Source organism: Poecilia mexicana, unplaced genomic scaffold, assembly GCF_051168715.1.
Source record: "Poecilia mexicana isolate PSO_F unplaced genomic scaffold, ASM5116871v1 scaffold_9, whole genome shotgun sequence".
Lineage (NCBI taxonomy): Eukaryota > Metazoa > Chordata > Actinopteri > Cyprinodontiformes > Poeciliidae > Poecilia > Poecilia mexicana.
This window is the reverse complement of record NW_028263378.1, coordinates 4171813-4618265: the sequence shown is the minus strand read 5'-3', so window position 1 is coordinate 4618265 and position 446453 is coordinate 4171813. Positions and strand designations below refer to the sequence as shown.

The following is a 446453-nucleotide window of genomic DNA, read 5'->3' as shown; positions in this document are numbered from 1 at the left end:
TAATATTATTGGAATGTCTTTAGTTTATAAAAGCTGATTGGGAAATATAGCCTACATGTATTTATTTAAATTGGTGCTAAATGTGTGAAAGTATAAACTGAAACTGAAAAAAGGACAATATTTATTCATTTTTTCTTATTCCTCTCATTCAATTCAACAATTGTTGTAGATGTTGTTGGCTTTGGGCAGGATAGATCTTCTGTAGAGGTCAGTGTTACAGTGAGTCTGAAGAAGCCTCTGACTAAAGACACTCGCTGATGAAGCAAATTCTCAGAACTTTCCCTAATTTCCTTAGTTTTATCAATTATGTATAGTGGTTCCACAAAAAGTTTGTAGTGAATATCCATTGGTTTGTTGTTGTCCCCAAAAGAATGGGCGGTCATAAAAAAGATGTCATGTTTTGAGTTCACACACCATGCAGATTTCACTTCATTTATCTCTGTTGTCATTATAGGAACTAAAAACAAAAAAAACAAACAAAAAAAACAACAATGTTGTGATGATTATCGAGCTCAGAAGCAAACAGAAACAAACAAAATCCTAACTAGTACTAACTGCTATTATCTCTGTCAGATATTAAAATTAGTTTAATCCGTCAGTGAAAAACACTTTTTCAACTCCATGATTTTTCACTGACAGATTAACAGAATGATAGGAAGATATATCTTTTTATTAAGCCACAAAATGTAACTTTAAAAAACTTTACTCTGAACAATAAACACAATTTTCCCCATGCTGTTCTGTTGGATGAACACTGTGGTAAATTAACAAAAAATATAAAAATAAAACCAATGTAGCCAACAGGAGCTTTTACAGCCAACATTCAGAGTGGTTGGTGATGATTGCAAAGAAATGAATAGGTGAAGAAAAGTTGATGGGTTAAACTCTGACGTTCTTGGTCTCATAGGCAGTGTTGCTGTTGGAGAATCTGTACCGGCTGTATAAAAATAAAATAAATTTTATCCAGGACAAACAGAAAGCTGTTACAAAAATAGTTTGACTGGAGATGTTCTATGATGTAAAACCAGCTGAAAGTCACCTTGTATGCTTCTTTAAACAGATTAGGGCTATACAAAACATGTTCATTATATTATTATATTTTTTGTGCAAAATCATTCTTAGATAATGATATTTTTGTACTTATTTTGAGTTCCTTTAATTCAGAATGAGTTATTTTAATATCTCGTCACTTTAAACCTAAACTTAAATGTAAAAGTTTAACAAGGTCTTTCCTGCCAACAGCATTTAATCTCCCCTTTGGGATAAATAAAAAAAGTATCTGTGAAGTAATCCCAGTAAGGTGCTTGCCATTCCGGGGTTGCTAGGTGACGGGCTGGGCTTCGCTGAGGTTGCTAGGTAACGGCGCAGCGCCTGTTGAATGTGACTTAACGTAGGGGAGGTTTCTGAAACCTTTAATTTTGCAAACATCAGAAGAATCCCTGGAAAGTGCTTTTTATCAACATAATTTTTTTAATTCAGTTAGAGCTCAGTTCCTCTAAAATGCTTTTTCCAGTCCACCAAGTTATATTTTGTGTTTTGACCCGCGATATTCGCAGGCGTTAGACGCCAGAACCGCCCACGAATAGCTGAAAATACTTGAGACTCCCTCTGAAACGTTTAAAACTTCCCATTTTAGCAGTTCAAACCCCATGTTTACCTTACTATGCCTCGTTACACACTGTGGAAACCATTTTAACTCTACAAGAAAAGCTAACGTTTACCGTTTTCCGGGACTCAGCCAATCAGCGCCAAGGAAAATTAATGGCGCTCTCGGATTGGCTCCCTTGCCAACTCTAGCCAATGGCGTGCCATGTAGCACTGCGTCATCATCTGCGCTTTCTCTAATCGTTTAGAGACAGTAATCACTTACATGTAAACTTGTTTTGAAGACATTAACAAATAAAACTCTGACATATTCTGTCATTATTGTGGCATTTAGCAAATACAAATAATATTGGTGAGTTTAACTGACCTAAAATAAGAGAAGCTTGTTCTGATTTAACTTCAGTGTATGTAAACTTATAAGCATGAGTGTGCAGAAACAAAAACCACCCAGACAAACTGCATTTAAACATAAAACATTTATGTGTTTTTTTTTCTGAGAAAAACGTGGTTATTCCGAATCGTACAAAGTTCCAATCTGAAAGTCTGCAATGTTAGAGACTGAGTTCAAAAATAAAACCAGCGACATTTGTTCTGTACAGGAACTTCCAGAGAAACCCGACAGACAAAATGTGCAACATAACGTACATCTCTGACTTGAGAGGAGAAAAAAAGCACTCCTTTAATGTGAGAATGTGAAAGACACCCCCGTATTATCATCAAAGAGTCAATCGTGTAAAGCTGTTTGTACAAAAATCCCGGTGAAGTTGTTTCAGGAGTGAAGTATAGGCCTCAACGTCAACCGCAACGTCAACGTCAATCCGTTCTGGGGTTGTGCCGATGACCTTTCACCTTCAAATCATGGTCCAAAGGGTTAAATGCACCACAGACGCACTAACTGCCTTCAACAATCATTTTTACATTCATCCCTGATTTAAAAAGTTCACATTCCATCTCCTTTTACATATTTGCTATAGGAATAATTGATTTAATCTAATTCGTTAGAAAACAACAGCTTTTTAATAGATCCATGTTTTTATTACAGCAGCATAATCAGGAAATATGTGTTTTTAATTCAATCAAAAATTTACATTTACCAAAAATGAAATCTTCAATTTTTAATTAGGGTAATATTTTTCACTTTCATAGTAAATAGAACCACATCTATTCAGTGACTTCTACTAAAAAGCAGACTTTACTGAACCTATATCTGCTTTTGATTAATTAAACATGGCTTAATGCAACTAAAGTGACTTAAATTGTGACCAAAATTCTGCTGTTTCTGCTGAGAATTGACTGGATCTTTCTCAAAAAAAAAAACAACAAGCAGCTAAAGTCTGTAAACTCTGAATTTCTTTTAGTTTGGCCAATGTATAAAACAGATTTTTAATTAGAATTTGCAAGTTTAGTTTATTATTGAGCTGATAAAACTAAATCAGTTAATTTTTTTTATTTAGTTTTAGATGTTTCTTAGTTTCTTCAATAAATGGTCACAGTTACTTTATTTTTTCTCGGTTTCTCATCCAGCTTTGCTGCTAAACCTAATAGGACTTCATGTCACGTCATATTTATTCCCCAGAAAACAAAGAATTAATTATTAAAAGTGCCTGGAAACACTAATAAAAATAAAAATTAAATTTTATTAACAAAACTTAAATTTTATTAACAAAAATTATATTATTTTATTTTGTTGGAACTGCTGCTGGTAAATTTTCAAAGAGCAATTATTTTATATTGAAGATGTTTTTATTTTTTGAATAAACTGATCTAAATCTTTGTACTAGAACAGATTATGCGGCTGCAATAAGAGATTAATTTATTTACAGGCTTATTTGGAGTGGCAATAAACACAGGCTCTTATTTGTTCAATTTCACATGCCTGAACTCTAAAAGTCAATTAAATTTTTAACATTTTCCGTTTTTCTGCCCGAAACTCTGCTTTGCATCCCAAACTGATCAGTGAGGAAGAAAACATCATAAACTCTAATTTTTATCATTTTTATGCACCATGACAATTGTTTTGGCAAAGGACAATTGCAACAATAGTTGTTTTGTATTAAAAATGCACAAAGACGTAGGAATTATACAACATTATGTACGTGTGCAAGAACAAACATTACCTGTGCTTATACAGAAATGTCAGAACAACATTTTTCTGTGTATTTTTATTCAAAGTGACTCAGAGTTTAGTGTGAGAGGTACTGCAAAGCCCTGAGCTCTAACGTACATAAAGGGCTTTTAGTTTTAATCCTCAGAAGCAGCTAAATACATTCTGTTTAGGAGCCATCGACTGGCACTGCTAAGCTACCCCAGTAAAGACAGATTGTATGTCACTCAATTCTTTGGCCAATTAGGGACGGGGAAAACTTTTAAAACAACATCAGGAGAAAAAATATTATCTGAGTATAAAATATACTGAGCAAATCAAGCAGAAATTAGAGAACTTGGCTAATTTGGTGTGAACTGCTGTACTTACAAATCAAAACGCTCTGAAGTGCCTCAAAAAGTGAAGAATGCATCATTGATAAAGGTGGGGGATAATCCCAGATTATGAAAATAAATACTTCTAATTGGATGAGGTGAAAAAAGCAGCTTGTTTACATTTAGAGGCATCATTTACTGGCTGGTGTGACAAAACAGACCAAAGATTATAATCTCAAAAGTGTCAAGAAAAAACAAAATAACACAACCTACAGATTACCCGACTGCCTCCCCCTCCCCCAAAAATGATGCATTAGCGACAGGAAATGTGCTGAGGTTTTAAATCCTGCCTTCCATTTTTCAAATACTATAAAAACAGAGTTTTCAATCTTTTAAATCTTAAAATCTCCTAATCATTCCTCAGATTTCATTAACTTATATATTTTTTGGCATTTCGTGGCTCGTGAATTTTAGATATGCACCAAAAAAACAACAACAAACAAAACAAAAACAAAAATAAATACCAATAAATGTTTGACATCCTCATAACGTTAACAAATTCAGCTTTTTGTAATGAGAAATACATGTGTTTCACAACAGCTTAAGGGCCGTTCTAGATAGAAAAAAAAGTACATTTGTGAGAAAAAATTCTGGGAATAATCTGAATTTTTCTGGGGAAAAAAATCTGAAATTTCTGAGTTTTAAAATTCAAAAATGTCTGAGAAAATAAAGCAGAAATTCTTAGATTAAAATCATGAACATTTCTGGGTTAGAAAAGTTGAAAATTTGCAACAACAACAAAAATCTCAAATTGTGACATTAATCTCTTCTAGGAAAAGAACTCGGAAATTTTTGAGTTTGAAAAGTCAAACATTTGCAAGATAAATCTCAGAAATGTTGAGATGTCAGAAATTTTCTAGAAAAAAAGCAGAAACTTCTGAGTTTGAAAAGTCAGTTATTTTCTAAAAAAAGATTCTGAAATTTCCAAGTTTTCTTCTAGTAAATTTCTGAAATTAATCTCAGAATTTCTTGTTTTTTTCTCACAAATTATTATTTTTTTTGTATCTCCAACAGCCCTAATACGCCTTGTAGTATCTTATATCATTACAATTGAACTGTGACTTAAAAGATTTATTTCTTAAATGTATGAAAAACAAACTGGGACAGAAGTCATCTCGTCTCTCGTCACGCTTCGTGTTGAATTTATCTTAAAACAGAATCAACGAGCCGTCATGATCTCATCTAAGGCGGGTCACTTCAGCAGCTGCATCCCCAATTTTTGGTATCAAGCTTCGTTTTAAAGGGAGGAAATGAATCAACGCAACACAAAAGGTACGAAAAGGAGCAACAAACAGGCAAATACTTCACTCCTCCTGTTCGAGTCTGATGGTGAGCTGTACAGGGTCCTGTGTAAAGCTGGGAGGGGGGGCAGTGTTTAAAAGCTGAGTGGGTGAGGTTAGAGGTGTGGGCGGGGCTTTCCCAGGCTGCACTACCTGTGGACGGGCAGGTGCAGGCCGTTCAGGGGGTTGAGCGGGTGGGGAGCAGGGGGATGCAGTTCCAGTTGGGCCAGCAGGGAGAAGTGGTCCGAGGGGATGTGGGGGTGGGGGCAGCCGGTGATGTTGTTGTCCACCAGCCACTGGCTGTCCAGCGGGCCCAGGACGCCCGCGGCGCTCATGTGTGTCTTGGAGAAGAAGATGTAGTCGATGACGCCCTGCGGACACAGAAGAGACATTCACAAAGAGCTCCCTCTAGTGGCCAACAGGTGAACAGCTTCCACGCAGAAATGAGAGTCGGCTTCATTGGTCGGGTCAGTACGACGGCGTATTAGAGACATTGTAGAAACGTAGTAAAAAAAAAAAGTTAATTTCCTCTAAATTATTAAAATTTATCTCATAAATGTTTAAAAAAACATTTTTGAGTTTCAAAAGTCAAAAATTTGCAAGAAATAAATGAGAAATTTTGAGAAAAATCTTGGTTATAAATATCTTTTGGTTAAAACTGTTAATTGGATTAATTGTGTTGAATCAATTAATAGGACACAGACTCTAAAACTGTACAAAAGAACAAATACATTTTTCATTTATGATTAAAAAAAATCTTCTACATGTTCTACCCAGAGTGCAGTTTGAACTTTACCTGGTTCAAATTCTGTGAAAAAAAAAATCTAGCATTTTTAATATCCAGTAACTGATCAGTTAATCCCTTTGCTACAAATAATCAACTGTAAACTAAAGGAATGCTGCTATTAGAGATTCAGCTTCTTTTTAGACTCAACCTCAACGATAAACACCCGAAAAATATTTAAAGTGAAGCAACTTTTCGGGGGATTTCGGCTTCATTTAAGCAGTTTCTATTAGCAAAGAAAGCAGGAGCGAATCAGGAAGCAGAACATAAACACAGCGAGATAATACAACCACAGAATCTGACTTAGCAGCATTTAAGATGGGAGGAGTGAATTCCCTTCCCACTTTCAGGGTGGTAAACTTTAAATACCAGCTAATTCTGTCTCAATGTGGGCTAGCTGAACTTTGACCTTGTTCCTGTAAAAGCTGAACTTGCACAACAGCTCAATAGATAACGGGCGGAACAGAAATTCTGGAGAAAACTGGCATCATGTTTCCATCAGAGCAAAGGGAAGAGAGACGCTCTGAGTGGAAAAAAGCAAAACCTGACAGCCAGCAGATGAGCCGCTGGTCACGAAACGAGACGAAGCAGAAAACCACACATTACGTGAAAGTTGCCAGCGTGACTCATTCCAAAGCTGGGACAGAATGTCAGCGCATCAAAAACTGTGAGGCGAGACGAGATTCAAAGGCTTCACCACCAACACGGTTTGAAAAACTGCAGAAAAGTGTCAAAAAAAAAAAAAAAAAAGAGCCATGCATCTTCCAAGCTAGCTTCTGGTTTCAACAGGAAAAGTACTAAGAAGTGTTAAAAGATGTTCCACATGTATGATTTTGGGTTTTCTACTCGGTTATGAATTTTGAGCTCATTAAACAAGCCCAAAACTTATTTTTTTCAGATCAAAATGGTTGATTTAAAGGAAACTGACGGAAGGAAAGATCCTAAATCTACTTGGGTTATATTTCTTTAAGTTTAGGTTAACTAAGCTTAAGTTTTTGTTAATCTAATAGCTGGTCTTGATCGATACTTCTCCAACAGTCCAGTATCTGTTGTTTCAGTCAAACATGAATCCCTCCATTTTAGTCAGGATCAAGATTCAGGGGCAGAAATCAAGCTATTCATAACACGTCCATATTTTCACATTTTTAGAATAACAAACTTAAAAGTATTTTATTGAGGCTTTTTTCTGACAGATTAAGAAAAAGTAGACTTTAAGCATGGAGTGAATAGAAAACAATACAAGGTTTGCAACACAAAGATTTAAAGCAGCTTTAGGTCATATACAGATGCAACAATATGAAAATTTGGGCCAATTTCAATATCTGATATTACCGTATTTTCCAGTCTGGAAGTCGCATGAATCAAAAAATCCGTCTCGAAGAGGAAAAACAACATAAGTCTCAGGACTAGAAGTTACAGGACCAGTGTGACTATGAAAACTGCGACTTATAGTCGATAATTGATATTTATAACTGTGTTTCCATTGATCATATAGCTGCACAAATTGGATTTACAAAAATATATTTACTTAATGGAAACACGGTAATTTTAGGAAAAAAACAAAAAACTCACTTTTGAATAAAATGTTTTTTGTGTTAGGATGAAGTGATTTTTTGTTTTTGCCCATATCAAATTTTATTTATTTCGCAAAACTGCAATGAAAACATTTGTTTTGCATCAAGAGTCACATGATCAACAGGATGTTGATCATGTGATCATGTGATGTTGATCGTCTGGCAGAACAGACGAAGAAGAAGACGACAGGAAGTAGGAGGATGATGGATGTTTTTTAAATGATTTGAACAAACTTATTCACACGTGATTTTAACTGCGTTTCTTATTTTAACGGAAACACATTTTGTTTCTTCAACATTAGCAGAATACTGACAGTCGGCTGGTGAGTCCTGCTGAGCAGCAGGTTTCTACCTTGAAGTCGTATGTGTAGTTGGTGTAAGGCATCAGGTTGCTGTCGTACGCGCTCTTCAGCTGGAAGCTGTGTGTGATGCTGCCGTCCGAGTTGCCGTTCTTGCCGTTGCAGTTGAAGTTGGTGAGACACTCGCTGTAGCGCAGCTCCTTGAAGTCCTTGTGGTTTTCAGCCACCCCGCCGTTGCTCAGGTACTCCACCACACCTGCACAGCAACAACATGCAACAAAAATAACTTAAAAATCGGCTTAATTCAGTGGAACATGGACAAATTGATATTGATTAGTTGAGCTTTCTGCTCAGTAACATCTCTGCCATCTTTGTTCCTATACCAACGGAAATAAAGATGGTGGCGCCTCTGCTGGATGGAGGCCAAACTGCAACACTAATATAAGGTCTGAGTGGATGTTATAAGTTAATCGATCGGAACTCATTTTAATCTAATAAACCATTAATGTACAGTTAACCTTAAGCTGATTCATTATTTGCTGGACTTACCGGAGTCGGGCAGCGAGTTGAGGTCGGCACACAGGACGATGGGGATGGATGAGGGGTCAGAGGTCGGGGAGTCCGTTGTCATGGCACCCGAGGCTCTCTCAGCGATGCTCTTCAGCTCCGACAGAAACATCATGGTTTGGATCAGCTTAACGTCCGAGTACTCCGGGTCCCAATGCATGTGAGCGTTGGCCACAAGAAGTAGTTGCCTCTCTTGAGGCTTCACGCCTCACAAGAGAGAAACAGGATTATAGATTTTAAAAGTAACAGTTTAATACACATAAAGACGGGCAACAAGAACCTCTAAAGTAAATGAAATAGCTACTAAATTAACATGGTGGGGAGATTTTATACTTCCTAAATTAATTTCCAGCAAGTTTCATAGATGTGAAGAAACTCTTTAAGCAGTAACAACAGAAAAGTATTACAGCTTAACTTCTCTTCATAGCACTAAATATCATGAACTCAAATCAAATATATAAAGTCAGAAAATATTAAGCAACACAAGGCATAAAAACAGCAGTTAAGGCCTCTAACTCTCCGGTAAACAATAAAACCGCTGTTGTTCACCGAGTGACAAATCTCTGGCGCCACCTTGTGGAAATACAGGATATTACATACAAATTTCACAGATTGTTCACAGTAATTTAGTCGTTTTTTAATAGAATATTTAAACAGTATCAGCAAAAAAGATGATTTGTTAGTTAGTTTCACTTCAATCACGTTTTGATTGCAGTATTTCAACTTATAGTGAATAGAATCAATCAATGCATCGATAACAGAAAGAGGGAAAAATAAAAATCATGACCATCTTGTCTTACCACTGGAGAATATGTTCTTATTAACCTCCAGCAGAACCGCCACGCCGATGTTGTCTTTGGTCATCACTCTGTTCAGCATGACCTCTGACCCCTCAGAGTTGGCCATGGCCACCTGATTGAACTCCACGGTGTGTTTCTGGACCAAAGTGAACCTGCAGACATCAGCAGCGTCCGGGTTAGCTCCCAGCTGGACTCCGTGTTGGTTCTGTAAAACTTCGGAGGTTCTCACTTCTCGGTCTTGAAGAAAATGGCGCAGCCGTCGACGTGTTTCCTCTCCTGCTCAGAAACCAGCTTGGCGCGGGATTTGGGGCAGAAGTAGCCGTCGTAGCCGCGGTCCTTTAGTGTTTCCAGGAACAAGGTGTAGTACTGCTCCGTCTCCACTTCCTGCAGAAACACAGAGGAAGATTTTTATAATTTTGCAAAATAAAAAAAAAATCATGAATTTTTTTTTTAAATAGAAAGAAAAGCACCAATTTTACACATTAATTTAAAAAATTTGAAAATATATTTTTCAAACATGGTTTTGAAAAATTTAAATTTTCTAAATTTTCTCCCAAAAAATGTAAAACATATTTTTTTTTAAAAAGAAGAGCAAATTTTTCATGTTTTACTCATTTCGAAAAAAATATTTCAAAAATACTTTTTGATAAATAAAATTTAAAGATATATTAAAAAAAGAAGAGTAAAACACAAATTTAAAACATTTTTTTCTTCAAAAATACATATTTTTCAAAAATAATTACTTTATAAAAAGAAAGGCAAAATGTTTCTCAATTTTCAAACTTTTATGCCAAAAAATTTTCAAAAATATTTTTAAAAGCACAAAATTTCCACATCTTTCATTTATTTTGAAAATTGTGTTTTTCCTCAAAAAGCTGTTTTTAATTTTTTTTTAGGAGAATAAAAATACAATTTTAAATTTTTTCCAAAAACATTCTGTTTCTTCTCAATTAACTTTTCACAACTTTATTTTAGCAAATGTTTAACCTCAAATAAGAGAAAAAATAAGTTTCTTTTGTAACTCATTTTAAAAAGCTAAAACCAACCAATCTTGCTGCTTCCAGGTTAAATTCGCACCATTCAGTTGAGTTTCATCTGAACTTGTGCCTTTATAACTTATTCTCAGATTTCACATTAAATGAACTCGGCTTCACCTGCAGGCTGATGATGTCGGCGTCACAGCTGGTGATTTCCTCCATGATGCCTTTCTTCCGGTACTCCCAGTTCAGCGCCCAGGACGGACAGTAGCCGTAGAGCTGCCGCGTGGCGTACTTGTCGCACAGCACGTTGTAGCACATGACTGTGAACGCAGCTGCAGGCGAAGCCAGAGGAGTAATCAGAGCGGCAAAGAGTCGCTTTTAAAGAGTTAAACCGACCGGAACCGACCTGTTGGGCTCATCTGGTCTCGCTCCTTCAGGGTGATCCACGGTCTTTGGGGGAGCTGCTCTGGGTGAACTGGGGGAATATACGAGACGATGGAGCGGGTTATAAATATTACATTAATATGATGTAAATATTAAATGTGGTGCTGAGGGTTTTACCTGCCAGATTGTCGAGCATGTAGTTCAAAAGCTTTCTGGTTCCGTCGGGCTCCTGGTACAGATTCAGGATGTCCTGCGATAACGGATTTCCTGCGACCAATAAATGCAGCCAAAACGTCAAAATGCAACTATAACGTGTGGTTATGGTAATAACTACATATTTACATCTAGCATTTGTTTAACATAGTTTCATTTTGTCTTTATTTTATAATCTTGTCCTAAAGAGGATGCTGTATCAATGCGGGTCAGGTATTTATGGTTTTTAATATTTTAAAATACTGATCACTGGGAGCCATTTTGAATCATCTTGTATTTTTATTTATTGTTTGTTAATGTAAAGTTTCTTGTCTGGCAAGAAAACCTCATAAATCTACAAATATAATATTAATTAGTGCTATAACTAATATTAAACAATTATTTTTGTTGTTGCAATCTTCTTTTAATATATTGTTTTTAACTGTTTTTTGTGTGAACCTTTATAAAATAAGATAATTTACTGATAATATAAGAAATTATACGTAAATTCAGTCGAAAATACGTGGTAATATTTTGTGTTTTTGCAGTGTAATAACATAAAGAAAGGAGATCATTTCCTTTTCATTAAAGAAAGGCTGAACGAATCTTTTTTTATATGTAAGTTTTAAAACAGCTTAGATGACTAAAAATGTCACATCCGCCTCTCGTTTTGTAATGATTGAATATTTTCACTTCATATGAACTGAAAAGTATTTAATAATATTCAAGTTTCACTGGCAGATTATTCCACTTACAATATGGGAAAATGTCTTGTTATAAAATGACCTGTAAGTGTTTAAATCATTAAGGAATTATTATAATTTAAAACAATCTCTTACATCTGGCTGAAAAGTTACTTGTAAGTTATTTCTGTCTAATTTCAAGTGTGCTAAGATATTTGCACTAGAAACTAGTCCAAAAATATTTGGTAAGATTTTGTTTTTGCAGTGTAAATGTCCCTAAATAAATGAATTAATGGGTAGTTCTAATATAATAACTGAAGGATGAAGAAGTCTCACCTTTTAGTCCCAGAGTTTGAAGCTGGAAAAGCCGGCCCAGTTCGTAAGGCAGGACTCGTAAAAGATTGTTGTTTAAAAGCAATTCCCTGCAAAAAAGCAACAACCAAGCATTAGTGTTCAGCTCTAAGCTTTTATTTCTGACTATGAGATTATTTCCAGTCTTTGAACCTTTATTTTGTTCTCTTAGATCATTTAGCATCTAAATCCCTGCAGAATTTCAAAGAAATTATTAAAGGTTCAGTAACAGATTAATGAAGCAAATGGTAATAAAGTGGACAAATTGTTTTCTACGTGACAAGTGTCCCATTCCTGGGGAAAACAAACACGGCTTCCCTGTGATGGGTTTTAAAGAAATGGAGGCCGTGTGATGGTTCTGGTGGGAATCCCAGGGTCCGCTGTGTTTCCAGGCGCCAGGTAGCGCAGGGCGGCCTACCTGAGAGAGACCATGTTGCCCAGTTCGGCGGGCAGACTGCGCAGCTTATTGGACGACAGGTTCAGGTAGACCAGGTTGGGCAGCTTGGCGATGTCCGGCGGGATGCGGGTCAGGTTGTTGTCGTTGATGTGCAGCGCCGTCAGATGCGTGAGGGTCCATAACGAGCTGCTCAGGCTCCTGACTCGTCCTGATTCCAGAAAAACGCAAACAAGACAACATTAAAATCTGATTCTCAAGAACTGATGATGATGCAAGGTTATTATAGTCAACTAAAACTAACAAAACAACGATAACTAAAACTGAGAAAACATGTTTGTTAACTAAAACAAATAAAAACCGTAATTAATGGGGAAAAACTACACTGTGCGGTTATAAAACAGACTGGAATTATAGGCATAACATCCTTTGTTTTCGTGTTTATCTATTTATTAGTCTTTCAAACTGATGTGAAAGTGATTTTTTCCCAGACACAAGCAATAAGCATCCATTATCCTCTAAGCTAGTCCACAAAATAGCGGGAGAAAACACCAGTCATTTGGTTGTTGAATACATTTTTTGAAAATGCTACACCTAAAAATCAACCAAAGCATGAAAAAACTAAAACTACTACTATAATTAATAAAATCTAAGCAATATTTAACTGATAATAACTAACAAAAACAAGCAATTGCACTCTAAAAACTAATGAAAAGTAACTGAATTAGACAAAATAAAACTAAACTAAAATTAAAACCCCAAAACTACTATAACGCAGGTCTGATGAATTTCACAAGAGTAGAGATGTAGAGCTGGATGAACGTATCATGATATAAACATTTCATATCAGTCGATATTGATAGTTATTGGTCCATTTTTTTTTTCTTTAAATATCAGAAATAGTACCAAACTGGTGGCTTGATCTTTCCTGTTTTGTCCAGTTCTTTTTTTTTTAAGCACGGTGGCAGAACTTTAAACTGCTGGGCAGTTACTCAGAAGGTTGTTGCTAGGTAACCAAAGAGTGAGAGAGTTAGTTGATTCCATTCAAAACAACAATATTATTGTTTCTCACAATAACTTCTGGGACAATTTATCGTCCAGCAAAATTTGGAATCGTGACATGCCTAGCGATGCAACAATCTGATATCAATATCTGTATCAGTCCCAATATGAAAAAAACCTAGATTGGATATTGGTGGCAATGTATCCAATCCACTTGTGCAGATCTATTCAGTTTAAATCTACGCTTTGTACTCTGAGCAAAATAATAAATAATAAATACTTTATTATTTGTTTAAGTACAATATAACAAAATTTGTTTGTTGCAGTTTAATTTGTACATGTTTGACCAAGTGGGAGTAAACCTATTGTTCTTTCATCTGTTTCCATTTCTTTATTATTTATTTTACAGTGGTTCTTCTACTCCTGAATGCAGTGACTGAATAAATTAAAGTTGCTTTTACGTGTTCTGCCAAACTTGTGAAGTTATTGGTGCATTTAAGCGTGCCATACTGGTGCAGAGTTATCAAATAAATTTGAAATTCAATAAATTTATGTCTGAGTTTTAATTTTATTTTTATAAATTCAGCACTGTGTTTCCTTATCGGAACGGTATCAACCGATGCTAAACCTCAGATATCGGTATTGGAAGTGAATAAAAAGTGGATTGGTGTATCTCTGGACTTCCTCTGTGGTTCAGTCTGAATTGAAGAAGCTATTTTGTCTTTTGAAATGTCTTCAAGAGATGAAAGAGAAGACAACCAGCTGCATTTGACCGAACCATCTTGGATGTTTCTTTAGCTGAACATTTTGAACTCAAAGCTTTGGGATTTATTTCCCGTTAACTAGAAGCAGTCGGACTAACCGGTTATCTCGAGCTCGTTCCAGTGAGACTTCTTCCCATTGGCCGCCTCCTCAGCTGACATGATGGTGTAACATCTGCGGGGATCTGGAGGATCATATTTTTCCTTTGGCATACCTGTTAATCTGAAACAAAAACAAAGCAAACAGAAACACTGAGTCCAGCTTTTAATTCAGGGAGAAAAACCTTAAACTCAAGGAGCGAAAAAAGAAGTTTTGTAAACAGATTTCAAGAAAAGAAGAAGTTGGAAGAAAAAAAGCTGCTGGTTCTTTATTAAGACAATGTTTTTTCCGGGGTGACGCATGATACCGCTTCAACTGAATCATACATCGTAAGGCTGGAGATGTAATTTTAAACAGCTGCTTTCCAGGACGGCCTGAACATTTCTGCCTGCACAAACGTCTGTTTTCTCATCCCAACCTTGTCTTTTATCGAGTTTCTTTACAGATACATCAAAACCCTGTCAGTCACCACCAAAGAACTGTGTGTAATAGCTATAATTCATAATAGCTGGACCATAAAGTATAAAACTTTATGTATAAAACAAAAAGTTTTATACATACTTCAGGAAACTTGTTTGTTTTTCTGAGTATTGGTAAAATAGGGATGAACTATTTTTGTGAAATCAATAAAATAACAATAAAAGTGAAGTTTCTTCAGGATACATTGAAATGTATTTAGATTTAATGAAGCTCTCGAGGAAACAGCAGTGGAGAAAATAATAAAACCAACAGTCCTGCAAATACTTTCAGTTACTGGGATTCTCAGAGATCATTCGCTGTAATTCAACTTTAAGTCAATAAATCATAATTTCGTATCACAGCAAGAATTTTGTAAAGATAACAATAAACGATACGGTAAATGTTAAATTTGCATTTTGGGAAAAATTACTTCTAGGATTAGTTTTAATACAACATACATTTACTTTTACTTGAGTAATACTTTTAATGTCAATAAACAAAGAAGAAATGTGTTTTAACCAAAAATGGTCCAGCAATAAACACACAGTTTATGTCAAAGTGAGACCTCCTGTTCATACACCTGCTTTGTTTTTCTGATGTTTTCTCTGTTGAGCCTGTTGAGCCATTCAGAGATCAAGAAAATAAAGAAAGTGCTATTGATTGTCGCTTCACCCTCTTCTAGCATTTATATATACACATCACCAGCAGTAAGTTTGAATTTGGAAAGTTTTATATTGGAAAAAAGTAATTTGTAAAAGTGTTCTTTATGCCTGAATTTATGATTTGTCTTACTTTTTCTTTCAGTCTTTAAATAGCAGAATTTGTACATAGTTTTTCTCTATCTGATTAAATCATTTTTAAGATATTAAATCAGGTATTCCAGTACTTTTCATGTTTACTTGAGTAATTTGAGTAGGATCTAATAAGTTTGTCTTCTTAACACCCCCTTTCTAACTGGATATAAAAGTTTGGTTTTGTATTTGATATATTTTTTGTTTTCTTCTTAATTATTTTATTTTTTCTCTGACCTTTACTTGTTTGAAATAAATAAGGATTCCATTTCAATTTCTTGGATGGCTAATTTGTACTTTCACTTAAGTAAAATATGTTGAAGTAGCTACTCATTTTGTATTCTAGATCTGCATTTAAAAATTTTTTTTTTTATTTTTTACAAAAAATATATATTTTGACTGGAGCTTTCTATATTTATAAAACAAAAAAGTAATAATTCTTGGCCTGTTTGGGTCTACAACTAATTACTCTTTTCTAACATGACTTTATTCTCCTTGCTGTTAACATCACATATAACCCCAGACACCCCCCACCCCCAGAAAACTGAGGAGGTATTTATTTAACATGCATGTCTGTGCAGAACATGTAACACACCTGTAGCATGGGAGCGTTTTGCAGCAGCATGCAGACTAACCTGAGAAGTGCTGCAGAACTTTCTGCCTGGTGTTTATGCAGCAGCAGACACGAGGTTGGCCAAGGAGAACAAGTTTGGAAAAGAATTGCATAACCTGTTTACACATTACTGGGTCACAAGCAAGGAGCAGGGTGACATATGGCCTGCTGGCATCTGTTCATATCACAGAATTACACTTCCAGAAGAAACTTTCATCACACCCATGCAGGGATTTTACATATTTAGACTCTGAACTTCAACTAATCACTAAAGGTTTTTTTTCCTGCAAACTTGGAAATGGTCGCCTTAAACTCTGAGGTTTGTAATTTTACGAGGTGGGAGAGTTTTTTTAAATGGGAGAAAATGTAGCAATGCCAACTGCACAGACAGCTGAAGGACGAGACTCCAAACATAGCTGTAGTGTCAAAAGTAGCCAAACGGGCCCGTTCGGGAAGAAGTTCGGCTTAGCAGCTGTCACACCTGACCCCAGAGTCAATACAAGTGTCAGATAATTGATAAAATTGATAACACTGATCATATTAACACATTAATTTAGACAGCGATAAAAACAGCACACAGCCGCGTTCACCGGGGAGCGCCTTCGAAGCAGCGGGCTGGATTAGTTCGGCTGTCGGCAGCTGTGCGCTCGACACCCGGGCTCACTGGGGCTCACTGCCGGGGCGAAGATCTGCCAGGAGCGGGTTTAATCTGACTCGGAACCGACCCGTGTGGACGTGTACTGTGTGAACGCGAACCGAGGCGGGACTTTACCTTCATTCGGGGGCGGCAGAAGACGGTTTATGAGGGGAATTAGCAGCGACATGCAGACGCGCCTCTGGAACCCGTGTAGACCCCTGAACGTCTCGGAAACAGAAGGAAGAACAACAAACGCGGCTTCCGCTCGTCCCCGTCACTCTCCCGGAGCGCGCCTACAGCGTTAAACAATATTTCTTGTGTAACCAAATTTAATAAAACTTTTAGCGATTAGAAACGAATAATAATAATAATAATAATAATAATAATAATAATAATAATAATAATAATAATAATAATAATAATAATAATTATTATGATAATTATTATTATCATAATAATTATGATAATTATGATAATTATCATAATTATCATAATAATTATGATAATTATTATTATTATTCTTTCTTTCTTTCTTTAATTATTTATTTATTTGTTTGTTTGTTTATTTATTTATTTATTTATTTATTTTATGAATGACTAACCTTCAGAAAGAAAGAAATATCCATCAGGACCATGCTAAGTGTGGGCTTGTTAAAGAATCCAGATGTAATGTTGAATAACTCAACAACTAGATTTGAACTGTTTTAGTATTTAAGATTTTAAACAAGAGTTGATCAAAGGTACTGTAGTTTATAAAATATATCCCTGTGGTTTGAAAACCTTTCATCTTCCAACCCACAAAACGACAGTTGAAGAGACATGTAAACCTGACTTTCAGCAAAAGGTGGGTACTTTGTTTTTATTTTGTTAGTAATTAAATGTATTTATATTGTTCAAGCCACTATCTGTATGTAATGTAGTAAAAAATATACATATTCAGAACAAGCCTCTTTAAAACCAAAAATTAATACTAGAAGTTAAAATTCCCTTTTGTTTCTATCTATATATATTTTATTCTCCTCTATTATGCAGATGGGTATTCATTGACGATGTAATAATGAAATCTTCCAAATATTTTTATATGCACTCAGTTTATTGTTAAAAGTATTCTAGATTCTGTCATCTAAGCTTAACATTTAATGTCAAACTTTTAAGTGCTTTGAATAAAGATTCAATACATAATTTATACTGAATGCAAGATCTTAAACGTGCGGAAGAGCGTTTCTTTTAACGTAAATGATTTGCCACTGAGTGTTTATTACAAACCACAGTAGATAAATTAAACTTCCATTGTCTGATTTTTAAAAATTTAGATTCGACCCTTTTGTCAAGCGGAACCAAAAAACCGGCTTTTGTTTTCAAACGGACCGCTAACAGCAGATATGGCAACCTGCACGCGGAATGTTTGGAAAGGTCAGTTTTTGTTATGTTTTCATTTCCTGATTTATTTAGAGAATGTTTCAGCTTTATAATGTTTTTTTGGGTATATTATTTGGGTCGTGAGGACGACGAGGTCTTCAAACCGTCCGGTTCTATGTTCCGATCTAGAAATACATCCGAGATTGCACCTCTAATGCTAACAGATTGATGCCCGCAGCCTTAATTTGTTTTCCCGTTCACTTTTCTATGTAACCACGTCTTGTATGAGCTGCTAAATAATTGAACATTGAGGTAATTAAAAAAAATTATCTGACGTCACAGTGCATAAATATAGTTTCTGTCATATTCACTCTTCATTGTTATTAGAGGCGGTCCTAGCCTGTTCGGTGCCCTGGGCGAAAAACATTCAGAGCCCCCTGTTGCTGCTTTTTCAACTAACATTTTACTTAAATTTCCAAATGCCACTCAGACACAATGAAAATTTATTTTCTATCTAATTAATCTAATTCTCTATTTAAAAGGCTACAAGATTGTTGCTAAGTAAAATAGAGTGATTACAGAAAGCTAGCATAACTTTCCAAACTCATGTGAAGTTATACTGACATAGAAAACAGCTATAAACTAATGCATAAACAAACAGGCCTACATTTATTTCCAATTTGTGAAATACTAAGATTAGGGGGCGTAGCAACACCCCTTCCAATTAATGGATATTTAACACGATCCACACTACAACATCATTGCCATTAGTAATTATAGTTCTACTTGTTGAAGTTTAGTTTTATAAGAATTACATTCTTAAAAATAGTAATATTTTGTGTTGAAAACCAAATATGACATCTCAAGCAGCTAAACAAAAACAACAAAGCTCATGTAGCCTGTATCAGAAACTCCTACTGATTGTTATGATGATTTTATTTTGGGGCGTTCATTAATTTGTTTGAGGTGTTCTTTTTTCCAAGCGGAAGATATTCCACGACCATCTGGGCCCCATTTCGGAAAGCAGGATTTACGAAGTCTGAGTAGAAAGTAGATACTCTGAATTAACCTTCCTCAAAGTTTTCAGTTTCAGGAGAAATCGACTGGGTATCTCAAGGAATTGAATTGGATTAAATCAGGTTGAAACACGTTCTGCTTCACCTGTTTTATGTTTTTCTCTCTTGCTCAGTTTTGTCAGGATGTCAAAAGCAGCTGCTGAGCGCCGGCGGTCCCTCGTACTCAGCCGTATCTCAGGCGGCACCAAGGACTCTACCCATCCGTACCTACGCAGCTGTCAGGTGAGTTAGCATCTCTGCTGTGAAACCTCAGCTTCGTCCTGCCGTGTTTCAAATCCCTCCTACCTATGACGGCCTATCAGGGGAGATTTGGAATAAGAAAATGTGAAAAAAGCAGTAAATTTCCACCAACCAACCCAGACATCTCTTTAGAAAATTTAATAGAAAAACGTGGAAATTTTGAAGTCGGAAAAGTAAAACATTTTCAAGAAAAAACTTTGAAATTTTGGGATTATTCTAAGAAATTGAAAAAGATTGAAAAGTTGAAAATTTGTTGAGAAAAAATTTGAAGTGTCTCGATTAATCTCAGAATTCTTCTAGAGAAAAAGTGGAAATTTATGAATTCGAAAAGAGAAAAAAAATTACATTTGAAACTCAAAAATCGTAGTTTATTTCCAGAATTTGCATGAGATTAATATCAAAATTTCAGATTGTTTTTCCTCAAAATCTTTTATTTTGCAAGGTCAGAATTTTAATTTATTCTTGTAGAAAATTTCTGCAATTAAGCTCAAAATTTTGAATTTTTTTTCTTTGCAAATTTTCAGCTTTTCAAATAAATTTTTTAGATAAAAACTTGGAAATTTTTGAGGTTGAAAAGTCCAAAATTTCTGAGTTTTTGTTGGTAGAAATGTACTCTTCTTTTTTTTTCTCCATTGTGTACAATCGTCCTAACCCTTTGTCGTACTTGTCGACCGGCAGGGCCCTGAAGAAGGACAAAAAGGAGGAGGCAAAGAAGGAAGAGAAGAAAGAGAAGCGAGTCATCGATGACAAAGATAGGCCCAAGCCTTTTGGGAAGACCGCCTGGGTTCCTGTGGATGACGTCTACGTTAAGCGGTTCTATGCCAGGGTCATCCACAGCGCTGCAGACAGCATCGACATGCTGAAGAGGTTCCAGAAGCTGGACTTCACGCCCGCCGATCAGCCCGTTTACGTTGACCTGAAGCTGGACATGAAGCTGGAGAAAAAGGTAACACTGCCTCTAATCAGCGAGCGAACCTCGCACCAACAGCACAACGAGACGTTTTACAATATCTTAATTAATTCACTAAAAGAGGAAAAATCTTTTTTTTAATCATGAGAGTAAATTTATATTACAAAAACACAGTGGTACAAATAAAGTTTTAATATTATATCAGAATAAAATCATAATATTATTAGAATGAACAATAAAAATTTTGCTGGATGATAAAATGTCCCAAAAATCATTACGATAAATGATAATATTGTCATTTAAGACCATTTTCAAGTAAATTATTGATCATGTTAAAATAATGAAAGTTTGCTTTCTCAGACACTAACAAACTTAAATTTTGAGAAGAACCTTTAACATTGAAACTAGAAAATATGGCTGAAGAACGTATCACGATATAAATGTTTCATATCAGTTGATATTGATCATTGTTGATATTTTTTTGCTTTAAATATCTGAAATACTGCTAAATTGGTGTGGTAACCTTTCCTGTTTGATCCACTCAACGCTGTTTGTTATTTTTAAGCAGTTATGAGACGAGGAAGGGGAACTTGAAACTGCTGCTGCGCCAGTTACTCAACAGGTTGTTGCTAGGCAACCAAAGAGCGAGAGAGTTAGCTGATTCCAGTAAAGGTTGAGCAGCTAAAGCCTTTCCTCTGTCCACATCCCCCAGAATGCAGTGCAGTTCTTAAATATTGAATGTTGCATCAGACGTATTGTCTATTAATATTGATCGCGGTAAAACACAACAACCTAAAACAATAAATTAAACAGGAATAAAAACCAAACACAACCAAAACCATAATTAAAATGGATTATACCGACACTCTTAGCTGCAGCTTTGGGCATTTTGGGTTTTCAAGCATCAGATGCAGGATTCAGTTCTGTGGAAATCCCTTCTTCCTGTTTACTGAACACAGTCCTGTTGGACCTTCTGGTTCTGATGGAGAACCCTGACCCGTTCTGATCAGTTAAATCCAAATTTAACCAGTCACTCTTGGCAGGTTTGTTAGGATTCATTTCCTCCTTTTGCACTTGACTGGCGCTGATCTGAGTCGTGCAGATGATGCATCAATCACTGCGGAGAGGAGCGCTGGCTGGAAACGTTCAGAAGTTTGTTTCCTCCGGTCCGCAGAGACCGGCTTCCTCTCATCCGTTTCCACAGATCTAATGTTCCCATACATAATGAATCACTCTGGAGACAGGAAGGTTTAATTTCTGCCACTTTCCCTCCATTTATCCTTTATCTTTTATCTTCCTGCAGCGTGCTGACTGCTCAGAACAACTGAACAGTGTTTTCTTCTTTTGTCTCTCCTCAGAAAAAAGTCGACCCCTTCGTCAGCACCGTGCATCTACCGCATCCCTTCAAGACAGAGATGAACAAAGTTTTGGTTTTCACTGAGGTAAAAACTTTAATCCTTGTTCTTACAGAGGAAGATTAGGGACACTGAAAAAAAAATCCTCAGAATGCTGACTTTAATTGCAAAATTGCGCTTTCAAAATCAAAATTTAATCTCAGAATTCTGACTTTTTTCCTACAAATTCTGACATTTTTTCTTAAAATTTTTACTTTTTTCTCTGTTTATGATTTTAATCTCAGAATTTGTACTTTTTTTCTCTAAATTTTTTTTCTAAATTTTCTGAATTGTGATTCGTTTGTCAGAATTCACTGAATTATGACTTTTTCAGAATTAGCATTTTTTTTCTCAGAATTTTTACCTTAATTTCAGAATTCAGATTTTTTTTTTATTTCTATCTTTTTTCTCATAATTATTAATTTTTTCCAGAGAATTCTGATTTTCATCTCAGAATTTTTACTTTTTCAGAATTATGATTTTTCCTCAGAATTTTGAAGTGTGAATTCTGAGAAAGAAGTCTGGATAAATTTTTTTTCAGTGGCTCTAATTATCTTCTATCTCATCTTTTTTTTTTTTAAGACGTTCATAGTGATTAATGGTTTTCATTTTCTATAAGCACGATTCAGATGTGCATAAACAGCACATCTGAATTGTTGTTTGATTTGACTTGTAGCTGATATTTTATATTACGGATTATAAATTGCATGAACATGTTAACCACCTAAATAAATGAGCTCTGACTGATTTCCTAAAGTGCCTCTTCTGTCTGTTTCTGCAGGATTCTGGTCAGGCTACATTTGCTAAGGAGAACGGAGCAGCTTTTGTTGGAGGAGCAGAGCTCATTCAGCCGGTGGGTTGATTGGTTTTCTCTGCACAAATATGAGAAAACTCAGATTTTCTCAGTTTGTAAAGCATAACAGGATCCGATAAATCTCTTTTTCAGATTCTGGACGATGAGATTTCAGCCGACTTCTACGTTGCAGTTCCTGACATGCTGACGAAGATTGTACCTCTGAAAAACAAACTGAGGAAGAAGTTTCCAAAGAGCAAACGAGGTAAAATGAGGGTTCAGCTCCTTCGTTTGATGGTCTGTTGCATCAGAGCAATGCAACGAATGCAATTGTCTTTCAAAGGCTCCTCAAAATAGTCGCAGTTGTTTTGTTTTTTCAGCTTTGAAAGCTCAGAAACTGTTTCATTTTCCAAAATGAACAAATTTTTATTCACTTTGGAGAACATTCTTAGGTTTTAAACTTGATCTAAAAAAAGTCGAATACTTCAAATGTTTAAAGATAAACAATTTATTCTTCTCCGCATTAATCTAAGCTAATCTTTTTATCAATTTGTTTTGTATTTATTTTATCAATGTGTCAATTTCTATTGTTATTAAAGGTTAATGGAAACTCCATAAAATAGATTTTTATATCTATAGTTGGGAAATTATTGTATTGTTTATCATTTATCATGTTGATAAATTTCTTATCGTAATGAGAATTTTAATTTATCATTCTTATGATAAATTCCAGTTACTGATGTTTAAAACTCTCCAAAACCTTTTGTTGGGATTTTACTATTTTCCTCACTGTTTGTTCAGTGAGTGTATCAATAAATATCGATAAGTTTACTAAATTAACCCTTTTCAGCTGAGTCCTTGATTATAGAAGAGATTTTTCTCCTCTTTTCTTTATTTGTTAACATCATTTGTGGTGAAAATTAAATTAGTTGCTCTGTCACCAACGGACAGTCGAAAACCAGATATTTACTTACACTGTAAAAAAAAATCAAGCTAAACTTGTCCTGTAAAATCTGTTGGAAACGACTAAATCTTTTTCCTAAATGTTCAGGACGATGACGGACATTTACTCGGAAAAGCCGAAACGATGATTCAATCACTTTGTAAGCGTCTGATTGGTTAATTTGCAACATTTCAGTTAAAATTAGTCACATCTGGGGGTGTATTTTAAAGAAAAACCCTTAAACAAAACGCTTTATTCTGGTAAATTATGGGAGAAATGAAAATAAATCAGCCAAGACACCAGAAGGAGAATTAATTATTGAAGCAAAATCTCAAAACAACAGCCAAGAAGTTGAACTCCATTGTGAGATATTTTGGAAGAAAACTCAAAACATTTGCCCCACGTCTTACACTTTAAATGGTAATTTTCATAAATCCTTACAAATTATTATTCTAAACATTTAGCAAATAGAAAACAGGAAAGGTTTAGTCTGATTTAATGTCTCAGAGAAAAAAAAAAGTTGTCTTTTTATAAATAAAAATGATAAATATCTGGTTCCAACTTCAGGTCCAGATGCTTGAATTATGATATTTTTTGTATTTCTCATGTCTACAGAAATGTTTCTGTTTAACTGCAGGTACCGTAACCAACAATATTTCCCAGGCGTTGCAGTTGTTTAAAACGGGTCATGAGTACCAGGTGGAGAGCGACTGCTTCGTTAGGACCCAGATAGCCACGGTACGTCCAACATGGCTGCCGCAGAACGTGTTGCTATGGTAACTGACAACAAACTGCATGCTAGGCTGAACAAAACCAAGCAAACAGCAGAAATTAAGATTTTTCTCATTTTCTATGCCTACATAAGTATGGCATTTCCTAAAAAAAAAAGGTTTGTTTGAATCCTAGAAGATGAAGGCAGAACTTTAGGACCGAAAGTTAAAAATTAAGCTGAATTTTTTCTTGTTTTTACCTCTGTGTAGCTTGACATGCCCAGTGAGCAAATCTTCGCCAACCTGCAGGCGATCCTGACCGACGTCTGTTCACGCCGACCGGCCAGCCTCGGTATGTTCTCCAAAACCAACTAATAAATCACACACTTCCTGTTTAGACGAAGGTTTGTAAAGGGAAACATATTGAATTTCAGCAGCTTTAACCTTCAGGTGGGTTTTAAATTTCAGATTTACAGACAGGAACGTGACATTTAACAGCCAGCAAGACTTTGTGTTTTTCTGCAAACAATTTCAGTTAGGTGTAGGGCTTCCATAAAAAAAATCTATTAATCACATAATAAATTAAAACTGGCTCAATAATTTCCATTTGAATTGTTTATCATTTTTCTTTTCTCTCTCTTTCTACCAAAAACTGGATGATAAATATCTTCAGTCTGATGCTTTGGTCACAACTAATAATTTTTTTTAAAGAAAAAGTTTGTTTACAGCGACTTCATAATTAATTTTATTTGTTTTGGAGATTTAAAATGCCTTCCAGTTCCAGTGTTAAATGTTGATTAGAATTTAATGTTTATTGATCTTTGGGAATGTGTTCTTGCATTACTATGACATTATCAATGAATTTCTTGACAAATGATCTCAAAACAACAATATTATCGTTTATCACAATAAAGTCTGGAACAATTGATCGTCCAGCAATTTGTTGTAACAGGTCTGGATATGTGGGAGTTTTTGGAGAGAGAATGAAATCTGCTCAAATTTAATCTGCATGCATTCTTATTCATAATTTATGGAAAGAATACAGTTTAAAGTCTGGCGTAAAGAGAAAACCTTAAATGTTAAAGTCTAAATATTTGTCATGTTTACTTCTCTTAAATAGTTTCCTTAAAGTCAGGCATATCCTTGTTTCCTGGGGTTTTTCTGATGTCTCTATTTACCCTCACTATTAAGGTTTGGAGTATAATCTTCAGTTGATGGCTCCTCATTACAGCGAGAGGCTGAAATGGTGTAAAAACTAATTTAATTAAAGATTATCTGTACAAATTGTCACCAACATTTGTGCCTCAGCAGAGCTTTCAGAAACGCAGAGGAGGTTTTAATTAAACCCTCAAGTCTGCACATAAAAACCATCTAATGTTCAGGATTTTTACTTCTTTTTAAAAAAAAAAGTAAATCAAGATATTTTCATATTTACTCATGCATCAAACCTGCTGTGTTACGAAACATTAAGAAAATAATTTTTTTATACATTTATAAAATGTTACATCTTAAGCATTTATTCAATATTGGGAGACATTATTTCACGCAACTTTCTTTGAAGCGACAGAATCCCTGTTTTACCCATTAAAGCTGAAATTACATTTTTTGGAAGGATAATCTCCTGCAATGGATCATCTACTTTTCAAAATGATCATTAAAAACGCAAAATATCAACAAGAACAAAGAAATTATACAGCATTAAACAGTTTAAAAACAAGTTTCCAACCTCACTTCATTACCTCAACAACAAAATAATTATTGAAGCCCACATTAACAAGATAATTTGGTAAATAACTTTGAATCTGTGGGCGTTTTAATCAATCAAACACATTAAGATTCTTTTAATATATCAATTTCAATTGAAAAAAACTTTATTTATCCCAAAGGGGTATTAAATCTTTTCATATCTTATCATCCAAGTATCTTCAGAGTCAAGTTAATTACCTAAACACGATTTTTTCTTCTATCAACTGGATCAAACGTCTTTTCATAACATGAAGGGCTACATTTTTATGATGAAATATAATTTAAAAAACACAATTTTATTATCTTGTAGACAGATATTAATGAAATATAACTAACAGGAACCTTTTAGGTTGCTGAATAGAAAAATAGAAGATGAAAGTGAAACAGCGAGGTGTTCATTCATACAGAAGCACCATCTGTAGTTGCTGTGGAAGTAAAGTTAAAACTTCGCTCCATGAAGTGTATTAACCCTCAAAATCATATATTTGTCCCCCATCATGCTACACTTTTTTTCTGTCATGGCTCCGATTTTCTGTCGTTACATCCTTCGTAGCACTTAAGTTTTTTTTAATAAACTGGCGCTGTTCTGGCTAAATGAAGCGCTATTACGGTGAAACTTAAGGAAGTTGCCGAGATTTTATGTTAATTGAACAGCTTAAAGAGCTTGTTGAGTGTTTATATTTCAAAACAGAACCGCATAAGGTGCATTTTCCGTCCCACATCGGTCTGTTTGGACCGTTACTCTTTGCTGTTATGCTACGACTCCACCATCTTGTATTTATGGCTCCGCTTAAAATGACCAGCCGCGCCCTCTGCTGGATGGCGGCCAAACTGCAACAATAACAGACTGTCTAAGGCTAAGTGGATATTATCAGTTAATCGATTGGAATTAATTTTAATCTTAAACTATTAATAGACAATCAATTCTAATTAATCAAGAGCATATTCGCCGATATTTGAGTTTGTGCCAGAGACAGGGTCGAGAGGACTCTTCCGGTTTAATTACCACTTCTTTCTTCTTCTGTATTTACTTTAATGTGTTTCAAGAGTCGTTTGGAGCCGAGCGAATGGCTTTTGAGTGGGCGGAAACAAGAGGGAGCTTCACGGATGAGCACTTAAAACAAAGAAAACGAGCGTGGAAATTAGCCTGTGGGTGATTAGAAGTAAAATAAAACCCAGGGGATTATGGGAATTATTTTTAAAAAGCACAGCACTGAAAATGCTGATGATCAGACAACAGGAAACACGATGCTGAGAGGACTGTTTGTCTGGAAGATGAAAGTAAAATCAAAGCAACAGAAAGCAGGAGGGAGATGGAAAAACTCAGTCAGATTCTTTATATTGTGTTAATGATTGTTTTATGATTTAGAGACGCTCTAATGTTCTGAATAACTTTCCACAGATTATTTTATACATTAATGTCACGTTAGAGTCCAGACCTGAAGTTTAATTTCATTCGGCTGTGGTAGGGCGCTGAGAGTTTTATTTTTACTTTTTTTTTTACATTGTTCATTTGTACAAGTTATTGAAATATTTCAAAATACTTGCATTTCAAGTAGGAGTTTTCAAGATTTCAAGCTGCACAGTTTTGTAATAAAATTCAACCTAACATTTGATTAAAAGTCTAAATCAGAAAAACTTTATTTACATTTGAAACTTAATATTTTCATACACCTAATAAAAAGACAGACACATTTTTTCTCACTGTCTGAATATAAATCAGAATAAACTCTTCTTGTTTTTGGTTAGTTAGACTGACCAAAATTATTTCTATTTGTTAAATGATGAACATTTTCTTTTTCAGACTTATATTTTTGTTTAAATGCTTTCTTAAAAAGCATTTAATTTTGAGGAGGAAAGTCATTTAACATTATTTTTTTTATTATTCCTGATGTCTCAATGAGTTATTGATCTGTGTAATGGAAATAAAAGTTAGCTTAAACTTGAAATGAGGCAAAACTAACTTGCAAGTAACTTTTCTGGAAGAATTATGAGCTTGTTTTGTTAATATTTCCTTAAAATTGATGAAAAAGTACTCGCCTTATTAGTAAAATAATCTTCCAGTGGAACAAGTACTTTCCCCCCAATAATAAGGAATTATTTATGTAAAACAAGCTTCTAATTCTCGCAAAAAAGTTCCTTATAAGTTAGTTTTGTCTTATTTAAAGTTATTTGCTCTAGAACCAAAAATACTTGGTAAGATTTTGTGTTTTTGCAGTGTAGCAGCTACACCTTGCTAGTGTGAAAGCTTTGGCTGATTTATTTTTCTTTTCTCTGGTCAGGACCGTTTGTTGAGCGGGCCATCATGTCCAGTCAGACCAGCGAAGCCATCTGGTTCCGGACCGAAAGTGTTTTACCTGAAGCAGCTCAGACGGATGAGAAATGACTTCCCTATCAGATTATAAATAATGACCGTACTGAATAAAGATTTTGTTTTTCTGGTTTCCCTCAGAGTTTTTTTGTTGTTGTTTTAAGGAAATCACAGTAGATTAAAGTCAGAACCAAAGTTTGATTTTTAAACAAAAAGGACAAACAGGATGAAACTATTTGGTTCTTTCTTTTTATTGTTACATTTTCCTGATATGCATCATTAATCAAAACTTAATGATGCACTTAATGAGAATTTAACGTTCTCCAGTTAAATTCACAAACTTTAAGGACTTTATTTTGACATTTTCTAATATCTGATTTCTGCATGTCTCATTTGAAACTCAATTTGAAATCTTAACAAATTATTGGAGCATTTTGTACGTTTTAAATTTAATTTACTGTTGTTGTATGGAAAACAATTTAACCACTATTTCAAACATTTAATGTTTTTTTATATGATTTTTTTCTCCAGCATCCTGAAAATGTTTGATATAAATGATCATTAAGGACTTTAAATGTGATACAAGTTACCCTGCTGTAAAAACACAAAATGTTTTTCCTGATCCACATATAATTCTGACATATTAAAAATCTAAAATATTTAATTTTAGATTAACTTTTTATTAAATCTACAGTGCAAAGCTTAAAATAATGACAGTCTTGTGGACTCTCATTTTCTTTAGGGTATCTTTCAAACTGCTTTAAATTACAAAATGTTCGGTGATTGTCTTAGATTGTTATAATTTTATGACAAAAGTCTACACTAAAAAGAAGAAGCAGGTTATTCACCTTTAAAAAAATTGAGGTTATGTGTTTCAAGTAACCGAATTAAGTTTGTGTTTAAATTTTGTTAAACATAAAAAACAAAAGTTTGAGTGTAATACCGCCTGATGCACACCAGGGGGCAGTGTTTACACGATGTGCTGCTGAGTTTCTGCAGCCTGTTGAATCTTTAACATTTCCTTTCGGGAAACGTGAAAAGCAGTTCAGATGTTTTATGTGATCTGGATCATTCGGGACAGTTTTAGTAGAACAGTCCGGTTTTAGGGTCAAAAACCCTTGCATATATAGTTATATTATATCTCAGCTTCTTCAGGATTTTCTCCCATCTGAACACATTAATAAAAAGACTCCCTGCTCATCTTTGGGAAAGTAAGACATGGACATTCACGCTGCTATCTCTCCAAACAGCACAGCCGGGTACAAACATTCGTCCTCAGGTTGACATTTACTGTAAGATGGAGATAAGTCTGAAGTTTTTATTGTTCCCTGGGGGGAATCAGGCAGCAGCTAATTGTGCCAGTGAAAGCTGAGAAAATGGTAAAAGTGATGAAAAGAACTTTAATGAGTTTCTGTCTATTTGTTTCGTTTTGTCGGTTCTGCCTCCTTTGACTTTCAGATTAAATGTTGGTGTATGATGAAACTGTAAATGTCTAATGGCTGCTCCGTCTCCCCAAACGAGGGCTTTTAAAGTGTTTCCATATTTTTTACACTTCAGTCACAGAAAGTGTTAAACCCAACAATCCTGTTTGTATTCTGTAAATCTTGAACTTTCAGGAAACATGAAAGCTAAAGAGCAGTTCAGATCATTCAGGCCCAGTTTTAGAACCGTCCGGTTCTACTAAAACTGGATTTATTTTAGGGTAGAACCGCCTGGTTCTACTAAAACTGGATTTATTTTAGGGTAGAACCGCCTGGTTCTACTAAAACTGGATTTATTTTAGGGTAGAACCGCCTGGTTCTACTAAAACTGGATTTATTTTAGGGTAGAACCGTCCAGTTCTACTAAAACTGAAAGGAAATGGTCAGGCATGCATTGTGGTGAATCTGACACATTTCACCTTTAACAAAACGAAAAAAAAGAAAAACAATCCCAAACAAAACTTTGTCTAATTCACAGTTTGTTTCATTTTTCTGCACAAACAATTTTTTAGTATCTTCAATCCAAAAATGTATTGTAAATTTTGAAATTTGATTTTGAAAAGTAAAAACAAGATTTGACAAAAACTCATAACTTTGCGATTAATCTAAGAAATTTTCTAGAAAAAAAACAAGGAAACTTTTAAAATTTAAAAGTTAAAAATATGCTACAAAAAATAAGAAAATTTGAGATCATTCAGAAAATTTCTAGAAAAACCAGGAAATTTATGAGATGCAGTAATCGGAAATTTGTGGGAAAAAAAATCAAAATTTTGGGATTAATGTCAGAAATTTTCTGGAAAAAGACATGGAAATTTCTGAGTTCCAAAAGTTTGAAATTCGGAGGAACCCCCCCCTCTCTCCCTCTTTCCAGAAATTCTGGAGTTAATGGCAGATATTTTCTAGGAAACACGAGAAAGTTGAAGTTAAAGTTCAACTTTAATTACTAAAAGGCTAAAAGTTTTAGATAAACTTTTTAACTTTACTAGAAAAAATTTGGGAAATTTCTGAGTTTCAAAAACTGTAAATTTATGAGGAAAAAAACTGCAATATTTAATGCAATGTTGGAAATTTCACAGAGAAAAACCCGGGTTTCAAAACTCTGAAATTTGGAATAAAAAAATATGGAATCAATCTTAAAAAAAAACCAAAACTCTGCAGTTCCAATAGTCAAAAATTTACCAGAAAAAGAGTTAGATTTTTTTGTTAGTTTTCTGAGATTAAACTCAAAATTTAAAAGACCTTTCTGGCATTTTTTTAATTTTTCAAGCTCAGAGATGTTATTGTGATTTTTTTCCCCAGACAATCTAAAATTTATGAATTTTATTTATTTTTGCCGGAAATTTACTCTTCTTTTTTCCATCTACAATTTCCCTATTACACCACCGGAAACTCCTGAGAAAAAATTAAGATGTTTGGTTCTCTTTTTCTTTTGTTTTTAACCTCCTGTTGGTTTCTAAATCTCTTTGTACTTGTGGTGTACAATCTCACGCCATCCCTGACCTTTCCAAGTGAGTACAATCTCCGGAGACATCAGAACAAGTCCTGATTCCGAGCTGTGGGTTATAATTAGCCCGTGTGTGCAGACGGCAGCAGCATTAGCAGCAGAAAAAAGGTGAAACTGCTTCTGATCTGCGCTTTTGGCAGAGGACAAAAGGGCTGAGTGAGATCAGGTTTCTGCCATGTGACACTGAGGAATCTCAGACCTGCAGTCCTGATTAAACATTACACTCTGCAGGTAAGCTAGCAGTTGATGCACACACACACACACACACTAGCTTCACACATACAGACCTAATGAGGAAAAATTATGATTTACTGGAACTACATCAAGCGTTTATGGACGTAGATAAAATATACTGAAATTAGAGATATAATACCCTTCGTTTTGGTGTTTATGAAAAAATGTATTAGCTTTTCGAGCTGATGTGCAGTTTACGTCAGCTGCCGGCAAATTACGGCACTCCATGGCGGTCCGCAAAATGTATCGATTAACTAGATAGAAAAAATATTGGCATTCTGCAGTTTTATTTAACCACTTAAGCTGATTTTATTCGAAATGTAGCAAAGGATGCATCTGCAGATAAAAAAAATACTTCTAACATCAACATTTGAAAAGCTCAACCATCTGCTTCCTGTTTCATCACACCTGGTGTAAATTGACGCCTTATTTTTGGCTTCTCAATCTGCTAAAGAGATCGTGCAGTCATCTGAATCAGGTATGTTCTGCATCATACATGATAAGGAAATAATAACGTGAAGATCCATATTAATCCCACGTTGCATAGAAAAAGGCTAATTATGGATTAAAGAGTTTTATGATATAAAAACATCCAAAACCACCCAGTGAGGTTTCTGACATGCATTACTTATTAAAGTAATGATACTTTCTGAACCTTTAAGCATTTAAAAAGTTTCAAACAGAAATTTTAAAGGATTTTATCTGAATTTTATGTCATAGACAAAGGTTTATGAATGGATGGAAGGTGACATGTTTTTCAAAAATATTTAGGGTTTTTCCTCGTAATTTAAGTCAAATGCAGCTGCTTTATTTCTGTCCTCTGAGGTTTATTACACTGTAAAATCACAAAATCTTATCAAGTTGGTCTAGTTTGTCGTGCAAATATCATAGTGCGCTTGAAATAAAACAAAACTAACTTGTAACTTTTCAGCAACACATATGAGCTTGTGTTAAGTAAACGCTCCCTAATATTGATGAAAAATCAATATTGATTATTTCACTTATGACAATACATGTTTCCCATATTACAAGTGAAATAGTCTGCCAGTGGAAATAGTACTTTTTACTTTTATACTAATAAGGGAATGAAGTCAGAGAATAAAGTTTTAATATTAGTTTTGCCTTGTAATGTTGACTTTATGCTGGAAGCCAGGGGTGTCCAAAGTGGTTCCTGGGCGCCATTTGTGGCCCTTGAACGGATTTTATTTGTCTCCAAGTCAAGAATGGTAAAAATTTAACCAACAAAACAGAAAACAATAGATGACCCAAAAAGTTTTGGAAATTGTTTGTTTTTCTTTTAATAAGGCAACATGATACACAGATTTCATTTAAAAATGTTTACTGTTCAGCAGAAAATCACAGTAAATACATTTTTGCATTTAATGACATTTACTGTATAGTCTGCCAGAGGCTAAAAGTTTGGACTATAAATTTTATATTATTAATAAAATGAAAACGCGCAGAAAGACCCTGCAGGGAGGAGAAATGATTCATTATTTCTATAAACCTCAGATTTTGCAGCAGTAAATGAGATTACAGGACGAATCCCTCAGATGATCCAAATTCCTCTCTCGCTTGTGGTTTAATCCCAATCCCGCAGAAGCGGAGTCCCCATCATGTGAGATTATGATCGGTGGAGGAGGGAGGGCGGGATTGTGGAGGCAGCAGCGGACAGAGGTGGGACGTCCTCCCGGGGAGAGGAGGGAGAAGAAGTGGCTGCAAACTCCGACCGCCTCTCTCAGTCATGCGCCTCGGCTTTTAAAGGACTCCCGGCTACTGCTGGTTCTGGTTCTGCTGGGCAGCGGGGCTTTATTTCAAAAAGTGAAGAAGAGTTGGACCGAGCAGTGAGGAAGAGGAGGATACTTTTCCAGGTTACCGGATCTTGCTGCATTCCAACCCCGGAGCGCAGCGCTCAGGACTCGGACCCGGCGCGCTCCGTCTCTCCGGATTTCTTTCATTCTTATTTTTTGTTTTTTATATATATTCATACATTCGCTTCTTCTGGCTCTGTTGGATCTCTGCAGCGATGACGCACAAAGGGAATCGCTTTTATTTCTAACTAGAAACGCTTAAAGCACAGAGGGGGGTTTCTCCTCCGGAGTGGATCTGGATTTCTCGCCCGCTGCAGGTCCGACCATGAGCGCCGGATGGTGGGTGTTTGTTGGCGCTCTGGTGGGGGTCCTCACCGTCCCCAAAGCGGCACACGGTTGGTGTATTATTTTTGGTCTCTGTTTTTTTTTTAAATCCAGTTGTCCGGTTTGTTATGTAGGTCAGGAGGAGTTGTGGAGGGCAATCATGCGCTTCTGCAGCAGAGCTGAGGAGCCGGAATTTGATCTGATTGTGGGTGATTTTTCTCCACACTTCTCTCTGGTGGAGAGGGGAAAGTTGTGATCAGAATGATAACTTTACATTTTACACAGTCGTGGGCAGAGTACCCAAAAAATGTACTCAGGTAAGAGTAGAACTACTACAAAATGTTTTTACTTAAGTAAAAGTAAAAAGTATTTGGTAAAAAGTCTACTACTAATTGATCAAATGATCAATCATTTAATATTTAAAAATTACATCTTCAGATGGACCAAATTCTAAAGTTAAGCATACATTTTTGTATTTTAAGGATGAAAATAAGTAACAAGAAATAAAATCAGGCACAATATTTTCTTTCCAAATCAGTTTCTTTCAATAAAAAACTTATGAAACTTTACCAGAAGCTGCAGGTGTGAGTCTGTGTCTGGTGAATTTTTGGTTGAAACATGTTTGTTACTCATTCAGGGACGTTACCCACAGTGGGTAGAGAGTCCAGAAATGGATGATAGAGCACTGAGTCATTAACTTTTCAGCAATCCCTCCACCTGAACAGACATAAAGCAGCTATGGATGTTTTTAGATTGTTGATTTAGTAACCTGTCAGCAATCTCTCGACATGAACAAGTATTTGGAAAATATACATGTGCTTAGATTGTTGATTTAAACTTTTCAGCAATTCTTCTGCATGAACGAGCGTAGCTGTGGATGTTTTGAGACTATTTTGATTCAGTAGCTTTTCAGCAATCCTCCACTTGAATAAGCAAATGGCAACTGTGGGTGTGTGTAAATTTTTGATTTAGTCACTTTTCAGCCGCCGTTCCATGTTAACAACCCTGAAGCAACTGTGGATGGAGATTATGTCCCAGCAATCCCTCCACCTGAACAAGCATGTAGTAACTGTGCATTAGATTATTTTGATTTAATAATTTGTTCAGTAATCTCTCCACTTGAGAAAGAAGAAGCGGTGGACGTGTGTGGATAATGTTGTTTTAGTAACTTTTTAGCAATCCCTCCACATGAACAAGCATCAGGTAACAGTGGATGTAGATTATATTGACTGAATTATTCAGCAATCCCCTCACCTTAACAAGTATGTGGCAACCATGGATTTTTGTAGATCATGCTGATTTGGTAACTTTTCAGCAATCTCTGCACTCAATCAAGCCTGTGGCAACCGTGGATGTGCATAAGTTATGTTGATGTAGTAACTTTCCAGCAATCCCTCCACCTGAGCAAGCACAAGGCAACTGTGGATATGAATAGTTTGTTGATTTAGTAACGTTTCAGCAATCCCACTTCCTGAAAACATGAGGCAGCTGTGAATGTATTTTTCATTTAGTAACTTTTCCAGCAATCCCTCCTCTACAACATGCATATGGAAACTGTGGATGTGCGTAGATTATTGTGCTTTAGTAACTTTTCAGCAATCCCCCCACCTGAACAATAAAATGCCAGGAGAAACGCAGCTAGACAGATACATTTTTCAGAGTATCTCAGTCTTTATTAGAACCTGCGTGAGTGGTTGAAAGACAGGCTGTGTGTTTCTACAAAGACACTCAGTTAATGAGAAGACTTCGCGTCTCTTGATCCGCAAATCTGCAAAACTTCAAAGTCAGTTTGAGAATTCAAAGAGAGCCCCGACTAAATTAGGATCAACCACATGTTTTTATTGTTAACTGTTTACGCTTCACATTCATCAGTCTGTGGCAGAATCTGACCGGAGAAACAGCTTGTTGTGTGAGTTGTGCATTTTTATCCCTCTAAATAGCCAAACGCTTTGAAACTTATCCCTTGTTGCCTCTTAAATATTTATCAGGCTGCATCAAATCAGAAAAAAAAACCCCCCAGCCTGTGCTCAATTACAGTATCCGCTTCCCATGTCTCAGAGCTCGTCGTAGACAGAATCATAAGCAGAACCAGGAAGCAGTTCCCCACCAGAACTGTTCTTTTCCCCTCCCTGAACCTTTTTGAGTCCTGATGACCTCCAGGAAAGAAAAGATCAAAAAATTTATTTTTTACTCCCCAAATCATTAATCGCCTCATCTCAACGTGCGTCCAATCTGCCCAGCAGCTGCTGCTTCAGTAGCATTCAAACTTTGATGCTCCTCTGAAAATAAAACACATCAGCTATAAATGTTGGAGCGATATTGACGGCTGCAGGAGGTAACAAGAGGAGGGTGGGCAAAAGGTTGAAGTCAAGGATTGTGCTTTTATATTTATTTATTTTTTTAGCTCAGGTTCCTTTGTAGTCTCCAATACGGTGGTGAATTAGCGCCAATGTAGATAGAAAAAAAGGCGTACATTTCTGCCAAAAGTCTCAGAAATGTTAGATTCTGAGACTAATCTTAGACATTTTCTACAAAAAAACATGGAAATTTCAGAGGTTGAAAGGTTGAATATTTTCCAGAAAAAAAAATTATAATTTTTTAGAAAAATCCTGGGAAGTTTCTGAGTTTGAGAAATCAAAAAGTTGCTAGGAAAAATCTCAGAAAAGTCTTAGAAAAATCATGAAAATGTCCGACCTTGAAAAGTCTGACAAAAAAGAAATAAATAAATAAATATATATATATATATATATATATATATATATATATATATATATATATATAAATAAATAAAACACACTTATATATATATATATATAAACACTCAAAAGATTTTAATGAATCTCAGAACAAGATAATTTCTCAGTTTCAAAAGTCAAAAATTTGATAGAGGAAAAACTCAGAATTTTTTAGATTAATTTCAGAACATTTTAGAAAAATCTTGAGTTTCAAAAATCGAAAATATGCTAAAAAAAACAGCCTCAGAAATGTTGATTTCAGAAATTTTCAAGGAGAAAAACCTTTTTGAGATTCAACAGCCAAAAATTAGCTAAAAATTAATCTTAAACTTTGAGATCAATTTCAGAATTTTTTGAGAAAAAAAATGCAACATTCTGAATGTCAAAAGTCTAAAATGTTCACCTTTTGGAAATGTTTTGAGTTTCAAAAAACTATTGATGAGCATGTTTTGTGATCTTGTTAGTAAGTTAAAATTGCAAGATGTTTAATCTTGTAGTTGTCCATGTGGAAACTAATTTCAAACCTTATTTAGATGAAGAAGCAAGAGCTTTAATTGAAATTTTGCGAGAACAAAACCACTGCATTTTAATTGGGAGTAAATGTTTTACTCACTGTGCAGGAAAATATCTTATTTTCAGTCCAATAAAACCAGAAACAAAAACATTTCATTGCACTTTGACAGTTTGCATCAAAAGCTCCGATGGAAACAATCTTAATGAAACTCCAGATCAGATTACATGAAACGTTTTCTTGTCTCCTGAAGACGTCGGTGGGTTGGTTGGTTAATAAATGCCCTGCAGTAATTGGTTTAAAGTCTGATCTGTTGGAAGCAGTTTTCATTACTGGCAGAAGTGCAACGCGAACCTCCTCCGTGTATTCGGTCTGAACTGATTAAAGTGCCAGATTATATTTTGCTGAGTTCTCTTTCTGTCATGCAGACACATGACAAAGCAGCGACATAAACAGATTTGCTGTTGGGAATTTTTAATGAGGACAGTAACTGTAGGCTGGTTTTTTTTCAGAGCTTTATGATAAATGTTTACTTCTGGCTCTTCTTTCCCCTGAGATGTCTCACATTTTCTCAGTCGTGTGACGCTGAGCTCAGACCCCAAGCTGTGCCGAGGCATTGCTCCGTACGTCTGTCTGTCTGTGTTTTCTTAACGTTTGGCCCTTAAATTGAGCAGAGATTACCATCAACACCCACCCTGTCATCTCAGGTTAGGGACACAAGCTTTTGTTTCCCTTTGAGAGGCTTTAATGGTCACTGTTTGTGTTGGTCTGAATGTAAATTAGCTTAAATCCTTTAATTAGGGCTAAGAAATATCAAATGTTTAACCAAAGAGTGTCAGGAAGGTTTGTTTTAATGACAGTTAATAATTTTATGGGAGGATTTGCCCTTCAGCACTCGTTTTCTTCTGGGAAACTACTAAGGCTGAATCGATTAATCACAATTGATCATGATTAATCATGATTAATCGATTATTGAAATGAATGAAGAATACAGACTCAGAAAAAGGTCCTTTGCTGAAAATATAACTCACTTAGAGCAGTAATTAAGCCAAAACTGTTAAAAAATATATACATTTTGCATTTAAATTAAAAATACTACTTTTTCTGTAAATATGTTCTGTACCCTGAACTCCTCAGGTAGCAGTTTTAGCTTCACCTGGTTCAAATTCTATGAAAAAAGTCACTTATTATGCACCTTTTGCTATCCAATTATTATTTGTTATTCAAAGAAATAATCAACAGATAATTTTCTGCCATTTATTGATAAGTCCAGCAGAAAGGATGGAGCTTTTAACATTATGTAGCTGCAGATGCATCTTATCTATTAATGTATTTCTAATATTAAATGAAAAATCTCTAGAATGTGCCAATTTTTAAAATTTAATTTATCCATAAAACCATTTTAAAATACTCCCACTTCCATGATGATACTCTTTATGTTCATTGATCTTCAGAAAACAATGAATAGTGTCCATGTTTTCAGGTTAACTACAGCTAATTTTATGCCTTGGCTAACATTTGCAAAATGCCTGTTTGCCATAACTTGCTTGTTTTTGTGTTGCATTTTTACCATGAAGCTGGTAAACTCATTGAAGTTGGAAATCTACCAACACTGACCTTTAAAATGCAATATTCCTCCCAAACACATGAAAGATCTGATGGGTTATTATAGTATGTTGTTACAATATCTGTCACTCTGTTTTCTATGTTGTGACAGATATTGTCACAACATATCTGTTGCTACATACATGTAGCTCTTATTTAGTGATAAGAGCTCCATGTATGTAGCTCTTATCACTAAATGTAGGAGAATAAATAACGGGATTTAGTGAAACATCAACTTCTCTTATGTATTTAAAATATCAGAGCCACTTTTGATACACTCCTGATTTTAATACTTAATATGTAATGTGAAAAGTATAAAATTAAAAGTTTAACTGGGTCAGAACAGGATCTTCTTTTGCTTTGATGTCACAGTTTTGTATTTCCTCCTACTTTTAAGGATCAGCTGACCAACTTTTGAATAAGGAGAACATGAGCCAGTTTATTAAAAAATAAGGTAATTCTCTCAGTATGACTTTAAGTTTCAAGCATCCAGCATCCTGAGGTGAGAGAATCTTAACCAGTTTTGTATAATTCAACACAGCGTCAAATTCCCTCACCCATAGGGGTGTAACGCCGATCTTTTAACTCACGACTAATTACAAACGAGGTGAGACGTTTGCTGGATGATAAATTATATTATTTTTAGACCATTTTAAGGTAATATAATAGTAATAGCATGAAAATGGAAGAACACATTCTCAAAGATCAATTAATTTTGAATTCTAGTGAACATTTAACACTGGGACTGGAAAACATTTTAAATATCCAAAATAACTCAACAAAACAGAAACGCAAATACAATTAATCATTAAGGTTTTGTAAACAACATTGCCCTTCAAAATAAAGGCTAGTTGAGACCAAAGCACCAGACAGAAGACCTTTATCATCCAGTTTTTGGTAGAGAGTAAAAAGAAAACTGACAAAGCATGCTCATTTAAATTTATCATGTGGTTAATTAATTTATTGCCAGTCAAGTGAGGCTGCCTTCATTTCCACTTTTTCACAGTGGTTTGTTATCATTCCATGTCATTTTCAGGAATGTTACGTCTTAAAACAGAAACAAACTGTCTGACATTTTATGAAATCTCTTAAATCTGCTGTTCTCACTGTAATCCACGTTTAGTCCCTGGATAACCAGATTCCAGGATCTTTTTATCCATCTGCTGGTTTTCTTTGTGTTGCTGAGACGTATTGATCACTTTTTAAATCTGGACAGCTCTTAACAACCCACCAAGGGATCATAAAACCTGACCTTACACACTGAATAGGATCAATTACTTCCTCATGTTTTTAAAGCACCTGCAGTTATTTTGACCTCACTCAGACAAAGCCGGACTCTAACTCCGTTTCTTTCCTCTGTTTTCATCCCAGGAGCTTGTCTCTTCGAGGGATCGCTCTACGCGGTAGGTGCTTCAACACTTTCTTTTTGCTGTTTAATCCCTGGTTAAGACTTCCGCCTCATCTGGGTGCAAAGTTTGGTTCGTCTGCAAAGCCTGATGGAGGAAACGCTCATGCATTATTTACGGGGGACTTTGCCGGTTTAGTGAGACTGACAGATGAAGCTGTTAAGTGTCTCCATGCAAAGATGGGTGATAAAAGGAGTACATATCATATCAGTGGGGATTAGTGCACATCCTCTGTCAGAAACGAAGCAGAGGGGATGCGGCTCATCTATAATTCAAGCCGGATACTGAGTTTGTGGATGATAATGGTGATGATGCGGCTCTGCGTCAGGCTCCTGCTGCTCCGCTTGCAGAACTTTTTTAATTTTCTGCTTCTGCTGGGTGTTGGCAATAAGAGGTTTTTGCTTTTATTTTATGCTCTTTCAGCTGTGCTCGTATTCTGGCTTTAGATTTACTGTTGAAAGAAGTCATGTTTGCTTTGAGAAGCGTCTTTGTTCCCCTGCAGAAGAAGCTGATATATTCACTCAAATGCAATTCAAGTCAGTTTTTAAAATCTCAGACAAGCTAAGACCAGAAAGCTTAGTCATTTTTTCCCCGTATCAGATGATTTATTCAGGAAACTTAGGAGAGCCGACTCATGATTGGTCAAGTTCTGCAGATATTTTCTTGCTTTATTTCCCAGAATGACTCAGAACATTTGTCTGTTTTTCTCTGCTTTTTGCTTCAATGTTTAATTCTTTTCTCAGTGTTTTTAAATGTTTTAATTGTTGTTTCAAGCCTAATTCAACGTTTTAACCAGAAAATTGATTCGAGACTGGCGTATTTACCACATTAATTCAACATTTTAATCTTGAAATGGGATGTAGAAGAAAACACACACACCCCCCATTTAACATATTTATGTGACTTTTCATTAAGTTATCACTTAGAAATTGTTGAGTGGGAAATAAGAGCAGGTTGTCATTTCAGAGCGCGTTGTGTATGCAGAAAAATACAATAGAGGCACATAATGTGAACTTACATGTTGCTGAGAAATCACTTAAACCTTTTTCCATTATTTATCCAAATTATACAGAAAGGCTTAAGAATTATACTTTTCCCCAACAGACATGTTAAACACATTTGCATGTTAAATAATTACATATTTTTTTATAGCATTGGTCCTGGTGCTTGACACTTATTGCTTTTTTCATTTTAAACGGTAAATGTTGCTGTGGATTAAATCTGCCTGTAGAAAAATCTATAGAGGAAGTGAAATTAAAATATGCAACTACTACTTTAATGACTGCAGTTCTGAACTTTTTTGTTATTTCTGGGAATCTTTAAAGTAAAATGGTGTAATTTGGCCGTTATAGATTGAACAGAAAAAAGAAAGAAGGAGCAAGAACTTGGAAAATTTGAGTTCCAGAAAAAACATGTACATTATTTAGTTTAAAGAGTTACAGGCTGTTGCTAGGCAACCAAAGAATGAGTGAGTTGATTCCACCAACGTTTCTTAGCCGACAGTGAGCGGCTGAAGCATTTCCTCTGCCTACATCTCCCAGAATGCTGTGCGGTTCGGGATTGGAGTTCAGTGTTGAATACATTGTTCCCACAAGTCTGAACTGGGTAATTTTGCTAGTTCATCAGCAGTAAGTACTACAGTAAATATCACTGATTTATCTTAGTATTATACAAAGGTGAGTAGAGTACTCAAAAACTGAGATGGGGTAATTCTTGTAATTTACTTATATTGTTTATAAGTTAGATTGGAACAATGTGAAAGCTTGTTCTAAGCTAGTGGCTTGTTTATTGTTGTCATAGCAACTCCATAGCAACTGCTTGCCAAGATGGCTCTCAGTTACAACATTCATACTAGTGACTTCACATGAGAACTATGTATAGGTTGAATATTCACTCAGACGTATTATCTGTTGATATTGATTACTTGTCTGTTGTGATATATATTGTTATTGATTTATTGTCCGGTTCTGTTGGTGATCCTGATCTGAAAGTGGTCGATAATTGTTGAAATTCAGAGAAATCCAGCAACGGGGGCCTTCGATTCACTTCAGTTCAAATTCAGAAATACTTTATTGATCCAAAGGGGAAATTAAATGTTGTTGTAACTCTCATTAATTAGTTTTATTTGAGTTTACTGTAAATAGTGTTGGCAGAACATTTTGCAGCTTTGCTCATGTTTTAGCTCAACAATCTTGAATCAATCAATCAATCAAATTTTATTTGTATAGCACATTTTAGCGGCAAGGCATTTCAAGGTGCTTTACATAATTAAAAATAAGAAGAAGAAGAACAGCATGTGACGTTGAATAAACAGTAAGAAAGAGAAAGCATCTTTCTATCTCATCTTGAATTTTCTCAGAGCCTCCGAGAAGCGATGAGTTACTTTTCAGCAGAAGATTACGGTTGTACGAATGCTGTGAGGAAAATGGATCAAAAGTGGGCAGTAAAGACATTTAACATCAGGGTGCACTTTTGAGCTTGAAGAGATTTTTTTTGTCTCCTTTTTTATAAGTCAAATTTGACAGGAAAGGAATGCAACCTGGTTCCTTGTGCTTCAGAAAACTACCACCTGTGTCAGGCAACAACTGGTAATCTCACTTAAAACACCCTAAACATGGTTCTGGGTGCTGCGGTTGTTGTTCCCAGGCTGAATAATGAGGAACTCCAGCTTGTTCTCCTGCAGTTTTCAGGATAATTACAGTAAAGCTAGAAAAAAACATACCTGCAATCATGTAAAGGCACAAGAACACATCCTGCTTCCCTTTCCCCTGGCTTTTCAAGGGGGATAATTTCAGAAAGTGTAAAAGGTAGTAGTTGTTTGGGCATTGAGGAAGGGAAAGGAGGAAGGGAAAGGAGGAGGAGGGGACTTGGTGGCGAAAAAGGCAGGAAAACAGGTGGGATGTCGAAGCATGTTTAAACACCGTTTGCAGAAAAAAAGACCCTTTACTTCAGGAGTTCAAAGTGAAAAACGCCACACCTGGGCTGGTGGGAAGATGGAAACAAACGGGAAAAGAAAACATTCAGATAAAAGTCCATGTTGGAGCCTGCAGGCCTCCCTGCTTCTTAATTGTTTTTTATCAAACCCTGAATTCCTTATTTAATTAATGTTCTGGGATTAAGCTTGATTGATTGATGGTGATAAAATACTTTTTATATCAGAGTATAAACAAAAATTGCTCTGATCTCTCTCCAGTTCTGCTCATGGCATTGCAAGGATAAAAACAACATTTAATCAGTTTAGCCAGTAGGGAAAATCATAAGTGCACCATTTATTTTCCACTGTAACAATAATTTTCCAGTTTTTAAGTTTTTATCTGTTAAAAGGAAAGAAAATCAATTTATAAAGGTTTAATTTTTGTTTCCATTTCTTTTTTCGCTGACATTATCTATTGTCTGGTTTGGATAACAATAATAGCCTTCAACAGTAGGTTGCTAGCGTTAGCTGCTAACAATAATGGCCACTAACAGTGGCCACAAAAAAAAAACAGTTGATAGAGGATGCTAATATTGGGCGGCAAATATTATTAATAACCAAGTATGTTTAGAGTACCACAAATTGTACTCAATATGTTTTTATCCTTGTAGAAAAGATGAATTGTGTCTGGAAACATGTTGGGTTGTAAATAAGATGGACAGTTACTTTATGGAGACTTTATGTTTCTTGATAGTGTTTTAAAATATATAACTGGTATGCTTTAAGTTGTATGGCAAGTTGTTTTTTAAGGCAGTTGAATCATGATATACAACTTTGTTTTTAACATTCCTACTGGCACTTAATTGGTTCTCCATATTGGTAACATTGATCACCATTGTTAGCTGTACTTTGAGAGGCCACTGTTTGATTTTATATGAATATGTAAATACCTTGAGAAGGATTTATCACCTGGTTCTCAAGTCAAGGCAGAAAACACGTGTTGCTTTCAGATTTACCACTTTGGCCCTGAGAGACATGAGATAATTTCACTTATTTCCATGAGACCAAACAAGTCAGAAACATGCTGCTTCTGTAGAAACATGTTTGATTGACAAGAAGCAATATGGACTCACAGATGGCCGTGAATATGCAGAAACGACTCTCTGCTTTGCAGTAGAGTTGAAGTTGTTTGACAGCAGCCATATGGGGAAACTGCTTAAGGAGCAGCTCCGGCTCTGCACAGGCTACTGAAATGTGTCTGATCAAAATCTTATATCTTTGGGGTGATTAAAAAAAAAGCTGCGTCTGCGTCAACCTGCAGCTGGTCTGCAGAAGATGTGCCCTGATTCCAAAATGAGTCAGAAGCAACTAAAATCAGGCGTTGCGGTCCGTGCTGCGCATGCATGATGAAGGCACCACACACAACACAACTCAATGGGGTTCTTGATGAAACTGAATGTAAGATTATTTCTAGGCTTTGATTGTCTTCTTGGTGTGTTTGGAGACTTTCTCGATGTTTCTGGGTAGCTGTAATCACTTAAACTTTAACGACAAACCACGGCCGGCTCGCTTTGTTCACTTCGGAGGAGTTTCAGGAACCAATAGATGGTATTTGGTTGTTACACAGAGACAGCATCTTGATGAATTTTTTATTACACTATTTTATTTACATCTTCTCTGCATTAAAAATGAGTTGGCTCTATTATAAAGAAGCGGCAGCTCATCAGTGAGGACTGCCAGTCATTAAGCTGCCAACAAGGAGAAGAGTTATTCTTCTGTGACCTGTTCTTATTGCAGCAGATGTATGGCAGGTAAAATCTACGGTTAAAGCTGCAGTCTGTAACTTTTATAAAAAAGTTATTTCCTTATTTGTTAAAACTGTAATCATGTCGTGACAGTTTTTTTTATGAGACAGATAATCTGAAAAGATCGATCTCCTCCACTTCCTCCCTGAGTTATTCACCGCTCCCAACCAAAAACAACCAATAAGAGCCAGGAGGCGGATGTTAGCGCTGTCAATCAATGTTGCTAATTGAGCTAATGGCAAAGACGCAACTTAAACTTTTATCCACCAGGATTGGTGGCTAAGCTAACTAGCCTTAGCATTCCAGGTAGGCTAAGTTGCAGTGAACCCTCTGTAGTTTAGCTAGGAGCAGAGTGAGAGGGTGAACAGCGCTAAGACCCTCCTCCTGCCTCTAATTGGTTGTTTTTGTAAACATTTGCACATTTACAAAGAGCTAGGATTAAAAGATGAGGTTGAACTTGAACCTCTTTGTATTGATTTTTGTGACTGGTAAAGTCAAAGTTCAGGTATTAACTCAGTGAAGATCAATGTTTCATAATGCTTGAGTGGAAATAAATGTGTTGCAAAGTTTTTACTAGATTTAATGTTTGGTGAAAGCAGCTGAAAGCAGTAACATTGCCTTCCTTTAGTACATTCAAATTTAATTAAAACTGTGCAACTTGAACAAAGGTTTTTCATATCTTAAATGAAATTCAGTTTTGGCTTTCCTACTGAGCTGAATATTTTTTATGCATTTCTTGAGGCTGCATACTCCAGTTAATGATTAATGTTTTACTACATTAGTTGCTGATTATTTCAATAATTGATTAATCATGATTAATCCGATTAATAGTTTCAGCAGGTTGAACTGACACCATTCTAGTACAATACTTTGGCTTACAGTCTGTGAAAACTTCTTAGATCAATTTGTAATTTATTAGATTTAATTTTAAGCAAGTGATATTCAGTCATTATTCAGAATGAGTCTCTAACTTTCTGAGACTCTATAAATTGCTGTTAAGTTTATTTTTTTTCATCAGTTTTAATGCTCAGCATGTGTTTTTCACAGATTGAGTCATAACAGCTTTATGCTTTCTAAACTTTCATTTTAGATTTCAATCTTTACACTTGCTGTTTGAAGGTGTTTTTTGGACTAAATTTAAACCAAATCCACCTTCATAATGATGACTACATGTCATGTGGAGTCGGTGACTGAATAATATGAAATGGCTTTAGTAATTGTAGATGAACAGCATGATTTTCAGAGTGCAGTTATTGATTACTGCAGTCATTTAGTTCCTTTTACTTCATAAATACAGCTGCTTGTGTCTCCTTTATCGCCTTATTGTACCCTGGTGGGCCTTCTTCTTCTTCACTCAATCAAATTTTGTTCTGTTGAACCCATTTCATATCATTATAGCAGCTTCTGGAGCCTAAAATGTTGACCAGGTCCACTCTGTGTGCTGACCTACACACAGACATGCTGGAAATAATCAATATACACTTTGCAAAATCAAAAAACTGCTAGGTGACGATGACTACCAGCAGTTTTACCTGTCAAGTTGTTAACATAACCTGATAAATCTTAACATGATATATAAAAGAAAAAAAGGCAGCAGTGCTTTGTTACTAATTGCCAACACTATGACAACTAGGATAGCAAGATAAGGAAAAAATTGGACAGCTATGCTAGCTTTACGTTGACAACTTTAGCACGTAGATGTGCTAAAGTTTTTATTAAGAAGAAAAAGACGACTCATTCGCAGACCATCAGTAGACAAGATGTTTAACCACCGCTATGTTACTTATTAGTAATCTTAAAATAAACATCAAGCTTGAAAACATTAAACTGAATGTTTTGATGTTTGTGTGCGGAAATATTTGAGTTGCTACGGCAACGGGTCTGCATGTAGCTTAGAAAGAGCGAGAAAAAATAAGAATAAAAGTGGTTTTAAATTGTTCTTCGACGGGTTTTCTGTGTTATTTTACCCTTTCTTGTGGGGCGCTGCGCCAAATTAATAATACCTACATCTCCAGGTTTCATTTTATTAACGGGATTGTTGTACCGCGGCAGCAAGTAAAACAAAAAAAAAAAACGTCTTTTTGTCCTTCAGGCGGAGTTGTGCGCATGTGCAAAATTTCCGGATGTAAACAAACCGTCTACAAACAACAAGCAACGTGTCTAAACTTGAGAACGACGTGAGTTCTCTTTGTGGACTTTTTAAGCTGGATTTGAAGTCTTGAACGGAACCCTGGAAGCTGAACGCTTATTATTTCCGGTTAGTTTAACAGATGGCCGGTTCGTGTTCATAAGTGAGCGTTAACTGGTGTGAAGTCTGAGCTGCATTAACATGCGCTGAGAGGTGAAATTTAGAGGACCACTGATGCAGAACAACAGGTAAACACTCCCTGTGTTTCACTCCTCTTTCAGGGAGTCGGTTATTACTCTTCATGCTTTAAATTACCCTTGTGGACAAATAAAGGGACTTGAATTAAAGTTAGTTTTAGATTAGAGTAGCATAGAAATATCCTTTATTGTCCCCCAGTGAGGAAATTCAGGTGAAAGTTTTTGATTTGTAGCTTAAAATGATGTGATACTAAAAAACTAGTTACTTTTATAGTGATATTTTGTCAAGTTCTGCTTTCCAAGTATAATTTTATTGTTATATCTCCTAAGGGGGCAAAATGACAAGCACCTCCAGGCTACACCAGCAGCTGCTGCTGCTACATTCAGTAAACAAACAGGTTAAAGTGAGGAAAATGTTGAATACTTAGACATAAACATGGATCAGAAACACGGGATGTGCAGGATTTGCTAAGTAGAGATTTCTGTACCTTTCTGTAAGTCAACCAATCTGTGCAAACACCGGAAACCTAAACATGAACTTAATCTATGAGCAAATAATTCAGAAAGCGACAAATCTATGCAGCAGATTTAGCCAAAACAGAACTGTCAAACTAAAATAAACTCTGAGCAAATTTGTAGTCAAAATAACTTGGCCTTGCAACAAAACTTTGTGTTATTTATTATTTAGAAGTCATTTATTTATTTATTTATTTTTTCAGCTTGTTGGTGTTTTATAATTTATTTTGTGACTTATTTGGGAACAAGTTTGGTGTTTCTTCACAAATTATTTAAGTAAATTATATTGTAATGGCCTACACTTAAGTAAATAGTTGGTCATATTTTTCACTGCAAGATTAAATAAGAATATATTCTTATTTAATAAGAATATATTAAATAAGAATATATTTAATATATATATTAAATATATATATTTAATATATATATATTAAATATATATTTAATTGTTTTGCATCTATTTGCAAAACAACAATCTTTGTTGTTTTGCAAATAACAAAGATTGTTATTTGCAATCTTTGTTGCAATCTTTGCAAATAGATGCATTTTTCCATGACGTTTAATCATTTAAAATCATTTGGATGTTGGCATTGATCAGTAATAATCATAATTATGTTTTTTTTCATAGTCAAGCAACCCTTTTTGCATATAAATCAGATTTAAAAAGGTTTTAAGTATAATTTTTTTTTACAATTATACATTTTTAGTTGGCTTTTTTTTAAAAAAAACAAAAAAAAAACGCTTGGTCCAGTTTTTAAATCTATATATTAGTCTGATAAAACACGTCATCATCAGCAAAGAATTAACTTTTGAAATATTTTCAAATAATAATAAATCAAAATTTAGCCACCAATGTTTTTAGTTGTTAACAAATGGAAAAAGGAAGGATTAAATGTTTTCAGTACCAAAACCACTTTAAATATATTACTTGTAATTTCAGTCATGCACATCTTTCTGGGGGTAATTTCTGTACAAATCTATGCATTAGTAAGATAAAATAATAATTACAAGCTCTTAAATATTAACTAATGGTTAAATCAGATTAACCAGATAAAATATGTTGTCATCATCATCAAATAATCTGAATATAAGTCATGACCCACATTTTGGTATTATAAGAAAGAGGCCCTAAAACAGTCCAATAGGCAGAACTGACCAGACTAAGATCTCATTATTTAAGAATTATTTTGTGCAAAACATGTAATGAACGTGTTTTGCATTGCCAATAGACCTATTCTAACATGTTCAAGGAAGCATAATAGGCCACTTTTAAAAGGAAATCAGCCATAAAACTCTGCAAAGGGAAAATCCAACGTTCTCCATGCAGCCAATATCGAGTAAATGGAGTCAAAGTTTGGGCAGTTGTGACTAAAAATATCAGAGGGACTTTGTCACAGATGTGCATCTGAAAATATTGCAACATCCATCAGGTTTGGTTTGCAGGTCTCCCCTGCGGATGCCAGGTGACCCGTACCTGTCCAGGATCTGTTAAGAGGCTGGAAGGAGGAACCGCTGACTCCGACTTTCTGTCTCATGTGTCTTAAGTAAAGCTGGGTCCCTGCTGTCAGTTTCTCGCTTCCCCGACTTTGCTGTCCCCTTTCTTGTCATCCTTCAAATCGTGTCCCCAGTTCCTCCTTCATTTCACTTTATTTTTTATATTTTTAGCCCGTCCTTCACTCCTGCGGCCTTAACATATCTGATGGTCTGGAGGGGGAAATGAAAACGGAGCAAATTATGTTTCAGAACAGGGTGATTAACTTTCTTAAAGGAACTCGACGTCGTTTCATTTGTTTTAAAATTAGAGCTTTTAGATTTAGTTTTTCTTTTCTCCGGATCTCATCAAACTCCAGTGGTGAAGCGTGAGTGGAAGCAGCGGCAGTAACACGGCGCTGAGATTGTTTTTCTGATGATGACAGCAAAACTATTTTCCTGACAGATCACCTCAGAGCTCCACGCTCTCTCGGGCTCGTTATGCTTCTCTGCTGCAAAATTAAAGAGACTTTTACCTGAGCAACCAAGCTAAATGATTCAGATGCCTGGATAAGATCCATTGGATTATTTTAGGGCTGCAACTAACGATTGTTTTAGTTATCAATTATTCTAACGATTAATCGAATTTTAAAAAAATTACGTGTTTAAAAAAATCTGCAAAATGTGCCATTTTTTTTATCTGATTAATTGATTACTAAAATAATCATTATTTGCAGACCTAGATGTAACTTTATCATGAGTCCTTTTTTTATATTTTATGCAACTTGATCTTTAAATTGAAACAGCAAAGTGTATTTCTCTGTTGTCCTGGTCATAAAGTTACAGAGCTCTCGCCCCTCCCCCACCTGTTTGTCTCTGACAGTGTTTTCCTCTGTGAAGTGGGAAGCTCCCATCTATAACGAGTTATCCCGGTGTCAGGAGAAAAGAGGATTTTCACAGGCGCCGTCATCCCGCTCACAGAAATAGATCATTTGAGGACTTTCCATTCATGTTTTTTTTTCCTCCCACATCTGAATTATTAAGTATCCCAAGGCTGTGAAGTGCTTAAACTTGCTGCTCTTTTTCAAGATGCTTTTAAAACTAACTGTGTTTCGGTTCCTAGAGCTTTCTTAGCTTAAGCAGCAGTTTCACATTTGTTTGCTTTAACAGAGCGTCTTTGATTCGTTTAGTTATAGAATATCAAAACTCTTAATATTTTTAGATTTCTGTAAATGTTGCTCTAACGTGAACTACCTCAAATATATCAGCACTACATCGCTACTCCGTCATGCCGTCTACAGCCATATAAATGTTTTAGGTTAATTTCATACATTTTCTTGAAAAGCAAAGACATTTCTGAGCTCCCAAAAGTAAAAAAAAACCCTCATAATTTTTCAGATTAATTTCACACTGCAAAAACAAAATATTACCAAATATTTTTGTCTTGGTTGTAGTTCAAATATCCTAATACACTTGAGATCAAAAATTACAAAGACCTTTTTAGCAAAAAATAGTTACAGTGGCATATTATAGCCCATAAAAAAGGAGTAAATTTCCAACAAAAATACTCAGATATTTAGATTAATCTCAGAAACTTTCTAGAAACAAACTTGGAAATTTCTGAGTTTGAAAAGCTGAAATTTTCTTAAAAAAAAAAAAACCAACTAAAATTTTGAGATTAATCTAAGAAATTTTATAGAAAAACATTTGGAAATTTGAGTTTCAAAATTTGGGAGTTTTCAACTTTTGAAAAATAATTTTTCCAAGTTTTTTCTCTCAAATTCTTTTGGTAAGAAAACATCCAAAGATTTTTGGAACATTTCTGAGTTTAGAAATTTGAACTTTTTCTACTTTTGAAACTCGGAAATGTCTAATTGTTTTCTAGAAAATTTCTGAGATTAATTACAAAAGCTTTTGAAATTGAGTTTTATTTACTGACTTTTTTCCTTCCTACAAAGGCCCTGATTCAACGTCGTACCGATTTCTTGTCTTATTTAAAGTGTACTAAGGTATTTACACACTCTTGATAAAAAAAAAACCTTGGTAAGAATTTTGTGTTTTTGCATTGTATTGGTGTGCCAGCATTGTCTGAATGAGGATGAAATGTTTTAAGTAGGATGTATTTTTTATAGATGAGCAATAACCCAGAACAGGTACAAGTAATTTAAAAGGAAATCCTTTAATAATATCTGCAGTTTTTTTAGAAGCAATGAAAGTATTTCATTGAGTGTTTAAGGGCCCTTTAATGTGAGCGCCTCTCCCTGATATCGTCCCACGCCTCAGCTGCTCTCTGGACTGGAACTAAGCCTCTTCTTCCTGACCCGCTCTCTGCAGAACCAGTTGAAGTACTGGGACAACCTTTGGCAAATACCCAGCTGCTCAATTAATGGGCAAACAAACAATCAAGCTGTTCCCGTTTCTCCCCCTCCCCCCCTTGTTTCTGCCCCGGCGTCACCGCTGAAGGTCAGGGAGGTCACAGCCTTTTGTCTCTCAGCTCACTCTGACTGCTTAATTCCCAGCTCAGCCATTCAGACCAGTTTGCCTCTTATCTGTAAACACCAGTGTGCAGTTAGCTTTAGCCCTACAGTTCCCAGTCTGTCTGTATGTAGTGCTGTTTGTGAGATTACACAGTAAAAAATTAACAGCAGTGACTTCTTTCATCATAAAAAATGGGTGTTCATTTCTCAAAGACAGCATGTTGTTCATACATTTGATTGTCAGAGTTTCAAACTAAATACTTAGTTTAGTTTGAAACCTAAATATTTAGTGAGAAAGCTAAATATTTAGTTTGCAAAATAAATATTTATCTCACAGTTAAATATTTTAACTAAATGTTTAGCTTTTTTGCTAAATATTTAGTTTACTAAATATCTGGTTTTAGCAATTTAGTTTGTGACTACAGACACCTTGCAGAGTGGCTGTTTAAATATTTAGAGTAGCCACAAAAATGTATCTAGAGAGTTATTTAGCTCACTCTAGCTAAATACTTAGAGGTAAATATTTAGTTTGGCAAACTAAATACTAAATATTTATTAAATATTTAATTTGGAACAACATTTGGAGCAGAATATTGATTTTGCAAACTAGATATTTAGTATTTGGAGCTAAATATTTAGTTGCTAAACTAAATATTTAGTTAAGAACCTAAATATTTAATTAGCAAACTAAGTGTTCATCTTGCTACCTAAATATTTAGTCAGAAAGCAAAATTTTTAGTTCAGAAACTAAATATTCAGTATTTATTCAGATAAATATTTAATTTGGAGGTAAATATTTTCAAACTAAACATTTAGCTCCAAATTAAATATTTATTTCAACTGAATAGTTACACAAAGTTTCTACCTGGCTAATCTTTTAGTTAAAAAGCTAAATATTTGGTTTGAAGACTAAATATTTAGTTCTCAAGTAAACATTTAGTTCTGAACTAAATATTTAGATCAGTGGTTCTTAACCTTTTTTGAGGTACCGAACCCCCCAGTTTCATATTCGCTTTCACCGAACCCCCCCGCCCCCGGGCACAGAAAATACTTTGCGGTATTCTGATTTATTAATGTAATTATATTAGCTGTGTTACCACCCCCACGGCACTAGAGGCAGTAGCAACCCCAAAAAGATGTGACTAAGGAGCAGATTTACACTATAGAATTTGGTAAAAACTGTGAGTTTTGCTGAAGTAATTAAAGACACAAGTTCAAATCCATGCTGAGAGTGAAACTCCTTCAATCAGTGCTCCTCTGCAGCTCTGATTGGCTAAGCAATGTAACGATCCTCTGCAGCGAGTGATGGTAAAGCGGGGCGTCATCACAATTTTACACAAGTGTGTTTTTACCTCTGCGGCAGAGGCTCCGCCGAACCCCTGAGACCGACTCACCGAACCCCTGGGGTTCGACCGAACCCAGGTTAAGAACCACTGATTTAGATACAATGAATATTTAGCTTCCTAACTATTTAGTTTACAAACTAAATTTTTAGCTTCCTATCTATATTTAATTTAAAAGCTAAATATTTATAGAGCTTGGAATAACATGGTGAAAATATAACTGAAATATTAACACCCACATTATTTTCTCTCTGACTAATAAACAGATTTATTGCCGTTAATTTTTTATAGTGTATCGTTACAGTCGGCATCCCGTTTGTCTGTGCCTGCAGGCTCTTGGAGTTACAAGTGTTTTGTTTTTTTTGACGGGGGTAAAACTGAACTGAGCCAGGCTCTTAGTCCCCTTTGGCTCCGCCGGCCGTGTTCACACACGTCCCGCATCGCAGAACATTTAACCATGGAGGCAGTGCCTTTAACTCTCTGGGTTTCCCTCCTTTTTTTGTTTTGTTTTTTTCCCTCTCCTGAATGAAGTCCAAGGAATGAGAACATCTTCAGGGACTTCAGCTGCTGAAGAGGAATGCTTTTGTTCTCCGTAAGAAAAGGCTGAAGGAATACCGATAGAGGTGATGAATGAGAGCTCTATGCTCGGTGTTATTTTAAGTATATGTTGGTAATCTGGATTGATTCTTTTGTGCTTCAGTGTCAGCCATTTATTATAAATGCGCAGCCACTCTGCAGGGCGTCTGCAGTCTCATCAGGTGTCATCTGAAGGACGTCTCCCAGAAAAAGTGGATAAAAAACAAAGTCAAAAAAACTAAAGCAGGTAGCCATTATATTAATGATAATAATAATAATAAGCATTCTTTATTACTCTGCAAAAATAAAAGCACAATATCATTGGCATGTTGCATTTGTGACCCATACAGTAAATAAGGGATGTCCAAAATGTGGTGCTCGGGCCATTTTCAGCCCTTGGGTTTATTCTGTGCGGCCCTTGCCCACAACTTCATCCTTGAACAGGTTAGGATAGGTTTATGATTTATGCAAAACATGATCATTACATCTTTTACACAGAATGATTCTGAGATTTTATTCTGCTCAGTTCTGCCTATTTTGAGCTGTGTTAGAGCCTTCTGTCACTTTAAAAACAAGTAATTTACTACTGTCCACGCTCCCCAATTTAAAGTTTACACTTGCGCATAAAAATGGCTGGAAACAGATGTGCAATTATCCAATCTTGCATGTTTGAAAAGCAAAAGTGGAGCCTCCTGCACAACCAACAAGAATACTGCAGGTGGTTTCTGGATGGGAAGTCAACAACAAAACACTTCTCTTTTCCAGCATACAGTGGTAAAACCAGATGACTGAACGCGCTAGAGCTCAGCTTGGGTTGCTAGGTAAAGATAAATCTGGCTTAACCGTTGGGATGTTGTCAAAACACCTGATTTTCCAGACACCAAAAAACATTGATTTATTGTCAAAAATCAGCTGGAAGTTGGTTTTTTAAGCACTTTAGCTATTTTAGAAGTGATTGAGACCCAAATGGAAATACCAAAATGTATGAAATGTTAATTTTGTATAATAGTTCCTTTGTTCAAGGACTTTAATTATTTCACCAGACTGTTGATGGTGATACACTTTAAACAAATGAAAGCAAAAGATTTTCACCCACCAAAAACAATAAAAATAGCAACAACACAAAAATTAATCTTATATGAACCAAAGTTCAAGCTTTCATTTTAATTAGATGGCACCACAAACAACCAGTGACCCATTTATTAAACTACACTAAATAAGAGGGTTTTTTTTAAAGGTTTTTTTTAAAGGACTTGTATCATGTTCTTGTAGCCTTCAATAAACCTAACATATTTTACAAATTCTTTAGGTATAAAAGTCAGGTTTTATGAAAATTTTATTTAATTTGTTTTTACAGTAAATTTTTTTAGCGTTTTTCATAATAAAAATAGATAAAACTTGACAGTTGTAGTGCCCGTGGCAAAAAATTTGAAAAATATTTAAAACAGTTTTGTAGGATTCAGCTAAAAGTTATCACAATATCATTTGTATTTATATCACAGTTGTTTATTTTTTTATATATTCTAGGTGTTATGAATTTGCATCATTCATGCCTATTTAATATTTAAACAGAGTCTCATAAGGTGCGTTCACACTGCAGCCTGAAGTGACCCAATTCTGATTTTTTTTTGACGTAATGCGATCTGTATCCGATCTTTTCATGGTAATGTGAACAGCACAGGTCGGATTCTTTTTCGAATGTGACCCATATCCGATAAGTATCTGATTCAAATGCGACCTAACGTCCAGGTCGCATTCATCCGAACTAAATGTCACTGATTCTCAACAAATCTCACTATCCTGTGTCCTGATATGCGCAAGCGGGAAGAAAAACCACCATGACAGACAATATGAGGGTTAAGTTGTTAATATGCTGCTCCGCCCGGACAACAACTTCAAATATGTAAGCTAAGCTCCACCGTTAGCCTCCATGTTTACTTCCGCAAACACTGAGCTCTTCTTCTTTTTATGGCGGTTGGCAGAACACTGAGAACGCTGATGCTATGGCGCCCCCTAGTGCGCATGTGGGACACTTTCAGGTCGTTTGCCCGTTCACACTGCAGAACGCATACAGGTCGCATTTACTGGCAGTGTTAACGACCCCGGCAAAAAAATCGGAATTGCCAAAAAATTGGAATTGGGTCACTTCAGGCTGCAGTGTGAACGCACCCATAGTAGATAAAAATGACGTACACCATATTTAAGATCACAGATATATTGCATTATTCCAACATTTACCAATAATACTCTAAAATGACATTTCGTCCCCTGGATGAGGTAAAAACTTTCCTGATTGTCTCCAGTTTCATGAAAGCAGCAGTGATGGGAATCGTTTTAAGATGGGGAAAAAGTCATACTCTGAAATATTTGTCTTGAATTTCCATGAGGGAGAAGAAATCATTTCACATCAGGTGTCGTCTGAAGGACAAGATGCTCTAATCAGCCTCTCGGCTCCTCCGCTGCAGAAAGACGGCTGGAAGAAGAATCAGCAAAAGTCAATATAAGTTTCACTTTAATGCACAAATGGGACCCAATTAGTGCAAAACTTTGGTTTGTTGTAAAGCATGAGCCTTACAGTTGCCTGGGGTTCTACGGCAAAATTTCAAAAGTTTTGGTTTTGACTCTGGAGTGATCCTGTTGGGAAAGATTTAAAGAAAGTACAAATGTTCCAGTGATGCAGAGAAACAAAGACAGATTCAGCTTCTGTAAAAAAACAAAACAAACAAAACCCTGAAGGTAAAATGTGACTCAGTGATTTTCACGTTGACAACAACCTATAAGAAGATTACAAACTGTTTGATGCCATTTTGCTCTGCTGGCCCATAAGGACAGCATAAACAATGGACCAGCTGTCTTTTGGTTTTAATAAATGGATTTCATGAATTCAACTCACCGACTCTTCAGCCTCAAACATCAAGAACCTAACGGAGAATGGATAATTCTCTAAACACACATTTCGTGAAGAAGGACGTTGAACTCAGTGCATTCTTTTTCTTTGTGTTGTTTCCTTTAGTGGTTCTTGCTGCAGCGCCCCCGCAGTCGAGGAGGGGAACATGTTGACTTTTGTTGCACGATTCACTCAGATTGTAACAAATTATATCAGCTAATTTTAAAAAGGACTTTTAAAAAAACAGTTTCTTTGGCTTCAAAAAAGCTTTGGCAGAATTGGATAGTAATGGGACACATTTATTCAATTAGATTTCCTTCACTCCCTTTTTTGAACAAATTTACTTTTGGGAGTATTTTTCTGTGCTGTACTTTTGTTTTTACTTGTGTAATGTTATTACGAATTATTTCGACTCTAGTAAAATTTGTGGATTTTTTACCCACTAAATGAAAAACAAACCAAAAAATCACCAAACATGGACACACACCTGCTTAAGGTTGTTTTTATTGAAAGAAACTGATAAGGAAAAAAATTATTTTGCCTGATTTTATTAATTTTTGTTATTTAAATTATCATTTTTGTCCTTAAAATACCAACATTTCCACTTAACTTTACATTTTGGTTCATCGGATGATGGAGTTTTTAAATATTAAATGACTGATAATTTGATTGGTTAGTACTTGAGTAAACTTTTTACCAAATACTTTCTTACTTTTGAGTAATTTCTTGGATGGCTACCTTTTACTTTTACTTGAGTGAAAATATACTGCAGTAGTTGTACTTTTATTTGAGTACAGTTTTTGTCTCTGCCCACCTCTGACTACAGAGATAATTGCTGGTTGATGCAGACTTAGTGGAACAATCCTTAGATTCCAGGACTGATGGAGTATCTGGAAAAAATTCCCTTGGATTAGAAGCTAAGTGCTATAATTATCCCTCGGTCTGTCGAGGAGAACTTCATGAATACAGTATGATTACCTGTCGAGTCTCAGCCTATTACCCTGCACTATTAACCTCTTTCTAAAAGGAGCCCTGAGGGATTGTGGGCCCTAAGAAAAAACCAACGATGACAGGCAGAGATGGATGTTTTCTTGGGGGGAGAAAACGGTGGAGACGAGCGGAGGGCCGGGCTTCAGGAGTGACTTCATTTCCCCTTCCTGACGCTGCTCACCTCAGCAGAAAACAAAAGCTGTTCCCAAACCTGTCGACCACACAGGTAGTTTCCTACTCTTTTTTTTATTTTTATAAATCCCTCCAACACTGTGCAAACCTTGGCGCCCTGCCTGACCTGTAATGGCAGAAAAACATCCAAAGATTGCACAGTTGGTGAGGAATCCTGTCCGTTTTTGTGTTTCTTTTTGAGTTTTGCTGATTCTTTGTAACCTTGTGGTAAATAAGACTTACTACTGATATTGTGCTAAATATGTCACTAAATTCTCATGCGGTTGAAAAAAATACTGAGTGCAGAAGGTCACAGTAGACAAAATTACATTTCCAACCAGTGCTTTATTTTTGCTTTGCAGGAATCTTTGCCCTTTAGTTTAACCATTAACAGGAGATTTTAGTTATTTATATGCAACCAAAGTGAAACATTTTACATTTCTTGTAATTATTAATTGACATAATGTGAAGGATTCCCCTCACTTTGCTTACAGATTAAACCATTATGAAAGTTTTCAGTCTTTCAAACGGGTTTTGATTGATTATGTATCAAGTGAAATCCACTTTTTGAGCTTTTATATCATGTTTTAGTTTTATTCTTATTAAAAACACACCTGGTGGAACCGTGAGTCGATCACCTGATGATTTTCAGGTGAAAGTTCACGCAGTGTGTCCTCAGTTGGAGACATAAATATTTGAAAATGAGGTCATATCTTCATATCAGCCCTTTTCAAGCATTCAGCATGCTGATGTGAGTGAATCTTCATCAGTGTAGATAAAGAGACTGCAAAGCTGCACTTCGCCTTAGTAAACCTGTTGCAATAATCAATTAATCACATGATAAATTTAAAAATGAGCCTGATGATTTCCATTCTGATTATTAATATTTTGTTTACAGACTTAAGAATCTATTTTATTTAAAGTTTCAGTTGTGTAGGTTTTTATTATTTCTGTTTTATTTATTTTCATGGATATTTATAATCCAATTTTAGTATTATTATTTTTTAATTAAGTTTATTGGTCTTAGAGCGGTGGAAAATGCATTATTATGCCATTATTAATATATATCACTTGAAAATGATCTTATAATAACAATATTATTGTTTATCACAATAATTTCTGCGTTAATTTTACCACTTTTACGTCTACAGCTTCATCTCTTCACGTACAGTTTACACATAAACATGTTCTTAATTCATGTTTTCTGTGGAATCATACCTAACCTTTAATTTGCTGCTTGTAAATTTAACCCCGGGATTTTCTACTCACCTTATTTTGCTCTGCTGCTGTAAATTTGGAGCAGAAATAAGCTACCAGTGAGGGAAAACCTTTCATTTTTATTTCCCAGGTGTGCTTTAGCCTCCCAGTGCCACATGAAGGTCACTTTAATTCCACAAAAACCCTTGTCAGGACACCTTTTTCTTGAGTTCTTGTTTTTAATCGTGTTATTTTGAAGCCAGTGGCCTGTAATATTCAGACAGCTGGGAGCCTGTAATGCTCTGACCTTCAGTTCTGTTCATAAAACTCGTCCAGCTGAGTCTGATTGTTTCTTTTCTGGCTGATTTGAACTTCCTTCGAAATAGGAAGGAAGCTAAAATCATTAGGATCATTACAATAGTGAGATTGTAGTCTGTTACTAACTAAATGTTTAGTTTCCAAACTAAATGTTTGGTTCCCAAACTAAACATTTATTTTCCAGCTGAAAGTTTAGTTTAGAAATTAAATATTTAATTTTGAGAAAAATATTTAATTTATAAACTAAATATTTAGTTTGAAAGCTAAATATTTAGCTCAGACTTAAGCATTAAGTTTGGAGACAAATGTTTAGTTTGCATTTTAATTATTTTTTTTACAAACTAAATGTTTAAGTCTCAGGTAGATATTAAAATATTTTGAAAGCTAAATATTTAGTTTTTGAACTAAATGTGTAGCTTCAGACTCTGACATTTATAAATGCATGAATAATGTGTTGAAAATACGACTTTACAAATTAATTCTCACTTTTTTTTCTCTGTCAGGCTAAATAAACCAAAATATTGTTAATTTTTTAGTGTGTCACTTTACAAGCAGCACTCCACACTTAGCAGCTTTGCTAATGCAGCTTTTATTTAAACAAAAATGTGTATTTGAGGCCCTCACCGTTGGGGCCTGGTTTATTGTTTTAGGGGCCGCTGATGGGCGGCTGAATGAGGGCATTCAGCGCTCGTTTAACGGTCGACTCTTTTGTCCCGGTCATTGTTTCCCGACCGCTAAGGGACGAAGATTTGTGTCTGTGACACAGAAGGACATTTTCTGAATTCCTGTCTCTGTGGAGGAACCCGGAAGCAAATTTACAAGTTTGAGGAGGCCGCTGTGTAAACACGAGCTTGTTAAAGTGCTTCATTTGAACGCAGCGTGTTTAACGACAGCAGCGTCTCCGTCTTATGTGACGTAAATAGCTTCCAGGTAATCTGTCTGCAGCTCTGATGGCTGAATGAATTCATTCCTGGAGGCAGAATAATTTAAGCCCCGCTCTTCCGGTGTCGTTTCTGTAAGGAGGGCATAAAAATCACATTTACACGGGCCACCTCTGGACCTTGGTGGCATCGCTGATGCTGTCGGCTGAGTCAACAGTTTGGCGTTTGACAGCTCTGTCTCCAGTGGGCTGCCGCAGATTTATTGAGGTTTTTCCCCCCGACGGCTCCACCCAGTGGGGCATCCATCTTCTGGTGGCACGGCAACAAAGTCCAGGCTGGACAGCCTGAGGGGAAAGACGCAGGACTTTGCGGCAAAGTGCATGGAGGCCTTTAACTCTGCAACGCCGCTGGGTGAACTCAGCAATTTGTTTAATATCCAGAGAAGCCAAAAATTAACATAACACTACTTCAACATAACTATTCTGAAGTAAAAGTAAAAAGTAGCCGTCCAAGAAATGATTCAAGTAAGCGTAAAAAATATTTGGTAAAAACTCAAGTACCGAAACTGATCGAATTATTAAGAATTTAATATTTAAAAATTACTTAATCGGATGGAACAAAAATAAAGTTAAGTAGAAATGTTGGTACTTTAAGGTCCAAAAAGACAATAATTCACATAACAAGATAAACAAAATCAGGCAAAAGGAAATTTTCACAAATCCGTTTCTTTCAATAAAAAAACATGATGAAACTTTAACAAAAACTGCAGGTGTGTCAGAGAAAACATTTTTATTTAACGCTTTCTCTGGTGGTGAACGACATGGACTTTGAATTTTATTATATTTTGTGGTATTACTGTAATAATGATCATAAACGTCTTCACTTAGGGAAGTGAGATTTATCGATTAATTACATTTTATTTGTTTAGCAGATTTCAGCAGCGATGCAGTTCAAAATGCTTCACATCATAAAAACACAAAAATCAACAATTTGAACAATTATATCACTAAGCTAGATGCATTTAAATACATTTTGAATGTACTGAAATGTATTGATGCTCTCCTGGAAGAAATAGTGAAGAAAATAATATTTCCAGTTCTGTTTTTTTTATCTAACATAAAGTTTAATGTGATAATTGACCGTGATCCCATGAAGCTGGATGTTGAGCTGGACATTCAGCCTTTTGCTGCTCGTTCCTCACCTCAAGTGTTGGAAATGGCAGGAAGGTGGAGAAGTGGGCGAAGGCTGAGAGGTGAGAACTTCAGGGAAGGGAAGCAATGTGATGAAACTACCTCCAGCTGCATTTTACCTGAAAAGTCAGTTTAAAAAAAATGCAGGGTTTTTTTCAGCTTGTCTTTGAAACCGTTACTTTGGAGGCTCTCAGTCTTAATCCAGAACCACTTTGTTGTTACCTGGAGCAGAAATAAATTTTCCCACAGTGCCAAGAAATTGTTGGAGTAATTTTGCACCCATGAGGAGAATGAAGGACATGAAGGAAGACTGAATAAAAAACACACCCGGTGACGTGTTTTCATCTGTAAAAAACATTTCTCCTGTTTTAACGACTTCCTGTAAACCTTACTGGCTCTCCATCTGTATCGTCATAAAGTGCAGAAACCATTTAACAGCTCTGCTCTCTAAAGCGTCATCAGGTAATTGTCTACTCTGTCAGCTTTCCAGGAGCGCTGATGCAGATTATATGATGCATTATTCATCGCAAAGATGAGATGTGAACTTGAAAGTCCACATCAAAGATGCTGGAGAAAAAAACTCAGTGAAGGAGGAGGCACTGCTCCCGTCTCAAGCAGGTTAAAGAGCCATCATGAAGCCTGGAGGGACAATAACTGCTGGCGGCTGACTCCGCGCGTCGCCCTCAGCCTCCCACGTCTGGCCAGACTGACACTGGGAATCCTTTATCTTGTCCACTGGAAGTCGCAGCCGCCTGTCAAGCCTTGGCAGACCCTCGAGCTTCGGCTGGTGACTGGTTTGGAAATGTAAACACAGACCAGCAGCTCTCTGTTGCTTCCTCACCGCCTCCTTACCGGCAGCACACAGGCCCCTCCGTCGTTAAACTCCAAACCCCCGTTTACGTTTTAAACCGGGTCATCTTCCTCTTAGTCATCCAGCTTTCTCTAAGGGTGTTCTCGCACCTGATAGTCCGGTAGATTCAGTTCGATTGGGACCAAAGTTGCAACGTTTGCTACAGTTTCAGCAGGTACGGTTCTCTTTCCCACAAAACGGCATCAAACAATCCAAACTTTTAAAAAACCTGTTCCTCTCCTCGCCTGTGGGGGCGCTGCACCAAAAACAACTGAAGGAAACGACAAAGACTTCTAAAGACTAAAGCAAAATGGAAACAAAAATGGAGTTGCATCAGATTTTAGCAGTTGTATGATTTCTGTTTTGTGTTTGGTAATAAAACACAAGTCATTTCTCACGCTAGCGCTACACTCACCGGTTTGTTTTGGTTGTTTTTACCCAGAATGCCCTGCTCTGTAGTCTACTTTCTGCTTTTGGAGCGATCTCTGGTCCGGTTGGTGTTCACATTGGTTCACTTCTAGGTTTTAGAGTTTGCTGTTTTGGTCCGCATCAAAATTCGATAACAAACCAGACTTTCCAGACAAACGAACTAGAGTTTGACTAAAGCGAACTAAACAGGGCTGATGTGAATTCACCCCAAAGATTCAGGAAGGTAATCATCAAAAGTACACCAAGAGCTGCTATGATAAATTTAGTTATTGCGATAAATTATGTTGTTTTGAGACCATTTTCAAGTGATATGATGGTAAAGGGCTGAGTGCTCGTTCCTTTCTGTGTCACTCAGCTCCTATGTAACCTAAATATTACATCCTGCTGCCAACATGTAGCCACTTGCAGATCGCTGTTGGAGAGGAGGAGGTGTGCAGCTGCACTCCTCCAGTTTCTTCTCAGGCATAATTTGATAGTTTGTGAAAGGAAGCGGGCCGTCTTCGGCTCCACGTTTCATCACGTCTTGTTCTTTGTCAATCCATCCGTCTGCTGCATCTCTGGTCGGCATTGGCTGACGGCCAAGACTGCCGAGGTTCCTTCTCGGTTCAGACGAAGCACAAAAACAGAAGATGAATCACGAGAAAGCCAGGCGGCGCTTTGATGGATCCTCTTTACCAGCAGGCACTCTGCGACCAGCTTGGTTTTGCTTCGGTTTTAGCATGAAAACACCTCAGGAACAGGATCACTAAGGGGAAATTCTGCTTTTCTTTACTCTTATTATTTGTTGAGTCGACATTCTTTGTGATAAATCAGCAGAAAGTAGTGAATAATTTGAGGAGTGGAAGGAATCAGTCAGAAAAAAGTGCTCTGGTGTTTAGCTTTTAGTTTTTTTGTATAAAATCTCAAATTCAGTCGGAGAACATCTGTGATCATCAGTTTTTCAACTGAATTACAGTCTGAACTTTGACTAGGCCAGTTGCTTGCCAAAAATGTCATGTTGAAAGAACTTTTTAGTATTTTTCTTAATTGCAAAAACTATTGTTGCTTTTATTTTTACTTGATAAACAATAAACTGAGCACAATACTTTATTTCTGTAGCCGAGGGATCAGTAAATTATTGTAGATTTTAAACAATAAATGTCTTGCAGGTTTGTGAATTTAAAAAAATTCTAATTTTCAGGTTTGTCATATTTTTCTAGATTTTTTTTGTCTTTTCATCAACAAGAAACAAGAAAAGTTTATTAGATGACCGTTCCAGAGTCTGAATTTTAATAAAAAATCCCTGGATGTTTGCTTAAAAAGATGTTTTCCTCCATCTTAGTAATTGTGTTAAACTTGAGGCCCGTGGGCCAAATTCGGCCCACCGTAGCCATTTCTGTGGACAGAAATAAAACTTCCAAATCACAGTTCAGTATTTAAATATTATTTTATCAGTCAAATCAATCAGTTATATTTGTATTGTTACTCCTCTTGAGGTCAATCAAAGCTCAGTCGTTCATTTATTGCTCCACATGTCGTAATAATGCCCTAAAAATACTGTCAGAAATAAGAGAAAGCTGTAATTCTTGATCGGTAGTTTTATTAATAGTTTGCAACAACCGGCCCTTTAAGGACATTTATGATCTTTCTGTGGCCTGATATGAAGGTTGTTTTTTCCCAGAGTTTTCAGTGAGATTCTGCTGTTGAATTAAAATCTGAATAAATTTCATGCCTTTTTGCAGCAGAGGTTCCTATAAGAGGTTAAAGTTTTGCTCTTTAGCCTCGTCTGAAAGGCTGTGCTGATACCGTCGTGGGTCTGTAAACAGAGGAGTGATGAACCATTCATTTACACTCACATGGTGTAATTATTGTTCAAAGAGCTGCAGCCGTGATGTCAGGCCAGACTTTGACGAAACATCTGGACCTGGACTCCATTGTAATCTGTTTGGCAGTAAAAACCAGGTGAGCTGCTCAGGTTTGGTGGGAAAAGACACAACCTCTGATTTCTCTTCAGCTGTCATTACCTTCATGTCTCTGGCCTGAAAAACACCAGAGATGCTGGGAAATTATTCTTCTGGTGGGGGAACAAGGAGGAGGATTAGGGGAAATGGAAAAAAAAAAAGACTTTACTTGTAGAAATCTGACTTTTTTCTCTCTACAAATTTAGACTTTTTATTCTGAATTCTGACTTTCTTTCTCTTCAAATTCTGATTATCTTCTCAAATTCTGAATTTTTTAAATATTCTGACTTTAATCTCAAAGTTGACTTTTTCTCTTTGAATTCTGATGATCTTATCAAATTCTGACTTTTTTTCTAAATTTTCTGATCTTAATCTCAAAAGTTTTATTTTTTCTCAAAATTTTGACTTTTGTCAGAGTTTTGACTTTTTTTCAGAATTCTTATTTTAATCTCAGAGTTCTGACTTTTTTCTCTGAAAATTAAAGTCAAAATTCTTTGAAAAAATTCAGATTTTTTATTTTCAGTGGTCCTAACAGCATTTGAACAGAGACTGGTGGTCCAAGAGCATGAACGCCTCTTTGCTTCTCTTTGCTTCTCTTTGCTTCTCTTTGCTTCTCTTTGTCTCCTCTGAGGAATCATTGGAAAAACTACAATCAATGTTAGAAAGGCATTGATCCCGTCTTCATTCTCTGTATGAATGGATTTTCTTCAGTGTCCTCATCGTGACTTCAGCTGCTGCCCAAGATCACAGTAAATACATTCACATCGAAATCGATAATTGGTAGAAAATCTGAGCCTTCACATTTACAACACAGATGTCTTCACTTTGCAGAGATTAATGTCTGAAGCAAAACACAGAAAAGTAAGAAAACCTGTGAATTTCAAACAGAACACACTTTTTTGCCTTTTTTGTTGCAGCATTGTTGCATTGAAAAATATTGGATTTTTGAGTTAAGTAGGCCACAGTTCGGGGTAAATAAAGTTAAAAATTGTTAGATTTTGGTCAGCAGCTCATTTCTTGGAGGGTATCTGGGTTTTAAAAGTTGAATTTTCTTGTTTTTTATATATATATATTTCAGAAAACTTTCTATAAAATCCTCTCTTCACTATTGAACATTTCACCTAAACAGTAATTCTTTCTTATCTTATTGCTTAAACAGGGTGTTAAAGAGCACTAACGATTACATTTATTGTACATTACATATATATTTTTTAAAAACTCCCTGTATTAAACCAAATTCTGCTGAACTTTAAACTCAAATCTGCGCAACATTTATAGACAAACATTTATAGACAATAAGATGAGGTGTTTCAGCTCTGGCTGCGCATCAGAAATGCTGCAATTTGTCAGATTAGGACAGGAAACCTGCAGCCCAGAGCAGCTCCAGCGGGGAAAGTGTGGCTGTTTGTCATGTATTCGGTTGAACAGCCTGTAAATTGGGATGATTAGTGAAGCAGCAAGGAGGTCAAAGGTCAGAGACAGGCGGTCCGGGATCTGGCTGCAGCTAGCTTTCACACGGAGTGAGGTTAATAATCAGCATTTTCTCTAAACACATGCCAAAAACATTACGACGGTGACAGAAATCAGAAAACAAATCAGTAAGAAATTGCAAGTTTTTCTCCTGTCTGTTGAAAAGCATTTAGTTTTGCACCAAAATGTGCTACTTGACCTGGATTGTTTCCAAAATCTTCTGAAAGCATGTACATTTCTATTTTTTTTGCAAAGAACTGATGCAAGTAAACTCTTCTTTCCTCAGAACTCCATGAATACCAGTAAAATGTTAAACAGGCTGGAATAAACTGAGCATTTTCTGTCTGGATTAATATTTCACCGTTATAGTTTTCACACATTCATTATTAAGATTCTTTGACTTTGGAGAGTTTAGCTTCAGATTGTTCGGTGGGATAATGATAATCTCTGGAGTCTCACCTTATAAAACATTTAGAAATGTTTAGTTTTAAACTTTGCTCCTATAGTTTCCTCACAGTTTGAAAATGCAACGTTTGCATTTTTGGTCTCTTTTCCTCGGCTTGCCTGCTTTTTGTTTTGGACTCAATTTTGTTGTTTGCAATCTGAAATTTTCTTCCAGAATTAAACTTTAGAAATCTTAATTCTTCCAAACATAAAACGCTGTAGACCAGGAGTGCAGTGGTACTTCAGCAGTTTGAACAGACGTTATTGCTGCCGTTTTTATAATTTTCTGATGAAACATGAAGAGCTTCCATCTTGTTGATATTCTTGTTATTTTCCATTGTGGTTTTCCCCAAATCTGGTTTCACTCTGCTTCTTTTATCCCCAAGTCTGTGAACGTCTACATGCGGTTTGTCTGATTCAGCTGAATAAAGTATTGATCGGGTATTGATGGCGGAAGCCAGCAGGTCATACCAGGGCTGTCATAAAGTATCGCCGTTATTTAGTCGAGCACTGATGGGCGAGACCCTCATTTGGGTTTGTTATTATTATGAAATATTGAACAGCACGAATGTGTTTAGCTAGCAGTATTCGGGTGCTAAATGGATCCGGCACTTTCTTCAACGTCGAGCAACGGATGAAAATATTTCTGCTGAGTTTTATAAGGAAGAGAAACTGTAAAGTTGTTCCGTGATCATGTAGCAGGTTGAAAAACGAGCTTCGTTCTGCATTTTGGGAACATGAAAAAGTCCCATTAAGACACCAGAATATGTCATCTGCAGGCTTTTGGGAGAGTTATTATGGGATGCCGTGTGTAAAGTTACAAAAGTTCAGTCAAATTTGGGTTTTTTAGCCTTTCTTAAAAGAGAAAAAACTAATTTTCAAAATAATATTTTTACTGTTATTCATGCATTTATAAATGTCATATTGTCTATTTAATTAGCAAGTTAAATATTTGGTTTAACTAAATACTTCTTGGTAACCAAATATTTAGCAAGATGAATATTTAGCTTGAATATTTAAGAAGCTTAAAGGTTCTAAACTAAGAGACTAGTTAGCAAGCTAAATATTTAGCTACAAAATAAATATTTAGCAAGCTGAATATTTAGTTAAGAACCAAATATTTGCCTTGATAACCATGTGCTTATTATGGTAGGAATCTAAAGGTTTAGTTTCAAAATGAATATTTAGTTGTCAAATAAAATATTTAATTCGTTTTTAAACTACATAATTAGTTTGCTAACTAAATACTTAGGTAATTATCAAGCTAAACATTTTTGCTCTAAACTAAATAGCTACAGCTAGCAAACTAAATATTTAGTTTGGTGCTAAATATTTAGTTTGTAGACTAAATAATTAGCTTGTTATCCAAACATTTAATTTAACAAGCTAAATACTTAGCTCCAAACAAAATTGCTAATTAAACAGAATATTTAATTTTCCAACTAAATATTTACCTCACTAACTAACTATTTAGTGTATTAAGAAGCTAAACATTTAGCAAAATAATGTATATGATGTGTATCCACTCTATGAACCCCAGGCTTTAGGATTTAACTCTTAAATTTGTTCTGGTCGAATTTCAAATTTTCTGATTGAAATGCCTCAGATAAGAACATCTGTTGCTCTATTGTTGATTTTTTGAAAGGGAACCAGCCGCCTCTCATCTCCAGCAACCTGTCACCGACTTCTCCTATTGTATTGTCACAATTTCAACATAATCATAACAAAGACTGTTGCGGTTCAGAGGTACTCAAAAAATCTGACGAGGAAATTAGCAGTTCATCCCCCTGGAACAAAAAGTCTTTTTCTTGGCTTCAGACTTCTAAAACTATTAGGCACCTGTCAGAAAATAAAATTGAGGATTATTTTGAGTACAAGTTACTCAGTTTTACTGATTTTACAAAAACAGCTGGATCAGTGTCAGGGACTTCTCATAAAAAGCATTTTTTGGTCCTTTCACTGTAATCAGGTGCGTCACATCATGTTTTAAAGTCCAGCTTTATTCTTCCTAAAAGGTGGTTTCATCTGAACGTTTTGTTGGGTTGCTGCTGAATGAGCAGCCTCCAGATTGACTGATGGCGTTGCTTTCATGGGAAGATGAACAATGAAGCTGCCAGCTGCAGGAACAGAAAGTAACAGCTTGAATTTATCACACATTCCTCCAGTTTTTTGTAGATTTTGATGTGCAGCTCCTTCAAAGACTTCTAAAACTCTTAGGGTGTTTCCACACCAGTGAGTCTGGCAGACTCAGTTTGACTGGTAACCAAAGTTGCAATATTTGTTATATTTTCAGCTGCTGTGGTTTGCTTTCACACTGCATTGTGTGAAACAAACCAAACTAATGGATAAACCTGTTCCCCTCCTCGCCAGTGGTGGCGCTGCACCAAGAACCACTGAAGGAAACGACATAAAAACCTCTGAAGAAGACAGTGATGCAACTCCCTTCTTCACAAAAAGTGAAGAAAAATGGAGTTTTGACAGCTTTTAGCATTTGTAGGATTTTTGTTTGGTCTTTGATAAGAGATCATTAGCCATTATTTACACTAGCACTAGTTGGCATGTTTGTTTTGGTTATATTTACCCAGAATGCCCTGTGCTGTAGTTCACTTCCTGCTTTCAGAGCGGTCTCCGGTCCGCTTGGTGTTCACATTCGAACCGCACCAGAGTTAGCTTCAACTGAACCAAGACCAAGGTTCTTAGATGGACCAGAGTTCACGTTCTTTGGTCCCCATCAGAGTTCGTTTCCTCAAACAAAACGGACTTTCTAGACAAACCAGTGACAGTTTGATTAAAGCAGCTAAACAGGCCTGGTGTGAATATACCTGAGATTTAAAGTATATTGTATCTGATTTTGTTGAATTAGCCTCTGATCTCTTCACACTGCACTTGTCCTCTGTTTAGTTTCTTTTTCTTCGTTTTTTTGGCATGTCAGGCTTACCATATAAAGAAGCTGGCTGTCTGTTGGTACTAAACAACAACCAAAGATTCGAGCTGCACCGACCCGATATTAATATCCATGTCGGTCCTAATATTGAGAGATATTCTAGATCGGGTATCGGTGACAATGGACAGATCTATTCAGTCTAGTTCGATGCTTTGTAACTTCTTTATAATTTTGTGAGGAATTCAACATATGAACCTGAATTTTCTGTAAAATCAACGCTTTTGAGCTTTACATCATGTTATAATGTAATTGCCTCACCAAAAACATGCCTGGAGTTTTGCTTTGATTCTCTCTTGCTTGTTGAGGAAACCTTACAGCTTGCTGTCGCATTTTTATAACAACTGGTACTTTTATTGTGCCATAAAACTTCACAATGTGTCTGGAAAATACACAATAGTTCACCTTTAAATACAGTTATATGTCAGACACCCGCCTTTGTTGTTTTTGTGTTAAATGTCAATGAGAGGAGAGACGTCTGCTCTGAAATGATTGTTTCTTTGGATGAGCACGAGTTCCTCTAACTGCTTCAGATGTTAATGTAAAAGATGAATAAAAGCCCTCATCCTTTCAGCTCTGCAGTGTATGAAAATGCAGATCTGGGACCATGAATTATTCATGTTTTCTCTCCAAAGTCGGAAGTTTGTTAAACTGACAAAGTGCAAGGATCTCTTTTCCCCTCTTAACGCCTATTCAAACCAGACTCCCGCAGTCTGGACAAGCTTGGAGTCTCTTCTTAGCATTTGTGTGAAAATCTGCTAAATTCCCTGGAGGGCATATGTTGAATCAATTTTCAGGTGTTTGAGCGAGTTGTAGACATGCACTTTATGACTGATCCCCTTCAAGTATTTTTTTCTTTTACTTCAACCCTTTAATTACGGATGACTCGGTTCAAGTCCTGGGAATCAAAGCACTAGAGGGCAGGAAGTTTTGTGGCAGAAGAGACTCTGATGAGTTTGTCTTGACCCTGAGGCGCCTGCTTTTCTTGTAAATTAGCTTTAAGAGGTTGGAACAACCGGATACTGCCTTCCCCGCAGCTAATAATGTTGAAGGTACAATAATTTGCATGGAGGTGCATGAGGGCTTAGATTCACACAGAGACTACTCAGCAGAAAGACGATACAGTTCATCCAGAAAGTATTCACAGCGCTTCACTTTCTCCACATTTTATGTTACAACCTTAATACCAAATTTACATTATGCACTCAAATACCCCATTATGACAATGTGGGAAAACAATTTTGAGTCTTTTGTACATTTATTAAAAATAGAAAACCAAGAAATCAGATTTATTCTCCGTAGGGCTGAACAATATGGCCGAAAAATGATTCACGAAATAAGAGTTAAATATCTAAAACACTGGTGAGGTAAGTTTTCCTGTTTTATCCACACTTTTAACCCTTTGTTTATTTTTAATCAGTTATGAGTCCAAACATTGAACTGCTGCTGTGCCAGTTGGTTAAACTTGTTGCTAGGCAACCAAAGAATGACTGAGTTGCTAAGTAACCAAAGAGCGAGCGAGTGAGTTGTTGATTCTACCAATCTTGCTTAGCTAGCAATGAGTGATCGAGCAGCTAAAGTCTTTCTCTACCTATAACCCCCAGAATGCTGTGCGGTTTTTATATATTGAATATTTTATCAGACATATTTGATACTAATCATTACTGTTTGATACATATTATTATTGATTTGCTATAATTCAACAGAGATATAATATCCAAAGAGTGTGAAACCTGCATATTTTGTATGAATTTTGGATTAAAACTTTGAAATTGATAGAGTGATTTCTTTTGATCGGACCATACTGGCGAACCACTGGGTTAGATGTTCCCCAGTTTGGACACACCCACCTGAAATGACTCCTTAAAACTCCTGCAGAACCTGGTTACGAGGAAACAATTTGATTATTTTAAATTAGATCTGGATCAATAAAAATACATATGGCGATTTACATGATGTGATCAATATCAGATAATATGAATGATAGGATACTCAATAATTTTACTGAAATCCGATCAAGAACTGCACAGAATTCTGGGGGATGTAGGCAGAGGAAGGACTTTAGCTACTAAATGACTAACAGCTAGTAAGAAGGGCTGGTGGAACTAACTAACTCACGCACTCTTTGGTTACCTAGCAACTCGCTCACTCTTTGGTTACCTAGCAACAACCTGCTGAGTAACTTGCGCAGCAGCAGTTTAAGGTTCTGCCACTGTTCTTCATAACTGCTTAAAAATAACCAAAGCTGTGTAGTGAAAACTGTGAATAAAACATGAATGTTCACATTACCAGGTTTTTCAGTATTTTAGATATTTAAAACAAAAGACTAATCAGTAATTATCAATATTGACTGATATGAAATGATTGCGTTTTTCAGACGTATCGTCCTGCACTATTTTAAATCTAATGGATACCAGCCCTTTCGTAACAGCAGGAAAAGAAGTAAAGGAAAAGAGGAAGGATGTCTAAAAAGGCGAAGAATCTTAAAAACCACAGTTGAAGAAAATTATTTTAGAAATTTGCGTGTCTGTTCGCAGTCGACGACTTCTTGCTTGGTGCCTATCCTGGTGGCGTTTTGCGACTTCAAGGTCCCGATTCCCCCTCTCTGCAGGCTGATTGTTGTGTGACAAGGACACGTTGCTAAAACCATCACAGCTGTTGAATAACTCAACAGTGACCTTCACAAAGTGCGTCAGGCTGAAACAACGGAGCTCCATTAGAGCCGTAGATCCACAAAGTGTCAGCGAGGAAACAGGAGGCGGCGGAGAAGTTGACAGGGAAAGTCACTGAATGGAAATATGGCGTACATCTGTTCCTGCGCCCAGATGGATTCTCCGCATCACCAGGGACGAGACTTTCAGGAAACAGAAGAGAGAATAACTCAGTGACTCTCAGTCTGAAATATCTTTTTTTCATGCAGTGTGTGGAATATTAAAACTTTCTGGAACCATGTTCCTCTGAACCATCACTTCAACAAATTACTGCATTGTGTTGGGAAAAGGTTTAATCAGTTCTTTTAATGAGGAAAATTAGCATTTCTTTTATTTTTTTTTTACATTTTTTGTTACTTTGCAACATTTACTCTTTGCAGTTTTCATACTTCTCTTTGCTTCTAAAAACAACCCAGGAGTTAAAAAGCTAATTTTTCACAATAAGTTCAACTTTTTTTTGGTGTATGGAAAACAAGCCATTTCAAAAACCATTACCTAGCAACCCCAGCCAAGCCCAAGTCCATCATTTAAAACACAACTAAAGAAAAATGGTCTTTCATTTTACCTTGCTTCCACTGCACACATGGCAGGACAAAACGACGTCTGGCTGACCAAAAAAAAGGAAAAATAAATTGGACAGTTGGACAGGAGAGGCTATAAATGAAGTCTTTGTCCTGTGGGAGTCTTCACAGCGCTTCCAGAGAGACCGAATGGCGTCCAAAAACATGCCTTAGTCCAGCCTCATTTGTCCCCTGTTGGCTTCTCAGTGACTCAGCTTGTTTGCAGAGTTGGCGCGCTCGTGAAAATCAACCTGAAGCTTCTTGGCACACTTTCCCCTCATAAAGGCGCCCTCAGAGAGGCAGAATAAAACTGGAGAGGGGTCATTCCAGCCTTGTGAAAAGGTACGAACTGACTGACAGAGGCGCATAAAATCCACATCTACAGCAAAACCACTTTTCCTTTCACCTCTGCCGTTATCTTTCTCCTTCTCCAAAATGGGAGAGTAGAAAAGATTGCATAAAGATGTTGCTTGTTACTGTTTACATCTGGAAATTTTGTGCATGCACACATCACTGCAGGACAAAAAGGCGATTCTTTTACTTGCCATCTGTAGCTGCGGTTCCAGTAGAACGATTCCATTAACTAAATGAAACCTGGAGATGTAGGTATTATTAATTCAGTCCAGTGCACCACAGCAAACACTGGAAAAACTTTGAAAAATAGCTGTGAACCACTGGTATTGTCCTTCTTTCTGGCTACACATAGACCCGTTCCCATAGCAACTGAGAACAGCTCCACTATGTGTCTCAGGATTCAACACCAGAAAACACACAAACATTTCCCGTGCAAAGACCTGAACATTCAGCCGTTACAGTATCGAGATTTCAGGCTTGATGCTTATTTTTGCAGTTATTAATCGCTGCAGTCGATTAGCTACGAATGCTATTAGCTAATTTGACACAGTGGTGGTAGATTAGCTAATTTAAACACAGGTCATCAGCTTCACTGATGATCTGTCAGAGTTGGTGTGTTTGTCGCTTTTTTTTAATTGAACTGAAAGACACAGAATTCCACACCAATCTACATGTAAATGTCACATTCAAGCTAGCAAAACTGACCTACTTCCCTCTCCCTTGCTATTTTTAATTTTATTTTTTTACTAAAACTTTATCCTCACCTGTTTATCCAGCTGTAGTGCTCACAAATAATAGCAAAGCACTACATCCCTTTTTCTTTTTATATAATCATGCAGCGTACATTTAGTGTGTTATGCTAACAACTTGCCTGCTAATTCCAATACTAGTCGTTGCTGGTGAACAGTTTGGATCTTGCGTGCTCTATATCACCTTGCAGATATCTTTAGTCTTATAAATTTAGTCTTCAGGAGATAAAGTAGATGAAACTAGTGTTCATCTACAGAAACAAGAAAAATATGATTATTTGCTTTTTATAATTCCAACATTTTACACCAATCTTTTGCGTTTACAACGTTTTAATGCTGAAAATAAAAATGATGGGATATACTGAAGCTCTGGTGGAGTAATGATGGAGGTTGTGATGCGTCTTTCACTCCAGTTTATTGGTATTATTATGGGTTTGGTTTGGAAGTATTTTCAGCTGCAGCTTTTCATTGGTCCAGCTCATAGAAATCAAACAGCTGTGCGACGCAGTTTGGGAAGCAATGTGGATGTGCAACGTTTAGCAGCTGAAGAGCCGGATATTTCCTCTGGAGGTGGCAAAGACAAAGCCAAGATAAATTATAGTTTTCACAGAACCTGCAATTCTTACCCAGAATTTCCTGCGGTGAGTCTGAAAGTTGATTTGATTAGAAACCAAGTTGCATTAAAAGCTGCTGTAATTAAAATCCAATAAGTTTCCGCTTCTCTTTTTGCTTATGCAGGGAAATATAGTCCAAATGAGCATCTGTATAAGATTTGATTGCCACAGAATGAAGATAAATGTGTTCAGTGAAACGTTTTTTTCACTCCAGAGCGACTCTTCACCCAACTGTCTGCATGTTTTAGATGTTTTCCTGCTGCAGCACACCTGACTTAATCCAATGGATGATTACCAGGCTTCTGCAGCTCTTGATGGTCTGCTAAGGAGGTGATGCAGTCATGTTGAATCAGGCGTGCTGCAGCAGAAACGCATCTGAAACATGGAGGGCCAGTACTGAGAACCAGTTTTTTAAATCATACCTGATCGGCCAGCAGAGCTCTTAATCCTTCTCAGACATTTTTTCTCTGCTGTTCCCCAACAACAGGACGGGATGAGGATTTTCCTCCGCTTTAGCTTCTGAGTAAAAATGGCTCACCTGGATATTAGCTTTTGTTCTGATTCCTCATCTATATTTGTCTTGTTTCCTCATTTGTTGGTCGCAGGAATAATCCAGTTTCACTTTGTGTGCATTTGGAACAACAAGCTAAGCTTAGATTAAGCTTGGACATGAATTTAATCGTGTGGTTATTAAACAGACAAATAGAAAAAATTAAGTGAAACTCTAAGCTAGCCGGTTCTAAAACGCAGCTTTTATAAAGATAAAAACACAATTTGATAGCAAAACAAACCGCTTTGCTGCGTCATTCCAGACGTCGGGCTAATCCAGCCGTGCATTTGTGTGACAGACAACCTCTAATAATGTTGGAAATGTTCTGAGTCACAGCTGTTGGGCTTTTATTCAACTTTAATTACTTGTGTCGCCACCACCTTCCTCCATCCACTGAAGTTTCCCTGATGTGGGTGAAACAAAGGCTGCAGCAGCAGGTTGCAGCTTAGCAGGGAGGTTTTACATATTTTCCTTCTTACTGGCTCATTTGAGTTTTCTTTTCACCACTCTAACATTTCCAATCTGGACTGAGGTTCCAGCTATGTCAGATTATTCAGAAATTATCTAAATCTGGTTTTGTTACGCCCCCAAGGTCTAGGGGTCCAGGGGCAGTAACATAAAATGAGTCTGGAGCGACAGTGTAAAGTAAAAATGATTTATTACAAAATAAAGTTTCACAAAACAATACAATTTAACCCAATTAATGCAAAAAAAAGAGAGGGATTAACAAACTCAATAATGTCAGGAGCAAATTAAAGTTAAAAAAAATCCAAACAAGTCAGTTTAAAGTAAACTCAAAACAAACCACAAAAGGAAACAACACAAAGAAAAGAAACCACATGCAAAGGAGAGGCTGCGGGAAGCACGCAGCCTCCCAAACACCGGCTTCTAACTCATATTTAACTGGAGCAAAGTCAAAGTAACTAAACTGAACAAACAAGAACAAACAAAGACCAAGCTAGCTTAAAGTAGTTGCAACCACCAAAAAAAAAGAGAGGAGGCAGCTTCACAGAACCTCTTCAAAATAGCTGCCCCCCTAGAGGAATGAATTTAGGAGCCTTTTATATGGTGCAGGTGAGCCTCATCAACGTCTGATTGACTTGACAATCCTCTGCTGGTCCAATGGTGTAGCTGCTTTCCTACAGCCACCAGGCAGCCAATCAGGAAGATGTGCTCTCACAGCTGAACCTGCATAACAAAAGGGAGCCTGCACAGCCTCAAGAGGCCAGGGGCCGTAACACTCCCCCCCTTAAATTACAAAACCATGTTTTGTAAATACTTAGTGCAAGAAAAAAAACAACAACAAAAGAAGCATATTCACAACCTGGAAAGGCCATCTGCAAGAACATTTTCTGTTCCTTTCTTGTGTCGAATGTTGAGTTTGTATTCTTGTAGCAATAATGCCCACCGCATAAGGCGCTGATTGTGGTTGTACATGCGTGACAGAAATACTAATGGATTATGATCAGTAAATACATCAATCGGCAAACTACTGGACCCAAGGTAAACATGGAAGTGCTGAAGAGCCAACAACAGAGCCAGGGTTTCTTTTTCAATGGTGGAATAATTTAGTTGATGCTTGTTAAACTTTCGGGAGAAGTAGCAAACAGGATGATCTAAACCCTCCAAATCTTCCTGTATTAGCACCGCACCAGCCCCGACAGCGCTGGCATCCACCTCCAGTTTGAAAGGTCGGGTCAGATCAGGTGCAGCAAGTACTGGTGTGTGGCAAAGAAGAGATTTGGCCCTCTCAAAAGCATCTTGGCATTCATCTGACCAAACAAAGTCAGTCTTTGGGCTAAGTAGATTGGTTAACGGTTGAACTACTGAAGAGAAGTTTCTGCAAAAGTTCCGATAATAGCCAACCATGCCCAGAAATCTACGCAGCTCACGTCGTGTTTTGGGTGTGGGATACCCATTAATTGCCACAACTTTAGCATTGAGGGGACGGACTTGCCCTCGGCCTACCTCTCTGCCTAAATATGTTACAGTGGCCTTGCCAAATTCACACTTTGCCAGATTAAGGGTCAAGGAAGCTTGGGCCAAACTATGAAATACTCGATATAGTGTTTGCAAATGTTCCCACCAGGTTTCAGTATATACCACCAGATCGTCTAAATAAGCACTGCAGTTGGAGATGCCACGCAGTACTATGTTTATCAGCCTCTGAAAAGTAGCAGGGGCATTACACATACCAAATGCCATAACCGTGTACTGCAAAAAGTTATCTGGGGTCACAAAAGCTGAAATGTTGGAAGCCCTTTCAGTCAAGGGGACTTGCCAATAACCCTTGAGAAGATCCAATTTTGTAACATATTTTGCAGCTCCAATATTATCTACACAGTCCTCAATCCTAGGGAGAGGATAGGCATCAGGTACAGTGACAGAGTTTACCTTGCGAAAGTCTGTGATAAAGCGTGGTGAACCATCTGACTTGGTCTCTAACAAACAGGGTGAGCTCCAGGGACTTTGACTAGGTTTGGCTAGACCATGCTCAAGCAGGTACTCAATTTCCTGTCTCATTAGCGAACGTTTTGTGGGATTAGCACGGTAAGGATGCTGTTTGATTGGCTTTGCACTTTGAACATCTATGTCATGTTCTAGCACTGTTGTACGTGTTGGTACATCATTGAACAAACATGTGTACTCACTGATTAGGTCCATTATCTCTTTTTGCTGTTCAGGGGATAAGTGGTCAAGCTGGCTCGCCAGAGATTTTAGCATTTCTGAGTTTGGGAGGCGAGGACTTGAACAGATGGGATAATTCACCCTTAAACCATCAACATTGTCTGACTCATCTACTTCTAGTGAAGTTGCAACTACAATTGGGGCGCACACCCCATTAGGTTCTGGAGCAGATCGGGAGTGGTACAACTTAAGCATGTTCACATGGCAGACGCGAGTCTTGCGCCGCCGATTTGGGGTACCAATGACATAATCATGCTCCCCTATTCTCTCCAGAACTTCATAAGGCCCATCGAACCTGGCGGATAAGGCCGAACCAGTAATAGGTAGAAGTGCAACAACCTGATTTCCTACTTGAAAAACTCTTTTGACGGATGTTTTATCATAACGATGCTTCATCCTTCTCTGGGAGTCAGCTAGATGTTTTTTTGCTAGCACATTAGCTTGGCTTAGGCGCTCACGAAAGGCTTGCACATACTTGGTCACACTTTTTTTAGAACCTTCCGCAGGAACCAAGAAAGATTCTTTTAACGCTCTTAAAGGGCCACGGGGGGTGTGACCAAATACTAATTCAGCTGGACTGAAACCAAGGGATTCTTGACCTGCCTCCCTAGCAGCAAACAATACAAATGGAACCCCCTCATCCCAGCTTTTCCCAGTTTCCAGACAGTACTTACGCAGCATTGACTTTAAAGTCTGATGCCATCGTTCCAAAGCACCTTGAGATTCTGGGTGGTAAGCCGATGAAACAACGTGCCTAATGTTTAAGGTTTGAGCTACCTGCTTGAACAACTTTGACTGAAAATTTGTTCCTTGATCTGTTTGTAGTGTTTTTGGTAAACCAAACACAGAAAAGAACTTTGTCAAAGCTTTAACCACAGACTTCGCTGTAATTTTATTCAACGGGATGGCTTCAGGGAATCGTGTGGCAGTACACATAATTGTGAGTAAATATTGATTTCCACCTGTTGTCCTGGGCAAAGGTCCAACACAGTCTACTATTACATGGTCAAATGGTTGGTCCATCACCGGAATAGGGCACAGTGGAGCAGGGGGTATTACCTGGTTAGGTTTACCAGCAATTTGACACACATGACAACTGCGACAAAACCTGGAAACATCTTGTTTCATACCAGGCCAGAAGAAGTGCTTTAACAGAAGTTGGTATGTCTTGGTAACACCCAAGTGACCGGACCACTGGCTTTCATGAGCCAGAGACAGGACCTTCTGTCTATATGCGGCTGGTATAACAATCTGTTTAACCTTACCCCAGTCTAAGCTGCCGGCATCTGATGAAGACCATTGACGCATTAACACACCCTGTTCCACAGTGAAAGCTTGCTTCTCTTTATTGGCTTGTTCAGCACTTACCACCTGCTTGAAACATCTTTGTAATGTCTCATCAGCTTGTTGAGCAGATGACAAATGTTGTCTGGTCAGGGGGAGGGATGCTTCCTCCCAGAGTGGACCAGGCTCCTCCAGCTCCCCCAAATCTGGAAGTAACGAAATGCTGTTACTTTTGGGTTGTGCATCACCCTCGCTAGAAAATGGAGACATCAAAACAGAATCAGAAATTGAAATATCCGAGTCTTTGCGTGCCTGTGCACGGGTGACCACACAGGCTGGATACAGCCCAGAGTCTAGTGAGTCTGGGGTTGTCTGGTTTAAAGGATTATCTAAAACCTCCAGACTTGGAAGTACTAAACCTCCAGCAATGTCGTTCCCCATTAGCATAGCCACCCCATCTATGGGTAACTCTGGGCATACAGCAATAGGGAAACACCCGGTGACAAGTTTTGATTTTAGATAAACTCTGTGGACTGGTCGTGGAGCATAGCCCATCTCTATCCCCCTCAGAACAGAATTGTATCCACACGCACTTTCAGACGAGAAAGGCAAAACATTTGAGAGAATGATTGATTGGGAACATCCAGTGTCTCTCAAGATGTGAACTGGTTTTAAATCAGAGGGATCAGATGCAAGTGAGATCAAGCCATCAAAAATGAATGGTTCAAAACAAGGATCAGGTAATTTGCCACCACAACCAGTGCTCTTATTACGGGGTTCTTTTTTCACAAAACCAACACCTTTAGTTTGTTCAGAATTTGGCTGCGATTTGTGTTTTAAAGCTAAACAATCAGCAATGACATGTCCAGGTTTGTGACAATAGAAACACTCACGGCTTTCCTTTGGAACTGTGGGTTTAACCAATGGAAACTGTGGCACAGAGCTAACATGTGACTTTTCATTAACAATGAATGATGACTTATGGGTAAGCACATACTCATCGGCAAGAACAGCAGCAGATGCAAGAGTGGTCACCTTCTGTTCATTTAAATACAACACCACCCGATCAGGAATGCACTTTTTAAAATCTTCCAACAATATTAGCTCACGTAAGGCATCATAATTGTTAGCCTTCGATGTGGCACACCACTTATCAAAGAGAATGCCCTTCTCTCTGGCAAACTCAACATGTGTTTGTCCTGCAGTTTTCGTTTGCTGTCGAAACTTCTGTCTATAAGCTTCTGGGACCAATTCATAAGCTTGTAAGACAGCAGCCTTAACCAGATCATAATCCAAGCTATCCTTTAACGGAAGCGCTGCCAACACCTCTTGAGCTTTACCAGAAAACTTACATTGTAACAAAAGAGGCCAGGTTTCCCTAGGCCATTGCAAAGCGCCAGCGATGCGTTCAAATGCTGCAAAGTATGAATCAACCTCAGATTCTCTGAAAGCAGGTACTAAAGAAATGCACTTACTGATGTCGAATGGCGTAGCAGACATGGAGGTGGAACTTGGTGTGACAGAGGCAGAAGGCGCTTGAGTCTGGGCCTCCAGCTCAAGTTTGCGCAGCTGTATAGCTTTCTCTGCCTCTATTTCCAGCCTCCTGATCTCAAGCTCCAGCTGAGCTTTTCTATCCTGGGCCTTTTCCTCAGCCTCCATCTGCAGACGTGCCAACCGTACCTTCAAACGAGCTCCATCTCGTCCTTCTGAGCTCACAGAAGACAGTGGGTCATAGCGAGGGAGTGTACGAGGTGTCTTTCCCCGTTCACTCACTCCTACCTCCACACTAGAACCATCCTTGAGGTCCTCCACAGACAAGGCCTTATGGCTTGGCACTGCAGCAGCCTCAGGCAGATCAGGCTCTTTGATCACACCAGTCTCCATCAACCTGCCCACTACCAGAGCCTTTAGGTCACGTTTAAGGACCTGTTTTGGGACCTGCAGCTTAAAGTGCTCCACAATTTGCAGCAATTCACACTTGCGGCAGCTATGTATAAGCTCAAAGGAGGGGTTAGCTAAAAAGTGCTCCAGATTAAATGGTACTGACATAATTAGTGGATACAGACAACCCAAAATGTTCCTCTTTTAATTCCAAACACTCCAGACATAGGGATCCTCCTTAACGAGGGATCCCGGACAAGCCCCCAATTATGTTACGCCCCCAAGGTCTAGGGGTCCAGGGGCAGTAACATAAAATGAGTCTGGAGCGACAGTGTAAAGTAAAAATGATTTATTACAAAATAAAGTTTCACAAAACAATACAATTTAACCCAATTAATGCAAAAAAAAGAGAGGGATTAACAAACTCAATAATGTCAGGAGCAAATTAAAGTTAAAAAAAATCCAAACAAGTCAGTTTAAAGTAAACTCAAAACAAACCACAAAAGGAAACAACACAAAGAAAAGAAACCACATGCAAAGGAGAGGCTGCGGGAAGCACGCAGCCTCCCAAACACCGGCTTCTAACTCATATTTAACTGGAGCAAAGTCAAAGTAACTAAACTGAACAAACAAGAACAAACAAAGACCAAGCTAGCTTAAAGTAGTTGCAACCACCAAAAAAAAAGAGAGGAGGCAGCTTCACAGAACCTCTTCAAAATAGCTGCCCCCCTAGAGGAATGAATTTAGGAGCCTTTTATATGGTGCAGGTGAGCCTCATCAACGTCTGATTGACTTGACAATCCTCTGCTGGTCCAATGGTGTAGCTGCTTTCCTACAGCCACCAGGCAGCCAATCAGGAAGATGTGCTCTCACAGCTGAACCTGCATAACAAAAGGGAGCCTGCACAGCCTCAAGAGGCCAGGGGCCGTAACAGGTTTTAATAAACTGGTAACAGAAGCATTTTTAAGAATATTGTAATATTTCATATAAGAATTTAATAGAACTTTAAATAATTTAATATTTTCTGTCCTCAGATGATTTAATTGTATGAACTGTTGAAGGAAGGTTTTAATGCATTTCAGGCCATTATTACTTGAAAAGGATATTTTTAATCTCAATGAGAAGTTTTTTTCTAGAAAATCTTTTTCATTTTTGATAACTTTTGATAACCTGGTGAGAAATCATATCTTTTTAAATCATTTGTACCAAAGTTGAAACCTATAGTCTCGAACAGCTCAAGTAAATATTTTTCATTAAAGCCACATAGAAAAAACTGTAAAGTTACCATGTTAGATTATTTATTTGTTCATTTTTAGTAACATTTTGCACAAATTTAGTTTATTTTTAAAACATTATTTAGTTTTAATGATGAAACACTGAAACAATTAATTGGATTAATTGTGATTAATTGGCTATTTAAATAATCCCCAACTAATTTAGTAATTGATTAACACAAACATTCAGAGCAGTAATTAAGCCAAAACTGTACTATATACGTATTGTAATGAAGTTTAAAAAAAACTTTTATAAGTTCTGCCAAAAACTAACACCAAAAAGTTAGTTCTAACACCAAAAAGTTAGTTCTAACACCAAAAAGTGTTAGTTTTATCTTCACTGGTTCAAATTCTGTAAAACAAAATCTCATATTAAAGTGGAAATATTATGTAAAAGCAACTTTTCTAAACTTTATATCATGTTATGTTGTTTTTCCCCTCACCACTTGTAGTGTTGCTTAAATAAAAAATCTACAGAATATGCCCTTTTTAGAAATTCGATTAATCGTCAGAATTATTGATTAATCGATAACTAAATTAATCATAAGTTGCAATCCTAGAACCAATATTTGTCTTGACTCATTTACTTAGTTACACACTGAAGTTTTCATTAATTTTTTGTTTTACGTCATTCTAAAAACTCAAGAGTTGGTCTTTTATTGCTTTTTTGGATAATATTTTTACGTTTCATTAAAAATTTCATTTTTTCTGATGCTCTCTGCCTCCGTAGTGTTAGTTTTATCTGAATCTGAGCCCTGTGCTCACCTGTCGGGTTTGCAGCTGATTTGTGTTGTCGCGCTCTGTTTCTCTGTCCCCCTTTTCGCCTCCATCTGTCCAACTCTTTCCTCCAGCAGAGAGGTCACGACCCCTGCTGCTGCAGCCAATTCCCAAGAGGCGGAAAAAAAATGTAAGAGCCATCAAAGGTTGAGAGAGAACCAACAGGTGGATATCAGCCACATCCATCTTGCTGTCGCAGCAGGAAGTAATGCGTACATTTGGTTTTCACATCACCGTCTGGCTCTTTGTGTCGTCTTTATCCTGGATTCCTTACCACTCAGGGCTTTAGGGATCAGGAAAAGTGGAAAATAACATGAAACGTGTGTTTGACTGTGAAAAAGGATTGATTTCTGCCTTTTAAGTTAAGGAGATTAGTCATCACTCGTACCCACTGTGTGCATATTTCACAGGAATTACGAAGTTTCAACCTTTAAGTTTTGCATAATTGCAACATTTCTTTTAAAATTGAATATTCGTCTAAATCCTCACTGCACTTTTACTTAACAAAGGCTGCTTTGGTTTTCTGGATATTGATCTGTTCATGTAAAACCAGGGAGCGAGGAACGACCGTGTAACTAAACAAAATTGATTGTTCAGCCTGTGTGTGAATGTCATGGCCCTTGATGAAGGATTATCTGTAAGCCGGTGTGTGTTATGTGTGCCAGGGAATCAAACAGGAACTTGATCTGGCTCTCCTTCACATCTCATGTAGATTTCTACTCCCATCGCCTCTTCCTGTCTCTGCGCCACTCGAGATTTTCGTCTGAGCAGCCCTTCGGAGGGAGGAACAGTGATTGGGTCAGGGCTTCTTCGGCTCTCTTTGGAGGATTCTCACATCGATAAATCATTATCTTTTGTTACAAGTGGGACATTTTTCTATTTTAAGAAAAACTGCTGCTGCTCCTAAGTGTGTTTTAAGGGAGAATGGATTATTTTCAGCTCCGAGCTTCATGTTTTATTCTGAACAGCGACCCGAACCTGACCGGTCACTCATAAGGACTAGTGCTGAAATGATTAATCATGATTAATCAATTCTTCAAATAATTGTCAACTAATTTAGTAATTGATTAATTTCCAACTGGACTCAGTGACTTAATGAACCTGACAGGTCAGTAATAGGAAGTAGGGCTTAAGAAATTGTGATTAACTGCGATTAATCAATTCTTGGAAGAATCGTCAACTAATTTAGTAATCAATTAATCGCTAACTGGACTGAAAAAAAGACATTTTGGTAAAAAATTATATATTTGGCCACAACTGTACAAAAATATATAGATTTTGCTTTTGATTTAAACCTTTATTTGTCTATAAATATGTTTTAGCTAAAACTCCTCATAGCTTTAACTTCACTCGGTTTGGATTTAGCAAACCGATCGGTATTGCATTTTAGACAATATAATGTTTATTTTCCTTTTTAAAATAAGAATTTAATTATTTATCTGCATCTTTTTTTATTTTTAATATTTTATAATAACGCTCAAGTGGTTTAATGAAAAATCTGCAGAACATGCGATTTTTAAAAATCCAATTAATTGATTAATCGTCAGAATGATCGACAGATTAATCGACAGAATGATGGAGACACTTTTTGACGATGTGATGGGGAATATTTTTCATACTAAATCCTGTAGTTTCATATTTGTCTATTAACTCTGCTGTATGCATAATTGTGACCTCATTAAATTAGAGGTGATTTTATGCCCAACTCTTTTTTTTTTTAAATCTTTGCAGTTATTTTCTGTTTCTTTTTTCAACCTGGGAAAAGAGCGATCTAAATGCATCTTTTAAAGCCTCCAATTTAATTTTCTGTTCATGTTTTTGATGAATGTGTGGAAGTGTCTTGGTGCTCTGACAAACAGCATGCTGATTTTCCTTTTCTTTTCTTTCACTCCAATATTAAACTCTTTCCTCTTCCTGGACCAACCACTATAAATGATTCCTTCTTCACCTCCTCCTTATGTGCAACATTTCCCGGCAGATAAAAACTTTGCACAAAAAATCTCTGATAATTCTTTCTCTTGCCATCATTTTAAATTCAAGGCTATTCCATTCATCTAAAGACACATTTTTATTTCCCAGCACAAGTTCAAAGACACTTTAGCTCCTTGGATTCCCTTTTCTTAACCCGTTTGAAGTGGAGGTTCACATAAAAGGACGAATCTTATCTCATCGGTTTGATTATCGCTGCAGCGATCGGCGTCGGGTCGAGGCCGGGATCTGATGCAGAAAGGTTTTAAAGCCGTCTGATCTAATTTATGGCGTGAAGAGAGCGCTCCAGCTGGGCGTTAAAGTGATAGATGAGGGTTTGTCAGATCTTTTTGCAGGTATGTTTATCGTCGTCTGTAGTTGGATAAATGTGAGCAGTGGATCAGAGATGTAGTTCAGCTGAAAAGCAGGTACAGTCCATGTTTTTTTTTTTTTTTTTTACGCTGCACAAAAGCAAATCGCAATTTTTCTCCCGGACATAAGAAAAATGAGCGGGCATCAGAAGGTGGCATGCGGCAGCGGTTGAGTGATGATTTATCCAAAACTCTGGAGCTGCAATATAAAGATCAATTTCCCTCCGAGTCACCAGACTGAGCAGGAATGGAAAAAAAAACAAACTTTTAACACTTATTTTTATTTATTTTTATTTTACACATCAGATTTCGTCTCAAAGCTCAACATTGTTGCTTGTCTTTAATGTTGTGGTTTGATCCAATTGCAGCATCTCTTGCCTGACTGGACTCTTAATGAATAATACGAGCGAAACGACTTGAGACGCTGAGACGAGATATCAAGGTTGCTCTTAACACACCAGTGGAAAAATAAAAAGCTTTCAAAACAAATCAATACTTTAGGTTTCGCTTTTCTTTGCTGTTTCCAAATTAAGGCGTCAATCGCAAAACTGAGGATGTTTTACTCAGAAATGCTTCAAGTCACGTTTTAAAAACCTCAAGATGGGGACAGAATCAGATTTATTCGCCAAGGTTGGAATTTGATTTCGGATTCAAGTGCTCACAACCTACAGACGTTAAATAAAGAACACAGGGAATAAATTCAATATGGATAAATAATGAAGAACAAAAGTTCACTAGATGCCTGCAGTTTTATACTGAAAGAAAATGAATTTATTTTGTAGCTATGAACAATTTTGTTTTTGGTCTTTTTAAAATACCAAAATTTAAACATAGCTGTATATTTTGGTCCATCTGATAGTTTAAACATTTCTAAACAGTGGATATATTACAGTTTAATCTTTTCATATCTTGGCTTTATCTGCTTATGCTTAGGACTGGATGATGGGGCTAAAAAACGCATCACAATATAAATGTTTCATATCAATTGTTTATTGTTGATCAGTTTTTCGTTTTAAATATCTGAAATGCGACCAAACTAGTGGCCTGGCCTTTCCTGTTTTATTAACAGTTTTTACTAAATGCTGTTGTTTGTTTTTAAGCAGTTATGAGGCAAAGTGGGGAAACATCAAACTGCTGCTGCGCCAGTTACTCAACAGGTTGTTGCTAGGTAACCAAAGTACGTTGCTAGGTAACCAGAGTTTCCAGCCCTAATTATGCTACTTTATTCATTCAACAAAATCTCCACTCAGTTCTATATTCTACATTTTTAAGTTTTAGAACACAATAAAATATCAAGTTAATTTCAGAAACTGAAAAAGATTTGTTTACTGAAAAAAAAAAATCAGATTATTTCTGTGTCTGAAGGAGAGCCAAGTCTCGGTTTCACGCCGTAATAAGCACATTTTGACCAACCACTCCATATTTCACATAGCTTCTGCTGTCGGGCAGAAGAAGCCATGTTTGCTGCTGAAAACGCGTCACCTGGGGCAGAATATCCCGTCACTTGATGAACGACAGAAATTACAGTTTTGTGGCTGTCGGTTGTCCTGACAGAGACGTCTGTGTTTTGACAGGCTGTGGACAGAGTCGTGCCGCTCTGTGTTTACTGGGCTTTCAAGGCTAGAAGAGTTTGTCTCACCTCGTTCTGAACCGCCGCTCCACCTTTTAACGCCCAGCTGTGCTGACAAATGTTCTGATGACTTGTAGTGCTTTGACTGGACCATACGTAGGTGGTTGGACATGAGACGAAAGAACTCACTGGGACAAAAAATAAATAAATCAGCTACACAGTAAATGTGAGTATTGCCAAATGTTCTGTTGGGCTGTTGGTTTCTTTTTGCACTCTAGCTGGATTTGCTTCCAGCAGTTTGCAGTATTTTTTTAAAGTTATGTGGCTCTAGTTGCCCTTATATATTTATTAGTAGTTGGAATAGAGGAAGGTCATTTATTGTGCCAGGAAGTAAACCAGGCTCAGCTACACTGGCTCTACTCTTGCTCTGCTCTTTTAATGTTACACTTTTTCTATAGTTTATATGTGTGATACACTGAAATTAATGCATAACTATAAAGTGAAGGAAAAATCTTTCCTCAGTTTCCTCCCCCTTTTTTTTGCAGTTTAATTTGCCCCTCCTTTAACCTGAAACTCCTTAAAGATCACCTGTTGTGCAAAATTTACTTTTGGCATATTTTTCCATTGGGTTTTTACTGCTTCTGCAAACAGCCAAAACAGTTTAAAAATCATTGAGTTGTTTCTTTTTTGTCAATAAGTTAAGTTAATGTCTTTTCATGTCTGGAAAATCAGCTCTTTCAAAAACCTCCTGATAAGTCAGATTCAGTCAGCACTGTGCCATTACCTAGCAACCCCAGCCATGTCACCTAGCAACCCAAGTGGATCTCCGGCAGTTTAGTTTGTTTTACTGCTGTACAATGGCTGCTGGAATAGACAAGTGTTTTGTTGTTGACTTACCATCCAGAAACCACTTGCTGTAATCTTGTTGGTTGTGCAGGAGGCTCCACTTCTGCTTCTCAAAGCTGTATTATTGCACTTCTGTTTTAAGCCATGTTCATGTGTTTGTGTGAACGTTGAGCTAGCGGCCATGGCCAGCAGGAGCATATTTGGATTTAAAGTGACATTATTGTGGTGTAAACAAAGTTTGACAAATATCTGCTGAAGTTCATCGTATTCCTGCTTCGGCTTTTGAGTTTTAGAAGAACATCAGTGTAATATCTATACTACAAAACAACAAATTCAATGTATTTTTGCAAAAAAACAGTAAGTTACACTGTGTAAGAAAATGTTTGCAATCTAGATTTATTGAAAGTACTAAAGATGTAACGGTTGTTTAAAAAAATTCAGCTGTCATCTGAAAATATCCTTTTTATTTTAGGTTGTTGTCATTTTTTTTACATGAAACTAAACGTCTTTAGGCGTACAGGCCATCTTCAAACAATAAAACCTGCTTTTACTCTGCTAGGGAAGCATTAATGTCACATCTGTCACTTTTATTACAACAAAGGTCAGACCATTAAAGGGAAAAGAATTGGAAATGAGTCATAAATTTGGTCTCTTACCCAAAGGTTAGTTTTATAGCAGACGTTGATTTTATTCTTAATATAAACAAGAGGTGTCCAGTGGAATATTTAGCTTATGCATGAATCAGTGAATTGTTATGAACCCTCTTCCTCTCTTCTGTGTTTATGCAGCAAAAACAACTCAAAATCGAATAAAAAAAGCTGTAATATGCCAACAGGGAATAATGAAATGCTACAAGATGCTGTGTGTGGCGAGTTGTCTCTGTGATGTGAGAAAACATGCATTAATAACATTGTGCTGGAGGAGATGCAGTACAGAAATGTGAAGCGAATGAAGTTTCGGGGTAAACTAGTTTCTGATTCTTCTTTGTGCTTCGAACTGCGGCTCGAACAGAAACTGGAATCAAGCAAACATACTGTACATCACAGCAGAAATTTCTGTCTTTCTGCTGCTTTCTGCTCGCGTTAAAAGATTTCGAGGTGCGCCTCCGTCAACATTTTGGTGCCTTTAAAGTTTTCAAAGTCGTTCTTAAGCCCTCAGGAGGAACCTCGATGTGTAGGAGCAAACATAAAAGAAAAGATGAAAAACGACTCAAGATCAGACGGGAACAGATAAAAACTCTGAATTTCCAGAATGGACAATCATGTTTGGAGTTAAACCATAAAAATCAAAGCGGTTTGTTTCTGACATCAGTCTGAAAGCCCCTGAAACAAACGGTGCGTTTGAGGCAGTGCAGGGACGGAGCGGTGATGGACATGTCCCGCTGGTACTCCCTGCAGCGCTCTGTTTTCATCATCGGGCCTCTTGTCTTTCTGCTGTTTGCTCAGTGGCATCGCAGGCATGTGCGTCACATGAGTCTGCAGAGAGATTTACCATTCACAGACGTTACAGAGGCGTTTCTGGGCCCGCTGGTTTGGGTTGACTGGCTTCTGGAGATCAGATGAGAAACTAAAACATGTCCAGTACCTTCACTCCTAAACGTAGTGGGAAAAAATGGTTTTATTTTTAAATTAAGGCACCTATTATTGTTCTCCAGCGAACGTTTCGGCCGAGAGGCGGGGTCACCCTGGACAGGTCGCCGGTCTGTCGCAGGGCAGCAAAGAGACATAAACAATAACTATATAAACTAACACATATCGGTTAGTTAGTTTATAAACTAATAGATTTATGAACTATTATAAATTTTACTATATAAAGAACTGAATACGTGTTAACTCTGGCAATAATAAAGACAGCCGTCTCTACAAACTGAGATTCCCGTGTTGGGAAATATGTTAAATCCCCTTTTTCATAACATATATTAACAGTTTAGATAAAAATCTGCTTCAAATGTCATTTTTACATTGATGACGCTGTCTTACATTGTTTGTTGGCTTTTTAAAAGCAGCTTTTGATGGGATTTGGTCCAATTTGAGTGATAAATTCTCACAAATCTGAATGTAATTTTTTCATTATTGTTTTTCTTCATTTATTTGAAAAAGAAGTGTTTAATCTCATTGAGAGCTAACCGATTAAATAAATGTAAAAACAAAGATAAAAACTGAGTTAAAATATGCAGCTTGATTGGGGACACTGCATCGCCACTGGTAATGATTTATATTATTATAACGAATCTTCTTTTTCAGCTACATAACTTCACCTTCCTACGCAGCAGAACTGATATCCAGGTTTAACTGGGTCACAGAACATCAAACTCTAAATGCGTTTCTTTACTTGTCACGGTTTTTATAAAGTTACTGCTCAATTTTCCTGATTTTTTTTATTCACAAACTTTTTTGTTGAACTACTTTCTTCCCCAAAGTCTCACCTGTGTACATGCAATATATTCCTGTCAAATTGCTGCAGATCGCACTGCCTGGTTCCCCTTTCGCTGCCATTGTAATTCTTCTCATTGACGCTGGAGGTGAAGGTTGTTTTCAACCTGTCATTTCTCATAGATGAAAACCAGAAAAATATCTGTGCAAGTACCAGAGTTTCTTCTATAGTCTCTTTGTTTGATTTAAAACCCTGCTTTGCCTGAGCTAAAGTGTTGCTTTGGGCTTCATTGTCCCCTCAGGTCCTGAGAAAGAGCGGGAGTCGTCATAGCAACAGGCACCTTAGGGCATGTTTTCTTGTTGTTTTAGTCATTTTTGGCTGCCTTCATAAACCTTGTAAAACTTTAGCGTTGCTATCGCTGAGGATATCTAATCTAGAAATTAAGTGAGACATTTAATTGTTTCGAAGGCGGAAGTTTAAGAAAAAAATAAAAATATTGTGAGAAAAAAGTGGTACATAAATAAACTCATAATATTACCAGAATAAAGTCGTACAAGAACAAAGTCAAAATAATACAGGAATAAAATCGTAGTCAGTGCATCAGCATCAAATTATTATCAGTGGAAGGACACTGTATGTTACTGATAATAATCTGATATGTTAACAGATTATGTAAGATTATGAAAGCCGACAATGTGCAGCATTCTGGATCAATATGATGTATAAAAAAACGGAGAAATATGATTTAATGCAATTACTTTTCATGAATTATGATTGACGAAACAATCATGCTTCATGATTCAACTAGACCCAGTGAATATTATCCAGCTGTCTTTTGTTGCGATGATTTTGAGAGTTTTGTGTTTTTGAAGGAAAAACGTAGCATGAAAACGGCCTTCACAGAGAGCCTGGCCTTATGTGGAGAGAATCAATACGGACTCAAATTGTGGTGCTCTTTGGTTTTTCTCTCTACTTTAATTTCCAGTTTTACTTTAAAAGGTTATGTTTGTTGCTCCGTCTTATTTTATATTATTGCCCTTTTGTCTTCCTCCTAAACCTCGTAATCGTTCCCAAGTTGTTTCAGTTTTTCCTTTGGCCCTTGAGAGGAAAAAGTCATAGTTTATCGGCTTACCTCATGTTTAATTTTAAGCAAAGTACTAACGTGTTCTAACTAATATCACTGGAATAAATCTGATATTTATTATACATCAACAGCTGGGTAAATATTATGGATGTGAAGTTTGTCAAAATTAATTCATTTATTCTTCAAATAAACTTTTTTAAATCAAAGTTATTTTCTCCTGAAATATATGATTTGTTTGTTGTTGTCATGGCAACCTCCTGGCACGGTTGCTGAAGTTAACGGACGTGTGACGTCACATGAGAACTGTTTGTATTCAACCTGCAGCAGAAAACCGCTGGAGCAAACGTAGATATTTCCAGTGCAGCCTGCTGCCGGAGTCTTTATTAGTCTGCAAATAGCTGGCTTGCAGTGTCATGTTTGCAGCTACAACCCGAGCCGCTCCAGGCGCAGCAACAATCCTCTGATTTGTAATCACTGCCTGAACGTCGCCGACGTCTAACAACCTGCTTCTGAACCACTTATCCAGCTGACAGTTGTTATTAATCCAGTTTTGTGATTCCGGCACCGACGAGAAATATTTGCAAACTTCTCTTCTTGTTCACTAACTGGAATCGCTCTCTGGCCTGCGACTTTATTCCAGCCTCGTATTTGGTTACAAAGTGAAAGCTAAAATAGCTGCCATGTTTTCCCTGTGGCGCCTGGCTGCAGCTGTTTCTTTTTTTTTTTTTTTCCTGTGCCTGGAAAGTCTTTGCCTCTAAAATAATCTGAGTTGGAGACGGCATGCCAAGTCCTCACAGAGCTTTTCTAAATATGGACAGAGCTGTCACATCAACACCTGCTCAGGACGGGCCCTGCATGCTGCAGCTAAGAGAATTAGTGCACAGCTTACACAGTAAGGCAGGAGAAAAGCTGCACAATGGGCGATAAGCAGGACTTCTGAGGCCTGACAAATATGCATTTGGACAGGATGGTTCAGAACATAAGAATTTAGCTGCTGCCCTCGTTTTCTTTTTACTTTTAAAGAACAAAGAGTTAGAAAAGCACAAAACTCTTAGGAAACTGAAAGGAGGGAATGTAAAATTTAAAATGTGATTTTGGGGATATTTGATTTTAGAGAGAATACAGGATTGAACTCATCAGTGATTTTCACCATAAAAAAAACAAAAAAATCTCGGAGGTTTTCGATACAAATTCCACAAAAATGTTGGGAACAATTAATTAATCCAAACATACAAAGAAATCCAAACAGATTAGACGATAGGTGTTGTGTTCTAAAATTACGAGAATAAAGTCATAATATACAATTCTATGAAATTATTCTCACAATCAAAGATTTTTTGTACTTTTCCCAGTATGTCTCTAATACTCTTTTATAATATCTTTGAACGAAAATGAGAATAATTTTTGAACTCGTCCACTGAAATGCATTAAATAATCTGGATTTTATGGAGGATGAAAACTTCATGATCAAACAATAAATCTGCACAACTTTTTATTTGAACAATTTTATATCTAAAAAAAAAAACACCTGAAAATGGCTGAAAACAAGTGCACAATTATACAACTGTACATCTCTGAATAGCACAAGTGGAGCCTGCTGCACAACCAACAAGAACGCAGCAGGTGGTTTCTGAATAAGTAGTAAACATCAAAACACTTGTCTTTTCTAGCGGCCATTGTAAAAACTATCTGACTAAATGTTCTGGAACTCAGCTTGGGTTACTAGGCAATGGGGCTGGGCTCAGTTGGAGTCGCTAGGTAACGGCGCAGTTGACACCCAAATGGAATTATAAAAAACTTTGAAAGTTATTCAGAGGTATAACTTTGAATAACAGCTTTGAGCAAAAGTTACCAACAAAGAATCCCTGTTTAGAGGCAGAACCTGTTTAACATTTCCCAAACATAAAACATAGTTTTTTCCACCTGCCTTTTAAGAAATATACCAAAAAGTGTAAGTGAATGTTAAATCTGTATTCACAATTTATGCTGCAGAGCTGAATGCTCAGTGTAAAATTGAAGATGATGCTTGGCGTGACTCTGAAATGTTAACCTAAGCTTTCCCTGATTTGCTCCACTACAGACAGAAAAAATATTCTGTTTCCAGAATCCTGTGACATTTACTGGCAGAGTTAGAGATTCATAGAAACACTGACCTGTTTGATCCCGCTGCTCATTGATTTTAGATTCTCTTTATTGCTCCAGAATTGCAAGTTTAGGGTGGAAGAGTGTTGCATCAAGCTGAAGTCTAACTTGGCGTGACTCTGAAATGTTGATGTCAGTGTACCACTTTCTCATCCTTCATATCTTTTCAATTAATCAATCAAGTTTATTTGTATAGCACATTTCAGTGATAAGGCAGTTCAAAGTGCTTTTCATCATAAAAACTCAAAAACAGATTCCATTTAGTTGATATACATCAAATATGTTGGTTAGTGTTCAAAATCATGTTTTCAGGGGGAAACTGGGACCAAAATGAGGTTTTAAAGTGAAACAGAGTTTATTGTACCGTTTATCATTTATCATGACAAATTTCCGATTTATCGTTGTCATGATATATTCCAATTAATTTTGTTTAACACCTCACAAAACGTTTGAGGCTATAATTGCTGCCATCACAGCCATATAGTTACCTAAAAAAATTAGTAATAAATTGTCCTTATTGTCACGTTTATCTTTATCACAACATTAACACAAAATATCATGATAAAGAGAAGATGATGTTTTCTGCATCTAAAAATCAGACAATGTTACTCATTTGTGCTGAAAAATGTTTAAAAATTGTTAAATGAACAGGAGTGGAGTTTAATGAATTCGATTGCCTGGGTTTGATGATTGAAGGTGGAGAGGTAATACCTGGATGGAGCTGTGTTTTCCCTGCAGGTCCCGCTGTAATTCAGCAGGATTTCACTTTTCATTCAAGCAGCTTGTCCTCCAATTATTCAGCCATGGAAGCACTGGAGGGAATTACCTTCTCTAATTAAGACAGCCCGACTCTCAGCGATTGCATTTTGTCTGAAGAATTACAGCGAACACACAGGGATTTTCGAATGTTATTGTCTTTCAGTAAGTTTTTTGATTTGCTAAAAACTTTGAAAACCCCCCGACTGTTTCGGTTTTTCTTCCTTTCAGCCTGGAGAGGCAGGGGTTTGTATTTCTCTGCAATGTTTTTAGGATGTTGCTTTCACTTGACAAACGTGGAGGACAAATTGCTCTCTGCAGGGTTGCCGATTAGAGGCGATGGCCTTCAGAGTTAAAGGTGATTGGACTTTTGCCGTGCAAGCCTTTCGGGGCTGTTGCCCAGGAAATCCACACTCAGTCAGTCTTTTCTTCACTGGGTTGAAGATTTATCTGCCTCTGCCAGAAGTACTTAGAGTTGCATGCAGCCTATCTCGGGAACCCTGGCAGTTTAATATAAATACAGGTACGCGTGTGTTCGGTTCAGGTAATTCCAACTGTGTTCAATGGACTGCCATGATTTTTCTCTTGGTTGTTTATGGTGCTAAGAAATGCAGAATTTTCCCACTTTTGAGTGCAAATATAAGTTATTAAAACTTTGCTGCATGCATGACTTCATTATCTAACTAAGACATCTGCTGAATCCTGTTTCTAGTTTAAACTTGCTTATGTTTGCATCTGGTTTTTATTAGACGTCTGAATCCAAGTTTGAAAAGTTGTACGTTTTAAAAATGTTTGTTTTTTTTACACGTTTGTTAAACTGTCTCCATGTCGCGACAGAGTAATGTGAGACAGATAATCTGTGAAAAGATCAACACACTCTCCTTCTCCATGAGACACTATTTCTTTCTGACGAAATGCACCAGCCTCGACCAAAACCAACCAATCAGACAGGAGGAGGGTATTGGCGCTGTCAATCATTCTCATGAATGTGCTGCTAAATGTGCTAATGATGGAGAAACAACTTGCGGTTACAAGAAAACCGTTTGTCTGACTTCATCGATGACTATGCTAAGTACTATGCTAACTAGCCGTAGCATTTGCGACAGGCTATGCAGATGGGAAAACGTCTAGCGTTCTCCCATCTGATGGGAGAACATCCCAGTGCTAAGTAGAAACGTTAGCACTGGGAAGTGCTAACATCCCAGTGCTAACGTTTGGGATGTTAGCACATCCCAGTGCTAACTGGGATGTGCTAACATCCCAGTGCTAACTGGGAGAAAGCAGAAGAGCTAATTTTTTCACAGATTATCTTAAACTGTCACGACATTGTGACAGCTTTTCTGATCAGAGGAAATAATCTGGATTTTGTGGACGTCACGTCTTTACAATTTGTTCATCTTTCTGAATAGGGCAGGTACATCGGGATGAAGAGTGTGATTTTTACAGTGCTATCCTAAAAATTCAGGTTTCATTTACACTAAAGCTGTCAATTAATCTGAAACGTTAAAATGACATAATACAGATTAATCGCATTATGTAAAAGCCTTTCTCGCGCGGAGCGTTATCTAGTTCACAGCACTGCGTCATCGTTCATCATTTATTATGATAAACTTCTTACCATGATATTGTTTGTATAAACCCCCATAGCTGTCCATATTGTTAAAACTGTTAGTTTTGCTATTTTCTCAACTGTTTGTTCAATGAAAACCTCAATAAAAATCAATATATTTGAAAATATGATTAAATGCAGTTACTATAAGTGGTTTAGCAACACAAATCAAACTTCTTTAAAGAAGCGCGTTGATGTTTTTCTAAAGCAGCATTTATGTTTGTGGGGATATAACAGCTGTGACATGCAATCACATCCATATCTGAAACAAATTGACACTTTATTGTTACCACAATAGTTTAACAAAGCTGCAAAGTTGAGCAGACTTGTTGGATATAATGACAACATCTGCACTGATTGCCTCTGAACATCCACTTTATCTTGGGTTCGTTGAGATCCAAACTCTAATTCTCACCGTTGATTTAAATCAATAAGTAAGTGATGAGGTCATTCGTCCCTTTCAGTTCTATCAGATCTAAATAACAGAGATCGTTTTTGTTAATACTCCTCTTAACTTGTAGATTCTTGTTTTGATCCAGATCTTCTTTGACGGTTTATGGTTTTCCAGCTGGACTCCAACTTTCCCACTGATAGTGACACAAGAACCTGAAACGGAAGTGAAATTTCACCACTGCTGCACAGTCATCCTTCAGATCGGTTTCCTGATAGATTCTGCAAAATAATTACCCAGCGCTGGTCTGCTGTGGGGAGGGGAGGCTGCAGAGAGCTGGCCGTCTTGGCTCTTGTTTCCTTGCAAAGTCATTCAGCTCGACACAGTTTGTTGGCCGGCTTCCCTTTTTAAGGATGTTTAGAGCTAAAAGTCTGAGAATGAAGCTGAAAGTGTCCAATAGTTTCCTTTGTGTGCTCAAAGTGAAGCCACACAAACATTAAAATACTGCAAAAATAGAGAACAAATATTTTTAATCTAGATTATACTGCAAATAACTGTGTGCACTTGAAATAAGACTAAATTAACTGACAAGTAATTTCTCATAAAATATAGGAGCTTGTTTTAAGTTAATAATTTCTTAATATAAATGAAAATTACTAGTTACAAGAAAAACAATCCACTATTTCATCAATATTAAGGAATTATTTACTTAAAAGTATCTGCTATTTGGTGCTAAATATTTGCTTGTAAGTTAGTTTTGTGTTGTTTCAAGTGTATTAAGATAATTGTACGGAAGAGGATTAGGGCCACTGAAAAAAAAAGAATGCTGACTTTAATCTGAGATTTCAGAGAAAAGAAAGTCAGTATTCTGATAAAAACTAGAATTTTTAGCTTAAAGTCAAAATTCACAGAAAAAAGTTCAAATTAAAACGTCAGAATTCACAAAAGAAAAGCCTCACAATTCTCAGAATAAAGTCAGAATTTCAAGACAAAAGTTCAGATTCTGAGGAAAAACAGTCAGATTTCTCAGATTAAAGTCAAAATTCTGAGAATTAAGTCAGAATTATGGGGGGGAAGCTTGAATTCTCAGATTGAGAAAAAAAAACTATTTTCACAGAATAAAAAGTCTTTTTGACTTTAGTCTGAGAATTCTGGCATATTTATGGCTGAAAATGTACTTTTAAGTTAGTTATTGTTTCTTATTTTGTCTGCAGTTGCCCTAATTCTCCTCCGTATATTTGCTCTAGAAATTAGGCCAAAAACATTTTGCATGATTATGTTTTTGCAGTGAAGAAATTCTTTTCCTTTTGATACTATAGGAGGATAATTATAATATCTTCAGACAGATATTAATTTCACTACAGGTAAGAGACCGGTGTCCGCTGTGTGACTGAAGGCTGTCCTCGCCTATAAAAGCTTTAATATTTTAATAATTTCTCTGACGGATGTCAGCAGCGCAGATGAGAAATTCACTGGGAAGCCGTCCAGGTTTCAGGTTGAGCTTATTTGAAGATGCAAATGAGTCCAACTCAAAAAAGAGAAAAGTAATAAGATGGAGATTCAAAGAAGCTGTTGGTGACGCAGAGGGGAAAATGAAACTTTCCGAAATAAGAAGCAAGTCATTGGAGAGAAAATGAGAAAGAAAGAAAATCGAGAACAACAAAAAAACCCAGCAGGGACCATTTACAGGGAAATTAATTTACGTCCAGTCAGAAAATGAAAAACGTCACTGAGATGGAAACTTTAGAGAAAGGTTTGGAGGAATTAAAAAGAAAGAAATCGAAAAAGTATTAATAAAAAAAGGTTTTATTTATCCCCCCTTTTTAGTGAAACTATTTCCTCTGAGATTTTGGGTTTGCATCTTTTTGAAAGGATTCATTGAACTGATTCAATCCAATTTAGATTGTTAATGGAGCCTGAATCCACAACAAATGTAATCTCAAGAGACTTTACAGAAACAATGAGTCCAATTTATATTTTTTTATCAGAAATTAAACTCCCAATGTCTACAGAATAACTTTTAAATTGCATCAAAAAGTGCTTGGTAGAAATAAATCAGTGCACTGTTTAATTCAAATTTAAAGGGAAATAAATATTGTAATAAGTCATATTTCAAAAATCCTCAGTCTGTGTGGATGGTGATGCAGCAGTAGCAGTCAGTCTTACTTACAGCAAATCTGAAGATGCCTCTGACAGAAGACTGTTGCTGCAAGTCAAACTGTCACTAGAAACTAATATATAAATATCAGCAGAGATTTTATTCCATGGCAAAATGGCATCAGTTGTTAGCAAACTCTGCTAATCCATCTCATTTGCTTTTGCCGTTTCCCTTTAAATCTCTGTTTGGTTCTGTGCTTTTTGGTCATAACTCAGAATCTTGCTCCATTTAGGAAGTTCCTGACTGATAGTCAGTAGCTGCGTTTCCATTAAACTTAAAATTGCACAATTTGACAAATAAATTTGCTTAATGGAAACAAGTTAATTTTTAAAAAATTCTCCTTTTTCACTAAAAAGTTTTTGCACGAGGATAAGATTTTTTTTGGGGTGGTGGGTCAAATAGAAACAGGTTTATCTTGCAAAACTGCAATAGAAACACTTTTTTTGCTTCACACGAGTCACATAATCAACAACCGGATGTTACTACTGTCGGAAACGACAAAGAAAACAACAACAACAACAGGAAGTAGTTGGAGGAGGATGGTGCAGCTAAATGTTGCTCAATGTTTTTTTTTATCTTAAATGCAAAATGTATCTATTTTTTCTACAGTGTTTGGTTAAAACACTGTTTTAAAGGTTTTGTTTTTAACCAAGTGGCTGTAGAGTCTATGCTCCACTAAACGATTAATCAATTACTAGATCAGTTGACAATTATTTAAACGACCGATTAATCACGATTAATCTGATTAATCGTTTCAGCCCTGCTGTCAATTAGCAAGATATTTGAGGAATTGACTGCAGGTAGATAAAATATAAACCCAAATTTACAAAAACTGAGACAAACTAGAGAAAACCTGAAAAAAACTTTGACTTTTGAGCGGAGCAGACGGATCCAGCAAAGCATCACTAAAAGCTGAGGGCTTAATTACCACGCAGGTTGATTGCGACGGGGGAAAACAGGGAGCACTTAAAAGAGGCTGCAGCAGTGAGTGAAGGCAGGAAACTGGAGTTAACCGTGGAAATCTGATGGGAGAAAATGACTAAACAGAACTAACACGACACTCAGAAAAAATAATCCGACATGAGATTTGAAACACCAAACGAAAAGATGACAGAAACTCATAAACGAGATTAAACACAAGGCAGAACGACGCAAAAATACGAGAGGAAATCTAGACGTAACATGTATAAATACTGACTATTAGTACAGCAAAGGCAAACTTCACAGATGCTTTCCATTTCAGTGTTTTCTTAGTTAAATGCTACTGTCACTTTAAGAGATTCAAAATGTAACAGTCAAAGGGTTGGCGACTAAATGGGTCATAATCTGTCATGTTTCATTCTCCAAACTGGACCAAACGAACAACAGCTTCAGAAAATGCTCAACTAAATGAAATTACATGATAAACTTCAAGATTTTTAATATTATTTATCTCCACAGTACAAAAACACAAAATCTTACCAAACATTTTTTGGTTCCAAATATCTTGGCACACTTTAAGTAAGAAAAAAAAAACATATAAGTGGTTTTTCATCTCGATATAGGAGCTTGTTTTAAGTAAATCATTTCTTAATATTGATTAAAAAGTACTAATTCAGTAGGCAGATTAGTTAAACTATAACAAGATATTTTCCCCATGTTACACGTGAAACAATTGGCAAGTAAAATGTTTACTTTTTAATCATATGAAGGTATTATTTACTTTAAACAAGCTCTTACATCTTGCTATTGTAGAGGAAAACTAAGATATTTGCACTACAAAGTTGACCAAAAATACTTAATATTTTATGTTTTTGCAGAATTTCAAACTTCTTGATTACCAACATAAAAACAAGCTTATATGTAATGGTTGAGAATTGGTTTGTTTTCACTTTGATCTCTTGTCAGATTCAGTAATTACATATGAATGTTTTATTTTTTGTGTTTCTTTTCCACAGCAGTCCATCTTATGACTAAATAAAGAGAATATTTTCAATTTCATTCATTCCATTTCTTGTTTTTTATTACAAGGAAGATAAATATTGCTTGAAACCAACAGCAGCTTGTAACATTTTTTTCTTTTTTAGCTGCTGTAATTTCCTTCCATAAGTCACAGCGTCTGGCGAAAAAACTAAATTATTTACCAGCCCCGGGTCAGAAGACACGGAGGTTTACAAGAAACCACACGGAGGCTTGACCGGGCCTTAAAGCAAGACATTACCGCACATTTCACTTTTCATACCACAACATAACCTGCAACAGCCGTGTGTGTGTGTGTGTGTGTGTGTGTGTGTTTGCACCAAAATACAAAACCTTCCTCCCAAACTCAGTTATTGCCCCTCTGTACCCTCTTAGTGTCTTTAATAAAGATGAGCAGAGTGTTGCTGGACAAACTGTAACCTGTATATACATGTAGCTGTGTGTGTGTGTGTGCGTTTGTGTGTGTGTGTGTGTGTGTGTGTGCGTTTGTTTGTAATACCTTGTGGGGATGATTTTCCTGACATATACTACGTTGTGGGGACCAATTGCTCCTTGTGGGGACCAGAGCCTGGTTCCCACGAGGGGAAACCCTGGTTTTGGGTCAGGGGTCAGAGTTAGGGCTAAGGTATGAATTGAGTTTTGGTTAGGGTTAGGGTTAGGTATGTGATGGTTAGGGTTAGGAAAATGGTAAAGGTAAGGTTTAGGCTGTAGAAATGAATGGAAGTCAATGGAAAGTCCCCACAAAGATAGCAAAACAAACATGTGTGTGTGTGTTTGTGTGTGTTCGTGTGTGTGCGTGTGTGTGTGTGTGTGTGTGTGTGTGTGTGTGTGTGTGTGTGTGTGTGTGTGTGTGTGTGTGTGTGTGATCTGATCTTTCCTCTCTCAGCTCCATAATTTGATTTTCTGCTCAGGCCCTGGTGGGATTTTCCTTTTTGGGAAATCTTTTCTACTTTCTCGTTATTTATTTATCTATTAGTTTATTTTTGGGACTCAAAGCACACTGCACATCGCCACACACACATCGCCTCATACATGTTTTTATTTCTACACTGCAACAGCACAAACTCTTACCAAGTATTTTTGGTCTTTCTAGCACAAATATTTTAATTAGCTGGAAATCAGACAAAGCAGCATACAGGATCTTGTTTTAAACTAATAACTCCTTAATATTGATGAAAAAGTTCTTGTTTTATTGGCAGATTATTTCACTTACAACAAGACATTTTTCCGATCCTATAAGTGAAACAATCTGCCGACAGAACAAAAACTTTTTCACCAATATTAAGGCTGAAGCCAAGGTTTTACATCTTTGCTGAAAAGATACTTCTGAGTTAGTTTTCTTATTTCAAGCCTACTAAGATATTTGCATTAGAACTAGATCTAAACTACTTGGTAAGACTTTACGATTTTGCAGCGCAGTGGCTTTTGTTTACACCAATTAATGCAGATGAAGCCAATTAACTTCAATAAATACAAATCTGGAGTTTTTGTTCTGTTTTGATTGTGGAAATGTTTCTTCCTGCTTCTTGCAGCTGTTTGTGTCTCTCTCTCCTCCTTCCTCCAAATGACATTTTGTTATTTTTGTTGTGTATCTCAACGCGTTATTAAAGCTAATGATGGCGCAGACAGCAGAGCGCGTTGCTTCCCATGTCGGGTTTCGGTCGAGACGAGTCGTCATGGCGATCAATACGTCACCGGGCCGCTTGGTCTGCTGGGTTTACTGCCACAAGAAGCGACGTGCAAAATTCTTGCTCCTGTTTTACGAGCTTTACATTTAGTTTTCATCATCTGCTGCTTCCTGAACTCATGGCATCATATTTCTCAGAGTGGATGCAGCCGCTGAACGAGTTTCTTTTATCACATGCAGTTTCTAAATTGATGCACTTCTCAGTCATAAAAAGAATGCTTTGCAGCTTTTAGAACCTGGCAGGAGGGACAAATTAGGCAGAAATTTGTCCTCAAACGGCACTTAAATGACCAATTACACAGAATGTGGCAGCATGATTAGTTCACTAAACAACCTGGAAAAGTGCTTGTGGAAGTGAATGAAGGAGGCGACTGATGATAAAGTCTCAGGATGTATTTCAGGTTATTTTATGTAGCAGTGACACATTAATCCTTTACAGCAGTTTATAGCATGTGTTTAAATTCAAAAGGTAGTTGCATAAAATGAGATCTGGAGAAAACTTTCTCACATTTTCTCCAAACTTTGAACAAATTAACATCTTACCGAGTATTTTTGGTTTAGTTCCTAGTGCAAATATCTCAGAACTACATAGTGTTTTAGGGGCATTGGAGATGGAAATAAAGGAGTAAATTTATGCCGTGAAATCGGACATTTTGAGATTAAGCTCAGAAATGATCTAGAAAAATTTTGAAAATTTCTAAGCTCCATAAGTCAAAATTTACATAAAGAAAACTCAGAAACTTTGAGACACTTTCTAAAGATTTCTAGAAAAATACTTGAAATTTTTTGAGTGAGTTTAGTGACTTTACAGGCACAGAAAATGTCCAAGTTTTTCTGGAAAATCTATTAAATTACTCTTAATCTTCTATCATATTTTTGACTTTTGAAATTCAGAAGTGTTCTGAAACTATCTGAATTTTTTCTCACAAATTTTCAACTTTTGCTTCTAAGCTAATTTTTCTTCTAGGAAATTTCTAACATCAATGGCAAAAAGAGTTTTTCTTGCAAATTTTTGACTTCGGGAGCTCAGGAATGTCCAACTATTTTCTAGAACATTTCTGAGATTAATGACATTTTTGGTGTAAATTTACTTTTTTTTGTTAAAAAAGGTCCTCATACATTGTTGTAAAGGACACTTGAAATAAGACAAAACTAACTCAAAAATAATTTTTCAGCAAGATATAAGAGCATCATTTATTTTAAGTAAATAATGCCCTAATATTGATGAAATTGTGCTAATTTCTCTTATAAGATGAGCAACATCCTCGTTATAAATTAAATAATCTACCAGTGGTGGCACTTTTTCATCAATTCTAGGTAATGATTGACTTAAATAAGCTCCTATGTCTTGCTGAAAATTAACTTACAAGTTAATTTTGTCTTATTTCAAGTATCCTGAGATATTTGCACTAAAAACTAGACACATACTTGGAAATATTTTGTGTTTTTGCAGTGATACCTCTGATTTAGTTTCTTCCTAGTGTAAACGTCGAGATGAATTTTCATAGAGCATCTGCTTATCTGGCTAGAATATGATCAGAATGTTAATCTACCTCTGTTATTGAATGCAGAGAATAAAACTTACATATTACATGCATCAGTTACGCACACATTCATTTATTTCAGCAGTTTATTTCAGTTTAATGGTGATGCTTATTGAGTCTTTGGCAGCTGCTAGATTTCTTGCTGTAGGGTTGCTTCCTGCAAATGCAACATCTCTCTGGACAAAAAGTGTTTCCTAATATAATACCCTGAAGGTTTTTTCAGCAAAATATATTTTCCTGGAACTGTCATTGACCCATTGTGTGCAGTTTCACTGTGGGGGTCATAAAAGGGAGAGATGCTGCAGCAGCGTTGCCGAGTGTGAGATAAAGAGGCTCCCATCCCAAAATTAACAGCCATAATTGTCAGTAATAAAACAATAACTGATAGTTCCATCACAGCGTGTATACTTTATTACTTACCGAGAGTCACTTATTTCAATGGAATGGTGCATTTGTTGCAAAGTTTAAGTGGATTTTGCTGACAAAACCTTGTGTGGCAGAAAAGAGGGATTCAATTCCTGAGATCTACCAGGAAATGTATTATATTACTACACTGTAAAACTGAATTATAATCGCATCAGCGTCAGAAAAACTTTTAACACGCACAGATATTTAGAAATTACAACCCAGGGAAATGTGTTCCTCCCAGACCATCAGCAGTACAATATCATTTCTTAGCTTAAAAACTATTTATGAGCAAATGGAATTGTTTCTATATTTCAAGATAATAGAAGGTATGACACAGAGAGTGTAAAACATTTTGAATTGGATGATAATCGTTAGGTTATCATCCAAACTGTTTGTGTCCAAACTGTTTGTCATTGCAGTCAAAAATGTCAAATTGAGAGCAGTCTTTTGCTGTTTTTAAGTCTTCAGTAATTTACTAAATAGACGATATATTAATAAAGCAGTCAAATTTTTGTAGAAAGGTAATTAATAAAAAGTTCATTTTTAGAACTTTTTTGGGATTTATTGTCCTCATTTAGAAAAAAAAAATCTTGTTAAAGAAAAATACTTTGTTTTGTACCTTAATAAATAAATGTTTTCAGAAGACTTTATTTTACAAATTCAAACTGACCAATGCGCTGAAATTCCGTTTGGGTTGCTAGGTAACAGGCAGAACTCTGCTGGGGTTGCTAGGTGACGGGCTCAGTTCTGCTGGGGTTGCTAGGTAACTGGTGGGGTTACTAGGTGAAGTGGCAGTTCCTGCTGATTTGAGACATTACAGTTGGTTTTTGAACCTTACTCATTTTACAGATACCAAAAAAATCATCAGCTTATTGCTAAAAAGACAAGATAACGGTACGTTATTCCTGTGTTATAAACGAAGAAATCTGCCAGTAGAACTTGTAGTTTTTAACCAATATTCAATAATTGTTTACTTAAAACAAGCTCATTTATGTTGCTGACAAGTTACTTATCAGTTAGTTTAGTTTTATTTCAAATGTACTGAGATATTTTGACTAGTTTCTAGTAAAAATATTACTTACTTGGTAAGATTTTGTAGTGTCGACCAGAGTTTCTCTCCCACTGCTTCTTCCTATCTTTTAGATTTCTTTATGTTTAGGTCCCATTTTCCTTTATCACTTCTTGATAAAAACATAAATTCCTTCATAGTTTCAGAAGTCTGGCTTAAACAGATAATAAATGCTGGAAAAAACCCTAATCTTTTCCATTTGTCATAGTTAGTTTGAGATGCAGCATGGACTGTAGCGTCTTCTCTGCAATAACCGTTTTAGAAACATTTTAGAGGGAATCAGGCCATGCTTCATTTGTTATGCTCACAATATAACAGGCTGAATACAAATAAACAAAACAACAATTGGTTTGTCAAAATATGTCTGTTTTACAAGGACTTAAAGCAGCTTATTTTCTCCTGGAAAGAAAGATGTTTTTTTAAGAGGAAGGGTTGTTAAATGATGCATTGTAATTCAAACCACGAATTATTTTAGTTGAAGCCTGTGATGCTACCAACAGCACATCCTCTGACCTTTTCCCCTTTCCTTCTTCTAGATCTGGAGTTACAAGAAACTTTATCCAAGCTTTCAAAAATGCATCTATATTCCTATGTCCCAAAGCTAAAACAGTTTAATCAACATAAAGTCTGTAAAGAGAAAGAAATGGTCAGAAAACGGCTCGTCATCAATCTTTCAGTGAAACTGCACTGTTGGCATTCCCTGGGACAGAAAACCGTGATTTAAAAAAAACCTACTCAGCCTCAAATCCCCAGTTACCAGGCGAGCAACGAACATGACTTTCACCAAAACCAAAAACACGCAAAGATTTATTATTTAGAAGGGTGAAAATAGAACAGAAGGTTTGTACAGCAATCTGCATGTTTGAATTATTTACATTTGTTTTGTGTGAAATCAGTTCTTCTGTTCCAAGATTTCACTGCAAAAACACAAAACCTTGCCAAGTATTTTTGGTCTAGTTTCTAGTGCAAATATCTTAGTAAGTACAAGTTATATTGGCAGATTATTTCTATTTCTTCTTGACTAAAATGTCTTATTTCAACTTGTCTTGAAATAAGACAAGCTTACTTGTCTTATTTCAGTGCACTATGAGTTTGAAATTAAGTTTTTATGTTTGTGCAGAGACATGTTTTTGTGGTAACAAGTTTTGACGCTTAATAAGATGTTAAACCAAACAGTAAAAGATAAAAGCTTTTGTTTCACTGCAGATCTTACTTTGTGACTTAGTTCCACTTGTGTTTTATTCCTCTTCTGCTCCACTGCTGTAATTTTATTCTTTTCTTTAGGCTCTCTTCACTCTAACATCCCAGGAGACTTATTTTACTCCCAGAAATGTTACTTTTATTTCTACCCTGCCAAAAGTAAACATCAATAACTCTGAAGTTCCGTAAAATCCTGTTAAAACTTTTAGATGGACTGACAGCAAGGGTTTTCCGCTCATTCTTACAGCACATCTTCGTCTGTCAGCAGTTCCTCTGTATTTCTGACGTTTGGATGTTCCTTCACTTTCTCCAGCTGACCAGAAACAAAACTGCAGTTATTATCTTTGGACCTGAAGATGAATGATCGAAATTCAGCACAGTTTCAGGTAGCTGGAAACTAGAGATCAGGCCTGAAATCTGAAATCTGGGTGTAGTGATGGACTCTGACCTGAACCTTCAGAGTCACATAAAGACGATTACAAAATCAGCCTTCTATCGCCTGAAGAACATTTCCAGGAGATAGAATAAGTTTATTGTTTTTATCCCCCTAATATGCCGTCATAATTTCATCTGTTTTTGAGAATTTAGTCATTGTTTGATGTGTCTGGCTGTTTGTTTTATTCTATTATCTGCTTCTTCAAATAAAAGTTTTGAAAGTTCAAAGTATTCTCATACAATTCTGAGTTTGAAAAGTCAAAAATTTCCTAGAAAAAACAGAAAGTTTTAGATTCACATACATTTTTAGAAATGAACCTGGAAATTTCTGAATGTCAGAAGTCTAAAATATTTGAAACTCGGTTTCAATAAACAAGAAACAAAGTGAGATTAACTTTTTATTCCCCAAATTTAATCACCAAATTTAATTTATTTCTAGCAAATATTCAACTTTTCAAACAACTTTTTTTCAGGAAATAGTCAAAATTTCTTACTTTTTGCCAGAAATTTACTGCTTTTTTCTTTGCCTGACATGCTATAGCACCTTCATCTGAAGAAAAAAAAAAACGTTTGAAACTTTCAAGTTTTTTTTTTATTTACTCTTCCCTTTTCCCCCTGCTACGCCTTTGTACCTTCATCTGTTTTTTGACCTTTTTTATTATTATTATTTGACATGTCTGACTGGTTTCTGGATTCTGTTTTCTGCCTCCTCCAAATAACCCACAAATTTTGAAACTTCAAAGCATTCTTATGCAAGTCGAGTTTGTAGTTGGGGATGAAATGAAAAGTTATAAGTGAAGCATTCTTCTGCTGAGTTGATTAATTCGGTTGGTCACACAGGTCTGCATTGCTTCAGCGTGAGCCTCTCTTGCTCTGCCCGTCTGTTTGATGATCTAGAACCCATTACTTGATATTTGGCTGCAGGAGCGAAAGCAGCCGTGGCGGCGTCATGGCGACAGCCGGATTTATGGGCGGTGGGCGCCCGGCGATCAGCCACTCATTCATCATGTCCTTCCAGCCGGCCCTTTAATTGAACCAGAGGCAGCGATGTTGAATCGTTTGAGCTGAGGGACAACTTTTAAACTCTCAGAGTGGCTCTTAGAATAACATTGCTAACCATGAGGCTGAGCAGACACAAAGCTCCTGCTGCACATCAACATTTATTGGTTGCTGCACAAGCCGCTACGTCCAGATGACAGATGACACACAAAGTAACTGTGTGTAAGCTTAACGACTGGTAGTTTAAGCTGTAGAAGTGTGACTTTGTTGAACATTTAACTTAAAACTAAATTTGTTTGGCTGATGTTGTGACAGTTTTAGATAACTTTAACTTTTTTTGGCCTGTGAAAACCTGTTCAAGCCCAGAGCTAATGCACATTCTGGCTGGTTCAGCTATGAGTGGACAGCTTTAATTACGACTGTTCACACGTGGCTTTAAAAAGCAGCAAAAGTGGTCAAATCTGTTCCTCTTCCTAATGCAAATAGATGAACCCTCTCTCTCATGGAGATCTGCAGGTTTACCAGTAAAATAACAAACATTTCCATTCATTAAATTAGTTCAGATTAACTTAAACAACCTTTACAGACCTATTTGCAAAATATTTATAAATATATCAGTAAAATGACAAATATTTCCAGTCATTAAATTGGTTCAGACCATTTTGTCATTTCCTGTGTCAGAGTTTGGCAAGTCTTTGCTTGAACTTGTCCTTTAATGTTTTACATATTAGATATAGAGGATTAAGTACACTGAAAAAGAATTCCCACTTTTTTTCCTCATAATTCTTAAATTTCAGAATTTTGACTTTTTTTTCTCAGAATTCTGACTTTAATCTCAGAATTCTGAATTTAATCTCAGGAAGAAAAAAAAAGTCAGAATTCATTATGTGTTCCTAATACTCTTCCGTAACATATTTGTATTTACTTGTGAATTCATCGCTGGTAAACCTTAAAGGATAAAATTTAATTTTAAAAGCCACTGAAAGGTCACTGTGAGTCAGTTTCCAATCTTTATTTCCATGACTCAGAGCTTCCCACTGTCTTGTTTCGCTGTCAAAAAAGAAGTGAAAGGTTGAAAATAACTGCTGACATAATAACATGAATTATTCCTGCTGTTATAAAGCGAGGCTTCATTGAGCTCTGCTTCGTATGGAAGGCTGTATTGACAGACGTTTCCCCCAGAGGAGAGTGTTATTCCTGCTTTCTGAAGCGTCTCGGCCGGCTGCAGAGCTCCTTAGTCACTTTGTGTCTCCAGATTGAGTTTGCCTCAGTAATAGCTTCGGTTTTTATCAGCACCTCGTCCAATTGTGACCAAATTCTGTTTTGCTCGCTTGGCGTGGTGCTTTCCTTCACACTTCCCTGCTCTAAATGAGAAAGTCCAACCATTGTACCTGACAGCTAAACAAAACAGAGGCCGGTTAGTGTTTGGTTCTGCCGTTTTCTTCCTGATTGGATTTTAATTGAATCTGCGTCGCGCTGACTGAGTCCTCTCCTCTTTCTGTGTTAATTCGGACAGAATCGACTCGAGGACACCGGCCGTTTCTGCTGTTTGTAGTTCATTCATGGAGCCGCTGTGTTAACTGGGAGCTTTCCATTTCATCTGCAGTTTAAGGATGTTGAGAAAAACAAACAGGGTTAGCGCTGCACTGTCATGTTTTAACGTTTCATGTAGATTATAGGTATAAAATCTTTATTGTGGGAACAGTTTCTGCACAAGGTTGCATGGAGAATTTTATTTATTTATTTTAAATCTACCTTCACAATTTTTAATTTTGACAGGCCTGTCACAATAACAACTTTTGCTAGGCGATAAAATATCCCAGAAATTGTTCCAATATGTCAATATTTCGATATTACTTGAGACTATTTTCAGGAAATATATTGATAATGGCAAATTAAAGGAAGTTCACCATATGAAACATAAATAAACTTTAATTTTGTAAAGAACACCATAAACAACAAAACAGAAATAAACACCACTTACAACCAAAACCATAAAACATTAGGAAACGTTTAGTGCACTTCCTTTCCTCTAAATTATTTTTTCCATTTAAATTCTACAGCGCTACTTTGTGTTGAGGTTTTGTTTGTTAAATTCTTTAAGTACTGAGACGTTAATATTCAGGCTCTTACTTTGAAGGGCTGACGTCTTTTAATTTAGCACTTCCTTTTACTGTTCTTACGTTCGCTCTGTCTTTCCCCCACAATAACTTTAGTTCAAGCAAACATACAGGACCAAAATTAAAAGTAGAGATGAATATATAGACATAAATACAATATGTGAGGGCATGAAGTTTTTATCAACTGTTGAGACATCCTGAAGTAGACGTTTTTATTCGTGCTCTTATTTTGAAAAGGATAAAGACTGTTTACATAGCCTTTCCGTTTTCTATCCTCACGTTGGTCTGTTTTCCTCAATAACTTTAGTTCAAATAAACATACAGGACTAAAATAAAACACGGAAAGTAGATAACGAAATATAAACACAATAATGTTAAAATTAAATTGGTCCTTGTTGACTGTTGTAGTCTTGGAATTGAAGTTAGCATCGTAGCATTAGCTTCAGCTGAATACCTTCTTGCTAATGTTTACGATTATTCCTTTAGGATTAACTTTTTAGCTGGCAGTGCTCATCTCTCTCTACTACTCTGCAGATTATCTATTTCATGTGAAGAAATTATATTTTCTCTTAAAAAAGGGAATCCATCAGTCATATTCACGTTTTATGATCAACCAAGACCTTTCTTTATTTTTCTTCACGGTAATTTTTTCCCACTCTGACCTTACTCTGTTTACATTCAAACCTGAGCTGCTATCCTTGCACACTGTGGGTATTTTCACATTTTCTCTAAATTCCTGAGCTTGTGTGGATGGATTATTAATTTATTTTACACATAGATAAAAATATCATATATTGAGTAATGTAGATGGGGTCTTTAGCGGGGATTCACCTGAGATTAAACCCTTAAGGAGTTGGGGACTTTTTACATCTCTTCCTGGGGAAAGATTTCTAATCCGATTTAGAACTGATGCAGAAACATGGATCCAATTTTCTGAGCAAAAAATAGATGGTAAAGTTTAGTAGGAGCTTCTTTCTCAGTCATAGCCGAAGTTTGAGTTGGCTGTTACTCATCTTAATGTGGACAGAGGTTAAAAGGCCAATTTTGGAATTAAAAAGATCCAATTCTGACTATGCTCGGCTCAGAATTGAAATGTTTTCCTGCTAAAAACGGAACTGAAATTCACTCTAAGCTGTGAGACTGTCCAGTCAGTTACATACATTTGCAGCTCTGCTAATTTTACTCGCCTCTATTCAGGGAGACATGAAAGACCATCAGGGAGCCATAACAGGAAACATTATTTCTGACCACATATCAACATGTTCTCTGGCTTATTATTAACCTCAGTGACACCACCCCATCCCTAATTTAGGATGGGGTGATGCAAATATTTTATCATGAGTTGATTTTACCTTCAAATTGCAAAAAACTGTTGCTGAACCTCCTGAAGGGAAACGGGGTAATTAGTTCATTTAATACGTTTTGGCAGCCTGATGCCATATTTTTCCAATATTCAAGCTGCTGCAGGGGGATCAGAAAGTTTGGCTCAGGAAAATCATGTAAAGTTTCAAAAGATGGTGCTATCTGATACTCTTGCCTCAGCTTTTAAATTTCATAATTTAATAAGTTGTGCTTGGAGCTACAGGCTGCAGAGTCGCCTGATGATTAGCGCTGTTGCCTGTTTGTATGAATTTCCACCAGAGACTCCAACTTCCTCCTGCTGGCCAGCAATATGCAACTGAAGAGTTACCATGCTGCAACTTTTAGATGCATTGCTGCTCCAACTCACCTGAATCAAAAAGCTGAATATTCTCACCAGCTGTCAGTCAGCGCTGCAGAAGTCTGGTAACGAGCCATTCCTCTGATTTAGGTCTGTTGGAGAAGGAATCCATCTAAAAGTTGCAGGTAGCTCTGGAGGGCTGGAGATGCTCTAAAAACAGAAGTTAGGCAAAACTGCAAAAAGATACCCATAAAATCTAAAATCCAAAAGAATGAAACCTAAGCTGAAACCATAATAAACACAAAACCACAATCTAAATCAGTCTAGGTTCAAAAATCAAAGACTGGCAGAATCTGAAACAGGATCTGGTTTTGTTTGATTTATTCTATTTTTTTCTGAATCTGCCAGATTAGAAGTTGGTTTAAATATTGCTCTTCCATCTTCTGTCTGTCCAAAAATAATACAGCCATTCACAGAGGTCTTTAATGCAGAGAAGATCACAATAAAATATCACAATACGTCTGGTCAGAGCCACACCTGGAAAGTCACAGTTAAACATGTTGGAGGGGCAGAATTATGTATTTCCCAGGCACCTTGTGCCTTTTATAGCACAATCAAGTAACTATGTTGACCTCAGTTGTTATAAAAATGCTGCATATATCAAACATGACTTAAAAAGAAATTTGACTTTCTAATTTAACGACTTGAAATTGGGCCTGTCTCTTTAAGAAGCTCCTGCTCTTTCTGAAACTCCACCTTCAGGAAGTCATAACAACATAGCTCTTATATTAACCCTTTAACATTTATACCAGAGTTGCACTGAGAAGAAGCTCCTATAATGAGCTCAGCAGATGCTTGCTAATTGCTGCTACTGGCTAGTCTGAAGGAGTTGAGTGGGAAAGTAGTGGGGGAGGGGCGGTCTACGAGGCGTAAGCTTGGAAACTGCAGCTCAGAGGAGGAGCTGTGCCTTGAAGGCGGGGCTAGGTCCACCCAGGTGTTTTGTACAGCTGAATGGTTTCCATGGAGATTAAAGGATTTCTCAAACATGCATGAAAAAATCAAGGCAACATTATAACATGATGGAAAACTAAAAAATAAGTTGATTTTAAATAACACTGTCCCTTTAAGTGATGGTTTTTCAGGAATGATTGTGTTATCTCCAGGATAAAACAGCTACATTTTGATTTAATTGAATTTGTAACACAGTGAAGGAGGAGAAAAGTCTGATTCTGTTGGTTTTAGAGCGAGATTAGCGGAAAAATAACGTTAACCTTGCAGTTTTTGTAAAAACTCAGTAGAGTTTAGAGCTTTAGTTCAGTGGGGACTGTCACAGTATTAAAAAAGTTGTTTTCATGTTGTGGCTGATACATTGCTTATCTATGACCTCCTAATGGCCCCAAACTGTTATGTGATGCTGCTTTGTTGGTTTCTGTCATAGTTTATTACCTCAATTAGCCAGCTGTGCTGCCAAAAAAGCCTCCTGCTGTGATTCAGGGCTGCATATCTTCCCATAATAATGACTAAGACCCCCATGTGCTGGTTATGTGGTTCAAACTGCTGACTCTGGATGGATAAGCTCAAAATAACCCAATAAAGCAGCATGCAGCTATCTGTCCTGTGCTTTATGTTGATGGATGGATGCACACTCATCACAGCTGTGTGGGGCACACAGTCCAAACAAAAATAATTCTGATTTATTTTTTATTTTTTCAGGTAAACAAGCTATTTAAGTTAGAAATTGAATTGGATGTCCAAGAATGTTTTTTTTACATACTTAATTAGCTTAAGTTAGCTTGTTTCAGGTAACTTAAACTGAAATAAGCTTAAGTTTGTTAAGCTTGTTTCAGTTTAACCTCAGAGGATGACCTCAGAATACTAGGAGAAAGAAGTTGGAGGTTTTAGGATGTCCAAGAATGTTTTTTATATATTTGTTAAAACTGTCACCATGTTGTGACTGTATAATATGAGACAGATAATATGTGAAAAGATCAATCTCCTCTCTCTTCCCTGAGCTATCATTGTCATATTGTTGATTAAATGCACAACAAAAAGAACCAATAAGAGCCAGAAGGTGGGTCTTAGCGCTGCCAATTAATCTTGTTTTTCACTAAAAGTACATTAAGACATGCAAATAAACAATTCCATTTCTTTCTTAAATTCAAAACAAGCATTCCTTTTGTGTACTCTTGATTGTTTGATACTTTGATATTTCTAACACCAACATGTGAAAAGCTCAGCACTTTATGCTTGACTTAGCATCAGTAATGTGTAGCAAAATGTGTTTAATAGGAGATTATTTTTACTGACCTTAAACCAGGTTGAGCTAAAACCAAGATATAAATATGCTTATATTTAGATCTTAAATATTTTTCTACAGTTTTGGCTTGATTATTACTCTAAGTATGTTTTTATTTGGCCTTTTTTAGTCTTTATATTTGATTAACAACTAATCAAATACTAAATTAGTTGAATTGATTAATCACGATTAATCAGTTTAATCGTTTCAGCTCCTAGTTAATTTCAGTACAATACAATGCAACTGAAAGGTCAAATGCTCAACAAGTTGTAACTGCGCAGGGCAACAATACATGAAACTATGAATGAACATATTTACTCAAACAAAGTGAAAGTGGGAGAACTGAACATTATTTGTTAAAACTATTTGACTGTAAACTTTAACCTGTAGGCTGCGCCTGTATGGTTTTTGTGTTTTGTATTCTGGAATCATTTCTCTTACCTGGTTCTGTTTTTTCCTATAAATAAAATCTGACTTTATTTTTTCTCTGTCAGATTCTCAGTTTTTCTTATTTTTATTTTTGACAGGAACTTTGCAGAACTTTTTATTGGACTTCCAAAGTCTGAAATTTGGTGTATAGTTATCAAATCAACCTTTTGTGTCTATCTAAACTAGTCTTTTGTTTGTTTTGTTGAGGTTCTGTTTATTTTTCATTAACTTATCGGTTGGGTTTTCTGATGCAGTCAGGCTGCTGAGCTCCGACTTTAAGACTTAAGGGATTTTCCGTCGACCAGTGAAAACAAATAATCCCGTTGGTAGTTTCCTTCCCTGCTGGTGTTTGTTTGCAGCCGTTTTTGACCCTTTCACATTTCCGTTTGTAAATGTTAAGCCTCGAGGTTAAAGCCAGACGTCCTTTAACAGATCTGCTGCGTGTCAGCCACGAACGGACACGAACGCCACGGCTCATTCCTGTCATGAGCGGGACATTAATCATTCTTCTGAATCAGATTCATGGTCTGGGTGATGATATATTTCAGCATATGCGGGCACTGGAATATTGATTTAGTTTTGGCTTTAAGCTATTCATAAGACATTGTCAGCCAGGTGGGATTAGCTACTGCGACCAGCAGGCATGTTAAAGTGAGCAAAGCAGAAATCTGCATACTCTGCCTCATTGGTTTGTCTCTGTGTCTCACTGGCTGCGAGACTTAACAGCGATAATGCAGTTTTACTCTGCTTGAAGCAGGAATCAACACTGTTTTGATTTGTTCTTTTTTTAATAAAAAATATTATGTTTTATTTTATAAACATTGCTAAAACTGTCACTATGTTGGGAGACTATATCTGGAAAAATGCACCTCTCCATGTCAAAAATAACCAATCAGAGCCAGGAGGTGTGTCTTAGTGCTGTCAATCACCCCTGTGTACTGCTAAATGTGCTAATGGTGGAGAAACAACTTACTATTCCAGGAAAAGTACACTATATTGTGCATCTCTATTGTCAAAAGACACATTAGAAATATTACTACTGCCAAAAGTGTTTACCTCGCTGCAACATTCCTCAATAGCTTTGATTTAAAGAAAAACAAAAGCTCTTTGCTTTCACAAATAATAATTAGTTGACTAATAGTTGTTTTCATGTTTGTCTCTACAGAACAACTCATCATGGCGGCCTGAGGCGTGTGAGGAGTGTACCTGCTACAGCGACGTTTCCATCTGCAGGCCGGTCCACTGCCCAAACCCCCAGTGTGACTTCCAAAGGGTGAGCACTTCAAACCGACAGGCTCTTCCATTGTTGTTTCTTTAAAAAGAACAAAAGAAATGTCTTGAGAATTTAGGAAATCCTCTATTTTGTGATGCATTTGGAAGACAGACAGTATCTAAATGTCTGAATAAATCTCCTTCAATCTTTTTAAGTGCCTTTCTAGATCTGACAAATGATTATCTTTGTGCTTCTTTTAACTGCTAGTGGCCTTGATGCATGAAGTCTTCAATTATCCTATTCTTACATAAAGCAGACGATCTTGTAATATTTAAAGTGGTTCTCCAGACTTTAAAAAGGTCTTTGAAGGCATTTCTTTGACAGGGGACGTCTCAAGTCTTTGTTGGACTTCTTTGTTTGTAAAGACAAGATTTCAGATGTTCCACTGCACAAACACAATATCTTAAATATGTTTGTTCCAGTTTCTAGTGCAAATATTGTAGTGCACCTGAAATAAGACATAACTAACTTACAAGTAACGATTTAGAAAGATACAGGAGCTTGTTTTAAGTCAATAATTCATTAATATTGATTAAAAGTAGTTCCACTGTCAGATTATTTTACTTATGACACTTTTCCCACATTGTAAGTGAAATAATCTGACTGGAAACTAGACCAAAAATACTTTGTGAAATCTTGTAGTTTTGCAGTGTGCTATTCTTCTAGAGGATTTGTTTTATTTATTTATTCTTGTGCTTCACCAGTTAATTTTATTCTCATGTTTTGAAAAACAATCTTTACAATTTTATATCCTGATTGAGTTAAAGGATTAGACCAGGGGTCAGCAACGTTTTCAAACCAAAAAGCAATTTTTCCCCCTCATTACTAATATTTTAAATTGTTTATGAACACCTGCTGTAATAATAGTTTATTTTCTATTTAAAAATTATACATATTTATTTGTGATTTTGGTTTTTTAGGACAAAAAATAAGTACAATTTTTACAAGAAGGCAATAAAACTTGAATTGTTCCAAATAAATGGAAAATGAAAAACTTTTTTTTTTTTTACATGTTACTATTTTAACAAGTTTTTTAGGTCTTCAACATGTTTGGCCAAAGTTGCAGCTGTTTGTTGCAGACCCTTGGAATTAGACTGATGAAAAGACCTTTTAAACTCCTGATGAGCCGCGTATTGACCAACACTACTGGTCAATACGCTGCAAAATTGACGGGAATATTGATCAAAAAAAATCTGTAATAAAACAAAAAATCTTTACAGAAATAAAAAGTTTCTGATCTGAAATGTTTGCAGTGCTTTCCTATTTATGCGTCTTATGTCTTTTCTCAGCATGGAGCATTTTGTGCAGCAGGTTGCAGCTTTAGTCACATTTAGCCCCATTGAATCAAGTTTCATTTCAGCTGGAACTCCCTGAAAACATATTTTAAAAACAGTTATCTCCAAACTCCATCTATTCCTCTTTTCCATCCCATTTTTCTCCCTAAATGAGATTTTAAACATGAAGCCTGCAGTGATGGCTTCAGATATGATCCCCACGCTGAGTTAAGGCAACAATCAATGTCTGATGGATTCCACTCTGCTGGCTGGCAAAGCGGCGCTAATTAAAAATTAGTCATCATGCTCAGCAACCCGTGTACCCCCACCATTAAGAAAGCTCTTTAAATCTGACTCCCCGTCACCCAAACCGATAAAACTGTGGAGATCGAATCATCTGCCAGGCTCAGAATAAATGCCTTTCTTTTAAAATCCCCTTCTTGGGTATTTGAGCTCACATTTATCTTACTTTTTCTGTTCTCTGCAAACTGACCTTTCTGTGGAGCATCTGCAGATTGTTTAGTGCTGGTTTAATAGTTATTTGAAGCAACCTATCAAGTGAAAAACATTTTTTACACCCTGGGGCTTACTCTGGACATTACAGATAAAAGAGAGACATACATTTATCAAAAAAAGTACATTTGATATTTATCATCAGAAAAATACATCAAAAGTTGTGTAACTTTTTTCTGTGCAAGAGAAATGTAGAATTTTGTCTGGTTGACCTTTTAGGTAGGCATGTGAAGACACTCTTGCAGTAATATATTCATAAAAAGATAAACAATTATGAGTTTCTCTAAATCTTGCTGGGAAATGTTCTTCAGGTGATAAAAGACCGACTTTGTAATCGTCTTTATGTGTTTCTGAAAGTTCAGGTCAAAGTCCATCACTAGACCCAGATGATAAAATTTTGTTTCTGTTCAGCTGGAGAAAGTTACGTAATTGATTTGTTGTCAACATTTGTTGAGAGCATGGAGTCGACTGGTGACATCATAATGTAGAGCTGTGAAACTTCTGCGTATTTATGGTAACTAATCTTATTTGTTACAACCTGAGCAAGTGGGAGCATGTAGTTATTAAATAACAGAGGCCCCAGGTAGGAACCTTGTGGTACCCCAGGTGACTTCTGCCTATTTAATGAGAAGTTCCCTCTTGTTTGTTGGGTAAGACTCAACCCAGTTAAATGTGACCTTTTATGCTTTTTTAAATAGGCTAAGATAGGTATATTAGTTATACAAAACATAAATATTGTTATTTTTTTGTGCACAAAATCATTCTTATATGATGAGATTTCAGTCTGATCAGTTCTGTCTAGAATTAGCTTTTCTTAGGGCCTCCTATCACTTTATATCAAAATAAGCTGTTGCTGACCCCAAATCAACATTTACACTTGCATGGAATAATGGCTGCAAACAGATTTTGAAAAGCAGAAGTGGAGCCTCCTACACAACCAACAAGAATACAGCAAGTGGTTTCTGGATGATCAGCAACAAAACCTTGTCTTTTCCAGCAGCCATTGTACAGTGGCAAAACCAGCTGATCAAACGTGCCGGAACTCAAATTGGGTTGCTAGGTAACGAGGCTGGCCTTGGCAGGGGTTGCTAGGTAACGACGGAATCTCGAGGTTTTTGAAAGAGCTCTTTAAAAAAGACAAAAAAAAATTCTACTTATTGCCAAAAGCAGCTTGGTGTTTTTTTAAGGCCTGTTTTTAGAAGCGGTTGATGCACAAATGGAACAAGTGACTTTTGCATCATAGTTCCCCTTTATGTACCAGAATCGGAGACTCTTACCCGACTCTCCAGTCGTTTCATCAATATTTCATGGTCAACAGTGTCAAAAGCTGCACTGTGATTCTTCCACCATCTGTGTTTATGTGGATGACATTGAACACTTTTACGTCAAGGCGGTTGAAAAATTGTTTAACTGTTGAAACACAACTTTTTTTACGACCTTGCAGATTAATGAAAGGTTGGAGGTTGGCCTGTAATTCTGCAGCAGTGATTTGTCCACTACATGAAACTACATTTAGTTTTTGTTAGTGGTTTGATAACTGCTGTTTTTCATACTTGGGGAAAATGAGTTTAATATTTGAATCAGGTCAAGCCTTAAAGAATATCGGAAGTCGCTAATAAAATCCTGACTGCTGCATCCGTAGTTAGTGAGTTTATATAAAAACGCTTGGTTTATATTAGGTGTTGTAATTTACTACTAAAAGGATAACGCATTAGATGAAATATATGGATGATGGATGCTGAGCTGTGAGGTGCATTTTAACACTGATCTGTTACCGACCGCGCTTCTCCTTTTCCATTCATGCAGTAGATTTTTATTGTGCATGTTCAGAAACAATTTGCCTTCTGCTGCAGTCCATGTATATCTCCCTCCCCCCCTTTTCAATTAACACAATACAGCTGTTGAAGCTCCGTGGGGATGTTTATTTTCACCTTCCTGAAATTGTATTTCTTCCTATCACTTTTTCTGTCCCTTACCATTTTTATCCCGATAAACAACGCCTAAACTACCGAAGTCCGGCTGTTGCTGCTTTCTCATTTGATTCCTGCCACACTTTCCGCCCTCAATTACCGCGTGAAAACAGAGCCAAAAAAAAAAAAAAATAGCATAAATAAAAAGTCCAGCCTGGTGTATTGTAATATTAGTTGCACGTCTGCACATGTTGTGTATCTTATATATTCATTACTATCGGAACCTCTTGGCAGTTAATAACCATGGAAATAGACGTGCTGAATTTGATGTGCTTTGTATTCGTGTGGGTTATTTATTTTCCCTTCCTGACTCCGGGTTGCTGTGTGTGTGTGTGTGTGTGTGTGTGTGTGTGTGTGTGTGTGTGTGTGTGTGTGTGTGCGTGTGCGTGTGTGTGTGTGGTCAGGCTCAGCTTGTATTCATGTTTTTCATCCTGCAGGGTGAATTTCTGAGGATTCCTGCCAACAAGTGCTGTCCAGAGTGCGTCTCCTCATCCCAGGACTCCTGCCAGTACGAAGGAGTTACTTACGGGGTGAGTAGAGTCAAAAAGTGTTGCTGTTCTCTGATATCTTTCAGCCCGTTTAGAGCTAATTAACACACCTACACCTGTTGCAAATTAGCAATGCATCAGTTAATTGTATGACAAATTAAAAACACCTCAAATTTGTGGCTGCCACATAAAAAAATCTGAATAAATACTTTTCTCCTTACATGTTTATTACAGAATTAATCAATTTACCAGCAGCTTTTATTACAGCTTATGGTGATCATTTTTTATTAGTTTAGCTCAAATAATTTCTGACTTTTCCTATTTTAAAATAACGTTGCCTCCGGGTAGAAAGACTGTTCGGAAAGAATTGCTTTCCGAGTTGGGGCAAAAAGTCTGACCTCAACCTTATCCAATACTTCTGGGATGACCTTTAGGGTCAAATGTGGGATGCTAACAGCAGAAGCTGGACGCCAATAAGCCTGAAAGGAGAAAAACAGGCGGGTATGGCTTATAAGTACCGGTGGATATTAGCTTTCTGGCTTTCTTGGAGTTCGGCTTTTTCCTCAGTGTGTTCTCTGTAAAATATTTCTAATATTACTCAGAAATGTCTTTTCGAGGTAGTAAGGACTGTAATTTCACTCTAAAATTGGAAAGTTGGCCTGGATGGACCAATTTTAACATCAGTGGTCTGTGCGAATATTAACTCATTTTTTTCCCGTTTTTTCCCTGGCTTCAAGTACAAAGAACATTTTTTTCTTCCTGTAAAATCACATAAATGATGATATGTAAATGAAAAGGGAACAGAATAGATTTATTGAAGGTAATGAACAGCATTTCAGTCATCTGTGCACAATTTTAAGGTTTTATCACAGATTATTTACTTTTCTGGATTCACGTCTGGACTTGGACATGCTTTAATCCAAAGAGAAGGATGTCCAAAGTGCGGCCTGTGGGCCATTTACGGCCCACTGAAGGATTTAGTGCGACCCCAAACACGACCTCAACACTAGAATGGAGTAAATGTGGTGCACAAGTTGCTGTAGATGGACAATTTTTCATCTTGTAGGGAAGTTTTTTGTCAAATAAATCACATCCTGTTTTAATAAAAATGAAGTACAAAAATAGATTGCCAATAATTAACGATGTTTCTGCTTTCGTCTTAGCTTTAGAGTAACCACAAACATCGACCCACTTTTACTCAAACGCAAATCATCTGCAGCCCAAAAATGAAAAATAATCAATCTCATGCAGTTTGAAAATTTCTGACAATAACAACATCCTACTATGATTTACAGATCCATTTTCCACAAGTTTGATTTAAATCAAACTTTACATTTTTAGTTTATTATTGAGCAGATAAAATAAAAAAGGCACAAAAAGTTAGTTTTAAAGGGGCAGTATTTCTGTTGTGGTGACTTCCTGAAGGCAGAGAAAGAGCAGGAGGCCCAATTTCAGGACTTTGAATCTGGAAGTCATGTTTGATATATGAAGGTAATATAATTACTGAATTGTGCTATAAAATTATACTTTATGGCTGGAAAACACATATTACTGTCACTTTAAAATAACTTTTGTGGCCCCAAAGTGCTTTCAACTTAATAATTTGGCAAAAAGTTTGGACATCATCGATCTAAAGCATATTAACCCACTGTGTTTATGGGATTTTTTAGCTTTATCAATACATTCTCCCACAAATTTGAGGATATTTATGATCTTAATGTGGCTCAAAATGAAAATGCGGCAAACCCAACTAATTTTTTTCCCCAATTTTTATTTGGTAATTCTGTGTCGTAAAAAGGGGGTTGTTATGTTCTTTCCACATCTCAATTATGCCACATTTTGTGTTGGTTTATTACTAAAACTATTGTCCAACATACTGGTGATTCTTTTCTGCAAGAAAATACCACAAAACATCAAAAATGTGTCAGCTGCAAGTCTCTCCATTTCCAGCTTCAAGCCTCTGTCTAATAAAGCCTTCTTTTATTCATTCACCAATGGAAGCAGAATTGTGTTTTGATACATTTTCTGACATTACTGTCTTTCGTCTTCATAAAAAACTTGTTTCCTGAGACTTTTCCAGCTCTCTCCTCACACAGAAGCATCACTCCCTTGTTTATCTTCAATCAAGTGTCCTTCAGCTTTTGGCAGCCAATTTAGACAGTACAAGTTCTCAAGAGAAGCAAGTCTTTTTCTTGGCAGGGCTTACAGAGTCTGCTGGCATCGCAGTGAAGTGGCGCTTCACATGGATCTGGGCGGCTGGGGGAGGAGTTGTGCTCACAAGTCATGGCTTTTTTGAGAATTTAATCTTTTTCCACCAAAGAACTGTGAATATTTTTAAGCTGCTGCAACTCATGAACCCGAGTCGGTTGTTGGAAACTATTTTGCAGACATCAAAAGACTTGACTCCATTAATTGTATTTTAAGCTCTAAATGATTTTTCAAACTGAACTTGAATGTTTACTAAAGCGTTGTCGCTTGCTGGTTTTATTTTAGCACATGTACAAAATTTAAATGTTCAGCGGTGAAGGAAAAACCTGACAGTTTGTTGGTTATTTAAGGAGACAGAGCTTCTAGGAATGGCATTCAATATAAACTCACAGATTAATTCCAGTGTGTTTTATATAGTTCTGTCTATCAGATAATTAAATGTATGATTTATATGGAGCTAAATTAAGGCCATAAAGTTTGTTTAAAAGAAAAAAAAAGAAATAGTTGGAAATTGAAACACCATTTTGAACCTGCGAAAAACACTTGAATTAGAAAATTAGTTTTTTATTTTATTTATTTTTTGAGTTTTGAAACTTATTAGTTTCAGGTTTTAAACTTTAAGCTTCAAATTTGTATTCTTAGTTTTAAAACTATTTTTTTCAGGTTCAAAATATTTTTTCTGTTTCAAATATATATATTTTTTTCATTTTCAATATTTCTTCTGTTGAACAAACTTTATGCCCCCAATTTAGTTCCATAGTTTTAGTAGTTGTGAATCATAAATCACTTGGGGGGTTTTCCCCATAATATTTGAGGTTTTTTTTTTTAACTTCTTCTTGTCTCTTTTTTATGCAATGACTGTTTCTTTGCTTTTAATTCATGTTTTCATGGTTTGTTTGTTTGTTTGTTTTATTTAATGTGGTTTAATTAATGTAATTTAAAAGGGGAAGGACTAGTTCATCACCCTCGTATTGATACAGAGTAGCAGATGAAATGCGTGAAATTAACTTGTGGATTTTATCTAGTGCCCATAGTTTTCTCATTCATAGAAATGATTAAATTTTAGATTTATGAATGTGTAAGACCTGCAGAGGTATATAAAGCCAAGATTTCATATTAAAAGGAAGTCCAGGAAAAGTCATAATTTTTGCTGTTAGCCGCTAGCTAGCATAGTTTAGTTTTAGCCCAAGGCAGTTGAGATAACTGTTGAGGCTCAGCTCAAATTTAAATTAGACATCTGCTTTTCATGTTCACACTTTCCTTTAATCTGTCTTTTTCTGCTTTTTAACTTGTCTCTTTCTGCTTTTTAACTTGTCTCATGTTTTATTTTCAGCCTTTAGCACTTCTATGTCTGACTGGGAGTTATCTCCAATTTTAATTCAGCTTCACAAAGATTCCTGTCCTCAGTGTCATTCTCCCTTCATTGTTTCTCCTTTGTTGTACATTTACCTCTAAATTATGATAGGTGACATTATTTCAATTCCTTTAAAAAGAAACAATTGGTATGTAGAAATTAATAAATACAAAATTGAACTTGTGGATATAATGTATAAAGCTCTGTCTATCACTAAAGAGATTAAATCTGCAGATTGGGTGGCAGAGCTTTCAGTTTCAAGTCGCTTATTCTCTGGAATCTGTTCAAAAAGCTTTAAATTTAATTTTACTGCTTTATTAATAATTGTTTTATCTTGCTTTGTACCCAAATCTATTTTTATTCATTAGCGAGTTTTTTACTCTGACTTTTGTTTGATTAAATTGTTGTATAAACAAATTAAACATAATTAAACTCAATTTAGCCTTGTTACAGCTCATCTAAGGTGTTTGTTCAGGAAATATTGGTTATTAAAATGACCTGAGGGGGGGCCTGGGTGATAAACCGAAAATTAACTGACACAAAAATTTATGAGAATAAATGACGTGATTTTTCAGGTTATTAAAAGTTAAAAGAGAAGTAGTTTTTTCTCCCTTTTATTTGGCTATGCTGTGGTAGGCTCCGTTCATGTCCCTTTAAGACGCTGCGCTACGTTTACAGTTGGTAATCATGTGACTTCACCCCAGCCAATCAGTAACGAGAAGTGAAAGAGACGACGGTGAGATTGAGAAAATGGCGGAAATGTAAAATGTTGAAGCTCATTCAATAATTAAAAAAAAAATTGCGTCAATCATTTGGCAACATTTTGGCTTCAGCAAGGACATTGAAAGTTAAGTTATGTTAAACTTATTTTACACTTAATTTCTGAGCACGAAAAGTAAAAAAAAATTATGATCAATCTTTTCTGGAAAGAAACGTGGAAATTTCAAAAAGTGAAATTCTTTGACTTTCTGAAATCTTTTGAGCTTGAAAAGTCAGACATTTTTGGTTTTTGAAACCCAGAAATATCCACAGTTTTCCCGGAAAATTTCTTAGATTAATACTTTTTCTTGCAGATTTTTTTTTTTTTTTTGGAGCTCAAAAATGTCCAAGATTTTTTTTCAGAAAATTTCTTAGACTTTATATTTTTATAATGTTTTGGCGGGAATTTACCGTTCCCAATACCCCTTTGTATTTACCCACTCTATCCTTCCTACCCACTCAGTTTTCTCATCTGTCACTCAGGCTTAGAGCGTTTCTTCTCCTCAGCCTGCTTCGTCTCGCTGTCTCTTCTCCTTCTTGTCTTATTTCTGCCGTAGGTTTGATTTTTCCATGTAATTGTTTTTTTTCTTTGTTTGTTTGCTTCCCACAGCACGACAGCCAGTGGAGTCCCTCTCCCTGCTCGGTGTGTGTTTGCTCCAAAGGGAGTGCGTCCTGCCACGCCCGGCCCTGCCCACAAGTCACCTGTTCGCCGGACCAGACCCCGTTCATCGCTGCTGGGGATTGCTGCCCCAAGTGCGGCAGTAATGGAGGTGAGAGCTGCTTCAGATCTCCCTGTACAGGAAGACTTTAATACAGACCGCATTTGTTATAGATTGTTTTTAATAAAGCATTTATTGTTCTGCAGAGATATTGTACAGGCTGTATATTTTGAATTATTTGTGTTTTGAGAAATTGCAGATTTAATCTTCTAATTTCTGACAATTACAAGTTACCTTATTTTCCGCACTATAAGGCGCACTGGATTATAAGGCGCACCTTCAATGAATGGCCTATTTTAAAACTTTTTTCATATATAAGGCGCACCGCATTATAAGGCGCATAATATAGACATTACAGTAGAGGCTGGAGTTACGTTATGCATCCACTAGATGGAGCTCCACTAAATGGAATGTCAACAAAACAGTCCGACTCCGGTCGGCGAGGAGAGCCTCCTGCGATTGGGCCGGGGCGTGGCCGGACGATTGTCACCCTTCTCTGTTCACGCGCAGCATGTTCATGGAGAACGTGGTGCTAAATGACCTGCAGACGACCTGATTATAGATGTCGGTAAGTAGATAGGTCAGTCAAACTTTATTAACAAACCAGCATTCTGACAACTATCCCAGCATGCATCGCGCACTTCTTCTTCTACGGGCGAAAATGAAGTCGGCGGCTGCTTACCGTAGATACTAGACCTGTTGTGGCTCAATATCGGTCCATATATAAGGCGCACCGGATTATAAGGCGCACTGTCGGCTTTTGAGGAAGTTGAAGGTTTTTAGGTGCGCCTTATAGTGCGGAAAATACGGTACAGAATATTTTAAGCTTAATGTTAACAACATTGACATTTAGACAATGGAACCTTTATAATGAGTTAGTGGTGGAACAATGATACAGCTCTATAAATTCAGGAAGTAATCTTAATATTCATCTGTATTCAATGAGTATTCTTAAAATATATAATATATATATAGTTTGCTTTGAATCTATTTCAAGTTGATACGATTATTTAAACTTAGCATAAAATGATAAAACATTACTTTAAAATAGTTTGCCCCTCTACTTTTGAATAAAATTACCTTCTGTTTAACTTAACCTTAAAAATATTCAAAATAAAATATACAATTTCTATTCTGTGTATCTATATGAGAGTGATGTTAAGTGAAATTAAAATATCTTCAAATATCATTTGAAATTATTCTATCAGCTATTTTGACAAATAATTGGAAAACAAATTTGCTGCATTCTGCAGATTTTTACTTTAAACTTCAGCTGAACCTTTAGTGAAACAAGACATTTTTCCCATTTTGTAAACTAAAATCTTCACTGGCAGATTATTTAGCTTATAATTAGCAGTTTTTCTTCAATCTAAAGGAATAATTGATTTAATTCGAGCTACTATTTCATCCTGAAAAGTTACTTCTAAGTACATTTAGTTTTATTTTATGACTAAAATAGAAATTAGACCAAAATTAAGATTTTGTGTTTTTGCACTAAAAGATCTGGAAAATGTAAAATTCAGACTAAATACATATTTTTTTCAGCCGGATTTCTTTCAGAGATGGATATTGTTTTTGTTGCACATCTTGAAATTCCAGAATTTTTTATTTTTTCACTGATTTTGTGATAATTTTTGTGATAATAATTTTAAATTCACATCCTTTGACACCATATTTATGAGGTAATTAACCACGTACAGACATGACGTTCCACCAGATCTTCAGATTCGTGCTGAAATGTTAATATTGGATCTAATGATGTCTTGGAGAGACAATGATTTATCTCGCCGTTTAGCAGCTAATTAGCAAATCCTCTTTGTTTCCTGACTCTAAATCACAGATCGTACAGGAAAGTAATACTCTTCACCCGGCAGCCATCTTTGCTATTGACTCATTTAGTTTTTGTTGGTGCGTGTCAGAGTCTTGCTCCTGGCAGGGGGTGGGCTACAGGGACGGAGAGGAGTGGGAGCCCGGCTTGTGTACCAGATGTGTGTGCAGCAGTGGGAAGGCCCAGTGTTCGGTGGTGGAGTGTCAGCAAGTGGCCTGCAGACCAGTGAGTTTCATCTCAAACACACTTCCAGTGTTTTCATCTTTTAGTCTGTGTCTGTCCTGCTCAGTTATTTGAATTCAGTAGATTATTGCTGACTGACGCTGAAATTTAGACAAAGAGATGAGAGGAAGGTCAAAATTATTAGATAAAATAGCCATGATAAAAAGAAAGTTTAAGGTTTATGGTGTTTTTCACACTTTCCTTGTTTAATAAACTAAATCTACATCAAAATAGAAACGCTTTCTATGAGAAACTAATCACTTCGATTTTGTTTCCAGAGGAATAAAGAATTAAAACAGCAGCTATTTTCTATAAATTAAATGTATTTAAGCTACTGATTATCAACATTTCCATTACAGCTGTAGTACTGGTTGTTTGTTGGTCTGGGACGTACTGGGATGTGTGTGTTGGCACAATCCCAAGATGTTGCCAAAACTTTGTTAAAGAGACACAGATTCAATTACAAGGCATTAATTTACAAAGTAAATTTTAATTTAAGTCATGTAATATTTTTATATCAACTGAAGGTCTATAAAATGACACTATGTGGCTGAGAAACACATAATACTTTCCCTTTAAATGAACCACAAAGTTTCTAGATATTGTCCCTTAGACGGATGAGGCCAGAGTGGAGACAGACACGCGATCAGTATCAATAGATGATACAGCTGATAGATTAATCAATTTGTGGAATATTTGCTGAACTCTGATCCAGAACCGCAAGGCATTCTGGGGGGTGTAGGCAGAGGAAAGGCTTTAGTTGCTCAACTACTAACTCGCTCATTCTTTGGTTGCCTAGCAACAGCCTGGTGGGTTGCCTAGCAACAACCTGCTGAGTAACTGGCACAGCAGCAGTTTCAGGTTCCCCCACTTTGCCTCCTAACTGCTTAAAAATAAAAAATAAAAACAATGTGAAATAAAAACTATGGTGAAAACAGGAAGTTTGGTTGTACTTCAGATATTTAAAACAAACAAAAATAAAGGACCAATAATTATCGACATGGACTGATATGAGAGATTTATTTCATGATACGTTAGCCCGGTGTTTCATCCTGCTCTGACTCAGAACCTGTTAAAGGAGTTTTCTCTGTTTCACCTGTTCTGTTTCCCTCCTCTTCCAGCATGAGAACCTGGTGATCCAGCCAGGCCAATGCTGTCCCCAGTGCGTGTCCAACCCTTGTCTCTCTGCTGGAACTCAATACCAGGTGGGCTGAAAGCTTCAGTCCGTCCTCTTTACTCGCTGTTTGTTTCCTCCTGCTGTGTTTTCAGCGCCGTGCAGACTCTGATCTCTCACTTTGATCACATCGTGCATCCCTCTTTATTCTGCGCTTGGATCTTTAAATACACACATGCTCTCAGCTTCAGAAGGAATAATGTGATCATTGATATTTCATGTATATCAGCCAATTTATTCAGCGGAGTATTAAAGTTTTAGAAAAGAAAATATTTTCTAGCTTGTTTGTTGACAAAGTACAGAAATGTGCAGGCATCTAAATAAAACAATTATTAAGTTTTATTCAATTACATTTATTGATCCCAAAGGGAAATTAAACGTTGTTGTGCCTCGTCTTTATTCAGATTCATCAGTAGTGATGGCTGTTGGCAGGAAAGATCTCCAGTAGCAGTCTGTATGACAACAAATTTGAAGAAGCCTCTGACTGAAGACATCAAGTCTCATGAAGAGTGAAATACTCACTGGACACAATTAGTAATTTTTTTCTCCACATAAAACCTCCATAAATAATTCAGTGAATTAATTTTTCACCTACTAACAAAACATGAATATTTAAATGAAACAGAGTGCTCTAATGTGAAATAATTGAACAGGCACAAATTAGATTTACTTTTTGAAAATAACCTCTAAACAGGTATTTCTGCATTAAAACAGTTTTTCTATTGATCTGTTGGGATATTCTAATCTAATGTTGCGTTTTTAGTGGCTGAAAAACACAATTAGCAGGAATAACGGCTTGAAAACATCAGTATTTAATTAACTTATATGACATTTCACTTTTAGTGACGAGAGTTACTAAAATAAATTAACTTCTCAATTGTATTTTAATTTATTGAGATGCACTGGTAGATGTAAAATGTAATGTGTTTGCTTTATTAAAAGAAACAAAGTTTCTTAATTTTAGTGTTTGTCCTTTTGTTTGTTCATGAGTTTTAACTGGAATAATATAGTTTTAATGTAGTTTCTCTCCTCTATTTTTTTTATTAAAACAATGATTTTTAAAAGTCTTTTTTGCAGTTAGCACAAAATTTTAAAAAAGTCTGTATTAGTGCTTTCTTTTAATTTAACTTGTTAAATACAGATACCGTTTTGCTCTGTTACTCGCGGTGTGTAAATGAAGAGCGATTCACTGAATGTTAAAACAACGTTCAGGTTGAATATAAATTATTATTCTGAGCTCTTTTGATCCGTTTGTTCAGGTGAGAATTTAAATCCTCCTGGAAGGTCATAAATCACTCAGAGATGATTGATGTTCAAACAGCTTCTCTGGGTTTTGATGTCTTAAACACTGAAATCATTTGCATTCTCCGAGCCCTGGGTCAATATTTAATTCAGCCGTTTAACTTTAAAGAGAAATTAAATTGGAATTAAATCTGACGTCTGCAGGACGGCGACCTCAATTTAAACTGGATTATAAAATTGAGACCTGAAACTCACCAGATATGAAGCACAAAAAGAAGTTATTTGATTTACATATTCATTTAATTGGAGATGTTCAGAGCTTGTGGTATTGTTTTATGACAACTCTGTTTTAAGCTTCTCCACAACTTTCTCCTTGCTGTGTTTCTTGGTTTAATGTTTGCTAACAACAAACATTCATAAAATGCAAAAACATTAAATCTTACCAAGTATTTTTGGTCTATTTTCTAGTGGAAATGTCTTAGCTCACTTGAAATAAAACTAAACTAACTTACGAGTAACTTTTCAACAAGATATTAAAGATATCAAAGATATCAAAACGTTGGTCAATGTTTCATTTGTTATGGAAGAAAAGTAACTCTAAACATCAGGATTTTAGTCCAGATTTACAGGAACTCATTATTTCAACTGTTTTACATTTTTCTGGAAGTTAGCTGCAGATTTGTGGTGCATAGAAGTCAATAATCCCTTAATATTGATGAAAACGTTCCAGTTCCTTTAGCAGATTATTTAACTTTTAACATGGGAGAAATGTTTTGTTAGAAGTGGATGATTTTAGTACATTTTCCTTCAGTATTAAGGAATTATTGAGTTAAAACAAACTCTTATATTTTGCTGAAAAGTTACTTGTATGTTAGTTTTGTCTTATTTCAAGTGCACTAAGATATTTGCAGTAGAAACTAATCCCAAGTTGGTAAGATTTTGTGTTTTTTCAGTGTAAGGTTCTTAACTTTATCCAGCACAACAGAGATTTCTGTGTCTGAAAATCTTAGCAAAAGCATTTCTAATTTTCTTTCCATCTCATGTTTATGCTAAACTTTGTCTGAAGCTTGTTGAGTCTGAAATGGTAAAATGTGAAAAAGTTAAAGGAAATAAAAACGTTTGCAGTCCTTTCTGACGTTGTCTGCTATTTTTACTTGTAGCCAAGCTTTTAAGAAGTCTGGGAATAACTCAGAGTTTGAGCTGGAAGCATAAACAGCAGCTGAAATGTCCATGTCTGGGTAAACTGACAGCTCGTTCTGGAGACGCTCCTGACCTGGAGGAGACCCTCCAGCAGACCCAGAACTCGCTGCAGGGATTATATTTATCGCCGCTGGCCTAGGAATAACTCAGGCGGGTCTGGAGATCGTCTCTGTCTGTGTTCGCCTGCTGGATCTGTGTCTTGGATTAATGGAGTTAATGGACAGATAATCCAGTATACAGCCAAAATTAAAGCCTTTAAATGTCCTAAATTCATTAGAAAACAATGTAAGTTAAATACGTTAATCTCTATTGATTCACAGATCTGATATTAATCTGTATCAGTCCGATATTGTAAGAAAATCTAGATTTGTATTGCTGACAATGTGCCCGATTCATAGGGGTGGATCTATTCAGTCTAATTCTATGCTTTGTGCTTTGAGTGACTAACATAATAGTTTTTAAAAGTCTTAATTTGGTGAACATTTTTACAAAGCAGAATCTCACTAATTAACCTTTTGCACATTAATTTATTATTATTCTTGCCTCCCTTCTTCTTCTTCCAGCCTAAAACAGAGGATTTGTTTGACATTTTGGTGCCGGCTGTGTGTTTGAACCGCTCCTCCCTCCCAGGACGCCCCTGGTTTTCTGTCTCGCCCTCAGAGGAACAAAGCTCCCTGGATTTCAATCGGCTTTTGGTGTCGCACTCAAGAGTTTGGAGCAATCTAAATGTGCGTCTGTGTCTCCCTGCAGCACGGGGAGCAGTGGCAGAAGGACGCCTGCACTACATGCGTGTGCGACCGGGGTCAGTCGAAATGTCACGCAGACACCTGTCGGCCAGCCGTCTGCGACAAGGTGAGCAATCACGCACGCACACACGCACGCACGCACACACACACACACACACACACACACACGCACACACACACACACACACACACACACACACTCTTCAGAAGAAAACGAGGAGTCTTGAAGTCTAACTTAAAACAGAAAGTCTTGAAGCTGAAATGTAGATGTGTACATCAGGGAGGTTTGCATAATATTCCCAAAACGGAGGCGAGTTCCCACAGTGCAACTCTGTAAACAGTTTTACAGCAACACAGCATGACAAGTGCAATTACTTATACAAACACACACACACACACGCACGCGCGCGCACACACACGCGCCTACACTTAAACACACAATGCATGCACAAAATATTCATGCAGCCTGACATTTAATTCTTAATTGCATGCAAATTTCATCTTACAGCTTCTTTAGTGCGCTGGAACTGTTGGTGGTGGAATCACAGGGGAGCGTAAAAACAATACACACACACACACACACACGCGCACACACATCAAAACATTAAATGGCTGCATAAGTGCATACTCATACCTTTAATGTGGATTAGGTAACAGATCTGAATCCCAACTGTTTATAATCTTAATGCTTATCTGAAACATTAGTTGTTCTTATTATTTTATATAAAGACTGACTTGGAGGTTTGGTGGAAATATAGGATTATAAAATAAAAAGGCAGTTTGTGAAACATTTGGGGAGTTTGAAGAGAAGGAGGTACGCTTTGTCTGCTTAGTTGGAGTAGAGATGCTGCTCCTCTGAGTTGTTTGGGTTTCTGGTCAGGCTTCCTCTGAACAACCCAAGATCCTAATAATAAATTAAATAACTTCTAAACCAGGTGTATGTGGAGAAGCAGCTGGAAAACGTAAGAACAAAGAAAAACAAGACAGAAACCAAAACATGAATCTTTTAGAAAAAAATAAATAAATAAAAGTATCCATCTAAATCTGGTCTCTTGCCTGATGGGCCCAGCTGTGTTTCTGTGACGAAGCAACAAGAAACCTTTTAGCCTCTCGTCTTCCCTGAAAACAGGCGGAAAAAAGAAACATTTCTCTGAGTTTTCCTTCTCCTCTAATGGATCCGTTTCCACGCAGGGTCTGACCAAAGTGAGGCGCGCCGGTCGGTGCTGCGACGAATGTGCTCCTGCCAAAGGAAGCTGCCTGTTCGAGGGTGAGGTCCGTTACCATGGAGACATGTGGAACGGCACCGGGTGCGAGTTCTGCACCTGTAACCGGGGCCAAGTGGTCTGTCGGAAGGCCGAGTGCGGCCATGTTGGATGTCCACAGGTGAGTCCGTCCATCCGTCCATCGGTCCGTCCATGCAACCAACCAACCAACCATTCATCCATCCATCATGTTCATTCATATGAACTGATATTTTTAATGATATCTATATCAGTAAAAACTGATTATTGATCATAACACCAATATTATTATTGGTTATTATTATCAACCCAAATTTCCATATCTATTCATTCCTAATAGTTGTCACAGTAAATAAAGCAAAATATATTTTTAACAATATTAAAGCTTTTGTCACTAATTCATCCCTAAACAAAGGAAAAGTTTTTCTTCTGTGAAGGAGGTTTTATGAAAAACTTCAGCGTCGGTTTGTAACCAAGACGATTCAGTCAGGATTTGTGATTCAGTCAGGATTTATGATTCAGTCAGGATTTGTGATTCAGTCAGGATCTGTGATTCAGTCAGGATCTGTGATTCAGTCAGGATCTGTGATTCAGTCAGGATCTGTGATTCAGTCAGGATCTGTGATTCAGTCAGGATTTATGATTCAGTCAGGATCTGTGATTCAGTCAGGATCTGTGATTCAGTCAGGATTTATGATTCAGTCAGGATCTGTGATTCAGTCAGGATTTATGATTCAGTCAGGATCTGTGATTCAGTCAGGATTTATGATTCAGTCAGGATCTGTGATTCAGTCAGGATCTGTGATTCAGTCAGGATTTATAATTCAGTCAGGATCTGTGATTCAGTCAGGATCTGTGATTCAGTCAGGATCTGTGATTCAGTCAGGATTTGTGATTCAGTCAGGATCTGTGATTCAGTCAGGATCTGTGATTCAGTCAGGATCTGTGATTCAGTCAGGATTTGTGATTCAGTCAGGATCTGTGATTCAGTCAGGATCTGTGATTCAGTCAGGATCTGTGATTCAGTCAGGATTTGTGATTCAGTCAGGATCTGTGATTCAGTCAGGATTTATAATTCAGTCAGGATCTGTGATTCAGTCAGGATCTGTGATTCAGTCAGGATTTATGATTCAGTCAGGATCTGTGATTCAGTCAGGATCTGTGATTCAGTCAGGATCTGTGATTCAGTCAGGATCTGTGATTCAGTCAGGATCTGTGATTCAGTCAGGATTTGTGATTCAGTCAGGATCTGTGATTCAGTCAGGATTTGTGATTCAGTCAGGATTTGTGATTCAGTCAGGATCTGTGATTCAGTCAGGATTTGTGATTCAGTCAGGATCTGTGATTCAGTCAGGATCTGTGATTCAGTCAGGATCTGTGATTCAGTCAGGATTTGTGATTCAGTCAGGATCTGTGATTCAGTCAGGATCTGTGATTCAGTCAGGATCTGTGATTCAGTCAGGATCTGTGATTCAGTCAGGATCTGTGATTCAGTCAGGATTTATAATTCAGTCAGGATCTGTGATTCAGTCAGGATCTGTGATTCAGTCAGGATTTATGATTCAGTCAGGATCTGTGATTCAGTCAGGATCTGTGATTCAGTCAGGATCTGTGATTCAGTCAGGATCTGTGATTCAGTCAGGATCTGTGATTCAGTCAGGATCTGTGATTCAGTCAGGATTTGTGATTCAGTCAGGATCTGTGATTCAGTCAGGATTTGTGATTCAGTCAGGATTTGTGATTCAGTCAGGATCTGTGATTCAGTCAGGATTTGTGATTCAGTCAGGATCTGTGATTCAGTCAGGATCTGTGATTCAGTCAGGATCTGTGATTCAGTCAGGATCTGTGATTCAGTCAGGATTTGTGATTCAGTCAGGATCTGTGATTCAGTCAGGATTTGTGATTCAGTCAGGATTTGTGATTCAGTCAGGATCTGTGATTCAGTCAGGATTTGTGATTCAGTCAGGATTTGTGATTCAGTCAGGATTTGTGATTCAGTCAGGATCTGTGATTCAGTCAGGATCTGTGATTCAGTCAGGATCTGTGATTCAGTCAGGATTTGTGAAACCCTGGACTTTTCTCACCAAGCAGGAGTGAATGCATGAAGCCGGTTCGGTTCTTTTCAGAGTATTCATGTGTCGAACTTTACTGCAGGAGTTTCAGCTGAGCCTTAACCTTTATCAGATTAAATGCCACATTCAGTTTAAATCCAGTAAATCAGGATTAACCATGAATGCTAATGTGAACTCTTCCTTACTAACGGGCGACACCCAAAAATCCTATATTGTCTCTTTAAAATGCAACTATAGAGTTAACCGAGGCCAGCTTAGTTATTTTCTTCCTACATTTTCTACATTTAGCCAGAATATGTCGCCAGACTGTCTGAAACTGGAGAAAGGATATTCATTAAAGGTTATAAGGTTGTCACAGATAATCACTTCGTTAAGATGCAGCAAATTGAAAGACAAGATGGAACTAATGAGAAGAAGCAGAGCCTTAAAATGTGCTGCTTGGTCCAAAGAAATGAATTAACCTGACAGCTGCAGGGTTTCTCTCTGTGCTTCACATATAATGGTCTTATTATGTGGAATCGGCTCCAGTTTAAAATAGAGACTTCATCTGGTAATTAGGACTCCTGGGGTAGCTGGTAATGTGGGATTCTGGATTATTGGAGAGTTTTTAGGCAAATCCAAAGATTTTTTAAGGTCAATAACTGGAGTTTCCGTTATTTATTGTGGATATCTGCTGTAAGGTGGGCAGGAATGAAGCAGATTTAATCATATTGCTTTAACGTCCCTCTGCGGGGTCGCAATAAGACGCTATTAATCATACTATATGGTGATAATTGAAACTGCTAAGTGCCATTTACTATAAGTGGCATAACTGGCACTTGTCCAGCCCTGAAATGAACAAGGTCACGTTGCTGTGAAGACCGCAGCTTTTCAGTTTCTGGAGTGTGCGTGCTTCAGTGTTCGTTACAGTTCAGAGAAGGTTATGGGTTTAATGGCATTTTTGACTCGGTAGGCAGAAGGAGGAACTAATATTTATAGTTTGGTTTATGATTGCTCGACTAATAACGCCATGCTCCACTGACTTTGAGACTTTTTGACTTGAGAACAACCTTCAAAGGCCAAAGGAAAGAAATAGAACCAACTGTTTAGGTTATTTTATGAAGTTATTGGTTGTTGTTACTAAATTTATAGGAATCTGTTGCCAGAAATGTAATATAGGTGCTTTAAATGTTGGAAAAAGTTGTTTCCAACATTTATTTATAATTTCCAAATGCTGATATTTATATGAATTAAGTAGATAAGCCTGTTTTAATAAACAGTAAATCCATTAATCACATGACAAATTAAATTGAGGTCAATAATTTCCATTTGCATGATTTTTTTCTCTTCTCTCTCTCCCTCGCTGTACCATTCCTATTAGGTTTTTATTCTGTTTGAAAAAGTCAAAAGAATTTTTTCTCAAATTAAGAAAAAAAAAAATAAATTTAATTATGTTCATTTATAGATTTAAACATATTTTTAATCACTTTTTGTTTTGCCAACATTGATAGTTCTTTTTTCTACTTCCTGGATCAACATGACCAAATATGGAAATTAAGCGATGATGTCATCTAGCAAGTTTTAGGACGGCCAATAGCCACTTTTCTTACTGAGGAGTTGGCAACACTTGCCGTTATTTGAAGATTGCTCTAAAATGTGCCTGGTTAGCTAGTTAGCCACCAGGCTAGCTGGCTATGTCAGTGTCATAACAATGAAGAAAATTGTAGAATGAATGAATGTTTGTAAGAAATTTGAGTAAACGTTTAATTTGTCCATTTTTTGTTTGTGTTTTAGGAATCAGAGCTTGTTCATCTGCCGGGAAAATGCTGTCCAGAATGTTCTTCGTTGATGCCTTCCTGTCTCTATGAAGGGAAATCGTTCAAGGTATTACTCTGAGTCACTAAGACAACCAAACCCGTCACAATAAGCAATAAATCAGTTAATCACATGATAAATTGAAATGAGTCGTTAGAGGTATTCTTTAACGTTATTGAAAAGTGATAAGCCTCATAGGAAGTAGATAGCTGCAGTTCCTGCCCCTTTTGCCTGTTTTCCCTGTCTTAGCTGAATTATTATTTTTTTGTTGCAGACACTTCATAATCCATTTTAATTATTATTATTTTGTTTGTATATTTTGTATTTTTAAAATGTTTTCTAATTCAAGAGTTAGAAAAGTTTTTTTTTATCACTGAGAGGTTGTACTCACATTAATATTCCATTATAATTATAGTTTTTATTTGAAAAAAGTCTCAAAATGTCAATGTTATCACTTATTTCAATGATTTCTGGGACAATTAATCATCCAGTAAAATGTGTTAACATGACAGGCCTATATGTAACTTACAGTGTTTGAGAATAAACATCATTATTGTGTCTAAAGAAAACAAAAAAAATCCAAACATTGTAGGTGTCCTTAATGTATGTTGCATTTAAATCTCCCATTTTAATGTTAGTTTGTCAGTAAATGTATGAGCTGAAACTCAAAACAGTAGCAATTATTTATTGCAGCAGCTTGATTGATAATGGCAGAAAAACAAAGTTCTGCTGCTTTGAGTTAACATCTTGGCCCAGATCTTGAAGACTTTCATCAGTTTCATTATTTATAACGAAGTCCTAGAAAACTGGATTTCACAGCTTGGATGTTTTACAGCATCAATCAAAATATTTATGAAATCTTAAGACATTCGCCCAAGGCTGCAGCTGAGAGTGAGTCCATAAACGGCAGTTATCACAGTTATCATCTCCAAATGGATTGTTCTTCGTCTCCCAGGATAAAGTATTTCACCATTAGCGAAAGAAAATAGACGCTTTTGTGACGGAATGATTACTGGTTGGAAACTTGGAGGACGTTTAGATAACAGCATGGAAATATAATGAGGTAGAACGATGAGACACGTTTATGGAAGCCCTGTCTTTTAGTTGAAGTTGAAACACATTGAGACTGAGAAGATTCTCTTTTTTTACTTTATATGTTTGGGTCTGAATAAAAGGTGCTTCAGCTGCTCAGTTTCTTTCTGTAGAGGCTCGATTCGTCCATTAAGAGCATCTGGATTAATTCAGTCCTACACAATTTAGATGCATTTTTGCTTCAACATACCAGATGTAGCGATACCTTCTAAAAAAAAAAAGTGTCTCAAACAAGATTTGCAATTTGTTCAATCGCTAATCTGAATGAACAAAGACCATCTAGGGATCCCCAAGGCTGTGTACTTGAGCCTCTTTTATTCAGAAACTATAGACTCTCCCTGGCTTACATAATGCAGAACTACAACGTTTCTTACTCTACGCTGATGACACGCTACTTTTTATTTCCGTCAGCTTATTAGAATCACTATTTATGTCCATAATATCAATAAATAAAACACAAAGTTTTAGTAATAAAAGACAAATTACATTTTTATTTTCTTATTTCTTTTTCTTATGGATTTTTGGTTACAGAAACTTCATAATCTATTTTGATTCATAACTTCATAATCTATTTTGGTTAATGAGTTAGTTCAATGATTTCCATTTGCATGATTTATTTTTTTTTTTCCACTTTTCTTTCTTTCTTCCAAAACCTGGATGATTAAAGTTTTCAGGTTAATTTAAGTTTTTTAGGATAATTTTGTTTAGACTTAATAATTAAGTTTATTTGTTTCTGTTATTTTGTTTATTTATTTTGTATATGTTAAATATCTTTCAGTTACAGTGTTAACATTTGGTTAGAATTTGATTTTTGAAGGCGTGTTTTTGCAATAATATGACATTATCATTTTGTTTCTTTAAAATAGTGTAAAAGCAGCAATATTATTATTTATTACAATGACTTCTGGGACAAAATTTGCTATCATGACAGGCCTAGTCGTGATTACTTGATAAGGGCCTTCTGGATTTTTGGCAGGAATGTGATGCCATATTTTCATTGGAATATGTGTGTAAAAGTGGCCTAAATTTGTCGTAGGCTGTATTATAGCTGTTTTCTGACCTTGTTTACACCAATAAATGCAGATGAAGCCAATTAACTTCAGTAAATAGAAACCTGGAGTTTTGGCTGCTTTGATTGTGAAAATGTTTCTGACTTACAACAAACACCAACGTTTGTCTGTGAACACAGCTTCTGATTGTCTTACGGTTCCAGTGTTAAATGTTCATTAGATTTTAAAGTTTATTGATATTTGAGAATGTGGTCTTGCATTTTTATTATCCCATTACCATTATATTACCTTAAAATGGTGTCAAAGCAACAATATTTCAATAGTTTATTGTAATAACTACTGGGACAATTTATCATCCAGCTAAATTTGTTATTGTGACAGGCCTATTTCCACTAAAGCACTTTAAATTACATTAATTTTAATTATATTTTCAAACAAAGTGTGATCTGTTTTCTGTGTATTTATTTTGAGGTTTCTCTGTGTTTATTAGTCTGTTCCCCTGTGAGTCTCTGTCTTCCCTGTTGATTGCTCCCAGCTGTGTCTCGTTTCTTTGATTACCCTCCCAGTGTATTTAGTCCCACCTTTGTCTCTTGTCGGATCCTCGTCGTGTGGACCAGCCCGTTTCCCTGTGCTGTCGTGTGTTTGTTGTGCTCCCCGTTGTTCTGTTCCGTGGATATTTATCATTAAATCATCATCTTCATCACAACCTGGGTCTCTGCGTCTCTCCTCACCACCTCATCCACACATCGTGACACAAACTTAGTGCAGATGTGGCTTCTTAAGATGTCAGTGGAGAACAGAAAGTAAACCTCGACTCGTGCGTTACCGTAGACTCACTTCTCTTTACTGCATATCTAAAACTCTTTGAATACAACATGTTATTGTTTGTGAGTGATGGAAATATGTTGCTGTATTGAATCTAGTTGGATGTTTGGTTCTGAATTATTCAGTTCATCTGGTGAGCTATTAGGAATAAGGAGTATTATATAAGTTTAATTCTATTACTCATTCAGGGTCATACTGTCTGTGCCGCTCAGAAACTGAAATGAGTAATAAATGAAAGCGGTGCATAAAGGCAGGCAGCTGGAGGAAAAAATTCACTGTATTTTAATATGTATAGTGTCTTATTTCTTGACTTTAAGTTGATAAAGTTTGAAAAGTTTTATTCTTTAGACATTTTACTTTTTCTTTGTGTTTTGACGCTGAAGTTGCTGCTGGTGTAACTTTCCCCTTGATTCCCTCTGTCTGTTTTCAGAACGCCTAAAAAGTCACGAGTGTTACGCTTTTTCTCAAATAAAACTAATTTAAATTCAGGAATGTCCCTGTTTTATAGATGCAATTGAGATCCCTCTGAATTAAAAATTAAAATTAGCGCAGTCTTTGCTTTCTGTCACTTGTTTAAGGTTTAATTAACGAAGTCCTGGGTTTTCTTTCAGAATCGGGCTCGCTGGACCGATGGCAGCTGCCGCGAGTGTGAATGCCACAATACCCGGGTGACTTGTTATCTGCGCTCCTGCCCCACTTGCCCGCCAGGAAGTCTGGCTGTCGTAAAGGAAGGCCGATGCTGCCCCGAGTGTCAGCAGGGTACGTAGTTACTCAGAAAAGACGCAGTGTGTCTGCATGGCTCTGCTGGGCTGGATAAGAATCAGAAACTTACTCCTCCTTTTTAAACTTGTTTTCTGGAAGACTGAAAGGTGATTTCAGGATGAAGTTGACCCTTGACCTCAATGCATCATAAGTACTAACTGGTTTTATGCGTTCATAGCTGATCCTTTAGGTCTAAAAATGTGACTTTTTTTGCATTTAGAAGTTAAGAAGAGTTTGCTTTAACTCCAGTTTGCACTTTCTACCAAAACAAAAAGGAAATCAACTGAAACCTGCATTCAAAACAAACAAACTACATAAAAACAACCTAGGATCTGGCTCTATATGATTTTACAGTTTTATAAACTGTACATATCAAGACTCAAGTTGTTTGCATCAATGTGAATTTCTTTAATAATTACATTTTTGATAAGAACATGAACAATTTTCCTTTTGTATCATCCTCTGATTTCTTCACAAGTTTCCCTTTTTTTGGCAGCATTAATTATATGTTGCATAACTTTTCTTTTTCTCTCTTTGCCTCTCTAAAGATATTGAGTTTGATATGTAGAAATTCCTTCGCTGTATTGTCTGTTAAGCTTGAATGAATAAACCAGCAGACAGCGTTACCAGAAATACTTTATAAATAATAAAGTATCTGTAAATATGTAAACAAGAAGCTTGAAGAGGCTCATAAACAGGGAGCGAGTTTATAGTTATGAATAACAGGCTGAAAGTGTCTGTTGGGGGAAGTTGTGCCGCTCAGCTGCAGATTGCTGCTGCCTGAGGAAAAAAACACATTCACACTCACTAAAAAAGGTTTTTTATTGATCGTCACTTCATAGCTCATAAATTATTTGGTAACTTTTGTAAATTTGTTGTTCTGGGCTTCCCTTCTGGGACTCCCGTTGTTGGGACTTTTGGAAAACCTGGCGAGCAGTTTGGCACTTTTCCATCAGAACCATCATTACCTTCTTCAGCAGTTTGATCTGTTGTAGCGTGTCTGTTGGCTTAGACATTATATTGCATTTTATCAAGTACCATTGTTAAAATCATCAATACGTTGGTGTAAGTGATGCTAACTCCCACCTGCAGGTGGCAGTATTGCTTACCTCAGTCTAACTTCATGTCCAGTCGTTGATGTGGCAGGCAGCTAAAAGTCACATTAATGTCATGCATAAGCATAAATACTGAAAATATTTTTATATTAGCTCCAAAAAATCAGCACAAAAATAGCAAAATCTTTTGTGAAATCCTGATCAACGTGAAAAGATGTACAACCCGATAAATCATAAAAACATGGCGCGTCGTCATCCTCCGACTGACTTTCTGTTGTCGTGGTTTTTGCCAGTGACAACATCTGGTTGTTGAGGCGAAAAAATATTTTCTATCAAAGTTGTTTTTGATGCGACCAAAATAAACTTGGATCATCCAAAAAAATATACTTTTTAAAATTGGCTTGTTTCCATTCAGCAAATTTATTTTCAAAATGTCAAATTATGCAATTAAATAGTCATTGGAAACACAGTTGGGTGTCAAACCAGAGAGGAAAACAAATCCTCCATCAGTTTATCTGTGTGGTGTTGAGTAAGATTTTTTATTGTTTTGTGGCTAAGAATAGAAAAAGACATACGCTCACAACCTCCTTCTGCCTTTTTCCCTCTTCCTCATAAATCTTCTGCTCAGTCTATTAATCAAGGGCCGACTTCAGGCCCAGAGGTCAGTAATCTGCTCTCCTATTGGTCAGTTCTCACCTGAGGGTCGTGCTGCGTTCATGTCTTATGGGAAAAGATGTAAATATGAGCTCTGTGCTGTTAGGCTTCGACCTGCTCTCTTTAATGTGGAGCACAGTCCTTTTAAACAAGAACATCTTTTCAAGCAGAAACAGTCGCCATACTCTGTTAATGTTACACATTTTGTCCCATTTTATTGGGACCAAAACAAAATATGTCAGAATCGATGAGCTGAAGAAAAACAATACTTTAGTTTAGAGGTGTGAAAACTTTTCCTCACATGGGCCAAAAACACACAAACTAAAATCAACCACATAAAGTAGCCCTATTTTTAATTTATTCTAGATCCAAAGCTAGAAAGGGATTTTATCAATTAGGAGCTTTACAGACCAGGAGAAAAAGGTGGAGTAAATTTCTGCCAAAAAAACTCAGAAATTTAGTGATTAATCTCAAAAATTTTCTAGAAAAAACGTTGAAATTTCTGAAGTTTTCCCAGATATTTATGTTCGCTTTGTGTCTTCAACGGCCCTGATATGCTGTAGTAGATTTTGCATGTTTGCTGTATTAAAAGAAATAATAGATTGAATAATATTTTGAGTAATAAGTAGAGCATTTCTTTCAAAACGCTCGCAATATTTAGTCAGGTTTAACAAAAAATACATTTTGGTCGCTTTTCAGTAAAAACCTGAATAAACGTAGTTTTACCTTTTCCTATAGCTCAGTCATAAAAAAGGTGAATATATTGTAAGAAAATTAATAATAATTGATGATAATTTTACTCTCCACCTCCATCTATGGGCCAAATTTGTATCATTTTTGAATTGCAGTTGGGGGCCGCACAAAATCAGCCAAAGGGCCACACATGGCCCCTGGGCCACCCTTTGGACACCCCTGCTTTATAGTAAAAGGAATCTGAGAAGTGTGATGTGTAATTTTATTGCCTCTTTCTCTCAAATGTATCTAATTAAGAACCAGTGCAACTAATTTCCTTAAGAAGTATTAAACAGATTCAATCAGTCGTCCAAAAACAGAGCAGATCAGGTTTGACGGGCGGAAAAGGAAAACGTTATTCAGGAAAGAGGTCAAGAGGTCAGAGGACATGAAGAGTCTGTGGAGGTGAAAACGTAAGAAAGCCTCTGTTGAAAAGGAAGAATCAAAGTTATTCTTTCTGGGAGATGCAGCAAAGAAGCTGAAGAAGGTTCTTTTGGTCGGATGAGCTCTGAACTTTTCCAGCCAACGTACATCGGAGAACATGTTATATAGCACATCAGTTTGAAAACAGCCTCCCCACTGAGAGTTGGTGTGAAAATGGATGGAGCTACATATAGGAGACACTTAGAGACTCAGTCAAAGGGTGTAAAAGGGGAGTAAGTTCACCTTTAGACCCTAAAGATGCATGCAGTGCGTTAGATGAAAGCATGTGTTGAAAATGGGCCAGAATAAAATAGCACCTCTCACTTCTGTGAAAGAATCTGTGGAAATGTTCTTATCATGCTTCCTTGAACATGTTAGGATAGATATATGGTCTACACAAAACATGTTCAGTCGCACAAAATCATTCTCAGATAAATCAAATTTTAGTATTTTAAGCTTCTTTCATCATTAACGGTTTGTCACTTTAAATCCAAATAAGCTGCTATTGGACAAACCAGCAAACTCAACATTTAACATGTAAAAATGGCTGCAGACATGCAGTCATACAGATAGTTTATATACCTGTGGACTTGAAAACTTTTAGAGTCGAAAACTGTTCAAACCGCAAAAGCTTCAACCAGATGGAGAGTGGATCTAAAGTGATTGACTCAGAGGAGCTTAATGCTAATGCTAGTGCTAATGCCACACTTTTTAAAAATATACAACAACCAGTGTAATTTATCATCCATTTTAAAGAAATGGGCCACTTTGTGTTGGTCATACATTACTTCTCCACATAGGTCTGATTGTCAAGGAGAGGAAAGTCTTGATTTACTTTATTGAAAGTCTAGAAACTTTAATGAACATGTCTGAAGTTCCCCTCTGAAGTCGGACTGATTGACTCTGATTTCGACTCCCTGCAGCGAGTCTGAGATGTTTGATAATTATGCTCTCTGACTGTAATGTGAGACCAGCGCACGGTTATGTGACTTTATCCATTTCACCAATACTTTCACCAACAAAGTGAGGAGCTAAATGGATTTAATCCTCCTTTAAACTTTCTCTTACACTGGAAATTTGTCTGCAGACAGGAGGGGGGATTTCCATTATGGAGCAGCTTTTTTTGGCTTCAGTTATTAATTGGCTTCTTTTCTAGATGTGAAGAGTGGAGGGCAAGTTGTTGAAGGTCAAAGCTCTCCAAGCAATCAAACACGTAAACAACAATGGCCATTTTACCGTAGCAATCAAGAATCCTCCCTTTACGTGTCATCACAGGCTGTTATCTGTTGTGGTCTTTTTAGTTTTGTACCTCAGGGATTCTGGCTTATTAAGCCTGTGATAAAAACAAAAGCGCTATGCAGCATCAAAGCCAAACACAAAAACGATCCTGCATCTCCATAAGTGGAGCTTCTTATGTAAATGTGCTAATTTGTTTCCAGTGGTAAATATGCATAAAATGACATGTTTGAAAAAAAAGATTTCATGATATAAAGACTATATTCAGGCAAGAAATTAGTGTATTACCAAAAGCCACAGCTGAGCGGAGAAATAAACAGTTTAGCTGTGTTCATATTAGCCAGTAAATCTGTCAGTGGGTCAGAGCAAACACTGCTAAGCATCTTAAAGCTCCCATTTTTCACAGACTCTCACGCTATTTTCTGCACAGGCTCCTGCAGTTCTCTTATCTCCAATAAAAAGTCTGGCCTCAGGGTGAAATTTAAGGTCAAAAAGTGAGATGAGAGGCAGATGGAAAGAAGATGAACGCTGGAATGAAATGAAACTGTAAAGTCGAAGGAACAAAAAAAGTGGCAGATTGGAGAAGGAGAAGAGTGATGGAGATACTTAGAACAGTATGTTCTGGCTTGCTGACAGTCTTATTGGTCGTTAGGATTAAAGCAGCATCTCATTTTTCTCATGTTCAACTTTCCTTCCCCACTTTCACGCCCTCACAGTCTCTCCTGCTATAACTCTCCTCCTTGTCTTATTTTCCCCTGTCATTTTCTGCCTCCTTCCTCTCCTCCTACTGTCTCGCTCTGCAGTTGTCACATTAATCGGTCCTCTCAGTCTGCTGTTTTATTTTCTCAATACGGTCGCTGTGAAATCAAGTGGAAACGGCATCGCACATTGTTTGACAAGCCCTTGCTTTCATTTGCCTGTTCTGCAACCCAGATTGGACGGGTCTTATCTCTGCCTTCTCCCTTTCTTTTATTCAGAGAACATGACAGTGACAAAGCGGCTTTTTAATTTGCACATGACGTTCGGATGCTGAAGAGGCAAATCATTTCAGAAGACACTCAGAGAAACAACATTTTAAATGCCTCTGCACGAGATTCAGAATAGTTTCTTTGCCTCACAGGAAGATTGAAATGTTTTCTATGCTGTTAGTTTTCCACAATTGCAATAATCAACAATATTACTCAGTTATTTGTATGGCACATTTCAGCAACAAGGCAGAAGACAAAAATAAAAAACATACACTCAGTGTTTTCTATGACTTTGTATAGAAAGTCATTTCAGCAACAAGGCACATTTCAGCCTTGTTGCTACTAATAAATTTGATTGATTGATTGATTACTGTGTCTCAAAAGCAACTCTAAGCAGGTGTGTTTTTAGTCTAGATTTAAAGGAACTCTGTGTTTTCTGGAAGTTTGTTCCAGATTTGTGGTGCATAGAAGCTGAATGCTGTTTCTCCATGTTTTGTTCTGGTTCTTGGGATGCAGAGCAGAGCCAGAACCAGAACCTGAGAGGTCTGACAGGTTGCTATGACAACAGCAGATCTTTAATGTGTTGTGGTGCTAAGCCGTTCATTCATTTATAAGCTAACAGCAGTATTTTAAAGTCTGTTCTCTGAGTTACAGGGAGCCAGTGAAGGACTTTAACACTAAGGTGATGTGCTCTGTCTTCCTGGTTTTAGTCAGAACAGCAGCAGCAGCGTTCTGGATCTGATTGATTTGTTAGGCAGACCTGTGAAGACACTGTTGCAGTAATCGATGTGACTAAAGATAAACACATGGATGAGTTTCTCTAGATCTTACTGGTTCATTAGTCCTTTAATCCTGAAAATCTTCTACAGGTGACAGAAGGCCGACTTTGTAACCGTCTTTATGTGACTATGAAGGTTCCCACTGCAAAAACACAAAATCTTACCAAGTTTTTTTTGTCTAGTTTCTTGTGCAGATATCTTGGTAAACTTGGAATAACACAAACTAATTTAAAAGTTATTTTTAGCAAGCTATAGAGTCTTATTCTAAATAAGTAAAATAATTCCTTAATATTTGTGAAAAGGTACTTCTTCCATTGGCAGATTTATAATAATAAACAGTGTTTGAAAGTATGCCTCTGGTTTTTGTCCTCTCTATATGGTACAAATCTAAAATTAATAGACGAAAAGAGAGGACAGATGTTCTGGTTCTTCTTTATTTGCTCATTAACACTTGAATATGTCCAAAATACCAGACGATATTAGGTGACTTATGAGGGCTCATATATTGTTGTCAAAATGACGGATCATCTGGGAAATGGTGTGAGCTGAAACTTACAGTGTTCATGAAATGCTTCGGTGGATCTGCTGGATGACAGAAGATGTTCTCTGAAACTCCCAGTTGGACAGACGATTAAATCTTCCCCAAGTCCGTTAAAACCTGGTGGAACTGATTTAAGACGTGATTTTTACGGATGTCAGGCTGGATGTCTGTCTCTAATCTTGTAGAAATGTTTTAGCTAGTGAGACATGGCCGCCGCCACATGCATTTTCTGCCTAATAAAGTCGGTGAAATGTGCTTTTAACAGCTCAGTGCCATGGAGACTGCCTCTCCTGTTTGGGGACTCCGGAGCGCTGCGAGAGCTGCAGAGACCCCAAAGCTTTCCTTCATCTTGGTCGGTGTCTGTCCGTCTGTCCGGAGGGTTACGCCGCCGAGGGACGAGTGTGTGCAGGTAACATTTTCACAAATGTTGTCTTTCTTTCAAATGCAGCTGTGCACGGAAATTAAGAATATGGTCATTAAAGAGATACATTAAAACAAGCTCAATTTCCATTGATTTATTGTTTTTCTCTATTTTGAGCATGATATGTTAACTGAAACAAAAAATCTGTATTTTCTCTTCTTTTTTATGCACTTCTTGTTACTGTGCACTATTTTATTTTTATATTTGTATCATGTTCGAATAAAATTTCATTTCATTTCTATTTCTATCAACAAATGGTTGATGAAAGTCTTCAGTCTGGTGGGTTTTTTTGTTTACAGAGACTGTAATTGATTTTATTTGTCGTTTATGTTTATTTTCGGATGTTTAAAATGTCTTCCAGCTCCAGTGTTAAATATTCTTGCATTATTAAGCCTTTATTACCATTATGTTACATGAAAATGGAGTCAAAACAACAATATTGTCTTTTATCTCAATAACTTCTGGGACAATTTATCATCCAGTAAAATTTGTTATTGTGACCGGCCTAGTGATGAGCTTAACAGTTTTCAGACAGTTTTTCCTGTCTGAAAAAGTTCCTGGCTGAACGTTAGAAGCAGTAGAAACCCAAACTGAAGTATAAAAACATACAGAAGGTGAATTTTGCACGTCGGTTTGTTAAATAGACTGATGAAGAGGTTCCAGATGGACTCGTTTACAGCTTCAGCTGTGCTGATGAAAAGACAGAAATTGCAAACATTGTTGCTTCACAACCAAAGCCTTCGGCCCTGACTGCCATATTTAAGCTGCAGGCATCTTGTAACAGAGCAATTACTTATAAGCACCGAGCAATTTGCTAATCACAAACTATCACTCCTGCACAGGAATCCCTTGAATGGGTAAATATATGGATGCCAAAATGGCCGCTGGAAGCTATCGTTCCATCGCAGCATTGGCGGCTGATGGATAAAATTGCAGCATCTCACCTATCATATAATTAAACGTCGGGTAAATCTATTTACTACTACCAGCCACCAGCATCAACATGGCACCTCTGGAAACGTGTAAATTACTTAACGAAAGACACAAACTCACAAATGTGTTGACTAACCCGACAGCTTTCTGTGCTGAGAAGATAAAAATAATGCCTATGAGGGTCTGAATTAAATTTATATGAGAAACAAATATTATTAATAGCTTTGAGAGCTTTGAACCTTCTGTAAGTATGTTTTAGTTTAAACCAAGACTCAGTTTGGATGCAGCTTCTGTTTATAGTTGTTGTTTACCAATAATTGCTATAATCTTTGAATCCTTTCATCTGTTCTCTGGATGAGTGAGATGTTTGCCTCCTACGGCTTTTTACATGCAGATGTGAAATAATAGAGCCAAGTGTGAAAAAGAAAACACTCATCAGCAGCTATAGCTGTTAATGCTTGTCAGCAAACTGAAGACTTTCCGTTTTTCCTCTTTAAAATTATTAAAAGTAAAAAATGGCTGGCTGGGATTGAAAAAAAAAAGTTTGATTCTATAATTTTTTTGACTTTGCACATGAAATGAAAAAAACATGAACCCTGAGCTTATTGATAATGTGAATTTTAAAAGGGTCTTAACCTGCAAAATTTACATTTTTCACATTTTTTAACAATCCAAATGCTTTTAATAAACCATCCAGCCATTTTTTGGCAGTAACTTAAAGGTTTTTGGTGTCTGGAAAATGAGCTGTATCAAAATCTTCTCAATTGTTGAGTCACGCTGTGCCGTTACCTAGCAACCCCAGCGAATCTCAGCCCATTACCTAGCAACACAAGCTGAGCTCCAGCGTGTTTGGTCAGCTGGTTATACCACTCGGTGCACTGTACAATGGCTACTGGAAAAGACAACAGTTTTGTTGTTGATTTACCATCCCGAAACCAGTTGCTGTTTTCTTGTTGGTTGTGCAGGAGGCTCCACTTCTGCTTCTCTAAAATGCACATTTGTATAATTGTGCGTCTGTTTGCAGCCATTTTTACATGTGAGTGTAAATGTTGAGTTTAGACATCCGGTTTGAAAAGTCACTACTATAATTGAACATCTCCTCTTGATCCAGTGGCTCGTTCTGAGCTGTAATTTGAAAACAGAATCTAGATCAATACCAAGCTTCACTGGGGCCTAATACGGAGCCCTGAGGAACTCCCAACGCTTTCCAATATGAAAATAAAAACTTTATCAGATGGATCAGATGTACTGGAAAAGCTTTGAAAACATTCTTTCTGTTTCATTTAGTACAGGAGTGTTCAAAGTGCGGCGCGGGGGCCATCTGTGGCCCCTGACCGTATTTTAAGAAAGTTGCATATTTGGCCCTCCGACACTTTTTGTAAATTTTTTAGGATGAGATTTTCTGTTCTGAGTTTGTCTTGTGAAATCGAAAATGTTCACAACACAAATATTTAATTTAATTTAATAAATAAGTTGTGCCACAAACACATCAGCCAAATGTAATGGACTTAAAAAACGGAAGATAATAAGTCCAAAAACATTAAAAAACATTTAGGCAAACATAAAATATCATTATAAATATTTAATTATTTTATTTATTGTTATGCAGGGAACCTGAAATAAATCACAACAATATTTTTGCATTTTTAATTGCAGTGTAAGAATATTTTGTCGCCTGAACACTTTCAGCTCTGGTACAAAAAGTTTGTGCGGCTGTTTTAGTCTGTCTAAATAAAATCAGCCATCAGGAAAGAGTTATTCAGGTCGAGCTTCTGACCTTGTTATAAATTTCCCTCTAAAGTTGTAAAAGTTGCCGTGGTTCAGTATGTGTTCATGTTGAAAACAGAGATATTAGAAGTATTAAATGCCTTTCTGCTTCCTTTTTGTTTTTATTGAAGTGTGTGAAACTAAATATTGATGTTTTCGTGTCTGAGCAGATGTAGGCGAACATACGGTGACGAGGCAGAGCTTCATATCTCTAATGAGATCAAATCTTCCTCCCTTTAAATTTCTCATCATGTTTCCTCAGGGTGTTCGTTTTCTGTTTCTCCTCTTACCTTCCTCGCTCTAATCCTTCATCCTCATGACTTTCTCCTTTTCCCCTGCTATCTGTCTGTGTGGGTGGCTGTTTGCTTTAAAGGGGATTTAGTTTTGTATTCGCTATTCTACTTTGAAAAGAAACTTTTCTTTGCATTTTCCCTCCTCCTGCATATCCTCAGCTCAGTGTTATATTCAGAATGTGAGTTTATTGTGGTAAAGAACCACAAACCTCCCAGTTAACGTCTTTATCTCAGAGGTTCATGGTCTGTGTAAATCTTGCTGCAGTGTTTTAGGTTGTTAAATTTTAGCTGCAAGTTGAATCAAAGTAAACGATTACAATCACCTTAAATACAGTCACATCATCAGGATTAGGTTAAACAAAGGGGAAAAACTGAAACAGGGAGAATAATAATCTAAGGCATTTTAGTCCACATCAAAACTCTGAATGTTTTTAAAAGGCGGGACGGAACGTATTGATAAAACCTGCTAAACTGTTAAAATATCTATAAATAGCTGCTTGTTTCAGCATTCAATAAGCGTTTCTAAATAATATTGAACATCTTTTCACATTGGTCAGTCCATCCAGGATTTTAGTATTTATTTTTTATTTTTTTTAAATCAAAATCACAGATTTTGTGGTGTTAAGAAATATTTGTAGGGAACTTTTATTATATTAATGTTAAAGGTGACTTCTTATTACCATATCGGTCATGAACTTGACATCCGGGAAGGCGGAGTCAGCAGTCACTCATTCAAAATATCTGGCCAATTTTAAGAAACATTTGCAGCAAAAATAAGAAAATAATGTGTTGACTTTGTGTGGATTTTGCAGACTTGTGGAAAAAGTGGAGGGACTAATTGATGTAATTTGGAGTCTAAAGGGCCACATAAAAAGCTCCGGTGGACCAGATTTGGCCCCCAGACCTTAAGTTTGACACATGGAAAGAAGTCCATGATCTAAGTTAATAACAAATAAATGATAAAAAGCTCAAAGCACTTGGAGTCAGTTACCTCCCCTGACCCAAATTATATCTGAATCGGACCTTTTCCCTCTGGTTCCTAACTTTCTTTCTTTTTCTTGTTGAGTTCACAGTTTTGTTGGATTAAGCAGATTGTTCACCTTTGGAGTTAATTTCCTTTGAAGCCAGGACCTGCAGAGCTTCATTAAAGTTGCACAAAACTTGAGTCCCCCAGCAGAAAGAGAAATCTGCTCCTGCTCTTGTTTCATTCTCTCACAGCAAACACTAAAATCACATTTCAGTTTGCTTCCTTTCTCTGGATGTTAGGGGAAAACTGTGTTCACTTGGATTTGTGCTGAGGTCTCCAGTTTTTTCTTCCATGTTCCCTTTAACAATGTGACAACCCTCCAGCAAACTCTGGATTTAAAGTCTCCCTCGGGGTTTCTGCGTGTGAAATTCACAACCTGCTTCCTGCTTCAGTCCTGCATCCATTTCCAGAGCTCAGCTTTGCTCAGAAAATTTATTTCTAAAGCAACTTTTTGATCGCGTCCCTTCTTGTTCCCTTCAGCCTGCCCACAGTCCTGTGCCACCTGTTCCAGTCGGTGGGATTGCCAGTCCTGTGGCTCCCAGTTGCCCTTACTGGGCCCAGACAGAGACCAGTGTTTGGATTCCTGTCCTGCTGGTTCCTACCAGCACGACAACGCACACTGTCGCCGTAAGTACCACAACATCTGATGCTGATCCAACACAATGCAAGAAAAAGCAAAGTTTAGGTTAAATTTACATAATTACACTGCAGAAAAAAATCCTGCTGAGTATTATTGTTGTAGTTTCTAATGCAAATATCTTATAAATAAGACAAAACTAACTTTTCAGCAACATATAGGAGCTTATTTTAGTAAATAATTATTTAATATTTGTACTAATTCCACTGGCAGATTACTGAATTCATTACAGGAAAAATGTTTTGTTTTAAGTTAAATAATGGAATAAGAACTTTTTCATGGATATTATGGAATTATTGACTTAAAACAAGCTCTTATGTCTTGCTGAAAATTTACTTTTAAATCAGTTTCCTCTCATTTCAAGTGTACTAAGAAATTTGCGCCAGAAACTAAACCAAAAATACTTGGTAAAATGTGTTTTTTTTGTTTTGTTTTTGCAGTGCAAACCTATTTTTGCTTAAATATAAACTGATGTAATTTCATGCATGTTTTGTTGACAGTCTTTTCCTCTCGTCAAGTCACATAATTTAGACACAATCTCTAAACCGTTTGATTAGAAAAATAGTTTCTGAATCAAATCGATATACACTGAAAGATTCTCCTCTCTGACTGCACAGTAAACTTCAGTATTTTTTCACTTCTGTGCCTCTAAATGAGATCAACACCACAGAGTGTCGTTTCTTGGCTTTATCTTTGCAGACCTCCCTAATAAGACACACGTTAACCTTTCACTAACATCCTGTCCTCTAATGGCCTCAGTCCTGATAAGCAGAGCCGTAAACACTGTGTTTCAGTCAGAGGCTTAAGTATTATTCTCTCCTTCTGACATTTCATGCAAATATTAATTTCCTTTCAGCTCAAATTGTTGCTTTCTAAGCAGCACGTTTGGGGGCGGCTGCATCTGTTTTTTTGCATTTTTGTTTCCTTAAATGAACTTTGTAAGTCTTTCTTTGCAGTGAATGGGGTATTACAATAGCTCTGAATTTTTCAGGGAGCGATGGAGGGCAAAGCTCCCTCTGGGGACCGAGTATTATTGCTTTAGTATTGTGCAGATTAAAGAAGTTGTACTTTTTCAGCCTGGGCCTGCTGGGTTGTTGCTGCACTTTGGCCCTTCTGAAAGTTACATAAGGTTTCATTTCTGCTGGAAGAAAAGAGGAAACTACGAACAGTTTGGAGAAAGCATTTGTTTGTTTTTGTATTTTTGGTTTCTTTATGTCTTTCATTCTCTTTTCCAACTTTTCAGTTTACTTTTGTGATTTAAGGTCAGATTTTTGTCAAAAGACCTTTGTTTTTGATGAGGCTGAGTATAAAGACTTAAATGTCATTTCTACTTAGTAAAACCTCAAACGGACATAAAACTGACCAAAAAAACATATTAAAGATACAACCTTCTTTACAGGTCAGTAACAAGATCTTTGTTTTGATTTGTGTAAAACAAAAACCTCCTGATTGTTGAGGCACACTGCGCCATTACCTAGCAACCGGAGCCCGTTACCTAGCAACCCGAGCTAACCTACAGCATGTTTGGTCAGTTGGTTTTATCACTGTATGAGCTGTACAATGGCTGCTGGAAAAGACAAATGTTTTGTTGTTGACTTACAATTCAAAAGCCACTTGATGTATACTTGGTGGTTGTGCAGGAGGCTCCACTTCTGCCTTTCAAATCGGTGTAGCTGTATAATTAAGCATTTGTCAGCAGCCATTTTCATGTGCGAGTGTAAACGTTGAGTTGGGGGCGTGGCCAGGTGCAGCTTATTTGGATTTAAAGTGACAAGAGGCCCTGAAACAGCTCAATGTATTCAGAACTGAGTAAATTAAAATCTCATTATCCAAGAATGTTTTTGTGCAAAAAATTTAATGAACATGTTTTCTATAGGCTGATCTTAACCTCCTTAAAGGAAATGAAAAAAGTCACCTTTAAACCAGCTGATGTTATTTAGACATTCCAGCAGAACCACTTTCTAAATACTGACTGATTTCAGTTGGTTTCTTGGCTTTAAATCTGTTTTTGCAAAACTTTTCTTAATTTATTCCAATTATCACTCCAGTTTTTTTTCCCATAGCTTTAATTGTGACTCAATTTGTTTTGATTTCTGTCGACATCTGATGTGAGAAAAACACTGATGTGTTTGTTACTGGAATTCAGATGCTGAATGAGCCATCAGATAAATGTTTCATCCAGCATTTCCGGCAGTTTTAATTTCAGATACGCCTTTTTATGTGGCTTGAGAGTTGAGACAATCAAGCTAATTGTTGTTTACACACCAGTAACAACAACACTGTTTGCGTGTTGAAGTACGGGAAGCGGATTAGTGGCGTCCCTGCAGATGCTATGTAGAGATAAAATGACCCAGGGTGGGTGTGTGAGCAGAGAATAACCACATGGTGAATTGAATGGTTTTGCAGCTCCGTTTCTCTCCTTAATAACTGCAGACCTCCCTGTGCTCACGCTCAATAAGCAGCCTTACATTGGCTAGACTGCAGCAGCTAATGCAGGAACTCTGGATAATACTCCGCATTGTGCAAACTCTCGGTGGACACGCCGGGTGACCTCCGTCCTGCTTTTTGTGCAACCCATTGTAGGATGCACATATAGAGCATTAATCATGTCTTCCCCACAATAACAGCCGATGTGTTGAACGCAGCACGGGAAAATCAGGTGGTTGTTGTGGCAAGATGTCCGCTCATCTACCTACGCCTGCTGCAATAAATGATGGCATGAGTGATGGCACGATAAATTAAAACAAACTCAATAATTTCCACTTGCATGATTTATTGTTTTTCTCTTTTCTCTCTTTCTACCAAAAACTGGATGATAAAAGTCTTCAGTCTGGAGCTTTGGTCTCAACTAGCTCTTCTTTTGGGGGACAATTTTGTTTACAGAGACTTCATAATTCATTTTATTTATTACTTCTGTTGTTTTTTAAAATTTTATTTAAAATGCCTTCCAGTTCCAGTGTTAAATCCTCATTAACATTTAAAGTTTATTGATATTTGAGAATATGTTTTTTAATTATTATGCCATACTTGAAAATTGTCTGAAAACAATATTATTGTTTATCGCAATAGCTTCTGGTACAATTTATCGTCCAGCAATATTATCGTGACAGGCATGTACAGCTGGGACTTGACTCGACTTTTGTCTGTCTCTACTTGAGACTTGATTCATGACTTGAGGATAAAGACTTGAAACTTGCAAAACACTGACTTGCTCTCAGCTCTGGTACCTGCTCTGCATTCATCCAGGTTTGATACTGTAAAAAAAACAAGAACAATTTGCACCGCCGAGCTGGTTTTTGTAATTCAAACCCTTTGTGGGGTTCATCCTGCCAGCCAGCCATCCAATTCCTTTTAATCTCCAACAGGCTTTAACAGGAACAAAAATCCCTTGTTTTTTTCTCTCCTACAAATTTCTCCAGAGGATGAAACAAACACAAAAAAAGAAGAGGGACTAACAATCACAGCGACTGCAAATCAGCAGATGCAGCAGTGAAAAGCATCAGGCCCAATTCTGCCTGAGCGGATTTCTTGCTGGAGAAAATGGGAGGAGGGTTTGAGGATGGAGGTAAAGGGGATGGGAGCTGACGGTGGTAATGAGCTCCTGAGGTGTTTCGCCAGATGGTAACTTTTCCTGGCAGCAGACCCGGACCACCCGGAAAAGCAGGGTGCTGCTGCAAAACTTTGCTTTTTAAACACGGCGAGTTCACCAGAGCTTCAGTTCATCTGCATGAGGTCAGCGAAAAATGATGGAGGCTTTGTGTTGAATCTTCTCCGCTGCTGTTTGCAGCTGCTGTCAGGGGCGCCTGCAAGATGTTATCGGAGGAAACGCACAAAACTATCACTGCACCTGACCCGTGTGTGTACTGCATGTGCATGGCACACAAAAACAGTGGGTCTAATCCACGTTCTTTTCTTTACAAATTATACTAAATAATACAGACACAGTGCAAAAACTCATGATCTTACCAAGTATTTTTAGTCTTGTTTCTAGTGCAAATTTCTTAGTAAACTTGACTGGAGACGAAACCAATTTAAAACTAACTTATCAGTAAGATACAGGAGCTTGTTTTAAGTAAATAATTCCTTAATGTTGGTGGATAATCTTGTTATAAGTAAACTGTCTTCCATTGTAACAGACACTTTTTAGCGAATATTAAGGAATTATTTACTTAAAACAAGCTCCTATATCTTGGCGAAAATATACTTGTAAGTTAGTTTTGACTTATTTGAAGTGTAATAAGATATTTGCACTAGAAACAAGTATAAGTGAAGCAACAATGTTTGCTTGATTTTTGACTAGATTAAACTGTTTAACTTCCAGGGCAATGCTCAGGAAGAGCGCGGCAGATGTCACGGTCGGCCAACCGAGTGACCCGTCAGCTCTTCAGTTAGCAAAGCCATAAAAAAACCCTTGTAAACTGGCATAAACTGCCTTACCTCACCATCGAACAATAAATTCATCAATTCATCAATTTTGAGCATAAAAATGTTTTATCTATAAAATAGCTAAGTGGATAAATAGATTTTCTCTTACAATTGTTTGTATTTTACTTGTTTTGATGATAGATAATGCTTAACTATAGTACGCTTCAGTTTAAAGTCTAAAAACCTTTAAAATCTTTCATCATAATCTTATTTTCTTGCATAAAGAGACAGTTTTATCTACTTTATTTTCAACAGTCTTGACTAAACTGAAATTAGTTCCATCGTTATCAAGTAATACAAGAATATGTGTTATGGGAGCTTTTTGTTTTGTTGCCTTATAGATGAATCTAATTTAAGTTGAATGAATTACAGAAAAAAAACTGCAAATGTAATTTCACTCCTGAGATCCCTCCAACATCAGATTTTCAGATGCAGCTCTGCTTTTTTTTAATTTCAGAGGGTTTTTATCTGTCCAAATCTGCTTTCTCCACTCTTGGTTTAATTGCTGAATATCTCATCTCATCTGGCTTTCTCACTGGAGGTTTGGGAGATGTGAACCGTTTCTGCAGCGTGGTAATTGTGTCCCGATTCAGCTCCGTGGGGATGCAAAGCACAGATTATCCACTGCACCGTGTGACCGCGCATCCATCCCAACCTGGCCCTGTTCATGCAGACGAGGGGGCGGGGAGTCTTTTATTTTTTAATTTTTTTTGGCAACTGGCCTTCCAGGATTACATTTGCTGATAACTTTGCGCTTCAGGCTGCCCGGAAAAATAAATTGCTTTCCTGAGAGGAGCAAGGTAAAGGACGTGTAATCCTCTTGTTGGCTGTAACCGTTTTTGGAGGAATAGTTCCCATAATATCTGGGGGTGAGTGGGACATTAAAAGGATTTTTATGGTATTTAAAACAATTGGAGAGCGAATCGTGAAACCTACTCTATATCTCATGCACGTCTCATGATTTCATTAATATTAAACATGAGAAAAAAAGAAGAGAAAGACGTTTGAGGAGCTGAGGAACAAGGAGGCAGAAAGAAAAGCCCAAGATAGAGCTCATCATGGGAGGAGGAAGTTAAAGAGGTGCAGAAGTTCAAAAACAGAGAGATGTCCTGAGATAATGGGGAAAACACAGGAGCTGAATCCATTTCACCTGTTAATCTATAGGTCACTGCAAAGGTTTGCTCCTTTTCCCTGCAACTCCTTCACAAAGAAAAGTTTCCCCTCTTTAATCATCCATTTCCAGTCATTATTTTAGCTGTCGAGCTTACATTTTTCTCAACTTTGTTAAAATTATTGGGGCATGCCATTAGCAATGCATAAGGAGAGCAGTGACTGACCTGCGAAGCAGGTCAGTCACTGCTCTCCTTATGCATTGCATGGCAGGCACCTATTGTTCTACACCCAATAGAACGCCTGGATATTATTGGGGCATGCCATAGCAATGCATAGGGAGAGCAGTGACTGACCTGCGAAGCAGGTCAGTCACTGCCTCCATGCATTGCATGGCAGGCACCTATTAATCTACACCCAATAGAACGCCTGGATATTATTATTATTATAACAACTTCTTCCATTACCGTTAATGCGGCTCGTACCGCTGCGTGCCCACCCACAAAAGTGGTATCAAAACGTGTGTCTCGATCCCGGCATTGGAGCTATTATTTTTATTGGGGATCGGAGTTACGACGGCGACGTAAAAAGCGAAAAACGAGCGAAATTTCCAACTGCCGAAACCTTAGAGTGTAACTGAAACCAACTGCCGCTTTTTAGAGTGAGAAAAAGAGTGGAATTTTGACCCCAAAATAATTTTGAAATTGCTCTCATGGGTGCAAAAATTGCTCTATTGGTATGAAAGTTGGTCATGACATTGATACGTATGCCTGCTCCGGTAAAATGTTTTCAAAATTTCCCTAGGGCTTACGGTTTTCGGTCCAGGTGCTTCAGAGCAAAGTTTTGGGACAGGGTAACTGACGTTCCTCCCCAGTGTTTTACATATATTTCTGAAAAATCTCTGAGCTCAACGCACACCATTTTTCTCTCATCACTGCAATTACTGTGATTGAGCTACAGATATGAATCGCGGTACTAAATGAGACGACAAATAGCCCTCTCATATGCTTCAAACGGTTTTTGGATCGGGCTTACGGATCCCGAACGGGAAGCAGTTGTTCGGACTGCTTTTTTCATTAAAACTGACTGGGTGTCTCATAAAGATAGATAAAGTCTCTGACACACACGCAGGGCAGTTTCATCACCATAGCAACAGAATGCAGAGATAGGGAGAACTGCTGGTTGGACTACAAAGACTCTGTAGTTCTAAATATGGCGGAACACTTTAATACAGAGGGCAGAGCAGAAGGTCAGAACTACAACATGGCGGAACACTCAATTATTACAGAGGAGGCCTCAGCTGGCAGTTCGAACTACTTCCTGTTTTGGGCATTATACAGGTAGATTAACCAAACCACTGTTACACATTGGATTAGTGTGGTTATGAAAATTAAGTTTACTGAAAGTTTCAAAATAAAACTCTGAAAATTGCACTGACAAAAGTGCATCGCCGTAGGCGATGCAAAAATGAAAATCTTTTTTTTAATGTTTTTTTTTCTCAGGATAGTGAACTGCCTTGCGCAGCAAGGCAGTTCATTAACATTAGCATTTCATGGTTGTCTCAAAGATAGAAATCCTTCCCCAGCTTTCTGTCTCACACCCACAGCAGTTGGCTGAGGGCCAATCGCTATAGCAACAGAATCCAGAGAAAGGAACTGCCATAACTGTAGTTCTATCTATGGCAAAGACTCAGTTAAAACAGAGGCCTGAGCAGCATGTCAGAACTACAACATGGCGGAACACTCAATTATTACAGAGGAGGAGTTGGCTGGTATTCTGAACTACTTGTGCTTTGAGCATCATATAACTGATTTAACCTGATCACTATTACACATGAAATTAGTGTGACCATTTCAAATGAAGCTTATTGAAAATTTTCAAAATAAAAGCCTTGACAATTTTTACATCATGTAATTGCTCTTTTTTGTGTTAGAAAACCGTTTTAACCAAACCACTGTTACACATGGGATTAGTGTTGCCATTTCAAATGAAGCTTACTGAAAGTTTCAAAATAAAAGCCTGCATACTCCCCTCACGTCAGTGCACCGACGCAGGCGGTGCAAAAATATTCTTCTTCTTTTATGTTTGCAGCAAGGCAGTTCATTAACATCAGCACAAACATTAGCATTTCACTGCCACCCACTAGTGCACTTCCTTGCACGCATTAGCATTTTAACTAAAATAAGCTTTTAGCCAATTTATTTACTTATTAGCCATGTTTAGAATACTGATTGGACTGAGTCAATGGGTGACATCATGGTGGTGATACCCCACATTCTACTGATACCATTCATGCTATTATTAGCATTTTGGCTAATTTTACCGTATGCAACATACTGAATGGTACAAGTACAGCTTAGTCCACATGCTTCTGACTCTCCACAGGTTATTGACTACATTGAAGCTTTCTTTAGCATTAATGCTAATTTTTTGCATCAGAACGCTTGATTAAAAACCGACGGGCACACTTTGGCATGCCCCTTAAAATTTCTGTGGAATTTTCTAGTTATTATTATAACAACTTCTTCCATTACCGTTAATGCGGCTCGTACCGCTGCGTGCCCACCCACAAAAGTGGTATCAAAACGTGTGTCTCGATCCCGGCATTGGAGCTATTACTTTTATTGGGGATCGGAGTTACGACGGCGACGTAAAAAGCGAAAAACGAGCGAAATTTCCAACTGCCGAAACCTTAGAGTGTAACTGAAACCAACTGCCGCTTTTTAGAGTGAGAAAAAGAGTGGAATTTTGACCCCAAAATAATTTTGAAATCGCTCTCATGGGTGCAAAAATTGCTCTATTGGTATGAAAGTCGGTCATGACATTGATACGAATGCCTGCTCCGGTAAAATGTTTTCAAAATTTCCCTAGGGCTTATGGTTTTCGGTCCAGGTGCTTCAGAGCAAAGTTTTGGGACAGGATAACTGACGCTCCTCTCCAGTGTTTTACATACATTTCTGAAAAATCTCTGAGCTCAGCGCACACCATTTTTCTCTCATCACTGCAATTACTGTGATTGAGCTACAGATATGAATCGCGGTAATAGATGAGATGAGAAATAGCCCTCTCATATGCTTCAAACGGTTTTTGGATCGGACTTACGGAACCCGAACGGGAAGCAGTCGTTCGGACTGCTTTTTCCATTAAAACTGACTGGGTGTCTCATAAAGATAGATAAGTCTGACACACACAGGGCACTTTCATCACTATAGCAACAGAATGCAGAGAGGGAGAACTGCTGGGGTTTGGACTACAAAGACTCTGTAGTTCTAAATATGGCGGAACACTTTAATGCAGAGGGCAGAGCAGAAGGTCAGAACTACAACATGGCGGAACACTCAATTATTACAGAGGAGGCCTGAGCTGGCAGTTAGAACTACTTCCTGTTTTGGGCATTATACAGGTGGATTAACCAAACCACTGTTACACATTGGATTAGTGTGGTTATGAAAATTAAGTTTACTGAAAGTTTCAAAATAAAACTCTGAAAATTGCACTGACAAAAGTGCATCGCCGTAGGCGATGCAAAAATGAAAATCTTTTTTTTATGTTTTTTTTCTCAGGATAGTGAACTGCCTTGCGCAGCAAGGCAGTTCATTAACATTAGCATTTCATGGTTGTCTTAAAGATTGAAATCCTTCCCCAGCTTTCTGTCTCACACACACAGCAGTTGGCTGAGGGCCAATCGCTAGAGCAACAGAATCCAGAGAAAGGCTGCTGGTTTGGACTACAAACCAGCAGCCATAACTGCCATAACTGTAGTTCTATCTATGGCCAAGACTCAGTTAAAATAGAGGCCTGACCAGCATGTCAGAACTACAACATGGCGGAACACTCAATTATTACAGAGGAGGAGTTGGCTGGTATTATAAACAACTTGTGCTTTGAGCATTATATAACTGATTTAACCTGATCACTATTACACATGAAATTAGTGTGGCAATTTCAAATGAAGCTTATTGAAATTTTTCAAAATAAAAGCCTTGACAATTTTTACATCATGTAATTGCTCTTTTTACATACATTTCTGCAAAAAGTTCTGAGCTCAGCGCACACCATTTTTCTCTCATCACTGCAATTACTGTGAATGAGCTACAGATATGAATCGCGGTACTAAATGAGACGACAAATAGCCCTCTCATACGCTTCAAACGGTTTTCGAATACGTATCACGGTTCCCGAATGGAAAGGAGTTGTTCGAACAGCTTTTTGGAGTGAAACTGGCTGGCTCAAACAGATAGAATTGTTTCTCCCCCTGTCTGGAGAAACACAGGGGGAGGCTTGATCACTATAGCAACAGAACACAGACAAAAGCCAAACTGCTCCTTAGGACTACAAAAACACCATCTTTGTAGTTCTAAACACGATGGAACACTTTACTACAGAGGCCTGAGCAGAAGGTCGGAAGGTCAACATGGTGGAACCCTCAATCATTACAAAGGAGGGCTGAGCTGGCAGTTAAGAAGTACATAATGGTGGAACTCTGACTTATTACAGAAAGAAGGTGAGCAGAATGTTATAACTACAGACAGGGCGATTCCGGGACCAAGATGGCGACCGGACCAGTCGCTGTGTGATGTAGCTGAGACACAGATTTCAATTTTCAGTCCTCCTTGCCAACATTATGTTCTCTTTTTGATCCAGGAATGTCTGTAACTTCTATGTTTTGTTCTATTCAACCTGATCAAGAGTGACATTGTTGTTAAGACTGCGTTCAAGGACGAGAAAAGGCTAGGAGCTAACAAGCTAACCTCTGGGTTCAACGGTCATCTTCCAGATCAAGGTATACTACGATGCAACGATCGGAGCACGGCTTTAAAAGAAAAGAGAAAGGGAAATCTAAATCTATAGCTACAGACTTGCACAAAGACACGATGTCATCGACTGCAGCTAGTGGTCCCCGGATTTGCTCCCCATCTGATCCAGCGGCAGGTATCCCTGCCTCCGATCACAGCTATATTGGTTCCATGGACAGACAGAGCCCTGATCTGTCTCCTCTACTGGATTCTGACCCAGATACCCCTGCTAAACCAGAGGAAAAGAAACTAAAAGGTGACTTGTCTCTCTTTCAATTGCAAGACAACATCGCTAAGATAATCAATGATCGCTCTGATAAATTAGAAAATATGGTCAGCTGTAACACCGTTAGCATCGATGCTCTGAAGAAGTCAATTGACTTCATTTTTACGGAAATTGAAACGCTAAAATCCGACGTGAAAGCTGTGAGCTCCATATCGGAAAACACTGTGCAGAAAATGGCTGAAGTAGAAATGAGAATAAACGAAACTGAACGATACCAACGTAGATGGAATTTAAGACTACACGGAATCCCAGAAGATAAGCATGAAAACATCAGAGCCAAAGTTAGCGACATCTGCTGTGCTGTTGTTGGAGAGAACCAGGTAAAGATGAAAGAAAGTATTGACATCGCTCATCGTCTGGGTCGCTTCAACGACCAACAGAGGGCGCCGAGAACCACTATGATCCGCTTCACCAACAGATCATCCCGCGACCTGGTGTGGAAAATGGCCAAGAGCAGCAGCTTTCTGAAGGAAAACAGGCTGAGGTTTACAGAGGATCTCACCACAGCTGACAAGGCTCAGCGAGAAAAACTGTGGCCATTAATTGACGCAGCCCGGAAAGAAGGAAAAAAGGCCCATTTTGCTGGAGTCCGTGTGATCATTGAGGGAAAAGAAATCAAGTCACCGCTGTCCCCAACTGGACAGAAAGTCATTCCTGTCCTTATGGACACAACAAGCCCTTCATAGGCATGGTCACAGGTTCTGCTCAGTTGGTCACCTACAAAACCTACACACTTAATATTTGGATCCTTTTCTATCTTCTAATTCTGGAAGGCAGTTTGCCTATTTACATTATCTTAATTCACTTCTATGTTTAAAAAATAATTATATGTTTATTGAATTCTGGTTTGACTGTGCTTTGCTAAGTGTGTTTACTATGTTGTTAAGTACAGTCTCTGCTTTGCTGTGCATTTCAGCACTTTTTATATCATTTTGAATTTATTATCCTTGATAGTTATTAATGCAGCTATACTGTTCCAAACTGCAAGCTTCTTCTAAGTCTTAGTATCTGACATGCTAAGTCACCTTAGCTCCATTCTGTTCATGGTTTAAATTACACCATTCCGGGTCTGTAGGTTGTTTTCTGTGTCCACTTATCCTACATTGTCCCTTTCAATCTTCTCATTAAATGCCAGGGGTTTAAGAGAAAATGTTAAACGAAAAGCTTTATTTTTATTTGCCAAACAACAAAAGTCTGATTTTTGTTTTTTTCAAGAGTCACATAGTGTAGCAAATGATGCGTCCTTTTGGAAAACTCAATGGGGAAATGAGTTATGGTTTTCTCATGGCTCAGAAAGATCAGCAGGGGTTACTATTTTAAAAAACAACTTTAATGGTTCTGTTCTACACTCAGAAAGTGATCCTAATGGCCACTATATAATTTTAATCCTGAATATCAACAACTATATTACCCTTCTTGCCAATGTATATGGATATAATTCAAAACCTGAAAATGATTTTTTACTTGATAGATTAGAATCTAGCTTTTTACACTGGTTATCAAAATACCCAAATGCTCTTCTTTTAATGGGTGGAGATTTCAACGTTGCTTTGAACAGCTCCCTAGATCGATGGCCTCCAAGTGTTAATAATACTTCTTCTATTAATTTGTCCTCTTTTATACAAAAATTTAATCTCATAGATATATGGAGGGAAAAAAACCCAGTTTCTAGAGCTTACACATGGTCTAATAAGCCTCGCTCATTAATGTCTCGCATAGATTACTGGTTAGTTTCTGATTGCTTACATAAGAATAACATTACTCCTAAAATATTAACAACACCTTTAACTGATCACAAAGCAATATCATTGATTGCCTCATTCTGTCCTAACATTACTCCCACATTCAAAAGTTCTTATTGGAAACTTAATAATTCCATCTTAAAAAATGTGCTAGTAATTGATAAAGTCAAATTATTAATAAACCATTTCTGGAAAAAAGCCTTAATTAATAACAATTTCTCTAGAAATTGGGAACTCCTTAAATTTGAAGTTACAAAATATTTCAGAGAGTTTGGTGCCTCTCTATCTAAATCCAGGAGAGATGAAGAAACAAATGTAATATCCAGAATAACTGAAATTACTCAAATCTTACCTGAAAATTTATCTGAAAATGACTTAAAGGATTTAGTCATTCAACAAAATAAATTAAATGAAATATACAGAAGGAAAGCAGAGGGGGCTTTTGTGAGATCGAGAAGGAAATGGCTGGAGGAAGGGGAACAAAACACTGCGTATTTCTTTCAATTAGAAAGAACCCGTGGTCAATTCAACTCAGTTCAAAAACTTAACATTAACAACTTTATCACTGATGATCCCCAAACAATAGCAAAGTATTGCTCTACTTTCTACAGTGAGTTGTATGAATCACACTATAATAAATGTGAATCTGAAATTTTCTTTACACATCTTACTGAAACTAAGTCAATTAATGATGACCAAAGGAATGTCTGTGATAGTCCCCTATCTCCTGCTGAAGTCCTGTCTGCCATCAAGCACCTAAAACTCAACAAATCTCCAGGAGTTGACGGCCTAACTTCAGAGTTCTACATTACCTTTGCAGAACAACTGGCCCCGTTCCTCCACCGGCTGTTTGCAGAATGCATTGATAACCAAATTCTTCCTCCCACTCTGTGTCAAGGCCTTTTGACATTAATTCCCAAACCTAAAAAAGACCCCCTTCTGATTGATAATTGGCGTCCAATCTGCCTTCTTAATAATGACTATAAAATTCTAGCTCAAATTTTTGCGATGAGAATGAAAAGTGTTCTTAACTTTATAATTGATGAAACTCAAAATGGTTTCATGACACAAAGACATATAGCTAACAACATCAGGCTGGTGTTGGATCTGATTGACTATGCAGATTTGTGCCATGATGACAGCCTTATATTATTTTTAGATTTCCGTAAAGCCTTTGACACCATTGAGCATAATTTTGTTTTTCAAACATTAGAGAAATTTGGTTTTGGCCCTTACTTTTGTGCTGCAATCAAAACCATGTATAAAAATGCTAACTGTTCAATCAAGCTTCATGCTGGTACGTCTCCCAGATTTGATCTAAAGCGAGGTGTGAGGCAAGGTTGCCCGCTGTCCCCATACCTCTTTTTGATCTGCTCTCAATTACTTTCAGATTTCATTAAACTCAACCATTTGAAAGGTATCTCTTTTGCTGATAAAAATATTATAATTAGTCAACTAGCCGACGATACCACTTTATTTTTAAAGGATGCTTCTCAGGTTTCTTTAGCAATTAATATTGTTGAGAAATTTTCTAGAGCCTCTGGACTCTACCTTAACATTGATAAATGTGAACTTTTAGCCCTTAAAAATTGTAACAAACCCTCTATTTATAATATTCCTGTTAAAGAATCGGTCACCTATCTCGGCATAATGATCAACAAAGATCAAGATTCTAGAAATGCTCTGAACTTTAATCCTATTGTAGAAAATGTACAAAAGAAACTAAATTCTTGGCTTCAAAGAGATTTATCAATTCAAGGAAGAATTTTGCTAACCAAAGCAGAAGGCATCTCCCGTTTAACTTATCCAGCTTTGTCTCTTTCTGTAAATAAACAAACAATTGACATCATTGATAAAATGCTTTATAGATTTGTATGGAAAAATAGGATTCATTATATCAGGAAATCAGTCTTAATGAACTCATTTGAACTTGGTGGCCTCAATTGTCTTGATTTCTCAACCTTAAACAATACATTCAAAATAAACTGGATTAAACAGTTTCTCAAAAATCCAACCTCAATCTGGAATTTTATACCCAACTATTTATTCTCAAAACTTGGTGGCCTTAATTTTATTCTCCTTTGCAACTACAAAATTGAAAAACTACCCATAAAGCTATCTAATTTTCACAAACAAATGCTTCTTTCCTGGTCTCTAATTTACAAGCATAATTTCTCACCCCATCGATATTATATTTGGAACAATGGAGACATTTTGTACAAGCATAAATCTTTATTCTTGGAAAATTGGTTTGAACATGGAATCATCTTGGTTCAGCAGCTTTTTAGACCTGATGGTGTCTTAATGTCTTATTCTGAACTTCTAGAAAGGTTTGGTCTCCCCATACCACCAAAGGAATATGCGCTTGTTTTTGATGCCATCCCATCTGGTGTTATGATGCTTCTTAAATCTTCTGTAACTTCTGTTCTGACTCCTCCAGGTCTAGACCCTGCTGTCACTAATGTTGGTCAAATCTGTTTTTCCACAAGAAAGCGAAAGAACAACCGTGATGTACGTGCCTTATTCCAGAAGGACATCGTCTCTGTTCCTAATGTTATCTCTTATTGGAATAACTTTGCCCCCAACCTGAACTGGAAAAAAATCTGGTGTCTTCCATCTAAATATTTAATTATTAATAAAATCAAAGAAGTGTCTTTTAAGATAATCCATCGTTTTTATCCCTGCAAATTTTTCCTTCAACGATACAAAAAAGACATTGACACAAATTGTTCATTCTGCCAACTCTATGAAGAAGATCTCTGTCACTTATTCTGGTCATGCTATTTCTCTTGTATTTTCTGGCAAGATATTTGTACGTTTATTTCCCAAAGAATTCTTGATGACTTTTCCCTCACTTATATAAATATGTTGTTTGGATTCTTCTCTTATCCCACTAATAAAACCAAACATTTTTATATTATCAATCTAATTTTATTAGTCGCAAAATATCATATACATAAATCTAAATTCTCAAATCAGAAACCTCGCTTTTCAGCCTTTAAAGTGGAATTCAAACAATATATTACATCTCTCCAGTATTCAAGGAATAGAAAAGCAATTAAGACAGTGGATATGTGCTCTCACTTTAACATCTTTCTAAGTTAACTTTTTATTTATTTATTTGCTTTTCATTTTGTTTGTGCTTCCTATGTAACACCCTGGCATTGTTGTCCTGTCTGTTTGTTACTTATTGCGTTGAGTTTGCTATTTTGTAAACCCCTTTATTGTCAATAAAAAAAAAAAAAAAAAAAAAAAAAACTACAGACAGGGCAGAATGTTCTGGGCATTATATATAAACTGGTTTAACCCAACCACTGTTAGATATTGGATTAGTGTGGCCATTTAAAATGAAGCTTACTGAAAATTTCAAAATAAAAGCCTGAATATTCCTCTTGGGCCTTTATTATGTTTTTCTCTCAGGTTAGTGCAGAGACAACTACAGATTTAAATCGTGTTTCCATCGGAGACAAGAAATTGCCCTCTTATATGCTTCAAAAAGTTTTCGGATTGCTCTTATGGATGCTGAACAGTAAGCCGCTTTGATCAGAAAAACTAACTGCTTCAAACAGTTAGAATTCTCTCTCCCTGTGTGTCTCACTAACATGATAGTTGAGCTGCTCTTTAGAACTACAATGACTGAAGGTCAGAACTACAACATGGCGGAACTTTCAGATACCACAGATTAGGGCTGAACTGGCATTTAGAACTACTTGCTGTTTTGGGCATTATATAGTTGGATTAACCCAACCACTGTTACACATTTTATTGCTGTGGTCAATTAAAATGAAGCTTAATGAAAATTTCAAAATAAAAGCCTTGATATTTTTCACATCAGCTTTGGGCTTTATGTGAAATGTTTAAACAAACTACTTTTACACATTGAATTGGTGTGGTGGTTAAAATGAAGCCTACTGAAAGTTTCAAAATAAAAGTCTGCATATTCCTCTCATGCTAGTGCAACGCCGTAGGCGTTGCAATAATATTAAGCTTTTTTCGCATTTTTTTTCCTCAGGATAGTGAACTGCCTTGCGCAGCAAGGCAGTTCATTAACATTAGCACAAGTTTAGCATTTTACTGCCCCCACTAGTGCACTGCCTTGCGCAGCAAGGCAGTGCATTAGCATTAGCATTAGCCTTTTCCCTAAAGGTAGCTATTAGATAATTTTCTTACTTATTAGCGATGTTCAGTATACTGAATGGAGTAAATCAATGACAGAAAACATGCTAGTGATGCCACACATCCTACATGAATATTAGTCTTCATGCTAATATTAGCATTTTGGCTTATGCATTAATTTCAACATACTGAATGGTACAGGTACAGTTTAGTCAACATGTTTCTGACTCACCACAGGTTATTGACTACATTGCAGCTTTCTTTAGCATTAATGCTAATTTTTTGCATCAGAAGGCTTGATTAAAAAGCGACGGGCACACTTTGGCATGCCCCTCAAAATTTCTGCGGAATTTTCTAGTTTTTTTATTAATATTTATGTACAGTTAATGTTTTGCACAGTAATAGACAAAATAAATAATAGAAAAATAATAGACAGATGAAATCAAGTTGGTGATTAACAGTCCAGCAGCTTCTGCCTCCATACATTTAATAAAATAAATAACTCTAAACAAACTGCAGAAAAATACCTACCAATGAGCAATTGGACAGCAATTGGCAGTGGCTGACAACAGTTAACCGTTAGCTAACAGAAGTTAGCATCAGCTAGCACCAGCTAGCAACAGCTAAGAGCTAGCAGCAGCTAGCAAAACTTAAGAGCTAGCAGTTAGTTGAGAACAGTCAGCTGCAGTTAGCAGTCATAAAATGAGACATAGCTAACATACACAACACGAATAACAGTTAATAACATACAAAACAGCGAAAACACCCATAAAGCTCTGTATATCATTACGTTCAGAGATTTTCTGGGGGCTACAGATTATTGTTTCAATCAAATTAATGTGATTTTTGATGGAGGCTGTCTGATCCCCAACTGTTTCTGGTACTAAAATGTCTTGTTCACTGTTTGCTCCAGAAACGTTTCCATCTCGGTTTGGGTTGAAATCGTTCGACAGAATGGTTTCAAGTGACATCTGTTTTCTAGCACATCCATCTCAGTTCGCGTCGAACTGGTTTGACGAACTGGTTTGAATTGATCGCTGGTTTCCTGTACATCCATCTCCGTTTGTATTGAAGCAGATTGGTTATGGATTACTTTCTGCTGTGAGCTGTCTTGTGAATCTGTCTGAATTTCAACAGAAACCATTGAATTCTTGCTTTGTCTTCTCTCTGAGAGCATTTTCTTTATCAGATCGTTTTGCTGTCTACGTTTAGCATTTAGTTTATTATTTATATCGAACATCTCATCAAGCTGTTTCATTAAGTATTTCTGTACTTTGATATATTCCAGTTTAGACTCCTTAAATTTTGCTTGACTTGTTGTCTTTTCAGAAGAGTGAGGCAAATTATGAATTTCAGTTAAACACTCTCCTTGAACATTTTCTGGTGTTTGATTAACAGAAACCTCATGTTTCTCCAACCAGATTTGAATTGTTATCTTTTTGTTGCACCTTGTCTTTGGTGGCTGTTCCTCAGACTTGGAGGGCTAACCTTTGCTTATTTCAGGTTCTAAGATAAAATCACTTCTCTAGAAACTCAGTAAAGATTTCATGTCAATCTCCAAAAGAAATGTGCACCAAACAAAGTTGAAAATCCTACTGTGAACTTTGAATCAACAGTTTGATACAGTGTAGTGTGTACAGCTGAAAATGTAACAAGTGTCATAAGTTTTTCCCCGAAATGAACCGAGTCTGCAGGACTATTGAATGTGAAAGCAGCAAGTGAAAAGATGAAACTGGAAACACCATAGTCAACACGCTGGCATTGCACACATAATTTTTCTGAGGTTAAGTGTTTTTATTTTTAGTTTGCTTGTTTTTTAATCATCCCAGCACATGTCGCTGTCTTTTTGTACATTAGAGCAGAATAGCGCCCCCTGCACTCCAAAAGCCCTCAGTCTCCTTCACAGCTTATTGTGCTGCATTTCCACATCGAGACGTAATGCAGCCTGTCAGGATGACTTTGTAAAAGCTAATGAAAATGGAGAGGATGATTCTTACTCCAATCTCATGATGCCCTGCTGCTTATATTTCTTAATTATTGACAAGATCTTTGTTAAACTTTGATCTTTTTCAGATCAGGCCTCCTGATGGAAGCGATATGCTCAGACACACTCTTTATTCTTTAAACTTTTGACCTGAAGATGATCCAGCTTGGATCCAAGTGTCATCAATTATTAAATATTGTCTGCAGCAAGGACGACGTGTGCACAGATCTGCTTGCTTTTACCTGGAGTTTCCACGACCTTGCTTTTTCATCTGTATTATATACTAACTCCTTTCCTCTTCCTTTTTTGGGATGCAGCTGAAGTTTCCACCAAACAGTGAAAGTCGCAGTCACACTTTCAGCGGGTTGTTTCTAAAATTGCAACAAAGAAGAAAATGAGTTTTGTTTCCTGAGGACAGTTGGTGCAGAGCAGCAGGGATCGGATGATTTATTTTTCACTCCTGTCTAATAATTTCTCAGATACATATTGGCCTCTGTTCTGGAATCTCAGATTAATTAAGATCTCTATCAGCCGTTCTTATGACACTGATTTAATTAATTACACCCTCCTCGGGTGAATTTTCCTGTCTCTTTGAGCTTGCTTCACTAATTATTGCTCCTCAGTTTCCCCCTTTGCTCCAGTCATTCTTTTTTTATATTTTAACCTATATTTAACCTTTAGTGTCATCATTTTATTCCTCATTTCCTTAGAGTTTCTGTTCACCAATCTTTCTGAAGAGATTCAAACTAAATCTCCGACTGTCGTCAGTAAGCCAATTGGGGGGAAAAACAAAATCAGCCAAAATCTCCATTTTATAAAGGCTTTTATTTAACCTGGAGATCTATTAATTGGATTTAGCTGCCTTTTTTACCCAAGGAAGGAAACTTGTCTTATCTTGATTCATTATCCTCTGCAGCACAGCATCAGATTAAAACATGCAGCTTAAGGTTGATGAAATTAAAGTTTCAAGTCTCTTTTTTTTAGTTTATTTGTCACATTTTCCCTGATTTTTGAGCTGCTAGAAAAAGATTAGATTGGCAACTATATCACATGCACACAACAGGTAAAATATACATCTGTTCGTCCCAGAAATACTTTACAAAAGCCACGTTGAAGTTGTCCTTCTCCATGTCCCAAACAGCGCTGGTCTTTAAAAATATGATGCTTTCTGTGTTTAGCTTGAATGTTTGTGATTAAAGAAAATCAACAGCTATTCCTTGAGATTCAAGCTTAATGGATAATTTAAATGTCTGACAACTGTGTCAGTGGACAGATGTTAAATAAGGTTCTGCTCTGAGGTTTTTAGTATAACAAGGGTTACCCAAGTATGTCGCCTTGGCAACCGGTGCTGGCAGCTGTTATGACTTCAAATAAGAGATTATTACATATAAGAAGCACTGACACATAGAAAATACATCAGTGTGACTGCAGAGAGCCTTTTCTTCACCTCCGATTTCAATCGTTTTCCTGAAATCTGAGGTTTCGAGAAAACGATTGACTTTGACTTTTTGACTTTGACTTCGAGAAAAATGTCAGCAATAAGAAAAGCTTTTGTTTGATTAAAGTCAAAGTTTATTATTAAATGTTAGTAGTAAACATTTGGATGGTTGTGGTTCTGATTAATCTGAAATTGAGATGAATACAGAAATATGGTTAGTAAATGAGAAAAAAACAGTTGTACTTATTTTTTGTTATTACTATGTAACAACAGTTAGCAGCAGCTAACATGTGTTAGCGGGAGCTAGCAGTTGTAAAATTAAACATAGCTAAAATGCACAACACTATTAGTAATTAAAAACATATACAAATTACTCATGGAATACTATATATGATTAAGTTTGTCTAAAAATATGCTAAAATATAATAAGTGCAAAGAAAACACAAAGCTGATCCCAAAACATGACACAGTTACCGACGGCAACAGAAAAAATGGGGAGGAGCTGTCAGTTACTGGTTGCTACGGTAACCACCAACTGTCAAGAACAGCTTAAGAGAACTTAATACACCAATAAATGTCTGGAGAAACAACTTCTTGACTAAATCAAATATATCTGAAGAATAAAAAAATCTCGACATCTATAATATTGTTAAAATAGAAAACAGAAAAAAGACAATAAGCCCCTGTCACAATCAAAACTATGTAGTTGCTCCACCCAACCAGTGATCTGTCTTGTGTAGTATTAAAGTTACGTTACTGGAATAATACACAGATGTTTTTTATCTGTGTAAATGTCACATGGAATATTGTGCAATAATTCACCTAGCTCAGATATAAATTATAATCATCTCCAAGAAGCAATACTTTCATATTTTAAAGATTTTATTTATATGAAAATAGTGGAAATAATGATGTAGAAAGGACGAAACAAAAATCGTGAAACTATTTAATGACTTGAAGGATGATTTTAAATTATGCTTTTTATAGTGAGCTTTAAAAGAACCTTAAAATGTAAAGTAATAAAAGCGTATACTGTTATGTAGATGTATATATGTTTTGTGGAACCAGTATCTGTACACATGTATAAATGCACATTTGAACATAAATTTGTGTATATTCTTTTGTAATGTTCATTTACCTGACTTAAGTGTATCTGATGATTAGATTTCCTCCTGTGTTGTGTAAAATCATGAACTCCAGACTTTGTGTTTTTTGTTTTTGCGTATATTCTGCTCTGGCTCTTTGGAACAACATTCTCCACCACGTTAAGCCGTTTCTGTCCCCTCTCCGTCATGCAGGTTGCCACGCGTCATGTTCTGAATGCCGCGGACCGACGCAGCAGGACTGCTTGTCATGTTCCGATCCGGCCGCTTTGCTCAAAGACGGAGTTTGTGTCTCCGAATGCGGCGCAGGATACTACAACCAGGAAGGAATCTGTTACGGTAAAATTAACATAACCTTATGTTGCATTATTTAAACGTACAAAATGTCGTCAGGAAAAGTTCTCCGCTTTAATTCAGTCTCTCTGGTCCTCAAGCCAGTTTGGATCAAGAGGAACATTTATATGAGTTGTTAGGACATCCCGTAAGGAAATAAGAGAAGCTGAAATGTAAATTTGATTGGGGTTTTCTCATTTTTGGGACTTGTTTTCACACCTGCCTCCATTTCCCAAGCTCAGTAAGATGCACTTTACGTTTCTCACTTTAAAACGTGCCTCATATAGATAAAAACCAAAAGAGTTCACTTTCTGAGGCAAACTTGTGTGGATATAAACACATTTATTTATGTTTTTTTCTTTGGTAGACCTCATTTCTTAGTTTGCAAGAGGGAATTATGATGCAGTATTTGTAATTAAATTTCTGCCAACTCATTTATGCTACAACTTGTAAAAACCATTTTCACAAAACTACTGGGTTGGTTCTCTGGCTTAAAAACTAGTTATAGCCTTTTTTTAACACCGACTACATTAAAAACCTGAAAAAAAGTTTCTGGCTTCCATAAAAAAACAAAAGTGTTTGAATGGGTCAAAAATATGGTGGCCCAGAAGGGTCAAAACAGAATAGACTACAACACAATAAAAATCCACAACACAAAAACAAAATGTCACAATAGAATTTTGCTAAAACAAAATTTATGATGAACTTGCTAGCATAATTTATTTTAGCATGACTTCCGTTAAGCCTTTTTGTCACTCATTTGTCACTTCACATTTTATTGATCCTTCTGGGCTTCCGTATCCAAACACACATTGGAATTAAAATTATTCTACCAGTTTTTATGAAAACTGTAAATTACAATTTTTTACTGAAGTCTTCTGTAACAACAATAAATGTTTTTTCTTATAGGAACTAAGATTTTTCAGTCTAACAAATTCAGAAAAAAGCTGGTAAAAATTACCATGCCATTCACAAACCGTCTTTCTGTTGACTTACTGATGAATAAAGTCCATTATTACTAAAAAGTTGCAAATTTTACAAAGTTGCAAATTTATAAATATTATGATTTCAACTTGCTTCAAGCTTTTAAAGTATCTCTATATTTGCATTTGTCAAAGGTAGGCCCACTGTTAATAAATGTTTTATAAGTTTTGTGTTTTTGAGGTGATTATCTGGCGATTTATAAACATTCACACCCAGTTTCCTCAGAATCCTTTTGACTGCTAATGCCGTTTATCTACTCGTATTTAAGCAGATAAACTGTTTTCCAGTGAACATGAGCTGCACAAAGTCTTCTGCTTTAATTCTGTTTTCCTCAGTGCAGCAGTTTGAACCCTGATTAAAATTGCTCACATTACTGCCAACCTACTTTTAAAGGTAAACTTTCACTGCGGAATAAATATTTTTCAGAATGTCATCACTGAAGAGTTTCGCAAAGATTAAACAAGCAGTTTGTTATGTACGGTTTGTTTCATGTTTCCTCTGGCGAGTGAAAGTGGATATTTTATTAGACAAATTAGATGTCAAACAATGTGCCTGTGTCAAATAAAATCAAATGAAAACAGCATTTGAGGCATTTATTTGAGGCAAGCTTTATTGATAGCATTAAACTTTGGGTGATGGTTTGTTTGGGTTTATTTTGTTAGCATTTCTGTGGAGCTTAAAGGATTAGTCAGCCAAAGTTGGCAAACAAAGTAGAAAAAAACAATAATTACCAGCTCCTTTGTGCTCTAATGAGGGTGCAGAATAAAGAGATGCTGTATGAATATGGATAACTTCTATTTTTAATGGGTGAGATGATAATATAGGTGCAGGAATAGTCTTCCCTGAGGCTGACTGAGAAGCTGGCAGCTCATTGTTGAGCTCTTTTTCTAGTGGAAACCACCCAGAGGACAGTGGAAGGAGCTCTTCTTTTCCTGCTGCTCGTAGAAAAAGCTTAAACTCGGTGAAGTTTCTGCTTTTGGAAAATGTCAGAATCAGGGGGAAGAGGTCAAACCCATCTGAACCAGTTCCTGCTCTGAAATCTGGTTGGAAATGTTAAGTTTCTGAAGGGGATTTACATTCTTGATTTTAATCCTGAAACAAAGATGTGATGGCAGTTTTATGCATCTGTATTAGTGCTGTCACGATAATCAATAAATCAATTAATCGCATAATAAATTATCACATTGGGATATATATTGTTACTGCCACCCATCACAATACATATTGTGTTATAAATTTCTATTTGGATGTAGTCGGAGCTAAGAGTGGTGGGACTGTGATGTGATTACAGGTTCATTTTCAGCAGCCATTGTTCACGATTCACTGCATCTGGTTCCTCTACAGTTAAGACACAAAAGTTATGACATAAAAGCATAAAGTCATAAAATTTATAAAATGACTGTTTCACTGAAAATGCTTTAAAAATAGTCGTATGGGTCAGAAAAGGTCGCCTGCTGTGTGAACGCAACCTTAGTCTCAGCCTTCCATGTTAATTAGTCTCCTCCCTCAGCTGCCATGCTTTTCTCCTTCCCACAGCTGTTTCATATTTTATCTGATTAATCTGCTCCTGTCACTTTACCGCCCTGGCTCCGTAATCAAGCCCGTTGAACCCACCTGTTTGCTCACCTGCTCCTCCTGCCGCTCTGGCTCTCTCTTTTCCTTCTGGATTTCTGTTTTCATCTCTCGTTTCTTTCCCGCTCCTGAGGCTTCATGAGTGTTTTTTTCTATTAAACCTTCAATTATGCATCACTTAAGCTGCTGTCTGCACTTTGGCTCTGCTGCGTCTCAACCTATCATGACGCCATTGCTCAGCGGTCCAAAGTCGTCTTTTCAGATTAAAGTAAAGTTTGGGTTTAATTTGGAGATAAAAGTCCCAGGATGTGGAGGAAGAGAGGAGAGGAAGTGACGTTTCTACAGTCAGTAACTGGGTTTCCATCACAAATGTACACAAAAATGTTGACAAACACAACATCACAACTGAAGCATTTCCATTAGGAGGAGACTTTGGTGTTTTATTTAGGGGTAAATGATCATTTGATCAGTTACTTGAGGAGACCTTTTACCAAATACTCTTTTACTCTTAGCTTTTCGGCTACTTTTTACTTTTACTCAGGTAAAACTAGTTTGAATTGGTGCTACTCTTACTTGAGTACATTTTTGGTTACCCTCCTCTGGTGATGGATCAGTGGCTCTCTTTAATTAATTTCTCATGAGGTTTTCATTAAATTGCAGAAACAGATTAACTTTGTGATTTTCTGACATACCGAGAAACTCGTTTATGTTTAAATAAGTCCCTTCCTTCCGGTTGCTAAACTTGTTTTTCCATCAATAACAAATGCATTATCTTCTGACTAATGTCTTATTCAGGACGTTTTTGTAGCTCTGCTTTTAGATTCTGACTGCTCTATTTAATTGTGTCTTTCTCCTTGAGAAACTGTATTAATTTTAATGGACTATAAGCCTTTCTTTTTTTTGTTATTCCAACATGAAGGGCATTAACATTTGCTTGCTTTGGTTCGCAGCTTGTGGTTCGTCCTGCGCCTCCTGTTTCCCTGACAACCCCAAATGTATGAGCTGCCCCGCCGGGACTGCTTTGCATCATGGGAAGTGTGTTACTCAGTGTCCGGCGCAGCATTACATGGACAGCCGCAGCAGATGCAGAGGTGGGTGACGCATCTGTCGACACTTGTACAAAAACTGCACTTAAAAAAAAAAAAGATAGGAGACCTGGGCAGCATGTAATATTTTGTCCTACCAGATGCAAGTTACAAATTTAATCACTGCTTTTTTTCTAAAAAAAGAAGATATAAACAATAGAAAACATTTTTGAAAAGTGGCGTTTATTTCAAATCATCTTTTCTGTGAATATTGTGGCCAGACTACAATGTTTTGTTTAATTAAAATAATGGAATCATTACTGGAAGAATGCCTTAAAATTGCAAGAAAAAGTTGTTTTAATGAGAGAAAAGCTTAGATAAATCTGACTTGAGGTTATTTTTAAATAAATGTGTCCTGGTTCTGATAATAATTACCCTGTCTGTCTTACTTTGTGGTTTTATTTTTATGTTTTTATCTGTGTTTTTATGAATACTGTACAGAACTTTGCTGCAGTTATTATATGTTTTTAAAGTGCGTTATAAATAAATTGATAATATTTTGATGCTCTTGTGTTAAAAGGTTAAGTGTTTCTTTATCTATAAAACTGATATTAAAGTATAACTTTGCGAGGTGCTGAATTTTCCTCATTTTCCTCACTTTCTGTTTTCATTTTGTCCTATAATTTCTCCGTCTTTGTCCTCACCGTCCTCTGCCAGCCTGCCACATGTCCTGCGCTTCCTGCTGGGGCCCGTCGGTGGCCCAGTGCACTTCCTGTCCAGCGGGTCTTCTGCTCCACCAGGGCCAGTGTGTGGAGGACTGCGGCGACGGCCTGTACCCTCAGGACAGCAGCTGCCACAGTGAGCATCAGTCGGGCTCAAACGCCCATTAATCTGATTACAGCCGCAAAGAAAGTAATTAGATTACTTTTACTTACACCCAAGCAGACATATGAACAGAGGTGGGTGGAGTACCCAAAAATGATTTTAGAGTATCCAGAAATTATACTCAAGTAAAAGTAAAAAGTATCCGTCCAAGAAATTACTCAGTAAGAAAGTATTTGGTAAAAAAGTATTAGCAGTTAGCAGCCACTTTACTCGCACATGCCTTGGGCCGGCCCTGGCAGACATGCCATTAAATCTTTGGTGATGTAATGTGTTAAAAAATTGAAACAAAACAAGTTTTATTAAGACATAATGGTGCTGAGAAGGTTCTGTTCTCTGTTCTCAGACTGCCATCCGTCCTGCCGGTCCTGTGTCGGGCCGCTCGCCTCAGACTGCCTCCGCTGCCTGAAGCCAGAGGAGGTTTTCCTGCCGCAGGATTTTCTCCTCCAGCGTGGCGTCTGCATAGCCGCATGTCCCGCTCACAGCTTTCTGGACGGCCTGCAGACGTGCAGAGGTGAGGAAGAAACTTTGCTGCTACTGCTTTTTTAAAGTTTTATAGATTATAAAGATGTTTCTTCAGATCTTTGACTCAGAAACCAGAAACAAAATGTCTGACTGCTGTGGGGAGATGAATGAAAAACTGTTTTACTTTCATAACATTCCTTCTGTTTCTTCATTAATTTAATCCTTTCATACTTCCTGGTTTGGTTTCTTCTCTCCTTTTCACTCCTTCTTCCTTCTTCCGTCCTTGTTCCCCTTCTGCCCTTAAATACCTTAATGTGTCCTTCCTTCCTTCCTTCCTTCCTTCCTTCCTTCCTTCCTTCCTTCCTTCCTTCCTTCCTTCCTTCCTTCCTTCCTTCCTTCCTTCCTTCCTTCCTTCCTTCCTTCCTTCCTTCCTTCCTTCCTTCCTTCCTTCCTTCCTTCCTTCCTCCTTCCCTCCCTCCCTCCCTCCCTCCCTCCCTTCCTCCCTCCCACCATTTTCTCCTTTCTCTCTCTTTCTCCCAGTTTCTACGTGCTGTAAATATATTTTTTATCTTGAACTGTAGAGTATTTCTGAAAAGTGCGTCCGAGCCCCGCCTCTCCCAGCTCTTTGTTGATCGACTCTCTGTGTCGTTAACTTGGTTCAATCTTTAAACATGCTGAAGCTGTTTTGCTTCTGATGTTGCAATTACAAAGTGTGGGAAATCGTTTATGTAAAGACTTTGTGGCTGTGAAGCCGTTGAGGAAAGGAAGCTCCATTGAATAGGCCACTTGCTGGGACATTTGCGACTGTGAAATTGTGTGTATAATTGGCTAATTTTAGAGATCATTCTAAGGGTTGCTGGGTTAGCAGCAAAAACACGCTACACTGAAACAACCGTCGTGTTTCTGCAGCAAAGCGATTCTGATTCCAGGAGAGACAACGAGACCGTAATTAGTTTTCTTCACTTCATTTGTACGTTTGAACATTCTCTTAGAGATTTCATGCGTTTTTGTTTTCTTCGCTCGGTTCTGAGGATCTAGTCGTTCTGCAGACGGATTGTTTTTCTTTAAAGCTGCAAAGTAATTTCAGCGCATTAATGTTTCCCTGAGCTTTTTTGTCCTTTCTGATGTCACTGTGTCTGCAAAACCAGCTTTGGCTGTATCTACCAATCAGAAAAACACACATAATACTTTCTTTTTTTCTCTTATCTTTGATGGAACAAATTAAAATTAAATAGATTTTTCTTAATATTTTAAAATTTATCTCCAGCTTTTTATAGCTATATTAAAGGGCAGTATGATGTAAAATCTGTTTTTTAGCTTCATCAAAAACAAACCTGGAGTATTAATTTTACTCTATTATGCATGTTTGAGAAATCCATTAATTTCCATGGTAACCAATCAGCAGCTGCCTACAAAACGAAGCTCCTCCTCTGAGCTGCAGTTTCCAAGCTTCTGAGCTTCCCCCACTCAGCTCCTTCAGACTAGTCAGCAGCAATTAGCAAACACCTGGTAGAATTGCACATCTGCTGATCTCGTTATAGGAGCTACCTGTCGTTACAGGAGCTACCTGCCATTACAGGAGCTGGTATAAACGTTGTTAAAGGGTTAATAGAGGAGCCATGACGTGATGACTTCCTGAAGGTGGAGTTTCAGAAAGAGCAGAAACTTCTTAAAGAGACAGAGACACAATACAGTCCAAGTTTGTATGGGTTACATGTTTATAAGCATTTAGGTCAGAAACAAATGACCAAACATTTAAACCAACATACCATAAAAAGAAAAAAGAAAGAAAAAGAAGAAAAAGACTCAGATACAGTAGAAACCAATTTCATTTCCAAACACCAACAATTTTTTTAATTTAAACACATCTTTAATTTTCTTCAACTGCAAGTTTTGCATCTTTAACAAATAAATAAAATAAAGATCAAACCTCTGTTCTTGCTTCCCTTCCTGCATGTATCTCATTTTTTTCCTGTGTGAAAGTTGCTAAGATCCAACATACGACACTGAGACTATCATGCAAGAGACATTTCTATCAAAACTCAGGATATATTTATGTCCACTGGGATTGTTTTTTTTTACCCCAACGTAGAGAGTGAACCTGATTGTTTTGTCTTTGCTATTTGAAAATACATTTAGTTGTTCAGCAGGGAGCTGCACTCCGCTAATATCTCAGTCTGAAGACCATCAAGTTTTTCTTTGTCGAAGCTGCCAGAGTTACTACAGTCGGTGAATTTGATAAATGAAACATCGGTACGGCTCTATTCATGGTAACATGTACAAGTTGTTCCAGTCTTCGACTCGTTTCAGCAACAAAAGCTTTCCCATCGGCGGGTTCAGGTGTTCGCCGGGGAACAATGCGGCCTTTTGTCCGACTCCGTGTTGCTCTGTTAGATAACCGGGCCTGTCCTGAAGCAGAGCAGGATGTGTTAGCTTGCATCAGACACACGCACGCACGCACGCACGCACGCACGCACGCACGCACGCACGCACGCACGCACACACACACACAGCAGCCGGTGAGCCCTCGGATGACTGAGTGGATTCCTGACCTTAAAATGGGCATTCAGCTACCGACTGCAGATGATCAGAGCAGGAGTGGAGTGCAGGAAGTTTCCTCCTCCTTAAATTCATCCTTTATTCCACACAAAACATTTATTTTTTGTTATCTGAGGTCATAGTTTTAGTTTGTAGGGATGTTTTGTTCTCCCAGCCTGAGATACTCAATGACCCATGTTGCAGAAATGGGGGAGAAAAGACAATTTGTGCATATACATGTATTTTTAAGTGCCTACAATAGAAAACTTTCTATTTCTTTGGGATTCAAAATAAATAAAAATATAAAAACTATAAAAACTTTGGCTGAAGAGGATGGATAAATTTTCTTCTGAGGGTTTATATTTGTGGAACATTAAATAAAAATTGCACAAACTTTCAACGTAATGACAAGAAAACTAGATATAAAACATTTTTTAATGTCATTTTTTTGTGAAAATGTAATCCTATTCCATACATTGGTTATTATGACCATATTTAAAAACATTACAACAGCCAAACAACTGAAAACCAACTAACTACCAACAATAAAAAACAAACAACCAGCCATCAACTGATAACCAACTAGCTAATAAACCATGAAACAACTAAAAACTAACTAAGAACAATAACTAGCAGAACAACCAACCAGCTGACATTTAGCTTCCTGTTGGGATAAATAAAGTATTTCTGAATTGACTGGCTCCTCCAAACCGTCTCGGTTCTGCTGCTGTTTTCATATCTACACAAACAAACCGTGAAAACTAAAACAGTTCATTTTAAAACTAAACACTTGAGGTGTGAAAACACCTTTAAATAAATCTGTTACTGACAAGTTTCTCTCTCAGAGGATCCCAACAAATAAACATTTAATTTATCTTTGAGATAAAGTATTTCTGAATTAAACATTTTGTTCTCGTTATGGATTTAAGTGTTGAAAAACCCCCAAAGAACTTGATTTCTGCCTTAGGTTGAAACATTTTTTGGCTAAAACACACCATAGAAATGTTCATAGGAAACAACCCTCCTTTTTTTATATCCTTTACCAGATTGTATTTCCTTGTATTTGTTCCTCCAAAAGTCTTTCTGCACTCCCTACCACGGGGGATCGATGTGAATGACCCCCCAGATGCTTGAGAGTATAGAAACCAGCTGTCTGCCTGTGCTTCTGTCGTACGGCGAGAGGATCTGTTTTGTATGATGATGATCCCTGCACTGTACCGGGACGATCATTTATGGAGAGTAATAAGGAGCACGCACAAACTAAATCAAAACCTCATCGACTGCGCCCACCTCAAATTATGACCCGATAAGCTCCAAACAAAGTAATGGATCTGATTCTGGGAGCGGCTGCAGCGCGTAACGTGTTGATGAGGAGGTTTGTGAATCTGGGAGCTGCAGGAATCGATGTGCAACAAATTAGGTAACCAAGCTGCAGTAAAGAGTGAGAAGCTCTCTGTTTAATAATGAAATGTGTAGAAATGCAGGCAGAGGCGGGCAGAAGACAAAAAACGTACTGACATAAAAATAGCACTACTTCAACATATGTGTTTACTCAAGTAAAAGTAGAAAGTAGCCGTCCAGGAAATTATTCTAGAGTAAAAAAGTATTTGGTAAAATGTTAGCTCAAGAACTGAGTAACTGATCAATTTGTCAATAATTTAATATTTTAAAATTACATCATCAGATGGAGCAAAATATAAAGTTAAATGGAAATTTTTGTGTTTTAAGGTCCAAAATTAAAGTAGTTCATATGTTGCAAAAATAACAATCAAGCAATTTTTTTTAATCCAAATCAGTTTCTTTCTATAAAAAACATATGAAACTTTAACAAAAACTGCTGAAAAATTTAGATTTTTTGGTGACTTGTTTGTTTGACTTTCAGTGGGTAGAAAATCCAGAAATTTTACTCAAGTAAGATTAGAAATGCTTCATAATAAAATTATACATGTAAAAAGTGCAGCTTAGTAAAAATACTCATAAAAGTATTTTTTTTATAAAAAGTTGCTCAAGTAAATGTAATTTAGTAAATGTAACCAGTTGCTACTGAACTGACTGTAACTCTACGTCTCTCTGAGTCTTTGGACGTTTTGCATCGAATTAGTTGATGAACCTGCAGCCATGTTGGTTTCCAAACTGTGACCCCTGGACTCAAACTGGACTGATTGAACTTCAGGTCAAGAATGTTTCAGATTTGTCCCATCCAGCGCAGGCACCTGATACATATGGAACCTTTTTATTTTAATCAGGGTGAAATTATTACCCACATAATTTCCTTACTATGGAAAATGTAAAGTTTCTTTTTACACCCAAACTTTAAGACCCAAAGTGAAACAAACGGGAGTCACTTCAGTTATTACAGCTAGAAACTACACTGCAAAAACTTCAAATTTACTAAATCAAAGACGGCACATGAAACATTGCTACATGTGAAAAACAGGAACTGTTGTTTTAGCCACAGGCTAATTTGCAAACTCGGTCTTTGGTTGGATGTTTATCAAAAGACAGATAAAAAAAAATCCTGCCACACAAAAAAACATCTATGCTAAATTTCTGCACCTACAAACAAGAAAACCAAAATCTTAGCAAGTATTTTTGGTCTAGTTTTTATTGCAAATGTCTTAGCACACTTGAAATGAGACAAAACTAACTTACAAGTAACTTTTCAGTGATACACAGTAGCTGGTTTTAAGTCAATAATTCCTTAATATTGATGAAAAAGTTTTGATCCTCATGCCGATTATTTCAATTATACCGTTGCAAACATGTCTTGTATAAGTGAAATTATCTGCCCTTTGGATATTTAAAATGTCTTCCAGTTCCTGTGTTAAATATTCATCAGATATTAAAGTTAAATGATCTTTGTGTTCTTGCATTAATATTGTGCCTTTACCATAATTTCATTTTAAAATGGTCTTACAACAACAATATTAGCATTTATCTAAAAAAAACCCTCTGGGACAATTTAGCAAAATTTATTATGGAAAGCTTATAAATAACATCCATTTTGGCGCACGTGATGAAAAGTTTGGACACCCCTGACGTACAGCTTGTTCTGACATGTTTGATGAGTAAGATGGACGTCACTGTAACACTTCAGTGTTATAAAGTCCTTGCTTTGCCGCTGATCGTCTCCCAGAGGGTAAATATTTTTGCTCAAACACTCAAATTGTTGGTTTGGCTCAGGTAGCTTCCCCCGTCTGCTCCTGCCAGGTTCCATCATGCATTTTGTACACGAGTCTGCACTTTTGCTGACAGGAGGGAAAGAACCCAGGCATGATTGTAAACATAAATACTTCAGGGCAAATATAAAGGAAGCGTAGCTGTGCACACAGACCCTGGGCTTCCAGCTGCTTGTTGACGGGCCTTTTGTCTGCTGCCGCCAGCAGCAGCCGGTCTGCGGCTGCCGGGGCCGATAGCGTCGCTTAGCTATTTGTCTTCGCGCTGCCAAAGCAGACATGAAGAGGCGCAGTCCCAGATTCAGGGCTTCTCATGTTGGAGGGTGTCGAGTAAATTTAGCTAAAAGTGCAAGTTAAAGTATAAACAGTTGGTTTTGTTGTGAAGGTGACCTGTGAACTTCGTTGAACAGGTTAGGATTGGTCAGTGTTTCTCAAACTTAACCCATTTAACAAACAATCCGCCTAACTCGAAATGGCCAACGTCTTTATATATTCAACCTGAAATGAAAATATTAGTTTCTTAACCCACATCCTCCTGGTGAGAAGTGTGGTGCTGTTTTGTAAACGTGAACATGTCGACTCAGGGTTTTTTTACAGATACTGAAAGTGGAGTCCAAGCTTCCCAAAGATGTTCAACTCGTGGAAATCAAAAATGAGGTTGTGTTGTGTGCATTTGTAATTCAGGAACACAATAACATAAAGAGTTTTGAGTTGCATGCAGTGCTTGCTGATTCGTGACGTTACATTCCAGAGGTTTTTGAAATGACTCGTTTTCTAGACAACAACAAACATGAACTTATTCCCAAAAATCAGTTGGGTGTTTTTAATTTTGTAATTGCTTTGGCTGTTTTTAGAAGCAGTAAAATCCCAAATGGAAGTTTAAAAACGTCCAAAATGTAGTTCCCCTTTTTAAAAAAAATCAAAAACACAAACAGTGAGTGAACCTTTAAGATTAAAAGCAGAATAAATCTGTAGATTTATGAAGCTGCCTGGATGGGAAACCTCAGGGTCAAACGCAGAAATCTACCTTTAGTGACATCAGGAATGGCATAGAGAGTAAAGCTGGAAGGTTGTTTTAAAGAACATATCTACTCTAAATCATCTGTTTTCTCAGTGAGTGTCTTGTCCTTCGGTACGATGAGTTTTTACGGCCCTGTTGGAGCTGAATGCTGTTTTTCTGCTCTACATCAGAGCACTTCTTCAGCCTGAATGTCTATTCTGTTGTCTTTTAGAGAGCTCAGGTGAACTTGAACAAAGTTTTCTGAAAAACTTTGTTCTCAGAGATGTAGGAGATGTCCTTGTTGGAGATAAACAGAGGAAGTTACATTTTCAACTCTGTAGTTCAAAACAAAGCAAATAAAGGACAGAGATGTTTTATATTTGTTTTACCAGAACATTTTTTGACAGTTTTTATAACAGCTCATCTTAAGCATCTGGTATGAAAATTATTTTGACACAAAGCGAATCTGAAATTCTTTATATTTGAATTTTTATTGGGCTTAAAACAGAAAAGGAAGATAATCAGTATTTTATTTTTTGCTGAATCTGTTCTCACATAATTCTTACTTACAGCTTCCAGAAAATATCTATTTATGTGTTATTGAACTATTCAAAATGTATAGCAGATTTCAGAAATCTAACGACGTTTTGGACTTGAAATATCCGGTCAGAGGTTCTGGTTACCAGCCCCAGCTTGGACTAAGCAGCTCTAATTATTATCTTTAGGTGAATCTCCAGGGTACGGCGGATGGCAGAAGGTCATCTCTGGCCGAGGGGATCTAATCTTTTTATTTTATTTTATTTTTTACAGGTCAATGTTGTGACTGCTGCAGTTTATAAATATTCTCATCTTCAACTGTCTGCATAGCAAACCCTTATAGAGCTGTGAAAAGCTGAAGTTTTGCTCTTTTGTTACCCTTAAATGTTCAAAAATATGTTTGAAAATGATTATTTTATTAATTACGGCTAAAACTCTCACCAAAACAAACCTGATTCTGCCGTTTTAAAAATCATAAATAAACTGTGACTAACTCGTTTATTGGTTACATTTCAGGCCTGATCACTCACAAGCGGCGTTTCCATTAAATATGAAATGCAATTAAAATCACATGTGAATAATCTTGTTCATGTGATAAATGATTAAAAATCATGGCAGTGACAGATGTAAACACATGAGACGTATTAATAATAAATCCGTGGCGCTAGCGATCATCATCAGAGATGAAAGATAAAACTTTAAAATGACAGAAACTCAACTTTTGATAAGCTGAGGGAAGACGTTCGTAGTACGCAAACTGGTGTGAAAACACGTCGTCCCACCACAAAACTTTTATTGAAAAACATATTTTTTCAAAATTTGCATGTTTTCATTAAGCAGATTTATTTTTGTTTTTCCAAGTTGCACTTTTTTAAGGTAAGTGGAAATGCAGCTACTGACTGGTGGAGCCAAATTACTTAAAAACAAACTGATGACTTCAGACCCAGATGAAACAACAGATGAGAAAGAAAATTCTGTTCGCTAAACCATTTCTAAAACTTGGGAACCCAAGAGAACCACGGTGAGAATCACCACAGTGCAGAACCAGAACCAAAGTTACTCCAGATTTTAGAGGTAATATTTGAATAATTTCCACCAAGTACCAGGGCCGAAGAGTCGTACACTATAAAAACACAAAATCTTTCTAAGTAATTTCTGTCCAGTTAGTTCACTTCAGTTAAGACAGAACCAACTTACAAGTAACTTTTCATCAAGAGATAGGAGTTTGTTTTAATTAAATTCTTCTTTAATATTGATGAAAAAGTTTATTTCACTTAAAGGACAATGTTTTGTTATGAGTGAAATAATCTGCCGATGGAACTAGGACCTTTTCATTAATATTAAATAATTATTGATTTAAAACAAGCTCCTATTTCTGACTGGAAAAGTTACTTATAAGTTAGTTTTGTGTTATTTCAAGTGTGCTGAGATATTTACAGTAGAAACTACCAAAAATACTTGATTTGATTTTGTGTTTTTGCAGTGTACTGACTGTTTTTTGTTTTTTATTTTCTTTGTTTCTTTTCCATAATCAAACCTACCCTGTAAAATGGAGAAGTTAAAATAAACCCATAAAGATGACTGGACAAAAGCCTCTCGTATTTGCACAGCCTTCTATCTTAACGCTAATTAACTGCACTTTCTTTCTTTTCTTTTCTCTGGTCAATAAACTTCAAGGATGCACTCGGAGCAGTTTCGTCCTTGGATACGCCCCTTGCTTTGAATTTGCTTCAGAAAACCGTCAGCCTTGAAGCAGTTGTGTCTTTCTTCTCTGCCAGCTGTTTTTAGAAATTTCTTCAAAGCAAATTTGTCTCCATGTTGCTGTTTGGAAGGTGAACTCAGGTAAACTGGGCCAGGTTCAGGAAGAGGTTGTGTTTTTCTGAGGATGTTCTGGTTGACAAAGGAAGAACAAATGCTGGTGAACCTGCAGGTTCAGACAAAAAGCTGACAGGATTTCTGTCATTATTTTTCTGTCTTTAACAGAGAAAAACTCTTTGACTTCTGATTCTTTTTCTCTTGTCTTTTTGCCCTTTTTTCTTGTTCCCCTTCCTTTTTTCTTTCTTGTTGTTCTTCCCTCTTTTTCAGTCTTTTTCCTTTCTCCCCTTTTTCCATTTTATTTGTTATGTTTTTGTCTTTTTCTTTCTTTTTGTCCTCTTATACGTTATTTCCTTTATTTTCCTTTTTTGTTCCATTTTTTTCTTTTTTTTCGTTCCCTTTTCCATTTTTTCTTGTTTTCATCCCATCCATCCATCCATCCATCCATCCATCCATCCATCCATCCATCCATCCATCCATCCATCCATCCATCCATCCATCCATCCATCCATCCATCCATCCATCCATCCATCCATCCATTCATCCATCCATCCATCCATCCATCCATTCATTCATTTTCTGACACCCTTGTCCCTCAGTGGGGTCGGGAGGTGCTGGTGGTTTTCATTACTTGTTTCTTTTTTGTCTTCCTCTTTTTTTCAGTCTTTTTTCTTTTTTTCCTTTTTTGTTTGTTTCATTTATTTTCTTTTCTTTTTTTTCCTTTTTTGTTTGTTTCGTTTATTTTCTTTTCTTTTTTTCCCTTTTTTGTTTGTTTTGTTTATTTTCTTTTCCTTTTTTCCCTTTTTCCATACCACTTCCAATTATTTTCCATGTCTCCCAAGTGGATTAAAAATATTACACCAGTGATTTCATATTTTATTTTTTACTTGTCAAACAGAATCTGTTTTCCTGCACTGAATAACTTGCAGTTTATTTTTGTGTCTGTTTCCCACACATCTCTGTGTTGAGCTTATTTTTCCTCTTGTTCCTGAGGATCTAAATGCTTAAATCTTCTCTACAGCAGAATATCTCGTATAGTTTTCTGTTGGGATGGATTTGATGTTTTGTCTTGGAGTAGCTTCCTGATTTAATTTTGATCCTGATGATTTAATGCTAGCCAAAGCAGAACTGATTTAGATCTTTTCTTAAAAATGGCAGATTATTGTTTTTTGTTAAATAAAACATTAATTTATCATGTTCTGTTTGTTCCCTGCTGTAGTTCTGCACTTGGCTCCTCTGTTTTTATAGTTTTTGTTGCAGATATAAAACCTCCCATCCTTTTCCAGATTGCCATCCGTCCTGTTTGCGCTGCGGCGGCCCGTCGGACGCAGACTGCTCCTCCTGTTCGTCGCCATCCAGCCTGTTTGAGGGCCGCTGCGTTCAGACATGCCCACAGGGCTTCTTCGCCCGGGACGGCCAATGCCAAGGTGAGAAACACGTAATTCAGCCTCGGTGCGCCACGCTGACTGTGGCATTGCCTTCCCAAGGCTTTAATTAAAGCCTCAGCTGTAAACTCTGAGCTCTAACTGGGCATTTTGAAGAGCAGAGAACTCGACAGATTGTCCACTTTTTCCACAGATGACCTCGAATCGCCAAGGTTAGAAGCTTCTCAGCGAAATGGAAACAAGTTTACTTTGAAACTTGTTTTTTCTTTACTCAGAGTTATAAAAACAGTTTGAGTGAAAAATCCGAGTAAAAATAGTTTATTTTATGTTATAAGGCAAGTTTTTTGTTTATTTGTCATGTTGAAAGTTTCCAGCAACCCTTCAAATTGTTTCTCCAACATTTTTAGAGTCCAGTATTGTATTTTTATACTTTACTAAAATAAAAACCCTGTTGGAAGCAGTTTTATCATTAAAAACATCCAATTTAGATGAATAATTAGTATTTCCAATGTTGATTTTTCATCTCTGACCTGGTGGAGATAATTTTTTTCACCAGACGCTGATTGATTGACGACTTATTGATGTCAAGCATTTGGCAATATGGGCCAAAGTCATCAAGTTGAAAGTCTTTGATGACTTTGATGCTGATTAAGGAAATATTTACATATGCAAATTAAATAACTTGCAACACTTATGACAATGGACAAAAGTTGAGTGAAAAAGTCTATCAATACTATTAAATAGTTGTCGTAAAACAGCACAGTATCTTGAAATAAGCCAAACTAACTTACAAATAACTTTTCAGCAACATATGGGAGCTTGTTTAAGTCAATAATTCTTTAATTTTAACAGAAAATGTTCCACTTGCACATTTTTAATCTATTTGCATGATAAACTAGAGAAAAATACTTGGTAAGATTTTGTGTTTTTGCATTGCAGGAAGGTTTAAAATAAATCATTTTGTTTTAAATGTAATTTTATATCCAAACGTCAATCACCGTGTTTTTTAAAGTAAAATTTGCCGCTCAGCACACCGTTCTCTATGCATTAAAGATTAATCGGATGCGTTAACGACGATCTATACTCAACCCCGCCGTCTCGTTTTCCCACTGCCTCCTGTTGGGCATCAGAAACCCCATTTAGCGACATTAGGCTTGGATTAGGACAATAGCATGTTAACAACTGGAGAGCGCTCAGCAGCTTTTCTTCATTGTGTTTGTCCACCTCCTTAATGAAAATCCATTTGCTCTAATCTGTCGTCCATTACCTCAGCCTGCTCTACCGACTCTGACCTCATTTGCAGCGGTGTGACCCCCCTCCTTCCCCGTCGCACATTAAGCAGCCGGTCCTTTTAGAAAACGATGAATTTAGCTTCTTTTCTGCCACAGAGTAACATTTCTCTTAATGCTTTTTAGGCCAGCCCTGGCGTTAGTAATTGAAAAGTGCAAATGAGGAAAGATGGAGGCAGTTAAGAAGAATGTTCTGTGATTATGTTCGGTTCTGGGATGGCAGAATGAATGGCTTCTGTTTGCTTACTTCGTATCCTTCACTGTTAATTAGCTCATTAGAGGGATTTCCTGATGAGACCGAAGTTTAAGGAAACTTTCTGGCAGTTGGGAGTTTCTTTTTTTTTTCTTTAAATAATTGACATTTCTATAATATATTAATTTATTCTTAAAGCAAGTCAGATCCCTGCAAAATGGCGGGATAAGCTCATTATTTTTTAGCAGCTTAACTGAGAGTTTTGGCTGTTTTTGCATTATCAGCTTTTCTGCTTTAATGTAAAAGTTCATAAAACAATGAGCTGCAAAAAAAGTTTATGGGGATAAAAGTACTTTGAAGGCTGGTTTTGACCCAATATCATACTTGGCACCGATTCTTTTGGACTACAAAAGAACCATCCTCAAACAGCTGCACCTATTACTGACTTAAAAATGGAAAAAAAGAAAAGAAATTTTCTGATTTCTATTCAAATGGCCCAGAGATTCTGTTTAAATTATAACTGACAAGAGGAAAAGTAAGTATAAACAAATAAAAAAATGTATTTTAAATAATTTTATAAGGTCCAAACTGTATCAATTTCCACCAGCTTATATTTAAACAAAAATAGGATTATGCATGAAATTATGTAAATTAAATTACCAGTATTAGGCTAGCTCAGCTACCTGACTTCTCTTAAATACAAAAATGTGAAAAATGTTCTATGGAGCTAAAATGGGGTCATAAAGTTGGTTGAAATGAAAAAAATTAAACTGAAAATAAAGATTTGAAATGTTAAAAAAAATATATTGAAACTGAAAAACAAAAACAAGAAAAAGTTTAAAACTACTTTTGAGTTTCAAATTTTAATTTTCAAACTTTTTTTCAGTTTCAAAATAATTTTTCAGTTTTACATCGTTTTTCAGTTTCATTTTTTTCTTTTGACCAGACTTTATGGCCCCAATTTATCTCCATATTGTTACTTTGCATAAACATTAGGAAGACTAAAATTGATTTTTGAGCTTTAGAGCCAGAACTGCCAGGACTATAAATTGTGATTCTCTATAGGATTGATTTTTTAAAAAAAAAAACAAAGCAATGATTTCTATACGTTTCTGAAGTTACAACAAAACAATATTACTTGTGTTTGCAATTTTGTTTTATCAAAACCTGCCTCTCTTTTAAATGAGCCTCTGGATCTCAATGAGACAACCTGCACATTTAAAGGTCAAATAATGATTTTTTTTTTTTTCAACCAATTCCCAGAAAGGAAGCAGCTTTTTTTATGACAGCTGAATTTCTGTGAGTTTTCATCATCATCACCATCATCCGTGTCCTATTTTCCCTCAGCATGTCATCCGTTGTGCCAGACCTGCTCCGGCCCATCCCAGGCGGACTGCACCTCCTGTCCCCCGGGGGGCGCCCTGCAGAGTGGCTACTGCACCACGGGCTGCCAGGAGGGCCGCTTCCTCAGCGCCGTCACCGCAGAGTGCCTCCGTAAGTCGCTGTTTTCATGAAATATGCAGCCAGGAGGGCTTGTTTGTGCACCGGCACTGGACTCTACTGGGAAATTAATCTCCAGCTCTGCCAGGAGTTGAGTTTTCCTCTGCCCACCCAGCTTCGCATGATGACATACCGAGACATACCGCTTCTTCTGCAGGTTTCAACAACAGCCATGTCTGTTACATTTTAATTTGTATCTTCTCTTTCTGCTGAGTATGTTTTAATGTTTAAAGATGAAATTTCTGGTGGGAACTTTTACTTTTTGCTTGTTTTTCTTAGCAATATCTTCTCGTCAAAGTCGTTAACTTTTGAACTTTAGAACCATTTTAATTTTGATTTAAAAAAGTCTGCTAAAAGGATCTAATTTGCATCAAATCTACAATTCATGAGGAATGACCTGTTTTAGCTAGAAAATTAAGCAGCAACATTCTAACTCCAAACAGTTGCTTGGAAACCTGAATGTTGTAAATAATGTGGGAATTTCATTATAATTAGGGATAAAACGCACCCAGTCAATTAAAATCTAGTTTATTGAAGAAATGTAGTAAATACTAAAGATTTAAAGTCGTACTGAATGATATTTGGTTTAATTAATACAGGTTTTAATGAAGGTTCACTTCTTTAATTCCTACTTCTTACAGCTTTTAATCATTGTTAATAAATCCATCCGTCTGTCTGTCCATCAATCAATCATGGGGTTTGACCATAAACAGGTTTAATTTCTTGTAGCTGTATATTTCCTGGTTGTGAGTTAATCATCTGTTCTTGTTTGTTTTATGAAACACGACACAGTTAAGCTGAAACTTGGTTTGATCTCAAAAAATTGTTGCACAAGTGGGAAATCCACTGAAAATGGACACAAATTGTGCAGCAAATGCTCAACTTAAGGGAATCTTTGATGTGACAAACAGCTGAACAAACTGTACTTCTCTGCAGCAGAATAACTGCAGAGAAGAAACGAAAGAAAGAAATGCTTTTTATTTTTAGCAAGGAGAGGAAATACTCAGTCATTGTCCATAATTATCAGAATTTTTGATACCACGAACCAGCATACTGAAAAAACTTTGCATTTCTGTTCACTTTTACATACCGGTATGAATGGAAGTTGAATCAAAACCAGTCAAAAGGAAAAGAAAACAATTTATGAGGGTTTGCAGGTTTAATTACCCAAAAAAAAGTTTCTGTCACAATCAAACCAGAGAGCCCAACCCTACCAGCACCATTTGAACTTAACCTTATCTCCTTATTCCTTGGACTTTAGCTGAACTCATTTCTGTTGCATTTAGACACATTAATTTTTATCGATAAACTGTGTTTTCTGCATCTCTCAAGGCTCTTTGTGATATTTAAAGTGTTGAAGCTTACCCCCAGCTGGACGAAAATGCACCACAGGCAGCAAACTCAAACTATTACTTTTTCTTTATCCCAACTAAATGACTATTTCATTAATAAAATACAAACAAAAAAAAAAAACGAACCAAAAAAGTTCACTTTATCAGAGAGCTTCAGATGAAACTAAAATACTGGCAGCTTCTCTGACTTTAGTTTCCTTTCTTAGCATCTAATTTATATTCTGTAACTTAAAGTCAGTTTATTTTGCTGGGTTTTATTTCAGGGAATCACAATAACAATAAATTGTTCCAGAAGTTATGGCAATAAACAATATTGTAGTATTGAGACCATTTTCAAGTAATATGATAGTAATAATATCATAATAATGCAAGAACACATTATCAAAGATCAATAAACTTTAAATTCTAATAAACATTTAACGCTAGAAGACATTCTAAATATCCAAAATAAATAAACAAAATAACAGAAATGACAAATAAAATAAATGAAAAATTTAATTTTTTTGAACTGTCTTCAAAAAAAGAGCTTTTTGCGACCAAAGCACCAGACTGAAGATTTTTGTCTTACAGTTTTTTCTGGATGGCAAGTCGACAACTACACAGTGCTCGTTTCCAGCAGCCATTGTACAGCGCATACAGAGATAAAACAACTTGACCGAACATGCCGGAGAAAGGCTTGGGTTGCTAAGTAACAGCTGAGCTTCACTGGGGTTGCTAGGTAACGGCGCAGTGCCTGTCATTGTGACTTGATAATCAGGAAGTTTTTGAAATGACTCATTTTCCAGACACCAGAAGTCATTAATTTATTTGCATAAACTGCCTTTTTAAGCATTTCCAGTTGAAGTTAATTGAATTAAACAACCTATTTTCAGTATATAGTTGACCTATGTCGACCCCACTTTATAAAAGTCAGCCTCCAGAGAGAGAAACATTGCTTTCCTGTTGCTTATCTGCTTGAAAATCAGCAGAAAGGCCAAATTTTGATTTATTTATGTTGGTGCTGTCACCAAAATATGCTGAAATATGCCCTTTAAATATCGTCCTTATGAAGTGCCTGGCTGTGGGACTAAATGACTTCTTGCATTTGGTTCTGAATGGAGGCATAACTCTGACCTCCAGGGATGGTTTGGGTCAGCAAACATGGATTTTTTTTAGACCTGACCTTATTAAATGTATTGTGATTCTCTGAGAAAGTCCCAGCAGTGGAAGCTCAGAGTAAGCTGAGAGACCTGCCTTATCGGGCAGCGCTGCTTTTTTTTTTTTTTTACATGTATTGATTTCCTGCTGTGGAGCAACTTTGGACTCCAGCACAAGTTTCCATAGTGATGGACTCAAACGAAGAAGAAGTGACTTTGTGAAAACTAAGACTAACTGGAAGTTCCCTCTCTAAGCCACTAATCCTGCCGACGCCAGATAAGCCGGTTAAACTCTTATGGTTGTTTGCAAACACGCACACTGATCTGGAATCGGTTTTGAAATAAGGCTCATCTGGGCCAAAGATGTACTCTGGTCATCATTCTTCACCCTTTTTTCTGTCTAAATCTTAAAACAATAATACTTCCTGTTGAATTCTCACAAACTTGCACTTTAGAGGGTTCAGTATGATGTAAAACTTGAGCTTTACATCTTGTTATAACGTTATTCCCTCATCCCTGAGGCTGTCACTCTGTCATCAGCTTATATGAGGGGATCCATCAGAGGCAGATGTCTCGCCGTCTGCTGTCTCTTCTCATCTTCTCTCCGTCCATCATTCTCTCCCTCTCCCTCTGGTTCTTCCTGTCCACCTCCATTATCAATCCCTTTAGTCTTTCTTTACCTTTAAAGAAATATTTCAGTGTTGACAAGGCAGAGCTGACTCCTTAAAATGTCCTAATTTAGCCATTATTTTTCTAATTTTGTGAAAAATGTGAATTTGAACCTTTTAATAAGCTTTATGGGATAGATAGTATGTCTTGGCCTTCTATTGTATTTATGTTAGTTTCTTGGTCAATCAAGCTAAAAATAGTAAATAAGAAAAAATGGAAAAATCCGAAAAAAGAACAAAAAAAAAACCAAGAAAATCAAACAAAAGAACTGTTCGTAAATTGACCTATTATGCAAAATTCCCCTTTTGTAAATTTGTTATGCTTCCATTTGGGTTTATATTGCTTCTAAAAACAGTTTTAAAGCAAATCTCACCCATTTTTGGCAATAAGTTAATATTTTTTGGTTTCTGGAAAACGAGCCATTTCAGAAACCTCCAGATTATCGAGTCACAATTGACTGGCACTGTGCTGTTACCTAGCAACCCAAACAGAACTCCGCCCGTCACCTAGCAACCCAAGCTGAGCTCCAGTAAGTTTGGTAAGCTGGTTTTAAGAGAGTTTTGTCGTTGACTTACTATCCAGAAACAACTTGCTGCATTTTTGTTGGTTGTGCAGGAGGCTCCACTTCTGCTTTTCAAAGATGCAGTAAATGTTGGCCACCTCCAATTTAGCCTCGTTAGTTTGTAGACAATTTTTCCAGGATGTTTGATGGTAAATATGAAAGGGGTCTTTTATTCTTGTGGGTCAGCAGTGGTTTTGACTCCATTTCCAGTTGTTGAATCATGACCTCTGACCTTTACTGAGGCCAATGGGGTCCGTAGAGCTTTAGATGCCATTGTCACATTGGTGTAAATGGCTGATTTTCTTTAATCAGCTAAATTATCATTTTGTTTGTGAAATTTTAAGAAATAAATCAGAATTCATCACATTTTTGTAGATTTCCTTCAATTTATAAAATTATAAAATTAAATCCCATGAAAAGGGATGAAAATGTGAATATATTTAAAAAGTGTTTGACGTTTTGTCTCTCCTGCTTTTAACTTGATTTTGTTGCACAAATAAGTGAGACGGTGCTTCTCTTCCTTCAGATTTACATATGTAGCATTTCCCCCAGTTGTAGAAGAATAATCGTGCTGAATAAAAGCGCAGTTGGTTCTTTTATTAATGAGCCTCTGACAGCAGAGACCAAATGCACTGGAGCGTGTAACTTGGCAAAGCTTTTAAGTGATATTGTCAAAACCAAAACCAATCTGCATAAAAAATTAGAAGCCGAGAGAAGAATTGAGGTTTCTTAATTAATCTTCCATCATTGGTTCCCAAACAAGAACTCCTCTGTTTTTAAAAATGAAGGTTTTACCTTTTGGGGCATTGATGACAAACAAACTACCACTGTATTTTTAAAAATGTTTTTAAACCTTAATGTAGTGTTTCACAGGATAATTTTATTCAATCTTTCTATTTCTTCTCTTTTTTCCTGAATTTGTTTCGTTTGTTAAATAAAAACTGAGAAACACTTCATATGTTTCAGAAACTTTTCCAACCAGAACCTTTTGGGAGCAAAATGTTTGCAGAGTTGGGTAGTAAGTTACCTTTACTCAATTACAGTTACTTGAGTAACTTTTTGAAAAAACATTTCTTTAGCAGTATTTTTACTATGTTATGGTTTTTACTTTTACTTGAGTAATTTTATTATGAAGTTTCTCTGCTCTTTCTTGTGTAAAATTTCTGGATTTTCTACCCACTGAATGAAAAACAAGTTTTAACCAAAAATCCACCGGACACAGACACACACCTGCAGCTTCTGTTAAAAATGATTTGTAAAAATGTTCTTTTGTCTGATTGTGTTACTTTTTGTGTCTTATATGAATTATTGTCCTTAAAATACCGACATTTCCACTTAATTTTATACTTTGGTCCGTCTGATGGTGTAACTTTACTTGAGTAGACTTTTTACCAAACACTTTTTTACTCTTGAGGAATTTCCTGGATGTCTACTTTTCATTTTTACTTGAGTAAAAACATGTTGAAGTAGTGCTGCTCTTTCCTTGGGTAAAATTTTTGGGTACCCTGCCCACCTCTGGTTGTTTGTCGCCGTACGTAGCTTTAAATAGACGTGTCACCATGGTAACCACTTATAATAAAAGTGAAATAAAGCACAAAGGCAGCTTTTTCTTTTCTCTGTGAGCCTGAAAGTGCTCCACACTGAAGATACATGGCTGGTAGCATGTTGCCGCAGTTATCTACCTGTATCAGTATCGACTCAGAGCGCTGCCGTTCTCCAGGATAATTCACTGATCAATATTGCTCCGTTTAGCTGCGATGGAGCTTTTACTTCATCAGTATTAATTGTGAGCTCCTGCCAGGGGAGCTTTTGAGCAGTTTGTGTTTTTATTACCCTGTGGAGTTTTTACACTGAGAGAAAAAGAGGAAAAATAAAATTAAACTGCAGCAACGCTCAGATTCCTATTTTCTGTATAGATCTGAGTCGATGTTTCTGTGTTAAAAGGAATCATCCTGGGAAACACCATCTTAACTCTTAACAACATAAATGTCTCTCAGAAATACTGATAAACTACAGCAGAGAAAAGTCTTAAGACTCAGTGTTGTGCAAAAGTTTTAAACCACCTGATACTTTTCACCAGCTGTTCAGAAAACCTTTTATTTTCTGGACTCTGGTTGCAACTTTTGGTGAATGGCACTTTAGGAATCATGTTACTGGATTAAACATACCATCTTCTGTCAAACACTATTATTTTTTGTGTTTATCACACTGCAAAAAACGAAATCTTACCTAGTATCTTTTGTCTAGTTTCTACTGGAAATAAGAAAAAACTTACAAGTGACTTTCAGCAAGATGTTGGAGCCTGTTTTAAGTAAATATTTCCTTAATTTTGATGAAAATGTCCTAGCTCCACTGTGTGATAAATTCACCTATAACAAGACATTTTCCCATAGTATAAGTGAAGTTATCTGCATTTTCACCAATATTAAATAATTTTTTACTTAAGAAAGTTACTATATTTTGCTTTAATGTTACTTGTAAATTGGCAGAAAACATCTTACACTACAAAAACTGAAAATGTACCAAGTATTTTTGGTCTGGTTATGCAAATATCTCAGTACACTTGAAATCAAATAAAACTAACTTTTCAGCAGTATATAGGAGCTTATTTTAAGTTACTAAAAACTGAAGGGATTAATTTGCTTTTAATAAGCAAAGAAAATATGTGAGAACATTGGGGCTGCAAAGAACTTTGAAATCCCTCCAGAAAACCCTGAGAAGCCGTCTCAAAGTTCATTTCATGGGATTACGGGAGAGCCTGCCTGCTTGGATCGATGGATATTTGAAAACAAGGGATGAAAAGGGACTGAGCCCAAAGCAAAACACATTTGAGCTGAGAGAGAAATGAATGACTTCTTTAATAACTTTGGTTATAAATCCGTTCGTCAGGGCGACATGCCCAGACAAGGTGAACACACATCAGAACGGGCCACCCAGTTTCCCGCTCCGGTTATTCTCACGCCACAGTCACTGACATCTAACCTACTGATCGCGTTCTGCTCTCTTACAAAATACCTTAAGAAACCAATTTGATCTTGTTTTGACTTTGCAAACTCTTAGCTAAGCAGCAAAGACACATCAGCCTCATTAAGCAACTTCCTGTGGTCTATGCTGCAGATGCAGGAAACTCTGGGTAATGTCTCATAAAACGGCCCAACAGGAGAGCAGCAGCATCCGTCCTGCACATTTATAACTCCAGAATATCTTTTTATGTGCTTCAGAAATGGTAACTATGCTATAAAGAGGGACTCCGAGGGGCAAAATCAATACCATTTTAGTTTTATATTCAGTTTTAGGCTGCACAGTCAATAATCCTTGACGCCTGAGTTATCTTATCTCCGATGTGGAGCAATTTGTTCAGAGCTCGGAGAGGGATCACCTGCGGAGCGCTGGCTGCAGGAATGCTGATTCGGGTTTTGTTGCAAAGTGATATTATATGGAAAGTTTGACTGTTAGATGACTTTGCAAATATTTGTTCCTCTTCCTTTTGCGTTGTGTTTTCCCAACCTCAGAAAATCATTAACTCCCCTGATCAGATTCAGTTCGTTGGATAATTGAGTTCTACAATCTTTTTACATTAAAAGAAGCATCTTTGAATGTAACTAAATGTGAGAATGATTTTGCAGAGAAATCATTAAAAAAGACTCTGTGATTTGCAAAACTACAAAATCTGGAGGAATAAAATGGTTTTCAGTGAAGGTTTATTGCTCTCTGGCGCCCCTCCTGGACAAACCACATCATTGACATTCTATTTATTGGGTTCCACCACCTTTCACAAATTAAAAAATCAAAACAATTGTATAAATGTTATTCATGATTTAATTAAATCAATTGGAACAAACTGAATTATGCAAATAATTAAAAACACATTATTTAAAAAAAAAAAAGATCTTAAGAAGAAACTTTAAGCTAAAATTCCTCTGGCTGCTAAGTCATTAAGTCCAGACCCACTAAACCGTCGACCCAAAGTACTTTTTTCACAGAACCGAATTACAAAAAAAATCTTTGGGTTATTTACATGCGAGTAAACTAGAGATAAATTTTCAGCAGTGGTGTATATCTTGCATTTCAGGCATGCCTCCAGTGTTTTGGATCATTTTTTTACTTTTCTTCCTAATATGCAATGAGATGTCAAAGATTTATCCATCAGGTGTATATTATAAAATTCTTGATAATATGCTGGAAAACCTTGCTTGGTTGAATAATTTTAGCAGCATGAAGACCAAATGTTACCTTGATATCACAGCTTCATCAGCATAGCAGTGGCGTTTTGTAAGGGCGTTCGATTTGGACCTTATGTTTTATATCAATAGTTTATGACACTACTCTGATAATGATAAAAGTGATGATGAAAACTATTTATTTCTACTTTTTTAGGTAATTGTATGGCTGGCAGAGCAATCATAACAACACAAACACAAATATTGCACTTAAAAACTATTTGCAATACTCTTCTTAAGGTACCAGTCAGGTACAGAAGGGTAATTTTTATCATTAAAATGCACACAGTAACATATTTTAAAATGTATTGGTATTTAAACAAACAGTGGAGAAAATAGTAAAAATGGCAGTTCTAACATTGAAATGCTACAACAATATCTACATTCACATAACTTATGTATGATGCACAATTCTGTTTTGTTTTTTTATTTTATTTTTGCAGATTTTCTCTTTTGAATTAAATGCAACCACAGCCTGACTTTTGTGTGAACGGTCTGAGCCCAAAGTGACCCGCATGCGCAGAAGAAGAATTTAGAGGCAACACAGCAGCGAAACGTTTTATTGTTTATGGATCGATTTTTTAAGTTGTTGAGGAATCGGAGCTGACAGTATTGGGACAACATCATAACAACACGAAGAAAACAGAACTAATATCAACAGACTTTTGGACCCGAATTATGACGCATGTCTCACGCCAATGATGTAAAAGTTGAATAAAATGCAACATGGCCGTTCTAACTGAAAACTAAACGTCCAATTTAGTTCCACATTTGGAAGTGACAAATTGAATTTGAGCCCCTCAGACTGCCGTGAAAAAGTCAGATATGGGCCGAATTCACCTGCCGTGTGAATGTAACCTCCTTTGTAAGCTATATCTGTCATTGCTCTGTGATGCAATAACAGATATTGCTGTTACTGCTAAAAGCGCAGCGGTTTTCCATTCACTCATTCATTCATCATCTCTGCCAGTATGTTTAGTCCATACAGTTGAAACCAGATATTTGCATACATTCAATAAAAAAACAAACAACTTTTTTTTTTCTCACTGTCTGGAGTTAAATGAGACCAAACTTTTCTTGTTTTAGTGAGAAATACCTAAATTATTTCTATTTGTTAAATGCCAGAAAACATGTGACTCTCCATGACTTCAGATGTTTACATACATTTGGTCAGTATCAGGGACAAACTGCTTTAAAATATGACTTGGGTCAAACTTTTGGGTTTGTTTCTTCACGTTTCTCACAGTAGTTGCTTCACACACACATTTTCAGATAGAGAAATGTGTTTTTATATGCAGTGTATGTAAATATATGGTTTCATCAGTAAATTACCAGAAAACTAATTTATTTTCCCATTTCTAACCCTTTTCCTCTCCTTTAATCTTGACTTTATTAGTTGAGTGTTTTTGGCTCAATAAACTAAATATGTTTTTTGTGCCAAAAATCCTCATGTGGAAATATGCAGGGGAAAAATGCAAATGGCGTGAGACAATAGCATTCCCGTCTGTTTTCCAGTGGTGATTACATCTCAGATTGCTGCTTTTTGAAGACTTGACACAAAATGCAAACAGGATTTTGCCCCTCAGGGCTCGGCTGATGTGTTGGTGTAAGCAGTGTCAGTTTCTTTTAGAGGAGATATGCTCTTACTGTTCTAAATTTAGCATGGTACGGATAGCAAAGTAATGGAAATGGAGCTGCATAAAACATGAAATGCAGAGAAACTAAAAAGAAACGTCGACAAGGGTTTAGTGTTGGTTAAATTGCAGGAAAAAGACATGGGGGTGTTTATTCTTTCTGTCTAAACAGTTAATTCAAATTCTGTTGTTGGAAAAGTAAAACAATAGAGTAAAATCTTTCCTTTTCTCTCCAGTGCCCCCATGTGTGGCCAGTCTTTGTCGTTCTCTGTTGTCCAGAGATAAGCCGTCACCTTCAGGGGTTTTCTGCGTCTCCATGCTGATGGTTATCTCTACAGAGGCGAACAACTGAAAGGTTCCCACAACCCAGACGCCATAAAACCCAGATCCGATAAAATGCCTGGAGCTGTTGGCCATTGTTGAGCTAATCTCAGAGTATTCTGGTTGGCTGGGCGGTACTTCTGTCTGAAGCATGTGGGTCAGCTCTTATCTGCTGTGGGAGACAATAACAAGGAGATTCAGGTTTCAGAAAGTGAAGGAAAGTGGAGCATCTAGGATTCAAACATCTATACTAATGAGGCTCTCAGTAAGGTGAACATGCAGCACATTTTACATCACCCCTAATCTTTAGCTGCGTTTACATTAACCTTAAATTTTTGAAAATAAATTGACTTAATGGAAACATGTCAGTTTCAAAAGAGCTGAATATAAAGTGAAAATTTAGGGGGGGGGGGGGGTGTTTGGCCGTATCTAAACTGGTTGATTTCCTGAAACTCTATTGGAAATGTTTCTTTTGCATCACACAAATCATGTGACCAACAACAAGATGTTACTACTGGCGGAAATGACAAAGAAGACAACAGGTTGATGGCGCAATGTGATTTTTAATGACTTATCATGTGAACAAACTTATTCACGTGCGACTTTAATTTAGTTTCTTTTCTAACAGAAACGCCATGATTACAAAAATATGTTTTTTCAAATTTAGCGAAATATCAGTAAAGTTTTGCACAGACACAGCACAATTTAAAGACCAATTAACCTCATTAACTGTCATGTTTCTGGACTTTGGGAGGAAGCTGGATCCCCTGGAGAAAACTCACTTAAGGTTTTTCCTCCAATTCAGTTTGGAGCCCGCTCTGGTTCCCGAACATAGTTTTGAACCAATGTCGCAAGTTAACACCAAATCTGGTTCCAGTATATATATTCTGCATTTAAGATTAAAAAAAAAATAAAAAAAAAACATCTATGTCTATAAATATGCTCCACCTAGAACTCCTTAAATGATTTTTTAATATCTATTCTGCAACTTGCGCTATCCATTTGGATGATATGACTGAAAATAGTATCACGATATGAACACTTATCAGTTGATATTGATAATTAATGTTAGGTTTTTACTTTTAAATATCTGATGTGATCTTTCCTTTTTTATCCACAGCTTTCTCTCTAATTTTCCCCCTTTTATTTTATTTTTAAGCAGTTATGAATCACATTGCTGAAACCTGAAACTGCTACTGTGGAAGTTACTCCACAGGTTGTTGCTAGGTAACCAGAGAGTGAGTGAGTTGCTAGGTAACCAAAGAGTGAGTGAGTTAGTTGATTCCACCAACCTACCTTAGTCGGTATTTAAAGGTTTAGCGGCTAAACCTCTGCCTACATCTCCCAGAATGCTTTGCGGTTCAGTGGAATTATTGAATATTCTATCAGACATATTTTCTGTTGTTATTGATCTCGCATCTATCACGACATATATTGTTATTGATTTATTGTCCAGCCCTAATATTTCCTAATCCAAAAAAAAGAACAGTTGTAGATATTTTTTTAGATGTAGATGCATCCTTTCCTACAAGTGATTGAACTTTCACTGAATTAATGCTATGTTATTGCATTTAATTTAAAAAAGGAATTTCATAATTTGTATCTTTCAATGTATTTCTAATACTGTGTAAAAGAGACTTAAGTGGTTAAATTAAAAAAAATCTTAATTTTTTAAAATCTGATTTCATGGTTAATAGTTAGAATAATCTAATAGATTACTAAGATAATTGTTAGTTTTATTCCCCTTACATCCTGTAAATAAATAAATTAAAAAACTCAAAAAAGGAGGACAGTAGGAAATAAAAATGTTCTTTCCTGTGTTCCCCCCACAGAGTGCAGCTCCGACTGCCAGCGCTGCACGGCGGACCTCCAGACCGGCGTTGGCAGCGTGTGCCTGTGGTGCAAAGCGGCGAGGACGTGGCTGCTTGGCGATCACTGCGTCTCTTTCTGCCCCTCCGATCATTATGCGTGGCACGGAGCCTGCATCAGTAAGGACTCTCACTCTCCTGTCTCATTATCAAATGTAGAAAGGTCAGAGGTGCGACAGCAGCCGTTTGAATGTAAAACTGAGCTAAAATCTCATCAGAGCCTCCATGTTTTATTCATCCGGCCGGTTGAAGATCTGACTGACTAGGTGGAAGTTGGTCCTCGACCCTCTTTGTTTCTGTCTTGACTCGATGACAAGAAGCAGAAGAAACGGCGAATGTTAATGAAGCTAAAAGAAATCCTCTTTGGTACTCACACGAAGGTTTTTAACACAAAGCCTCCTCCAACATATTTGTGAGAAAAGTGACATTAAATGTCCACAACAAGGAGTCAAACAAACACCAACCTCTTTGGCTTTTCCATCCGATAGATCTTGATATTTTTTAGTTGAAATATTTAATTTATTTCATTCTTAAATGTTCTTGGTGTGCAGCATTTTCATGCGAGCTACACTGAGTCAGAATCCAAAGAAAAGAGCAGGTTTTTGTATTTCTTCTGGAAAAGCTTAAATTGAGCAACACATTACTAGAAATCCACCATTTGTCCCCGGTTTGAACTTTTTGGAGTAAATGTAAAGGTCTCTAGTTGAAATTAAATGTTCCTTTTTGTAGAGGATGTTGCAGAAAACTGATGGTTTGTATGTTTAGCTCAGGGTCTTAAGCTTTTGATTCATTGTTATGGTGACACTCAATGATGCTGACATCATGCTTCACTACAACAATGAGGGATGTTGTGTTTTTATCCGTTTATAATTATTATAACATATTAGTTTGACTCAACAACAGAGGTATTTGGTCTAGTAAAACTATTTGGTCTACTAGTAGTTTTACTAGACCAAATAGTGAAATAGTGGAATAGTACACTTCATAAGACAAAACTAATTTAGAAGTAACTTTTCAGCAGGAAATCAGAGTTTGTTTTAAGTCAATAATTCCTTAATAGTTGTGAAAAAGTGTTTGTTCCACTGGCAGATTATTTCACTTATAACATCAGAAAAAAATTTTGTTATAAGTTTAACAATCTGCAAATTAAATAAGTACTTTTTAAAATCAATATTAAGGAATTGTTGACTTACAACAAACTCTTGTATCTTGCCAAAAAGTTACTTGTAAGTTAGTTTGTCTTATTTCAAATGCACTAACAAAATTTCACAAGAAATAAGACCAAAAAAACTTGGTAAGATTTTGTGTTTTTGCAGCATAACTTTGCAAACTGTTCTTCCATATTTAACTTTTCATGAACTTTGACTTTTAAAATGTTACCTGGGAGTTGTACGCTCTGAGTTGGAGCTTTGTCATGCTGGGATGTCATTCCCAAACTCTTTCCAGACTGATGAGCAGCAACAGTTGCTCCATTAAAGATAATTTGTGATGCTTTTTGTTGGCTTTGTGTTAATGCACCTGTATCCTCCGGAGCACCAAACGACCTAAACTCCTGCTTTCTGAAGATCCGTTCCCATTTAGATTTGATAGTTTTCTCCAATCTTTCATCCTCGTCGTAACCTTTTGGTTTCCCCATTATTCCCAACAGTCTTCATCTCTATTTCTGCATCGTTCCTGGTTCTTAATCGTCTTTTCATTCCAGCCTTTCAGCTCTGTTCTCCTCGTCGTTATTATTGCCATCATCCTCATAATAACCATCGGTGTTCTCATCCTCCGTATACGACTGATCGTTACCCTAATTCCTCTTTATCCTCATTAGCCTCGTTATCACTATCATCCCCCCTTCTTTCTCTTATGGCCCTAAATCTTATTAGCTTTGTCATCTTCATCGTCCAGGGTCATTATCATCATCATTTCCTCTGTCCTCATCCTGCGATTCGGCAGGTGAGCAGCAGAAAAGACGGGGCGCCTTGCAGCCACGCAGAGCTGCAGCGTCTTCATGCAGATTTAAATGCAAATGTGAGGAGGAGGCTTCGGGCCGCAAAACCTCTGGAGGCTCATTTAGCCGAGCCCGAAGCAGCCGAACACCAACACACACCAACACACACTGTAAAGAAGCAACGCTGCAGAGATAAAACGGGACACTGAACAACAGACGTGGGATTCAATGCATCTGTGGCAATATTTTATACTATGCAGCCTTTTCTCCTGCTGGTGTTGCGTCAGACTTCTGAACTAAAGCTGCTTTCCTGAATTTTCTTGAGTTTTTTTTTTTTTTTTGTTCTGTGCTCAGAGATGGAAGGAGGGCGCCAAGGAGAGCGAGAGGAGTGGAAGGGCTCTTGCAATGATTATACACTTGATCGTGATTACTGATTATTATAAATATGTATTTTTAAACTCAAGAGCATGCATTTACAAATTTATTCTAATGGGAATGTAATAATTCAGCAGCTTGGAGTGGAGATCCGTCTTTGAGTGCAAAGATTTAGACCAGCCTCTATGTTTTTTCCTGTAGGGGATTTGGTGTTGGATGGGTGCTGGACACAGACAAACACTTCAACAAGTTTTTCTTTGCTTTCTTTTATTAAACACAATCACTCTGTGGAAGAGTTGTTTGCTGCAATCAATGTAGCAACCATTGAATATATTTAAAGGAGACCTACTGGGCAACATTCACATTTTGCACGTTTTCGTACTTCGATTTGGTTCCCTACTGCTTCTAAAAATCTAAAAATCACCACAAGTCGTTTTTTGGCAAAAACCTTTGGAATGTATCGTCACAAATCAGCAGACAATACCCCGTTTCCTGGAAACCAAAGCTGAGCTCCAGCACGTTAGGTCAGCTGGCATTACCGCTCTATGCGCTGCAAAATGGCTGCTGGAAAAGACAACTGTTTTGTTGTTGGCTTACCATTCAGAAACTACTTGCTGCATTCTTGTTGGTTGTGCAGGAGGCTCTACTTCTGCTTTTCAAATGCAAGTGCAAGTGGAAATGTTGAGTTGGGAGGCGTGGCCTGAAGGAGCTTATTAGGATTTAATGGGAGAAGAAGCCCTAGAAAAGCATAATAGGTCACCTTTAACTATTATTGAAGTATTTCAACCCTTGCTGGAAGACCTGTGGTTAGTTGTGATTAAAGCAAAGTGTGTAGCTGTTATTGTATTTTACCTGGACTGTTTCCAAAATCTGAAAATGTGACAACTCTGAGATGTTTGGCCCCTGATATAAATATATGTCTTCATTTCTATATGTATTTTTTATATGTCTATCCAGCTTTCTGTCTCCATTTGTCTGTTTTAATCTGTTTTTGTGTCTCTACACCTTTAAATTTTTATGTACTCTTTATCTCTTTGTATCGAACTATAATGTATTTCTATAAGCTCAGTCTTAAAAAGCCTGAGTCTTAAAAGGCTTTTTAAGCTAAAATTTGATGAAAGGTTATAGAAATCCCTGAGCATCACGTTTCTTATATTTACATTATAATAAGACAAACCTTCTTATAATCTTGTAAAGTGTTTTTGATCAAAAATGTTCCAGCTTTCTGAAAGTTTTATACAGTTAGTGATGGACTTCTTAACTCATATTTAGAAAACAAAATTTTACTTTTTGAACTTTTACTCAGTTCTGAGCGATGTTTTATTACCTAACATATTTAGGTAATAACTTTCACATTTATGCTTTTTGCTCCAATTTCCTTCATTTTATGCTGATCGTTTTCTGTCATTTTAATCTAATTTATTCACTTTTTTCCCCAGAATGCCATCCTTCATGCGAGTCCTGCAGTGGGGCGGGGCCTCTGTCCTGTACTTCCTGTCCCACCAAAAGTGTCCTGCTGCCCTCTGGCCTCTGCGCTGCCAGATGCCCCGTTGGTTACTATGACAACGGTCATCGGCTCTGTCAAGGTAGGAAACACCCCTGCTGATTGGTCACACTTATCTGCTGTTTGTACACCATTTTTGTTTAAATTTTTATATTTTTCCTTTTAATCTTCTTTGGGAAAAAATAAATTTTTAATTTATTTTGCCTTTATAAAGTTAATATTTAGTACCGATTGTTCAAGTTTGTCAGGATTGAGCCAAAGCTTACATGTTCTTATCTTTCATTTTCAAAACTAAGCAAGATTTTAGTAGTTCACCTTTTCAGTGATTTTATGAATATTTTTGTTTAACTTTACTGAGAAAATGTAGTTTATAGTATAACATAAAACATTGCATACGTAGAGATAGTTGGAGCCGGAGGCAGACGGAGGTGAATTTATTGTTCATGGGGTTTTCAGCTTTCTACTCAGAAATACACTTAATGAGGACCTGCGGGAGAAATAAGACTTAATCTCGGTTGTTTCACTTTTTAAAATGTTGTTTGGTATTCAGTTCTCATGTTTATGAAATATACAAGAAAATAATCTGACTGTAGACATATTTTTAGAACATTTGCCTCAATGAGTGTCAACATTGCTTATAAATTAGTATTTTGTTTTCATTCCACAATAGTACATTATGGATGTCATTGAAGACGATTGTTTACGTTAAACAACAAAAATTCCAACTATAGGAAAGATTATTCAGATTTAATCTTGGGAAAACTTGCATTACAGTATATAATTTTGCCTTTTTGATAAGTTATAGGCAAATTATTATGTTTCCTTGAAAACGTTAGGATACGTCGATGGGCTGTGCGAAACACTGTTTATTATATTTTTTGCACAAAATCGTTCTTAGATAATGAGATTTTAGTTTTTTCAGTTCTGAGTGAATTGTTTTAGGGCCTCTGTCGCTTTATATTCAAATAAGCTGCTGCTGGCCAAGCCCCCCAACTCATCGTTTAGACTCACATGTGAAAATGGCTGGAAGCAGATGCACAGTTATACAATTGTACATCTTTGAAAAGCAGAACTAGAGCCTCCTGCACAACCAACAAGAATGCAACAAGTGTTTTTTGGATGGTAAGTACAAACAGCAGTCACTGATGTACAACGGTAAAACTAGCTGACCAAATGTGCTGGAGCTCATTTTGGGTTGCTAGGTGACGGGCAGAATTCTGCTGGGGTTGCTAGGTTACGGTTCAGGGTAACTTAACAACCGGGAGGTTTTTGAAATGACTCATTTTTCAGACACCAAAAACATTAACTCATTGTGCGAAGGTGGGATTTTTTTGTGCCTGGTTGTTTGTTGAAGCAGTAGAAACCAAAATGGAAGCATAAAAACGTACAAAATGTGAAGTTTGCATAATAGGCCTCCTTTAAAATAAAAAGAAAGGTAAGGTAAAAAACAAACAAACAAAAAGCACAGATCCGACAGTAAAATCACACCTAAAGGTTGGCCAAAGGTAGATCCATAAAGCGTTAGGTTGCTGCAGGTGTTATATTGATCTTTCCCTCACTCTTGTCTGCGTTGACCTTTTTATCGACCTCTCTTTCTGTTTTTGGCAGCCTGTGACAGACAGTGCCTGACATGCGACACCGCTGGGGTTTGTACGTCCTGCCGTGACCCGACCAAGGTGCTGCTCTTCGGAGAATGCCAGTACGACAGCTGCGCCCATCAGTACTACCTCAACACGACGACCCGCGCCTGTAGAGGTAAGACGGAAACCGCCGCAGCGCGCAGCGGAGGACGCTTCTGATTAGTAATGAGGATACAGTACGCGGCCTTTATGGCGTTCATAAATTACTCTCCATCCATATTGCATGTAGTGCAGGAGGCCACGGTGATTTTATGGGGCCCATCAATCAAGTAATAAACTCTGGAACCAGAAATGCAAATTCCAGCCATTGTGTGTGCATTTTAACTCTCTTACATCTTCTTTTGCCCAGTGAAGTTGATTAATGAGCTTCATGGAAAATCCTGGGCTTTTTGTTAAGATTCAACAACTTTATTTCTCTCTGGAATAGTCCTGCAGGAAAGTCTGCATATTTGTGTTACGGTTCAGGTTTTTAACAGCTTTCTCTCTAATTGGGCTTTATGATAATTGGATGTTATTTTTGCTGCTACAGATTGGCATTTTACCCCATCCTTTCTAAATATTACACATTTATTTCTTTAAATTTCTCTCTTTGGCTACAGTTTTCCTTAATCTAGTTCTCTATATTTTGATCTTTTAAATAACATTAAATGTACTGCATTCATTTTTGTGGCAGATATAAAATAAATATAACATGAACATGTAATTTTACTACTCTTGAGATGAATAATTATCTGACTTAATAGTTCCTTTTCATATTAATAAATTAATTAAAAATTATTTTAATTAGGTTTACAGTAAGTTAAGATGTCTTGTTTAATTTAATTTTACCCTCTTAAGCTGTATTTTTGGTTTCTTTTCCATTTTTAATTAAAATTCTTAACTCCTATCCAACATATTAAAGAATAATAATTAGTTATTTATGGAAAACATTTATATTTTAATACTTATCTAAAATTCAACATTTAGAATCACTTAAAACAGTTTTGTCCAAACCTTTGACCATCAATTTTTAACACTAAAATAATTTTATCAGTTTTTTATGTTTTCCTCAATAAATGAAAAATATATATTTATAAAACAAACAGCCAGATTCAGATTTAGTAGAATAGTGATCTGTAAATCATCACAAACCTGAAACATTCATGCATTGTCCAAATTTTTTTATTTTTTTTCCCCAAAGAAATAATGCTTTACTGAATCACTCACTATTTTAAAAAGTCATAATTTGGCATCTTTCATGAATAGATATACCAACTAAATGTTACTAGATGTTTGTGGTTCCACTTTTAATAACTTTAAATAAAGGCTAAATTTGAGGAAAAATGTGGCTAATAACTGGCAGAAAAAGAACAACTTTGTTGTAATTAACAGCATTTATGATAAAAAAAGATTTTTATAAATACTCAGCCACAGAGCTTTATTTCTATTCCATTAGCTTCAGCGGCTAATCCTCCATTCAGTCAAGAAGTAATTCAGCTGCCGCTGTTTCGTCCAGTTTGAGTCGGTTTTAGTGTTTACAGCAACCATCGGCTTGTTCATCTCTACATTTGTAAATAATATAGAGCATTTCAGTGCCAGGACTCGGCATGTTTGTGGTTTTTTGCAGATGAACACCTTCTAACTTGTCAGGTTCAGGAGTTTGAAGTTTAAATAAATAAGCTGGTAATTGATTTGTTGTCACATCGGTGAGCGTTTGATTGGATCTGCCAGAGGGAAGCCCCAGCCCTGCTGTGACTGATTGTTTTGATTCTGCTTGTCATCAGGCGTCATTATCATCAAGTGCAGAGCATGTTTTCCTGTCTAAACACTGATCTGTGTGTTTGCTGTGCTTCTCAAACCCACACAGACTCAGATAATGGCAAACACAAACAAACAGTTTTTTAATCAGGTGTGATTTTTCCAGAGGTCTGCTTTTTCTAAAACCAACATTGAAGCATTAAAATGTTGTTGAATGTTCCTTTTTTGGTTAAGCAAGACAAGATCTTCAGTTTGGACAAAAGAAGCTTCAGCATCTTTTAGTTTATGTGACTTAAATGCTTTACTGTTAATGCAATGCTTAAACTCTTTTTCTGTTATGTAGTTAGTTTAATGGGACACACACCTAAGTAAAAGGTCCACTTTTTTCCTTAGTACACAAAATATTCTACTTTATATTTTGAGATTAGCCAGCTGTGGTTCTGGTTTTACACTGTAAAAACACAAAATGTGTGTTTAGTTTCTAGTGAAAATAAATTAGTAGACTTTAAATAAGACAAAACTAACTTACAAAAAAGTAAATAATTCCTTGATACTGCCGAAAAAGTCAGAATTAAGTTCCATTAGCAGATTATTTAATTTATCACATTGTAAAAATGTCATAAGTGAAATACAACCCCTGACAAAAAGTATGGAATCACCAGTGTTGGATGAGCAGTCATTCAGACATTTCATGCTGTAAAACAAACTCGGATCAAAAACATGACACAATATTAAGGTCGTTCCAAAGTGCAACTTGTTGGCTTTCAGGAACACTCAAAGAAATGAAGAGAAAACATTGTGGAAGTCAGTGAATGATACTTTTATTGACCAAACACAGGGAAATAAATATGGAATCACTCAATTCTGAGGAAAAAAGTATGGAATCATGAAAAACACATAAACAAAAGACCATTCAAAATACATCACTAGTATTTAGTTGCACCATCTTTGGCTTTTATAACAGCTTTTAGTCTCTGAGGCATGGACTTGATGAGGGACAAACAGTATTTGGTGCCAACTCTCTTTGATAGCAGTTGCCAGATCAGCTTTGCAGGTTGGAGCCTTCTTGTGGAACATTTTTTTCAATCTCCACCACAGGTTTTCTATTGGGTTGAGATCTGGACTATTTGCAGGCCATGACATCGACTGAATGTGTCTTTCTTCAAGGAATGCCTTCACTGTTTTTGCCCTATGGCACGATGCATTGTCATCTTGGAAAATTATTTCATCATCTCCAAACATCTGTTCAATTGAAGGGATGAGAAAACTGTCCAAAATGTCAATGTAAACTTGTGCATTGATAGAAGAATTAACCACAGTCATCTCCCCAGTGCCTTTGCCTGACATGCAGCCCCATATCATCAAGGACTGTGGAAATTTGGTTGTTTTCTTCAGGCAGGCCTCTTCATAAATCTCACTGGAACGGCACCAAACAAAAGTTCCAGCATCATCACCTTGTCCAATGCAGATTCTTGACTCATCACTGAAGACAACTTTCATCCAGTCATCCACAGTCCATGATTGCCTCTCCTTAGCCCATCGGAATCTTGTTCTTTTATGGTTAGGTGTCAATGCTGGTTTTCATTTAGCTTTCCTGTATTGAAATCCCACCTCCTTTAGGCGATTTCTTACGGTTCGGTCACATACATTGACTCCAGCTTCCTCCCATTTATGCTTCATCTGTTTAGTTGTACTTTTTTGGTTTTCAAGACAAATGACCTTTAGTTGTTTGTCTTGACGCTTTAATGTCTTTCTTGGTCTACCAGTACGCTTGGCTTTAACAACCATTCCATGCTGTTTGTATTTGGTCCATATCTTGGATACAGCTGACTGTGAACAGCCCACATCTTTAGCAACCATGCGTGAAGGGTTACCTTCTTCAAGAAGTTTCACAATCCTCTCTTTTGTTTCAAGGGACATTTCTCTTGTTGGAGTCATGGTTCTCGCCACTCCACTTCGTCCAGCAGCCCTCCAAGGTGTCATGACTGCAGGTGTTTTGAACTGCACACTAACGGGCACATCTAATCTGGGGCAGGTGTCCATTTAGGGAAAGGAAATAGACTGGGTGTGTCCTTTTTTCTACCTCCAATTTGAGTGATTCCATACTTTTTTCCTCAGAATTGAGTGATTCCATATTTATTTCCCTGTGTTTGGTCAATAAAAGTATCATTCACTGACTTCCACAATGTTTTCTCTTCATTTCTTTGAGTGTTCCTGAAAGCCAACAAGTTGCACTTTGGAATGACCTTAATATTGTATCATGTTTTTGATCCGAGTTTGTTTTACAGCATGAAATGTCTGAATGACTGCTCATCCAACACTGGTGATTCCATACTTTTTGCCAGGGGTTGTAAGTCAAGTCAAGTTTATTTGTATAGCACATTTCTGGAACAAGACAGTTTAAGGTGCTTTACATAAAAGCACTTTTATGTAAAGCTATATGATGACAAACATCAGCCAACAGCTGTGAAAACCAGACTAGACTCTACATTTTGTCAAATGCTCATGCTAAAATCATTAATAAACATTAAATATGTTGGTCGTTTTGTCAAGTCCCATCATAAGAATCTTCAATACAATAGAAATAATAATTATTTACTTAAAACAAGCCCCTATCTTCATGAAAAAGTTCCTGTAAGTTAGTTTTATTTCAAGTGTACGAAGGTATTTGCACCAGAAACTAAACCAAAAATACTTGGTAGGATTTTGTGTTTTTGCAGTGTGGATGTCTCCCATTAAGGCCGTTTCTTCCCAGTTTATTATGATTCTTTATTGTTGAATCTTTCTGACCCTAACGGAGGCAGTGAGAGCTTTAGATTTTGTTCATCTGCCACATCCTGGATCAGGCGTTGGCCCTTAGAAATATCTTTTAAACCATTGTTTCTTACCTTTTTTAATTTTATTTTCTCTTATTTGGGATCTGGGGAGAATCGTTTTATGACATGAGACCAAGTCTGGAATATTGCTTAGTGCAGAGCAAGAAAATGAAACGGCTTTCATGTCTTATTCCCGTTAGAGAGGATTATTTATTGTCCCACTGTGCAGCTTGTGCATATCGGAGTCCATTCTGGCTTTATTTTCCTTTACTCAAACCATAACTAAATGAAGTAAAGAATATAAGGGACCAAATATCCCCTGTAGATTACAGAACGCCACCTCTCGTATCTCCCTTTACCTCTGGTTTGGTTCCAGGTAATGAGATTTCTCTTGGTTTGGAGGACCTTAAGGCACCGTCTCCATGGAGACGAGATTGCTGCTTCTTTAGCTTGTTTCAGGATTAGCAGCTAAGAGGAAACACTTGTGTGGCATCGAGGTGAAAAGTTAGAATTTTTCTGAGACAACAAACTGCAAAAACACAAACTCTTGATCTAGTTCTAGTGGAAATATCCTAGTATATCTGAAATAAGACAAAACTAACTTACAACTAGCTTTCCAGCAAGAAATATGAGCTTGTCTTAAGTAACTAATCAATTAAAACTGATTTAAAAATACTACCATAGTTCCACTGGTAGATTATTTCACTAGATATTTTTCCAAAGTTTCTAGCATTTTTTCCATTGATATTAAGAATATTTTTACTTACAACAGTTCATAAAAGCCACTTGTAAGCTGGTTTTGTCTTATTTCAAGTGTACTAAGATATTTGCACTGGAAACTAGACGAGGAATGCTTGGTGGGATTTCTTGTTTTTGGAGTGTAAGCAGAAACGGTTGGTTTTCCAGGGCATGGTGCGTTTTTGCTGCAGCCTCGACATGAACCTGTCATGAACCTTCAGTTGGAGAAAACAAGACAAACATTTTATCTCTGAAAACTAGAAAAGCTCCAGGAAACCACCGGGAGCTTTCAAAGGACAGAAAACCTCTGAGTAATTTATGAAGTAGACAAATGGACTCTGTGATTATCTGTTTTCTACAAACCCAGAGACATTTAGGTTAGATATTGCATATATTTTACATTAAATAGCAATAAATTACATTTTATATTAACAATAGTCAGATTGGTTGGTTCTAAATGTTAGTTTTGTTAGTTTTAATTAGTTTATTTATTACAAGCATATCTACTAAAAATAGATTTATATTAGTATTGATGTAAAAATAATTTAATTTAAACATCAAATTAAATTTATTATTTTTTAAATTGTCTAACATTTTAGTTAATTAAATATATTTTTTTTATCCTTTTAAAATTTTTATTTTGAAATAAAAAATGAAAAACTAAATGGCAAATAAAATACACATATATATACAAATATACATACATTTTTTCTTTCAATGGTTCAGTAATACCTAAATTTTCTTTTTCACATTCAGCAAACCTGTTTCTTTTCTGACCAAAACTAGAGTGTGCTGATTGTTTGAAACTACATGCAAATGATCTCTACAGTCACGTTAAAACCTGTTATTTCTGATTACGTGTCTTGGCTTAGAGTTTCATTCACTGTAAAATTACATCCTTTCTTCTCTGAAATCAATGTGACGCTTCATTTCAAACCTGGAGTCTAACAGAAGGAGGATTGTTTTGCTCTTATTGGGTTTGATTCTCCTGCCAGGGTTTATTTCGTACACCACCAGCACTCCAGATGTGCAGGTGATTTGTGATAAACAACAGAAATGTATTCAAATCATCTTTTTTCCCAATGTTCCCAACACGTCCTCTTCTATTTCCCCTGTGCTGTTCCCAGAGTGTGACTGGAGCTGCAACGCCTGTAAAGGCCCTCTGCGAACCGACTGCCTGCAGTGCATGGAGGGATACGTGCTGCAGGACGGCGTGTGCGCCCAGGGCTGCTCCGTCGGATCTTATCAGGATGGAGACAGATGCTTCGGTCAGTCCCACAGACAGCAGATAAGCGTCTCTCCCTCATGTGCCGCTGATGCAACCACCTCTGGTTTCATCATGTTATCACCTGAGGTTGATCTTCTGTAATGTTTTATAATCCGGCGATGATTAAAGCAGTAAATCAGTGGCAGTGCAGCCAAAAGGAGGAGCCTGAAGTACAAATGGAAATTATATTGAATATGCAGCTAAAATCTGACCCAAAGGTTCCCATTTTGGGATTATATTCTTTTTAATCTCCAACACCTGGAAAGGCTCGAGCTGCCCCATTTATATGCTCGCAAATGTAGTTGTTTTCTTCTGACGTACTTTCCCTTTTTTTCTCACCAACAGAAAATAATCTATTTTTTTGATACAAATTAAATTTTTTCCCACCATTTTACATTTCCATTTTTGTCTCAACTGCTTCTAAAAATAACCCAGAAACACTCAGCTGGTCTTTGGCAATAAGTTCATGTTTTTTGTTGTCTGTTTCAAAAACCTCCAGCTCGTTTAGTCACATTCAAAGGGCACTGCGCTGTTACCTAGCAACCCCAGCAGAGCCCAGCCTGTTACCTAGCAACCCAGGTGGCGTTCCGGCACGCGTAGCTAGCTGGTTTGACTGCTGTACGCTCTGTGCTTCCATTTACCGTATAAATGCTCAATTTGACATTTCGACAATAAATTTGGTTAATGGAAATACGGCAATTTCGAAAAAAAACTGTTTTGGCGCTAGGAGGAGGTGATTTATTTACTGACTGAAAATTATTCACATGGGATTTTAATTGTGTTTCTTATTTAATGGGAATGCCACGGTTTTTAAATTGTCTTTTTTCTACTTTAGTAGAATATTGATAAAGTTTTGCTCATGTTTGTACAGGAAACGCTTCTAATGGCTGCTGGAAGAAACAAGTGTTTTGTTGTTAACTTACCATTCAGAAAACACTTGCAGCTTTCTTGTTGGTTGTGCATGAGGCTCCACTTCTGCTTATCAAACATGCATGGTTGTTTAATTCCAGGTTTTGGTTATACAATGACGTCTGTTCAACTCTCTGCTCACACAATATCAACAACCATTCGGTGCATACATGCTTTATACAATAGATGAACCCATAGTTATGCTGCCAGGGGAGAAACTGAAGTTTGTGAATATTTACTCCGAGCATGGCTGAAATGCAGCTTTTTATGCCTCTTCACACTGGATGAAAAACAAGTTTTAGGAATCCTGACCAGTGATGTTCAATGTCGAGTCTGTGACACTTTGATGGTGAAAAATCTTTACATTGTGAAAATCTCTGAGATGGTTTATTTAAAGGTTTGTATCAAAAAGCTGCTCTCCTCTCCTTGGTTGCATCTGTTGTGCTGCATGTTTTCCACATGGAGTATTTATGTATATTTGTGCAGTTTGAGATTTTTTGGGATATCCAGTGACATGTTTTTCTCTTTTCGTATGTCTGTCTGTTTCAGGCTGTGACGATCACTGCGTGAAGTGCAACAGTCCTGGGAAATGTCTGGACTGCCAGCCTCCCTACGCCACTCTCCAGGGACAGTGTGTCCTGCAATGTGGCAGAAATTATTACCTGGATTCCTCATCACAAGTCTGCAAGTGTAAGAATCAACACTTTTAAATGTTTTTCAAATGCAATATAGCTTTACTTTATGGTTTTAGTGAATTACTTTAGGTTTGTGAATTAGTTTTATATAGTTAAGTTATTTTTCAACAATACAAATGAATAAATTTATACATATGGAATATTTTTTTTAAATATAAAAATATTTTTAATATATTTAATTACTCTCTCTCTCTCTATATATATATATATATATATATATATATATATATATATATATATGTATATACACACACACATGTATATATATTTAAATAAACATACATGAATAAAATCTATTTATATTTAACTTTCTTTTTGCAATGAATGTTCTGCAAAGAAAAAAAGGAAATTATAAAATAAAATTCTCGTTCACTCTTGCCTGTGGTGTCCTGTTTCTTCAGCTTGCTCCTCGGACTGCGTCCAGTGCGACGGCGTTGGACGCTGCTTAGTGTGTCGTAACCAGACTTTCCTGATGGAAGGATACTGCACCCCCGACTGTGGACATGGATATTATGCCGATCAGAAGACGAGAACCTGCCATGGTAATAACATTATGTCAATGGAAGAACATGTCAATACCTGGAGATGTTTCTAACTCACATAAGAATCTGAATTGAGATGTGGATTCATAGAGTTAGCAGTATAGTTTAAACAAAATACCAGGAGTGGGGGTTAATTTGAATTTGGTCAATTATTTATTTTTTAAAAGGGGCACATTTTGTAAAATTCACATTTTGCACTTTTTTTGTACTGGGTTTTACTACTTTTAAAAACAGCCCAAATTAAAAACAAAACAAAAAAACAAAACAAAAAAACACCCAGCCAGTTTTTTGGCAACAAGTTCAAGTTTTTTGGTATCTGGAAAATGAGCCATTTCAGAAACCTTCGGAATGTAAAGTAGCAAATCAGAACGCACTGTGCCGTTACCTAGCAACCTCAGCGGAATCCAGCCCGTTACCTAGCAACGTCAGTGTTTTATTGTTGACTAACTGTTCAGAAATCACTTTCTACTTTCAAATATGTATGGATTCATAATTGGTCTCATGAAGCCATTTGGAGATGCAAACGAAGATGTTGAGCTGAGGGGCGTGGCCAGCCTTATTTGGATTTAAAGTGACAGAGGCCCTAAACCTGGGACCAGAATAAAATCTCATTATAGAAAAATCATCTTTGTATATCCCAAAGACCTTTCTGAACCTGTTTAAGGCCTAATAGGTCACCATTAATTCAAAAATTGATGATTTTAAAAAACTGTGAAATCCCAGGCTGTTTATGTAATGGATGCACACAGATTTATGGCCTTTATTTATTTATGTTAATCTGGATTTATAAGATTGTTCAGGTGCCACACTTAAATATGCAGTTTTCTGTCTTAAAGGAGATAATGAAATAGGTATTTATTAGAATTTTGTAAACTTCAACCAGTTTTTATTATGGCTCTATTCGTATGTCTGTGAGTGATTAAAAAAGTGAGTGATGAAAAAACATTTAGCTACTTGACCCAGGTCTCCTGCCTGCTGAACATACTAAATATCGGCTGGTAAACTTACCTGCAGGCCGAAGCCAGCTGGAAAACTTCAAGTAAGAATGAACAAAAATCTGCATAAATATAAATATATGAAGTTACAGCTGTGACCTCCTGCCCCAATTAGCTTGTTTTCCAGTGTTTGTCGAAGTTGTGAATGAATCATTACAGAGAAATACTATGTTTGGTAAAATAAATAAAATAAGCCGGAAATGCATTTTAAAACAGTTTTTTTTTTTTTTTTTTTACTTCTTAAGGTTTCATATTAAATAAATATTGAAATTCGATGTCTTACATAACTTCAGTTATAGCAAGCAAATAAAACTGAGATGGGCTCATAAATGATGCAGATGACCTAGGGACGTCACAGAAAAACCACATGGCTTGTTGCTAGGCAACAGGAAAGTTATCCTAAGCTTCCCAGGGTTATAAATCCCACAGCGTCATTCTGTTTGATTGAATCCAGAGAGGGCCTGCTTTTAAAGTCCACATATAGCATCATGTTTGGATTTGTGATTTTTTTCATGACTAATTAATATGCTGAAATTATCTTGCTGGTTTTTTTTTTTTTTTTGGTTCCCTTTAGGTCTAAGACTGAGAAGTGATCAGATACAGTTTGATCTCAAGGATAACATACTAATTTATAACCTGGGAGTTACACATGGAGAGAACCTGAGGCTTTGCGTTGGTAGTAGTGTAAAAAACTAAATATATTCTGTTTTAAAAATAAAGATGACAGCATCTTTATTGAGATAAAAACTCCGATAAAGAATATGCTACTGCATTCTTTTAAAACTAAATAAAGTTGTAGTTTCAAAATGTACAGGCACCTGAAAACTTGTAGTAAACCAAAATATTAGATCTTAGTGTTTTTGACCATTTGAATGTAAAATATATTCAAAACAAGCTGAAAATTTACAAAGCAGTAGATCAGAGTAAAGGCAAAACCTAAGCTAACAGCTAATTAAGAAGCTACCAGCTGCTAAAACTACAGCTAGTCTGATCAGACATTAAGTTCACGTTTAAAAACACGTTATTCATCCCAAAGGAAAATTAAGTGTTGTTAAAACTTACCAGGACATCAAGAATCTCCGGTAGCAGTCAGTGTTTCGATCATAGTTCAGATATTATTTGAGATTTTACTAATAATAATAACAACACAACAGTAATAAATAAATAGCTAACTGTGGTATTCAGGGCCAACCTTTACTTTGTGTTACTAAGACCTAATCTGAGCTGTGCTTGAAGTCATAATCAAGCTAACGGCTAATGAGAGGTAAGCTAACAGCCAAAAGCAGTGTTTCACCTATTTATTGACAAGTGCTAAAAGTCAAGCTAGTAGCTTATCATAGTCAGGCTAGCTGCTAATCAGAGTCAACCTTACTACTTCTTCTGATGTTTTATGGTGGTTAGCAACTAGCGTACAGCTGCATTACTGCCATCTACTGGACAGAGCCAACCCTACAGCTGTTGCAAATCAATTGAACAGCTAAGAAAAGTTGATCTTTTCCAACCAGTCAATCTAACAACTAATTGTAATTAAGCTGCCTGCTGTTCAGAGTTGGACAACTTACAGAATGGCAGCTAAATTATCCGATAGCCACGTTGGTTTACCATTTTTTTATCCAAGTGAAGACAGGAGTTCAGTGAACGCTGATATTCTACCACTACCATGATTTGACAGAAAATGAGACGAAACCCTTCTGGTTGTGGTTAAAACTTTCTCGTTTTATGGCTACAAAAACACAGCAAATCTTTTTTTCCATTAAGTTCAGCTCAAACACAGACATAGTTTGTCTTACTATATTGCCGTTAGATCACCTCAATTGTTTCACATTTATTCTGAGTGTCTTTATATTTCAGAATGGATGACAGTTTGTAAAACTTTATTATGACAGGAGCAGAATTACTGATTCACAAATCTATTAAGATAGACGACCAGTATTAACTGTGTGACGTATAGATTTAATTTGCCTTTGTGAAACACAAAGAATAAAGCTTTGACTGGATTTCAGATATTTAAGGAGCCTTGCACTTGTTTTTTTCATTTATCTTTAGATGCTGTGAACCTATAAGTGACAATGCCGCAGGCCTCTGGGGGAAGACGGCATTTGTGAAACGATTTATGAAAAAAATGTGTTAAAGATTATTTCCTGGAGAAAAATATATAATTGTGTTCCCTTTGAGATAAATGCCCCTTTCTTCTGAAATAATGAACAGTTTTAGCCTCGAGGCCTGTACTAATTCATGACTCAATCAAAAAGAAAAGGAAAGAAGAGCTTTAAAAAATAATTTTTACCATCCAATAAAAAAATACCCCCACACACACACTAGTGGTTTAAATTATAAAGTTGTTCCCATTTGTAATAATAATTACATGTCTAAAAGTTTGAGGTTTCAGAGTGGCTGTTGGGATCATTAGAGGCGATATAATGAGATTACATCGAAGCATCTGAAAAAGAGCTGATCTTTAAAAAGTTCACGTGTAAAGTTCAGCCAGCTCCAATTAAAGCCTGTTTCTAAAATGCCACACCAGCACCGAGTTGTTTCACAACGTTACTTCTCTCAGAAGTGAGCTGCCCCTCCCCCACCCGTTTCCCTTTCACTGCATTTTCTCACCCCTAGCACCCACTCACACCCACCACACTGCCCGGCTGTCGTTTTATCCATTAAGCTGAACCATCTGAAAGGTTTAAAAATGTACTAATTACAGTAATTATGAGGTTCAGGTTTTTATTAAAAATAATGGAAATGTGGTTTAGATTGATGCATTCTTTAGTTCTTACCATATATATATATATATATATATATATATATATATATATATAATGAAAAATTTAAAAGATTTCAATTGAAATGTACTTTAATGGATTTTCTGCTCTGACTAGTTATTTTTACATTAATAAATCATTTATTCTTTATGATGGTAGTATGCAGATTTAGTAATAAACATTTTGTTGATGTTAAAATGTTTGTCTGAGCATTCAGCAACACCGAGGTTTCCTGTGTTTTTTAGTTTTCAGCCTCATTATTGCCAGTTAGAGATCGATCTTTAGCGATTTTATTGACTCGTTCATTATTTGAAATCATAGATGCACCAACTGCATTTACATTATATTTTGATATTCTGCTGTCGAAAAAACACAATTTTGCCATTGCTGTGTTTCCATTAAACAAGAAATGCAATTGAAATTGAAAATGTTTGTTCACATGATAAGTTATTAAAAGTTATGGCGCCGATGGATGTAATTCAGCCATCTGGTGTTTTTGGGAAATTGTAGTCTGCGATTATACAGAAGCTTCAAGGATTCAACACTTTCAAATGACAAACTTAACTTTTGATGGACTGTGTGATACAAACAAATACAAGATCTTACCAAGTATTTTGTTCTAGTTTCTAGTGCAAATATACTGCTACACTTAAAATGAGACCAAACTAACATGCAAACAACTTTTCAGAAAGACACAGCAGCTTGTTTTAAGTGGATAATGCCGTAATTTGGATGAAAAATTACTTTGCTCTACTGGCAAATTATTTCACTTAAATACGTAAAAAATGTTTTGTAATAAGTGAAATAATTTGCCAGAGGAAGTTGTACTTTTTTCAAATCATTTTAAGGAATTATTGACTTAATCTTTCTTAAAAGTTACTTGTAAGTTAGTTTAATTTATTTCGAGTGCACTAAGATATTTGCACTAGAAACTAGACCAAAAATACTTGGTAAGATTTTGTGTTTTTACAGTGTGGAGACACAGCTGCTGACTCTGTAATAGGAATGTGGTCATTGGTTGCCATCAGCATAGATAATATAAGACTTGCTGTAGCACCATGCAACCTATTGAATAAAAGTAGTCTGAGGATGAAGCCCTGAGGAACGCCACATGTGACGTTGTGGTTTTTGTTTTCCTCAGTGAACCGCCACAGCCCTGTCCTCCACATCAACGGCTCCCTGCTGGTTCCCATCGGTGGCTCCGTCCCCCTGCTGCCCTCTCTGCTGGAGGTCAGGGACCCCGACAGTCCCTCTGGGCGCATGAGCTTCCAGCTTGTTCAGGAACCAAACAACGGCCGTTTGGTCCTGTTAACAGAGGAGGAAGCAGGAGAAAATGGAGGGAAAACGAGGCGAGAGCTACACAAAGACGACACCTTCACGTGGGCACAGCTGCAGCGTGGCCAGGTCCACTTCACACACCTGAGAAACAAAGCCAGGTGAGTGGATCCGATGTTTACAGCTGCAGAATGCAACTTTTATAAGAATGATATGAGACAGATAACCTATGAAAAAACCAAGCTGCTACTCTGCTTTGTCCCAGTGCTAACTAGAAACAACTAGTCAGAGCCAGGAGGCGGGTCTTAGCGCTGTCAGTCACCCTCAGTGTGCCGCTGCTCATCCCTCTACTCACTCCCCATGTTGCTCTCTGCTAGGCTGAGGCTGTCAGAGAAATGCTCAAGCTAGTTATGGCCACCATGGTGACAGCGGACAAACGGTTTTTCTGCAATGCTAAGTTGTTTCTGGACTGGATATTCATCTGTTATGTTGTATTTGTTAAAATAAAGCCATATTTACTTGTTTATCAGATCAGATTAGCTTTATTTTGGTAAATTTACGTTACAAAAACAACTGAAACACATCTAGATTTTATTTGACTTTTCTCTGGACTAAAGTCTGCCCTCTGCCTACATCTCCCAGAATGCTGTGTGGTTCCAGATCAGAGTTCAGTGAATATTCTATATATTGAATATTCTATCAGATGTATTTATCTATTGCCATATGTATATATTATCCATTTGTTGTGCAGCCCTTTAATGGATCCTGTAAACATAAGGTGTAAATAATTTATGTTCTGCGTTTTTTTGTTTTTTTTTTGCTGCTTTTGACCCAAATCTGATGACAGAAAACACATCAGAGTGATTGTGTTGTCTCCATCAATCCATTCTGTTCTGTGTTGGACTCCAGTGTGCTTTTATCCAGTCACAATAAACCTAATAAACAGTTTAGTGAGTTGTGATGCAGCTGCTGTGGCCTAATACAGCAGAAAGCCAATAAATGAGCAAAATGTGATCTGCTGCCCAGTTTAAGGCTTTTAGATTAATAGAGACATCGGAATGTAAGCCACCCAAATGAGATTAAATCTCCTTATTACTGCCATATTTTTCAAATTATGTGGAGTGCTGGATAACGCCTGCAGACTCACAGCTGTGTTAAAACTAGCTGCATCATCTGCCGATCAGACCTGTGTGCTTTCGTTTGGCTCTTTATGTCTTTTTGAGAGACTCAGTGGTTATTTCAGGAGCATCTATAAACACAGAGTAAAGGCTGTAATAAAATAGGTTTAGGCTCTCAAATGTTAATTTATTTTCTGCTGGCACCCAGAGGAGCTGGAGAGAGGGAAGTCTGGGTTTCCCTACAAACCCACCCCAAATTAATCCAGTTGAATTTTCGCATTTTGCTCAGTCGTCTAGTTTTGATGACTTTTAGGGAAACTTTAGTAGAAACCCCCAGCAGAACCAGGGAATATTTTAAACTGTGTTTTAATTAGGGATGAAAATTAAGAACAGGTTCTTGTATTGTATGTAAAAATAATCCAAGATGGCGTTGCGTTGGATGCGCTCCAAAGTATGTTTACATTTCACAAAAACAAAAAAACAGAAAACGACACTAATTCCAGTTGCAGTATGTTCATAACTTTAATCACAATTAAAGGACAAAATACATCCAACATCATCAGAGTTTGGCACAAATGTAAAGTGTTTCATATGTTGCTTAGCAACGGCAGCTCCTCTGAAAGGGGGCGGAGCTTCAATCGCAGCGTCTCCTGCTGTGATGGTAACGTTAAACTCCTCCTCATCCTGGTTTTTGTGTTAACGCCATTCTGTATGAATAATCTTCACCTCATAGTGACGTTTGTGGTCATATTTAAGAAAAATTTAATATATTTTCAGACGAGGCTTGTTTATTATATTGAAAGCACAAAAACTTTACTAAAATAAAATTATAATAAGCTTTTGTTACTTAATTTTTAAGCCAGTTTTAATTTTGTTCTAATCGAATACAACATGGTGAATATTTTGAATTATCACGTGAATCGACCTTGTCTTATTGTGGATGACTGAGAATATACACTCGGAACCAAATGTTAGCAGCCAATCAGATGGAAATATCTTCAATAGTTCCAGTGAACCTGAATGTATTCAAATAATTATTATGAAATATGAACGTAATTTAAACCGATTGTATCACACACTGTCCTGGTGATTTACGTCTGTCCTGCTCCAGTCGGTGCTCAGACTGGCTGATCAGCCCCTGGGAGTTGTTTCTAATAAACCTTTAATGATGAGGCAGGATGGTGACATATTGCTGATGTGAACTGTGGCGGGTTACTGTCCTCGTTTCCTCTCCAGCTCTCAGGTGATTAGGTCTAATCGCTCACACCGTTAGCCTCAGCTGACTCATTTCCAGACACAACCTGGTCTAAAGAGCGCGTCTTCTGCTCAGTCAGAGTAGTTTCACCTTTTCAATCGGTTTGAATCGGCTGCCTTTTTGTTGCTCATGATGTCTTCTTCCATTGCTCTTTGCATAGGACTGCTGAGTTCACCTTACGGGCTGCTGATCCCCAGATGTTTTCTCAACCGGCTGCAGTTCAGGTTCATGCCGTATCCATGCAGGTAAACATTCACTTTGGTTGATCACTCCACATCCTGAAAGCAATGGATCTCAGCTCCTCTGAATCTTTTTTAATGTACGTTTGTTTGTAAAGGACCAGATTTAAACAAGGACAAAAGCTGTTCAAAAATGGGAAAACATTTCAATTTAATAATTTCAAAAACGGGTAACGGAGCAGTGCAAAATAAGTTAAAGAATAAATAATAGGTTGAGGTTAACTGAACACAAACTAAACTGATCTGCAAACTAAAAACAAAGTCTGCTTAAATAGAGGTGCAGTAACCTAAATCTGCCACATGAGGGAGACACAACATAACGAAGGAACAAAAATATACAAAATTAGCAAACGCAACTTTTTTATTTCACTTACAAGCCATTTTTCCCATGTTACAAGTGGAACTAGGACTTTGACTTCTAAACAAGCTCCTATATCTTGCTAAAATGTTAATTTTAAGTTAGTTTTGTACGATTTCAAAAAAATAAATGTGGACTAGAAACTTGACAGAAATGCCTTGTAAGATTTTTTTTTTTTTGCGGTGCAGAATACACAAAAAAGAACACAAGAAATAAACTTAAAGAAGTAAACTAAATATGACAAGACCATTGTCACAGTAATGGAGAACTCAGAAATGAACAAAACACAAATAAAAAAAACAACCAAGGATCTTAGCAGAAACACTTTTTTAAAGTGACTGCGATGTCTGCTTCTGTCTCAGACATCTGCTGTTTGCAGATATCTGCTGAAGTAGCTGCACAGATCAGACTGCTCTTTGATTTAAAGAGACGGTTTCTCAGATGACGGCTCTGCTCCGATAGCTCTGTCTGCTCTGCTGTGCTTCCTTTGATAGAAGTCACTGGCTCCTTTCAGTGAGAAGAGAAGTGAGTTTTAACCCCCGACACAAAACAGACAATTTGTTTCTGCAGCAGCGCTGCAATCTGAGCCGTGGCTTTTTGGGGAAAGAGCTGCAGATGAAAGGTTGGACACCTCTCCTGTGCAGAATAAAAGGTTTGCCCTCCCACCTGAGTCTGCCTCCTGATTGTTTTCATTCGCCTCAGGTGGGAGATTTCAGCCGTTTCCTTTGGTGTGCAGGCGTGCCTTTGCACGATTTAAAGCCCCACATGCTGCCGCTCCTAGGCAGCACCGGCACGTCTTCGGTTTTATTGTGTGGATCAGAGACGTGACGACACAGTCTAGGTCGGCGCCAATGACTAGTCATCTGCCTCACCAGAAAAAAAAACCTGGAAAAGTTTTGCCTCTTTGTTATTCATGTTGAAGCTTTCTGTGTACCAGGGCTACTGGAAGGCTCCAAAATGTTACATTTACTGCTTAGAAATATACAATTATGCTTTCTTGAAACAGATGTCTTAAATTTGTATATTTATTTATGAATTTCTTCCTCCATCAACATTTTTGCATCCTTGTCCCATGATTTGTAGCTCTGACTTATTATGTTTCTTTTCGCAATATTTGAATCTTGCATTTATTGATTCATGAAAACTAATAAGATGCTTGAAGTTCCTCCAGCTGACCAAAGCAGCTGGTTTTACTGCTGTATGCGTTGCCCAATGGCTGCTGGAAAAGACAAAAGTGTTTTGCTGTTGACTTACTTTCCAAAAAACACTTGCTGTGTTCTTGTTGGTTGTGCAGGAGGTTCCACTTCTGCTTTTCAAAGTTGTATGGTTGTATAATTGAGCATCTGTTTGCTACCATTTTCAGGTGTGAATGTAAATTTTGAGTTGGGTGGAGGGGGCGTGGCCAGCAGCAACTTCTTTGGATTTAAAGAGAAGAGACCCAAAAACAGCTCAATAGGCAGAACTGAGCAGACTAAAATCTCATTGTGTCAGAATGATTTTGTGCACAAAATGTAATGAAAATGTTTTGCATAGACCTATCCTAACCTCTTCAACGAAGCATAACGCATAATAATAAACCTTTAATCAAGTAATGTCACATATTACACATATCTGAGACAGACTTGAAAATACTTAACTTTCTTTAGTTATTGAATAAGTAAATCAGCTGTTTTCATGAATGACGTAAATTTAAACCCTGGTGGCTTTACTGCTTCTAAATTTAACTAGTAGGAACGCTGGTAAAAGAATCTGGGTCTGGGTCACCCTGAATCAGGGCATCTCCAGTTTGTTCGAGGCGTTTCGTTCGGCTTGAGCTGCTGCTTTGCAGCCAAAACGCTGGAGTTCATCCAGCAGCCGAGGAGCGATTCACATTAGACGCACGCGCTGCGTCACGCTGCGCCGCTCGGAGCTCCCGACCCGACAGCTTCAAACCCGCTCGCTTCTCCACCTGCAGCTCTGCGCATTCTCCCTGCCCTGCAAGCGAATCTTCAGGTTGTTTTTCTGCTCACAGCATGCGCTTTGATAAGCTTTTAAAAAAATAGCATTTCAAACAAATGCACTGAACTTTCCTGAAATACAAGATAATGTTCACATTTAAATATTTCATGCTTTGAGCAGTTTTATGCAGCAAAATATTCCTGGATTTTTAACTGTCAAAACCAAAGCAAGTACTAAATGCAGCTTTTCGTAAACTTTTTCATACTGAAGACCATTTAACCCATTTAACAAATACTTGAAATTATCCTGCAGTAACACATCTTAATATATGTGAACTGAATTGAAAATATGAGTCTCTTGACTCTCTTGTTGTTTTCTTTGGTCATCCTAATGCGCTGTTTTTTAAATGTGAACACGTCGACTCAGGGCATTTTAAGTTATTTACAGATTCGGAACGTTTGCAGTCTTAGTTTTCCGATGATGTCAAAAACACATGGAAATCAAAAAAATAAGTTGTTCTTTCCTACCATGATTTGTGTGAATTAATAACATTTAGAAGCACAATAAAGAAAAATTGACTTGAGTCCTTAACCATAAACAAAAATCCTCTATAATTATCCACCAACAGTAGATATGACTTCCTCTGATCATAAACGGAGTTGTTTTTTTCACTGGTAAGTTTTTCTTTTGAGTGATCCGGTTTTAACCCATTTATCCATTATTAGTTTTAAACACAATCCTTTGGTAAGCTAGCTGTAGTGTCGCACTTTAAATTCACGTCACAGAAAATACGTTTACATGCAGTACCTTGCCGCCCACTAGGGGGCGCCAGCGGACCACCTGTGGAAGGGCTAAAATTTGCACATCAGTTGAATGTCATATTTATAAAACTGCATTAAAAGAGTCTCATTATGGTTAGAGAAGAAATGAACCAGATTCTCTCCTCTTCTCCGCCTCCTGCGCCTCTCGTCTTTATTCGGTAATTAGGAGCAGGAAGGTAACGACCAGCTCTGGAGAAGGTTTCTCACAACGGGAGGCCTCCACGTCTCGCTGCTTTGTTAGCTGTGTGAGGCGCAGCTTAACGAAGCGCCCTGTTTAACGTCCCTCTTGCCTTCAACACCGCGGCTCCACGCTGCAGCAGGCTGCAGTCATGCAGAGGAAAACACAACCGCTGTCAGGTTTTGAGATCTTCTCAGCAGCCTTTCATGGCGATGAGATGTGCTCCAACTCTGAAGCAGGTTCCAAATCTTCAAACAGAATGATGTTTTTTAAAGGGGACCTGTTATGGAAAATTTACTTTTTGGATGTTTTCGTACTATTTTGTTCCCACCTTCTTCTAAAAACAGCTCAAGTGCTTAAAAAAAACCACCCAGCCACTTGTTACTTGTTAGTACTGAGCTCCAGCACGTTTGGTGAGCTGGTTTTGGGATCAATAATTTATTGATCCCACGGGGAAATTAATTAATTAAATAAATGGCTTCTGGAAAAGACAAGAGTTTTGTGGTTGCCTTACCATCCAGAAACCACTTTCTGCACTCTTGTTGGTTGTGCAGGAGGCTCCACTTATGCTTTTCAAAGATGTACGGTTTTATAATTGCGCATCTGTTTGCTGCCATTTTTATGTATGAGTGTAAATCTTGAGTTAGGAGGCTTAAAGAGACTAGACGCCCTAAATCAGCTTTTTATAAACTGATCATAATAAAATCTCATTATCTAAAAATTATTTTGTTTCATAAACATGTTCTGTGTAGCCCATGGACCTCCTCTAACCTGCTAAAGCCAGCGTAATTGCCACCTTCTGCATTTGAAAACAGAAATCTTATTTCTTTGCCTCATTATTTTCTACTTCCAGCCCCCCAGAGTGGTGACCCTCGCTCCGTTGACCTTAGAGGAGCCCGGTGGCCTGGCCGCCATCACCAAATCGGTGCTGCACATCAACGACCCCGACAACCCCGCCGACGTCCTGGTCATGGTCCTCGAACCGCCCCGTCACGGCCGGCTGACCCGTCTCCATGGCGACCGCGCCCTGAGCAGATTCAAGCTGGAGGAGCTCTCCAGGGAGCAGATCCAGTACGTCCACGACGGCTCGGCGGCAGAGGACGGCGCTGTGCTGCAGGTGAACGACGGCCACAGCTACAGGAACGTCCTGCTCCAGGTCCGGATAGTCCAGAAGGTAAGGAGGACAATGTGACTTCAATAGCTCTGCATTCAACCTTTAATGCTGTTTTTTTTCCAACTAACATTTTCTATTTGCAGAAACACAACATATGGCAAACATAATCCCATTAGCTGCACTGCAAAAAGCCTAAAACCTACCAAGTATTTTTGGTTTAGTTTCTAGTTCAAATATCTCAGTACAATTGAAATGAAACAAAACTAACTAAAAAGTAACTGCTAAGTAAGAAGTAAGAGCTTGTTTTAAGTCAATAATGCCTTAATATTGACTTTTTCCACTGGCAGATTATTTCACTAAAAACATAAAAGTTTTCCAGTGTTATAAACAAAATAATCTACAACTAGAACAAATACTTTTTCATCAATATTAAGGAATTATTTACTTAAAGTTACCTGTAAATTAGTTTTGTTTTATTTGGAGTGTCCTAAGATATTTGCACTAAACTAAAAACATTTGGTAAGATTCTGTGTTCTTCTAGTGTGCAAGACAAATACTCCAAATATTGCTTAAGGTTAAAACGAACATTTTAATTCAATTAATGTTTGAAATCTTTTTGAATCACAAAACAAACATTCTTCCTCCCAGAAAACACAGACACAGTACAATGATTTATTTATTTATTAAATTTGAATTCCTCTCTTTGGGCTCTTTGAAACTAAATAAAAAGAAAACAATTTGTGAAGGTTTTGAAACAAATAACAGAAAAATAATTAGAAACAAGAACAAAAATGCTTGGTAAAATTTAGTGTTTTTTAAAATGTCATAATTAAACATTTTTTATTTTCATTTTTTAAATTTACAGTTAAAAATTCTTTTCACCAGACTGAACCATGATAATACATTTGTGTGAGTTTGTTGTCTGAAGTATTACAAATTTGACTTTTGAAGTTTGACAGGGATAATCTTTTCACATGTTGCTCTTTTATAATGCAACGCCTTCAAGTAAAACCATTTGGGCAGGAACTGCATTCCTCTAGATGCCTTTAATTGCATCATGTTGAGCAGTCATCCCTCTGCTTCCAGCTGACAAGTCCTCACAAGATGCTCTGCTGACTTTATCCCTGAAAATAGTTTCCTGGAGGCGCTGACAGATCCCCGTAGCCTCACTGCTAAAACAGAAAAAGCAGGTCGAGTCATTACAATGGCAGCTGTCATCGCTTCTGGTGAGCGTTTCATCACAAGGACGCAATTATCTTGCAGCCGGCGTCAACCCCGGCGACCAAACAGGAGGAGCGGCTGCAGGTAGAGGGGATGTTTGGGAAGATAAATATCCTTTCGGCTTCCTGGTTGCTAAGTGAACCGAAGGCAGGAAGCAAAGCGGCACTGATTTTTGTTTTCTAAGGATTCAAGATTCCACCAGAACGATGTCGCATTTTCACTGTTGGTTCAAGTTACAAGTTCAGATTTTATTGCGTAGCACATTTCAGCAGCAAGGCAGTTCAAATAAAAACCAACAGGAATGCAGCAAGTGCCTTTTCAAGCAGTCATTGTACAGTGCATGCAGTGGTAAATCCAGCTGACCAAATGTGCTGGAGCACAGCTTGGGTTGCTAGGTAACGGGCTGGGCTTTGCTTGGGTTGCTAGGTAACGGGCAGTGCCTTCTGATTTGTGATGTTTCTTTCTGCAGGTTTTTGAACTGGGTCATTTTCCAGACACCAAAAAACTTTAACTTATTGCCAGAAATACAGGTTGTGGTGTTTCTTTTTTTTTTTTTTTAGGTTTTTAGAAGCAGTCGAGAACCAAATGGAAGTACAAAAACGTGCAAAATCTGTATTTTGCATAATAGATCCCCTTTGCATATATTTTATTTGTATTCATAGTTGATTGCAGCAAGCGATTGTTCTACAGAGTGATGGCTGTGGGGTTTTTAAGAGCTTAGGCTGTTGAAACTTGTTTTGTTTTGTTGGGTTTTTTCCCGCTGCAGAGAAACTTTTCCTCTAGTTTTTCTGCTCACGCAGTCAAAACATTTTGATTTTGGAGGGCAGCTCTGTTTGTCTGGCTGTGTGCAGATGGAGCGCTTCAGGCTAAACTCCTCTGCTTCTTCTTCTTCCCCTTCTGTAAATCAATAACATCCCACTCACACACTCACTCACACATGGCAGTATTAATTTACTGTAAAATGTCCTGATTCTGCAGTCTGTCATGCCTTCCAGCCGAGCAGGACGGACAAGATGATGGAAAGCTAACGGAACGTCCTCGGTTTATGTCCGCAGCTTTTGGATAAGATCCCAGAGTGGTCACCGTCGCTGCCGCCTCCTGGTTGCCTTGTTGTTTGATCCACACAAGTGGATTATCACGGCATAAACTACAGAACAGAAAGCAAAGACAGGGAGTGAGCAGAGCTCTGCAGCAGTAATGGCTTCAATCACTAGTATATTTCTTTAATTTAAACACAATAATGATCTTAAAGCAGACCTACTGTACAAAATTCACATTTTACACTATAACCGTGTTGCTATGGTCCCTTGTACCAAAACTAACCATCATCCAAACTCCTTTCACATGAGTCAGGATTAATTACTTCTTCCTTTATTTCCATGTAAAATGGACAGAAACGGTCAAAACACAAACAACTCAGAATGAGCCGAGAGCAGCTAACAGAAAAGTTTTACATTCAGTTTCAAACATCAGCAGTGCCACAACAAAACTACCTCAGAAGGATGAACAACTCTGAGCTACAATGCAATACCATGTATTTTTGGTCTAGTTTCTAGTGCAAGTATCTTAATTGAAATTAGATTAACTAAAGAGTAACTTTTCAGCAAGGCAGAGAGGCGTATTTTAAGTAAATATTTCCTTAATATTGATTAAAAGTGCTTGTTCCATTGGAAAATAAATTAACTTAACACATGGACATAAGCTGCCAGTGAAACGAGTTCTTTTTTAATCAATATTAAGGAAATATTTACTTAAAACAAGCTCATATTTCTTGCTAAAAAGTTACTTGTAAGTTAGCAGCATGCTAGCTAGTTAACTTATCGCATAGTAAACAATCAAAGCTCTCTCAGCATTCATATATTTCCAAAACTAACTCAAATAAGCATAAATTAATTTGGAAAAATCTACTTCTTTTCACATATGTTAACATAAACGCTCATTATGACATATAAACTGCCACTTACAAGCGCTGCTTTAAGGAAACCAAACTGGAATACGGCATTTGGGATAGAAATGTCTGAATGAAGTAAAGCAGTTCCCTAAAATTCCAATAGATGGCAGCAACGCTCCATGTAAAATCAGATATTCACTGGTCAAATGCCTGAAGGACAGGAAGTACAACTTTTTGTTTAATTTGCTTCAAAAAACGTCCCATATCAGTTTACTTTTTAAAGGCTAGACTATTGTTTTCCAAACGTTTCAAAGTACTTTTCTAGAACTTTCAGGATACTTTCTAGAAGTTAAAAGGTTGTTTCCTAACAAGCCAAACACCCAAGAGCTGGGAGGCTCTTAAAAAACCCAACCAGACAGTTTTTGGCAACAAGTTAGTGTTTTTTGATGTCAAAAACCTCTGAAACGTTACAAATCAGAAGGCGGGGCCCGTTACCTAGCAACCCAAGCAAAGCCCAGTCCGTTACCTAGCAACCCAAGCTGAGTTCCAGCAGGGTTGGTCAGCTGGTTTTACTGCTGTACAATGCTGGAAAAGAGAAGCACTTTGTTGTTGCTCTGTCACAGCTCAGAATCTGTTTTCTGTCAGACGTTGTCAGAAATATCAGAGCTCCTCGAGACGTCGCAGAGCGCCTGTCGAGTTAAATGATGTGCCTAAAACGTATGAACTGAGTGCAGTCTGCCGGCTACACATGGCCGACCCACAACTCGTTTACTAAACATTTGAGATGTTTACCCGGATCTCGTGGGACTCCTTGATATTCAGAATCTAATTAAAGCCTGCCTGTGTGGACCTGCCAAAATGCCAAGCTGTCTTGTGTGGATTTACGCTCAAAGCATCCAGATGGAGAGGATGTTTTAGATCGCACACAAACAGAAAAGATAAAAACAAGATGAGATAGAATCCCAAATCTGCAGATGAAAGCTGATCCCTCACAATGATCCGCGATAAAACCTCGAGGGATTCATTAACAGCAAACTTGAGTCGGTGAGTCTTCAGTTTTTCCTGGTGATGTCGGATCCAGGTTGTGCCGGTTACAAAAGGCCTCCTGGAAAATCGGATTACAGTTGTGTAGCGCAGGAGGCTAATCAGACCATAACGATCCCCTGATGGATGGACTTCCTCCTGATGGAGAGAGGTCAGCAGAATAGAAAGCAGGACCACTGGCTTTTAATTTCTGTCCCAAAGAAAAAGTCTTTGAGCCTCAAAAAAAAAAAAAAAAAAAAAAAAGCTGGGTGTTCATCTGTTTCCCACCAGAAATGGAGGAGAAATAAACGATCAGACATCCGGCGTTAGAGGGGGAAATACTTGAGCTCTGTTGTCAAGGAGATGGTGGATGTCGAGTGGATGAAGATCGACCTCCTGCTGGACTCTTTTCTTTATGACAAGTTGCAGTTGTAGCTGATTAAAGCGTCTGGAATAGGAGTGTTTTTTTTTTTAATCATTTTTAACCTTTCCATACACAATAAATAAAAAAACACTACCACAAGAAAAACCAAACGTAACAGAAATTTTAATTTCTGTCAATGACAAGAAATGATTGTTTCGCAAAAGTTCAAATGTACTTTTCTAGGACATACAAAGTATTTTCTAGAAGTTAAAGTATTGTTGTACTTATTAACAATTTAAAAGGTTTAAACGGTGAACAGTACTTTTCTACAACTTGCAGAGTACTTTCTAGCAGTTAAAAGGTTTTCCCAAATGCCCTGAAGTACTTTCAGGGTTGCTTCCTAGAAACTTGAAAGTACTTATCTAGAATTTACAAGGTGGTTTTCAAGAAGTTAAAAAGTCTGAAGTACTTTTCTAGAACTTTTATAGTACTTTCTAGAAGTTAAAGGCTGTTTCCCAGATGCAATGAAATACTTTTATACGACTTGGAGTACTTTTCTAAACATTAAAGGTTTGAAAGTACTTATCTACAAGTTAGAGTATTTTTCTAGAAATTAAGGAGTTTGTCATAGAAGGTCTAAGGTACTTTTCTAGAACTTTCAGAGTACTTTCTAGACATTTAATTGCTTTTTCTGAAGTACTTTTCCAGAACTTTCTAAACATAAAAGGGTTGGTTTCTGGGTTACTTTTCTAGAAGTTAGTTTCTTTCTAGAAGGTCAAAGGTATATATTAACTATTTACAGATTACTTTTAAAAAATAAATGGTTGTTCTCCAAAAATTTCAAAGTACTTTTCTAGTAAAAGGTTAAAAGGCTGTTTCCTAGGAACACAAAAGTACTTTTCTAGAATTTATAGGGTAGTTTCCTAGAAGTTAAAAAGTTGTGTCTTAGAAGATTGAAGGTATTTATTCACAGTTTGCTTTTAACGCCAAAGTCTGGTGGTGGGAAAGTTTGGAAATTTACCCTGAAAATTCTTGAAAAGTTCTTGAATTTTACTGGGGGGAAAGTGTAGAAACTTTGTGTGTGATTGAGTTTATTCTTCTTCTGACCAGGTTCCTAATGACCTAATTATACAATTCCTGATGCTCTTCCCAAAGTTCAGGCAATATTAACCTTTAAGCCGCTCTTCAGTGCCATAAGTTGGCATTTCTTTCTGGGTTAAAGGAACCCGCTAAATGTTTTTATGGGCAGCAAAGAGCCACTTTACCTGCAGCGTCAGATATTGCCTGCATGTTCTCGGCTTTCTCCCTCTCTCGCCGTAGATGCCATTCTCAGTCGCTCCGGATTAAATTGAAATGTGTTGCCAAAGAGAATTTAATCATCATTCTGCGCCTTTCAATTTCTTTTTGAGAAGTCTGTGGAATCGTCCTGTTCGCCCGTCCCCCTGTGGGAGCGTGAAGCTCTGTCATTACAACAGCACGACCGTCCAGGCGGGCAGCCAGCTGATGTTTTATGGATGACTCTGACTCCATCTCTGCAGAGTCATTTATTTCTGTTTTTGTGGACAGCAGCCAAAAACTCTGCATCGTCTTGGTTTACATTCTGTCTGGAAGCTCTATAAAGGTCTCCTCTTATACATACTGTGGCTGAGGATAATATATATTTTTATTTATTTCAGAGTGGTTTTATATATTGCAGAGAAGCAAAACTTTTAGAGATTCTTGCCATCTCAAAGCCTGACATTCCTAAAAGTTCTTCTTGTGAACAGTTTCTCCACACATTTAGTCATTTTAAAAGCAAAACACCCCTGGATACGTTTTGCTCAATACTAAATACATGCTGTAGGAAAACTTGTGTCATTAGCTGCATTTCCAAGAATCCAATGATTGAGCAATTTGACATCTAGGGAAAAAATATGCTTAATAGAAACACAGCAATTTTCAAAAAACTGGAAAATGTTTTTTTGGGCTGTTTTGCAAAATTCTAATGGAAACACTTTTTTCACATCACATAATCAACAAACCGATGTGACTGGAGCAAACCATGAAGAAGACGACAGGAAGTGGTAGGAAGATGATGCAGCTTATCGCGTGAACTAACTTATTCACATGCAATTTAATTAAGTTTTTTATTTAATGCAAACACAGCAATTGCAAAATTGTGTTTTTTCAACATTGTTGACTTACTATTCAGAAACTACTTACTGTATTCTTGTTGGTTGCGCAGGAGGCTCCATTTCTGCTCTTCAAAGAAAGTTGCACAACTGTTTGTAGCCATTTTGTTGTAGTTTTTTCTATATTAGTAGAATATTGACAAAGTTTTGTGCATATTTGTAGTGAAAACGCAGCTAATGACTGTTTGAAGAGATTACCCTTTAGTTATTGACTTTCTATTCAGAAACCACTTGTTGGTTGTGCAGGAGGCTCCACTTCTGCTTTTCAAAGAGGCATGGTTGTATAATTGTGCATCTGTTTACAGTAGTTTTGTTATTGTTTTTTCGACAGTAGTGGAATATTGACAAAGTTTTCCTCACATTTGAGACACAGCCTCTGATGGAGCACGGCTTGTGTTCATTTTCTGCTTTTCACTTTCTCCTTATTCTTTGTGTTCAGACCATTTAAAATGACATTAGGCAAATTTGCTTTTTTCCTCCTCATTTGCATGAGCCTGTCATTAGCTCTCGCACCTGTCTGACGGAGATTAGGCTGTTTATCAACTTGAGTCTCTCATGGACGAAGCTCGTTAGATTTGAGGGTTGTCCAAGCAAAGCTCAGAAAATGAATAAATACTGTTGCAGCTGCAGGTCAGAACAAGACCAGAGGGAAAATATTAGTTAAAAACCCAACCAGGCCCCTCTGACCCGCTTTATCCTGAGCTCCTGGCTCTAAATGTCCTTGAGAGCTCCTGGTGTTCATCCTGAGAGAGCCATTATCTCCCAGATGACGTGTTTCTGTGAGTTAAAAGCCTGCCACGCTGATGTATGTGGTTTCTTTTTCTGTGCTTCTCTGCTTTCTGTCGTGGCCTCTGTGAATCAGTGTGATTCGGATCAGCCCAGCAGCAGGCAGAAGTGCTGCGGATGGCCTGCAGGTTGTTATCTGCAAATTTAGATTCTCATGCATGCCACACACTATCTGTCTGACACACCGTATTCACACCTTTTTGATGTTTTACCACCTTTTTCAACTCTTACAGCAGAGTATTTATGCTTTGCACTGCTGTAGGTATCTGAGCCTGTGTGCTTTTATCTTTAGCTCAAAGTGAGACACGGGGAAAGCTCGCTATTTAAATCCTCCCAGGGATTCATTATGGAGGACTGGGGTGGCCATAATTAAGAATAAATACAGAAAAGTATAAATGACTCAGTGAAGTTATTACAGAGCCAGAAAATGAATAAAAATATGTATTTTAAGTAGAAAAAATGTGGTAATATTTTTTGGGTTAATTTCTAAGATTTTACATTATTCTTAATTTTCTCTCTCCTCTTTTCCTCAAGTAATGCAGCCAGTCAGTGCTAAGTGAAATTAATGGCTCCTTGCAAATGTGAGCAAATTGTGTTAAGTAACATTGCGTCTTGGTATTTCAACTTCACAAGTTGCATTTTAGATATGCTCTACAAAAATATACATGAATTGGTGAATCCACAAATGCAGAGAAATTTGGTTGTAGCTTATTCCATTTTAATCTTTTTTCCTTCAACTTCGCCGTAATCCAGATCTCAATCTAATGTGTTCATGCACCCTTAAAGTGTACATAAAATTAAGACCTTAAATTCATATAAAAAACATTAAGTTGGCCTTAACTACACTAATCTTAAGTCTTAAATTTTGTCATGACAGGACTTTTTGATTTTGTGTATTGGATGTATCTTCAGGCCAAAATTTGAATTGCGTTCTGTGACTCAAGGCGGTTGAGGCTACCGCTAACTAGCTGCTAATGTACCCTTACTAGCTAGCTAACTAGCTTTTGCATCTATCATGGATAAGTGCAAATTTTTAGCCTGTTGGATGGACGAAGTTTATACATTTTTTGAGAAGATACAATTCTTAATTTCCATTCATAACGTTCTTAAAAAGGTCTTTAAAAGTCTTAATCTTGAGTTGGTAAAACATTTAAAAATTTTGAATGAGATGCATTAACATTTTTATAAACATGACAAACTGAATCATTTATTAAACAGTAAGTTTTTCTTATTTACATTAGTCTGTTAGGACTGTTTAAACTTATATATTCTATGTAGTTTGTTTTTTTGTTGTGGGTCTTTTCCATCAGGCTAAAGTTTGAGTCGCACGCAGACATCTTCATTGCATTCTGTGACTCAAGCCGCTAACTAGCTGCTAATACACCCTTGCTAAGTAGTCTGTAAATTTACCGGTTGGCTGAACAAAGTTCATACATTTTTGTGGAGATGTAGATCTTAAATTCCATTCATAATGGTCTTATAAAGTCTTACATTTGAGTTGAAGTCTTTCGAAAACTTGATTAAGATAATTTAACATTGTTGTGTGAACCAGCTGTGAATACTTTTGCAGGGCAGTTTTTAAAGAAAAACTGCAGATTTCTCAAAAACAGGTTAAATCAGGCTGATTTTCAGGTGAAGGAGCAGATAGCAGCCATTACCTCTTTGCACATCTGGTCGTTGATATTTTTGCCATTTTTCTGTTTCTGTCAGTGTGAGGTAGCGATGAACAGATTATTTAAGATGATTAAATAATTCCTGTGCCCACTGAACACTTTATGTTGCCCTTACTGCTTAATCAAAGCTTAAATTTATGACTTAATCTGGTTAAAAATGTTTCGTAACAAAGAAAAACTAAGTTGTTTTTAGTTAATAGTTTTCATCTGTGAGATCAGTCCATCCCCAGGGTTTGTTTTTAAAAGCAGAGCTGATATTCCTAAACTTTTCAGTGATATTTAGTGTTTTGCTCCTTCAAAAGTGTCTTTGTTAAAGTTTCTTGTGTTACAGTTCTCATTCTCTGACACAGGATTTCTACATCAGCTATTTTTATTTAGACAGCAGGGTGACACAGCGAGGTAAAAGGTCTCGATTCAAACCTTCATGACAGAATTTCTCTGAATTTTTTTTCTTTAACTTGAATCGCCTTGAGCGACAATGAATCATCAGCAATCTCTAGGCTCTCCCTACATCTAGCCCTGCTCTTTGTTTGCAGGCAGTGGGATCGATACGGCATTACAAAAATAACCCTGATTGTAAAGTTTTCAGTTCACAGATCAGTCACTGAACTTGCTGTTGTTTCTTATTTCTGCTCCATGGTGCTGACGACGGATGCTGCTGCATGGAAAACTCCTGGGGCTTAAAAAAAACAGAAGTGAAAGCATACAAGAAAAATAGGGGATAATGTGAAGTAAAATATCACTTTCTCTGTGGGTTAAAACCAGGCTGCATGTGTAATTTCAGCTAATAGCAGAAATGTTATCCTGCTGCTCCGGTGGCAGAAAGGCGAACACCCGGGAACCTCCATCTGACTCTGATGTGTTTGTTTCTGCAGCCTCAGGATTCTCCTCATCTGGTGTCTCTGCCGATGACCTGGGTGAAGGAGGGAGGCACGGTGCGGCTCGATAAGAAGTACCTGCAGACGGACGTTAAAGGAGTCGGCGCCGACGACATCGTCTACACCATCCTGGCCTCAGAGGGGCAACCCAAACATGGTGAGAGATCGGTTCAGAGTCATGCTTCTTTTACTGCTGAAACGATTAATCAGTCTTTTAAATAATCATCAACTATTTTAGTAATTGATTAATCGTTAACTGGAGTATACAGACTCAAAAAAGTTATTTCTAAACTAAATCTGTTTGCTTTAGGGCTGATAATTAATGATATCTTTAATTATATCATGATTACAGTTAACATGTTCTACCACAAAGTCCTTAAATATCATAGTTTTAGCTTCACTCATTTAAAATGTATTTAAAATAAGAAAAATCTCCTATTGAGCACCTTTTGCTAACCAATTATTAATCGGTTAATTCATAGAATAACAAACAGATCAGCCCTACATTCTTGGTGTTAAGTCAAGCAGACACTGGAATAAACATCTTTTCATGTGTTGATGTTGCATTTATTTTTTAGCTGCAGATCCAACAAATAAGCACCAAATTAAATGCTTTTATTGTATTTTAAGCAATAAAATATGTAGAAAAGAATGTGTTCGTTTGCTTCTTTTAATGCATTTATTATAAAAGTTGCTCAGTCTCTTAAAACCAACTCCACTGTCGTATATTTAGGACATTTTTGATGCCCTTTATTTTTTATTCTCCTTATGTTGCTTGACTGATTTGTTGCACAATGAGAGGAGAAACGTTTGATCACCTTCATCCTCTGTCCAGGGGAGGTGGTGCTTGTGTCCATGCCGGCTGACAGCCCCCCAGAGGGCTGGCATCCCTCCCTGATGGACGACCAGCTCTTCACGCCGACGGCGTCTTTCACCCAGCAGGACGTGAACGACGGCACCGTCTGGTACCGCCACTTCGGCTCCAGCTACGACAGCGACTCCTTCCAGTTCCAGGTCAGGGCTCAACGCTCACACCGGGCTTAATGTTGCTCACTAAATGATGGATCTGAGGTGAATTTTCGACTTCACCAAAGTCTGAAATTTTGGACTTCTGATTTTGAAACTCCAAGTTTTTCTCAAAAGTATCTGAGGTTAATCTCAAAATTTTTGAGTGTTTTTCTGGAAAAGTTTTCACTTTTCGCAAAAGTGGAAACTTTACAAAAAACTGCACAGAAAATATATTTTCCATTTAAGATAGAAAAAAAACTGTAAATATGTTCTATCAAAGAACATAAGAAATATGTTTTACCAAACAAATTTGGTAGAACATTTTATTTTAAATAGGCTTAAATGTGCCAAATTTTGTATCCATTTAATCGATTGGACATAATTGATTAATTGGAGTTGGTCCAATTAATCAGAGTTGTTATCCAAAGAACTCTCAAAATTTTAATTTTTATTACAAACTATTAACTTTTCAAACTTTTCAAAAGTCAAAAATTTGAAACTCTCTCCTGAAACTTTTTCTATCTAGAACATTTCTGCAATTAATCTCAAAATTTCAGATTTTTTTCTAGCAATTCTTTTGACTTTCCAACTCAAATTATATTTTATTTTCTAGAAGAATTACACTACGTGTTTTCTCGAAAATGTTTGACTTTTCATGTAAATTTTCTGAGATTAATCTCAGAGTTTTTTCTCCTCCTTTCTTTTCTTTTCTATTTACCCTAATACGCCATTGTATTTACCTGAGGTCAAAGGTTACGTTCTGAATTTATGGATTAAGATCTGTATAATTTTGTGTCCTAAAGCTCAACTCCTAAACCTTTTCCCACAGCCATCTATTTTCAGCTTTGCTTACTTTCCTTCAGTCTCTGTGTGACCATAAGCCAAAATCCATTTTTAGGTTTGCTAGGTGAAAATTAAAAATGTAACATGGGAGTAAAAACAATAAATCCAAAGAGGAAACAGTGACAAAGACTCCTGCTGTTGTTTTCTTGGACTTTATGCTCTTTGTGGTGTTTTTCTGAAGCTCAAACAAAGTTCACCTCCACCGTCTCTCTCCTGGAGACTCTGCCCTTTCTAACATCTCTCTCTCTTACTTCTCCGTCTCACAATCGATCTTTCTTCACCTTCACCTCCCTCCTCCATTTTTGTTCTTTTTCTTAAAACTTTCTCAAACTGTTCAAAGAAATCTAAAAAGCTTTTCTTTTTTTTACCATATCTAACTTTTGTTCTCTGTCATGAAAAGCACTTTTGATTATCTGGCGTATTAATGCTGCTAAATACTTAAAAGTTTCCTTTAGTTTGGAGCATTAGCCACCACAAAGCTGGTTTAAATCTGACAGCTTTATCCTTCTCATCTTCATTCTGTTTGCTGAAGATTCTCACCTCTTTAATCCAAGTTTCAGAACCGATGCAGAGAGCTGATCATCCTACAGAGACTTATGTTGAACATCAGTAATGCAGCCAAATTATTCGCAAATTGGCTCAAAATCCTATCAAGTCCCTGTAATGGAGTATTAATCAGTGTTTTCCACCTTCAGTAGCAAGAGGCAGCCAAAAGCTGATGGCAACATCTAATTATCCTTGAACGCATCGCAGTTTCAAGGATAACTTTTTAGGAGAAAAGAAAATGTCCCAGAAATGTTCTGCTTTGTAAAGTTTTCCACAGTAACTTGTCAAGGTGTTGATAGTCTATAAAGTTTAGTTACTTTCTCTGTTACTGTTGTTTTTCTTCAGTTTGATTTAATCAAATGTTTAAGTTACCATCAGTCATTCAGGGTTATTTTCCAACCACATTTCTTCCTCCAAGATGATGGTTCTCCACTTTCCTTCCAGTTTTATTAAAATGTTGGACAGTTCTTTACCCAGTTTTTGTAGTTTCCATTCTTAAGGAATTTAAGAAGGAAAAAAAGTCGGTCCAGTGTGAAAAAGTAATCACCCCCCTCAACAAAGTATTAATTAAAAGGATTATATTATGCAAAATTAACCTCTTCCGTATTTTTGTAATTACACTTTGGTCTCTACTGCTTCTAAAAGCAACCCAGCAAACAGAAAAAAACACCCACACTTCTTTTTTTTTACTTCTTTTTTTTCAAAAAGTTAATATTTCTTAGTGGACAGCCCTGTTACCTAGCAACACAAGTGGAGGTTTAGTTGGTTTTACCGCTGTAGGCCCTGTACAATGCCTGCTGGAAAAGAGTTTTATTGTCAACTTACCATCCAGAAACCTCCTGCTTCATTCTTTTTGATTGTGCAGGAGGCGCCACTTCTTCTTTTCGAAGACATACAGTTGTAGAATTGTGCATCTTTTGCAGCCATTTTCATGTGTGAGTGTAAACGTTGAGTTGGGGTCCGTGGCCAGCTGCAGCTTATGTGGATTTAAGCACTAAAACAGCTCATTCTGAAAGGCAGAACTGAGCAGACTGAAATATAATCAATCAAGAAGGATTTTGTGCAAAAAAAAAAAAAAAAAAAAAAAAATCAATAAACTTGTTTTGCATAGCCCAGAGACCTAACTGGTTTAAAAGGAAGCCTAATAGCTCCTTTAGCTGGTTGGTGCATTAAATTCATAAACTTTCTCACAATGTAAAGTAGGATAAAAGATCTCAAAAAAACATAATAATATTTAATAATAATAATAATAATAATAATTATTATTATTATTATTATTATTATTATTATTATTATTATTATTATTATTATTATAAACTTGCTGAACTTTATTAGCACAAATATGAACAGATTACAGAAGTTTGTTGTAGAAACAAACCAACAAAAAAGCAGAGACCTTCAGAAAGTTTTAAGCAGTACCATATATAAGCAGCAGAGCATTTATGTTGAATCGAATCTGCCGTATAATCGGTAGTTTACCGCAGCAATGCTGCCGTCAATAAATCCCGCTGACTCGACTCTGACTCTCATGACATCACATTACTTGTGATTGGTGGCACTGATTTCATCTCTACAAGTTGTGAAACTATATTTACGTCCAAAAAGATGCGACACAAAGCGTGGATTCAGACAGAACGACTTCAGGGTCAAACGTGAAGCTTTCCTTTTGTCGTGTTGCCTTCAGTCATCATAATCTCTCACAGTCTAATTGAAAACCTCAAACATGTTGGAAGCGTGAAGCTCAGAGGTCAGAGAAAGCCGATCGTGTTCAGCATTAGTGGCTATTAGCGCTCGGAGATAACATGTTGAGAAGAAAAGCTGCTAACCTGGGAGGACCGGAGGGATGTGAGCGGTTACTCCGGTAAGCGTCCCTCCGCTTTCAAAGCAACCTTTTACCCTCGGCGCTTCCATAAAGTGCTTTACAGAGCTTCCTCTCATCTGCTGGGATGAAAGCAGACGCTTTTCTTTTTTTTACTCTTTTTGAAGCATTGTAAAAGTTTAATGGCTGTGGTTGTTGACAGAAGATTTGAACTCTAACAATCAGACCTCTTTCCAGGCCATTGTCACACCTGTGAAAATTGTCACAGCAGGAACTGATATTAGGTTATTAGCGTAAAGGTCAGACTGGTCAGGCGTTTGATTTTATGTTTTATTTCCACAATAAGAGAGAAAACCAATTCAAGGGGAAAATATTTTGGAGGAATCCAGTTTAAAAGCAGGCCCTTTGTTTTCTTATCTGCTTTAGGACTGAAACGATTAATCAGACTAATTGTGATTTATCGATCATTGAAATAATCATCAGATTATTTAATAATATATTAATGGTTAACTTCAGTTTGCAGACTCATTAAAAAGCATTGTTTTCCTGTACTGTAGCTCTATCTACTTTAGGGCTGAAACGATTAATTGGGATTAATCAATTATTGAAACAAGTGTTAACTAATTTAATTATCAATTAATCGATAACTGCAGTAAACAGACTCAAAAAAAAAAAAAGATTTTGTCCTCATTTTGGACTTTGTGGACCAGAACCAAATGGCCTCCTGAAACGTCACACTGGACTCCAACCAGTGTGGATCATTCACCTCTTAACTCTTTCTCCAGACTCTTTATTCCCAAATAAATTGTCAAATTCATGAGAAAATAAGACTTTGGACTCTGAAGAACCTTCTCTGTGAAGATGGAGAATGTGTGTGATGAATCTACATAATCAGTTTTTAATTAAATCCCTAAAATAAATGAACTTTTTGATGATGTTTTAATTTACTGAGCTGTTGCCGGATGTTCAGTGTCTGATTATGGAACGGTTTCTGTGTGTGTGTGTGTGTGCGTGTGTGTGTGTGTGTGCGTGCGTGCGCGCAGGTTTCCTCGGACGTTTCTCCTCTCATTCAGAGCGATGCCCAGACGTTCACCATCGGCGTTTTGCCTCAGATGCCGGGATTCCCGCAGCTGGCCCCGGACTGCGACCTGCAGATCACCGTAAGCAAAACCAAACACAGTATTGATTTCTGAACTCTTCCTGAGTTTAAACTGTTGTTTATAAATGAATGTAAACTTGTTGAGTCGCGTTAGTGACATGACTGTGATTCAGCTTCTAGAGGAGTAAAAAACAGAGAACAGGAAGTTAAAAATTGAAATAATGTAAATCTGGAGAGTAGTAGGAGAAAGTAGCAAAGTGAAGTGAAATCATGAGTCTATTTTCATGAGTTGGCTGATTTCTTCAAAATTATTTATTTTTGACTTTATTTTTTTGACCTTTTATTACATTTGTATGTAATAAAACTGTAGTTTGTGTCTGGAATATGATCCCGATAGTTGGATCAAAGTCTGTCGTGTTGGTTTCATATGTAGCTGCTTTTTTATTTTCTCATCTTAATCTATTAATTGTGTCTATTTGTGGAGGCTCTGGAGGATCAGGTGACAGAAGTAACGCCTTCAGCGCTCTCCTTCATCGATTCTGGGACTCCCAGCGAAAAGCTCGTCTATAACGTCACCAAGCCGCTTTTACCGGGACAAGGTGAGACACACACACACACACACACACACACACACACCTACACACACACACGCACAGGTTTCTATTTCTACTCATATTTTTACGTTGTATTGATTTTCATTCATTTTAGTAGCTGAATTTATCAAACACTTTTTTACATAAGTAAAATTTTCTTTAATAAAACTATTTGAAATAATATTAACTAATGAATTAATTAATAAAAATAATAATAAATGGTTGATACATTAAAAATATATATTTACATACATAACAACATAACATAAATCCTTCATGTGTTGAAGTGTCGGATCTTTTCCTTTCCTTCGTCTTTCATTGGAGTCTCTTTGTTTGACCTGAGAAATGTAAACATGTTTTACCTGGAAGCGAATAAAATGTAAAATCTTTTGTCCCAGTCAGTTTGTAAACGTGTTTTATTTTCCAGGACTCCTCGAGCATCGGGACCGGCCGTACAAGGCAGTGCAACATTTCACGCAGGCTGACGTCAACAACGGGAAGATAATCTACCGACCGCCGGCAGCGCCGTCCCACCTCCAGGAGCTCTACCAGTACTCCTTTACTGGTGCGACTTCACTTTCAGCCATTCATGATTTTATGCTTCAGCCATTTTATAAACTCTGGACACAGTCTCTTAAAAAGCAGCGCAGAGGTTGGACTCCGTTTAAAAGCAGTCTGAGGGCGGCTTGGGAAGTTCAGAGGATATTTTAAGTCACCTTGGTTCTGAAAGATAATCCATAATCCAACATCAAAGCGGTCCGAGTTAAATGTTTCTTAATCCTGGTTTTGGAGCAGAACCTCCATCCTCTTTGCCTCCTCAGTTGTTTTAAGCCTTGCTGCTTATTTGTTGAGGTTTTTTGTGCAGTGCGACAGCGCCTGAATGCACAGTTGGGTTTTATTTTACTTTCATCGGCTTCCAATTGTAACCTTTTGCTGTGTTTGAACCCGACAGGCCTGCCGGAGTCGCTGAGCATTTATTTCACAGGTAAATATTCTTCACCCACCTGAAACCTGAAAGGGAGACGGCATGAAGGAGGCACTTTGTCCTCATTTTATACAAACAAACTCCTTCTTTTAACCTTTTTTGTGTTGTCTTGGCTGTCTTTGATGAGGATGTCTCCTTATATTTCCTCTCTGTCTTTATCTTGCACTTCTCTGTTTTTTCTTCTGTTCAGGTTTTCCTGGTGTATCTGTATTTTTCCCTTTTTAATCTAATCTTTGTATCTTTCTTATTTATTATCCGCTCATCCTTGGATGGGTTTCCTCCCACAGTTCAGAAGCCGTTGGGTTAATTGGTCTCTTTAAATTGCCTGGTTGTAAACTACAGACTGTAGTTTGATAGTGTTTCACTGACACATTGTTTTTCAGGAACAGATTAGAAGCAGTCAAACTGCTTTTTGTTACTCAGTTAATAAACCAAAACACCAAAAAGTTCATTCATAATTCAGGAAAATAAAACTTGTTTGGGTTGTTAATGCTACCTCACCTTTTGAAAAATCAAAACTTTCAGTTTTTGATAAATATATCCTCCAGGAATTTTGGTTTTGTTTCACAGAACCACAATTTTATTTCTGTTTTTAGGGTTCAGCATTTTTTGCAAAAAGAGGATGGACACATTTTCCTCTTTGGGATGTTATTTATTGAAATGATGTAAAAAATAACACATAGTTTCCAACTTAATGACTAGAAAAATAGATCTAAAAATATATAACTGGTTCTTATAATGCCATGCTGTTGTGGAAATTCAAAGCAATTATTCCATAAAAATAATATAAACAGCTAAAATTGTTGTTACAACTGTTTTTAAAAAGGGTAGTTGGCTCTTTTTCATTTTTATCAAAAGTTATTCTACACTTACAAAGTGTGAAATTCACAGCCTTATGGTCATATTGATATGCTTTGACGTTGTTTTATTCTATTATTTAAAGGAACTCCAATGGTGGGGCCTTGTTGTGTTTGTTTCTGTGGGTCTTTGTTACATTTTGTGTTTTTTGTGCCTCAGTGTCGGACGGCGAACACACCACTCCTGAGCTGGACTTTGTGATCCTGCCGCTGTCGAACCACCAGCAGCCGCCGGTGTTTCAGGTCCTGGACCCGCTGCTGGAAGTCCAGCTGGGGGGACAAGCTGCAGTCGGTGAGAGACAATGAAAAGCAGCTCGATTCCTCTCCGCAGCAGCTTCTCTCTGAGCGTTTTCTCTTCTCTTGTCTGTTTCCTTTCTGCAGGAGGTCAGCAGCTGGCGGTGAGCGACGCCGACACGGCGCCGGACGACCTGGAGTTTGAGCTGGTTGACGCTCCCATCCACGGAGAGCTGATGAGGAGGGACGACAACGTCCGCATGAGTAACGGTAACCAAGACGACCACAGGAGAGACGGATTTCTGTTTTCAAATTCATTAGCAATGCATCTAATTTATTTCCAAAATAAAAGCATCTTAGAAGATAACCAGTGAGGCGGCCATGTTTACCTGCACTGATGAAGAGTTTGTCAGTTTGTCTTGTAGATACTGACAGGAAAATATCAGATGGCAAATTATGTTCCTAATCTGTTCAATAACTGATAAAAAGCCTTCTGGAGGTTTTTGGATCTGCACTGCAAAAATGCAAATATTTTTGTGTTGGTTTCTAGTGCAAATATATCAGTACACTCGAAATAAGACAAAACAGGAAATAGTCAATAATTCCTTAATATTGATGAAAATATTGGCAGATTATTTCACTTATAATACAGAAAAAATGTTTTCTTATATGTTAAATAATCTGCAAATGGAACAAGTAATTATTGACTTAAAACAAGCTCAAATATCTTGCTGAATATTTTTTTGTAAGTTAGTTTTGTCTTATTTCAAGTACTTTCACTATAAAATAGACAAAATTACTATGTAGGATTTTGTGTTTTTGTAGAGATCGGTTTCTGTGGTGATGCTGCTGAAAACCCAAAATAACCCAAATTTAGTTTTCTGAAAGACTCTCTGCCCTACTTCCTGTTGAAGCCCACAGAATGACGGATCCTACGCTGTAGTTAGAAATGGGAATGAGGTGATATGTAAATTATTCGTTCTGGAGTTTCATAGCAAATCCTGCTGCAATGTTTTTTTGCTGAAAAGCCAAAAATGTATCTGACTCTCAGGTCCAGTTGTTTTAAGCTCTTCTAATTGTTTCTCTGATTGTAAATTAAGACAAATTAAGACTTCCTGATCGACGTATATATGATCTGCTCTCTGGTTTTTCTCTTTTCAAAGGACTTTACATTATCCTAATTATAGGTGCACAATATATCGGCATCTGCTGATCTGTCATTTTTTTAAGATATCGGTTCTCGTCTTTCTCTCTAGGCGACACTTTCTCCTTCGCCGACGTCACCCACCAAGTCCTGCTCTACCGGCACGCCGGCCTCTCCACCCAGGACGACGCCATGTCCTTCTCGGTCAGTGACGGCATCTCCATGGCGACCACGGTGGTGCAGGTGACGGTGCTGGACGGAGCGGGCGACGGGCCACAGAGAGACCCGGCGGCTACGCTGTCGCTGGAAGTGGGAGAGAAAAGCAGCACAGTCATCAGACGCTCACACCTGGCCTACACAGTGAGTGGGGAGAGATGCATGCTGGGTAAAAGGTCTTAGAAACGCATCAGACTTTTTTATAGTAATAATAATAATAATTGTCTATAAAGCGCTTTCAAACAAAGTGCTGAGGAAAAGGGAAGGAGGTCAGCTATGCTAGCTTGACTATGACAACCGTAACATGTAGATGTGCTGTGGAATCAGGTGTGTTTCAGTTCAGTTTAAAAAAAAAATTAAGTAGACCCACACACCAACTCTAACAGATAATCAGTAGAGCAGCTGTTTAAATTACCCAGTCAACCACCGCTGTGTTAGCTTAGCTTGTAGCAGCAGTAGCTAATCTACCACAGTGATCAGTTATTAATAATCCCAAATTAAACAACAAGGATAAAAACATAAAACTGAATGTTCTGTTCTTTGTTGGGGAAATGCTGGAGTGTTTTTTTGGGGTTGAATCCTGAAACATATAGTGGCGTTGTTGTCAGTTGCTATGGAAACGCTGTGTGTAGCGAAGAGAGCAAGAAAAATGTTTGTTTTTTTAGTTGTTCTTTCTATATTATTTTCTCCCTTTGTTGTTTCGCACTGCACTGAAATATTAAGACCTGCATCTCTGGGTTTCATTTTGATTATTCAGCTGTTTTGACTCAGCAGTGCAGGTATGGATGGCATGTAAGACATTCGTCTTTTTGCCCTACGCACATCTATGTGCGAGATTTCCAGATGTGAACAATGACGCTCTAGGGGGTGTATAGTTAAAGGCAAGAGTTTTTAATGTTTAGCACTTCACTGTTCAGCTCTGCCCCATAAAATCCCCATAAAACCCCGTTGAGCTGAGAGCCTCTGTGCTTTGGCGTTGCCAGGACAACACGTCCTCTGACGACCAGATCCACATCCAGCTGGTGTCGGTGCCGATGTACGGCGTCCTGACCAGGACTTCCTCCCAGCAGGAGGCGCAGGAGCTGAGGGAGTATTCCTCCTTCAGCCAGGAGGACGTCAACCTGCACAGGATCAGGTAAGGCAGGGACATCCAGGCGATGGAGTTACTGATTTATGTAGAGCATTAGTGAAAATTGATGAAGTTACTGACACCTTTTAATGGTTTAAATCCACTTTTTCTCCAGTGCTCCTCTGAGCTTCAAAGTTAATACTTTTTACACTGTGGATCGCATCTCATTAGGATTTCAGTGCAACTTCAGATACCCGTAAAAGCCTGTGAAGCAGAGCAACCTGAAGAGGAAGGCTGATTTTTAAGGCTATTAAAAAACCCAAAGAAGCCATTATCAGAAAAACAAGAAGCTCTCATCCTAAAGTCAAAAGATTTTCCAGGGATAATTATGATCTCTGGTTTCGTTAAGGGCCTTCAGGACCGCAGGAGCTCTAATAAAGACACCACTTGAAAAGAAGAGATGAGCTGTTTATTCCAGATTGTAGGTGATAAAATGGTGTTAAGGGTTCTTTATGCTGGAGCTGCAGTCGTTATTAGCTGAAACCAGGAGAGGAAAACTTAAAACTAACTTATTTTTCTTCAATCTAATGTTTCTGAAAGACACAAAACGAGACTTGAACCTTTTTCCTTTCTCAAACTGAGCCTGTTAGCATAAACTTGGATTAGCATAAATGTAAAATAAAAGGATAAATATTTTTTATTTATTTAAAGTAAGGCTCAAACGATTAATCGTGATTAATGGATTGTTGAAATAATTGTTTTGGAAAAAAGCAATTTGCTGAAAACCATCATATTTAGAGCAGTAAATAAGCTAAAACTGTATAAATATGAATACATTTTGCATTTAAGATAAAAAAAAACACCTTTGTAAATATCTTTGGGTTTTAGCTTCACTCAGGCCAGATTCACTAAAGGAATGTTATTGTATGGCATTTTAGGCAATAAAATGTTTTTCTTCTTTAAAAAAATGAATTATTTGTTTTATTTGCATCTCTTAATGTATTTCTGTTGTAAATAAAAGGTTTAAGTGTTTAATTAGAAAATCTGGAGAGCGTGCCCCTTTTATCCGATTAATCAATTAATTGTCAGAATAATCGAAAAGTTCATTGATTACTAAAATAAGCGTCAGTTGCAGCCCCACTGCAAACATTGTCATGCTTTGCTAACACTGTCATTTGAATGAATCCTGAATTTTTCTGGGTTTCATGCATTTTTCTGTTGAACTGAATCAGGATAAGTTTTTTCCTCCTGCATGTCGGTCAGTTTGTGATTTTCTAATGAAAACCAACCCGGTGCTCCATGTGCAGGTACGTCACGTCGCTGGAGACGGGAAGCCAGCCGGTGACGGACGTCTTCCATTTCGTTGTTCACGACGAAGACAGCAATCGCCTCGACAACCAGATGTGCACAATCACCATCACGGCCTCGCCCAGACAGCCGCCGGTGGTCACTGTGCAGGGCGGCATCAAGGTGGGCTCCTGTTTTATTCCCTTCCTCTTTCACTCACTTTGGTTTGAATCACCAGTATTAAATGTTGAGTCACAAAATCTGCTCACATTTTCAGCAGAACAAGGATCTCAGGTGGTAGTTTTTCAGGATTCCTTAAGGGAAATATATAATTTGTTGCTATTGTTTTATTTTAATACCAAAGTTATCAGCCTGAGGGAGAGGAAAACACATCTGAGTGAATTAATGAATATTATATTAATCCTCAAAGTGAGGATACGAAATATTGCTGCAACAAATAATTGAGAAGTAAACTCTCTGGTGCAAAGTAATGAAACACCTGTTTAGTTTCAACAAGGTGAAACTAAACACCTTGTTGTTTGTTACAGCGCAGAAGATCTGCAGCTCTGACTGCATTTCCATTATGTGCAAAAATCTTTAACAATATTCTACTAATGTTGACAAAAACACAATTTAACAATTGCTGTGATTACATTAAATAATAAATTAATTTAAAATCACATGTGAATGAGCTTCTTCATGTGATAAATAATTAAAAACCAATATATATATGTATGTATATATATATATATATATATATATATATATATATATATATATATATATATATATATATATATATATATATATATTTTTTTTTTTTTTTTTTTTTTGATTTATAACATGGGGAAAATGTCTTGTTTCAAGTTAAATAATCTGCAAATCCTTTATCATCAGTATCAAGAAATTATTGACTTAAAACAAGCTCTTATATATTGTAAAAATGTACTTTTAATTCTAGTCTAATTTCAAGTGTACTGAGATATTTACTCTGTGAACTAGACCAAAATTAATTGGTTAGATTTTGTGTTTTTGCAGCGCATAATGGTAAAAGAATAAACATTCAAAGATCAGTAAACTTTAAATTCTAATTAACATTTAACACTAGAACTGGAATATATTTCAAACATCCAAAATAAATAAACAAAACAACAGAAACAATAAATAAAATGAATTCTAAACAAAATGATCCTTCAAAAAGACTGAAGAGTTTTATCATTTAGTTTTTGGTAGAAAGAGAGAAAAGAAATGGAAATTATTGATATAATTTTAATTCATCATTGATGTATTACTTATTGTGACTGAAAATAATCATAAATTATACTTTTGCAGAGAAACTTTAGTTTGGAGTCGAGGCTTTCATCTCTTCCTGCGTTCCTCCCTTCGCTCTCTGACTTTAACTCGACTCTCTGCTGCGGAACAACCTTGAACATTTCCTTCCGTTCTTATTTACTCTCTGAGTCCAACATGATTTGGCTCTGCCTGAATCTTAACTCGTTCTTGGTCCTTGTGAGCAGATTCCTGTTTCCTGTGTGTCTTCATTAAAAGCCCTGACCTTTAACTTGTTGTCTGCTGTCTGGAAACTTTACTCGCTTCCCGTCTGGAGTTTCTGCTTTGTGATTCTGCGACCTTCTGACTGTCAGCCCACCTTTGCATCACACCAGAACTGGACTGTGCGAGCACTAGCTGTTGTCTTCCTGGTACTCCCAGTTGTGTTTCCTGATTTTGCATGAACTTTTTCCTTTATGCTCTAAAACTTATCACAAACTGTCTTCACCTTCTGTTCCATCGTCCAGTGCCTTTCCGTCTCGTTAGAATATTTCCTGTCTCTGTTTTACTGCTAAAAACATTATAAACATTTTCAGAAAGATCGGAATTTAAATCTCAAAAACTTACTTCAAGCATCACTTGTCATATTGTTCATTGTTATTCTTCTTTGATATTAGAAAATCTTAGAGCTGCAGCTGATGATTAGTTTAATAATCGATTAATATCTGAATTATTCAATTAATTGCTGAATTGACAAGTTAGCAGTAGCTAATGCGCTAACTTGAATTAAATTATGTATGACCTTGAAAGACTACAACTGTACAATTTATTTTTGATATTGTAATTTACATGCGCTATAAATGTGTTTATGTTTTTATCTTGTTCTCCACTGTCCATGTTTCATTTTCTTCCTCTATGTTTCTGGTTTTAAATAATTAGTGGGGAGGAAGTGGAACTGCTTTGTAAACAAACTTCATCCACTTCAAAATAAGAGCATGAATATAAATGTCCACTTGAAGAATAACCAAAACATCAAAACAGGATTTTATTCAGCTGAAAGTTTACAAAACAGCTGGGTAAATTAGAATATATTAAAAAAACATTCATTGAGGGGAAGCTAAATGTTAGCAAAGCGCTAAAGCTGTTCTGAATTAGCATAAATGTTCCCACCATTGTATTTGAAGTGACTCTGTCAGAATGATTCGTTTCCTGTAATCGCCAGGTCCAGGAAGGCGGCCGTGTTCTGCTGTCGACCAATCACATCACAGTATCGGACATGGAAACGCCACAGACCGAGCTGCAGGTTTGGCTCGTCAGCCCTCCCAAATACGGCTTCATCGAAAACACAAAAAGAGGCGAGTTCAGTTCACCAGCTGCACAAAGCAACAAATCCAATTAAACCTGTCGCTCACGATAATTTACACTTTTATGTTTGTGTCTCATTCAATCGATCCCGGCTAAATGTCCTGGAAAAGAAACGCTGCAGACCAAATGCTCTGATGTTTTGTCCTCTGAAAGCTGATTTGAGACGAAACCTGACCTGGCAAATGTAGCTCTGCACGAGCTGGAAGGAGGAAATCAAATTAAAGCCTCCGGTTCTGAAGCAGATTGCAGAAAGTCCTGAAAGTTATTGGATATATCGGAGCTCAAGATAATGGCTCCACAAAGGGAAAGGAAAGCTTTAACAGAGGCAGCCATGTTAGATCATTGATCAGCTATTAGCTTTGCACTCTGACCTCTGTGGAGGAGTAGTAAGAAAAAAACGACAGAAACAGACAAGCAGAGATGGAGATTAATACAAGACCCGCAGGCATCAGCAGCAGGTGGGGGAGGGGCGAAAAAATGAAAATGATGCATTTTATCCATCCATCCATAAGTAAATAACATGGGAACCATATTTTGTTATAAGTGAAATAATCAGCCAACGGCAGTAGAAACTTTTCCTCAATATTAACAAATTATTAAATTAGAAAAACCTCCTATTTCTTGCTGAACAGTTACTTGTAAGTTAGTTTTGTCTTAATTCACAGTACTAAGACATTTGTAGTAGAATCTAGACCAAACGTTTCTGGGTAAGATTTTGTGTTTGTGCAGTGTTGATGGGCCTTATAAGGACTTCCTGTAAACATGTTGACCGTATTGTTGAAGTGGTTCCCGGCCAGCAGTTCTTGTTGTTACGGTTCAGCTGTGACCGCTGCGCCTCTCTTTGTGCCGCTGCAGGTGGCTCGGTGGGCGGCTCGCGCGCTGTGACTCCAGATGTTCCTTTCTCTGTGGAGGATTTGGTTTCTGATCACGTCTTCTACGTCCAGGACAGCCAGCAAAAGGCCAGCCAGGACGTCTTCAGCTTCTACATCAGCGACGGGTACAGCCAGACGGAGACGTTCACTGTGGAGATCAACATCCAGGTAGAAACGTCCGCAGTGCAACAGCTGAGACAAACGTACTGTAGCATTTTGTTTTTGGTTATAAAAGAACGTGAGGATTTTTTGTGGTTAAAAAAGGCTTTTTCTAATCAACTTGATGCTCCCAAATTATTTAGAAGCAAATTATTAAACCAGTCCCCACTTCTTTATCTTTGATTTTCAAGCAGATCAGGATTTTATTTATACAAAATTCAAATTTTCTACATTTTTATCCTTCCGTTTGAGTTTGTGCTGTTTCTAAAAACATCCCAAGCGTTTAAAGAACACCGCCCAGCTGCTTTTTGGCAATAAGTTGATGTTTTTTGCTTTTGGAACAAATTTACGGAATTTATCTTCACAAATCAGCAGGTACTGCCCGTTACCTAGCAACGCCAGTGGAGTTCCGGCCGTTGCCTAGTAACCTGCCAATTGAACTAGCAGTTTTTTAAAATCAACATTAAGAACTATTTTGCTTAAAACAAGCTCCTAATTCTTGCTGAAAAGTTATTTGCAAGTTAATTTTTGTCTTAGTTCAAGTGTTATAAGATATTTGCACTAGAAACTACATAAAAGTACTTTGTAAAATGTTATGTTTTTGCAGTGTAAGCCGGTCTTTTAAGCTTTTTTAAACAGCTTACAACTTGTTTTATTAACATCTGGAGGAAGACTTTATCATAGATCTTACTGTCATCTACAAACCTGCACACTTTGAAATGTTGGAAGTTATTGTAATCTATAATCCATCTAATGTAATCTGAGAAACACTTAATCTAAATTAACTATCGCTGCCGTCTTCAATCAGCCGGTTAATCCTGTTTTTAGACTCCAGTTGAATTGATGAGGCTGTCAGCAGTGTGAACATTTGCAGCAATAAACAGTAAAAAAAATAAAAATAGAGCATCTGGAAATATTTTAAAGCTTTTTTTCCATCTTTAGAGCAAAAAATAACCTGTAAAATTAAGTTAAAATCAAACAGAATTAATCAGGGTGAGAAATCTGGTACCTAAGTTATCTAGAGGCTCAAACTGAAATCTGAGTTTTGATTCAGATTCTGGTGTTTTCATCTCCCTCCTTCCTTCCTTCCCTCCGGGTTTTATCTCCTCATTTCTCTCTGATCTGGTCCTGCAGAGTAAAATCGACTCTGAGTTGACGGTTTCCGTCAGCAGCGTCCACGTTGAGGAAAACTCCGGCGTCGTCGTCACCAACTCGTCTCTCAGCGTTTACGACGGCGACAAGCCGGAAAACGAACTCATCTTCACCGTCGTCAGGATCCCAACCTACGGTGAGCGCAGACATAAGCAACATAGATTATTAATACGATTCTTCATTTCAACATAGAAAACAGTAAAAGTATAAAAGGATTTAAAATGCTCTGGCATTTTTTAGAAAAAAAACTAAATTTCACCAGACACACACCTGCAGTTTTTATTTAAGTTTCTTGAGGTTTTTATTGAATGAAATTGATTTAGAAAAGTTTTCTGTTATCTGATTTTGTTGTTTTTTCTTACTGATATGAATTATTGTAATCTTTGTCCTTTAAACCCCAAAATTTCCACTTAACTTAGTACTTCAGTCACTTCTTTCTACCTGAGTAGTTTTTTTTTCTCTGCCCACCTCTGGTTGTACATTAAATAATCTGCCATGTTAAAGGAATTATTGAGTTAAAACAAGCTCCTTCATCTTGCTGAAACATTTCTTCTAAGTTAGTTTTATCTTATTTAAGGTCTACTAAGATATTTGCATTTTATTTATATTTTGTACATTATTGAAACTGTAGGATTCTGTGTTTAATTAGTGTTTTGTCCTGTATATAAACATTTCAAAACATAAAACGTTGTTATATTTTAGTTTGTATTGTTAAATGTCACAAGAACTAATTAATGACTGTAAGAAATATCTTGAAATAATCATGTTGTACCTTCATCAGCAGCACACAGACTGGTGCATACGGAGCGTTTGTAGGATAGTTTGTCCCATTTGAACCACCAGCTCAGCGGTGATGTTGAAGTATTTCTACTGTAAATTATCCTGAATGTGATGGAGAAGATCGCGCACACAGAGGGATAAACACATTACTCTCACTTCCGACACACAGATTGCCTAAAACAAGACAAACACGGCGACGTCTGCAGCCATTCCTCACACACTCAAACCGGCTGACCTCCGTAGATTCCTCTCTCTGCCCCAAAATGACTTTTCTTTCTTTACACGATGCCAAAGCCTGGTGGGCTCAAAGAAATTGCTTCATAAGACAAGACACAGATCACAGATTCAGCAATTTATCATCCAGCCCAACTTTAGTGTCTAAAATCCTGGGACCGAGTTGTTGTTGTTTTTTCCTGTCAATCCTCGAGTGTCTATACATGACGGTCGTCTCCTGGATTATTCCACCAAAAAATTCTCAATTTGCCGCCTTCCTGGTTTCATCTTCCATCTCTCTCTTAAACTCCACACACACACACACACACACACACACACACACACACGCACACACACACACACACACACACACACGCACACACACACGCACACACACACACACCGGTGTGAACATTTTGTAATAACATCCCGCCTGCAGTTAAAGCACCGTAAAACATCCCGTGAAGTCGAGTGTGACGGCGCTGTAAAACCAACGCTGAGTACGACTGATGGGACCGAGCGGGAATCTGAGTGATTTCAGACAAGATGACGAAACCCAGGCAGTTTGTCTTTTTAACTGGCTAACTCTTTATCGTCCTCACTCCAGCGAGCCGCTCAAACAAACGTATTTATCAGAGGGGAACGCTCTCCGGCTGCAAGGGTGAACCTATTGACTCGCCTTGGAGATGAATCTTTTCTATGAATGATGTACAGAATTAGAAATTTCTCCTGTGAAAATAATTAATGAGCTAAAGGTGTTTTCACACTTGATTCTTCCGGGAGTCTTGGTTTGATCTAGAATAAAATTGCAATATTTGTTACATTTTCAGCCGCATGGTGTCAAACGACAGAAATTGTTTGAAAAACCTGTTCCCCTCCTCGCCTGTGGGGGACGCTACACCAATTACTACTGACAAAAAAACTAAAGCCAACATTGAGTGCAACTTTCTTCTTCACACAATGGAGAGGTGCAGTTGTAAGATTTCTCTTTTTTTGTTGGTAAAGAAAAATGAGCCATTTCTCCTGCTAACACCAAACTCTCACATACAAATGGAAATTATAGTTTGTTTCAATTTATCATGCGATTCCTTGATTTGTTGTTTATTCTGACAGGCCTAAGTGGAACGCCAACATTTTTTCTGAATATCAATTAATTATTTGTTTAAAAAAAGTTGATTCTAAGTTAGTTGTCTTATTTCTAGAGTATTGAGGTATTTGCACTAGAAAGTAGACAAAGCGGTTTCCACACCACTTCAACCAACCAGAGTTCAGCTTTTTGGTCCACATCAGAAGCAATAATCATATATTTTATGCAATAATTTAAACAACTTTGTTTTTGGACATTGTCTAAGTTTAATGCTGAAATTATTCCACATTTTAACAAACCTGTGTTTCCTCAGGAAAACTTCGCCGGCGGCAGTTCTACTCTCAGCCACTGGAAAACGGCCGCGTCCTCACACAGGGATCCACCTTCACCTACCAGGACGTTCTGGACCGGCTGCTGGTCTACACGCCCGAAACCGTCAGTGGCGGAGCCGACGAAATGGGCTTCACCCTCACTGACGGCACGCAGACCCAGACGGGCCTGCTGCGGTTCACCATGGACGTCAGGAGGAGCGAGGGGCCGCGAATGACCGTCAACAGAGGCCTGCAGCTTCCTGCAGGTGAGACGGGCGACTACACTGCAAAACACAACTTCTGTTTGTCTAGCTTTTAGTGTAAATATGCTGGCACACATGAAAAAGGACAAAGCTAAGCTACATTTTTGACGTGTTAGAAGTAACGTTTAGCTGCAGAAACATTCTTTTCTACAATTCTCTGAAGGAATGCTGTGTTTTTGCAATTGTTCATTTTCTTTATTCATGTGTTTTTTTGTATTTTTGATTATATTTCAACCTAATGAAGAATCTACAGAATGTGTTGATTTTTTTTTCTGATTAATCGTGAGAATAATCGATTAGTAAAACTAAAAGTCGCTCACTGTATGCTCTGTTTTTTGCAGGAACTTCGTCTAAAATCTCGGAGCAGAACCTGAAGGGCTCCGACGTCGACTCGGACAACCTGAAGCTGTGTTACATCCTGACCAAAGACCCGCCGGCGGGGAAGCTGCAGCTGGGCCGCGGCAGCCATGTGGAGAAGGTTTCTGTCAAAGGTCCCGTTCAGAGCTTCACGCAGGAGGACGTCAACAAAGGTAACAGATTTAAGTTTTATTTTCTAATGTCTGCTTTGTCTTCTTTTACTGTTCACTGTTTCCTCACCTGCAGCCCGTTTTATGTTGCTTTTTAGTGACATTTTAAAGTTTTAATTTTAGAAAGAAAAAATCTTGAAAATATATACCGTATTTTCCGCACTATAAGGCGCACCGGATTATAAGACGCACCTTCAATGAATGGCCTATTTTAGGACTTTTTTCATACATTAGGCGCACTGCATTATAAGGCGCATAGAATAGACGCTTCATACTCTATTATTACACATCCACATTAATAAAGAAATGGTCCCCGAGTACTTTATATAGTAGGCTGGCCCAGTCCTTGTTTCACTCACGGTGTTGGTGTTGCGATATTATGCCCAACTGCTTTCTGGGTAACACAGACCAACCGACACGCTGCCGCTGCAGTCTCTGTCTCTCTTACCCTGCCCCTCCCCCCCTTTAAATGTATTATCAAACTTTATTAACAAACCAGTGTTCTGACAACTATCCCAGCATGCACCGCGCACTACTTCTTCTACGGGGGAAAAAGAAGTTGGCGGCTGCTTACCGTAGTGGACCAACTACGTAAGCAGCCTACTGCATGTCTGTGTAAACATGACGTCTTTCATTTCGATCTGAGTTAATTAGCGTAGCATTTCTGCCGGATTTTCACAACATATCAGCCACGACAATGGACAGGGGAACCAACAAGTTCATGTCATCTTTTTTGGACGACATCAAGGTGTTTGAGCCACTGGATGCCTCCAACATTGTGCGCGTCACAGCTAAAAGCTACCGATAGATGAGGAAAACAGCAGATCCTCACACCCTCAGCATAAATATAGCTGTGGACAAGATCACTGATGCCTATTGTTCTTGCAAGGCTGGGTAAGTCGGCATTCATGGTTTTGATGGTCCACAATGTACATTAGCATATGTTTACTACTGTAGCTTGTGTTTGTGAGACGGTCACGCACGTGGTAGCTGCACTGTGACCTAAAATGGGCATTAGCCAATGAAACGCGGCCCCTGTGGTAAGGTCCATTGCTGAACCTGTTGTGGCTCAATATTGGTCCATATATAAGGCGCACCGGATTATAAGGCGCACTGTCGGCTTTTGAGGAAATTGAAGGTTTTTAGGTGCGTCTTATAGTGCGGAAAATACGGTATTTTTTAAATTGACTCAGTCGTGGTAGAAGTGAATCGCTGCTTTTGTAAACTTTTTGCCACCAGAAGTTTTCTGAAAAGACACAAACAACTTGTTTTCCCCCTCACCGTCTGAATCTGACCAAACTTCTCTTATGTTATGTGTGTTAAAAAAAAATTCTATTTGCTAAACACTGAGAGAAAGATTATGAGATTTTTGATAAATGTCGTCAAAATCAGAAGTTTGATCTGGTCCTTATCCCATTTTAAACTGTTTAAATGTAACCAAATGGTGGAAACAAGTGACGTTTTCCAAAATATTGTAATTTAGTTAACAAACTTGAAGACAAAATGAATGAATGAAAAAATTAAATACACCTCCTGAAAACCAACAGTGTGCACGTACAATAATCAATTATAAAATTATGTATTTCTTTAACTTTCATTTTTATTTTTTTCATATTTTATTCCGTTGGGTTTTTTAGTCTTTCTTCAATGTTTTTCCTTTTCTGACATGTTATTCAAATCCCTTATTATATCTATCTTTAATGTTAAAACAATCGTCAAAAATGCTTATGAACTCGTAATAACGTTCTTCTCTCTCTCAGCTTATTCTCTCGTCCATAAAAATCATTTTAAAATATACAAAAACACATTAAAGGTGCAGTATGTAACTTTTGCAAAAAAATAAAAAATAAACATTTGTAGAAACTGTCAGTATGACATGAAACAGATAATCTGTGATAAAAATAAAACTCCTCTCCCTTCTGCCACTGCTAACTTAGCGCTGTCAATCACAATCTCAAGCTCCTTCGAAAACCTTCAGATTATAATGACACAAATCAGCAGGCACAGCCGGTTACCTAGCAACATTAGTGGAATTCCGTCCGTTACCTAGCAACCCTGACGGAATTCCTCCCATTACCTAGCAACCCCAGCTGAACTGCAGCATGTTTTGTCAGCTGGCTTTACTGCTGTACAATGGCTGCTGGAAAAGAAAGTGTTTTGTTGTTGTTAAAAAAAAACAGGCTTTTCAAATTAAAAGCATGTAAAAATTAACATCACTCATTTGTATTTACACAGGAAAACAAATATGAAGTTCTTTCTGTTAGATGCAGGTAAAGCCGGCGCTCCTGATTCGTCTCACTCGAGCTGAAGTTGCCGTAATCAGACGCGATTTAATAATGTGTAGCAGCCACAGCAGTCAGCGGCGTGCTTTGAGTTGTCATGACAACGGGTGTTTTCTGTTTCTGGTTTCTTGCAGGCCTGCTGCGGTACAGCCACGAGAAAGGCGAGAAAGGAGGCAGCCTGTCTTTCAAGTTCAACCTGGTGGATCCCGAGGGCAACAAACTGATCGACCAGTCGTTCTTCATCAGCGTTCTCGGTGAGGTTTCCTCCGCTCGCCGCTACCTGCAGCTAAAAAGAGAACGGCCTGAACTGTTCTTTCATTTGTTGGCGAAGACAAGGCAATTACTACAGATTTATGCCTTTGTCCTGCGCTCGACACGGGACACAAACTGAATACAAAACGTCCTCAGAGTCCTCAGAGCACTACCGATACATTTAATTAACCCCGCAAATTCCCACAAATTATTTTATTGAATCCATTTGAAAGGAGTATGAATTGATTTTTGTGTTATGCTTCGGCTTTTCTTTTGTTTGTAATTGTTGGACAATAACTTGGGGATTGCATTGAAGTCAAAACAGTACACTGCAAAAACACAAAATCTTACCAAGTAATTTTGCAAGCTAGAAATAGGAGGTTGTTTTAAGTCAGTAATTCATTAATATTGATTAAAAAAATACTAGTTTAATGAAATAATCTGCCAGTGTAACTAGTAAACTAGTACCTATTCTGATTCTGATAAAAACAAGCTCCTATAGCTGCTGAAAAGTTACTTGTAAGTTAGTTTTGTCTTATTTAAAGTGTACGAAGACATTTGCATTTGAAAGTAGACTAACAACACCTTTTTTGCGGTGTAGTTAGTTGTATAGCTCAGATTTCATCTTCCCTGCCTTCCGGGTCTCCAGACTTGAGTTTCAGCTCTTCCTCCTGAGGCTGAAACCTGCTGTGATTCCGGTGGATCCTGACAGATTTTCTCTTCCTCGCAGCTCAACAGCTTCTCCATTTGTTATTTTCCACCAGCTTTCTGCGCTGTTCTGTTATATTTTTTATGTCAGCAGGGTTTCTGTTCACCTCTTTCCTTTTCACTTTACCAGTTTTAACTTTTAACCCTGTTTCCACATTTATAACGGATTGGATCCTCTTCTGTTGCTCCTTCTCCTGTTAAATTTATCTGTTCAGGTTCAAACTGGTCCTTGAAAATGCTTGAATTTTAATTAGGTGTTTTTAAGGTTTGGAAATATCCAAAAGGCAGTTTTGTAATAAAGTGCAATCTAGCATTTTATTAAAAACCTGAAAGTAGAAACAGTTTAAACGAGATATTTCTATACACCAAATAAAGAGACACTGAGTTATTTTTATTTCTGCCTGAAGTTAAATCAGACTAAACTTTTTATTTTTTTATGTAGGTTAGAATTCCCAAAATTATTTTTATTTGCTAAATGCTAGAAGAAAAAAACATTTAATGTATATTTTTTATAACTTTAACTTTGTAGCTTATTATTCCTAATAGATTGATTAGTGTAATTGAAATAAAAGTTGTCTTATCTTTTATATTCTTTTGTTAAATTAGTTTTTTGCTCTTGTTCCAGTCAGGTTCCAAACTAAAAAAAAAATTGTTATATTTTAGTTTACCTTGTCTCTGATGCGAAATGTAGAAAATTATAACAAGACATTATTAAAAACAGTAATAAAATAGTGAATTAAAACTGTCTTCTTCAGTTCATTTGTGTTGTTTTTATTCCCTGATGTTTGAAAGTTTGATCTGTTCCTGCTTCTCTCCAGTGAGTTGTTTTTTCATATGCTTGTCTTCCTCTCCAGAGGATCATCTTCCTCCCTCTGTGGTGGCCAACAAAGGCCTAGTGCTGGATGAAAACTCGGTGAAGAAGCTGACCACGCTGCAGCTGTCGGCCAGCGACCAGGACAGCGAACCGGGCGAACTCGTCTACCGGATCACCAAGCAGACGAGCCTGGGGCAGCTGGAGCACGTCACCAACCCAGGTGGGTGCAGAAGGATACTTAGAGGTGACCTGTTATTGAACATGTTTGGAGAGAAATATTGATGACATTTTTTGCACAAAATCCTTCTTGGATAATTAGATTATTTTACTTTTATTGTGTCTTGTCAATTTAAATCCACTTAAGCTGCTGCTGGCCATGCCCCCAACTCTCACACGTGAAAATAGCTGCTGACAGAGGCGCAATTATACAACCGTACATCTTTGAAAAGCAAAAGTAGAGCCTCCTGCACAACCAACAAAAAAAATGAAAATGGTTTCTAAATAGTAAGTCGACATCAAAATGCTCGTCTTTTCCAGCAGCCATTGTGCAGCAGTAAAACCAGCTGACCAAACATGCTGGAGCTCACCTTTCGTTGCTAGGCAACGGGACAGTGCCCGTCGAATGTTACCTACCAATCGGAAGGTTTTTGAAACGGCTCGTTTTCCATGCACCAAAAAAGCAATTAAATTTTTTCAATCAATATTAAGGATTTATTTACCTAAAACAAGCTCCTACATCTTACTGAAAAGTTATTTGTAATTTATTTTTGTCTTAGTTTATGTGATATTTGCATGAGAAACTAGACCAGAAATACTTGTTCCACTGGAAGATTATTTCACTTGTAACAAAAGTTAATTTTTCCTTATACTTTAAAAGGTTTGTTGACATCTCAGAAAAGAAAGCTTACTTATATTTTTTTTATTTTTTTATTTTTTCACGTTTGGAAAATCTGGGTTGTACAAAGGAGTATTAGGACTACAATAATTTATTGCCCCAAATTAATTTAAAATAATTTAGGGTAATAAATTACTGACCTAAATTATTAGGGCAATAAATTACTCTTTGGTTAAAGTAAATTATTACCAAAAAAAACTCTCAAAAATGTTCTAAAAAAACCACAGAAATTTCAGTTGTTTTTTTTTTTCCAACATTTTTTTTTATTTTTAAAACTTTAAAATTTCTTTAGAGTAACGTCATCATACAGTTACTTTCAGATCTATCCAATTAATCTAATTTACAGAAAGTGGTAGATCTTCCACTTCCTTTATGTGAATATTGTTCAAAGACGCCATCGAAACTAAATTATTTTGACATTCTGTAGTGGAAGCTTCAGGTTAATATGAAGGTTTTCTGAAATCAGAAATCATCTTAAAAGTGTTGATCCATTTACTGAAGAGAAACTGCAGCCCTGTGTGTTTTTACTAGCTACAAGTATCTGTTGTTAGCACAACAGAAGAATTCGTCTTTACAGAGCGCAGCTTCAGCCTCGGTGCTGCAGCAGGTCTGAGCCGGAGCTGAATGGATCCCTCAGCTGGCTGGATGCAGCCGCAGCATGCTGATGATCCCTCCGTTCTCCGAGCTTCACTTCACCTCAGAGCCACCAGGCTCCTCCGGATCTTTGCTGCTAGTCAATCTGTCGTTTTCATGCTAACATGCACAGCTGGATGACGGCTGCAGCGGAATGACGGTGCATGAGAAATGTCAGGATGACTAAACGATCTCTGTCCGTGAACCCGTTCTGCAGCCAGAGACGTCAAAACGCGAATTCATCAACTGAAGATGTCAGATCTGGTTTGTGTGTAAACAGAGTCTCAATGCTGCTCCAAATCAGTACGTCCTGGAATTTGTAGGAAAAATTACAGTTTTACTGAAGAGGATTAGGGAAACTGAAAAAAATTAATTAAAAATCTGACTTTTTTTTTCTAACAATTCTGACTTTTATCACAGTTTTCTGTAGTTGTTGACTGCAAAATACTTGTTTTTCTTTTTTAAATTGTAAAACAGTTTTAAAAAAAACAACAAAAAAAACTTTTATCTTTGTCTGCACAACCATAAACAAAACTTTAAATATTTTAATAAAAAAGTCAGATTTCTACAGAAGAAGAGATTAAATATAAGTGGATCAGAAGGGAAAAAAAAGCTTGCAAGCCTAAACAAACACAATTTGCATGAATTAATAAATCTGCTGATGGCGTTTTAATGTTTCTTTCCTCCAGGAACCAGAATCAGTTCCTTCACTCAGGCTGATCTGGCGTCTCGCAGCATCCAGTATGTTCATACCAGCGAAGAAGAAAAACACGCCGACCAGTTCTCCTTCACCGTGTCCGATGGGACAAACGAGGTAAAAGAGGGGAAGGTGCTGACGAGAAAAGGTTCCGTCTTATTTACTCTGGAACCATCACTCTGCCTCCATCGTGTTTCAATATAGCATCTTTTTCTGGCATAATGTCGCAGTTGTTTTTTCACCAAATGTTACAAAAGCACACAAAAAGTTCTGCTTTTGTCTCATCGAGGGCTTTTAATGTTTTTATCTTTTTTAATCTTTTCAAAATCTAACTGTTTATTCAATGTCGCATGCTGTTTTTATTTTAATTATGCAAAGCACTTTGAAATGCCTTGCTGCTGAAATGTGCTGTACAAATAAAATTTGATTGATTGTAAACACTTATTTTATTAATTGATTAATCTATCAATTACTATGATGTTTAATTAAGTAATTAAATAAAAACTTGTCGTTTCTTTATTAGCTACTGAAGCTATGCTGTAAAAAAAACACATCTATAATTTGTGATAAAACACCAGATGCTGCTGGTATTTAACATAAAAAAATATATAGAGATTTTTTTTTTTACCATATTGTATTAAGTACTGTACAATTTGGTAAAATATTTTTACCATATTGAAAGAATTTATGGTAAAATTCTGGCAACTACAGCTGCCGGTATTTTACCGTAATTCAGAGACATTGGGTTTTTTTTTTACAGTGTAGATAAAAGAATATTTTAAAGAGAAAATGGTTGTAAAAACATTTCAGTTTTTTTCTTTAAAAAAAACAGTTTATTGCTTAAAATGCAGTGCAATTCACAAATTATTTTTAGTTTGAAGTATAAAAGACACATTTTTTAGCATGTTAAAACAGATTAAACTTTTCACATTAACTTTCAAAAATTAAAAATCATCTTAAATTGAGGCAACTTTCAGTCTCAAGTATGAATATATAAATATTTTATTATAAAATAGATGTTTTAATTGTTCTTAATTTCTATTTTTTTATGACTGATTGATACATTCATTGTTAGCCAGAATGTATTTCCTTCTCCATGTGCAACATGCCTGATTTGTGAAATGCCAGTTCTATTTTGCAGCATACGCACTCATCTTTTCTATCAAGTTCGAAGTGGATCCATACTTTTGACACTTTTTGTCTGTTTTGATTAACCAGAAATGTCCCTTTCCATCATACCGACTATCACTTTTTCATTTTCTTCCATTGAATGCTCTTTCATGCTGAACACAGCGGTCAGTGTTTCACTGATCCTGTCATTTGCTTGACCTGTATCAAATATACCTGACACAGGAGCTGCTCAGGGGTAAAAAGTTAGCACATTAGCTTCCCCAGCTACGTTCACCTCATGCATAAAATTGCCTTGCTAATTCAAATTAATGGAAATCAGGAGGAGAAAAGAAAGCGTGGGAAAGGTCGTTTGCCCTTTACGCCTGAGTGCTAACAGTGCGTGGGAGAATTTTGGCTAGTTTAATTGTTCAAAGGTTTTCCTTTTGGTTTTTGGTGCAGCGCCCCCACAGGCGAGGAGGGGAACAGTTTTTTCAAAACATTTCATTTGTTTGAAGCAGCGCATAGTCAAATCAAACTGCAGCAGCTGAAAATGTAACAAATGTTGCAAATACTTTTTTACTCTTATTCATTTCTTGGACTTTTTCTACTAGAGTAAAAATATGTTGAAGTATTCCTACTCTTGCTTGAGTTTTTGGCTTCTTTTGGTTTGGAGCAGTCTGTAAACCGCTGCTTTCCTGCAGGTTGCTCAGACTTTCTACATCACCATGAAGCCAGTGGACGACTCGCTGCCGCTGCTACAGGTTCCTGGCATGAGAGTCCAGGAGGGCGTGAGGAAAACCATCACTGAGTTTGAGCTGAAGGCCACAGACGCAGACACAGAGGTGAAATAATTAACATTTCATCACACCCTGCTAATGTGATTATTTTATTCACACTCTATTGGGGTCAGCTGAGGATTTTGTGTTTCAAATCATAAAGATTTGACGTCTCGCCAGTAATGTGATTCAGCTTTTTTGTGTCTCTGGAGGACTTTGGGATTAACCAGTGAATCTCCTTTAATGAAATCTATCCAAGCCAGATTAAAACTAAATCCCATTCACAAAATTCAGGGCTACTTTAGGTCAGATTAAAATGTTATAAACTCTCTGTTGCTTGAACGTTTAGTTTAATTTAGCTTCGATTAGAGGGGTCCAAAGTGACGCCTCGGGGCCATTTGTGGCCCTTGTAGTGATTTTGTGCCACAAAATTTCAAAAATAAAATAAATTTGGCCAGATCCGAACATTTTATTTTTAATTATTACCAAGTTAATGTTGTTACAATGCAAAATGTTAAATACAACACAAATTATTAGCACATTTAGCACCAGTAGGTGAGATTGATTGGTAGCTCTAAAACCTTCAATCTCTGATTGGTTGCTTTGAAGAGATTGATCTTTTCTGTCTCAACATGGTGACAGTTTTAGCAAAGGATGTAAAAAACATATTTTTATGAAAGTTAGAGACTGCAGCTTTTTAAAAAAAAATATCTGAAACTGAAAAAAACAGATTAAAAACTATTTATTTATTTATTCAAATATCAATAAATCAGGTATTGTAGTTCCTTCTACATCCTGGTGTAATTTTTCTGCTGTAAAAACAAAAATACAAAGTCGTTACCGTCTGTTTTCTCCTGCAGGCGGAGTTCGTCGTCTTCACCGTCGTCCAGCCTCCCCGCCACGGGACCATCGAGCGCAGCAGCAACGGCCAGCACTACCGGCAGACCGGCACCTTCACCATGGACGACATCTACCAGAACCGCATCAGCTACAACCACGACGGCTCCAACTCGCTCAAAGACCGCTTCACCTTCACCGTGGCCGACGGCACCAACGTCTTCTTCATGGTGGAGGAGGCCGACAAGGAGGTGTGTGTTTCTGAGTGGCAGCGCTGAGGTGTTTTTATGTCAGGAGGATAATTGAAACGGTGGGTTTCTGTTGATTTGTCTGGTTTCAGTCAGTCAAGTTTGTTTATTTCAGCAACAAGGCAGCTCAAAGTGCTTCACATCATGAAAGCACAAAAATATAAAGCCATAAAACACACAGTCAACAGCTGACTTTATTTTGTCAAGTGTCGTCGTTACACATCAAAGTGTTGATTAATGTTTCATTTATAATGTCTCAGAAGCAACTCTAAATAGGTGGGATTTTAGTCTGGATTTAAAGGAACTTGGTGTTTCGGCTGTTTTTCAGTTTTCTGGAAGTTTGTTCCAGATTTGTGAAGCTGACTGCTGCTTCTCCGTGTCTGGTTCTGGTTCTGTGGAAGCAGAGCCGAACCAGAAGCAGAAGACATGAGAGGTCTGGAAGGTTGCAATGACAACAGCAGATCTTTAAGTTGTTCATTGATTTAGAAACTAACAGTAATATTTTAAAGTCTATTCTCTCAGTGGAAAGACTTTAACACTGAGGCCATGTGCTCCATCTTCCTGGTTCTAGTCAGAACACCAGCAGCAGCAGCAGCACAGTTCTGGATCTGGTTGATTTTTTTTAGTCAGACCTGTGAAGATTAGTCTTTTAATCCTGGAAATGTTCTTCAGGTGATAGAAGGCCGACTTTGCAACCGTCTTTATGTGGCTCTGAAGGTTCCGGTGTAGTTTTATGGGTTTTTCAAGAGGAGCAGCTTTGCTAAACTGTGAATCTTTGTTTAAGGAATAATCTTGGAATGCAAAGATGGAGCTAAATTGGTGCCATAAAGTTTATTCTCCACAAAATGTTTTTTTGAAATTTAAAAAAAACAACAAAAAACAGAAAAATTAAATTGAAAATTTCTGAATTTTGAAAGTGAAAAAAAATCAACTGGTTTTTAGATTTAATATTGAACAAATTATATGGAAGGAATGTAGTTTCATAGGAAACAGATATTTTTTAGATAATGAATGAATACCACTCAGTTTTTATCCTGTGGTATTATCGAAATTCATTTTTATTTATTTAAATTCATCAGACAAATTTCACCTGCTGAAAAAAGATAGTACGGCTCAACACCACTTGAATCACATGACTAAAGGAGCATGATTTGATTGGTTGGAAGCCATTTGCTCAATTCATTGCTGATTATTTCGGTTTGGGTCGCCATAAAATCATTACATTTGAAGGTAAATGTTTGCTGTCAAATTGAAAGTAAAAAAAAGAAAAAAAATTCATATACATTTAACAAAAACTGTTAAAAATTCAATCTAAGTTTCTGATTCCTTCGAGTGCATTTTTCTACCAAGTGGGTGCTTTTCATGTTTTTTCCTTTTTTCAGTCTGTAAATTTTATATAAGGATTCACAACTGAATGTTAAAAAAGAGACAATTTAGGTCATAATGAGGAGTTTTCCTTGTGTGATTCACTGGCAGATTGAAAACAAGAAGCGAGATGAGAGTTGATTTATAAACGCAGAGCGCCGAGACGCCTCAGGGAAACGGAGCCGAACGCAGATTTGTCATGAATAAGTGCAACATAAACAGGTTGTTAATCGTCTCGTTGTGTTGCTGCCAGTTTCCCTGTGTGGCTGATCGTCTCAGCAGGAAGCAGGAAGTGTTTTAAACACACCGAGTTATTTTTAACAGTTTTGACTGAATTTCAAACTCCTCTTAGCTTATCATACATTCATGACTTGAAAAGAAGGCAGTACCTCTGTCAGAGCTAGTCATATGTATCAACATACAACAAAAAGCAGAAACCTTTTAAATTATTACAATTTAAAACGTCTGTGAAACCCAAGACAGATTTTTTACTTATCTACTGAACTTAAGTTCACAGCAGGTTTTGATTCTCAAATCCAATTTTTTCACGTGGTTGTTCATAATATTAATTAAATGCAATCAGACACAGAAGAATGTTTTATTATTTTAAATTAGTATTACCACTTGACTTCTTTATTGTTTTTACATATATTGGTTAGAAAAGCTCCTACGGACATGTGCAGAAAATTAGCTATGCTTAAAGCGCCATAACACAAGCGTAGGATTCTAATCTACCACAGAGATCGATTATTGATAATCGTAAAATTAACATCGAGCCTAAAAACGGAAAACTGCAACTGATTGAAGGTTCTGTTATTTGTGTTTGTTGTTTTTTTGTGTTGAATCCTGAAACATACAGTGGTGTTGTTGTCAGTTGTTATGGCAACGAGAGCAAGAAAAACAGTGGTTTTGAGTTGTTCTTTATTGGTTTTTCTGCGTTATTTTTCCCTTTGCTGTTGCACACTGTACTAAATTATTAGTACCTTCGTCTCCAGGTTTCATTTTGTTGATTGTTTTACGGCGGCAGCTGTGGATGGCATGTAAAGAAATCGTCTTTTTGCCCTCCAGCGCTGTGCGCAGGCTCAAAGTTTCCAGATGTAAACGATAACATGCCGGGGGTCTACGATAAGCGGACACGGTTTCTTCCGTTCTTCCCATCCGTAGCTTCGTTCCTCACCTCTGACGGAAACATGGCCGTCTGTCGCTGCGATGTTGGCGTCGGCTTTACGGTCGTAGCCATGAGCCAGCCTGGGGGGCATCGACTCCTCTGCTTGTCAGTTTAGGCCTCCCTCTCCTCGTCTCGGCTCCATCTGTCATCACTAATAGTCTGTGTGTGATTAAACTGAAGGACAGCCAGCAGGTACCGATACCCGCCTCATCCAATCACACAAACAAACGCCTCTCAGGCTTTTGTTTATTACCTCTCCATCAACGCTCCCCTCCACATCCACACGTCTCCTCCGTTTGGTTTCTGGTGCTGATGTTGGAGGTGGATGCTCTCCCGCTGGCGCTGCCTTGTTATTGAATATGATATGCATAATGCATAAAGTGGATGAATGGATCCTTTAGTGGCGTGTGTCAATGTCGGCGTGATGACAGGCTGTAAAGTCTCTTGTTCTTCTGAGACACAACTGAATGACAAGTGATTTATGTGAGGATTACCCAGATCCGCCGATCGCTACATGTCAGCAGATGTAACTAGTTACATCACTTGAGTAACTTGTTTGGAAAAATTTACTTTTAGGAGTATTTTTACTAAGCTGTACTTTTTACTTTTACTTGAGTAATTTTATTTTCTTACTCGAGTAAATGTGTGTATTTTTTACCCACATGAACAAACATGTTTTAACCAAAAATGCACCTGAGGCAGACACACACCTGCAGTTTTTGTTAAAGTTTCATAAGATTTATGTTGAAAGAAACTGATTTGAAAAACTTTTTGTTTTCCTGATTTTATTGTTTGTTTGTTTTTACTTATATGAATTATCATCATTTTGGTCCTTAAAACACAAGAATTTCCACTTAACTTTATATTTTTTTTCCTTCTGATTATGTAATATTTACTAAATTGATTGATAATTTGATCAGTTACTTTTTGCCAAATACTTTTTTACTCTTGAGTAATTTGTTGGACTTCTACTTTCTACTTTTACTGAGTAAAACTATGTTGAAGTGTTGTTTTAAGTAAATAAGTCCTTAATATTGATTTTTTTTAAAAAGTTCTGGTTCCACTTCTAACAAGACATTTTCCCATAAGCGAAATAATCTGTCAGTTGAACTTTTTCATCAGTATGAAGAAATTATTGACTTAAAACAAACTCATAATTCTTGCCAAAAAGTTACTTATTAGTTAGTTTTCTTAATTCAAATTTACTAAGATATTTGCAGTTGAAACTGGTGCAAAAATATGCAAAATATAACCAGAAATCATTAAATTTCACACAGACTTCAGTGCATTTTTTAATCTAGCTTCTTAATCCTGGTGTGTAAATTAATCTCAGCTCAGGAATTAATCATGAAATTATGATTTCAACCCTTTGATTCTCTGCTTTCTGCACCTTTAGTACACTTAAAGGAAACTTAGATGTTATAAATCCCAAAGTCTGTTTATTTATAGCAGCAGGGGGTCGACTCTTTTAACTGGAATGAGGCACCTAATTGGGATTTCTTCTTCTACTCTTGAATTTTACGACACAAACATGAAACGTATTTGCATAACGCCTTGTCAGCAGCTCGGCTTAAACACTTTTAATGAGAAAAAGGAATAAAAGTACTTATTTATTTATCACTGTGTAATTTCCCCACTAAGGTCATCTTGATATCTTTTTATTTTTTTAAATACTTTAAAGTATTTCTAAGTGTCTTTTTATGTTTTGCAGATTGTGACAGCTGCTCCTCAGAAGTTTAAAATCGATATTCTTCCGGTGGACGACGGAACGCCGCGGATCGTCACCAACTTGGGATTACAGTGGCTGGAATACATGAACAACAAGGTACAACAAACTAAAAACAAAGTTTTAAAACGGCTTTGGATGCAAAGAAATGCTTAAAAACTGAGATGTTTTAATGAGGAAGGAAAATTTCTAACAATCATTGACAGAGCAACACCACAGCTCTGTGTGAATAATTTCTCACCAATTAAATAGTCATTTTTTTCACTTACCGACTCATAAATATGGAGCAAAATAAAACTTAATTCCCCAACCTGCAGGTGTTTTTTAAAAAACTCATCACAAAGTAAAGCCAATTATGCAGCCTTATTTATGTTTGTTTGAACGCTGTTGGAATGTCATTTTGTGAAATTGTTCCTCGCCTGCGTTGTTTGCGCTGCTGCTAATTAAGTCCTCTGTGTTTTATCACTTAGGCAAATTATGAAAATGCTGAACCTCTGCTTCATCTCATTGGTTTTTGAGCAGGAAGCAAATCCTTTTAGCACATATTTGTGCCATTATGAGGTGTTTTTTCAGCTGCAGCTCACGCAAACACACAAGGATGTTGCTGCTGAAGTGTGAAGCTCATACTTAGCGAGTAAATAGCAGCGTGTAGCCGAGGTTATGAATAACAACGCTGATCTGCAACGAGGGTTTTAAAATCACTTTTTGCTCTTTTCTGCTGTTATATTTTTAGACATCTGTCAAAACATTCATCCAGAAAGTGTTTATTAAAGGTCAAGAAGAAACCTTCCCCCAAGTAGATAAAAAAATCCATATCCAACCTACATTAATATGGGAAATAACACTGCTTACAGACATTTCTGCGAAATTTTTCATCGTGATTTATTTATGCAGTTTGCAAAAAGTGTTAAACTTCAATGTTTTTCTCAGTTTAACTATTTCTAATAGAGACACCGACGACAGACTGACAAAAACCGAAGAAATCAAAGCAAACTGGCCAGCAACTGAAGTTGTGGGGAAAAAATGGAATGCAATTAAAGGGGACCCATTATACAAAATTCACCTTTTGCTTGTTTTTGTATTTCCATGGGGGTCTCAACTGCTTCTAAAAACAACCTAAGACATTTTTTGGCACTAGGTTAATGCTTTTTGGTGTCTGGAAAAGGAGCTGGTTTTACTGATGTATGTGCTGTACAATGGCTGCTAGAAAAAAGTTTTGTTTTTGACTCATCATCCAGAAACCTCTTGCTGCATCCTTGTAGGTTGTGCAGGAGGCTTTACTAATGCTTTTCAAAGATGTACACCTATATAATTGCACCTGTTTACAATTTTTTTTCAAATCTCTTTGCTTTTACTTGCTTTGTTTAATGATGAGAAACATTTTTACAGGCCATCATTTGGTATTAAAGCCAGGTGATGTTGCAGCAGGAGGAGGATCTCTTTCTAAATGCTGACAGGCTTCAGCTGGTTTCTTGGCTTTCAGTGGGTTGTTGTTCATTATTTTCTTCAGTGTGTTCAATAATTATTCCCTATGTTGTTCAGCTTTGGCCTTCAGGTTTTCACAGGTTTGTCAAAATCTTCTGCAGCCAGACTGCAGACTTGAATGAAAAGCAAATTTTAACCTACTTTTCATTCATCAGTGGAGTCTTGTGCTGTGACTAAATGCTGTCATAGTTTGGGCTGGTTTCTCGGCTTTCTATGGCTTTTTGCTCATCCTTTTCTTTAACGTATTTTTTCTTCACAAATCTCCTTCCCTGATCCATTCCCGTTTATTTTTTCGCCAGGCCACCAATCTAATCACAAAGAAAGAGCTGCTGACGATGGACCCAGACACTGACGACGGACAGCTGGTGTATGAAATCACAGCAGAGCCCAAACACGGATTCCTGGAGAGCAAGCTCAAACCTGGCAACCCCGTCAACACGTTCACACAAGGTAAAGAGGAGTTTGGTTTTCATTTCTATCTGCCAGAAATTACATGTGCTGTGTCTCCACTTTGGTTAATTTATGAGTATTGCATTCTACTTCCAGTTAGACTCAAGTCTGTTCTTTTCTTACAATCAAAAATAAAGCAAAAATTGTGATTTTTTAAATTTTAATCACAGCAGAGAATATATTTAAATGCATTTCTAACAGTTTTAATGAACTAGACATGTAATGTAGCCATCTAAGATAAATTTAGTGATTTATATTCATTGACATGATCAATGTCAACGGCTCCATTTAATGCAGATTATTTAAATTTGGCAAAAATGTATCTATAAAATTATGACTATCAAAACCTCTCCATACCTTTAATCTCTCATTTAAGTGAAAATCTCAAAGTGCAGCTAATACTTTTCATCTATATATAAGAATTATTGCCTTAAAACGAGCTTATTTATTTAGCTGAAAATTACTTTTAAGTTATTTTTGTTTTATTTCAAGTGAACCAAGATATTTGCACTGCAAACTAGATCAACTCAGAAAAAATAAATTTACAAAAACAGTTTTTAAAAGCAATGTTATTTAAGAAACATCCTCTTTCTTGCTGAAAAGTTACTTATACCTTTGTTTTGTCTTATTTCAAACATACTGAGGTATTTGAACTAGAAAACAGACCGAACATGCTGGGTAATATTTTGTATTTTTGCAGTGCACAGGGAATTAAAGCTCCATTTATTTGCTACAGTTTCATGTTTTATTGCTGCCCCCTTCTGTCCAGGTTGCCACAGAGTTAAATTATCTGTAGTTTGAGTTGTAAGTTAATATCCTGATACTTTACTGTTTATGAACTGTGTGGTTCTTCATGCAGGACGTCCAGATCAGAGGATTTACCCTCTGCTCAGGACTTTAGATGCTCTTCAGCTGCATCTTTCCTCCAGGTTTCCATGTTTATCCAGTTAATTTTGACTTTCAATCAGCAGGGCTCTTATTCGGAGCCTGTTTGTGTCGTGTTCGCCTTCAGGCTGCAGCCTGGAATCAGTGTCAGCCTGTTTTTATTATGAGATGTTGATCCTTCAGGCTGGAGAGAAACTCCAAACACTCATTTTAATGTGTTCAGTGTTCAGCTCCGAGTACAGAAAAGCACTTCTCCTGATGATAAGAAACATCCGATGAGTAAATAATCCCCTCTGGGCAGGAATAAATGTTAGTGAATAAGGTGAAAAGGATTTCTGGTGTAAAGTATTTACATACCGGTGTGTGTGTTTGTGCTGCTTTTTTCCAGCTGCATGTTGCCCTCAGCGACCTGAAGGTCATTTTAGCGTTTATGCATCTTCATTTGCCTTTAGTTAAGGTTTTATATTTTCTCCAGCCTCCTCTGGGAGGAATCGGTGAGCAGGAAATATCAGCCAGCGTTGATATTCTTACTCATTTGGACTCAGAAGTGATGGAAATAAGCCAGAGGAGGCGAATTATAAAGTAATTATTTTGGAGGAAATGCAAAGTTAGTTTCTGTCTTCATACTGAAGCCAGAAATACCTGCCAAGACAAAAATGGAGCCAAACTAGCTGCTAATTGCAGATTTTTTAGATGATATTTGAGTCAAGAATTAGGAAGTTAAGCAGTCACAATATTTTTAATTCTTTCTGTAAAAACATGAAGTTAAAAGCAACAGCCTCAGAAATGAGTCGCTTCTCAAACTTTAAGGACTTGCATTCATTTATTATTATTTCAAAAATCAACCCACAAAATTATTTGTTTTCTTGTTATAAGAGTCAAACTCTTACATTTGTTCAATTTTATCTGATATGATCCAAGAGTTCAAGCAGAAAACTCAAACAAACATAAAAATCTTGTGATATCTTCTTTGTCGGTGCAGGATTGGGTATTTAGAGCTTTCAACCTAAAAATAATCCAGAATCAGCTCTTCTCGTGTTTCTGTGCTCCAGCTGATGTCAACCTGGGTCTGATCCGCTACGTGCTGCGTCAGGAGAACGTCCAGGAAACCATGGACACCTTCAAGTTTCTGGTGAAAGACAGCAAACCCAACGTGGTCAGCGACAACGTCTTCCACATCCAGTGGTCCCTCATCAGCTTTGAGCACAAAAGGTACTGCAGCACTGAAAAAAGGCAAAAACGCTGCAAAACCACAAAATGTTACCAAACATTTTCAGTGCCAATATCTTAGTGCACTTCAACTAAGAAAAAAGTAACTTACAAGTGACTTTTCAGGAAGATATGGGATCTTTTTTTAAGTGAATAATTCTGTAAAATTGAATAAAAAGTACTAGATCCACTGGCAGTAGTTCTAAAAAACATTATTATTATTTTTTTCTAATATTTTTGTTCAGAATTGTAATTTCACAACTGAGACCTTGTTGTTGTTAGTTTAAATAAGAATCTTTAATAACTGATGCTTTGTTTCCTAATCCTAAATTTCAGTCTTTTGTGAGAAGATCAAACTCATTCAAGTGCAATAATTATGTTTGAGTTCACAATTTTATCAAAACAACAATCATTCTGGGTGCAGAAACTAATCTGCAAGATTGAAACCATGGCAACCGTTCAGAAGCTGGGAATCAGTTCGTTATAAGTGAAACAATCTGCCAGTGGAACTAGTTCTTTTTCATCAATATTAGGGAATTATTTGCTTAAAACAAGCTGCTAAAATGTCACTTGGAAGTTGTTTTGATGACATTATATTTACGATATTTGCTCTAGAAACTAAACCAAATTTACGTGGTAAGATTTTGTGATTTTGCAGTGAAAATGTAAGATAACGTCTCCATTCCTCTGATTTGCCCTCAGCTACAACGTGAGCGAGAAAGCCGGAACCGTAGCCGTGACGGTGAAGCGCAGCGGAAACCTCAACCAGTACGCCATCGTCCTCTGTCGCACCGAACAGGGCAGCGCCGTCTCCACCAGCAGCACCGGAACGCGACCCGAACAGCAGGACTACGTGGAATACGCCGGACAGGTGCGCTGTCGAAGGAACCAAAGATTTATATCACAGGCGTCAAACTTTTTGTCATGTGGGTCAAAATTGACAGGTCAGCAGAATTCAAAAAAATCAAAAAAATAATGAATAATTAATAGAAATGTTAAAATAAAATCAAACAATTAGTTTCGTGATTTTTTTTTTTTTTAATTGTAGATCCAAAACTTTAAAATGATTTTGCACAGTTTTTGTATTAAAAATATGTAATTTAGTTTTATAATTCTTTTTGATTTGATTGAACAAATTTATTATAAGAAAACTATTTGAGTTTCTCTCTTTCTAAATACTATATTTAGCCAAGTTTAATAAATTAAATAAAAGCTGACTTATGTACAGCAAAGTTGGTTTTTCAGTAAAAGGCAGTAAATATGCTCAGTTCTGCTGATTAGAACAGTTTGGTTATAAACATTTTCAACTGTAAGAAGATTATATTGGTAATAATTTCACCTAAATAAAAATAAAAAGTTTGCATCATTCTCGAATGGCAGCTGAGGGACGCAAAAAATCACTTCAAGAGCCACAAATGGCCGGCAGGCCGCGCTCTAGACACCCGGTTCTGTATCTTTCTTTAAAACTCTCCTCTTCTGGTTCTGCAGGTCCAGTTTGACGAACGCGAAGACACCAAGGTTTGCACCATAGTGATCAACGACGACAAGGTGTTTGAGGGGGTGGAGAGCTTCCACGTGGAGCTCAGCATGCCGGTGTACGCGCTGCTCGGGGCAAACACGCGCGCCGTCGTCAACATCAACGACACGGAGGACGAGCCAACGCTGCAGTTTGACAAGAAGACTTACCACGTCAACGAAAGCAGCGGCTTCTTCAGCGCGCCCATCGAGAGGAAAGGTAGAGAGAAACGATTGGTTTCAAGATTTGGTGATGAATGTAAGCAGAGATCGGCCCTCAGAGTTAGACGGGTAACTAAATCTGTCGACTCTGAGACGATTTTCCTTCTGATGCTTTAAACTTTGGATTCTGAGTTTTGCTTTTGTATGTTTACGTCACTTTGGATCATGACGTTTGCAGATGATACTGGAATATTAGTTGAAAATGGGGGAGCTGGTGGAAGAGAATAACAAGCTAAATATGTAGCCTGCTTGCTAAATGTTTAAATAATAAGCTAAATATTTAGTTTGAAAAGTAAATGTCTAGCTTATAAATACATATTTAGCCAGGCTAAGTATTTAATTTGGGGCTAAATAACTTGGTTTGAAAATTTATATTTAGTTTAAATGAAATGTTTAGCTTCAAAAATGAATATTTCATTTGGAACTAAATATTTCATCTTACTAAATACCAGTGTTGTGGTACTCGAGATCGGTCTTGGTCTCGAGTCCGGTCTTAAGACCGTTTTCTGATGGTCTCGGTCTTGTCTCGGACTCGACAGCATTTGGTCTCGGTCTTGTCTCGGTCTCGGGCTCTGAGGACTCGGCATTTTATTTCAAGACCAGTCGAGACCGCAGCTGTGAAAATATCACTAAACGTGCAGCATACTGTCCAGTTTATTTGTTAACATCTTTGTTTTCAGTGGATGCAAAACGCACCAATTAAAATCGAAGCAACTACGTGTTTCTCCCCCTCCCCCTCCCCCTCCCCTCCCCCTCCCCCTCCCCTCCCCACCTTTCATTCGCGCGCGGCGCTACTCCCTCCTCCCTCCTCCCCCTCCCCACCTTCCACTCGCACGCGGCGCTCCAGGACATGCGCAGTGGTTTTCTCTCAGCGGCAGAAAATGTTTGTCTAATCGTCAGTAATATAATAGCGCTGCATAAATAGTAAGAAATCCGATGGCCACAGCTAACTCAGCAGCGCTTCGCTTTCACAGACGGTGGGGACAACGTCTAACTATTTTCGTCACTTAGAAAAGTAGCTCAAAGAAGGTAAGCTACGTTAACGTGATGTTAGCAAAGCTAGCTGTACAGAGACACATAAGAATTTGTGATGAAAAAAAGTCACTCACTGCCTGAATTATTGTGCGGAGGTGTAGACTGACTTGTCGCATATATAGGACAACGCTATGTCCAAAAGTCTGGAATATAGTGATGTGACAGATAGGACTGAAGTGTCACTCACTGAGAGCCGTTGTTCTATCAGATTACCATACACTGTCAGAATAGCATACGTGCAGTGAGTACCATGCTTGCGCATGTTCGACCGTCAGAGGAGTTGTCAGTTCACCATATGCCGCAAGTTATGACGAAAATAAGTCATTAAATTGTTTTCAATGATAACTATATAGATATACATGTGTTGTCATGGTTGCAAAGTGTATTTAAAGCAGGTCTGGCTGCAGCTGGAGTCAGCTACAACACACGCCCGTGTAAAACTCACTTAACCGCTAAGTCAGGATGCCATACAACTGTTAATAACAGATCTACGTCATGATTCTATGTTCCTAGCATACATGCAGTGAGTACCATGCCAGCGCATGCGCCTTAAGAAGTCCGACCGTCAGTGGAGTTGTCAGTTCAGCATATGCAACAAGTTATGACGAAAATAAGTCATTAAATTGTTTATAATATGACATAAAATGATAACTAGATAGATATACATGCGTTGTCGTGGTTTCATAGTGTATTTAAACTAGGTCTGGCTGCAGCTGGATGCCATACAACTGTTAATAACCAAGTGTATGATGATCTACGTCATGATTCTATGTTGCTGATTAAATAAAATCATATGTTAATGACAGCGTATGCATGTCTGAGCTAAGCTACGACTATCTGACAACGTATGCTGATCTGACAGAACACCGTGAGTTCGTGTTAAGCGTATGACGATCTGACCTGACAGAACACCCGTTCTTTGTTCTAGTAATGCTCTGTGTACACTGCATCATTATTTAATTATGTACGTTGATATTTAAATTAACAAATAACTAAAACACAAGAACGAAAGAGCACGCAGAGCATGCACATTGCTCTTTGTTTTTGTTCAAAGTGGCAACTGTAATGTCTGCCATGTCAGACTACCTGGCTTCATGTACTGGGATAGAGAGTGAAAACAGTCACGATGAGCGCCTTCTGCTTGGTTACTTCTTGCTTGTTGCTCCTTGGTCAGTGTTCATAGTTGAGTGTTATTTACCGTCAGGGCATTGCCTCAATTGCTATGTTTAATGGTGCAACAGTGGTGGTTTCTTATATGAGCAATATGGGCAAATTCCCAGGGTGTTATGTTTTTAGGGATGGCACGAGACCATCACACATTGTAACACAGAAATGGAATATTTAATATTGGTAAAATGTATTAAGTATTTAATATCTAGGTGTTTTTATGGGAATATGGATCTTTCAGATTATTCTGAGAAGCAATTTCGATCATATTTTACATTTTATTGTGTCATGTAGCACGGCTGCTGGTCTTGGTCTTGACTCGGTCTCGACTTCCCTCGGTCTTGGTCTTGACTTGGTCTCGGACCCTAAAAGTCTTGGTCTTGTCTCGGTCTCGATACACTCTGGTCTTGGTCTTGTCTTGGTCTCGGGTTAGGTGGTCTTGAACACAACACTGCTAAATACGTATATTGGAGCTAAATATTTAGTTTAGAAAATAAATATTTAGTTTGAAAATTTAATGTTTAAATTGAAGATTAAATGTTTAGTTTGGAAAATAAATATGTATTTTGTAATATAGATATTTAACTTGGAACTAAATGTTTAGTTAAATTGATATTTCATTTGGAGCCAAATATTTAGCTCAGAAGTAAACATTTAGTTGGGAACTAAATATTTAGCTTGCAAAATAAATGAAAAATAAATGTTAATATCCTAACTAGTGTAGTTGGGAACCAGTTGGGAAATTATTTAGTTTGCAAAACTAAATATTTAGTTCCCAACTAAACGTTTAATTCTTTGCTAATATTTTAATTACTAACAGCTAAATATATTCAGTAACTAAATATTTAGTTTGCAAAACTAAATATTTAGTTCCCAACTAAACGTTTAATTCTTTGCTAATATTTTGTTTACTAACAGCTAAATATATTCAGTAACTAAATATTTAGTTTGCAAACTAAATATTTAGTTAAAAGTTTAATTTTGAGCTAAATATTTGTTTACAAACCAAATATTTAAATATTTGAGTGTGTTCTCCTTGTTGCTTCTCTCTATAAATTAAATTTAGCACCAAATAAAGAAACATTCTACTATAAAGTACGAATTATGAATCTGCTTCTGTTTTTTCTGGTAAAGTGACAGATGTTGTCAGATTGTTGCTTCGCCGCCTCTGAACTGCCTTGGACCTTTTCACGCAGGCGACGCCTCCAGCACCGTGTCGGCTCTCTGCTACACCGTCTCCAAGTCGGCGAAGGGCAGCAGCCTCCACGGCCTGGAGTCCGGCTCCGACTACAAGAGCCGCGGCATGAGCGGCGACAACCGCGTCATCTTTGGGCCCGGCGTCAGCATGTCCACCTGCGACGTGAAGCTCGTCGACGACAGCGAGTACGAACTGTCCGAGGAGTTCGAGCTGGTGCTGTCGGACGCCTCCGACAACGCCCGCGTGGGCGACGTGTCGTCGGCCAAGGTCGTCATCGACGGACCCAACGACGCGTCGACTGTGACGCTTGGAAATGCGACCTTTACGTTCAGTGAAGATGCTGGTGTGAACCTCGCTCTCGCATCCAGATGGATGTGTTTGGTTTCTCTGCCGGGTGGATCCGGTTGTGTTTTTGACCCGAGTTTGCTGGGATCTCTTCTGTCCAGGAACCATAGAGATACCGGTGTTGCGCCAGGGAAGCGACCTGTCCTCTGTGACGTCTGTGTGGTGCGCTACCAGACCTCTGGACCCGCCGTCGGCCATCCCAGGAGTCGACTACATCCCCAGCTCCAAGAAGGTGGAGTTCAAACCTGGAAAAACTGAGGAGGTACCAACACACACCTGGTGGTGGTCAGAGTGGTGTAGTAACTAGTTTACAATTAACTTTTTGGAAAATTTACTGTTAGGAGTATTTTTACTTAGCTGTACTTTCTACTTTTACTAGAGTAATTTTACTATGAAGTACCTCTGCTCTTACTTGAGTCAAATTTCTGGATTTTCTACCCACTGAATGAAGAACAAACATGTTTTAACCAGAAATTCAGCAGACAGAGAGACACACCTGCAGTTTTTATTAAAGCTTCATAAGTTTTTTATTGAAATAAACTGATTTATAAACATTTTATTTTGTCTGATTTTGCTGCTGTTATTGGATGAAATATTGTAATTTTGGTCCTTAAAATACCAAGATTTCCACTTAGCTTTATATGTTTATCTGTCTGATGATGTCATTTTAATGATAGTTTTATAGGTTGATATTTTAAAGACCAAAATGACAATAATTCATATAAGTATTTAAAAAATAACAATCAAACAAAATAAAATTTTTCCAAATCAGTTTATGTCAATAAAAACAAAAACTGCAGGTGTGTGTCTGTGTGCGGTGAATTTTTGGTTCAAACATGTTTGTTTTTCATTCAGTGGGTAGAAAATCCAGAAATTTTACTCAAGAGCAGAAACACTTCATAATAAATTTACTCAAGTAAAAAGTACAGTATAGTGAAAATACTATTTATATTCTTTTTAGTAAACTAGTAAATGTAACTAGTTACCACCAACTCTGATCATTTCCAAACCTTCCTCTGGTTTTTGTTTCTTAGACCTGCAGTTTGACCATCATGGACGACATTCAGAACCCGTCCATCGAAGGTCCGGAGTCCTTCGTTATCTTCCTCAGTTCTCCGCAGGGGGCGGTCCTTCAGGAACCCTACGAAGCCGACATCGTCATCACCGACACCTTCCAGGACAGTACGTACCGAGCCCTCCGCACCGTGTTGCTCTGGTTTGACGCATCACTAAAACCAGCTGCTTCTCTCAGTTCCTACCATGCAGTTTGGCAAAACCTCCTACACCGTGAAGGAGAAGGACACCGTCCTCCATGTCCCCGTCATCCGGACCGGAGACCTGTCCTTCAAGTCGTCGGTGCGGTGTTTCACTCGGACCATGTCTGCCATGGTGATGGATGACTTTGTGGAGAGGAGGAACGCTGACGAATCCCGAATCACTTTCCTCAAAGGAGAGAAGGTGACGTGTTGACCGAGACGTTGTGCCGAATCCTGTTTGTGGGATTAAATCTCCGTTGGTCCATCAGGTGAAGAACTGCACGGCTCACATCAACGACGACTCCGTCTTCGAGCCTGAGGAGGAATTCCAGCTCCATCTTGGAACGCCGCAGGGCGACCACTGGAGCGGGGCGATGATTGGAGCCAGTGACATCGTGACGATCACCATCACCAATGATGAGGATGGTAAACGCAGCCGGAATGCACTCAATGAATGGCTGAAACGATTAATCAAATTTACTCTGATTAATCGATTAGTGAAATAATCGCCCACTAAATTAGTAATCAAATAATCATTAACTAGATTATAGAGGCTAAAAAAAAGGCTGATTGCTGAAAGATCAATACATTTAAAGCCAAAACTGTTCAAAAATATATACATTTCAGAATTAGGATTTAAAAAATCTTTACCTGTAAATACGATTTTTCCAAAACTCCTCAAGTTGCAGTTTTAGCTTCATCTGGTTAGAATCCTGTAAAAACATAAATCTCCTATTAACCACCTTTTGTTATTCAGTTATTAATTGGTTAATTGGAAAAATAATCAACAGATCAGCCACAAACTCTTAAGTTTTAAAACCTGGAAAACTAAATCTTCAGACATTTTGGTTGGAGACAACAAAACATTTTCTTGAACATATTTTTTTTTAAATATGCAAATGTACATTTTAAGCTCACCAAGTTAAGCAAAGTTATTAATTAATTAGGGCTGAAAAGATTAATCAGACTAATCGTGTTACCGATGCTAATGCTGACCTTTCGCTCGTCTTCTGCTCCTCCAGCTCCCACCATCGAGTTCGAACAGGCGTCCTACCAGGTCAGAGAGCCGCCCGGCCCAGACGGCGTCGAGGCGCTCAACATCAAGGTGATCCGCCATGGAGACCTGGACCGAACGTCCAAGATCCGCTGCAGCACCAGGGATGGATCGGCCCAGTCTGGAGTGGACTACAATCCCAACAGTCGGGTCCTGAAGTTCACGCCTGGTGAGTGGAGAGAACCTGTGATGCAGCTTCCTGAGTGTGATTAAATATCTCTGACTCTGTTTGTTGCTTTAAAGGAACGGACCACATCATGTTCAAGGTGGAGATTCTGTCTAATGAAGACCGAGAGTGGCATGAATCCTTCTCCCTGGTGCTTGGTCCTGATGATCCGGTGGAGGCCGTGCTGGGTGAAATCACCACGGCGACGGTGACGATTCTGGACCAAGAGGCTGCAGGGAGCCTCATCCTCCCCGCCCCACCTATAGTAAGGAAAACCTCTTAGAAGCATCTCACCTTTAAAGGTGACCGATTATACTTCCTTGAACAGGTCAGGATAGGTTTATGGGTGATACAGAACATGTATACTACATTTTTTCTCAAAATATTTCTTAGATAATGAGATTTTTAGTCTGATCAGTTCTGAATGAGCTGTTTTAGGGCCTCTTGTCACTTTAAATCCAATGAAGCTGCTGCTGCTGGCCATGCCCCCCAACTCAACATTTACACTCGCATGTGAAAATGACTGCAAAAAGATGCACAATTATGCAACTTCACATCTTTGAAAAGCAGTGGTAGAGCCTCCTGCACAGCCAACAAGAATGCAGCAAGTGGTTTCTGGATGTTAAGTCAACAGCAAAACACTTGTCTTTTCCAGCAGCCATTGTACAGCGGTAAAACCAGCTGACCAAATGTCAAATCTGACTTAACAATTGGGAGATTTTTTTTTCCAGAAACCCAAAATCATTAACTTATCAACAAAAAACAGCTGTTCTGTTTTTAAGAGCTTGGGATGTTTTTGGAAGCAGAAGAAACCCAAATGGAAGTACAAAAACTTATTTTAACTTAATATTTCCCTAATATGGATGAAAAAGCTCCTTGTTTCAAATAGTTCATTAATAACAAGGAAAAATGTTTTACTATGAGTTAGATAATCTGCCAGTGGAACTAATATTTTTTTCCAATATTAAGGAATTATTTTCTTAAAACAAGCTCATAATTCTTGCAACAAAGTTACTTGTAAGTTAGTTTTGTCTTATTTCATGTGTATTAAGATATTTGCATTAGAAACTACACCAAATTTACATGGTAAGATTTTGTGGTTTTGCAGTCCAGCAGCCATTGTACAGCACGTACAGCGGTAAAAACAAATGACCAAATGTGCTGAATCTCTGCTTGGGTTGCTAGATAACACGAAGTCTGGTGGTTTTTGAGACAGACACCAAAATACATTCACTTATTGCCAAGAGAAAGGCGGGGTGTTTTTTTTAAGTGCTTGGGTTGTTCTTAGAAACTGCAGAGACCCAATGGAGGAACAAAAACATTAAAAATGTACATTCTTAGCATAGTAGGTCACCCCTTTAACACATTTTCCAAAGTCACAGCATTAACACGAGTCTTCCCGCCTCCTCAGGTGGTTTCACTGGCCGACTACAATCACGTTCAGGAGGTGACCAAAGAAGGCAGCAAGAAAACTCCCTCCCCTGGCTACCCTCTGGTCTGCGTGACCCCCTGCGACCCCCACTACCCGAAGTTCTCCGTGATGAAGGAGCACTGTGAGGAGGCGGGAATCAACCAGACACAGGTTCACTTCTCCTGGGAGGTGGCGGCTCCCACCGACTCCAGCGGAGCGCGCTCCCCGTTTGAGACGGTGACGGACACAACGCCGTACACCAGCGTCAACCACAAGGTGAGGCCAGATGGTTTCCTGCTCTGTCAAAAATAAGGTTACAATCCAGGTCAATTCAACCCCCATTAGGTAGCAAAAGCTTCTGCAACCAGAACAGAGCTTCAGATGTCTTTGGTGAGCATTTAATGTCCAGTTTTTATGGAGCAAACAACAGCAACAGACACTTAAAGATGATAACAAAGTCAGCCTTCTATCACCTGAAGAACATTTTCAGGATTAAAGAACTAATATCCCACATAGATCTAGAGAAACTCGTCCTTTCGTCTCCATCCATTCATAGGTATTTGGGCTCTGGGTTGACAGCATGTTGGAGAGGTCAGAAAGACTGGAAGGCCTCCATTTTTTCTCTTAAACCTTCATTGTTTCATTCCCCTCAGGTTCTGGACAGCATTTACTTCAGCCGTCGCTTCCACGTCCGCTGTGTGGCTCAGGCCCGGGATAAAGCCGGCCACCTGGGAACGCCGCTGCGGAGCAACATCATCACCATCGGCACGGACGGCTCCATCTGCCACACCCCCGTTACCACGGGAACCGCCAGAGGCTTCCAGGCCCAGTCCTTCATCGCCACGCTTAAATACCTGGATGTGAAGCACAAAGAGCACCCCAACCGGTTCGTACTCACTGATGAACAGTTACCATGTCACCAGGTGACTCCGAACCCATCCAGTCACAACTTTCTCCAGCTGAACAGAAACAAAACTGACGACCAACGCACAGCTTCGGTTACTACAGCTGGAAACTAGAGATCAGGCCTGAAATCTGGGTGTTAACCTTCAGATTGCTTTTGATTAATAATAAATGAAACATTAATCAACATTTGGTGTGTAATGAAGGCAAAATGTATCGTTTCTATTGCTGATTCTTGTTTTTTTTATGTTGCAAAGCGTTTTGAACTGTATTGTTACTGAAATATGCTAGACAAAAAATGATTGATTTTTCTAAATAAAACGTAACTTTGTTTTCTTTTTGTTTTCCTCCACGTTCAGCATCCACATCTCGGTGCAGATCCCACATCAGGACGGCATGCTGCCGCTGGTGTCCACCATGCCGCTGCACAACCTGCACTTCCTGCTGTCAGAGTCGATCTACAGGCAGCAGCACGTCTGCTCCAACCTGGTCACCATCAGAGAGCTGCAGGGCATTTCTGGTCAGTCAGAAAATTATTACATTTTAATGATTTGTTTCAAGGTTTGGAAAGTTTTTGATTTCCAAACATTAAGAAAGAATGCCACCTGACTTTAGTTTGTACTTCATAACCAAGATATATTGACTAAATCTATTATGTTGTTGATCTATATTTCCATATAATGCTACACTTGTTATAGTTCTATTTAATCTTTTTTAATATATTTATATATTCCATTTTTATTTTCATAAACAAAAAACATATAGAGACAGAAGTTTAACCTAAGTTGTATGTATGTGATTTATTATAATAAATATAGATATTATAATCCAAAAATTGAAAAATAAAAAACAGATTGTTTATTAAAAAAAGGAATGTGGTTGATTATTATATAAATTATATAAAATAATGATTTAAATCTTGCCAAATATTTGTGGTTTAGTGTCCAGCAAAAATATCTTAATAAACTTGGAATAAGACTAAACTAAATTATAAGTAATATTTCTGCAAAAACTGAGCTTTTTTTCATAAAATATTTCCTTAATATTGATGAAATAAACAGGTAACATTGGCAGATTATTTCACTTAAAACAAGGAAAAACTTGTCTGCCAATAGAACCAGCTCTGCTTTCCCAGTTTTAAGGAATTGTTGACCTAAAACTCCTTTATCTGGCTGAAAAATTACTGCAAACTCAACCAGAAATACTTGGTAACATCTTATGTTTGTGCAGTATTTGTATTGTTTTTAACTCACTTACCTTGAAGAATATTTACTTGAATTTTACTGTGGGAAAAGTGAACAAAACATGTTTAGAGGCATTTCAGAGAGTTTAATTTGTTAAAATGTACCACCCTCCCTCCTAATTCTGTGGTTTAATGAGAATCGCTGTCCTTCCACAGAGTCTGGCTTCCTGGATGACGTTTCCTACGACAGCATCTCTCTTGGTCCAGGCTACGACCGCCCCTACCAGTTTAACCCCAACGTCCGGGAGGCCAAGAGCATCCAGCTCTACAAGCACCTGAACCTGAAGAGCTGCATCTGGACCTTTGACGCCTACTACGACATGACCGAGCTCATCGACGTCTGCGGCGGCTCCGTCACCGCTGATTTCCAGGTGGGTCAAGCATCACTTTGTTCTAGATGTAGGGTTACCGGACGCACCGATCCCCTTCTTATGCTTCTGATACCGGTACAGATATCTGAGGTTTACTACCGAACCAATAAAGAAAAACATTGCTGGATTGGCTTGAAATTTCTTTTTTTTTATATCCAGACATAAATGTACTGAATTACAAATTCATTGGATAACGCAGTACCAGTACAGCTCATTAAGATACACCAGTAGCTTCACAGCTTCGCCAAACATCTAAGAACAACACAACTTCAGTTTACTCAGTCAGTTCAATGAATGGATAAATGGAAGGATGGTGGATTCTGTTTTCTTCTTCTATTCTTATTCGGAGTGTTCAAAAGAGAACGAATTATACAAAATTCACATTTTGCACATTTCTGTACCTCTATTTGTGGCTCTGCTGTTTCCTAAAACAGCCCAAGCACTAAAAAAAGTCTCACCAAGCTGGTTTTGTCAATAAGCTCATGTTTTTTGGTGTCTGGAAAGCGAGCCATTTCAGAAACCTCCTGATTATTAAATCACATTTGACGTGCACTGCACCATTACCTAGCAACCCCAGCCAAGCCAAGCCTGTTACCTAGCAACCCCAGCCAAGCCAAGCACAGCTGATTTTACTGCTGTATGTGTTGTATAATGGCTGCTGGGAACACAAGTGTTGTCATCCTTCCATCCAGAAACCACTTGCTGCATTCTTTTTTTTTTTTTTTTTAGATTTTTTTGGCCCTAGAGGCCTTTTTTGATAGTTAATTGAAAGGAAAGTGGGTACTGAGAGAGGGGGGAAGACATGCAGCAAAGGGCGCCAAGGCCAGGAATCGAGCCTCCGACAGCCGCGTCAAGGATATGTTGGTTGTGCTTAACCCCTGTGCCACCACAGCACACCCCCACTTGCTGCATTCTTATTGGTTGTGCAGGAGGCTCCACTAACGCTTTTCAAAGATGTGTAGTTGCATAATTGTGCAACTTTTTACAGCCATTTTCTTGTGGCCAGCAGCAGATTTTTTCGATATAAAGTGACAAGATGCCCTAAACAGACTAAAGTTCCATTATATAAGAATGATTTTGTGAAAAAAAATGTTTAAATGTTTTGTAGCCCGTCTACAGAGCTATCGTAACCTGCTCAAGGAAACATAATGGGTCACCTTTAAGTCAAGTCCCAGACTTTATTAGACAGTGTAGAAACCCTGGACATGAGCTCATAGCCTTGAAGTAGAGAAACAGAATTAAACGACACTTTTTTGCTATTTTTGTTTGTTTTTTCAGGTCCGGGACTCGGCTCAGTCCTTCCTGACTGTGCAGGTTCCTCTCTACGTCTCCTACATCTACGTGACGGCGCCCAGAGGCTGGGCCTCTCTGGAGCATCACACCGAGATGGAGTTCTCCTTCTTCTACGACACGGTGCTCTGGAGGACAGGTCAGGACTAAACGCAGGAAAAAAATCACTCCTGATCAATTCTCTTTACGCCTCAGCCTCCAGAACGGAAATTAAAACCGTTTAACATCAGATAACTGAGGGAGAGGTTACTGTGATATGGGTTGCACCTTGGTTCTTATCGTCTGTTGTTTTCCTGTCTGCAGGGATCCAGACTGACAGCGTCCTTTCAGCCAGACTGCAGATCATCAGGATCTTCATCAGAGAGGACGGCCGGCTTGTGATCGAGTTCAAAACTCACGCCAAATTCAGAGGTCGGTTCACAGCAACAGAGAAACACATTTTTAATTCTTTCAATGTGTAATTAAGAGGAAATATAAAAAAAAAACATGCTGCAGCTGTTTTTTTTAGTGAAAGCCTTATATGCATTGTTTCCTGCCGTTTACTTTCCTTCAGGTCAGTTTGTTCTGGATCACCATACTCTGCCGGGTCACAAATCTCGCCTGATGGCCCCCGACCACCTGGGGGGCATCGAGTTCGACATGCAGCTTCTGTGGAGCGCACAGACCTTCGACTCGCCGTATCAGCTGTGGAGGGCCACCAGCTCCTACAGCAGGTGGGAACGCTTTACCGAAATCTGAAAAACACAGAAGAAACAGTCTAATGCGGAATGGAGGGTGTTTTCATTTAAATGCACAACACTGCAAAAACACAAGATATTACCAAGTAAAAACACAAGATATTACCAAGTAAAAACACAAGATACTACCAAGTAAAAACACAAGATACTACCAAGTAAAAACACAAGATATTACCAAGTAAAAACACAAGATACTACCAAGTAAAAACACAAGATACTACCAAGTAAAAACACAAGATACTACCAAGTAAAAACACAAGATACTACCAAGTAAAAACACAAGATACTACCAAGTAAAAACACAAGATACTACCAAGTAAAAACACAAGATATTACCAAGTAAAAACACAAGATACTACCAAGTAAAAACACAAGATACTACCAAGTAAAAACACAAGATACTACCAAGTAAAAACACAAGATACTACCAAGTAAAAACACAAGATACTACCAAGTAAAAACACAAGATACTACCAAGTAAAAACACAAGATACTACCAAGTAAAAACACAAGATACTACCAAGTAAAAACACAAGATACTACCAAGTAAAAACACAAGATACTACCAAGTAAAAACACAAGATACTACCAAGTAAAAACACAAGATACTACCAAGTAAAAACACAAGATATTACCAAGTATTTTTAGTCCAGTTTCTACTACAAATATTTTAGTACACTTGAAATAAAACAAAACTAACTTGCAAGTAACTTTTCAGCAAGAATTAGGAGCTTGTTTTAAGTAAATAATTCCTTAATATTGATGGAAAATACTAGTTTCACCGGCAGATTATTTCACTTATAAGAATTTTTTCCAATGCTTAAGTGAAATAATTGGCCAGTGGAATGAGTCTTTTTTCCACCAATAAGAAGTTATTGATTTAAAACAGGCTCTTATTGTTGAAGAGTATTATTATTTAAAACATGAATTGGGTAACTCAGATAAAGTCTCGTCCTGATTCTATTTGTATTACTAACCATTAGTTTGTTCCTTTTTTACTTGGAGTATAATCTTAATTCTTTTCTTTACATGGCCCAAAATATATCAATAACTACAACTTGTAAGATAGTTGTGACTCATTTCAAGTGTCTTCGCATTAGAAACTAGACCAAACACTTGGTAAGATTTTGTGTTTTTGCAGTGTATATGTGGAATAAGCATATTTTTCATCTCCTCTCAAGATGTTTTAACATTTCTTGATTGACTTAACAAGCTTCACGTTCATCTCTGTAGATTTTCTCATCTTGATTCCTTTGTGAGCATCTAATATTCTTTGCACATTCTGCAGGAAGGACTACTCTGGGGAGTACACCGTCTTCTTGATCCCGTGCACTGTTCAGCCGACCCAGCCCTGGATCGACCCGGGAGATAAACCTCTGTCCTGCACGGCTCACGCTCCAGAGAAGTACGGCCCACAGATTCTGGAAATCTGAGATATTACAGCATGTCCTTAAAAACTCTGAGTTATGCTTCTAAAATTAAGGCCTTGAAATGTCTTAAATCCATGGAGAAATGTAAGTTGGCCTTTAAAAAGTTAATCGCAGGTCTTAAATTTAGTCAATTACTTAATTTTGTATATTCTATGTAGTTTATTTTTCTTGCTTGACTTTTATATCAAGCAAACATTTGATTCTTGCACAGACATCTTCAATACGTTCTGTGACTTGAGTTGGTTGAGGCTACCGCTAACTAGCTGCTAATGTATCTTTGCTAACTAGCTTGCTAGCATTTTTGTGTCTATCATGAGAAAGTGTAAATTTATTGCAATTTCCTCTTGTGACTGGAGTTGGTTGAGCTACCGCTAACTAGCTGCTAATATATCCTTACTAACCGGGTAATTTATCCTTATGTGACTTGACTAGCTGATAATATATCCTTATGTTAGTTAATAGCTAACTTGCTTTTTCTGAGTCTGTCATGAGAACATGTACATTTATCTCCATTTTGTTGTGCGAATTGAGGCAGTTGAGGCTAACGCTAACTAGCTACTAATAGCAAGTGATCTTAATTATTAGATAGAAACTGAACATCTATTGTGGAAAAGTGTAATTTATCACCATTCTGTTCTGTGACTTTAGTTGGTTGAGCTAACTAGCTGTTAATTATAACCCAGCTAGCTTTTTTTGCGTCTGTAATGACAAAGTGTAAATTTATAGCCACTCCATTCTGTGACTTGAGGTGGTTGAGGCTACCGCTATCTAGCTGCTAATATGTCCTTGCTGGCTAGCTTTTTTGTGGTCTATCAAGTGAAAGTGTGAATTTCTCACCAGTTGGCTGGACGTTCGTCTTCGCCTCAAACATCTGTTGTTGTTGTCTGTTTTATGGGTCTGTTGTCGACCCATATAAAAAAACTGTATATTTTACACTATTACAGTGTAAAATATACAGTTTTCTTTTGTACGTTTCTGTTGTGATACAGTTCTTAAATTTAATTCACAATGGTCTTAAAGAGCCTTAAAGATGAGGTGGTGAAACCTGGAGGAACCCTTTATCAGCATGAATCCTGAATGGGTTTTTTTCTACTCCAACAGGTTCCTCGTTCCGATCGCCTTCCAGCAGACCAACCGGCCCGTTCCGGTTGTTTACTCCCTCAACACGGAGTTCCAGCTGTGCAACAACGAGAAGGTTTTCCTGCTGGATCCAGCCTCCTCCGACGTCTCCATGGCTGAGATGGATTACAAGGGAGCCTTCTCCATGGGTAGGAGTCAAAAATAACCCATCCTTCATGCTATTCCACATTTTTCATATTTAGCTTCCAAGGATGTTTGATATAAATAGGATCTGATAAATATATATCTTAATTTTATAGCTGTCACTGAATATTTAAATCACAGAATCCAGAAATTATTTAATTGGGCCAAAGCTGTTAATTTGACAGTAACTGAGTTATAAAAAAGTCTGAAGTTTTTCTATTTTTATTAGAAATTAAAAACTTATGGTGTTAATCACATCTTCATGAGAAATGCAAATTTATAACTCTATTTTTACTTATGTTTGATTATTGTAGCTGTACACATACATTTGATTTATTTATTTTCTCAGAAGCAGTCTGGAAAAATGCAGTTAAACTGAAAACATGTCATTATATAACCATTTCATATCAGTCAATATCAATAAATGTTGATTAGTTTTTTGTTTTAAATATCTGAAATACTGCCAGGCTGGTGTAGTGACGTTTCCCGTTTTATTCAGTTTTTCACTCCACGCTGTTGTTTTTTATTTTTAAACAAGTTATGAGGCACGGTGGCGAAATATTAAACTGCTGCTGCGCCAGTTACTCAACAAGTTGTTGCTAGGTAACCGAAGTTTGGGGGGAGGAACTTGAAACTGCTTGTCACCCAGCAGGTTGTTGCTAGGTAACCGAAGTTTGGGGGGAGGAACTTGAAACTGCTTGTTACCCAGCAGGTTGTTGCTAGGTAACCGAAGTTTGGGGGGAGGAACTTGAAACTGCTTGTCACCCAGCAGGTTGTTGCTAGGTAACCGAAGTTTGGGGGGAGGAACTTGAAACTGCTTGTCACCCAGCAGGTTGTTGCTAGGTAACCAAAGAGTGAGTGAGTTAGTTAATTCCACAAACTTTGCTTAGCTGGCTAAAGGGTTCCCTCTGCCTACATCCCCCAGAATGCTGTGCGGTTCTGGATCGGAGTTCAGCGAATATTCTATATATTCCATATTGAGATGTATTCTACATTAACATTGATCGCATGTCTATCACAATATATATTATTGCTTTATTGTCCAGTCGTACTATTTTTACAATTACAACTAAATACAAGTATTTGTTTTATCACATGCAGTGAAACCGCTTACTTAAACCTTTTAACTCCTCTCTGGTCCACTCGCTGCCCCCTGCAGGCCAGACTCTGTACGGCAGAGTGCTGTGGAACCCGGAGCAGAACCTGAACGCAGCATACAGGCTGCAGCTGGAGAAGGTCTACCTGTGCACCGGGCGGGATGGCTACGTTCCCTTCTTCGATCCCACTGGGACCCTGTACAATGAGGGGCCGCAGTACGGCTGCATCCAACCCAACAAACATCTCAAACATCGCTTCCTGCTGCTGGTAAACACAAACATTCATTTAATCTGTTTGCTTTTTATGAATATTTTGGGTTTATTGTTTATTTTTATTGTTTCATATACATTTCTTTTACCTACTGGACTCTTTATAACACACCTCTCTCAAAGTTAGTTCATTTATTTCTTCTGCACTTCTGAGAGTTTCATTTATTCCACACATAAATTTGTGGTTGTTACCATGAAATCTGAACAGTTTACAGAATTGTTTAGTATCTAGTTGCATTTACTCAGTTACATTTATGAGTAACATTTTTTTGATTTTTTTTTTACCTTTTTTAGTACTTTTACTATGCTGTACTTTTTGCTTTTACTGGAGTAAAAATATTAAGTAGTACTGCATTTACATGAGTAAAATTTTTGAGAACTCTGCCCTCCTTTGACAATTTAAATATATAACAATGTTACTTTGAAGTATTCAGAATCAGCCTTTATTGTCATTGTACCAAAGAACAACAAACAAGACGTGGGCCACTGCTGGTTTTATGGGTATTTTTCTCATGCATAATTAAATTTTTTTTTGTAATTTATTTTTCTCTAAGTCTTCTGCTAATTTTATTTCAAGGCATCCTGGTTGTTCTTTCACAGCAAAATGCTCAAAGAAAACTTTCCAGTTTAACAGCTTTCCATACCAGGTCACACTGGACAATCTGGGTTTGTCATCCAGGTGGTATTCTAACTACCATAAGGTTTCCTGCTGTAGTTCTCTTAGTTTTTGATATTGAAAACCAGGTATTTATGTTTAAAACAGTGGCGCCCCCAGGTTGGGGGATATTGGGGCCCATGGCTCCTGACATTTTCTGAGAGTGCCACTGGTTTAAAAATCAAAGCGACCATTTTAGTTTTAAACTGTTTTTGTTTACTATTCTGTTTCGATCTGCTCTAATTGTGTTTCAGGATCGTAAACAGCCGGACGTATGCCACAAGTTTTTTCACGACGTTCCGTTCGAGGCAGATTTTGCCTCCGACGTCCCAGAGCTGCAGGCCATGGCAGCCATGCCGGGCGTCGACGGCTTCACCATGAAGGTGGACGCTCTTTACAAGGTGAGTGACTTCCTGTATTGTTTAGAGTATTGTTTTATTACAAGAAAAATGTGTAATATTATGAGAATGCAGTCATAATATTAGCAGAAGAAAATTGTGAAATTACAAGAAAATGTTGTGTTAAGATCTGATATGACCTGATGGGTAAGTCCATTTGGTTCTTTCTTTGAAATAAACTCAGTAATTTTCACAGTCGCTTCAAGGTCGTGCTAATGATAATTTGTTAAATGATTGAGTATTTCTTAGTTTTTAAAACAGATACTCAGCGTCACCAGATGTTCAATATTCCCAGTTTTAACAGAGTGGAAACTCTGTGAGGAGGAGTTTTCACAAAATTACTACTTTATACTTGTGTTAATGTTACTTCATTCTAGTAATATTATGACTTAAATCTTACTACTTTATTCTGGTAATATGAGTTTATTCTCGTACTATTAGAATTTCATTTCCGTATTTTAAAAAACACAACTCTCTTAGTCTAACTCTAATTCTACAGTAGTTTTTGTTATTTTTATTGGAAAAGTCGCTGCATTTTAGTGGAAATTTGATCCTTAAATCCATGGATGCGTTTTGCTCAATACTCCATTATTAACCCAAAGATAACTCGGTAAAAACAGAGAAACTTGTCCTTGTCAGAAATGTGAATTAACGTTCAACATTCCAGCTAAATAAACTAATAAATAAATTACTGATTAATAAATGACCTCTCTGACTGACAGGTGGAGGCAGGCCACCAGTGGTACCTGCAGGTGATCTACGTCATCGGCCCAGAGTCGCACTCCAGCCCCAGGATTCAGCGCTCGCTGACGTATCAGGTGAGCCGCTCCAAACGCGACCTGGTGGACCGCAGCGGGCGCCTGACGCTCGACGAGTCGCTCATCTACGACAACGAGGGCGACCAGGTGAAGAACGGCACCAACATGAAGTCGCTGCGCCTGGAGGCCGGCCCGTCCGCCACCTTCAACGCCCACGTGGGCAGCTCCGTGGGCGGGGGCGTGGCCGCCATCACCCTGCTGGTCCTGGCGCTGCTGGCTTCCTGCTTCCTGTTCCGCCGCTGCAGGCGGTCGGCCAAGAAGGCGACGAAGACGCCGAAGGCCTATGAAGAGTATCCGCTCAACACCAAGGTGGAGGTGTGCATGGACAAGTGCGTGGAGAAGAACTTCGGCACGAAGCACTGCACCGTTAGGAACGTCAACATCAACCGCAACCAGGAGCCAAACGGCAAAGTGAAGCAGGTCAACCTGGAGGTCAAAATCCACAACAACCTCGGCGACGGCACCGAGGTCTGAGACACTCGCTGCGTTTCCGTTAGCTTCTTTTCTGTCACGTGAGCAAAACTTTGTCAGTATTCCACTTATACTGGAAAGACACAACTACGCAGTTGCAGTGTTTCCGCTAAATATGAAACGCAATTAAAGTCACACGAGAATAAGTTTCTTTACGAGACAAGTCATGAAAAAAACATGCCACGCATGACTCTCCAACTACATCCTGCTGTCGTCTTCTTTGTGGTTTTCACCAGTGGCAACATCCTGTTGTTGATCCTGGGACTTGTTCCATGCAAAGAAAGTGTTGCCATTGCAGTTTTGCAACATAAACCAATTTAGATAAGAACTATTTCATCCTAGCAGCAAGACTATGTGTTACATTTTTTTTTTACATTTTTAAGGTCAATAACTCTGTTTTCATTGACCTGACATTTAGAAAACAAATTTGCTTAATCAAAATTCAGCAATTAATAAGAAATCTCTCAAAATGTCAAATTGCGCAAATTGACATCTTGAAAATAAATCTGCCCAATAAAAGCACCAATTTAAAAAAGAAAACTGTTTTCAATACGTTTTGGCGCTCAGGTGATTTTCTTCTTTTTTCTTTTTTTTTTGGCCTTATCGAAATTGGTGTATTTTGTAAAACCGTAATAGAAACATGTTCCTCACATCATTACGAGTCATGTGATCAACAGCCAGATGTTACTTCCTGTCATCTACAAAGAGAAGATGACAGGAAGTAGTTAAAGGATAATTGAGCGGCATGTTTTTTAATGACTTATTGAGTGAACAAACTTATTCACATGTGATTATAATTGCGTTTCTGTTGTATGGAAACACTATTGTTGCAAAATTGTTTTTTTCTCTAAATTAGCAGAATATTGACAAAGTTTTGCACACATCTGTAACGGAAACGCAGCTCCTGACGAAGGACAACAAAACAGCATCAAAAATTGGTATTTTCTAAACTGAGAATTTGTTTATGTATTTTTATACCACTTAGAGAAAAAAAAGGGAAGCGTGTGACGTTCAGCCAACTGGGCTACCTCAGGAATCCACAAACTGCTCAGCTGCGTCTGATTTCCATCTTTATTTCTCTTTTTAGTCGACATTCATCTCGGTTTCACCGCCGGGAAGGTGAACAGTAGCTCTGATGGCTTCCATCTGCTGCATCGTTTAATTTCACTGCTGTACGAAGAGGCAGGCGAGGAAAAATGTCCTCCTTTCCTGTATCTTTACCTCGCATGTCACACAGTCATCCTGCAGATAAATCAACTGGAACAACCTCTTCACCTGCTGAAGTTGTTTAAATATAAAGCACAAACAAAGCTGCTTTTGTTGCAGGCTGAGTGAGTGCAAATAACAAAATGAATGATGCCTTCAAGTGCAATTATGTCACAACTTCAGTTAGTCTTTTCTTCACCTAGAAGAGCTTTGACTTATTTAATTAAAAAGCATTTTAAGCCTTGATTACACCCCCTTATACTCTGGATTAATGCCATTCTGCTGACACCTGTAAGGCCTATCATGCTTTGAATACAATCTATTTTAGTAACGGAGACATTTTCTGTTATTAAGGGGAATCTATTATGCAGAATTCACATTTTGCACCTTTTTCTACTTCCATTTGGGTTTCTGCTGCTTCTAAAAACACCCCACTGCTTTAATTCTAAATAATAAAGGCTCCCTATAAGTTTTCATAAACTGAAAATATAAATAGTTTAATCTCCAAAAATGTTAAAATTGGAAAATCGTCTCATATTTTCAGTCGGTCATTTCAGAAAGACGGTGAAAGTTACACAACGATTAATGATTTGAAACCCAAAAATTAGATTAACATATTAATATTGTATCAGAGCATCTCTAAAGAAAAGTCGGATCTGCTGTGTTATTGTAGCCTGGACAAAACTATCCTACTCTTTCCATTTTTATGATATTTATTGTTTTAATTTGATATAAAGCTCTCTCTGTTCTCACTAAAAAGCCATTTATTTTATCAACTACCTTGGTGTTTATCCACTGTAAAAGGGGGTTAAAATAGTTACACTTACTGCCATTTTGAACACAATTTCTTGTTTTTTAACCCTCTTTATTTCCTTGCTTGTACTGTAATCCAATCAGCTGCCGATTTCTAAGTGCCATGCAGTATTTTTGCTCATGAGACAGAACAGATCGTCCAAAGTATTTCAATCGCAGAGCGTCTGAGTGTAATAAACCGTTCACCCAAATGACTGCTTCAGCCTTACTACTGTCTGAATGAAAGTTCTCGTTTTACAAAACGTGTTTTTATAAGAATGATGCGTCCGCCTGCCGTTGTTCGGCCCAAAGACTCAGATCTCACTCTGTTACTCTTCATTCATTTATGTTTCATCCGTCTCATTTGTTACGTTACAGCCCAGCTACTGATGTTGTTTTTAAAGTGTTTGACACTGGTTTGTATTTATCTAAAAACACTTCTTTTTCAAATGTGTGCCTATAAAAACATGAAAACGGGGGATTTTGGGAGAAAAAAATATATTTTTGGTGCTATAATTTTTGAAAAACACAACAATATTAGTATGATGCCTGTATTTGGTGCCTTTTTTAGTAATAAAATAAATGTAAAATTAAAAATCATGGCTTGTATTCCAGTTTTTTTTTGGTCCATTTACTATGTTATTTATGATTTGGCACTTTTTTTTAAAAGCTTGAGATATTCATGTGCAAAAGTCTTGAGTGACACCAATGTTTGCCGTTTCAATATCTGCAGTTTTGATATTGCTGCCTTAGTATACCGTTGATTAATCTAAAACTTTCTGAGTTTTTTCTCACCAATTTTTGACTTTCCAAGCTCAGAAATGTCTTGAGGTTTTTTTTTTAGAAAATTTATATCAGAATCTCTGTTTTTCCTTGCAAGTTTTTGACTTTTCAAAATCATAGATTTCTGAGTTTATTCTCGCACATATTCTACTTTTCAAACTGTTTTTCCTACCTACAATGTCTCTAACATACTATTAATTAATCACATAATTTCTTGCAAATATTCTTCTTTTTAAACTCAGAAATTTCAGATTTTTATCTAAAAAATTTCTGAGATTTCTCAGTTTTTTTTCTCTGAGATGTATTACTATTTTGTATTTTTATCTATTATGGCCGTCATAAAGTTTCCAATAACATTTGTTTTCACTACAAATCTAAAAGTTGTGTTCTTTTGTCTGGAGCGGATTAAACTGGTTAGTAGCTGGAGATTACGAGCGGTCCCTGAAGGCATCGTCTGACTGTGCCAAACAGGTGTGGCCAACCGTTTTCTCTACAGGTAGATTCAGTTTCCAGGTAAGCAGAGGGTGTGGCGGAAAGAAACGTTCCTCTTCAGAGACAAAGGTGAGTTTCTCTCCTTTGCTTGTTTGATTTAGCTGTTAAGTTTCTGGTTTCTAAAAGTTTTACTTTTACAGAATTAGAAGGTTTAAAATACCTGATTTGTACAGAAAGCAGACTTTTACTGTTCCATCAATCTGCCTTCAGTCCCTCTGGCTCAATGCAAAGCTGGTCTCATTTTACACAGCAACGTATTTGCATGTTTCCTGTTCTGGTTCCACCATAGCAGAAGAAAAAGTGGCTGCTTATAAATAAATTTTTAAAACACGATAAAGTACGACAGTTCACCACACTACATCTAATCCATATCTTAATCATCTTTAATCTATGACTGCGTGAGCAGATTGTGAATAAATGTTTGAATCTAGGAAACTGGAACCGATGGCTCTTGGTTATTTGTTTAGTACACTGTAAAAACACAAAGTCTTACCAAGTATTCTAGTTTCTACTTGAAATATCTTAGTACTCTTGAAATTAGATAAAACTAACTTAGAAGTAACTTTTCAGCAAGACATAAGAGCTTGTTTTAATTCAATGATTCCTAATATTGATGAAAAATGACTAGTTTTACTTAAAACATGAGAAAAATGTCCTGTAAGAGAAATAAAAATCTGCCAATGTAACTCTATTTAATCAATAATAAGTAATTATTTACTTTAAATAAGCTCTTATGTCTTGCTGAAAAGTTTCTTGTAGGTTAATCCTGTCTTCTTTCAATTGTACTAAGAAATTTGCGGTAGATACTAAACCAAAAGTTCTTGGTAATATTTTGTGCTTTTATAGTGCATTTAAATGTATAACAGATTAAGATTGTTTCTAATGTCTTACAGAAGAACTAGATTCATCATGGCTTCTTTATGGGTGAGAGATGTTTTTATTTTACATTTTTAAAGTCTTTATTAAAGAGTTTTACATGTTAAATCCATTTATTTTCAGGACGATTTGGAAAGTCTTGTGGCTTCACCATCATCTTCTGCTGCTGAAGTAAATCCAACTCTGGTCTTTCTATATGAGAAACTATGCAGGGTTTTAATTAATTGTTAAATCTGAATGTTTTTAGAGCGGACAGAGAGGAACCATCAAGCCTAAAGCAAACTTTGATGCAGAGAAAGACGCTGCAGCTCTGAAGGACGCCATTGAAGGACTCGGTGCGCGTTTTATTTGTTTAGCTTACTTTTTCATTTTTTCTTTGGAGAAAACTTGTTTGCTTTTCATCTTCGAAACCTTTTAAATATTTGATAAGACAGATTGGTGTAAAACTTTAATTTCTAAAAATCAGATTAATCATTTTTGTAAAAAACGTCCTTCAGGTTGATGGATGATGTTTTGAAGTTGAAACAAATCTACTAATTTTTGTGCTTCATTTAACGTAAATTGTCTCCAGATGTATGACAGAAACAGAGATTCATATTTAATTTATTTTAACTTTTTTTTATTTTTTAGGGACAAATGAGAAAGTCCTGATTGAAATCCTGACCCAAAGAAGCAACGGTCAGAGGCAGCTCATCTGCAAAGCGTATGAAGGAGCCACCGGCAGAGTAAGATTTCCTTCATTTTATATGAAAATGTTGTGAGTGTTTCTAAACATTAAATGAGAAACACAAAGTTTAAGTTAAATTATTCCTGTAATGTACAAAGCAGCTGAATATTTTCTAAAATAATTCCAAGAAACTAAATCATAAAAAGAAAACAGTCAAACCTTATTGTGTTTGTTTAGCAAATAATTTTTATACATTTTATTATTATTATTATTTAAAGAGTGAATGTTGCTGTGATGACAGGACTTGGAATAAATAAACGATTAAGGAAAACCCCCAAATAATGTGTCGATTCTGAAACAAAAATATTTCTATCTGCTGTTCTGGCATTAAAACGACTTAACTGTGGTCTTAATGACTTGACCACCTGTTTACTTTCTAAACTTTTTCATATTTTATTAAACAAATGAAAACAAATACATAAAAAGTTGCTTTATTTTCTGTATTTGCTTTATTTTCCTGGGCGTGGTTCTGAACACGCAGAGTAAACCTCTGGATCAGTCGCCTCTGTTTACGTTTCAGACGCTGGAGAAAGACCTGAAAAGCGACACGGGCGGAGACTTTGAGAAGCTGCTGCTGGCGCTCATCACTCCCCCTGCAGCGTACGACTGCCACGAAGTCACCCAAGCCATGAACGTACGCTCACATATCTCCTTTTCAAAAACATGTTTTACCAATGAAACAGCGTTTATTACTGTAAAATATCATTTGTATAAAATGTGTTTTACTGCAGGGAGCTGGTACAAAAGACTTGGTCCTGATTGAAATCTTTGCCTCCAGGTCCAAGCAGCAAATCGAAGCTCTCAAGGACGTTTACAGAAAAGGTAAAGAAGCATCTTCCGTCTTAGTTTATGGGTTTTGTTGCAGAAAACAGATTTATGACCTCCATCTTTTTCCTCTGTAGAAACGGAGAAGGACCTGATTGAGAAGTTGACGAGTGAAGTTTCTGGAGATTTTTCCAAAGCACTTATTCTCCTGGCAAAGGTCCAGAAAAAAAAGAAAATTACCTAAAAAAAACTGACACACTTGACTCATAGCTAGAGCTGTCAATCAATTATTTTTATCAGATTAATCACAATGCCTAAGTAGGCTTGAAATATAAACATAGACGCATTTGTGCAAGTCCTTCCAACTCATTAGAAGTCGGAAGGATTGTCAAATTAGCCGTTTTCCAGGTTTTTATATTCAGGAAAGTTTAAAGGAAGTGATTTTGTTTTTAATGCTCATTTATAAATGTTCTTCTCCATTCATTTCCTATGTATCAATAAGGCAACAGTCGCTCATTCTCATCCGTTTGTTAATGTTTACAGCTCTGTTTAAAATGTAACGCGGCCACATGATGATAAAAACTTAAAAAACAGCAATAAAGTGAATTCTGCTGTTTGCAGGGTGAGAGGGACGGGAGCAACTCTGTAGATGTAGGAAAAGCAAAGGAAGACGCCGAGGTGAAAAAATGAAACCCCAAAAAATACAATTGATATCTTTCTATTTTGTTTAAACTTCAATATTTTTTTTTCCTAAGACACTTTACAAAGCCGGGGAGAAGAAGTGGGGCACAGACGAGTCCAAGTTTATCGAGATCCTCTGCAAACGAAGCATACCTCAGCTCAGGCAGAGTAAGACCGGCTCTGTTTGGAAACCCACAGAGAAAACCGGGATTATTACGAATGTAAAGTGACGGCCATTTTTCTGCAGCTCTAGTCGAATACAAGAACATCAGCGGGAAAACGCTGCAGCAGAGCATCGAAGGCGAAATGTCTGGAGAACTGGAGGAGCTGCTGGTGGCCGTTGGTAAACTGGTTTCCATCCACAAAACCATAAGGAAAATTTTATTTTCTAGCACATTTTAGACCTTTCATACTTACTAATTACCTTTTTTTTTTGAAAATTTCTGAGATTCATCTCAAAATTTCTAAATTTCAAAAGTGGAAAATTTTCGACTGTTGAAACTCAGAAAATTTCCAAAACCTTTTGCCTTTGAAGATTTTTTTCTTAAGATTTCTAAGATTAATCTCAATATTTCTGGAAAAAAAAATTAGAAAAAGAAATTCTGGGTTTAAAGTGTCAAAACTTTGAGTTTTGGGGGGAAAAAAAGATATTTGAATTTTTCTAGTAAATTTTTTGACTTTTGAAACTTAGAAATTTCCAACTTTATTTCTTGATAATTTCTGAGATTGATATCAAAATTAAAAAAAAAAAAACTTTGGAAATTTCTGTTCCAAAAGTCAAACATTGTTTAGTTTTGAAATAAACTTTTCTAGCCAATCTGTAACTTTTCAAACTGAGAAATTTTAATGTTTTTTCTTTAGAATATTTATATCATTAATCTCAATTTCTGAATGTTTTGTAGGAAATTTAAGACTTTTCTGTGTTTGAAATTTCAAGGGTTTTTTCCCCCAGAATTTCTGAGCTTAATCTCAATTTCTGTGTTTTTAATAACAAATTTTCTCGAATTTAAAAATTTTCGTTCATTTTCTAGAATATTTTAGATTTTTGGTGGAAATTTATTCTCGTTTCTTTCTATCTCAGATAGAAGTCTTGAATGCCCTCACACGGCATTCAAAACTTGCTGCTGATGCCAAAATGCTGCTTTTCTAACAACTTTTCTTTCTTTCTGCAGTGAAATGTGCGAAGAGTTTACCGGCATATTTTGCAGAACTGCTGCATAAGAGCATGACGGTAAATCAGCTTTTATACATGTTGGTTCCAGAGCACATTTCAGAAGGGATAAAGGTTTTTTTATATCTACTAAATAAATTTTTGGTATTTTTTTTAAAGAACCAACATTTAATTTCAATGTTTAGATTTTAAAATAAAGAAAAACTTGAAACTCGGGTTTTGTTTGATGTTTATTCTGTTACAAACTCTGCTTTGCTTCCTGGGTCCTACTGAATAAAAGGAACCCCACAGCATGATGCTGCCACCACCATGTTTCAGGAACCTTTTGCTGAGGCTTTCCAACCTTGCTTTTGTAGACTAAAATGTTTAATTTTGTTGTCGTCAGACACAAAGTCCAGAAGATTCTTTTGACATTGATTTTGGTTTTAGTCAGTCGTCTATAAACTCCAGAGTTCTGGTTTTGTTTCTGTTCAGGGCGGTGGCACCGATGAGTCCACTTTGACCCGGATCATGGTGAGCCGGTCTGAGATCGACCTGCTGGACATCAGAGCAGAGTTCAAGAAACTCTTCGAACACTCTCTGCTGTCCAACATCGAGGTGAGTCAGACCAGAACTCAAACGTTCACCAGAATTTCACCACTTCATTCAGTGTTTGGTTCATTTGGTGGATTTCATTTTCAAAACACGATTTTATCAACTTTATGTCAAGTTAAGTGTCATCCAAGGAGTTTCTGGGTTTGATTCGCTTCTCTGTTATTAATAGTTTTGTTAAAATATGAGATTAGAGATTATTATGAAGACAAGACAAATTTCCTGAAGGATTAAAAGTTTCTCTGATGGACAGAAGCTGGACTGACCTTCAAAAACATGAAGGTCAAAGAAGGTTGTTTTAGTTAAAGAATGGAAAAAATCTATCCATCTGTCCATCCGATTTATATAGATACATTTTTATTTGATTTAAAATGGTTCTGTTTTTATTTTTGTTCTGCAGTCCGACGTGTCGGGCGAATACGGCGACTGCCTGAAGGCGATCTGTGGAGGAGACGATTGACGTCGTCCGTCTGAAGACAAAAATAAATCTGTTTCTTTCATCCTGTCGGCTTTCTGTCCTCCCCTTCTCACTGATGTTTAATTCATCCTTAAGTTAAAAATAAACAAATTTAGTCTCAGCTCTAAAAGGTGTCATATTATGACTGAAAACTCAAACATCAAATCAAGATTCAAGTTTTACATTTAAATTATAAACTATTCTAAATTGATACAACTTTTAAAACCCATAAGACTCTTATCAATACTTCTTCTATACAACAAATCAAATTATGGAGAACTTCCATATGAAAACAAATTTAAATGGTGACAATGTCTTCAAGAGAAGTTTTAAAAGTTGGTTTAAAACTTTTGCACAGTTTTTTTGTTTGTCTGTTTGTGTCGTTTCAGCTTACAGAAAATAAAAACCTCCACTGCTCACCACAGAAAATGTTTGTATTGTTTTGTTTATTAGCAGGAATTCACCAATAATGTGAATTAATGGATTCTGGTTTTGATTATTGTGGCAATTCCTCAAATTCGTCGCCAGGAGGCGCAGTTTAGACACCAACAAGAATGTAAGGACATGAAGAAAGTTTTTATTTTTTATTATAAGTCTCACATTTTCTGACTAAAAGCTGAGTGGAAAGCTAGCGTCAGGTTTACAGTTATAAAACCAGACTTCAGTCATCTTTTATAGATAAAAAGGAGTACGTTCCTGTCCCCCCCCCGACCCCCCCCCCCACCCCCCCCAAAAAAAAACCTTTCAGAAAGTTTATTTGAAAAGTCTAAATAGAAAAAAACTCAAAAAGTTTTAGATTAATCTCAAATTTTCTAGAAAAAAAGAAGACATTTCTGAATGTGAGAAACTGAAATTTTGCTGTTAAAAAATTGAGTCCACAGAAGAACTTGTTGCTCTTCAAATTTAATATTTTAAAGAATTCTAATTAAATTGGTTACTTATTAAAACATTTAATTAAGGCTACAATAATAGAACTTTTTTTAGTTTTTAGTTTTGTTTTGGTCCTTGTTTCGAAGCCAAAATCATTTCGACCGAGAGGTCCTGGCCCTGTCCGTAACTACCGCGCATGCGCAACTCTTAGTTCCTTGATGGAGACGTTTGAACAGCTGTGAAGTTGGACCGGAACTTTTTTTTCCCGTCTCTAGAAGCGGCGGCATCTCGCTGGAGCAGGAGGCTGATGGTCGGTCGGTACTCGTCAGGAGTTAACCACAAACCCGTGTCAACTTCATCTGATCTGAGGTTAGGAAGTGTTTGGAGATTTTGTCATGATTTGTTATTCACGCCACCATTTTTCTCAGGGTTTATTACTGGATATTGCATTGTTGCTAATGGTGTTAATCAACTGTGCTACAGTTGTGCAACAAAATTTTTTGTTGTGCCGTTATAATTAAGATAAAAAAACTTTACAGAGGTCACGAGAGATTAACAAAATCAAACGAAATGGATATAAATTGATTGTGCTATGTTAGCACAATGGATTAAACCAAATTGTTTTTTTTTTTTTTTGTGTAGGGGCTGCTGTCTGACCCTTTACTTTTAGAAACAGTTATTCATATCTTCAAAATGGTAGTAGCAAACACATTTCGACTGCACAAATGTTTGACACCAATTTTGTTAAGTTTGAAAAATGGTGGGCGTGGGGTAACTTCACTCGGTATGGAGAGTAGTAGGAGAAGTTAGAGGAAAAGTGACCAATGTCTAACTACTCTAGACGTCATGTTTATTAAAAGGAAAGTTTTTGAACCAGGTCTTGAGTAGATATTGTCTGTTTTATGGGAAAAACTGGGAGGTGGCTTCACTGGAGTAGAGCTCGATTCCCCCAATCTACTTTTAGAAAAATCAGGAAGCTTCGGTAAACGGGGAATATTGGCAAGTGATGTTTGCATGTTAATTATTGTATAATCGTGAACTGCTGTAATATAGACTCTAAAAACAACACAGTTTGCTAAAATAACATGGTCGGAGCAGGCCATAAATGTACAAAAATATACATTTATAGCGGTTTGCGAAATACTGAGCAGACTCTCTGTGTGTGACGTTATTGCGCCCTCTGCTGCGTATGCAGGACACTTTAAGGTCATATGAGTTTTACATTAGATCGCATACAAGTCGCATGTATTTGTAAATATGAACAAAAAAATTTGGATTTCACAAAAAATCAGAGTTGAGCATTAAAACCTGCAGTGTGAATGTAGCCTGATAAATGAGCTTTTTGCTTTGTGTCTGTTGTGCTTCTCTCAAGGACATCATGTCTTCCATGTTAGAAGAGGATCTCCTCTGTCCCGTCTGTCTGGACATCTATAAGGATCCCGTTTTCCTCCCATGCAGCCACAGTTTCTGTAAAGCCTGCCTGCTGCACTTTAGGAAAGAGAGACGGGAGCCATCATGTCCAGTTTGTCGGAGAAGGTCAGCAGGTGGAAACCCACCATGTAACCTGGCTTTAAAGAGGCTGTGCAACACCTTTCTGCAGGAGAGGACCCGGAGAGCATCGGAGGGTTCCTGCTCTTTGCACTTTGAAAGTCTGAAGCTGTTCTGTCTGGACCATGAGCAGCCGGTGTGCCTGATCTGCAGGGATTCAGTAAAACACGCTGGACACAGATTCAGACCAGTCAGTGAAGCGGTGTTGGAGATTAAGCTCGAACTTGAGCAAAACCTGAAGCGTTTACAAAACCGCATCACTAGCTTAAAATGTTGCAAAGAGCTCTTTCGTGATGGAGTGGAGCACTTAAAAAGTCAAGCCCGAAACTCAGAGGAGATGATTAGGAAGCAGTTTAGGAAATTTTTCCAGTTTTTAGCAGATGAAGAGGAAGCTAGGCTAACTGCTGTGCGGAAAGAAGCAGAGCTGAAGATTGGAAAGATGGTGGAGCTGATGGAGACTGTGAAGAAAAATATATCAGGTCTGTCTGAAACAATCAGAGCCACGGAGGATGAGCTGAACGCCGAAGACCTCTCACTCCTGCGAAACTTTAAAGCAGCAACAGAGAAAATCCAGAACCAGCTCCGATTGGATCTGCCAGATTTTCCCTCCAGAGTTCTCCTAGATGAGGCCAAACATGTGGGGAACCTGAGCTTCAACATCTGGCTGAAGATGGAGAACGCGGTCACATACACGCCTCTGGTTTTGGACCCGAACACAGCAGCCGCAGACCTGCTGCTGTCCCATGACCTGACATCTGTGAGGCGGGTGAAGTGGACCGGCGCTCCCTACAATCCGGAGAGGTCCGCTCTGCTGTGCCGCTCCGTCATCAGCTCCAGGGGCTTTAACTCGGGAATTCACAGCTGGGATGTAGAGGTCAGAGGTGAATCCTGGAAGGTCGGCATGGTTGCAGAGTCAGCTGGCGGCCCCGGCGTCGTAAAGCGGGATTATTGGATTCTTCGTTTTAGTCGTGGCAAATATTCAGCGTGGTCGCAACGAACCGACTGCGTTGAGCCCAAAGTGACCAAGAAAATACGGAGAATCCAAGTCAAACTGGACTGGGAAGCAGGAATGTTGGCTTTTTCTGATCCTTTAACAAGAACCGTCATACACACCTTCACACACACTTTTACAAATAAGATGTTTCCATTGTTTGACCAGGGGACTAAAATTTTACCGTTGAAGTTATCTGTGAGGGGCAGGTATTAAAACTCTCAAGCCACAGAAAATCACTGCCTTTTCTTTGCTTCAGTGTTTTTTAGTGATTTGTGTTTCATTGCTCTAAATAACTTTACTCCTCAGATTTTTGTATCAGGCATGTTTGAAGTGAATTTGATCTTGTGTAATTCAGAATTGTCAGATTAGACAGTAACAAGAAAACTTCAAATTTACTTTCTTTGCACTTTTATCTCTTCAAATAATTTCTAACTTATTTACTGATGTATTATTTGAGTTTGTCATGTAACAACCAAGAACTGTATTTTGTTACTCTTTAAGTGTTTGTTTAGTATTTTCTGCCTTTTATATGTTCTGCTGTTGTGAAATTAAACCATTATTTTTATTGCCATTTAAATCAGTCAAAGCGTTTTCCATTCCTTAAAGAGCTAATCAACTGTCATCTGAATTCAGCCTGTCGTCCAGAACGTTCATGTGTAAAAAGTAAACACTTTGGAGGTTTTAACATGCACTAAAGGAGTGGTTCCCAAACCTTTTCTCCTGCCTCCCCCCACCCCCGTGGATTACCAAAATGGAGAGGCTACCTGGTTGAATGATGTGTGTGAGTGGGGGGTGATCGACTTATTTTGGGGGCAAAATGAATTGAAGTAGCTTAACATAGACAAAATTGTCAGTAGTCTCGAGGACACTTGTTAAGCTTAAGGTGCTGTGTTGATATTAGCTAGTCATCATTTAGCTAACATTACCTGCATCCCAGTGACCTGCGGTCAGGGGAGCCACCAGTCATCGTGGAAAAATAATATATAATGATAAAATAATTTATATTGCTATTTTCACCCTGTGGTTTGTACTAAAAAGTAGCTATTTTTAATTTAACTTAACCAATTCTGATGATTTTTTTCTTCAAAATCGCTAAATGTTTGCAGTTTCCCATTCAATGCTCGGAAGCGAAACCGGTGATGCAGCAGCGAGCAGAACAGATTCGAGGTGAGGCAGACAGTTCTTTTGCCTCAAGGCAGGGGGCGCTCATGATCCCAGACATTATGACTCCACAATTGCAGAGTAAGAGACGGTAACGGCGAGCTGGCAGCTAGCTGTGCAGTAAAGTCAAGTGCAGCGATATATTTATAGTTTTCTCCTCTTACCACAGCAATCACTAATTAATAATCCCAAAGTCATCATTCAGCCTAAAACCATACTACTGCAACAGACTGAATGTTCTGCTCTTTGTGTGGGAAATATCTGTGTATTTTTTGTGGCGTTGTCAGTTGCTATGGCAACGAGTCCGCTTGTAGCTGCGCTGATACAGAGAGCGAGAGAGACGTGGTTTTGAGTTCTTTAACGATTTTTCCCTTTGCTGTGGAGCACAGCACGAAACTAATAATATCTACGTCCAAGTTTGATTGCGTTAGCGGAATTATTCTACGGCGGCAGCGTGGCTATGGATGGCATGTAAAGAAATAGCCTTTTTGCCCTCCAGCATTGTCCGCATGCGCAACATTTTCTTATGTAAACAATAACTTGCATGGGGTCTAGATTTGTAAATCTGACTATGATTAAGTCAGTGCCTCACCAGCTATGAATCTCACCGCACGTCACTGTTGCATCCAACAGCTTTACTCAACTCGGTCAGTTAGTTTGGAGGAAAAACTGAAAAGTTCTTTGCGTTTTTGCTGGTTTGCTGCCATAATTCAGATTCATGCACAGTTTTAGTGCAAGAAATGCGAGCCTACCTCAGCCATTAGAGAGAAATTATTAAAATATAAATCTTTTTATTTGAGATTAAAAATGTAAAGCTCCAAATACAGCTTTGTTTTTGGTATAGAGTAAATTGTGTGATATGGAAGGAGATCGTGGAAGTCAGATTATCTCTACCAGCCACCAGAACAGCTCTGCCGGCTGAGGGAATGCTGCCCTCATGTGGTGGATCTGGGGTTTGCAGGATGCTGACCCTCATAGTGAAGCTGAACACCAGCAGATCAGGATTTATGGATGAGACACTTCATTATCAGTTTTTGGACCGCCTCACATGAAATACAGATGATTTATGAGTTAACTGGACAAAATGTGTTGTTACAAACAGTGGCGCAAAAAGTGGGTATACACTGTATGCAACGCTTAGGGGCGCTGCACTAGAGGGGGCGCTACAACGATGTGGGGAAATTTTTTCTAGTTGGCATTTTATGTATTTATGTTCGGATTCCGTGAGACAAGGTATGAAGTTCTTTTTGTGTTCAATAGGTGTATTTTACAGAGTGAGTGACAGTTTGATAACTGTTCTTGTAAAATAATGTGTTTTAGAGCACTTAAACTTTGTTAAACAGTGATAGAACTGTGTTAGCAGATACTTAGCTGCTTTTATGCTACATGAAACATTGCTAATGAAAATGTGCTGAAAATACTATTGTTCGTAATGGAGCAAATCAAACTATTCAGTTTGACTCTGTTCATTCTGGTTGGTCTTTGTTATCTGTGTTCTTGTTATTTTCATAAGAAAATGTGGATCCTAAACTGAACCGTAATGGCGAACCAACCGGACATTGTGGTGGTGGATAAAGAACAGAGGAAAGCCGTTGTGGTGGATGTAGCAATACCAAGTGACCACAACATCAGGAAAAAGGAGAAACTGGAGAAATACCAGGGCCTCAGAGAGGAACTGGAAAAGGCCTGGAAGGTGAAGACCACAGTGGTGCCTGTGGTCATTGGCATGCAGTTTTTGACTTATGAATTTGTTATGGTTGTGACAGATAAATAAGAATGTCTGAAAAACTGGGAATTAAAAGGAGTCTCTGTGCACCAGACCATCCACAGACAAACGGTTTGGTAGAAAGAATGAATGGCACATCCAAAGGTAGCTGATACTCATCTACAAGAAAAGTCCCACTTTCACAAGTTAAATCATATTATGATGTCAAAATAAAAATGTTTCTGTTCAGGTCTCTGTACAAACTTGTGGGGTCCAAACAAGAAACCTGGGATGAATATCTCAACGCGGTCATGTTTGGACTAAGGACCAAAAAACAGATGACCACAAAGTTTTCACCTTTTTTGTTTTTATGTTTGGAAGCGAAGCTCATAAAAATGTTTAAAGTTACTAAATCTGGACTAAATGACCCCCCACCAAAAAAAGACTGGATGTGTTCTTTTGGTTATCAATGCGAAAACAGAACAAATGTATTGAAAGAGCTTTGTTTTCCTCCTTCCCCCACAAGATGTTATGGCAAATCTTTAATTCTGTCTTGTATAATTATGATGTAATATTTTATTATATTTTCTTCACTGTCTCTCCTGATTTGATCAAACAGAATTTATAGCATCAACAAGAACGAAATTCATGATGACTGTGTGAGCAAAGTCCATCATTGTATGTTGTCCATCACCAACATACAATGAACATCTCTGAAGGCATGTAAATAGTTTCAATATAAGTCATTACTAAAGCAAATTAAAGTTGCAAGTTTTTTTTTTCATTTTAATCATACAACAGACACTAATGCAAGTCCAGTTCTTAGAAAGAGTCACTTATTGCAGGTACACTTGATCCCTGTTTTGTCTTCAGCTGGAATTTATCATCACACCACCTGCTATTAATATGCCACTTAGGGAGTGTCAGTCAAAGTCACGTTGTGTCAGTCAAAGTCACGTTGTGTCAGCAGCCATTGTATTGCACGTCTCCTGCAGAAAGCAAGCAAGAATACATTATCCCGACTAAACTGTTTGCAGTTAGGCTAGTAAAGTTATTTACAACCCACAGTCAGTGTAGATCACCTCTGTAATGCAAATTCTGCATGTAGCTTTGTGGCATGTGTGAATGTCAAAGATTTTATTTCTAGTGCAGCATCTCTGAATCTCTCCCCATGGATGTTTTTCTCTTTTAGAGGGATTCAGTGTGTCTTATTGAGATTATATTATCTTACCATGAACAAAGTTTCTTTAATATTCCCACTAAGTATTTTCTGCATGCAATGATTATGGGTCATTAAAGGGTTCCTTATGATAAAAGCTTATTTTATCACATTGTAATAAACTGCTGTAGTACGCCAACATGCCATTGTCTTGCTTGTTTTAGTAGTACGAACCCACATGCAGAACACAAATCAGGATGCGAATCATCAGTTAAAGTGACTTATTTACAAACAGGTATTCAAGGTAGGTTCTCGTATAACTGGTGGTGGTCAAAACAAACAGGAACGCCAGGACGCTGATCCGGAGGCTTATTTGTTAAATTATTAAAGATACTTTTCATTTATCCAGTATTTCTGAACTAAAATGTTTTTGTTTTATATGTCTGATGTAGTATTTCAGTTTTAAATGTCATGTTTATTTAGCTGCAAACAGAAATAAAGGCTTGAAAACATCAGCTTGTATGGAACTAATCTAATGTGTTTTGCTCAGTGATGGAGTTATTGAAATAAGTCAGCTTTTTAAAGAATAATTTATTGATTTATTGATTATATAATTGTTGGACACTTCACAGTACATATTATCTCTCAGCGTATGACTGAGTAACATGTAGACAGTTTAGGAGTCAGTAAATCACTAAATTGTACAAATTGCTGTACACCTTACTGATGAGGTTACGCGCCCCCTGCAGGTTAAAATAGGTGCAGTAGTGGCAACATGAATAGATTTTTTAGTGGGAGTTAAGTTGACTTAGAGCCTCGGTCACTCCTTACAATTAAAACAAGAAGATTAAATATTTAATGTACTTGATTTTTATTATTATAACTATGACTAATCCCTCCTAAAGCAGCAGTAACCAATAGACCATTAAAAATCAGATACTTGTTTCCATCGTCAGGATGAAACTAAAACAGCTTAATAACCTAAAATGTGTCTAGATCATTCAGAATAGATTCTCACTGTCAGTTACTGGTTGACTGGTGAGTCTTCCAGACTAGCAAAGCTACGATCACGACTCCCAAAGCTAAAGAGACTCCAGTCACACCAAGTCCGATCTTCAGAGCATCTTCTACCTGGAAATGAGGAGAGAGGAACAGATCAATCCAACAGAGAAACTTTTCACTCCCTTCTAACAGTCTGACGTTTAGTCACCTAATAGAGACTTCAATGTATTTATTTATTTTTATGTGATATAAACAGCGTAGAGGACAGTTTGAAGGTGTTTACGATATTTAACAAACAATTCTGAAGACTGTAGTGTGTATTTGTGTTCACCACCTTTACTCTAGTAACCCAAAATAAAACCATTTCAGAAGTCTCTTAGTAACCAGAGTCCAGCTGTGTGTGATTTCATCTCAGTATGACTGCAGATGTTCTGGTTTCAGAGATTCTTTAGAAAACATCAGAGAAGAAGAAACATCACGGATACAGAGGAAGGCAGCAGCAGGTCAAGGAGAACGCTGAGGAGACGTTTAAAGAACGGTTAGCTTCTGAGACAACATCATGCACTGCAAAAACACTAATTTACAAAGTATTGTCTACTTTCTAAATATCTTATTACACTTTAAATCAGACTAAAATAACTTACAAGTAACTTTTCAGGAAGATATAGGAGTTTAAGTGTTAGTTCAACCGGCAGACATTTTTCCTACATCGTAAGTGAAACAGAGATAGTACTTTTTCATCAAGAAATTATTGACAAGCTCCTATATTTTGTTTAAAAGTTACTTGTAAGTTAGTTTTGTCTTATTTTAAGTGTTCTAAGATATTTGCACTAGAAGCTTGGCCAAGACTTTGTGTTTTTGTAGAGAACACGTCATAGATGGTCTTAGACGAAATCTCTCATTCTGTTTAGTCCATGTTTGCGGGGGACACATATAAAACTATGGTGGACCAAATTTGGCCCGTAGGCCTTGAGTTTGATGCATGGGGTTTAAGGTTGAGACCCTGAAATGTTCCTTAAAACTGACTAATGGACCTCTGGTGAAGAATCGGAAGCTTTTTTCTGAGGTTTTGGCTTCAGGAAGTAGTTTTCCTCCTGCTCAGAAACTCCATCTGTCCTTCACATTCTCCGGTTTGGTCTCCATCAGACGTACCTGCTGGGACTCGGCGTCTCCGTAGCGCAGCTCAGTGGCAAAATGTTCACAGTTGTATTCGACGACGTTGTACGATCGAGTTGTGCCGACGAGTTTGTTGGCTTGGTCCACGATGATGTGGGCGGGGCGCGGCTGCTTCTCCTGGTCCAGTTTGTTGTTGATGTGCCACTCGTCTGTGGAAACCACCTCCAGCAGCTTCTGCTTCAAAATGTTGTTCTTCCCCATTGGAAGGTTGATGGTGCTGGACGACGAGAAATTTCCTTCAAGCACAAACCAAATGACAGGAAAATGTTTATGGAATTAGAACGGTTCTGGTTCTGATGGTAGTTTGACTCGGATTTAGTTGAAGGACGTTCTGATATTTTCTGGGCTGCAGTTTGATGTTTTTAGCTGTACCATTTCAAGATTCATATAAAGTCTTCTCAGTGAACAGCAGTGTGTTTTAGTGAATGTGGCCTTGAAACAAACTGGTTTCTGTTCTGTTAGCACCAGTTTGGACTGGACTCACCATCCGGTCCCAGCAGATGGACGACGTAGCCGTCACCAACGTACACAGCCCAGTGTTCATAGACGTTACGGAAAATCTCAATCAGGTCTCCAGGCTTCGGTTCATCTCCGTTCTGAGATTTAAAGGAAGAAAACGGCAAAAACAATCATTTCTATTATTCTATGATTGTCATTTTAACCTTCGTCTCTCAGACTGCTGGTAGTTTAGCTCCACAGTTTCATTTACAGTTTGCATATTTTCTTTCTTAACTAGAAATAAAAACTAATCCATGATCAGAATGTCTCCTTCACTGAAGTTCTGATATTTGTCTTACAGTGTTTAAAACATTCAACATTGAAGAAGCCACATCAAGCTCACTTTGTGCTACGTTTGTGCTGCCCTCATTTGGGGATTGCAGGATGCTGGACCTCTGAAGCTGAAAGAACTAATGGATCTTATTTCTGTGATTCTGTCAGAGAAAAACTTTCTACCTCCTCTTTATCTTTGTTTTCTAGTGAAAACTATATTAATGATTAATCTTCACATCTGTCTCTGTTTCCTCTGGTAAACAGAGTGAAAACCATCAGAAAACACGTAGCATGAATTCATATTAAAAGTGAACAAAACAAGATTTGAAGTTTCTGTCAATAAATCATCCTGGATTAAACTCATATTATTTCTGCTTTTAAGCACATTTACATGTTGAGACTGAATATTATCTTTCATATTTTTAAGTTGCAGCTCTAAAACTGTTCAGCCAGCTGCTGTCGGTACACAGAACATGTTAGAAATTATAAACTGAAAAACTAGAAATAATTTTTCTCACCTTTTCAGTGATTGGTTCCTTTGCAGGTTTTTCTGTAGAATTGAACATTTTAAAAGAAAATGTCCAAGTTAAGCATTGCGTTATACTAAATATTAGATAAAAATAAATTTATATTAGCAGGATGAGGGAGTTTTAACCCTGCTGTGCTGTTTTCTACTGCAGAACAAATGTTATGTAACTTTTCTCTAAGTTTTATATAAGAGAAACAAAACAAACCAGAATATTTAAATAAAACTCACGGCATCCTGTAGAGTCCATAATCTGTGGTGTCAAATTGAGGAGAAAAATCTGGTTTGAACAAGTCAAAAGAACAATGTTTTAAAAGAAAATCAGAGATTTATAAAAGCAGACACTTCCTCATTCACAAAGCTTTTAAAATGAAATACAGATGGGAACTTTAAGTTTCTTTAAAGCTTTCTCAACTTTTCACTGAATCTGTAAAATCTAAAATACAAAACATCACTTTTCTAACTCTGCTAATATTAAATTTATTTAATACGCAGGTGAAGTTTTGCTCACCTGCTCAGCTCTGTGTCTTCACCTCACCTGAGAGAATCACAGTAACGACAAAACATAAAAGCTGTTTCACCACATCCAGGTGTGGCTCAAAAATAATAAAAACAAAAAGTAACATAACCTGTTCTGACTCTGTGCTGCACCGAACTACACAATTTCTGATTGTTTTACTGATTAATATGAAATATTGGTTACGTTGGATTCCTGATCTCAGAAACTGAAGTTACGCATTTTGTCTTTGTTTTCTGCGAAATCTGTGGACAGGATCTGACAAAACTAAACATCAGCTGGAAGAAATATGCATTTCTTTAAATACTGGCAAAGATAATGATCACACCCAGGAGATTAAGAGAAATTCTTCAAAGTCACCTGCAGGACATGAAGTCATTAGGTTATGCAATTCACCTGAAACATAATAATGAAACATTAAATTATTTTAACTAAAAAAAAATCTTTGAACAGAGATAAGTTTCAATGATAAATCAGAGGAAGTCAGTGAATGTGTTTGATTTCTTCTACAGAAAGTAGTCGGCTATGATCTACAGAAATGAGTGTTACAAATACATGCAAACAAATGTTTTTTTAGTCTACTTGAAATCTATTCCTGGTAGAAACAAAGGACAAACAACATTACACACCCAGCGTGAGATTAGTTACCTATGCAGGAATGTTTGTGCACTGTAGGAGGAGTACCCAGAGAGAACCAACTCATTGGTGAAGAGAACATTCAGAAAAAAATACCGAAACCAATGTCATTGTTGCTGCTGTCAACCAATCAATCAATCACTCAACAGCAGTTTTCAGCAAAGACATTCACAATAATAATAAATCAAGGCAAAGTCAGCATTTAAAAACCAGAGAGAGAAGCATGCCGGTCCATCTATAGGATAACATACAACAATTCACACAATTTTAGACTGTAAGGTACATGTACATGTGCTTACTGAATATTTCAGTAACCATGTGCTAGTGAGCAGAAGGACTTCTCTCTCGATCACTCTGCTGCTCTGCTTGGCGGTTTGAGAGGATTTTGCATAAAATGTTGCAGACAGCAGATCAGGTCCCTCACAGATCCACCTAAAAGGAATCTGAATAGATCTCAGTTCACCTACAACATAAACATTTAGTTAAAAAACAAGTTTTGTCCATTAATACTGTCTGATTGTAATGTAGTAAAGACAGGTGGTACTAATCACATTGAAGCAATATATAGAGATCCAACTGAAGGAAACCATGAACAATTATCTCTCTTTGTAGTTTATAATCCTAATTACTGCCACACAAAAATTTCTTTCACCCTGATCCTTATGGACTTCTACTTCTGAGGTTTGACATCTTTAGCCAAGCAACATTAATTACTTCCAAGTAATCACCTGAAATTACAAATCAGAAAAAGCAGTCGTTACTTTAATCAAATATATTAAAGCAAAAATTCAAATAGTATATTATTGATCATATAAGCCACCAGTAATGTTTCATTAAGGATTTAATCAACTGTCATGTGGATGCAACCTTTTATCCAAAAATCAGCAATGTTTTCAAGAACTAATGAGAATTAATGTTTTTAAACATGAAAATAACTCCTTTGGATGTTTTAATATGCATTTCAGAATGTTGAATAGAGGATATAATGGCCCTGACCAATGAAACTGTTAAGAGAATAAAATCATTAACTTCTGGCTTGTTATATTCTCTTGTGCTCCCGGATTCAATGATTCCATGCGTGGAAACAAAAGCCACACAGAGATGACAGTCAACGCTCCACAGAATACATTTTCAGAGTTTATTCTAACATTTAAAAGTATAAAATCACATTGACAACACAGACACTTCAAACACACTAAAACAGACATTCATTTACCTGAGACAAATGGAAAAACAGAAGAAAGAAAGAAAGAAAAGCAAAGACAAGTAAAAACATATTTGGAGAATTGCAAGAGCAAAATCTGGTTTGTTCCTCACGCGCACAAATTTTTATAGTAGAGGTGTATTTTTGTCTTTTAATTTATTCAAATAAGGTGTATCTTTGCTTATCCAACCAGGAGCTGTCTCTGACCCTCACTAAAGTTAGAAACTCCCTGCAATTTGTTTCCAAGATCACAGGCCATTTGTCCCCTTTGTCTAAATAAAGTGGAAGCAGAGCTTCTCCTCTACTGGCCTGAACTCCTGCTGTTTTACGGCTTTTCACAGATCAGTGTGAAAGCTGGAACTTCTCCTGATTGTTTCCCACACAGACAAAGGGCAGTTCAAAAGATCTTAGCAAACAATCTGCTGTAACTACAGGTAACATAAAGGTCAATAGGGTAGAATAAATTATTAATCTGAAAACTATAATTAGGCTATTTGTTATGGCCCCTGGCCTCTTGAGGCTGTGCAGGCCCCCTTTTGTTATGCAGGTTCAGCTGTGAGAGCACACCTTCCTGATTGGCTGCCTGGAGGATGAAGGAAAGCAGCTACACCATTGGACCAGCAGAGGATTGTCAAGCCAATCAGTCGTTGATGAGGCCCACCTGCACCCTATAAAAGGCTCCTGAATCCATTCCTCTAGTGGGGCAGCTATTTTGAAGAGTTTTTGTGAAGCTGCCTCCTCTTGTCTTGGTAGTTGCAACTGCTTTAGGAAGGTTTTAAACTAGCTTGGTCTTTGCTTGTTCCTGTTTGTCCAGTTTAGCTACTTTGACTTTGCTCCAGTTTAAGTATGAGTTAGAAGCCTGTGTTTGGGAGGCTGTGTGCTTCCCACAGCCTCCCCTTTGAATGTGTGTTTTTCTTTGCGTTGTTTTCCTTTCGTGGTTTATTTTGAGTTTACTTTGAACTGACTTGTTTGGACTTTTGTAACTTTAATCTGCACCTGACATTCTTGAGTTTGTTAATCCCTTTTGTTTTGCATTAATTGGGTTAAATTGTATTGTTTTGTGAAACTTTATTTTGTAATAAATCATTTTTACTTTACACTGTCGCTCCGGACACATTTTATGTTACTGCCCCTGGACCCCTAGACCTTGGGGGCGTAACACTATTTTAATCAAGACATTTTAAGTTTTAAAACTAGCATATTTTAAATTCATTTTCTTAACAAAACCCACTTACAAAGAAGATCAACATTTCATCACATGCATTTAAATGTTTACACATTTAAAAAAATAATCTTATGTGCACTTTACATTTAAATCATTAAGCTGGATAGTTATTTTTAATCTAAGTAGGCAATTTTAGAGCTACACAATATTTTGTTGTATTTGATCTACTATGTGAATTCTTAGGTGGGTCTCTAACTTTAAAATATCTTTGAAAAGTTTCTATTTTGGTAATTTAATTCAAAATGTAAAACTCTTGAGATTTACCACACACGTTTGTATTAGTCTTATGTTAAATTGTTTTTCTGGAAAATAAATTATCTATTTTTTCTTTTAAGTATTGTTCTTCTTAACCCATTGAACATTGAATTGAAAATTCATGTGCAGTTTTAGTGTATAAGAAATGTGAGCTTTGCTAAGCCATAACATTATTAAACTATTATATTTTTACTTTAAATTAAAAATGTAAATTTCAAAATACCTCATTGTTTTTGGTATTTTGTATAGACCAAGTTTTGATATGGATGGAGATCATGGAAGTCAGTGTTCAGCACTGTGTTAACATTACCCAAAATGGTCTCTGCTGTCAGTAAAAATGTAGACTGCTCTAAAACAGTGAAGCGACTTTAAAAGCTGGGTCTTTAATTTAAGGTGATTCATAGTTTATGCGGGAAGAACACATTCATTCACAGACAGTTCTCCACCAAAGAATGGATTTTAGAAATCCGCAATTTTCGCCATTCCAACACAAAATATACATTTTGGCTCCGTTTTCCGACGACCATTGAAGGCATCACATCTCGCGCTGTAGGTCTCTCTCTAGCTAAATTCGGACATATTTGTGATCGTTTACGTGGTAAAATTTCTATTTATTTGCTCTCCGTTAAGTTTTCATGTAAAATGTTTATGATTACTTAAAAGTATTTTTAAGTAAATGTCGAACACAACTTGGAAATAAACCAGTTTTTAGGAATGTTTACGAGCATTTCCGTGGTAAGTTCTGTTTAAAAATGTTAGCTAGCCAAAGCTATGAGCGTTTAGGGTGTCTATCTAATGATATATATTTAACAAATCATATTACCCGTTGTAAAGTTATGTTTTTAGGCTTACTAATGCCTTCTCCATACAATATATTAAAATAGACATGTGAATGGCAGTAAACGTAATTTAGGTATAATTATAGAACTGGTCAATTCATTATTTTTAATTACACAACTTTGAACCAAATGATTATTTAGATTATAAAAATGTATAAAGTGATGTTAAATAATTATTTTCATAAGTACATACTCTAATACAATTTTTCTTTTACTATTTGAAGTTTCCATGACAATAAATAGATGTTTCAGTATTTAGCTGTATTTAAAACACTGCAGGATGAAAACTAATGGTTGTTAAAAAAAATTATGTTAACTCAATTTAAAAGTCCTGTTTTGAGTATTAGCAGCTTCAATAAAATAATCGACATTCATTAATTCGTTCCTCAAATGCCTGGTGTATCTAATTAAAATCATACCTAATTTTAGCTGCAACGTTCAAATGAATAATCTCAAATTAATTAAGCATCTGATTGGCAGCAGAAAAACAAGTAATACATATTTTTATGCAGTTAGATATACATTAAAGGTTAAATGTAAAATGGCCGACAAAACTAAAAAAAAAAGTTTGTTACTATGAGATTTGGCAGTAAATAAAAATAGCAACAGGCATCGCTTTATGACACAAAATGTCTTTCAAAGTAAACACGGTAGTTTAAATTGAAATAAAAAATGAAAAAAAGCCCTGACAACTGTATTATTTAATACTCTGTATAAGATTAACCTACCAGTGGTGAAACAATTCACACAGTTTATGTGTCAGTTTGATTTATTTTTCTTTATTTTTTTTTTCTTTTTAGTCATACCAGAAATGGAATAGTAAAGCCATTACTTATAGTTTGCATAACAGTTATTCTCTATGTCATGTCATGAATAAAATCAATGGTTAATAACTAAAAATTGCAGCGCTGGAGGACTAGAACTGAGAAATTAATTGTTTTTACATATTATATTAAAAGTATAAATAATACTAACTCAGTGTAGCCGCTTGTTTTTTTAGCTTGTGCTGCCACCTAGTGGGTGGTGGAAAAATATTTTTAGACCTCATCTCAAAGATCCTGGTTTTCTTAGAAAGTTATTTACTTTGGTATTGTTTCCCTGTTGAAGGTGAATTTCTACAGAGTTTTTACATTAAGTTTTGGGAAGCAGAATCAGCTGGATCAGATCTTTAACATATTTCCACACCTGAGTGAAATCTGCTCCTGCTGAGACTCAGCGAATCATCAGATACGGAGAATGAATGAAAGCAGCGGCGTTTGGTAGGTTTGATGTATCTGTTTAATACCTTTACTTGTAAAATTAATATTAAATTGTTTTGCTAACTTTACAGCGTCAGTTTTTGTGCCGTCAGATGCAAACAGTTTTCTGCGTTTTTAAAAATTATAAGCATACTTCAATTTTGTACTTCTATATTTTTAAATATGAAATGATTGATAATTTATCAGGTACTTAGTAATTTTTCCCAAATACTTTTTTACTCGTAAAATTATGTTGAAGTAGTGCTACTCTTAAGAACAATTTTTGTGCACTCTACCCACTTCTGGAATAACTGAGAAAAATCGATTGCTAAAAAAGTCAGTTGCAACTCTTAGTTGTCTGATGCATTTGAAGTGAAAGGCCTGTAAATAATTAGAAAGTTTTTTCAGAAAGTTGTTATAGACTGTGACTTGTGTTTGTGTGTTTCTGCTTTCAGTAACGCTTCTAATGAGGCTGATATGGATGAAGAGGCGATGCTTTCAGACCAGGAATCTGTCAGTTTGCTTCAGGATCTTCCTCCTTTCCAAAACAGATCATCTGCTGTTTCAGGTTCTCATGAGATTAAAAATAAACCAGAGCTGAATCAGCAGAAAAGAGGGAAACCGCACTCCTGCAAAGGTGAAAAGTCTGCGTCTTATTCACGATCAGGTGAGCTGGAAAAACATTAAAGCTTCATGTTTATCGGGATTAAATTGGGGATTTTTTATTTGTTGGGTTCTGTTTGCTCAAAGCAAAAGTTCCAACTGAAAAGAAGCTTCACAAGAGAAACGAGAAGGGAGAGAATCTTCTTCACAAAGCATGCCGGAGGAAAGATCTGCCTCAAGTCAGGATGCTCCTTCAGGCCGGAATCAGCGTCAACATGGAGGACTATGCAGGTTTGTTACGGCTGAAACATTTCCGTTTACTCCTCCATTAGTAAGCAGAAGCATTTTTTCATTGGCCTTCTGTCAGGATGGACGCCTCTGCATGAGGCCTGCGCTTCTGGAGACGAGTCTGTGGTGGAGGAGCTGCTGAGGGCCGGAGCTAACGTTAACGCTCGGAGCTGTGAGGGCGTCACGCCGCTGCATGACGCTGTTTACTGTGGACACCACCAGGTGAAGGAGAAAACTCTCAAAGAGTCTTTTGGCATCTAAAAAAAAAAAAGAAAAAACACATTATTTAGATACAGAAAACATGTATGATGTGGAAAAAAGCTGAGTTTATTCTCAGAATATGCACAGCAAAGTATAGTTTATTTGCTGATTGCTTTACTTTAAATTAAAAAGCAAAGCAGGTACCTCTCTTGTGAAAAGGAAAAGTAAAATATTCATTTTACTTACTCATTACTGCATGTTTTGTTTTCGATCCAATGTCAAGTCAATACAGGGCACGCACTGCAAAAACACAAAATCTTACAGAGTATTTTTAATCTAATTTCTAGTGCAAATGTCTTAGTACACTTTGAAATAAGACAAAACTAACTTATTCAAAGTCCTGCAAATATTATCTCAGTTTTTTATAATAAATGTCCACATTGTCTGGAAGAGTTTCTTTCTACTCTAACAGAATGTTTGACATGTTTTTCTTTTTCTTGTGTGTAGGTTGTGAAGCTCCTCCTTCAGAACGGATCAATCCCTGCCTACCAGAAAGTTGGTGGAAAAACTTTGCTGGACATGGCCGAGGACAGGAGTATGAAAGAGCTGCTCATGAGCTTCCAAACATCCTGTGAGGGCCAGAGGAAATCTGGCAAGGGGGCAACACGATGCGAAGAACCAGGTGAGCATCTAAATAAGAAAAAATGTATTTAGACATCTGATAAAGGCTTAAAATCCTGAATGATTTAGATTTATTTAAAGCTGTGAGTGTTTCAGACGCTCATCCAAGAGAGTCGGGTGATGCAGGCGGAGAATCTACTGATGTTCAGCTGAAACGGGTAAATAATGAGACTTTTTCACACTTTTTCCTTTGAGCTGTTTGTGCTTCTACTTTACGCTCATACTAATTTTTATCAACAAATTAATGAAATGCATTTCAGTGAAAATGCTTTTCAGATTCAGTCTGTCATTGAATCATTCACTGTGCTGCTCCAGCTGAGGCGTCGTCACTCCATATATGGTCGTGCACATCCTGTTTCATGAAGGCAGTCACCATAATATCTTTAGTTATCTTATCCGAAGCTGGAGATTTAACCACTTTTATTTAACATCGTTTTTGCTGTTAGAATCAGTATCACTGGCTGCGTTTTTATTACAAATGTGACCGAAACTTTGACAATATTCCACTAATGTTGGATAAACATAATTTCGCATGTGTTGTGTTTCTGTTAAATAAGAAATGCAAATAAAATCACGTGTGAATCACTCTTATTCATGTGATAAATTATTAAAAACTGCATCGTCTTACAACCACTTCTTGTCTTCTTCTTCATGGTTTGCACCAAAACTATTTCCACTATGAGACTTTATTATTGAATGTCAAATTGTGCTGTTATATGGTGAATGGAAACTTGGCTATTCTTGGATAAATGCTGCATCATTTTACTGAAACCTTCTGCTTTGATTTCATTCAGTTCAGAGCAGCTAAGAGCAGTTCAGAGGCGGTTTCAGCGCTTCTGGAGGATGCTAGCAGGAAACAAGCAGAAATGTCAACTTGGCCTCTGAAAGACCTTAAGGATGTTGGTGAGATCTGTTTCAGTTTTCATCAGCAGTTTTAGAAAAAATATCTCACATTACCACCTTTAACATGCTCTCTAATATACCAGCAGTTGTTCTGATTTTCAGGGAGATACAAAGAAGTTTTGTTGCAGACCCAAAACGTTCTGATGGACGTTCTCACCAAGCAGCGTTTGGAGAAGAATGATCTGACCCACAAATTCAGGTCAGTTCAGGAATATCATCGATTAAGCTAAAGCATTTTCAGATTGGATGGGCAAATACTGCAAAATTGGCTTTCTCTTTTTAATTACTCTTCTAATTTGAGAAAAATACTAATTCTGCTTATCCATGTTTGGTTCTGGTTCTGGAGATGAGGAGCAGAACCAGAATGCCTGAGAGGTCTGGAAGGTTGATACAACAACAGCAGATCTTTAAGTCGTTCAGTGATTTATAAGCAACATTATTTTAAAGTCTGTTCTCTGAGCTACAGGGAGCCCGTGAAGGACTTTAGAACTGGGGTAAAGTACTTTAACTTCCTGGTTTTAGTCAGAATTCCAGCAGCAGCAGCGTTCTGGATCTGATTGATTTCTTTAGTCAGACCTATGAAGATGCTGTTGCAGTAATCAATGCGACTAAAGCTAAACGCATGGATGAGTTTCTCTAGATAATACTGAGACATTAGTCCTGTAATCCTGGAAATGTTCTTCAGCTGATAGAAGCCCAACTTTGTAACTGTCTTTATGTGGCTCCGAAGGTTCAGGTCAGAGTCCATCACTACACCCAGATTTCAAAACTGATCACTACTTTCATTAGAGTTTGTATTGGTGCTTGAAATCCTTGAATTTCATGGTTTGAAAAGTCTTTGATTTCTGTATAAAGTCCTTGAAAGTGCTTGATATTCAAATTTTGCAGTTTGGTAATAAAGTGAGTCCGATGCTTAAGTAAAAGCCTTATTTATAGTTGAAACCAGATATTTTAGTACACATAATAGAAAGACACATATATTTAGTTTTTTGTAGTTTCAACCAGCACTTCTTGGTAGCCTGTATGGAAAGCCAGTGGTGCCAAAATTTCTTGTTTTTTGCATTGTTACTAAAATTTGTAACTATTCTTCCATAAATGAATTATCTTTCTTTTTTAATATTCTTATTTGTGCAGTTATCTGTTTGCACATGTATTCCTCCTAATAACAGCATGATTATCTCTTTTTTTCCAGGGTTGTGTCTCACCATCTTAGCCATCGAGTCCTGAAAAGTCAGTTCTTGTCTCTGGCTTCAAATCAGAGACATTTGGTGCAACTCCTCCAGAAACAAATGCAACTGGAAGCAACTTTCACTACAGCAAAGTCTAAAATTTCAGCTCAGTCCTTGAATCGTCAAGTCAGCGTTGCTGCTCTCAGTCTCCCTGACCTGCAGAGTGAGGAAGCCGTTAGCTGGAGAAACGGTCCACAAACCAGAGCCGCTTTGCAATTTTTCTCCAAGATGAAAGGAAAGAATGCGCTGATACAAAGAGGGGCTAACGATGATGGTGGAGGTCTGCGTCATCTCGTACAGAGCGGCGTGTTGCCCAAGGGCAGCGATTTACATCTGACATTAAAGGTGACATTCATCTCTTAATATTTACTTATTAACTAGGGCTGAAGTGCTTAATTGTGATGAATCTAAGTAATTGACAATCAGAGTTTGGCAGTAACAATTTACATTACTTAGCTACAGTTACTTGAGTAAATCTTTGGAAAAAATTACTTCTAGGAGTATTTTTACTTTTACTTGAGTAATTTTATTATGAAGTATTTTTACTTTTACTTGAGTAAAATTTCTGGACTCTCTACCTACTGAATGGAAAACAAACATGTTTTAACCTAAATTTCACCAGACAGACACACCTGCAGTTTTTGTTAAAGTTTCATGTTTTTTTATTAAAAGAACTGATTTGGGAAAATTTTTCTTTTGCCTCATTTTGCTATTTTATATTGTAATTATGTTATTTATATGAATTATTTTCAGTTTATGTTTTGATTTTTTAAAATCAATATATATATATTTCTTTTCTTAAATTAAGCTTTTTTGTTTTATTAAATATGAAAAACTATTTAGGATTTAATATTTTTTAAATATTAAATGATTATTTGATCAGTTACTTTGGAAAAATAATTGCTAGTTGATTAATAAATGAGTTATGTCTTCATTTCTGTTGCAGGGTGAGCAGCATGTTGCGCAGGTTCTCTCTGGTGGCGTAATAATGAGCAAAGGGAAGTCGTATCGGGCTCCAGAGTTCTGGCTGGAGTCCATTCTGGGTAATAACATCCCTGTCAGCTCCATGTACGCTCTGAACAAGGTTAGTCTTCATCGTATCACTGAAACGCCACCTTCCGGTTTCAGAAAAATAGCCCTGATTCTTGGAACGTTTGAGTTTAAGTTTAAGTGAAGTTGTTTTTCTAATTAGACACCTTTTGTATTGATAAATACATGCTACATAAAATCACAGTAAAATCAATGGAAGCTTGTGGCCGAAACTTCACAAATTATCCAAAACAAATCAAGATGTATGAAAGCAAGAGATGCACAAAATATTGAACTGGAGTCTTCAGCACAGGTTGCTATTGCTGCAAACTGATTGGACACAATATTTGGTACAATATATTTTAAGAAATCAATTGTTTATTGAGTTTGCATGGAAGCTACATACATTTACTGCTCCCATCTAATATATAATTTTTGGCACTGAGAGGCTGAAGCTCACAGGTTGGTGAACACATTGTTTAGTAGTGAAGAAAGGAACCTGGAGGTTAGTTGTAATTGACTCAAACATGAGATTTTCCCTCCTCTGTTTTGAAGGTGACTTTCAGAGACAAACCTTTGTCTTACTACGTGCTGAACTCAGAGGCCAAACAAAGTCTGTCCAACATCCGTCTTCAGGACGACAAAGATGATTCTACTGAACCGGAGCCGAGTCCAGGTGAGTCGGTCGTGTCTAAACACAGAAACAACTTCCAGATGAAAGTCCCCTCTTTGACTGACCTCAAACTTTTATTCTGATTAACTGAAAACGCAGAAATAAACAAACAAGATCTCTTTTTGAAAGTTTTCTTAACGCGCTCTAAATTGCCAAACTATTAGTCCAGATAGAAATATGAAAAAGCTGAAATAAACAGAAATGCTTGAAGGACGTGACTACATTTTAAGGTTTGAATGAAGTTTGTAGCTCCAAGTACTGTGAAAGAGTGCAGTTTTTAGCCGAGTTTTTCAGAAATTATTGGATGTTCCATTCACTTCAATGGAGCCCAAGATGATCGAAAAAGCTGAATATGTAATAACTCATAGAAAGATGTCATTACCAACAGACATAGCTGCAATGTCCTGCATAAACAGGATATGGTGGAAGTTGAAAGGTTGAAATAGCACAAAATACGAAGGAGTAATGTGGGGAAAAGTGTATGGAACCAAGTAGAGGACATAGCAATAAATAATTCACAATGAAGAAGCGATTTAAAATATAAAGAAACTAAAAGCTATACACAGTGTGTAAAAATAAAAAAGATGTCTAATTGTAAAATTAATTAAAAAAAAAAACTCAACATCCTAATTCAATCTAATTGAAGTAAATTAACCCTTTAGTAGCCCCAAATAAGGTGCAGTAAGCTAATTGTATGCTAACGATCACCTGCCTTTCTTGTTCGGTACCTTTTGTACTTCGTTTACAGTTTTATGTTTTAATTCTCTGCAGAATCAGTGGACCCATATCAGCTCTTACGAAGAATTCGTGTCATCCATTTGGTGACCCCTGAGGAGATGATTCCAAACGCTGTGATGGATTTGTACTGGGAAAAGCTCATGAAGCAAGACCAAGTAGAGTTTGACAACTGGGAGCTGGAACTCTAGCATTGTCTTTATATTTAATTTATATTTATTTGTTTTTTATGAGCTTGACGTGGTAAGTTATTTTTTATGAACCTGTTAGGGTTCTGTTTTATTTTACACTGGTAGTGATCGTGTATTCAGTACATAGTAGAGTTTGTTCCTGCTAACTAAAGTCAACTTCAATTACTTTGTCATATCTTGGGGAAATGGTCAAAAATGACAAGCTATCAAATAAAAGTCCTAGTATAATTTGTATGTTATGGAAAGCTTATTTACGTTTGCTGATTTTTTTTAATCTTTATTTTTTATTTTTATGATGCACATAATTTGTGAGCCTTCAAACTGCTGTCATATTTTCATTAAATGGATGCTTTTATTTGTTCCCCATATCTATTTTTTTGTTTCTCTTTTCCTCTTGTAAAAACCTACAAACTGTCATTATAGAAGAAGAGACGAGTTTGATGCAGACTGTTGCATTCCTGTGATCTGTGTTTTGTGATGTCATTGTTGTGTAGACATGCAGTAATACTGCAGCAGAAGAAATAAAACAAAAGGAATCTCAGTTTCCTCTTACTTCCCAGTATTTTCCCGGTCGGTATGAATAATTTTGGATTATGTCCCCCCTGATTTAAACCCAGTAAAATGTAAGTTTTGTTCTACCCTGAATCTCTGAAGTGGCAGTTTTAGCTTCAGTTGGTTAAAATTATATATAAAAAATATCTTGGGCGCCTTTTGCTGTCCAAATATTAATAGAAAAATATGTATTTTTAGCTGCAGATGCATCTTTTTCCACAAATTACCAAGTGTTCACTAAGAAATTCTGTGTTGTTGCATTTTAGGCAATCAAATGTTTTATTTTTTATTTTAAAAAAGAATTAATTGTTTATGTGCATTTTCTCATGTATCTCTAATATTGCATGAAATAAGCCTAAATGTTAAATGAAAAATCTGCAGAATGTGTAAATTTTTAAATCTGATTAATCAATTAATTGTCAGAATAATCAGTGGAATAACTGAGCAGCAGCCCTAAAAATATCAAGTTGAAATAGTTTGAGAGGGCAAAAATGTTTTTTCTTTCTTTTTTTTTTGTTGTCAAAATTGCAAATACAGCCTAATTGTATTTATTTCATTTGTCTCTGCTCAATAATAAACAAGGTAGATTAATTTGCGGAGTTAGCAAACCAAATGTTTGCCGTTAATCTGTTGTAGTCCAGGGCCGCACAAAATCCCTTCGAGGGCCACGGGGCTCCTGGCCCAACCTTTGGACACCCCAGATCTAGAGAGATCGTGGAGAGGAACAGTCAAAAAATGTCTCCGTGTGCTCCAGCCTGTATGTATAGAAGATTAAGTTGCTTTTTTCAACCCCACAAATGTACTAAAATTAACCACAGGATAGAGCTCCTGCAATAGGATATTTTATTTTATGACTTTTATATAGATATTTAGAAAGGAAGGAAGCTTTGTGGTTGAAAGATCCCTCTGGGAAAAAATTATCCCTCCTTAAAAACGTACAAACACTAGAAATGACTCATTACAACTCCATTATTCAGATTTCTGCTGCTCTTCTCTTCAAGAGGGGAGATATTGGGTCAGGCTTTCTACTTGAAGTTGCAGATCAGACCAGCAGGTGGCAGCATACACTCCTCCATAGCTATCCACAGAACTGTAAGCATTTCTGAGAGGGAAGATGCCCCTCCACACCTCCCTGCAGAAACAGGATGTGTCCAGACATGGGGGTTTATGCAGTCATGTGACCACACTCCACTCCTCCTCATGTCTTATGTAATCCCCATCTTAGCCATGTGCTACCCCCATAACCAATGACCTACATATGATAATCGCACCCACTTATCCACACAGTTGTGGACTTTTTCTGCTTCTCCTAGCAGCTAACGTGTTCACATCATAGGAAACTGTCAGTTATGTTTTATAGGTTGCTTTTAAATTGATGAGTTTTCTGATAAATTGCTGCACATGCATGCCTTTGTTCATGGAGAAAGGCAGCTGTCACACCACTTCCTCATTGGCAGTCTGGTGAAAAACTGCATTGTTGTTTGTTCCATCGGGGACGATTATTAACCTCTTTGTGTCAAGATAAAACTTCAGAAGTTAGAAAAGCTTAAAAAGATTGTTGTTGTTTTAGTTACAGATGCAGATGGGAGTTTGGAAAGATTCATTACTTCACTGTGCACTGCATTCTTTCCAGCCTGTTTTGTGCTCGCCTCCTTCAACCAAACTGCTTATGTCACTGCTGCAACCCAGTCAGAGATGAGTATTGTCTGGGTGCTGTATGGAAGCCCATTGCTACCAAGAACAATACATTAAAAATATGAAAACATTTCAGGGGAGAATCAACTTCATTAGTTTAGCACTTTTAAAATCAGTGTGAAATTTAGGCAAAACTAAAATTGAAGTGAGGAATAAAACTGCAATAAAGATCAGTTTTGAAAAGAACTTAGATAAAAACATTAAAAAAAATACTACATATCAGTTAAATAGCCATAAAGCTAAACAGAGATTTAAAAAAACATTTGTGACTTGGAGTAACCTGCAAGTGGAGTGGAGTGGAAATATCTCACTTCTACCCTCAAATGTAAGGTTTTCCACTAAAATATTTCCATAGAATACCAGAACCAATACCACATCTAGTTCCCAACTGATTTTATGAAGAAAACACTGATTATCTTTAACAATACAACCTATTTGGTGAGAAGACCCTCCACTAATTACCTCAACAGGACCCAGTAAATGAATGGATGGTGCAAGTCATCCAACCTTGCTAATTTACAGATATTAGGGAACAATAGCAACAAAACTTTATATCAGGGGTCTCAAACTCCAGTCCTCGAGGGCCACTGTCCTGCAACTTTTAGATGTGCCTCTGCTGCACCACACCTGAATAAAATAATTAGGTCATTAGCAAGGATCTGGAGAACAGATCTACACAAGGAGGAGGTAATTAAGCTATTTCATTCAAGTGTTTTGTACCTGTGGCACATCTAAAAGCTGCAGGACAGCAGCCCTTGAGGACTGGAGTTTGAGACCCCTGCTTTATATATTATTAAGCTCTTAAAGTTTTTGTTGTTAAAAATAAAATTATTCAGATTCAGGTAAGTTCCATTGAATTTCTACAACAGGATGAGAGTGAAGGTACAATATTTTATTTGATTTTCTTGTAATTAGCTGGGAAATATTTTTTTAATATCACTTTTCCAATTTGAAAATGAAAAAAAAAATCATTCTCTCTTCTTTTTTTTCCACAGGTTGAATATAAAGCATCCCAGCTTGAATTAAGGTGCATTTGTATGCTTGTATACATTTTTATTCAAGCATCACTACAAGAACTATGGTTGTTTTTGTTTGAAATTATATTTCCCTGTGGAAACTATTTCACCACTAAAGTGTAACAGAAAATCAACAGACCTGGTAGTCATGACATTCTTTGTAATTGAATGATTAACTGAAAGGGGTGTGTGAAGTGTGAAGCAGTGAAGAATTGAGTAAGATCATTCACTCTGTGACCAAACTGTTGTCCCTAATTTCTATTTATGGTTGAAGACAGCATATTTTGAACATCCTGGTTATAGTTCATACCTTACTAAAAATCTGAGTAGCTATCTAGTGATCTTTATAAAATAGTCTATTATGAAATAGATGTATTTTTATTACAAAACACACACATACATAAAAATAATATATTTTTATATTTATATATGTATTTAAAGAACCTGTTATGTGCATATTAGATTCAGTTTAATTGATTTATTTCAGAATTTCAAAAATAGAAATGGACATTTAATTTTTAACCTGAATTCATTCATTATTTTTCCACTTCTTATTGGCATCGAGGGGCTTCCATACCTCTCCACTTACACCAATCATAACAATAGAAGTGGGCGGGGCTACGCCAGGTTTGGTTGTCACACTCATTGGGTAAATAACAAACCACCCACTTATTTTAAAGCCTACCGTTGGGGGAATCACGGGAAGTTTAACGTTGGCGGAGCTAAAAGAAACAAAAATGAGACGTGGGGATTCATTTAACGAAACGGACGGTTTCTGATAAGCAGCTGACGGTTACTGCAATCGCAGGTTGCTGCTGTTTAAAAAGTAAAAAAGAAAAAGAAAAAATTCGGGGTGGCTCATCTGTCGCGACGCAGCGGCTAACGAGCTAACTGACCGCGGATGAAGTGAAGAAGTCCTCTCGGTGTCCGTGTGGAGCCAACGACGCAGCGGTTACATTTAGAGGACTGTCGGGGCTGGGTGTATTTCCTGGAAGAGGTGTTATCCACACTAGAATCAACCGCTTTGTTGTTCGCGTCCTCCTTTTATGTTTATTTTTTGTGTGTGTGCTGGAGGAGCGTCCCCACTACATGTATGCTAGCCAGCTAACGAACCCAGGTTTTGCTGTCAGGAGCCGCGGGACGCCGACCTGGTTCTCCCCTCCACACGCCACTATGATATGACGGCTTTATTTTAACTGCGGGATCCCCTCTCGAAGTACCGGACGCGGAGCATGCAGGAGAGGAGAAGAGTCCAGATAAACAGATAGGGGACGTCGGACGGTACCGAGTTTTAAAAAGGACTGCGTGGTTAATTCACCGCCGATTAGAGGTCGCGGCGAGGAACATTGAAGGATGAAGAAGTTTTCCAGAATGCCAAAGTCCGAGAGCGGAGGGCTCGGAGGGGCGTCCGGTACCAGCTCCAGCTCGGGGGTCAGCAGCTACTTCGGGAAAGTGTTCGCGGTTGGCCGGTACCAGGTCACCGTGGAGGAGCTCGTTGCAGAAGGTATGTTCTCCATTTCTGGGTCACACCCGCCTTATCTTGTTCTGTGAAGATCCTCCTCCTCAGAGATGGATCAGATGTGTGTGTAATTGGTTTACACTCCCCAGTAAAGCGGTCCTGTGTTCCCCTAAACGCCCGTTTGTGTCCCAGTAACACGAAATTGTGTCTTCAGATGGATCTTAAGGAGGTCATTCCTCCTCAAATCCAGGTTGTTGTATTTTAACCAGAGTTGGATCGTAACTAGTTACATTCAGAGGTGGGATCCAGAAATTGTCCTCAAGTAAGAGTAGCACTACAACATACATACATATTTTTACTCGAGTAAAGGAACCGTCAAAGAAATTACTCGAGTCAGAAAATCAAGTTCTGAGTATCTGATCAAACTATCAGTCATTTAATATTTAAAGGTTACCATATCAGTTAAGTGGAAGTTTGGGAATTTAAGGATGAAAATGATCTTTTATATGTGACAACAAAAAAATCGGGCAAAAAAAAAAAGTTTCCAAATCAGTTTATTTCAATAAAAACTTCTGAAACTTTAACAAAAACTGCAGGTGTGGTGAATTTTTGGTTGAAACATGTTTGCTCTTCATTCAGTGGGCAGAGAATCCAGAAGTTTTACTCAAGTCGGAGTAGTGATATTTAAATGTATTTTTACTACGCTGAACTTTTCACCTTTGAGTAATTTTATCATATAGTACTGCTACTCTTATTTGAGTAAAAATTCACCAGACGCACACCTGCAGCTTTTCTTAAAGTTTCATAAGTTTTCTTTTTATTGAAAGAAACTGTTTTGGAAACATTTTTCTTTCGCCTGATTTTTTTGTTTTTTGTTACTTGTGTGAAATATTATCAGTTTTGGTCAATAAAATACCAAAGGTTTTATTTAACTTTATATTTTAGTTCATCTAATTTTTTAATATTTAATGATTGATCATTTGGTTACTTAGTTACTTAATTACCAAATACTTTTTTTTAAAAAAACTTTTGAGTAACTTCTTGGACAGCTACTTTTGACTTGATTTAAGTCAAAGTTGAAGTAGAAGTACTCTTACTTGAGTACATTTTTGGATAATCTAAGCTCCTCTAGATTTAACTGCATCAGCAGGGATTAAAACTTGCAACTTTTCCACATACAGCTGTGGTTTGCATCCTGCTTCAGCTGCTGCAGTTTGAGGATTTGCTCCCAGGGTAACAACAGTCCAGTCCTGCTGTGTCAACATACAGCAATGAACTCTGTATATTCAACATGTTACGTCCAGATTGGGGTAGTAACAGGGGCGTCCCTAGATTTTTATTTTTTTATTTTTTTTGCTTAGGGTGGCCTGGATTAGCAAAACTTTTATTTACCAAAATAAAGGACATGGATCTATTTAACATGTGAAACTATGCAGTAGATTTGTTTAAGGGCTATTTTGTCTAGCTTAGTGTAGCTAACTCTATTAAACATCATCAACTATAAATAGCAAAAACCATTTATTCACCTGCCTTTCTTGTTCATGAAGTTTCTTTTTCTGTTTTGCAGTAGTCTGTGGATACTTTTTCTTATTAAACATTACATACATCAACCTGCCTTTGGGATTAGTGGTGGAAACTAGCCACTTGGCTATAATTTAATGCATTTACATATACATGTTGATTAATGGGAAGCGTCCCCTTTTTAAAAAATACACTTGAAAGAATTTTCAACAACAAAAAAAAAATGGCAGTTGTAAAACAACATAAATGACTTTAATGCTATAATATTATAAAACTTTGCCATTTTGTAGGTGTTTTATGGGTGGTTGGCTATGTTGTATGTTTTTCTGTTGGAAATTAAAAACCAAGTTTTATAATTCTTGGAAGAAAAAGTGGAAAACAAGTATAAAAAAACAAGCAGCTCAGTGAATCTCCAGCTTTAATGAAGAGTAAATTTACTTCAAGCAAATCGCCCACGGCGCATTTCTCTTTCAACAATGCTGCCGTGTAAGTTCAACACGGCAGCGTTTCACAAAAATGTGAAAAATGTAAATTGTAACAACATTTTCTTCCGTGAATATCTGGTTTGCTTATGTCAGAGGTGTAAGGATTGACATTACCTGAGCAAACAATTAGGATCGACACAAAGGTGTTCAAGGTGTTGGCTTGAGTAAACTCTATGCTAGATGAGCAACTTTGGTCAAACTCTGTATTACATTCTGTCTTTCAACGACGCATCTCATTTTTTATTCCAGTTAACAGACTGTGGGATATTTTTACTGCTTAGACTTTAAAAGAATCTACTTCAAACTTTTTCCCAGGTGTTGTTGACTAGAGCAGGCTGTGCAGCAGATGGGGGCATGGTGGGCTAACTAGTTTGACCAGACCTGCTGCAAGTCTGTCAGGTGATCATTCTTGGCAGTATTGGCTGATGAAACACTCCTGCTTCTCTTCACAAACCAGCTTGTTGTTGTTGGGTTTGTTTTGGGAGCGGGGGGCTAATTATTTGTAAAACTATCTGTGTTCGCATACATGTGGCTCCAGGATTAGGTTGTACTCTTACAGAATATAAGAAAATACCACAGGAGGACAAATGTGAATTAAGAACAAATATTTGTACTTGACCAAACCCTGCTTTATAAGCTGCCTTCTGTGATCTCACTTAGTGATGTGTACGAATTGGGATATTTGGTTTGTTGTACATTTTATTCAGTTAAGTGATGTACAATAAAATGGTGAAACAAATGGAGGAAAAAAAGTGGTATTTTGTAAAGTCTGGCTTTGAAGTGTAGGATACATTTTAATTCTTATACTACAACTCGGTGTACAGATTTTAACCCCGTCTTTCTGTTTTTGTGCATTTTTTGATGAATAGTCATATTTAAAAACACCACCACCACTAGAGAGTGATCATTTACCAACTTGTTTATCAACAGTCATTATGCTTTTCTAGGCTGAGGTCCCTTTTTATAGCATGGCAACCTAGCAAAACTAAACTTTGTGGCATGTTTCTGCTCTACAGTTTTATTTGGAAAGGATTTACAGCAGGATCTCGCACCAATCCCTGAAAATGAAGTCAGACAGTCCCGTCATGTTGTTCGTCACTATGAGCTTAAAAGGGAGTATAGAAATGTTCAGTCTCAAGAAAGTCTCGATCCCTAACCTAATAAAGAAGGTGGTTGCTGACATTAACATATAAAAAAAAATCAGTTTGACAAATTAACAACCACTGTGGTACCCAGGATGAACCCTGCCAATACTGGGATAACAAAACGATGTGAAGGCTTGGCTGAAATGGTTTGACCTAATTTAGACAAAATGGGCTAAAATAATTAGAGAAGCACGATATATTGGCATCTATATAATGATTGGCTGATGCTGGTCATTTTTTAACATCGGTGTTGGGCTGATATTAAAGCCGTTGTTAATTTCCATCTTGTTGCCATTTCTTAGGTGTTTCAGGGATGGTTATGGGGATGTTTTTAACTAAAGTGGATTCCTAAAAATGATGGGATAAAATTGGGAGGGAGATGTGGAAAAGTTAGGAGTTTTGACATGATGAATGTCTAGAAATTTTGTTTTTCCCCCAAATTCTTGCTTGGTTTTCAGTTGTCTCAGAAATATTCTCAGATAAAGTAAAAACGTTGAGGGGAAGCGTCAGCAATTGACGTGTGCGAATGTAATTGGGTTGCAAAAACTGCTGGTGTCCCGGATGACAGGTCGAATGTTGAGCAACAAGCTGCGTCTGCACATTACGGCTCTTCAAGGCTCTTCTTGAAGTTGTAAACATGCTCCTCATGACTCTGCAAAACTGCTGCTGTTCGCTTACAGGAAAAGAAAAAAAGAGAAAATATCTTTTAGGTTCAGTTAGACTGGAAGAAAACAAGGAAGTGAGGAGACAAACTTTTTTTTTTTCTAAACAGCTGTTTCTGAAACGGTTCAGTGATTATGGCGTTGTGGGTTTCAGTAGACGTCGAGTTGCAGAACTGCCTCGTCTGACCCTGATGGAAACTCAAACCAGTTGTACCAAATGATTGTTTTTATGTTGTGGGAAGTACTTTTGCTTTGTTGCTGCACTAAAGCAGAGTAACTGGAACGGTGAGAACAAACGCAGTAAAACACTTGAAAATAAGATTCAGTCTATTTTATGCTTCTTTTTACTCTGGCCTAACCATTTAAAGGTCAATCCTAAAATTATAACGCTGAATCTGAGTAAAAAACAAAGGAACGGCGAGTCAACAAATCAGATTCAATAAACATGTCTCCTCTTGCAGCACAACACTGTAAACACGCTGTAATCTCAGCCTGCAAGCCTGATCTCACTCCAAATGAAGAAGAGAGGAAAAAAATTAAAAACCACAGTTCCTCCTGCAAGCAGTCATGACAGTGTGATCATATAGTCATGTGAAGTGGCTGCTGCGTTGGGTTTTATTCGCCTGCCAGTAACACAAGGTTACACAACGACCTTTGCTCATCAGTCTTTCTCAAGGTAAATGCTTAGCTGTCAGGGCGTCAGTTAGTCATAGATTACTTCATTATGTCTCACTCCGCTCAGTTTGTCACACATCTTTAAGTATATATTGAAGTTTCATAGATTTTGAGGTGAAACTACAGCAAAAAAAAGTATCCCTGGAAATAAATCTTGAGTAAAAGTGAGAAAACGTCATTCACAAGTGGAGCATAAAATGGTTTTCACATTGTGAGAAAAAGGGCAGGGCACCCATTCTTTAGTGCACACCTCCCTGCTTGTTTTCATTCGTTTTCTGCACAACACACAGGATTGTTATGAATGAATTGCCTCCTGTAGGTCATAAAGTTCAACAGAAGCCTGTCGGTGGCACACTGATTTAAACAGGGAAACATCTAAAACATGTTGGACTGTTGGCTGTGGACACATGGATTTGGAATCGCGTGTTTAAATCTTGATTGAAAGGAACATAATGCAAGTTATAAGGAATTTTAGATGTACAAATCTATTTACTGAGAATACAGAACAGAGTGGGCCTGTTTCTGTAAACGGGGAATGTGGTTTCAAGAATTAGATACAATTTGTTTAATGGCCTATCAGAACTTTCTGCTGTTCTTGTCCTCATCAGTAAACAGTCATTATAACTCTCAGCCATAACACACAAAACTGCTGAGCAGTGTACATTTATACCGACTAAACAAAGCATCAAATCAAAATCTGCGCCAATGATTTATTTGGTATTTTGTTAAATCATTTGTTGAATTGTTTCAGCTCTACAATGACCATAACCACTGCAAATCAAGTAGTTATTTACACACTGCAGCTAAATATAACTATGGTTTAGCCATTTTTACAAAACTTTTCCATCACCAATAAAAATTAGTTGGGAAGTTTAGATTTTACATGTAGCCCCTAAAAATCGTGTGAGCTGCTGCTTAATCTTCTCTCAGTCCAATTCTTCTTGTATTTTTCTGCAGCACCTAAAGCATCTTTTTGCATAAAAGTTTTAGAAGAAAAGTCGTATAAATGTCTTTGTTGTGAACAAAGAAAGCAGTGTTTCATTAAAAGGTTTTGAAAGTTGAAAAGAAGCTTTTCAAAATTTTCAGTATGAAATAAAGAAATCAAATGAGGATTTTTTTTAAACAATAGTGGCAGCTAGTGCAACATTTTCTGCCAATGTGATGATGAAAAATTAAAAAAAAAATTATGTTAAAACTTGGGCTAAACATCTCCCATATATTTCATAATATTAAGGAAGCAAAGTATATTGTAAATATATCCTCATTGCACAGGTTTGCTTGGAATGCAGTAATTGTTGGCCTACATATTCCAAGTGTTATGAACTTGGATTTCCATGCGTATGTAATAGTTGGACAGTTTAATGGTGTCAGATACTCACACAGGACATAAATGACATTACCCACAATGCACAGAGCCACAGAGTAATGGGGGTACAGATGAGAGAGAGAGGAAAGAAGAAAATGGATATCGCAGCCGTTATCGTCGTCATAATATTTTTAATATCACCACCATTGTAAGATTTTTCCAATATTGTGCAACACTAATTCATTGTTCAAGTTGTAGCGTACAGATCAATATTTTAGTTAGGATTTATATTTGTTAGTGTGTGAACTGTAGTAGTATTCAATATTTTTGCAAAGGAAAGTATTGAATAAAAACTAATAAACAGACAAATGATGGGAATAGTTACCCTGTATGCACATAGGTGATTCTTTTTATTCTGTAAATGCTTTCAAAGTGCAGGATTGTTTTTTGTCTTTATATCTCCAAGATCTACCAACAGCTTACAATTTAATTGGCTGCTTTAAGACAGCCAACTGCATTTAGAGACCAAAACCAGCCAATGCCTAATTGGACAGCATGCATATTGTTTTCAGAAACGTGGTCATAACGTTTCTGAAGAAAGTAAATATGGAGGAGTGAGATTAAAGTAATCAACTGCACCGTTTTCGCTACGCATTGACAAACCACCAGTGAGTCATCATTAAACAAATGAGTTCTTCTCCTTTGACTGTTGCCACATTTAAACATTTTGGCTTTGTCAAAACTTGATGTGTTTTAGTTTAGAAATGTATTTATTGGCAATGAAGTTTGGTCTTTTTTATGGATTTTGGTCTGCTGTGACAACAAACGATAGAATACTGACGCTTTAAGGTGATTTTAACTCTTATAGATTGTTTATTTGGTCCAAATCACTTGATACGTTTAACTTGTAACTTTTTCCGGTGTGTTTATTGGTCAGGTAGGTCAAAGCTGGTAGAAAACGTGAAGAATGTATTTTTCTGACAATCATTTGTGTACACTGTATGATTTTGAATTTAATTCAGTTTAATTGTATCAATTGAGAACAAATGTCGTCTCAAGTTCCTTGGCATGGCAAGATCATTTCCATTCAATCACGCATGCATTCCTATTGATCAATCAGTACAATATGCTCAATTATTCTAAATGGATTAAAATGTTTATAAGGAAATTTTGGCAGATTGAGATGTTTTAAAAGTTGCACGCGGTTTTATGCTTTACCAAAAAGATGTACTGCCTTATTTAGTTAGTTTGTTTACTCCACCGCATCCCAGAATGCACCGCAGACCTGACTACGGGAAGCCATTTCACTCAAATTTGCAGCAAACACCTGGAAGCTGTGAAGAGACAGCTGTATCAAAAAGCGAAACTCTTGATTTAACGGTCAATCTACGTTACCACCCTCATCTATGGTCATGAGCTTTGGGTCATGACTGAAAGAATGAGATCCCGGATACAAGCGGCCGAAATGGGTTTTCTCCATAGGGTGGCTGGGCTCTCCCTTAGAGAGAGAAGCTCGGTCATCTGGGATTGACTCAGAGTAGAGCCGCTGCTCCTTCACATCAAGAGGAGCCAGTTGAGGTGGCTCGGGCATCTGGTTCTCACCAGATGCCCGACGCCTCCCTGGTGAGGTGGTCATGTCCCACCGGGAGGAGGGGAAGACCCAGGACACGCTGGAGGGACTATGTCTCTCGGCTGGCCTGGGAACGCCTTGGGGGTACCTGGAGGAACTGGAAGAGGCTGGGGAGAGGGAAGTCTGGGCCTCCTTTCTGAAGCTGCTGCCCCCGCGACCTGACCCCGGATAAGAGGAAGAAAATGGATGGATGGATGGAAGCTGTGTTGGATTGGGGTCTGATCACATTCACAACATGAACAAACCGTTCTACAGTTCATTAAGAACCGTACTGAGACTATTTCCTCCAAACTGTCTCAAAGCGAATCCATTTTAAGCAGACTAAACACCTCAGGTGTAAAAACCCCTTTAAGATGAAGATTTCTGATGTATTTGATGAACGTGTAATCTCTTCCACCAGCTACTCCTCATCCTCTAATGGGTTTGAAATTATCTTCAGATCGACTGAACCGCTATGCTTTCGTTCCTCTTCCTCAGTCTGATAGTGCGATGAAACCGATGCTTGAATTTATCTCTGTTCACTTAACCTTGCCAGAAAGTACCGATTGCATCATTTTATTTCCTGTCTTTACGTAGAGGACATTCAGAGAGCTTTATCAATGTAGATGAAGAAGTCGATTATTCTGTATAGAAAAGAAAAATATTCTGTTCCACCATGTGAGCCGCCGGTTTGCTTTGACCATTTATGTCTCGGGGCCGAATTAGTCATGTGATGTTTTCTCTACTTGCTCTTTCAACTTTTATTCAGCAGTTGTACCAGTTTAATGAAAAGCGCGAGATTCCCTTACAGCTAAGCTTTATGGCCAGTACGTTCTCCTCTGTTCTGTACCATATTTGCAGAGCTGGTCTGTTTTCATGCTGAGTAAGAAGTTTATCATTTCCCTCCAACTCCTCCTTAAGTCTTTAGGTTCCTCTTCAGCTCCTGCTGCTGTCAAGAGGGACCCAGAGGCAACATGTACGAACAGGAAGCATCTGTTGACTCATCACCCTTGCTTTGCTCACTCTTATCACACAATGTCTTAAGAGTTTCAAAAATGGCTACCAGATCCAATGTTTTTGTTTGGTTTAAATGAATGTTTTTAAGACTGATTTGTAAAGAATATTGCCATTTGTTCCACTTTTGTTTTAAGCTAGCAAATAAGTTACTCTTTTTTTTCTTTAATATTTTCTCTAATCTATTTTCTTAAGTTAATTTTTTTGATTTTTTAAAAAAAAAAAGAAGCTTATTTAGGGATAAAAAGCTATCCCATACCAATCTGACTCTGTGTGGTAAAGTACCGTATTGTTCAGGCTATAAATCGCTCTGGAGTAGAAGTCGCATAAGTCACAAAATGCATCATGAAGAGTTAAAAAACATACAAGTTGAATTTATTGAAATTGTCAAACCGCAGAGAGACCTCGTCCAGTTTGATGAAAGGTAATGTTTGATCCGTGGTTCTTGACAAACTGGATTTGAATTAACATTCAATTCATAAGTCAGAAAATGTGTCATGAATGGGGGAAAAAAAACCCCCAGAACAACCCAAACTGTGGAAAAAAAGTGACTTATAGTCCAGAAAATACGGTAATTGCCTTCTAAAGCTGATAAGTGGTTTTGCCACCCTTTACAGCTATAAATGTGTTTATGATAACTGACATGGAGTCACAGACATTTGGCCCAATTACTTTCCTCTTTTTAATTCAGCCACACTTGAGATTTTCCAACTGGAACACCCTGTTTAACGGCACCATATGTTAGCCTGGACTTTGACTTGGTCACTCCAAAACTTTCTTTTGAGCCATTCAGAGGTGGACTTGCTGGAGTGCTTTAGATTTTTATCTTATTGCATAACTGAAAGGTACTCAAGCTTGTAGGTCACAAACTGATGGCACAGGAACGCTCATTTTTGCACACACCTTTCATACAATGGCAGAGGAAACTTGGGGGTTCCCTAAGCTTCTGTTTTGCTTTTATGAAACGGTGACAGAGAGAGAGCCACACTTTTCTATAGGCAGCCTCCTCAGTGGACAACAAAGTTGCAGTTTCCATTCAGGAGCTTTCAGTCATCAAAAAAATTCCACTTTTGTCTCATCAGACCACAGAAGATTTCCCCCAAAGTCTTGGATCATTGACATTTCTTAATTTGTCAGAATTTTCTTTTTATTAATATTTAAATTAGTGCCACATGGACTGTTTTCAGCCTTATTTCTACTGACAGAATATTTAATCAGTCTTTCCTGAGCATTAATTTGATGACTTTCAAACCACACCGCCTCCGTTATACAAGTCGATCTCCGAATGTGGTCACAAGTCAAGAAGTTGTTTGCATTCGTTGGTAAATTTTTGGTGTACATCGTCACTGGGCCTTTTAAAACGAGCAGGAAGGCTGTGCCTCTGGGGTTTCGCTTCCTGTGGTTGCAGTTATACAAGCTCATTTACAGCTCTGGTTCAGAGGTTTCCTCCATCTTCACAAGGTCACATCTGCAGATTTTCTTTTGCATTCGTTTGTTTTTTTTCTTGCACCTTTATTTGCCTTCTGCCTAAAATTATTTTTTTTAATGGTAACACTTTATTTGAAGGGGTGTGCATAAGACTGACATGACACTGTCATAAACATGACACTACGTCTGTCATGAACATGAACGAGTCCTTATGAATGTCTGACAGTTGTCATGAAGTGTCATTCGGTAAATAATGACACTTTTAATGCAAAGTAGCTTTAAAAGTCCATTAAAAGTGCCAACTTTGCATGATTTTGTAAATGATGACAATTTAATGCGACGTTGGCATTTTTAATGGACTGTCAATGCAACTTTTAGAGCAACTTTGCATTAAAAGTGTCATTATTTACCGAATGACACTTCATGACAACAGTCATAGACATTCATAAGGACTCGTTCATGTTCATGACAGATGTTATGTCATGTTTATGACAGTGTCATGTCAGTCTTATGCACACCCCTTCAAATGAAGTGTTGCCTTTTAATCTATGAGTAATTGATTGAGCATATTTCTCTATGTGATGACTAGGATGATTTGGTTGTATGATTAAATTGAAATTATTTTTTATAAAGTGCCTTGAGATGACATTTGTTGTGAATTGAAAAAGCTGCGAGCAACAATAAGACTGAACATGTTGACCTTTCACCTACAACTCATGCATGTTTTTAACCCCTTAATACCTGAATTTATATCCAATTGTACAAAATAATTTGCAATTAGTGTAAATTGAGTGTGATTCTAATTACAGTCACTAGGCATTCAAGAACTGAAACAGACTTTTCAATCTCAGTATTTTATTGATGCTATTTCTAAAAAAAACAACAAAAAAAACTTTATTGACTGAAAATGTTTTTGAACAGCCATTCATTTTTCGTCACTAGTGTTTCAGATACAGCAAAACGTCATTGCTGCACAGTCCTGTGAGCTCCTTTTACAACATAAAATCAGTTTTACAAATTAAACTACAACAGATGTTTTTGAATAGCCATTAGTTTTCATCTTGCATTACTTCAACTACTGATAAATGCAGAAATATTTCTTTCTTGTACCATACCTGCTCATCGGATTAAGGTATGTACTTATGTATATCATAATTTCTACATTACTTTCTATCTGCAGGAATTCAATGATTCAAAATTGCATAATAAGAATGCATGGATAGAATTTACAGTTTTTACAATTACCTAAATTGTTGTCATTGCTTCTTTATACTAGTATTCGTCATCTCTATTGCTTAGTTGCCTAGTGTCACTAAAAAGCTTCAAACCCAAAATTAAAAACAACTTTAAGAATTGTGGTTGCATGTTTATTTTAACTTCATATCATGTGTAGAAAACATTAGTAAACCTATTCTTTATTCCACAACCTAGCTCCAGGTTAAGTCTTACCTCTGCCACAACAATGCAGGTATGAGTCTGCATTACCTGCAGATGTTTTAATCTGAAACATGCCTTCTCTCTGATATGAGTGCCCTGTTTGTTGCAACAGCTATGTAAGATTTCCAGTGTTGAAAGTGAGAACGATGAGAAGCCACAGATCATGTAAACAAGACGAATGTAAAACTTTTCCATGCAAACAGCTGCTTGTGTTCAACACATGGCTTCGTCACCTCCTCCTAGGCCACTTGTGATCTTGGTGGGTGTCACTCAGATTTTTAGGTGTGTCTGCGTGTGTGTAGTTTTTACTTGTGTATTTCCAGAATGCTGTTGGCTTTGTAAATTTACATTGTAGTGGTTGTTAAAGTATATTTAGTAAATGTGGTGTTTTGAAGATTCTCTTGCTTCTTCTTACATTAAGTAGATCTGGTTCACGTTACTTGAATTGTGCTTTTGTACAAGCACAATTCAATTGTACAAGCACAATTGATGGGGTGGAGGTTTACTGTTTGGTAAAATCAATTTATTGGAAAAAATAGGCTTGATTTGAGCTGTTTTTATGTGTTTGTTTTCGTATTAAATTTGATTTGATTCTTTTTATTTTAAAACAGTTTTTTGGGGGATTTGTGTCACCTTTCTATGTGCTTATTTTTATTTTTCATGACATAAGGAGTTTGTTTTTACAGTAATGTCCTTCTTTAAATCTCTGAAGGGAGAATGCCATCATGTTTTATTGGCATGCTGCAGTGTGATGAATGGGCACATTGTGCCCCGGTGTTGTCTTATCCCGGCAGCCTGCAGAGAGTGGTGGTACGGCGATGCAGCTCATGGTCCCATGATGGCATCGCTGCCTTTGTGCTTGCTCATTCAGCCTTTCTGTTTCTGCCTTCTCTCTCCAGGAAACTGCAAATTAATTATTTTGACCGGTGCTGGTCTGACGATTACGGGAAACCAAATGTTGTTTGACACAGTAATTTATACGTTTATTTTTTGGAAGTGTTTGTTTTAAATTATTGATTCCAGATTTGGAATCGGCAGTTACATCAGCGTTACAACACAAGGAAACACAAAAGAACATTTATTGGTCTTGTGATTCGCCAAAAGCAGTTTTAGCACATTTGGTTTTACATTGCTTTCCAGTTTTTCACAGTAAGGAACTGTTTTCATCATTTGACCAGTTTAATGACCACAGGACCAGGCGAAACGCAGGCAGAGAATAACGAGCAAAGGGAACTTTGGATTTGGATAAATTTGTTCTGCAAAGGATTCATATGAGCAATTGTTTGGAAATTTCTTATATGTGGAAAATACACAATGGAACAAAACTGAGAAGTCTCAGAATCTGCCAATTTTACCGCTGATAAGGTTAGATGTAAGGAAAAACCTTAAACATCCTATTCATTACATTTATCCAACATAGAAGTTTTGTTTTTACACATCGCCATAAAAAGTTGATCTTTTATGCAACTTTCAGTACATAAAACACCAACTTTTATGCACCAAAAGTTCATCTTTTAGTGCATAAAGACCAAATTTAAGCACCATGTACAATTTTTATTGCCAACAAAGTTTAGAAATAAACTTTTGATGCATGAACTAGAATAATATAAGTCTGTAAACCTCTAGCTGTATTAATGAAAATCCAGCTTTTTTCAATCTCTGAACAGCTGGTAGTCCTTCAGAATAGTCAGTCAGAATTTGAATTGGCTTCTCAAACTTTAAAAATAGAGAAATCTGTCTGGAAAATCCTGATCGGTTCGGTTCTAATTCGGTTATCAGTGCAACAAATGGGTGCACATTAAGGAATGTTTCTCCATATCTCTTTTTGTGCCATAAAAATATATAACACATTAAATCTTATTATTAAATTTGCTTATTAAACCTGAAATGCTGTACTTCAGTTGCCTTTCTCAGTCACATTTTGTCTCTGAAAGCAGAGCCACTCCTTTCTGTTGGTTTAGTTGTAACAATTGAAGTTGAGGGTAGACTTTTTATTTAAAAAAACAAAAAAAAAACGTTTCATTACCAGAACCTTCCAGCTCACTGATCCCAGTATGAAAAACAAGTCCAGTCACTGCACCTCATGCAGCCTTTTATGGAGCTGCTTCTCCGAAACTGTTTGGAACAGCCGTTTATCCGGCTTTCCGAGGGCTTTTCACTGCTCACCTGAGCCTCGGTCGGGGTAAACATGTGGATTCTTTCCGTCAAACTCTGTGGCTTTTATGTAAGCCAAAGTTACAGAAAGGGGTAGAAGAGAATAGAGAACTAAAGTTTAGATGACAGATGTGTAAACGCAAGTCTTTTGTAGTTTCCTCTAGCCAAGCAACTGGTTATGTTTACTGAAGAAAAGAGGAAGAGTCTCCAGAATTGCAGTGATTTAAAAAAAAGAAAATAAAGTATAGGCAGATGCAGAAAACTGGCCTGGTTCTGGATGTTTTACTAAGCATTCAGTTTGTCACAGATGACAAATTGCATCTCATGAGGTTAAATATTCAAATTATAAGTATAAAACACAATCTTATAGAATTAAAAACTCTACTTGAATTTATTGTCCATCTACATAGATTCAAGAAATTACTTTTCTTCCAAACGTGTCTCATTATCTGCAGTAGTTCACCATAAACTATGACATTCGTAAGCAACCTTGAGAAGCAGCCCTGCTCTGAGATAAGAGCTTGCCGGTGGAAATATTTCATTTAGTGGAAAAGAATAACGAGGCACAGGCGGGATAAATCATTTTTATTATGCACACTTTAAATATCAGAGCTGCTTTGAAGATTGCAGGATATCCTTACAAGGAGAAAACAAACCCCGTCACCCATAAAAACATTAATTTAATGGATTTTGCACAGTTGAGTCAGAAAATCTTCCTGACTTTGCTATTTTAGGGTTGGAAAAGTTGCTTTGTATAGTCACAACAGAAATTAGATGTTTTTGTTTGAACTATAAACTGCGACAGCCATCATGCAAGTCCAGGATACTTGCAGCATGCCTCTGCCACCTCCATGCACTTGCAGTTTTTCACCAAGGTTTATAAATATCTGACCTGCAACAAGTATCTCAGCTCTGTGGCCTAAATTAATTAGGTTTTTCTTTAACAAAGTGTCTTTGATGATGCTCTTTTTTTTAAAATCCACATATTTCTTATCTAGAACTGTCACATTTTAGACTTTTGTTCTGGATGAAACCCGGTGAGCATCAGGAGAAAGCACACCGGGTGCTGAATGTCTCGACTGCTCGATGAAAACCACAGCGCATCTATTTTTAGGTGGGAGTGTTGCTGTTGTGCAACTTTTCAGGACTTGAGAGAAATAAAGATGTATTAATAGATTCTCGTTAGCCTGGAATGGCTTACAGGGCTAGTCTGAATAATTAACAGTTAAGTTGGTTCTTAAGTTTGTGGTTAAGAACGTTAGCTTTGCTGATTGATGTTGAGTCTGCTTTCTTTTTACATGATTTCTAAAGTCTTGCTGAAGTTCTATTTACATCGTGATTAAGCCAGCCAGAGAACAAAAGCCGCTTCTGCATTGGCTCTACTGAAACTAAGAGGATTTCATAAAGTGTGGAGGATCAAAAAGTCATTAGTAATTAACAGGAGCAGCTGGCACTGACAGAAAAAAATACCAGGAAATATTACCTAGATTTGTTTAAGACGTCGACTGTTATTGACCTAAGTATTAGCTAAAGGTTTGTGTTTTTCTTAAGACAATGCAAATAATTCACAAGGAAAAGAGAAGGTGGTTATTTTTGTGCTCAAGTTAACTGAAAACAAAAGGACTGTGGCTCAGACTGTTTGCAGGATTATTAAGCAAGTGAGTTTGTTCACTTTATCATAATTTTCAGGCATGTTTCCTAACTCCAAGCTGGATTAAAGCATAGCAGGTGATCTGTACCTGTGCAATTGTAATGGATGGGCTATGCAGGTCAATAGTGTATCAAGGTGTGCATAACCATGAGACAATTTCTTTAACAAAATGAGCCAAAAAAGGAGATTTAACTGACTGAAAAGTAAAACAACAAAAAAAGGTTTTATCAGAGGCCTGCAGCACTTTTAAATTTGCTAAAATATTAGAGTGTAGTCAGAGAACCATCAAATATTTTGTGGCAAATGATCAACAGGATCGTAAGAGAGGTTTCCTATACAGCTACAGCGGAGCAAGAATGGTGGACCAATGCCCAAATCTTAAGTCTTGAGTAGCAAATGTAAACAAAGAAAAATGTTTGGAAAATGTGGGTTAATCTAATTGATATAACATTTTTTAAGCAATGCTATCATAATTGAATGTCACTCATAAATACAACACACTATGATCCAGCCCTTTGTACTTTGAGATCAGTATCTATGGAGCCCAAACAGCATCATGCATATCCAAACCAGGGAGAAGTGTGCACACACCTCCAAACTGCATAAAAACTGGTTGCTGGGAGATGAAAGTAAGCTGGATTATTCAGACTATGTTTTCAAAGCAAAATGGAGATGCTAATCAGTGTTTAGCGATACGGTTAGATTTTTAGGGTCACTATTCAATTTAACAAATTTTTCTATTCAATCTGTTGATTCTGTTTAAATTATGTGACCACAGGAGACAACCATGTAAACAAGTAAAACATGTACTGAAAGGTTCCATACTGTATCGGTTTATATTTAAACAGTTTATATTTAAACAAAAACAAGTTTGTGGATAAAATTTCATAACTTAAATTACCAATATTGGGTCAGCTCAGATTCCTGGCTTTTTCTTAAATGAATAAAAAAGTCAAAGAATTATTCAAAATATACTTTTACCAAAAAAAAATCAAGCAGACATTTTGAATTGATTCAGAATTCCCAGGACTGGGAATTATGATTCTGTATAAAATAAAATACAAAAAGTTCTGTTTTTCTGCACCTCTAGTGCAAAATGCATTTATCTATGTCAAAGAAAAGTCCTGGCATCATGTTTCACAATGTGGAGGAGGAAAAATGTGGGCTGTGGCCCATAGTGATCATAACTGTAACAGCAGTTGCGACTCTCCATTTACTCTCTCTGATTCCACCCTCACCTTTGGTCATGTGATACAAGTCATGACTGACACCATAAGATGCAAGATTTTAGCAACTGAAACGCATTTTTGCCACAGGATCTCAGCGTTACTTTGAGCAGCAAAGCTGCCCCAAAAGTATTCAGTTTAAGTGTTGAGGTATGCCCTGGTCAACTCCCTTCAGAGATTTTCTGGGAATGTCCAACTAGGAGACTCCCAGGAGCTGCTTGCCTCAGAACGAGGAGGGGAGGCGATACTGGGATTCCCTTCTGCATCTGTTACCCCCACCACTTGATTTTGGACAAGCAGAAGCAGAATGGATGGGATGGTTGCAGCATGAGTCATAAAATTTGCTCCCTGGTTCATGAGCCTCAGTGGGATCAACAAGTAGTTTTTTATGCATTGTACATGATTTCTTCTTGCGGCACTCACTGTGGTGTCTTCAAAGATGACTGGGGGATTTCTGGTGAAAACATTTACTGTGTTTAAGATTTAAAAAAATAAAGGAAATCCCTCTGAACTTGTTTTGAGTGAGAAAAGGAAGTCAAGAGATTTAAAGTTGAAGAGGGCAGAGAAAATGCGTCTGCTCAGCACAACTCCTTCCTTTACCAGACTGATGGTTTTCATCATCCGAAGCAGTCCAGTTTTACTGATTACATGGAAGAGAACAACCCTGAAGTTGCTGGTACTCAGTAGCTACATTTCCATTGACCATAATATTGTGCAAATTGAAAATAAATCCACTTAATGGTGGGATCTCCTGATGCCATGTGGGGATAAAATGTCCTGATGAGATACCAATATTGAGTATTGGCAGGAATCAGATGTACTTTGATTACTTATTTTGTAGTGTGGAATGTTAGAAAAAGTTTGATCAAGTGATAATACTCAGAGAACAATATTCAACAACAATAGGTATGAGAACAACTAACCCATTTAATATTAACCAATTGGTTTGCGTCTTCTGGATAGAAATGCTGGAGCGGAGTGCTTCTATCAAAGACGCAAGCCGATATACTCAAATACTTTTTATTTTTGGCTGATATGGGACCAATATTGATATCAGATTGGGACACCAGTACTTAATGGAAACACAGCAAATTCAAAAAAAGTTGTTTTTGGATTAAAAAGTTTTTGCGCTAGGATGAAGTGGTTTTTCAGTTGTATTGAAGTGTTATTTTGCAAAAGTGCAATGGAAATACTTTTTTTTTGCTCATCATGTCAGTCATAGCAGCAGCGCGATTATTTGTAAACGGCAGTTGACGCCACTAGAGGTCTCATAGCATCGCACACTATGGTCTCCAACTGTGCGAGACCATAGTGTGCCAATTCTCCAACTCAACTTTTGAGTTGAAAAGTTGGTCTCCAAACTTTTGCAGACCATTTGGTTGTTTACAACAATCGTGCGTACAAGTTTATTCACATGTGACTTTAATTGCATTTGTCACCGTAGTTGCAGAATTGCCTAAACAAATGTTAGGGAAGTGTTGTGAGTTTATGTTCCAGGATGGGGCCTCAAGGAGGAAATGCCTCCTTGAGGCTAAAGACTCGCTCTGTTCTCCTAAAAGTTGGCTTCAGGAAGATTAGAGTCTACAGCTGTAGGAGAATCCTTCTTACTTCATGTTCATGCAAAGGGGGGGAGATTTGCTTTAGAAAGATGGGTCATCGGTGCCATCATGGATGAAGACACGCTTCAAAAGAACATCTGCTTCTTGCGGCTGTGCAGAAACCACAAACTTATCCCTGTAGATTTATCTTCCCAGAGGCATGAGGCTTCGTTTTTAGTTTCCTCCTCCCCGTCATTTATCAAAAGCTGTCCAGAGGAACCGTTTCATGTAAAGCTGCGCTTTGTGTTAGCTGATAGTCCTCGTTTTTCATGCTTATCAATGATGTCGGAGTCCAAAATTCTTGACATTCACTTGTGGTTGGTTTAAAAAAGAAAAGAAGCCAACTTGTCACCATGCTGAAACGTCGGTCCCTTCCCTATCTTGGCCTGATGGATTTGGGGATTTCCTCCCAACTGTCACTAACAGCTGAGCAAGCTCTCATGCCGGCGTTTTTACATATCCTGTCCACCCTGCAGCCAGTCAGCAGAGGGGAAATAGCAGTTAGTTGGGCTTAATGGTGGCTGAGTAAGTTAGACATGCTTATCAGTCATGCATTAGCCGAAAGATTTGGTTGCACTGAACCTCGCTGTGTATGCAAAGATCAAAGAATAAAAACTGAACTCTTAACCTGAGATCAATATGTGTTTTTAAGATTTTAAATTTGCTCAAGAATTTCTTTTATATTGAAAAGTAATTATAATTTTTATTGTTGGAGTTTAGTAAGGTGTTTAAAGGAAAAGACTTGTTAGTGTTCTGGGCTAAATGTGAAGTTTATTCCCCGAGATTAAATTACTTAAAAATATAAATATGGAATTTGATGACCATTTACCTTTTCAGAGCTACTTTTTTCCTCATCTTTGGTAGTTGTTTAACAGGCCAAAAAAAAGTCTGAAAAGCAACACATTTCCTTCAAATTAAGCCTCCTGTTCATCTAGAAATGTTTTGTTGCATTTCAAAGCCCCTTGTTTGTCCGTGAAGTTTGTATGCAGTGCACAAAGCCCGCTCCACAACAACTCATTCCACCCAAACCAACTCAGGAGAATAATGCACTCAGCTTCCGTGGCTGGCACAGTCATGGGAGGCAACAAAAGCCCCTGGGTGGTGATTTAGAGAGAACCTGATCCTGCAGCATATGGTCCCAGTCAGCTGCAGAGCAAACCAGTTGGTAGACATGGAGCGGTCTGCCTGGATGGCCCCATCTGCAGGTTTCTGTCCTGAAGCAAAATTCTTTCAATATGTTAGTTTGTGTTGCATGATGGGAAACATGCTGCATTGGTGGATGGCTTCTTCTTGAAACTAGACCAGATTGAACAGCTGCTTCTGAGCTCTTTAAACTGTTGGTCTTCATTTATTGAGTCTTTGCAATAAATGAATCACGAGTTGCCATGACGGTTTGGAGGGGAAGAACGGTGTATTGAACGGAGAAGCTGTGATTGTTTTCCTAAGTTGTTTTTGACAACAGCCATGGCGTCTACTTATTCAAGTCAAGCTCATCTTATTGGGGCTCTTAACCATTTACAACTTTTGTAGAAATGGCCAACTTAGAAACCGACTCATACGTCCTCCCTCATGACTTGTTTTTTGGTTTTTCATTGTCTTCTTTCCTCATCAAAATGTATGTGACAAAATGATAAGTTTGATGTGCAACCTTGTCTGTCTGTGCAGCACCTTATGACCATTTTTACAGTAAATTCAACTAAACAAAAGCAATATAGGCTACCAGCATTATGGTGGAGTGGGTTGCTTTCTGAAGGTCATAACGTCACAGGCAAAGGCACAGAACTGTGAAACTACCTTTACAATTCATAAATTTATATATCTAAAGATAAGGCTTTAAAACATCTTAAATTCATTAAAAAATGTAATTCATTACATTCTGTGACTTGTGGTTGTTGAGGCAGGTAACTAGGTAGCATTTTTGCATCTATCACAGTTGAGTGCAAATTTCTCGCCTGTTGCTTGGACAATGTTCGTCTTCGCTTTTGGCTCACTTCTGTTGCGAATTAATATGCTAAAAAGTCTTAAATTAAGACCTTAAAATGTCTTAAATTCATTTTAAAATTTGGCCTTAAATATGTTAATCGCAAGTCTTAAATTTTGACAGGACTAATTAATCTTAAATATTCTAGGTTGGTTTTTCTTCTGGAAATGTTCTGTCAGGTAAAAGTTTGAGTTTTTCAAAGACGACTTCAATGCGTTCTGTGACTTGGTGGTTGAGGCTACGGGCAACAAGCTGCTAGTATACCCTTGCTAGATAGCTTTGTGTTTTGCATTTATCATTAAATGTCAATTTATCACTGGTTGGTAGGACAATGTTCATCTTCTCCACTAGCTTACTTCTGTTGTAAGAGACTATGTGCAAGCAAATGTTTGGTGCTACTTGGGTTAAGATTGCAGAGTCATATTTAGTGTGGGAAACACAAAGCTGTGGCTAAGAGCCACAAACAGACCCCAGAAATGTTAGTTTTTATCCCCTGGAGTGACTAAAGCTCCTCTGAAAACTGTTGACGCTGCTTCTACTTAGCACTGATCTATGAGCAGCTTTTGGTGCAACACAAACTCTGGAGTCTGAGGTTTAATAGATTTTAAACATGGTGGTCAAGCACCAGCCTGACCTATTCTGGATATCCATACATCATTAATGTCTCATGCATCTAAAATGAAGGCCTTCAAGTGTCTTAAATTCATTAAAAAAAACCTGCAATTTGGCTTTAAATACTTTAATCCTAGGTCTTAAATTTGGTCGTGGCATTAAGCTGAACAAGTGCCAGTCTTGCCTATTGTACAATTTTATTTTAATAAAGCTGTCATTGTGGAAGAAGGGTGAGAAAGGGAGCAAAGTATGGATCCAAAAGATAAAACGTCTGGTGATGTTTTCTGCTGAGGCCATGGCCTTCATTTGTCAAATTGTCGCTTTACAAAGTATTATCTTGGATATTTTGATTATAGTATGGCCTTAAAAGTTAGAACTTCAATGGGAAAAATATTTCAACGCCAGGAGAGTTTATATTGTAAAACTGAAGCTGTTTATGCTCAGTTTATGGTTCTAGGTTCTTTACTTTTTGTTGGATCCAACCTTTGGATGTGCTGTAAATCCCATCTGATGCTAATTATATTAGCCAATTGTCAGGTTGGGTTAAATCTCTGTTTATTGATCATTTTGCTCTGAGGACACCTTTAAATTGTGCAGATTTCAGTGAGGATTAGAGCGCCCCCTACATCTGGTCATTACAACCTCAGTCGTCTGCTTTCTGCTTCCTGGCTCTCCACCCAGCTAAATGGATTTTGCCTTATAAAATCCATCACATCCATCAGCCACCACATCTTGTCTCCATTCTACTCCAACGTTGGTTTACTACATCTGGAACCGACGTCTCTGTCAAGGAAGCGCACAAAGCTTTGATTCAGGTGAATCATGATCACGTAGTTTGAGCTTGGAGGGAGAACAGGGGATGAAATGTTAAAATTTCTGGTTGTTTTCACCTTTATCATGTTTACCAGCTTTTCAATTAGACACTTTTCATTTCACCTCAAATATCTTGCTGTCTGTAGTTTTTCCCTTAAAGATTAATTTTTTTAGCACTATAGTCAGGTATTTTTGAAAGGACAACATGCTCAGAACATGCTGCTAATGTATTTTAGGCACTAAAATGTCTATTTTGTTATTTTAAAAAAGTAATTGGTTGCAATTTTTAATGTATTTCAAATATAAAAAAGGTTAAATGAAAAATCTGCAGAATGTACTTTATTTTTAAGATTAATGATCAGAATAATCGATTTAGTAAAATATTTTTGTCGCAGCACTAGTTCGATTTAATCATTCTCACGCATCAACTGAAACGAAAATGGAGATTTAATAATCACATTTTAAGCAATAAAATGTTAAATGGTGGTTTACTTAAATGTTTTTTTAGTGTGTTAATCCACCCTGGTTCTGACCTGATGGTTTTTAATCCATCCAGGTAAAACCTGAGAAGCTTTATTAGGATTTTTATGACTGAATGTAAACATGAATTTTGACAAAAAGAAGGAAACGAGTCATGTTTTGTTATTCGGGAAAGAAGGTAAGACAATGTCATTAGATTGAAGTTTTTAAACGGCGCTGTACTCAACAGTGTTGTCAGAAAATCTATTAAAGCTAGATTTAGCCATTTAATTTACCACTAAGCAATCCCGGGAACACAAAGTAAATCAATGAGCTTCTACCAGCAGGTTCTCAACGTTCGGCTTATACAAGTTTTCTGCACCTACAGATTCCCGTTGCGTTTGTCGAAACTTGGAAAAATCAAGCTGCAGTATTGTTTTCCAAGCATTAGCTCAGATTTGCTCTCATTTCTGCAACCTTTTCATGCAGCTCTTCATCTGTGATGCTTCCCGGTGCCAAATGAGAACAGATACGAGGCATCGGAGTTAAAGTATCTGATGGTTTCTCTGAGCTGCTTATTCTCTGTTGCAGCCCCGTCAGAGCAACGTTGATCCTTGTCTCATTATCTGCCAGCTCTGTGCTGCAGAACAACATCAGCATCCCTAATCTGATAAAGTGTGCTACTGTTTCACTCACTATTGTAGCTACATGCAAGCAAACACTTTGCCTCAGTGTGTTTAGTTGCAGATAAACACACCTCACTGCTGCTGCTGCTACCAAGTCCTCTTGAGGCAAAAAAACTTTAAAATTAATTCTTAAAATATGTTTACAAGCTCTCTAAATGTAACTTTTTCTGAAACAAATGCCTTTAAAGTTGAGGTTTTCATATTAACTGGAGAGCTTTATATTAACATTTGCACACCAGACTTTTATTATTTTAAATGTAAAATGTATTTTGGGTTAATTATTACTCTGAGTGCGTTATTCTCTTAGCATAACACTCTTAAGTGTCTACTCCAGTTGATGATTAACTAATACTAACTTATGATTATTTTTGATTGATCATAATTAATCTGATTGTTTCAACCCTATCAAAATCTAGCAATTTATTCCCCCTGTTTTTTTACTTTACACCTACAATAGAAACCAACAAGCCCAGTGAGCTCAGGTTTTCTTCTACATTCAAGAAAATTGGGATGGATTTTTACTTATTATTTTTTCTTGGACACATTTTTGTCCACCCCTTTTTCAGGAAGTTGTTTGTCCCTGCCATAGGTCCTGTTATCAGTTTTATACGCTGCAGATTAGCTGAGCAGTCTGTGCTCCAACGTTTAGTCTGCACACCTGTAAAGGTAATCAGAGCTGAATCTGAACACCTAAATCCGGTTTTGTTGGCACAGTAAAAGCTGCGTTGAGAGCTTCCACATAAATTTTAATTTCAGTTTTGATAAGACGGACAATAGAAGCAACAATAAAACATTGTCTGAGGATCATTGGAATAGCTGGAGGTAGAAAGCTGTCTGGTTGTGTTTTGGATCTCTGGAGTCCCGATGTTGTACTGCAGAACCTCTCCAGCTCCCGTCACTATCCTCTGCAGGAGAAAACCAGGAATACTCATGTTTGTTCTCTGATCACCAACAGTTTTTTAAACTGTAATTTGTGTTGAATTTATTTAAATACTTTAAGGTTGTTTATGGGAAAAGTATCACTCAAACCGTTTTTGATTTGTTTGCAGAATAAAAGTTTCATACATCACAGCTTCTGTTTTGTTCAGAATGACATCAGACCAAGTATTTGAGATAATCGGATCCAGACCAAAGTCCTAAAAAACAACCAATGAAATGGACCTTTACTGAAGAACCTAAAACATATTGAAAGTGTTTTCACACCTGGTAGTCTGGTAGAGAGGGTTTGGTTGGGCATCAAAATTGCAACATTTGTTACATTTTCAGCTGCTGCACTTTGTCAAACCTACCAAACCCTTTGAGCAACCTGTTCCCCTCCTCGCCTGTGGGGGCGCTGCACCAGGAACCACTGGAGAGAACAACACAAAATCCTCTGAAGGAGACACTGAGTGCAACTTCCTTCTTCAAGAAATGTAAACAAAATAGAATTGCATCAGAGTTTAGTTGTAGGATTTCTCTTTTATCTTTGATAAAAGATGACAAGTCATTTCTGTTACATTTGTTTTGGTTTTATTTACCCACAATGCTCTGCGCTCCAGTCCACTTCCTGATTTTGGAGCGATCCCCAGTCTAAAATCATGCGTTCATATATACATTTGAACCAAACTGAAATGTAGTTTTTTTTAGGCAGACCAGTTTTTAGTCTGCATCAGAGTTTGATTACACATTCACACATCCCCAAACGAACTGGGGTTTTATTAAAGTGGACTGAACATAGCTGGTGTGAAAACACCCTTAACTTATTAATAGAAACTTTTTAACACTGACTGTGCTTCATTAATCTGACCCATTTTAAATGGTTCAGTTGAGGTGTGACACATTTTGCTACTTCAGATTTCTGCAACTTTAGCATAGTTAGCCTTTTGCTATATAGAGTAATATTTTCTTAGTGTTTACAAAATATCCTCGTGTTTCTACTGGGAACCCAAAATACTACCAGGAAAAGAAAATCCACGCTCATACGATGCTTCCCTAACTTCGACCTTAACAACTGCATGTTATGTAGTAGATTTGTCTTTATTTTTAACAAGTTAAAGGAGTTGTTTCTTCCTGCTCATCACCATTAAACTGGTTAAATGTGGTAATTTGCTTTAATTAGTTTCGTTTCTACTTTCTTTTCCAGGGGGCTTCTCGGTGGTGTTCCTGGCTCGGACACACAGCGGCGTCCGCTGTGCTCTCAAAAGGATGTACGTGAACAACGTGCCGGACCTGAATATCTACAAGAGAGAGATCACCATCATGGTGAGAAGTTTTCTGTTTAACTGAACAGTTAGACATTTACAAGGCTTGCAGTGCAAAAACACAAAATCCTGTCAACTATTAATGTCTGTTACCTAGTTCAGGTGTCTTGGTGCACTCGAAACAAGACAGTACTAACTCTCAAGTAACATTTCAGCAAGTTGTGAGTTTGTTTCAAGTCAAGAATTCTTGAAAATTGATCATTATTACTTCCATTGGCAGATTTTAAGCATTATTGATTTTTATGTCTTGCTGAAAAAGTTTTTCTTAAGTTACTTTTGTCTTATTCCAAGATATTCACAGTAGAAGATGCTTGGTAAGTGTGTAATCTGAAAGTATAACTTCCACCAGTTTTCTGGGATTTAACAGATTTTGCTCCTGGAGAAGCACAAACCTTCGTGGCTCACAGTGAAACATTACATCATGAATCAGGTTGCATCTAAATGTCTCCGTCCCCGTTTGGTTTCCAGCATTTCCAGTCTGGTGAGAGCGAAAGGCTTTTAGCTGAGCGCAGGCGGACATGGGATTAATGCACCTGGTCGATCTACAAATGACTCTGATGCGTCACGCATGATTACTTTGGGATACTCAGACTGTTTTCGGCACTAAAACGGTCGTATTTTTAATATTTCTGATACTTTGAGGCTGACTGACCGTTGTTATGAGCGTTTGACCCAGAGGAGCTCGATCTGAGCCATCCAGCCTGCTTAGTGAGTCTGTTTGCTGTCTCATCATCTGGAACAACATGTTACACACACACACACACACACACACACACACACACACACACACACACACACACACACACACACACACACACAGCTGACCTTAAACGTCGACACAGCTCAGGCCTGTTGGGACATTGCCTTAGGTGTGTTGGTTTCCACAACACGCCGCACTTATTTGTCATGCTGGCTCTTTAACTACCGACAAACAGCATCACTGTAAAGAGTCGAGTAAATAAAGTGAAATCTGCAGATTAATGACGAACGATGACAGAGGAGGGGAGCTGAAGGAGAGTTTTTGTATTTTTAAGATAAATGTTGAGAGTCAGGGCTGAGCATTTATTGTACCGTTTACCATGATGAATTTGTTACTGTAAGAATTCTGATTTATTCTGGGATCCAAGTTGTTAATTTGATGCTGATGTGTTAAAATATGAAGTATTTCCTTATGTATTTAAGTATTTCCTCCTTCACTCATGTAGGAGTTCTCATAGAATTAGTACTTCTCATATTATTACAACTTTATTCTGGTAATATTAAAACTTTATTCTATAATTTCAATTGCATTCTTGTAGTTATGACTTTATTCTCATAATTAAAATAAATAATAAATCTTAGTCCAGCCCTAATGTTTTGTCATAGGATTCACCTGAATTCAAAGTCCAAATAAATAGAAGTTGCCAAACAAGATGGCCGCCTCGGGTATGCTAACCTCACTCTGAATTATGGAAACCCAAGGAGTGTAGTGGTGAAGAAAAGTCCAGATTTACCCAAATTAAATCTTCAAAAATTTGATTAATCGATAAAATCGCCCAACTTTATCCTTGTCAAAAAAAACAACAAAAAAATCAAATAAAAATATTCCTCCAACCTCAAAAATGATATTCTTCATAGCATTCCTTAATGATTTAGTCTGATTTTTGTAAATTTATCTCCATTGAATTAATTTGCACTTTAAATTGTCTGCGAAAGGAAAGAAGAACCCTGGAAAAGTGTTTATTTTTACATTAATATATTTTTACACTTTAGAAGAACTTTTAATATATTTTGGTAAATATGATCTTGCTTCCATCCTGAACTCTGTGTTTTCTTTTTCCCGTCTGTAGAAGGAGCTGTCGGGCCACAAGAACATCGTCCGCTACCTGGACTCGACAATCAGCTTCGTTTCCGACAGCGTGTGGGAGGTTCTGATTCTCATGGAGTACTGCAAAGGTACCGAAACCTTCTGGAAGTATAAAATCAAAATAAACCTCCATCTTAGTTACAAATGATTGGATATTCTATCAGATGTATTATCTATTGATATGTATAGTTATTGATTAACTGTCCAGCCCTAATGCATGTAAATATTGAGTTAACTGTTATTATAAATGGGTAGATTGTGTTGAAACTGTGTTTTTTTGCAGCGGGTCAGGTGGTGAAGCAGATGAATCAGCGGTTAAACGTGGGCTTCAGTGAGGCGGAGGTCCTCCACATCTTCTGCGACACCTGTGAAGCTGTGGCTCGCCTTCATCAATGCAAGACTCCCATCATTCACAGAGACCTTAAGGTGAGGAGAGAGTCCGTTTCTGTCCAGGTTCTGTTTTTCCTCCGCTTCCTTGGAGTCCAACACAGTCGAAAAAAGTTGGGAATTTTCTAATTCTGACAAGTTCAGTGGTTGAATATCCAACCAAGGTTATACAGAAGCTTGTTGGTGGTTATGAAAACGTGTTGCTGAGGGCGGCCATCTTGTTTGACAAGCTGTTCTACAACTTTGAATTAGTTGGACTTTGAATTCAGGTCAACTTTATATCGGAGTATTAGAGCCAGGAATTGTTTTTTTATTAGGATAATAGTCAAGTTATTACATGTATGAAGTCATGATATTATAGGAATAAAGTTGGAATTTTATGAGAACACCAAAAATACGAAATGTGCAATGTTGAACATCATGTGCAGTTATACTGCAAAGGCTTCACAGATGCGTAATAATTAACAGATGTAATTAATCGTTGAACACATCAGATCATCAGGACTTTGAAACAACCTTGCAAACTGTGTCTGTTCCAAAGAAAGAACCAGACGAACTGAGCTGCTCATGTCAGACCTGCTGTGCAACTCAGAAGATGTGAAATGAAAGCCACTTTTTGAAAATATTTATAAGTGTCATTTGTAATAAATTTTTTTTAGAAAAGAAAAATCAGTTCTTGTATGAAAAAAGTCAGATTTTTAATTTATTTTAAAGCTGTATTGCTCAGTTCTCGTCTGTATTTTGACTGAGAAAACGACTCCAGAAGGAATGAATGCACCTTTAATCGTGAGATCCGTAAACTAAACCCATTCACACACTGCAGTTCATTTGCTGCATCCATTTTCATTTGCATAAAATACATGAGAAACAAAAACATGGAGATTTAAACCTGCCTGATCAGCAGCCTCGCCTTAACTTCACTTCTCCTTCTTCATTGTTCCGCTTTTCCTTTTACATTCAGGGCGCTACGCTCGGAGGAAAGCTGTCGACTGATTTAATTTTTATAGGGTGGATTTTGTGCTGGGAGTTTGGCGGGGAGCCATTTTCACCTCGGTTCTGCTGATGCTTGGAGTCTGGTGGTTCTTTCCCACCCTGGTTTGAATTCTCCCCATCAGTAGGCCGCTGTGCTGCGTCCAGTTGGACGGGCCTCTGAACAGTGCGGTCCCTTCAGCTCCAGAGGCCTGTCCTCTGTCTGCCGTCTATCTGCTCTGCCTACACAGCTTACATAACGTTGCAGGGACACAAAAGAGCGTGGAGGCCCAGTCACGCATCGCCAGGGGAAGTGAGACTGCAAAAAAATCACAAATCCTTAACTCCGAGCTGACAACAGATGCAAACATTAGACGCTCTTTTTGTTTTATATTTTGAACATCTGGTTTCTATGCCAACATGTTTGATTTTTCTTGTAATCAATTCTCCACTCAGTTGGGTTGGGTCGTCTAGGAAGAGTTTCAGAAAACTACTGCAAACCAAGTGCCTCCGTTTCATTTGTTTATTTCTCTTAACCTTTGACGACACTTTCTCACAAACATCTGTGCACCAAACAGAAACGGCATTTACAACATGCAAAAAACAGCAGGGACTTCCTGTTGTGCTGGAAAATGTTGCATTGTTTGGTGAGCAGGGCTCCTGCTCGGTTTGGAGACATATGGACTGGACTTTTATCTTATAAAAATAGAAAGGTGTTTAAGTTAAACTCCTTTAATTTACACACTTAAAGGTGTTTAAGTTTTATTTTTCCCCTTTTTTCCATTATTTTAAACACAAAAAATGTTTTTTTTTCTAGTGATTTTCTTTCATCTGATGTTTTGTTTGATTTGCTGCATCGAAACTAAAAGCTGACTTCAACATATTTTTACTTGAGTAAAAGTAAAAAGTAGCTGTCCAAGAAATCACTCAATAAGAGTAAAAAAAACAGTATTTGGTAAAAAGTCTACTCGAGTATTATATTTTTTTGTAACTTTCTGGGACCAAGCAGGTTTATTGGGTGTGTAAGAGAGACCTTCCAAAATATAAAGTTTTGTTGTATTTTTGTAATAAACATTATAAAATAATGAATTGAAACTGTTTTCTTTAGTTCTTTTTTATAGTTTTTTTTTCTCAAGATGAACCCTGTGTTAACGCTGCAGAACAAGAGTTTTGGCATTTCTAAGGTTTTGTCTGTTTCATCAGGTTGAAAACATCCTTCTGAACGACCAGGGAAACTACGTCCTATGTGACTTCGGCAGCTCCACTCACAAGGTGCTGCTGCCACTGAAAGACGGAGTGACGGCTGTGGAGGATGAGATAAAGAAGTAAGCTACCAGCGCTACGCTACGCTTTCATTACCAAGGAAATGTTCCTTCATGGTTCATCTCAGTGCACCTGAATATCATTAAAAGCTACTTTATTTCAGTCATTTAATTGAAAAAACTAACACAAAGTGATAAATGTAAAGTGTTTTTGTTGATTATGGCTCATTTAGTTCAGTTTCTGAGAATATTTGAATAAAATTCGCTCAACAATGATTGAGGTCATTGCTTAAGAAGCAGGATGTTAATGGGAAGTTGAGTAGAAGGAAAAAGTGTGGCAGAAAACGGTGAACAAGAAAAGTTTGAGATTCACAAGGAGTGGACTGCAGCTACCGAGCGTCGTAGCTTCACACACTGCAAAAACACAAAATCCTGCCAAGTATCTTTGGTCCAGTTTCTAGTACAATTATCTTGATACACTTGAAGTAAGACCAAACTAGGATGTAGCAGCTTGTTTTAAGTCAGTTGTTTCTTAATAGTGATGAAAAACTGGCAGATTATTTGACTTATAAATTAACATTTTTCCCACGTTATATATTAATTTATCTGCCAATGCAACAAGTAATTATTTACTTGAAACAAGCGCCTTTTTTTCTTGTCTTTGCAGTGAAAAGAACACACATTTTGTTTTGTTTCTGATTGTTCTCTTAATCTCATCAGCTGTATTTGATTTATTTCACAATAAGAAGGGAACAACTGAATGTCCCCTGCAGTACATTCACACACTCTTCCTCTGTTTTTCTCAGCTGTGAGCCATAATCCTGGAGATTAGCAGAAATAAATGACTCAAATTTGTCACTTTGTGTGAAATAAACATATACAGGTCACTTACTGAACTGAATTATTGACAAAATGTAAGTTTTTCACTCGGGGAGCAGATCTCAGCAGCATCACAGTTACTCCCCTATCAATCCTGCGGCGGCAAACGCGACTTTATTGACCCTTTGTAAATGGTGGTTTATCAGGCGGTCACTGCTGCAGACTTTCTCTGCTGCTCTCCTTTGTGAGTTTTATATTTACAGAGTAAAATCTCTGATTGCTCCGTCAGCTCTGGCCTGTTAACTTTCCCACATTTACAACTGGAATAAAGTGCAACGTGTGGCGCTTATCAGCGATTTATGGCTGTGTGTAAACCTGCCGTCTGCATCAGATCAGTCAGAAGAAACTGGCTGCCCTGACTCAGGAAACACTTTGATTTATTCTGTTAGATTTTTGATTTATTAGATTTAAAGTGACTCATCTCTTTAAATCTCTGCATCTCTACCTGCAACTTTGCTTTCAGCATCATTAATGTTAAAAGAAAGCATTTTTCTATGTGATGCATAAAGGTAAATCCAGAGTGGGTGAACACATTGGAGTCACAAGTTGCATTTTCAAAACTTTGTCAACTTTCTGCTAATGTAAGAAAACCTAATTTTGTAATTATGGTATTCCCAATAAATAAGAAATTAAAATCACATGAAAAAAATTAACGTGAAGTCCTTAAAAACATCCTCCAACTACTTCCTGTCACCGTCGTCTTGTGGTTTCCGACAGTAGTAACATCCAGTTGCTGATGCAAAGAAAATGTTTCCATTGCAGCTTTGTGAAATAAACCATGTGTTTTTTATTTATATACATGTAAACATCTGGTTTCAGCCGCAGTCTTGTAGCAGGATATTTGTTTCAGTACGGACAGAACGGTTCAGTTTCACAGCTCTGATGTCCGTCTAACTGCATCAGAAGGTTTTTCAGCTCGATAATCAGACCAGATCATCACCACATCCTACAGAAATGCAGTCGATCTTCACCAGACGAAGTGCAAAAGAGGTTCTTTGAATTTAAAATCTAGAACTGATCAATGAACTGGAACCGGTTTGTTTAGTAGCACAATTTCTCACAGAAAAATGAAGCAATTAAATGTAAGTACATATGTTTGGACACGATAAGTGACTGAGAAATTACAGTTTTTCTTCTCTAACTTTGTTTTTTCATAAACCGTTTCTGTTTTGTCTATGCTGTATGTTTTGGATCACTATCCCCCAGATGAACTCTATTTTCCTGATCTTTCATAGCATTGTGAACTTTGGGAAGATAAACAGGCCCACAGCATCACAGATCTTGCAACAGGATATACCATCTGCTTAACTTTAAGCTGAGAATTTTGGAGCATTGTATTGTTTTGATGCGATTTCCTGGCTTCAGCACAGACAGCCTGAATGTGTTTTTTACTCTACCATTTTAAAGAGTAGCTAAAACTTTTTTTCCCATCACATTCCTACCAAAGAAAAGTTATGAAATACTAAACAAAATTTTTATTTTTTTCTCACTTTAAAACAAATATTTCCCAACATGAAGTTGGAAAACAAGCCAAATCTTTGTAGTCTGACCTTTGACCCGTTTCTGACGGTTTCCTGTTGTTGTCTTGCAGGTACACGACCCTCTCATATCGGGCCCCAGAGATGATTAACTTGTACGCAGGGAAAGCCATCACCACTAAGGCTGATATCTGGGTAAGCAGCGGCTCTGCGTCACTCTGACCCAACAGGTTCTTCCTCTCCGCTCACCCTGGGCGTTCCCCTCTCTCCTCCTCTCCAGTAATCTGTCCGTTCCTCCATAACGAAACAAACCAGAACTCTGTCCTGTTTTCTCTCGGTTTGAGATTAGGATTAGGATTCCCCGCCCAGGACTTTTATGTTTTTGAAGGTTTGAGTAGCTGCTAAAAGTAAATACTGAATATTGGAGCTGTAATGATTAATCGTGATTAAGTGATTACTGAAATAATCAACTAGCTTAATACATGGAGAATACTGACTTAGAAAAAAAACATTAACAAAACAATTAAAGGATTAAGTAAGCTGAAACTGTACAGAAATATGTGCAATTAGCATTTAATATGGGGCGGAAAACACCTTTGTCTCTAACATATTAACTCAGAACTACTGAAGTGCCAAAAACCCCAATTATTAATAATCGATCAACAGATTAGCCTCTCATTGTATTGGCAAGTCGAGCAGAAACAGCTGAGTTTTTAAGGTGACTTTAAGCTACATTTTTGCATTTATTTGACTTTTTTTTTCTTATTTAACAAAATAAATTTAATTCTTTATTTGCATTTTTAATGGTTTTCTAGAATTTTATTTAAAAAGGCTTAAGTTGTTAAAACAAACTGCTGGAGAATGTGGCAATTTGTAATCAGATGAATCAATTAATCATGAGAATAACTGATTACTACAGTAATCGTTAGTTCCAGTGCAATATGTGCACTTCACAATTTTCATCTTTGCATAAAAGCTTTTGGGCTCTAAACAAACTGACCTGAAGTTGTGCACCAGATGGGAATTGCTTTGTTTTTTGAGTGCAGAACTGTGGAAAAAGGGAAAAAAGTTTAATTCTTTGAAGTTTGTATCCCCAGCATGTTGCTTATCTGCAGCTGAGCTTTTCCATGTGGATTCCTCATTTATTCTCCTCTGAGGAAAACTTTCCAGCTTCAGTCCTTCCAGTCATGCTACTGGTTTAATTAAAGTCTGCATATTTATCTTATCTACTTTGAACGTTTATGTTTCAAAAGTTTATATCTCAGATTTTCAAAGATGAAGACGGAAACTAATGTGAAGCATTTCTTGCAGTCAACATGCAACTGTTTCAGTCTCCACTTTTCATGGTTCAGTTTTTGTGTCCATATTTTAAATTATTCCCCAAAATTACTTAATGTGCTTTATTTTATGTTATATACCACTTTCTAATAATAAGCTATAATAATTACTTTAATTCTGTCTCTTGATTTTATAAACTGATTTTAATCCAAAAGGTGAAAGTCTGCCCCCTACTGGTGCAGTTTGTATCTGCAGTGAGATGTTTATCTGAAGGTTTTTACTTCAAGGCCTCTTCAGTCTGGAAATGTGAGGAATTCATGTGTTTCCCAGTTCTGGATAAAAAAACACAAAACAGAATGAAGAATGAAAAAAAAACATTTTATTTCCACACTCTTTCTCTGTTCTATCCTCTCAAAATCAGTAATTGACAAACAAATCATCAGACGATGCCAAATTTAATGCTGCCTACAATGTTACAGGAGGAAATCTTCCCTTCAAGTCCAAAATATTTTATTATTAGAAAAATTACTTGAATGAAATGTTCGGTTTGAGAAATTTATAATCAAAGTGAAAAATACTTTATTACTTCACATATTCACTTGAAAAAGTTACTATTGCTTCAAATGTTTGTGTTTTTGCAGGCTTAGCTATGTGCCACTGAATTTCTCATGTGGTTGATTAATAAAGTACTTTTGTAAGATAACTTATAATTTAAATTTTATTTTAGTATTTCATTCATTTAGTTTATCCTGAGATTTTTTTCAGGGTTTAAAATTTTATCTCCTTTGCAGCCATTTAAACATTTTCTCAGTAAGTTACTTTTATTGTAAATTTTTTCTTAATATAAATAACTTTATGTTTACTAAATTATCAATTATTTTACAAATCAATAATGCTATATTGGGCAGTGATTTAAAAAAAAGAATAACCTGTGAAACTGCAACGTTAAATACGGTGCGGCTGAAAATTTGGGCCACGCCTTTGGTCCAGAGTCCATCTTCTAGAAATATCTTCCATAATTTCTTTGTTTTGATTTAAATTTGCTAAAAAAAAAACTATTTCAGGAAACTTTCATCTGGCAAATCATGGAGTTTTGACATAATTCTAAGTTTTTTTTGTTTGTTTACAGATGAAAATACAGCGATAAAGTCTTTTTTATTTCCACAAAAACTGTTTGAACTGTTTTAGGACGAAAAGTCGTCTGGACGTCGTTTATATTTTAGAAGCTGTCACCGTCTGCTGGTGGATAACGACTCAGGCCTTGTAGATGTTTCTGGAAAATTCATGAGATTGATGATGATTAGGATTGATACTGTTTGTAATGTTTGTTTTTTTATTTTATTTTTTACACACAGGCGCTCGGATGCTTGTTGTACAAGCTCTGTTTCTTCACACTTCCATTTGGGGAGAGCCAGGTTGCCATTTGTGACGGAACCTTTATCGTTCCAGATAACTCCAAGTTCTCCACCAGGTTGCACTGCTTAATCAGTAAGTACACTGGAGCATTGCTGCATTTTAGTAATCAAATGTTCTGACGATTAATCGATTAAGAATCAAGAAATTATTGCAATCTACAGATTTTTCATTTAACCGCTTAAGCTTTTTCTCATACCTCATTAGAAATACTTAGAAACAAAATAACTGAATTCTTTTTTTTATTGCCTAAAATGTTATTTTAGGCAATAAAATAACATTTTATTGCCTAAAATAATGTTAGGCAATAAAATAACATTTTATTGCCTAAAATGTTATTTTAGGCAATAAAAAAGCTAAAATTGCTACTTAATCACAATCAATCGTTTCAATGCTACACAGGAAGACCAATTATACCGGTTGTGATCTGATTACACACTCCTGCTTGTGATGATCCGTTTTACTGGCCCTGAATAAGTTTGCAAAGAGGTGAAATATTTAATTAAGCCTCTGCCCTGAAATATGTTTTTTCTTCTGTAATTAATTGGATTTTTTTTTTTAGTGTTTTCAACATCTGCAGCTGATTTATTCGTCTTTGTTCTGCTGTTGCACATCTTGTTCCTGTTTGAACCGGTCCAGGGCCGTCAGTCAAGACAGACCGGGCGCTTTGAGTGATTTCACTTCCCAAAACAGGATCCTGCCTCTCTGCTTGTCCTTTAAATGTTGGCGCAACAGCTCCCTCATGTGGCCGAACAGGCGAGCTGCACATTAACGAGTCCTCTGTGTTTCAGGATATATGCTTGAGCCGGACCAGGAGAAGAGACCAGACATCTACCAGGTGTCCTACTTTGCCTTTAAACTAGCAGGAAGAGACTGCCCAGTCCCAAACCTCTCAGTAAGTAGCTGCAGCGCGGCGGCGGGGCGTTTTTCAGATCTGCAGGCCGACCTTAAAAACGTGTCTTTGTTTCCCCAGAACTCTCCCATCCCAACGTCGCTTCCTGAGCCTCTGACAGCCAGCGAGGTCGCTGCTAAGAAGAGCATGACTAAAGCCAGGTAGGGAGCTGCTCGCTTCAACGTAACGACACGCTGCGCTTCAGGTGTAGATTCACCACAAAGTCTGGAATGTTATTTCAGTATTTTTAGGTTTGGAAAAACGTTTGATTTTATTTCCTCTTTCTCTAAATCTTGTCATCCATAGTTTGTCTGGCAACGTTATTCTGACCCTCTTTTTTGTTTTAATCCTTCACTTTGACAGTTCATTCTTTCTTTCAATCCATCTTTGTTTTTTCCTTCTTTTTTCCTCTGTCCTTTAAGTTTTACTTGGTCCTTCGTTCCTGTTTTTTCTTTTCTTCCTTGTATCGTTTTTTGTTTCCTTGTCATTCATCCCTTCCTTTATTATCCAAACTGATTTCTTTGCTTCCTTCCTTCCTTCTTTCTTTCCTTTCTTCCCCTTTCTCTTTTTTTGTATCTGTCTGTGTTCGTTCTTCTTTTCTTCCTCCTGAAGTTTTTCCTTCTTGTTTTGTTTCTTATTTCCTTTCCCTCTTTGTATCCTGTTTTCTGTCCTGTGTTGTTAATCCAGGATTCTGATATAAATATCAGCCATAAATAAATTGAATTTGAGTATTTTTCATAATAAAATTAGCTTAGAGCTAGGAGAACTGATAAAGTTTGGGAATATGAAGGAATCCTACAGATAAACGGAAACATCTGTCCTGGTTCTGTTTCAGGATAACCGACTCCGTGGGTCCAACAGAAACATCCATCGCTCCCAGGCAGCGGCCGAAGGCGGCGAACAGCAACGTCCTGCCGCCGCTCACCAACACCGTCACTCCTGTCAAAATGGCCGTGCCTTCAGCGCCCGTCAGCAACGGCCAGAAAGGTCAGGCCACTTTCCGCTCAGTGTGTTTTACACCTCTAGGTAACTCTTTTGGTTTAAAGCTGGGCTGTCCAAACTGTGGCCGGGGGCCATTTGTGGTTCTTGGAGTGATTCTGTGTGGTCCCCAAACTGCAATTCAAGATTTGACCAGATGCAGGCTTTTTATTTTTAATCAGGGTAAAATTATTACAGTAGAAAATGTGAAGGACATCACGAAGTATTTCTCTTTATAACCACAGCTGTACTGAAACCTTTACTGAAAAGCCGGCTTTAAGTCAGCTTTTAATTTATTGAACTTGGATAAATATAACAAATGTTTTGAAAGAGAATGACTTAAATCACAATAAATTTGTTCAATTGAGCCCAAAGGAATTTGAAAACTAAAAACTGAAATGTGCAAAATCATTTTAAAGTTGTGGATCTACAATGAGTAACATCCTGTTTCTACAAAAACAGCAAAATCAGGCTTAAAAGTAAATTAAATATATTTTGATATTTCTATTTATTTATTTATTTTTATATTTTTTTTGGCCTGTGAATCCTTTTGACCTGCCTGTTTTGGCCCACCTGAGAAAAACTTGGGACACCCCTAGTTTAAACCGTCCTCGTATCTGTCCAGCTCCCACTCCTGGATCGGGACAGCCGTCCGTCCAGACGGCACCCGGCAGCCAGCAGCACCGTGTCCTGCAGCAGCTGCAGCCTGGAGACCTGCGCCTCCAGCAGCTGCAGCAGCAGCAGCAGCAGCAGCAAGCCGTGCAGCAGCAGCAGCTGCAATACCTGCAGGTATCAGACCACCATCACTCACCAGAACAAACACTGCTTTGGTAGAAATTATATTTATTCAGAAACGATTATTACCAGTAGATGTGGACGAGGAGTAGAGAATCAGAAACGCACTACAAGAACACAAAATCTTACTATTTAATATTTTTGGTCTCTTTTCTAGTGTAAATATGTAAGTATGCTTGAAATAAGACAAAACTAATTTACAGGTAATAGGAGCTGGTTTTAAAAAGTACTAGCTTCTCTTATGATATGAGAAATATGCCTTGTTATAAGTATTATAATCTTACAGTGGAACAAGTTCCTTTTCATCAATACTGAGGAATTATTTACTTAAACAAGCGCCCATGTCTTTCTGAAATGTTAGTTTTGCTTTACTTCTGTAACTCGACCAAAATACTTGGTGTTTCTGTTGCTGGTTTAAACATGAAGGCTGTAAAGGTTTGACATGCAGGTTAGTTTAGTTCCTGTTGTGTTTATGTTTCGTTCCATGTGTGGCTCAGTGGAACGGTCCACAGACTGGAGAGGAGGAACACGAGCTTTCTCTGCTTAAATGGTCTGACAGACTGAAAATATAAACCAAAAACGAAGAGAAAAGTATCATCCAGCTGGATCGGAGAAAAGCAAAAATATTCAAGACTAATCTGTTAATAATGGAATACAATAGAAATGTGATTATTGTCTCTCAGTGGAGATATGCAGGTGAAATGGCAGCAAAAGACATGTAGGTTCACAGAAAAGTTACAAAAGTGTTAAAAATATATAAAAACACTATAAATGTAAGGTGCTCTTTACGTTTATAAAAGTCTCAGAGCTACAGTCGATAAAACAGTTAATATAAAACGGCGATAAAGACCATAAAATCCAGATTTAAACATAAAAAATGTTGAAAACGACAGAAAATTCTTTACAATGGAGTAAATCAGTGTAAATGCAGAAAAACAGATGTGCAACAGCAGCAGGAGTGTAATTTAACAATGAGAAAAACTTTGTTGGGAGCAGTAACGTCTGGAGTCTAAGGCTGCTGGAAGGATCTGTGGTGTCGCTCCTTTATCAACTTCAGATGCAGCAGTTTGCCAAAGAAGGAGTTTTCTAATTCAGCAGCAGCTTCATGCATGGAGAATAATCAGAAACTCCTCTTTTTAAAATTATTCCTGCTGTTTTGATGTGGAACAGGATGAGCTGTTTTATGCACCTCTGCTTTTAGCTGGATGAGTAACGATGCTTTTCTTCCATGTGTCAGTACCAACAGGCCGTGCAGCAGTCCCTGCAGCTCCAGCACCAGCAGGCTCTGCTGCAGCAGCAGCAGCAGCAGCAGCAGATGATGATGCAGCCGATGTATCAGCAGCAGGTGGCTCAGGCTCAGTACGCCGCCATGGTGAGTTCTGCCAAAGCATCCATGATCTCCTTCCTGTTTGAGATAAACACCCATCAGACTGAGTTTATTTCTTTTTGTCATTTTAAAGCTTTTCCGTCTAAGTTGTGACAGAATTTCAGGGCATATTTCACCCAAAACTGCAGTAAATAGTTTGATCAAATGACAGTGAAACACATGGAGGCGCAGCATGAAATATCACCGAGCTGCATATTTCATTTAATGTCAGAATGGCTCCAGTTTGCTTTTCTCTGCTCCCAAAACTGGCAGCAAGTCCTCCTTCACTCAAATCTCCCCCCGGTCTCTGCCAAGCAGTACCAGAAACAGACGCTCAAACTTCCTACTCCATCTCTCCAAACATTCAGAGAACTCGTATTTACGCAGCTCCTGAACCAAACACACAAACACAGGTCCCCCAAATGTGCGCCGTAAGGGCGGCGCAATTTTTAGCCCGTCTCTCCCACCGAACACGCACCATCTGCTTTGTTTCAGAAGCAATCTGGTCCGAGCGAAGCCACCAGGGGATCGAACAGAGGGTGGAAATGGAGCGTTTTGCACCGACATACGAGGCGGTTCACAGGAAGGGGGGGGGTCTTAATTCCCCGGGTACCTGCTGAACATTTAAAGGAAGCGTTCAGTGTAATTGTAGACTTGTTCTGCATGAAAAATATGGAGACTTTTCAGGTTTGAAATATGCTTTTATAAACGATTAATCACATTAATCGTGATTAATCGATTATTAAAATTGTCAACTGATTTAGTAATAGATTAATAGTTAGCTGGACTCCTGTTTGGATCCAGATCATCATGCAAAAGTAATCACACATACATTACATTTTGGTTTTATTCATAACCTGTGTTGTTGCTGTGTTTCCCTGGCCTGTCTGCTGTGTTCCTGGGTCTTCAGGATGCTGTTTGTTTTCTAAGTAACTTTTGAGGCCATAAACAGAGCAGCTGGATTTATAAGATAAAATTTCACACAACTGGATTCCGTATTAACTGGGGCTGAAACGATTAATTGTGATTAATTGATTATCAAAATAATCATCAAATAATTTAGTAATCAAATAATTAACTGGAGTATACAAACTAAAATTATCTTTATTAATTAATAACTGATGGTTAGCAGTAATTGCTGGACTTTTCACAAATTGATCTGAGTTTTTTTGCCTTTGCTTCAAATGAAGTGTTCATGTTGCTTAATAAAATGTTTTTCTTATTTAAAAAAGGAATTGAATTGTTTGTTTTCATCTTGTCTTTTTGTAGTATTGTTTAATAGTTGGTTAAATCAGAAATTAGCAGAATGTGCCTTTTTTTTTTATCCGATTAATCGATAGAGTAATCGTTAGTCGCAGGCCTAACGTCAGAGTTGAATATAAAAAGCAACAGCAAGAATATTTCAGGATCTTCCCTGCATGTTGAGCTCTGATTGTTTCAGTTTCTGTTTTCTGCTCTTTGACTTTCATTCCTTCATCCCTCCCTCCCACCATGTCCCCCAGCTTCCCAGAACTGGTTTCTAACAACATTTCATCATCATTTTTGCACCATGAAGTCAATGGTCCGTCCTTCATTCCCGTCCCCCTCTTCTCCCTCTCTTCCTTCCCTAACAGCTGCACCAGTACCAGCAGGCTTTTGTCCAGCAGCAGCAGCAGCATCATCATCAGCAGCAGCATCATCCCGCTCAGCAGCCTCTTCCCTATCTGTCTTCCCCTCTTGAGTTCCAGATCCCTCTGGGTTCTTATAGTGCTGCCACGCCCACAGCTGGACCCGTCGCTGGACCATCACCTGTGGAAACCTCCTACACTAACCCCAGGTAACACATTTTCACTCTGCCCACAGTAACATTCAAGCAATTTTAAGGTAATTTTTCAAACTTTTCCAGAACTTTGGAGATAAAACAACAGTTTCACTATTATGTGTTCATGTTACTCTACAGCTGTTGCAAGGTGAACAAAATCAGGGATTCCCAAACTTTTAACCCTTTAACCTCTGGCTTGGAACTTCCTTTGTTGAAAATGCTGCAAAATATGTAAAGAAACCCACTTTGAAAAACGCTGAACTAAAATATAACAAACTTTTAGGTTTTCAAATGTCTGCCTCTCACCTTGTACATCTGACTGGTCAAAAAGCAACAAAAACAAATGGTTTCATTTCTGTATGAAGTCATTGTAGTTGCTTCATATTGGTACTGCAAAGTCATGTAATAAAGTGCAATCCAATGTTTGATTAAAACCCTAAATTTGGAAAGTGTTATTTACATTTGGAACCAGATATTTTCATACATGTAATAAAAACATTTTTTTTTCTGTGAAGTTAAATCAAACTAAACTTATGCTTTAGGTTAGCTAGAATCACGAAAATATATCTACTTGCTAAAAACCAGAAAACTTCACTGTTTTGTTTTTTTTTAGGTATTTTTGTGAAACTTTCTTTGTATTTCATGTTTAGGTACTTAATTTGAGCAGAACTTAATTTGGTGTTGGCACAATTTTCTTCAGTTGTTTCTATGTGATTAATATTTATTATTCCTAATTTCTCAAAGACCTATGAATCTGTGTAAGTGAGATAAAAGGTAAGCTTACACTTTAGACATTATGTATTCAAATTGGGTGATTTTTTTTTTTTAATCTTTATTTTTGTGGTGCAGGAAAAGTTTGAAAACTATCTTGAAAATGTTTGAAAAGTGTTTGGGAAGAGCAGGATCCCTGAGGCTCATGTTTTCCTCTCTGCGCAGCAGAAACCCCCTGCTGGCCACAGATGGCATCACGCCGACTTCCCAGAGCAGCAGCAGCAGCAGCAGCGTCAGCCACCCGCCCGACATGTCGGGCTGGAACCCGTTCGGAGAAGACAACTTCTCCAAGCTGACCGAGGAGGAGCTGATCGACCGAGAGTTCGACATGCTCAGAGCAAGCAAGTCAACTTTTCTCTCCTTCCTCAGAGTTTGAACCAAAGTTTGAAACTCTGAAATTTCTAGTTTTGGTTTTCTATTTTTTTTTCACACTTGAAACCACATACTGTTATGCATTTAATAAAAAGACACACATTTACAAAATTAATTTACGCTTAATTTTAGTGTAAATTAACTTCACACAATGAAGTTAATTTACACTATTTTTTTGTCAGAATCACTAAAATTATTTCTATTTGGTTAAAAAAAAAAACTATTGAAACTCAGAAATTTAAATGTTTTTTTTATTTATAGAAAATGTATAAGTTTTCTTACAAATGTTTTACTTTTTGAGCTCAAACATTTTGGTCTCAAAATTAATTTTTTTTTCCAAAAAATATTCAACAATTAAAGCTCAGAAATGTGCTCGGTTTTTTTTTCTAGAAAATTTCTGAGGTTAATCACAAAATTTGAGTTTTTCTAGCAATTTATTGACTTTTCAAGCTCAAAAGTTTTTTTTTTTCTAGAAAAGTTTTAAGAATAATCTAAAAAATTTCAGTCTTTTTTTTGGTGTGGAAATGAACTTCATTTTTTTAATCTACCCTAATTTTTTGTTGTATTTAAAAAACATTAAATTTAACTTAAGACTTTCTGTAGATGTGCTGAAATTATCCCAAGAAGCCGTCTTTTGTTCCCGTTTGTAACTGGGACGATGTGCTGATGTCCAAACAGAGAAGCCAGAAGAGCGAACGGTCGGCGTGGAAACGGACCCGGCGCCGGCTGCAGCTCTTCTGCCGGAGGATCTGTTCGGCTCGGTCCCCTTCGTGGCCAACGCAGGCAAGTCTTAGAGGAGTCTCTGCCCCGCCGGCCCGGTACTGTGGAGCCACCTGAGCCTCCAGGCGGGAACCCACAATAAACCAAGTTCCACTGGTGCAGACGCAACCAGGAAGTGTGTTGCTGCTCCCGCTTTAACCAGGTGGAAAATTAAAGGCAGCCATGTTCTTCAAACATACTCAACACTGGGCTCATTTATCACTAGTTACCACTATTCTGCTCTAACAGACATTTATGCAACATGCTGAACTCTGCTCTGCAGGAAGCTAACGGTACCGATGTGTGGGAGGAGCTTCGAGTCTCTGCGTTGACGCATTAGCGCTAAAAGCAATACGAACACCTAACAGGGCTGCTACTGCAAGGGCTGAATGATTCTCATCAGAAAGAAACGCCAACTAGTTCAAAATGTAAAAAAATAATTCATCTCACTGCAGATTTTTGTTTTTTTCCCCCCGTTTCTCGTCATGGTGCTCATGTTACAGAATCAGATATTTAGAGCATCCCTGGAGTTACGTACCTGATGACCTCAGTAAAATATGTATTACTACTTTATTGATTATTTAGCTGATTTCTAAAGTGTGTCAAAGTCCAGGGTTGGTTTTTGTTTCGCTTTTGTTTTCGTCAGTGACTACAGGTACATCTCAGTAAATTAGAATATCATTAAAAATGGATTTTGTTTTAATAATTCGATTCAGGAAGTGATTAAAACTAAAGCTGTAGCTTCTTATGGGAAGCCTCCGGAGTCCATTCACCAAGCAGTTGGTTGGGGCTCCTTTGGCTTGAATAACTGCATCAGTGCGGCGTGCCATGGTTGGAGATCAGCTCGTGGTTCTGCTGAGGCGTTTGGGAAGTCCAAGTTTAACAGCAGCTTTCAGCTTGTTGTGCACTGCAGTTTTTCCTTCCAACTTACTTTCCATTAACACTCTTGGATACAGCATTTAGTTTCTTTAAGACTTTTTTCTTTTGCAAAAGTCCTTTTTTTCTTGTACTTTTTGTTAAACTGTGGAATAAGTGGTTAGAATCTGTTTACACTTTTTGAATTGAATGTTTTTTGATCTTCTAATTCGAGATGCACCTGTAGGAACCCGGTTCTGTTCGCGGTACTGAGCCCGCCTCACAGAAAACGTTTTGTTTACATCGTCGCCCATCGACACTGCAGACATTAGAAACCTGGAGCCAGATGTTCTGATCTGCTCTGGTCCAGGCTGACGCGCTCGCTAAGTGTCAAGTAATCAACGGCAGCAATAAGCTTCTGTGCCTCCTTTTCCTTCCTGCTTCTCGATGTGAACTGGTTCTGTAGCTCGGTAGAAAAGCTGTGGAGTAAACGTAACTATAAGCTGTGTTTTTATATTTTCTAGAAAGAGTGAGAGTATTTTGTTTTCGGTTCAGTTGCAGCAGAACGAGGCAAGACAGCGATGCAATATAACCCTGTGAGCACTTGAATGTCAGCAGGAATGATTTTGTCGTTTCTTTGTGAGCTGAAGTTTCTGTTTCAGAAAAATAATAATAAAAAAAAAACTATGGCAGAGAATTAGGGCCAAGCAGAAATATATGGTGTTAATTTCTAACCAAAAAATCTCAAGAAAAAAATGTATAGAAAAAATTTAATTTCCAAAAAGAAATCCTTTTTTTATGTAAAGTATAAATTTGCAATATTACAATTAAAAAATGGTGAAATATTCTCTAAAATTTTAAACATTGCATAAAAAATTATGTATATGAAAATAGATTTTCTGAGATTATAAAGTCAGATATTTCTCAAAAAAAGGTAGGAAATTTTCTGAGACCGAAGCAAAACGTTGAGTTTTACGTCTGAACCTGTTGTAAAGTGTGAATGTCAGATCCGGTCCCTGACATCAGAACGGGTTCTCCCGGGTCCGGACTCGCCTGAACGCTTCGATCATGATCCAGAAATCACGGCTGAGACGGTGAAGAAGATTCAAGATGGCCGCTGCGAGTCTGGACCCCGGAGCCGATCTGAGCTTTTGGCTTTTTTTGTCACAAATTTCTGACTTTATAATGTCACAGATTGTTTATTATTCTAAGATTAGAGAACATGTTGATATGTTAGAAGTGGAAATGCAGCCCTGTGTTTCCACATCTACAATGGCCCTGATGCTCTGTGGTAAAGATCTGCATCAAAGAAACAAAATCAACCAAACAAAAAAAGACCAAACAGATTTTATTCCGGTTTCATTCCTTCAGGCTGGCATGAAAAAAATTTGCTCCAAATTTTTGATCAGCCTTGCAGCTTCCTGTCTCTGTGCCATCACACTTTTCAGGTTTTCCTCCTTCATGCTCTGTTTTTCTCTCCAAGCATTGCAAACGCCGCTTCCTGCTTCAGGCTGGCTTCTCTACGTTTGGGGTCAGAAACCTTCAGTTTGGGAGACTTTATTTGCTCGTTTTAGTCGAGGTTCATCTTCAAAGAACAGAGCTGAAGCCAGTCGGTTTATTTTTGCATTAATGATTCAACATGCAGGTTTCCTGCACATCATTAAAGCTTTTTCCAAATTTAGATTAGTTTGGAAAAACAAGCATAACGTTGGAGAAACGGGTTAATGCGAGGTTAAACTCCTACCTGCTAATTTCATTTTTTGAGTTTATTTTCAAGACATTCATCTTTAAGATGCCAGGTATGCACTGAAAACACTAAATATTACCAAGCATTTTTGGTCTAGTTTATAGTGCAAATGTCTTATTAAACTTCAAATAAGACAAAACTAACTTTCAAATAACTTTTCAGCAAGATATAAGAGCTGGATTTGAGTCAACAATTGATGAATGTTGATGAAGTTCTGGTTCCACATGCAGATTATTTCACTCAAGACATTTTTCCAGTGTTTTAAGTGAAATAATCTGCTGATGACATAACACTTTTTAAATATAAGTGTTAAACCAGCTCCTATTTATTGCTGAAAAGTTACTTAAGTTAGTTTTGTCTTATTTCTAGTGAACTAGAAACTGGACCAAAAATACTTGGCAATATTTAGTTTGAAAAGTTTTTCACATCTGGAGGTAAAGAGAAAAGCAAACGGTTATTCAAAGAAAACAAACTTTGTAGCTCAAACATCGATACTTTATTCAGGTGTGACTCTAGATTTAAATTTCTAATATTTCTCGACTTTTTCAGTTCGACATCATGATTTATGATGTCATAAAATGCATTTATATTTTTGTGTTGCATTTGAAATTTCATTATTCTGTTGACCAAAAGTGATCAGAAAACTCTCCAGCTCCCTGACAAAAAGCCTCAGCTCATCGTTTCTCTTGTAGATTCGGATAAAAACGACGATTTGATGAAACTTTCGACCCTTTCTTGGTTGTTTTCTGTTTGTGGCACTTTGCTGTCTGGCTGCGAACGCTTCCTTTCAGTTTCTGGGCTGCATGTCTGTGTGCCGCCGCCGCTCAGTGACTTCCTCCTCCATCTCCGTCGTCCATTTTTTTTAATTTTTTTTTTTTATCTGAAGGTAAGTTCACGTTCCCGCTCACATCCTGAACGGCTTCAGTTCACCTCAGTTTGTTTTTCGCTCTTTTCGTTCTTCATTCAGTGAGACAGCCATACTCAGAAACATCTTGTTCATGTGTTTTTGGTGGATGGAGCCAAAAATTTAAACATAAAAAAGGGACAAAGAGAGCCATGAGCTGCACTTTACAGCAGAACCAGATTATTGTCCCAGTTGGATATCTGAATATAATGTTACATGTTTACATTTCTGTATTTTTGTTGATCTCAGTATGTGTAATCGTTTTTTTTTTCCCCCACCCTGCAGAGGAGTTGAACGTTTTTGGTTTTTACCCGACGTGAGCGGTTCCCCGTCACTAACATGTCTTATTCCTTGTTTTCTGCCCTGTAACATTCTGTGAGTGTGAATGTATTTCTTTATAGAATGTTCCTGACAAATAAAAAAGAGCATTTCAAATCAAATTTCACTTTTGGTTGTTTCTTTAAGTCTCTCCACCAAGAACAAGATGTTCCTGATGTGGCTGTCTCAGTTTGAGCTCCGAGACCCAACACAAACTGGTTCTGGTTCTGGTTCTGGCCTGATGAATGGCAAATGTAGCTTATTTCCAAAGTTTGGAAAATTAAAATGATGGTTTCCTCATTACAACTTGACCTTTTTTATCCCAAGAGTTGAGTTCTTCGTAGGGCTGGTTGATAATTTGATCTTATCGAGTATTCACATTTTTTTTGGTTTTTGAAGATTTAATTTTTGAAAAATTAGGATTTTTTTTTCACCTGTACCGTTTGTGTTTCCATAGATCAGCACAGGCGGCCATCTTGTTTGACAAGCATATTTTACAGCTTCTGCTTATTTAAAAAGAAATTTGTTTCTTTGCATCTTTATTGCACTTCTAATGAAAATGGGAAGTTAAAAAGCTGATTTTTATAAAAAATAAAAAATCAGCAGAAGGTGGTGATTTAAAAAAAAAAATCTAATTGTCAACTAAATTGATCTTTACAGGCTTAATGGGAAAACGAAATAAAAATCGTAAAATCGTCATAAAATATCTAACAGACTAAAAATAGATGGAAATTTTTTGGCAAATTGAGTCAAAAGTATGAAATAAAATGTTTAGTCATTTTAGAATAAGCACAGGAAGTGTGTTTTTGAACAGCTTTTGGAGAAGGTAGGTCGGAAAAGTGGGTCCTCGAGATGAAATGACGTCAGATAATTTTGTTAAAACCACATTAGCAGACAAGTTTGGTGTTCCTGGAAGTTGGATATTTTCGATAAATTACAGGAAATGACTCATTAAAAGGCTGAAATTTTGTGTAAACCTAATATAATGTGTCTTTAAAATAAAACCCAAACTTTAAGAAATGCAACAGTTTTCATGAAAGACTCTTAACAGCGCTTAGGCTGGGATCTAATCCAACCTAAGGGTCAAGATTATAACCCGAGTTATTTGTAGTTTCTGAAATTTCTTTTAAAACTTAATCAGGAAAAAATATTTTATTTATAAACGATACAGAAAGGCTTTCAAATGATAAATCTTAGATTCCAGTCTGTTTCCATGCTTTTTTTTTTGACTGAATAAAAACCTCGCTAATCGGTAAATAACTGTTCATAAAAGGGAAATAATCAAAATAAAACCATTTACAGTTGTAAAAACCTCCGGTGGGTATTTAAGTTTGACGCAACAAGTTTTAACCAGGAATAATTTATTACAACGGGACATATTTTTATAGGTTACAGTGTCTGTTGCGCCAAAGAGAACAATCCCATTTCCACCATGTGTTGGTTTCTTGTGAAGAATCTACGTGGCTCGTAATCCCGCATCTTATTCCCAGTCCAGATGAAGACAATCTGACGTCCCTGAGCGATTAAAGACGTTTTCGGAGGTGAACCTGATTAAAGTTATAATCTGTGGCCGGTGCAGTGAGCTGAACAGATGCACGGCTCTAATATCCCGGACCCGGTGGATGGCGGCGCCGCCTCGCTTCCTGCTTTTGGCGGATCCGCGGCCTCGTTCTGCCAGTTTGGAAAAGGTTTGAGTTTGTTCGTGTTCGCAGCAGGGGGTTCCTCTGATTTAGAGCTTCGTCTAATCAGGAACAATAATTTGGCTTCTTCATTGTGGCACCATTTACTTTCAGCACAATTGGAGGCTCTCCACTCGCTAATTAGGCTAATTTTTTAGTTGCCATTATGCAAATGTTTTGGACATAAAATCACAGAGGTTCTTTTTTTTTTTTTGTTCCGTCGGATGCAGAATTTTCTTTTCTTTTTTTGCTTCAGGTTTTCTGACTTAAAGCTTCAATCTTTTCTGGGAGATTTGATCTGAGAAGTAATTTTGTGGATCTTGGAAGAGGCTCAGCATCTTATTCCTCCGGCTCCTTAAGCCCGTTCATCTCACTGCGCCGTCCGAAGTCACAGCAGCTTTTCCACCATATTGCTGCTCTGCTGCTTCAATAAGAGACAAACTGTCGGCATTTGTCGGATAATCATTTCAAAGTCATTTCAGTAACACTGCGTGTTAAGGAGGTCGAGTGGGTTTTGTAGGAAAATGAAAAGATTTCTGAGGTTGGAGTATTTCAAGAGTTAGTTTTGATGAAAATGACTTGAAAATGTAAGTATGTTTGAATGTAAAAATGAACATAGAGTTCCATATGCAAACTATTGGAAAGTTTAGTGGAAGGAAAAAGTGTGGTAGGAAAATGGTGCATGTAGATGCTTCACCTGCACAATGGAGAGAAAGAACCAGGACTCCAAAGTCCTGATCTCGGGTGAAAGTAAAGTTTGCATTTCATTTGAAAATCAATTCAATCGGTGATGATTTGGGTGCCAGATCATCTGCTGGTATTGGTCAACTGAGTTTTCTTAAGTTCTCGCTCTACGCAGCTAGTGCAGTTTGCTTTCACACTGCACTCTGTCAGACAATCCAAACCCTTTCATAAAACTGTTCCCCTCCTCACCTGTGGTGGCGCTGCATCAAGAACAATTTAAGAAAAAGACACAAAAACCTTTGAAGAAGATACTGAGTGAAAGAAAAACCACCCAAGCTGAAAATTTAACAAATGTTGCGATCTTGGTCTCCCATCAAATTTAATCTAAACACACTAAATATTTTTGCTAGATGGTTTGTTGCCTTCAGAAATCCCAGTTGACCACCCCAAGTGAACCGGACTTTCAAAGCAAACCAACTCTAGTCAATTAAAGTGAACTAAACTTGACTGGTGTCAATGAACCCTAAGAGTCCTTCATTTTTGTTTGTCCTGAAAGCTTTAATGAGATGCTGGTTTCATTTCCAGCAGGACTTGGTACTGACCCACTGCCAAAGGTACCAATACCTGTATCAATCCATCACCTTAAATGTCAAGAAAATGAGACGTTCTAGACAAGCTTAAGCAACTTCATAATTTTGATCACTAAAAAAAAGTACTTTCACATTTATTAAGATTTTTAAATCTCTGCAGGGTTTGAGATGAAGATGAAACATTTTTACGTAATTTTCTGATTTCTGCGCAGGAACTGGTGTGATGCAGAGTGAGCCGCCTGTTGACGAGCTTCCTGCCAACGTCCAGGCCCCTGTCGAGGATCCTCAGCCGGTCAAGGAGCCAAAATCGGGAAAGAAGAGCAGCTGCAAACTCGCCGATGAGTCCGACAGCGACTTCGAGTCCGACCCTCCTTCTCCAAAAAGCAGTGAAGATGAAGAGCAGGAGGAAGAGGAGGCTTTGAACAGCGAGCACGGTGACGACACCGAGCCGGAGAATCTGGGTCAGAGGCCTCTACTGATGGACTCCGAGGAAGAGGAAGATGAGGATAAACATAGCTCAGATTCGGACTGTGATGTCAGCAAGGTCAAAGGCCGCTCAAAGAAACCAGCCGCCGCTAAAGTAGCCAATCCCACCGCTTCCAGGAGTCCTGGAGGGCGGTCTAAGCATAGTCTCATCACCCCTACAGTGTCTTCTGGTGGAGCGGAAGGTGTGGACGTGTTCGGCGCCGTTCCGTTCGTTGGCGGAGCTTCGCCCGTCGGGCCCACAGAGGGCAACGATATCTTCACCAAAGCGCCTTTCCGGCAGGTCAGCCAGGAGGAGCCGGCTGCTGATGAGTTTGATGTTTTCACCAAAGCCCCGTTCAGCCGGAACGTGTCGAAGTCCGGAAGGAGCGGCAGCCAGACGCCGCCCCTTTCCCCGGAAGGCACCGACATCTTCGGCTTCTCTCCATTCCAGCCGGGCCATACCGAGCCTCCGCCTACCTCCCGGAGCGCCGAAGACATCTTCCAGTCGCCGTTCGAGGAGCCGTTGAGTCTCCAGCAGAGGCAGAAGCAGCGCAGCCTCCAGAAGTTGTCTTCCCGACAGAGAAAAACCAAGCAGGAGACGACGGCGGGGGGCAGCAACGGCAAGCGGCACCACGGTACCCCAACCGGAGGACGCAAAACCAACAAGCCGAGCTACCGCACTCCAGAGAAGGTCCGCAGGCACAAAAAGGTGGGCCGCCGAGATTCCCAGAGCAGCAACGAGTTCCTGAGCACCTCCGACTCCAAGGAGAACATCAGCGTGGACATCAGCATGGCCGAAGGGAAGGACACAATGGCGCCTCTTCCGGTGGACGACGTTCTTCTAGACCCGTTCGGGGCCAAACCCTTCCACCCTCAGTACCCGGGCCTTGGCGACGGTAAACCCGACATGAGCACCGCCAACGGGGGAAGGATCATAGATGATTTCGGGGCGGTTCCCTTCACGGAACTGGTGATCCACAGCGGGCCGCAGCAGCCGGTGGTGGCGCCTTCACAGCCGCTGGACCTGGACCCTTTTGGAGCGGCGCCGTTCCCCTCCAAGCAGTAACTCAACATGTCTTCCGCCAGTAGCCATTAACCCACAGCTGTTTATTTTATTTTATTTTTTTGTTTGGGATCATTTCTAATCAGCCTGAATCCTGTGGAGTGTTTCTCTCTGCGCCTGCCTTCTATGCTGCATCGCAACGCTTTTAGGAACTGAGAGTTTGTACTGTGATTTAAAGTCAATACTTGACTTTCTCGTCTGCCTTGTGATAAGTTTTAGCACCAGAAGCCTTACCTGAGCTGGGCCCGACCCGCGCACAGTACCTCGGTAAAAAACCCGCATCGTTTGACATAATTTGGGAGCAGCGTTTAACCACTTTGTCCTTTTTAGGTTTTTAATCTATGCATACTTTCCCTGCAGCCAGTGTGGGAGTGGGTGCATTTCACTAGAAGGGAACTTTTTTATTTTATTGTACTTTACTAAAGAAAAAAAAATTACCTTTTTTTTTCGTTTTTAGGCTCTTAACTGTTCTTTGTAGCAGAAAAACCTCTGCTCAATTATTGGTTATTTTCTTTTTTTATTTTTATTATGAACTCAAAATAAAAACACAAAGATGCAGCCAGTCACTTGTGGAGGATTTGGTACCCGTGGAGCATTTCTGACAAAATCTGACAAGGTTGTTGGATTTTATTGAACAGTTTATTAGACAAACGTGAAGCGTATTTTATTAAACAGCCTTAAAAACAAACGTAGCTACACAGCTTCTCTTTTAATAACCAAAGTGGGAAAAAAGAAGTCTTATTTACAAGTCGCAGCTATAAAAGACAAATGTACAAACAGTACAGTTTAAGTCCATTAATAATTTAAAAACAGTATCAAATGTCATTCCAAAATGAGTCCACTGCCATTTAACTTAATCGCTATTAAATCACTAAGACTTTTAAAATTGTAAGGGAAAATATTTACTAAAAAAGCTGCATGAATGAGGAGTGTAGTGACTTATTCTCCTTTTTAGCGCTTCAAGTAATTAACCTCTTCCTCCAAATTTGAGTGAGATTCCCATTTATTTAAAGCTCAGGGTAAATTGTACAAAATGCAGTGCAGATAAATGTCTGAAGACGTAAATATAGACACCAAACATCTTGTCCCGCCTCCATCACCAAAGGTTTTCATTATAATCTCTAAACCGATAATGTTTCTGTTTTGGGTGAAACTATAATGGTGCAAACGTAAATACTGCAAACTTGTGCTACAAAACTGAAGTCCCCCGGACCACTAGGGGGAGACGAACAAATGGTCTTGGACCAAATGCAGAGTAAAGTCGGGATGTGCAGAAAAGAAAAGGTGTGCTACACTTTTTGAAAAATGCAGTCTTTTGCAATATTATTGAACATCAGGGTTTATGTAAAAATCACCTACTCCATACTCCACCTAGTGGTCTGGAGCACTTTTGTTTTTATGGAGAAAGTTTACAGCTTTTTTTTAATGAGTTTTCCCATTTTGTTTCCATTTCCTGTAGTTGGAACAGTTTTCATTTGCATTTATTTAGTGGATTTAAAGGTTTTTGCTTCTATTGTATGTGTAACAGCCAATGTCTCGTGCGTTTGCACTCTTCTGCCATTGTAGAAAACCCTAAAAACAGCCGTTTGTAAGCCTCTGAAGATCTGATGGTTTATTTTAAGGCTAAGAACTGATTTATAATTAGACTAATATAGTGTTTTTATATTTTTGCTGAGGTCAAATTTGAAGTCTAAATATAATCAAATGTTTTTAATAGATAAAACATTCATGTAATGTACATAAAAGCTGGTTTAACATGTAGGTGCTGGATTTTGGAATGAAGTCATTTAAAATACTAAAACAGTAAAACATTGCACATCACCCTAAGGGAGCTAGAACATCATATTTTACAGTATTACATCTGAAAACACTGATTTTTTTTTTCTCTCTTGTCCGCTCCTAAAACATCCTCACATATGAACCAAATACAGAATTGTAGCAATGAATATAAAAGGACAGAGAATGTAGTTTTAATACTGCCACTTAAATCACTGTTGTGTCTCACTAGTGACCTCTAGAGGCGGAGCTGCTCGTTACGCCCTGCTAATATGAGTTTAAGAACATTGACTGATTCCCAAATAAAACATAAAAATCTGATTAACAACAGTTCTGAAAGAAGCTGCTGAACAACAAGTCTTTGGGGTTTTAATTGCTTTAACATGCTCACTTTTTGCTTCTTGATATTGTTAAAAACATATCAAAAAATCTGCAGTTTTAAGTTTCCCCATCCAGAAACATTTGATGCTACATCATTTACAGGCACTTGGAGAACCAGGAGCTTCCTGTTAATTTGTTCCTGTTGGTGATGATGCGTTCATGTCACCTCGCTTCCTGTGCTGCAGCGCCGCTGATCATCCTGCTCCAAATCACAGGTAAAAGCCATCGGGTCAAAGGTCATTCCTAGAGGTCGAAAAAAACGAGGGAAGTTAAATCAGATCTTGGAAGCTGCAACATTTATTTTTGTGTCTCCTGAACAGATTTAAGGATTAAAATATAAAATATATATATGAAGATCTGCTAAGAACTGATAAAAAATTAATTTCAAGCCAGAAGATTTAGCTAGAACTCTGAAATAATGGTGTTTATTTTATTTAAAGAACAAACTAAAATCAAAATAATCTTAAAATCGGCTTAGAGGGATATTTTAGATTATCTTAAATCAAAACTAATCTGACTTGTAACTTTATTAGAGGGATGACATTGTTTCTATAATTTAGATTAATCTAAATATTTAAAGCACAAAAGCAAGAAACAAACAGGCTGTAAGAAATTTGGAGGTTTCTAGAGAAAAGGATCTGACGACCAACTTGTTTCAGGAAATTGTGATGAATAAAAAAATAAAGAATAAATTATGGATAAATATATTTATATAATATACTTTCCTCTTTCAAGTGTTTGGCTCTATTAAAACATTTCCTACGCCAACATCCACATCTCTCCTTTGCTGGACAATTTTTAATAAAGTATAAATAAAACTGTTCAAAGTCGATTTGAGTCAGATTTCTTCTGCAGGCGTCAGGATTTAAATATGGAGAATAAAAAACATGTTGGAAAGTCAGGAGAAAAAATACTTTTTTAAGCATAAAGTCTAGTCTAAAAATTAGATGTATTACAAAAATATAATAAAATAAATAAAGCTAAAAAACAAATATACAGGAAAAATTTATGAAGGTATAACTGGATGGATAATTATTTTATAAAATGGAGAAAGTTTGACTAAATTCAAACTTATTTTCTCCTTTAACATCAGAACTTTTTTCTCACATTAGAACTTTAATTCTGACCAAATTTTGCTCCATTTAAACTTTTAGAAAACATTCCTTCCAGGACTTCATGTCGTCTTACGTTCAGGAACTCGGCGTGTCGCGCTGTGAACTAAGTGTGCTGAGGAGCGGCGGGACACGGCTGAGTGTGTCTGTACGCCATGATGAAACCCGACGACTGGTGCCACCAGTAGAACATCAGAACCAGCAGCAGGTGCCACACCTGGTGGCTGGAGCCCAGGTAGTTCAGCTGACCTGAGGGGGAATAAAACAAAGTGATTTAAGTGCATATTAATACAGGATCCGCTTTTTTCTTTCGTTTCCTCGCAATACAAATTTAAAATTGCACACATCAACACGTTTAATAGACAAAAAGCTTCTACATTATTAAGTCTTTGGTGCAGAAACTGGTTTAAAATCGACTTGTGATCTGTTAGAGATGGGACTGCACAGGAAAATGGCTCTTCATTCAGACAACGAACATAAAAAAATCAAAACTCAGATGGCTAATATCTCATTAAACATTAAAGTAACTCAAAAAAGTCCAAATAGTTTGGATGCATTTATTTCTTTCCTTCTTTTGGAAAGTTTCTGTTTATGCTTAAGGAATGGAAGAAAAGATGAAAAGTCCATGTTTAATCTGTTTTGTTTTTTCATTTTAAATACAAGTTTGTGGTTCATTTGTATCCTAAAGAAAATGATCTAAAAACCCTCCAGATATCTCTTTAGTGTGACTAACATACATGGAACAAAAGGTACAAAAACATTATACTGTAACTAGTCAGTGAAAGCAGCATCTTGAATACTTAAAGTATAGTGTGACATAATTAGGGTTGCACCGATTGCAGATTTCTGGCCAATCACTGATCTGTAAAAAGCCCGACCAGCTGATTCCGGTTTTTCTGCCTGAAATGTTGCTAAATTGCACCGATGAATCGGTGCGACTCACCTGGGAAATATCGCTCTGGAACCTTAGAAACATAGAAAATAAGCGCCAACGCCGCGATGAAGTACATCCCAAGGATCCGTGGAACAAAAGCCTGAAGAGGAGAAACAAAAACAAAAGTCAACAATGACCACGTCTGAGCAGAAAGAGTCGGTGAAAACCAGAAGAGTTTGTTGGACCTGGACGAGCTGAGAGGAGAATCCCCCGGTGATCCAGATCCAGTGGAGCGTCGGGATGAGGCCGTATCCGGCCACGGAGCAGAAGATGAGCGAGCGCAGCTGCTTCCACTGCTTACTGAGGTAGAGAGGATGGATCTGGGCGAAGAAGACGGCCAGGATCATGGCCAGAACCGTCACCAGGTAAACCTGCCGCCAGTACTGGAACCAACACCACAGAGACCCGTCAGACCCAAAAAAATAAAAACCAGACAACAACTACTGAGAGGAATTCATTTCCTTTGAATGTTTCCAACTGTAAACCTGAATGTTGGTGTTTATCCAAGGAGGTGATTCGGATTTTTGATTCAGGGGTTTTGGAGCAGACAAGCATCCACCAGTGGCAGGAAAGTACGGGATGCAGTTACAGTCAAAAATGAACATAAATAATTTGGGTTATTTAGACTGTCAGAATGAAAAAATGGGGGGTAAATTTTCTCTCTTTAAATATTTTGTATTTTAAGCTAAATATTTAGCTTCACACTAAATATTTAGCTAAATAACTAGCGTAGCAGTAAACTAAATACTTCATTACCCAGCTAAATATTTAGCTCCAAGCTAATTAATTCATTAATAAGCTAAATGTTTAGCTTCAGACTAGATATTTAGCTCTGCGTTAAATAATTAGTCAGCAAGCTAATTATTTAGTTGGCAAACATAATAGTTATTACTATTATATAACAAACTATTCCACTTGAGGAGAATTGAGTAAAACATATTTGCAGACAAGAGTGTTTTCATCTTAAATGCAAAATGTATATATATTTATGCACAGTTTTGGATTAATTAATTACAGCCTGTAATTAATCTGTAATTAATGCTGTTCTTTCAGCAAATGCCCTTTATAGGCTGGATACTCCAGTTAATGATTAATCGATTACTCAATTAGTTGACAATTATTTCAATACCTGATTAATCACGATAAATCGTTTGTAACAAAACCAAATATGAGAATGTTTTAGAAACTGCTGAAGACTCCGTGATCATCCCAGAGGATTCCTCTATTCTCAGCAGAATAAAATGTTTTATACATTTATTAATGACTCAGATCTTTATGAGTAAAACAAGCAGATAAAGAGAATCGGAGAATGAAAACTAAGCGTCGTTTGTCTTTCATCTTGGCTCAGTTTCTTCCTTGCATGTGTTAAGAAATCTCTCCCACTGTTTGAGCCGTTATCACAGATCTGCGGCGAACCTGTCCCCGGATCTGCGCTTGGTATTTAAACTTCTATAAGTAGCTGCTGAAAAGTCTGGACAGCCTCGTCTCCGTCCCTTCTGTCCGCCTGTGTGGATGCAGGCCTCCGTCCAGTCACACGTCCTCGTGCGACGAGTCCTGCTGAATTTCACAGTGAATAAATTTGCACCCGGAACAAGGCCCCCGGCTCGGCCGCAGCCAAATTCTTCTTTTCTTTTTTTTTTCTCCTCCTCCTCATCATCACAGATCTCCAAATCTGTGTCCCTCAAAAGACTCGGACGAGACAAGAGTTTGACTGGCTAAATATAAAAATCTGTTTTTCTTCAGGGACTTGGCTTGCCACTGGAGTGGAGCCACCCAGAAGCGAAGCCTCCATCTTGGCGTGAACGGAGGAGGAGGCGGCGGCGGGACGAGGGGCTCCTTTTTTGCCGCCGAGGCTCCTGGACTTGCAAGCGTCATATGGTGAGGAACAGGAGTGACGGACCGCTCCGTGAACGCCGCCATCTGGTTTGGTCTGGAGCAGATTTCAGCCCAGTTCTGGGGGCAAAATAACCCGGCGCTTCCAATATGCGGGGGAAAGCGAGCGTCCCGGAGCGGAGCCAAACGTTTCAGGGATAAAAAAAACATAAAAAATAAAATAAAACGGCGGCGGTGGTGATGATGATGGTGGGCGGCTGGAATGAGGAGCTTGTGTCATCAGAGGCTGTTTTCCAACCGGATGAGAGCGGCGAAGGTGTTGTGTTGCTTATTCACCGGGAACAATGAGTCAAAGAGCGGAGCCAGGCTGAGGCGCTCGCTTTATTCAATTACTGCTCCTCAGGCCGCCGCTGTGATGCAACAATCCACAGTAAAGAATTAATCAAATGCTCCTTTTATCGTCTGATTGTTTCAGTTTATAAAACAGGTCAGGAGAAGGTAGTTTCACCAAACAGCTGCTTTAAATCCATTTAATGCAGAAATAAAATTAGATTTTCTTCTACATCAGATTTAATTTTAATAATTTCTTTTCTATTAAAAAAGTACAAATGACAAAAAATAATTTCACAACGTGGCTTTTATTTCAATCCTTCCATCTGTGGGTATTAGGGCCAGGCTATGAGAATTTTAGTTTGATTAGAGGAATAAAGTTGTAATTTTAGCAGAAAAGTGTATTCTTGTGACTGTGATTCTTGTGATGCGATTCGCTTCACTGATGCAGATTTCCTTCTTACTTCCAAATTATAATTTTCAGCCATTATTTATGTTCAGATTTGCTGCATCTGCCTCTTTTGGCGCAGAATTAAGATGCATGTCTCACATCAGCAACGGAAAAGTTGAATTAAAAGCAACAGTTCAAACTGTAAACGCTTTAATAATTGGATATATGTCCGACATGTGTGGCATAAATCTGATTTTATTTATTTTATTTCCTTTATTTAACCAGGTAAACCCAGTTGAGATCCAGATCTCATTTTCAAGAGGGACCTGGGTAAAGGTCCCTCTTGAAAATGAATTCTGATTATTTTGGGGTGAAAAGAACAGAATTGAACCGATCTTAAAATTACTGAATACATTCCTTAATCATTTTGAAGCCTTTACTTCTATTAATCAGAGAAATATTACAAAAACATCATCTGGTCTTGTGTTTTCTATAAACACTGAAGCTGCACCGATCCGAATTTCCCCCTACTTTGGATCCCAATATCTGAGGTTTAGCATCGGCCGACACCGATCTGATCCAGAAAACGGCGCTGAATTGATTTAAAACGTTTTTGTTTTTAAGCACAAATATAAAGGCCCTGAATTACAAATTTATTTGATAACTCTGCACCAGCACAGCTCACTTAAATAAATAGCTTCACTAGCTTTGTCAAACATGTAAAAACAACTTTTATTCAAGTACGCTTCGTATGTAAACAAATGTGGAAAATGCCAATGAACAGCTAAATGACACAAAATTCAACTGTCATACCACAGACCCAAACACCACAAATCAATCAGGAATGAACTTACGTTGTTACAGTAGAAAGTGTAAAACACTCCTGGAACGTAGCATCCCAGAATGCCGATGGAAACGCCGGCGTAGTCCAGCGCCATCCAGCGGCGGCTGGTCTTCTCCGAGCGGTGGCAGCAGAACAGGTGGTAACCCACGGAGCAGAGCATGCACAGCTGAGGGTTGAATGCAGCGACACGCTCCATCAGGAATTAAAGACACATTTCATTATCCAGACCAGATTCAGGCAGATTTCAGGACTGGGATTCAGTTTAATTTGCTAAGAACATCCAGCAGAACTTTGCACTGATGCCGGTCCGTAATCGCTCAGATTAAGGCGACAGCAGTTGCAGTGAATGATATTTGGCTCATCCTGAATCATCATATTGTGAAAACTGAGCAGGAAAATATCAAGAGGAGGTTTAATATTTTCTACCTGTTTTTGAAAATGCAACCAGAAACGATTCAGCAGGCATGAAGAGGAAAATCAAAGCTGCTTCTGTCAGTTCTGTGCATGTTAAACTCAGAATATGCGACAGATTTCAATCATTTCAGATGATCAGTTGATTGGAGAATCACTACTAATAATCCTGATCAAAATCATCCATTTGTTTTCCTTTGATTTGGCTCCACTGGTTCATCAACAAATCAAAAATGGCTGACATTTTCATTTTTATGATTTACTCTTTTTTTCACTTTTTTAGGCTTAGTAATGTATTTAGATTCCTTCTACTGATGTAGATCGACCGGTTAATTGACAGTTTTGACATCACACAACTGAATCATTAGCTGTGCTACCATTACAAATGTGCGCAAAACTTTATGGAAATACAAACTCACACTTGTTTTTTTATTAAATAAGGAACAAACATGAATAAGTTTGTTCAAGTCATTAAAAGCCATCACCCTCCTACCACTTCCTATCGTCTTCTTTGTCATTTCTGCCAGTAGTAACATTTGTTTGTTGATCATGTGACTCGTGAAAAAAGTGTTTCAGTTTTGCGAAATATACAATTTATTTTAAACATCACCTCATGCAAGCACAAAAACTTTCTAAATTCATATGTTTCAATTAAGCCAAGTTATTTTTAAAATTCAAATTTGTGCAATTTTAGAGTGAATGGAAACATAGCCATTGGTGAAGGAGGCAAAATATTTCACTTTAACAATCCAGAAGTTCTTTTAACAGAAGGATCTGATTGGCATCCCACCTGGAAGCAGAACAGCCCGATGGAGTAGATGACGTAATCCTCCCTGGAGGCATGGATGGAGGGCAGCACCGACGCCATGTTGTACACGCCGACGCAGAAGAAGAGCAGGAAGCCCAACAGATGGCTCCAGATATTCACCGTCTCATTGGATAGGATGAAGAGGCTGCACACAAACCATTGCTCCGTTGTTGTTTTCCAAGTTTAAAGCACCATTAAGTATTTTATCCTGGTTTACGCCAAACTTTGAGCAACGCCTCACCTCTTGATGCACAGCCTGGATGGCAGGTAGGCTCTGTATCCGTCTGTGATGTATGGATTTTCTCTCAGGAAAACCGGGATCTGTTCGTACGTGTACAGCCTGATGCCTCTGGGCACCAGCACAGGCCAGTACTGGTAACCTCCCAGCTCGATGTAATGTGCAGTTTGGGCATTTTTCTGGGGCTTCTGGGACATTGCAGAGCCAGGCGAGTCAGTTTTAAACTGGCTTGAAGCTGAAAGTTAAAAAAAAGAAAAAAAGAAAGCCAAAAATATTGACATTAAAGTTAAAACAAATGTCAATTTTAAGCAAAATGACTCATTGAACTGCCAAGATAGGACAATATGCTGATGATGCCATTATTTACATGATCTGTTCGTCCAGCTGAGCACTCATTGAGACCACAACGGTCCATATAGTATCTTTCATAAAGGAATTATTGATTTCCATCAGATTGGCACAATATTATCATACCAGACTTTTTGGAATGCAACATTATTATTCATTCATTATATTAGAAGTCAGGATGCTTGCCCGATAGTGAAAAAACAACCTTTAAAAAATCTCAGCTGCGTGGATCTATTTTTACACTTATCCGATATCTGAGGTTCAGTATCGATCAATAACAATATAGAAAAACAGCTCTGAACTGACTTATTTGACACTCTGCACCAGTAAAGTACACTTAAATAAACAAATAGCTTCACAAAATTGGTCAAACATGTAAATATAAAATGCAACAAACCTTTTAAATTGTTTAGAAGGTGTGATTAAGAGTTCTAGATATAATGTAAAATCGATAATAAAACAATGATCTGAGTGGTCAAATAATTACTAGCTGAACTAATAAGTTGTTTTTCAGCGCAGTGTCTGCATAGTTTCGAATGAAATTAAGTAATATCTAGTCATTTAGGCTTCAAATGCATGACAGTTTCAAATGTGGAAAATATAGATGCTTTACATGCTTCAAGGAAACGTACTTTAATTTTGCAGCACTATTGTGACACAACATTTCTGATTTTTTAGACATTCCTATCAAAGATCGCCATTGGTCCCACAGACACATTTTAAGACCAGAGAGGATAAATCCTTAAGAGCTGCTTTGCCTCATTCTTTGTGCTGTGTTGACTCCATTGATTCTTCTAAAGAAGCAGCTGAAGACTCGTTTATTCTGACTTAACTAGTTTTATGCTGTATATTACATGTACTGTGTTTTTATTTTAGGTTTCATCTTACAAAAATAAGTTTACGTAGTAATTGCACATATTTAGTCAAAAGACACGTTGGATGTGTACTAGCTAAAATCTACTGGAAAATATTTTGGATTTAGCTGATACAAGGTGTGTGTTTTTAAAGACCCAACTATAATTGTATGATTTAGCTTTAATCACATTTTCTTTACCCATACTTTTATGGGCAAAGAAAGTATGTTATATATCCTACTGCTCGTCTGAATACGAGGGATTACGTAAAAGCCAACCTCTGTGCTTCTTAACGATTACAAAGTTTCAGCACAATTTTATAAGCCGAATGTTTAAGGATCAAATAAGCTAAGAGTAAATTCAATTTGAGTCTTACAATGTAAAATGTAGCTATTTTAACCAAATTAATCTAAAATAGGTGGGATTTTCCAAGAGGTTCGTTGTCTAGCGGCTAACAAGAGCTAACTAGGCTAGTTAGCATTTTGCTTTGTTTATAGTTCATAACTAAAAAATAAACTTACCTTTTAACTTGGTGTATTTGTAGTTTGAGCCATTTTGCGGCTTAAAATACGAACTACGCATTTGCACAGATTTATGAGCATTAAATTAAACATATAAAAAAAGAGTATATAAAATTATTCACATCTTCACTTAACTAAGACGCCATCAGAATTAAAGGACCCGCTCAGCTTGTCCAAATACTGCCTGAATTAAAAACATGATCGAAACATCGACCATGCCTGATCTCATTTGCAACTGAAGGAAAAAAAAAGGTTTTGCCTGAAGACAAAACCTTACAATTTCCAAGAAGAATAAGAGCCCGGATATTTTAGATAAAATGAAATTCTAAAGAACAATGATACACACTGTTAATCTTTTTCTTTTTTTAATAAAACCTACACTAGATTCAATAAAAGTAAGATTTTATTCATAAAGTTCCTCATATACTACTAAATACAACTCGCAGTCTATGCAAATGTGACTTTTATGTACTTAAAAAATGACTTAAGAAAAATTTAGACACATACAGTACCTTACAAAAGCATTACTGACGGGCAACCCTTTGTCACATTTTGTCACGTTTACAAACTTACATTTTATGAAATTTTGTGACACCCCAATAGGGTTAAAAATAAAATTTTTGTGGTTGTTTTACAAAACAAAGTGTTATTTGCACACATAAAATGCATATTTACGTTCAACCATGAATTAGTATTTTGTACAACATTTTGGACTTCATTTCCACATTGTTGTCCTGCTGACAGATAAACATTAAAGTGTTTTTTATAGCTTCCACTAAATATTTTTTAACATTTAAAACTGCTTCTTTGCCAAGTTATCAACACTTAGCAAAGAAGCTAAGCTAATTGAGTTTATAAACACTTATGTCCAATTGGATCACATCATTCAACTCTTGGAAACCCCATACATTAAATGGGATGCATTATGCAAAATTCATATTTTGCACGTTTTTGTACTTTCATTTGGGTCTCAATTACTATGCCAAGCACTTAAAAAAAAAAGAAAAAAAAGAAGCAATAAGCAAACAACCAGCTGTGTTTCTGTCAATATTCTAAGTAAATATTTTATGGTGTCCTTTAGCTGTTTCAAAAACAGCAGGCACTGCCCTAGCCTTTTATTGAGCAATCCAAGCTGAGCTCTAGCATGTTTGGTCAGCTGTTTTTACCACTCAATGTGTTGTACAATGGCATATTAGGGACATTGTTGATATTAAAAAAGGCACATTTCTGGCAAAGAAAACCTCAGAAATGTTGAGATAAATATCAGATATTTCCTTAAAAAAAAAAAAAAAAAAATTAAAAATAAAAGCATTTCTGAGCTTGAAAAGTCAAAATTTGGTAGAAAAAAATGCAGAAATTTTGAGATTAATTTCAGGAATTTTCTAAAAAAAATTAAATGTGGAAATTTCTGAGTTTAAAAGCTCAACGATTTACTAAAAAAAAAAAAAAACACCGAAATTTGAAATATATCTAAAAAATGTTCTAAAAAATAAAACATGGAAATTTTTAACTTTAAAAAGTAAAAACTTTACTTTGAAAAAAAAAATCTGTTTAAATCAATCTCAGACATTTTCTATAATAATTTAAAAAGTCTAAAACTTTCAACATTTAGAGCACAGAAATCTACAAATTTTTTCTTGAAAATTTCTGAGTTTTTGGCAGAAATATATCCCTCTTTCTTTCTCCTCTCTGCAATGACCATAATATGCGATCGTACGTTGCACATTGTCTCTGTGTAAATGAATAAACGGCATAAAAGTGGTCCAATAAGGAGGAAAAACTCTGAAAATACGCCTCTAATCAAGTGGAAAACACCCAAAAGCAAAATAATGTTTTACAACATATTCTGGCAGCTTGGAAGTCAGATATACAGACATAAGAGGTAGCTGAAGTGACTGCGGCTGCTCTCGGGCTCCAGTTTCTCGTCTTACACCTCCCCATCGCAGACTGTCACCAGGAATCCTCATCAGAGCCAGAGTCCTCCGCAGACCTCTCAGGTGTGAGGGATGTTGGTGATTCCCTCCCGAGGGAAGTCACACTCGCTGCTCCCTCGGCTGTTTACACCCCCACTTTAATTGCCTCGTTCTCAAGTGGAAGTGTGTTCTTCATTATCACTTCTAATACACCTCTCAGCACATCCACTCTGGCAAAGTGTCAGCTGCCACGCCAAGTTAAGACTGGAACTCGCGCACGCAGGGGCAACCAATAGAAATCCTCTGCGAACTAAATTGATTTTACAGGACCGCAGCCTGCAGTAATTTGTTACAAATGCGGAGAAGGAAAACTCGATCATTTTAGATACTAAAAGCCAGGGTCATTAAAGTGAACTAAAACTAACAAAATAAAAGTTTAAATTGAGAAAGCATTTTTGTTAGTTGAAATTAATAAAAACCGTAATTAGGAAAACGATAACTAGCTGGAACTATATTGTGCGTTTATAAAACTAATTCTAACATGTTAAAATTATAGATATAATTCCCCTTGATCTTTTTTATTAGCCTTTCGACCTGACGTGCAGTTTACGTCAGCTGTTGGCAAATTACGGCACTCCTAATCCTCCTTGGCGGCATTAGCCTGTCCGCAAAATGGCGACATAAAAAGTTGAGAAAAAACTCAGGAATCAGTACATATTTTTAGAAAATTGTATTTTCATGACCCAACCAATGTATACACAAATACAATATTTTGACCTCTTTTTAACTCTGATCCTAAAAATTAGCCAAAGTATGATAAAAGTAACTAATAAAAACTAAACATAGTTAAACATATTTAACTATTAATTAAATAAAAACTAGCAAACACAACCCAAAAACTGATTAAAACTTAAAAAGTCACAATGAATTACAGCTAAACTATATTGACCCTAACCCTGCGTCATAGGGGGTTAGGGTCAATATAGCTCTGGGTTTAAGCTCTGAGTTTAAGAAAATAGTTTGACATCTGGGACGTCGTTGTGATCCGTATTTCTCAGTATTTATCTTTTCTTCTTGTCTGATCTCCACTCCGGTAACAAATCTAATTGCTGCTCCTTACAAGCAGACATAGTCGCTGTGAACTCAATTATTGCTCTGCAAACTGCTCACTTTCTGCACGTTTTCATCCCCAACGCTAAAAACAAATGTGTTTTAATTGCAGCTGGCTGTCTGTCCAATCCAAACAGGGCGCTGTTAACCGGTTTAAATGGAGGCAGACAAGCCTCCAGGCTACCAACGTCCTTTGGGACTGTCAGGGTCATCAGCTGAACACGATGCCACACTGGTGCGCTCCTCTTTCACAGTTAAAGACTCACGCTGCGATATTAAACGCACTGGATGTCGTGCATCTTTTCACAGATGTTAGAGTCACATTGAGTTGGCTGCACATTACAGCAAAGAGCAGACATTAAACATGACAGAAGTAGCACTGCATACTATTTTCAAAGCTTTTCAGCTTTTTTCATTTTCTCATTTGGAACAAAAACGCTTCAGTGTTGATCTGTTACATGTCCAGGTCAGTTTATATACTACAAGACAGGCTTAAGTGGTTAAATGCAAAATCTATGTGCCAATTTTTAAGTCAAATTGATTACTAAAATAATCGTTAGCTGCAACCCTGAGCAAGCAGGTGGCGACAGTGGAAAGGAATGACTCCTTTTTGTTACAGGGAGAAACCTCCAGCAGATCCAGCCTGAGTACAGAGGTTAAGAATCGGCTTGAGAAACTGAAGATCAATACTTTAGTTAAAAAGCTGTGATCTCCAGTCGGGCCGTTTGCAAAGTGAACGCAGCGTCGTCAGCAGCCGGCTGCTCTCATTGGCTTTATTTATAGTCTGCGCCACGAGACATCTGCTGGAGACGAGACTCTGTCCTCTGTGTCCACGCTGAGCTTGTCAGTTTTTTTTTTTTTTTTCCCTTCGAGGACCCCGGCCAGAACAGAAGAGAGGCGGCAGAGGCCTCCTCCAGCAGGACCAGTGTCCTCTCCGGTTGCTTTCTCCACGGATCTGATTAGCAGGACCGGAAGACAGAGGGAGGCTTCACAGTTTGTCGCGTCCCGCGTGTTAGCCGATGTTTACTCGATCTGAGAGCTGTTGTTTGTTTGGTGTCTTCAGTCTGCTTGTCGCTCGCCACTATTTCGGGACCCTGACACTTGGATGTGGCTCGACAACCTCCTGATGCGGCCTCGCCTTCCTCCTCCTCTTCCTCCATGCCTCAGTGTCACACAGAGTTTCTCTTCCTCTCCTGTTCTCTCCTCTTCGCATCGAGGACCGTGCTCCGGGCCTTGACACAAAACGCTGCAGACAGCTCTTTGCTCTTCCCGCAGAGTGGGGGGTGAACTCAGTCTGCCGCAGAGAGATGAGGAAGAGGAGGGGGAGTGTGAAAACATTCTGCTGATGTGTTCCTGAAAAGGACCGCCCTGAGAAACGCAACATTTAGAAACAGAAATCACCTGCTGAGGAAATAATGCAAAGATATGCAGATGTTTGCCAAGAAAAGACGCAAAAAAACAACATTATCGTTTATCGCAATGATGTCTGGAACAATTTATCGTCCAGGAAAATGCATCATCAAAAATGACTTTTTTCAAGCGGACATCCACTTGAAACCAAACAGATTCAGTTTGATGTGAATATCTGAAACAAATCAGGAGTTTGGCTACTACCACCATTACCACCAACTTGTATGACCATGAAAGTTGGGGTCGTACTAGATATTAGTACAAACACTAATTTCTTCACTAATGTACCAGTTTAGTTTTCAAAGCCAATTGTTTTTTTTCTGCTCTTTTCCAATTTTACTGTAACACAGTTGGTGAGACTCTGAAATTGTGCATAGTTTCATTAAGGGTGCTGATTTAAAAGACCTGACATGGCAAAAACACCAAATCTTACCAAGAATGTTTGCAGTGTACACTGTAAGACAAACTACATAGGAGATTGTTTTAAGTAAATATTTCCTTAATATTGATGAAGAAGTTCTAGTTCCACTGGCAGATTAACTTATAACATAGGAAAAATAATTGAAAAGTGAAATAATTTGCCAGTTTAACTAGTACTTTTAATCAATGTTAAGAACTTATTACTGACATAAAACAAGCTCCTATATCTTGCTGAAAAATTACTTTAGTTTTGTCTTATTTGAAGTGCACCAACATATTTGAACAAAAATACTTAATATTTTTAATTTTTGCAGTGGAAGCAAACTTGTCATTATTTAGAGTGTTTGTTTCTTCTGTTTCTGTCATAATGTTCAGTTTCCAGTGTTGGAAAGATTAATGCAAAAAACGTATCAAGACAACCAGTAGCATGATGTCAGACTTTGTTTACAAATTTTAGAAAAATCCCAGACTATCAGGAGGTTTTGGTGAATGGGTGAGAAAATTTAACCCTCTAATCTAAAACTCTAGACACGTCATTTCATTCAAACTTCATTTTTTTCATATGGCTTGCAGATTTTGCACAGTCATTGTTTTCTTGAGGCTTAAATGAGATGAATAAAGTAATGCTGTGGGCTTCCCTTGTCTGACTAACTTAAATCTAATTTTCTCTGCACTCATTTTTAGATTAACATATTTGTATGCCTGTTATTAATTTATTCACTTATTTATTTATATTTAGTCATATTGAATTACTTACATCACTCTTAGGTATTTATACAGCTCTGTAAAAAATTAAGAAACCACTTATTTTACTCTATGAACTACTGATAACATGTCTCTGAAATTCCAAGCAAAAATTTAGAAATTATTTGCAGAAAAGGAGAAAAGGTCAAAATCACAAAAAAGATGCAGAGCTTTCATATCTCAAATAAAGCAGAGAAAACAAGCTCATGTTCATTTAGAAACAACAATACTAATGTTTTAAGTTTGGAAGAGTTCAGAAATCAAAATTTGGTGGAATAACCACGAGGTTTTCAATGGGGTTCAGAGAAGTGGGTTCAATTTATTCCAGAGACTTTAGAAACTTAATTTCTTATGGTTTTATTTGTATTGAAAATGTTTAACACCTTAGAGGGAGTAGCTTGTCAATCAATAAAGTATATTCTATTCTTTCTATCCCCACCAAATTCATGGTTTGGTTGCTACGGAGTCGCCATAGCAACCATGACTTGTTCTAAGTCAACTCAGCAGATTCATCTTTTGCAGATGAATTAACCACAGAGTAAGAACAAAATTCCTTCTCAAATTCTGACGAAGCTCTTTGTTTTTCAAATAAAAGTTTCCCTTTGGTTAAATAAGACAACGAGAGTCAAACACGTCGATATATAAATTTGGACCAAGCAGCTTTGTTTTTGAATCCGACTAAAAACTGAAAGTGAAATGTCTGCATGGACAAACGTTGGAGTACTAATATATGAGTTTATCTTTGAAGCATCTGGCCCGCTGAGCGCTTTCTGGGAATGAAATGACATTCCCGCTTTCTGTTTGTTTGGGCAAAGTTTCATCTGTGTAACAATATTGAAAGGCATTAATCTTAATCCGCAGATTTTACATGTACTTTTTTTAGTCTTAGAAGATACATCTGGTTCTTTGACTTTTAATTCCTGCTGCGAGTGCAAAGGAAAAGTGAAAAACAATTTTTTTCTTCTTCTTTTACAGTAGCGTAGGGATTACGGAGAAGGGTAGAGTGATGGCTTCAGGACACTTTGCTGTTGTTGGGAATGGGATTACAGCTCCGTCATGTGTTGCACTTTTTTTTGCAGCTGGACGAAACTTAGTGGTAATCCTTAATGGATCAAAAACAGAAAGCTCATCCTTATCACTCAGAGAAACTAAGCTTAATGACACAAGGACGATGTCTGCTTGGTAATTTCTTTCCCTTACATTCGGAGTGATGCCGAAATAAGCCCTTTATTACAAAACTCTGCAGAGATTGCAGCTGCATATGCGCCGTCAGTTATCCTCTTTCTGCAGAGCTACACACAACGCAGATTAGTTTTCCTGACTTTTGCAAAGAAGATTTAGATTTTAAAAACAATGTAATTGTGGATTTTTATCATTTTATTTTGTAACCTGGAGAGGTTTTTCATGATTGTGACATGTAGCGATCAGAAGCTGTACAGCATATTTTAATCCAGCCCAAAACACCTGACCAGAGATGGAAGTTTTTTTTTTCAGGTTAGAAAACTCAGAGGTGGAAAAAAACTAGAATGCAGCTGTGATAATAAATGCATTTAAATTTAACTACATTTTTATTTAATATGTTAAATTATACATTTTATTTTATGAATTAAAAATATTTTACAAATAATTCTACAAAAAGTTTACTTAAACATTTTAGCTGCATCTATCACTATTAGTGAACATATTTATATCAAGCTTATATGTCTGCATTTTATTATTAGAAATGGTCATTTCTGAGATCTAATGGAATAAATAAGAATAAAGTAGAAAATATAAACCAGCTTAGCTACATCAAAAACAGGACTGAAAACCTGACAAAGATTATTTTATCCGTTTTACTCCTTTTTAAAAATATGTACTAATTATATTTCTATTCTAAGGAAGAGAGGAGAAAAGAAAGAAAAAGAAATAAAGGGATTAGAAAAGAAATTAATAAAGAAAGAAACACTTTAAATTAGGCTAATAAAAAGTTTACTAACCAGGTTAATATAAATCAATCAAACTTGTATGTCAAACTCGAGGCCCGGGGGCCAAATCTGGCCTGCCTTAGCTTCTTATGTGGCCCTCTAGATTCCAGACACCATATTACATCACTCGGTCCATCCAGTTTTTCGCAAATTTACGATCATGGAAATTTGCACAAAATCAACAGGTCCCCACTTTTTTTTCACATTAATGTGTTACTGTGAGTTTCTTGCCAATTTTCTGCAAAAATTATCAAAAACATTGGATTTTAGTGAGAACTAACTCCCACCTGCAGGTGGCAGTGTTTCTTTACTTTTACACAGCAGCCTCAGTCTCAACTTACAAACTGTGATCGATGTGGCGAGTGACAAAAAGTCACATTTACCGCATAGTTTCCCAAAGTGTTCAATAAGCCTGGCGGGCCACCAGGCTCTGCTTGCTCCCCACCAGGCTAAGAATTGTTTATTTATTTGTTTTAGTTTTTTTTATACACCAGTAACAGTGATGGCAAAGACGGGATAAAGAGTCTCTCTGGTGAAACGACTGGAAGCGCAATAGCAACATAGCTTGGTCAGTACGTGAAAACAAGAAGAGTGAAGTCGGGCATCTGTTTTTATTTAACACTTCCTGCCTTACCGGTTTACGCGTTAAGAACTTCAAATAATAAAAGTGACCAATCATGGATAAAGAGAAATTTTGGAGACTTTAATTAGGATGGAACAACTGAAGTGCAAATAATTGATATTTATTTATTTTTTATGTATGCCATTTTAAATTTTTTAGTTGGTTTTTAGGTATTGTTAATAAAGTCTTCTAATAACACATAATTACAAACTCAATGTGAAAAGATGTCCAATATTCCATTTTAATTAGTACTCACTGAATTCAGACACCAATTCTTAATGTTTTATTTTCCCACGGGTTTTTGTCGATACATTTCGTCTCACCCAGACCTTGTACACACTCACGATCGCAATATGACCCAAAATGAAGATGAGTTTGCTCTAAATGATGTCTGGTTTTTGTGAATCAGAGCTGTTGTAGGAGGAGAGGCTGCAGTTCCGGCCTCCTCCTGTAGAGGTCAGTCTGTACCTGCAGTGGCCAGAAGGCCACCCACTGAACAACCTGACATTAAGCAGCAGAAAGCTGATGAATCTAATCTGTCCGTCAGCGTGGAGCAGAACCAGTACAGTAACGACGACAGAATCCACAGATCAGGATTACGAGTTCATTTTGCTGCTCTGGGCGTCTACTTTTTAACATTAAAACAGGAAAAATTATATTTTTCTTGTACTTTACACCCTCATAAACCTTTAAATAATCTTCACATCATCTTAACTTTTATTAAAAGGTTTTCTTTCTTTATAATAAAGTTACACACTTTGAAAAAAATGTTACTAAGGTTGTGTCTGTGTGAGACTAAACGTCTGAATGAGCAGCTCAGTGATTCACAGGCAGCGGATCACAGACTGGACCCAGTTGTTTGTTGTCACTCCTTCGCTGTGTGGCTGAAACAAAAGACTCACAGCTGCAGAGCCATGAGTCACACAGCTAAACGAAGCTTTTGTTTCACTCCGAAAGCTGCGGGGGGCGCTATGGTAGCTCATGGAGACATGAGAGGCCCCAAAACTGCATGAGGAACGCAGCAATCACAGCATGATTTATTCAAAGTTAGTGCTTTAAATCCTGGTAATAATTGAGGTTATGATTATTGTAATGGAGGATTGGGACACCCACATGATGAAAAATGGACAAGCAGATAAAAATCTGTTGATAAATAATTTTCTTTTCTCTAACCTGCTGTCAGGAACATCTCAGAGTGCGGAAACGTTTTGAAGATCTGCAGCCACACTTTAATGGGCACTACCTCAGATTTCATCAGGATAATGGGTTTCATGTCTGCTGGTGTTGGAGGGGGAGGCAGCTGGTGGGACAGAGGAGATATCTGCAGCTGATTTCTTTTGTTTCTGCTCTCAGATCTGCAGGAATCTACTTTTTTTTTTGAAGAGAGAGACGTTTTCAGACTGAAGGTTTGGAGAAGCAGCAACTGAGAGACGTCGATCAGTAACCTGTCAGTTCATAAGTCAATAAGGCCATTTCACTTCACTTGTTAAAAACTGGAAGATGCTACACTCACTAGTGGACACTTCTGGAATTAAGTCATTTTTTTTCAAATCCAAGTCTTCAACTGAAATTAATATTTTCCCATAAAATCCAGGACATCTAGGTCTTCTCTAACTCTGCATTGCTGTAGGATCGCATTGACTTAACATATAAACATTTAATAATCCTCTATTAATGTTTATTAACAGTTACTTAATTTCAGCTGGGTGGTAAGCTATTTTTAAGAAAGAAATGTATTCTGAGTAACTGGATCCATAATAAATCTAAAGTCAATTTTATTTGTATAGCAAATAAACTTGATCTCCTGAAAGAAAATCTCACTTTCAAAGGGAAATTATATCTGATATCTTTTCAATTATCCCTTTTTCCATCCAGTTTTTTTCCTTTAAACTTTTCACACTTTTTAAAACAATAAATGAAGCATTAATCCCTTATAACTGCAACATATAGCTTTTATAAAACATAACATAACAAGTATAATCAGAAACAGATAACCTGTGAAAAGATCGATATCCTCCAACTCTTACCTGAGCTACTATTGCGATCTGAAAAAATGTGCTGTTCCTGACCAAAACCAACCAATCAGAGCCAGGAGGAGGGACTTGGCGCCATCACTCACCCTTGTGTACATGCTAAATGTGATAATAGTGGAGAAACAACTCAATGCTTCAGGAAAGACATTTATCCACTGTTAGTGATGGCAGTGCTAACTAGCTTTAGCATTCATGACAGACTGCTGACGGGGAGAAGCTCTAACACAGCAGGGAGCAGGGGAGAGGTTGTGAGCAGCGCGTACATGAGCATGATTGACAGCACCAAGACAATCCTCCTCCTGGCTCTGACTGGCTGTTTATGAAGTTAGTTAGCACTGGGAGAACTGGGAGAAGGCAGAGATTGATTTTTTCATAGATTACCTGTCTGATACGCATCTAACCATCATAGTTAAAGTTGTAACAAATACATTACAAACATATTTTTATGAAAGTTACATGCTGCAGATATAAGCTCTTCACATTTCAACTTGTATCATAGCTACACCAACTCTGTGTTGTTTGTCTTTTTAAAAAATTTATAAAACGGTGTTAAACAAAATGGAGACTGGTTCTCAGCAAGGTCATTATAGTGAACTAAAACTAATGGAATATCAAAAACTGAAATAGAGAGAACATTTTTGTGAAGTGAAATGTGAAATTGATCTTTTTCCTCCACACAAGTAGCTTACATCAGCTGTCAGCAAATTTTGGCTCTCCATAATCCTTATGTTAGTTCACAAAATGGTGAGGTGGTTGGTCAACAATATTTGTATAATTGTTTTGAAAATCTTCTGCTGAGTATTCCTTTCACAATTTATGTGTACATAATCACAACACTTTGACCTTTCTGCATTCTGCAAAAGTATGAATAAACTAAAACTACTACTATAACTAATAAAAACGTAACAATATTTAACTAATAATAACAACTAATGAACACACCTTAAAAACTGCTTAAGATATAAATAAAACCAAATGGCCCTCAAACGCATCTTGCAAGTTTCAGGAATGCAAAAAAAAGGACGACACAAGATAAAGACAGAAAAACAGGTTGTAATACCTTCATCAAATGGCTGCAGCTGAATTAGGAGATGCTGGCGCTGAAGGTGGGGGTTGATCCGGGGAGTCCTGACTGGGCTGAGCCTGGAGGGAGGCGTGGATGTCTCAAGGTCACAGCAGCGAATTGGGATGGAGGCAGACTAATGAGGTTTTTCCGTTCTCTTCCTGCCCTGTACAGGTGGCATCACCTCTCTATCCTGTCAATCTTGTCCCCTCCTCTCTCACCCGTGCCGTCTTTATTTCCTCCCATCTTCTCTGCAAGGAGACAGAGAGGGGAAAAAACCCGGAAAAAACTGTTTACTTCCGAACAGGCCTCCTAATCTATTTGGACTGGGCGTAATAGGACATTTGCATGGCGAGCACAGCGAGGTGTCAGCGATAACCACGGGGTTGTGACATCCCCGCCGAAATATGCTGAGCCTTCGCTAACCTCTCATCAAACACGCTGATCTTTATGGACTGTATCATATTGTGCCGTAATGTGCTTTATTGTCCACAGAATAAGCTTTTCTTAAAGGTAATTGGAAAACGGGAAATGGCCGCTATCGGCGGACTTTTTAAATACATTATTTCTGAAATGTGGCTCGTGTAATGACCCTGTAGGTGTAAAACGTGAGATTTATCTTGGCAGCAGAAATTGATCCATTTCACCTTTGTCTAATGGAAATTTTTATCAAGGATTATCAGTTTATGTAAATGAGTGTGGCCCCTGGAACGGAGGTGGGAACGGTGGTGTGTGTGCAGGGGGGTCGTTAATCTGGGGCCTCTTGACGTGTCAGCCTGGACATAATGCACCATCTCTCAGAGTGGCGATGGTTCTTCTCTGTAGCTTTAACAACCAAGCTCACTTGTAGACATTCAGCAGTCTACGTAAAGGTGTTTAGCATTCAGGCTGAGATTAAATTGAGACTTTACAAACCTGGATGCTGCTTTCCCCCCCCACCGTTTATGACCTTGTTCTGAAAATATATCTCACTAAATTGATAAGACATAGATTTTTAAGGCCTTTGATGTTTTCATACCTGATAGTTTGGTGAAACTGGTTCTATTAGGGACTTTTGTTACATTTTCAGCTGATGCGGTTCGCTTTCACACTGTGGTCACTTTGAAAAACCCATTCCCCTCCTCACCTGTGGTGGCGCTGCACCAAAACCCACTGAAGGAAATTACATGAAGACACAAAGTGCAACTTCCTTCTTCAGAAATGTAAATAAAAATGGAGTGGCATCAGATTTTAGTGGTTTTAGGATTTCTCTTTTGGAGACAACAGAAAACTACTAAACTCTCATGCTAATACATTTTTGTTGAATTTATGTCTTCAAAGGTTTTTGTGTCGCTTTCTTCAGTAGTTTTTGGTGCAGCGCCCCCACAGGTCAGGAGGGGACCAGGTTTTTAAGAAGTCTGGTTTGTTTGACAGTGAAGAGTGGAAACGAACCACAGCAGTTGAAAATGTAACAAATGTTGCGGTTTTAGTCCGCGAACAAACCTCGTCTACCAGTTTATTGGGAGGAAAAACACCCTAAATGCAAACAGACCGGAGACCGGTCCCAAGGCAGGAAGCGGACTGAAGCGGACACACATCCTGGGTAAATACAACCAAAAAACACGAGAGTCTAACGCTAGCCGGAGAAATGGCTTAAGGTATTTTACCTACCACAGCTAAAACCTGACACCCTTCTGTTGCTTACCTTTCCTGAAGACGTGTCTTCTTCATAGGTTTCTGTGTCGTTATCTTCAGTGGTTCTTGGTGCAGCGCCCCCACAGGTGAGGAAGGGAACAGGTTTTTCAAAGTGTTTGGGGCATTTGAGGCAGAGCAGTGTGGAAGCGAACCACAGCAGCTGAAAATGGAATAAATGTTGCAGTTTTGGTCTCCAATCGAACCAACTCTACCAAACTATCAGGAGTGAAAACACCCTATTTTATTACCACAAAATGTGAAAACATCCAAGCACCATAAATGGTTTTTTAAGGCAACCTTTGCGTCTCAGAAAGAATGAGCTCATGTCACTCAGGTATTATTCTCAAGATAAAAACGCTCCAGATGCCCACAGCAGCTCAGCGTTACTTCTGGCCCCATTATGCCCATTCATCACAGAGGCTCTCACCATATTTCCATATCATAAAACTTTTTGCAGACAGCTCTGTTATGTGCAGCGCTATGCGGTAACTCAGACATTTGGACATGTCAGCTGCAGAATGGATGCCACAGTTTGGATCACCGACAGCGCAGCATGAAAAATGAATGCTGTGGAAGCTGAGTGTAGTGGCGGTGGGCTACAGTCACTTAGAAGAGGGGCCGTGCAGATTGACAAGCCCCCACCTCCTCCCTCCGCGCTTCCCTCGCTTGTTTTCATTGCAGTGGTTGCTTTTGATGTTTTATGGGAGAGGCCTTGCCTGGTTGCCGTGGTCTTTGTCGTGACAGCAGCAGTTTGACGGCCTTGAAATACAGCTGGTGGGGGCTATTCTCCATGGAGATCGGCGAATGGAGGTTCACTGGGAGCTTGTGGCCCCCCGGTGGCCCCCCGCTGTCATCTGCCATCCTGACAGTCGCACAGAGATGGAGATAGAGAGGGGCGAGTCAGCCAGGCTAAGTGACAGACACGCCACCGCGACCCAAAGCGCCAGAGGGGAGGCTTCTTCTCCGTCTTGGACACACCGAGTTTCTCTGAGGCCACAGACCAGGTCTGAGACCAGGGTGACCCCAGCCCCCGGCCCCGCCCCCTCCATGATCCGACAGCGACAACGATGCATCACCGGAGAGCGAGACAGAGAGGGGCAGCAGGATAACAAAGACATGGTGTAACGGCGTCGACTGTCCTCTAGGTCTGTTTTCAGTGTTTTAATAGCTTCAATAAACTGTTAAATTGACAGAAAAAGACAAAAAAAATTTCTGCAATCTCTGTTGAAAATAGGCCTGTCACGATAAATTTTGCTGGACGATAAATTGTTATTGCGATAAATGATAATATTGTTTTGAGACCCTTTTCAACTAACACAGCATAATAATACAAGGCCACACTCTCAAAGATCAATAAGCTTTTAATGCTAATGAACATTTAACAGCTTCCTGCACAGCCAACAAGAATGCAGCCAGTGGTTTCTGGACGTTAAGTCAACAAAGCACTTGGTTTTTCCAGCAGCCATTGTACAGCACATTCAGTGGTAAGACCAGCTAACCAAATATGCTGGAGCTCCACCTGGGTGGCTAGGTAAGATTGAATGCGACTTAGTAATCGAGAAGTTTTTGAAGCAGTTCATTTTCGAGACTCAAAAAAAAAATAACTTATTGCCAAAAAACAGGTGGGTGGTTTGTTTTTACCACATTGGCCAGTTGGAGGTATAAAAATATGCAAAATGGAAATTTTGCACATTGGATCCTCTTTAAAAACATAACAAAACGTAGATTAATCAGAGCAATCTCATGTGAAACCAGGCCAGTGGTTTGGTGACAAACAGCATTCTGTGTCGGCATCTCTTATCATCATCTGACCATTCAGAGATCCACTAGTGGGACCCACGTGAAACCATCAGCTTCATTAACCAGCAGAAAGTGCTTTTTCAGCCGCTTCTGTCCCTGTTCGTCACAAGTGGAGGACTAGTCCATCCTCCCCTCAGAGCCACTTCTGGGATTTCTCTGTTCTTGAGGAACTCACAGCTTCAGGGTCAGCTGTCATCTCCAGCATCTCACAAACGTCCCAGGACCAGAACCGAAGCACCTTCAGGGCCACAGAGCCAGCATCCACGACTGCTGCTACGCTGGGACAGATCTGTAATTAAAATTGGGCTTTAAATTCCCCCAAAGCATTAAAAATGGATCCTGTTGGCAGCAAATGGAGCGTCTCCCTTCTAGTCTGATCCTTTTGATTGCTTGGGAGGAAGGAGGCAGGTCTGAACATTCAGAGGAATCTTCAGATCACATCAGAACTGTTGTAGGAGGAACCGGGATATTTTGTGGTACTATTATGATAACGGTAAAGATTATGAAAAAAAAAATCTTTTATTAGGTAACTGTGACTGCATGGCACAGCATCAATAGCACCACAAACAAATATTGTTCTTGAAAAACTTGAGTAGGCTGCTTCAAAGGATTTGTGAGAAAAAAAAACTCAGAAATTCTGAGCTTAATCTCTAGAATCGATAGAAAACTGCTAGAAAATTTCTAGTGAAAGAAATCAGAAAAGAATTCTAGAAAAGAATCAGAAATGTCTGAGTTTGAAAAGTCAAATATTTGTGAGAAAAAACTAGAAAGTTCTGAGATTAATATCAGAAATTTTCTCAAAAAAAAAAATACACGTCTGAGTTTGAAAAGACAAAATTGCTGAGTAAAAACTCAGAAATTCTGAGATTAGTCTAAGAAATTTTCTGGAAAAAAGTCAAATTTCTGAGTTTGAAAAGTGAAAAATTTGGGAAAAAAAGTAAAAAATCTGAGCTTGATCTCAGAAATTTTCTAGAAAAGAACTCTCAATTCTTTGACTTTTCAAAAAAGTAAATTAGAAATTTTTTATTCTTTTCTAGAAAATTTCTGAAATTAATCTGTTTTTTTTTTCCTGCAAATTTTTCTTTTAACACATTTTTTAAAAATCTACAATGGCCGTAACATGCTGTCGTACATATGTCTATTTGATCAATTTAATAAGTTTGCAGCAAAAAAAGGGATTCTGAATTGAAAATTCTGCTTAATTTCTCAATATATAGTTTGATTAAAATCCAAATAATTGCAATTAATTAATTAGACTCTGTAATTAACTTGATTAAAAGTTTAAATCGAGTCCCACCACTAGTTTTTATGAATCGGCCTCCGTAACGAGGAGCAGCTGCTTTCAAACTCTAGCATTTCCAGTCCACGTTTATTACATCACACCAAGCGTAGTGGCGAGGACGCCGCCGCCGCATTCAGACGGAGCTATTATTTTTGTGTGTGCTGGGAGCTGGACTCTGCGTGTGTCGGAGGAGGAGGAAGCCTCAGACTCTCACACACAAAGAGCGGGATCCTTCCTCCTGTCAGTAATTTGTTGCTAATCAGCTGTCAGCTCAGAGGAGATGATGAGGTGATCATGGTGGGCGGTGGAAGGTAATGGCCTTAAAAGTCACAGAGTCAATGTCAATGGGATCACTCGGATTCAATCAGGGGGCTTCCCGATGAGGGATGGCGCCCGCTGACATTACCACTCATTTTGAGCCCAAGCATCTGGGCCCTAGTAAATAACCATCAGTGGGTGGGTCCCGGGGACAGGTCATTAGCCCTGAGAAAAATAAATATCTTCTCTCTCGTGAAGGCTGCAAGTCATTTAGCACAGACTAGGAAATTTCACCCTAGATTAAGTATGATGAGCCAATATCAGTCAGAGGAGAGGCCATCCTGAGTGTGGGGAAGAAGGGAGGGTTTGATGAGACAGAGAAATTTATATGCAGGCTTCAGTAAATGTAATATGATCTTAAAGGTGAGGCCGGGCTGCATGGAGAAACGCAGAGCTGGAGTTTGAATCAAGGAGTCCAGTCAGGTTTATCTCTGCAGCACCTTTCAGCAACAAGGCGCTTCAAAGTGCGTTAAACCATGAAAACATTAAAATACACTAGCAACAAACATTACATTTTGTCAAATGACATCAGTAAAATCATCAAAAGACATCTGTCAATGTTTCATTTATTATTATAAAAAAAAAAAAAAAAAACCTAAACAGGTGAGTTTTTAGCCTCGATTCAAAGCAGTGTGGTCCAAAGTGTGGCCTGGGGGCCATTTATATCCCTTGAAGTGATTTTTTTTGTATCAATTCAAGAATGATACAAATCACAGGTGTAGATGCAAACTTTTTATTTTTAATCAGGTAATATTATTTCTAACATAAAGTATTTGTCTCTTTATAACCAAGCTTTTTGTCAGGAGGTGTGTTGGTTGGTGGTGAGGAGAGATGCAGGTAGACTCAGGATGTAGGTGAAAATGATAAGTTTAATGATGAAGTTGCTCAAACAGTCCAGTCAGGCAGAATGGCAGAGAACAAAGCACACTGCTAATTACCGGTAGCAACTGACACGAAGACTGAACTGGGAGCTAAGCTAACCAGGACGTCACAGTTCGACTGGAGAGCTAGAACGACTACTGACATACATTAATCAAGGAGGAGAAACACAGACAAAGGTGGGACTAAATACACACAGGGGTAATCAAGGGAACGAGACACACCTGGGAAACAATCAACGGGGAAGACCAGAGACAGAGAGTCACAGGGAACAGGATAACAATAAACACAGAAATAACTCAAAAATAAACACAGAAAACTACGGATCATGACACTTTTACAATAAGCAGAACTTAGTATACCAGTTCTACATACTTTTGGTTCTACATACAGAAATATTTAGAGACAGAAGTAAAGACTTTTACTGAAAAGCCGACTTTGCTGTGCCTAAGTCAGCTTTTATTTAATTTATTAAACTTGGCTAAATATAACAAGTGTTTTGAGAGAGTGACTCAATTATTTTTTTATAGCAGAACAAATTTGTTCAAACAAGCCCAAGAGAATTAGAAAACTAAATGAAATTTCTTTAAATACAGAAAATATACAAAATCATGTTAAAGTTTTAGATCTACGATGAATAACATCCAAGTTCTATTTTAATATTTCTATTTTTTGGCCCGTGAATTCTTTTGACCTGTCGATTTCGGCCCACATGACAAAAAGTTTGGACACCCCTGATCTCAAGAATTCAGTGCTTCGGTTATTTTGCAGTTTTCTGGAAGCTTGTTCTAGATTTGTGGTGCATAGAAGCTGAATGCTGCTTCTCCATGTTTGGTTCTGGTTCTGGGGATGCAGAGCAGAACCAGAACCAGAAGATCTGAGAAGTCTGGAAGGTTGCTATGACAACTGCAGATATTTAAGCCATTCAGTGATTTACAAACTAAGAACAGTATTTTAAAGTCTATTTTCTGAGCTACAGGGAGACTGTAGAACTAGGTGACGTGCTCTATCTTCCTGGTTTTAGTCAGAACCCCAGCAGCGGCGTTCTGGATCAGCTAAAGCTTTCAGACCAGGGAAGACACTGTTACAGTAATCAGTGACTAAAGGTAAACACATGGATGAGTTTTTCTAGATCTTCCTGGTTCATTAGTCCTTTAATCCTGGAAATGTTCAAGTGATAAAAGGCCGACTTTGTAACCGTCTTTATGTGGTTCTGAAGGTTCAGGTCCATTGCCACACCCAAATATCAAGTTTATAAAAGCAGCAGAGTAAAAACTTTAACAACTTTTCCTCTAATTCCTGTAAATCCCAGATGAAGCAAAAAGACGCAGCTCAAATTAAACTTCATTATTAATTCAATAAATAAAGAATGTCTCTGAATCCATTAAGGAAAATATATATAAAACATTATTATTTTAACCTCCTACTTCAATCAACATTATTAATTAAATTCAATTATAAAGTGCCTGTTTTATTAATAATGAATTCAAACACTTTAAATATTCATATTAATTCATGTATCATTATGTTGGAGTGCTGTTAAACTACAGTAACGCTCCAAATTAATCATAGCTATGGAAGAATATTTAACAATTATTCCACCAAAAGATTTGTGTCTTATATAAATGGTTTAATGTGTTTATTCACAATTTATTATTTAAATATATATTTTTAATTTTAAATCAGCCCAGAATGCTACAACATAGCCTTCCTTTAGTGAATTTGAACCGGGTGACACTAAAACTACGCTTACTGGGGACATTCAGGTAAAACATATTGACAGAAAATTGTGTTTTCATCCTAAATGTATCGATGTTTACTGCTCTGAATATGATGTTTTATCAGCAAACAGCATTTGGTTTAGAGTTTTTGTGTTCCAGTTAACGATTAATCGATTACAAACTTGGTTGACAATTATTTCAATGATCGATTAATCACAATTAATCCTTTCAGCCCCACTGCGAATTGAGTTCTGGTAATGGCTGGGTGTAGCGTAATGGCCAGAGTTAGGCTACAGAAATGAATGGAAGTCAAAGTCCTTGTGAAAATAGAAAGACCTAAAGTGTGTGTGTGTGTGTGTGTGTGTGTGTGTGTGTGTTGAAGCTGATTACCCTGCCTGGAAGACGATCATTAGTGAGTCAAATACCAGCACAAATGGCCACCGGAGATAATGGCTGACATTCATCTACGTCTGAGTTTGGTCCAAATCTCTGCTAAACAATCAGACAACGAGAGAGCTGAAGCCTGACGAGTGGGAAAAAACAACTAGGAGAAAGAAAGAGGGGAAAAGCTCAAGTCGAAGTCAGAATCTGTTTCTCTGGCTCGATCCCAAATGGATCACAACAACAAGTATTCTTCATGGAGGAATAATCGGGTCTGAAGAAGCGAGAAGGAAGGAAGGAAGCGCAGTGAAAGCTTGTTGCGTAACATTTTAACACTCACCCACTTTAGCGTGATCAATCAGGCGCCCTGCTCGGTCCATCCCTCTGCCCCCACATCTGTTACTGCGAGTGCTGTCCACATAACAGGCGCCTGTCAATTTCGCCTGCTTTTTATTGACTCATCCTCCGAGCCACGGACGGCTTTGGATCACAATTAACATTTTTTATGAATACATTTTCATGAATATATTAGCTTGTCCTCCCCGCTGCCGCCGCCACCCACCCCACACACACAGATCCACATTTGGTGGAGTGTTGTTTTCTCACAGTTAATCAGTGGCCAGATAAATCAGAGGCCATATTTGCCGTCCATCTGCTGGGAAGGTGCAGTCGGCTCCAGGCGCCATTCAGACATGCTGGACAATAACAGGAAGTGAGGAGACAGCTCGCAGACGTTGCAGGCATCACACTTCGCGGCTCACCATGTTCTGTCAATACAGATGTCAGGCCAAGAAGGTTTTTTTTTCCTGCACCGGCACACACAGCAAGTTTTAGTTTTGTTTCTGCTTGTTGTAGTTTTGGACCAAAAGCTCAGAACTATTAAACAAAGGAAAGTTTCTCATTTGGAAGTTTAGGCCCTGTTGTTTCCAAAGACAGAGTATTAGGGGCATTTCAAACAAAAAACAAAAAAGGAGGGATAAATTTATGCCAAAAAAAAAAAAAACTCTGGTTCCAGAAAACTGCTAAAACTCAATTGGTTTGAAACATAATAAATGAAACATTAACGACATTTTGATGTGGCATTCGACAAAACTGTTACGGTTTCCTCAACTGTGTATTTTGTATTTTTATGATGCAAAGCAATTTGAACTGCCTTATTGCTGAAATGTACTATACAAATAAAGTTGATTGAAATTTTGAGAATAATTCGACATTTTCTAGAAAAAAAAGTTTCAAAAGTTGAACTTTCCAATTTTCACAAAGCCAGGCAGAAAGACACTGGAGTCAGAGAGATAATGCATTTTTTGGTTTCTTCTCAAAAGGCAAAGGAATGATACAAGGAAGAAACACCTACTGAAGTTAGATATTGTGTACATGCCTCCTCTGAAAATACATGGAGAAGTTTTCACATTTTGCTGCAAGAAGAACTCAAACATGTATGAAAAAAGTTTAAATTCACATTAAGATTCTTGAGAAATTTGCCAAAGATATTTGGGACCAGCAGAAAGGGTAGTAGCTCCAAATAATCTTCCAACATTATTGTGCTGTGGTCTGATGACACCAAAGCACACAGCAGAATTTAACAAACTGCACATTTCTGTTTGTGATGGTAGGAAAGAAAAGACCTTTTCTCCCTTAAACTTACACAAATAACATGTAGATAAAATCTGATGTCTGTTTTTACTTCAGTGTTGTCAGATTTTTAGTTTATCTGCATTACGGTTTTCACACTTGTATTAATTTAAGGTGGTTGTAAGTTATGTTACTGCAAATACAGTAAAAGGTTTCATGAATCGCTGTTTTTAAGTCTCTGTTCAGTGCAGAATTACTCACTTCAACTTCACTCTGACAAGAAAAAGAAATTCAGATTTTGAACTAGAGATGATCAAATCAATTCCTGACTATAAAGTGAAATAGTTGTTTAACTTGGCAACAAATTAAAACTTGCAAGTCAAGACCAACCTGAGCAGCGTCAGCTGTTATTTATGGCTATATTTTATACCATAGATGGAGACATTTATTACCAGGATTTATTCACTGTTCCCACAGTAAAATTCAAGAACCTTTTAAGTATCTTCAAGGTAAGTTTTCAAACTTTTCCAGCACCATACTTTGGAGATAAAAACAATGAGGTAAAGAAGTCTATTTCAATTCAATATTATGTGATGTAATTTATTCAGTCATTAATTAGGACTTGTGGTAAACTAAAATATAACAGTTGTATCTCATAAAATAATTTTGTTAATTTCAATGACAAGAGAAGTTTAGTCTCATTTAGTTTAAATGAGACTAAACACAGTAAAAAAGGGTCTGTTTTAATTAGGTGTTAAAATATCTGGTTTCAACTGTAATATTTTCCAAATTTAGGCTTTTAATCAAACGTTAGATTGCGCTTCATTACAAAACTGTGCAGTTTGAATATCAAGTACTTTCAAGGATTTTCTACAAAAATCAAAAATCACCTTAATGGAATTCAAGCACTTCCGAGGATTTCATTCATTTTTCCAAATCCTGCACTCTGCAATGATTGATTATGGAAATTGAAAACCTATCTTACCAACATCTGACAGGCAGTTTTCATGCCAACACCGCAGTGGTTCACTACAATCACCTACAGTAGCAAAAGCTGCCATAAAAGAATAAAAAGTGGGGAATTCACTAGACAAGTGTATTATTCATGCACTTGACTTCCTAATGATCACCTTTTGCACTGATGAAATTATGGAAAAAGAAAAAAAAAAAGAAACAACCACTGAGTCAGAGTGGAGCATCCCTGATTAAACAAACAGGAGCTTCACAGGTAACCATTTGAAGACCCAAACGGTCGCAGTGTGCTTTGTTATTTCAGATGGCTTTATGGGTCATGAAAGAGTGATTCACGTGCCACATTAAAAGTGGCTGTCGCCGGCCCGCCGTCTGAGCGCTCCCCTCCTTAAAAACCAGGAAGCACCCCATCAATTATTTGCTAAGCAGCCATACTGAAGATCTCACTTTGAACAGTGTGTGGGGACAGCAGCGCTGTCAGCGCGATGATCGATGCACTGGAGGCTCGCGCTGCCCCCAGCACGCCTCTCCGAGGGTCGGCAGCTGTACAAAGACCGAGCTGTCTCTGTGTGTCTGCGTTAGGAACAGAGAGCGCCACGCACACCTCCAAATCCCACGGATGTTGGCACACTCACCGCTGCAAGCACGCAAACCTACATTTCAACACTTTAAGCACACACTATGAAGGAAAAGGTAACTAAAAGTCTTTTTCCAGCTATTTTTTTCCATTACAACATAAATATAAACAAACAGAAACATATAAAATGAAGCAAGGAAATGATTAATCGGATTAATCGTGATTAATCAATTGTTGAAATAATCATCAACTGATATAGTAGTCAATCAATCATTTATTGGAGAATACAGATTATAAAGAAGCAATTTGTTGAAAGAACAACACATTCAGAGCAGTGATTAAGCCAAAACTGAACAAAAATATAAACATTTTACATTTAAAACATCTACGTTTAACTTGGTTCCTGTTTGTTTTGTAATAAAAAACCAGAAGTCTTATTTGGAGCACAGCTCATGTGTTGCAACTAACCAACAATACAAGGTGCTAAAAAACCTCTAACAGTCTAAATTTGTTTTAATTTGACTTTTCCTTCAAAAATTAAGTATTTTTACTTAAGTTGTACTTTATCAGTTACATCAAAAAGAATTACAATATACATTCCAATGAGAATAAAAGTACCTTTTAAAAATGAAAACTTTTAAGCAGGTATTAAACTTTTTTAAGGCTACATTTCTGTATTAAATATGTTTTTTTTGGTCTGATGCAATATTCTAATTTTAAATGTTTTATTTTATTAGCTGTAAGTGAAAAACCATCATAATTAACAGGAATAAAGGCTTTCAAACATTCATTTGCATGTAATTAGTTCCTAAAATAATATATTTTCAATTATATTCTAATTTACAGAATGGGCCTGTAGTATCACTTAGGTAAATTAGTATAACATGAGTGGATAAATAGATTGTTCACCATATATTAGGGTCAGAAAGTTGACTAAAAAGTGATCAACATAAAAAAATGACTTTGTTTTACATCATTGTAACTCTGAACAGCTGCAAACCCACTAGAGCCTGAGCTGCTAATTACACCGTTTGCAACTTTAATATCCATTGTAGCCATTGAGAGTTCAGCCGGGTCTGTGCAAAATTAATAGAGCATTAATCAACATGCACTAATTAGCTAATAACCTGTTAATTAAATCAGGTTTTTAAAGTCCTGAGAGGTGCTTTTTCCAGCGTGCTCGCGTGATTAGCTGGCTGCAGAGCGATGTTGCGCCTGCACACGCTCAGCGCAAATGTCACGGTGTTGATATTAAATCCAAGTCCCAACTGGGATTTCCCTCTTTGCACCACCATCATCTGCTTCCACCTGACCCTCCGACCCTGCCCACGCAAACCCGTAACCATTCTTGCTTCTTCTCCCCTGAGAGGAGGCGTGACAAATTTAAACATACTTTTAAAAAAGCTCAATGTGAGGCATTAGATGGCGTTCATGAATCCTCTTCAGTAGGATCAAAAATGGCAGAAAGCCAATATCAGAACTCCTCTTGAAGCGTCGGATAAGTAAATTACCTTGGTGTCAGTTGCTGTAATGCAAAATCAATACGTCCTTTTAGATTAACCAATGATTATCACTTGACCTGAGGCCTGGCGTTTTCTTTCCTCTCCTCCTTTTGTCTTCTAAGAACTGGCTTTGTACGTTTGAGGACAGCTTTTATTTTTGGGTGATTGGGTGCTATTGATTTTATATCATGCAGAGTGAACCTCTACCTGTGGGGGCGCTGCACCAAGAATCACTGAAGGAAACACTGAGTGCAGCTTCTTTATGAAATTTAAACAAAAATGGAGCGGAATCGGATTTTAAAGGTGTGTATGATTTCTCTTTCATCTTTGTAAAAAGACCACAAGACATTTTACCACTAGCTCTAGACTCACGTTTGTTTTGGTTGTATTTACCCAGAATGCTCTGCTTCCTGATTTTGGAGCAGTCTCTAAACGCTGAGATCACTTTATAGTACCGTCCTAGAAGCTTCAAACCAAACATTAGAAATAACTCTTAGAAATTTGGTCACATGCTGTTTATTTTAATACATCATATGTTGACACATTAGTATGCTAATCTACTGTAAATTCCTTGTACAAAGGATATATAAATGTTGATTTAAAGATGGCAGCTTACACTGTATTGATGCTAAATCAAGCAGAAAGGCCTGAGATTTTCACATATTGATGGTAAAAGTATGTTTTTAGCTGTAAATTCATCCTTTGCTACAAATGATCAAGCGGATGCAAAATTAATACCTGTTACTGTATTTTAAAGAATAAAAGTTTATTTTCTTGTTTATTAATGAAACTAAATTGTTTATTTGCATTTTCTTATGAATTTCTAATATTGTATAAGATAATCTTAAGGTTACCTTTTATCTAAGTGGTTAAATGAAAAATTTGCAGAATCAGCCAAATTTTAATTGACGATTAATCATCAGAATAATAATTTACCAAACTAAGGGTTGCATCCCTACAAGGAATCATTCCAGATGGTGAAATTTGTTTTAATAAGCATCTCGTCTGATATCTAACATATTTTTAACCCATTAATTGACTGGTTGTCAAAATTATAGAATAATTGGTTACTAAAATAATCGTTAGTTGCAGTTTATATATATGGAACCATGGCCAATACTGACAAATGTTGCTACTAATCCTTTGATATTTTATGTATTTTAACCTAAAACTAATATTTAGACACTGAATAAACAGCACATTAATCGATTAATTCAAATATTCATTAATGTTTATTTTTGTTTTAACATTTTCCTTTTCAGATTTATTTTCCAGTTGAATTGTACAGGAAATACAGTTAAAGGTGGGAAATCTGAACTATTTCTCATTGTCTATTTTGCTTATTTTTCAGACCCACTGCACGTGACATGACTAAGCTGCTTAAAATCAATTATTGGTGTTTATCTGCTCTCATGCACGTCTCTATTTGTAGGTCATGTTTTAATAAACTCTGCCTGCATCCTTTTGACCTCAATCATGTCACCATCTCCTCCTCCATTGTGTCCCGGGGCTCCCAGTCACCTCTCCTTAAAGGAGGAGGCCACAGATCAATACGTTTGATGGGGAGGCAATAAGCAGCCCTATTAAGTGACAAAGGTTTACTCTGTAACAGCTGGGCTGGCGCGGGAGCCGAGCTTGTCTGACTAATGAATCGTGAAACAATCAGGCAGTAGCCATTTGTGTTTAGATCTGTAAATATGGCGCGGTACAAGTGCCAGACCATCGCTGGCACTCCAGCTGGGGCCACAGATGGTCTGGATTGAAGGCGAGGCGCAGGCAAACCGTTAGCTCCTCCGGCTCACACTGCACCGCACCTCTTCTGTCTCTGAGTGACAAGTTCACTTTCCCACTAACTTACCCCACATAGGGAGCCAGGATCGGGTTTTAAAAAAAGGAAAAAGTTAGAGGAAGGAGGCTGACAGCTCCTGAACCGGAGCCCAGACGAAGAGCAGTCTCGCTGTTATCAGGCAGAGGGAACCAGAGGGTGCAGAGGGGGGGAGTGAAGAGCCAGGCGACACAGAGGAGCAGTGATGATCCTGCTATTTAAAGGCACCATCAACCTAATTAACCTTGGGATGCCTGCGACTCACTCTGAGGTGACCGGCCCCGCGTTGAAGGGGTGGAGGCATCGTAAATCTCACAAATAGGAGGCGCTCGCTCGGATAGGAGGAACACAAGCTGGTCATTATTGGGAAGAGGATTGAAAATACTGTATGTAGCATTCTTATCAGTGGAGTTGGGGAGTGGGTAATGTGGCAGAGACTAACTGTAATTCATCCTGTGACAGCTGAGTAAACACAGAAACATTCAAATAGACAAATAAGACGACGTTTCAAAGAGCTTTTGTCATTTGCCTGCACAAATGATTGAAATAGAGGCAGGCTCTTGGGGAGGTGGGGGGTGCCCTTGAAGACATAGAGCTATCAAAGAGATGAAAGGCTTATTTAATCTATTTCCAAGGTAAAATTATCTTCCGGCGTTTTTACTTTGCGCGTTTGGTCCGGTGAACGAGAACGCGGAACAAAGCCATTACGATGCCCTCAAGTCTATTAAACTGCATGACAGACGTTGTTTACAACCCCAACTGCTTCTGCGAGCGCCCCATTATCGCCGCATACTGATGCAGGCATCAGCGGCGGGATTGGCCGTCATTACGGAGGGACGGCGGAGAGGCTCAGAGCAACATTTATCAGAGTTTACACAGGATTTGTAACCTGCTAATCAACGGCTGGCGGGTCGGGATTTTCAGAAGACGGTTTTTGCTCCAGAAGCAAAAAGCTGCTGTAGAAACCGAAGCTCTTGTCTAATAAAGATGCAGCTTTTATTTAATTGGAGGAGGTAATGTTTTGTGTATCTAAATTAAAAGCACCTTTGTGCATCTGCTAAGAAGAAGAGTAGCACCAATGTTTGATAAACCAGTCGATATTTTCCCTCAAACCTTTTAAAGCTTAGGTTCTTTATAAAACGTGAAGGTTTTCAGCATTTTTCTGAAAAAAAAAAAAAAAAAAACACTGATTGTTGCGTCACAAAACCCCGTCACCTAGCAGCCAAATCTGAGCTCCAACATGTTTGATCAGCTGGTCTTACTGCTGTATCCGCTGTACATTGGCTGCTGGAAAAGTGTTTTGTTGTCGACAACCACTTGCTGCATTCTTGTTGGTTGTGCATGAGGCTTCACTTCTGCTTTTCAAAGATGTGCAATTGTACAATAGGCAGAAAAATGACCAGACTAAAATCTCACTAGTGCAAAAATTTTTTTATGTTTTGTGTAGCCTATAAACCTATCCTAATCTGTACAATATGAGTATAATAGGTCTTGAATAGTTTTAAATCTTTTTAAAAACCAATGTTAAATTAAACCAAGATTTTAATTTATTTATAAAAGTATTCATGTACTTTTACCTTTGTTGGTATTCTGTATTTTATGCTTTTTATCTGTTTTTGTTTTATAATTTGGGTATTTACTAACCACCGTTGCCTTGTTCACCATTTTAGCTAATGTCAATTTATTTATAAAGCACTTTAAAAATAGCTATTAACTGCACCAAAGTGCTGTACAATATTCTTAAAACCACAGATAAAAACAAAAATAAAACACAGTAAATTAAACAGACACACGGGACAGGTCAATTACAATGTCAGTGTTATGTAAACGCCAAAGAATAAAAGTGAGTTTTAAGGAGTGATTTGAAGTGTTCAGGAATATGGACAGATCTAATGTTTTAACCTTATGAGGTTAAAGGTGTCAGAAGAACTGTTCGGTTTGGGTTCAGGCCTTGCAGCCCCAAACTAGACCAGAGTTTCAACGTTGCAGAGGCAACTTCCACTAAAGTGGCCCAAACGGACCAGAACCCAACATCCTGTAGATGTTCTTTGGTTCTCCAGCAGGCAGACAGCTTCACTTTCAGCTGACATTCAGATGCTCACATTAAACACAACGTCGAGCCTGCTCGGGCGTCTGCTCTGCTCTGCGCTGGAGGGATATTTATGGGCGTCTAAATGTGGATGAGCACATCTGCAGAGCCTTTCGTTTCACAGTGGTAATGAGACCCGGCCCAGACCCGCCGTCCTCCGCCCCCCCACACTAAATCCAAACCTCAGCAATGGAACTTTCTGCGCAACGTTAACTGTCACGACCCGCGGCGGCGGCGGATGGAAACGGCTTAACTAAACTGTCAGATCTAATAAAGCCAATAAAGGGTTCAGATAAATGTTTATTACATAGTGGGAAAAGATCATTTCTGGACAGAAATTGAGGATGACCTTTCTGGATAATTCCTTGCTGCCTTCCCCCCACCTCTCCACCCTTCTTCTGCCGGATGAATCACCGGCTTCTTTTTGTTTCACGGCTGATGGAGCCTTGCTGACGTGGGATTGTTAAAACCTTGCCAGCTCTCCTTTCTTTGTCTCTCCAATTACAGGAGCCCTCTGAAGGCCGTCTCAATGCACAGGCAGGGCCAGTTTGCTCTAAATACAGTCTGAACCTCTGCAACAGTAGCTGTGTTTTCATTACAAATTCAAAAGTACTTTATTAATCCCAAAGGGAAATTAAATGTTGTTGTAACTCATTCATTTAGATTCTTCAAAGAGTTATTATAGATTGTAATGGCTGTTGGCAGGAAAGATCTCCTGCAGCAGTCTGTGTTACAGTAAATCTGAAGAAGCCTCTGGCTGAAGATGCTCTGCCTTCCTAAGAGTCTCATGAAGACGATGGTCAGGGTTGTCCGTAATTTTCTTGATTTTATTAAAAATCCTTCTCTGCATAATCATCTGCAGAGGTTCCACAGAACCAGAACAGAACCCATCTTCTTTATCAGGCTGTCGAGCCTTTTTAGGTCCTTGGCTCTGACGCTGATGCCCAAGCAGATGACAGCATAAGAAATTACGCTCTCAGCAACAGATTTATAGAAGATCTGCAGCATCTTGGTGCAAACCTTGAAGGATCTTAGCTTCCTCTAGAAGTCCAGTTTGCTCTGTCTTTTCTTATAGATGACAAAATCTGTGCTTGAAATAATTTTTTTTTTTCAGCTGAATTATAGCTGCTCTCTCAAAGCAGCCTCTTGACTCTGGACAGGGCGAGAAACTCCGGTTTCAGTTTCTCGGGCCCTACTTTATCTGGAGATAGGCTGCAGAAGATAGCTCCAGACTGACATCAAGCCGTCAGTCTGGAGCTTTTCGCTCGCTTGCCTTTTGCTCCATTTGTCCTCGTTCCTGAGTGTCTTGATGGTGAACCTGAGTGCCTGGGTGAAGGCGTCGCACACTAAGTCTCCTTGCTTCTCCACTGCCCTTTGGCGAAGAACTCGGTGAAACGCACCATGTTGGCCAACACCTGGCTGATAGTGGCTGTCCTCAGCTTGGCCACCTTCAGCTTCTTCACATACTCCCCCATCTTCTGTTCTGTCTTAATAAAGCCCGCGTCACCTGAGCGGCATCTGGAACCAGGAACTTCACCCATCAACACACGATTGCCATCTGGGGAGGACGGGTGTGAGCACACAGACAACAGACACACACATAAAATGTTGGAGGCAGTGGCAAAGAACACAGCAGAGGGAACCTCTGTGCACAGCAGCCTTAAACAGCCTGCCGCAATGCCCGACGACAACAAGTTATGCCAAAGTTATCCATGAATATTTACCTCTTGCTTGGCGTTTCTTATTTTTAATTTGCCTTTTAAGTGGGCCTTGTAGCGCTGGAGAAGGGGGTTGTCAGAGGCCGCTTTCTTGTACAGTCCCATCTCCTTTATGGACTTGCGGGCCCCCTGCTGAGTCCGGGAGCTGTCACAGACAAAATGCACAACAAAAACATCACGACAGCCAAGAACAAAGATTGCGAGAGACAATTACAGGATTGTCTCTCCTGTAATTGCAGAGACAATATTGCCATCGCTTGTGAGGGACTCACCTCTGCGAGCTTCCCAATTACACTTGGTTCTCGCTTCCTGACTGGGACAACGACCGATTCCTACACGGCGGGGACTAGTGGCTCCTGTGCCTGGAGGAGCGGGCAGGTTTGTGGGCAACTGCTGCAGCTGCTCCTCAATCTCGACAGCTCATCCTCGTCTGACGGGTTCAGAACTATGAACTCGTCCTCCTGGAGTCGTTGGAGAAGACCGTACCTGCCTGCGGTATCCGGGCTTCACCTGCAGAGCTGACGGTAATCCCACCGACGGCCTTTCAGTGTCCACCTTCTTGGCTGCAGCAAGTTACTCCTTTCGAGCTGCCTTGGGTTCACCTGTCATGCACTGGTTGGCCAGATAAGTTCAGATATATTTTTGTGGGTTCTGGCATAACGGACGACACACCACATGGTGGTCGGCTCTTCTGCAGTCCATGGCAGCAAAACGAAAGAGAGAAAGAAAAAAAGCACAAGAGAAAAAGCAAATGACAAGGGCTTTAAACTGACATATATCATGAGAGGCATGCATTAGTAAAAATGTATGGATGCGTTGCAAAAAATAAGTTGCCATTACTCTGGGTTCAAAAAGGTTCAATCTGAAACTTCCTACACTTTATTCCAACTCGGACTCAGCAGGCCTCATCACAGGGCTACAGACTGATGCAGAAAGTACTTACTCATGCGATCCAGGCATGGTGTTGCTCCAATGTCTACTAGCTGGAAGAGAAAAATCCCGCCAGGAACCAAAACAATGGGGCTAAAAGAAAACGAACAAAATAAAACCAAACAAACAAAAAACAAAGAATGTATCAAAAAAAATGGCTTGAACAATCAAAGTCTATTTGTGGAGCACATTTCAGCAACAAGGCACTTCAAAGTGCTTCACATCATAAAAAGAATTAATGAAATTCACAAATATATGGAATGCATAGATGAAATGTACAAATAGGTCAAATCAAATCCTACAGAATAGGAATAGATGCTATTGTGGAAATATGTTTCCACATTTACAACAGACTGAAGCATGTGGCTGCCTCGCATGTGCCCACAAGAAAGGTTACTTCAAATACTTTTGATAATAGTAGATGGCAGGTAAGTTAATTTACTTCAATGACTATATCAATCAATCAATCAATCAATCAATCAATCAATCCTCTTTATTTAGACACAATTATGGTCCATAAACAGACAGAACAGGAACAATAAAAAAAAGAAATAAAAAAAAATACATAACAAAATAATCAATCACTGACATATAAACTAATGCACCAGTGATTCCACAAACTGGAGAAGAACCTCATTGAGCTTTGAACAATGATCAAACAACTACACAAGTATAAAGGGAGTTGTGCCTGACCAGAAGACTCTGAATTCGTGGGAGCCTAAGTGTGAGCAACAACAGAAAAGAGCACACAATGTCTATAAGAATAGAATATAGTGAATATTGTGGATCCACATTTACAAATAAACAAAATGGCACGCTTTTGAAAAAATAAATAAATAAAATAAATAACCCAGTCTTTTTAATGTGTCTGTCAAAAGTTCTTTCAATGTTTGTTTAGTCTTATGTGTCTGTCAACTGTAATGCTAATAGAAAAGCATATTACAGCGCCATTAACCATGAATTAGCACCGTCGAAATATTAGTGCTAATAGAAAAATAAGTGCAATTACATAGAAAAAATACAACATACACAATAATAATACAAAATCTTACAATACATTTTTATTAAATTTGATCAGTTTCTGGGGATTTTAACCAATTTTCAGTGAATTTACTGAGCTAACTGCCGCACCGATGCTGCGATGCTACACGACGCTACAGGGGATTTTCCCGGGCCTCAGCCGCTCACAACGGAAGCTTTTTGAGATTAAATAAAAAACAATTTACTATTCTGAGTCGTATACTTGGCATAACTATTTTAACATCGTTTTTCTTACCGATTTCCAAGATTCTTCAGCAACTGTCAGCTCTGAGCTCTCAAGCGTGTCTGATGCAATCTGAGCAAAATCTCAGTAACTATTTTAAGGGGCGGGACAATCAACCTTATTGGCTGATTTGAAATCAGGTGTGCCAGCTATTGGTTGTTTAATCCGCCACTAAAAGCAATCACAGAAGGTATATTTAACAGTTTTTAAATATTTTTAGTGCTTTTTATCTATATTTATGAACATATTTATGAACTTATTTTTAACTTTATTACTTTTTAACTCTTATTGTAGAATAAGACATGAAATCTATTTATTTATAATTTTTAATCTCATAGAAGAAGATATTAAATCAACATCTATTCATTTTTTAACACTGGGTTACACAGCCACCTCCACTTCTTCTCCCATGATGGAAATAGGGTTTGACCTTTGACCTTGGTTTTCCTGAAATCAACAATCATCTCCTTTGTTTTGTTTACGTTCAAAATGATTGATCCCACACCATGCCACAACGCACAAATGTGCGCAAAAACTTTGTTGGTACGCCGCTGATGTGGAAAAGACACAATTTTGCAATGTTAATAGAATAAAGAATATATCTTTTACATATTTGTTTAATGTGAGACAGAATCTGTGAAAAGATCAACCTACTCCACTTCCTGAAAAAATTTACAGCTACTGAGCAAAAACAACCAATCAGAGACAGGAGGCGGGTCTTTGTGCTGACAATCAATAAGGAAAACGATTTATCTGCCGTCAGTGGTGGCTATGCTAACTAGACTGAGCATCAACAAAAAGGCTATGCTAATTGCAGCTTAGCACAGAGCAAGTGGGAGAAAAGATGAGCAGCGCAACACGAGATTGTGATTGACAGCGCTAAACCCTGCCTCCTGCCTCTGACTGGTTGGTTTTAGTTAACATTGGAAGAAAGAAGAGGAGCTTAATTTTTCACAGATCATCTGCCTTATGGTGCACTGTCACAACATGGTGATGGTGTCAACAAATAATATAAATAAATATATATATTTCTTACAAAAGATACATACTTAAGCTTTAAATTAAAATCACACGTGAATACGTTTGTTCACGCGATAAATCAAAAACATGCAAAAACAAAATTACTGTTTTTAAATTGGTGTGTTTCCATTAAGTAAATTTATTCACGAAATTGTCAATTATATGATCAATGGAAACGCACCTAGTGACATAATTTTTGACACCTTGCAAATGTGTTTCCTCTTGAGTCTGATAAACATTCCTGTTTTCACGCTGGCCTTGCTTCCAGCATCTCCACAGTAAGAAAGAAAAAATAAATCTGGCCTTTCAGTGACGAGACATTGCACCTTCTTCACCACATAGTTGCCAGCATTGTTCTCTAGTTTTTGGAGGAAAAAGCAGCGTTCAGAGATGTAAACAATAAGCTGCTAAAGGAAATGAGCGTCAGACAGGCAGAGTTTGAGGGCAAACGAAAAAACAAGACAGAAAGAGGATAAATTCACACACCATAGGTGTTGTGTTTGTCTTTGGAAACTCCTGCATGGCAGCTACATTTGGTGCCTTTGAGAAAAACAAAATATACCAGCTTAACTCATCTTGTTTCAGGTATTTTTCATTTATCTCCTAAGGCGGCGATGTCTAAGCATTACTAGGAGCGCTAGAGAATTTTCAATTGAAAAATGTTTTCCACTTTAGGAAGATCCTTACCTCACTTGTGACTGGATCAACCCTGCTGAGAGCACACCAGGCATGATTTTAGGTTTCAGAATAAATAAGTAATTTAGCTCAAACCATCAATGATTGATTAATGTGTTGCATCCTGGTTTTCTCTTTCTGACTGCTTTTTAAAAAGAAAATAACCACCTAAAAACAGTCAAAAACACAAACAATGTGCTCTTAGTGATTTAAAATGATGAGACAAAAGCAAATAAGAACCTGAATACAGCTTTAACCCAGTTCTTGTCTTCAGGTCACAACCCAACCTTGGAAAGATGAAGGGATTTGTTTATTAATAATATCCAGTTCAGGATTTTAAAAGTTGTTTTGTGTCTGCGTATTTAAAACCAATTTGTTCTGTAAATACAGCTGTTTTTTTTTGTTTTTTTTGGTGTCTCTAAAAGCTGTTTCAAAAACCTCCCGATTGTTAAGTCACATTTAACGGGCACTGCCATTACATAGCAACCCCAGCCAAGCCTAGCCTCGTAACCAAGCAACCCCAGCCAAGCCTAGCCTCGTAACCTAGCAACCCCAGCCAAGCCTAGCCTCGTAACCAAGCAACCCCAGCCAAGCCTAGCCTCGTAACCAAGCAACCCCAATGGAACTCCAGCTGGTTGGTCAGCTGGTTTTACCACTGTATGCGCTGTACAATGGATGCTGGAAAACACAAGTTTTATTGTTGACTTGGCATCCAGAAACCACTTGCTGCATTCATGTTGGTTGTGCAGGAAGCTTTACTTCTGCTTTTCAAAGATGTACAGTTGTATAATTTTCAGCCATTTTCACAGGTGACAGCTGATTATGAGTTGGTTGGGATGGATAGCAGCTTGTTGGATTTAAAGGTGCCCTAAAGCAGCTAATTCTGAACTGAGTAGACTTAAAGCTCATTAACTAAGAGTGATTTTGTCCAAAAAACTTAATGAACAAGTTTTGTACATCTAGACCAGGGGTGTCAAAGTCAAATGGATGGAGGGCCAAATAAAAAATTTAGCTACAAGCCGAGGGCCGAACTGATCGAATGTTCATTGAAATTTTTTTAAATGACGCATATAGTCTAGTGAACCTAATTGAACCTACTGAAAACCTAACAAATATATTCCAATATGATCAGATAAATAAAGCAATATTTTCTTATGGCTCTGTCAGTAATCTTTAATTTTCAACAGACACAACTGAAATATTTTTAAAATATAATTGGATTGAAATACAATAAAATAAAGTGCAAAAATCTATTAATCCACATATGTCAGAGTCAAGGCATTTAGATGTGTCGCCGGCGACACATCTAAATTTGCAGTACCGTAATTCCGCCACACGTAGCGCTAAGTGGAAAAATTCCAACGGTTTCTGAAAGGGGAGACGTTGCACTTTCCAGCAAGTATCGGGTTAATACGGTAACTTCGCAGCTGCAGCTGCAGAGAGTGTAATTAATCCGGGGGGCACTCGTTTAATAGACGGTATATTTCGGCAATAACTTGGTGGATATTGAAAGTTCCGGTTGTTATGGATACATGGGTAAGTACATCATCTCACAGAACATTTAAAGAACTACTTACAGTTCAAATAAGGAAGATATTTTTTTTCAGACGGGGTGCCGGCTTGCTGCGGTCTGCGGGCCGGTTCTAATAATAAATCAAGATCATCCCAGGGGCCGTAAAAAACCTTCTCGCGGGCCGGATGTGGCCCGCGGGCCTTGACTCTGACATATGTGATCTAGACCTATCCTAACCTGCTGTTCAAGGAAGCTTAATAAGTCATCTTGAAGCAGGTTTGTTGTGGATGTTTCAAGGCTTTCCTTCATATTCTTGTGGAATTAGCCTCCTTTGTTCATTGACTTGTATTCTATGTTTTTCTTTTTCACACGCCCACTGCAGCGCTAGAGTTTTACAAAGATGTTCTGCAGGGGTGGTTTGTGAAAACACACATTCCTGCAGCTATTGTTCCAGACTACATGCAGAAGGTTTCTTTGCCTACTGGTAACTTCCTCTGAAGTTGGCCAAGTGAGCCGAAGTGTGAACGTAGCAGCAAATGCTCTGGATTTGAGGTGTCTGTAAGAGTTTGTGTGTCACACTTCTTTCTGCTCAGTTGAGCTCCCATTCTCTGCTGTACGACGGGATGAACATGAGTTTCATCATGGAGTCTAAATCTGTCCTCACTGTGCTGTAAACCAAATGTTTTCCCTTCTCCCTCATCGTTTTGAGGATGAAATCTCAAAGTGTTCTCAACAAGAGCAGAAAAAGCCCAAACAAACTCTGAAGTGTCCATGACTTTAGAAATCTATACATCCTGATTATGCATCAATTCAGTTCAATCTTATTTCTTATATTATTTTTTCCTGTTCTTTTATTACATTTATTTTCCATTTGGTTGCTTTTTCAGTCTATTAATTAACTGAAATTTTATCTCAACGTATCAGAAGTGACTAATATTTACTAAATGCATCAAAACTAAAACATCATGCATTTGATTTTTCCAAAAAATCAGATAAAGATTAGTGACGTATGTAGTATAGAGCTATAATAAATCATGACATTATTGTGCAGTGTATTCTTCATGTTTGTACAATATTCTGTCACAAAATACTTTTTAATGTCTTACAATCCAACCTGAAATTTAATGGAAAAGCAGCCAGAAATCAAGGAAAAACTTCAGAATACCTTCAGAAAGCTTGAAAAACTGTTGAAGGAGCACTTTAAAAGATAAAGTCTGGCTCATTGAAAACCAAGTTATCACGATCTTTAAGATGGCTTGAAACGTTTGTGCATTTAAAAATGCCTGCAGCCTGTTCTCTAACCTGCTAAGTAAAGTCCAAGTTTTCAAAGTCAAAAGATGTTTGGTCATTATTAATGAGGAAGAGTGGAGGAGGTGGTGGGGACTTTATATTAAAAAACAACAAGGCTAACACACACACTGAATAAGACAAACTCATCAAATATGGATGACGACATGAACCCCACAGCTCTCGGGTTCACAGCTGAGCAGATGTGGCGTGATGAGATCAGGTTATAGGCGGCTTCCTTACTGCCTGATCCCCGTTGTTTTCGCCCCGCGCCCCCCGCTGGCCCCTCCTTGGCCTGTCCTCCCAGCTACATGTGGCACGGCGGCCCACTGCTTCCTGTGACAAGCCAAGCTGTCCACTGACCACTTCATTTTTGATCTTGGCAGGCAAAACTCGAGGCGTGGCGGCCTGTGTGTGTGCGTGTGTGTGTGTGCTTGCACACACTGCGATGAAGGGAACATCATCCAAGAAGAAGAGTTGCTTCCAAATGACCAAACACAGGCTGTTTGGTGAGTGTTTGCTTCGCCTCGTCTTTGTTTTCTCTCCGTCGTTCTTTCAGGAGTCCATCATCGTATCTGTTTGTCTTTCATTTCCTCGGTTGCCACGTTGTCATGCTGGCATTTGTATTTCTGTCATTCTTGGCTGTAATCCGTCCCATTTCTTTAAGAAGTGCTCCTGTGCCGTTTCTTCTTGTGTTAATTTCTTGGCTTTGTGTTTTACTTTCTTTAATTTGTTTAGTGAGGATTTATTTGTCTCTTTACCTTGTCTGTTGGGAGTCTGTCGTCTTCTTAATTTAGACATTATCCCTTAAATCTCTCTCATGCTCAAGATCTTCAAGTTTTCCATTGTTTTTGTTGCAGGTTTTATAAACTTGCCTCTCTTTGTTATTTTGCTTCGGGTCAGTTTAAGCTAACGATATTCATTCATTCTCAATCATCCTGGACAATAATCCTGTCCTCTAATAGAAGGAAACCGTGTCTTCGTTCAAAGGTTTCCTTCTGAGCACAGAAACATGAACCTGGCTGCAGGTTTCAGACAAATATCTTTGCACACTCTAGTTATAAGAGAACATTTGAATCATTGCACAACTTAATATTTAATTGAACATGTGTGTAAAATAAGAGATTTTGAAAGCTTGTTTCGTAGATTAATATTCATCTATTCCATAGGTGCTATTCGTAAAGTTAGTCAAATATTAACAGCAATAGTTGGTATTATTCATCATGATTTTCAAAGTCATATTTTCACCATGTTATTCATTAATTTATAATTCTTACAGTTTCAAACATATTTAGTTAGCAAGATAAATATTTAGATCCAAACAAAGGATTTAGCTCTGAGCTAAATATATAGCTACCAAGCTAACCTTGCTAATTTAACCTAAATTAAGCATTTTGTTCCAAACTAAATAGTCAGCAAGCTAAATATTTAACTCTGAGCTAAATTTGAAACTCAATATTAAGTTAGCAAGCTAACCTTGCTAAATTGGCTAAATTAACCAAATGGTTAGCCAGCAAGCTAAAAATTTAGTTTGAAGCAAAATATTTGAAGATTAGTATTTATCTCCAAACAAAATATTTAGATCTGCACTAAATATTTAGCTAAATGTTTAGCTAACCCTGCTACTTTAGGGATATAATAAAATATTTATTTCCATACTAAATTTGTAGTCAGTAAGCTAAATATTTAATTTAAAGCTAAATACATGAATCAGTGAATTCCTGAATAGACTGTGCTTAAATGAAGTTTGATCGATAATACATCAGCTCTTCTCAAGGTCTTGTTTGTTCAGCTTATTTGCTTTTAGTCCAGTCTTTATACCAGACGGTAACAGCTGTGCTATGCGTCAACCTCTGTGTCATCTCTAAGTTTTCAGGTGACATCACATTAAAAATTACCTTCCTGGAGTTAAACAGCCATTTTCTGTCTATTAAATTGTTGACATTGTTCATGATTTCAACTGAACAAACAACCAGTAGTCCCAGCACAATCACGTTTTCACATCTAGTTGTTCCCACTTTCATCTCCAACAATGTTCCTTGGTTTAGGCCAGTTTGGGGTGTTTGGGGTCAGGGATAAGAGGGTTTGAGTGGGTTCTTCCACGCTGGGTTTCATGACCCTTGGAAATAGGAAAGCTTTATGTACGGGTGTGTGCATGGACGCAGCGATCGCATGAGAGTATATGAGGCAGGAGGGCCTCACCAAGCCCATTAGATGTGCGCGCTCGCCTGTGAGATGTTGTATCACTTTAATTAGCAGGGGGTTGTGGGCCACGGCAGCGTTAGGAGATGGGGAGAAGGTTGATTGTGTTTTAGTCATTGCCTAAAGCTAGCTCCCCTCCCCCTCTGACCTCCACTGCCCCCACTGTAAAAATCTTCATCAACGTTTTCAGGAGGTTTTTCTCAAAGTGACAACATGACCATTGTTACGTTTTAAGAAAAATATCTCATTGTTTTTGTTCTGTTCTATTCAAATACTTTAATTTACATTCCAATAAAAAGGACCCAGTTTTCATTTAACCACCCAAACATCCTTAATTGGGGCCTCATTTGCATTTCACACTCTTTAGGACCGCTGATTTAGCCATTTTGCCTCTGGCCTCAGCTGAATTTGAGAAAACTGGACAAATCTTAAACGCTGTCACACCTTCTGAATAAATAGCAAAATAATGAACATTTTAGATAATTATGACAAATCAGAGCAAGCTGAATGCACCCTGGCAGTCCGCCAGCCCCTGCAGACGGCCAGAGAGACGGCGCTGTGGAGATTGGGAGCAGGGATTTTTGGGTAATTGGACTCACATTGTAGGAGCTAATGAAGTGATGCAATTGAAAAAGAATGAGTCTTTGCCATTGTCTTAGCAGTGATTCAACAGCTTGTAGCATTAGACAGTTTAAGCTAACGACAATAATTGCAGGACGTTTAAGAAAACAAGGCAGTTTACACGAGGATTTGTTTGCAGCCGATGTGCAATGAAGCAGGAAATGGAAACAGATGTTCATCATTTTGATGAACACCCAGAATGTTGGTTGATTTCAACTAATTTACATTGAGATGGAACTCGTGTTGCCTTTTTCTTAAAACATGTTTGGCCTCATCTTTGGCTAAAAAACATGATTAAAAAGATCAAAGTCACAACTTTCATTACTGAACAATGAATTTTATTTTAGTCCTTTTAAAGCTATAAGAATAGCTAAGGATGCTAATGCCGCAACTATTAGAAAATGGGGGGAAAAAATCCCTTGGCTTTTATTAGCTCTCTTAAAAGGTGGTTTTATGTTTTCCAGGCACACAGTTATTTTATAGCAATCAAGAAAATGTGTTGGCTTCAATTGTACATACATTAAAAATAAAAGCAGAAAAAAAATATAAAAACAATATAAATATAAAAACATCATAACAAAATTTGATGCCTTTAAATGGGCTCTGTCTCTTTAAGAAGCTCCTGCTTCAGACTAGCTGATGCTAGTCTGAGGAGTTTTAATTGATTTTTTTGTTTCCCCAACCTCAGTTCAAGAATAGTACAAATTTACTCCTCCATGTCAGGCATCTCATCCTGATGGACAATTTATAATTTTCTAGGGGAGATTTTTAAATCTTAAGCTGGAAATTTTAATCTAAAATGTTTCTCTTATTTCCTCTCATTTTATTTTCTTATGGTTCTCCTTCCATTTCATGAAAATATCCAACATGATCTACTAAAATACTAGAGTGCATCCACATTAAAGTCAGAAAAACATTTTTTTAGAGAAAGAATGACTCCATAATCCATTCTACTTAAAGAGAATTAAATAAAAATTCATAAATGAGAAAATAACCCGTTTTTTCTTTTAATGGTTTGGATATATAATAATTTAGTTAATTTCTCTTTGAATTTTTTTCTTTTGTATAATTAATATCTTGCATGTTTAAATTCAATAGTGAACAGGTGAAAAAAGAAAAAAGTACTTTGAATTTGGCAAATTTTGTCTGTGTTGCAAAAACAAAAACTGCCTTAAAATTTTTATTAAGTCAGAAAACCCAAACTTATTTGCTAATTTACTCAAATAAAATTCAACTTAAGAGTTTGAATGGTATCTGAGCTGCAGAGCTTGTTTTTCTCCAACAATTTCTCAACCACGGTTCCATAATTTAATGCAGTTTCCTGTAGGATAAAAACAGAAGTAAATGTCCTAAAGCCCTTTACATAGATCTCATCTTACACAGAGAGATAAATCGGACTAAAATAAACGTCACAATGATTTCACAGCAGAAAATCACCAGACAATTGTCCTGTAATAGCCGCTGTTGCGTCCTGTGTTTTTTGCTGTTAGTGGTGTGGGCAATATGTGGAGGACGGGTCGACCTGCAGCTCTTTATGGCTACAATAAAAGTTTTACATGACGCCATTTCTTTCAATCCGCTCTGACAGGAACGTTTCACCAAAACGCTTCCTGAAGTGCAGGAGAAGAAGGAATTAAACATAAAGAAGTGATATGATTTTCCTGCCCTTAGGTGGAGCATACCCTTGTAATAGGCCAAGGAAAATATAGACTTATGGAAAATAAAATGAGGCATGAATGACCATAAGCGTGAAGACAATTACACCCCTCGGAAATCGTATATTTGAAAAGATAATTTCCGGAGGAGTCCGCGCTCTTGGACCGGTGGAGGTTACAGTTTCTTCTCTGAAAGCTTGAACTGTCCTTGAACTTGGGTTAAACTGGTGTGAGATGAGATGCGGCTATCTGCCCCTGAAACTGGTTATTTTACCTCCAGCTTTCTGCCTAATACCACAATTACCCTGATTTATCGCTTCAGAACAAACACTTTAAAATTCAAGCTTTTTCTAGGTAAGTTATCAGACGTTCCCAGCACCACACTTTGGAGATAAAAACAGCACAAATGAACTAAAAAGGACAGTTTCAGTTCACTATTTTATATAATGTATATTTTTGTTGTTATTAACAATATGTTATGGCATTCTATGCTGCAGGGACAAGACAAATTAAAATATAAGAACATTTGATGTTTTGAAAAGTCTCTCTGACACACACTGTACACCTGACTGGTCCGAGAACAAAACACCCATTTATACACTGCAAAAACACAAAATCCTACCAAGTATGTTTGGACCGGTTTCTAGTTAACTGGAAATAAGACAAAACTAACATATAAGTAACCTTTCAGCAACATGTAGGAGCTTGTTTTAAGTCAATAATTTGTTAATATTGATGAAAAAGTTCTAGTTCCACTGGCGGATAAATCCACTTATACATAAAGTATAAATGGATTTATCCACTTATACTTGGGAAAAATGTTATAAGTGAGTTTATACTGATATCAGCATCCTTATAGTTGCAGCTTCCGCCTCGCAGAGCAGGCCTCCCCCAGAGAGCTCCTTCAGACTAGCCAGCAGCAATTAGCAAACACTTAGTGGAACTGACCATCTGCTGAGCTCATAATATGAGCTGCTCTCAGTGCAATGCTGGTGAAAACGTTTTTAAAGGGTTAATAAAGGAATTATGATGTGATGACTTCCTGGAGGCGGAGTTTCAGAAAGAAGAGTTTTTAAAGAGACAGAGATCCAATTTCAAGGCGTTAAATTAGGAAGTTAAATTTCTTTTAAATCATGTTTGAAATGTACAATATTTTAATAACTGAAGGTCTCATGGTTACTTGATTCTGCTATAATATGTGTTTGGGAAAATACATAACACTTCCCCTTTAAGGACTTTATATAGAATTCAAGCATTTTCCAAACCTTGAAAACACCTAATTAAAATTCAAGCATTTTCAAAGATTTCAAGCTCGTAGTCAAAAGGCTCAGACATGAAAGAGTTTTTCATTAAATATAAATTTAAGCAAAATGTCCTAAACAGAAGCAAAACACTTAAAATCCTTTAAGGCCAGTAACCATCTGAATATCCTGTTAAATAAAAGAACAAAATGTGATTTTATGATGTAAGAGAAAGGAGAGTAAAACTACCCAGAATCCTCTGTTTGCCATGAAAATCGGCCCCCTGAAGCCCAGTCCATCACGGGATGGCTCCCTGCCCTCGCTGTGGCGTGACTGGGACAAGGATGAGTGGCGGTAAAGGACAAACTCATGGACACCAGTTGGGCTCCCGGTACCAGCACACATTATTACCCCCAACAGAAGCCCGGCGAAGGCGGGAGCCAGGAGTCCGTCTCCGCCGCAGCGTCGCTGGGATTTCCAAAAACAGATGGCCACCCCCAGCAAGACATTAGCAGCGGAGATTTGAAAACATCTTGAGCCCCTGTCGCCACGCAGACACCATGGTCAGGAGGCTAATGTGAGAATAGTGCGGCGGCGGCGCAGTGAGACGGTGAAACGAGCAGGGGCGTGAACAACAGCTGTCTTAAAACGAGCAGGAACTGTATGCGAGTCTTCAGAGTCGCATTTGAAAGAGAGAAATCTGCCTGAGCAGGAAGGAGAAGCCCAGGTTTTCTCTGATTAGGGGAGTAAGAGGTCAGTAAACTCAAAAAGTCATTGTGAAACGATTAATCGTGATAAATCGATTATTGCAATAATCTTAAACTAATTTAGTAACCAGTTAATCGTTAACTGGAGGACATAGATCCAAAAAAGGCCATTTGCAGAAAGAACATGTTTAGAGCAGCAATAAAGCCACAACTGCACAAAGCATAAATATACATTTCACATTGAAGCTAATAAAAACTACTTTATCTGTAAATCTGTTCTGCCCAGAACTCCTCAAATAGCAGTTTAGCTTCACCAGATTCAAATTCTGTAAAATAATATCCTATTAAGCATCTTTTGCTATCCATTATTAGTTATCAATTATTAAAAAATAAAAATAAAAATCACTACATCTGTATGTGAGAAAGGGCTGATTTTTTAAAAACCTTTGTTAGAATTATTTTTCTTAGCTGCAGATGCATTTTTTGGTACAAATGATCAAGCGTTCACTAAGGGAATGCTGTGTTACTGAATTTTAAGCAATAAAATGTTGAATTATTTGTTCTTTGGAATCTTTTTCTCTCACTGTTCCCTACATTACACATCAACAATTATATAGTGAAATGCAAAACAATGAAAAGGATACTGATCACAGCAAAGGCATGCTGGGTTAATGTTTTTCCTTCTTTAGCAGCTTCATGATAAAGTGAGACAGATGTGGAAAAGCAGAAAAACAGCTGCACTGTTGCCACGGTGACCGGGCACAAAGTAGGTATAAAATTTGTAGGATATCCAATAACAGATTTTTCCCCAGAACTAACACTTTCAAAAAGTAAAAAAAAAAAAATCATTTCAATTTCAGAAAAATATGTTAATGTGAATCAAAGTCCCTCCAGTCCTCTAACCTGGGACCAGTTCATGGTCAAAACTGTAACACTCACTTTTCTTCTTCCATATTAATTTGGTTTAAACTGAACTTGTGCAGGGGAGTTTTATCTTCTAACATGCTGTACGTCATCTTCATCTCCTCACACTGCGTTTTCAGTGACTTAGTGAAATTGCTGATTGTTTTGAGCTTAATGAATCAATTCAACACCAAAATAATGCTTAGATACTCATGAAAACTGGGGGTGCACCAATTTATCGGCCAGCTAATTTATTGGAGCAGATTTGCTTAATTTTAAGAGATTGGTGCTCTTCCAATACTTACATGTGAAGCCAATCTTATTACTTGACCTCATCAGCAAAGGTCTAAAAATCAACCTCTGCCCTGTTCTGCTCTGCCTTCACAGAGGTTTGACTGAAAGACTGGCCCACCAGGTCATGTTTGCACCAACACCCTGACTTTCTTGTTATGTTTAGCTACATTTTCAGACAGAAAAAAATCGGCATCGGCCAACATCAGAATCGCCAGGTCAGGATTTTTAAAGATTGGTAATTGGGGATCGGGCAGAAAACTGTAATCAGAGCGCACCTACGACAACATAAAATACTGCCGCAGGAAATTCAACAAAAGCAAAATAACAACCCAAAAAAGGACAAGTGGGGAATAAAAGGTGAAAAGAGAAGCTAAGGTGACACGCATCACTGAATCCGGTCCAGTGGTTGTCCAGCGGGGGGCCATATTTGCTGCAGTGGTGTCAACAGACTTGTGAACAGAGGGTTTGGCCGTTCCTGGACATATTCTCCACACCTGCGCCTGCAGTGCACCGGGTTGGCATTTCAAACTTTATCACCTGTCACAAGAGAGGAAGCGGCACATCAGCAGAGCGCTGCACCCCGCCATCATCCCAACGCACAGCGCTCAGTTGCCCTGACGACGCACCCATGGCTGTAAGCCGCATCGGGAGCGTGGTTGTGAGCGGACTCTCCCACAGCTTCACTAATGTGTATTTTACAGAGAGAATCACACCATGATCAAGGTGACGTGTCTCTTTGGGCTCCACAGGGGGTGTCTGGGCTTCAGAAGGCCACGGGTGTCAAAGCACCACGGCGACACGGAGAATGATGTCATAACCCCCCACCACACACACACAACCTCCCACCTCCTGTTTGGACTAGGAAAGGTTAAGGCAGCATGTATATTCAATGTTGTTTTTGAGTCCACAGAATGCGCTGCATCAAAACCGATTTCCTTTCAATGACAAATTGATGACATAACCAAACAACTGGGTCTGTCCTGTATGCCCATTTTTATTTTTTGCATCTAAGGGGACAAAAAAATAGCCACAATTGGACAATTTATCCAGCAATCTTTAGTGAAATGAGGGCTGAAATGATTAATCGTAAATAATCGATTATTCAAATAATCGTCAACTAATTTTGTAATGAAATAATCGTTAACTCAAGAATACAGACTAAAAAAACTAGTCATAGTGGTAATTAGGCCAAAATATATATACATTTTCTTTTTAAGATTGCTTCAATAAACGACTAATCATGATTAATGATTAATGTATTATGTTTTTATCATGTCATGTCATGATTAATCATTTCAGCTCTAAGCATAACAAGCAGAAATCCTTCCAGCTGCACTCAACTACAAAAATGATGAAGAAAAGTAAACTAACAGAGCAGATCTGCTCCAACATGATTCCAAAACGACATGCGGTCGCATCAAGATTTCACAAGAGATGATAATCAGAAAGTAGAAACTGAGGAAGGTTTTAATGTTAAGAAAATGTTTATGGGTCCAACCAGAATATTCATAGTGATGCAAGTCACAAAACAGCCGTTTCAGACGGTTATAGATATCTGAGAAACCTGCAAACTGCCAGTGCTTCCACATCCACATACTGCCACACACACACACACACGCACGCGCACGCACGCACACACACACACACTGAAATGCATCTTCACAGTTCCCAGCCATGAACCGCCCATCCTTTACACACACATCCACACATTGTCACCCACGCTCTTTTCCCCCTTCTCACCCCATATACACACACTCAGACACGAACACACACTTTTGCACTCCTCCCTAACCGAACTGCTTGAGCCACTTGCCTGCCAGGGAGGCAAGATGGCCCTGCAGCCCTCCAGCCAATCAGACAGCTTGGCTCGCGCAGGAGATCACAGGCCAGCTGATCCACCCTCCCCACTTCTTTCTTCGTCTGTTTTTGAGGAAACTTTTGGATATGAGCACGACGCCGCCGACCGAGCTGCACGGGTACGCCAGACCGAACCAGAACCAGAACCAGAACCAGAACCAGAGCAGGACCTCAGGTGTTTTCAGTGACACTGGACTGACGCTGGGTTAGAGGAGAGTCCATGAGACTGTGAGAGAAAATAATCGTCTTTATTACTGAGGTACAGGATATAATACCTGGTTTGTTATTATCATCACCATCAGGCCAGCTGACAGTTTTGGGACGAGATAATCATAGAAGCCGCCTCTGCATTCTGCAGCTAATATGAATTAATGAATATTTAGCATTTAAAAACATGACTGATACTGGATTCTGTCTCCTCTTTCCTTCTCTCCGTTTCTGAGAATGACATTCCTCCTGTGGAGAGCTAAAAGTGCCAAAAAAATCTAAAATAAATCAATACAGTATTAAATACATGCTTATATTTGATAAATTCATGACATGATAAAAACATAATACATAAATTATGAAACAAATAAACATTCTGTCAGATGCAATCAAACACTTTTCCCACAGAAAAATTCAAGCACTTTTCAGGCAAGGTAAGTTTTCTAACTTTTCCTGCATCACACTTTGGAGGTGAAAACAAATAATAATAATAAAAAAACAGTTTCAATTCACTATTTGGTATAATTTATTACTGTTCTTAATATTTTGTGACAGTATTCTACATTCTACAGCAGAGACAAGGTAAACTAAAAAATATAAACTTTTGTTTTGACATGTTTGAGAAAGTTACTCAAAAGTTTTCTGGCATTTTTTCCCCAAACAGAAATAAGTCTTCTAACTGACCTAAAACAAGAGAAATTTGGTCTGATTTAACTTCAGACAGTGAGAAATAAAATGTGAATGTGTCTTTTTATTATATTTAAATATCTGGTTACAACTGTAAATAGTGTTTTCTATATTTGGGCTTTTAATCAAGAGTTTGATTGTGCTTTATTAGAAAACTGTGCAGTTTGAATATCAGCACTCCCAGGGATTTAATACAGAAATCATGTACTTTAAAAAAACCCTCAAAAATGTGAAATTCAAGCATTTAAGGATTTTTAACACCAGAACAAACACTGAATTTAGTGATCATTGCTGTTTAACCAGTCAGTATTCCAACAGTTTTACGGTTTTCTAGAAGTTTGTTCCACATTAGTAGAGCTTAAAGACTAAATCCTGCTCCTCCATCTTTGGTCTTTGTAGCATCACATAGGAAAAAGCTGGGCTGCTTTCAACGTCTTGATAAATAAACAGCTACTGGGCTTTTCTCCTAGAACAGAATCTGAGGTGAGTTGCAGATGTTAAACACTCACTCACACACCCAGAGAGAGCAGAATCAGCTTCATCCTAAAGAAAATACAACACTCAGAGAGGCCATTAAATGAAGATTGCATCCTTCTGCTCGTCTTGCTGCCTGCAGCTGGAAACAGGAGGGATGATCACACTAAGTGGCACCAGAACTCGAAGTTTCTGTCAACATTTCTAATCTCATTCTCCTGGTAAAAATCACATATTTCCCCTTTACATTTTCATTTCTTTCACCTGAAGGAAATAATATTTGAATTTAACGATTAATACGTTACAAAGTGAGATGTAAGTTAACTGCTCAGGTTGCTGTGGATGTGAAAATCTGCCTCCGTCTCTGTGGGGAGAGGAAACTGTTGTGTGATTATGATGAACTGGTTAAGCTGCAATTATGCCAGCGAGCGACGGGAGGGGAGACGACAGCAGTTTAGGCGACAATTTGCAGGGCGGCCGGCGTGGCTGCTGCAGCTGGGGCCTGTTTTAATGCTGTAATTGATAGACTCTGCCAGTCACTAGTGGGTTCAGAATTAAAACTCAAATCATCATCATTAGAACCCCCCTTCGCTTGTAATTGCTACATCAAATGCACATCAGTGTATTTTTTTCCTTGTTTGTCATTATTATAAAATTACACTTGCATTATCTAATTTCATCAAGCAGCATTGATAATGACCACTAAGGCTTTTATCTCTGATTAGACGAGGATGTTTTTGTGTTTGTATGACGGTTAGAAACATCGGGTTGATGTGTGGAAGGTAACGGATTCTGTTTGAAAAGTTACGTCAAAAATTAGCAGCAATAATTTGGGTTAGCCTGTCATAAGAAAAAAAAAGATGGAGGTTAATTTTTTCAGTCATATTTTCACCATGTTATTAACTCACTTATGAATGTGACAGTTTAAAAATAAATATTTATGCTAACTAAACATTTAGTTAGCAAACTAAACATTTAGCTCCAAACTAGATATTTAGTTTCAAATGAAATGTTTAGGCTAAATAAGCTAAATATTTATCTTCAAAGTAAATAGTTAGCAATCCAACTTGGTTTCAAAGGAAATGTCTAGTTAGAAAGCTAAATATTTAGTTGAAGCTAGATACCTAGTTTGCAAGCTAAATACTTAGTTTCAAACCAAATGTCTAGCAAACTAAATATTTGGCTTCACACTAAATATTCAGTTAGCGAGCTATGTGTTTAGTTCCAAACTAAATATTTAGCTGGAAACCTAAATATGTTTTGTTTCCATAGTGCAGCTTTAATGTCTGCATATTGTCTAATTAGAAATAAAAAAAGAGGTTCGTGAAGAATAACATGATTTGCTACATGAATGTACTGGTGGGCAATATAGACTCGAAGTTTATTTTGCAATATCATTGCAATAACGATAAAAGTGACGCTAAGAACCATCTCTGACTTCTTTTCTTGATGACTGTCAGAGCCCTGCAAACACAAATAAAGCTCGATTTGTAACAGTTTTTTAGGAAACTAATCACATAAAGTATGATTTATTTCACTAAACTGCACATGGTAACTGTATTTTCAAATATTCATTGATGCTTTTTTTGAACAACAATCCCAGCAATACGAACAGCTTTGTGGGATTTTGAACATCATTAACTGGAATTTACCGTGTGACAGCCATAAATCATAACTGTTATCACAATAAACGATAACTGATACGATAAATGCCCACTCCTCATTAGAAGCACAATTCAAAGGAATGAGAAATTACTAACGACTAAAGAAGAATCACACAAAAGAAAAGCAAAAAGAATAAAGAGTTGAAAAAAAACGTGAGACTCCCAAAGCCAGTGAACACTCTGCTGCCCAGATGGTAATAAATGCTGAAGAAACACCCAAACTAACCAGTTGTGAAAGCCCGCTCCATCCCACCATCCAGTCTCCTTGCCCCCAGCTCGGTCTGTGTCTCTGTGTCACACAGAACATACGTCCTGTAGATATCTGCTGAGCGGGCTCAACTCCCCTCTGCAGGCCCGCATGTGTGATTTCTGTGGGTGTGTTTGTGCCTGTGCCCTTGACGTCGGTCCTGACGCGCTGTTGTCCAGCTGTAACGCGGTCAAACAGCGAACAATCAGCCTCTGCAGCGCTGCCAAGCTGTTAGCAAGATGTTAAATGCCCCTTTAGTCCGTCTCCTAGCAGCTTCGTCGGTGAAGTGTAAAACAAAAGCCTGGTATCTGCAAGGAAACCCGGCGCAGGAATGTGAAAAATGATTTTAGGGGACCTGGAAAAACAGTTTAATCTTAATGTAAATTTGCAAAGATCCCTCTGTTGTTCTAAATCATTCATCAGCAGCGTTTTCCTCACTAGAAACTGGCCCAATTAGAGAATATTAATGATTGTTAAATGTGCATATGCTGGAGCTGGAAAATGGGAAGGTTAATAGACAGGCAGCGTCACGCGATCGCATTTATCAGTTTCTATTTATCTCTCCTTGGGAGGTGGCAGGTTTACAGTAAATACCTTCTGTCCCCCTAATTTCCTAATGATGGCGATAATGATGGAGAATGGCGCAGTCATTAGCGAGGACAGACTCTGTGCATCACTCTGTCAGCGACGTCTCTCCCAGGCTCCCAATGAGAAGTGATGGGGCCCAGCTGTTCCTCCGCGTCCTCACCCCCCCAAAAACCCAACCGAGTCCCAGAGCCGGAAAGACGGGGAGGAACAGAGGGAGGCGAGAGCCACGCAGAGGACGCTGAATGTCGAACAAGTGCTTAAAAGTTTCCATTTTAAATTCTTTACATTTTCAGCACCATTTTGATTATTAGAATACTATCGAAACTTCTGGAGTTTTCTGTAAGCTAACAAAACCAGCAAGTCGAAAAACAAAAATCATCTCAGACGTATACTAAACTAATATACGCAAGGCATTGGCATAATGTTTGTTGGTTGCATCAGTCTGTTTATTTTGTGGCGTCAGCGTCGCTTTGGCTGCGGTCCATGCAGACATCTGTACCGGGAGACACACGCCGTCCAAAGTGCACGGCTGCCTGGACTCCAACCAACAAACGCAGAGCCGGGTCGACTTCACCAAATGTTTTCCATCACTTAAAAAATCTGCTTTGTTTCACGATGATGGAGAGAAACAATCTGAAAGCTGTCAGTCACACAGACTGGGCCTGGTGCTGCATTCCAGTTGTGTTCAGAACCGGGAAATTCTGACATCACAGTCCAAAAAATAAAAATTAAATAAATACACAAACCAACTGGAACGCCAAACCAGTTATGACTGGAAAGGTGCGTTTCAATATGGCCGCTGCTCGCATCAACAACAGCAAGATGTGGTGGAAACGAGGCCAGTCATGGTAAATTTTACTGGATGATAAACTGTCCCAGAAGTTATTGTGACAAATGATAATATTTTGGTTTTCAAGTAATATAATAGTAAGAAGACATTCTCAAAATCAATAAACATTTAACGCTGGAGCTGGAAGATATTTTAAATATCCAACATAAGTAAACAACTAATAAAATGTCAAAGTCTCTGTAAACAAAACTGTCCTTCAATAAAAAAGGCCAGTTGAGACAGAAACAACAGTCTGAAGACTTTTCTCATGTAGTTTTAGGTAGGAAGAGAGAAAAGAGAAAAAATATATAAATCATGCTAATGGAAATTGTTGAGTTCGCTTTAATTCATGCAATTAATTGATTTGTTGCATAAGTATAGAGCAGTGGTTTCCAACATCCCCCCTAAATCCCTCATTTTTAATATATCACAAGTAGTTTTTTTTATGTTTTCAAACAGACTGTCCCACTACAGCTTTTCATTATAAGATTGAATATCTGCAGGTCCATCAATAAGCATCATCCCCTTCCTGCTCCTCTGGTCAGACATCTTTCCTCTGTTAATCTGTGTGCATAAAACTTTAAAAGTTAACCTTTTCACCAACAAAAATCAAAGTGTAGCCATTTAAAAAGCTCAGTCATTGCTGATGAAAGGTGCAGAGTGATTAATTCATGATGGGATATGCCACCTTGTCAGGCCAAGCTCTCCTCTCTGTGATGGAAACACATGCATAATAGAGAGGCTGCTCTCCGCCGTCACTCAGTCTCACTTCAAAAGAATTTAAAATATCAGTTCTTGACGACAACATTGCTACAAGTACAACAGAGAGATTTTTCAAACAAACCTCAACATCAGCAACAGAAGAAATCCCTCAAAGTGGCAGCTGTAAGAGACAAGAATTGGGATTTTCGGAGTAAGATGTTTTCTTTCTGCATCTTGGCAATTTGTTTAGGTTTTTCTGTGTGTTTTGCTGATTTACAACTAGAGTTATTTCAAAAACAGCCCCTGGGACTCTGGTTCTGCGCGTGGAGAGGAGCAGACACCTGCATCTGTTTACATGTTGCTGGCAGGCAGCTCTGCTGGACATTGGTTACAGGTCTGAGCTGTCAGCTGAAAACACCTGCAACGTTTCCTGCTGCATTTCATCTGATTTATGGAGAGGGAGAGAGATCCAGTGATATCATCACACTGATGGAGGGTAAACCGTCTTTGGATCGCTTTTCACTTAAACCTAAAACTAACTTATCAACTGAAATCTTTTCTTGTGTTTTCTCCGGTTACCGATTAGATTTTGATAATGAGGCTAATTTTTCTAAAGGTATTGACAGCTGAGTCTGTGTTGCTTTCAGTAATGTCTGCATGTAAAGGGAGTTGGGATTGCCTGAAGAGATCTGAGGCGGAGTGAGTGGTGCAGCTCCGTTTCTCTGCAGCATGACGACTGTGACTCCAGTTAGTTCAGCAGTGGAGTGACCTTTTCTCTAAACCCTCCAATAAGTCTCCAGCTGACAGGCTGAATGAGCAGATGATCCCGGACTCCTTCATGGTGTGTTGCGACTGCACTGTGTGCAAAATGACAAGTGAATCAAGCGTCTATTTTTACCTCCGGCTTTGGGAACTTGTGTCACTCTCGACTGCCGCGTCCAAGAAAATCCGCCGTGAAGTTTGGTTTTGGGCAATCTGACCGCTGACACCGCAGACCTGTCACTGCGATGCCCTTCCCCTCTGTCAACCGATCCACCGCCCCCCACCCTCCGCCTCGACCTTGCACCGCTCCTCACACCTGACCGACACCAGGGGTGGCCTGCTGGGCCAAACGCGAGATTGACACCTCGCCCGATCTTCTGTAAACACCTTGAGATCTCAGCACCTCCAGCAGGGGAAGATCAGTGACTTGTGCGAAAGCGTGTTGCCTCCCCCTCCCGTCTCAAGTCGCCGCGATCCAGCTCCCCTTGTCAGGGGGAGTAACAAGATGCTGAGTGACTTAGCACCTCTGGAAATGTCAGCCCCCGAGCCGGCGGACGCCAGGCCGAGTGGAGTGAGGAGTGCACAGACCCCACTGCGACTGGCTCAGCTGCTGCCTGTAAGAAGCAGAGGACGCCGCATACGCTCAACGAGACGAGACAAGCGGCAGAGCCGAGCCGCGGCCTGATGGCGCCTTCTCGCCCCATTCCCCCAGATTTTCTGCCACATGCTTTACGCTCGCCTTGCCTCTCCTCCTCGAGAAGCACATCTGCTCTTGTCCAGCTGCAGCTGTGGCTCAAACGGACCTTTGCTGCCCTACTGCCCAATGTGCAGGCGAGACGACAAAGCCTGCATGATGATGATGATGATGCGGGCAATAGCAGAAACCAGAGCACGGCTAAGTGCCCTGTTATTGTTCTGGTGAATCATGTTAAAGGCAAC

At 37.5% G+C, this 446453-nt stretch overlaps 10 protein-coding genes across 13 annotated transcripts; 6 read left to right on the top strand and 4 right to left on the bottom strand.

Moving 5' to 3' along the window:
• Window positions 1–2066: 2066 nt before the first annotated feature.
• cnot6l (CCR4-NOT transcription complex, subunit 6-like) lies at window positions 2067–17010 on the bottom strand. The gene is made up of 12 exons (XM_015012375.2): window positions 16870–17010; window positions 14236–14357; window positions 12396–12582; window positions 11963–12048; window positions 10929–11018; window positions 10774–10842; window positions 10542–10699; window positions 9617–9771; window positions 9388–9539; window positions 8570–8794; window positions 8074–8276; window positions 2067–5734 (listed from the first exon to the last, which is right to left on the bottom strand). The coding sequence occupies exons 2-12, from the start codon at window positions 14345–14347 to the stop codon at window positions 5513–5515; spliced, it is 1659 nt and encodes a 552-aa protein (XP_014867861.2). The 5' UTR covers window positions 14348–14357; window positions 16870–17010; the 3' UTR covers window positions 2067–5512.
• Window positions 17011–18060: 1050 nt separating this feature from the next.
• mrpl1 (mitochondrial ribosomal protein L1) lies at window positions 18061–28351 on the top strand. The gene is made up of 9 exons (XM_015012388.2): window positions 18061–18147; window positions 19283–19391; window positions 20088–20355; window positions 21678–21761; window positions 22495–22566; window positions 22660–22771; window positions 24087–24187; window positions 24430–24511; window positions 28188–28351. Exons 1-9 carry the CDS (start codon window positions 18117–18119, stop codon window positions 28289–28291), a joined length of 963 nt encoding a protein of 320 aa, XP_014867874.1. The 5' UTR covers window positions 18061–18116; the 3' UTR covers window positions 28292–28351.
• A 4472-nt stretch (window positions 28352–32823) lies between these two features.
• On the top strand, window positions 32824–298535 carry fras1 (Fraser extracellular matrix complex subunit 1). Its single transcript, XM_015012328.2, has 73 exons — window positions 32824–33641; window positions 39793–39824; window positions 114643–114750; window positions 118945–119037; window positions 123927–124086; window positions 125955–126088; window positions 127207–127290; window positions 130452–130553; window positions 131639–131830; window positions 135534–135623; window positions 139093–139240; window positions 145897–146040; window positions 150553–150699; window positions 171905–172048; window positions 175549–175689; window positions 176341–176481; window positions 176852–177019; window positions 187323–187463; window positions 190251–190397; window positions 202130–202285; window positions 205919–206065; window positions 207592–207738; window positions 214042–214182; window positions 215640–215780; window positions 216187–216327; window positions 221223–221517; window positions 223890–223974; window positions 228117–228437; window positions 238382–238541; window positions 239220–239398; window positions 243644–243760; window positions 244184–244298; window positions 244720–244857; window positions 245245–245277; window positions 246295–246426; window positions 246516–246638; window positions 247625–247872; window positions 248712–248863; window positions 250105–250267; window positions 252576–252708; window positions 253574–253758; window positions 254884–255037; window positions 257295–257558; window positions 257897–258085; window positions 260499–260618; window positions 262179–262358; window positions 264356–264480; window positions 266175–266315; window positions 267110–267337; window positions 271579–271692; window positions 273378–273528; window positions 275466–275625; window positions 276325–276493; window positions 277111–277357; window positions 280758–281102; window positions 281206–281366; window positions 282139–282286; window positions 282357–282562; window positions 282630–282786; window positions 283383–283583; window positions 283658–283845; window positions 284992–285267; window positions 285645–285877; window positions 286254–286414; window positions 287294–287508; window positions 288787–288937; window positions 289102–289209; window positions 289352–289511; window positions 290824–290940; window positions 292067–292233; window positions 293388–293593; window positions 294505–294651; window positions 295371–298535. Exons 1-73 carry the CDS (start codon window positions 33572–33574, stop codon window positions 295938–295940), a joined length of 11997 nt encoding a protein of 3998 aa, XP_014867814.2. The 5' UTR covers window positions 32824–33571; the 3' UTR covers window positions 295941–298535.
• LOC148157606 (uncharacterized) lies at window positions 75817–81275 on the bottom strand. Its single transcript, XM_088008427.1, has one exon. It carries the CDS (start codon window positions 80518–80520, stop codon window positions 75817–75819), a length of 4704 nt encoding a protein of 1567 aa, XP_087864553.1. The 5' UTR covers window positions 80521–81275.
• Window positions 298536–299177: 642 nt separating the features above from the next.
• anxa3a (annexin A3a) lies at window positions 299178–304907 on the top strand. Its single transcript, XM_015012345.2, has 14 exons — window positions 299178–299279; window positions 300104–300134; window positions 300210–300257; window positions 300334–300421; window positions 300717–300811; window positions 301334–301447; window positions 301545–301635; window positions 301716–301795; window positions 302200–302256; window positions 302334–302427; window positions 302507–302602; window positions 303432–303490; window positions 303905–304027; window positions 304422–304907. Exons 2-14 carry the CDS (start codon window positions 300120–300122, stop codon window positions 304479–304481), a joined length of 1020 nt encoding a protein of 339 aa, XP_014867831.2. The 5' UTR covers window positions 299178–299279; window positions 300104–300119; the 3' UTR covers window positions 304482–304907.
• Window positions 304908–305558: 651 nt separating this feature from the next.
• On the top strand, window positions 305559–308467 carry LOC106933218 (nuclear factor 7, brain-like). Its single transcript, XM_015012337.2, has 2 exons — window positions 305559–305717; window positions 306721–308467. The coding sequence occupies exon 2, from the start codon at window positions 306727–306729 to the stop codon at window positions 308101–308103; it is 1377 nt and encodes a 458-aa protein (XP_014867823.2). The 5' UTR covers window positions 305559–305717; window positions 306721–306726; the 3' UTR covers window positions 308104–308467.
• Window positions 308468–312486: 4019 nt separating this feature from the next.
• On the bottom strand, window positions 312487–316161 carry LOC106933156 (phospholipase A and acyltransferase 4-like). 2 transcript variants are annotated; one of them, XM_015012238.2, is made up of 6 exons: window positions 315902–316161; window positions 315622–315643; window positions 315383–315414; window positions 314578–314689; window positions 314070–314329; window positions 312487–313046 (listed from the first exon to the last, which is right to left on the bottom strand). In XM_015012238.2, exons 2-6 carry the CDS (start codon window positions 315638–315640, stop codon window positions 312936–312938), a joined length of 534 nt encoding a protein of 177 aa, XP_014867724.2. In that variant the 5' UTR covers window positions 315641–315643; window positions 315902–316161; the 3' UTR covers window positions 312487–312935. The 2 variants fall into 2 exon arrangements, with proteins under 2 accessions (XP_014867724.2, XP_014867716.2); XM_015012230.2 differs by having other exon boundaries at window positions 315622–315670; window positions 315902–316160.
• A 5609-nt stretch (window positions 316162–321770) lies between these two features.
• LOC106933202 (ankyrin repeat domain-containing protein 31-like) lies at window positions 321771–328378 on the top strand. The gene is made up of 11 exons (XM_088008637.1): window positions 321771–321971; window positions 322055–322198; window positions 322275–322417; window positions 322904–323078; window positions 323174–323244; window positions 323872–323980; window positions 324083–324179; window positions 325173–325554; window positions 326156–326293; window positions 326794–326914; window positions 327683–328378. The coding sequence occupies exons 1-11, from the start codon at window positions 321782–321784 to the stop codon at window positions 327835–327837; spliced, it is 1725 nt and encodes a 574-aa protein (XP_087864763.1). The 5' UTR covers window positions 321771–321781; the 3' UTR covers window positions 327838–328378.
• A 3325-nt stretch (window positions 328379–331703) lies between these two features.
• bmp2k (BMP2 inducible kinase) lies at window positions 331704–383374 on the top strand. 2 transcript variants are annotated; one of them, XM_088008636.1, is made up of 16 exons: window positions 331704–332604; window positions 357144–357262; window positions 359091–359196; window positions 359391–359533; window positions 361667–361788; window positions 364196–364277; window positions 366716–366848; window positions 367565–367668; window positions 367747–367826; window positions 368501–368652; window positions 369269–369432; window positions 370676–370810; window positions 372418–372620; window positions 373545–373717; window positions 374427–374531; window positions 381497–383374. In XM_088008636.1, the coding sequence occupies exons 1-16, from the start codon at window positions 332454–332456 to the stop codon at window positions 382813–382815; spliced, it is 3291 nt and encodes a 1096-aa protein (XP_087864762.1). In that variant the 5' UTR covers window positions 331704–332453; the 3' UTR covers window positions 382816–383374. The 2 variants fall into 2 exon arrangements, with proteins under 2 accessions (XP_087864762.1, XP_087864761.1); XM_088008635.1 differs by having other exon boundaries at window positions 373542–373717.
• Window positions 383375–383429: 55 nt separating this feature from the next.
• Window positions 383430–395753, bottom strand: paqr3a (progestin and adipoQ receptor family member IIIa). Of its 2 annotated transcripts, none has more exons than XM_014972932.2 (8): window positions 395469–395753; window positions 391874–392105; window positions 391615–391777; window positions 390424–390579; window positions 387201–387398; window positions 387025–387115; window positions 386158–386330; window positions 383430–385212 (listed from the first exon to the last, which is right to left on the bottom strand). In XM_014972932.2, the coding sequence occupies exons 2-7, from the start codon at window positions 392065–392067 to the stop codon at window positions 386188–386190; spliced, it is 945 nt and encodes a 314-aa protein (XP_014828418.1). In that variant the 5' UTR covers window positions 392068–392105; window positions 395469–395753; the 3' UTR covers window positions 383430–385212; window positions 386158–386187. The 2 variants fall into 2 exon arrangements, with proteins under 2 accessions (XP_014828418.1, XP_014828415.2); XM_014972929.2 differs by lacking the exon at window positions 395469–395753 and adding an exon at window positions 393594–393787.
• Window positions 395754–446453: the final 50700 nt, after the last annotated feature.

Coding starts and splice junctions, on each gene's coding strand:
- cnot6l (XM_015012375.2), bottom strand. CDS start 14,347: ATGCCAAAGGAAAAATATGATCCTCCAGATCCCCGCAGATGTTACACC. Junction 9,772..10,541: donor CCGACATCATCAGCCTGCAG/GTGAAGCCGAGT, acceptor GTGTTTCTGCAG/GAAGTGGAGACGGAGCAGTA. Junction 8,277..8,569: donor CAACTCGCTGCCCGACTCCG/GTAAGTCCAGCA, acceptor GTTGCTGTGCAG/GTGTGGTGGAGTACCTGAGC.
- mrpl1 (XM_015012388.2), top strand. CDS start 18,117: ATGGCAACCTGCACGCGGAATGTTTGGAAAG. Junction 19,392..20,087: donor CGTACCTACGCAGCTGTCAG/GTGAGTTAGCAT, acceptor GTCGACCGGCAG/GGCCCTGAAGAAGGACAAAA. Junction 24,512..28,187: donor ACGCCGACCGGCCAGCCTCG/GTATGTTCTCCA, acceptor TTCTCTGGTCAG/GACCGTTTGTTGAGCGGGCC.
- fras1 (XM_015012328.2), top strand. CDS start 33,572: ATGAGCGCCGGATGGTGGGTGTTTGTTGGCGCTCTGGTGGGGGTCCTC. Junction 126,089..127,206: donor AGCAAGTGGCCTGCAGACCA/GTGAGTTTCATC, acceptor CTCCTCTTCCAG/CATGAGAACCTGGTGATCCA. Junction 285,268..285,644: donor ACACCAGCGTCAACCACAAG/GTGAGGCCAGAT, acceptor CATTCCCCTCAG/GTTCTGGACAGCATTTACTT.
- LOC148157606 (XM_088008427.1), bottom strand. CDS start 80,520: ATGTCAGTACCATTTAATCTGGAGCACTTTTTAGCTAACCCCTCCTTT.
- anxa3a (XM_015012345.2), top strand. Junction 300,422..300,716: donor GGACGCCATTGAAGGACTCG/GTGCGCGTTTTA, acceptor TTTATTTTTTAG/GGACAAATGAGAAAGTCCTG. Junction 302,603..303,431: donor GGAGCTGCTGGTGGCCGTTG/GTAAACTGGTTT, acceptor TTCTTTCTGCAG/TGAAATGTGCGAAGAGTTTA.
- LOC106933218 (XM_015012337.2), top strand. CDS start 306,727: ATGTCTTCCATGTTAGAAGAGGATCTCCTCTGTCCCGTCTGTCTGGAC.
- LOC106933156 (XM_015012238.2), bottom strand. Junction 314,690..315,382: donor AGGAACCAATCACTGAAAAG/GTGAGAAAAATT, acceptor TTTAAATCTCAG/AACGGAGATGAACCGAAGCC. Junction 314,330..314,577: donor CCATCTGCTGGGACCGGATG/GTGAGTCCAGTC, acceptor TTGTGCTTGAAG/GAAATTTCTCGTCGTCCAGC.
- LOC106933202 (XM_088008637.1), top strand. CDS start 321,782: ATGGATGAAGAGGCGATGCTTTCAGACCAGGAATCTGTCAGTTTGCTT. Junction 322,199..322,274: donor CAACATGGAGGACTATGCAG/GTTTGTTACGGC, acceptor GCCTTCTGTCAG/GATGGACGCCTCTGCATGAG. Junction 325,555..326,155: donor ATTTACATCTGACATTAAAG/GTGACATTCATC, acceptor TTTCTGTTGCAG/GGTGAGCAGCATGTTGCGCA.
- bmp2k (XM_088008635.1), top strand. CDS start 332,454: ATGAAGAAGTTTTCCAGAATGCCAAAGTCCGAGAGCGGAGGGCTCGGA. Junction 367,827..368,500: donor AAGAGCATGACTAAAGCCAG/GTAGGGAGCTGC, acceptor GTTCTGTTTCAG/GATAACCGACTCCGTGGGTC. Junction 368,653..369,268: donor CGTCAGCAACGGCCAGAAAG/GTCAGGCCACTT, acceptor GTATCTGTCCAG/CTCCCACTCCTGGATCGGGA.
- paqr3a (XM_014972929.2), bottom strand. CDS start 393,654: ATGCGTAGTTCGTATTTTAAGCCGCAAAATGGCTCAAACTACAAATAC. Junction 390,580..391,614: donor TCGGGCTGTTCTGCTTCCAG/GTGGGATGCCAA, acceptor TTCAACCCTCAG/CTGTGCATGCTCTGCTCCGT. Junction 386,331..387,024: donor TCCAGAGCGATATTTCCCAG/GTGAGTCGCACC, acceptor ATTCCCCCTCAG/GTCAGCTGAACTACCTGGGC.